The sequence below is a fragment of the Bactrocera neohumeralis genome, chromosome 2 (assembly GCF_024586455.1).
Source record: "Bactrocera neohumeralis isolate Rockhampton chromosome 2, APGP_CSIRO_Bneo_wtdbg2-racon-allhic-juicebox.fasta_v2, whole genome shotgun sequence".
Lineage (NCBI taxonomy): Eukaryota > Metazoa > Arthropoda > Insecta > Diptera > Tephritidae > Bactrocera > Bactrocera neohumeralis.
In genome coordinates this window covers 49,132,072-49,681,183 of record NC_065919.1, presented here as the reverse complement: position 1 = coordinate 49,681,183, position 549,112 = coordinate 49,132,072, and the positions used below count along the sequence as shown (strand labels likewise).

The following is a 549,112-nucleotide window of genomic DNA, read 5'->3' as shown; positions in this document are numbered from 1 at the left end:
ATATAAAAAAGAATAATAAGCTTTTTTTTATTTATTGCAGGGTAGAAAATTTTAGATTTGCCAGGAACCCTATAAATTACATATGCATGTATATAAATTAACAGCGTGGCGAGCGATTTAGACATGTCCGCTTGTGTATACGCGAACTAGTCCCCCAATTTTTGAAATATCAAAATTTTGCACATGTGCGTTTATTGCTAAAAACCTGCTCATACGATCAAAATCATTTTGTAGTACGATTTGTCGTTTGCTTCACGCCTCACCATCACCTCTTCATACGACGAAAATTTCTTCCCAGCGAGCATTATTTTGAGATCTGAGAACAGGAAATAACCGCTGGAGGTCAGAACTGGAGAATACGGTGAAGGCGGAAGCAAGTCGAAGCCCAATTCATAGACTTTTACTACCGTTTTCTTGTACTTTTGTGGAAAACTCTTCATTTAAAAAGATGTCTCAAAAAAAGTTAGCATAGAATATTGTCTAAAGCAAAGCTACAATGTCTAACTATATTGTTCGAATCGGACTGCTAAAACGTATAGCTGCCTTAAAACTGATCGTTAAAAATCGTGTTTTTGTAAGAAAATTTTTTTTATTTGCCAAGATACCTTCGCAAAACTCGTCGTAGACTATTGTTCAAAGCAATGTTATAAAATTTATACCCTTTAAGTCGCAATAAACTCTCCTTGTATTATAGCTTTGATGCAGTCAAAGTTAAATTTTTTTTATGTGTTCAACCGAATTTCGAACTCGGGGTGACTTTGCAAAAATTCCGAAAAAAATTTGCAGCTGCTGTTAGTGATTTATATTTTCAAAGCACATCTCATTTTCAAATAATATATATACATTTACAATACCCCACTGTAAGCGCTGTTGCTCTAAGAACTAGTTTATCAACGCTGGGAGCAATACTCCGCCTGACTCTGTGCTGTGGAAGGTGCTGCGCTCGTGGCCACTGATGTGATCTCCTGGTGCGAAGTGTACTAAATGCGCCAGCTAAAATAAAAGTAAACACAAATTTCGGTGTACTAAAAATACTCACTTTAATGTGGCTACTAATAAACGGGCGCGCACAACAACACACACACAAGCACACACAAAGCCACGGCCGGTTGTGAAATTATGAATGAGTGGCGGCCGCGACAAGAGGCTGCAATGAAAAGCAGCTCTTTCTCTACGCCATCGCGCTTTTTATTTTCATTGTTTATTATTTGTTGTTGTGTTTCTTCTTTTTCATGTAGTAACTTTCTATGCGTTACAAAGGCACAAACATACACACACGCACATTACAGAGCGCGCTTTGGTGTACACTTTGTTCGATTCGCATGCGAATTCCCCAGCAAGTTCGTTGCTTAAGTCTTTTGTTTGACGCGTTTTCGCTGTCCGTCGACATTTTTCTCAGCAGCAAACACAAGTGAAGTATTTGCATTCGCCGTCGACCTTTTTTTAGTTTTCCTTGTACATTTTTTTCCGAATCTTTCCGATTGTTTGATGTTTCTCATTTCACCTGTTGTGCGATATGTTGGTGTTGTCGGTGATGCTGGCGCTGCGTTGAAGTTGGGTTTTGTAATTCATGGCACTTTATTGATTTACTGCGTGAATGCGCACATTTTCGGTAATGCGATTTTTGCTCTTGTTGTTGTTGGCACGAACAATGCACTTAAACATATGGCCGACATTGGAGCTATGTTTGTAGATGTGTGTGTGTGTGTATGTTTGTTTTATATTATATATAGACTCGCGTGTATTTTTGTTGGAGCCATGTCATTTACCTTGCCACGCGTTTCACATGCCCAGTTGGGCATTACGAGGCACAGCAGGGCAAAATGCGATTGCGTTAGTTGTTGTCATTGTTGTCATTGTTTTCTGCAGTTTGCTTCTTGCCTTGCTATTATTTCACCGGTAATCGCAGTGTTGGTGACATGGTAATTAACTATTTTTATCTCCACGTCATTAATTCTGTGGGTATTTTCTCAAATGCGTAGGAAAATGTGCAAACAAATTGTGCTTGTCGCTTTATTATTGCAAGCAACATTTTATTTGTGTGAAATTAGTGCAAATGTGATAACAAAAATGGAGAAGAGAAGGGCGGCGCACTTGCTTTTAGCAAAAAACATTTAATTTTAATAAATAATAATTTTACATAAATGCTATAAAAAAGGGAATAAAGATATAAGTATCTTAATTTTGATCGTCCAGCTTGTATGGCGGCTGTATACATTGAGACAAAAAAGCACCCGGAAGTTGTAATTAAATTTCGCGGGTAAATGGCATTTCAGAAAAATGTATTTTGCTAAATTGGTAGAACTTTCCTTAATTACTATGCCAAATATGAGCGCACCACACCGCAATACTGCGTTGCGACTTTTATAATGGATAAAAATGTCGAAAAAGAGTTTCTCTCAAATTTTGTATTTCTAACCAAATATCGTGTGCGGAATCATTGCAAATGTTGGAAAAGGTTTACAGTGATTCAGTTTCATCAAAAACACAATTCTACGAATAGTACAAAGCCTTCAAAGACGCTCGAGAGATCGTTGACGACATGCCTCATTGTGGACTACCTTCGACGTCTTCAATTGGTGAAAATATTAAATAAGTGAAGAATATGGTGCTTGAAAATCGTCAAGTGGATGTTCGAGGGATGCCAAGAGAGCTCGGCACGTCCGCTCGAAAGATTTTGGTGAATATTTTGGGTATGAAACGCGTTCTTGCTCGACTCGTCCCGATAAAGCTGATTTTTTTTTCAAAAAGAGTACCGCAAACAGGTCACTTTGGACACACTTGATCGTGCGAATTCCGATTCCACATTAATGGAGATCATTGTAACTGCCGACGAAATATGGGTTTATGAGTTTGACAACAATCATCGGAATGGAAGGAAAAAAACGAGGCGAAACTAAAAAAAATCACACCAAAGCTGCTCAAAAATCAAGGTAACACTCATTGTTTTTTTCAATATTCTTTGTTTGGTGCATCATAAATTTATTTCGAAGGGATATACAGTCAATAAGGATTCTTTTTGTCGTACTGAGGCTGTCGAAAACGGCTGGAATTCATAGATTTTAAACAATTATAATGAACCATCGCATCGAGCCACGATTGTGACAGAATTTAAAACCAAAATGCAATGAATACCATCGATCAACCACCGTATTCACCATATTTGCCTCCGTGGGATTTTGTCTTGTTCCCCAAACTGAAATTGCCGCGCCGTGAAACCCGTTTTCAGTCGAACGAAGAGACAAAACAAAATTCGCTGAAGGAGCTGAAGGCCATCCCAAAAAGTATTTATGAAAAGTGTTTCGAGGACTGGAAAAATCTGTTGCATAAGTGTATTACATCTGGTGGGGATTACTTTGAAAGCGACAAAATAAATATTGATGAGTAGTTAAATAATTTGCGTTTATAATGTTATGTAACAGTCGCTGTTGATACTTCTTAGTTCTTCAAGGAAGTCAACAAAAGTTCTTACATGCGCATCTCAAAAAACAAACGCTATAACCATGCCAGCCAACTGTTGTTTTTTTCCACGCTTTAGAGTGAGTTCATAGTGTGCATTCCACTCGGATGACTGCCGATTGAATTTCAATGTGAAACGATAGATCCATATTTCAGCTGTTGTCACATGTCGATGAAAAAATTTGAGTTTATTACGCTTGAACACCTCCAAAAACTGCTTCGAATCATCAACTAGTCGTTGTTTTTGGTCAAAAGTTAACTAGCATGGCAGCCACTTTGCGCAGAACATTCTTCTTCTTCTTCTTCTTCTTCTTCTTAATTGGCGTAGACACCGCTTACGCGATTATAGCCGAGTTAACAACAGCGCGCCAGTCGTTTCTTCTTTTCGCTACGTGGCGCCAATTGGATATTCCAAGCGAAGTCAGGTCCTTCTCCACTTGGTCCTTCCAACGGAGTGGAGGTCTTCCTCTTCCTCTGCTTCCCCCGGCGGGTACTGCGTCGAATACTTTCAGAGCTGGAGTGTTTTCATTCATCCGGACAACATGACCTAGCCAGCGTATCCGCTGTCTTTTAATTCGCTGAACTATATCGATGTCGTCGTATATCTCGCAGAACATTCTTACACCAAAATAATTGTGAATGATGTGATCTATACGTTCAGTTGATACCTTTATAGTGCTTGCTATCGCGTACAACTTCCCTTTACGGTCATAGAAATTTTATTTAGTGGACTTTTTTGATGTTTTCGTCGGTAACAACCTCTTTTGGGCGTTCACTGCGCTCACCGACGTCGGTGCTCATTTCACCACGTCTAAACTTAGCATAACATTTCCTGACGGTTGATTTTCCTTGGACAGTGTCCAGAAACTCATCAAGCCAAGTGTTGGCTTCAACTGCATTTTGTCTCTACAAACATTTTATCAACATGCGAAATTCCTTTTTATCCATTTTTTCACAATAATAAAAGCAGCTTCACTTAAAATGATATAAATTACAAAATATTTATCTGATAGCTGTCAAATTTATACACGCGTCTTTCGAAAATTAGGACTAACTAAAAATCATATGGATTTAACTACAGAGCACCGATATCGACGCTTCTGACAAATTAACAACTTTTTGGAAAGAGCAGGACGTGTGCAACATTTTAGATCTGTATCTCGTAAACTGTTAGACGAATTTATATCTAGCTGTCTCTCTTTCCGTTCGTTGGTCCATGCTAGCGCTAATCAGAGCAAATATATATTTTGATGAAACTTATCTGATACTGTACCGTTAAAAAGGAGTTATCTCAGTGAGAGCTTTAGTGCCAAAATAATTAAAAAGAAGTATAGAATCAATATTCATCTTGCCTTGGACTCTTAGAGTTTGACTATATACCATATATATTTATTAGAGTGAATACTCTTGTAAAACCCTCAGAGGCTATCTAGTGACTGATATCCAGAGCATACTGAAATTGTGGAGAGAACACTTATCCAACCTGCTGAACGGCAATGAAAGATGTCCGACACGATGCGATCGATGACAATGTAGCGGACGTTCCATTGGCCGACCATGAACAAGTTTGAATAACCTCCTCAACATTGCATCAAGTGTTTTGAATGAAATATTTAAACCCACCGTCAACCAACTGATTGGACCTTATTAGTGTGGTTTTAAAACTGGAAAATCAACAACTGACCAGATATTCACCATGCGCCAAATCTGGGAAAAGACCCGTGAAAAGAGGATCGACAAACACCACCTCTACGTCGCTATGTCTGAATTTGGTATCCGTAAAACTAATATGGCCGCGCAAACTAACGTTGAGCAATAATAAAAGCTCCGTCAGAATCGGGAAGGACCTCTCCCAGCCGTTCGATACCAAACAAGGTTTCAGACCAGGCGACTACCTACCGTGGGGCTTCTTCACTCTACTGTTGGAGAAAATAATTCGAGCTGCAGAACTAAACAGAGAAGGTACAATCTTCCATAAGAGTGTACAGCTGCTGGCGTACGCCGATGATATTGATATAATTGGCCTCAACGATCCGCTAGTTCTGCTTTCTCCAGACTGGTTAAAAAAGCGAAGCGTATGGGTCTGGTGGTGAACGAGGGCAAGACGAAATATCTCCTGTCATCAATCAAAAAGTCATCGCACTAGCGACTGGCTCCTATGTCACTGTTGTGTCATTACTATCTTGCAAACTGTATTAACACAATCAACAATGTTACCCTCGAAGTCCAACGAAAAATAACTCTTGCCAGCAGGTGCTACTTCGGACTGAGTAGGAAATGGTCGACGAACAAAGACCAGACACTAGAAGTCACTCATCAACCCTGTCCTACTATACGGTACAGAGGCATGGACGTTGACAACAGCTGATGAGTTAACGTTACGAGTTTTCGAGGGAAAGGTTTTGCGGAAGATTTATGGTCCTTTGCGCATGGGCGAATACCCTAGTCGATGGAACGATGAACTCATCGAAGTTATACGAAGTATACGACACCATTCAGCGAATTAAAAGACAACGGCTACACTTTCTAGGTCGTGTCGTCCGAATGGTTGAAAATACTCCATCTACTCACAGATTCGACGCAATATCCACCTGGGGAAGCAGAGGAAGAGGAAGGTTTCCACTCCTTTGGAAAGTTGTGATTACAAATACCGGTATTTTTCGTACATACATACATATGTATATTTAAAAGCACTTGATGATGACAGAGTAACGACCAATGGTCTTCCGGTTACTTGCTGCTGCTCTTGCTGCTGCTGATGCACCAACGGCTTCTGACAACACCAGCGCAATCCAATTGCATAAGCGCATGCGCAATAGCAAACAGTAGCATCAACAAGCATACGAGTACACTAGCATCGTAGGCACATCCACTATGTACTACCACTATATATATAAAATATATACATTAGGGTGATTCAAAAAAATTTTTTTTTTTTTTTCAATTGGTACTCGCAAAAATAGGTTCCTAGACACCTCTAAGAAAGCCTCTCCAAATATGACTATTTTTGGAAAAATTTTTTATTTCTTATGAATTTTATAACTCAATGAAAAAAAAACTATTATGAATAGATTTTTGGAGAGGCTTTCTTAGAGGTGTCTAGGAACCTATTTTTCAGAGTACCAAACAAAAAAAAAAACTTTTTTTTTTGATCCACCCTAATATGCATTGATGTTTGACGATGAATATCTCGTAAACGCTTAAGTTAATCGAAATATCATAGTAGACCATTTTTATAGAGCAGTAAATTTCCTACAAAACTATGTGTTTCATCATTCATAATAATTTTTTTTCATTGAGTTATAAAATTCATAAGAAATAAAAAATTTTTCCAAAAATAGTCAAATTTCAACCGTTAATATCTTTTAAACGGTTGGGTTGACGAAAAAATCATAAGAGACCATATTTTAGAGCATTCAATTTCCTACAAAACCTAATTAACAAGATATTTTTTCAAGTAGTTGGAAGCGAGATATAAATTTTTCTATCTGATAATAAGAAAAAATAGAAAACCGTTAGGCGGAGGACCTTCCCGTTACAATTAAAAACTCATATTTGGAGAGGCTTTCTTAGAGGTGTCTAGGAACCTATTTTTGTGAGTAACAATTGAAAAAAAAAAATTTTTTTTTAATCACCCTAATATACATACATACATATATAACATGGCTATATAGTTATGTATGTAAATTGTGGCAAAATGCAAATTATTATGGCAACCAGACTGGACTGACAGCAACACACAAGTTGGCTGGCCGATTCTGTGCAACAATTGAATGCACCATTAGCATTTCTTGAATTAGAAAATATTGCAGCAAGAAATTTCGCAATTGTAAGGCAACGGAATTATATAAAAGCGCCTGACCAAAGCAGCGTATGCAATAATAGTTACAACAACAACGCTGTGGAGAAATATATATGAGAAATGCATAGTGAAAACCAAAAAATATTGCAGCTCAGCGTGCAATCCACCAAAGGTTGTGGTGGAGAAAACAAGTTTACCTTGATTGGGCTGATTTAAGACAACCTGCCGCGACGAGTTTCCACTGGTGATGCTGCTGTTTGTTGTTGTTATTGCGGGAATGCTGGTGCCATTTTCATTTTAATAAAATTAACATTAATTTTATTATTGTTTTTATTGTTACTTATTGCAAAAGCTGTTAAAGTGGACCCACAGTGAGCAGCGACTTAACTCCCAGACATGTCTTTGAGGGGCACCGTCTTGTGTCTGACTCTATATAAAAACTAATAACATTTGTGTATTAAAAGTTAAACAAAACAGTGAAAAAAAAAATTGAACAGGTTCACCAACCAACCCACCGACTGTCTGTCTGTGTCTGTCTAATCGGCAATTTGTTAGTGCCAACGCGTCCACGCTTGGCGATTGATGTGCCACTGACATTGCAATTGCAACAATAAACAGGCATTTTATTTGCTTTCGAAAGCAAAGTGGAAAACCGGCTCGCTTAAACACTTTGGCGTTTGTTGGCGATTTGTCGGCGTCTTCTTCACGCTTTGTGTTGTCGCCACGCGAACAACTGCCGACGGGAAATGCTATTACGAAAAGGTATTATGTTATTGTTGTTCGTCTGCACAGCATGTGGCTCCACATACATACACACACACACGCATTTCCAAGCGAATTGCCAGGAAATGTGTCAAGCCATAAATCTTCCACAACAAGTTTCGTTTTGATTTTCGATTTTTTTTTTGTTTTTGGCTTATGACCAAGCGACCTAATTTGTTCGCCAAATTCGAGCAGCAGCAATGAAGTGATAATGTCAGCTAATAACAAGAAAAAACGTTAACTTCGGCTGCACCGAAGCTAATATACCCTTCACTTCACAGGTGCATTTCTTTTAGTAACTATGTGTTCAGTTTTTATGGAAGCTATATGCTATAATAAGCTGATCTGAACAATTTCTTCCGATATTACATTATTTCTATAAACAATAACTCATACCAAATTTCGTGAAGATATATCGTCAAATGAGGAAGTTTCCCATGCAAGCATTTGATTCCGATCATTCAGTTTGTATGGTAGCTATATGTTATAGTGGTCCGATATCGACAGTTCCGACAAATGAGCAGCTTCTTGAAGAGAAAATGACGTTTACAAAATTTCAAAACGATATCTTAAAAACTGAGAGACTAGTTCGTATATATACAGACAGACGGACATGGCTAAATCGACTCAGCTCAACATACTGATCATTTATATATATACTTTATAGGGTCTCCGACGCTTCCTTCTGGGTGTTACAAACTTCGTGACAAACTTAATATACTCTGTTCAGGGTATAAAAATAGTAAGCAAATATATTTGTTGGTGCTCGAAAGGTGGCAATACATTTGTATGTACATATATTAGGGTGAGCCAAAAACTAACCTATGGCATTTGTTGGTTAAAATGAACTTATATAGAAGAAATTATTTTTAGCTCGATTTTAAAAGGTGTCGGTGAGCATTCAAAGTTGTCCATATTTGTAATAATCTGTTATCAAAAAGGTTTTAGATTTTAATATTTAAAAAGTCCGGTGATAAAATCACAAATACATATCTTTCGAACAAAACAACTTACTGATGTTGGGTGAGATATTCCAATATCAGTGTGGTAAAATCTGGGCAATAGAGTTCAAAGCAAACTCACCTTCCTGCAAGCGGAAATAGTTCAGAAGACCTCTTACGGTTCACTCCAAATTAGAAGAATCTCGCAGTCACACAAAATCTGGTTGTTGATCAGAGCTTGAAGAGCTCACAGGAGGTCCTTAGGTCCAGCGCTAGCACGCAAGAGGACAACGGAATACCGACTACAGTTAAGAGTGACCTCCCCCTATGACCGGGATACCAAACAAGCGATCCCAGATTCATCTCCAGAGAAAGACGATCAATCGGCCAAACGTCATGGCAACAGTGAGCCTTCTTCTTTACTGGCGTAGACACCACTTACGCGATTATAGGCGAGTTAAAAACAGTGCCCCAGTTGTTTCTTCTTTTCGCTACGTGGCGCCAATTGAATATTCCAAGCGAAGCCAGGTCTTTCCAAGTAGAGGTCTTCCTCGTCCTCTGCTTCCCCCGGCCGGTACTGCGTCGAATACATTCAGAGCTGAAGTGTTTTCGTCCATTCGGCCAACATGACCTAGCCAGCGTAGCCGCTGTTTTTTAATCCGCTGAACTATGTCAATGTCATCATATATCTCATACAGCTCATCGTTCCATCGAATGCGATATTCGCCGTGCCCAACGCGCAAAGGACCATAAATCTTTCGCAGAACCTTTCTCTCGAAAACTCGCAACGTCGACTCATCAGTTGTTGTCATCGTTCAAGCCACTGCACCATATAGCAGGACGGGAATTATGAGTGACTTATAGAGTTTGGTTTTTGTTCGGCGAGAGAGAACTTTACTTCTCAATTGCCTACTCGGTCCGAAGTAGCACCTATTAGCAAGAGTTATCCTGCGTTGGATTTCCAGGCTGACATTTTTGTTTGTCTTTATACTGGTTTCAAGATAGACGAAATTATCTACAACTTCAAAGTTATGACTGTCAACAGTGACGGGAGAGCCATGTCGCGAGTCGCGATAGTTTTCTTCGACTATCGAGATGTAGTGCACTCCGAATTCCTTCCGACCAGCCAAACTGTCAACAAGGCATACTATTTGAGTATTATGCGTCCTTCCCGCGAAGCTATTTGCAAAAAGAAGACGAAATTATGGCCGACAACTCTTGGTGTTTGCACCTCGATAAACACAGTCGTATACACATTGATTCTTCGTGAGTTTTTCGCTAAAATTTCAACCAACATCGTGCAGCAACAATCATATTCGGCTGATTTAGTTCCTACTACTCAGCAAACTCAAACGATCACTCCAGGAAAACCGTATTAAGTCAATTTAAGACAGTTTCGAGGATTGGAGAATACGTTGGCAAAAGTATATTGCGATTACTTTGAGGGAGACGACATAGATTTTGAAGAATAAATTAAGAATTTTAAAATTATGAACAAAGTTTTACTATTTTTTACTCATAGTAGTAATACAAGTATATCATAGTTAAATACTCATCAACACCTTTTTAAATTAATTAAAATTTTTTTCTTTCTGAGATATTTTTTTCTCTGTACTTATATATTTTAAATTATAAATTCGATTGATAAGTTTTGGCTCACCTTAATTTCTTTTTTTTACCTTTCAGTCTATTTCTATTTTATATGAGAACTTCTGAAGGTCTCACCCAACATCGCTTCTTGCTTTTCAGTCAACATTACAGCAGCTAACACGAGAACACTCGAACACACCCATCTTCATCACCTGTTTAACTCGGCTTGGCTTTAATCATTATTGGTTGCAATCATGTGCAGCATACCTTTCCAACCGCCACGACACGCTACTGGCATTCAGCTAAGTATTTTAGCCACGCTTCAATGCCAACTCGGTACTTAGACAATAAGCACGCTAGAAGTACTTAGAATTTGCTATATACAAGTAGGTATATATAAAGGGATTTTAATTGGAGCCCTTCAATGATTTTATTATAATTTTTCTGTCTTCATTAGGGTTTAATCGGACAGCCTAGTGTCGGATAAATTGTTTACAGATTTAAAAATATAAATGAACATTTTACAGAGCTATTACCTAAAAATTTGTACCGCTGGTTGAAGCTGTAGTCAAATTATTATGAATAAATTTTTTATGCTTCGAATCTTATCTCTTTGAAATATTATTATTATTTCTTATTTGAATAACCAAGCTTTATAAAAATTGATAAAATGTGCTCTGTTTTTCTGTTATGCAGATAATTTTAATTCATATATTAAAATTGGATGACAAATATGAGATATATACTTTCATCGACCCCAGCGCCACCTAGCGACAGTAAGATTTTCCATTCACAAGTATATAGAACTTGCTTCAGAACTTGGAGGCGCGTTTTCATATAATATTCTTTACTTATATTGCTATTGTTTTAGAGCCAGAAAATTTTCTCCAAATATTAGATCCGCAACTAAGTTCTCAATTTTTTTTTTTTAAATGGTATTTTATTGTAAGGAAATTGTTTTAAATGAATTTTTTGAAGTAGTGATCATCGCTAGTCATAATTTTTTCCCATCTTTCTGGCAAAGCTCGAATGCCATTACAGTAAAACTGTTCATATTGTGATGCTATCCAAGAATCAAGGTATTTTTTTGTTGTCGTCTCTGGAACTGTACTGCTTCTGACAAGTAGAAATATTAATCGCACTGTACAATATCTAGGAAATCTGGAGGAAAAATAGCGGGTGGGGTGGGACTCCCATTTAAGTATTTCCAGTTAGGTTTTAACGAGTTTGGCTACATGAGGCAAAGCGTTGTCATGCAGCAGAATCACTTTTTCCTGCCTATCCTTGTATTGAGCTCATAAGGAACCCAAGTTTCTAGTTTCTGAATCATTCTTAGGGCATGTAGTCACTTTAAATTGTCTTGGCGGGTGACTCCCAATGCTGAAGCAAGCTCGTCTTGCATTTTACACGAATCCTCTTCGAGCAACGTCTTTAATTCACCGTCTTAGAAGGTTTTTGTTCGTTCATATCGAAGTTCCCGTCTTTGAAGGACGAACTAATCACCTCCGTGAACTTTTTGGTGTTTCCGATGCGCTTCAGCCGCCTATTGCTTTGACTGAAAAAAATAAAATCTCATCTTTCCTCAAATGAGGATTATTTGGCAAAAAATCGAACATATTTGCCTTACCAAAAGTATATAACACATTCATAAAGTCACTAATGTGGAAACGTAGTTTTGTTTTTTTCAAATGTCTAGGTCAAGTTTATCATGTTTTGGATATATCAAAATCGACCGCTGGAGCAATCTATTGACAAACAGCGGGAAATTAGTTGCGCATCTAACATGATTTGAACAATAAGTCGGCAAAATGTCCACCACGGTCCCGTATGCTTATCTCTACCCGCTTACATCAGTTTTCGATGACCTGGTGCATCATTTCGGATGGAATTTCGTCTATAGTGCGTTGAATATTGTCTTTGAGCTCCTCGAGCTGGTAGCTGGTTGATTGGAGTAAATCTTTGATTTCAAATACCCTCGGAGTCGCCAAACTTTGCAAGCAGTGTAACCATGTTTAGACATGAAACTTGCGGCGATGGACCGTCTTGTTCAAAATAAAGATGATTCGCGTCGATTTAATCAAATGCCGACAAAAAAATTCGGTCAAAATCGTGTTGTAACGCTAGCCACTGATGGTAACGGTACATCCTGCCTCATTTCGAAAGAAATAAGGCCCTATAATGCCGCCATAACACAATCCGTATCAAACGGTCAATTTTTGGGGACACAGTTGCGTTCCTTTAACCACACGAGGATTTGACTCAGCCCAATAGTGAGAATTCTGTTTGTTGACAAAGCCGTTAAACCAGAAATGGGTACCATCTGAGAAGATGACCTTCCGATGAACGTAAATTTGGGAATTTTTCGGAGAATGTGAATTTACATAACAATCTTGAACATTTTCCTAGCGTTCTATGAAAGTGTAATGTCACATGATGAAATGGCAAACTTTACTGATTAAACTGACAAAATTTAACACAAATCCGTTAAAAAACATAGTCGTCAAGAGATTTCAAATTTACACCATCTCTATTGTTATATAATAGTAGACGCTGCATGAAAAGATGAAATCGTTCTTGGTACACTATGCTCTTATGGAACTATTTTCTAAACCATTTTCAGTAATTTCTAAGACATTTGACAGAATTTAGGTTGCCCTAAAATTGTGCATTATTTATGAAAAATTAAAACAAGTGTTCGAACAAAGATCGTCGAACAACTAAGTGTGAAAGTTTCGTTCATAATTTACCACAATCGACCTAATCTAATTGAGACACCCGCTATATTTGGATGCACATACATAAGTGCATTTAATGGTATATTGAAGTATTGAGTTAGGACCATATTTATATATTTGCATAACTTCTATCACCACAACAGCTAACCGTGATGATTGCTTGTCGATCGCGCTTCAATGACTTCTCCAACACTTTCATGTTGTTTTTCAATTTTCTTTTACAATTTACATTTTTACCTTGACAGCTGCTTAATACTAATTTTAACAAGCTTTATGGATATTATTTTATGTACATAATGTATATATTTTCCTCCATTTGGGAGTTGATTTTTACAAATTTATGGCAGTGACCGCATTTTTTGTAATCATTCGTGCGAAGAAGAAAATTATGTTATTTAGGGATAGAAAGTTCGAAAGAAATTTTAATAATCAATTTAAAACTCAAATCAAAAATGTGAACATAAAATACTATAATTGTGTTTTAGCGTTTCTATATACTCTAAAAAAACATCTTGCATAAAAACCAAACTTTTCCACATTTATATAAGCGTCAAGTACTCTTACAATGGTTTAGTTGAAGTTTGGTTAAGAATCTGATCTAGCAGCTATGGTTGAATATGGTCAGTCTGCTACATTCGTGAGTATTTAAAGTCTAGAGTCTATCATAACAAACCATCTGTCATTCCCCACAATATAACACGCTAAACTTCTCTTTAGGTAAACTCGGGTGTTAAAAGCTTTATCGAAAGCTAAGAGGAAATCAAAAAATCTATGAAACAAAGAGAGAGAGAGAGTAAGAAATTTTTGAGTTGTAGATGTGAACATTAGACTTAATACATTTAGTAATGATTTTAAGAATGAAATTTCAAACCTATAAAAGTTTCTTCCAAATTTTTTAATGCTAGTACTCCGTATGTCGAGGTTGAAGCTATATTTAGAAGTTCACGCAAGTGAGAAAAGTTCTCTGAACGCCTTTCCCTTGGGAGTGGACAGAAACGATTATTTTACATATGGCTTAAGCAGCTTGAGGAGTCTAATTTTAAACCAAATATTTTCTGAAACATTCCTCCTCAGTTCCCAATGAAAAGGAAAACACCGCCTTGAATGAGACTCCCCCTTTTGATGACGACAACTGCAAACGTATTAAGAATTACGATTTAAGGGCATGTACTTGGAATGTTCGGTCCCTTAATTGGGAAGGCGCCGCTGCCAAGCTGGTTGATGTCCTCGTAAAAATAAAGGTTGACATCACCACCGTCCAAGAGCACGTGCGGGATTGGATAGATACCGAGAGTTTAAGAGGACAGCTAGACGCATTTCTTCTTCTTAATTGGCGTAGACACCTCTTATGCAGCTATAGCCGAGGTAACAATAGCGCGCCAGTCGTTTCTTCTCTTCGCTACGTGGCGCCAATTGGATATTTCAAGCGTAGCCAGGTCCTTCTCCACATGGTCCTTCCAACGGAGTGGAGGTCTTCCTCTTCCTCTGCTTCCCCCGGCGGGTACAGCGTCGAATACTTTCAGAGCTGGAGTGTTTTCGTCCATTCGGACAACATGACCTAGCCAGCGTAGCCGCTGTCTTTTAATTCGCTAGACGCATTTGCAGACAGAAAAAAGAGAGAGAGAGCCGAAAGGCGTGAGTATGAAGAGCTTGACAAGCTGGTCGACAGGGGTAATGCTCAAATTTTACGACTAATAGAAGGTTTCAAGACCGGAGCATACTCTAGTAGAACCCCCTTATCAGTGCGGCTTTAGAACTGGCAAATCAACAACTGACCAAATATTCACCATGCGCCAAATCTTGGAAAAGACCCGTGAAAAGAAAATCGACACGCATAACCTCTTCGTTGATTTCAAAGCTAGTTTCGACAGCACTAAAAGGAACTGCCTTTATGCCTCGAAACAAATACGGTTGTGTCCGTTCCGTCAGGGTCGGGAAGGACCTCTCCGAGTCGTTCGATACCAAACGAGGTTTCAGACAAGTCGACTCCCTTTCATGTGATTTCATCAGCCTACTTCTGGAGAAAATAATTCGAGCTGCCGGACTAAACAGAGAAAGTGCCATCTTCTATAAGAGTGAACAGATGCTAATAATATTGATATCATTACCCTTAACAACCGCGCCGTTAGTTCTGCTTTCTCCAGATTGGAAAAGGAAGCGAAGCGCATAATACATTCGTCTATCTTGGAGGCAGCATTAACACAAACAACAACATCAATCTCGAAATCCAACGCAGAATAACTCTTGTCAACAGGTGCTACTTCAGATTGAGAGGGAAATTGAGAAGTAAAGTCCTTCTCGACAAACAGAGACCAAACTCTACAAGTCACTCATCTTCTCCGTCCCGCTATATGATGCAGAGGTATGGACGATGACAACATTTGATGAGTAAAAAAAAAAACCAAAAAAAAAATCAGCGCTCATCGGGCTAGGTTTTAATGACGTTAACTCACTATTGCTGAAAGGTTGCATTAAGTATGTCTATGAAGCAGATAACGGATAACCACACTCGTCGAAGAAAGCACGTAAGTTCATGTGGAACTTGCCACATGCAACGGCAAAGTCTTAGCTTATTATGAAGATGTAGGTAGGCACTTAACTATATATGTATGTATTTAGATGAATTTTCAAAAAAATCATAAACAAGTACTCATATTTATAAAAACAGAAAATTACTGACCCTCGGCCCTGACAACTTTGATATTATAGTCGTGTAATGCATATATACATACATATAGTTGCTTATACAGCCGGAGGAGAAGGCAAAGTGATGTTGCAGTTGGTGGCGTCGAGTGATTAATCAATGCAGTTCGTTACAACTTTTATTAAAAAACAAAGACAAATGTTAGAAAATGGTAATATATTCAATGCATAAATGGCGTACACAAGTCAACGAGCAGTAATTATTGTAGCAGTTGAAGGAATGAAGTGCCAAAGGAGAGAGGAAAATTGAAGAAAGTGTTAAGCAAATAGCTGAACAGATATTTTTATGCTATGTAGTTTGTGGAATGTTAGTAGGATTGCCAAAGTGAAGGAAAAAGCATCTCCACTTTAGTTCAAAATTATTTACTGCTTATCTTATTCAGAGTTTTCTCTTATTATATTGAAACCCAGGTTTCAAAGACAGTATTATTCAATATCTGTGTACCTGCTATAGCAACAACTACTACATATGTAGTTCAAATATCGTGAAATCGATAAGGCGGCAAAAGTATTTCAATACCGCTATTGAATTAAGTAAAATTTGGTCGACGATGAACAATTTTTCAAACCATAAATTGAGTCCTTAAAAATGATTAATCATCATAGGTTAAGAAGTGCTGAAATAACCGGACCAATGAGGATTGCAGGGATTACTTTCCAACTAAACATTAGCAATAACATTAGGTATGTAGGCAGGTAGAGTGACTATCTAACGATCCACCTAGACCTTTAGGAAACCTTTTTTAATACAACCGGGACTAAAGCTCCTACATTCTATTGACTCCTCTCTAAACCACCCTGTGCTTCTGATGAAGTTCAGCAGTACGAAAAGTTTTATATTTGCAACCACCAAGACGTAATCAAGAAACCCTCGACCGATAGTTGCACTTCTTTTTCCATATAGATCTTTACAATCGGATAAAAGATGCTTGATAATTTCCTCATTTTCTACCTTCGGACAGCTTCTACAATAGTCGTTATATGGCGTTTTCAGTCCACTGGCATATCTGCCTATTAGACAGTGACCTGTTAGTACTCCTACTAGAGTCCTTATATATATTTTTTTTAATTTCAATAGTTGGCATGTGCGGTCTATGTATGTATATTCTATTTATGCCACATTTTTCTGCTTGTTGAGTAAGTCAGGAATTGATTTCACCGAGACTCAGCTATATTTATAACACATTTGTCGATTAAATATCTGCAATTAACCAAAGCGATATAAATTCCATGTTTTCCGGTGTCTAATTCTGGGGTGTACCAGTTCAGGTTACTGCATCTGCTTTACGGTTCCATGGAATGTCATTATGTCCTGGAATCCATTGCAGGTTTATCGTGAAATAGGATGTTAGATTTTAGGCATTCTTTCACTAACTTAGACGAAAGCGTAAGAGCCTTTAGTGAAGTCAGAGCCGCCTTGCTATCGGTACTAATAAATGTATTCCTTGTCGTGGGCACACTTCTTGTCAAAACAAGAAGATTTTTTTAATTGCTGTGATCTCCGCTTGGAAGACTAGACTTGATATCTAGCTTTGCAGAGAAGACATCACCTTGTACTCGAAATAAACCGTTTTAAATTCCTAAAAACACAATAACTCCCGCCACTTACACCAAATCGCCCGTAAATTATTTTCCTTTAATTTTTTGTGACTTTATCTTTCTTTTCCAATGGTTCTCATACCACTTGGTTTTTTTTGGATACAAAAATGCGGGGACCATAACAATTATGAAGAAATAGGCAAAAAAAACTAGTTTAATAATTAATTTTCAATTTATATTTTTCCTCACAAAATAATCATTAGACATTGGGACCAAAAAGCACACGGAAATTGTAATTAAATTTCCCGGGTAAATGATGTTTGAAACAAATGTATTGTTCCAAGTTGGTAGAACTGTTCTTAATTACCATGTCAAATATGACCGCGATCTGTCAAAAAAACACAAGCATACGAGTGGAACAAAGTTTTCAAAGATGGTCGAGAGATCGTTGAAGACATGTCTCGTTCTGGACGACCTTCGATTTCTTCAACTGATGATAATATTAAAAAGGTGAAGGATAGGGTGCTTGAAAAACATCAGGCAAAAGTTAGAGAGATTCTTTTGCCAGCTCGACATCTCTCGCGAGTCTGTTTGAATGATTTTGGTGGATATTTTGTGTATGAAATGCGTTCTTTCTCGACTCGTTACGATAAAGCTGCATTTTTACAAAAAGATTACCATAAACAGGTCTCTTTGGACGTGCCTGATCGTGCGAACTCCGATCCCACATTCATGGAGAGCTTTATAACTGCGGATGAGACAAGGGTTTATGTGTTCGACATGCAAACAAGTCCACCATCATCGGAACGGGCCAAAGCCGCTTAAAAATCAAGGTGATGATCATTGTTTTTTTTTCGATATTCCTGATTTGGTGCATAATGAATTTGTTCCGGAGGCAGAAGCGGTCAATAAGGAAGAACAATTCATGGATTTTTCACATTGATAATGCACCATCGCATCGAGCCACGATTGTGATCGAATTTAAAGCCAGAAACGTAATGAATATCATCGATCAACCACCGTATTCAACAGATTTGGCTCCGTGTGATTATTATTGTTCCTCAAACTGAAATTGTCGCTCTGTGGAACCATCCCAAAAAGTTCTTATGAGGACAGTGGTCGAGGAATGGAAAAATCGTTGGCATAAGTGTGTTACATCTGGTGGGGATTACTTTGAAGGCAAGAAAATAAATATTGATGAATAATTATTTTTTTTGGCGTTTTATTTTTTACAATTTCGGGGTGTTTTATTGTCACAATTTATTTTTTTTTCGCTTACAAAATAAGAGTTTTCGTCTTATATAGTATATCTGACCCTTTCTTCATAGTGATTTTTCTTAGTGAAAATGTATGAAATAACTGCTATTTTTTGTCCCTGCTTCGACTATAATTGAAAATTTCCAAATTTATTTAGAAAATGTAAAATATTCCAGAATGTGGCAACACTATATTGAAGTAAAGCGATTAAATCGCCACCCGCGCATAGTCATAATAAAAGCAGCAACCGAAAGTATGAAAACACACCTGTTACCTATACTCACAAGCCATATTTGTACTATATAAATATGTACATATACATACATATGTATGTATGTTGCAGTGGCACGCAATAATGAATGACACGCAATTACTTTCCATTTTCAATTTAATGCCAGCAAATTGTGTAAAATCAAGCAGAAATGAGCGGAGATGCACTGATTTGTGACCGACGGGGGGCTATTAACTAGGTAACGGCGCTTGGAAGCCGCTACGGCCAAGTGAAATTGAATGGATGCTGGCGCTTGTCGGCCCTCTGCGGCGCTACATTAAAGCGATATGCGCTGGCGTCGCGCGTGCGCTGATGGATGCGCAGCGAGCCGAAAAAAATCAATTTAGTGCAACAGCACTTGAGGATAATGTGGCGCCGTGGCACAACGAAGACACATACTGATATATGGATGTGTGCGCATATTTGCCACAAACATTTGTGTTGTTGTTGTTGGTTTGTGCATATACGGCACGCACATTGGCGCATGGATTATGAAAGCAAAAGAAGACGCGGCAAAAGTTGCCAACAAAACAGCAGCAGAGCTGCATACCGTTCCGTTGCGCTGCCCTGCATTGCGTTGCATTGCGAATTGCGGCTGCTAAGCGCTTGCGTGCTGCCTTACATCCAACTATATACCTGTAGCTACGTAATAAATCATATAGCATTCAATATGCGTAGAAGCACTTATGAGCTTATGTATGCGCACACATACAACTGCACACACACGCGTACTTAACTGCCCATCGTGCTGACTGCATGTCTAACATGGCTGCAAATCAATGGTAACGGCACGCATGCGCCTTGCTAATGCTTAAAGCGCTCCCTCATTTGATATTTATCGTTCGCTTCGCTGCGCTTTGCTTGCATGCGCCGACTTATTTGCGTTCGAGCTTTGGTTTTTTTCTTGAGTTTTTGAATGCTTGCAGGCGCTAATTACTGTTACTTTGCGAGAAACCGCACTTCGCCAATGCGGGCAGCCGTTTCGCCCCAAAATATGTCTAACCACTTATGCACATATGGTTAAGGCAATGAGTTGGTTGTTAAAAGCGCTTTTGGGTGGGGCGGTCGGCGCTGCGGCAAGCATAATTACAGTGATAATACATACATATGTAACTACCAAGCTTTAGGCGAGCTACTCTATAATAATGCCTGTAAGTGCAATTGGCTGCTCATGTAATCATCATTTGTGTATTGCATACATTAATATGTTATTCTTCATGTAACTGTTGGGTGTAGAAAGTGTGTTCAGAATACGAAAAAATTGCAATTAAATATATTATTTTTAAACGAAGTAGGGTAGTTTCTTTAACCTTCGCTACTGCGAATAAGTTTAAATATTTGTGAGATCCGGAGTTTTATACACTGAACAGGGTATTTTCAGTTTGCCACGAAGCCGCTGTCTTTAATTCGTTGAACTATGTCAATGTCGTCGTATATCTCATACAGCTCATCGTTCCATCGAATGCGATATTCGCCCTTGCCAACGCGCAAAGGACCATAAATCTTTCGCAGAAACTTTCTCTCGAAAACTTGCAACGTCGACTCATCAGTTGTTGTCATCGTTCAGGCCTCTGCACCATATAGCAGGATGGGAATAATGAGTGACTTATGGAGTTTTGTTTTTGTTCGCCGAGAAAGGACTTTACTTCTCAATTGGCTACTTAGTCCGTAGTAGCACCTGTTGGCAAGAGTTATCCTGCGTTGGATTTCGAGGCTGACGTTGTTGTTGGTGTTGATGCTGATTCCAAGATAGACGAAATTACCTACAACTTCAAAGTTATGACTATCAGCAGTGACGTGGGTGCCTAGTAGCGAGTGCGACGACTGTTTGTTTGATGACAGGAGATATTTATACCCTGAACAGGGTATAATAAGTTTAGTCACGAAGTTTGTAACACCCAGAAGGAAGCCTCGGAGACCCTATAAGGTATATATATAAATGATCAGTATGTTCCACTCAGTCGATTTAGCCATGTCCGTCTGTCTGTCTGTCTGTCCGTCTGTATATATACGAACTAGTCCCTCAGTTTTTAAGATATCGTTTTGAAATTTTGCAAACGTCATTTTCTCTTCAAGAAGCTGCTCATTTGTCGGAATTGCCGATATCGGAATACTATAACATATAGCTGCCATACAAACTGAACGATCGGAATCAAGTTCTTGTATGGAAAGCTTTCACATTTGACAAGGTATTTTCACAAAAGTTGGCACAGGTTATTTTCTAGGGCAACAATGTAATCTCCGAAGAAATTGTTCAGATCAGTTTACTATAACATATAGCTGCCATACAAACTGAACGATCGGAATCAAGGGCTTGTATGGACAACTTACGCATTTGATGTGGTATCTTCACGAAATTTGACATGGATTACTGCTTAAGGTAATAACATAATCTCCGAAAAAATTATTCAGATCGGATTACCATAGCGTATAGCTTCTATACAAACTGGACACATAGTTACTAAAAGAAATGCACCTGTGAAGGGTATATTACCTTCGGTGTAGCCGAAGTTAACGTTTTTTCTTGTTCGTCTTGCCTTCGTTCACCACCAGACCCATTTGCATCGCTGCTTTATCCATGCCGGAGAAAGCAGAACTAACGGCGCGGTTGTTAAGCCCAATGATATCAATATTCACGAGGACATCAACCAGCTGGGCAGCGGCACCTTCCCAATTAAGGGACCGGGGCATTCCAGGTTGTTATTTTTCATTGGCTGCGTTTTTTTACGTAACGGGTCCTAAACCCAGCGCACAACCCTGTGTAGGGGATTTTTCGCCTTCTCACTTTAGCTCGCCTTCAAACGGATGTTCTCAGGCTACCCAGAGGATACTTGGTCATAGACCGGAAGTCGTGAGCCTTTTTGGTACTCATATATTCCTAAACATGGATCACCAGATTCTGATAAATTTTTCCAGGTTCGCAGTTTGAACTTTCCTTTGGTTCGCAGAAGGTGACCAGGTGATTCCCTTTCGCCTTCTTCAATACAGCTTTGACAAATCTTTAGCCGCGCCGCGTGTGAACCTGTTAGACAGTGTCCAGTCAGAACACTTACAATTGCGACGTACTTGCACTTCTGAGCAATACATCTACGGAAACCGTAATAGCAGACACCACCGCCGGGAAGACGCTACAGTGGTGTGGTAACTAAGATGATGGAGTGCTCCCGTCAGAAGACTCCACCAACTACCCACTCTCTTAACATCGATTCATTTGTTATCGCTTCGCATCGGTTCTTGAAAAGTGCCAAGAAGATCCGACGTTTTCGAGTCAAAATTTGTTCAGCGATGCGGCCCATTTCTGGCTCAATGGGTATGTAAACAAGCAAAAATGTCGCATTTGGGACAAAGATCAACCTGAAGAATTTCCAGAGCTGTCATTTCATCCAGAAAAAATAATCGCGTCACGATAAGCGACTATTTGACTATTTGATGCCTGAAATTGACATTTGGTTTCAACAAGACGTTGACACTTCCCACACATCGCATCAATCACATCAATCAAAACCATCTGAGACGTGGCCACGGCCAAAATTTGAAAGAGATAATCTTCAAAAAATAAATGCCAAAGGATGTTCTCTGGAATGATAATAAAAATTCCCTATTAAATTTTAAGTTTCTTCGTTTATTCTTTAAAAAAGTATTCAACAGAACTTCGCAATGATTCTATAAATGAGGTTTACCAATGACTAATAACTTATGAATAACATACATATTATGTATGTACGAGTATGAATATATGAACACTGGTATGAATAGTTAGGGATTACATTTTTTAATATAAATACTCTGCTGCGTGCTCGTCTAACACATTCCGTTTCCATCTTTGTATGTTTGAAAAATGTCTTCATGTACAAGGGAATAAACAATTTTTCAAAACATTGCCAAGATTTAATGTAAAAAATAGAACAATAGTTTCTACTTTTGTAATAAAAACGATTTCCTATTATTCTTTCACATTGTCAACTCTCACTATTTTCTAAATCATTTCAAGCAAAGTTTCACTTGCGCTTTTATTGCTTGTGGCAAATCGAAAGAAGCCATCACAACGTGATTACTTTTCGTACAAATTAACGAGCAATAGTTAACGGAACATTTGCAATTGTTATGAATGAATGTCGGACAATCAGCAGAGTCAATCAACTTAGAAATTGTTCGAACAACATACTATTTGACACAAAAAAAGACAATCGCACACCTGTACATGTATATATTAATCATGTAAACGCATATATATGTACATACATACATACATATGTATGTCTATATATGTACATATAAGTAAATAGAGAAATAAAAATAGTTGGTAAAACTGTGAACAAATCTGCACGAAATTTTCCACTTTTCGGCATCAGACTTTAATATTTAGAATATCTGAAGGCAGTAGTACAATCTTTACAAATAAGTACATAAATTGCGTCGAATGCAGAATAATCTAATTTTGATAAATAAATATAAGAAAAGCGAATGCACATTTTGGTTATTTACGATATGTACTGCCTCGAGCTATTTCATTGCTGACGCTTCCACAAAAGCCACTTTGTAATATGTGCCATGCCCGGTACATTTTAACTTGGATGTAGCCATACATATGTATGTATTTTCTTCATGTTCAAAAAGAAGTAAAAAAATTGGTTAATACGTACTTCCATCGGCAAATTGGTAAGTAAGTAGTTGTTTGCATATTTCTGGCTTCCATTTAATGGAAAATCTAGCACTCACAATTTTGTATTGATTTATTTATTAAGCGAGCAGTAGCCGGTTGTTGATTTAACTAATGCACAATAATGACATTGTTTAAAACACTAATATTGTGCACATATATAATAGAAATATTTACAGCCATGCTATTTTAACAAATAACAAATTATACTCCACGACTCCTTGTGTATTTGGCCTTTCCAATAATAATATGAATGATTGTGAGTATTTTCTTCAGTGATAAAATCCCTGTAGTAATTGTGTAAAAAACTGTAATGGCGCAAACAAACTCGCAGGAACCAATATATTTGAAATTGTGTTTATTTATATTTGATAATTATTTGACGTAACAAACTCAAGCTTAGAATCACACTATTCAACGATAGGTGGCGCTCAACGGAAACGCAGTGCAAAATTTGGTTGAACTATTTTGGGAAACAATTGTATAAGCGCTTATAATACATATATTTATTTACAGACAAATTTAATTATATAGCTCTAAATAAAAATTAAACAAATGTGTAATAAATGTAATTGTTTTTTTTAATATTAAAAACATATTTGAAAATATCTAATTTAAGACAATCATGTTATATAACTTTCTTATAATCAGAAATGAAAACTTCGCTATCTATAAAACGACCTTTTTATTTTATATTTTATTTTTGTTTAAAATTTTTTCAAAAAACAAACTTAAGCTAAACATCTGGCAATATTAATTGGTAATTACGTAAAATAATCAGAATCTTGTTGCCGGCTACGGAAGACAGTTTGTAACGCAAGGTAAATTGTGATAAAAACAGAATACGTCCACTGATAAAAGGTGATAAAAGCTATGAAATATAGGTGCTAAGTTAAAACATACTTGCTAAGAAGCTAATTGCAAATGACAACAAATTTTCAGCGCAAGAGAGAATAGCGAAAAACAGCTGTGAAACGAGTTCATACACTGACAAACCGTTTTACCCATTCCACATGCTATTGGGATTTAATCAATAGTGTCTATTATAATTTCATTGATATTTGTATTACTGTACTAAACTTTGCTACATATTCCCCAGTTATTGTGCTAGCCCTTAAAGCAATTGTGAGAAGAATGGCGAAATTGGATGAGAAAATCGGTTTCATTGGCGGTGGCAATATGGCATTTGCCATTGGTTCCGGTTTGATAAATCGGGAATTTGTAAAAACCTCACAGGTGCTGGTGTCGGGACCAAACCTAGAAAATCTTGCGCGCTGGCGTGCGCTTGGCATTGCAACCACAGACGATAACTATGAAGTACTGGACAAAGCCGATATTATATTCATATGTGTGAAGCCACATATTCTCACACCAATGGCTGCACAGCTGCGTAGCTTACACTCGCCTACTTTAAAAGATAAGGATAAGCTGTTTGTCTCGGTATTAGCTGGCGTTAAGCTAAAGACACTTGAAGAGGTATTTAGTTCTATTAATTTGGATATAAAAACAACTGAACTAACTGAAAATGACTTGCATTAATTTTCAGAAATTCTCATTTGTGGAAGGCTTAAAAATGATACGCACAATGCCCAATACGCCAATGCAAATTGGTGAAGGTATCACAGTGTATTCACCTGGTTCCTATGTGAAACAACAAGATTTGGAAAAATTGCATTTAATGCTGAACTCTTTGGGCATTGCTCAGCAAGTGCCTGAATCGATGATAGACCCAGTATCGGGTGTTGCTGGTTGTGGTCCTGCATTTGTATATACAATAATTGAGGCTTTGGCTGATGGTGGTGTCAAACAAGGAGTGCCCAGACAAATGGCATTGCAGTTCTCCGCACAAATGTTATTGGGAGCTGCTAAAATGGTTTTGCTAACCGGGAAACATCCAGCTGTTTTGAGAGATGAGGTAGCTAATTTTGACTTTGTTTTTAGTACCTTGTTTATTTTATTCACGAATATACATTTATTTGAAATCAACTAGGTTTGTTCACCTGGTGGTGCTACAATTGTAGGTGTACATGAACTTGAAAAGGGCAACTTGAGGTATAAAATAAAATTAGTAAATTTTTGAATAAATATTATAAAAGACATGAATCATTTCACCTTTGCAGATCGACGCTCATCAATGCTGTAGAAAAATCGAGCGAACGTGCTACTGAACTTGGCAAAAAATAAGAATACAGCAACAATAATTCACTTCCAATAGAGTAAGCAATTTGTGACAATTTTAGTTAAAAATAATATTGCATATTTGCAAGCCTTTATTGATTGTATTTTTCAAATTTACAACTAATCTTACGTTTTAGCAAATTAAATAAACATTTGTGAGTGTCAAAGTATTTTCAAACTTGTTTATATGCGATCCTTTTTGCTGACATACTCTACACATTTCGAGGGATCAGTTGGAAAGTACTCTTGGCATTTCGTCATCAATCGTTTCAAGCCTTGTATATACTTTCTTTGTGTTTCGTCATTCATTACATGTGCTACGTTCTTGGAGAAAATTTTCTCACGTCCCGTACGTGCGTGAATACCCACCATAGTGACACCAATAGGCCAGGGTGCATTGCCTATGGCCATCTCTAGGTAAGCATCACTCGCTGTGATGTAATCGCGATTCAATAGACGCTTACAAATATCACGTAAACTATCTAATATGTCTTCGGGCAGGGTATGATGCTTAAGCTTACGAAATAATGGCTTCACATATTCACGCGTCTGTGTGAAAATTACACGTGCCATTTTAGTTTTAGTTGACATTATTTCCTGCTTTGAGTACGAAGCGATTTGATCATTCCACATTTTTAATAAAAACGTTAGCAACGTTATTATCACATCCATGTCGTATTCTTTGTTTCCACGACCCATCTTAATGGCACTCTCTTTTATGCTATCCCAAGTGACCGTTTCATCCAATTCGGCAAGATCGGATTTTTGTTCTTCTTTAGCGGTGGGTGTATTGGCGAACATTTCTTGTAGGTATGCTTGATCTACCTGTTCCATTGCTTCCTGGAAATCGTTACGGAATCCACGATTAGTTTCAGGCTGGGAGATCTCGCATTGGCGCAGGCGATGGAACGCATCTGATTCTGTTTCACCAAATATAAGTATAGGTTCGCCACGTTCGCGTAAACGACGTATGACTTCAGAGCGCGGTAGAATATTTTGTCCGTCCGAGACATAGCTGTAGTGTCCTTCGGGTACTTGGTCTTCCTCGCGACTTTCTTGTTTTTTATAACCAACTTTTTGTAGGATTTCTTCTGTATTCTTGGCAATTAGTTCACCACGTTTGAAGTATTTTTTCTTATCATCCACAAGCTGCTTTTCCTCAAGTAATTTTCGCTTTCTAGCGATTTCAGCTTTTATTATGTCCATTTCGTAAATAATTTACTTTTTTCTGTACTGCACTTTCTTGTTTGTATCAAAGTTTATGTTGTTTCTTGATTACACTGACATTCGCGTAAACAGCTGTTTATAGTGAACAGTGTTGGAATATGATTGTAAAAATATCAAATTTGTCAACCTTAACAACCCTGGTCATGGACTCTTACAAATGTCAATATCCATCAAAATTTCGCGAAATTATTGTGTGCAACAATTAAAAGAGCCTTAAAGGCATTCAATAGAAAATCCTTAAATTATTTGCAAAAATGCCAAAGAAAATGGTAACAAATTCAAAGGCGGTGGAGGCGCGTGAACGAAAACAAGCTGTGAAACAGGCCAAAAATGAACGTGCTGCTAAGGAGGCAGAGGATCGACTATGGGCAGACAATGATAAAAATTTGGCCAAGAAGCAACAAAGGCGTGAGGAAGAGGAGAAGAAACGGGCTGAGGCAATAAGACGAAAGACGGAAGCAAAGGTTTTTGTTCACTTACATTACAAATTAGCAAATATTTAAATTTTTGTTCTATAGGCGCTACTCGATCAAGAAATGTCATCAATTAAGACCCAGGGAAAACAACCACTTGCTAAGATACATCGGCAGCAAATTCTGGAAGAATTGGAAAAGAAGCAACGTGCTATTGATGCCATTAACGCAGCTAAACCACAGTTGGGAGCACGTGTTGTTTTACCCGAACCAGTGATCGAGGAAAATCTAAATCGTTCCATGGCCGATGTTGAAATTGCAACAAATGTCGATCAGGCCTTGGCAGCACTGAGGTAAGAAAGTTATTTCTTGTTTATTACATTTTTCTCTATTTTTTATAAATTCTTATTTTAGTGTGAAAGACAGCGAGGAGGACAAACATCCAGAAAAGCGAATGCGCGCTGCCTACAAAGCCTTCGAGACAGCCAATATGCCACGTATCAAAGCGGAAAATCCATCAATGCGTTTATCGCAGTGGAAGCAAATACTTATGAAAGAATGGAACAAATCACCGGAAAATCCATTCAATCAAGCACGCTGACCATGATATCCGTTACAACAACAACAACCAATGAAATCACCCATTTTGAACCTGTGATTATTTGACTGATTTGCCAGATTTAATTTTGAAATATAGTCTGGAAATTCACGGATGCACTCTGGATAGTGTTAATTATTTTAATTGCTTGCACATAATCAACCTGCGAATGTGGTATATGCCTATTTAGTTAAATTCTTTTAATAATTTATGATTTCATTGAAAAAAAATTTAAGAAGTATGCATTTCGTTTACTTTAAATATATGAAATATTCATAAATATTTAAACTAGCTATAGAATATAGAATTACAGTTTTTTATTTCGGGACTTTGTTTCTAAGTGACGGCACATAAGCTTTGCCGTTATAATTAATATTTATTGAAGACTTTTTTAAACTGAAGCAAAATCGATCGCAGTGAGTGCAATAATGTCAACTTTCCACAACAGCCGATTCCTTACCGGAATTGATCTGGATTTCATCCAGCCAAGGGCTGTTATTTCGAGGAAAATCTTCCCTTATTGGATTGGTAAATAAAAAAGGAAAGAAGTACGTTATCTTCCGTTACACCGAATAAGAGCATCCTATAGTGGTTCGAACAAAAGAGTAGCTTCTTGAGGAGCAAAGGACTTGTGCAAAATTTCAGATCAATATCTCAAGAATTGGTGAACAAGTTAAGTTCGCTTATACACAAACGGAAATGGCTGAACCAACTCAGCCGGTCACTTTGATCAGTTATATACATATGTACATACATATACATACATATGTATATACATATATTGTATATGGTAACCGACCTTTCCGTCTTGGTGGTACAAATTTAATACTTGTTCAGAGTTAATATAAAAAAAAATTGAAATATTAAAGATTTAACTTTGACGAACTCAACAAAATATAATATTCTGCAGAGTAACACACCATCAGGGCAAAAATCAAAATTCATTGAGCATCAAGATTCAGCACTTCATTCCAAGCAAGCTAAGCCATTACAAATACACAGAAACTTCATTTTAAACTCGAACTACTCTATAACGGTGTGATTGTTACGTGATTTGAACACTTAACACTTGAACAAACTCGTTAATTGTTGCAGGTTGTTATTCTGGTGATATGGCCAATTTAGTTGAACGCTAACCGAAAATTGTTGTTTTTATTTTTATATGTTTTCTTGGTGGCATAAAAGTGTCATTTTGTCGGGGTGAATGAGAGTGAAAGTAGTGGAATGCTTTGACACCATCGAGGTATTGACCAAAATTAAATAACGTTGTTAACTGTAAACAATTAGCAATGAGATGGCTCGGACGCTAGCAAAAAAATGAAAGAAACGAGCAAAAACGCCAAATTCACATTGTTAATTGCGGCGGTTAGTTAGGTAATTAGTAAAGGTAATAACAATTGCTGTATGCAATGTTAACGATGAATTGTAGCAGTCGTCAACTTTACACAAACTCAAAACATATAATTTTTATTTTTATATAAAATAGCAGTTATGGCAGTTTGGTTTTGGTGCAAGCAAGAGGAAACACAAATATTCATACAAACATACATATATATTTTTGTATGTTTTGTTTATGTTTGTATGTAGGTCTAAACTTTTATCTACCATAAATGTACATTACAGCATAAAGACACTGGTTTGATGGGAAAATTGGCAAAACAACACCGTAGGTGGCACCATGTAAGACCTTCGTTGCTGCAACGTGTTGGTGGTTTTTTGAAAATCCACTAAAATCTACCTTTTTTTCTTTCTTTTTAAAACTTGCGGTTACATTTCAATTTGCTCACATACGATTTGCGCAGGAGTACCCTTGCGGTTTGTGGGCGACGTTAGTGCAAAGCGTGTCACTGTCACAAGGTGTGTGATGAAGCATCGATTGTTGTGCCAAAATGTCGCACAATAAATATTATTTAATTATTAGCGCATTCGCAAAAAATATCGGTTTGTACGAAAGCAGTTATGTGAGCACTGGCGTAAGCGGGAAAATTTTAATGGGGATCTAACTATGCGTATTTGGGAAGGAAGTTTCAAAACAAGACTTTTACAATAGCAGTGGCTCTAAACTCCCTTTTAACATAATCCGTTTTGGGTTTAAGGAAAATAGCCTGGATCATTCGATCTCAAAGTGACACATCTGTAAAAATATATTTTTGTGAAGAAAAATCAAACTTTATTGTTATTGTTGTAGCTCTTGAAACTATAAAAAATTCCGTCGTTGGTTGAATATATATCCAAATCTTTGCCTTCAACTTGTTAAATGTATGTTTTCTTAACTTAAATTTATGAAAGCTAAAGAAACTTGTGAAAGCTCTAAATCTCCTGTATTCTGTGTTATGAGTTTGCCTTTTATGACGTGATTCTGATCATCAAGCAGAGAGGGAAGTTATAAACATTGAACCAAATAGTAAAGTACAAAATCATAATGTATTGGCCTTATAACAGTATTCTTGGGATTTTTTTTTCCAAATTTTGAACCCTTATTCAATAAAAAATGTTTTCAAAGTATTGTTTATCTGAAGCTATAATATTTTCTGATTTTAGAGTAGTTTGAGGATTCCACACCAAAAATACTGAACGGCGTGGCGACGAAAACCCAATTGAGCGAATTTTAGAACCGTGTTTCAGTAAAATGCTTTGCATCAAGGTCTGCTCTATAAGGCGAGCGAGGCAAACTTCCCAGCAGCTTTTTCCAAATAATTTTTAACCGGTCTTGCAACATAAGACCGAAAGTTGTCATGATGGAAAGTTATTGTCTCATGTCTAGTCGAAATTCCGAGCCTTTTTCGGGTCATCCAAGTAGAGGTACTTTTTGCAAATTTCCAAGAAGATTCGACGTTTTCGAGGCAAATTTTGTTGAGCGATGAGGTCCATTTCTGGCTCAATGGGTATGTAAACAAGCAATGTTTCCACATTTGGAAGAAACAGCAACGTAAACAGATTCAAAGCTGCCGTTTCATTCAGAAGAAACAACGGTTTGGTGTGGTTTGTGGGCCGGTGGAATGATTGGTCTATATTTCTTCAAAAATGATGACAGAAACGTAACCGTCAATGGGGACCATTATAATTGACTATTTGATGCCTGAAATTGAAGCTCGTGATTTTCGCGACATTTGGTTTCAACAAGACGGCGCCACTTCCCACACATCCCATCAAACAAAAGATTTATTGAAAGAACACTTCGGTGAGCAAATAATTTTAAGGTTGGGCCGGTCGATTGGCCACCAAGATCGTGTGATATCACTCCATTAGACTCTTTCCAGTGGGGATATGTAAAGTTTAAAGTTTATGCGGACAATGCCGCTGCGATTCAGGCCTTGAAGTAAAATATCACGCGTGTAATTCGCCCATTACTAGTCGAAATGCTCGAACGAGTAACGAAAATTGGATGACCATTGGACCATCTGAGATAATCTAAATACCAAAGAATGTTCTTTCGAATGATAATAAACATTTCCCATTAAATTTGAAGTTTCTGTGTTTTTTCTTTAAAAAAGTAGGGAACCTCGAGGCCCTTTAGTAACATATATAAATATATAGTACTATTTATATAAAACAGAACTACCTTGTTTCTTGCGTTCACTGGTCGCCTGAAAATAGCCAAAACACTTATGTACCGGAATATTTATCTACCGTCGACAGTCTATGCGGCTAATGACCACAATATCCCTCTTGCATTTTTTCAAATTGGCGCTCCAGTTCATAGAAACATTTTATTGTATGCTTGTAAAAATAAGCCCAACAACATCAACCTACTTAAGTGACAGCGATAGTTTACAGGTACTTTTTATTATGAAATTTAAGAAAAATATAAACAAAAGCAAAATTGTTTTCGCGTGTTGCGTAATGGGAAATGTGTTCATTAAATAGTTGGCAAGGCAAATGAATCATAACAATTTGAAAAAACGATAGTTTGGCAAGCGCTGCCACTTTATAAAAAATCATTCAAAACCCATTGCACCAAATGAGCTTTGATATTCGAGAGACGGAAAGCCCAAAAATATTTTCGTAATAATTTTTGCAAAAAAACTTTAATTAAACAGTGACTTTAAAGTATTGGCACACATAAGTATGTATACTAATATTGGTACATATACATATACATTTATATGTAATATATGTATATATATATATATATATCATATGCGCTTGTATAATAATTTTCTCCACCCATAAAAACATGCAATTTATTTATTTACAATTTTATGATTTCAAATGCACTTTTAATTAACGCATGAAACGCACTGCTCTCTAAAGCCGGGCTCACCAGGCGGTACCAACCAGAAGTAAATTTGTCTCATTAAAAAATTTCACTCTTTAAGCAGATTAATTGGCGCTCAGTCGCTTTTGGCTGTCACGCCTGAACGGTGGCGTGAAAATTGCAACAACAACTATGCTCTTACCTGCCTTTAAGTATTATTAGTTCACACAAACAGCCTTACACATATATACATACATATACATACATATAAATACACTAAATAGTCTAAGAATGCCATTTTTAATTGTTTTTGTTTTTCAATAAATATTTTCGTTCTGCAAATATGGTCAGCAGAAAGTGGGTGATTGCAATTTTTGGGTAGCTACCGAGACTTTAACTGACAAGTTGGACAATTTTATATGCGAAAATGCACACACATACATTTCTAAATATGTATGCGTATTAGGGTGGGCCTAAGTAAGGTTATATATTTTTTCTTCGATAAGGAGAAAATATGTTTCGAAATTGTGAAAAAAAATTCTGCTAAAGTTTGAGCTCTTAATATTAAAAGTAACAGTAAAAGTAACACATGAATAATTTCTTATTTAGATATTTAATGCTTTTGAACAAATTAAAGTTAAGTAAAAATTAAAAGTTATTCTCCTAACAAATTTAAGAGTCAGCAAAAGCGGTCTATAATAATTTTTTTCCAAGTCGAATCGTTCAAAAGTTATTCGAGGTCAATTTGAAATCCTTAAACTTAATTTTTAAAATTTCAAACTAAACTAAACTAACTACTAAACCAAATAATGCTTCAAAATGAAAGAATATCTTATTTTTTATGAGTTTTCTAGCTAGTGTACGTATCACCTAAAACTAAACGAGATGGGTATAGGGTTTTATATATAAATGATTGGGATGACGAGAAAAGTTGAAGTCCGGTTGACTGTCTGTTTATACTTTTGCCCATCCGTGCTAGCTGTAACTTGAATAAAGATGGAGATATCTTGATGAAACTTGGTATGCAGGTTCCCTAGTACAAAAAAATACGAGTTCGTAGATAGGCGTAATCGAACCGCTGCATCAACGCCAGGCGGATCAATCTATCTTGTAGCTTATTCGTCCTCAATCACATTTTCATGCGGCGATGTGTCGACAAAGAGCGTTCAGTGCTCGCATTCGTCACAGGAAGTTTGCAGAATATGAGAAGAAAACTATGTGGTATAGGTCTAGATCGCAGTTCTTCTATGTTTCCAATGCAGTAAACGGTAACTGGTTGTCTTTAGACTTTTGCTTCTGCCCCAATGGCACTGCCATTGATCAAGTTCATCTTTGAGGCTTTGAATCTATCTATAAAGCAGTCAAAAAAATTTTCCATTTCTTTGGTTTTCAAAGCACATACTTTTTCTGGAAGCAGCAAACTCAGTTGAAATCCATCCAATACTTCTCTAGAAAAGCGCTTCTTTAAATCTTCGCCGATTATATCCAACAGAGGAATGTACACTAAGACCCTGTAGTATTCTTCGCAAGTTCTTAAGCAAAAAATTTTCGCGTTTTGTTTGTCGGCCGCAGTTTCCTGGTTTTTCTTCGTCAACTTTCAATTTTGCCGCCATTATTTTTCGTGCCTGAATAAATAGATCGAAAGTATTTCTCAGCTTTTTGTCTTTGATTTCGGAACGTTACAAATAGCGTGTCTATCATATTTAATGCCTTTGCCAGATCGATCGATTTTTTCTGAAGAATCACGAGGAGTGAGTGAGTTAGAGATAGAATATACATACACACATATCGTTGCTTTTCCCGCTGTTTCCTTATTATGTTTCTTATTATTTATATAATTTCCCTCATTTCCTCTCTCTGAATCCACCACTGCCTTTAGTGTATGCCACTTTATGAACAACAATTCTTCAAATCCAATCATAGCTCTTCAAGCCCCTAAGTACCGAATATTTGGACACCAGTACCTAAAGTTGACTTTTGATCGAAAATATTGGGCAATGTGTGAGATATGTAATTGATATTCAGGGATAATCCTTCTCTATGAATTTTTGCCAAAAATGGGTTGAATCGGCTCAATACTTCCCTTAACCCTCATATACCTAATATAAAGATTTTCGAACATCCGGCTGACAATATATGATAGGTTTTTTAGTATGTGGCATGTTAATAGTATGTGATATTGGGAAAAATAGATACAATCGAGTTAATACCATCCAAACTTTCATATACTACATATAATGATATTCGTTTTTCTAACAAACCTTATGCCGAATATGTTGATCAGTGTATGAGATACGTAGGTTGCTATATATATTTCTGGCCTAATAATGCAAATAGGCATATTTATCAACGAAAATGGTTTTTTTTTTTGTTTTTTTTTGTCGATTGCTGTTTTGTTTCGGGCTCATGCGCATAGATCCATGATTCGTCACCTGTGACGATCTTATAAACGTCTTTTGAAGTACCGCGATCGTATTTTTTCAGCATTTCTTTACACCAATCCACACGAGCCTTTTTTTGAGCGATTGTCAAATTGTGCGGGATCCAACGAGAACAAACCTTTTTTACGGCCAGGTGTTCATGCAATATCGAATGTATGCTGGTAGGAGAAATGCATAGGCATGCCTCTATCTGAAGGTATGTTACATGACGGTCTTGCATTATCAGTTCACGTACGGCATCAATGTTTTCTGGCACAACGGCTGTTTTTGGACGACCTTCACGGAATTCGTCTTTGAGCGAGCGTCGGCCACGATTGAATTCGTTGTACCAGTTTTTCACAGTGCTATAGGATGGTGCTTCATAGCCATACAAAGATTTTAGTTCATCGATGCACTCTTGTCGTGATAATCCACGTCGAAAGTTGTGAAAAATGATTGCACGAAAATGTTCACGGTTAATTCCATTTTTTGGCCGAAATGAGTTTTTTAATTCCCTGTAAATAAAACAATTCACGATTAAATGACAAAACGTTCTGAGTGATTTTATACTAAAAAATGTCAAACTTTCCAATGGAAATGTCAGATTGCACCTGGCAACACTTAGTGTTGCCCTAGGCCAGAATATATATAGCAGCCCTCGTATATGAGTATACGATTCCGATCCTCTGTTAGACGTTTTACACCTTTCGGTATTTCCCTGGCCTTGATTCTTGCAAGATGCAAGAGTATAAAATGTTGGGTTTCACCCTTATTATTGGATAAATTCATTATTATTCATTATTTTTTTTTTGCATTTAACGAGATTGAAAAAAAATCGTTAAAAAGACATTTTGTAACACCAAGACGGAAGTATTGACTTTTTTTTTGGTCCACCCTAATGTGTATAAAGTATCATATATACATATATACTAAGTACATTCAAAAGCCGCATATTATTAAGGTAAAATAAGAAAGTTCTTTGAAGAAATTAATTTTCACTTTTATAATGCGCGTTCGTTAAATCGTAATTTCATGTTGAGTATTTCTCTTTACTAAAATAATCAGTATTAATTGGCTAGCAGTGTTCTAGTTAAATTCATTAGCAGCATATTGTCATATTTCTGAATGAGTTAGATGCTCTTTGCGATTTTTTTTTTTATTTCAAAAAGCTAAATCATAAAAAAATTGCATAATAATTGAAGAAAATAATTTTTTTTTTCTTCCGCCACCACCAAACTGTAGCATGTGCTGTAAATGCTTTGGCCTGACTGCAAGAGCGGTCTGTCGGTAACAACCAGACACTTTCTCCTCCACTGTCCAGACCTCAGCAGGCTAAGTTTGAAGCATCTCTGTTGTCATACATTTTATGAACCCGGCGAAATGGCTGGAATTGATTTTAGCCGCCTCAATAAATTTGTGGCATGTGTTTTGTAGATATGCCACGGCCTTTTTGATCCATACATAATAGTTCTGGGCATCACAACGAACAAGCGCCTCCAGCAGTCCAATTGGGATTAGTCGTGAATTCATGAGATATCAGCGCATTTGCCTAACCTAACCTAAGATCACTCTACAGACTTCTTTTTTCTTTTCTAAGAGCACGCTCTACTACATGGAATATAGTTTCATGACATTTCATCCAATCGTTATGCGGTTATTGGTTTCAAAGCAGTGTTGTCCATAATATTTTTGTTTACAATGAAAAAATGACTTTCGAATTTTCATAAAGCATTCTTTCCTGACTGGACAAAGTCTAGTGAAAACAAAGCCATGACTATCAACTAGATCTCCTCGCAATGTGTACGGCGGATATGGTCTTCAATGACTGTTTCCTCTATACCAGACTCAAAAAGTCGCTCGATAGAAAAATACTCACACTGAAACTCTCTGAAATCGGAGGTTTAACTAATTTGGAAAAAACGGTAGTTCGTAAATCACAATTTGAAATAATACAAGTGCAAAATTGGAAAATTTTGAACTTAAGGGGCACAACTACTCTGTCAGCCTAAAAGCGGAGATTTTGTAGCACTTCTAGATGTGATCTAGTGACTGATGCCCAGAGCGTACTGAAGTTATGGTTCCTTGCAACCTGCTGAATGGCAGTGAAAGCATGACATCAGGTGGTGAACCCGATTCCCCAATCGATGACGATGGAGCAGACGTTCCATTGACCGACAATGAAGAAGTTTGAATAGCAATTACCCGTCTGAAGAACAACAAAGCGGGGGGGCGATGATTTGCCGGCCGAGCTATTCAAATGCGATGGCGAAGAACTTATATGGACCATGCATCGACGATTGGAATTTAAGTGTGATCAATCTTCAAAAAAGAAGTCCCCACAATCTGCACCAACTACTGTGGGATAAGCCTCCTGAACATCGTATACTACTGTGATCAAATTGAATTTTTAATTTATATTTTTAATATAAACTTTTAATTTAATTTAATTTATATAAATTTTTTTCTTTCTGTAAGTTGGTAGTAGTGTTAGTGATATCTATGCTAAATTTCAAAATATTCATTAGTATTTGAGAAACGCGTCGTTTTGGAAGGCTCTAAAAGTGTTGAACAAAGAATTGCGATAATGCACCATCTCATACTGCATTGGTTATTCGTGATAATTTCGCCACATTTTCAACTAACATCGTGCCGCAACCACCGCATTCGCCTGATTTACCTTCGTGGAACTTCAGCAAATTCACATGACCACTCCGAGGACACCGTTTTGACTCAATTGAGGATATAAAAGCTGAATCGAAGAAGGCTCTGATGGCCAGCACGACGGAGGATTTTTCAAAGTGCTATGATGACTGGAAAATTCGTTGGCTTAATTGTATTGCAGCGTGAGGGTATTACTTTGAAGGAGATGAAATGGACAAAATTCACCTTTCAATTTGATCACAGTAGTATAAGGTTCTATCGAGCTTACTGTGTGAAAGATTAAAGCCCACCATCAACAAACTGATAGAACGTTATCACTGGGGCTTCAAGCGAGGAAAATCAACAACTGACCAGATATTCACAATGCGCCAAGTCTCGAAAAAGGCCAGTGAAAAGAGGATCACACACACCACTTCGTCGATGCTACTTTTGACAGCACGAAAAGGAACTGCGATGTCTGAATTTGGTATCCCCGATAAGCAAACACGTTTGTGTAATCTGACATTGAGCAACCCCAAAAGCTCAGTCAAGATTAGAAAAGACCTCTCCGAGCCGTGCGATACCAAGCGAGGTTCCCTATCGTGTGACTTCTTCAATCTATTGTTGGTGAAAATAATACGAGCTGCAGAGCTAAATAGCGACGGTATCATCTTCTATAAGAGCATACAGCTGCTGGCGTATGCCGATGATGTTGGTAGCATTGGCTTCAACAACCGCCCCGTTAGTTCTGCCTTCTCCAAACTGGATAAGGAAGCGAAGCTTATGGATCTGGTTGTGAACGAACACAAGACGAAATATCTCCAGTCATCAGTCAAACAGTCGTCGCACTCACGACTTGGCTCCCACAACACTGTTGACTGTCATAACTTCGAAGTTGTAGATAATTTCATCTGTCTTGGATCCAGCATTAAAAGCAACGTCAGCCTCGAAATCCAACTTTTGCCAACAGGAGCTACTTCGAACTTAGAGGGCAATTGCGAAGCAAAGTCCTCTTTCTCATCATCGTCGTCCTGCTAAGTAGAGAAGGACCTGGCTTCACTTGCAATCTCCAATTGGCGCCAAATAGCGAAAATGAAGAACGACTGGCGATCTGTTGTAAACTCGGCTATAGCCGTGTAAGCGGCGTCTACGCCAATGAAGAAGAAGATATATGCAAGGTGGTAGTGTCCCTTTCTTCTTGGCATTCACTTAAGTCATTAAACGATCAATTTGTATAGTCGTTTGTAATAAAAGTGGTAAAAAGTACCTTAAGAACACAATCCCACTAAATATTATACAATTTTTCTTATAACTATAAGTACATACTCGTATATACTCGTTTTTCAAGGAAGCTAGTTTTATATTAACGTTTCATAATCCATAATCATTAGCCAAAAGTCATCAATACTCCACAACATACTGCAGAGCCATAAATCGCGATCAGTAAAGCTAACAGGGCTCTGTTCTTAAGCGCTGTTAACATTTAACAGAAGCACACTTCAGTGAAAGAAAACACGCTCAACAAAAGCTCCTTCAAATTTCTCACTCCCAGCCACCTCAAGGTCTTCGCCAACTCTGCAACCAACTTGTGTTGGTCCGTTGAGCAGCTGCGACTCAGCGAAGCTGGCGAGCTAAGAAAGTTAGAGCGCCACAAACACATACATAAATACTTGTATATATATTCACACGCTTACTTTGAGGTATGGCGCTGGTACTGTCAAGGCTAACAGTAGTCACAACTTCAATGGGTTGGCGCTAGTATCACGCAGCTTAAGCTTTTTGCTCGACTGCCGCTGGAAATTGACGCTCCGGCGCGCTCACCACGCCAGGCAAGGAAGCGCGGAAGTGCCGCTCCGCTGTTGTTGTTCAGTGCTTTCTTTTCTTTTATTTGTTTATATTCATAAAAATTTCTTTTGTCGCAACGTAAGTTTCATTCGGTGCGAGACCAGCAGACGAGACGGTCGTAGTTAGAAGCTTTAGACGCTTAGTCGTGAGTCATTCGTGTCAGGCGATTGCGTGTAACAAGCGTGTGCAGTGCGAGCAAACTACCATATAACGGAAGACGGAAGGTATATTCATATGCACGCACACATACAGAGGCATATTTGTGTTTGTATGTGTGGTTATGTGCGTGTGCTAGCTTTCGAAAATCAGTGAATACGTCAGAAAAGAAACGCGTTTATCGTCGTCGGACGGACACGTGTGTTGCATGCAACCGAAAGGCGGCCGCATAAAGCAGGAATTGAAAATATCGATGAGGCAATGTGATAAATAATACGCAAAATAGACTGGTGCATAATAATAAAGACAAGCAGAAGAACTTGAAAACAAGCGTAATGAGCAGAAGAAGAAGAAGAAATAGAAGTAGAAGCAAATGAAGTTAATTGAATTTAAATATAACGATGAAAAACGGTTATTGAACGTTCCGCACGGTTATGCGCTAATGAATGCACGCCAGCGGTTACATACAACGACTCTTACTTGTGTGTGTGTGTTAGTGCGCGTTTTCAAATATATGTATGCGCGCATGCGCATGTGGAAAATTTGCATAATGGATTATTGTGACTAAAATTGCTGCAAAACAAAAACAAAATATAAATTTTTTTTAATTTAAATTTTTTAATTTTTTTTAATATAATTTTTTAATATTAAATAATTTTTTAACTGTAAATTTAAATTTTCTTATACTAAATTCTTAGATAGTTACTAGAATTGTTGCAAAACAAAAACAAAATATAATTTAATTTTTATTTTAATTTTTTTTTAATATTAAATAATTTTTTTTTAAACTGTACAAAAAAATAAAAAAAAAAATAATTTTTTTTTTTAAAATTTTAATTTTCTTAAACTTTTAAATTTATTTTGAACATTTTTATTTTAATTTTTTTTTGTTTTTCAAACCAAGAAGGACATAGGATTTAGTTCCAACGTTTTTGTAGAAAGTGTATGACAGCCTGGCTGATAGTGACTAAACTTGCAGCAAAACAATTAAAAAATATAAATATTCTATTTAATTTTTTTTAAGTTTTGAAACTTTTTAATTGTAGTTTTCTTAATTTTGAATTTGAATATTAAATTTTTTATTTGTTTTAATTAAATTGTTTTAATTAATTTTTTTTTAATTTTATTGCTAAAATTGTTTTGTTTCGAATTTTACAATTTTAAATTTAATTTTTTTAATTTTTCAAAATTTTTAAGTTCTAATTAGTTTTTTTAAACTTGGCTGGTAATGAGTAAAGTTGCAGCAAAACAATTACAAAACAAAAATAGTTTTTTTTTAGTTTTGAAACTTTCTTACATTTTAATTTTTTAAGTTTTTAAATTTTGAATGTTTTAATTTTTTTAATTTAAATTTTCTTAACTTTAATGTTAAATTTAGATTTTAAACTTGTAAATTTAATTAGTTTTAGTTTAGAAAATATTAAAATTTTAATTTGTTTTTGTTTTTTTTTATGTTGCATCTTGGCTGTTAGTGACTATAGAAATTATATATTCTGCTAAATAATAAATTAAGCAAAATGTTCTTTTATTCCAATTGTTGTTAATATAAAAATTTTCTAAAAATTTAAATTACTTAATTTTATTAATTTTAATTTTAATTATTTTTTAATTACATTTAATTTTTTCAAATTAAGTAAATTCAATAATATTTTAATTTGAAGTTTTTAGATTTAGTTTTTTTTTATTTTGCAAACTTTTTTAAATAAAAACTTTTTAAATTATTTTTTATTAAAAATTTATTTTTATAATTTTTGAAATTTTTAATTTTTTAATTAACATTTTTTTTAATTTAAAATTTGTAGAGTCAATTTTAGAATAAATGAAATAAATAGTTTTCTTTAATTTTTTTTTTTTAATTTCGAAATTTTTTTAAATTTAAAATTTCCTAATTTTTTAATATTAATTTGAGTTATTGTTTTATTTAAATTTTGTTTCAAGTAGGTAAATTTAATAACATTTGCATTTCAAATTTTTAAATTTATTTATTTTTTTTTGTTTTTGTAACATTTGTTTAATTTAATATTTTTTAAATTTGTTTTAATTGAAATTTTTTAATTTGTTAAATTTAAAAGTTTTTTATGAACATTTTTTAAGGATTTAAATTTTTTTTAATTATAATATTTAATTAATTAATGTTCATTTCTAAACTTTTTTCGAAATCAAAAAGCACATAAAAATCAATTGCAACTGAATTTAATTTTTGTAGGTGACTACGTGTTTGTAGAAAGTGAATTACAATAAAATTCCGTTACAACAACAAATATAACTCCGTGCCGCCATTGCAGGTCACAACAAATATAACTATTTGACTTTTAATTAACAAAAACGCGCTTCAAGAAAAAAAATTACACACAGGTGAGTAATATTAGCAGCATGTTAACTTAACTACCGATTATGAGCGATTTCCTTTTATTAAAAGTGTATATACTTTGCTTGCTGACTGGCGGCAATTTCGTGTTCCTTCTCACATTTCAGTGCAACGGTGCAACACATTTCTTATTAGGGTCAGTCGCTTTGTCGGTTTCCACATTGCCACTGGGCGATTAGATATGTACATATACATATATGTATATGTACATTCATATATACATATTATATACATATGTATATACATTGCATATTATATATGTACATATATATGTGTCTGAGTGCTGACTGCAGCGCACTGTCGCGCCTACATTTGCATATGTGGTGGGTAGCCATTGGCATTGCTGTCTATAATTAACATTTCTTTGGCGTTTTCCTTTCTCGCTTTTCCATGTTTTTGCTTTTATTGTTGTTGTTGCTGTTGTCAGTGCAACCCGCAGGCGTTTATGCATGTTGTCATCGTTTAGCTCGGCACATTTACTTGTTCAAACTAAAAATAGCTGGCTGCAAATGTGTAACACTGGCCAGGTTTGAGTCATTTGCCACAGCGAGTTCGTTGCTTAAGTCTTTTGTTTGCTAGGCGTTTTCATGCAGGCTTGCTTTCTTTTGAGCGACAATTTATCAACTCTGCTGCGCATAAACGCATATTTATGCATAATCGCCGCCGCACACACACACACTCATACACACATGTGCACTTTGTCATTTAAATAGCTCAATTTGCTTGCTCGCTAAAACTTCTTGATTTTTTTCTTGTTTTTGCGCTTGCTTCTGTTACCATTTGCATTCCAGCGCACACATACATTTCTGCATATGCCTGTGCTGTGTGCTTTTATTATAATTTTCCATGTCGTCGTTAGTTTTTTCTCTCTATTCTCCAGCTGCCATATAAATTCTTTGTCTATCTGCTGCCCCTTTTAGCCACTCTCCATTTTCTGTTGCGCGCGCCTTCGTAATTTAGCTTGGCGCTGCTTTGCTTTCGTATTCACCTATAGAAGAGCAAGAAAGAAAGAAGTTAATTTTTTTAGCGGCTGACCTACAAATTCAGCAAACAATCAGCGCTAACGTCCAGTTTCCTATTGCCGCATGGCGTTCGGCGTCGCGTCGCATTTCGTCGCGCCAAGTCTGTTGCTGCGGGCCATGAATGTGCTAATAACAGTTTGAACAACATGTTACAACTAAATATTTTAGTTGTTCAGGCGATTTTCAGTGATTTGCTGCCATGATTTTGGCGAAATTCGAATTGAAAACAAGCAAATCTGTGTTCTTCGAGCAGGCGGAATAATTTTGTTGATTTTGAATAGTTGATTAATCGTTTTTCGTGCAGCTTTAATAGAGAAGAAAAATTAAAATTAAAATTTAATTTAAAATTAATTATAAAATAAATTAGGAAATCCATTTGACATGCAATTGCAGCAGTTTTGGAGTTCTTTTAGTACCCTCTTCGTGTATAATATTAATTTTAATAAAATCCTTTGGTATAGTCTGCTGACAACTGGTAATTTAGAGCTCTGTCTTGTGTCTGGCTTGCGCATGAAATTGTTTTATTGCTCAATTCTCACATATGGATGAATGCATGGCAAAAATATTAATTCACTTTTCACTTTCATTAGCAAAATTTTTAATTTGTTTCTAGATTTCTATTAAATTTCCAACACAATATAGCTGTTTCATGAATAGAAAACTGTTTAGAGTGAGTTCTTCGTTTAATATTAAAAGCGCATTGAATTGAATGATTTAAATGTTCACATTGACCTGTTGAGAAGGTTTAGATAGGTCCGTCAGTATGTCCTTACATACGTGAGCTTGTTCTTCAGTTTTTGAGATATCGTTTTTGAAATTTTACATACATACATACTTTTCTTTCCAAGGAACTGCTCACTTGTCGAAATAGCAGTTATCGGACCATTATAGCATATAGCTGCCATTCAAACTGATTTCTCAAAAACAAATACTTTATGGAAAACTTTTTTATTTCAGAAGCTATCTTCACGAAATTTTATATGTATTATTGCCTAAAACAACGCTTCAATCTCAGAAGAAATTGTTCAGATCGCACCTCTATAATACATAGCTACCATATAAACTGCCCAATCGAAATCAAATTAAGATTTTATAAGATATCATTTTTTTAATAACTAAGCACTAAATTAAAACATTTACTTTAATTTGGTACAGTTAAACTTAGTAGCAAGAGCACCTGTGGGTAAAATGGAGCGATAAATGAATAACTAAATACGCGAGAGATATTCAATTTAACCTCCGCGATGGTATGTGAGGCCTTTAATGGAGCCGGGTCAAAATTGGACGTTAGGCGTGGTACTGCCCACTTTTAAGGAAAATAACATAACTCATGTCCTGCTATGAGATATTTTATACAAATTCAGAGAGAATCCTTTACTGATAGTAGTATATCTGTGTGTCAAAAATGGGTTGAATCGGGTCATTTATGTAACTAATAAAAAATTTTCGGTTTTCTGGGTGACTGTATTTTAATAAAATTATTTTTTTTTTAATTTATTTGGTTCAATTGAATATAATTTTATTTAATTTTTTAAGGTTCTTTTTAATATATTATAATTTATTTAATTAAAAAAATTAAATTCTTAATTAAATTAAAAGAAAAGAACTAATATTTAATAAAATATTTTTTTTTTTAATTTAATTTAAAAAAATTTTAGCGTATTAAAAAAATTAATTTTATTAAATTAATAATGTTAATTAAATTAATAAATTTTTTATAATTTATTTAATTTAGTTAAAATTTTTATTTTATTAAAACATTTTTAATTTATAATTTATTTAATTTGGTTAAAATTTTTATTTTATTAAAACATTTTTAATTTAACTAAATTAATAATATTAATTAAATTAATAATTAAATAATTTTTTTTTATTTTAATTAATTTTTCAATTTAATTAAAACTTTTATTTTTTAATTCATAAATAATTAAAATAAAGTAGCCTTAAGTAAATAATTTTTATTAATTTATAACCTTAAAAAATTAAATAAAATTGTATGAAAGATTATAGATTAAATAAAAAAATAATTTTATTAAAATAAAACGCGAACGGCAGAGCTGAATGAAAAAAAAATAAGATTTTAATTTAATTATTAAAATTAAATTATTTTAGTTTGATACATTTATTAAATTAAAATCAAATAATTTATACCAAATTTTTAATAATAACTTTTAATATTAATAAAGTTATATTAATCCTTAATTAATTAATCAATAATTTTTATTTAATTTTATCCGCTTATTTAATTGAATTTTCTTTTAGTTTCCATTAATTTTATTATAAACTGTATACTCGCACAATTTGTTTTTAACTCATCATACAAAACACCACTGAATACACATACTTACATACAGCTGTTGACAGCTAATTAGAAACGGCATCTATTTTAAAGTAAATGATGTTATTTTCCAATAAATCAAGTATATTTATTGAATTTTCACTTATTTTATTGAAACCTATGTTAAACTTAAACTCTAATAGTAAACATTTTGCATAAAATTCGTTTTTGTTTTGAAGATTTTAACAAAAACATGTGGACTCAACATTTTGAGTGCGACAACTAATTAGAAACGAAAATATTTTATCAACAAAAAACAATGATTACAAAAACTTGCTCACTTTCAGTTAGTACTATGTTGGTTATCTCCTTTACTTTAATATTGCTTCACATCGATTCCGAATTTACGTTATAAGACTCTGACACCACACCAATGGTGTAGCTTGCCATGCCGTTCTAATTTCATCACAAAGAACATTCATATTTGGGATATTTTTGGTGCATATGGCTCTTTTAACATCACCCAGAGATGTTCTATAGGGTTTAAGTCCGGGCTGGACGATTCCCACTCCAAAATATTGATAGAATTTTCATTAAAAAACTTTTGTGTCAACTTGGAAGTATGCTTTGAATTTTTAACTTCCTCATAACAGGCAAATTTTCCTCAGCCCATGGCAACATGACATTTTTTAGGATTATCCAAAATCCACCCACAAAAAAGTGAGCGTTTCTAATTAGCTGTCAACAGCTGTATATGCTATACACAATTAATATAAATATAACACCCAAATCCACCAACTCTAATAAATATTCACCGTTTGTTCTGCTTCCTTTTGAAAGTAAAAGTGTCTGCATAAACCGTCGTTGCTAAACTCATACAAAATAAATAAATTAAGCACAACAACACCAATCCATAAGCAATGCCTTGCCATACTATTTAATATGCATAATTTCCTTTGCCAAAAATGCACAAACAACAACAAGTATGAATTTAATAAAACCGAAACTGGGTTAATTCCACAAACGCAACACGCACACTCGCACTGCACACACACATACACCTATAAAACACCTGTTTTGGGCATGTGAAATTACGGCAACAACAACAACAACGCGAGTGTAGTGTGCAAAAGTCAACAACCAGCAAATTAAATATTTTCATAGCCAATAACCGATAAGCGCAGAATTTCTTTCCGGCAACGGCACACATACAAAACGCAACGGTATGTGTGAATAGCAACAACAACTATAAAAGCGCTGTCACTCAATTTCGTAGCAAAATTTTTTTTGTGTTGTTTTTGTGTTTAACGTTGCGTGTCGGTGAAATTGTACATTTCTTTAATGAAATTTGAATTTTTGTAGCTTTGGGTGCGCCTGCTAGATTTGGGTTTGAATAAAGACAACAAAAATATATTTTAGTTGTTAGTGAGCAATGCAGATATTTGGTAGCGTGGATAGAAATTTCGCTTTTTATTTAAATTTTACATTGAGTCATACTATTTTTTGTGTGTAGCGAAATAATTGAAGCTTAATTGTAGATTTTGAAAAGTAATTTGGAGAAAAAAATTTTAACTTTAGTGCAGCACCAAAGCTATAATAACCTTTTTCTTATAGTAAAAAAAAAATATAAAAAGTGTTGATCAGTCAGTTTGCAGGGCAATTATATGCTATAGTGGACCAATTTGAACAATATATATTGTAGGTAACAATGCCACGTTTTGAAAAGTGATTTATACGAAATTTCGTGAAAATATTTTTTCAACTGAAAAAATTTTCCATACAAGGTCTTGATTTTGATCGTTTAATTTATATGGCAGCTATATGCTATCGTGGTCCGACTTTCGTGGTTCTGATAAATGAGCAGCTGTTTTAGAAGAAAAGAACATGTCTAAAATTTCAGTTCGATATCTCTAAAATTGTGGCACCAGTTCATATATTTACAGATTTACGGACATGGCTAAATCGACTCAGCACATCAAGCTTACTATTTACATATTTATTTTATGAACATAAAAATATGACTGTTTATTATTTTTATTTTACTGTTTAACAGTTTTTGCGCAGCTTCTGTCACTGTTCTCAAAGCCACGGTAGCCTACAGGCAACTTGTCACACTTTCTGTGACAACTTAATCGCTTTAGCACGAAAATTGTTGCTTAAATTCACAACACCATAAACGATGACAGTCAGCATTACAATGTAACTGAGTACAGCTGCGCAAAAAAATGCATAAAAATAATTTTGGCACGCGCTACCCAACAAATACCTGAAATAAAAGGAAAATTCATTAGACTTAAGCGACGAACTCGAAGTCGATAATGAAATTGGTGTTAAGGCAAATTTGAAGCGGTGCAGAATTGTTTTTGCGCTGACAGTTAGAAACGTGAATATATTTATATGTAGTATACTGATGATATGAAAATTGAGGTACAGGATTGAAGCCGCTGAGAAAAATAATAAGTTGGTGACTAGAACTGCCATCAAAATTGTAAGCCATTTTATTTTGAATTCATTCTGCTAAACAAACTCAGCGCAAGCGTCAAAGTGTATGTGAATACATTTTGGTGCTCAACAGCCCACAGCCTCAAGTTGTCGCCATGCGCTCACACACCAAATGCAGCACTGTCATTCTGCCATTCTGCGGTGCAACGGTGCTCAATTGCTTGCCGTGTGCACATAAATCTTTCTGCTTGGTTGACCATTTTTAGGCCGACGCTGTGACTAAGCAGTAGATGGACTGTAGTGTTTTTGTACATAAAAGCGCAAATAACAAGTGTTCGAATTGCTGTTGACCGAGCGATGACTTTGCTGTTTAAAAGTTTTTAACGCTTTTAAATGCACTTCTGCACTTGCAGGCAACTGCCACTTCACGACCAAATCTAGTCAACGTAGAACTAGCGTTAAAGCGCATTGACACTGCAAGTAAAGGGTGTTGCGACAGGAGTGAAAGCTAGATGTCAATTTTTATTTTGTTTGTATTACATTTATGGAGCTAAATTGCATAATTTTATAATTATTAATTAAATTTCAAGAGTATATGTAAACAATTTATTTTTTTTTTTTAATTTTTCCCAGTTATTTTCAAGTAGTTTTGAAAAAAGTTTTTTGTATTCTTATTATTTCAATTTTTTGTTTACTTATTTGTCAGCAAAATCTTATTTTTTTTATAAAAAATATAATATTTATTATTGTACTGCAATTTATTAAAATTTTAAGCGCTTTTTTTTACTAAAAATTTCGTTTTTTTTTTAATCTGATTTGTATTATATTAAACTGATAAATATTGCGAATTAATAATATATTTATGACTATGACTAAATTTCTTCAAAAATAATTTTAAATAATTTTTATTTTCAAAAATAAAAAAAATTTAATTTAAAAGAGATATTTTTTCTCGTTTTAGTAAAGATTTTATTAAAATATTTATACTTAAATTTTTGAGTTTTTAAAGAAATTTTCTGCAAAATATTTGAGAAAAAAAAATTTTCTAAAACTTTCATGTATAAATTTTTTTTATAAATAATTTGGTTTTCGATATACTTGTATTTCACACAATCATACATTTTAATTTAATTTTTAAATATAAAAAATTTAATTTACATATGTATTTCAATACAATTTTTGACCATAAGACAACATTTTTTTCAAAAATAATTTTAACTAATTTTTATTGTTAAAAATTAAAAAGTTTTTATATAATTTTAGTTTTAAAAGGAATTTTTTTTCTTAAATTTTTGAGTTTTTAAAGAAATTTTATTCAAAACATTTAAGAAATATAATAAAAAATATTTTTTCTAAAAATTTCATATATGTGACCTGGTCTACGAAAAGGGAGCTAACGTGTGAAAACTTGTTATGACTTTTTGGATTCTATCAGGTGAAAAAGCATCTCATCTTCCATCCGAATCAACTAAAAAGTGAAAATTGATTTTTTGACACCTAAGCCCCCTTTCCGTAGACGAGGTCACATATATTTTTTATAAATAATGTGCTTTTCGAAATACTAGTATTTTACCTAATCATTAATTTTAATTTAATTTTGGAATTGAAAAAAAAATTCTGAAAATTTCATTTTCAAATTAATGTACATATTTATGACCATATGACTAAATTTTTTTCAAAGATAATTTTAACTAATTTTTATTTTAAAAATTAAAATGTTTTTATATCATTTTAGTTTTAAAAGAAAATTTTTGTTTCTTACATTTTTGAGTTTTTAAAGAAATTTTATTCAAAATATAAAAAAAAATCATAATAAAAAAATATTTTTTCTAAAAATTTAATAAATTTTTTTTTAATAAATAATTTGATGTTCGGAATACTTGTATTTCAAACAATCACAAATTTTAATTTAATTTTTAAATTTAAGAAAAATATTTTTTCTTCAAATTTAATAATTTTTTTTAATAAATAATTTTGTTTGCGGAATATTCGTATTTAACACAAACATATTCTCCTAGTCTAAGTTTCGTATTTATAACAAAATCAAAATTATTGCATTAAAATTTAAAAAAATTATGCCAAAACGCAAAAAAATTTCGAAATTCAAAATGTTTAGAAGGTTTTGTTTTAATAATTTTTTTTGGTAAAAATATTGTCTAAATAGATATTTTGTTTTTTTTTTTTTTTAATATGAAAATGTCTACGAAATAATTTTTATGTGTTTTAGATTTAGTAGATTTTTTCAAAACCCTTTTATGTTTTTTTTTTTTTCAAATAATTTAGAGTTTTGAGAAAAGAAAACAGATATAACAACCTTTTTGAACTGCTAAGCCTTTATTTTGAGACAATATCTTTATTTGTCGCCGAAAAATATTAACTGAAATAGAAAATGCATAATATAAATGACTAATGAAACACCCTTTAAGCAAAAACTTGTTCAAATTTTCAACCGAAATACTTTTGCCACTGTGATTATGCCAAGTGTGCTTGAATCAAACTTTTACGGACAATTGAGTTGCAAAGCGTTGCGGCTTTATAAACTTCAGTATTTTTCAAATCTTTTTTCACTCATCAATTTTTTCACGCCACTTTCTTTGTGACTGATTTTGGTTGCGGTCAAATTTTTTCTCTTTTTTTGGGCATAATTTGGTCATTGGCGCATGAAGCGCGAAGCCACATTCAAGCATTCAAAAGGTGGCGATGGCAAGTGTAGCTGCATTTGTTGTTGTAAGCACATACTTTGATAAATTTCAGTTGCGTGCATCATTGCCCATTGCAGTCACGTGCCAAGCATTTTAATTTACGAATTTAGAATTTAGAATTGTATTTGGTCTATGCCACTCTTTCTCCACACACACACACATGTAGGTGTTGTTCATAGATACGTTTGGATGTATGTGTGTGTGTTTGGTATAACTAGCACGAATATTTATGGCATATGCCTGCTTATTTGCTTTGCATTTTTGTGCCAACCTATTTTGCTTTGCGAGCGCGATGGCGGTGGCAACTGCCTAAATGGCCAACTAACTAAGTTAGCAACCGATTGACTGTGCGCACAACAACAATATGCTTTATTGACCAACTCATTGACCGCTTTTTTTCATGAAATGCTAACAACGCTTTCTTCATTCATTCAGCGGCTTTTCCTAATAACTCAAACTTTAATTACTTATTTATTAGAAAGTAAGTATATTTTCACACAAACACACACACGCACACGCAAACAGTTTAATGCGTAATACCATGTAGTTAGCTATGTGGGCTTCTAAGTGCTTAAATACTTAGAATAATGAACACAGTTCATAAATAAAAGTTTGTAATTAAATGTGCTTGCTTTACCGTTAAAATGGAAAAGTGAAAGTCTACATAAGCTCACGGATTAATTAAAGTTTTATAGCAGAGTTGATTAAAACTAAACCGAGTGTATATGTGTAAGTGTGTATGTGTGCATTATTCGAAGAAGACATCAATCGTTCAATCTTAAATATTACCTGATTGATTTCGGGTATTAAATCTAATTATGAACAACGTCGTGTATAGTGCCAAGAAATAGGAAAAGCTAATTAATCATATTAAATGAAATTTCATGGGAAATTATTTGGTAGAAAGGTTGTAAATAATTTTATAAATATTTCTTCTTCTTCTTTATTGGCGTAGACACCGCTTATGCGGTTATAGCCGGGTTTACAACAGCGCGCCAATCGTTCTTCCTTTTCGCTGCTTGGCTTATAAATATTTCATCTCAAATAAAAGCATGTTCAACTAAGACTATTAATAATAATAAGTAGATGTTGCTTGCATTTGGAAGTTAATTAATTAAGCAAACATATTATTAAAAACAGAAATTTTTATATTTTATATAGTTTATTTTATCTTTCTAATAAGTTTTCAAATAATAAAAATGCAAATGCTAAGTCAAAATGGGTTTACTTAATTCTTTATCTTGGCTCGCAGCAGGAGAGTTCATTTAGTAGTTACTTAGTACACAAAAAGAAGTGAAAGATGCATTCAAACTACTTATAACTGAAGAAATAATTGAATTGAAAAGTAATAAAAAAATAGTAATAATTGCAAAAATAAGATCATCTAAAATTCTCTAAGCTTGTAGCTAAGATAATTAAATATTTTTAAATGAGGCGGAAAAAATCCTTGATCTGAATAGGTTATAATTTTGGGTAAAATTCTTATAACCAAAGTTAATTTATTTCTTATTAACTAATAATAATTATCATGACACTTCTGTTTCTAGTTCTAGTAGTAACCCAGCCATTGAGCTATATACTTGTTTTAAATATTTGAATGATGCTCCTTAATATATTTAAAACTATATAAACTATATTGGTTATAACTCGAATCACCATAATCCACAAAAAAAAAAAACTTGGAGTTAGAGAGATTTCGAGTACTAGAAGTTATCATTAAAATATTTAGATTTTCAAAAAGCCGTACAATATAGATTTAGACACAGTTTTTTTTATTTACTTGGCAAAAAGTTTTTTGCTTATGTACATAAAACATGCATTCAGATATTTTTGGGTGTCATAATAGGTTGTCAAAAAAGTCTTGCGGTATTTTCGCTAGTTAGCGCTGAAAGCGTGTAGTTCTAGTTTTATTCGTCACATCGGGTCATGCTATACCTTTTTGAAAGCTCATTTCACGCGCTAACACGTGTTTGATTGATTGTCGTTTATTTTAAGTCGTTCGTGAGTTAAAGCGTCGCAAACATGGAGCAAAATAAAGATAAGGAAAATACGGCATATTTTACAGTACTACTACGATAAAGGCAAAAATGCATCTCAAGCCGCCAATAAAATTTGTGCAGTTTATGGACCCGATACAGTTTCCATTTCCACCGCACAACGATGGTTTCAACGTTTTCGTTCTGGTGTAGAGGTGGTCGAAGATGCGCCACGCTCCGGAAGGCCTGTCGTCGAAAATTGCGATAAAATCGCTGAATTGGTCGAAAGAGACCGGCATAGTAGCAGCCGTGGCAACGTTCAAGAGCTGGGCATGAGTCATCAAAAATTCATTTCAATTTCAATATAAAAAAAATCAATAAGAATACAGCAAGACTTTTCTGACAACCCATTATAATGTTTATTAGTTTTACCGAAAAGAAATTCTTATCTGTTTAGTGCTTTGTAGTGAACGTCAGTTGTATTAATATTCGTATTTAAAGGCGAGTTTAAAATTGCAAAGGAATGCGTTAATAATAACAATAATTTCAGAATCCTCATCGATTTCCATGTCGCTAAAAGTCTTATTTCTTGGGTCACCTCAATATAATCTGAAGGAAAATTTGAAGGAATAAATACGTGCAGCAACTTCTACATGATCAGCTGTTTACAATTTTCTTTTCGAAAAATTCGACTTAGAGAATCATGTACCAATTTAATCGTTCAATTTATGGGAGGAAATTGATATGACATTTTACTTCTATTGCCAATTCAAGAGCTCGATTGGTGGAGAGCTTCAAGTTATTGAAATTCGAATTTTATATATATTTTTTTTATTTTCTTCGTATTTTACCTCTATTAAGTTTGCCACAATATACATTATAAATGATCAGGATCACGAGCTGAGTTGATTTAGTCAGGGTCACCTGTGTGCATATACGTGAATTGGTAACTAAGTTTTTTGATATCGCTTCGAAAAAAAGCTATTTACTTGTCGTAATCGCCGATACTGGACCACTAAAGCATATAACTGTCATACGTACTGAACGATCAAAATATGTACAGTTCTTGTTTGAAACTTTTTTTTATTTTTTTGTTTGATTGGGTATTTTTGAAGTTAGCGATTTCTTTTGTTCTATAAATATCTATACGATTTGTAAGCCTTCACAGATGTTGTGGAGTTTGCAGTAAGTCTGATACTAAATATGACAAAGTCCAACACTTCTTCTTCCAACTTTCACAAAGAAATTCATCATAAGCTTAAACTTGTTAATCGAATTGGTACAAAATAAAACATATTTATTTTACATGTGCTAATAGGTCAATTGAGAAATCTACGACCTACATTAGTAAAACACAGAACAGGAAATAGTCACAGGGGGTCAGATCTGCAGAATATGGTGGCTGCGGAAGCAATTCAAAGTCCAATTCATGGATATTTGCTATTGTTTTCACTCCCTCGAATGTTGGATTCTGAGCAATTTTTGGTCGTCAGTCAATTTGTGCGGAACAAACCGTTCACACACCTTTCGTAAGCCCAAATGTTCGGTCAAAATGCGATATATCGATGTTTTGGAGATGTGCAATTCCATTTCCATGAATTTCAATGATGATTTCGGCTGATTTTTGATGAATTCACGCACAGTTTCGATGGAATTGCCGGTGATCACGGATTTTAATTGGCTCACATGTTGATCGTCATTTATGTCCTCACGACCACTTTGCTTCATCAATTGAAACGTTTCGGTAAAAGTTTTACCAATTTTAAAACAAAATTTAATGTTGGCTCTTTGTTCGAAGCTCATTTTCGCACCGATAACACAAACATACTGACACTTAAAACGCAATAACTTCACTTTCATTAGATGAAATGTCATGAAACTCACTGGACAATTGATAAAGATAGCATATTCTAATGCACTAGTCGGCATATAGATGGCGCCACCAGGGGACGCTAGATTCAAAAAGTCCTGTTTACTTTGGAACACACCTTGTATGTATGAACATCGTATGAAATAATTAAATGTTTATGGTGAGACTAGCGACATAGATATTCATTTACATTGAGCCGATTGTTAGGCGTAATGTTCAAAAAATGAATTCAACTAGCCTCTGTTGCGCACTCCCTTTATCAAAAAAGTAGTTTCTAGCAGAGTTTTTAATAGAAAATTTAGCAATAATATCACTCTGTACCGATTTTGCTATCTAAAAAGTTACTTTGACTTCTTCGCGTGGGGTATTCGATCGTGAAATACTGAAAAAAATAGCCATTGGGAAGAAAAGTGCATCATCATCAGAATTTTTCTTTTCAAAGTCGCCTTGAATTTAGTTCGCAATATTGCTCGATCAAGCGATTAATGAACATGTCTTGTTTTTATGGTTTTCCTGTTTTAAATTAGCTATGACCACCCTTTGATTACCATAAAAAATATGAGCCAACACTAATAGTGGATATTGGTTAAATTGACATTATACTTGAAAAATATGATTATTAATCAGAGAACAAAACAAATTATATTATTATGAAATATAAATATATGTATCGTTACCTAAAATGTAAAACAGCGTAGCATTGAAATAATCAAAATTGAGTTTTTTATAGCTAACGATTCACTACATGATATTACATATGTATATATTATGTAGCATAAAATTTTCGGCTTCCGCTGACAGATATAACCAATATATAACCATTTTACAACCAGAACTCAAATTTTCTTTGAAAATTAGTGGTTTCTATTATATCGTTTTTCCTTCGCCTGTAAACTTATGCAAAGCGATGTTACGTTATTTTATATACTAATTATACCATAACATTTTTTCTTAAAATAATCACTTTTAGCGCTTTTTTTGCCTTTGCGCGTTTCTCGATTCAAATTGTGTGTAATAAAAAAGTGAAAACAAAAAGCTGGAAAAAGTATAATTTCAAAGGAAAATTGTGTAAAAAAGCAGAAAAGCCTGTGAAATTCAGTGCGCAATTGTTCCTACAAGTTGTGAATATGCTTCTACCATAACACCAAAGACTTAAGACACGAACCACGCCTAATTTGCGGCAATTTAAATTGTGCGCGCATTGTCATTAAAATTAGCCACACGCCATTAACGGCACTAATGTGACAACTTTCAACTGTGAATGCATAGGAAAATCGGTTATTCACGTTTTTAACGGGATTTTTCGCGATTTTTAGCTTTTTTATTTTATTTGTTTTTGTTTTTTTTATGATTTTTGTTTAATTTTTTTTTTAATTTTTTTGCTGTGTTTACACAAAAGTTCAAAGGTGCACAACTTTTACTTTTCAAAACATTGCAGTATTTGTTGAGGAAAGAAAAATGGTTTAAAAAATAGAAAAATTTAAAAAAAAAATTAAAAAAAAATTAAAAAAAATTAAAAAAAAAAAAAAAAAAAAAAAAAAAAATGTTTTCATAAAATAAATTAAAAAAGTCAAAAGTGTCGAAAAAAGTTAATTGACGACAATTTATAGAAATTTTCGAAATTTTTATTTTAGTAGAAAAAAAGATATCAAAATAATCATAAATTCACACGAGTTTTGATAATGTGAAAAATACAGTTATTTGAGTGGCTCGCAGTCAAGTTCAAATGAAATTCACATGTTGCTCGGTCACACGCTGGCAAACTGTGACCAAATTGCTTATAATGCACACAAATTACATTAATCAAGTAATTATACTATAATGATGACCGGTAGTAATGGGTTGAGTGTACCGTGGCTTAATGACCGGACTTAACACCCGGAACAAAAGTTGAACAAATTTTTATTGTGCGCGCAATCACTACGAGATCGACGAAAGTATGTAGTGTGTGAGAAGAAATTTTGTTCGCCGACGCACACAATTAAATAAATCGTTTTAATTGAGTTAAATTCACTAAATTCGGCCACCTGTTGCTTCGAGTCACACCGCAGACACGGAAAGTGCTCGGGAAGAATGAAGTACAACACTTTGTGTTTAGAGAACACAACTCGTTGTGGCATGACAACTGACAGCTGACACTTGACAGCTGGACGCTTGAGTCCAACAGCGCACAAATTGATTCTTGTGGCAAGTTAACAAATTTCACAGTGACGCAGCAGCATTCAAGTGTGTCGTAAGTGAACATGTGTGTGTGTGCACATAAAATGTGATAAAATGTGTGTGTGGTGTGTGGAGCAACAGAAAATGAAATCAAAATTGAAATCAAAACAAAATACCAAAATAATCAAAAGCAAGCTGGCTGTCAACAGCGGCTGCCTGCCCGCTTGCTTACACGCCTGCCACCACCTTCCTGTTGCCTTGCGAGTGCCAGCGCGCGCATACTCAGTCTGTAAGCAGCCAAAGTCGAGAGTAACTGCACCGTTGTGTGGCATTGTTGGCGGCGCTGCCGGCAAGCAGTCAGGCAGTCAAGCAGTCAAGCAGGCAGTCGGCAACATTTGCGACTTTCACTTTTGCCGGTCGGTCACAAATATCACGTTGCTGCGCAGCGCACAACTGTTTGTGCATACATATACATATATGTATATATATGTGTGTGTGTGTGAATGTAATTTATTTGCCTTTTTGCCGCTCTCCATCTCTACCGCTCTTTATTTCTTTGTATCATTGTGTATATCTATATTTGCATTTGTTGTTGTTGCTGGCAACTTTCTTGTTGCTCATAAAAGAATTATTAATGTTTCAACTATTTGGCGGGCACACATGCACATACACACATATATATATATATATATATAAACATACAGCTTACATACCTACACACGCACACATTGAAAGCGGGCAGCGGGCAGCGGGCGTGTTGTATCAATTGCTTACATCTTCTTTCACGTTCACGTTTTTTGGTCAATAAGGAAAAGTGGTCTGACGAGAATCTTCAAACTTTATCAAAAATATGCGTGCGCATGCGCGTAAGCCGCCGAGCGTCCCAGCTGCGTAGGCATTTCGCTGCTTAGCTTTGAACGCAGCGCAGCTTATGAGAGACAAAGAAATTTGTGCCGCTTCTGGTCACTTGGAATGTTGTACTTCGTATTGTTGCCATTCCATTGTTGTTGTAAAATATTTATTGTGCTTATTGTTATTGCTGCTACTAGCGCGGCCGGTTGCCGCTGCTGCTGCTTTCGGTTTAATTTTATAGCCGTGCTATTGAGTTGATTGTCGTTTTGTTTCCGTCCTGTCGCTGTGCCGACTTTTCGCTTTGCTGCCATCGCGTCCATAATTAAAAGTAGTGAAATTTGTTTTGAAATGCACCAACCGCACGTACACACACACACACACACACACACACATGCATTCACACGAATGTCAGCTACTTGCGAAGAAACATAAAACGAAGAAAGGAAATGAAATTGCGTTAATCTACATTTAGCTAAATTACAGTTGCTGATTAGAATGCAATTTTCATAAATGTCTTTATTTATCGCGATTGAGTGCAAAAAAAAATGGAAATGCGAGATTATTGATAATTGCAACTGTTTTTGCGTTTGTTTCAGTGCAAAACGTGTACAATTATTTAGAAGAAAAAAAAACTAAAAATATATGTGATTAATTTTTCTTGCAACAATTTAATAAAAAAAAGTTTTTACATTAAAAAAAATCTGACTAATATTACTATATACATATATTAAATAGGTAAAATCATTGCGTTTACTATATTTAATAAAGTATTAGTAACATTTTACATATACATTGTGACAAAAAAGTACCCGGAAGTTGTAAATAAAATGCAAAATGTTTAATTACTCATCAATAATTACTTTTTCGCCTTCAAAGTAATCCCCACCAGATGTAATACACGTATTCCAACGATTTTCCAGTGCTGGAAACACTTTTAACTTCGTTTAACTTCGGCTGCACCGAAGCTAATATACCCTTCATAGGAGCATTTCTTTTAGTAATTATGTGTTCAGTTTATATGGAAGCGATATGCTATAGTAATCCGATCTGAACGATTTTTTCGGAGTAATCCATGTCAAATTTCATGAAGATACCACGTCAAATGCGAAAGTTTTCCATACAAGCCCTTGATTCCGATCGTTCGGTTTGTATGGCAGCTAATGCTATAATAAGCCGATCTGAACAATTTCTTGCAAGTCTTAGAAAATAATCTATACGAATTTCGTGAATAAATCTTGTCAAATGCAAAAGTTTTCCTTACAAGAACTTGATTCCGATCGTTCAGTTTGTATGGCAGCTATATGTTATAGTGGTCCGATATCGGCTGTTCCGACAAATGAGCAGCTCCTTGAAGAGAAAATGACGTTTGCAAAATTTCAAAACGATATCTTAAAAACTGAGGGACTAGTTCGTATATATACAGATAGACGGACATGGCTAAATCCACTCAGCTCAACATACTGATCATGACAAACTTAATATACCCTGTTCAGGGTGTAAAAATAATGAGACTCATTTTGGTTTTTGAGCGACTTTGGCGCGGTTATTTTGATTTCAGCTCGTTTTATTTCGTCCATTCCGATGATTGTTGATTTGTTTGCATGACAAACTCATAAAGCCGTGTCTCATCGGCTCATCATGAATGTGGGATCCGAATTCGCACGATCAGGCATGTCCAAAGAGACCTGTTAACAGGTTTATGGTACTCTTTTTGAAAAAATTCAGCTTTATCGGAGCGAGTCAAGCAAGAACGCGTTTCATAGCCAAAATAACCACCAAAATCATTCGGAGGGACTCGCAAGAGATGTCGAGCCCTCTTGCCATGACGAATTTCAATATCCTTCACATTGAAGAATCATGTCTTCAACGTTGTCTGGTCTTTGAAGGCTTTTATATGTTTTTGATAAATCTGATTCACCGTTATCACCTTTTCCAACATTCACAATGACTCCGCACACGAAATTTGCTTAGAAATACAAAATTTGAGACAAATTCTTTGTTCCATATTTTTATCCATTGTAAAAATCGCAACACACTATTGAGGTGTACCGAGTTAAGCAGCTGCAGTAAACAATCCGGCTTGACAGATCGCGCTCATATTCGGCATAGTAATTAAGGACAGTCATACCAACTTAGCAAAATACATTTATCATTTACCCAGGAAATTTAATTGCAATTTCCGGGTGATTTTTTGTCACAATCTACAACAACTTTCCATGCAACAAATGTCAAAAATTAAAATTAATGTTATTAAAAAAATTAAAAATTATATAAAAAGAGAAAAACTGCTAACTTTGATTGGAGTGATGCCATAATACCCTTCACAAATAAATAGTTTCCACATAAGAACTTCATTTTGAGCGGTCGGTTTGTATGACAACTATAGTATATTAAGTATTGCGCGCGATATAATTGGTCCATGTATTGCAATTTGTCAAATTTTTATAATTTAATTTTTTAGTTGTTTAGTTTTTTACATGAAGGTAGCTTTGCAAAAACTTGATTGTAGGATGGATCAAGTTTTAACAGAACTCGATTCATGTTGCGTTCAAAATGAGTAGTTAACTAGAAGCGGCGAAAAAACTATTCGATGTCATAACGAAAGTTCAAATTGGACTATGAAAGCAATTGCTATAAAAGCAAATGTTTCCAGGAGTACCGCGTTGCGTGGTGTTTAAACGTTCAGCAAAGACCTGACTTTCAATAAGAATCAAGGATGTTGTAAAACGAAAGGCGGAAAAAATTCAAAGTTTCCAAAGAAATTTTTGGTTTGACAAGCAATTTGTAGCTGTGGTAAATAAAGTAGATCTTTTGTTACAACTGGAATTATCAACAGTGATTTATACATCCAGGAGTGCTTGAAAAAACGCCTTTTGCCATTCATAAGACGGCCGAGGTGTCCACATGCCGGACTTGGTTTCATGCCATTATAGCAAATCGGCAGTTAAGTGGTATAAGAAGAACATTATAGCTTTTGTGCCAAGGTTTGCAAATTCACTGAACTGTCAGTAAGTCAGTCCCTTCGAAAGATATTTGGCGCTGGCAAAAGGAGTTATGAAGAGCACAAATCAAGTTGCTGACACCGCTAACCATTTTTCGTAAAATTAGTTTTCATCATGCAAAAACAAATTACAGTAGTAATCGGTGGTATATAGGAAAAAAATTAATTAATTATAAAAAATAATTACGTAATAAACGTTTTTAATATATGTATGTAAACATGAAATTAATTTCCAAAAAATTTTTTTTTTTTAATTTTTAATACATGAAATATTTCAAAAGCTATTTAAATAGTTTCGTGCGCTAATTTTATCGTGTGCAAGCCGACAAGGGAGCAGCTTTTTGCGGATAGAAAAAACGCGTGCAAAATTTCTGAGCGATATTTCAAAAACAGAGATACTAGTTTGCGTATATACAAACAGATGAACGAAAGTTATGCAAAAATAAAGTTTTCTCTTTAATATTGGGTGGTCGAAAAAGTTTTTTCGTATTTCTAATAATTCAACTTTTTTTTTATATGTATTCATACTAATAAATAAATAAACAAACATGTACCATTTTGGTTGACCACTTTTTGGCATTTTCCGCTAGAGATATTATTCCATCAGTGTAAATCGAAATTTCGAATTTCCAGAACGGAAGCGAGCGAACCATTGTTGTGCTACACGAACTGATACAGCATCGTCTCGTAAACTTCACAAATTTCATTGGTGGCTTGTTTATTTAACTTTTTTCAACTTCCCCGAATTTAATTTATTTTTTTTTAGTTAAATGAAGCTTAAACTCTCACCTTTCCAAGACTATATGGTATAAGACAATGTGATTGGTAGCTCTGGGATATACGACTGCGTCAACAGATGTGACAAAATACGAAAAGACTTTTTCGACTACCAAATATCTTAGACAAGTTTACATCAATTTTCGTAAAAGAAAAAAATGTCTTTATTACCTACAACATAACATTTTTCTACAGGATTAGTTATTTTGCATTAAATCGAGGTAAGCCGTTTGTAACTTTTAATAACTCAACTCTCCCCTTCTTCTTTCCGACTTAAGGGGCTATACGAGTGTGACACTTTCAAAAATTTTTTTTTTTGCTTTTTCGATAGTTTATATATTCAAAAATATCCTGTGAAATCGGCAAGGTCGTATCTTGAATAGTTTTTGAATGGCAGCGTTCTAAAAAGCGACCGCTCGCAGGCATAATCATATACTATGAGTGAAACTTTAAACGCGTTTTTCTCGAAACGACAATTTTCAAAATTGCTGACATCATAACTAAACGAGAAATTGACCGATCGACTTCAAATTAAAACTGGCTATAGTTGAATACATACAATGGACTAAAATCTTTTTGATTAATTGAAAATTTTCAATTTGCCATTAAAATTTTTTTTTTGTAAAAAAACGATTTTTTTTTTTAATTACGTCATTTTCTTAATTTTTGATAATAATTTCAAAGTTCCTATTTCATTGTATAGAAAATACATTTAAGTTTAATAAACATTTTGAATTTTTTGTTTCAGCTACTCATTCGACCGGAATCATGCCAGCAGTTGAGGCACTTTTTTTCGGCACTTCCGCAGACAGCACATAACTCCGTTATTTTTCAATATTTTTGTAAAAAAAAAAATTTCAATATAGCTAAAAATATATTTTATTACGTCCATAGAACGTCCAAACATTCAATCTAGTACTTTCTTTTAAAAAAACTCACGAAAATCGCATAATTTTTCATGCGTCACACTGGTATATCCCCTTAAGACATTTTCCTTGTTATTTAATCTTTCGTTTCCAATGATTTTCAACACACTACGCTTTTTGTTTGTTTTCAAAACTGTCCTTGGTCTATTTGCGGTAGAAGAAGTTGAAGAATTTCTCTCTCTTATAATGCTCAAGCACTTTTAGAAGTCTGCACTCAGTAACTTAGTATTGGCATTTGACTAATTCCATTTTTGCTATTTTTCTTTTCTTAATGTCTGGTTAGCAGGCATTTTTTCGTTAACTTCTTGTTAACTTTACCGAAAGAAGGAGTCTTGGTTAATTTAATGAGATCTTAACTGACAGTTGGTCGCTGACCAGACATTCAGGTATCGGTCCTAAGTCCATTCCAACATTTTACAATTAGTCGAGCTCTAATTAAACCTTAATAAGTTTTTTTTGGAATCCATTTCTTCCATTATTATTAGCCTAAAGGTATGTGTTTGAGACTAATTAATTTCCAATTCCTGCCTATTTAAAGATCTTCCTCAGTAAATCTTTCAATATTACTGACATAATTTTCCAGCGTTTATAGTTTCAAGGTGAAGTCCAAGTGTCTTATGCAGAAGCGCAATAAAAATAACACAAATACGGAGTGATTCAAAGTCGCTGAAAATTTTGATGTAACAAAGAATTACAGTTGAATTTCCATAACAGGAAGTCTCTCAAACACGAAGTCTTTTTGTGGATTATGGTGATTTGAGTTATAAAGTACATATTATCACCTAAAATGCAAAATAACGTAAACTTCACTATTCATAAGTATAAGAAAAGACGATTTAATAAAAACCACCCAGATTAAAAAAAAATGGAGTTTTGGGTATGAAATGTTTATATTGATTATAAAATGGTTATATATTGGTTATAAAATGGTTACAAAATGGTTATATATTGGTTATATCTGACAGCGGAAGCTGAAAATTTTATGCTACATACATACATACATATATGTAATATGATGTAGGGAATAATAAGCAATAAAAAACTCAATTTCGAATTTTTCGATGATACGCTGTTTTGCATTTTAAGTTACTATATAATAGATAGTTACTGATTTTATCAATTTTAATATTTTTTTTTTGCTGAAATTAGCCAACCCTAATATTTGCTTTCCCTTTAAAAGTAATTTGCTCAGACAATTTAATAATAGCATTGAAGCTTTTTAAATTTATAAAATATCTGATAAATATGCAATTGAAATTTCAGTCAAACTAGAACAATGTAATGTATAAATTTAATTTTCTGTCGAGTTTCACACTTTTCAAAAATGCTGAACATGTCACACACGCCACGCCATTTCACAGTTCAATGTTGAAAGCGAGCGTGCCATACACACATATACACTATCGCATCATTTGCAATAGTGCAGCATATAGTCTCGCAGCACGCTAACTCGCAATCGCGCTGGAACACTCTTGAACGCTCGACCGCAAGCCACGAGGTGACTGACACGCTTTGCGTCTGCGCTTCAAGCGTGCTGAGTGCGCGCACTAAAAAGTATAAATTATGTATTTGCATATTTTCATCTGTAAAATTCAGTGGCAGATGCAAAATAATATTGTTGTTATGAGTGTTTTTTTTTGTTAGCCGCACACGTGCCGGAGTCAATTGCTTAGCGACGATTTAAGTGCAAAAACGTTTGTGGAATGCCTAAGTGATGAAATGCAACGAGAAAAAGGGCGAAATTAACATTGCACAGAGCACAATTAAATGAGTCATTTACATTTCTGTTGATGCTATCGGCTCATAAGCGGTTGACAGCGCTTACGGACATTATGCGCGCCGCGGCATTGACTTTGAGCAAATTTCACTTCACTTTCTGTCATGTATGAAGTAAAACGGAATTGAATTCCTGGCTTAGCATTTGTATACACAATTTGTATGCTATTTGTTGCTTCTTGAAGATAAATAAAAAAATTTTGCTTAATTTGCTTACTAAACTTTTACGCTTCAAGTCCAAATCAGCGGTCACATTTTGCATGGCTGTGCGGTGAGGCTTTTCGCTTGAATGCAGAGTGACTCATGTGCCCGAAAAGTAAAGAAAGTAAAAGTTTCGCGCCTAAATTTTTGGTTTGGCTTTTTACGGTTGTTGGTTCCAACAAAATTTTGAAAATATGGTAAAATTTCTGCAGATGAAGTCATCGAACCAAATTGACGACTCATGCCTCAGTTTACATTTTTTCTTGTGACAATGGCGACATAACTTCAAATTTCCTTTCAATTTGACCATGACACATGCTTGCAAAAACAAAAGATAAAACATGTATTTCTAGCTTCCTATGAAATCGAATCGAATTTTGACGCATTCATGTGTATATGGGACGTCAGGGCGCATGAGTAACATTCATATAGAAATCATGTGTTACAATTTTATAAATAAATACTAAATTATTAATATTGCTTACGCACACAATGTAAATTCTTCTACAAATTTCTTCACACATTCCTCTGTATGTATGTGTGTTTGCGTGTACGTACGTGCTCATATTTATTAATAGTTCAATTTGAAAGTTCTTTTCACTCACATACATTCTTGCGGCTTTGGCAGCACCCATATTTGCTTAATCTGCTTTTACTTTTGTTGTTTGTATTCTCAAAAAATATTTGGGTCAAACGAATTTTTTGTAGAAATTGTTGTGGCGTCAACGCCTTTTTCACGTTATACAGTCAAAAAATATCAATTAGCACCCCTTGGCTGCCTAGGCAATAAAGATAGAAGAAAATTTTTAAATTTTTAATTTGAGTTGAAAATAGAGAAAATGTATAAGTTGAAGGAAATTTTTAAGGTTATAATCTCTAAATATATATACAATGCTAAAATATATTTTGAGTACTTTTGAAGTCACATTTTCACAAAGCTTGAAAAATGCTGAACCGATTTGTTTGAAGTTTTGGCTAAGGCTTCTTAAAGGTTTTCTCATTGTCTGACGTAAAAGTTCAAAATATTTCTCAAGATGAAAATTTGTAACATTCGAAAACCGTATGGGTATTTGAGATTAATTATTTTTTAATTTTTCATGCATTTAGGATTAAAAACCATTTTCATTTATTAAAAAATTATTTTTATTTTCAATTAAGATTTTGGGTATCACAAAATAAGAAAATTTTAATTCAATTGTTAGGTTAGGTAAGATGGCTGAACTAGAGAGATTTCACGAGGCCTGCCATTGAAAAAAGAACTCCTGTGTTCGAACTTATAAACTAACAAAACGCTTAGTAGCCCAAGTGTTTAAGTCTTGACCTCTCAAACTCGAGACAGTCAGAAAGGAAGTATTGAGTTATTTCCAAATCTGGCTTTTGCTGATGACATCTGGTAAGATTCCCATCCTTACAGCATGGACGCCAATAGCGTAATGGCCTGTTAAAACCCCCACAACTAGAGCGAGGCTAGCCTTACTGAGGGCAAAGAGATCACTAAACCTCTTGCGATCGATCTTGGGATAAAATGATGATGGTGGCTCAGCGCTGACCAAGCTCCTGCAAAGCCCAGCTATCTAATAGTAGAACACAATATGATACGGGAGCACCGATTCGCACCCATTCTACCAATAGCGGTTCTAGAGTGCCTTTCCTTGCCAGCTCATCAGCTTTACAATTGCTAGCGATTCCGCTGTGGCCTGACACCCCCACCAGTATTATCACAAAGGCAATCGATGCTTTTGATAACGAGATTAGGCACTTCTTTACCAACCCTGAGTGTACTGTAAATGAGTTTAACTCTAGTATTGGCGCTCTGCTATCTGAGTGGATGGTCACTTCTCTGAAGGAGACTGCACTCCGGAGCAGTATATCTACTGCTACCTTAATGGCTAAAAGCTCGGATGAAAAACACTGCAATTGTCAGGAAGTCTGAAGCTGGAGTTGATAGAGAGCTCCTGATAGTAGAATAGTAGATTCCTCCATCAACCTTCTCCCTTAAGCTTTGATGCATCCGTAAAGAAGCTCACTGTCTCTCCTCTAACGGCTTCTTCTCACCCACAACTTCCTTGCCGGTATATAAGCTGAAAAGGAGCCACCAGAGTTCGCTTTGGCGACTCTATGATCCAAGTGATCCGGTATGAAGTCAAAGTTTGTGAGCATTTCCGAGTGTTCAGACACGTGTACATTTAGGAACCTAGATTCTCTGAGTCTGATAGCAACTTTCGCTGCCGAACACCTTCCGATGTCTAAGTGCCATAGTTGTAGTGGGTCTTGGTGCCCCACACATGCTGATGAGCGTCACCTGTCGAACGCTCTCAAGTTTCTTTGCAAGTGTCGTCTTTTCTAGAGCTCTCCACCACATAGAAACCCCATAGAACATAATAAGCTTGAATATGGTGACTTAGAGACAGAGGGCCACTTTCGTTGAAAGACCCCACCTTTTGTCATTGGCTTGTCTACAGCTGTAAATGCAATCGTTGCTTTTTTTGCCCTCTCTACGATATTCGGCTTCCAAGAGATCTTCCTATTCAGGGTGAGCCCCAGATACTTCACTGTGTCCGCCGATTGCAGGCGGATTTAAATGTTAATTCCACTATTTTTTTATGCATGATTTGCAACGAAGAAGAAAATTTAACGAACTCCGCTCAAAAACTGAGTGAGTAAATATAAACTACAAAAACAGCAAAGAAATATCATATCACACACACACACACACAAAATTCAAAATCAAGCACACAATTTGTGTGTCAGAGTGAACTGACTGTCATCCAGTAGGCTTACAAATTGGCCAATTTCAGGCGACTCTTCCACTTTGCCACTGCCATTTGCCGCTGTCGATATGTTATGCATCACTGCGCTCGCCTTCTCAAATAACCACTTGCATTTCGCCAAACTGGCATAGAACAAATGGTTGAGCTGCCATTGGCATTCTGCCATTTGTGAGTGTGTGTGTGTGTGTGCTTATGGGCATAAATAAAAGTGCATGCCGAAGAAATGGCTGTTAAGCATGCAACGGCGAAAATGTGCAGTAACAACCATAACAGTGAGCAGCATATGCCAATAGGACAACAACAACAACAATATAAACGATAACAGCAATTGTCGAATTATAACTGTGGCGTTGGCATTCAAACAAGTTTTATTAAATTGTGACCCAATTACCTACATACCCGTGCTCATCAAGTCAGTTTGTGGTTTAAGTCTTTCGTTGTTGTTGGTGTTGTTCGTTTACTTAAGCACAGACGATAAGTTTTGTGCGTTCGTATGGTTGACAACGAAACCGGGAACAAGTGCGGCTGGAAGCACATGTTAACAAACGAAAATAACGCGACTAATGGTACTAATCATAACAACAACAATAGCAACAACGTTAGCGTTTCGACAGTAACAAGTAATGCAAACAAGACAACAACTGCACAACGTACTAACACACCAACATGCATGCATGCAAAGCACTTTGTTGCTTTTTTTATTGTTGTTTCGTCTTGTACATGTCTCCGTAGAACGTGTTGACAGTCATTCAACATGTCACACACACACACATGCACGTTTGTACTGAACTTCACCTCAAGTGCCGTTAGTAAGTTGGTAATGAAATTTTCATGACGCTCAAAGTTTCTATATAAATATGTATGTATATTAGGGTGGATCAAAAAAAAACTTTTTTTTTTTCGTTTGGTACTCTGAAAAATAGGTTCCTAGACACCTCTAAGAAAGCCTCTCCAAGCATGAGTTCTTAATTGTAACGGGAAGGTCCTCCTTCTTACAGTTTTCTATTTTTTCTTATTATCAGATAGAAAAATTTATATCTCGCTTCCAACTACTTGAAAAAATATCTTGTTCCTTAGATTTTGTAGGAAATTGAATGCTCTACAAAAAAGGTCTCCTACGATTTTTTCGTAAACCCAACCGTTTAAAAGATATTAACGGTTGAAGTTTGATTATTTTTGGAAAAATTTTTTATTTCTAATGAATTTTAAATAATTATGATAATATTATAATATTAATTATAACTCAATGAAAAAAAATTATTATGAATGATGAAACTCATAGTTTTGTAGGAAATTTACTGCTCTATAAAAATGGTCTCTTATGATTTTTCGATTAAGTTAAGCGTTTACGAGATATTCATCGTCAAACATCAATGCATATTAGGGTGGATCAAAAAAAAATTTTTTTTTTCGTTTGGTACTTTGAAAAGGTTCCTAGACACCTCTAAGAAAGCCTCTCCAAAAATCTTTTTTTTTTATCCACCCTAATGTACAAGTATGTTTATATTTATGTACATCTATATGTATGTATGTGTGTATGCGCGCTGGCTTTTACTGCTTGGTATTTGTAACACGCCGTCAAAGTGAGTTATTGTGCTTGGTTGTTGTTGTTGTGTAAGCATTTGTAGACAGATGTTCGCTTTTAGATTGTTGGCTACAATGCAAAACATTTCTGATTTCAATTTGTTGCCGACAGGCGAACACATGTAACTGCAAGTACAACTGTCGTCACTCGCTCATGTTACTTGCGATAAATTTGATTAACGGGCAATATTTTCAGTTTTCAGTTTTCTTACTTTTTTAATGATTTTTGGATATTTGAATCATGCTGGCCAGCCAAAAACGCTGAATTACATCTATTAATTATTTTTTGGCATTTCACTGGCTTGTTTAATTTAATTTTATTTTATTTATAATTAAAGCTAGATTTTTAAGCAGTCAAAATTTTTTTTTTGTATTTAAAAAATATTTGGACATATTCAAGAACACTAAGTAGCGATTTGTCAACCTTCGTTAAGCTTAAGTAGTCAGAGGCACGAAAAAATAAGAATTTTCAGTATTTTTTTTTTGCTATTAAATCGTGTTATTTTACAAAAGTAGTAATATGGCATTATTTTAGAATGTGTTGACTTGAAGTCCCGAAAATTTCAAAAAAAAATTTAATTTTCAAAATTATAGTTCTTTGTGTTGACCCAGTTTCAAAAAGAGGTACTTGCGACCATAAGTCCTTGGAGATTCATCTAAAATCAATCGGACAAAAAAAATTAGTTTTACAAATAGATAAACTCGGGCCTGATCGAAGGATTTTTTTTTTCAAAAATTAACAAAATGGCGGCCTCAGGAAATTTTTTCTAAATTTTTGGAAAAAAACCCTTCGATCAGGCCCGAGTTTATTATGTATTCTAAAAGCTGTAAAAATTTCATTAAAATCTACTGAGCGGTTTTCGAATTACAGTTGGCAGCAGTTCAAAAAACATAGTTTTGAGAAAAACGCGTTTAAAGCTCTGAAGTGCCCGAGCTCTCTTTGTTATTTGTCGAATAACTCAAAAACTAATTATCGGATCAACGTGAAATTTTCAGAGAATATTTTTAAGATATTACACTTAACGAAAATGCAAAAAAAAATAATTTTTTGAAAATTCTGACTACCCCTAACCCCTTAAGGTGTTATATACAGTTAGAAGGCCGAAAAAAGCGAATTTTCCAGATTTTTCTTCCGAAAAAAATTTTAAATTAATTGATCCAAAAATGTATACACATATTATGGCATTTTTAACTGTATTTTAAAACATTAGCATTATTAAAGATATTTATTTTGATAGAATGACGGGAGCTCCTCTCAAAATAAACGTTTTGCGGTGACCACTGTATCTCTGAACTGGATCCTTTGAAATTAAAAAAACCAAACAGATTGGGTTAAAATATTGTTAAATCTAGTAATTAATCGTAGGAAGAAGAAAATAAAACTTTTTGACAAAATGGCGGTTTCTAAAAACAAATCGATTTTTGACCCAAATTTCGGCCTTAAATTGTTTATAGAAAAGATATTTATGGGTGCGAAAAAAACTTCAAATAATTACTAAAAAATGTATTTAAGAAGCTCGTGTTAAAATTTGAGACTAATCGTTTTAGCCGTTTTCGAGTAATGCTGGTCACCGACTTTAAAAACACCATTTTGAGAAAAACGCAGTTTAAGTTCCAAGCACTTTGAAACGCCTTTTCAACTTTGCGTGTAACTTCGAAAATATTAATAGAAGTTAAAAACTTGATTTTTCGAAAATTCTAGCTGTATATAACTTGGTTTTGAAATTTCCAAAAATATTTTTTCTGATTTGTTTTTCAAACATGTTTTTCCAAAGTTTCAGGGCAATTGTAATAAAAGTGTGGTAGCTAGAATCTTTGGGAGAGCCGTCCGTCAGGCTAGAACGGTCGGCTACTTCAATGCTTGATCGTGTTTTTCTTGAAATATTGTCACAGTCGGTGGTAACGATTTCTCAGAAACTGGCGAAGCGAATTTTTTTACAGTTATTCTAAATACGATAACCTCGTGATTGAACGAAGAATTCTCTTTTGGAATACAACTAATTTTTTCAAGGCAATTTCTCGTAAAAATTATAGCTAAAATCATACCGGTTTGCTTTTAAATTTTGCCAAAAATTAAATTGTTTTCAAATTCTTCAATTAATGACAGACTATACTCATCTACTAGCCAATGAAATTTCATTTGATTTCATTCATTTTGAATGCATCCTTCTTCTGTTATGCTGACCAGCGAGGAGAGGTTTTTGGGCGGTGCCTACGGAAACCAGCTGCCAATTGCTGAATTTCCAAAAATTTTTATTATAAAAAGCTGTTGTTAAATTACATACAAAAAGGAGTTTACGCAATTTCAATTCTCAATGCTATGTTTTCGCTTCGTTATAACTTATAGCTTTATGAGACTATATGAAAACCCTAATTACGGATATTCAAATGCTCTTTGATATGCTCAAAAGTTGTTATAAATTATTTCATTTATTCATTCGAAAAAAAAATGTTGAAAATTGGCATCGACAGATGTCTGCAGCCGTATGTTCGAAAATCCTGATATTAGTAATATGGGGATTGGGTTACATGAGTTGTGTAACATAAAAATGTCAGTGGAGTTTGGTCGAAATCGGTCGGGCATTCCTTATACAAGGTGCGTTCCAAAGTAAACAGAACTTTTTGAATCTAGCGCTCTCTGGTGGCGCCATCTATATGTCGACTGGTGCGTTAGAATCTGCCATCTTTATCCAGTGAGAATTTCATGACATTTCTTTGATTGGAAGTGAAGTTATTGCGTTTTAAGTGTCAGTATGTTTGTGTTATCGTTGCGAAAATGAGCTTCGAACAAAGAGCCAACACTAAATTTTTTTTTTAAATTGGTAAAACTTTTACCGAAACTTTTCAATTGATGAAAAAACTTTATGGCGATGATTGCCTATGCCGTAGCAGAGTGCATGAGTGGTTTCAACGTTTTCAAAGTGGTCGTGAGGCCATAAATGACGATCAACATGTGGGGCAATCAAAATCCGTGATCACCGGAAATTCCATCGAAACTGTGCGTGAATTCATCAAAAATCAGCCGAAATCACCATTGAAATTCATGGAAATGGAATTGAACATCTCCAAAACATCGATTTATCGCATTTTGACCGAACATTTGCGCTTACGAAAGGTGATTGCACGGTTTGTTCCGCACAAACTTACTGACGACCAAAAATTGCTCAGAATCCAACATTCAAAGGACATCATTGTGACCGATTATTTGACCAAAAATCATCTTTTAACCATTAACCACTCCCCGTAATCACCTGATATGGTACCGTGCGACTTCTTTTTTTTGGACAAATGCATTTGCCCATGAAAGGAAAGCGTTATGCAGACGTAGAGGCCATTCAAAAGGCTTGCACCGGCATACTGGCGGCCATACCGGCCAACGAGCTAAAACACTCGTTCGAAATGCTTTTGGACCGCGCAAAAAGCTGTATTAAAGCAGAAGGAGACTACTTTGAATAAAATAAATTGTTTTCGCTGAAAACACCATTTGATATGTTTTTTTTTTAAGTTCTGTTTACTTTGGAACCCACCTTGTAGAACATTTAGTAAAAGGTTATATTGAAATTTAATATTTGTTGCAAAATTATACAAAACCTCAGATATTTCCGCCATTTGCAATCATATATATTTACTAATGTTATATTTATATGTTGATTTTTATCTATTACGTAAATTAATAATATTAGTACCTAAATTAATTTTAAAATTTCCGAATCTCGAGAGCAAAAGAAAAATAACTAAAATGAAATCATAACTTCTTTTCATGCTTTCTTATTACAAAAACAACAGCGGTGTGGTAATAAATAATTTGATTGCTTTGCTTGTAACTTTCTTGCTCGAGTTAATGTGAGAATACGAGAAAGTGTGAGCAAACAAATCAACTCACAGATATAATGACACATACACATGTACATGTGTGCACACAATATTCCACACAAATCGAATACACACTATCTATCTATAATTATAATAAAACTTATATAGATGCGAGAAGAAATCTTGTAGCAAACTCACATACAAATTACCATTGAATAAGTTGCTAACAACAAAAAGGTAGCATTTTATAACAGAAAAACATAAAAAGGCTTTGCTGGTTTGCATTACACTACATGAAACCTACACAGATAAATTTGTATTTCTATGAGTTGAATACAAAACACTCGTGTCAGAATTACTTCGAGAGTGAAAGTATTTCCCTTAGCTAGTCAAAAGCAAGCAGCGTTGACGCATCGAGTGAATGAATTCGCAGTCAAAGCGCAAATAAAAGATTCACCCACACACGCTTAGACAGCTGACTGCCACTGTTGAGTTAGCACACCTACATACTATACATGCATGTGAACACTATACGGTACATTTTGGGTACATTTCGGGTAACTTTATAGGTACTTCTTTATGTCATTACTGCCCCATTCAGTAACGGAATCAGTGCTGTGAGCAATATAACTCATTCAATTGAGCATTAAAGTGTTATTCACATGTCAATAAATCGCACTCCATTCATTAATGAGAGTAAATTGAAGTTTTGTAATTTATATGTAAATTAATTAGAGACATTGTAGCTTCTCTTCTGCAACTTACCATATGATTTTTGATTTGATAAGCAAACAAGTTAGTGTATTGTTGTTGTAGTACAAACCATTTGTTCGTGCTTCTGTTACTCATAATTTGTTCATGCTCACTTCTGGCTTTTCACTCTTTCATCTGCATTTCATCTGTAGGGTGTGTTTGTTTGTGTTTTTTGCTTTTCGTTTTTTTTTTTTTTGTTTTTTGTTTTTTTGTATGTGCTCGTGTTTTGGAGAAAGTGAATGAGTTGGTGACGTTAGTTTTATTGTTTATTATTTGTTATTTCTACGTTGACTCAACTTATTATTGTAAATGTGGCAGTTGGTCTTAAAATATAAAGAAGAAAAATAAGACGGAGAGAAGAAAATTGAAATTTATTGGCAAAATATGTGTTTCTTTTAGTTTTTTTCACTACACTAGAAATAAATTTATTTGCTGAAAAGTAGCGAAAAATTAGTTGAAGTATTATATCTAGTTGAAAGTCAGAAAGAATTGCGTATTTTTTGCGATTTTTTCGAAATAGAATTTTATTTTATAAATTAATAAAAAATGGCTTTTACAGAAATTAAAGTACTTTAAACATCAGCGATTCTTTTTTTTTAAATAATGTATTCCTTTGCTCTCGTGGTCATCTCCAGGAGAACTTTCGAAAAAGGTGTCTAGCGGGAAGGAAAAATTAAAATTATCTAAAAAAAATTGTTATAAAGATAACTGGATATATGTAGGTAGTGATCGGAGGACTAGCGAAAATTTTGATTTTTGAAGTTTTTTCGAAAACAGTCGTTTTTTGTGAAAAAAATTAAAACTTTAATTTTTGAAATTTTTTCAAAAAAAGTCGTTTTTTGTGAAAAAACTTAAATTTTTATTTTTGGAATTTTTTCGAAACAAAGTAATTTTTCGTGAAAAAATTTACACATCAGTGTAGCTTTAAAAATCGAAATTGTTTTATTATTAATTATTATTTTATTTATTACTTCGACCATTACCTAAAAACTATAGAAAGTCATTTGAAAATTTCAAGTTGATCGGGTCAGGTGACTTTGAAAACAGTGTTTCGAGAAAAATATGTTTAAAATTTTGGCAGCCGATTACACTAAGTTAAAAAATTGTTACAAATACGCTGGTATCTCCGAAACTAATTGCTCGATCAACTTCAAATCTTCAGAAAATATTCTTAAATATATATGTATGTACATCGCTCTATATGCCAAAAAAATGTCGACTTTTTTTTTAATTCATAAGTGGATACATATAAAATAAAATTTTCAATTAATTAGCTGCATTGCACATGGTGGATTTAGAGAATATTGCTTGACTGATATCTCATGGCCGGATATTAAGCTGAGCCTCTTCCAGTCACTTAGACGCCGCTGTCATTAACAATCGTTTGATTATCTTTTGTTGCTGAGGGCTGCTTATAGAAACAAGACTGAAATCTACAACAAGTTATGACTTATTTTCCTCTTCGAATAGTGATTTATTGTTTGCAAGTGGCTGTATTAAATTTTATATATTTTTTCAACATATGTACATTAGAGTTTTTTATTCTTTCCAGTCTTCGAAGATGCCGTTTTGTTATTCGAAAGTGGCAAAATATAATTATTTTATATATATTATTACCATAAACTAGTGTTTATTGGTAACATTTTCCAGTCTTCGAAAATGCGGTTTCGTTAATCGAAATTTTTTTAGTTTTCGAAGATACTGTTTTTTTACTCGAAAGTGTCTAAATTAATTATAAATATTTTTCGCCATAAAATAGAGTTTAGAGGTAAAATTTTCAGTCTTCGAAAATGCCATTTTCATATTCGAAATTTTTTTTTAGTTTTCGAAGATACTGTTTTTTTACTCGAAAGTGTCTAAATTAATTATAAATATTTTTCGCCATAAAATAGAGTTTAGAGGTAAAATTTTCAGTCTTCGAAAATGCCATTTTCATATTCGAAATTTTTTTTAGTTTTCGAAGATGTTGTTTTTACTCGAAAGTGTCTAAATTAATTATAAATATTTTTCGCCATAAAATAGGGCTTAGAGCTAAAAATTTCATCGAAAAATAGTGATATTTACATATGTAAAATATTTTGAAATGCAAAATGTAACAACATTTTCGAAAATTTCAGTGGCATTTTTTTAAAGCATAAAATGGAAATTAAAAAACAAATTTTTTATTGATAAGATTATCTGAACATGTATGCCAATATTATGTTTGTAATTTTGTGAATCATACATCAAAATATATATATTTACATATATTTCATTGAGTTTTCGAAAATAACGATTTGTTTTTATAAAGCAACAAAATTAAAAAATACAGTGTTTATTGATAAGTTTTTGTGTCAGAGAGTATATTGGCAATTTTGTTCAATTTTCGAAGATGCCGATTTGTTATTCGAAAGTGTCTAAATACACATATAATATATATATAATATATATAATCTAAATTATAAAGTCGAGTGCATTGGTAAATTCTGTGATTTTTCTTGTAATTTTTGGGAATTTCTGTTGACTCTGGACTCTTCGTAAGATACTTCGAGAACTCATTATATACATATGTATATACATACATAACTGAAAAAATTTAAACTCAAAGAATACATACTTGATATTTATACATAAACTCAAACATATATACGTATTTTGATAAAAAACGTAGTTGTAAATCAAACGCAAAATTTTTAATAATTCATCAATATTTATTTTTTCGCCAGAAAAGTAATCCCCATCAGATTTAATACACTTAAGCCAACAATTTTCGAGTGTTTTTTGTCACAATGCACTTAATCTCGAGTTTGTAGCACGTGAACTATGAACTCCAAATCCGCAGTGGACTGTCTACAACAAATAAATTCCTCTAAGAGAACATATTATCAGCGCTGTACTGACCTCTATAGTAATTCATGTCGCATGTAGATCCTTTACTGTTAACGCCACTAGATTAAAAAGCTCTTGAGAGCCAATTTATCGTGCTCACGCATGCAAAATTTGATTATCTGCACGCACATTTGTAGGAAAAGCATTTCCTATGCGCACATTTGTGGCGCCACATGGGCTGCTACGAACAAAGCGTGCCGGCAATCTTTCAACAAGAATTAATTTCTTCCAAGATACTCGTGCATGGACACCTCTACGCCACATTGTTGCTTACATTCGCCGGAGAAATAAATAATTGTGTGCTCAATTGCCGATTGATTGATTTTTATTGCCAGCCAGCAAGCTGGTTGCTTGGCCACGAACGGCCACCTGTAAGCGGCGATTGTTGTTGTTCTTGTAGCTGCGCTCAACTACATACGTTGTGATCGTCACACATCATACTACGGCAACTTCAAAGCAACTCTGCGTGTTGGAGCGCTGCGTAAAATGTTTGCTCGCTTTGTTGTTGTTGCTGTTGTTGTTTGTCCAAAGACGAAGCGGACCGACCGCATGCGTCGAGTGCGTGAAAAAGAATTTCAAACGAAAGTGCGTTTTGTAGTCATCAACAAGCGGCCACATTGTTGCAGCCTTTATTTGTAATAACGGTGGCTGTTGCCGTTGCTGTTGCAACCGTTGTTGTTTTTGTTATTGTTTTGTAAACATTTTGTGCTTGTTTTTTCATTGAGACATTTGCCATGATTGTCACAGATGTCGCATAACCAAAGCATTGCTACATTTTTTCTGCATTCGTGCGATCTCATACACATACATATGTATATGTGTTTGTATGTGTATGTTTATATGTATGTATGTATATTATATGCGTGCACATGAAAGCAACTTTGCTGCAAATAGCAATTGTCACTTTTAATGCTGTTTCTTGTTTGCTATTTGCTGTCTGCACTTGCTGCTGTTATTAATTTTGTTTCTGTTATTTTTGTTGTTGTTGCTGCTGACCATCAACACACAGCGCGTTTGTTGATTGATGTGAAAAAAATCGCTTGGAAAAAAGCTTAAAAATAGAAATGTTGCTTGGTGTTAATAACAATACCAACAACAAAACAACAACAACAACAGCAATGATAATAATAACAACAACAATCAACAATACGACTTGTCGCAACGTTGCGCCTCATTTCATTTTCTTTCATTTCGATTTCAATTTAAATGTTTTTCCACATTTTTGCCTCGGCTCTTTGGCCGCACTTCGGCCGCTGCTCACCGTCGTATCTTGTCACATTTCATCATCATTTTATTTCGTTTTCAAGTTGGAATGCTGGAACTTTCATTTATTTTGCGTCCAGCTTTGCGACAACTAAACAGCATAAACAAATGCACAGCTGCTAACATGCTACTTACACACATACATACATACATATATACATATTTATAACAAGTATCTAAAATCATTAAATAAATTGCATTTCGAGGCGACATGTTTAATAAACAAGCCAAACATATCGTCGTCAGGTATTAAGTTGTCTAATGGCTCTTCTGTTCGTGCTCATCGGCATTACTCGCTTCTATTCGGCATTATCAGCGCATGATCGGCCTCAAATTATTTAAAAGCTAATTATTTTCAATTAATCTTAAGCTCATGAGATTTGAATTGGCGCCACTTTGACATATTGATGTATATGCGCTTACATAAAATATATTTAGACATTAGGGAGGGTCAAAAACGAGTTTTTTGTTTTGCTTTTTTGAGTACCAGCTGTGCCTCTCCAAGCATGAGTTCTTAGTTGTAACGGCAAGGTCCTCCGCTTTACAGTTATCAACTTTTTTATATTATCGGGTTGAAAGATTTATTTCTCGCTTTCAACTACTTCCGAATTATTATTTTATTTATTAACGAATATCGATTTGAAAGCAAAAAATCATAAGAGGAGCTCCGACGAAGTACGCTGTTGATCTACATAGTGTCTGCCAGACGCCAATTTGATCGAATATTTTTATTCAATATTCAAACTTTCCCTTTTCGAGGCACTCATGAGATATATTTCGATCTTTTATTGCCGATTGAAAGGTAATTTCATAATGGCATGCTCACAAAAGTCCTTATTGCTACTGGCAATAAAACTAGAATAGTCGATTTTCTCAAGCTTCACTAGAGACGAATTTTCCACCAGCAAAATTATTCACAATAGAAAGTAACAGGTACTAGTCACTTGGCAAAGGTCCTGTTCGAACTATAAGGTGGTGACATAAGAAACTCCCAACTAAACTGTCGTTGCATCCGGCGTGTCACTACCGTTGTGTGTGGCCTCCGTTGCCGTGACAGTCGGTTCTATGTAACCAGAATGGACCCGGATTTTTATTCGGCCTAGGCCAGTCAAACCGGCAGCATTCCTCCAAATTACTTCAGGAATATTTTCTGCCGATACAATAACAACAGGTGTGTGACCTGGCGTTTTTCAAATGGAACACAATTCCTCTACTATCGTCAGACGGCCCAATTATTGGCCATACAGGTCCGAACTATAGGATTGGTCATATAGTAGCGGCTATTTGCAGCTGATTCCCTATAATCCCACCAAACATATTTCCGAACGTCAATTCAAGTTACCGGAACAAAATCGGCGAAACCAAAATTAAGCGTCATTGGTGGTTACAGTGTCAGAATCATAAAGATTATTTACATTTTTCATCGCTTGATTGGAGTTTTGGTCTTTATCGCAGATAAACTGTGAAATATGACGTATTTTATCTTTTTCGTACTATTTGGAAAAATAATGGATATATTTTTACCAAACCTTAGATATTATTTGAACTGTTTTTGATGTCTGTACTATTAGGCAAAAATATTAGAATTTAATAATTTACAACAACAACAATATTAATTTCCGCATCATTTCTTTGGAGTCAGTGGAAGCTTCTTCCAACTTTGAAAATTTCAACAACCCACTGTCAGAGCTTATTTCAATATTAGTACGTGAAGATGCTGGAGAAATGATGGTTTGTAGCCATCACAGAAGAAGCTGCCTGAACCAGTTTTAAGAGAATGAGAGTGGCACTAGGATATTCGTTAGGAACTAAGTTATCCAGATGTATGTAGGATAGCCTTTGTCGATATCCTTTTATCTTTCTTCGCTATGACATTCTTCTATTTTTTTATTTATTTATTAAAGGAAATACAATAATGAATAATTATACTTCCTATAAAATATAACATTATTATAGCAAATGTATATCCCTTTGAATAGGTCGGTTAATTAATTTGTGCCATTTATTTGCTTGAGCGGTGCTCTAAATTAATATTCGCGACAAAATTGTATGTTTATTAGCTAAAATGTCGGAGGTTGGTCTATTTACAAGTATACATTGTGACAAAAATTACTCGGAAATTGTTAATAAAAGGCAAAATATTTAATAATTCATCAATATATGCATTTTGTCGCCTTCAAAGTAATCCACACCACATGTAAAACACTTATGCCAACGATTTTTCCAGTCCTCGAAACACTTTTCATAAGCACTTTTTGGAATGGTCTTCAGCTCCTTCAGCGAATTTTATTTCCTGACGATTTTCAAGCGCCGTATGCTTCACTTTTTCATACATATGTGTGAGTGCATGTATTGCCAGACGTCTATAATAAATAAGCAGCTGCCAGGTGTTGAAGTAAAAGATAATATTTTACAAAATTGCACATGCTTTCGAATGTTGTGTGCATATAATCTAATCCCAGCTGTGTTGTATTTTTGTAATAAAATTGAAATTAATTTTTTTTGTTAAGCTTAGCACATTCCCAGCTCGAACTTGGAGAAAGCATTTGAAGTGTGTACACACAAATATTTCATAATCATATTTTTATACTTAAGGATATACTAGTTCCACCTGCCACTTTGCTGCAACTTTGTAAAATATTTTGGGCTGTTGTTCGTGTAGAATTCTTCTTTGCATGATCTTGTTTGTAGACACAAACATTTAAAGTCCTAACACCCAAAGATCTGTGCCCCTACTGCTTCCGAGGGTAACAAAATGAAACTACAAATTTATTGAATTAAGTCTGGTATACAAGGTCTGTCGCAAAAGAAACAGAACTTTTGAAATATAACTGTTTCTGGTGACGCCACCTATTGGTGGGTATATGAAATAAAAAGTTTGATCTCTTGTTGACATTTCGTAAAAATTTTAAGACAATTGGATAACTACAATCGATGTTATCGATCAAAAAGTGACAGCAGCTTTTGGTCATCGGTCGTAAAATGCATTTTGAACAAAGAGCAAATATTCAATTTTGTTTTAAACTTGGGAAAACGTTTACTGAAACATTTCAAATGATGAAAAATGTTTAAGGTGATCAGTGCCTATCCCGTAGTAATGTGCATGGGTGGTTTAAGCGATTCCAAGAAGATCGTGAGGACCTCTGTGACGATCAGAAGTCGGTCGTCTTCAGAAGTCAAAAATAAAGACAATGCTGATTTCTTTTTACGATTCCGAGGGTATTGTACACCGAGAGTTCGTCCCACCTGGCCAAACGATTAATGCTGTGTTTTACCTTGGTGTTATGAAGCGTCTTTTGTCACGCATTCGGCGTGCTCGACCACAATACCGTGAGGCAGGGTCCTGGCGCCTGTTGCACGATAATGCGCCGTGTCATCGGTCGACGTTTGTCACTGATTTTTTGACAAAAAACTCCATATTAACCATTAAACACTCAACCTACTCACTTGATCTGGCACCCTGTGATTTTTACCAATTTGGAAAACTTCATTTGCCCAAGAAAGGACACTGGTTTCAGGACATTTCAGCTATCCAAAAGGCGACGACCGATATTCTCAAGAGCATTCCGAAAAATGACCTTAAACACTCATTTGAAATGCTAATTGACCGGGCTAAACGCTGTATCGAAGCACAAGGAAACTACTTTGAATAAAAAAATATAACTTTAGAAAAATATTGATTTTTTGTTGTTTTTTTTAACAGTCCTGTTTCTTTTGCGACAGACCTTGTATACGCTGGCTTTGACAAAAACAAAAACTATTAATGTAAAGTAACAGTTATATGCGTCACAATTTCAGTCTGTATTTTTATTTTTATTTTTTTTTTGGATTTTATTTCCGAGCGAACTGCATACAGTTCATTGTTATTGACAAAATCGAGTAGAAAAATTATTAATAAGGAATAAATTCTATCAACTTCCCAGCAAATATCTGCCAAAAAATTTAAGTAGATTAACAGCCATGCACAATTTTGCACTCCGTAACATTTTTTTTCTGGCTACATCAACAATTCTCATTTATCAAAGCAACGCCAATACATGCATACATACCAATGCATACTTCTAACAACAACATCAAGAAACAACTCCAAACCGGCAATTATGCCGCTTAAGGCCAGATCAACTCGCTGCACATGTTTTGCCGAGAAAATCGTAACAACCAGTTGCGTTGGCATACTAACTGACTATTTAACGCTGCTACTGTGACTGGGATGGCGACTATTTGCACAGACTACCAAATTTAGAGCAGAAAAATTACGCTGTAATGTAGTCTAATGTAGTCTACTTGCAGAGCGCTAAATAAAGCGGACAATATGTATTGGTGAGTGAGTGTATGTGTGTGTTTGTGTATGTGTGCGTGTTTGTGTAAAGGGGGGGCGTGTCTCCGCGACAAAGTAATAAAACTGTTTAATCGTTCGGTGCATTAATTGAAAGTGACACGACTGCAATTGCTGTTAGCACCATAAACGAAATAACAAAATTACGAAAATAAATTCAAAAGACTTAAGCAACAAACTCGGCTGGTGAAAATCGAACGCTAAGACGTTTCGACTTATGAATGTGGTTCGTGAATAGGAATATTGGGTAGTCGAAAAAGTATTTTCGTATTTCTAATCAAACTTCAACATATTTTTTTTTATTTATACTGGAAACTTAACGCAGGATAACTCTTGCTACTTTGGACTGAGTAGGCATTTGAGAAGTGAAGTGCTCTCTCGACGAACAAAAACCAAACTTTATAAGTCACTCATAATTCCCGTCCTGCTATATGGTGCAGAGGCTTGGACGATGACAACAACTGATGAGTCGACGTTGCGAGTTTTCGAGAGAAAAGTTCTGCGAAAGATTTATGGTCCTCTGCGCGTTGGCCACGGCGAATATCGCATTCGATGAAACGATGAGCTGTATGAGATATACGACGACATTGACATAGATCAGCAAATTAAAAGACAGCGGCTACGCTGGCCAGGTCATGTTGTCCGAATGGACGAAAACACTCCAGCTTTGAAAGTATTCGACGCTGTACCCGCCGGGGGAAGCAGAGGAAGAGGAAGACCTCCACTCCGTTGGTAGAACCAGGTGGAGAAAGACCTGGCTTCGCTTGGAATATGCAATTGGCGCCACGTAGCGCAAAGAAGAAATGACTGGCGCTATTGTTAACTTGGCTATAATCGCGTAAGCGGTGTCTACGCCAATAAAGAAGAAGAAGAATAAATAAATAAACAAATATGTACCTATTTGGTCGACCACTTTTTGTAATTTTTCTTCTAGAGAAATTATTCCATTAGTGTAAAACTTTCATCAGTGTAAATCGAAATTTCACGAACTGTTACACCATCGTGTTCGTAAACTTCACAAATTTCATTGGTGGCTTGCGTTTTTTATACAAAAATTTCCAAATATGGCAAATTTCTTCATTATTTTCACACATTTTTGAACAGCTGTAACTTTTTTTTCAACTTTCCCGAATTTAATATATTTTTTTTGGTTAAATGAAGCTTAAAATCTCACCTTTCCAACACAATATAACAAAATGTGATTGGTAGCACTGCAGATATACGACTATTCTATCTATCTATTGACAAAATACGAAAATACTTTTTCGACTACCCAATATATTTTTCTTTATTACTCCACAATTCACCGTTGCTTATTTCCTCACTACTCAGTAATTAAATTTTAATTACAACTATTTCTTCGATATAATATATTTACGGATTACTATGTACTATTACTTATAATTACTTCCAACTACTTTCATATAGTCACACACACACACACACATACAAATTATGGCTCATTTGTAACTGCAAGCGATACAATCTTTCAATTTCATTTTCTACTCGTCACCTGTGTGCACTGATTAAATCATCAATACAAAAGTAGCAATCAGCAATGATATCTCGAAGCGCCTTTCTGTTTAGCCACACGTTGTTGCCCAACTTGTCCGCCGCGTATTTGCCTTATGCGCCTTTCCGCGCTTTGCCTGTCAGGTATTGTGAGTTTTTTTTGCTGCATACAGCTATCTATTGCCGACACACAGGTGAAGCTGTGAATGTAGAAAAGAAAAAAAAACAAAAACAATCGGAAATAATATTAATGGTGAAAATTTCATAAGAAAATTTCCAAACAACTTCCAGCTGTTGGTGCGAGATCTTGGCTGTTGGCTGTCACTTTATAATGGTGGTGTAAATTTATATGTGAACATTAGGGTGTGTCGATGTAAATGTTGAAAATTATAGGAGTTTCGTTGGTTTATTGCCTTAGAATATATATATTTTTTTAAATTTTTTTTTAATTTTTTTAATTTTTTTTTTTATATTTACAACAGCTGAGCTTTGAAAAAATTTCTTGCTGAATATTTTTAAAGCTCCGTGTACCCAAGTGAGCTGGATGGCTCGCTTATGCGGTAGCGCAGCATTATGCTAAGCATAAGCTTATTGTCTTCATATATATTTAAAGCGATTAAGAACTATTTGACTTAGCGCAATTTCTGGTACATCTTATGGTTCATCATCTAACAAATGAATTTTTGAAGCCAATTAGTTATTTGAAATATTTTTCCACAATAAAATAAGTAAATAAAAAAATTCTGATAATATTCTATTTGGGCTCGATATGACGTAAATAAATCAGAGATGCTTAAACTTTATTTGAATCAAATGTTTTTCTTTGGATGGCATGCATTAGGGTAGCACATAATTTGTTTTCAATTTTGTCACACAAACTATATTATTAAAGTATGCGAAGAAATACAGGGTTGGTTAGATTATAATATAGATATAGATTATAGATTGAACACTTTATAGCCTCAGTTCTTTGTGTTAACTATAACTCCTATTAAATTTATCTTAAAAACCCCAATAAATAGACGAAGCGCTTTGAGCCGATGAAATTTTTTTTAGGCGACTAATATCAGCTTACGCTATGATTTCTGCTCCGCCGAAGATAAGGCCGACGAAATGTTTCAACTTCAGTTTTTCAAAAGTTGGATAATGGAGAAAAGAGTACCTGGACTTCACCACCTTCCTTCATATAACTTCGGCCGTATGCGTCCGACTGTATTTTTAGCCTTACTTCATTAATGCTTATTATATAATGTCGTGTAAGAAGTCCTACGATTACGCCAAGATGAGCTTGGCAAGAAATTCTGTAGATCTCGTACGCTCTATACTAGGCCTGAAGTATCTCGCAGTCACGCGGAGGCTGGTTGTCAACCATTACCTGTTGGTCCAACTTGTTTCCATTCTGGTGTGAGCTGAGTAAGAGTGCCGCCAAGCAGCCGCTTCTGCCTGAAAGACGCTACAGTAGTCCAGTAGACTAAAAGCAGGCATGACTTTGCGTCTAAACTTCTCTCCTATCCTCGATCCATCCATTAAAAAGCTCATTGCGCCTCTTCTCAAGCGACTTTTCCCTGCCCACATAACCTTCATCGATATCTAAGCGTAGAAGCGGAGAAATACTTCGATCGACTTTCGCAACAATGCAACTGCTGGCAAAACCTTTCGTCTTCCAAATCAAATTATGCTCATTAAAGGAAAATTGTCTTCCAAGGGTCATATAGTCCAGAAAGAAACTATAAAATAGTTCCATCTTTGCTTAATTTCCTTTTATGAAGCATTTTCTTGGGATCTGACTTGTGACATGGTTCATTGTCTTGATTCTGAGCTCTCGTAAAAAACACTTTTCACCAAGTTTTCACATAAGCAACGTCGTTGCTTGTATGGTTACTTCGCATGACTCTGAGCCCGACAAAATCAATCAAGTAACTTTTTGGTATCAACAGCATTTTTATCAAATATAGAGTTTCATTACTTTGGGTTAATAAACAATATTAGTTTTTTTTATGGATTGAACACTGATGGCTCACTTTCATAGAAACGTTTAGACCCTTTAAGCATGTTCAGTACTTTAAGCCGATGTTTGATTTGTATAGCCTGAATAGGGCATATTTACTTTGCCATGAAGTCGGCAAAAGGAAACGTTCGAAGCCTTATAATATACATATATATTTGTATATATAAATATATATATAAAATAAGCGTCGGGAGCTTAGACGATTTATCTATATCCGTCTGCCTCTATATACGTGAACTAGCCGCTCATTTTTTGAGTATTTATCGAGATTTGACGAGATATCTTCACGAAATTTGGCATGGATTATTGCTTAAGATAATCTGGGAAGAAATTGGTCAGATCAGTGTACTCCAGCATATAACTGTCATACATTCATACTGATTATTCAAACTCAAGTTCTTGTAAGGAAAACTTTTTTATTTGAGGCAACGGTAAACGGTAACTTTTTCAAATATAAGCTGTCAATTTAAATAAAAAAACTAAAACAATTAAATTTTTTATGCTCAACGAATAATCGGACAAAACAAAATAGAACCACTTAATATATAAAACAAAAGGAGTCAATACTTAGTTGCATAACCCTTGTTATCCAGAACAGCGCGCTGTGGAACAGATTTTACCAAATTTTGACAAACCTCCGGCTTTATGGAATTCCATGCCTGTAATAAGGCCTCCTTTAGCTCACCTAACGTGTTAAACTTTTTTTGATACACTCTTCTAGCTAATTCCTCCCACAAATGCTCGATTATATTAAGGTCAGGGCTCTGCGGTGGTGTTTGTATTAGTTTAGGGCAGTTGTGTATCAACTAAAGCTTTGCAACGCCCGATGTGTGCTTGGGGTCGTTGTCTTGATAAAAAGCAAAATTGTTCGCGAAACCCAACTTCTCTGCACTTTGCTTAACATTTTCCTTCAAAATATTGAGATAGCCAAATTTGTCCATTTTACCATCAATAAAATGCAAATTGCCTACTCCAGCACTTGACATGCCCCCCAAACCATAACAAAGCCCCCTCCGTGCTTCACAGTAGCTTTTGTATTTTTATGAGCAAATTCGGCATTTGGTTTACGCCACACAAACATTTTGTCATCTGATCCATGCAAATTAAATTTGCTTTCATCAGTGAATAAAACCTAAAAACAGGGAAAACTATCAAAATAAATGTATTTTGAGATGAAATAATGTGAAACTACCTGATTCCAAACGTCTTCTGATTTTAACAAATACTCCCTAGCATATTTCAGCCTTTTGTTTTTATTTTGATGGCTAATAAAAGGTTTTTTTCTTGCAACTCTACAATGGTAATCGTATTTGTGTAACGTATTACGAATAGTATTTAGGCAGACATCTTTTCCACTTCGATTTTTAAAAGAATTTTTAAGTTCTTTTGCCGTTTTGAAAGGATGTTTTGCGACTTCCTTTACTATAGAACGCTCTTCTCGCACAGATAATATCTTGCCGTGACCTTCTCTGCTTCTATTAGCCAATCTGAACTCATGATGGAACTTCTTCCTACCAATTCAGCGATTTCTCGAACGGTTTTACCTTCACCATTCAATTTCACTATTTTGGAGCCATTTTAAAAATAATTCACAAAATTCTAAACTCTTCTGCGACTAAATAAAATTTATGACTAAATAAGACCAAAAATGTGATTGTAAAGTGCGCATTTCTATTTTCACTTGTCCGATTATTCGTTGAGTGCAAAAAATTGAGATATTTATGTTTTGCTACTCAAAATTACAGTTATCATATAGGATAGCTGTTGTTTTTTTTATTGATGAGAGAAACTGTATTATGAAGTGCAAATAATAGCAAAAAACAGTACATTCTGCTTTTTTATCTTTATGCTTGGAGCACATTAATATTAGATAAACTTCTGTCCGATTATGCGATGGAGCCACGGTATGTAATAATAGACTTTCAGAACTAAAACTTCTGGCACATACATAGTTACGCTTCTTCTTCTTTACTGGAGTAGACACCGCTTATGCAGTTATTGCCGAGTTAATACCAGCGTGCCAGTCGTTTCTTCTTTTCCTTATTTGGCGCCAATTCGTGATACCAAGTGCAACCAGGTCCGTCTCCACCTGATCTCTTCAACGGAGAGTACTTCACTTTTCAATTGCCTACTCAGTTCAAAGTAGTACCTGTTGGAAAGAGTGATTCTAGCTTTGGATTTCTAGACTGATATTTCTGTTGGTGTCGATACTAGTGCCGGAAGAACGAAATTATCTACGACTTCAAAGTTATGACTGTCAACAGTGACGTGTGAGCCAAGTCGAGAATGCGACGACTGTTTATTTGACGATAGGAGATATTTCGTCTTGCCCTCGTTCACAACTAGACCCATACGCTTCGCTTTTTTAACCAGTCTGGAAAAAGCAGAACTAGCGGATCGGTTGTAGAGGCCAATGATATCAATATCATCGTCGTACGCCAGCAGCTGTACACTCTTATGGAAGATTGTACCTTCTCTATTTATTTCTGCAACTCGTATTATTTTCTCCGAGAGCAGATTGAAGAATTCGCACGAAAGGGAGTCGCCTTGTCCGAAACCGCGTTTGGTATCGTACGGCTCGGAGAGGTACTTCCCGCAACTGACGGAGCTTTTGGTGTTGCTCAACGTTTTCCGTATTAACTTTGCGGGGATACCAAGAGCAGACATAGCTGTTTAGAGGCAGTTCCTTTTGGCGCTGTCGAAGGCGGTTTTAAAATCGACGAAGAGATGGTTTCTGTCGATTTTCCTTTCACCGCACTTATCCAATATTTGGCTACTATCTATCGATAGTAGATTTTCCTTCATAATGGACTGTCAAACAAGTCTTGCGATATATTTTTATTGATTTTTTTTTTTTATTGAAATTGAAATGAATTTTTGATGACTCTTTCTACCAATTCAGCGATTTTACCGCAATTATCGAGGACAGGCCTTCCGGAGCGTGGCGCATTACGACCACCTCTCACCAGAACGAAAACGTTGAAACCATCGTTGTGCGGTGGAAATGGAAACTGTATCGGGTCCATAAACTGCACAAATTTTATGAGATGCATTTTTGCCTTTATCGTCGTAGTACTGTAAAATATGCCGTATTTTTTTTTTTTTGCTCCATGTTTGCGACGCTATAACTCACGAACGACTTAAAAGAAACGACAATCAATGAAACACGTGTTAGCGCGTGAAATGAGCTTTCCAGCATGACCCGATGCGAGGAATAAAACTAGAACTACGCGCTTTCAGCGCCAACTAGCGAAAATACCGCAAGACTTTTTTGACAACCCATTATATTTAGAAAAACTTGCAGCATTCGCTAATATAATACATAGTTCGTGAAGAAATTAAGAGATCACGTTGCCGCCATTCAGACCAAACCGGCAATTAAATTTAAACACTGTTCGCGTGCGCTTCTTTTATCTTCATTCTGCGGCCTTAGCGTGCCTCTGCCTAACCGTTAGGCACATAACTACACAAAGCTTAGATTGGCGGTGTTTTTCCAATTGCGCAAGTGGGTCGTTGCTGTCCAACGCTAATACATCATATTATGCAATAACAGCGGCGCGTCAATTTAATTGTTGGTGAAAATATTTATTTGCATAATTGAATGGCTGACTTAGACGCTGGCTTTCTTTATTTAATGCTTTTCTATGAGCTTGAGCACGTACATATGTATGTCTTTCATTTATACATATATATAAGTAAATTTTATATAAAGTTTAATTCAATTAAAGCGTTATGTCGTTGATTACACTTTTCTTTCTTTCTTTCAGCATCAATCACTGCGGCTTTCTTTCCGAAATGTCTAATTACCCTTTATGGCTGGCGCTAGTCATAGCGTTGGTCGCGAGTGCTGGCTATACCACAGCCGCACCGGAAATACCCTCAGCGGATTTACCGTTAGAGGCGCGCAACGGCGGCGACTCCGCTGAAGACGAAGCGCTCATTTCCACCAGCTACGTGTTGCCCAATCAGATCTTCAACGATGGCAAGCCATATTATGCAAGTAAGGATCCCATTTCCGGTCAGTTGGACTTTAGCGCCAAGAAGCCAGCCGGTATTGAGACCGCGCTGAATGAGGTGATCGATCCGAAGGAGAAGATTGTGCTAAGCAGTAATGCACCGAACATACACGACTATCTGAATTTGCCCGTGAAGTATTCGTCGTCGAAATTCGTTTACCCATTGGTGTCGAGCTCGTATGCAAACCTCAAGTATCAGGGTAGCAATAAGAATTACATAACAAATAAGAAACCAACATCGGTGGTGGCAACACCGGTAACACCAGCGCCAAGCCAAAACTATTACACCATACCGACAACGAAGTTAATGGCCGTGCCACCCACAGCGCCGGGTCTGCATAGCAGCAGCGCGCCCACAACGACTGCATCAGCAACAACCACAACTACCACTAGCACAAGTAAAGCTACCACAACCACCACAACAACAACTTCGAAGCAACCCACAACCAGCGTTACGACATCGAATAAACCAAGTAGCACTTCTACTTTGCCTGCCACCACAAGCACGTCATCCACGACAACAACCACATTGGCACCGAGCTCCCCCAAGTATACGACCTCCACGCGCCGACCGCTGCCAACATTACCATCCAGCGTTTCGCAAGCGTTCGATAGCAGCACACGCAAGAAGTTCATACCGACAAAGAAGTATACACCAACTACAACAACAACTGACAGCGCCACAGCCACAACACCCATGCGGTTCCCAGATCAAGCGCCCGTGAATACCACAAAGACTGCGCCGAAACCAACAACAATCAGCACTACTTCGTATACCACGCGCCCACCTATCGGCGCCGGTGCCGCAGATTCCTCTTCGTCCACCAGCCAGTACGTGCCGAGCACTAAACAACCCATTCTCTTCACTGAGGGTCCAAACGGGCAGTTGACTTCGGCGTTACCAACACCAGTCGCTACAAATGTGCCGGAACTCAATATCGCCGACGTTTATCAGACTCTCGGTCAAAAGAATATTGAGCAGAAGATCGAGCAGAAACCATCCATGTCACTTGCGGATATATTCAATAGTTTGGCCGATGAAGAATCAGCTGTAGCTGCCCAAAACCAAGGTAGTCAAGGTTTCGACGCACAAGGCAACTATATGCAGCCCATTTCGCTGTCGAAACCGGCACCATTTGCTATGCAACAACAGCTTCAATATCAGCAACAGCAACAACAGCAGCAGCAACAATATCAGCAACAACAACAATATCAGCCACAGCAACAACAGCAGCAGTATCAGACACAACAGCAACAGCGTCCACCACAACAGTCCACACATCCCACATACCCAACCCATCCCACATTTACCCCACACGGCTCCACACCGCTACCGGGTAGCAACAGTGATCAGAAGGTGATATCGGGCAGTCAAGAGAATTATAGCGGTGAATATGTGTCGTATCAGGTGCAAAAGCCGAATGTTCTGCAATATCGTCCAGCACCGGGAGCGATCAATAATGTTGTCATCTCACCTGGACAACATTCGGCCTCCTTTGTTTTGGGCAGTCAGCAACAAGTGGGTACAGCAGCGTTCGGCTCGGTGGAGAAGGAGCCATTGTTCTCCAAGGAACCACCAGTACAATATGGCACAGTAATAAGCGAGGATATTAGCGCACTGAAGCGTCCGGGTCAAGTGGCACCCGCACAAGCCGGCACATTCCCACCAGCACAGGCAGCTTCGAACTTCCATCAAAACGGTAACTTTGGCGGCAGCGCCGTTGGTCCCACACCACCGTATGTACAACGTCCCCTGGATACAAAAGCACCCGCTACCACATATGCCGAAGAACCACCAGCGCCACCATCACCGTATCAACAATTGCCACTGATCGGCTCAAACATGCGTCAACGCAAACCACCAAAGCCACTCGCTTTACCACAGACAGCACCGAAAGGCAGTTATCAACCGGCCGGTCCCACACAAACACCTGCTGGGCAAGCCACAGCATCCACTGAGAATAATAGTGCGCAAGATACGAAAGAATTGCTCGTCTCCACAAACATACGCTTCCCATCGAACGAAGAGCAATCCGATGAGGAACATTCAGTGCCAGTCATCGCTGGACCACCCGCTGGACCGCAAGTCAATGGACATGCACAACCGCTGAGTCTTCAGCAACTGCAAAATGCCAATAACGTCGTATTTCCGAAGGCCGGCGAAGATGGTATAAGCAATACTGCAATCGGTGACATACAGATTCAGAAGCATGAGGTACTCACTATGAATCAGCATAAACAGAAATTGGTGAGCTTTGTTTCTTAAGTTACGCTTTATTTGAGGAATTATTTTTAAACCATTAAATACTTTCAGAGCTTCCCACCAACCCAACAGGATCAAAATACACCCTCACTGCATATGGAACCACCACCACGCTTTCCAGCAACCATCTCCAATGCCATACCCGAGCACAGTGAGATTCACAAACGTCCCCAGCCTCCGAACCGCCCGTTGGGTCCTTCGTCTTCATTTACTTACAGTGATTACACGCGGAAACCAATTGCCGGTATTACACGCCCTAGTGCAGAACGTCACCTACCAAACATATTGCCACAATTCCGTCCCAACGCTAAAATCTCCACTGGACACCCACCTGCGCAGAACTTCAATCAGGAGCCCGGTAATATACGCATTTCCGGCCAAACGCTCAAACGACCAAACAACTCCCCACAGTTTGCGCACCGGCGTCAGCCACTTTTGCAGCAGCAGCAACAACGTTATCCGCTTAATCGCGCCGCTGACTTTGGTCCTGGTGCGCCAATGGCAACAGATGCTAATCGTCGAGTTTACCGTTTACCGCCCTATGGTGGTCAAGGTGTGCAGTATCTAGACCGCATGTATCCCAGACGTCCACTGGCTTCACCACAACGTGGTGTAGATAATTACGAAAGACACGCAGCCGCTTCAAACTCCGAAGTTTATAAGACGATTATGGCGCCTGAACGTTTGGCTGCTTTCGAAGAGGAAGACTTGGTCATCAACGATCCACCACAACCAGTTGCAGCCGCACAAGAAGAACAAAGTATTGATAAAGCAAAGCTCGAACCGGTTGTAACCTTACAAATGCTTCAGTCTCAGAAGAAACCGCTCTCGCTGCCGAGCGATGATACAGGTTCTGGTGAAATTCAAGTCACCGCAGCATCGGAACAAATAGAGCCACAACTAGAGGGCGCTGCAACACAAAACGGACTCTACCTGGTATATCCCTCCAGAGGTGATAAGGCGAAAACACAGGAAGTCGGTGATATAAAAGATCAGTTACCTGCCATTGCACATGTGGAACCACCCACAGGTAGCGACTATCAAAATACACCTTTCTCAGTGGTGCGCGATCAACCGCAGGAGCCCATACTAAAGAACAAGAAACCGCAATCGTTGCAACAACAAACAAAAGCACAAATGATCAAAGACAAATTCCCCTATCCGATTGAGAAGCCTGACCCCTCCTACTCGGAACTCAACATGCCTATGCATGCTACTGTGGTCGGACCACGTATCATAAATGGTGCTTATGGCGTGGGCATGCCCGACACGCCGATTGCTATAGCCTACAGCCCAACAGAGCCGTCACCGTATCGTCGTGCCGGTGTCAGTGGACCACCGCGTTTTTCGAACGTAAATCTCGCTTCATCTGTCATCAGCGAAATCCGCACAGACACACAAACCGAAGAGGGTCTCAGCAATGACTTTGATACACGTGGTCAGAATTTAGAAAAAAACTTCATGGCACCATTCTACCCGAGCGTGAGTCTTGGCAGTGCAACAAATGCACCATCCAATGGTTGGAATATTCTACCATCCACAACGGAGAAGACAATTTACGAAAAGCATAACATCAATCGCGCCGACGTAGACGAGACTGCACCCGCCGATTTTGCGGAAACGACAACCGCGAAGTCTTTCGAGATGGATAGCTTTCAACCAGAGTTGCAGGGCGGCTTCAAGCCCATCTATCCACCAGGTTACAAGCTCGAAGAAGAAGAGCATGCGCAGGCGGAACCCGAAGAAGTATTTGTAGGTGAAAATGATAAGCCATTAGCGTTGGCGAGCTATATGCGTTCGGAGAGTCAGGAAATCGCGGACACAAAAACCAGCGCAGCAACGAGCACCACATCGACAACTTCGACAACAACCACCACCACCACCAGCACTACAACAAAACCACATACAAGCACTAGTGTAAAGCCCAAAAATACAGCGTCCACCAGCGCCACCAGCACCAGTAATGCGCCGACAAATCTCAACGTCACAACCAGCGCGGATACAACAAAGGCACCCATTACAACAACCACACCTACGAAAAAGACGAGCACATTCGAAACTAGTCTCGCTGCTTTACTCTTCGGCGACGACGAGGAGTTCGAGAACGCTAGTGAGGCCAGAAAACAACAGCCCCTAACGGCGACGGTTGAGACCAAAGCCGTTAGCGCTGGACCACGTGCGGGTGCGCCACGTATGGGTCCACGCAGTCTGCAGTTCAGTTAGATGCATTGAAAGACAGCGTTGCACTCAACACAGTCCACACAGCGCCCACAGTCAGACTTAAGTGACGGGTGGAAAAATGGCAAGTTCTTAGCATAATATTTTTTTTTTGTTTTTGTTTGTGGAAATCTAGTTTAGTTTATTGCTTTATGTAATAATTGAATTCACAATTCACTTTAATAATGATTCCCGCATAATTACAGTTACAAAAACATACACACATACAATATTTAACTAATACATATACACATATACTAGACAAAGGCAATTGCAAAGGCCGAAATGCAGTTATTCATAAACGCTCAATTAGTGGGTGCGTCAATAGCATTTAGTGTGACTTTTGCGAGTCTGATTCGAAAACCGTTGAGCTGGTGGATTTCGCATTTCACCACTGCAAGCAAACCTCACATACACGCCGGGCCTAGCGCAAGCAGTGTGTGTGTGTTTGTTTCTTATTGGACTCCCGAATCGTCGAGCTACATTTACTCCTCTTATGTATGTATGTATGCATTCTACAAAGACAGGAAATGCCAATTAAAATGGAGAAAATAAAGAATTAATTGACAATATTTATATATATATATATATATATACATATTTATATATACTTGTAAACTAATTTACAAACGAATTAATGCTCAATGACATTTAAAGTAATTATTAAGTGATTCCCGTTAAATTTAGTGTGGAGTTGAAATAAATAATTTAGTTGTATTTATTGATAATTTATTTATAAAAGCAAAGTGTATTTGATATTTAATGTATTTTATTTATTTTTATGAAGAAATAAATTAAAAAAAAAATAATTAAATGCATAAATTTTATTTTCAATTTTAATGTTTAGTATCATTTTAAAAACATTCTTTGATATTTATTTTTTGAAGATTATCTCTTTCAAGGTTTTTTCATCTCAGATGGTTGCTCTGTTGAGTCCAATTTTCAATGACTCGTTCGAATATTTCTACTGGCAACTGGCGAATAACACGCGTGATGTTTTGCTTCAACTTCAGTATCTAAGCAGGATTGTCTGCATAGACTTTAGACTTTACATATCCCTGCCGGTTAAGTGTCACGGTGTGATGCCACACGATCTTAGTGGTCAATTGACCCAGAAAGTGAAATTATCTGCCCGCCGAAGTGTCCTCTCATTAAATCTATGGATTAATGCAATGTGTGTAAAGTGATCACGAGCTTCAGTTTTAAGCATCAAAGCATCGGTTATTATGGCGCGACGGTCGGTTCTCACCATTGACGGTTACGTTCTCACCGGTATCATTTTTGGACCGATAATTCCACCGGCATACAGACCACACCAAACTGTTGTGTTTTCTAGATGAAATGGCAGCTCTTGAATGTTATCGGGTTGCTTTTTGTGCCAAACGCGGCAACTTTGCTTTTTTACATACCCATTAAGCCAGAAATGCGCCTCATCGCTGAACGAATGATGACTCGAAAACATCGGATCTTCTTTAAACCTTTTAAGAGGCCATGGAGCGAGGCGGTCAATAAGGAGTGGTCGTATTGAGGAGTTTGCGCGAGAACATCCGTCGAAAATTGTGGAAGCACAGCTCATGGATTTGAAGCCATGATGATGCACCACCGTGTGACTTTTTCGTGTTCCACAAACTGAAATTGCCGCTCCGTGAAATCCGTTTACATTCGATCGAAGAGATAAAACAAAATTCGCTGAAAGAGCTGAAAGCCATACCAAAAAGTGCTTATGAAAAGTGTTTCGAGGACTGGAAAGTCGTTGGCATAAGTGTATTACATCTGGTTGGGATTACTTTGAAGGCGACAAAATGCATATATTGAGGCATTATTAAATGTTTTGCGTCTTGTTTACAATTTCCAGGTCTTTTTAGTCACAATTTATTTAAACCAAAATGCTTTTTAAACTTGCTTTAACAAGTGTTATTGGGATTTTTGGAACAAAACATTTTATTAATTTTCAGTCTGGTATTTAGGATTTTGATTTTTTTTATTTATAGGGTTAGAAATTTTAAATTCGAGTTATCCAATACTCGAATGGTTTAGCAAAAGAACTAAATTTTTTCAAGAATTTGTTTTAATGACTCAATATTCAAGGTTTCTTTGAACAACCGACACTGGCTAATTCTCCGGGGTAGATATTATGTTTTCGAACATAGATGTAGATCACAGGGGGTCATCGGGCGGCAGTGCATTGACTTCCATTTATAATTCATTTGCCAGTACTTCTATTGCTACTTCTTCTTTATATTGTACATAAATGCTTCGGGACAAACCTAATGAACCAAATAGCATAAGTTTAGCGTAACAAGCGAGATTTTCTGCGACATACCAATTTTAATGTTATCATCAAATCGACTTGAAGCACAAAAGTTGCTAAAATTTCACACTTTGTATACACTGAAAATTTCACGAATTTGTACGGTAACAACAAATCGCTCACAAAACCCCTGATTAATATTATAGTTTAATCAGATGCCAGTAGATAGAACTAGTCTCCTTGTATATGAGCAATCCTTAGTACCGCCTAGACCGTTCAAACTTGCAATAAGAAAGGCCAAAAACCCTCACTGACCATAGTTTTATCAGATACTTATGTATATATATATATATATATATAATCGCTATCATTAATACATTCTCGAGATATTCGTCTTTTTAAGTTAGGCTGTATGCAATTTTCATAGATTTTTTAATACATACCGTCTATATATCGAGAATATCATTCATATAGCGACTGTGACCTCGGACCTTTTTTATAGCAAATAAAATTTCCTACAAATTTGTCATATACATTTTTTCTATAGCTTCTGTCATTTACGAGATACATACAAATAAATGTAAAATTCTTGGAAAAATCGGGTTTAGAGCCCCGTACTACCTCGCCGGTGTGAGTTACGACTTTGTTGCACTGGGCACTTTTGTAGAGTGAACAATTCTGAGAAATATGCGTCTAAAGTCAAAGCGATGCCATAAAATACCTCTGAGCAGTAGGAATTTGAAGATAAAAAATAACGATTGTAGTGTATTTTCAATGGGAAATTTTTACATGCCTTGGGCCAGTTCTTAATGTTAATATTAAGGGCTAAAATTTTCATGGATTTTTTTTTAGGGTATTTCAAAGGAAAGTTCGTGACGGGATTGAAAAAAATTGATAATTCAAAAAAAAAAAACCTAATATATATATATATCTCCATATGTCAATTAGTATGTGTTTGGCACCTGTTTGTTGAGGACGTCAAAAGTTTGTCTTTCCTTTGCAATGAAAAAATTTTAACAATGAGCTTGCTTTCGCGTTCCTAATGGAGTCATGACTTTGGAACCGAGGAGAATGTTGTATAAGTGTTTTGTGGAATCTACTTTCACACAGCACACAAGTATTTGAATGGCTTATAGCATGCAGTGAAGCTCATGAAGACATCGAAAACTTGCCTCAACGAAATACTTGTAGTTTATGAAACAGTGTTTAAAAATATTCGTATTGGTATCAAGAAGATAGCAAAAAATCTTAATATTGCTTATGGATGGACTCAGCTTGTTTTAACACTACTCTTCGGCTATCATTCCGCTGAAGTGAATTTATAATATCTTGGTAAGTGCGTTGCTCATTGGTTTCTAAAACAGATTATCTGCTTGAAGACCATCTCTGTATATTTTTGTTAACGTTTAGCGAAGTTTGCTTTTGCTTTCAACTACAGCCAGTTTGAGAGATATCTGAGCTAAATCTGATATTAAACTGAGTTTTTCTATTATATACAATCAAAACTCAATAAAAATATAATAATATAAAAAAAATTAAAGGCAGAGGAAAAGCTCAAAAAGTGCCAAATATAACTTTCAAAATAAATATTGGCACTCTAATTGCATACAGTCTTAATTTCAATCAGATTTTATCCTATAAAAAATATTTAAAATATTTATTTAATATTTTCAATAAATATATATCTAATTTATGAAAGAAAAAAAATAAATAAAATTTGGTAAGAAACAATTTTTCTGTCGCGCTTGCTTTGTATATTTATCGATATTTCTGCCGTCATAGGTACGAACTCGATTGTAAGCAATAAGCTAAATTGACAAGCCTAAAAGTATGCTATGAAAAATCGAAGTTGCCATAACAGCTGCATATGATCAATGCAGTTGAAATTTAGAAAATGTTAAAAGCGACGCGAAGCTAAATTTTAATTAAAACTCGTCAACATTTAACATTTGACATTATTTTTTATTATTAATTTTTATTTTATTATATTTTCATTTCATTTACTTCCATACAATAATTGCTTTGCTTACTTTACTAAATTATTGAAGTAATTAAATACCATTGCTTGCTCAAAACACTTTCCCTTTTAAATTTGGCCTTTCTCAAAACAATAACTTAATGTAGTAAACAGGAGTATATACAGTTACACTTTTTTATGAAATACACTGTAATTTTTTTTTTTCAAAAATTTGACGTATTAAAGAATTTGAAAAAAACAAGTCCGAATTATTGACGAGTTAAAAATTTGTTGGAGTTGAATATAATTACATATGTCATGTTACACGATTTAAAATGTTGAAAATCTACGTAACGGTATTTAAAATGAAAAAGTCGTTTCTTGAAGTAATGTTTTCTTTTTACTTATAATTAAATGTATGATTGCTTGGTGAGATAGTTATGTTCGCGTGTGGTGTCTGTGACTTGGCAACGATGAGTTGATGATGTATGTATGTATGTCTATATGTACATTTAAAAGTGTGCTTTTTAACACTATATTAATTTTTTTAGTAAATTCAATTATAGTTGCAAGTAATGAAATCATGCTTAAAATAGTCAAATAGTTTATAAATGTTATATTTAGTTCTCTTTTTTTAGTTCCTAAATCTCATTCTTGTTGTTAAAATTTATTTTTTATACATTCAGTCCAATATAACCAATATATAACCATTTTATAACCGTTTTGGAACTATTTTATAACCAAAACACACATTTTGTTTGCTAAACCAGGAAAAAAAATATTCAACTTAAGTACAGCTGCGCAAGAAGCTTTGCCAGCTGATAAAAAATATAAAATTTCATCTATAATTCTGATATGCTTAATTTATTGTGGATTGAAAACGTGTTAAAAATAAACTAGCTGTGTCACTATAAGCCGATACTATACTGCTCTATGCTTTAGACTATCTTTCAACACTGCTCTATTTTACATTAATTTGGATGAGAGAGCAACAGCTCAAAAAGTTATGCAATTGAATTCAGTGTTAAAGTGTAAGTGGATGGCTCCGTCCAGCCGTAAAATATTTTTCTTCAACCACTTTACTCAATTATGCCAGTTTATACGGTTTATACCAGTTACTTATCCGATTCATTGCTCTGCAAAATTTTTGGGGAGGACTCTTTCAAGTCGTAAAATATCTTTCTTTAACCACTTTACTCAATTATGCTAGTTCATACGATTTATACCAGTTACCTTTCAATTCATCGCTCTTCAAAATTTTGGAGATGGCTCTTTCAAGTCGTAAAATATCTTTCTTTAACCACTTTACTCAATTATGCCAGTTTATACGATTTATACCAGTTACTTATCCGATTCATTGCTCTGCAAAATTTTTGGAGAGGACTCTTTCAAGTCATAAAATATATTTCTTTAACCACTTTACTCAATTATGCCAGTTTATACGATTTATACCAGTTACTTGTTCGATTCATCGCTCTGCAAAATTTTGTAGACGGCTCTTTCAAGTCGTAAAATATCTTTCTTTAACCACTTAACTCAATTATGCCAGTTTATAAAATTTATACCAGTTACTTGTTCGATTCATTCAATATATGTATAGTGACAGTTTCGATACTTTTTCAATTAGAGCTCCAAAGAAAGTCAAAATAATTAGTGAACGAAAAATATTTTCAAAAATGTTTATGATTTACATACATATGTATATGTACATATGTATATTTAATTATACTTACATATGTATATACTACATACATTTTTATGCAAGCTTATGCAGATATGACTGACTATATGAGGTGTCTTAACAAATGCAAAACAACTTTCTTAAAAATTCAAACTTTTCAGCAACACTGTTTTGGCAATGGATTTTCACATACATATACACATGTATCGACATAATACTTAATTGTATAAGAAACATATAAATAATTATTTTCAAGTTTTAAATTACTACAGCAATAAAAAGTTCGCGCTACAGCGCCTTTGAAAAAATGGACGACAATGGTTCATACTATTTTGTAACTATGTATGTCTGCATAATACTAGAGACACATGCTAATAAAGTGGACCTGCTCAATTCAACTACTTATGTGTATGTGTTACAGATGTAAATGTTTAAATCTTACTTATGCAAAATACAAATACATATGTACAAGATTGCACGCGCCGACACTTACAACTAGCTGGACTACTATACAAACGTATTTATGTATGTTTACTATATTTTTATATATTTATATACATATGTACTATATAAGTGTTTTTTTTTTCATTACAGAATCTTGCTTTAAATGGTTTTCAACGTGTGTAATTTGTGTGGAAATTTATAAAATAACCTAAAAATTTTCAAAACGCTGTTTTCGTGAAAATTTAAACCGTTACTCAATTCGCCAATTTCCATTGCAAAGTCTTAGTGTTATTGTAATTAATTTTCCTTATGTGATTTGTTGGAATCAAATGCATTTTGTAAGGCCTTCATCGCTTCATAATTGCAAAATGCTTTCACCCACACATACACAGACGAACAAAGCCGATTATTATTTTATTCTCAATTTTATGTTTTTTTTTTTTTAATTTTCATATCAAAAACCATTATTTTGTTCTTTTTACTTTAACTTCAGTCTTTACTCATTTCAATTAAATATTTGCTTTAACAATTTTACAAACTTGCAATATTGAAGATATGCGATTTTCTTTGAAAATATGTAATATGAACAGAAATTGTGAGATTGGAGATATAAATAAAAAATGTAAAAAAATATAATATATAAATAGGAAAAACAGAAAAATAATAAAAAAAGTAGTTAGATCATAATAAATTTTCTTATTTAATATAACAATATTCAATAATAACAAACTCAAAAATACATGAAAATTGTAAATAAAACGCAAAATATTTAATTATTCATCAATGTTTATGCCAACAAATTTTCCAGTCCTCGAAAAACACCTTCCATATATTGTGTTATCTCTCGATCGACTGAAAACGGATTCAGCACTGAAAACGCAAAATATGGTGAATAAGATGGTTGATCGATGGATTATCATTTTGGTTTTTTCGGTCAAAATCGTGGCCGATGCGATGGTGCATTATCATTTTGTAAAATCCATGAATTATTCTTCCACAATTCCGGCCGTTATCGATGGATGTTCTCACGCAAACGTCTCAATACGACCAAATAGAACTCCTTATTGATCGTCTGTCGCGCCGAAACAAATTCATGATACACCAGACCATGAATATCGAAAAAACAAACAGCACTACCTTGATTTTTGAGCGGCTTTGGCGTGGTTGTTTTTGATTTCGGCTTGTTTTTTCCCTCCATTCCGATTACTGTTGACTTGTTTGCATGTCAAACTCACAAATACATGTCTCATCGGCAGTTATAATGCTCTCCATGAGACCTGTTTACGGTACTCTTTAAAAAAAACTCAGCTTTATTGAGACGAGTCAAGCAAGAAGGCGTTTCATACCCAAAATCACTCCAACAGATTCGCCAGAGATGTCCAGCTCTCTTGCCATCTCTCTTACATTTGCCTGACGATTTTCAAGCATCATATCCTTCACCTTTTTTAAATTTTTATCGAAGGTCGTCCAAAATGAGATACATATGTCTTCGACAATCTCCCGACCGTCTTTGAAGACTTTGTACCGCTCGAGGCTTGTGTTTTTGATAAAACTGAATCATCGTAAGCCTTTTCCAGCATTCTCAACGATTCGCAGACAAAATTTGGCTCGAAATACAAAATTTGAAACAAATTCTTTGTTCGATATTTTTAGCCATTTTTTGAAATATCGCAATTTTGTCAGAATGTGTGAAGTTGAGGTTGCAATTAATTCATTGAAGATTAATTGATTACAAATAATTTTGAAATTTATCATCTCAATTATTGGATAAAAAAAAACAAAAAGTAAATTTGTAATCCCAAAAAAAAAATATCAAATTAAAAAATAAAAAAACGTTAATCTAAGTTTAAAATATAAGAAAAAATTTAATAAAATTTAAATTTGAATTCCGATTTTTGAAAAATTTTTAACGCTTCATTTTTTCAATTCTTGATCGTAAAAAATTTGAATCAAAAATGAAAAAATTTCGTTTCTAATACCAAAATTGGATTTAAGAACTGAAAATGAATTATGATCCAAAATTTTTTAAATGATAAATTGGCAACCCAGACTTCTTCTCAACTTTTACTTTTCAAAACCAAATTTAGCTGAATATAAAAAATGCGAAACACAATAGCGCAATAGCTTAAACCGAACCGAAAATGCTTTTAAATTCGTTCTCAAGACAATCGGGCCTACATACGAAGCCGATCCTAACTGTCAACTTTGTAGTATGCAACAAAATAAATAAGAAAATGTTTTCTGCAACAAAATATTGGAAATCTGCATAACAGAAAAAATTAACTATAACAACAACAATAAAAATCGTTACCAACTTATATTAAAGATAAGAAAAAAAGTCAACTCAAGTAAAAAATTTAACTCAAAATATTTTTTTCATTTATTTTGTAATCTTAACTCAATTACCATTACTACAGCAATACATTATATAATTAAGCAAAGTTAAAAACTAATTTAATACACACAAAATAACTTAACTACGCAATAATAGATAAAGTTAAAGATTTATAAGTATTTAGCTTGTGATAGCGGGAAATTAAGCAACCGGTACAGGGTGGAGTCAAAACGAAAATATTTGTGTTCCTTTGCTTACAAGCAAAATAATTTGTTTAATTTGTAGTAGTAGTGGTAAAAATATATATGCTATCAAATTTCACGCACGCTGGCAAGCGATTTTAAAACACTTCACAAGTTTATTTTAAGTTGTTATGTTTAGTTTAGCTATGAATATTAATTCTTTTAAACTCTGCTGCTTTCATTTTCAAGACATTAGCTGCACCAATAATTTTTTGCTTGCGTTAAAGGACAAAAAATTCACAAAATAACTTTTTTGGAGTAACTATTTTTTGTTTGGCAAAATTATTATTTTTTATATATATTATTATTTTTGCAAATTAATATTTTAAGATACATATTTTTAATTATTTTTTTTTACACAAAAATTATTATTTTTAACCAAAATTATAATTAAAAAAAACAACTATTTTTAACAAATTATCTTTTTTAAACAAAAGTATTTTTTTTTACAAAAAATTATTAGTTTTAAACAAAAGAATTTTTTTTTACAAAAAATTATTAATTTTTAACCAAAATATATTTTTTTACCAAAACTATTTTTTACACAATTTATTTTTTTACCAAAATTTTTATTATTTTTTTAATAAATAATTTTTGTTTAATCGAAACTATTTATTTAACCAATTACTTTTTTCAATCAAGACTATTTTTTATTACAAAGTATTTTACGCTTTATATAAAATTATTATTTTTTAAGCAAAATGCATATGAACATATATTCATTTTACCAAAACAATTTTTTTTACAAAAAATATTTTTTTTTACAAAAATTATTATTTTTTTTAAACAAATTATTTTTTTTACTAAAATTATTATTTTTGTTAATCAAAATTAATTATTTTTCAAACAAAATATATGTATCTATTAATTTTACCAAAACTATTTCTTTTACACAATTAATTTTTTTAATAAAAACTTATTTTTTGACCCAAATTATTATTATTTTTTTTTCCAAAATTAATTATTTTTTTAACAAATTATTTTTGTTTTGACGAAACTATTTTTTTAACAAAAAATTTTTTATTAATTTATTTCCTCAAAGCAAACAATTATATGTGTTTATGCAGTTTTAGTAATTTTTGCAATTGAAATTTGCCTTTCACTAATAAAAATTAATTTACAAATCACCCCTTTTCATTAATAATATTTTAATACAAATTAAGCAAATTAATTAAAGTACTTATAACTTAGCAAAAACATATTTAGAGTGCGCAAATAAATACTTAAAACGAGTAATCATTAATTATTTATATAATTATTTTGTGTTTATAGCTTTGCCATTAGAGTATACAAAATTCAAAATTTAAGCGGACCGTCTAAATTTCATTGAAAATGACGACACCGAAACAAACGAAATTAATAAAAAAAAAAATTAAACAAATATTTTATTTCGGTTTTTTTTTTAGATTTTTTATATACAAATATTATTATTTTTTTTTGTGGCGCCTACAAGCAAAAACTGTTCATAATAAACAACAACAGCATAAATATTAAATTAAAAAAGTTTAGCATTGAAATTAAATAGTGTAAAGGACTAGGAAAACATGAACATGCCATTTTGTAGTGCTCATTTTCAATAACGGCATTTGTTTCGTTGAAGTTGCCTAAAAAATAAAGAGTATGCCACAAAAATGTACGCACGAAGACTTAACTCATTTGGTATTCACCGCCATGTGACTGTATAAATACCTATAATTTGTTCATAATTACTAGGAGCAGCCATCATTAGATATGACGACAAACATTTTCAACATTGGTTTGTTTATAATGCTTAATATTGCAAAAAAAATATATTTTTTTTTAGTTTACTAAAGACATTTGGCGCGATATTCTGCTTAATTTCTTTTTTGAAGAATTTTTTAATAAAATTATTTTTCAGAATTTTTTCCAACTTTTTTTCAGAAAAAAAAATTTTTAAGAAATAATTTCATTGAAATTTAAAAAAAAAAATCTTTTAAGAAATAATTTCATTGACCCTTAAAAAAAAATATTTTTTAAGAAATAATTTCTTTAATTTCTTTTTTTAAGTATTATTTTAGAAAAAAAAATTTAAAGAAATTATTTTGAAAAAAGTTTTAACGAAATTAATTTATTGAATTTTTTTTTAGAAAAAAGTTTTTAACATTTGTTTACTGAAATTTCTTTAGAAAAATTTTTTTTAACGAAATTATTTTATTAACACTTTATTTCGATTTTTGTAAAGAATATTTTTTCATTTCTTACAAAATTTTGTTTGTTTTTCGATTTTTTTTTAAGTAAATACTTTATTGTGTTTAGCAACCAGCTATGCGCGCGCACCTAAATCATAAACAGCAAGTATAAATAAAATAATTACTTAAACTATTTACTTGTTTTGTCTTAGAATTGCCATTATCAGAATGCACCCTCTTTTTACATATTTTTATTTATTTAATTATTAATTTTTTTTGCGTTTTCATCTCTATTTTTCATTTAATACTGCATTCCTTACCTTCAACAATTGCTTACTTCATTTCATTTATTTATATACACACATATGTATATATATTTTTTTTTGTTTTTTTTCTTCTTCTTTTGTTTTGTTTTGTTTGTGATAAAAGGTATTTGCTTAACAACTTTTAACTTCTCAAACATTTTTTTATTATTATTATCGCTTTTCTTTCGCACTTTTTGCTTACTTAAAAGGTTAGTAGAATATTTTGGCTTTCACTTGCATTGCTTTCATTTCTCCTCCAACTCCTTCGCTTTATGCGCTTATTTTTACAGGACACAATCAATGCTTCGCGTTCATTTTTGATTTGTGTGTTTTCACCACTTAACGAGTACAAAACTTTATTTCTCATATATCGGCTTTTATAATTGGTTATATACTATATATGTATATGTATATGTATTGTGAACAGGAAGATATAGTTTTTTTTATAATTTTCATTTTCAATTGAAATTATTGATATTATTTATATATTTGTATATCGTGTGTAAACTTAAATAGTTAGTGATCTCTTACGCTTTACTGCTGTTTTAGCGCATTTTCTCTTTATATATATATATATATGTACTAAATGTACTAACAAATAATTTGATGACATAACAGAACAAAAAAGTATGTAGGTGAAACAACAGTAGTTTTCGTTGTTCTTATTATGATATGAAATGACATTGCAAAGTTATAAGAATATATATTGCAAAGTGATGGAGTTTTGTTGTTGGTTTGTTGCTTTGTTGGCAGAACTTTATTCGTGTTTTATTTTTTATATTTTTGAGTGGCAATTTGTTTAAGGAAAGTTGCAGCTGCTTAGTTTTTTAAATTGTTTTATTTTGTGGTGGCTGCTACATTTTTGAGTTATGCTGTTTATGCATTTAGGCGAATTACAAAAGCAAAATTAACTATGGTTTCGGCTTAGAACACAATTTTGTATTTTTTTTTTCAAGATTTAATTGATGTGTGAATAAATTTTTAACAACGCATAGAAAGTGAGGTGCTGAAAAACTTGATTTTTGGGCAAATTTCATAAAATTTTTTAAAGATTGGTGTTTGACCAAATTAAGTTAATACGCATTAAAAGTGAGGTTAGGTGATGAAAAAAATTTTTTTTTTTTGCAAAATGTTTGACCAAATTATGTTAATACGCATTAAAAGTGAGGTTAGGTTCTGAAAAACTAGTCTTTTTTTGGCAAAATGTTTGTTTTATATAATATATGCTTGGCTATTTTTTTCCATATTGGCGACCATTTCAGCACTTTTATAGTTTCTCTTATAAAACTCAAATCCGTCGGGCTCAGATAGGTTTAAATATATAAATGAAACAGTACTGCAAAGTGCTTTATATTTCCATGTTTTCAATTTTTAGGTTAACTTTTTGAGGCCTCACTTACGCTGCCACAAGCAACAACACAAATTATTTAAAGTTCCGCCTCTTTTGCTTAAAAGCAGCTGCAACTTTGCGCCAACATCTCGCCAACTCACCACAGTTGTGTGCAACTCCATAAAACAGTGCGAAAATGTATAACAATTATGAAATGATGGTGAAAATGAATGAATGTGTAATGAAATTGAAGAAGAACAAATTAAAACGCCACATACGCGGCTGTCAGCGATTTAAAACACAGTGTTGCTGCTACGATAAATACCGACGCTTCGACTTGCCGCCTTACATCCTACTTCGTTGTGCCAACACCATTCGTTAGACTACTGGACGCATGCGCTTGCGCTAACGCTGACGTTTGCTGCGACTGCTGCTGCTGCATGCGCTGTTGCTGCTGTTGTTGTTGTTGCTGCTGTTGCTTCGTTTTGTCGAATATTTGCAGCTTGGACTTGACAGCACCTTCGCACACTGTCAAACGCTGCTGCGCCGGCTTCTTATCCAATTCGAAGCAGAATGCCTCATAATCCGAACTTAATGCCGCGTGCCGTTTGAAGTCGGTGTAACGTCGCATATCGTACGTGGCCAAATTGCTGAGGCCATATGAGCTGGTGGCTGCCATGGCGGCGGCGGCAGCTGTGGATGCGGCACTATTTGACGTACTTGTTGTGTGTGCGCTACCGCTGGCGCTTGTGGAGCCGCTGCGTAAAAATGCGCCACGACCAGGTCCGGGCGCCATGTCATCAGGTACTTGTCGCTTACGTTCGAAATATTCAACGATTGTTGCGATTTGTGCCGAACGCGTACTCGGTATAGCGGTGAACGAGCGGTCGTCCCATAGCAACGAATCGGAGCCGGCTAAACTGCTGATGTCATCGGAACTGTCGGTGTAAATGGATGAGGTACGATTCTTGCAGTAGAGCAGTTGATTAACGGCGAAATTGTTGCGTTGCAACACCGAATGTATGCCCGAGTCGAGTGCTAAGCGATTCATTAGACCCATATCGATGGAGGTGGTCGAGGCTGCCGTCGCTGTTACATATGTGGTCGAGTTGTTGACGGCCGGGTCAGTATCCTCATTGAAACACGAGTAAAAACCGCTCTCAATGGAATCACGTCGCGTTAAAGTACCTTTATTCGGTAGCAAATCACACGGTTTAATTTCATGCAGCTCAAAATCGGGACATGACGAAACGGAGGCCGGTGTGGCTACCAACGAAGCCATTTGCGGTTGTGATGGTGGTGTAGGCGATGAAACAGCTAATGCCGTAATGTTGCTCGATATTTTTATTTTAGGCGGATCGGGCTCCTCACAACCATCCTCTGACGTGGAATACACTGTGCTGTTGCCGCAATCGACAGTCAAAGCTGACGATGCCGGGGTACATATAGTCGTCGCTGATGCCGTTGTTGGCGTCGCCAAGGCATTTGCAGCGGTTGTAGCCTCATCGATGTTGACATTGCCATTCCCGCTGCTGCACATGAAAAGCGGATGTGTATAAAGCGAATTGGCGCGGTACTTGCGTGCGGCTGGCGTTGATAGGTGCAGCGCGCGTGGCTCAGCGGAATCATCGCTACTTGATTCGGCGTCGGCGCAGTTGCCGCCACCATCGCCATCGGGCTCACCGTCGGATGCACAGTCATCGCAGTCGTCATCATCTTCGACCACGGACGCGTCTGTAGTCGAGACGGGACCATGTGCCGTTGCTTTCAGTTCGCTAACGCTGAATTTGCGCGTCAATTGCGGCGATGAGGGTAAGCTCTTTGGTTCATTTGGGGTGGCGGGCAAACCACGACCAACGCCGCCGGCGCTTAAACGTGCGGCCACCGCACTGCCAACTTCGCTCGTTGTCACCGTTTTGTTTGTGCTTTTTGCCAACTCGGCTGCCAATTCTTTGAAGAACGGCGCGGACATTTCAAAACACGAACTGAACAGATCACCCACACCGGCGGCATACGTTTTCGGATTAGCGCCGAGTATCTTTTTGACGCCACGCAACTGTGCCAGCGTGGTGAATGGATTACTCTTCACACCATTGTGATCGGAACGGATGGGTTTGTAGTGTGGATCCTTCAAGCACATAGTTTCGGCGACTTTACGCAATGTCAATGCGGCTGTTTGCTGCGTCGGTGGTTTAATCGCAGGTGACGGCACTTGTGTGGCGTCCACGGCGGCGACAGAAACATACGGCGGTTGTGTGGACTTCTCGCTGCCACCATTTATGCGCGACAGTGCGGGCGGAGTTGGTGAGTGTGTGGACGAGCGTTGCCGTTGCATTTGATGACAGCGCGCCTTATCGCTCGGCGTCGTGTGTAGCGGAAAATGTATAATGTTTTCGCTATACGAACGTCGATGCTGTTGTAATTGCAGATCGGCTTCTAGCTTTTTGGTCACACGCCGTACACGCGTCTCCAATACATGATCCTCGAATTCGTTGTATTCCGTTGACGAGCCATTCGGTGTTTGATATGGTGTGGTGCTGCCACCTGTGCCGTCATTTTTACCGTTAGGAAAACGGAAGCCGTTCTCATCTAACTCCTTGTAATTCTGCGTCGTGGCAGTACCGGCGGGCGCAGTTTGAATGACCGGCGCTTTCAACGCAGTGGCACTCTTGCGACAACTACAACAACTGGCATTGTTGTGCAGTGTGCTGCTGGAGTAGCATTGTCGCAAGCAGTCGTTTTTGTGACCCGCCGTTGAATTATCGTGTGCAGCATCCGACGCTGCACCGTTAACTGAACTATTCAACTCTAGTGAATTTAGTAGGCTCGATGTATTCAGCGACGAGTTGCAGTCACCGTTACAGCCATTCTCATGATCCTGCATTATTTGCTTCAGCTTCTTGACAGCTTCGTGGAAAGTCGGGCGACTTTTGGCTTCGTACTGCGTTGTGTGTGATAAAAAGAGGGAGAAAATTTAAGATATATCTCATAAATTCAAAAAAATAATGCAACTTACGATGCAGCAGTAGAAAGCCAAGCGTAGAAATACCGCAGGTGTGTCCATGGGACATAGTTCGGCGAAAGCCAAATAATCCAAACCGAAGGCGTCAGTGCGTGGCATCACATCCGGATCGGCGACTATGCGTGCGATTATCTCGCATTGAATTATGCCAAAGGAGAAGACATCGCTTGTCTGATCATACCATTGACCCTTGAGGCACTCGGGGCTTACCCAATAAGGTGAGCCGACTGTGTCGAGGCGCGTTTTGCCGCTATAAAAATGTTAATGTATGCTATATAAATATCTGTATGCTATACTCATATGTGTAGTGTTTGACTTACTGCTTATCTGGTATTTTAGCCGCCAAACCGAAATCGCCTACGACTGCATCAAATTGTCCATCGGGCATATTCCGTATTAACACATTCTAGAAGTAAATTAAATTATGATTTTTTAGTATTTTCGAAAATATTTATAAGTTTATGCTTTTAACGAACTTTGCTTGTTAAGTCGCGATGGAAAATGCCCGCGTCGTGCACATACGCCATGCCATTCGCAATGCCCAGCGCCAGTCTTAGTTTCATAGCAGCAGTCAGGACCGCCTCTTGGTTGGCCAGTAGCTGCTCCAGCGAACCGCCTTCGATGTACTCAGTAAGGGCATGCAGCTGACCTTCTTGCACACAGACACCCATAAAACTGCAAATATACAAAAGTGGAAAATGGAAATTTTAAAATCGTGTTTGATAAGAGAAAATTAAATTGTTGTGTTGTATATACATATGGATATAATTTTATTTTAGAGTATTTTATGATTACATAATATCGGGGCATAATTAACTGTAGTTAATAAAAATTAACATTTTATTTATTTAGAGTCATACTTTGTAGAAGATGGTCGGACAAAAGCATGCCCAACGATTGGAATTTAAGTGTGCTCTGCCCAGTTCCCAAAAACAGAGACCCCATAATCTGCGCCAACTACCGTGGAATAAGCCTCCTCAAGATCGCATATAAGATTTTATCGAGCGATTGATTGGACCAACTCTTCGTCGATTTTAAAGCAGCCTTCGATAGCACGAAAAGGAGCTGCCTTTATGCCGCTATGTCCGAATTTAGTATCCCAGCACTAATACGACTGTGTAGGCTGTCGTTGAGCAGCACCACAATCTCCGTCAGAATCGGGAAGGACCTCCGCCACTCTCTATCGTATGACTTCTTCGATCTTTTGCTGGAAAAAGTAATACGAACTGGAGAGCTAAATAGAGAAGGTACCATCTTCTAAAAGAGTGTTCAGCTGATGGCGTACGACGATGATAGTGATATCATTCGCCTCAATACCCCGTTAGTTCTGCTTTCTCCAAACTGGATAAGGAAGCAAAGTAAATGAGTCTGGCAGAGAACGAGGGCAAGACGAAATATCTCCTGTCATTAAACAAACAGTCGTCGCACTCGCGACTTGGCTCTCACGTCAATGTTGACAGTCACAACTTCGAAGTGGTAGATAATTTCGTTTATCTTGGAACCGGTATCAACACCACTAACAATGTCAGCCTGAAAATTCAACGCAGAATAAATCTCTTGCCAACAGGTGCTACTACGGACTGAGGTGCCAGTTGAGAAGTAAAGTCCTCTCTCAACAAACAGAGACCAAAATCTACTAGTCACTCATTAGCTTCGTCCCGCTAAATGGTGCGGAGGTACGGACGATGACAACATCTGATGAGTAAGCGTTACTAGGTTCTGCAGAAGATTTATGGTCCTTTGCGCATTGGCAACGACGAATACCGCAGTCGTTGAGGTGTACGAGATAACGACGACATTGACATAGTTCAGCGAATTAAGAGTCGCTGTACGTTGGCTAGGTCATGTCGTCCGAATGGCTCTGAGAGTATTCGACGCAGTACCCGCCGGGGGAAGCAGAGGAAGAGGAAGACCTCCACTCCGTTGGAAAGACCAGCAGGAGAAGGACCTGGCTACAATAAAATCCTCTAAAAAGCGAAAAGAAAGAACGTCTGACGCGCTGTTGTAACTCGGCTATACCTACGTAAGCGGTCTCTACGCAAATAAAAAAGAAGAATACATAGTATAAGCTAGCAAAAACTTATCAGAAATTTATTTATGATTTTCCGTCCATTGCTCTGACAGTACACGTATGTACATATATTATCATAAAAAAACTAAATTTAATTTAAGGTTATATTATCGGATTAGATTAGTATTAAAACAATTGATTAATGACTTTATTATCTTCACAAGTCAAATCGATAAGAGCGCCAACGTTGCGATTAGATTATGATAATCTATGAACTGATTAGTTATTCAAGATTAACTGAGAACTAGAACTTTGATCCGGTAGTTATAATAGGAAAATCATAACGGAAATTCCCAGCACAGAATATACACTTTGTTAATTTCTTTACTTATGAACTATAACTAGATGGTATTTTATTAATCTGACTCCATTAATTAATCTCGTAATTTTCGGAGATACCACATCTGGAGAAAATATTTTCAACCAAACAGATAATTCAAGGCCTCAACCAAAAACACACCCTTTGAGAGGGCGATCCTCGTAGCGTTGAACTTGTCAAAAGCCTCTGACACAGTCAATCACAAAACGGTACTTGAGAACATCGAAAAATCTACTATCTATGAACTACCTGAGCGATCATCCGTACTGTTTCGAGGTATATAAATATTCTAAATTGAAAAGAATTAAACAGGGGGTTCCACAGGGGGTTCCGCAGGTTGGTTCCTCTCCCCGTTGCTGTTTAACTTCCATATTTCGAAACTCCCTCAACCAGCAGAGGGAGTTTTTATCATCTTATACGCTGATGATTGACGATAATGACCTCGGGCAATGGAATCGGTTGAATATGTTCAAAGGTAAACAACTATCTCTCCGACCTAAATCCACAGCGTACATATTCACCAACTGGACTTGACCTTAATATTGCCGTCGATGGCAGTGGATGTGACACTCGACAGCCTGTGCTCCTTCACTCTTCACACCACCGTGATTATTGTCAAAGTACAGAGGCAATCGTTCGGCCGATCCTTAACTATGCCGCAAAATATGGTCGCCTGAATAAAATGAAACGCAGGCGAGGAAGCTTCAGACATGCCAGAATACTGCATTGCGGACGATAACGGAATGCCTCTTGATGTCTCCTATCGAACGTCTACATGGTGAGGCCTTTTTACTCCCAGTTAGTTAAGGAGCATAAAGAACTCCTCTCAAAGCAGTCTGCAGTTACCTGCTTGAAGCGGAACCGCCTCCTAGGATCATCAAGAGATCCTTCCCCAACTACGTCGACAACAATACGATTTTATTTAGACATGCACTCAACCTCAATTACAATGGAGCCATAAACACTCCTTCTTAGTCAATGGCGTACTTGGAGTCGAACCACTACCAATTGCGAGATCGAGAATGACCCTTGCACAGCTTCATTCTGGATAATGTAGCAGGTTAAACTCCTACTTATCCGACATACCCAATCCACGCACCACCTCTTTGCACGCCCAGCTAACCCTATACATCTGACACCACTCTTCTTATGATCCAACCACGTCGGAACAGCACGTTTCCTGGGCCAACTGTTGCATGACCTCGATGACAAATTAATTGAACCTTATCACCCTAATGGAGATTAGATAACCGTTACAACAATAACACTAACTAGTTTCCTACAATTAGCAGCTCAAAATCGGCAAGCCTCATTTTACCTTTGTACCTTGTATTGTATTGAAAGAAAAGGTCGTCTCCAAAATTTCTGATCGATATCTCATTATATACATATATGTATGTATGTACATAAAATTTTAGGCTGCCGCTATCAGTTATAACCAATATATAACCATTTTATAAAAAAAACTTCAAATTTAGTTTCAATATGAGCGGTTTCTATCATATCGGCTTTTCCTTCGCCTGTAAACTTATGAAAAGTGATGTTAAGTTATTTTGAATTTTAGGCGACGATATTAAGAATACATCAGCCGGACTTTGAGTTCAACTGATTCACTCACTTAATCTTGATAAATCTTATCTTTATGTATCTGTTTATTATTTGCTCAAATCCAGCGCAATTTATGAGCATAAAAAATGAAGAGTAAATCACAAAAACTGTTTATCATGTAGACATTTTGCAAAATAAGTAATGGGGAATACTTGAAAAATTAATTGTGCAATCAGTAGGCAATTGAAAATGAAATAAAAGCAGCAATTAATATGTGAGCACTGGCCCGAGGTGTAACGAAGTCAATCGCATTGGACAATGAACCTGACGCTGGCGTTGCAAGCACATGAAACAAAATGTGAAAAATTAAAACTGAACTGATTTTTTTTGTGGAAAAATTCAATAAAAACTTTTTTCGGAAAAAATTAAATAATTTTTTTTTTAATTTAATATTTTTTTTTTTTGAAATTTAAATTATTTTTCTATTCATTTTTTTTTAAATGTAATAATTTGTTTTTTCGAAAATTTCAATTATTATTTTTTATTTATTTTTCTTTTTGGAAAAATGCAATAAAATTTATTTTTTTTCGAAAAATGCAATAAAAAATTTAGACAAATAAACACTTTTATTGCATAAATGCATACATAAATGCCTCGAATAAGCAGAGACGCACTTAAGCGAGCAAGCGTGCATTTATAGCGGCTTTTACGAGCATCAATGCGCAAAATTGCAGATAACGGTAAAGTATTTATTGCGCCTAAAGCAGACAGACAACGCTGTTTTCGCACTGGCTCATTGCAGCAGAGGTGAGCTGTGCGTAGTTTTCATAAATAATTTTATCCATTTTCTGAATTATGATTTTCTGACTTATGCTTCATTTCACGAATGCCTTGCACGCACGCGCTAACTGTTTCCAAACTATTTATGAGCACTTAAAATTTTTGAAAATTCACTTTGTACATAATTTTTGTTTTTGTTGTTGTTGTTGTTGTTGTTGTTACATTAAACGCACTTGCCCAAGTGAAATAACAGTTTTTAAGCTTAATGACTGGCAATAAATTTGATTATTATCCGCCAGTCAAGTAGCGCGTTGTGGCCGGTTGCGTATTGGGGGAGCGCGGAGGAGACTTGCGAATTTCTCGCGCAGTAATTTTGCTTAAACGGACATTGCTGTGAAAAATGATTAGTTGAAACTGAAGAAATAATAATTTTAATGAAAATATGGATTTATGCATGTATGTATATATGTATGTATGCTTGCCACTATAAAGTATTCAGCTTCAGCCAACTTTCACTGAACGGCAGAAGAGTGGCAGTAAGGAATTTTTCGAAACATTTTTGTTTCTGCAAGATGATCTCTGCAGCAACGCAACGCAACCTCCACACACACATACACATTCAAAGCCTCGCTAGCATTCACTTTTCATACAAAGTTCGCTGGTGTAAGCTTACAAGTCAAAGTCAAATTGCGTGTGTTTACGATCGCTGAGCAAAATGTTGACAGGCGTGCGTCCTTAACCTTTGCCAGCGAACACACAGTAAAAAACGCACACACATACTAAAATAATTTTTCGATTTTGTTTTTGCATTTTATTTCCTTTCAGGCCAATTTTTAATTGTTGTTTTCGGCTGTGACCACAGCGCGGCAATTAAAGGCTGATTTAAATTTAATGTGTTCAACCTGTACGTGAGTGGCAAGACAAAATAAAGCGCTGTTTACACAGCCTTATACCCTATTCACGCACTCAAACACATACATACATATGTACATACCCTCATACATACAGACACATATTAAATATTCATGCGTTTGCTCATACTCGCGCAGCTCCGCGGCCAACCCGGTAATTTTTGTAACTTCTGTCACATGGCTGTCAGGCACACATTTATTTATATTATTTAAGGTACTCAAAACTTTTAATTGACAGCTTTTCATACACACACTTATATGTACATAGCAATGTGTGTAGCTGTGCGTCTGTTTGTTCGGCTTCAAAGTGAAGCGGAAATTCGCCAAAAACTGTCAAGTCACAAAAATAATAGCGAATATCGGCGACCACCAATACTGGCGCGAGCGCATTAAAAGGCAAGCGATAAAAATTCCCAAAATAAAAAGCGAAGCAGTGGAAGACACATTTATCAATAAGCGAAAAAATGCATCAACGTAAATATTTTTGGCAGTTCATAAACATTTGGACACATTACGTACTACGTATATGTGTGCCATATGTGTGTATCAATGGCAGCGAGCGTACAGTACGGCACAAAAGTATTCAAAAATATAGAAAAATAAAAATTTTCATGACGGTACTGAAGAAAATATAAACAATTAAAGAAAAACATAAATTTTAAAATATTAAAAAAAAACAATTCATAATTAAAAAAAATAAAGTAAAAAAAAAATTGTAAAATTAAATAATAAAAATATATACATATGTATGTATATACAAAAAAAATAAAAAAATATATAAAAAAAATAATAAAAAAAATATATAAAAAAAAAAATAAAAAAATAATAAAAAAATTAAAAAAAAAACAATAAAAAAAATAATGAAGTAAAATAATTGAAGAGAATGAAGTAAAGAGAAAAATCTAAAAAACCACAAAAGTAAAAACAATTAACAAAAAAATTAAAATTATAAAAAAATTTAAAAAATTAAGTGATAAAGCTAAAATTAATATAGTATAAAATTAATTAAAAATAAAAAAAAAAGCTGTTGTAAAAAATTTTGTGTTAGCAATATAAAATAAAAATAAAAATATATATATACAAAAAAAAAATAAAAAAATATATCAAAAAAATAATAAAAAAATTAAAAAAAAAAAAAAAAACAATAAAAAAATAATGAAGTAAAATAATTGAAGAGAATGAAGTAAAGAGAAAAATCTAAAAGACCACAAAAGTAAAAACAATTAACAAAAAAAATTAAAATTATAAAAAAATTTAATAAATTAAGTGATAAAGCTAAAATTAATATTGTATAAACATTAATTAAAAATAAAAAAAGCTGTTGTAATAAATTTGTTATTTTGTGTTAGCAAATGGAAAAGTTCAGTGCGACACTAAAGTGTTCAGAAGATTAGAAAACATTAATTTTTTATAAAGGCAGCGAGTAAACTTCTATAAAAAATTAAAAAGAATAAAAATTTTAAAATAATAAGAAATAAAAAATTAAAAAAAAATTTTAACGAAAAACATTAACAAATATTAAATAAAAGAAAAAAAAAAAAAATAAAAATCAAGTAATAAAGCTAAAATTAAAATAACAGAAGCTATTTTTATAAATTTGTAATTTTGTAAAAAAAAATAAAGAAATAAATACAAAAAATTAAGAGAAAAACTAAAAAAGAACAATCAATAGAAAACACGAATTGCAAAGAGAAAAATTTTTCAAAAAATCGGAATAAAAGTATTAAGAAGCTTAGAAAATTTTAAATTTTTAATAAAGACAGCGAATAAATTTCTACAAAAATTAAAAAAAATAATTCAAGAGAAAAAAATAAACTTTTAAAGAAAAAAAATAAAAAGAAATATCAAGAGAGAACACAAAAGTAAAAAAATACCAAAAAATTTAAAATTAATTATTTTTTAAATTATAATTAAAATAAATTAAATAAATACATATAGAATACTAAAAAATAATTTAAAGTAACAAAACCTTTTGTAAAAAATTATAGTGATTTTGTGGCACCAAGAAAAAAATATTTAAAAAACATCGAAAGATATGTACAGGGCGGCACAAAAGTATTCAGAAGCTTAAAAAACTAAACTTTTAATAAAGACAGCGAACAAAAAAAAAATAAAAAGAGAGAAAAAAAATAAAAAAAGTTTAAGAGAAAAAATAAAAAAATTGAAGAGATAAAAAAATTCAGGAGAAAAGAATAAAAAGAAAAATCAAGAGAGAAAACAAAAATAAAACCAATTATCAAAAAGATTAAAATTAAAAATGCTTTTTAATTAAAATTAAAATAAATTAAAATACAAGCAGTAAAATTAAAATAGTAAAAAATAAAATATAAAAAAAAATAAAACATAAAAAAAAATATAAAATATAAAAAAAATATATAAAAAAATATATATATAAAAATTATTTTAAGTAATCAATTAAGATGGAGTCATCAATAAAGTTTAGAAATTTTTTATTTTACAAAAAATAAATTAGAAAAATTAATATTTTTGAATCACATGCATTTATTTTATATCGAGGTAAAAAAAAAAATGTTAAACAAAAATGTGAACAATTTAATTTTATATGTTAATGAAAAATTAGTAAAATTAAGCAATTATTTTTGAACTAAAAAAATATTTACTGTGCACATATGTATCTTTGTTTTTAATTTTTTATAATAAAAATTTTATTTCATACGAAACACAATTTTGTTGGCCACTGTACCCAAAAGTGTCATGTATGCATATTTTTTTTTTTTTTTCGTACTTCAAATTTACAATTTCGTACTTGATTCGCAATGTTGTTGACTTATTCACTGCCGATACCGTTTGTCTGTCGCGCTGCTGATATCAATCTATATATAAATCAATGGCGCAACGAGCAGATTGAATAAATAACTGACAAATACGTGCAACAACATAACACTTTTATCGCCAGACGAGCCAGCACCTTTACACTCAAACATAAATTTCTGTGCACCAAATCAAAAAAATTGGTGGAATTTTTTACAAAAATTTTTTATTTTTATTATTATTGCGGTATTATTGCAGCACATTTTTTATCTTAAGGATAATAAACGAAATTTTATGATTGATATAACTAATTGTTTGTTTGAGCGGGAAATATTTATTTTATGAACCGCGATAAGAACTCTGGAAATTATATAAAGGGTGATCCCATTAGAGGTACTTTTTTCAATAGGCTTTTTTTGACAGATCACGCGCGAGTCTTTGCAACACAAAGAATAATTTTGGTGTTCGGAACATATACCGAAGAAGTAGAGAAACTGTTGTTTTTAAAACAACAGATGATGACCCTTATAAGAGCTCTCAAAGAATGACTAACTTTGAATATATTTATTTCTTTTCTTTTTTTGTCAAACGGCACGTGAAAAGAATATATGATTTGAAGATATTCTATAATTTTGTGGTTACAGGCCAAATTCTGTGAAGACACAATAGGCTTATAACGCTGATGTCATGTGAGTATTTCAAGTGATTTTGAATGTTATGCTAATTACTGAATTAATTGCGGTTAGAAAATTTACTTTTCTAGGTATAGTGTTTCCTCCCTCAACTCGTACCACTCAAATTATTGGCTGTTAAAAGTAAATATAAGGGGCGCCATTCTGAGTGCACCGTGATCCACTTAAGCAATGAAAGTAGACTGAAGCACTTAAAAACGAAACACTTGAATAAAATTCTAGTATTTAGTAGTAAAAAATAACAAAATAGTAAAACAAAAATAAAAACAAAAAAAAAAAAGAAAAAGTAAACAAAAAAAAAGTAAAAGTAAACAAAAAAAGAGGAAAAGTAAATATACAAAACAACAACAAAAACTGTGATTCAATAAGAACTCTGTCAGTTGTCCATTTATAGATCATTAAAGCAGATTATCTGCATTTATTATGGATTCTATTACTATAATAAATATCTATAAAAATGGCGCCGAAGCTATGTACAATACACTCACACGTACATTTTTTTAACATAAATTAGTATAAAAAAAATTTTTATCGAGATTTTGATGGATCAGTTTGCATCGCAGCTATTTGCGACAGTGGACCGATGTGAACTATTTCCTTGGAGATTGTAGCGTTGCCTGGCGCATTAATCTATGCCTCATTTCGTGAAGATATATTGTCAAATAATATTATATACATATTTAGGATTGAAAACACGTTGTTTAAACCTAATCTTTATTAAGAGCAATGAATTATAAAATTAACTTATGTTGCGATCCTCACGTGCGAAGCGATTGGCAGCTGCTAAACGAATATAGAGGCAAACGTAAGGACTTTTAAAAAATAGCGTAATGTCAAAAACAAGTGTAATAGAGTGATTAGTGTTGTAAAGCGATCATAATTAAAATTATAAGTTATTGTAATTAGAATGTAAAAGATCGATTTTTCCACACGCCTACATTTTTTTTTATCGATTGTGGTTTTGAAAGATCGCTATTTCAATGACGTAGTACTTTGGTGTCCTATGTAAAATTTTATCGAGCCCTTATTGAGAATTGAATAAACATCTAATGAAGACTTGCTTGATTCCATGCGGATTGAACGAACACTTTGTGTGTTGAGTGCCACGAAGTGTCTGCTGGTTTTAATCTGCATGACTCGCCGAAGTTGCGTAACCATCTCGTGTTCGTTATTTGCTGGTTTACTATTCACCCAAAATTCTGAATAACTAAGTGTTGTTCCATTTCAGTTCGGCGGGGCTAGCCATTTTGTCGTCCTTAAAAATGATCGTAGTAGTTAAAAATGGCAATTGTCCACCGTTCGTGTTTGTGACAGAGAATGGCATTGCCACCTCTCAATCATACTTTTTGCTTGAGGATGGTATGGCGTCGTGCGAAGGTGGTTAACGGAGGAAAGAAGTTCTCAGAGCGTTTTTCAAATTGTCTGCCCAATATATTATATTTGTGGGGCAAATCGGGAAATCCATGCATGAAAAATAATCGGCATAGGAATTATCTGGTATATTATCGAAAGGCAATAAATGCCATCGGATAAAGGGAAAGGCCCAAGTTCAATGGAGATGCAAAGCGCTGTGCTGAAGCGTTGCTCTGTTGTGACGGACAACCTTTGCACTGGATGCAATGTTATGCGAATTCTCTGCTGTCACGTTGGATGGATGGCCATACGAAGCGCTCATTTTAAGGCGTGCAGTAGTTCTTGTTCCTGGATGAGCTAAATCGTGAATATGTTGCAAAGCGTTTGATCTACTTCTGCGTGATGAATGGACGCCCAATTTTATTGCTGGTTGAAGAACGAAAATTCTTCGCGAACTGAACAGCAAATTTCGTTAGTTCTCAGAGATAGAGCTCGTATCTGTGGTTTTCCTCACTTTGATCGTAACAGCTTTTGAATTATAGTGTTTAAAAAATTTACCATCAACGTGACGAATATCTGTTGAATCTGGGAAATGAAATCAAGTTGTCTCAAAGATCTATGAAAAATCCAAAATGATCGGTGTATTTTACAAATCAATGAAGAACAGTTTGTTCAGTGGTCGTACGTGCTGTATCGCACCTCTGCCTTTGTAAATTTTGTTTTGAAACCACACCGTGGCGCGATACGATAACTCCGCATTGGGAACGGGGAAAGTTCAACTACAACCAGTTGCATCTTGCAGGACTCAGTATTTACCACGTATTAATCATACGCGTGTAATGTGAGCCCTTGATTCCATTGCGTGTGGAAAAATTCAACAAGAAACCGCTTTTCTTTTGTATTTTTGGTCGTTCAAAGTTTCGTGCGAATGGTAACTGTGCAAAATATCAAATTATTCAAAAACGAGGGAACGCGTTGACGACTAACCACTTCCAGGACGGCCATCAGCATCAAGATATCAATAAAATAAAGGAATTGGTGCTTGAGAATCGATGATTAACAGTCAGAGATCTTAATGGCGTCGTTGGAATAACGGAATGATCAGTGGAAACCATTTTGAAAGATCATTTGGGCCTAAGAAAAGTGAAAGCACTAAATTTTTCGAAAAACAGTGTCGCGTTATCGTCTGAAACAATGTTTTCCGACTACCAGGATGTCGTGAAAAGTATTATTACTGGCGATGAGTCTTGGATCTATGCTTACGACTCGGAAACAGACGATCAAACGGCCGACTATCGTGGTAAGCCGAGGCCGAAAAAACCACGTCAAAGCAGATAAAAATCAAGGTTATGTTGACAGTTTTTTTCGATTATCGAGGTGTGATGCACTCCGAATTCCTTCCGACCGGTCGAACTGTCAACAAGGAATACTATTTGATTGTTGTGCGTCGTTTTTGAGGCTGGAATTATGGGCCGACAACTCTTGGCTTTTGCACAACGGTAATGCACCGTCGCATGCTGCATTGATTCTTCATGCCGCAACCATCCTATTTGCCTGATTTAGCTCCGTGTGACTTTTGGCTATTCAGAAAACTCAAACGTCCGCTCCGAGGAAACTGTTTTGAGTCAAATGAAGACATTAAACGTGAATCGCTAACCTCATTGAAGGCTATTCTGAACTTTAACAACTGCTTCGAGTATTGGAAAAAACGTTCTCACAAGTTTTTATGGGGCGCAAGGCCCAATTACTTTGAGAGGGACGACGCAGATTTTGAAAAACAAATTAAGAATTTTAAAATTATGAACAAAGTCTTCGTCGTTTCCTTCTGGATCTTACAAACACCGTGGCAAACTTAATGCTTATGCCCTATTAAGGCTATAATTACAACTGTAAAATTACAGCACCTCAAACAGTGCGAAGAAGAAGAACATTGTGTTGCATTCTAATTAAGTTTTCTGAGAATTCTTAGGGTGAATATTGAGAAATGGAATTCGAAATGCGATATTGACTGCACTGCACTTCAGATTCATTGGCTGCTGCACCAAAAACAACAAACAAACAATAGCTAAGACAACAACAAAAGCAGAACAATATGCAGGCAGCAAGAATGCTAGAGAAATTAAAAGATAACAAAATGCAAATGCCACAATTGAAATCAGAGCGCATCAAAAGACGCACAAACAAAATAGAACGACAAGCACACAAACAAGTGTGTGTGTGTGTTGCAAAATGGATTAACAAAAGCAATAATAAATAATGCAAACACCTCAAGAGAATAGGTGAAAGATGCATGCGAACTAGCGTGTATGTATGTACATATGTGTGTGCGTGTGTAAACAAAGCCTACGCTCGGCGGGCAGCATTTGAGTGCAAATCTCACCGGCTTGGAAGACAACACCGAGGGCACAGTTGCAGGCAGCTCAAACTACAAAGTTTGCTGACTGTTGGCGCGTAGTGCCAGTTGCTTGTGGCAAGTATGTATGTATGTATGGGTGTGTGTATGTGTGAACGCGCGAAAGCAGTTGTTACACATGTAACTCTGGTAATCCATGCCGAAATGCCGAGACTTCGCTTTGCTTGCGATAGAAATCTGCAAGAATGCGAGACTGTAAACACTTTTGCGTCTGCTTTGTGCTTTCCGCTCGACCCCTCACCGCTTGTTGTTGCTGTTGTTCTAGTGAAAAGGTCAATGTACATGCATAATTTAGATATTTGAATTATGAAACTAAATAAGCAAGTCTGCGCGACAACCGGAGCCCCACACCTCCGCCCTTCCACTTGCTGGCTTGCTGTCTGGCCGTTTGTTGTTGGTGCAATTAGTTGGCGGCAAGCAATGGCAATGTCGTCCTCACCGCTCATCCTATTTATTCAGCGACTTAACATTTATGTGGTACAGTCAGCCGGGATTAACCTTTCGCATTAAGAAGCGCTCCGCGTGACAGCCAGTCAACGGTGAGCTGGGAGAGCAGAGTGCATATATTTCACTTCACGTGGCGACAACAATGAGCAGGATATCATAAACAAACAGAAACCGCTATAAGCAGCTTGTGCTAATGTGTGTTTGAGGTGTGATGTGCTGCATGTGGCAAGTTGCAAGATGCAAGTTGAAGTTCAGGCGACGTTTGACGAAGTTGTTCTGCTGAATGCTGGTTAATGATACGAGTGTTCATGCATACATATTGACATACATATGTATGTACGGTAGGGAGGGTCAAAAAAAAAAAAATTGGTGGATAGACAACTCTGAGAAAGGCTCTCCAAGTGTGAGCTCTTAAGTGTAATGAGAAAGTACGCCGCCTAATGGTCGTTCTTTCTTTTCGCAGTTTGGCGCGAATTGGAGATTCCAAGTGTAGCCAGGTCCTTCTCCACCTTGTCTTTTCAAAGGAGCGGAGGTCTTCCTCTTCCACTGCATTGTTCTGCAGGAACTGTATCGAACACTCTCAGAGCTGCAGTGTTTTCTTCCATTCGGACGACATGACCTCGCCAGAGTAGCCGCGGTCTCTTACTTCGCTGTACTATGTCAATGTTGCCATATATCTCATACAGCTCATTGTTCCATCGACTGCGGTATTCGTCGTTGCCATTGCACAAAGGATCTTAAAACTTCCGCAGAACATTCTTTCGAAAACTCATAACGTCGACTCATCAGATAATGTCATTGTTCATGCCTCTGTACCGTATAGGAGGACGGGGATGATGAGGAAATTGTAGAGTTTGATCTCTGTTTGTCGAAAGAGGACTTTACTTCTCAATTGCTTACTCAGAGCGAAGTAGCATCTGCTGGCAAGAGTTATTCTGTGTTGGATTTTGAGGCTGACATGTTGGTGTTCATCCTGGTTCTAAGATAGACGAAATTATCTACGACCTCGAAGTTATAACTGTCAACAGTGAGCTTCAACTACATACTTGAAAAAAAAAAGTTTCGTGTCGTGAATTTTGTAGAAAATGGAATGCTCTTCAAAAAAGTAGTTTACCATTTTTTCACAAACCTAACGGTTTAAAAGTTATTAACGGTTAAAATTTGACTATTCTAAAAAAATTTGTTTCTTTTGAATTTCAAAATTCACCGAAAAAATTATTATAAATCGGAAATTATAAGTTCCAGTTTTTTTCGAAACAAAAAAATCCTTTTTCCCCACCCTAATGTATTTACGTACAGATGTGTTTGATTTTCACACAGCTTCCGTATTGTTTATGTGGCAGCAGAATATGACATGAGTATGTCAAACGAATAACAAAATAAACACCCTATATAAAAAAGTAATAGGCGCAAACAATGCTCTTCTAAGCAAGCTTATGTCAAATGTCAAAAAATGGAGAAAAATTAGCTAATAAAGTCTCAATATGCTATTGCTGCTACCTTCAAAGACGATTAAAGCGCCGTATGCAAGTGGAAAACCTCTGGTCTTGGAACACTAAAAATAAACGGAAAACCGCCGAGTTACCTCTAGGTTGTGTAGAAGGTGGATAGACAAAATCTTGCTATAATTAGGCAAAACGAACTCTGCTTAATATTATGAGTCCTAACTTGACTTTTACCAATTATCAAACAATTTTTTGCAACAACAACAACAATTTTTTGCAAAACTTTCCCTACAAGCACCTGATGTATCCTATACCGGATGTATAGTGGTCCGATATCGGCGATTCCATCAAATAATCAGCTTCTTGGTGAGGAAAACACGTGTTTAAAATTTCAAAACGATATCTCAGAAACTGAGAGACTAAAACTATGGAACAACCAAAAAAATTTCTTTGAACTCTAATAGTCAGATTTTATTCACAGTTTCATCAAGTGTATCTTTCCCACACGTTTCACATCATGTGAACCGTGAGCTCAATCATCATCATGTCATTCAAAGAACAATTTTAGTAGATGGAATATAGTATCTAACTTCATAACGGAAAAAATATTAAAATTTTCGAGCTTGGAACTCCATAGGTTTAAATTTTTGCTCAAGTTATAAGAAAAAATTGCATAAGAGCTCAGCTTACGGGTAAAAGTATACCGCTATGTGATCTAGTCAAATAAATAACTACCCCATGGCGCGTGCTATGCACAGCAGACCAGATTGCTTAGTGATCTCAGCAAGTATGCTTCAAATAATATAACGGTATTCAACGATACGATATAAATACTTGTCGTACAATCTCTAGACCTTTGGCACATATTTTTCGAGCGGCTGAATATTTCGCCCGTTTTTATGTACGAAAATAAAAATACACAAATCTCTGTGATTGCCTTCACAGGGTTGACTTCTAGTAAAAGCATAGGGTACCACCATGGAATTTATATTAAAGTGAAAATTTAATAAATTAGACAACTTCCATATTAGTTGGCACTCTCAAAAGATGGTCTCGAGAAATAGTTTGCGGTGCAGCTAGTTTTTTTTCAGGCTTTCAGGCGATAATGAATCAAAATCGAGTTTAAAGCAATATAGGGGAGTCAGTAGACAGCATTACTATCGAAATATGCCATTCTACTAATTATAGCTACAGCGACAGGTCGTCAGGAAAACATCACTAAGGAACTTGAATATACAAAATGCCGTGGAAAGAAAGGTAAAAGATGGTTGAAGCGAAAAATCGTTCGAGCAATTAAACGGAATATTTTAGAAACGTTTAACGCAGAAACTCCAAAGAGAGCTCTTCATATGTACATATGCCTCTCACAATAACTATGTAAGCCAAGAATTGAATGCCTGAAGAGGGGAAATACTTGATATTGAACACACTGTCTTCAAAATTAACCTAATTAACATTAAATGATATTGTGGTTAATTGATTTCAGTTTTTGACTAAAATATCAATATAACGAGATAAACAACAACAATGCAAAACAGAACGGATGCAGCAAGAAAAAGAGGCGATTGCACTTAAGCACGGAAGCTTTCACTTTCTGACACAACCGCTGGCCTTATATCATAATCCATGTCACAGGCGGGAATAACCAGAGCGAGCGCTCACCAACAGTGCAGCTTTTATAAAAGGCGCCGATGCATGCAAACGAACGGATTTTATGCCGTTACCGCACAGATATGCAATGAGTACATATACATACATACATACATATATATAAATATATTTATATGCATGCAGTCCAAAAAGCATACTTTATAATGATGCGGTATGCAGTTGACGGGAAAAATGAAATTCCAAAGTGAATGCAACTTCATCTCACCAAAAGAAAGAAATCGAAATCCGGTCTGACCAACTATAGCCTGGACACTTGTGCTGCACACATGTGTCTTCCTTCAACTGCCAATGCCATCACTCAATTGCCAACTGCGCCATACAACAAGCGTGCAACATGCCACAGTCGCGCTTGACAGCGGCCACATGGCAGAAGGCGGCCGCAAAGTCAAACTAGTCATCGATGGCAAAATGACAATTGGATAAGCGATGCACAAAGCCATGCAAAACCGTTAACAAATGTCAGCTTTTGTTTTATTAAAATGAAACTTTGACAAACTCGTTAAACGAAATTTTAGCGTTTTTTTGAACTAAGAAGTTCTCAGGAACATAGGCAAGTGTCTGGGGTAACAATGTTATAGAGAGACTGGTTCCAAACTATTTAAATAAAGAGGTAATCTTCAATAAAAGTCGATATTTGTCTAGAAAACATATTGAAAAATTGCGTATTTGATTCCTGCTAAATATTTCTGCCTATGAAAGCAGAGAAAAGGAGTTTACTTAGGCAGTTGTAGTGATCTGAAATGTTGCAGAGGTCCGACAAAAAAAATGCAATTATCTTTGAAGATTTAGAGAGAAATCGAGATATATTCATTACATTCATTGCACAACAAAGACTTTGCTTTAGAACTAACCATGAAACAAATACGTTGAACCCCATGCAATACAAATACATATACACAACGAGGACTGACTGCTCAACTCAGGTCTTTTAAACTGTAGAAAAAATCTATTTAAAACATATGCTGGGACTAAATAAGCAGAAAAATATGTTAAGGAAGCTCATAAAGCTGATTTTATATGTTTTGCAGTTAGATCTAACATACTTTCAAAAGAACTGGAGAAGGACTTCGTATATTAAGCATACGCTCTTTTTCGATAAAAAAAATATGCAAGTTCCGATTTACTCACGCCTGTTTTCTAAGGTGCATGGTGCAGAGGCTTGGACGATGAAAAAAGTTATGCGAGTATTCGAGAGAAAGGTTCCAATTGGCGCCACGTAGCGAAAAGAAGAAACGACTGGCGCGCTGTTGTTAAGTCGGCTATAATCGCGTAAGCGGTGTCTACGCCAATTAAGAACAAGAAGTTTTCTCAGGAACTGACAGCCAGTGATACTTTTTTGTTCTGAGATCTCAAGAAAATGAAAATGGTCATTGGAAAGAAATCACTGAGATTGAGACTGAGAAAAGTATGTGTTGAAACAAAGTACCATTTATACTATAAAAATAATATCGAAAAGTTAAAAGTTATTTTTATAAAAGGTTTAGAGGACTGAAAGCAGAAGGAAGAAAGACAAAGTATAACAGTAGTAACGAGTTTTTCAATAAGAGCACTAAAACAGTTGGGGATACTAATGAAATTCTTTATACCTGTGAAAGTACATTCGATGTCATTATGTATGGAACTCGATTTTTTTTTTTTTTGCATGGCCACCACGGGCACGCTTGCAGAAGTCCAAACTCTGAACACAATTTTCGACGGTTTTCAAGCATAAATCGGCCAATACTGCTGCAATTTCACGTTCGATATTCGTATGAAGCTCACCAATCGTCGCTGGCTTGTTGGAATAACCCATAGACTTGACGTAGCCCCCACAGGAAATAGTCTAACGGCGTAAAATCGCTAAACCGAGACGGCCAGTTGACCGTCCTGTTGGAACCACATTTTGTCCAAGTCCATATCTTCTAATTCGGGCCAAAAATATTCGGTTATCGCTGAGCGGTAGCGATTCCTATTCACAGTAACGTGCCGAGCTTGATCATTACATTAGAAGTACGGCCCAATGACGCAGCTAGCCCAAAAACCGCACCAAACCGTAATTTTTTCGGGATGTAATTGTGACACATGGAGTACGAGGGGATTTCTTCGTAACCAATAATGCATATTTTGCTTATTGACGAAGCCAATTAGCCAGAAATGACCCTCATCACTAAAGATGATTTTTCGATGAAAATCCGGATCATTTTTAAGTATCAGCTCAATTCTCGAACCTACGATGATTCTGATGGTCAAGCGATTTCAGTTCTTGTGTTAATTTGATCTTGTCAGGATGTAGGCAAAGATCTTTTCGCAAAATTCGCCACAACGACGTCACAGAGATGCCCAACGCTTGAGAACGACGTGTGAGAGCCTGATTTGGGTCTTCCACAATGATGCGCTAACGGCAGATATATTCTCGACACTATGGGCACTTCTTTGTCTCACTGGAATGGGAACATTTTGTGCTGTGCCTGTGGATTCAAATTTTTCCACTCGACTCTTATTTGTTGATCTGACAGGACGATTATGACGACCATAAATTGAAAGTAGCGCTCTTAACGTTGAGGCCAGTGACTCCGAATTTCGGTAGTAAATTTTAATAATTTCGACTCGTTGTTGGATCGTATATCTTTCCATCATGAAATGGCAAACTTTACTGAAGATAATTGTCAAAAAAAATTAGAAATTTGGCTTCGTTTGCTGTCCTTATCGGTCTACTTTTGTAGCTCCCTATTGAAAAACTCTATACATTTCAGATTATCAGCAAAATAGTTTATGGTGAACATCTGAATATAACGGAATTTTGTTACAACTTTTTAATTAAACTTGTCTTTTGTTTTCTATCAAAAATTAGTTTGTCAAAGATTAAAAAAAGAAGAATTCAATTAAAGAAAAACCTCAAACCAATAGACAGCAGTGTAAACAGGACACTCAAAAAATATTTATACCCAAATACAGATGTATGTATATATAGACGCTGGCGTAAACATATTGCACATTTATTTACAATTAATTTGTTTACAGACACTTTGACACAATCGTTATTTGCGCCGCCGCCATCTCGCTGTCATTGACTCCCGTCTGGCCCACACTGCGTATGAGTATCCGCAGAAAAAACAATATGCGCCAGCAAAAAACACTCGAACACTCGAGCATATGGTGGATATATTTATTGTGAAAAATGATATGTGCGCATTGGGCAGCACAAAGGACTTTAATAAATATTGACAGCGTTTGCAAACCAGAGATTGGGAAAAACAAACAAATCTGCCAGTGTTTTGTAGAGCTTAGGCCAGTGTAGACGAGGCATAGAACTGCGTAGAAGTCGCAAATGGAGAGCTTATGCTCTGAGTTTACAGCAAAGTGTCGCAGCAACAAGCATTGTGTAAAGACATGTATATTTATGTAACATGTACAACAACAACACAAGGGGCAGACGGCAATAATTTATTATGCGCCAATGTCCAGCGCGTGTTAATTTGATATAGACACCCACAAATGTATGTATGAGCTTTTTGTCGGGCGCGGCAGTCAACAGGCCAAACAGCGTAGATTTGGTTGGGTTCTAAAATTACTTTATGACAAATGGTGGCCATAAAAAGGAAGAAAATGTATCAAAAAGTAATCAAAATGTGTCGCTCAACTGTTGCTCTATACAATGAGCGGTACAACGCCTTAACAGGATTATGTTTTCTATGCGGCTTCCATGCTTATCAAGGAGCTTTGCATGCTTCTTTAGTAGTCAAAAATGAATATCCTTAACTTCGCTTTATGCACTCGTGTAAAACGCACGAAAGTCAAGTTCATTAATTAAATTAAAACTTTAAACTCACCACTTGACAGACTGACATTCACAAAGTGCCTTAAAAGCTAGTTGCACAAACTTACTTGTAAGTAGTTGGCCTTAAGAGTGAGTGTGGGTTCGAATGCATAGTCGAGTGTGCGAGGACCCACCTATCGCTTACAAATCGTGAGGTCAGTGGCGTGTGCCATAAACTGACACCGACTCGCTGCTAACGAAGACATGTCGTCAGGGCTGTTGTTGTTGTTGTTGTGGAAGCATACCCAGCACCCATCCTGCCACAACGGTATGGAAATTGTTTTTGACATGCAATCAACTAAGTAAAGCATAAATTCCAAGGGTATGCGAGCATGTAAAGTAATCATTTTCCACTTCATTTCGAAGCAGTGAAAGTTGCACGCTTGCAGGTGGGTGGGTGTGTGGCAAGACACGCCTCTGTCTGGACATGTAATTTTTGCATAAACTGTTAGTTGTTACACTTAGCTCGGCTTTGTTGCACTTGTGGCACACAGCGCTGCTTACATTAAATTATCCTTGTCAGAATTTTATTGGCGGTTATTGGGCGCATAGATGTTGGGTGGAAATGAAAAATGTAAATGATTTGAAATTAGTGGTGCTAGTGTTGCTTCTTATGGTGTATTGGCATTTATTAGTATGCGTTTTGGCTGCACGAGGAATTGATGATTGAAACAATGTGAGCTGAGCGGTTAGTTTGCTGTCGCATTTATCAGTCACTGGGAAGTGGAGGCAAGTTCCTTAGTTTTTTGGCCTTTGAAAACATAACCACTGCAGTTCCGAGTAAGGCAATGTACATAGAGAAGCGGAGCTTTTCAATACATAAAAATTTAACTTTTTTTTCGTTTATTTTAGCAATGAAGTGTGGAGTTTGGTCTTTGTGCGTCGAGAGCGGACTCTACTTCTCAATTTCCTACTCAGTTAAGGGTACGTTGTTGTTGGTGTTAATGCTGGTTCTAAGATAGACAAAATTATCTACAACTTATGTTAGTTATGACTGTCAACAGTGACGTGGCAGCCAAGTCGCGAGTGCAACAACTGTTTGTTTGTTGACAGGAGACATTTCGTCTTGCGCTCGTTCACTACATTATCCAGTCTGGGGAAAGCAGAACTAACTACGCGGATATTGCGGCCATTGATATCAATATCATCGAGTACGCGAGCAGCTGTAAACTCTTATAGAAGATAGTAAGTACCTCCGCTATTTAGCTCTACAGCTCGAATTATTTTCTCCACCACAACATACTTTATAGTTTTTCATGGATAAAGGCGAAAACGTAAGTCAAGTAGTAGTTGAAAATGTGGATAGTGTTGTGGACCTTTATGGAGCCAATCATGCGCAATTTTAGTTTCGTCGAACCGAATTTCTATCTGCGAATGGCTGCTGAACCGCAACAAAATCGATGCATTTCTGAATGTGAATCACTTACCACACGTTCAAACCACAACGATCGTGTTGAAGTTACGGTGAGTCGGTGCAAAAGGGGACTAAATCAAGATTAACGGTCATGAATGTTTTGCTATGAGTTTGGTCGGATTGGCAGGATATCACCTACCATGAATTGCTACCCTGCGACCATACATTTTTTTTGGATCCGTACTGTCAGCATTTGGATCGCCTGAAATAAGCAACCGCCCAGAAGTGGTCAGCTTTGGACAATAGGACAGAAATTGTGTTCCATCAGGACAACGCCTGACCAGACACATTAATAGGGAGTCATCGGAAACTGCAGGAGCGAAGTTGGGAAGTTTTTATGCATCCATCTTGTAACTCGTATTAGACAACAAGTTATCAAATCGGATATTTTTAACTTGGCCCAAGATAACAAAGCTCTAACAGTTGGACTAACACTGTGTGCCTATATTTCAAGTAAAATATATACTCCATATTGGGTCGCCGAAAAAGTAGTGGACGTAACACAACAATGGTGCGCTCGCTTCCGTTTTGGAAATTTCGATGTGAAAGATGCACCTCGCTCTGGTCGACCTATCGTTGAAAAAGTCGATGAAATTATGGAAAATATTAACCAGAACCGTCATATAAGCAGCCATGACATCGCTAAGAAACTTAACATTCATCATCAAACGGTTTTGAACCATTTAAAAAAGGTTGACTACAAAAAGAAGCTCGATGTTTGGGTCTATATGAATTGAATGTGAAAAATTTAATAGACCGAATTAATATCTACGATTTCTTTGCTGAAACGAAATGAAATCGAAGCGTATGATAACAGGAGACAAAAAAAGATTAAATACGACAATAATGTGCGAAAAAGATCATGGTCCAAGCACGGTGAAGCTCAACAAATGGTCGCAAAGCCTCGAAAGGTTATGCTGAGTGTTTGGTGGAATCCACTATGAGCTGCTCCAGCCTGGTCAAACAATTAATTCCACATTTTACTGTCAACAACTGATGAGATTGAAGCAAGCAATCGAAAAAAACGACCAGAACTGATCAACAGAAAGGCTTAGTCTTCCATCAGAACAACGCTAGACCACACACATCTTTGATGTCGCGGCAAAAACTGAGAGAACTTGACTGGGAAGTTTTGATGCATCTACCATATATGTAGCTCTGCCTTTGCACCATCGGACCATCATTTGTTTCGGTCAATGTAGAACTCCCTTAATGGACTAAAGTTGGCTTCAAGAGAAGTCTGTAAAAATTACTTGTCGCATTTTTTCGGGGAGAAATCAGACAAGTTTTACACTGATGGAATAATGTCTCTAGCGGAAAAATGGCAAAAAGTGTCGAGCAAAATGTTACTTGTTTTGTTCACTATAGTTCATTATAAATAGAAAGAAATAAGTTGAAGTTTGATTAGACATACGAAAAGACTTTTTCGACCACCCAATATATTGATATTTTTGATAGAGTATTTAATGTTTATTTCCAGCTTACTTTTTTAAAAACTTTAAAACTATTCGAAAACAAGAAAAAACGTTAACTTCGGCTGCACCGAAGCTAATATACCCTTCACAGGTGCATTTCTTTTAGTAACTATGTGTTCAGTTTGTATGGAAGCTACATACATATATGCCATAGTAATCCGATCTGAACAATTTTTTAGGAGATTACATTGTTGCCTTAGAAAATAATATATACCAAATTTCGTGAATATATCTTGCCAAATGTGAAAGTTGTCCATACAAGAACTTGATTCCGATTGTTCAGTTTGTATGGCAGCTATATGTTATAGTGGTCCGATAACGGCAGTTCCCACAAATGGGCAGGTTCTTGAAGCGAAAATGACGTTTACAAAAATTCAAAACGATATCTTAAAAACTGAGGGACTAGTTCGTATATATACAGACAGACGGACACACAGACGGACATGGCTAAATCGACTCAGCTCAACATACTGATCATTTATATATGTATATACTTTATAGGGTCTCCGACGCTTCTTTCTGGGTGTTACAAACTTCGTGACTACCTTAGTATACCCTGTTCAGGCTATAGAAATAAATAAGTATTCACAGGCTTAAATTCATATTCAAATGCAAATAAGCGGATAAATCAATTAGCGGAGTCAATTACATGCAGTAGGAACAATGAAATATGCAAACATCTTGTTTAGAGACGCTTACGTAAAAATTCATTTTTTTTTTGTAATTTTTAAGCAGCTAACAGTTGTGTAGTCATATTTGTTCTGTATGGAAATATAGCTACTGTCTATTGTCTATGTTTCCTTACAATTTATACAGGCTTTCCTATAATAAAATTCCCCCGAGTCTAATCTGAATGGCGGCGGCAACAATTAATGACAGTGTTTTACATATCACCCGTGTTTCGCTTACGAATTAGCCGATTAGTCAATAAAACTGCACCTACTAAATATATATAATGTAAATTTTTAGGAAATGTGTCTTTTTAGAAGGTTCTGCATTTGCATGCAAAAACAATAACAACGCAAGTGACACGAACTTTTTGCATTTTATGATTCATGTCTAATGAGTTACATAATTATATGCACAAAGAGCGCAAAATGCCGATAGAGAACGCCGTTATTTCGGCACTCCTTCGCGGGCATAATTTGCAGCAATGCATTACGAATGCATATGTATGTAAGTATGTCTGTATGTATATGTGCCAGTTAGGCGCTTGCGCGTGGAAGCCTGCAAGCCTATATGTTTTCATAATAATTTAATTTAAGAAACTGTTTCATACGTTTATGCAAATCTACAAATTTATTCAAGCCATTAGCGACATCACACCCCAAAAAAATAATTACGAGCGCTTACAAAAATAACAAAAGCGTCGCAATAAAAAAGTAACAAAAAACACACATAAAAAACTATTAACTCAATTTGAATCATGACCAACCGCAACCATTTATATGAAGCACACAACCACAAAAGCTAAAACAACAACAACAAAAAGCAGCCAAATTCATTACTTCATCACAATGCTGAGTATGACAAGTTCATAGAATTTGATAGGGCAGAGCCACAGGGGTCAAGTTAAGTGAGCAATACCGATGAGTAGTAATGAAAATATTTGAACAGGAAAAAAGTGTGAGGAAAACAAAAACATGACCGCAAGTTTACAACACAAGCAACCAACGGCAAATGCCGGCAACTGACGGCAAAACAAAGCGCTCTCAGCCAACGCCGGAGACGACCTCACCTTCTACACAACAAAAACAAAAACACAAAAAAGTGCCAAAAGGCAACTATTGCAGTTTGACGGCGCTGTAATTGTTGTTGTTGTTGTTGTTGCCGGTGGTTTTTCTAACATTACAACATGTCACTCAACATCAAAGCGTTGCATTCCACACATGCACATGTGTGTGTTTGTATGCATACACCTAGCTGGCATCATTCCTTTTTTATACTCTCGCAACAAAGTTGCTAAGAGAGAGTATTATAGTTTTGTTCACATAACGGTTGTTTGTAAGTCCTAAAACTAAAAGAGTCAGATATAGGGTTATATATACCAAAGTGATCAGGGTGACGAGTAGAGTTGAAATCCGAAAGTCTGTCCGTCCGTGCAAGCTGTAACTTGAGTAAAAATTGAGATATCATAATGAAACTTGGTACACGTATTTCTTGGCTCCATAAGAAGGTTAAGGTTGAAGATGGGCAAAGTCGGTCCACTGCCACGCCCACAAAATGGCGAAAACCGAAAACTCATAAAGTGTCATAACTAAGCCATAAATAAAGATATTAAAGTGAAATTTGGCACAAAGGATCGCATTAGGGAGGGGCATATGTGGACGTAATTTTTTTGGAAAAGTGGGCGTGGCCCCGCCCCCTACTAAGTTTTTTGTATATATCTCGGAAACTACTATAGCTATGTCAACCAAACTTTACCGAGTCGTTTCCTTCAGGCATTTCCATAAACAGTTCAAAAATGGAAGAAATCGGATAATAACCACGCCCACCTCCCATACAGAGGTTATGTTGAAAATCACTAAAAATGCGTTAACCGACTAACAAAAAACGTCAGAAACACTAAATTGTACGGAAGAAATGGCAGAAGGAAGCTGCACCCAGGCTTTTTTAAAAATTGAAAATGTGCATGGCGTCGCCCACTTATGGACCAAAAACCATACCTCAGGAACTACTAGACCGATTTCAATGAAATTCGGTATATAATATTTTCCTAACACCCTGATGACATGTACGAAATATGGGTGAAATCGGTTCACAACCACGCCTTCTTCCAATATAACGCTATTTTGAATTCCATCTGACGCCTTCTCTGTATACATAATATATACATTAGGAACCAATGATGATAGCGGAATAAAACTTTACATAAATACGGTATTTGAAAAATATGTAAATGACTGATAATGAAATCTCGATTATCACTTTATCATGCGAGAGTATAAAATTTTCAGTGACACCCGAACTTAGCCCTTCCTTACTTGTTAGTTATGCAGATAAAATATGAAAGGTAGACAATCAGGCATTCGGTTAGCCTAAAAGGGGTAGGGTGCATGGGGCATAAACACATAAAAGTTGCCAACAACAGCATAAGTTCAAACGAAGCAAGGCATACCCTGACCCAATCGCCTTGATTGCAGTGCTTATTCACGTATTGGTATGCATGTGTGTGTGTGTGCGTGAATTTGTGGAGATGTAAGCGTTTGCATGCGCATGTTCTGATCATTCAATCCCCGCTTTCAATGTCATAAACTGAAGTGATTTCATCAAATCCACATCAATAAGCACATAATAGCGCAGCTAACAAGTAACTAGCTACAACAACAACTTTATACATTAAAAAAGGAAAAAAAATAGAGCTCGACAGGCAGTATAAAGACCTGTTGAGAAATGGATATATGAATAAAGAATTGATGGATCCAAGTTAAACTGAGACTTTCTGTTGTATTTGTATACAAAAGAAACTAATTTTTGATTTAACAAGGAAGGCGCTTCGAGCCCCATCGGTGTGGGATTCGTGGTTCGAGAGAGACTCCGTCGCTGAATACTGTCATTCACCCCGGTGGATGAACGTCTAGCCACAATCTGCATCAAAGCGAGGTTCTTCAACAAACCGCTGATTTGCACCCATGCCCCGACGGAAGAGAAGGACGTGTGACCAATGATGCCTTCTATGAACGCTTGGAGCGCACCTATGAGAGCTGCCCCCGCCACGATGTCAAAATTATGCTTGGCGACTTTATCGCCAGGGTGAGCAAAGAAGGTATCTTTGGCACAACATTCGGTAAATTCAGCCTCCACGACGAAAAACATCCCCAAATGGGTTGAGGCTGACCGACTTCGTAGGGGCCCCCAGGGAGGATTATCTGTGGTACTAGATTCCAGCATAAAAAGATTCATCAAGCTACCTGGCTGTCTCCGACTCGTAAAGCCACCCACCAGATCGATCATGTTGTGATAGACGGAAGACACGTCTGCAGTGTCCTACAATCGACTCGGACCACTATCTTGTTGCAGCCAAGATGCGCACCCGCCTCTGGGCAGCAAAAAAAAAAACCGCACGTCAATAAAAACAAGGTAGGTTCGACGTCAAGAAGCTGCAATCACAACAGATAGCCGAGCGATTTTCGACTTTACTTGCAGTCCTGCTCTCTGAGAGAACTCATCAACAACTCGGTATAAGGGAACTGTGGGACGTCATTTCAAGCTCCCTACGTACAGCTGCAAACGAAACCATTGATTTTCGGAAAAGGCAAAAGAACAGCTGGCACGCTAAGGAGTGCTTGTCGCAGTGGAAAGAAAACAGACTACCTACCTCGCAACGTTACAAACGAACACACCACGTAAGGGATGGGATAGATACCGAAAGTTGAAGAAGGCAGCGAGGTGCATTTGCAGACAAACAAAAAGAGAGGCCGAAATGCGTGAGTATGAAGAGCTTGCCAAGCTGGCTGACAGGGGTAATGCTCGAAAATTTCACGAAAAGATGCCGCGACTAACAGTAGGTTTCAAAACAGGAGCATAATTTTTTAGAACCCCCAGAGGTGATCACTGATACCCAAAGCATTCTAAAATTATGGAGGGAACACTTCTCCAGCTTACTGAATGACAGTGAAAGCATAACACTAGAAGATGGTGAACCCGATTCCCCAATCGATGACGATGGAGCAGACGTTTCATTACCCGACCATGAGGAAGCTTGAATAACAATTAATTACCTGTCTGCAGACCAGTAAGGCGGCGGGTGCCGAGGGATTGCCGGCTGAGCTATTCAAACACGGCGGCGAAGAACTGATAAGAAGCATGCATCAGCTTCTTTATAGAATATGGTCGGACGAAAGCATACTCGGCGATTGGTATTTAAGTGTACTCTGTCCAATCCATAAAAACGGAGACAACATCTAATGAGTCGGTGTTATGAGTTTTCGAGAGAAAGGTTCTGCGGAAGATGTATGGTCCTTTGCGCATTGGCAACGACGAATACCGCAGTCAATAGAGCGATAAGCTGTACGAGATATGTATACGACGCCATTCAAATAGTTCAGCGAATTAAGAGGCTGGCTGGCTAGGTCATGTCGTCGGACTTGTTGAAAACATACGGAATTCGGAAGACGAATTAAAACGTTATAAATACGATAGGAGAATGGAATCCAAACATATATGAAACAATTTTTAGAAGCTTAGCTATTGGCAATAACAAATCTCCATACAAACTTCTGAATCAAAAATACAGGCTAAATAAGAGACGACTCATTTACAAGAGAGGAAAAATAGTCTCATGTCACGAGTGTGTTACAAAAAGCGCCGTATGTACTATCCCAGCTCCAGCTCCACACAAAGTTGATTAAGATTTTTTCACACATTCTGTTAACTGATCACTTAATTGGCGTAGACACCGCTTACGCGATTATAGCCGAGTTAACAACAGCGCGCCAGTCGTTTCTTCTTTTCGCTAAGGTCCTTCTCCACTTGGTCCTTCCAACGGAGTGGAGGTCTTCCTCTTCCTCTGCTTCCCCCGGCGGGTATGCGTCGAATACAGAGCTGGAGTGTTTTCATTCCGGACACAAGCCAGCGTAGCCGCTGTCTTTTAATTCGCTGAATTCGAATGCTCATCGTTCCATCGAATTTCGCCGTGGCCAATGCGCAAAGGACCATAAATCTTTCGCAGAATTTTTCTCTCGAAAACTCGTAACGTCGACTCATCGGTTGCACCATATGCATCTCTGCACCATATAGCAGGACGGGAATTATGAGGGACTTATAGAGTTTAGTTTTTGTTCGTCGAGAGAGGACTTTACTTTTCAATTGCCTACTCAGTCCGAAGTAGCACCTGTTGGCAAGAGCAATCCTGCGTTGGATTTCCAGGCTGACATTGTTCGTGGTGTTAATGCTGGTTCCTAAGTAGACGAAATTATCTACAATCAAAGTTATGACTGTCAACCAAAAGAGTGCGACGACTGTTTGTTTGATGACAGGAGATATTTCGTTTTGCCCTGTTCAAGACCCATTTTCTGTGCTTCCTTGTCCATCAGATAACGGCGCGGGTGTTCGATGAATCAATATCGTCGGCATACGCCATAACTGATCACAGGTTCGTAAAAGGATGCCCTATATATGTTAAGCTCCAACCAAAAGATAGATATACACATATGAAGACATCGATAATTATTAAAACCTGTAGGATCCTTTACAAACCTCCTTATCGAATGGTAAAACATCGTTAAAGACCAATAAAATATCAGCAAATGTGTGAGTGCATTTCATATATTATTTTCTTATAATTTTTACAAAATTACCGAAGAACCATGCTTTTGCTTAATCGGGGTAATGACTTGAGGAGATGAAGGTCTCCGACCTTCTCTGAGAACATAATAAATACTGCATAATTGCAAAATATTTTATCATTATGCGGAAATGCCTTTAAACAAAGAAACGTCTATCTTTATGAGGATGCTTCGAAAAAAATTAAGACAAAAGAGTATACATATGTCTATAATTCGGTATATCAAAGAATTTAATTGTGAGATTAACGAAAAACGCTACACATTCAATTTATGGGTGCATAAGTGTTTTTTTGCCGAAATGAATGTACTACAGAGATTAATTTTTGTAATTTATGAAAGTAATGCATTAGCATTAAGTGTTAAATATAAATCCAAATGGAAGAGCTTGTACTCTGAAAATGGCTTATTGAAAAAATTAATTGCCGGCATATTTATATGAAAATGCAAACGAACACTTTTATGGAACAGAGAAGTTCAATGGAGCCACAATTTTAAAACGATGAAAGAATTGAGAAATTGTAACAAAAATCGATTGCTGAAGATCAATATCGATAAAAGGACATTTGTAGTTAGTTTTACTAAAAACAAGTAAGGAAGGGCTAAGTTCGGGTGTCACCGAACATTTTATACTCTCGCATGATAAAGTGATAATGATTTCATTATACGTCATTTACATATTTTTCAAATACCGTATTTTTGTAAAGTTTTATTCCGCTATCATCATTGGTTCCTGAACTATATATTATACAGAGAAGGCATCAGATGGAATTCAAAATAGCGTTATATTGGAAGAAGGCGTGGTTGTGAACCGATTTCACCTATATTTCGTACATGTCATCAGGGTGTTAAGAAAATATTATATACCGAATTTCATTGAAATAGGTCGAGTAGTTCCTGAGATATGGTTTTTGGTCCATAAGTGGGCGAGGCCACGCCCATTTTCAATTTTTAAAAAAAGCCTGGGTGCAGCTTTCTTCTGCAATTTCTTCCGTAAAATTTAGTGTTTCTGACGTTTTTTGTTAGTCCGTTAACGCACTTTTAGTGATTTTCAACATAACCTTTATATGGGAGGTGGGCGTGGTTATTATCCGATTTCTTCCATTTTTGAACTGTATATGGAAATGCCTAAAGGAAACGACTCTATAGAGTTTGGTTGACATAGCTATAGCAGTTTCCGAGATATGTACAAAAAACTTAGTAGGGGGCGGGGCCACGCCCACTTTTCCAAAAAATTACGTCCAAATATGCCCCTCCCTAATGCGATCCTTTGTGCCAAATTTCGCTTTAATATCTTTATTTATAGCTTAGTTATGACACTTTATAGGTTTTTGGTTTCCGCCATTTTGTGGGCGTGGCAGTTGGCCGATTTTGCCCATCTTCGAACTTAGCCTTCTTATGGAGCCAAGAAATACGTGTACCAAGTTTCAGCATGATATCTCAATTTTTACTCAAGTTACAGCTTGCACGGACGGACAGACGGACGGACAGACAGACATCCGGATTTCAACTCTACTCGTCACCCTGATCACTTTGGTATATATAACCCCATGTCTGACTCTTTTAGTTTTAGGACTTACAAACAACCGTTATGTGAACAAAACTATAATACTCTCGTTAGCAACATTGTTGCGAGAGTATAAAAATTAGGTCTGAGATAAAAGCACATTTTTAGGAACTTAAACTTAGGTTATTTTGGCGTAGGGCACTGACCTAAAGTAAATAGAAAACACAATTTTTTTTATAAACTCTTTTACTTAGGTAAATATGTAAAATATTAAGAAATAACACCTTAACAGACTACAAAGGACTGCAATCGACTACCTTTTTTGCATTTATTTTGTCTACAACTTGCATTTCGCTTTGAGCTAACCGCCTACGAAAAGTAGAAACATTCTTCTGGAACACACCTACAATGCCACATAGTCTGAGATTGATAGAAAAATGTATAAAATATGGCAGAAGGATGACAACAGTCTGCGCTAAGAGCTGACAACAACGTACGCCTCACACACTTCGCGGAAGTCACTTTGCCGGGTGATGGGGGAGAGAAAAAAAGGCTTTTAAGCGCTAAAGGCGTCAAACAAAGCGAAACACCTCTCGAGCGGCTATGAACCTTTGTGTTGCGCGCAGTTAAACAGCTTAGCGGCTGTGACGCCATGGCTGTGGGATGTGACATTTATTGCGGCGTATCTTTTGCAATTTCCTCAACAATTCATAGGAGATTCCTATTTACACGACTGATGGCCTAAGACCAAAATAAAGTTCAATTTTTTTTAGAAGAATCGAGGGAAGACAGCGCATGCTGTGGAAAAATACAAGGGCTGATATAATTAGATGGGTTTGGGTCTTTTTTTTCTTACTATCTCTCATGCTGACGGTATACAATACAAAGCGTAAGTATGGCTTGATTTTATTCACTTTTGGTACCAGATTTCACAGAGCCAAATATATATATTTCCACATTATTTTATTGATATATGACACAAATGGATGATTTTATTTATGCGGTGAAAGATCATTTTGAGAGATGGGAAAACTTTTATTCATAATAAGCCGCTAGGGAATGATATATAAAAATTTTGGTCATATGTGGAGCTGTGTTTCGGAATGCCAGAGGCGTTATATATGAATTAGGAGTGGCTGTGTTGCGATTTGCCTTTATTGAACACACCCATTTCTCAAACAGCATGCCCAACGATTGAAATTTAAGGATGGTCTGCCCAACCCACAAAAAGGGAGACCCCACAATCTGGTCCACTTTCCGTGGGATAAGACTCCTCACCATCGCATATAAGGTTCTATGGAGCGTAATGTATTGAAGGTTAAAACCCACCGTCAACAAACTAATTGGACCTTATCAGTGTGGCTTTAGGCCAGGGAAATCAACAACCAAACTCTATAATTCACTCATTATTCCCGTCCTGCTATATGGTGCAGAGGCATGGACGGTGACAACAACTGATGAGTCGACGTTACGAGTTGTCGAGAGAAAGGTTCTGTGGAAGATTTATGTTCCTTTGCGCATTGACTCGCTTTCTATGGACTCGCTCTACGAGTCTTGCGACAACACAGACATAGTTCAGCGAATAAAGAGACAGCGGCTACACTTGTTAGATCATATCGTCCGTATGGATAAAAAAAACTTCAGCTCAGAAAGTATTCGACACAGTAACTGCCGGGGAAAGCAGAGGAAGAGGAAGACCTCCACTCCGTTGCAGAGCTCAAATAGCGAAAAGAAGAAACGACTGGAGCGCTGTTCTTAACTAAGAAGAACATTTCTCAAAAACAATCCAATATTTAATAACAATTCGAAGTTTGATGCTTCGCGGCCTTCTGAAATATTTATTTTTCCAAGGTGACGCGTTTTGAATCTGAGAAAGAGTAAATAATCGCTAGGTACCAAATATGTGAAATATGGTGGATGGGATCTAGTACATAGAGCAATCCGTGCAACTTATCAGCTATATAACAAGTTGAGGGAGTCGAAGCGTTGGCTTGGTGAAAGAGCAAACACGAAATTCAACTTTTTTCATTGTAAAGAAAAAGATCGTAACTTTGAGGAAAACAACTTGAGAACGATTCGATGAAATGTCATGCAACTTTAACAGTGTTCTAGTTAAGGTTAGTACCTTAAATAAATGATAGAGATATTTTGTTTGTGGCTCAGTTTCTCAAGCCGAATATGGACTTTTTAGCCCAAAGTATGTGTTTTTATATAACGAAAGCTATTACAAAAGTTGAAGAATTGTGTAATACAAACCAAGAACTAGCTAACTTGTGCCAGCAAATGTCTAAGTGCAGCTAACTAGAACTTTGACTCTTGGAAAATAGTTGTCAACAAAGAGTTATTACAATTGGTTTGACAAGAATGCTGCTGTGACACTCACCTGACAGTCAAGAATGCGTTTTCTTCACATCAAAATGCAACAACAAAAGCAACACAGTATACACCGTGCTAACAAGCTAGTATATGAGTATATATGTATATAAAATTCTAACTGTGCCTGCTGCAGCGGACGAGAGAGTGAGTGAGATTGGTACGTCAAACGAACTGACACGCTACACACAGCAGACAATATGTACATACATACATATACTATATATGTTTATGTAGATATGTATGTATATAGCCATCAGCAACCGCGAAATTGTGCTGCTTTCAATTTGCAATACTTCCCCCATTTGATGCACCGGCGGCCCGAGCACCGAGAACCGGCTACCAGCTCTTGGACGCGCACTCTTGGTTGCCAACTCGAACGAACGAACGACAGTAGCAGTTCTCCAACTATTTCATACCGGTGTTTTTGGTGTTTATGTTGCTTCTGTGTGTGTCTGCTGCTGGTGAGTTTTCAGTATATTGCCTGTTAGTGCTTGTAAACAGTAATTAATGAGTCGTCGTAGTCGTCGTCGTCTGCTTTTTGTTGTTAGCACACTTCTTATTCCTTCTTTTTTAGGTTATGAGACTAAGCGCTGTTTAATGATGAGAACTTTTTGTGCGCAGAGTGCAGAGCCAAGAGCAAAATGTTGATTCAATAAGAAGTCAAGTCGCGAGGAGTTGCTTAATGGCACACAGTGTGCCACACATTGTTGTGTTTTTTTTTTTGAAGTGGAATTACTATTTGGAGTAGGCATTTCGGATTGTCATTTATGAGGTGGTGTTTGACAAGTTTGCACGCTAGAAACTAGGTTAATTCACCACGATTCGGGATATTAATTCGAAATGTTCTGGCTAATAAAGCTGGTATAGCAATGAGAAATATGTACATACATACATATATGAATATGTTTCCTATATGAATATGTATGTATATGTACATACATTAGAACGACATGAAAATGAAATAACATTGGAAACGAATGGCAACCCTAACTGCGAATTCAAAATAAATAAATTATAATTTTTTAATTTACTATAAAAATTGCTACATAAATCAAACCTTCATTAAAAGGCTGGTTTATGAAAATAGTTTTATGTAGGGTTGCCAACTTTGAAAAATTTTACGGAAAATGTAAATATCAAAATTTTAATGGAACACTGCATATATATTATTATCATCCCATTTAAAGTAACACTATAATCGGTAATTTTGCGACCAGGGTTGCCAATTTTTAAAATTAATTCTAAATAAATCAATTAATATTATTTATTTTTCAACATAAAATTGCTACATAAATCTAGACCTTCATTAAAAGGCTGTTTTATAAAACATAATTTTAAGTAGGGTTGCCAACTTTGAAAAAATTGTGTTGTTTGTATATGCTTACAAATAACAAGTAAGAAATTATTCCTTCCGAAGAGTTGCACCTCTCATATTTTATATTTGTATAAAGAAGAGTTTTGGTGGCAACCCTATCTTCGCTGAAGTTCACATTTCATGCATAAACCAACGCACTCAATATATAAAAAAACGAAGTTACTTAGCGAACAACCCAAAAAGTTAGTTTAACAGTCATAACCTCACACTTTACATATAGAGTTGCCATGTATTTTAATTTTTTTTTTTTTTAATTTTTTAACTTTTCATTTAATAACGTTGAAGTAGTAAAAAATGTTTGGTTTGCGGAATATTTAAAAATAAAAGCAAGCGCGCCCATTATTTCGTTCTTAAAACTTCTGCAACTTACCTTAAAATATTTGGGTGGGATAATTTGTTCAGCAACTGCACCTCCCTGAGCATATTTGGTCGATTTGCACGTAACTGATTCATTTTCAGCACCATAACTTCACCAGTTGTACGATGAGTGACCTAAAAGTAAAAAAATCGAAGAAATTAATTAGTAAAAGGTCATATATAAAAAAAAAGTCACCATACTTATTAACAAATGCTTACTTTTAAGAAAATGTCACTTGAATTTCTAACTATATGTAGGTATGTTAACTTCGTTGAGATCGAAGCTAAATATTCCTTTATAAAATATAAGTTTCCTATGCAAGCGCTTGATTTTGACTGAACAGTTTGTATGGCAACTATATGCTATAGTGCTCTGATCTGCACAATATTTTCGAAGATTTTAGCGTTGTCTTGGATAATCATCTATGCCAAATTTCGTAAAGATATCAGGTCAAATAAAAAAGTTTTCCATATAAGAACTTAATTTTAATCGTTCAGTTTGTAAGGCAGCTATATGCTAAACTGGTCCGATTTGAACAATTTTTTGTAGATTGCGCCATTATTTCAGGCAATAACCCATGAACAATTTCGTAACGATATCTCGTAAAATATAAAAGCTTGTCATACAAACACTTTATTACGATCGTTCAGTTTGTATGACAGCTATATGCTATAGTGGTGCGATAACGGCCGTTCCGACAAATAAGTAGCTTCTTAGAAAGAGAAGGCCGGATGCAAAATTTCAGATCGATAGCTCAAAACTGAAAGACTAGTTCGGTAATATACAAACAGATAGAATGACAGATGGACGTGGCTATATTGATTCAACGCGGCTCACTGATCATTTATATATCGTCAATCAACAACGTATCATCAAAAATATCGAAGTTGAGCTTTTTATTGCTTACGACTCACTACATCATAAATTTTCCAGCTTCCGGCGACAGATATAACCAATTAATAACCAATAAATGAACAAATAATATCCATTTTATAACCAAAACTCAAATTTGTTTCAATATGAGTGGTTTCTATTATATCATTTTTCCCCTACCTGTTATTTTGCATTTTAGGTATATACAAATATATATATTTTATGGAGTCTCCTTGATTTCTTTTGGGTGTCACAAACTTCTTTGCAAACTTAATATACCCTGTTTAGGGTATCAAAGAAAAAAGTATTTAAAAATATGTGTTGGCATTGACTAACTTACACCGCTGAATTGGGTTAATTTTTATATGCCGCAATGTCGCCATTACTCCCAATCTGACAGTTGTCTTACCAGCTAGGAACCACATTTCGAGTTCAAGTTGCACAGCACAGCATAGCACAACTATTGTCCCCACATTTCACTCGGCAGTGGTCTTTGAAACGATCGCACACACGCACACACACACTGCGCACACGAACGAACGCTCACTCGCGCTTCCCAACCCAGTTTCACAATTGGAGGCAAACTTAACTATAACTCACGTCTGGGTGCCAATAGGAGCACGCGCACAAGAAGTTGCCACAGCATGTTGCAAGGTAAGTAGGCTATATTAAAACGAAGTGCGTGCAACAAGCGCATATAATTAAACTTTTACTGGCACGAACTAATCAAATTGTTTATATTTAAATGAAAATTGCGAAGATTTTAAATATAAGACAGAGTATTTCCGCCGCATAGGCGCGCAACAAGCGCGTGGACAAAGCGGCTGCAAGCAATTTGATGGGTATGAAGCAAGTATCGGCTGTGCATACTCGAACTGTCATTGACGAATTATCTCGCACGCAGACAAGTCCAAAATAAAAAGGCACATAAATTTAAAAAATAATGAAATAAAAATAAAAGAGGAGCTACACGCCGCTTACTGGCGGCTGCGCAACCTTTTTGGTAGCAGGTGACAGGTGTCATATAATGCAACCGGTTTGCCTGGCCGTTTTTGTTTTGTATTTGTTGCAAGTATTTATTTTCATGTTTTTGTTGTAGCCGAAGAATGCAAAAGTACGAGCACATGTGTGTGTGTGAGAGTGGTTTTTCCCAAAATTGAAAATAGTCATGCTAAAAAACGGCAAAAAGAAAACTGGAAGTAAAATTGTGTGGACAGAAATGCTGGAAATGCAGCTGAAGACAATGCGCGAGTGTTGCGTTGCGGCGGCGCTTGAACCGGGTGGACGGGTTTCGCGACATTACCATCAACCGTTACGTATTCAAGAGGCTCATGCATGCGAAATGTATATATGCATCGATGTACATACATAGCATATACATAATTATATAAATATTAAGTACTTATATCATAGCTGCAACCGGCAAACTGGCAAACAGTTTAAACATGCTTTCATAAGGCACCAATAGTTCGTCCCTACTGAGAGCTGATCAGTGTAGTTAACGCCACGCGATATTTTGGAGAATGGCGTATCGAACAAACAGCTTGTTTAAAAGTAGCGCACATGAGAATTACAGAGATAATACTCTCTTTTGGCAATAAACTCGTCAGAGATTGAACTTAGCGAACCGAGAAGTGGTGAACTGGAGTAGGGTAAAAAACAATAGTAAAACTTTGACGATTGAAAGGAATTCGGAGTGCAACTCGCCACTATAACTCTATAACTGAAGAAAACTGTCAACATAACCCTGACCTTTGACCTGCTTTGACGTGGTTTTTTGGGCTTCGGCTCACCTTTGCCACGATATTCGGCCGACTGTTTCCGGGTCGTAAGCGTAGATTCAAGATTAATCGCCAGTAATAAAAGTTGTATGACATTCTGGTAGTCGGAAAGCATTGTTTCACAAACGTTAACGCGACGCTGTTTTTTGAATAAAATTGAGTGATTTTGGAATCAAAAATGCTTTCTCTTTCTTGTGGTCTAAATGATTTTCACTGATTCTGCCGATATTCCAACGAAGCCAGTAAGATCGCATCGGTTTTCGCGCGAAATTTAAATTAAAAAGTCTTGCTATTTTAGTATGACAGCAATTTATTTTACAAAAACTTGTTACTCTTTTACGGTCTTTTCAGCAGGTATTTAGACTACTTAAATATACTATATGTCAACTTCTCTTTTTTGCGGTGTCCCAACTAATTTTATCTTACAAACAGATGGTTGTATAATTTTCAATGCACTTCCACCTTCGATTGACTGATTAAGGACGTGCTTTTAAATCGAGTATCCATCGAGAGAAAAGTCTATGTGAAATTGTTTGGAAACTTGGAGCGAACTTAAGACTTGCGGAAAGGTAATATATTACATTAAGGTGGAGTCTTGACATGATAACTTAACTAAAAATTAGCATAAGTAGCGAAACACATTAAGGAAGTTGAGTAAACTCTACATGTCTTGAATTCCCGTAAAAAATTCAGTTTAGAATGCGAAAGTTTTCCAGTTGATACTTGGATTCTTTTGCTGCTACTTCTTTTCTTTCACAGAAATGACTCGAAATAAATTTAAGACGTTCAAAGCGTATATTAACTGAGAAATAAATAGAAAATAGAAACAATAAACCTTCCTCGGCAAATCTGTAAGTTCGCTTCGCAGACTTCCAGTTCCAGTCCAAACCAAAAATCTAAGTAAAGCTTCTTAAAACACCCAAGCGTTCGTGTACAGGTCGGTTTGCCAATTACACAAAAAATTAACACTTTTTGAAACTAAAATAATAGTATTGACCATACTATTGTACATATATGAAGGTATGCTGTCCCAGCTTGCTCCAAGAGCCTTTAAAAATATGTTTCCTATCAATTAAATACAAAAGCTGAGCCGCTGAATATCAAAAAATATTACGACGCACCTAATATGATTCAAGCAAGTCATGGCGCCACAGTTATGACCTTACAAAACAAATGACCTTCAATAAAGGTGAACAGGATTGTAAAGCCAGCTGTTGATTCATTTTCAATAAAATGAAAAGAAAACAAAAACAGCAACAACTGCAACAAATGCCGAAGGAAAACTTTTATGTTAACAAACTAACGAAAGCACGCACACATACACAAACACATGTGCTTGTGTGACATATCTCCGGCGGTTGAGAGCAAGCGCATAAAACTTTACAGTAATAATTCGAAAGTGAAAAGGCTGCACATTTTTCATAATCAATATTTAAAAAGTCATACATATGCCAATGCGCAAGTTGTTTGTTTGCATGTAGTGGTGCTGAGTTGTTAAATGTCCGTACAAACAATCGCGCTTGACAAGCATGGTAATGACGATATTTTTGGCATTTCTTGGGTATTTCCAGATACTTATTTATTTATTATTACTATTATTAATATTTATGTCAAAAAAATGTAGACAATATTGAATTAAAAAATGTTAATAAATTAAAAAAATACTATTTCTGAAAACCTTTTAAATAAAATAAGAAAAAATCAAGCATACCATTAGTGAAATATAAATAAAAAATATAATTAAAAAAGTAGTTTAACTAATAAATTACAGAGAAATAATAGTTCAATTAAAAATTAAATTTATTCTTAAATTAATTAATTTTTTTTTAATTTATTAGTCAATTATTTTTTAATTAAAAAACAAGCATATAACTAAAAAAATAATAAATATAATTAAATATTTTAAAAAATTAAAATAAATATTAATATTAGTAAATAAAAAATAAACCAAAATAAATATTAATACAAAGAATTAAAAAATAAAAAAACTAAACTATTATGAATAAATTAAAATGTTTTTTTATAAAATAATATTTAATATTATTAATATTTATTTCAAAAAAAATTATTAAATAAAAAGTTTATAAAAAGTACAAACAAAAATATTAATAAAAAAATATACAACATTGAATTAAAAAAAGTTTATAAATTAAAAAAAATATATTTCTGAAAAGCAATTACGAAAAATATGCATACATTAAAAATACCATTTATAAAATACAAATAAAAAATATAATTACATAAATAAAAGATATATAAACAAGAAAAATACTGAAAAATTATATTTATTATTAAATTTATTTATTAGTTAATTGTTTTTTTTTTTAAACAAAAAAATCCTATAACTGAAACAATAATAAATATAATTACGTATTGCAAAAAAAATAAAATTAATATTAATATTAGTAATCAATCACTCACATCAAATAACTCAACTATTATCCATAAATTAAATTTTTTTCATAAAATTAAAAAAACACTTAAACGCTTTTAAGGAACATAATAAAAATATATTATATAAAATTAGAGCAACCAAACAAAAATAGTTATATTAATTTTAATATCAAGAAGGAAAAAAAATATTTGAAAATAAGGAGAATACTTAAATAAATCTCACAAACCATTAAGGATATTTGATTAAAAATTTAAAAATTATTACTAAATTAATTTCATAAAATAAAAAGATTAATTAAAATTAAAATTCATTTTATAAAATTAATTAATTTTAATTATAATTAACTTTTTTATTTTATAAAATAAAAAATAATTTAATTAACATAATAAAAGGCAAATTTTTAATAAAATAATAATCAAAATAAATAACTATAAACAAAAAGCATGAATTTTAATTAAAACTAACAATGTACATATATATTGCAAACAAATAAAATATTTTTATTGAAAAATTATAAATAAATTTAAAATTATTATAAAATAAGACTATTATTTAACTGTTTTTCATTAACATAACAAAATATTTTACAGTAATTAATACTTCCGAAACAAATTAATAAAATATTTCCAAAATAAAGCTATAACGAAAAAATAAAAATTAAATTAAAAATTAATAAAAAATTTTACATAAGAATAATAACAACATAAATAACACAAACAAATAAAATAATTTAACCAAAAAATTAAAAATTAAAAAAAATAAAAATAAAAAATTAATTAAGTTTTTTTAAAAAAAAATATTATAGGCAAAGAAGTAGACAAACAATTTCACTAAACAAATTTGATAACTACCCAAAAAATACATTTTACACTATAATAAAATTTAAATTAAAAGGCATAAGATTAAAGAACAAAACAAAAACGAAAAAAAATTGTTTTACGAAACTCGCATTTTTTGTCGTTTATTATAAATATTTTTTATTAGGAAATGACGCAACAAAAAAAATATATATTATTTTATTTATTATTATCTGCATAATGGAAATATATGTATGTACATATGTATGCATGTAAGATTGTTTTTTAAAAAATTTTAGTAAAAAGAAATAAAGTCTACATATGGTGCAAGAAATTCATTTCCGCCCTAATCTGGCTTAGATATTGAAAAAGAAAATTTGCAAAATTATTTCAAGTCACTTCCAAAACCATTTTGTAATTCCTATCTAAGATCAAATCTAACTGAAATTGCTAAATTCCTATCCTTTAGAAGAACCTGATAATCATTCAGCAAAAAAATTAAAAATTTCAGCTTTCGTTTAAGCTGCATATTGTATAAGAGAACCAACTCCGAATTGAGTTAGTTCATAATAAAAAAAAAATAAAAAATAAAAAAAAAAAAAAAAAAAAAAAAAAAAAAAAAAAAAAAAAAAAAAAAAAAAAAAAAAATAAAAAAAATTTAAAAAAAAAAAAAAAATAAAAAAAAATAAAAAAAAACTTTTGAAAACTATGTTCAATCAGTTCGAAATATCATTTCCTAATTCTCAACGGTACATACATATATATTTTAGAAAAAAATATTTTTTTTTTTTGTTTCATTGTTTACTATATATGTATGTACATATTTTATTTGCTATATATCCGAAGACAATCAGAAAATTGTATAAATATAAGAAAAAAATAATATAAATATATAAAAATAATAAGAAAATATGATATACATACATACATATTAAAAAAGTTTCAAAATTATTTCATAGCGTTTTGAAGACAGTAATTATTATTTTGACATTTTCAGTTTAGTAAAATATTTAAATTGTTATTTTTATTTATTTTTTTTTTATAAAAATATATATTAATCTATTATTCAAACATTATTTTAATTATTTTTGAACGTTATACGAAAAAATAGTGCAAAATAACCCCAATAACCACTAAAAGCATAACTTATTTCTTTCACTGGTTCTTTATAGCGTTCTAACGGAATATTACCATTTCATAGACTTTTTTCGCTCAACTCATTTGTGAATAAAGCAATTAACAGCCCAATGCGCGCCTACCACCATAATGCAATTGGATTCAATTAAAATTTTACTATTTCACGTATCTATTTATTGTTTTATTGTTCACATACTTACAACTGTATGTGCGGCAGGAATTTTCATTACCCGGAATCCAAATCAATAGCAAATAAATACAATTGCAATACCCACAAACATGTGCAATTGTATTGAAAGCATTTTCATGTTCGCCTACTGCAGAATTAACAGCGATTAAACACGCCACACAAAGAAACTATGTAAAGTTAACAGCGTGTGCGCTGTTGCTGCCCCACCGCCAAGCCAAATAAATTCGCAACGATTTACAGCGTTTTGCGGCGCTGCAACCACCACTGACCACCATTGCTTTGCGCCATCAATTACACTATCACCTCAAGCGTAGACGCAGCTGCACCGCCAATGAATTTTAATGTTACAAATTAACGGGGAGGAAGCCGCAGACGAAGAAGAAAGCCCAAAAGCGCAGTGGTAAGCCAATAAAAAATGGTCAAACTTGTATTGAAAACAAAAAAAACAGAAATAAAAATTTATAATAACAAAAACAAAATGTCCGCAACACGCGTTAATGTGCAAGCGCAGGCAGCAATAGTTGCGCGCGCAGGCGCAGCGGCAATAAAAACAGCAGCAATTTACAAGCAGTAAACATTATTTGTTGTGTATTATTTCTGCCTCTTATTGTTGTTATTGTGAATTTCGGTTGATGTTGGAACATAGTAGGAAACGAGCAAGCATGTTTTCGCATATTCGCGGAAGTGTTGCGTGAAGGAAAACACTGGTGTTCACTGTATTCACCACCTACCACCGATCATCCTGCGCGTGCGGCCTAGCGGTGGCTTCACCAAAACAACAATATTTTTGTTAATACGAGTAATGCAAAATTTGACCAAAAATTTTGTTTCGGAAGTCATTATGAACAGCAGATTATGCGAATATAATTTTTGTGGGTATCAACACGTCGATATTTAGCTGCCGAAAGTACTTTTATGGTACGTAAAAGTAATAACTGCATAAGTCAAAATTCAAAAAACGAAATTTGCTGCAAATCAGTCCCAAATTAGTCGCGTTATTATGAATATTAGCCTTTCGAAATACTGGAGAAACCGCAGCCAACTTAATAGGCAAGCAAAGTTTATCGCGACGGAAATAAACCTGCTGATGCAACAGCTGATTATCAGCAGACGCTTCTTCTTCCTAATTTCAAGCTAATTATAAATATTTACAGCTACGATTATCACACCATTATGTCATATCATTAGCTTACCGATTGTTATATATAGTTTTGTGTCTCAAATATTAAATTCGGAAGATGTAATTAGCATTGAATGAGTAATAGTCTAGAAAAAAGCCAAATTAATTTGATAAATTAAAATTATAATTGAGACATTAGTTGTTGCCTTTCGCAAAGCCGGCTACTCGATTAACGATAGGCTCAATTAACGATCAGCTGTTCGCATTCTTCATTTTGTATTTTTTGTTTTAATGATTAAAATTCATCAATTGAGTGCTATTGCCAGGCACACAACCAAATTTACAGCCTGGACAAGAACCCGCAGAGTTAAATGCAGCTAAATTTAAACTGTGGACAACAACCTAAAGAGTTGCATTACATTTTCAACTCGATTTGAATCTGATTAAGAATTAACATAGTAAAACGAGATTTTTCTATGGTCAAGATATCTTGCTATGGTAAATCGATCTCAATTAGCGCTTTAATCGAGTAAAGACCGGTTAATTGGTCAATTAACTCCTGTAAAATTTTGCTAAAAAGACACAAAAGAAAATCAGTTTTGCAACGAATTGATACTGGCGTTGAAAAATTGATTTTTTTTAAAAATCCTTAACGGAGAAAATCATGGCTTAATCCGGGACAATCATCAACATCGTCTGAAAAACAGATTGATTCGGTAAGGCAATGCTCTGTGTTTCGTAGCATCAGAAAGGTGTGGCGTATCATGAGCTTCAAAAGCCTGTTGAAACTGTTAATACTAATCGCTACAGACAACAAATGATCAATTTGAAGCATGCATTGATCGAAAAACGACAAGAAAGTGTCAGAAGACACGGCAAAGTAATTTTGTTACACGACAAGGCACCCACACACAAAGTAAAATTGTTTCAGGATACAATCAAAGTACTTAGCGGGAACATGTTACCCAACCCGTTGTATTCACCAGACTTCCGATTTAAATTTTTTTAGCGTTGAGGCATGCAGTCGACAATTGGGTGTCTGATAGGTATACTTCTTAAGACGAACATTTATATTGGCATGGTATCCACGAATTGCCAGAAAGGTGGTCAAAATCCAATGGTCAATACTTTTCTGAGGTTCTGAGTAAAGCAAAGATTTGAAAGCAGTGTTTTTCGTAGAGGCAAAATTACATTCTTTATCTGATCATTAGGATATTTACGGCTATTTTAATTATTCTACCCATTATGACATCAAAGCATAATTTTTGTTATCAAAAACACAAATTAGCTTAATTTTTATCATCAAATATATTTTTTCTGCCTTTAACATACACATAATCTTCAGAAGATATTAGTTTATTTTCTCATAATTGCCTCAATTTACTTTCACTTTCCTGGAACAGCGAAGACGAAAAAATACTTAACCAAAATGAACCAAAAACAAAACCGAAAGCAAACTTGAACTCCAAACACTTTCAAGAGATGAGCTCGCAACAAGTGGCGTAATAAAACACACGTGACCTTGGCATTAAAAATTAGCTGCCAATTTAGCAAGAATGATATTATAATTCACAACTGGGCGAGAGTTTTCAATAACACAAGTCGAACACAAGTCGAAAAGTGCCGGTAGAAAAAACAACTAACATGTTGATTCTGAGCATATATTGACAGGAGAGCATTAGTCATCGCAATAAAGCAGTTGTTTTGGCATAAATTAAACTTTGTTTTAATTTATGTATGAATTTTAATTAATTTTGCACTTTTTATTTGCATTTCATTAGCACGCACTTTAAGGTCACTTGAGTGCGTCACAACGTGAGAGGAAATATAATAACGTATAGACTAAAACATTTTCTATGAATAAATTAAAAATTAATTTTAATAAATGTAACTTCTGATTTAATATCATTTATTTGTTCTAAAAATAATTGAGGACTCATTTATGCATTTTCCCACATTGCTCTTTTATTTGTATGAACAACACTATACAAAAAAAAATCAATTTAAACTTCATTACAAGATACAACTTCTGGATCAATGACGATAATTTTTCAAAGAAAAAAAAATAATATTAAGATGAAACACAACGGGAAAGGAAGAAAAAGTAACGAAAATTAAAGTTACAATAATTTACGGACGATTTGTGATCAGAAAGAGTAGGGGTGGTTGAATTTTTAAGGGTTAAAAACGCTTTAAGAAGAAAAGAAGGAAGACAAGAATCAGGAATTAATCGCGAATTGTCCAATGGAATTTCAACAAAGGACTTTTCTTTAGGCTCTATAAAGTACCCTATTTTGGCCTATGGAAAAAAGTTAATAAAATGATCTACAACTTTGGTATTCACACCTTTCTCACGTAACTCCAAAATTCGTGCGGAAAATTCAAATAAATAAGTCTTTAGTTTTATATCTTTATCTTCTCCAATCATTTTTTTAGAAACATAGTGTAAATAAACATTTTGATATCCCCACACAGTGTATTTTTTTATTATAAATATTAATTTTTTTCCTATTTGACTAAAACGGTTACAGGGGTTTCCTCGTGCAAACTGCCTTTTTTTAATAATATTTTTTAAACAAAAAAAAATTAAATATTTTATTTAAATTTTTTATTATTTCAAAGATATTTATTTTAAAAAGATTTTTTTTTTAATTTTTAAAGGCAAATATACAAAGCGCGGCCATTACGTCTCACGGCAAGCCTTGGAAAAACAGGTGTTTCCAAGTCGACAACAGAACTTCTTACAAGATCATATGAAGTAAAACGAAAAAAATGTGTGTTTAATTAAAAAAAACTAGCTATTGGACGAAGGAAAAAAATGTAATTTGTATTTATGGCGGACATTTTTATAAAATAAAATATGATGAGGTCCATTTCTGGCTCAATGGGTACCTAAACAAGCTTAATTGCCGCATTTGGGACGAAGAGCAACCTGAAGACCAAGAGATGCCATTTCATCCAGAAAAAACAACGGTTTTGATAACCGACTATTTGAAATTGAAACTCATGATCTCGGCGACACTAGGTTTCAACAAGACACACTTCTCACACATAGCAATAAATTTATTGAGAGAACACTTTGGTGAGCAGATAAAAATCGTTTGATATCACACTGTTTGACTTTTTCCTGTGGTGATATGTAAAGTCTAAAGTCTATGCAGACAAGTCAAGCCTTAAAGCCAAACAACGCGCGGTCACTCGCCAGTTACCAACGGAATGCTCAAATGAGTCATCGAAAATTGGACTCAACGGATGGACCAGCTGAGACCTAGCCGCGGCCAACATTTCAAAGAGATAATCTTCAAAAAATATATATGCCAATGAATGTTCTTTCGAATGACAATAAACATTCCTCATTAAATTTGAAGTTTCTGTGCTTTTTCTTTAAAAAAGTAGGGAACCTCGACCACACTTTATTAGGACTTTCTTTCAATATTCTAAGTGGTATTTTTCACTTGACTCAAAAATATGCTCAAAAGCGCATAAAAAAGAGAGAAAATATCAGTCGAAACTTGCATTAAAAGTGTGTCTCAATATTAGCTTTACCAACACGAGCGAGGTCTGATTTCAGAGAAAAATATATACAATAAGTATGCTAATAAAAATTGATATATATTGCGCTCAAGCACGTGCTTATTATTGCTTGATATGTCACATGAATTGTTAATAAAAAAGCAAGCAATAATAAGAAACTATTAATTCATATAACGGCAATAATTTATTCTATTATTTATTGTTTATTATACCCGCCTTTGCTGTAACTTATCGCCTTTTTTACAGCCCGACAAAATGTCAAAACATTTGGTCAATTAAACCAGAAGTGCAAAGTTCTGTAGTCGAGTATACAACCGGCATACTCATTGTTAAACGGCTTATCTATTTATAACACACACACACACACACAACTGTCCTCGCCAACCGAAGTTCGCCACGAAGCTGATGCGAAACAGACCGTTGCCCAAACGAACGTAAATTTGCACTAGACAAACAGGAAATTAAACAGCATTTCGACAGCATTTCATCTGTGGCCTGGCCTCTTGCAAATACGTACACAAATAAACAAGGCAACAACAAAAACAAAATACACACAGATGCATACATTTACATGCACATGTACACAAGTGCAGCGAAGTAACTCACTCGCCGGCTTTTGTATTGAACTTGCACTTGAAAAATTGGCAATCGAGACGCAAAGCGTTTGCTGCAAGCGCACAGCGCCAAAGTCACACACACAAACACAGCCTTTGACGTATTTGTATGCATGCCACTTGCTTGTGTGTGTATGAGTGAGCGTCTGTTGGCATGGCAAATTGACTTTTGCCTTCTTTGTGGCTCTTATTTGTAGGTATGTTAGTTTAGGTAAGCTAGTTCGTGTGGTGTGTGGTTGTTGTTGTTGTTGTTCTCATTGTTTCTTTTGACTGCAGCTGTAATTGCGTGCTGCCACTTAAACTTCTCGCCACCTTCCACCACCCAAACCAAAGCAATTATTAATAAGTATGCGCATATACCCCACACATACATACACACAAACAAACAGACAGACAGACACACAACTCAAATTTGCGTCTAGACTTTTTTTCGCCGCGTTAATTTACCAGTTGACGGCAGACGGCAGAGTTTGTGGTTGCAAGCCACTAATAGCCACTAACATTGTTATTATTGTTGCTGCTGTTGTTGTTGCCAGCTATTCGATTGTTGTTTGGTAGCTGCATTGGCGAATTCGTGATCGGAGTTTATACTGTGTATATACATACATACATACATACATTGCGCAAATATATATGTGTGTTTATATGGACAAATTCTATTATAAAGACCACATGAGATAAAAACTGTTTTAGAAGTGATAAATTATTTATTTTTATATGACTTAGAAAAATGCTAATTTAATCTATATATTTTAAGATAATAAAATAAAAGCCCTAATAATGCTGTTCAGTGAAATATATGTTAACAAAGGAATTTTGGAAAAAAATCTACACAACTCGTTAAATCACTTAATTATATTAAATAACATTTTGTATTGTCCTAATACTTTGTTGTGTATTAAATTTTTGATATGCAAACTATTTTCCAACTCCTTATCAAAATAAAGTTAATATTTAGCCCCCCTAAAAATCTGCTATAAAAATCTTATTGAAATCGCAGTTTAATCATTGAGCAAAACGCTTGACTCCAAAAGCCAGTATTCAAATATTTTTTAGCGAAAAAGGCTCCAAGTCAGTATGTAGTGTAAAACTGAACGAGTGACAAGCAAGGTGTGTCAACAAGTTCGAATCGATTTCGGTAATCATAATCACTGATGTCGTTTATCCACCAAGTAGCTAAAGCCTCTGAAGAAAGAGCTCAACTTTGAGATAAAAAATATAATATACTATGTGTTTGGTGGTTGACGGACATACTGTCTAGAGCTTGCTCAACAAAACAAGACCAGTTTGGACGCATCTGTCCAAAGGATATTGCGCCATTTTGATATTGGCCAGTTTCAATGGCTTTTGGCGAACTCCAACCGGGATTTGATATGTCTTTGACTAAGTAAAGGCACCTTTCGTGGGCTTCACGCATTAAAATTTTCATTCATCAGTCGTCGTCGAATGGTAACGTCGCTGAAAAACTTAAGCTCCGCTTCTATTTTAGAGGATGCAAAAATTTTTTTGCTGAAACGCACTATGCGTCGGTCCCCTAAGTTTATAGTTTTGCGTAGGGCATCACGTTTTTCGGGCTTAAATTCATAATTTATGACATTGTATACCATCTTGGCAGAACATTATAAACGATTTTGTATTTCTTTATATGTTTTCCCCTCCTTTCTGAGCTCAACAATCAAAAGGCTATTTCCTTGGAGAAGTGAGGTCCTCACCCACTAAAATCTAATTTTTTTACCGTTATAGTGTATTGTCATTTTAAATTAAATAGTAAACTTAATCGAACTCATTATTCACAAATTTAAAATTTTATCGGCACTTTTTGTTGAGAAAAGTTAAAAACTGCTATTTCAGTGAACAGCCAAAAAGTTGTGGACATTCGCAAAAATATCAAAAAAGAGCACCAAACACATCAAATTTAACTGGGATTTTACACTTTTCTATTCTGTGTATTCCATTTTACAAAAACAATGTGCAAGCGATCATAAAAAAAGAATATGAAAAAAAACCGTTATATATTTTCGCTTCTCTTCTGCTATTTCAATGAACACATTTCTATACATACATATATGCGCAAATATATATGCAATATATGTATGTATATATATATCGAACAGCCACACCGATCAACTTTGTTGGAAACGGAAGTGTTGTACGCTGCACAAATTGCACATTATGATCGATAGTAAAATAATTAAGTAATGCCAAGGAAATATGCTCTTAGGAATTTGTGGAAAGCAAAAACAACTCACTTTATCGCGGCTTATATGCGCAAGAAACCGCTTTTTCGTATTTCCTCCTTATCAAAATAAAGTTAATATATAGATTAAAATCTATATTCTTATCTCTAATCGCAGGCTAATCATTGAGCAAAACGCTAAGCTCCAAAAGCCAGTATTTAATATTTTTTAGCGAAACAGGCTCCAAGTCAGTATGTAGTGTAAAACTGAACGAGTGACAAGCAAGGTGTGTCAACAAGCTCGAATCGATTTCGGTAATCATAATCACTGATGTCGTTTATCCACCAAGTAGCTAAAGCCTCTGAAGAAAGAGCTCAATTTGAGATAAAAAAAGAATAATAGAAACCATTCATATCGAAACAAAATTTCGATTTTTAGTGTTTAAAGTTGTATTGGTTTAACACCGTTTATGTTCACACTACAAAAATAACAGTCTACGATTTTTTTGATGGTACGTTGTTTTATGTACTTTATGAATATACATACATACGTACGAGGTATGTACACTGCTGGTCTTAGGTTAGACGCCAACCAACGGTTTTTTAATAAATTGTTATATTTAAAGGCATGTTTGTTTTTACCATTTTCTTAACAAATCTTAAATATTCCAAAAAGATTTACAAACACAATTTGCGAAAAAGAATTCTTATGTTTATCCAAGAGCACCCCAAGATACTCAAAATAGGTATTTTTCACCAACTCTGATATAACTTTTCTACAATTTTTAAAAACATATTCTCCGCATATGTATCAAAAATGATCTGGTATATTTAAACAACGTCTTCTTGAACTACTCATGACGCAAAAACTTGAGAAACTAATCTTAACACAGTAAAATACGCCTGTTTTCGATTAATATATATGCTTAAATGACAAAAGTCAAAAGCAAAGTAACTGAGCTTCTAAAAAATTTTTGAGGGTAGATTTGACAAGAACAAGTAATAAGTGAACAATATCAATCGCAGAATTCGCGGCAACAGACTAAAAGTTCAATTCTGTAAACTAGTGTAATAGAAACCACTCATATCGAAACAAAATTTGAGTTTTGGTTATAAAATGGTTATGTATTGGTTATATCTGACAGCGGAAGCTGAAAATATACTATATAAAAATCAATTTCGATTTTTTTGATGATACGTTGTTTCCCATTTTAGGTGGTGATATGTACTTTATGAATATACACACGTATGAGGTATGTATATAAAGGTGCTTTTTTAAAGGTTGATTTTTTTTAGCAAACGATCTTTTAAGTTTTCGTTCGTCTTTATTCTAAAAAAATAATCCTACAAAACGACTATTTCCCCCGGGCCTAAAACACTGTATTTGGCTACCGAATAAAGGCCGCATCAGAACGAATACTTGTACGTTAAAGATGTAAAACATTTACATAAATTTCGATTATTCAATTTTAATGCAAAGTTAATCGAAATTCTTTGAATAATCCTTTATTTGACAATATGTAAAATTGAAAACTCACAATAGCCCTTGAAAAAGTAGGTATTTTTATGTACAAGGTCTGTCGCAAAAGAAACAGGACTGTTACAAAAACAAAAACAAAAAATTAATATTTTTCAAAAGTTATATTTTTTATTCAAAGTAGTTTCCTTGTGCTTCGATACAGCGTTTAGCCCGGTCAATTAGCATTTCAAATGAGTGTTTAAGGTAATTTTTCGGTATGCTCTTGAAATATCGGTCGTCGCATTTGGAAAGCTGAAATGTCCTGAAACCAGTGTCCTTTCATGGGCAAATGAAGTTTTCCAAATAGGTAAAAATCAGAGATCAGGTGAGTGATTAATAGTTAATATGGAATTTTTTGTCAAAAAGTCAGTGACAGAAACAGTTATATTTAAAAAGATCTGTTTCTTTTGCGACAGACCTTGTATATACGCTGATCAGATTTTTAGCGATGATAACAGAAAATATATTTTTCACATATAATAAGATCATCTCAACTGGCAATTTGTGATTTTTGTGATCGGCGAGAATAATGAACCAAAAAACTATATTGTAGCATACATAAAATTATATTCACAATATTTTTCGTATTTTCCGAGAGTAGAGGGGGAAAGAATAAGTCTGCACTCACTTCAACGGCTGTTATGAATAATTAGACGTTTTGTTGTTCGATTTATTTATTTTTTTTTTTTTTGTGCAAGTTAGAGGATGCATCAATGAACTAAAGTTGGTTGAAACCTACACAAAACCGCACACCATGGCTTTGAATAATGAAAGTTTGATCGATTGAAATAATTGTTTCTAGCTGATAAGTCCTGGGGCTGCAAGCCAAGGTGATCATGCGACCTATAATTACGTATGTGGTGGTGGCTTGGGCCTCAAAAGCTTCGCATACTTCTGTAGGGCTCTAAATATCGAAGCTGCAACGACTTGCATGCGTCTGCATGTCGAGTGCAATGCGCACATGCCCGACGGCAGCACTTGAAGTCATGCTTGAACACAGAACACTTCACCTGGTAATCTGTTAGGTAGCCAAACACACACTGCTCCAAATGACAACAGAAGGGTGTGGCAGAGGTAAGGTAATCTCATCCAGCGGATGAAAGAATAAGTGGTGTAATGCCATTGGCTCTTCTCCCAAGGGACAGCGTTATCAAAAGGCTAAACTTCACCAAGAAGTACAAGTTTACCCTTCCCTTAGGAAGACTGAAAGCAATGATCCACTCTCGAGCTACTGCTTAGAGATAGCACAATCAAGTGGAATAATGGCAGCTCGAAAGCGTCGAAAGGAATTGGTTTAGCAGTCGCAGGATCACGCACGGCTAGTTTTCCGAGCATTTTTCAAGCAGAAGTCTTCGCCATAAGTCGGTGCGTGGAGAAAAACCTCTAACGCAACTATCGCAACGAACATACATATCATATCATACTTAGCGACAGTCAAGCGGCACTTAAAGCAATCTCTGCCTACGAGGTCAAATCGCTAGTGGTGCAGGAGTGTAGAAAACGGCTGAAAAGTCTAGCGGCACGTAACCAAGTGCTTCTCATCTGGGTGCCCGGACACAAAGTGTTGAAGAAAACTGGCTCTAATGAGCTGACCGCTATGCAGTATACACTAACATGGCCTACTGCTCCACAAGGCAGAAGGTAGGCAGGTAAGGTATTGGCAACAACTCCAAGGCATGTGCCATGCCAAATTGCTATTTGGGGATTATAACCGCAGCAGGCTTAATGATGTAATCAACTACCACTGAAAACTTAAGATATAACATCGGCCTAAATATATAAGTGTAGGCCAAAAGACCTGAAAATTCAAAGCTTACACATCAACTCCAAACGTACTTTTAAATATTTTGTCAGTGTTTTGATACGGATGCGATCACATATATTAAATTTAACAAGTAAGGAAGGGCTAAGTTCGGGTGTCACCGAACATTTTATACTCGCATGATAAAGTGATAATCGAAATTTCATTATCCGTCATTTACATATTTTTCAAATACCGTATTTTTGTAAAGTTTTATTCCGCTATCATCATTGGTTCCTAATGTATATACTACAGAGAAGGTATCAGATGGAATTGAAAATAGCGTTATATTGGAAGAAGGCGTGGTTGTGAACGATTTCACCCATACAACATGTGCCGAATTTCATTGAAATCGGTCTAGTATCCTGAGATATGGTTTTTAATCCCTGGGCGACGCCATACATTTTCATAAAGGAAAAAAAGCCTGGGTGCAGCTTCTTCGCCATTTCTTCTGTACAATTTAGTGTTTCTGACGTTTTTTGTTAGTCGGTTAACGCATTTTTTGTGATTTTCAACATAACCACTGTATGGGAGGTGGGCGTGGTTATTATCCGATTTCTTCCATTTTTGAACTGTTTATGGAAATGCCTGAAGAAAACGGCTCTGTAGAGGTAATAGGTAGTTTCCGAGGTATGTATTGCCACATTTTTCCAACTCCAATGGCATGCATCCTTTGTGCCAAAGTGGCTTAGTTATGCCACTTTATGCTATTTGGGGATTATAACCGCAGCAGGCTTAATGATGTAATAAACTACCACTGAAACTTAAGAAACACGTATATAACATCGGCCTATATATATAGAGTGTAGGCCAAAAGACCTAAAGAAATTCTAGCACATAAAATTCAAAGCTTACACATCAACTCCAAATATATTTCAAGTAAAGCAATCAACTTTTAAATATTTTGTCATCAGTTTTGATACGGATGTGCGATCATAACAATATTAAATTTAATTATATGTATCAGAGAAATTAAATTTTTAAATTTAGAGACACTGTCGCCGAAGCTTTAATTGAAAATGAGTCAAAATGAAATTCTAAGCAACAAATTACGCAATTGAAGTAGGTAAGCGAGGAAATGTGAGAATATATGTATGTATGTATGTACATGTGACATATGAGAACGTACCCAATCATTGCGTGATAGTTAAAAATATAGCAGAAACAATAACGAAAAAAACGTTCAGGCGGACACATAAGAATATACAAATATATTTTGTACTTGTATTTAATAGTAAAAATCATAAATAAGCACAAAATGCAGAAGAAAGAAGACAAAAAGTAGCAATGCAAATTTCGATGGCAACAAAAGTTGACGAAATTGAACAAAAAAAAGTAAGAAAAATCAAACTACAAAGCATTGATGCGATATTTTATTAACTATATTTTCTAATTACAATAGAAAAATGCTTGGCACAACTGAAAATGATAGGCATCTACACTGAAAAAAAATCGGATGAATATTATTTTTTATATGAATAATATTTTTACCATCATTTTAGTAGAAAAACTCACATAATCTCTTTTTATATAATGAATTAGACGGTTACACTTATTATTAAGGGAGTATTCTGGTCTAGAAATTAAAAAAAAATCGATTTCTTTTATATTTTTAAAGTTTAACTATTCTAGAATATATGTACAAGAGGATTGTTCAAAATTCAAATTATTTTCGGAGATATGGGCATTTTCTGACCCGGCATCCATCCAAACTGGTTCGGCCGGAACTAATCGGACAAAAGACTTTACGCGAAACTTTAAACGCGTTTTTCTCAAAACTGACTTTTTCGAAACGATACCCACGATTTCTCAGGTTCTACTGGACCGATTTAATGAAATTTTTATAGAGTCTTCTTTATAGGCTTGTCTATGGTTGGAACTAGCCCCATCCCAAATTTTTATTTTTATTATTTTTAAAAAATTCGAAATAGTCAGAAAAAGTGATCCAAAAAAAACTTTTTTTCAGGCAGTCGCCATTTTGTGAAAAAAAAAAATGTTTCCCACTTTTCCGTAGTTCCGGCCATTGCGACATTATTGTAGATTAATAATCTTTTTTTATACTCTCGCAACAAAGTTGCTAAGGAGAGTATTATAGTTTTGTTCACATAACGGTTGTTTGTAAGTCCTAAAACTAAAAGAGTCAGATATAGGGTTATATATACCAAAGTGATCAGACTGACGAGTATAGAGATTAAAATTGAGATATCGTGATGAAACTTGATACACGTATTTCTTGGCTCCATAAGAAGGTTAAGTTCGAAGATGGGAAAAATCGGCCCACTGCCACGCCCACAAAATGACGGAAACCGAAAACCTATAAAGTGTCATAACTAAGCCATAATAAAGATATCAAAGTGAAATTTGGCACAAAGGATCGCCATAGGGAGGGCATATTTGGACGTAATTTTTTTTGGAAAAGTGGGCGTGGCCCCCGCCCCCTACTAAGTTTTTTGTACATATCTCGGAAACTACTATAGCTATGTCAACCAAACTCTACAGAGTCGTTTCCTTCAGGCATTTCCATATACAGTTCAAAAATATAGTACCACGCCCACCTTCAAAAAATGGAAGAAATCACTAAAGGATAGACTTTTCAGAAACACTACATTGCCGGAAGAAACCTCCCTTTTTTAAATTGAAAATCCAATATAACGAACTATTTTGAATTAATATCTGACCCGCCTGAAATCTCAATATGTATATTCCATAATATATACATTAGGAACCAATGATGATAGCGGAATAAAACTTTACACAAATACGGTATTTGAAAAATATGTAAATGACGTATAATGAAATCTCGATTATCACTTTATCATGCGAGAGAGTATAAAATGTTCGGTGACACGAACTTAGCCCTTCCTTACTTGTTTTTTTTTGGTTTCAGATAACTAGAAGGGTTGAAATCATGGGTATGGTCACGCGGAAATTTTTAGAGACCCCCCACATCGTCAGCTCATAATTTTTGAAATTTTTTTACTTTTTTTAGTTTTTAATTTTTTTCTGCACTCTTCTAAAATTAACAAATAACTAATAAAAACAAATGGACAGTAAAAATATTAATTGCCTTTTTTTACGACACTTTAAAAATTACCTGAAATTCATGCTTCTAGACCAGAATACCCCCTTAAGCACATTCTTTTTTAGTTGAGATTATTTCTTCATTCTTACTTTGCTCCGAAAATGTTACGACTTTCCGATTGGAGAACAGCAAAACCACATACTTATGGCGAATTAATACCCAAAACAAGCCGCTTAACATTTTTTACAAAAAATCAGCTACAACAAATACACACCGGACACAATTCGTTGCTGAAATTGATGATTGAGCGCCAAAACCAACAAATGAACAATGCAAAAAAGAATGTAAATAAAAAGTGTACAATAGACGTAATTGCAAAAATATGTGTCAAGAGCTACAACAATGGAAAATGATCATCAACAAATATGGCATAAAATAAGCGAAAATAAACGTAAATGAAATAGAATTCGCAATGATGAATCATGGCAACGCATGGGAAGATCTGTGCGCGCATTGTTGCTGCGAGAGAACACATGTGAGCACTAACTCACGATCACTCACATACCAATACATATTGTGGGTGTGTTTGTAAAAAGTACTTAAATATGAATGTGAGTACTTTGCGGCTGCTTTTGCAAAGCTTTGTTTATCCAAATGCCCAGTTGTTCATTGATGAATACGTTTTCGACACGCCGAGCACAAAGTACTGAATTAAATAATAACTTTTCATATGAATTTTGTATTTTGTAAACAAATGTGACCTTCACTTTGGGTTAGACGCCAGCGAATAAGTGGTCGAAATGCTTTGAATGCGTGATGAAAGCAAAACAAAAATGCGAATATTTACGATATATATTCTGTATTGATTAATCAGAATTTTGAGTTTGCCAAAATGAACAAAAATTGCAAAAGCAAAATAACAAAAACAAAAAAAAACAAAAAAAAAAAAAAAAACAAAAAAAAAAAAACAAAAAAAAAAAAAAACAAAAAAAAAAAAAAAAAAAACAATAATAAAAATCAATAAATAAAAGACTATATTAAAAATAAAAAAATATAAATAAAAATTAAAAAAATAAAATAAAAAATTTGAAATTAAAAAAATGAAAGAAAAAATTTGAAATAAAAAATTAAATAAAAAATTTTAAAAAAAAATTAATAAATAAAATACACAAAAATAATCTGAAAAAAAATAAGTATTTTGTTTAGTCTGCTTTGTACTTGATTTTTCAAGTGCGTATATTGACATAACTCAAACCAGCTCACTGTAATCATGACCTGTTGAGCCCTGACATTGAATGTGTTACACGTAGCGACAAGGAATTTATTAAGGTAAAATAAATATTTGCGAAAAATGCGCGCTCTTTGCGATTGAAGCAATATTGAAATTATGAAGAAACATTTTGTTAGTTGTTTGCAGCTTAGGCATCGAATTATATTGATATGAATGGTGCTCAGCCTAAGTATTTCACAGTTTGGCAAAGAATTGTTTCAAAAATAAAAATCTTTGTATTGCAGCGCAGCTCATTCTGAGCGGATTGAGCTGAGAATGAGGTTACACCGAAGTTTTGAACTTTAGAAAATTTGCTTAAGTTTCCAAATGATAATCGGTCGAGAAGTTTAGAACATGCTGGTGAAAACACAACATAGGAAAACATAGGAATAAAGCTTGGATCTCAATAAAAATGCTTTTAGGAATCGAAAAAATTGGTTCACATGTGGTGGTAGAACTAAACCTTTAATGAATACTTAGCCTTCAAACCCCTTTAAGAGAACCAGAGATGTTTCGAATCGAAAAAATGGAGTTAAACCTTATTAGAAGATACAGTTTTAAAACAATATTTGAATACAGGAACACTATGAGAAACCTATGTTTTTGAAATTTATGAGAAATTCAAAGGATCCACAAGAGCCCCGTCAGTTCAAGTTAATCGAAGTAAAATTGACGGTCGAAAAACTTGTTTCTAATGATAATGATGAAACGTTAGACTAGGTGGCTGATCCTTCGGTGGGGGATCACATTTGGACTCTGGAGCTCAGTCCTTCGTGGATGGAAAGCTTTCAGTAAGTGTACTCTCTGAACCTATGCCGATCAAGGTCTAAAAATAAGAGATTTTTTTCCCGTGATCTGGCAAAAGCGGCACAGTCGAGGAGGAAGTATTGAGATGATCCTATAATACACCTTTCCGAACAGCTAATGGAACTGGCATCCGGTGAGATATTCAATTACTCTATGAAGAGAAAAATTTTCGAGCCCAGACCTTGCTAAGAGCGAGCCCAGACCTGGCCTGAGCCAGAACCTTGCGACTGGACAGCAGCTGGCGGTTGATCAATGCTTGCCGAGCTGATCTGCGATTCTACAGTCCAGTAGTGAACCTCAAGAAGACAACGAAGCTATTCGTTCGCATTCTGGAATTATTGAAACTGAGGTAACTGTCCTAGCAATGTCATCAGTCTTACAGTAGTGAACCGCAAAAAGCCAACGGATCTCCTACTCGTTCTCATTCCGCAGTTATTGAAACTGAGGTATCTACTCTAGCAAGCTCATCAGTCTTACAGTTTCCTACAATACCGTTGTGGCCAGGCACCCAAACCAGTCTAATCGTAAAATAAGTCGATGCTAAAGATAACGAGTTTAGAAATTTCTTCACTTGTCTTGAGAGCACAGTTAGGTTTCTCAAGCCTAATATCGTTGCCCTACTATCGGAGTGGATCGTCACAACAGGAAGTTGCACTATGAAACAGTATGTCTACTGCTACCTTTATGGTCAGCCACCTTTGCTTGGAGGACGGGTGGGGGCGTTGTAAAAAGGTGTGTTTAAAAGGTATTCTTAACTCATAAGTTTCCGTTTAGCCATCGCGAACCAGATGGCACCATCGCAAGTCAATTTGTGAATCTGTGACCATTTGTCCGTTTAACAAAGATATTTTGAATGAAATATCACCTAAATTGAGATTGATCATTGGATACGTTCCTCATGTCCGGTAACAGGAATCATGAAGTTTGTCTAGTTATGAGAGATGTCCGGCTATGAGGACTCCCGTAATGACCAATTTCACTGTATACGTAAAAATCTGAATTTGAATATGCAACGTAATCAAAAAAAAAACAAAAACCGAACGAAATTCATGCAATTAGATCAGAATCTAAAACAAACCATTAAAAGCGCAAAAACAACAAAGCGAACGTTGTGCTATAAGAACAGAAACACGTCTATGACGGTACTCACGCTCACGTGACAGACATAAAAATTACATAAAACGTATTGAAGGTGATGATTCGATTACCAGCACATGATTTTACGCATGCGCACGCAGTCTTAAACGTTCGGACGGACAGCGAGCACATGATTGAATAACCGATTTGAGTGCAACAAAGTTGACTACTGACTTCATTAAAACCAAAAATATAAAAAAAAAAATAAATTCATAAAAAAAATAAAAAGAAAAAAATGCATTCACTCCACACACAGATCGCCACGTACGAAGGGCCGAGCGACAGCACGCGCAAATAAACAGCTTTATCGACGCGCCAGTACAAGAGCGGCGATTAACGAAACCTTTATGACCGTTCGAAAACCAAGCGACAGACCAAAGAGTATATAAACATGTAAGCATTTATAATTCCGTTAGTGTTAGAACGCATTCAATTAATTGGAATTGCATTAAGCCAACATTTATTGCCTTTCAACAGGCAATGACAATACAATTTATGCCCAATCGTATGTATGTATGTGCGTTCGAGGCGTGTGTGAGGAAAATATCAGTAGGAAATGTCTGCACGAAGTTGCGTTGCAGCGAGACGTTCAATTCTTTATTCGATTTTAAGCTGGTCAGCCAGCGGCGTTCTCGACGCTGCGCGCTTTCGAAATGACTATGCATATTTGCGCCGACGGCGGTGGCGGTGGCGTCTTCATTGTGATGGTTATTGCATTTTCAGGCGCGTCGTGACACTTATTTTAAATTGCTTCCAAAGCTGCAGGGGCACACACAATAAATGGACGTGTTGTTGTTTAGATCAATGAAAAATGCTTAGAAAAAATTATACTTGAAATATATGGCTCTAGAGAGACCAGTTTTATTTAAGGGGTTATATGTATCTACTTGCAAGTCAGAAAAATTGCATTTTTTTTATTTTTTATTAATTAATTTATTTTATTTATTTATTGTTTTTGTTTTTTGGATATGCATTTTAAGAATAAGTAAATAAATATTTACAGAATTTAATGGAATTTAAAAATCGGTGACCCATTTTGAAAAATTATGGTTACTTTTGAGCCCGTATTGGATCTTCGGGAGCACCTCCTAAAAAATGTGTTTGGCGGTGAGCAAGATTTTATCTATTTATAATGGGTTGTCAAAAAAGTCTTGCGGTATTTTTTATTGATTTTTTTTTTTTATTGAAATTGAAATGAATTTTTGATGACTCATGCCCAGCTCTTGACCAATGCTACGGCTGCTACTATGCCGCTCTCTTTCGACCAATTCAGCGATTTTATCGCAATTTTCGACGACAGGCCTTCCGGAGCGTGGCGCATCTTAGACCACCTCTACACCAGAACGAAAACGTTGAAACCATCGTTGTGCGGTGGAAATGGAAACTGTATCGGGTCCATAAACTGCACAAATTTTATTGGCGGCTTGAGATGCATTTTTGCCTTTATCGTCGTAGTACTGTAAAATATGGCGTATTTTCTCTTTATTTTGCTCCATGTTTACGACGCTATAACACACGAACGACTTAAAAGAAACGACAATCAATCAAACATGCGTTAGCGCGTGAAATGAGCTTTCCAAAAAGGTATAGCATGACCCGATGCGAGGAATAAAACTAGAACTAACCAACTAGCGAAAATACCGCAAGACTTTTTTGACAAACAATATATATGTATGTATGTATACAATTCAACTTCCATAACTGGAACTTTTATTATTTGAAGATCTCTATAACTCGAACGCTTGAATTCGCAATAGAAGTCAAATTTCTTACAAGTTTCTCTCCATAACTCGAAGTCTTGTTGTGAATTATGATGATTCGAGTTAGATAAGTTCAACTGTATATAAAATGTTTGGATTCCTATCCTCTGGTTGACGGTGTTGAAACTTAAGGTATTTCCCTGTTTTTGATTCTTGCAAGTTGCAAGAATGTAAAATGTTCGGTTGCACCCGAAACTATATCTTCCTTAGTGGTTTAAAATGCGCTCGTATCTACGAAACTATTTGCCAGTTCAACTTCAACAAAACTCTTTGTTCGGATCATATTTCCAGCTTAATTTTTCTGACTAAAAAAATCTACAAGAATTTGGTGGATTAAAGCAATAGACGATTAGTTAGGGATCACTGCAGTTTCGATGCAGCGGTCCCCAAATTACAAATCCGAACTCTAAATTTATATTTTTTGTATTATTCGATAGTTTAGTGTTTTCAATGGTATTATTACTGTAAAAATATTGAAAAATTCACAAAAATTACTCGAAGAAACAAGTTCTTAGACTTTTGAGCGTCTTAAAGCATTTAGGAAGTGTCTTGAAATCGTAGAAAACTTGTAACTCACGACGATACTTTCGAATCCATGAAGTTATCTCGAAATCCATCAATCGATTTAATAATGCATTTCTTCTTCGCACGAGACTTCTACAAAAAGACTCAAAGCATTCTAGTATCGGTTGCAGGGTTTGTGCCATTTCCCGGCTGAGAAAAATAAAAAAAAAAATACACTTTTGGGGGTTAAATCCAACAAGATCTATTACTACAACAATTACGGCAGTGAATTTCAAATAGTGTTCATTTTGATAGAACCAAGAGGTTGGTACAACTTACATTACAGTAGGACTTGGCGGTTCAAAAGGTAGACTAGTTTAACTTGAAAGACTTGAAAATCTATTGGATTTTCAAAGTTTTCAAAAAAGGATCGTGCATGGACTACAATTTCGTTGCAAAGTCGACTGTCTGACTAACGCATCATCTTTCTTTAGAACGTTGGTTTACATGCTTTTTGCAAGTATTATTATGTTCCAATTGATCAGGGGGAAGAGACATCTTTTCCACCTTGGTCGGGTTCGAGACCGACCTAAGACCTCTGACGTGCTGTGGGTCCGACAACCAACCGCAGTGCGACTCCACACTGAATTGAATTTTCATTTCTAACTGCTTTTAGGTTTAAACTGCAGACACCACGAATATCCGCAAAGAGCCAAACCCAATGAGCAGATTTGAGCGAACTCCAAGGATTAACTACGCCCCATGGTACCAGACTTACGTCTCCGCTCAGACCTTGTAACTTTTGCTACTACCAGTTGAGCGCTCATCAAACTCAATGACTGGTGACATTTGTCGCTTGACATTCAAATGTCTTTTAATTAGAAGGAATCTCATTCAAAGTATATAATAGCACTTCAAGCTGAGCACTCTTTCTGACAGGACTATGCTGAAATTTCGAGGCAAGCCAAATGACAGACATATTGGATTTTAGTCACCTCTTACGACAGGCATATCTTACCGCGGGAAGTATACTAGTAACAGTAAACTGGCGATATCGGGTTAGAGATGTTTGATGGCTTTGACGAAATAATCGTGTTTTTATGTAATTTTTGCTAGAAAATTAAAACGCCGTTGGTCTCTTACAATTTGCTGAGGGCTCTTTGGGTGGTAACAAATAATTTTCGTTCGCTTAAAAACTGCTCTAGACTCAATAAAATCAACCCGTATGCCACACTAACACAATCCGCAATAAATTTATCTATGGTCTATAATTTTCAAATAGTAAGGAACTTGTTATATTTATTTGTGAAAAAGAAAGTCCGATAATATGCTCAGTTATTCTTTTATTTATAGAGATATGGCGACTCCTGGAGTGTATACGCCTGTGTACTACCCAAAATAGCCTATTTTAGTGATTCAACTTGTACTTGTACTTGCGTCTATGACTAATGAACATTCAAGAGCTTAAGTTTTGATTTATATTTCTTGCGAATTTTTAGCAATAATTTTTGTCACGTTTTTGTTATCTTAATTGGAAATTGTATATGGCTCAGCGGTAGACAATGGCAAAGGTAAAACAGACAAAAATACGTATGCATATGAAGTAGCCGCTCTTTTCATAATAAATTGTATTAAAAATTAAAAAATGACATATAGATACTCATATTCCAGTAAAAAAAAAACTATGAAACCAGGATTTCTCACGCCCACACATATCACGTTAGGAACATAGACAAAAGCTGGGTCGCGGGAATAACACCACACCTCACAAAATCAGGCTAAAGACTTTGACGATCGGCAGCCACCTTTGAATGCGAACAAAACATACAACAAACATAAGCACATACGAAAAGAGTAAGGTTTTTAAAATTGATTGATTTCATAAATTTCAAGATATCACCGCCGTCCCACCGTCCGCCCGTTGGTAAGTTTATTAGAACGTGTCAAGCGCATATGCGCCGCGTCGAACGTGCTTTGATTTATCGTCGCCAATTGCTTCGGCCACATCAGTGAGAAATAAAAATTAGCGCACACCGACGAACAGTCGCTGGCCGCCAGCAGCTTGAAGCGTTGTCGTCGAAAAGGGTGTGTTATTTCAATACGCTGCGCGTTGCATAAGCCAAACAGGCGCTAAACGCTGATATCAAATATCACAATTGATGGGCTTTTAATGTGATAAAAGTAATTAAAAGTTATATTTTGAGCGAAGAGACGTGCGAAGCATGCGTATTGCCACTTTTCGATTAAGCAAATCGTACAGTGGTGTTAATATGAGTGTGTTGTTGTAGTGGTAATGAAAATGTACAAACACATATGAATATAAATATGTATGTATATTATTTATATTATTTCTATTCGACTTCCTTTACGAATAGTTTTCTTAATTCGCAGAATTTCTGAGCGCTTCAAATATATTCCACGGAAATGACAGAATTGGGCGCGTAAGCTTGTGAGCCGGTGTCTAGACGTTCTCACGCCAGTTTAGATGAGCGCTTCCGAGAAGTCATAAATGGAGAAGCGCTTACGACACACACATACATATTTACAGACTACACAGACAACCTTTAAACAATCGGCAATCAATTAGATATTAATTGATACGAGTGGACGGACAATTGGTGGGAATAATTGAAATTATGGCAGAAAAGGAAATGAAATATAAAAAAAGCGGAAAATATTTATTATTATTTAGAGCAATGACCAAAAGTGGTTACATAAAAACATAGATGAGCATTAGGGTGCTTCAAAAAAAAATTTTTGAATTTTTTTTTTCAACTCTTACCCCCTCAAATGTTAGTGATTGACAAACAAGAAATCCTCCCTCAATCCAGGCGCTGTAGCTTAACTCTAAGGGGTCCCTATTTTTGTTTTAGGTTCCCATACATTTTCATAGGGATTTTCGTTTTTTCATTCAAACTAAAATTTCACGAACTAATTTTCGCTTCTCAAAAATAACCATCATATATTCAGAAAGTTCACTTTTCAGACTTTGGAAATTCCCGCAAAAAAAATATTATTCTCAGAAACTTTTTTTTATTTTTATTGAAAACATTCCAAATTTCAAATCACTATATTTAATCGTTTAATTGAGATAATCAAACTTTGTCGCAGAAATTTTTAAAGTTTGAAAAGTGAACTTTCTGAATATGTGATGATTATTTTTGAGAAACGAAAATTAGTTTAGTTTGAATGAAAAAAATTAAAATCCATATGTAAAATGTATGGGAACCTAAAAAAAAAAAATAGGGACCTCTTAGAGTTAAGCTACAGCGCCTGGCTTGAGGGAGGATTTTTTGTTTGTCAATCACTAACATTTGAGGAGGTAAGAGATGAAAAAAAATTCAAAATTTTTTTTTGAAGCACCCTAATGAGCATATTTGTATACTTTTTTTTCTAACTGTGAATGACTTATATTATTATTAGCGAGTTTAGTTCGGTTTAGAAACAATAAAAAAGCAGATATAATACTTATATACACAATTTCTGTCTCCATCTCACAGTTTGCAAACATAACAGCTCACATGCAGTTGATTAGTTGGTAGAAAGGAGAGGTCTGAAGCTGCTTAACCACAAGTGATCAACATCAAAAGATTGTGATCCCTATTGCGATCCAACTAAAGATCGTTCAAGAATATGTTAAGTTTAAGAAAGGGCTTTTCATTTTTCTGTTTTCAGAGTCGTCGAGAAAAATTTCTTCAAAACGGTTGCACCGATCGACTTGAACTTTTCAAGTCAACTTCCTAGATATATTTGAGAAATAATGATTCAAAGTTTTTCCAAAATATTTCTAATAATAATTTCGATTTTTCAAGACAGTCTAAAGTTTTAACTATTACGCAAAAAACCTTTTATTCTGGTAAGTCACCTTTTTGCAACAAATCAAAATTTTGACTAGTCCTCCCATCCTTATCTTTATTCATCTATTGTTATTAGATGGTTTTAGTTTACGGATTTGACTTAGTTTTAAGCAGAAAAATGTTACTCAGTGTCAGATACCTTATTTTTGAAGGCCGTACTGGAGATCGGCTATGGGATCAAAGATATCCCTTTTTGAAAATGAATTTGGGATTATTGAAGTAGATGAAATTCTGTATTATATTATTATTAAATATATAGCCTTTTCGAACAAAAATTTACGAAAAAATATTTTCTGTCATCCAAGTAGTTATAACCTTCTAAAAAAAACTAGGTTTCAGAAGACTATAACAGCGAAATTGAGTACCATATATTAGCAAAAATTAGTTATCTACATTATTTGCATGTAAAAGTCGTTGCTTTGGGCCTGTGTGTCATACTTTTTCATAATATTTAAACAAATATTACGGCCTGGTGATTGAAATTGAGGTGTTTCCAATAACAACCAGTCTTTAACAGCGTATGAGTTTTACTCCAACTCCAGCATCAAATAAACTCTATCCGACGTCCGCTGGTAGTTTAAGAAGTGTGTAAAGACCTCTATAGGACCCAACACCTGATCATCGTGAAATACTATTTATTAATTGTAGAAAGGTAGATTCATTTCTTATGATCACTTTAGGTGCTCGACTTCGCTAAATACGTATTTGTATTAGAAAAAGCACCTGAATGTAGGCAACACCTAATTATTTGTAGGTGTGCGACTTTGCTAAATACGTATTACGTTTAGAAAAAGCGCTTGAATGTAGACAACAACTAATTATTTGTAGTTGTCAATTACTTTTTTACTCAACTTTGATCTCTAGTCGTAAGGAACATAAGGCTAGATACATGCATGACATATGAATTACACTTTATAGAAATAATTAAGTTGTGAATTTGAAAATAAAATCAATTGAATATTAATACAATTGATGGTCGAAAGCAAACACTTGCATACTGTCATGAAATATAATGGATTATAAACACACATCGAGGCAAAGCTTGTTAACTCCCAGGTATAGCTGAAATGTGCTTGAGGAAAATCTTGCAAAAGTAAAAAATTTGCTCCCATACATATTTCGAATGGAATTTGAAATCATTCACAAACCACCTTGCACTCAAACACACTCAGCGATTTGGCGTCAGTAGCAGTGACGAAAAGTGCGAAAAAATTCGGTAGACGGCCACACCGACTGCACGTAAGCCACTCGGAATTTGTAATTGTTGAAAATGGCCTCAACAATTTTTACCATCTAGAAAGTGACCTTACATGTGCGCGCCAATGAAAAAACAATATGGCAAACCATATTTGTTTGATATTGATCATAGTGAACGATAATTGATTGAGAAAAAGTCGAATTGAGGAAAAAATTAAATACAACAAGTCATAATTAGCGCACAATGTGCAAACACTGAGTGACCGCAGCAACACATTTGCGCTCATTTTTTATGCCATTTTTATTTATATTTCCTCGCTACTTATTTGACGCCACACAACAACACCACTTTGATTGATTTACTTTAATGAACAGCAAAAATGTCGCAGTTTAACGAGCACACGAACCAACAAACACACACACATGGCTCGCGCGCCTGGGGCCAGCGTACAACGTGTCGAACATTCAACACTGATCACTCACTGATCGTGGAACGCTGATCGCCGCAGATCACACACTAACCGAACTCGATAGTGATCGCTATGTGTGCGTCGAGGCTGACGGCGAACGCCACCGATGAGCCGCTGATCAGATCAGCGCAGTCTATTGAGAGCACAGTGTGTTTGCCATTTAAGGCCGGAAAATTGGGTCGTTTCATTTGCTGCTGTGACTATTTATTAGAAGGCGCTACTTTATATGCCATAAAGCGACTTTAAAATTGCAGACAATTAAAAACTCGGCAACATTTTCATGTCTAATAAGTAAAGAGCCTAGAAAAAACCTTGAAAAGTGCCAAGCATAGAGCAAATAAAAATGAGGAAAATGTGGAAAACGGTTGAAGAAAAAGGCGCATTGAGCCGAGTCGCTGGTGAAACATTTTTCCCGTTTCTGCTCTTTTTCTGTGTGGCATTTCCTTGCAGTGCCATTAAATGGAGCGGAGTAGTGTAATGCATGTGGCAAGTAGCTGTGCAGCTGACGAAGCAGGATAATAAAATCTGGAGAGATAAAAAGACCTAACGAGACGCTGACGTTGCCATTGTTGCAAGGTGCGTGTAGTTTAATTTGCCACAAAAATTATGTTGCCACTTTTAAATGCGTTTATAAAAATATCAAAATAACTATGCACCAGCAACAAAACCAACAAAGGCAACGTAAACGCCTCAAATGTGGTTGTGTTGCAAGTATGAATTGCAAGTTGAATGTTGCGTGCCGATTTGCTGTTGGTTAACACAATTGCGTGCCACTTTGGTGGCTTTGCGGCAAGTCGTACCAAACAATGCCAACCACAAATGCTAAATACAAAGCCAAGCGGCAATCGCCAATAGCCAAAGTCAATGTTGTTATTGTTCTATTTTTTTTTTTTTCATTTAATACTCGAACGCATTTCTTTGCTGCTTTCAATAAGATTTATTAAATAAATATGTATTATTATTGCTTTTATTTAAAGCTCCTCGCATGTGGAGCGCATGCAACAAAAGCAAAGGCAATGTTTTTTTTTTTGCGAAAAAACTTCGAAATCTTTACAGCCAGCAAGCCGTGCTGCGTGCGCTGCCTGGCATTTTATTGTCTACTTAGTCAGCAGGCACTCAGTCGCTTATCACGTGACGGTAAATTTAACGGCAAATCACTGCATTTTTCTGTCATTTCTCTTTCTCTCTTTGCGGCTCTTTCGTCTTTCGGCCGTTGGCTGGCTAACAAGCGTGCTCGAAAGTTTAAATAGGCAAATGGCTTAATGATATAAATCATCTTGACAAATTATCCGCAGGCAACATTAATAATAGGCAAAATGAGTGGAAAATTGTTATGCACGCGCTTCAGCTGACTGGAATTGACCAGTGAACGTTGAAGTGAATGCGATGTGCTATTGATAAAAGCGCAGCCGAAAAGCGAGCGCAAACGATTTGCTAAAAGATTCTGAGAAGAAAGAGTCATTTGCGTTGAATATTTAAAATATAATGTTATACGCTTGCAGAGAGAAAGAATTATAGAATAACAGTGACCCATATTTTTGATCTTACTAGAAATATACTTGTTGGAAATTTTTTGTAAATTTTTCATTGCGGGCATATTTTATGTGACGGGTCCCAAACCCGGCGCACAACCCTGTGGAGTGGATGTTTCGCCTTTTCACTTAAGTTTAACTGATGTTCTTTGGCTGCCCAGAGGATACTTGGTCAAAGATCGGAAGTCGTGAGCTGCTTGAACCATATGTAAAAGAATCGTTTCTGGCCACTCCCAAGTGAATTGCGATCAGAGAACTTTCCTCACTTGCGTGAACTTCTACACATGACTTCATCCTCCGTAAGCGGTTTCTACGCCAGTAAAGAAGAAGCAGAAGAAGAAATATACTAACATATGCCTTCTAACTGTATATAACCCCTTAAACAATAATCCATGCAAAATTTTGTAATTTTGATATCTCGCGAACTCACAAACTACCAAGAACGATGAATCGAAGCAGTAATACCCCCTTAATGTCAGCACTGAAATGACTTTAACAAAAAAAAAAAAAATTCGACAAGAGATACTATATATTCAATACATAAATACAAAATATGCACATGTGAAAAGCGACGACTATTTTTGAAGGCTTAGCTAAGACAACTACCACGAAAAATAAAAACAAGTCAATAAAACTCAGTTACGTAATTATTTAAATAAAAAAATAACTATGAAAGATCACTACAATATCGTATTTATGAAATATGAACTTGTGAAACAATACCACCATTTTTTAAAGGCTTAGTAAAGACAACTACCATAGAAAATAATCGTAAATTTATATGCCTTAGCTATGAAATGGCGAGAGATAGTGAATGGATACGAAATATGAACTTGTGAAACATTCAAGCCGCACACTGGTATAAAATTTAAACTCATGCGAGTGTTCAAGACTCGATGAACTAAAACCGAAGAACCAAAGTATGGAAAGACGGAGCAATAAACTGTGAAAATTATGCAGTCCATATTTTGGGTAGCATATGGCATAAATTTCATGGAACACCCTAAAAAAGTTGGGTGGAGGGAATAAAATAGAGATATCGGAACGTTTGAAAGATAAAATCCTGGAAAAACGACGCCACTTGAGGAAGGAGAAAGTGCGGCTCCAAAACCGCGCTACACATCAGCGGAAATATAAGCGACATTTTTTCGAATGAAGCAATAAATTGTTTAACAATCAATTATGTACTACGGATCCGATCACCACTAACTTGTTCCTGTTCACAGACCTCAAAAGAAGAAATTCTGCGACAATCAAGAGACAATGGTCCAGAGTGAAGCTGAACTATAAAATTGGTATCGAAACTGATGAAAAAATTTAAAAAAGTGAAAGATATGGTGCTTGGAAAACGTGAGGCAAGTGTTAGAAAGATTCGAGTTCGTTCGAATGATTTTGGTGGATATTTTGGGTATAAAACGCGTTCTTGTTCGACTCGTTCAGATAAAGTTGAATTGTTAAAAAAAAGTCTCTTGGGACTTGCTTGATTGTGCGAATTCCGTTTCCACATTTATGTAGACCATTATAGCAATCGATGAGACTTGGGTTTATGAGTTTGACATGCAAACAAGTCAACAATCATCGGAGGAATGGAGAGAAAAAACTAGCCAAAAGCAAAAAACCACGACAAAGTCGCTCAAAATTAAGGTGATGCTCATTGTATTTTTTGATTTTTGTATTTATTTGGTAATAATTTGTGCTCTCAATATACTTATGTATTTTTGGAACAAAATTTCATAATGTGATATAAAACACAAAAATTCTCCACAAAACACAACGAAAAGTGAATGCAACATTTTAAACAATGCATCAGTCAGTAAAGGAAATCGTCGATATGAAATTGGCTGTAAAATACGATCTCCAAATATTTGTGCAGAATACAACGATCTAGAGCGAAATGTTAAGATTTTTCATGCTAAAGCAGTCACTGAACTGAGAATTTCAAACATACTTCAATTGATATTTCATTGTTACGAAAATTGTTGAAACTACATAAGAGAATTTGAATAAGAGAAGTAATTCATATGATAAAAATCTTGTTTCTATGATATTTTTAGTACCATACTAGAAACAATAACAATGATTAATATATTTTTCTAAATGTATAAATCTTCATAAATATATTCATATTTAAAAAAAATCAAAGAGAATAAAAAATAGAATATAAAAAATATATAATGAAATAAAAAATTAATAAATATAACAAAAACAAGAAAAAACGTTAACTTCGGCTGCACGGAAGCTAATATACCCTTCACAGGTGCAGTTCTTTTAGTAACTATGTGTTCAGTTTGTATGGCAGCTATATGCTATAGTCAACCGATCTGATCAATTTCTTTGGAGATTACATTGTTGCTTTAGAAAATAATATATACCGAATTTCGTTAATATATCTTGTCAAATGTGAAAGTTGTCCATACAAGAACTTGATTCCGATCGTTCAGTTTGTATGGCAGCTATATGTTATAGTGGTCCGATATCGACAGTTCCGACAAACGAGCAGCTTCTTGCAGAGAAAATGACGTTTGCAAAATTTCAAAACGATATCTTACAAGCTGAGGGACTAGTTCGTATATATACAGATATGCACAGACAGACAGACGGACATGGCTAAATCGACTCAGCTCAACATACTGATCATTAATATATATACTTTATAGAGTCTCCGACGCTTCCTACTGGGTGTTACCAACCTCGGTGCAAACTTAATATACCCTGTTCAGGGTATAAATATCAAACAAAAGCTGACCTAAAGCAGAACCAATGAGTTACAATTTAAAACGAGTTTGCCAAACACGGCGCAAGCGCGCACACACGCTGAGCGCGCTGATGACGATGTGTTAATTGGTGCGAAAAGAGAACCGAAACAAAGCGGTCAAGATGTCTGCAGGGCGCAAAACGCAAATAAACACACACACACAAGAAATATATATGTATGTACATAAAAAGCAACAACATTTGAATAGGTTACGCTGATAACCGTTATAATTGCTCATGCCATAGCTGGTATCTATTACAAAAATTGAAAATTTTTTATGAGCTAAGCGGCATTTTTCTAACTCGAAATATTTCTGCAATCACGGCTAGGCCATACAACATTTCACGCTCAACGCTTAGCGCTCAGCGCTCGACAGGTGCCATTGCCCCATTGCCTTTTGCCGCCAACTGGTCGCTGTTTACAGTTGCCTGTACCCATTTATGCATTTCACCATCCGGTTTAGAAGTCTCGTGCGCTTGATCGACGGACTTTTGCTGCTACCATGCAGGCAGACGGGTGTGTATGCGTGCATACACATAAATAAAATATATGTATATTTGGAATATTAAATCATTTGCTTTGGAGGAAATGAAAAAGGTCATAAGTGTTGCAAAGCATAATATCGTAATACATACATCCACACATATATGGTATATAAATGGGTATCTAAATTAAAGTCCATATATTAGATAAATGAGGTTAGTGCAGAGGAGCAACTGATTCGAGACTTATTAAAAGAAGAGTTAAATTTGGCGAATTTTCGAAAAACTCTTTTCTTTGTGTCTGCAGAATTGATTTATCACTGCGTCTGCATCATCGCATGTCATGCCTGAAGACCGCTCTACCCACATACATATATGTATGTATGAATATACTCCTCTGTCGCCGGTACTTCAAGCGTCATGCTTGGTCGAGAGCAGCGATAGCCACCGCTCCAACTTTTTGGTATACCACTCTTTGCCAGTCATTTGGTTAGTGGTCGGCGCTACACGTCGCGTACATTTTTTGTTGTTGTTGCTGCTGTTTTTATCGCTTGGCGCATTCTCAGCGCTCCTCTTCGTCTTTTTTTGTTGGATTACTAGCATATCTGGATGCGTCTTTTTGATTTAAGCCGCCAATGCCACTACTGCGACTGCATTTGTTGTTGCTGCAGCCAGCATCAAACCCACAAAGGCAAAAACAACAAAAGCGTTTAGCCATACCAACGCGTAACTGGAGGTGCGCACAGCTGCCACAGCCACAACTACAACAGGCAACTGTTGCGACAAAATGCAATCACAACAGCAGCAACAAATGAAAACAACAACAACAACATATACCAGAAAAAACTACAACAACAAATATAATAAAACAGCAATTACAACAACAACAAATATGATAAAAATAAAAATTACAACAACAACAAATATAATAAAAACAACAATTACAACAACAACAAATATAATAAAAACAACAACAACGAAAACTATAATACTAGCAAAAACAACTAAAATAACACCAATAACAACAACAAAGTAAAAACGCGTTTGCCTGTTAGACGTCCGCGTGCTGCTGCTGCTGCACGCTACCTTGCCACATAGCGGTGCAACTTTTTCTTTTCGCCGTCTGCAACAAGTAGCAACAGACGCACACAAGTACATATGTATGTATGTATGTATGTACGTATCCAAAAAAGCAACAAAACAAGTAGCAAGTTGTCGGCTTATGCGCCAAGCAACCAAGCTCCGCTCCCAACCAACCAGCCAGCGTGCCAGCGTGTGTTCCCCGTCAATTGGCCCGGTCAGGCGTCATCGACATCGCCAACATTTTTGTCAACAGCAATGTTAACGTTTCTGTCTGTCAAAGCCAAAATGGCAATTGATTATCATCACAAGTTGGCTGCTGGAAAAAATTGGCTGTTAGGGAAACAACTTTTATTTCCACGCTTTTATTTGGCCGTTTTGTAAAGAGAGGATTTTTTCGGTGGACAAAAGACAAAAAAAAAACTCTGATAGCGTTGTGTTAAGTCAAAAATACTTTCTACGAAGAAATTACAGCAAGATTAATACGAAATATGAACTTGTGAAACACTAACAGAAGGCATATTAAAGACAACTAACGCGAAATGGAGACGCAACTTCTATTAAATAGGTATTCTAGTCTAGGAATAAAAAACATCGAACGAAATCGAGACATTAGACTCGTTTTTCTCGAAACTGTCTTTTTCAAAACAAAACGATTTCACAGATTCTACAGAATAGATTAACTTGAAATTTTTAGAGAGTTTTCTTTATAGACTTGTCATGTCTTGAACTATCCACATCAACAAATATCAATTTTTACTATTTTATTAAAATTCGAAACAGTCAAAAAAAATATACCAAATTTATTTTTTTTTTTTTTGTTTTTGTCAGGGAGTCGTCATTTCGTGGAAAAAAATTTGTTTCAACATTTGCGAAGAAGACATTATAACAATGAAACAGCAATGAAATGATTTAAATTAAAAAAACAAAACCGAGAAGAGCTCACTTCAATATATCAATGCAAAATATGAACTTGTGAAACGCGACTACTATTTTGAAAGCTTAGCTAAGACAACTACCAGAAAAATATATACAATTCTATAAAACTCAGCTATGTTATTATTTAAATAAAAAATATCTACGAAAGAGCACTACAATATCGGATCAATAGAAAATATGAACCTGTGAAACATTACCACCATTTAAAAAAAACTTAGCAAAGACAACTACCATAAAAAATAATCGTAAATTTATATATCGTTTAAATAAAAAAATATCTACAAGTTCAGATTTCGTATCGATGCGGTATCTTTTGTAGATATTTTTTTATTTAAACCATATATAAATTTATGATTTTTTTTTTATGGTAGTTGCCTTTGCTAAGTTTTTTCAAAATGGTGTTACTGTTTCCAAGTTCATATTTTGTATTGATATGATATTGTAGTGCTCTTTCGTAGATATTTTTTATTTAAATAATAACATAGCTGAGTTTTATAGAATTGTATATATTTTTCTGGTAGTTGTCTTTTAAGCTTGTGAAACACGCTTACCTTTTTTTTTAAAGACTTTTCAGAGACATTTACCAGGAAATTAAAAAAAAAATCTATTAATTTCAGCGGTGTAATAGTTTACATAAAAAGTACATATAAAAGAAAGCACATTTAGATATACCCTGTTCACATTTAGTCATCCACACTAGCCACTGAGTAACACATTGGCATGAAATAATTTTCTTTTCCAACACTCTCGATTACTTCTACTTGAATTTTTAGTCATTTCCTGTTTAAAGTAAATGAAAATAAATTTTGTTTTGATGAATGCAACAGATTCATCAGCAACATAGCCGTAATGGACAGTGAGCGACAGCAAGCAACGGCCGTTAAAAAGCCAAAACCAACAACAAGAAATGCATCTTCATTGTGCAGGCATACATTAAACGAGGCGGAAGAGGAGACATTCCACACATTCACAACAGTGGAAATTACATTCACTACCCAGTAGAGAGAAAATTGAGGCAGAGAGAAACAATTTAAGATGGAAAATGTTTGTGTTATTAAAAGTTAAAATTCTTATACTTTTAATATGGTGAAAATACGTTTAGCTGAAACTAAAAATGCCGAAATGGTAGATTTTTTAACAGAACAAAGTCGTCAAAAAATAAAAAAAAAAATATGAAAAAAGTCTTGAAGAATTCCCCACTATTCCTGGCCATCTTTTGTTAGCGATTAGTAACATGGTATTATTAATAATACAAAACAATTTTTGCGCATGAAACTTTATGGTAGTCTCTTTTTTGGGCCTTATATTGTCCAATTCAACCAATTTCAATTAAAATCAAATTTTAAACTAATGGTCATGTTTTCGACTCGCCAGACATTGGAGAGTAGCGAAACGAAGAATTAATACGAGTTGTTTAAACAAATCGACAGCATTAGCGGAACATGTCCTCTGACGCATGCTTCTTTCTTTCCGCAAGAAGCAGCATTTTAATAACTTCTTAATTTCGAACCTTATGTTTTCTTTGAGCCACTATAATTTACATCAATATAAAAATGTGTAATTCTTGAACATAATTTGCCAGAAGCGTCATTCAGAAGGGTAAAACTTGACCAAAAATGTGTAAAATGTCTATGGTAGCGTTGAAGATAGCGGTTATTTATTTTGAATGATCTTGACAACCGCTCAAAGATAGCGAGCAGAAAAATGCTGAATCGATAACGACTTGTACTTTTGCTCCGCTTTATTGCCAAAATACTACTAAGAGCAAAAAATAGTACGACTTTGCTCATAATTTTACAATTCTTAATTTATTCTTCAAAATCTGTGTCGCCTCGCTCAAAGTAATCCTCCTTGGGCCGAATACACTTGTGCCAATGATTTTCCCAGTCCTCGAAACAGTTTTCAAAGTCAATTTCAGGAGTATTGAAGCCTACTTGACGCGTAGCCATTCCCGTTTAATGTCTTCAATTTACTCAAAACGGTTTCCCCGTAGCGTTTCTTTTCAATTTGCTGAATAGCCAGAAGTCATACGGAGCTAAATCAGTCGAATACGATAGTTGCGGCACGATATTGTTTGTGATTTGGTGAAGAATCAATGCAGTATGTGACGGTGCATTAACGTGCTGCAAAAGCCAAGAGTTGTCAGCCCATAATTCCGGCCTCTTTTTACGAATAGCTTCACTGAAACGACGCATAACACTAAAACAGTATTCCTTGTTGACAGTTTGACCAGTCGGAAATAAGTCAGAGTGCACAACACCTCCATAATCGAAGAAAACTGTCAACATAACCTTGATTTTTGACCTACTTTGACGTGTTTTTTCGACTTCGGCCAACCTTTGCCACGATATTCGCCCGTTAGATCGTCTGTTTCCGAGTCGTAAGCATAGATCCAAGACTTAACGCCAGTAATAATACGTTTCATGAAAATCTGGTAGTCGAAAAGCACTGCTTCACAAACGTTAATGCGAGGCTGTTTTTCGAAAAATTTTGTGCCTTCACTTTTCTTACGTTCAAATTACCTTTCTAAATGGTTTTCACTGCTCTTTTCCGATATGCCAACGATGACAGTAGGATCTCTGACTGTTAATCGTCGATACTCAAGCAACAATTCCTTTATTTTATTGAGGTTGATTTATCAAAAACACTTGCTCGCGACAAAAAATTATCACCGAAGACCTTTTCCAACATTCTGAACGTTTTGGCTTACAAAATTTAATGGAAATTTCTTGTTGAATAAGCTCACTCATCTCAATAATCGCCGAATACTACAAAAAGTGCAAAATCAGATCAGACAAGCGTTTACTAAGACTAATGATTATTTTGATGTGACATAAGTATGTATGGCACAGATGTCACTGACAGTCATACCAACCTAGAAAAATAATATTTCGACGAATGAGTTTTCGTGCGAAATTGAAATCAAAAAGTCTTACTATTTTTTGCCCACAGTAGTATTTTCATGTAAAGGCAACAGCAAAATCATTGGAAGAGAAAAATATTTAAAGAAAAATTACAAATTTCCACTTCGCAGGAAGCACTCGCTTACTGGTAACAAAATCACCAGAAACTCGCCACTTGCAAGCCTTAAGATCTCTGCGCCGCATCACCAGCAGGCTAGATGCATGTGCAACATAAATATTTATGCATGTGATATCATATACATATGTACACATCACACACAAATGCATAACGCACACATGCTCGGCATGCAAACCAGCTTGCCTGGTTATTGTTGTTGTAGTTAATGTGTTGCCATTACAATTGTTATTGTAGAACATTTGTTTGCGTTGCGTATCCAATTACAAATTCATTCATAAAAATTCTGACACGCTGAGAAAAAACAGACAGCGACAACGGCGGCTGCAGTGCAACAACTACAATAACAACAACAACAACAACAAATGGCGGCAACCACGCTACAAAGTTAAACTTAATTTAGTGATATTAAAAAGGGCAGAGGCTAAAGAGTTGTGCGATTGCAGCAACATGCCTAAGTGCACAGCTGTAGAAACAACAAAAACAAATACAGCAAAAAAGCACTTTGCTTTATTGTTTTAATGTGTTTTTCTATTATTATTTGTATCTGCTCCGTCGCCAAGTTTGTCATGCTCCGAGCACAAAAAATGCTACATTTTATTGTCGCGATTTGTAAGCGCTTGCTGGATTTTGTCAAAGCGTTTTGTAAGCTTTTTATTGTAATTTGTTGTTGTTGCCGTGGTTTGTTTTTATTATCTACAATTTGTTGTTGCAGTTTTCGCAGGCTGCACCCATTCTAGCGCATTTGAAATGTGTCACTGCGACGTTTGTTGCGTATATTCAATTCGTGTGCTTGTTGTTGTTGTTTTGTGTATTTTTTCTGCGACTTCTCCAACTTTGTGCTTCATTTTACGAGCATTTATTTGTATCATTCTTTTTACTTGAGTTTGTTTTTGTTAGTGCATGCAGCAGTTATTGCCCGCCTGTTGCACATATTTGTTGTTGCCGTTGCTGTTGTTATTGGTGTTGGTGTAACGTGCAATTGTAATGGATCGCTGCGGCGCGTACGTGTCGCTATGCGGCGACGGCGCCATCTAGGACGAATGCTGTCAACATCGACATCAATGATGGCAACAACAACAACAACAACAACAATGACAACAATGGCACTAGCAACAACGCCAACAACTACAACTGCATTAGTAATGATTGCGGCAACTTACAAACAAAAAGCACACATTTTTTGTGGCTGCTCCCAAAATGCTAGCAACAACAACAATATCGTATTATTTTCAGCAAAATTTCTCATTGCATTTCGGTACGTTTCATTTGTTTGACATAGTTAGGTCTGCCCTGCTGGCTGGTACAACTGATTTTTGTGGAAAAAAAACATAACCTCAAAGCAGGGCGCGTCGTCTATGTGCTCATGCAAATGTTTTGAAATCGAGGCAAAATAGATAAAAATGAAGTAAACAATAAAATATTGCAATAAAAGGGCAACTAGCGAGACTTTGGGAATCACTTTATAACGAAATACTGAATTTATTGCGCTTTGCGTAGGTTTTGAAACACATTGCATACAGTATGTGTAGTGCAACATGTTGCGCAACACAACACTGGCAACAATGCAAAGTCAGCGAGTTGCACAGAACACCTGAGTGATAAATGCTTGACAAAAAAAGTACAAAAAGTATGAGTATGTATAGTGCAACATGTTGCGCAACATGCTTTGGGAATAACTTTGTGTCAAAAGACTGAATTTATCACGTTTTGAGTTGGTTTTAAAACACAAAGTTTCTATAGTGCAAAATGTTGCGCAGCACACAACACTGGCAACTTGCCAAAAGTCAGAGAGTTAAGTCAGAGAGTTGCACAGAACAGACGAGTCATAAATGCTTGGCAAAAAATATAAAAAATAAGTTTCGTTTTTGAATATACTTATTCAAAGTAGCATGTTGATGGAAGAGATTGAAGATTTGGAATTAAAAAATAATAATTTCAAATAAATATGGCTTGAGACATTGTATAGTACTAGTACTCGCACCAAAATTGGAATGGTCTGTTACAACAAATACTTCTTAATATTTGATAGTGAAACATTGTTGCTTTTGTTTTGTATGCTTTTGCAACATGTTGCGCAACATTTATCAGATTTTTGTTTGCTTAAGCAACATTTTGCGCAACATTTAATAGATTTTAGTAAGCGTTTGCAACATGTTGTGTAACATTAATTCAATTTTGTATGCTTTCGCAACATGTTGCGCAACATTTATCAGATTTTTTTATGCTTAAGCAACATGTTGCGCAACATTTATTAAATTTTTTGTATGCTTTAACATGTTGTGCAACATTTATTAAATTTTTTGTATGCTTAAGCAACATGTTGCGCAACATTTATTAAATTGTTTGTATGCTTTAACAACATGTTGCGCAACATTTATTAAATTTTTTGTATGCTTTAGCAACATGTTGCGTAACATTTATTCAATTTTTTGTATGCTTTAACAACATGTTGCGCAACATTGTGACATAAATCATTCTGCCGTTAAGTATTTACTTATTTCCACAAAAAAACAAAAACAAAAAAGGAAGCAGCATTTTGCATTTTTTACGAAGAAAAAATAATTTCTTTAACATCAACATAAGCAATTTGATTTTAAAAATTCTAAATTACAGCTTGTGCAACAATGTTGCAGAGCAACAAGTTGCTGCAACATATGTACAATATGAACAAGCATTAACTTGTATTTGCTTCTACTTATACTACATACTGTTATACTGTACTTTCTGAGGCTTTAACCAGCAACATGTTGCGCAACATTATTTCAATCGTTATATAAAAAGAATGTACAATTAAAATAACCACATTTTTCGTATTAAAATTGCTAAAAACACGAAAAAACGTTAACTTCGTCTCTATGAAGCTATAAAGTCCTCCACAGTTGGCTTTCTCCTACCATGGAAGGGTAAGAAAAACATCTTTAACATGATATTGATCAGCAACAGCAACAGCAACACTTAATATCACACACAGACAATAACAAACCACCGAAATTTCATCATTGCGTGTTGGTGACTGCATCTTCACGGCTGGGTTAATGTCATCTGTGCATAAAATATTTTCGACAATAAGAACAAGACAACAACAGTACAATTGCAACCGCTGCAATGTCGCATGACAAAAAAAAATACAAGACAATGTCATTGAACTTGTTGCAGCAGCCGCCTAAAGCCAATGACAGCCGCCACTGGCATCCGCGATTGAGGGAGCGGCCACGTAGCGGCACCACAACTGGCTGTTCGCCTTCGTCGCTGTCAACCAGCAGCAGCACAACCACTTTGGCGCATCTTTATCAATTTTGTCAGCCTTGAATTGTGTGACGTGACTCCACATCGAACGATATTGCCGCCAACTATGGATGATGGGCCGTCAATAGACTGCCGCACGACTCGCAAACAACAATAATAATAAGCGTAAGTAAATATGCATAAGTATGATATCGTAATATACTACATATTCTGTGAGTGGCGACTTTCGCTCTATTTTCAGTGAAAATCAGTTTGGCTGCACTCCGCGTTCATAGCGTTGTCCTCTTTATAGCTCACGATTGCACAGTGAATATTACATTTTTAATGCGTTGTACATGCAGATATAGTGCAATGGACATGAAATTGGTCAGCGCACGCTTTCGACTGTCTATAAAATTTAAGGATTTTAAGTTTTCATTGCGACATTTCAATTGATGGGAAAGTTGCCAGGGTAGTTGGTGGCTTGCAGCAAAAAAAATTTTTTTTTTAATTAAATGAAAAAAATAGAAATTCTCAGCTACTATAGTCTCACAGCCAATGTTTCTTAATCTTTACTAATACTAAATTAATACATACATATATTCTCAATGTACTGAGAATTGGGCAGAAGAAAAAGTTAATAGACTTTGAACAGCATTAATTCAGGAAAAAAAATTGGCTGGGGAAAATACCTAGAATATTCCGTGTAGCTAAACAAAAGACTCCAACACTTTATATGTCAAGAACTTCTATTATCGAAATAGCAGATTTTACCAGCGCTTAAAAAACCTTGAAATTTTTGTCTGGCGATTTTTACGATGAAACCGTTTGTTTGAAATTTTGTGTTTCCAGTGGAATCCCGGCTAAAAAAAACTGTTGAAAATGTTGCAAAACTGTCCTAGGGAGTCTACATTATTAAGAGCACAAGTATTTGAGTGGCACAAAATATCCATGCAGGTCGTGAAGACATCGAAAACTTGTTTAATGCTAATCGTTCTCCCACTTCTGTGAATGACGATAACAGCGGAAAAGTTTAAGAAACAGAAATCATCTTGCTGGCATCACGAGCGATCAGCCGAAAGAGATAAAAACAAAATCTGGAGAAGGCACGAGATACCATCACAGCTGCAAATATTGGCCTAGGCACCTATTTTCAGTCAAATTTGTTCAGATGGTAAATCGTTCTTTGATTGACTCCAGACCTTTTGGTCGAAAGCCATCATAGACGATTATAAAAAGTATATGAAAAATAGACATACTTTTATTGGTTCGGACGCCTATTTTTAGTAATTTTTCAGTCCGGGTCAAATTTGATCAGATGATAAATAATTCTTTGATTGATTCCAGACCTTTTGGTCGAAAGCCATCATAGACGATTATAAAAAGTATATGAAAAATAGACATACTTGTATTGGCCCAGACGCCTATTTTTAGTAATTTTTCAGTCCGGGTCAAATTTGATCAGATGGTAAATTATTTTATGATGGATTCCAGTCCGTTTTGTCGAAAGCCATCATAGACGATTATAAAAAGTATATGAAAAATAGACATACTTGTATTGGCCCAGACGCCTATTTTTAGTAATTTTTCAGTCCGGGTCAAATTTGATCAGATGATAAATTATTCTTTGATGGATTCCAGACCTTTTTGTCGAAAGGCATAACAGCCAATTATAAAAAGTATATGGAAAATAGACATTCTTGTATTGACCCAGTCACATAGTTACACTCATTTCAATCTAGGTGAAATTTGATCAGATGGTAAATCGTTCTTTGATTGATTCCAGACCTTTTGGTCGAAAGCCATCACAGCGGATTATAAAAAGTATATAAAAAATAGATAAATTTTTCAGTCCGAGTCAAATTCGATCAGATGGTAAATCGTTCTTTAATCTATGGCGACTTATGCCTCCTTCCGAAGTTTTTAGTATACGCTAAATAAAACTTGGGACTATACATGTGCAATCTACCGGAAGGTAAGAGAGGTGTTATTAACCTCAAAATCTAAGCAAACTTCTCTTGACAATGAAAATATATGCATTGGACAAGAATTAATATTAATAATTAATCGATTAAATTAATCGACTTTTTTCTAGTCAAAGAGAGAAAGCTGGACCGAAAACTTGGTCTGTTCTAATGCCCTCGGGTTAAACTACATGTGAGATCTATTTTCTTCAGCGTCAAAACGTACTGTAGGAGGCAACAATATTTACAAAAAAGCGTGGAGTGGACCTCATATGCAATGACGGGCCAGCATAGACCGATCTGGACTTACAGTCAGTAACCTCTTATGATCCAAGCTCATTCAACGGTTTCAGTTTTCAGTGTTGCAAAGAAACCCATTAGGCATAGTATATTTTAGTGTCAAACCCTGATCCAAAAAAAAAAAAAAAGTAAAGGGGCAAAACTGTCATAATATGTATTTATATAATTTTTAGTTTAGGTTATTAGATAAAAGAGAAATACCTAAGTAATGTGATGAGATTTCAATTCGAATGTTGGTCATTTTCTTCTTAGTTTAGCTATTATAATGCAATATACGAAAACAAATCATTAAACTAATGTAATTCAATCGTTTTAGAGACAATTTTTCAGATTCATATGTAAATACGAAATAACAAAAAAAAAAAAAAACAGTTAAAAAACTCAAGTTGCATAAACACTTTGTATCAACATCTCGATGTAACGCTAAGCTATGTAATAGCTTTATACGGTTACTATGTAATTCCAGTTGAAAGGTCTGCGCAACAATACAAACATTGTCTAGATCTGCTTTCAAGCTGTTACACTTACATTATTCATTCTTTTCAAATGCAAATTTGGAATTTTCTTTGCAAACGTAAATGAACTTTCAAAATTCGCTCGCTAAGCGCTTCATTTCTTGCTAAACAATATGCTGAATGATAACGGTAAATCTTTCTATTTTTGATTGCGAACAAATTGCTTTTACTTTGTTCGATTCTTCTTCAGCTTAAACGACTTCCGTGATTTTATGACACTTTTGACGGCGTTAAGCGGAACTGCGGCGAGCGTGAATGAACGCTTGGCGCTTAACCGACCAAACCAATCTTTCACACGCACACACCAGCTTTTGGCTGATTATTTATCTACGCGTTGACCTTTGCAACATGCGGATGACTTTTACAGTCGACCAAAACAAAAACAAAACAATCTTCAACATCATCTTCATAATATTTATACAGTTAGATGTTAGTATTGTCTATTGTTATGCTTTTGTGGAAGGCCCCCGTAAGTGTTCATGTGTGTGTGTGTGTGTGTGTGTTTGTTCGAAAGCAAATTGCTTCATGCGCTCACATGTTTCGGCAACAATAACTTAAACCCCACCAAAAATGAAAAATGACCGAATAACAATGCACGCACTCACTCACTTTCTATTGCACACGCAAACACACATACATATATAACTACGTATGTATGTAGCCCCAAAATAGCATAGCCCGCGTCTGTCTTAGCCGCTTACGTTGATTAAGGGAAGATATGCACGCCAATTATTTGGCTTTGGTCTTCGGTTTCTCTTTTCTTCCACAATGGCGAGAATTCTCGAAGTGTTGGCAACAACAACAAAACATTTTGTAACGTTTAGGTGCGTTATGGTTTGATTTTGCTTGTTGATTACCGTGTGACTGCAGGAAAAGTTTATAACTCACACATGCATACTTATTTAGCGCAGGTGCAAGAAAACGGATGTGCGTACGACACGGCGCATACGTAACATTTAAAGTACTCAGTTTTCAAGCTTGCTCGAAGCTGCAATTCTCTTCACAGGTGCATTTTTATAGCATAAAAGAGTATAAAAAATTCATTATTCTGATTTTGAACGGTCAGTTTGAGAGGCAGCTATAAGCTAAAGCGGCTCGGTTTAGACAATATGTTCGGAAATTATAGCCATGTCTTGGATAATCGACGCCAAATTTCGCGACGATATCTTGACAAATAAACGAGTTTTTCATGTAAAGACCTGAGTTTGAGCGTTCAGTTTTTATGGCAGCTACATGCCATACTGATCCGATCTGAACAATTCGTGTGGAGATTATATATTTAAATTATAAATGTTTCCTTACAAGAATGAGTGATTAGTGTATATGACAGCTATGTTATAGTTAACCGATCTGAACAATTTCATCAGAGAATGTGCCGTTGCTTTAGAAAATAATACAAGCCAACTTGCGTAAAAATATCTTATCAAATAAAAACAGTTTTCATACAAAGACGTGATTTTGATCGCTGAGTTTGTATGACAGCTGTATGCTTTGGTGGTCCGAGCTGAACAATATGTTCGGAGACTTTCGCACCATCTTGGGCAATAATTCATTCCAAATTCCCTGAAGATAACATGTAAAATAAAAAAGTTTTCCTTACAAGAACTTGTTTTTGAACAGTCAGTTTGTATAGCAGGTATACCTTATAGTAGACCGATCTAAGCAATATATTGGGATATTGTTACGTTACTTTGGACAACAATCTATGCGAAGTTTCGTGAAGATAACTTGACAAATAAACAAATTTTTCATACAACAATTTGATTTGGATCGGTCAGTTTGTATGGCAGCTATATGCTATAATTATCCGATATTGGCGTTATCGACACATAAGAAGCTTTTTCGAAAGAAAACACCATGTGCAAAATTTCGGATCCATATCTCAAAAACTGAGGGACTAGTTCCGGTATTTACAGACAGTTCAGCATGTCGACCATACCACGTTTTCTTGTGGGATAGTGCACAATCCAACAAAATGGCGCTTATTTGAATGGATATCGATTTCCTTCTGCTTTTGCAACTTATTAAAATATCTAACGTTGTTTCGTTGAAATTTCTTCTTGCTTATTCATTTCAAAAATGTATTTATCTAGCAGAAAACAAAAAGGCAATATAAAGCTTAACATCATAATGCCAAGTTGAACAATTACATTGAAATTATCATTTCATTTTCATTTCGTTCAATGGCGAATACGCATGCCACACATGCATAAACAAACATATGTATTACCATAAAGGCATTCACCAATCAGCCAAACAAGGTGTGTGTTAAGTTTTTTAAATGAAAATTTCAAAATATTTTCCTTAAACGCTGGCAGCTTTGGTGCCTTTGTTCGCGGCTACTGGACGTTGCTGTTAATGTTTTCACAAGCACTTAATGATTTCATATGCATGTATGTATGTACATACGTGTGTGCGTATAGCAAGCCTATGTCAATAAACGCTTTTGTTAATAATAATAAAAAATTCGGTTAATAAACAAAATGATGAATTCATTTGAAGTGTTAATAAATGGAATGCCTGCCGCATGTTGCACATACAAACGTACTATATATACTTACAAACAAACAGATATAAGCATCCGTGGTGATTTGGGCATAACTCACCTTGTGGATCTCCACAAACATTGCTAAATACAATGGCATAATTAACGGTTTCTAATTGTTTATTGGCTTATGAAGCGTCGTTACAGTTATTTTCATTAAAACAGTTGGTAATTAGCCATGTTAAGCGTCGCTTTGTTGGTGTGCAATATGTCTAACTCAGTTGTTGTTGCTTGGTTACATAATCGAAAGCATCGTTTCATCATTACTCATGTGAGAAAGTGATTATAAAATGTTTACATTTTTAAAAACGCCAAAAAACATATGTGTGTACATTTCTAGATATGTGTGTATGTATGCTTGAACTTCGACTAATGAGCTGAATGCTGCGTCTTTTTACTACGTGTGCTGGATAATGAACCCCCTTAATGAGATGATTTCGCAATAGTTTTGGGTTTTCTTTAGCAGATTTGTGGTTTTTTGGCAGCGTGATGAGATTGGACAAAGGCAGGCAGTAATCTCTTCATGAATTGTTGGCGCTGTAGACTATATGGGTTAAAGACAAACAGTTACATATGTCAAAAGTAGCACAAAACCATTCACAAACATACATACATATGTAAATTATGCTTATGTTGCAAGTGATGTAATAAGAGTTTTAAAAATGTGTGCCAAACTTTCTATGGTAAAAGGCACATTTATAGCCCACATATTATCACATCAGCAATAAAAATGAAAGTAAACGCAAATTTAAAGATTTTTTTTTAATTAGAAAGCATTGTAGAGGTATGAATTAAGAAGAAACTCAGCAATATGCCATTCCCCCGACAGTTGGGTCTACGTGACCAAAACGGAGACGGATTTTTATCCGGCTAAGAACTGTCAAATCAGCAGTACTCCTCCGACTTGTTTCAGGCACGCTTTCTTGTGTTACAACAACAACAACCAAATATTTCCATAACTATCAGAATGACATAACCGGAACAAAATTCGATACATATGCGGGATGGAAAGTTGAATGGTTGAAATTTAACATTTTTTTCAGAGAAGAGAACTGATATGGTGCTCAAAATATCAAAAATTGTGTGAAAAATATATATTTGAACTGGAGCTTCTAGCTAAGTTACAATAGTTAGATAAAAAAATATTTTATAAACAAGAATTTGAACTTTAATTGGGACCACTGACACACATTATCCCCAACAAACATTGTTTCAGAAGTAAAATTTGCGCCTGGTAATTGTAGAATCGTTGGATACTGTAAGAATTGCAAGAGAGGGCACATCATAAGTTGATTGAGAACGTGTGGCATTTCCACTGCTCCCTTGGCTTAGCGCTAGAAGACCAAGTTTGACGCGAACGCTAGTCAACAATCAAATTCCGAAATACTTCTGAAGTACACTTGAATGCCGGAGGTCCATTGACCTGCTTCCTCTCAGCGAGGTTCTACATCACGCAGTTGTAGAACTTTTTAAGCGTGCTTTTCTATGAGTCTAAACATTTTAAGGGATTAAGAGGATCTCGCCAAGGACCTGTATTTGTTACTGTTCAAGTTAAACACGGTTATCTCTGTAGCGCGAAACAGCCTCGAAAACCTAATTCAACCTAAAATGTGCGTCCTCAACTAGCCTGGAATATAATATTTTTAAATATATTAAGACACAAAAATATGGCTGGAATAAGAAGGTAAATTGTGTCAAGTCCGTTTTGATTAAAAACCCATTATTCAAGATGTCTGTTTCTAAAATTGAGCAAAACATTTGAAAATAATTACTATCCAAAGTACAGTCCATGAGCCACTTCAACAAAACATATAATATTATATATAACTTTTACATATTACTGCATTATTTGCATAATTTTGAAAGGTCTGGACTTGACCCTTTTGGGGAATATGTAAAAACTATACATTCTCTTAAACAATTATGAAAATAAAACCATATTGCGCAGAAAAATACATTATCTTTAAGCCTTTGATCTTTGATAGGCTCATTAAGGGTTAAAATACGTAGAACACATAGAACATTGGATTATTTTTTTATAATTGTTGAAACATAGTCTTGCGACATAATGTTTGAATATCAACTAACGAAATGGAACAAGTTAATGTCCCTACGTAGCTCGAATACTAATAATGCCTTGCAACCAAAAATCGTTAGAACAGAGGAAAAATATATTTTGTTGTGAAGTTTAGTTTCAGAATCAAGCGAAACGTATACAGTTGATGGCATAAAAAGAAGTGGTCATCCGCAGATGGTTCGAACCAATTCAAGCATAAAAACTGTTCGCATACGTATTCGCAAAAATTCCCTTAAAAACAGAAAATAGCGTCAGAGAAATGTATATATAGACCTGATTAATATCAAGACTTATTGAATATGTTATGCACATGAAAACCTCCGTCGGTCAATTGATGATCTTCTGACAAATCGTTTGAGGCAGATTAGGCTCAACATATGCAATGAAACATTTCTTTTACTATTGAGTACTTTTTTTAATAAGCAAAACAATAAAACCTACGCAAAAATTCCAAAAACGACAAAAATGTTATTCCAAGGGTTCAACCATCCAGCTGCTGTAATGTTTTGGGGAAAATCTCCTCTAAAGGCATTATACTTCTGCAATTTTGTTAAAAAGGAATTAAAACTGGCGCAAAAGTGTACCAGCAACATGTTTTAGAAGACATGATAAAGCAGTTGATAAAACTCTCTCGTCTTTGGTGAGCACTGGATCTTATAGAAAGTGACTGCTGCGGCACACAAGGCAAAAACCACCCATTGTCCGTCTGGAAAATCAGTTCTGAATCCATCGGATTATAGCTTGAAATTAGCGTTGGAAAACATGGCCTGTCGAATGCTCCATGAAAATTTGGTGGGTCTTAAAAAATCTTTGGTTCGAGCAATTTCGTCAATAACAACAAAAACTGTGCGTGCTGCTATTGATCAAAGGCCGTATCGTTTGAGGGCTTGTGTGAAAGCAAAAAGGTGACCATTTCAAATACAAACTTTTACAACGCTCATTTGACACATGAATTATTAAATTCAATTAATTTCTGTTAAAAATATATTTTAGTTTCATTTTTATAACAGCCTGAACTTGTAACAGAACTTATGCCATGACTGAGCAGTATATGAACTATACAAACTCTAGTAAACATTTATGATATGGAAGATAATGTATAGTAACATATACATATATAATGAAATGTCAGGTATTATATACTATATGTTGTTTACTAGCTGCAATTAAGCACAACAACAACAAATCGAGTGATTTGGACGCCATTTAATAACCTTCACCTTTCGAAGCTAATTTTGGTTGCAACCGAAACATTTCAATGCGGCTAAACTAGCAGATGAAGAAGAAGTAGAAAAAATACACATATAAGTAGACAATTAAAAGCAAATGTTTCGAAATACTTTTACTTTCGTGCAGCCGAAAAGTCAATGCTTAATTAAGCAACAATCAAACCAGACAAAAATAGCATTTAATTGGCGCAACAAATAGCTGCTAACAATGGCAACAATTAATTGTCAACATAAACTAGCTAAGAAAATCACAACAAAAAAAAGAAAAAATCTCAAAAAAAAAATCACAAAAAAAAGAGAAATAATCACAAAAAAAGAAAAAGTCACAAAAAGAAAAAAAAACACAAAAAAAAAAAAGAGTCACAAAAAGAAAAAATCACAAAAAAATAAAAAATAAAAAAAGAGTCACAAAAAGAAAAAAATCACAAAAAAAGAAACAATCACACAAAAAAACATAAAAATAGAAAGACCGAAGTGGAGAAGGCGAGAGAGACCCATAAACTTGCGATCTCACAAAACAATTAATTAATCGAAAATAAGTTCAGCGCGCAACACAATAACAACACTACATAAAGTGACAGGTGCAATAAAGCTGTCATTAGATGCTGACGCCTCGCGTTCGAGCCAGAGAGAAAAGAAAAGTAAATAAATTAGCGATATGAGAGTGTGAGTATGTGCAGACATGTAGACAATAACATGCGGGGCTGACAAACAATGCATGACACAGCAACAACATAGCGACAGACACCCGAGCATGGCGACAAAATGTCAAAATGACAGTTATGCAGGTGCTCAGCTAAGTGGCGTTCACTTTCTAACGGTTGCTGTGCTTTACAGCGACACAGCTTTTTCTTTCTTTTTTCCTCTTGTTGTTGTAAGTATGAAAAATCGTACATTGTTAGCTGTAAAAATTATGCCATACTGAAGAAAGCGCAACGTGGGAGCCCGCACATGCGCAGACACCCACAAGCGCGCGAAAAATTCGCGAAATAAATAAAAATTGTGGCAATAAAAAGTAGCAGAGGCTGGAAAATTTTCAAATAAATATGCATTGTGAGCGTAAAGTAACGGTTTTTTATTTGTTTTTGTTTTCGCAACACTTCGGCAGCGTGCAACCGACTCAGCAGCCGCTATGACAATGGACGCCGCACACGTGAGCACCCCGGTTGGCAGGCCCGGTATTCATGTGACAAATATGCAATATTGTTATTTTAGTTTAGGCGTGAAGTAAAGTGCAACAAAAGCGAGAATAATAACAAAAACAATAGCAACAATTACGAGCGTCATAAACAGCGTCTAGTGGCCGTAGTGTCAATGGACGAGTGTAAGCGACAACAAGTGGGGAGTGACGGCGGAGAGAGGTAGCAGGGGCTGATGGTGGCGAGGGCGTTAGGGCGGTTGAACGCCGCACGAACAACTAAACAATGCGAAACAATGCAAAAATGCACGAGCTTATTAAATTCCCACGCATATGAATTGCGCGCATGAGATGTCCCTCCGTGGTCTGCTCAAACTGTCATATACAACACCAGAGACCCACCGCTCAGGCACCCACAACCCGCCGATGGATGAAAAATTGCCGCCAGCATTGCGGTGCCCAAGCCATTTTTAAGCCATTCATAAGCGCGCACACACACACACACATACACATATGAGTACATTGATTCAAATAATTTTATTTACAATTATGCTCGGCAGTGAGCAGGCATGTGAATAAGGCTGCGTATGTGTATGCATGTGTGTGTATATGCGTGTGCGTGCGTGTTAAGTGCATGTTTATTAGTTGTAATTTATTTATTTAATGGCTACGTGTAAATATTTTCCATTTTGTCACTTCATTTCCAATCGGCGATTGGCGTGTTGGAGAGAAAGAGCGTGAGCGTGAGTGTGAGTATGAAAACTATCGAAAGAAAATCGAAAATGAAAGTAAAAAGTGTTTGGCATACTGAGGCAATAAAAATGTCTGGGGGTCATTAAAACAAATGAAAGAAAGTTCAATTTCTAAGCAAAAATATGTATGGGGAGAGAGCGTTAAAGCTGTTTACAGACCTGCCAAAGCGATTGCTTGAAATATCTGGGGTTCTGAAAGACATTAATCAGCAGAAAACTATATATTTGTATACTATAAAGACTATCTTAACATACTTAGAACGTTTAAGCATACGAGCGCTATATGTATATAAGTATATCACAGTAACTTAAAATATTCTTCTCGACCAGAAAATGGAATCAAATAGCGTACCTTTTTCGGGTGAATATTTTTATAACCTTCGACGTGGATTAACTGAGCAACAGTGCATCAATGAACCTAATTCAGTATTTGGCGATGAAGCTTTTTCAAAAACCAATGTTTACCATTGGTATGGTGAGTTCAATCGAGGTCGTAGATCAAGACGCATTTCGTGAAGATCGTCCAAAGTCAATTGTTGTACCGGAAACTATTGATGCTGCGCGCAAACTAATATTGCAAGATTGTCATGTGACCTATGGTGAGATTGAGACAACTATTGGCATAAGTAGGATCAGCAAACATTCAATATTGCATGAATATTTTATTGTAAAAAAAATATTCACGTTGGATCCCAAGCAATTTGTTAATCGGTCGAACGTGTTAATTGATCGAGAGAAATTAAAACAAGAAACGTCGGGTTACCGAAACTAATATACCCTTCACAGGTGAATTTCTTTTAGTAACTATGAGTTCTGTTTATATGGCAGCTATATGCTATAGTAATCCGATCTGAACAATTTTTTCGGAGATTACATTGTTGCTTTAGAAAATAATCTATACAAAATTTTGTGAAATAACTTGCCAAATGCAAAAATTTTCCATACAAGAATTTTTTCCGATCGTTCAGTTTGTATGGCAGCTATATGTTATAGTAAGCGGATCTGAACAATTTTTTCGGAGATTACATTGTTGCCCTAGAAAATAACATGTGCCAACTTTTGTGAAGATACATTGTCAAATGCAAAAGTTTTCCATACAAGAACTTTTTTCCGATCGTTCAGTTTCTATGGCAGCTATATGCTATAGTTAACCGATCTGAACAATTTTTCGGAGATTACATTGTTGCCTTAGAAAATAATCTATACCAAATTTTGTGAATATATCTTGTCAAATGCAAAAGTTTTCCATACAAGAACTTGAATCCGATCGTTCAGTTTGTATGACAGCTATATGTTATAGTGTTCCGATATCGGCAGTTCCGACAAATGAGAACAACGCAGAACAGTAAATTCTGAGTGGTGCACAATCATTTGTTTGCCTTTTGTCTTTCAAGAAATCAGTAAAACCAACCGCCCAAGACGGACCTCTCTTCACGACGATAACGCGAGCTCCTCGGCTAAAACAATTGCCTTTTTGAGCACTAAAAATATCGATTTGATGGGTAAAGCGCATAGTTCTGACTTGCCACCAAATGACTTCGTTTTATTTCCGTAGGTAAAAATATACCAATATGACACCGCAAGAGGCGGTTGATGCGCTTAGAGATACCTCAATGAAAGTGGCAAAAATTCTTGGAAAATTGGTTCAAACGCATGCAAAAGTATATACACTGGCGGTCATGAAAAGCGCACTGTCGTTAAGTTAAAAATGTGGGGGATTTAACGATTAATTTGTAAAGCAATAAAGGGCATTCACCGCGATGAAATATTGTTGATGTATGGACAGCAAATATAAGACATTCGCGAAAGATCTTTTGTTATAACTGAGTTGTGTTTATAGAAAAAGGAAAATAGGTGCAAATTATGAGCAGTTGAGTTGTGTTAAAAAGTTGCTATTGATGAGTTGGTGAAGTAAGGTGGGGCTGGTGGGCTGGGTGGGCTGTTCACATTCAATTGTGGTACGTTTCGTGCAAAAAAAGGATACTTTAAAGAACCTGGGACGAAAAAAGGATCTCGACGCTAACATGCAACTAACAAAAGGATTGATGGCATAATAAAATTGGTAAGTGTTAAGGGATCGTCTCAGCGTGAAATTTTCGAGAAATCGATTTCTTGTTTGTTGCATTATCGGATAGTATACACTATAACAGTGGCGTAGCTAGGGGGGGAACGAAGGGGGCCGTCGCCCCGGGCGCAACGTCTTGGGGGGCGGCAAAATGGTATTTAAAAACTCCAATTCGGGCAAAAATTCCTGCAAATTGTGTCAAAAGTGAACAAGATATAGGGCGAAAATGGGTTTTTTCTATGGCTTTTAATAAGATGTCTTGTAAATTTACTATCAATTTCCTCAAAAACTGTATTGTGAGAATTTTGGAACTTCAGAATATGCGTGGATTCTAGTTTCTAAATTTTATATACTTAATATCGAAGGTATTTTGTAAAAATTCACTTTTGTTTGAACCACCTCCTGAAACTTGTAGGTAGGTAGATAAAGGGGGGCGGCAGAACATCCTTGGCCCCGGGCGCCCGAAGTTGTAGCTACGCCACTGCACTATAATAAACATTCTCCCAAATTTTGAAATCGAAATTCAAATAAGTACGGTCGCTACAGCGTTTCTTGTGAAAGAGAACACACTGGGGAACGGGCAGAGCTGAAAACACATTACGGAGTAAAAGTAAGTGTGGAAACAGTACGAAGAAAGTTGCGAGAAGCCGGTTTGTTCTGGAGACGTCCTGCCAAAAGCCAAAGCTGCCCAAAAAATTAAAAAATCGCGTCTAGAATGGGCAAACAGGTACAAGCACTGGACAGTTGAGGCACCTTTTGCTGGTCAGACGAAAGCAAATTCAACCTGCAGTGCGCAAGTTAAAAACGTGCCAGTAAGCCGTTTTTATTTTCTAAAAATTACTATAATTGATACAAGTCTTTGTTGTTGCTATTACATGCAATTTTTTGACAAGAGAGCAGACGCGATCATCGTAATGGCGAATCGAAGACAGCTAATATATTTTACTGAATTCAGTTCGGTAGTTTTGTTTTTGCTTTGAGAGCTGAATAATCGAAAATTCCTTAATTCTTTTGATTACCCCCTTTCTTTAAGCTTGTATGATAATTCTTAAAAAATTATGACGCATTCCTTGCTAAACTACAAGAACTATTTTTGTGCAATATCAATAACCTATAATAAGCCATTGAGTTTAATAGCGAAAACTTTTCGACGCCTCACTTTGTGTTGGTGAAAATTGTTTCGGCAAAAAGTGTAGAAACTTCGTAAAACCGCAACTACATTCACACGCAATTGTGCGAAGCGATTGTATTTGGCGCGAAAAGTGAAGCAGAAAGCAGTCAGTAAATGGCAAGCGTAAAACTTTGGCCATTAAAACCGAGCAATGGCTTGTAGATATCTAAATGTTATCAGCACGTCCCACGCACGGCACTCACTCGCCAACGAAAGACGCCATGAGTGCGCACTTTACGCCAACAAATGCGCCGCAGAAAACGAAATTATCGATCGTCGCGCATTGGAAAACCCTTCGAAGCATAATCGGGCACCGAAAATCGTACGCGCTCAACTGAAAGGGTGGCCGGGGAGCGCTCAGTCCGTCATGCCTTGCAATGCGCGCTTATGCCCAAACACAACAACAATTACTTGCAACAAATCCACTTAGGTTGCAAGTTGTGTGCGTTACTGTTGTTTTTGTAAAATGTTCTTGTTATTTTATTCCATTTGCCGCGCCGTCGACATGTTGTCTGCTGCCCTTGATACACTTCTGCACGGGGTGTGCATGAGCGTGAGTGCGCTTATGCGCTTATGTGCTGGCTTGCGCCGATATATGTACATACTATGTGTGTGTGTGTGTGAGTATGTGTGAGTGCGCGCCCGATTCTATGACAGTTTACCCCAGTTTCGTGAGCACTTTAAGCTTGGCATTTCATGCTAATTTTCATAAAATGTGTGTTGGCATTTTTTTCCGCCCAACAGCTTTTGCGACGAAATTCTATGCGATGGGCATACATTTGTGGCAAGTTGGCGGAGAAAGCACCCTTGTTGGTCTATAAAATAGCAGAAAGCTTACAAAGAAACTTAAGGCGGCCAGAAATTGTTTGTAAGAGCTGGCAAAAACAGTTGTGGCACAGCCACGAATTCTCGAAAAATATTCAAATTACCTAAAACGAGTGCGAAATTTCGTGTACCCTTTGCCGGTGGTACGTACACGCGCCGTGTTGCACTATCAATTTTCGCTAATTTGCGCAGACAGCCAAAGCGGGCGGCAGTGTAAGCGATATTGCGCCAAATTGCACTTTGTTTGGAGGGGGTAATGACGTTGCTGGTGTAGTTGTTGTTGTTGTCGGTGGTTGGAGGGTCAATATGTTGCAAGCTACACCGTGCAGTGGCTGACGGCCGCACAATTGCAGCGAGCGATAACAAACAATGGCGCAACTAATGTATTCGCCAGCTTAGAATCGGGGCAGCAGCAGCAGCAACAACAACAACGACAACTACGCCGTATAATCGCATGAAAGGCGTGAATATCAGCATATGAGCGCAAACATATGCGCCAACAACATATTGCTGTGACCCATTCTGCTCCATATATTATGCAGCAGCGCGCACACACGCACACAAAGCCATACATGGAGATCGACCAGCCGACCAACATACAAGTCGACAGACAGACAGCCATCTCTACAAGTATTATATTGCATTTCATTCTATTCCACGCGTGTGTTACTTTATGCTACGGCTTTTCCGCTCATGCCAGTTTAGCGCATATTTGTGAGTGTGTGTGTACGCGTTGCATGCAATTGCACAAACAAAAAAGCAAAAATAAATATAAATAAAAAAAAAGAAACATATAAACAAAAGCAGAACAAAGCAAACGCCAAAGGAAGTGACAGAAAGCCAATGCGCTGGCAGAGCTTACGCCCGATATGGCTTCCTTTTGTGCCACAAACAAACACACACACACTCAGCAAGTGTGCGTGTATGTGTGTGTGGTAGAACAAAAGTGCACGACATACAAAGGCATATAAGAAAAGTAGCGAAATAAAGCGTCAAATGTTTCGTTTTGTTTTAAATTGCAAATCATGTTGCATGCAACATATTACAGTTAAAGATAAAAGAATGCAAACCGAAACAAGAAACCCGAAAACCAGCAGTGGAACAGTGAAAACAATTGGTATGAAAAGGTGTGCACCGAATGATATATTTATAGACTGGCACTCACACACATACATACATATATACATGTATACATATGCCTACATATATGATATGTAGAATATACTGCCGTCGTCAGCGGACGCAATCTCACTTGTAATCGCAAAAGAGTTTGAAAAATTGGTCGCGCCGTCAATTGTTATTCATATCTATATATACTCATACATATACATATGTGCATACATACATACGCCCACATGTATTTTTTTTTGCTTTGCCCTCAAAAGTGTGCCCAGAACGAACACTTTTTATACATACAGACATAGATATGTGCAACACATGCATCGGCAACACACAAGATTAGGCAGCAACTTACCTTGCAACAATTAAATGTAGACAATATAAGCTACTATATGCAACTCATCTAGATATCATGTATGTATGATGCAATATCTATTCTTCCTCTAAAAATATTAAAAAAGAAAACTGGCAGCAGCTTTTTAGAAACAATGCAAGCGCACTTCCTCTACACACGAAACCGACATAGATAGCGGTACTCGCATTTCAAAAGGGCGGGCAAAGCTGCCACCCGTACAAGCCATACAAAAAAAAATATCAACATGTTTAAAATACAAACAAAAAGAAAAAAAACAAAAATAAAAATAAAAATAAAAAAATAAAAAAAAAAAAAAAAAAAAAAAAAAAAAAAAAAAAAAAAAAAAAAAAAAAAAAAAAACAAAAAAAAAAAAAAAAAAAAAAATTAAAAAAAAAAAAAAAAAAATTAAAAAAAAATAAAAAAAAAAAAAAAAAAAAAAATAAATAAAAAAAAAAAAAAATAATAAATAAAAAAAATATTAAAAAAAAATAATAAATAAATAAAAAAAAAGTATTTTTGTATCACACGTGAGTCGTGTCAAGCTGTCATATTCAGTAATGTTTGACATTTCATCATATGGAAAGCCATACGCCTGAACAACGTACCAGCTTGTTCAATAAGTTTTATCGTTTGATAAGAAAAACACATTTTATGATTTAAAATGCACTTTGTTATTAATTATAATCTCCCTGAACATTAATACACTTGCTTCAGCGATCCTCTAATCTGTGTATTCCATCCCTGAACCTGAAGTGAGAATCCTGAAGGTCAGCAAAATACGATTCCACAGCCGTTATGACCTCTACATTTGATAAAAACTCCTTCCCACGCATAAATCTTTTGAGTTCTGGAAACAAATGGAAGTCCCTGGGGGCCAAATCTGGTGAATACATGGATTTTAGTCATTGTCAAAATGCTCTGGTGACACGGAGCATTGTTCTGACGAAAAAGGATTTTTTTCTTCTGCAAACCGTGTCTTTTTTCACGAAATTTTTCCTTCAACTGGTACAAAAGGTTCCAATAATATTCAGAATTAATTGTTTTACCAGTTTGCAAGTAATACACAAACAGAATTCCTATCGCAATCCAAAAAACTGATGACATAACCTTCTTGGTCGTTTTCCGGACCCGAACTCATTTCGAAGCTGAACAACTTGGCTCACACCACTCTTTAGTCTCTTGTTTTGATTAAGGATCATGGTGTTAGACCCAAGTCTCATCCATCTTCTTACTAAAACCCTCCAAATGTTGCTGAGAAAGTCGCATTCGAATGTGTTTTTGTTCCATTGTTAGCGAATACGGCACCCATTGTGCACATAGCTTTCTAAAACCCAAAATTTCACTTAATATATAGCTCACACTGCCTAATGAGATGTGTAGAGCCTCTACTAAATCTCTCCCAGTCAATCAAGACTATCTTCCAAAACCATATCCTGTATTTTGGCTATGATTTCTGGTGTTGATGCGTGTTTGGACGTCCTTCACGTGGATCGTCTTCAAGACTTGTACGACCACGTTTAAATTCAGAAACCCATCTTTCGACTGTTCTAATTGTTATTATACACTTTTAACATTCGTTCGTGAATTTCTTTTGGTGCTACACCTTCAAACATAAGAATTTTATCACTGCGCGATATTCAATTTTTTCTCGACAAATCTTATTGAACCACCTGGTAAACGGATCGTTCAACTTTATTACGAAAATTCACGTTCTGTAACTAATGTGTTTCCTGCGCTTCGCTCAACTTATGGTCAATATAATCGGCCCACTGAGCGTACTATTCGCAACACTATCACCCATATTGAGACCCAGCATTCATTATTTTAGGGATATGAGCTCATGAAAATTTCCAAGAACATCTGACGTTTTTGAGCCGAATTTTGTGCAGCGCTGAGGCCCATTTATGGCTGAATGGATATGTAAACAAGCAAAATTGTTTGTCGTATTTCGGATGAAGAGGCTGCCATTTCAACCAAAAAAAAAACAAACAACGGTTGGGTGTGGTTTGTGAGCTGGTGTAATGATCTACTCATAATTCTTCAAAAATGATTCCGGTGAGAACGTAACCGTCAATGAAGACAGTTATCGCGCAACGATAACTGACTATTTGATAACTGAAATTGAAACTTGTGATCTCACGTTTTGGGAGGGTCGAGTGGCCACCAAGGTCGTATGATATCACATCTTTACACTTTTTCCTGTGGGAATATGTCTATGCGGACAATCTCGCTACGATTCAGGCCTTGGAGCAAAACATCACACGTGTCATTCGTCAGTTACCATTTCAGAACAATCATTCGTCGAAGCTATTACTTAAACATAGGCACAAAATACTCTCAAAGTTTCAAGTAATTTTTTGTAATATATAAATTTCATGAAAATCATTCAGGAAACGCTGTTCTAACACTATAATCCGCCTAAGTGTAAATTGATTAAAAAAAAAGTATATTAAAATTTTATAAAAACTATCTCAATAAGTTCATACGAACTAAATTGTAGATAAGTTATAGCTGAAGTACATATGTATGTATTTATATTCGAATTTCATATTTTGCTCTGAATACATCATTTAATTGGATACAAAATGTCCGTTTTCAGCATGGCATGACTGTTTAGTCAATTTTCAGTACATAACTTTATAAATCTTAATTATATTTCTTAAATGCCTATTTGTTTATAAAGATTACAAGACATTGCAAGCTGGTTCTTTCGAAGTCGACAACAGGAAATATTTTCCTATACAAAAATGAAGAAAAATCTTCTATTTTTGAAGTAAAGTTTTAATTTTCTAAAAAAAATGCAATAACCAAAAATTTTTTTTAGTACTAACTTAACTCAAAATAATTGTTATTTTTTTTAATTAATTAAAAATAATAATTATTTTTTTACTATCCAGAAGATAGTATTTTCGAACATTTCGGTATTTTATAATTTTATTCCGATCAAATATGATCCAAAGCCATAAAACTTAACTAAACGCATAAACTGGCATATAATTTTCGAAAACATAATTACCGCATCTGTACCAGTTTATTATTTGCAGTCACGTCTTTCACTTTTGTAGTCAATAATAAACCAAAACGAATTCGATTACCTGAAAATAGAAAAATTAAAAACCATTAATTAGTAAGCAAATCATAAATGCGTATGGTAATTATTTAGATATATGCCCGCAAATGCATGTGCGGTACATACGAGTATTCATAAATAAAATAGAATTGCATGGCAAACGTCAAATAAATTCTTAATGCCAAGTAAGCAACCGTAAACGACGATTTTTTCCGAGTCAATGAAGCGTGTCAAAGTACTCATAAGAATCATCTTCGGATAAATGCATAAGTATATGGTGGAGTTCGCTGGCGGCACGCGACATTTGGTGCTGATAAAGTAAACTTTGAAGAATACTTATGGAGAAGCAAAGGAAATATACATACCTACATATGTATGTATGTAAATGTATAAACTCTGCCCACAATCGAATTGACCATGAATGCTAGTAAATGAATATGAAAGGCGACAGGCGTTGAAGACTTTGATGAATGCTACCAACTGATCGAGCACAAAAACAAAACAAACAGCGTCTGATCACGCGATGGCTATAGTTTTCTTATTTAATTTGATTGAATTTTAAGCCCTTTCTTAAAATATGCGAGTGCGAAGCAGCGAAATGAAGAAGCATAGCAAATTCGAAGCACAATTAATGAGTTTTTAATGAACGCGTCACACATGTGATTCTCGGGGTCCTTGTTTCTCTGCGGATTTTATTTTTTGTTCTTTTTTTTTATTAATGCTCAAGCATATTACTGTGTAGAACTTTTTGATACTATTATTAATGATGGTTGAATAAACAAGAAAATTAATTGTTATAGTGAAATATTTGAAGACAAACATGTTTGAGCAACAGATATGTACATATATTAGAAAATAAAAGAAAATAAATAACCAAAAGGAACAAAATAAAGTAAAAAGCGAAAAAAATTAAAATAAAAATACATAAATTAGAATCAATATCTATTTATATGTATATATGTATGTATGTACATATATAATAAATAATGAAACAATAAGCATGTATAAAAATCCAAACCCAAAAATATATATAATAATAAACATTGAAGAAAATAAAATTTAAAAAATATCATTAAAAGACAAAAAGTAAATAAAAATAAATGAGAACAAAATGATAACCAAAACTAAAAAATTTTGAAAAAAAATTATAAACACACAAAAATATAAATAAATATATTATAATAAACAATGAAACAATAAGTACAATGTATAAAAATCCTAACCCAAAAAAACAAAAAAAGCAATATTAAAAAAAAGTAATAACTATAAAAAATGAAGAAAATAAAAATTAAAAAATATTATTAAAAAAAAAATAAGAAAAATAAAAAAACTTAAAAAAAATTAATAAAAACTAGTAAAAATATAAAAAAAAATTTGATATTTTTTTAAATGTAAAAATATTTTTTTGGTATTTTTTTACATTTTTTACTAGTTTTTATTCATTTAAAAAAAAATTAATATTTCTTATAATATAAAATTAAAAATAAAACTAAGAAATCTAATTTTAAAAACATATGCAAATATTATATAAAAAACAAGTAAGAAAGGGCTAAGTTCGAGTGTCACCGAACATTTTATACTCTCGCATGATAATCGAAATTTCATTATCAGTCATTTACATATTTTTCAAGTACCGTATTTTTGTAAAGTTTTATTCCGCTATCATCATTGATTCCTAATGTACATATACATATATTATACAGAGAAGGCATCAGATGGAATTCAAAATAGCGTTATATTGGAAGAAGGCGTGGTTGTGAACCGATTTCACCCATATTTCGTACATGTCATCAGGGTGTTAAGAAAATCTTATACACCGAATTTCATTGAAATCGGCGAAGTAGTTCCTGAGATATGGTTTTTGGTTCATAAGTGGGCGAGGCCACGCCCATTTTCAATTTTTATAAAAGCCTGGGTACAGCTTCCTTCTGCAATTTCTTCCGTAAAATTTAGTGTTTCTGACGTTTTTTGTTAGTCGGTTAACGCACTTTTAGTGATTTTCAACATAACCTTTGTATGGGAGGTGGGCGTGGTTATTATCCGATTTCTTCCATTTTTGAACTGTATATGGAAATGCCTGAAGGAAACGACTCTGTAGAGTTTGATTGACATAGCTATAGTAGTTCCCGAGATATGTACAAAAAACTTAGTAGGGGGCGGGGCCACGCCCACTTTTCCAAAAAAAATTACGTCCAAATATGCCCCTCCCTAAAGCGATCTTTGTGCCAAATTTCACTTTAATATCTTTATTTATGGCTTAGTTATGACACTTTATAGGTTTTCGGTTTCCGCCATTTTGTTGGCGTGGCAGTGGGCCGAGTTTGCCCATCTTCGAACTTAACCTTCTTACGGAGCCAAGGAATACGTGTACCAAGTTTCATCAAATATCTCAATTTTTACTCAAGTTACAGCTTGCACGGACGGACGGACGGACAGACGGACGGACAGACATCCTGAACGCTACTCGTCACCCTGATCACTTTGGTATATATAACCCTATATCTGACTCTTTTAGTTTTAGGACTTACAAACAACCGTTATGTGAACAAAACTATAATACTCTCCTTAGCAACATTGTTGGGAGAGTATAATAAGTTCAAATAAATATTAAATATTAAAAAAAAAATACATATTTAAAAAAATTAAAAATTTATAAAAAATATAATATTACAACTAAATTATATAGAAATACAAGACTTGCAATAAAGCAATAAATTTTGATCATCAACATCAGCAATTAGACGCCCAACGAACAACGCCAGAACAGCTATAAGCTTATCTACCACTTTCTCTAAATTTCTCCGCTCCGCGCTACAGCACCTTCACGGCACTTTATTAAGAAAATATTTTAAATATTTCAAAATCAGCGAGATTGCTCAAATATTTACGGATTCTTTAAAAATATTTACACGGCGATTTAAGTCGCCAGCGAGAAGATGCTTTTGGAATTCGCTGTAATTAGTTAAATGGCGATTATTGTTTTTGTGTGCTGTTGTGCTTTCGGTTTTACCGGTGATCTTCACACATCACTATGAGCGCGGTGTGGAAAACAAGCCTTATATTAATGGATAGATATGTTAGTAAAGTGTCTCAGGGCCGCACACTACGACACACAGCTGCACTTGTGTTTACACGTGTTGTTTACCTTTTTAATTAACTTTTGAGCCAAATGTATTTGCGGCATTAAGTCAGCAATCAATTAGGTATATTTTATTTGTCAAATGCAAATAAAGAAAGCGATGTAGTTTTTTTGAAGAAAACAATTGTATGAGGTTAATGAGCGCGGAGAAGCAGCGTAGTGAAGTTATGGTTTCGGCAAAGGGAGATTGAGGCGTTTAGGGTTAAGTATCAAGCTAAGTAAAAATCACTGGGTGACTGAGTGAAGACTCGAAAAAAATTCTCTCTCACCATATCGAAAACTGGTTTGGCTATTGGATAGCATCACAAGGTGAAAGGTTAGAGATAGAAAGATAAGTAAAAGTTAGTCACAACAGATCACAACGTTTTCCTATCTTTCTGGCAAAGCTCGAATATCATTGCGATGGGTAATACTTCGAATAATTCACTTATATCCATTCCCTTACAACAAAATTACATTTTCATAAAAAAAAGAAAACTTAGTTGCGCATCTAATACTTCGGTATTTTTTATTGGAATAAGTTTGTACCTTGAGATCAAAAGCTTCAATCTGTAAGAAGCGACCTTAAATCGTACATTCTCAAGGACCACGCTCTCCACTAACTGAGTAGTCGCGCTTAACCTAAATTATGTTCGCCAAAATTCCCAAATGTGAAAAGCAAAATTTCGTTTTTAAGTAAGGTAATCTAGATCCTCCTCTAGGATGGAGCCATGTGTAGAAGTTCGCGCAAGTGAGAAAAGTTCTCTGAGCGTAGTATTCTCGAGTAGCCAAAAATTATCCGCTGGAAGGTGAACTAAGGTGAGAAGGTGAAGTCTTCCTTCCCACGGTTGTGCGCAGGGTTCGGGACTCGCCACGTAAAAAACACAGCCAATGAAAAGAAGAAAACAGCCTCGGATTCTCTTTCGACGAACAAAGACCTAATTCTACAAGTCTCTCATCATCCCCGTCCTGCTATACGGTGCACAGGTATGGATAATGACAACATCTGATGAGTCGGCGTTACGAGTTTTCGATAGAAAGGTTCAGTGGAAGATTTATGGTCCTTTGCGCATAGGCAACGGCATATACCGCATTCGATCGAACGATGAGTTGTAGACATAATCAGACATAGTTCAGGGAATGAAGACACAGCGGAATGAAAATACTCGAGCTCTGAGAGTATTCGCCGCAGTACTCGCTACACTCGAAATCTCAGATGGGCTCCAAACACCGAAAAGGAAGAACGACTGGGCGCGCTGTTGTAAACTCGACATGACTGTGTAAGCCGTGTTTGCGCCCATAAAAAAGAAGAAGAATCTAGTTCCTTAGTCTTTTGAGAAAACTAACTTCATAAATACTCATTTATTTTGTGTTAAGAGTGATGGGGAGAGTGGAAGACAAAAACAAATAGGACTTAATACAATTTTCCATACATTATATCTCGGCTGGGATTGTCTTCAGTGTCTTCAACGATTTTTTTTTTTTTGGTTTCGACTCATTTGGTGCCATTCGCTAGATTTTTGGACAGTTTCGACGTTATATTCCTAAACTCACATCCCGTCGGCAATAGTGAAACATTTGATGAACAAAGCGTTCTCAGAAACATTGTCAATCAACTCTTTTGCGACCTCTACTCAACGTCGTTTTTGCAAATGTTTAGGTCCTTTGGTAAGAAGTTCTAGGAATGCATTTTTTATACGATTCAGTTTATGCACACAGCTTATTTAGACCAATCCGGGTCAAATTTGATCAGATGGTATATAGAGTTCTGAGTTTAATACGATTGGTGCCATGAATTATGCGGATCATAAGTAACCAAGTGGTCGATAAAATTATCGTATCGGATAAATTTTCAAAACATTATTGAATAGCTGTAAATATGGACTGTTATAGTGTTATAGATCCACAGACTTCACCGGATCTTGATAAGAGTTAGCACTATTAAATAGTGCAAGGTAACAAATGAGCGTTTCTGTTAGTAAAAATTATAGATTTTACTCTAGCACAGCTACCAAAACGCATAATCTTTACGCCCGCTTACCAACAAACAAACAAAAAAACAACAAAAACAGCTTGTACATGCCCCAGTTTAAGAACTTCACACCCAACCGCTGCAATTAGTATTTAATTCACCAGTAATACACACACACACATTAACAAAAGTGCTCAACTGTTACATCACCTCACAAAACTGACGACCTCACCAAGTCCCTACTAAACACCACTCCAAGTAAGTTATGCGGAAAGTGTTCGATATTAATTCCATTTTAATTTCCGTATTTCAGCGGCAATAAATAGTGGAAAATTGCAGCAAAAACAAAAAAGTTAACAACAACAGCAGCAGCAGTAATAATAATCAAGTCATGCTGTCAGAGTTTTGCGCAAAAGTTGTGCAAAGTGCGGGAAAATGTGGAAGAACGTAAAATATTGCGTTGATTGTAAATTTAGAGCAACACACCCACACTGGAGCAGGGAGAATGGGCAAGACCGCCGTTAAATATTGCGCACGGAACTAGAGCACACGTACGCGCCCAGTTACACACCCACACAAACACATGCACACATGCGTCAGTGCACTTGCAAATATATTTATGATTTCATATAGGTGCATATGTACATACATATGTATGTGTGTGTGTTAGTGGGTGCAGAAAATTGAGAAACAATTAAAATGATAAAAGAAAATTATTGCGAAAATTGTGCGCAAACACGACGAAAATAACGAAGACAAGCGGTAAATAAGGTGATGCCTTGGGCGCGGCGAAAATGTTGCAAATATGCGCCTTATATATAGTAATTATATATACCTACATATAGCTTGGCACTCAGCTATAAAAGTGCTCCGTCGCTGCTTGTTTGCGCAAAAAATTCAACCTTATCAGGGTTGCATTAGCAAAAATATAAAAGCATTTATTTATTCTATTTATCAGCGGAGGCATACAATAAGACGTAAATACCTGTGCGCAGGTAGAAGTATGGAAGAAAGTAAAAAAAAAAATAAACAAAAAAAACAGAATTTACCTCAGTTTGCAAACAATTCATTAATTAAACGCGAAAAGCATACCTTGTATAGGTAGGTGCATGAAAGTGCCCTGTAGGAAAAGCTTTGCGTAAATATTCTGAAAACGAGAAAAAACGACAACGTCGTCTGCGCCGAGCTATACACTTCACAAACAAAAATTTTTTCATACAAGAACCTTATTTTGAACTTTCAGTTGTGTGCCAGCTATACGCTTTGGTAGTTCTATATAGGCGGTTCCGACAAATGAGCAGCTTCTTGGGCAGCAAAAAACACGATGCAAAATTTTAAGCGAATATCTCAAAAACAGATGCACTAGTTCTTACTATATATGTATATAGGCAGATAAATAGAGAGAAGGTCTTCGACTATAAAAACCAAAAAAATAAAAACAATAAAATAAACTTAAACTATTTCATATTTTTAGAAATTGTTTTATATATTTTTTTTAGAATAATTCACACTCAAAAATACTGTATTTTAAAATATAATGTCAACATGAATGTATGTAAGTTTTCCGTAAATTTCCATCTTTTTCCATGCTTTAACTTGAGAAAAAACATTAAATATTATATTGGACAGTCGAAAAAGTCTTTTCGTATTTTGTCAATAGATGTCGTTGCAGTCGTATATATCCAGTACTACCAATCACATTGTGTCATACCATATAGTGTTGGAAAGGTGGGATTTTAAGCTTCATTTAACCAAAATGAAAACATAAATTAAATTCGGAAAAGTTGAAAAAAGTTACAGCTGTTCAAAAATTAGTGAAAATAATGAAGAAATTCGCTATATTCCAAAATTTTTTCATTATAATAATATACAAATATATTTTCAAATAAATATTTTTCTGAAGCGAAACAAAAAATCGTAACACACAATTATTATTTCAGGCAGTATTTTTTCCTACAGGGTATTCAAGCGTATGCACTTAAGTAAATTTGGGTATATTTTTGTGTTATTGCACAATTAACCCATTAAGGCGTAAATGTCTAGATAAACAGTATTTGCTACCATAAAGGCACACGTGATACCGATAATACACATAAAAATAACAAAAAGAAAATATAAAAATTATTAAAGTACAAACTGGAACATATGTTTGTATAACCAAAAAAAATATATACAAGTATGTATAGAAAACAAAACAAAAAAAAAAAATAAAAGATAAATTTATAAAAAAAAATCTCATTTAAAAAAATTAAAAAAGAAATAAAATAAATAAAGAAAAATATATATATAAAAATATATATATAAAAAAATATATATAAAAAAATATATATAAAAAATATATATAAAAAATAAAAAAACATAAAAAAATAAAAATAAACAGAAAAACACAAAAAAAATAAACAAACAAAAAATACCTCCGCCAAAAAAAAATTAAACAAAATAAAGTAAAACACAAAAAATTAAAACAAAATCTTTCGATTACATGATTACATACTTATAAAAGTTTGCTCCGTCTTTTGTTTCGGAAAATTTTTTCTCACCGACTCTGAAAACAGAATTTCGAGAAAAAGCGGTAAAGTTTTGGGAGAAGACATTAAGTTCAAAAATTTCTTCAAATATGTAGGCTCATATCTCCGAAGTTTTTGCCGAGTCAACTCCAATTAATTTCGGAGAATATTTTCATTATTGTATATGACCACTCTATATACATACGTGACAAAAACAAAATTCGAGTTCATTAAAATTCATAAATGGATATATAGGGTTTGCCCGGAAAGTAATAGGACTAAGTCGATTTAAAAAAATTTATTGAACCAATCGTTACAATTCTTAAAAAAACTTTCAAAATAGGCGTCACGGAAGGCATTCTGCGAAATAGCCGATACAGCGCTGCCAGCTACTTGGAAGATTGCCTCTTTGTCTCGGAATCACACTCAAAGATCCATGACCCGTCACCTGTGATTACGTTATTCAACAAATGGGGGTCACTTTCACACATGCTCAAATTTTTTTTGGCACACAATTAAACGAATACTTAATCGACGGTCTGAGTTCAAAACTTTGCGCACACGAGTCACATTGTCGGTGTTTGTCGAAGTCGCAGGTCTCCCAGCATGGTCTTCATCAACATCTGGGTATGCCTGCTTGATCATATCAAATGTCTCTGTCGTAGATTTACCGAGTTTCTCACAGAATTTAATCGCGTACCTCTGCTCTAACGAACGCTGCATTTTCGGCTTGCACCACTCACAGAAACACGTCACGCGAAAATGTTTGTCCTCGACAACGCGGAAGAAAATCAGTCCTATTACTTTCCGGACAAACCTTGTAAGAATAATTTTGTTCTAGGTTGCAGTAATGTGGTGGATACGCTTACAGAAATCTACCTACCGAAAGCCTCTGGAAAGCGTTTATAGGCTCTCTGCGCTGTGTATAACGGAGAGTTCTGAGAACCACTCAAACTGCGGCTTTTGAACTAGTGCTACACCTGAAATCTAATCTATAGGCCTTTTCGTTGCTAACTGGACGACAAAATCGGCGGTGCGACTACTGGCTGCAGAACAATGTACATATAGAATCTACGCGTTGGATCGATAGAAGAGTCTGATTAAGAAGTCTAAAGAAGTCACTAAGTTGACTACTCAATATGTACTTCACAACTGAACTCCTTCTCGTATCGCAAAGGACAAAAGCGGGTCTATGCGTGGCTCATTAGCCTACCAGATTAACTAACCACTTATTGCCAACTTTAGTGTACGATGACGAATGGAACAATCAGCCGGCATAAATACCTAAGAATGGTATGAATATTACATATATAGCATAAGCAACTTTTTAATCTTAAAGCAGACTTCAAACATAGCAATTATCAAAGCAAGGATGGCTTATATAACAATAACTAATAATTTAATAATATGATTCGGAATTCCGAATCTCAAAATGTATTATATATTAGTACTTAAATATAATAAAAGTATCAATATGTCGACGAACGCATATGAGGCTTTGAAACTTTGCTGTTTTCTCAGCTGAATCATATTCATTAGTTTTGATTACTTTTCATCATATAGTATGTATACGACTGTATTTTTCAACCACAACAAATAATCCAATGCACACATTAGTGCACGTAGCGCGGTTGTTATCAAAAGGCAAATGGGAACAAAGTCGCCTTGAATTATATGTGACAAACGAATTTTCAATTAAATAATCCTTTTTTCAGATTATTTTCCCATGTTGCACGCACAACACACCCGTACATACATATGTACAGTCGGCTGGGTCAACAGCCTCACTTGAGGCGTACTCCAAGGGGACCTTGTTTGTTGTCCACTATGACTATTTGCTATCAGGAATGCGCACACTTTTGAGTGGCAACAACAAATATTTACATACATACAGACATACATACTGATAGATTGCTTAAATTGGCGAAATTCAGAGTGCAGTTGTTCAAATGTTTAACATGATTAAACAGCGATGATTTTAATTGCTTTGTCGCTAGTTAGCTGATTGCCGCATACACAAGTGGATCATTGTTTGACTAACGAATACAGTCCCAAGTGTGTCTATATGGCTAATTTTAATTGAAAGTTATTTTCGGCAATATATGTGTGTGTGCTTGTACGCCGGTTCGCCTTTTCTGGAACGTTGCAAGTTTGATGATTGGAAAACACGAGCGAAAAAACTAGGAATCGCAGCGACAAGGTGCAACTTTAGCGGAGTTGATTGGAGTGGAAATTTGGTGTTATACAGTGCACAGCGATCTCAAACTATTAAAAATAATCAAATTTTATAGAAGTTAACTTCCATATGAGGGACTTAAATGCAACCTTCTGTCCAGCGAGTGAATTTTTTAAGCAAAAAAAATCGTGCCATACCAAATCTTGAATATACGGTGGAGGAGTTAGCAGATCATTCGTACTTCGTAGAACTATGTTACGTTCGGCGAGCCAATAATTAGGCTTAGTAGAGTCCTGTGACCGTTTTTTACATCTCCAAATATTCGGTCTGGATAACAGTTTCCATAATTCCAGAAAATGGTAGTCATAACCTTTTCGGACGACAGAACAGTCGCCGCATTTTGGAGCAGGAACCCAGTGAATACTATTGTATCGATTGTTCATTGTTCAACGGCCTGTGATGGTCGAAACTTCTTCATATTGCGCTTAAATCGTTAAATTTATTGCATTTTTCTTCTTCTTATTCTTAATTGGCGTAGACACCGCTTACGCGATTATAGCCGAGTTAACAACAGCGCGCCAGTCGTTTCTTCTTTTCGCTACGTGGCGCCAATTGGATATTCCAAGCGAAGCCAGGTCCTTCTCCACTTGGTTCTTCCAACGGAGTGGAGGTCTTCCTCTGTTTCCCCCGGCGGGTACTGCGTCGAATACTTTCAGAGCTGGAGTGTTTTCGTCCATTCGGGCAACAAGACCTAGCCAGCGTAGCCGCTGTCTCTTAATTCGCTGAACTATGTTAATGTCGTCGTATATCTCGTACAGCTCATCGTTCCATCGAATGCAATATTCGCCGTGGCCAATGCGCAAAGGACCATAAATCTTTCGCAGAACTATTCTCTCGAAAACTCGCAACGTCGACTCATCAGTTGTTGTCATCGTCCAAGCCTCTGCACCATATAGCAGGACGGGAATAATGAGCGACTTATAGAGTTTGGCTTTTGTTCGTCGAAAGAGGACTTTACTATCAGTTGTCTACTCAGTCCGAAGTAGCACCTTATGGAAGGAGTAATTTGCGTTAGATTTCCAGGCTGACATACTATTTGGTGGTGTTTATGGACTTTTCTCACCTTATTCTCCATGGCAGGGGCTCTTAGGCACCTGGTTGTGTATTAAAAAAGACTTGCGATCACATTGAAATTCGTTTAACCAATCGCCATCGAAGGATTTCGGCTAATCGAACTCGAACACTGGCCACAGTGGCGCCAAGGGTAGCATCAGATGACCGACCAATATTGCTTTTTATATTTTTTCTAAAATCTGTGGAAACTACGAGTTCGATTGGCTGAAGTTTCGACAGTAAGCGTCTGCGTGCATCTAGATCTATGAGTTCAAGGGTCACTTGAGCTCTTTCATAGCTGAGCGCTCAACTTAATTAAAGCTTACATCTAACATTTTAGCTTTAGAAGCTCATTTATTTTCATTAAATAAAGAATCAGACTTATTTTTTTTCATAAAATAAATTTAATAACCTCCACAACCCGAAATCTAACTTTCTGGAACAAGAACACAGCTGCAATAATTAGATTAACTGCAATGGAAATTAATTAAAAAATCACTTGCTCAGAGTTGACTAAGTTTGCTGCCACACGCGTCATCTAAACGAACTGTAGAAGGGGTGAACAAATATGGCAATACAAATCACGCCAAAGCGGTTGCCGCCCCTCCAGCATTTTCACTTTCGTCCACAGCACATGGAAAGGAAAAACTTCACACATATTTCGTGCAACTATCGCACAAATCTTCGGCACGAAATTTTCGCTTTTAATTGAAAAATCGAACAATACCACACCCCCCACTCCCCAAAAAAAAGGAAACTTTGGCTGCAACTACACGTTGAGCTCATCCTTTGTTAGTTGTTTTAATTTCACTCTATTCTCGAGTTCTAATTGTGGGAATATTGCAGCGATTGCGGAATGGATGTAAAGCAGAAGGAGTCAACGACTTTTAATTGCAATAGGAACTGTGTAAAATGAGCACTACTGACAGGCAAAAATGGGGCGAAAATGAGTAGTAGTTGAGCGGAGCATAAAGGACGAAGGAGAGGCAGAAGCAAAGTTGCGAGCTCGCAGAAATGAAGAGCCAACCGATACTACGGCAATAAAAAGCACTGCAAATGAGTGCACTTTCGTTTGGTTGTGTGGGGAGCGCTGGCCGGTAATTACTACGCCACACTGTGGTGCCACGCGAAGTCGAACACACACTATGTCAGGGGAGTAGGAAAAAGTGGAAAGTGAAAAATATATTTTCTCTTGTTTTTGCATGCCACAACGAAACGGGTGTAAACAGTGAAGAGCGGTGAGAAAAAAAACTGAACTACAAAGTGCAATTTAAGTTGGTCTATAGAACCTTTACGCCAAGCCACGAATATCGGGGAGATGGCGAACCACGGAGACTGGGCTGGTGATGACGATGGACGCGCGCTAAACTACCCAACGCAAAGTCCATGCTTTTGCACTGAGAACTGGGTGAGTGCAACAAATATATATCGCTATACATATGTATGGCTCCATGTCCACGCCGGTTCGTGAATTGAAGGGCATGCAAGTATAGCAAATAAGCTTTGGTTTAGTATTACCTCCTTGCGCTTGGCATTGAAAAATGTACATATCTTATCGACTGTGGCACGCTACAAGCACCCCTACTTATAAGCGCACACGCCACTATATATGTACATACAGCACATAAGTACCTTGTTGCTCGACTGTTGACAGACCAATGGATGTACGGACGGGTGGGCCGTTCTGCTGTCCACTGCATTGAACTGTCTGCCGCAGCAGTTGGTTGATTTGTCTGCTCGTCTCTTTTACTATTTTGTAGTTTTTACTCAGCAACTCAGCACCAACTTAGTTCATTCGTCTGTCCTTCGCTTGACTGGATGTCCGTCCGTCGTGCAACGTCAGCCGTCGGTCGTCGCCGACTGAACGCTCCCAATTGTTGTACTTTGCCATTTGGCGTGGTTGTTTATGGCCTGTTGTCAGCAATGACACGCGAATTGCAAAAGTTAATTTAACCACCAGCAGCAATAGCAACAAAAACAGCCAACAAGCAGCAGCAACAGCAGCGACTAGATGAACTTCGCAGCAAACATCAACAACATCAGCACCATCAACACCAGACCATCACAATCACCATTAGCGGCACAAATGGCCGACGAAGTTGACAGCAACCAAATGGTTGGAAATAATGGACGATGGGCAATTGGAAATTGGCAACAAGCAAAACAGACAGTTGGCGAATGGTGCTTTAGCTAAGGAGCTACAATTTTTGCAAATATAATAAGCGTCTTCACTGTGTAGCGAAATGCACACCACTCCTACAGCATTGCACTTCGCCGCTGAACTTTGAAGGAAGTTAGTAAATAAAACTATATACAGAAAATGGCAATTAACTCGGGATGCGAGTAGTAAAAAAAAGGAACTAATCTGTACTGGAAGGCTAAGTCCTTTCAAGCGAAAGTCTGGAGACGAAAAATGGAGGCTGTTCTAAATTGGATCTCATTTGAAAGTATGACATTGTTACGAACTATAAACTCAAAACAAAAAATAATCAAACATCAAGTAACCATGAATAGAAAAACGGTTCTTCTACACTTTTGTGCTCAGAAATTATGAATTTTTAGCTAAAAGCAGAGAGGAGCATTGTCAAATGACGACAACAAAGGATAGCAACGATTTTCTCTCACAAACATCGAAGACGGATTCAAAAGAAACGAACACTTAAATAACGTGTTCCACGAGGTTTCCAACATTGAAAACTGTTGGATTTAATGACCTGCCGTACTGAGACTATTGAAATGTTTTAAGAGATCTGTAAAACCAAAATAAAAGCGTTAAAGTCCTTCCAATTTTTTGCGAGTTGTGATAGACTATTCCAGTTAGTATGAGAGTTTTTGAAGTCGGTAGCTACAATGCGTCGCCATGCAGTTTTCAGAATTCCATAAGTTCTGGACCCTTGTGGATTCGAAAAAAGAGCAGCTCTGCAAAACTCATCAGTATTTTTGCATATTGTATGCCCTCGCCAGCCAAATCGTCTATAGTTCGAAGGGGTCTTTCCCCAGTAGATCTCGATTGGAGATGATATGAGGCCAGCAGATCCTAAAAAATTTTCGTAAACACGAAAGACTTGCAAAAGACTGCAGTTTTCAATAGATCGTGATTGGAGATGATACGAGGCTACCAGATCCTAAAGATTTTTCGTAAACACGAAAGACATGCAAGAGACTGCAGTTTCCGTAACAACGATTTGGTTAAGGAACAGGATTTCACGCTGCAATTAAGAATAAGAAATTTAATGCTTACTGAAATAGATTTAGAGGACCAGATGAAGTTCAACACAGCAAACGCACCACTCGCTTTATATATTTGATTGGTAATGTCCTTAGCAGAAGCTCCAAAATTCTGTTTTCTATGATATTTGTTTGTCGTACATAGTCAACCCATTGGATTGCTCTTGGATTTGCTTCTGCATAATGCCTAGTGTGACAATATGAGCGGAACACAATCTGTTTGTGCAAAAGCCTGCCTGTTGCCTCAGTGATCCTGCAAGGTGGGCCTGTATTCGGTTTAGAAGTAGTGAGAGTTTTTGTTGGGATTACATTCGATCAATGGGATCCCTTATGATACGGACGCAAGTATGACTCGACTCACACAACCTCCAGCTCGCCTCGGAAAAAACAGAGCTACTATTGCTAACAAATAAGCACATACCCCTCGAAATAAGTTTGCAAACGACTACGTATATTCTTAGGACACAAAAAGCAGTAAACTACCTAGGCGTAAGATTGGACACTAGACTAACCTTCTGGGTACGAATCTAGCACGCCGCAGGAAAGGCAGCGAAAATCACCTCACAACTTAGCAGACCAATGGCCAACATAAGGGGCCCCAGCCAAGAACAGAGAAAGTTCCTAATGTCGAGGCAATCAGCGTCCTATTATACATAGCTGGGATGTGGGCAAATGTGCTTGAAAAGGAAAACCGTCGAAGGTAGTGGCCAGAGTACACCGCAGCCCTCAGAGTTGCATCAGCCTAATATTAGTTGGAAGCGGTAATGATCCTATTGACTTACTGGCATACGAATGGAAAAAGCTGTGGGAGCTAAAGAAAGCATCCGATATAACAAGAAGGCAATAGAACAAATAAAGAAAGACACAGTAACAACATGGCAACGAAGCTGGGAGAATGGGAGTTGGACTAATAAAAGACCTAAACTTATGGACAAGGCGTAAGTTTGGAGAAGTCGACTTCTACACAAATCAGTTGTTTTGCACGGATACTGCAAAAAGTATCGCCACAGAATGGGAAAAGTCGAAGGCCGTCCTGCTTATACAATGACGCGACAGAAGATGAAGCTGAACACACATTTTTTGAATGTGTGCGATGGCAAGGAGAACGCACTGGTTGGCCCAATAAACGCGGACATTTTAATCAGCGTCATGTTGGAGAGTGAAACAAACTAGGAAATTAGCTGAAGTAATGTTAATGTGGTTCCAGGGTGGGCGACTATTCCTTAGACGGGGAGAGGGTTTTTAGTGGCCTGCAAGTGGCACATACCGTTGCTGTGACGACAGCACTGATGATGTGGGAGGCTTTTTCACCCCTTCACCCGCAAAAAACCAAATCCGTATGTATTGTTATAAAGTCATGAATTCAATAATTCTTCCGAAAAGAAAAGAATAACTTTCAAAACACTTTTTGGGAGCACCCAAGGCAACAACAACAAGGAGGAAAAAGTACATAAATATAATATAGCGGATCAGTGTGGGTATAACATTCTATTCTAGAACTGGAAAACAAATAGAAGGAATCACCCGTGATATATTATAAGACAATCAACATAAAGTGTAACTATAAAAAACCTATGAGAAAAAAATGAATCAAAAGAGGCGTAAAACAAGCAAATGCTAATAAATTTGCAATAAAGACATCATTAACCAAACCAACAAACATAAAAAAAATTAAATAAACAAGCAATCGGTAAATCACGTGAAATCATTTGACGCCCACACAAAACCATTAACAAATTAATAAAGCCAATGCTGATGCGAGTATTAACCATTTTTGGAATGTGTGAAGTGGCTAATTTCGTGTTTTGTTTTGATTACATGCTTCTGTGGTGTTTTTTGCCGGACCAGACTAAATAAAAATATTTTTGGCGAAATCACATGAATTAAACTGAAAGAGAAAGATACAAAGAATTACCATACAAGAACACAAAAATTCCAAAGAGAAAAAAATTCATATAAAATAAAGAAAGATGAGTGGGAAAAATGTACGTAAGAAATAAAAAAAAATTAAAACAATAGAAAAAAAAAAAAAAATAAAAAAAAAAAAAAAAAAAAAAAAAAAAAAAAAAACTAAAAAAAAAATAAAAAAAAAAAAAAAAAAAAAATAAAAAAAAAATCCAAAAAAAAAAAAAAAAAAATAAAAAAAAAAAAAAAAAAAAAAAAAAATAAAAAAAAAAAAAAAAAAAAAAAAAAAATAAAAAAAAATAAAAAAAAAAAAAAAAAAAATTAAAAAAAAATAAAAAAAATAAAAAAATGAAACAATAGAATTAAACAAGCTTTTTTTTTGCTCGAATTGCTATACCAGCATATTTTGCAAATGAGCGTGAAAACATGTTGCTGAGAGACGCAACTGATTTAGTTTTACAAGCGCTTTGTTGAGAGCGTAGGCGTGGGAGTTTCACTCGCTTCGAATATGCCGCCAGACAATTTAACTGTTTGCGAAACAAAACGTGCTTGAGTGATGAATATCAACTACATACATGTACATATGTTTTGTAAACAATATTTTTGCTTTCATTATCTGCGGGCTAAAGGGTTATTTATGCGCATAAATACTTTCAAGTACGTATAGAAATCTCACGCACTGTGACAAGGTCAACCGAGCGACATTTAGTGACATGTCCATTTACGCTTAAAAAACGTAACCACATACGGCACACACACACAAAAGAAAAAATATTGCATAAGTGGCGCACTCACTGTCGTGCTGGCATTTTTACGACCTCAGCAGACCGACCACAACAACAACAGCACGAGGAAGGAAAAAAGCGCGCACATTGAGTGGTAATTAAAATACTTTAAATTCCATTACAAGTACGTTTACAGCAGCCGCCATACCCACAAATATACGTAGCCTCCATAGTGTATATGTACGTTCATAAGAAATATTGTCTTGGGAATCTATCAACTTTTTGCAATATTATTTTTATGGTCGATTCAATGCTTTTGCGCGGCAAAAACTTACTCACTCCACCATTGCCACACCGCAGAGGCATAAAGACAATGAACGTGCGACGACGTAGTGCTCTGCAAACTCATCCTTGCATAGTTTTTTGCGCTCTCAATCGCATTAATGCATTTAATATTCACTCGGACTTTTTTAATAGCCGTCCAACTGATGGTTGTCATAAATCAGGCGTGCCTTTAGCGACGTCACTCCACTTAAGTGAATGAATCCATCAAAATCCTAGTAATGGCAATTACATGTAGTAAGCACGAGGGAGGAGTAAACTCTACTCTGGTTAGAGTTGATGGGCGCAGAAGTGGCCGCAAAGGCAGTTAAAGCATCGACTGCTGGCCGGGATAGAGTTTATTAGTTTGCGCTTTGTTTTAGTGCGAGTATTTGTAAATTTAATTGCGTTTCTTAGAATTGGTTTAATGTTGGGATGGCAAATGATTTTAAGATCAAGCGGATTATGGATGAACTTATAAATTTAGGAAAGAACTTATAAATGTCATGAAGCGCTCCGAAAAAAATAAATAAAAAAAACGAAAGGTTTTCATTTTAATTCTCGCTAAAAAAAGAGAGTGCGACAAGTCCTTCTCGTAACAATTTTAGAGTGCTTTTGACGGCAGCATGTATTAGTCGTGACGTCATGAACGAAAAAACGAAAAACGTTGTTTGCAATTCTTATGGATGTTTGACATGTCGTTTCATTTTTGATATAATGTACCAAAAAGTTAATTGTTTTAGTAGTCTCTTTTGGTAGATATGGTATTTTGGTCATGTACAAATACTAAGATTCTTGCTTAGCCTTTTCGATAAAATATTATTTCATATTGAGAACTAACGAGTCATCCAAGTAGAGGTTCTTTCTTCAATAGCCTTTTTTTTACAAAATAAAGGTCGTGTCAAACTGTCATGCTATTTTTGTTAAGTATTTTTTGACATTTCATTGTGGAAATACTTACACTCGAACAACATTTACAAATCGTTCAACTTTTTTACAAAAATTGACGTTCTGTAAAGAATATGATTCGCGCGCTTCGCTCAACTTATCGTCAAAATAATCGGCCTACTGAGTGTGTTATTCACAACAGCATCACCCTTTTTGAGACCCAGCATTCATTATTGGAAAATAATCGACCGAATAGACCATGTCCAGCAGGCAGTGAAGAAAATATAGCAACCATAGCTGAGAGTGTACACGAAGACCGGGGAGAGTCGATTTGGCGCCGTTCGCAGCAACTCGGTCTGACGTATGGAACGACTTTTGGCGCATTTTACATCGAAATATTAAATTGAAAGCGATATCGCTTCGCTCTATGGGCTCTTGAAAAGTTCCAAGAAGATCCGACGTTTTCGAGTCAAATTTTGTTTAGCGATGGAGCCCATTTCTGGCTGAATGGGTATGTAAAAGCAAAATTGCCGCACTTGGGACGAAAGGCAACCTGAAGACATTCAAGAGCTGCCATTTCATCCAGAAAAAGCAACGGTTTGGTGTGGTTTGTTGGCTGGTGGAATCATCAATCCATATTTCTTTAAAAATAACGCCGATGAGAACGTAAACGTCAATGGTGAACGTTATCGCGTCATGATAACAGACTGATCTCGGCAACATTTGGTTTCAACAAGATGGAGCCACTTCTCACGCATCGCATATATCAGTGGATTTATTGAGAGAACATTTCAGTGAGCACGTTTCGGGCCGGTCGATTGGATAGCAACATCATATGATATCACACCATTAGATCTTTTTCCTGTGGTGGTATGTAAGGTCTATGGTCTATGCGATCAATCCCGCTTCGATTCAGGCCTCGGAGCAAAACATCACGCGTGTCATTCGCCAGTTACCAGTCGAAATGCTCGAACGAGTAATCGAAAATTGAACTCAACGGATGAACCATCTGAGCCATAGCCGCGGCCAACATTTGAAAGAGTTAATTTCCAAATAATTATTGCAAAAGAATTGTTCTCTGTTTTTTCTTAAAAAAAAAAGTAAGGAGTCTCGAAATGGATCAACCTCTATATTGAAAATTCAAAGCACACATTTCTCTTTTGTTGGTTTATTGCGGTTGATTTCTCCAACAAGTTATGGTTTACCAAATTATGCAATTGGAATTTCAAGATAGACTTTATATATTTTTTAAGTTTAACTGTAACCTAAACCTCTGGAGTTGTTAAATTTTTTATTTTAATGGCTGTTTCCTGTAGCTACAGACAACCAACAATTTACTAAAAGCAATCTTTGGTGAACGCGTGAAGCTGTGGCGTAGTATGGCCTCCGAGATCGTGAGATTCAACATCGCTGGACCACTTTTGTGGAGTTATGTGAAATCGCTTGTCTACATACGACTTCAATTGCTGCAAAAAGTGGTCGAAAGTTGTATCTCTCGTCTGGAAGTTATACGAAATAATTTTTAAGGCCAAGTTTCTCCAAACAATTTTGAAAAAATCGAATTTTTTTTTATAAATTGCTACTATATACTCGTAGAAATAGTATAGAATTAGTCCCGAAGGTCAGCAAGACCGAGAGGCAGGTATAAAAGAGTGAGGAGCGCTGCGGAGCTACTGCGTGCCTTTGGTTTAAACTGATTTTTCTCCGAACTACGTTTTTTCACATGGATGACACCCTCATTTCAAAACTATTGCACTTATCGATATGAGCCAAACGGCATTTTACTCTTTAGATGTCTGGCTATGGCCTCAAGCAGAACCAGAAATATTCATTATTATTTAAAAAAGTTATAAACAATTAAAAGTGAAAAAAGGGTTAAAAAAATCAAAAGTCCGCCTTTTTTTTCATTAAAAATGTTTCATTCTGCTTGAGGCCATAGCTAATTCGATGCAGAACATGAAACCGTTTTGTCTTTTGCTTTCAGATGATTCTTTTCCAAGAAATGATGTCATCCATCTACGAATCCATCTACGGATGAGTTTCAGCAGCCATTTTCAGACCGCAATTTTGAAAAAAATAAATAAAAAAAAAATTTTAAGTAATTTAATATATGTACTTTCATATGTAAAAAGAATTGATTACTCAACATGTTTTGTAATAAAAATAAAATGTATTGAAAAAAATTACGTTTTTTAGAGGAACCTGTCCTTAAAACATAATGACGAACTTTTATCTTTTTAATAAAGCTAAATTCCTAGCCATAACAAACTTTTAAAAGCGTTTTAATGCCTCTTGAAACCACATGACTGAAAAAACGCGCCTTGTATTAGGAAATTTTAAAAATTTAAAGCTAAATGAATGCTTAGCTAAAAAATTATGGAAGGTCAAGAATTTAGGAGACAAGAAAAAAGTATTTTTATTTTGCAGAAACAATAAATAGAAAGTATTTAGAAGAATTAGAATTAAATATAAGAAATAGTAGATATAAATTGTGTAGATGTTGCAATGTGGTCTTATATTAATATGCCATACACTTTGTGGCTTTCAAATATTTTGAGTGGGGACTGGCAATATATTTAGGAATGGCTAAGTGAAAATATTTTGTGAAATTTACTATTGCTATTATTATATAGTAATTTCGTAATGCAAACATTAAAACAAAAACAATAAAATTCTTCTCTAAATTTTTAATTTTTTAGTTTTAATTTTTTTTTTATTTTATTTTTTTTTAATTTTTTTTATTTATTTTTTAGATTTTTTTTTAGTTGTTTCAAGCAAATATTTTAGATAGCAAAAATATATGTACTATATTAATTTGCTAAACCCTGGTATTTGCGCTGCCAAAACAATTAATCACACCGCTGAGCATTACACAACACACACTTAGCACAAAAATTTAACATACAAACAAACGTATCGTCACCTAAAATGCAAAATAACTTAACATCACTTCTCATAAATTTAGAGACGAAGAAAAACGTTATAATAGAAACCACTCATATTGAAACAAAATTTGAGTTTTGGTTATAAAATGGTTATATGTTGGTTATATACTGGTTATATATTGGTTATATCTGACAGTGGAAGCTGAAAATTTTATTCTACATATAAATACATGTGTGTATGTAATAAGTATGATGTCGTGAATCGTAAGCAATAAAAAACTCAATTTCGATTTTTTGATGATACGTTGTTTTGCATTTTAGGTGACAATATAAGCTAGAGCGAAGTGAATTTCTGCATGCGCGCCGTCGCTTAAGGGTTTAAATGCCACGCGTTGGTTGACAGCGGTGCCACAATGTATGTACATATTTATTATTATTGTACAATAATTACATAAAATATTTGAGTTGCTGACAGCTTGGCGACAACAAAATAAAATATAAATAAATACCTGTGAGCACACACACACACACACACATGTATACTATAAATACTCAGGATTGCACAAAAATATTTGGCAATGATCCACCCGAAAAACAACAACAAAATACTTATTTCAGAATTCAAAACACCAGAGAAAGCATGTCAAAGGAATGCAATAAAGAAACAAGAGCAGCAGCGAGAGGCGAAATATTAAAAGTTGACAACAGCGCACGTCGCCAGCAAAAATCCAATGCAGTGACGGCAAGTGACAGCAACGGAGCGACACATACACACACACACACACACAAGCAAACATTTCGATATATTTATGAGCAACACGCTGAAAGTGTTGTCGAAAGGAGGAACAGGGCTCGCTCACTGGCCTACGGGAGACGGGGTTGGTGGCGCGCCGCACGCAATGCGATGCTCGATTGAGCAAATGATGTGGCGTCGCTGCCGCCGCAATTCGTCTAAAAACTAATGCCGGCCTTTTCCATATTATTAATATTCGCACTTGCAAAAGAAAATTTTTTGTGGAATCTGAAAAACATAAGCAACAAAAAACGGGCAGCAATGCAGCTGCAGCAAGCCAGCAGCAAACAAATCAAAGCACAAGCATTAAATAAAATGAAAAATGTATAAAAAAAAGGGGGGAATGGGCAAAAGAAAAAGCTCAAGCAAGCGGCGTGTGAGCGAGTTTGTGGTGAATGAACGATCATCGAGTGAGTTGTTGTTGTTGGTGCGTGCGTGCGTCGTAGGGGAGATGCGTCGAAGCATTCGCCGATGAAGCCCTTCCATGCCCACAAATATGTCACTCTCGCTGTTGCTGCAGCAACAAAAACAAAATGAACAACAACAACAACAGCAACAAACAATAAGCACATTGAATTATTCACAAGTGGGGTGAATGAATTGAGAAAGCGCCAAGTATTTCAGCATTTTGCTTTTCTTTGCTACTATTTTTTATGTGCCATGCTGTGTTGTTGTTGTTGCTTCACACTCAACTATGTATTTTATGCTTTCAGTTTCCAGTTTGCGTTGCTGTTATTGCATTTAAATACATGTCTGCGTTTCTTTACATGTGAGTATGTATGTATGCACGTATGTATATGTATAATAAGTGTGTGTGTGCGTATCTGCGCATATTTTAATTATGCATACCTTCGCCGGTGTTGCTGTTGTTGTTGTTGTCGTAGTTGCAGCAGCAGCACTCAACCCACATAGGATTATAGATGGCCGCCTTCGAGCGCCTATGGATGGCGCGCGCAAAGAATTTCTGCGTGTAGGCTTACAAATCGGTGACAGCAACAAAATTACAAAAACAAAAAAATAACATGAAAATATGTGTGTAAAAATTCATAAGATAATTTATTTGGTATGGAAGTGTGCAGGAGTATTGCGCGCGTTAGCTAGGCATGGCGTTGCACAATTCTGTTGGCAGCACCTACTTTGATGTGGACATACATACTTTTTGGCATAATGGAAATTTGTAGCAGACATTTTGTATGGCAAATGAAAAAACGCATGACATAAAATAAGTTTGAAGGCATGTTTAAGTAGTTGTAAAGAGAAATATTATAAATATTTTCAAGTTTTTGCTATGTGAAAATGTGTGGCATTAAAAATAGATAAAAAAAATATAAATTTCAAAATTTTTGGAATTTTTTTCTTAAAATATTTTAGAAAAATATCTGTCAGATCTGTCAGAAGTCCGAAGCTGAATCTTTAAAGTTTTATAAATATTTTTATAAACATAAACCGTCGAAAAATAAATATACACACATATCGACACCTGAAATGCAACACAACGAATCATTAGAAAAAAATCGAAAATGACTTTTTCATTGCTTACGATCATATTATATAATTATATACATATGTATGTACATATGTCGCATACAATTTCCAGCTTCCGCTGTCAGATATAACCAATATATAACCAGTATATAATCATTTTATAACCAATATGCAACCAATTTATAACCAGTATATAACCATTTTATAACCAAAACTCAAATGAATTATGTTTCAATATGAAAAGTGATGCTTATTTTGCATTTTGGGCGACGATATGTTTAATTTTACGTTTTTTCCTTGGCCAAACATATATCTGATTTTTTAACTGATAACTTTTTTAAAAAAAAAAACGCATAAAATTTGCAAAATATGTTCTGTATTTGAAACGTTAATTGGTTCATGACATTTACTTTTTGAAGATAATTTCATTTAAAGTGATGCTACCTTATTTTGCATTTTGGGCGACGATATGTTTAATGTTGTCTTTGGAATAGTTGCTGTCTTTTTCACTTTAATGGCCCCACAAAAAAATATATATGAGGCCAACTTACGGGTATTTCTTGAGATATGTTCTCCGCATCAAAATGGCCATAGAACTATAATCTTGTTGAAGACTAGTCAACCAAGTTCAGTTCTTCCATTTTTGAAAAAGTTTGTTAGCATCGAACGATAGCGATCGCCATTCACCGTAACGTTGCGTCCAAATATCTTTGAAAAAATACGGTCCAATGATTCCACCAGCGTACAAACCACACAAAAATTTTTCGGGATGCATGGGCAGTTCTTGAACGGCTTCTGGTTGCTCTTCACCCCAAATGCGGCAATTTTGCTTATTTACGTAGCCATTCAACCAGAAATGAGCCTCATCGCTGAACAAAATTTGTCGATAAAAAAGCGCGAAACACATTTCGAACCGAAAACTGATTTTGGTAATAAAATTCAATGATTTGCAAGCGTTGCTCGTTAGTAAGTCTATTCATGATGAAATGTCAAAGCATACTGAGCACGTGATCTGTCAAATACTAATGCATGAAAATCCTAACCTCAAAAAAATCACCCGATACATATATGACGATATATGTACATACGTACATATAACTATAATTAGACCAGTATTCACTTGATGCCTTCATGCCACAAAATACAAAAATTTAATTATAAATTAAATTAAAATTATAGAGCCAGCCGGTCAATATGACCTCACATGATTAAAGTTGGGTTAACGGCTTATAAAAAGTCAGAAAAAACGGACTGACAAATAAAAAATAAAATAAATAAAAAAAATTAAAAAATTAAAAAAAAAATAAAAAAAAAATTAATAAAAAAAAAAAAAAAAAAAATAAAAAAAAAAAAAAAAAAAATAAAAAAAAAAAAAAAAAAAAAGAAAAAAAATAAAAATAAAAAAAAAAAAAAAAAATAATAAAAGAAAAAAATAAATAAATAAAAAAAATAAGAAAATAAACCAAAAATAAATAAAAAGAAATGCAAAAAAAAAATAAATAGAAAAAAATTAATAAAAAATTAAAAAAAGAAAAAAATAAAAAAAATAAACAAAAAATAAATTTAAAAAAATGCAAATAGTCGTATGTACTTTAATAATCGGCGATTAATTTTGTGGAAAGTAAAAATCCCCTGATCCCATAGCCGTTATAAAGGAAACTTGCGAAAAAAAGTCTGACGGTGAGGAAGATTTTTCTGCTAAAAATTATTTCAAATCAAAAAAAAAAAATATTACTATAAATGAATACAGTTAATGATTGAAGTTCTAGTCAAAACTGTACTCTTTTACAAAATAGCGGCTTCTAAAACAAAAACAGTAGTACTTTATGAAAATCTTTACACTTCATAGTGGCTTAAAAAATCGAAATTATTGTCAAAATCTTATTCCTTCGATCATAGCCGAAAAATGTAAAATATATCTTAGAAAGTCGTGTGGTTGAAGATCGGGCCAGTCGTTCAGGGGCAATTATACTCACCGACTATCAAAACAATGTTTCGAGAAAAAAGTGTGTAAAGCTTGGTGACCGTTTAAACTAAGTAAAAATATACGCTCACATCTCCTAAGCTACGTGGCTCAATTTCAAAATTTCGGAGCATATTCTCAAATATCTGTACGTGCATTACATATGCAGTCGTTTTTCTGAAATTTCCAACTGGATATAACCACCAAACACGCAAACTACGCTAAAATCATATCAATTACTTGTCTTCAGGTCAATATGACTCGAAGTTATCACTGACACGTTAGTAAGGAAGTCTATGATATTTTAGTAAAATAAAAAAATAACAATCAAGTTTTTTTTTCTGCAAAAATAATATTCAAATTCACTTTCAACAACGTCTGGTGCTTAATCAATGCTTAAATAACGGGAACACACATTAGACATGTTGACCCTGAAAATCCGCTACACGGTTCTACAACTATCTAACTACAAAACACACAACAAATATCCGTCATGTGCGAGTCATCCCAGTCATCTTTATATTTTCTAATTTTTTTTTTGTAATTTCGCCTGGCGCAAACAAGAAACGTTTAATTACACTAATCATTCTTGTGACGGTTATAATTTTTATGGCAGAAAAAGAAAACAAAAGTTACATTAATTAAGAAATATAAATTGCAACGAGTCACTCAAGTGAGATAAAAGTGTGAAATATAAGAGAAAATATGAATGTTATTTAAACGAACATGTGTATGTATGCGTGTTTCCGCGAGTGTGTGTCTAATAAATTTCGCTTACAGCTTTCTTAAAAGACTTGTACAAATATTTGTCAAATGACAAATGCAGGGATTATTGCACAGAAGACACTTGTTGGCATCATGCGCTTCGGAATATACGCCATTAAGGTAAATAAATAAAGAGTGGGGAAGATAATGCTGCATTTTATAACTTATATATTTTCGTAAGTTTTTATGTAATTTCACTGCATGTAAAATAATAAATGTCTAGCAACAAAATTTGCATATATACAGCAAATTATAATCTACTTCTTGGCATGAAATCGTAGATTTGGCTTGCAGATTTTGACTAATCGCAAACAAATTAAGTTAAGAATTCGATAATTTTTATTTATCGATGGCATATTTAAATAAATTTTCGATAATCGATAACATGGTAAAGTACAAATTCGATAATTTTTATGAACCGATAAAACATGCAAGTGTATAATCGATATTTTTGTACATATTCGACAATTTGCATAAGTCGATAAAACTTGCAAGTAAATAATCGATAATTTTAATGAATCCATAACGAAGTCAAGTACAAACTGGAAATTTTTTTGTTACTTGAAGTACAAAAGCAATAATTTTGACTGCAAAAAAAGTACACACTCGATACTATTGATGAATCGATAACATAATTAATATCGTCTTCGATATTATTAATCGATAACACAAAATACTTGATAATTTTTCATGAGTCGATAAAACTTTACAGTACTTAACCGATAACAGCTCCAAATTCAAAGTACATAATCGATATTTTTTCATTCATTTTATTTAATCGATAACACAAAATACTCGATATTTTTTCAGGAGTCGAACACAATTTTCAAACCTTTTAAAAAATCACACTCAAGCCTGTTTAGCCTTGGTATGAAAATAGTAATGCATTTCGGTACAACATAATTTAGTCAGCAATGATCATTTATTTTGCTCACAATTTTCAAACCTTTTTAAAGACCTCACTTAAAACTGTTCAGCCTTGATTTGAAAATAGTACCGCATTTCGGTACAACAAAATTTAGTCAGCAATGATCATTTATTTCGCTCACAATTTTAAAGACCACACTGATGCCTTTTCAGCCGTGATTTGAAAATAGTACCGCATTTCGGTACAACAAAATTTAGTCAGCAATGATCATTTATTTCGCTCAAAATTTTAAAGACCCCACTTAAACCTGTTCAGCTTTGATTTGAAAATAGTACCGCATTTCGGTACAACAAAATTTAGTCAGCAATAAGCATTTATTTTGCTCACTAGAACATGAAACAGTATGTATGATGTGTGCATAAAATGACATGGCTAACATAAAAAAATGCCGTTATTTTGTGCACTACTTTTTAGCGCCCTCGAAATACCTCGTCGGGTACCGACAAACATACACGCTGTGATTCCACAAATTTGACGACATCAATCAATATTTGCAATTTTTCTAAAGGCTGCAAATGGTGAAAAACCAACAACGAAAACATTTTCATGTGCTTTTGTGACATTACCGAGCAGCTTATGATGAATTGTGGAAATGTTTTGCGGTTTACAATTTTTTACCTGACAAATGTATGTCAATATTATTGTGACTGACAGCCAAGAGCAGACATTAAAAAGCGAAAAATCATTTGCAATTTGGCAAAAGCACAAAAAGTGCGCACAAAATAGCTGAAAAAGATGAAACGAGGCAAAGCAGAAGCTTAAAAAATAGACAAAGAAACCTTAAAACAACGTAAAAATATTGTTATGCTACTTGTTGTTGTTGTTGTAAGCGCGCAAAAGGGCTGCTTAATATTCATGGCCTATTAGCAACTAATTACCAATTAACTAACCAGCGGCGCAGCGCACCAAGCTAACGGTATAAACGAAATGTCATTTCCATATTCGCAAATGTTAAAAATAAACAAAATTAAAAAGCAGCAACAACAATAAACAGGTTTTGATATTTGCGTGCGAGAAATAGCTTTGCGGCGACTTGTCAATAAAATAAAATTGCAGAATATTTGCCCACGCGAGAAGCTGAGGCGTTAATTGCCGCTAAAGCATTTGGCTTTATTGTCCACAAGAATGCGTGCTACTGTGCGCGCCACACACACACACATAGAAGCGCATGAAATAACTGTTAATATGCAACTCGCGGCGTTGGTTAGCTCCGACAGATTCATTAGTATGAAATTACAAGCGTAAATCGCATGCTAAAATCGGTTAAAATGCTTCCTTTTTTTTCAATTCTACCACGGAATTTTCTGGCAGCGGCATTCAGTGTGACGAAATCTGTTTATTTCTTTTATAAATAATATGCTCATATACACATTTATATTAAATGTTTTTTAGCGTGGGCGTGTGGTTGCTCAAAATCGTCTCAGCGCGGCGCACACACAGTGGGACAAACTGCTAATTACATATGCAACACGGTGGCTGAGTCAGTGCGGTCACACTTTTGGCGTCACGCCAAGGCCGTCGCAGTTGGCCACTGGGGATAGCCTGAGATATACGATAGTGCATGGTATACTTAGCACGAAACGCTGACTAACAATTTCTGAAACCAAGACGTTCTGTTTACGATTAAGCGAAGACAACAGAACATAAAATAAAACTAAAAAATAAATTAAAGAATTGATGTTATATAGTTTGCTATGGTGTCTAGGTGAAAGAATTAATAAAGTCAAAAGAAAAATAACCGAAATAAAAATTTAGTATAGAATTTAGTGGGTGTGCACTCTAGGACGAACACAGCCATTTCATAACGCATAGAACGGCAAGTGTTATTTTTCATTTTAATATTTCATAATATTTCTACAAAAAAATACATTTAGAAAGTCATTCGATAAATTGACAAATTTTTATATGTTTCAAAACTGAAGAATTTTCAATTTCAAAATAAAACGTTAAAGTACATAACCGATACCTTTGATGAATCGATACAAATTGAAAGTACATAATCGATACTTTTGATACAGGTTCGACAATTTTAATGAGTCGATAAAACTTGCAAGTAAATAATCGATAATTTTAATGAATCGATAACGCAGTCAAGCACAAACTAGACATTTTTTATGAAAATTCAAGAGCAAAAGCAGTATTTTTGAATGCTCGATAACAAATAAAATACATACTCGTTACTATCGATGAATTGTTAACACATCTAATATGGACTTGATGAATCGATAACACATATAAACATTAATAATTATTTTTAAACGGTAACACAAATTTCGCAATTTCATTTCATGAATCGATAAAAATTCAAAATACATAATCGATAGCTCGCTGAATCAATACAAAATAAGGGTACATCATCGATAATTTTGACAAATAAGCGACAATTTTAATGAGTCGATAAAACTTGCAAGTAAATAATCGATAATTTTATTGAATCGATAACGATTTCTTTTATGAAAATTCAAGTACAAAAGCCATACTTTTGACTAATCTATAGCAATTAAAGCACATACTCGGTACAATAGATGAATTCATAATATGGACTTGATACACCGATAACACACTCAAATATAATATTAATCAATAATTTTTACTTCCTTTGAATTCTTACAAAAACAACATTATTTATATTTTTTTTTTTCAAAAACTCATTTTCGATTTCAAAGTTTTTGTTGCGTGCAAGCAAAGTTCTACGATTGGGTCTAAATGCTCTTATTTACTTCAGCCTTTAGTTCCAAGCCCCGAAACGTATTTTTAAGTCTCGGGAACACGAAAAGATCGAAATAAGCCGATTACTGTGAATACGCAACGACTTTTCTTCAATAAAGATCTCTTTAGAAGCCTCTAAAGCAGCTTTTTATACTCACTTACTAAATTAAGGGAACTCCCAAGTTGTCATAACGCAACGTAAAATCACTAAATCATAAATGTTTAGACTTGTTTAAAAAAATGTTGTTGGATTGCATACAAAAATAAGTTTCCACAATATTTTTTAACTTTATGAGACTATATGAAACCCCTAAATAGTTTGAAATCTCGAAGCAATTGTATTATACTAGTTTTTGAATATATTCGCAACAGTCAAAACTATTTTTTTAATAGTATAAACTAGTGGTCAAAGTAGCATAAAGGGAAATACTTGTAGTATAATCTCTGAGTTCATAAGTTCGCGATATTTATAAAAATATTTAAATTAGTAAAAAAAAAAAAACGAAATTAGATCCACTACAAAACTAAACGTTTCACGAAGCGCGAAATATATTATACCACACAGACCATCTCGATAAGCTTTGAAACATTGTCAAGAAAAATCCAGAAATATAAACCGAAACTACGACTGCACCAAAGCTATGAGATCCTTCACAGTAGTCCGATTTGAACAATTGCTTCATAGATTGTACCTTTGTATTCAACAATAAGTCGTGCCAAATTCCGTGAAATAAAAAGGTGTTCCCCACAAGGCCTTGATTTTGATCGGCCAGTTTGTATGACAGCTATATGCCATAGTTATCCGTTCGGAAAAATTTTTTTTTGGAGAAAGTAGCATTGCTTTGGACAATAATCCATACAAAATTTGGTGTAGATATCTCGACAAATAAACAAGGTTTTCACACAAAACGTTATCTGCGATTCCGGCAAGTGACCAGCTTCATAGGGTGAAAAGGACGTGTGCGAAATTTCAATTCGATATCTTCAAAAAAAAAAGCAAGACGAATATGGCTAAATCGATACAGCTCGCCAGGTTGATCATCTTTATATATATAAATCTTCTGACCGTGTGTTTGTAATTGAACTGCTCCTAAACGGCTGGACCGATTTCGATGAAATTTTTTATGTGTGTTCAAGGAGATTCGAGAATGGTTTAGATTCACAATTTGGTCCACAGGAAAATGTTTTTTAATTAATTTTTCATTTGTAATTAATTGCTAATTTTGGAATGTTTGACCGATAGATTGCGCTACCATCGCAGTATCCAATATTCAAACCTTAAATTGGCGTAAAGATGCAATAAAAAAAACGATGCCAAAGTAAAAGGCGACATCTGTAGACAAGTTTTCATAACGTGGACAGAGTTGTTCGTTCTTAAGTAATAAATTGGCTATAACATTTTTTTCATACCTGCTAACTATTGGAGGGGGTATATTGACAGGCAATTTAAAATTGCCAAAAGATCTGGCATAAAAAAATAGCAGATTACTGAAGTGTTGATAAAAAGGTCAATTAAAATTTGAGATATACAGAAATCTTTTCGAAGCATTGCACGACTGAGGCCATAACCTTGCCAGACTATTTTATTTGTCTTTCCACCGTTTCTTAATATGCAGTCCACCAGGCTGACAATCGATTGGACTCGATTGATTTCACTGATGCACAGCCCAAATTCAATAGTTGTTTTACCCCAAGAACCAATTCTTTCTTAACGCACGAAATGCTTTTTGATTCATTTTTGCTGCTTCACCAAAAATGCGATTATTCCTTAACTAATACTTACATATAATCTAACTAATAGTAATCATATAGATGGTATTAGTAGTACTACCTATGTATCAGCCACAGTAAAACGGAGGCGGGTCCTCTAGTTTCTATATATGCTACTTTATAGAATACCCGAAGTTTCCTTAAAGACACAGAAAAAAAACCGATTAAAAAAAGCTCAGGTAAATTCACTTAAATAAACACCATCGACATTTATTTGGTTTGAATATTTACACTTTTAATTATAATTTTTTGCTGTACGCTGTGAGCTTAAAACCCAAATAACCACACCAAAAAACTCAACACTTAATTGGGTCTATAAAAAATTAACCCAATTCGAGAATAAAATTCGGCAAATTTTTGTTTAATCAAAATTTGGCAACACCTAAATTTACTTTGACTCACAGCTTGCAAAAAACAATTCAGATACTACATATACAAATATGTATATATACCTACCATATGTACATACATATGTATATGGCAAATTCATTTGCCTAAACAAGCGCTTAATAAAAGTTTAACTACACCCAACTAAATCATAATCATTTTTATGGCGTTAAAATGAGATACATTGTTCGCCAAATTGGCAATAAAAACGCAAGCACCACTTGCTGGTGGAATTGCCGGTTGTTGTTATTGTTGTGCACGAAAAAATAAATAAAAAAAATCAAAATAATGAGAATTTCAATTGTTGCTTTACTAAGTGTTGCAAGCAAATCAAAATAAATGTCGTAAGACAGCTAGAAAGATCGACAGACACACGCATATAATACACAGCCAGACAAACATACATTTTATAGGTATACATATGTATGTATGAAGATATGTATGAACGAAATGAGCAGTGGAAAATTTGTGCACACGATTTGCATGTGAAAACGCTATAATGGCGAAAAATCGCTGTTGCCGTTGTGCAAAAATCATGAGTATTCGCAAAGAATAAGTGCAAAGAGTATAAATAGAGTACATAATATTAACGATATTCAATTACTTGTCGAAAAATATTTGCGCTGAGATTAGTTGCACCGATTTTCGAGTTTAGTCCGAACTAAAAGCACGATTAACATGTTTGAAAAACAGTTAACTTTTGAAATTTTTGATTTTTTCATTTACTTAGGCTGAACACAAAGTGAAGTAATGAACGGTTTACTTCACGTTTTCAAGTAAATTAGTGACGTATTTTTTGAGAAAATATTTTTTTACATCATCAGAAATAGACATCTCAACCAAACCAACAAATAAAAAAAAAAAACTGCTTTTACAGCGTGAAAATTTGTGATTGAAAATTAGACTGATTTTTTAGATATTAAATGAAATATTTCAAATAAATCAAAAATACACTGTGTTTGGGACGTAAAAAGGTAAGCTTACATCAAATTTCTTAAAAAAAATTAAAAATTAAAAAGAAAAAAGAAGAAAAATACAAAACTATTTAATTTCAATTTTTTACATAAATTTGAGGTTATATATAAATGTAGTATATACAAAAATTTTAGAACTTTTCATTACCTTAAACTTTGCCATAAAACTTGTTTTATATAGGACCCCCCGTAGTTTTCCCCAAAATCGAGATGAACCATTTTTAACCCTTAAAATTTCAACTATACCGCTCTACCTACCTCTTTGCGACCTCAGGTCATCCGTAAATTATTTTCTTTTCCAGTGGGTTTCATTCGTCCTACCATGATTGCTTTCGTTTTCAAAAATTATCGGTCCTTGTTTATTAGAATAACGTTTTTTTGTAAACAATTAAGCAATCAACTTGAAAGGAAATTCGGAGAACACAATAGATACGGAAGCAATTTGCCGATCAATTTAAGCAATTTTGCTATGATTTTCAAATAAAAGGGTTTTTCAATAGGAAGGCTACAAAATTAGATCGATAGGGACAGCAAACGACGCCATATTTTTTCCCGCTCGTTTGACATTTCTCTACAGTATGGTTTGTGATTTCATCATGGAAAGATATACGATTCAACAATGGAGTCGACTTTATTAAACTTTACTACCGAAATTCGGAGTCAGGCCTTAACTTTAAGGGCGCCACTCTCAATTTATGGTCGTCATAATCATCCTGCGTCTCGTGACGAATCATGCGAAAAGATCTTAGCCTGCATTCTTACAAGAACTGAAGCCGCTTGACCACCAGAATCGTAGTATGTTCGTGAATTGAACTGAGCAAAAACTTGAAAATGATGTGGACTATCGTCGAAGTCATCTTCAGCGATGAGGCTCATTTTTGGCAGAATGACTGCGTCAATAAATCCACACGTACTCCATGAGTCGCAATTACATCCCGAAAAAATTACGGTTTGGTGTGGTTTGTGGGCCGGCGGCAACATTGGGCCGTACTTCTTCCGTGATAATCAAGACCGGCACGTTACTGTGAATAGGAATCGCTACCGCCCAATGATAACCAAATATTTTTGACCCGAATCGGATGATATATATGGACAATATGTGGTTTCAACAGCACGCCGCAACAAGCCGCACAGCGAATGTCACTATCGATTTATTGAAAACCAAGTTTTGTGAAACTCGCACAAGAAATCGAGTTCCATACATAATGGCATCAATTGTACTTTCACAGGAATGAAGAATTTCAAATCGCAAACCTTTTGTAGCGCTCTTATTGAAAAACTCTTTACTTGTGACGCGGTAAGTAGTGCGCTTGAGAGCTCGTACAGCACCTACTTTGCCAGAAGTTTCATATACACAAATATTCAGGAAAAATATGTTAAACACAGCTCTTTGAAATCGGATCTCGCAGATCTGATGAAGCAATTGGCCGACAGTTTTGAGATGATAACTATAAAATATATGGATCCAAATAAAATGGCTTCCACACACAGAAAGACATTTGAGTAATGCTTAACTGATGCTAACTATTGCGATAAAGGTAAATTCCAAGTTGGTCAATTTTTTTGACTAAGCAAAGAATTAAAACAAAAAATTTAATATCTATTCTTTTGGAATCTACAACATGCCCGATTTTATCTATTGCGTAAAAACCAGTTCAAACATAAACAGAAATATTACAAACGGCTTAATGGATTAATATTTCATAAGCACATAGCTACATGCATACATACATATATACATACATATGTATATATAAATAAAAGCATGTACGCATGATTACCCGTCAATATTCGAAGTATTTGGCTCCATTTTCGCGAGCATCTATGCAAATTGAGTGGTTAGAAATCGGAATCGGCTGGAAACCGCTAAAACGAACGCCAACATCAGCTGCACCCTCACCGCCGTCTCCCACAAGTCAACAGAAACAGCCAGAGGCAGTAGAATGGTAGCTGCGAGCAAACGGCAAAATAAGATATAAATAAAACAACAAAAACCATCACCAACAACAACACAAGGTAAAATACCAGTTATGTGGGTTGGTATGTAAGCGCCTCGCTCTTGTTGTGGGTAACGGTGCGGCGACGAGTAGCGAACGGCAAATATTTGCTAACTTGGTCATAAATAACTGGCATATTTTTGCAAAAGAGAAAAAGAAAAAAATAACAAAATAATGCCAGAATAGGCAGGAAGAAAAATGTGAGAATATTCATACAGCGTGCCGATATTTGTGCGAAACGCGCTTCAATCGGGCGACCGGCCAATTGCGTTCGAACTATTTATAGCCACAGTCTATTTGTCTGGAACTACTTAGATGACTATCGGTTTGTTTGGTTGTGTTTTTGTAGTTGCGCCAATTCATAATGAAAGAAGTGGGTGCTAAATGTGATTTATTGATTTTTATTTTTCATAATTATTACAGCGGAGTTGGAAGTAATAATTTTATTTCATTTCTTTTTCGTTTGTTTCTTGAATATTTTTTGACACTTTTAAACGCCAAAATTACATGTTGTTGCTTATTTGACGGCGTTGTAAATCACACTTTTAGCGCTGTGCTGACGGGTTTTGCTTTACAGCTGCTAAAGCATGCACAGTAACAGTGCAAAATAACAGTGTGGGATTATGTTAACGATGCAAATGAGATTTATGTGACAAATATAAGGTGTCAAAAGGCTTATACATATGTATGTATGTATATAAGTAAATAATATGTTAAGAGAATTATAAACTATCACAGATAGTGTTTCGTCGATTTTTCCCCCTTAAAGTTTATTCTTAACCTCAAGAAAATTGCAGCTAATGACAGAGATTCAGCAAGGTGAAGCTTAAAATGCAAAAACGTGGTGTGATATGTTTGATGTGAGTGTGATTATAAATACAGCTAGCAGAACTAACAAAAAACGAATATTAGGAAGTTCAGAAAAGATTGTCAAGACGTTAAAATAACAATTTATGAACAATGAAGTAACATGTAAAAATAAAGTTTATACTAAAACATACTTATAGTCAAAAATCAGTTCAGTTTTTTTATAGAAACTCAAAAAAAAAATAAAAAAATATTAAAAAAAAAAAAATAAAAAAAAAAAAAAATATTAAAAAAAAAAAAAAAAAATTAAAAAAATTAAAAAAAAAATAAAAAAAAAATTAAAAAAAAAAAAATAATTAAAAAAAAAAAATTAAAAAAAAAAGTTATTTGAAGAATTTGTAAAAAAAATATTAAAAAAACACACTTTTCTTTGCACATTTTCGAGAAAAAAATTTACTATAATACACTTTAGAAATACTAAAAATTCCTTACAGGAACTTCATCGGTCAGTTTGTAGGAAAGCTAACTACCATAGCGACCCGAGCTGAACAATTCCATCGAAGTCTGTACCGTTGCTTTGCATAAAAATCTTATTTCGGGATTTGGCAACACTAGTGTTGCAATCGGGCAACTCACAATTTTATCGTAAAGTGTGACATTATTGATGGCATAATACTCAGATAGTAACTTATAATATTCTTCTCCAAGAAAAAATTGTAATTAAATCGTGAACGCTTCCGCGGGATTATTTCATCAACAGTGCGTCGATGAACCTAATTCAATTTTCGGCGATGAAGCTACATCCAAGACCAGTGTTTATCAATGGCATGGCGAATTCAATCGAGATCGTAAATCAGTCCAAGATGAATTTCGGGAAGGTCATCCAAAATCAGTTGTCGTTCCAGAAACTATTGATGCTGTGCGCCAACTAATATCGCAAGATTGTCATGTGAGCTATCGTGAGATTAAGAGAACTATGGGCATTAGTGGGACTAGCATAAATTACATGGGCATCTGATTGTAAAAAATATTTGTTCATGTTGGATCCGACGCAATTTCTTAAGCGGTCAAAAAAGACTAGTGTCGATTGGTCGAGAGAAGTGTTAAAAAAATGCGATAGCGGTGCTCTGAAACACGTCAATGAAATTGAAACATACCGTGAAAAATGGTGAAACGTGGTTTTACACGTATGCGCCCGAAAGTAAAGAGCAGTCAATTGTGTGGGTGTTTCAAGATGAGCTGAATCCAACAAAAGTTGTTCGCGCATGAAACAATTCCAAACAAAAGGTTGCCTGTTTTTTCGGAAAAACTAGACATGTCGCAACCATACCACTGGAACAACAAAGAACAGTAAATTCAGAGTGGTATACAATCATTTGTTTGCCAGTTCTTCAGATCGGACCACTACATCATATAGCTGCCATACAAACTAACCGATCAAACTCACGTCCTTGTATGGAGAACTTTTTCATTTGACAAGTTATTCTTATAAAATTTGGTATACATTGCTTTCGAAGGCAACACACAATATAGGAAGGAATTTTTAAGATCGGACCACTATATCATATAGCTGCCATACAAACTGACCGATCAAACTCACGTCCTTGTATGGAGAACTTTTTCATTTGACAAGTTATTATTATAAAATTTGGTATACATTGCTTTCAAAGGCAACACAATAATATAGGAAGGAATTTTTAAGATCAGACCACTATATCATATAGCTGCCATACAAACTGGCCGATGAAACTCACGTTCTTATACGGAGAACTTTTTCATTTGACAAGTTATTCCTATAAAATTTGGTATACATTGCTTTCGAAGGCATCACCACAATATAGGAAGGATTTTTTAAGATCGGGCCACTATATCATATAGCTGCCATACAAACTGACCACACAAAATCAAGATAAATAATAACAACTTCAAAAGATGACAAATATTGCAAAGCAAGTGCTCAAATCAAATGTGTCTGCTGTACATTGACTTTTGGCCGTCTGTCCGCCCATCCGCCTGTCTGTCTGTTTGTTTGTTGGCAGGTTGTTTGCACATCCGCACTATTTTCGTATGAAATGCATTTAACGCGAAGCGAAAGAAAGCAATGAAGCGGCCAACAATTAATGGACTACCATAAAATATGAATATGCGATGCACACAATTTAATTAAAAAGTCATTGTATTGTAAGCAAAAATTTCAGCGACAGCAACAACAACAACAGCGGCCGTAACAAGAGGCAGTGCCGTGCTAAACAAACAGAAATTAATGGAAAATAAAACAATAAACACTATAAAAACGACAATAACAACAACTACAACTGTTGTTGTAGCCAGCAACAACAATCACAGCTGCTGCGACGCCAATTTATTAATACATTAACCAACGCTTGAGCAGACGCTTTGTGTTTTCACATACATTTTTCACTTTTTCTCTTTTTATTTTTGATTTTTCAATTTTAATAGTTGCTGCCGCTGCACACATGCCACATAACGCATGCCACACGCTACACGTTGGATATGAACGGCAGGAGCAACCACCCCTGTCACTTGTCATTGCCGCCACTTGCTGGCTTGCGTGCCCACTAACGGTGTTGTTTGTTGTTGTTGTTGTTGCCGGTTTGTTGTTGTCGTTGCATGCATAAGTTTGAACTCTGGCACTTTGAGGTTAACAAATGCAGCCACACAACAACTAATCAAACAGCAATTTACAGCGAAAAGGGGGATGGACACGACGGCGTGCAACACCCGCATACTTAATTGAACGCACACATGCGCACAAGCAGGCACGCATAAGGCGTGAAAAAATTATAGGAAGCGGGAATAGCAGCGAATCACCGGCAGATGGGTTTCATTTAGCTGTATGTGCGCTGATTTATTTCTTTCTGCGCGTGTGTGTATCCTATGCTGCGTATGTATGTGTGTTTGTTTGTGTATTGGGTGCTCGTCAAACCCGGCCCAACAGGCAAACATTCCATTGACCTCTGCCAAATTGACAAAAACAAAAAGAAAAAAGTGAATGTCACCGCGCTGCCCCGGCGCTGCTTGGCTTACGACGCGTCGCAAAAGACTTAAGCAGCGAACTTGTTGACGCAACCAATTTTTGGAACTTTAAATATTTGCTTTTCAATTATGAGACTTACGTCGCTTCAGCTGCTTTGTGCACCGCGGCTGACTCAGCAATTGTGCGACTAAGCGATTGTAGGTGTAACTCTATGTATATGTGTTTGTACATATGTACATATGTATGCATGTGTGTGTGATACCAATAATCAGCTCAGCGCCGTTGCTTCGATTGCCAATAAATTATGCAAAGCAACTGTTGTTCGCGACGAAAGCACGCCTTGTTTGACTTATTATTTGTTATTGTTATTGTGCTATGGATCTCTTCATTAATTTTATTTTATTTTGGCATTGCTTGGCGCGCTTGTTGATTGTTAACTGTCAGCGCATTGTGATCGAGTGAAAGAAGAGAATGTGAAGCAGCGAAACAGTTAGCAAAAAAAAAGTAAAAAAGATAGTCGCCTGCTCACGTTATAATGTTATAATGGGATAACTGCATTTATTTATACATATACATATATATATGTATGTATGTATGTGTGTGAGTGGCCTTAAGCTATTTTATCACGAATGCCGGTCGCCGCTGAAGCAGTTACAGTTTTAATAGTTTTCAATTTTGCTCCATTCAACTGTGCAGCGAATGACAAATCAAAGAGACACACAAACGTATACAAATAAATATATACATATACATATATGCACGTACTGTGTTTACACCAACTATACAAACGTAATGCAGCGCCGCAGAGCATTCCATTGCGGCAAGACGTTTAAGCCTTTCAGTGGTGATTGTCGATTGCATGCAAAAACAAATACACACACATACACTTGCACTTACATATATTTAAATTAAGTTTTTTTACCTAAGTACATATACATACATACATACATATGTACATACATATGTATGTATTTGGAGCACTCAATCCATATCGAAATAGGTAGTAATCTTTTATTTTTCCATCATTTTTTGTAACACCAAAAACTATATATTCAAAAGCTGACGTCTTTGCAGTGAACGCGAGTCTTTAATAAAATAGTTGGGCGACAAGTGTCTGCACAAACACGGATTCACGCCGTGTTACGTATCATATTTCCGTTGAGTTGGCTCAAACAGTGACGAATTGACTGCATGCGCTGTTACGTCAGTGTGGTATCAAAATAGATGATAAAGTCTATATTAACCCCATTTTACAGAAAAAATATAAAATAAAATAACATCGATAATTTATTTTTCTTAGTAATTTTATCAGAGAAAAAGCGCAATTTTTGTTAGAAACGAAAAATTACAAATAAAAACAACACGGCTGCATTTCTTTTAGTAACTATGTGTCCAGTTTGTATGGAAGCTATATACTATAGTAATCCGATCTGAACATCTATGTCAAATTTTGTGAAACTACCACGACAAATGCGAAAGTTTTGCATACAAGCCCTTGATTCCGATCGTTCAGTTTGTATAGCAGCTATATGCTATAGTTAACCGATCTGAACAATTTTTAACGGAGATTACATTGTTGCCTTAGAAAATAACATGTTTCAACTTTTGTGAAGATACATTGTCAAATGTGAAAGCTTTCCATACAAGAACTTGAGTCCGATCGTTCAGTTTGTATGACAGCTATATGCTATAGTTAACCGATCTGAACGATTTCTCTGAAAATTACATTGCTGCTTTAGAAAATTACATATACCAAATTTCGTGAATATATCTTGTCAAATGTGAAAGTTGTCCATACAAGAACTTGATTCCGATCGTTCAGTTTGTATGGCAACTATATGCTATAGTTAACCGATCTGAACAATTTCTTCGGAGATTACATTGTTGCCTTAGAAAATAACATATGCCAAATTTCGTGAATATATCTTGTCAAATGTGAAAGTTGTCCATACAAGAACTTGATTCCGATCGTTCAGTTTGTATGGCAGCTATATGCTATAGTTAACCGATCTCAACAATTTTTCGGAGATTACATTGTGCCTTTAGAGAATAACATTTCAAATTTCGTGAATATATCATTGTCAAATGTGAAAGTTTTCCATACAAACCCTTGATTCCGATCATTCCGTTTGTATGGCAGCTATATGTTATAGTGGTCCGATATCGGCAGTTCCGACAAATGAGCAGCTTCTTGAAAGAAAATGACGTTTGCAAAATTTCAAAACGATATCTTAAAAGGGATAGTTCGTATATATACAGACGGGTTCAGGGTATTAACTTCGGTTGCAGCACTTTACAAAAAAAGTTTCACAAGAGCTTCTTGAGTTTGATCGATCAGTGTTTTATGAATATATCCTATAGTTGTCCGATATCGGTGTTTCAGACAAATGAGCAGCTTCTTAGTGAGCAAAGATCGTGTGCGTAATTTCAGATCGATATCTCAATAACCCAGCTACTAATTCGCAGACAGCCGGACCTGGCTAAATCGACTAAGTTCATCTCGCTGATTATTTATATATGTATATGTATGTTACAAGTTTTCGAGGCAAAGGTTCTGCGGAAGATTAATGGTTCTTTGCGCATTGGTAACGGCGAATACCGTAGTCGATGGAACGATGAGCTGTACGAGACATACGACGGTATTGTACGAGACATACGACGACTGGTTGTGTTCAGCGAATTAAGAGACCACGGCTACGCTGGCTACTTGAAAAAATATAGGTCATGTCGTCCGAATGGACGCAAACACTCCAGCTCTGAAAGTATTCGACGCAGTACCCGCTGGGGGGAAGCAGAGGAAGAGAAGACCTCCATTCCATTGGAAAGACCAGGTGGAGAAGGACATGACTACACTTGGAATCTTCAATTGGCGCCAAACAGCAAAAAGGAAGAACGACTGGCGTGCTGTTGTAAACTCGGCTATTACCGCGTTAAGAAGAATTAAAAAAATGCTGATGTTTAACACGTCTGAATATTGCTCAGCTTTGTTTTGGACTTCGTCAATTATTTTTGCATGAATATCTAAACATACTAAATATATAAATTATATTGTTCACTGCATGCTAAATTTTGCTTAATATGAACACAGCATCCCATACTTCCTTTCATTAATAAACAATATATTTTATTGATTTGTACTCTTTCACGACTTTGAGGAGCATTAACGATGTTTAAATTTACGAACGCTGCTGATCGAACAGGTGTGCATTCAATATATTAATGATTTTAATTATATAATTAAAAATTTATAAACGCTGATGGGATGTGGAGTTCGTTTTATGATCTTCATTTATTCTTAAAAAACACGCGCGCTTATATTCAGTGTAAATTGAATAATAAGAAGGAAATATTGATAAAGATTGCGATATCATTCATTAAAAATACTTAAGCAACACTTTATGTATACTTAAGTGAACAAAAAAAACGAAGGCGTGCGAATTATGTAACTTATATCGATGTCGAATTCAGTAAGACATTATACAAAACTTAACAGAGAGGTAAATTTACTGTATTTTGAAGTAAAATCCGAGGGGCTTAGGTTATGTTAATGCAGACAAAACGTCGACGCTTTTAAACTTATACTTTCGGCAACGAAAATTTCTCAAAAACATTGTAGTTACAAACGGAAAGTCCAAAAAAAAATACAGCTAAGAATGACTAAATCCAAAATCAAATAATGACTTTGGCTGGCTGATAAAGTTATTGAAAATCGGTCGGAACTCTCACTAACTTACAGGCCGCAACAAATTATATTAGCGTGCAAATGGTGACCCGAGCTAGCTTGAGTTTCCAATCAAAACACGGCTACGGAAATGTTGCAGAAGTGCTTTGGGAAGTCTACTCTACCACGAAGACGAAGCATTTGAGTGCCGCAAAGCATTCAGTGAACGTCGTGTAGTGATCGAAAACTTGCCTCATGCGCGTCGTACATTCCAACAATGTTAATGACGATAAAGAAACTGTTATTAAAAATCGTCGATTTGGCAGCAGGGAGGTAGCAGAGGATCTCAACATTTCTTCTAGAATGACTCAGTGTAATTTGATTAATGTTTTGGCTATGAAGTGTCTCAATGCTAGAATCGTAGCAAAATAACTGAATCTTTTGCAAAAACGACGTAAAATCACTGTCGACGAGACGTTAGCTTATGAATAAGACATCAAAACTGTCCAACAATCTAGCGAATGGCGCTCCGAAAATGAGCCGACACCGAAAAAACACTGCCGAAAGCGGTGAAGACGTATACAAATTAATGGTATGGGAAATTGAATTAGGCGTTGGTATGCTCAGGAGCATATTTCGAAGGTGATAATACAGTTTTTTCTTGTCAGTATGGATCAAATTTGAACGGAGGGTATAACGATGACTTTTTATTTAGATAATATCAGAAGTGATATTGTATTTTGAACAAAAAATTTGAGAATTGCCTAGAAGCTTTCAGGTTTAAAACATTTCCATAAAACAACTAATAATGCTTTAGAGAAGGCATTAAAGTGTGAGGACGTTCAGTGCAAGTTCCACTTCTGTTACAACAAAGTTAAAAGGCACTTACGCACATATATGTATATATGTAAGTATGTGCATACATATGTATGTATGTACAGCGCTTCGATCCAACTTTAAAAAAGTAGTAAGCAAACGACAATTATGAATGGGATAGAGTGATTGAATGAATACACATACATAGTATGTGTATGTATGCATGTGTACGACAGTGTTGTGAGGGAGCAATGAACCAATTGCAACCACTGCCACCGCAATAAATCATTTATGTACATACATATGTATGTTTGTATAACAGAGAAAACGGCAGCAATCAACAATGAACTAAATAGGAAAATATGTATGCAATACATTTCGCATGCAATGCTCCACATAAGCACACATACGAGTACACATACATATATTTATGTACATATGTATGTATGCGTAAACACAGGCGTAATTCTTAAAACATATTTGCGAAACAAAACAACGCAGCAACAACAAGATGACGACTGTGTGTGGCGCATTGAACTATGCAAGAGCAACAATCGAACAGCATCAACAAAAACAATTTGCAGCACAAGAACAAATAGCGAAAGAAAGGCATAATGGCAAAACAAAAAAAAAGGAAGGGTAACAACAAAAAAAAAAACAAAACATACATAAATAAAACGACAACAATAAATGCAACTAATGCAAGTAGGAGTATAGAAGAAGCGAGTAGTGCAACTGCAACGTGGTGGTGGCAGCAGCACTGAGGCACAGCAACACGTCAACAATGTTTATATGCAAACAATATACCTTAACTGGGCGCATGCATGTGCATATGTATGCGCGTATGATTGTATGGGTACATGTTGCACGAAGCAAGAGAACAGCAGCAATTCAACATCAACAACTACAAAGCAGTAACGACAACAACAATCAGAACTAAAACAAGAACAACAACAATGATGATGAGTACAACAGCAATGACGATGAGTACAACAACATCTACAATAACAAAAACAAAAATGACAACGAAAGAACTACTACAAAAACAAAACAACTACAAAACAACAACAACAAAAACAACAACAATTACAAAAACAACTACAACTACAAACACAACAACAACTACAAAACAACAAGTATGTATAAAAAACAAGAGCAACTACAAAACAACAAGTAAAATTACAACAACAACTATACAAACGACAACTACAAAACCAACAACAACTACAAAAGAAACAATAAAAACAACAAATACAAATCAGTAAAAAAAACACAACAACAATTACAAAGCAGCAACAACAAAAACAAGTAAAAATCGACATAAATCGCAACAACAACAACACCGCAACAACATGAAAACAACATGAAAATCGAATGCATCGCACAACAACAACACGGCGAGCCGTTCGTTCATTGCACAGCGATGGTGTTGCTGATATTACGCCAACGGCGGTGCTAATGTTTTGACGTTGATGAGCCTGATAATGTTGGCGATGTCAGCAAATGCATATCCACAGTTTATTGTTGCATGCTGGCGCACGTTGCAGATTGCTGCCACACGGAAAAGGTTTATACACACACACATACATACATATGTATGTATACACAAAGAGAGATGATTGCAAGTATCAAAGAAAATGCTCGACAATGAAATTGAAAAGCACAAACACAAAGCAATAGCAACAACAGTATAACTGCAAATCAAATGCAATCAATTACAATCAGCGCACAATTTGAGTGCAACATATTTGCACATGAATTGCCGATATGTTCTTGATTTAATGTAAAATGTTGTTGTTGTTTTACAGAAAACCAAATAAGAAAAATAAATTTAATTTAATAAGACAAAAATGAAGTGTAAAGTTTATGCATCAATGAAAAGCACAAATTTACGGCGCATTCATATACATATGCACACACACATACGCGAACTGTTGATATGCATATGCAACACTGCGCTTTGCGTGAATACATTGTATGTAATTGTATACCGTTAAAAATATTGAAATATCCGATTGCTTCGGTTTGCATTCTCACAGCGGCGCAGTAATCAAGTCATTAGCAATGTTTAGCTGTCAAATAAGATTGCGAGTTTGTGATGACAGCTGGCAATTGCGTTGATTGTAACTGGTCCACCTTGGCTGGCAGTGTGCAGTCTGCAGTTATTTATCGGAAAATAAATATAAATTTCGCTTATAATTGTGATTTTGTCAAATATTGCTACTAAAGAAGCTTCATGATATATTGCAGAAGACGTCTTGCAGGATGCACACGTCGGGTGGCAAACACAAAGTATGCAATTTAAATGGTAACCATGGTCATAAAATCGGTGAGGTATTCTGCGGTATTATAAATAAATTGTAAAACTACAGGGTTGTCAAGCCAAGTAGATCTAAGTTAAATCAGCAAAAACAGCAAACTATTTTATATAAACATGAACAAAAATGGTTTATTAAAAAAAAAAAAATTGGAAAAATATATAATAATGTATAATATTAATATATATATGTATATTGAACTAAAAAATATAAAAAAGTTCAAATTTAAAAATAAATATTTTTATTTTAATTTAAGAAAAATGTTTAACTAAAAGAAAAGTACTATATGTGATATCTGATCAAATTTGACCAGGACTGCACCATTCAAACTGAACAAGTAAACTGAATCGATGTTTTTTTCGAAAAAAAGTGCTTGAAAATTATCGTTAGCTTGAACTTTTAACGGAAACACGGCTACGGAATCGTTGCAAATGTTGCAGAAGTGTTTTGGGAAGTTCAACAAAGTATTTGAGTGGCACACAGCATTCAGTGAACATCGTGTAGTGATCGAAAATTTGCCTCATGCGCGTCCTCCATCCACCTATATTAATGCCGATAAAGAAACAGTACTTAAAAATTGTCCTGTTGTCATTAGGAAGACAAGCGTGGATCTCAAATCTCTTCTGGATCGACTCAACATATTTTGGTTAATTTTTCAGGTATGAAGCGTCTCAAAGCTAAATACGTACCAAAAGTATATATATAAATATATATATAGGTGCTTCAGCAAAAGATCCTGCATCTTTTGATACGTGTATAGCTTTGAGACGCTTCATACTTGAAACTTAAAAAAAAAAATATAGATTCAGGATCTTTTGCCGAAGCACCTATATTCCTCAAACGTATCTTTACTGGTGACGAGACGTGGGTTAATGAATACGAAGTTGAAACTGTCCAAAAATCAAGAGATTTTCGCTCTACAAGTGAGCCAAAATCGAAAAAATACAAATTTCTCTGAAGACTGAGGAGTCTATTTTAAAGGTGATAAATAAAGATCTGTATTAAAATACGTAATATTCAACTTTTTGTTTAGGCAGTCCTAGCCAAATTTGATCAGATTTTATTATATAACAGACCTTGAAACTCAGACTGTCGTTACTATCTTCAGTCTTTAATAAAGACTCTCTACCTTAAGACCCAACCTCCCGTGATTGGTGTTCTAAATCAGTCAGTATTTTCCAAGATTTTAATATGAATTCGTTATGGCTCGTTGGCAGTGCGTTCAAGGCTAGTCAAGGAGCCTTTAACCTTGTTATTACTAGCATCGAGCCACTTTATTGTCCAACTTGTTTGGGTGGCTCGGTTGCGAGTCGATTTTTTTCTTGCGTTCTGAGACTATATTCATTCTTGCGTACGCGCGGTAAACGCTGCTCAAAAAGCAAAACTTGCGCGGTTGCGAGGGCTTTCTGGTTAAGAGTGCAACGAAAGTGGTTCTTTAAATTACATACTCTTAGCCAGGTTAGCCAGGTTTATTGCGCTGCAATGTTAGGAGTCCTGACTGTACACTTCCATTCTTGCAACGAATATCACTGCCATAATATATTCGTGATATGCTCAAAGCATTTCGTCGATTTTTGATCCATACTTAAGAGTTTTGACCACAGCAAAGGACCAACGCGACTTTTGGTGCAAAATCAGTTCCTTAATCTGACCTAACCGCCTATCGATGGAAAGTTCAAACATCGTTAAAAATTTTCGCACAGAAATATGTGTTTTCAGGCATTATTTCTCAAGAGCAAGAGAAAACATTTACATAATGTAATATGCTGTGTAGAGCTACAGTCTATAAGTATCGATGGTTATTCTCTTTTCTCTTTCTCTTATCTTATCCTAATAACTACGGACAAATACAACCACAAAACTGCATAGTTAGTCTTATAAATTCATCAAGCCCAAAACAAAGGAGTAAAATACGAAATTCTCAGTCGACGTTCTTAGCAAAAAGTATTAATAAGATAAGGGATTTGAAATTTCGAGAAGGGACGTACCAAGTAATAATAGCTTAGACGGCATAGAAAGAATTTTTTCAAAAATTACAACGGCTAATCCTCACTCGGATTATTGCAAGTACAAACTGTATCGATCATTTAAAGAAAGCACAAGCTGCACATGAGTTTGCTTAACGGTATTAACAGTATTAAATATTAATTAAAACCGGTGAATGGAAGTGTGACTGGGCACACGCTCAAAAGCACAACTGCGTGACGAAAAGGTTTTTCACATAACTCTTACAGATGCTTTCGGTAAGAAGTATTTTGGAAAACTTCCATTATTCCATTAACGCCGTAACTACCTTAAACGTAACAATAATAACAACAGCAGAGCGAAAATTGCGAAAAGCGGTCAAGCAAAGCACCGTAAATATCGTAATGGGCCATTAAACTGGAATTTTCACCTCCCACAATTAAGTCGGGATGCAGCTGGACGCCACTTTTCCCAACTATGCAACAACTTGCAAGCGGTTGAAAATTGAGTTTGCACCAAAAATTTAAGCGCGCGCTATCGAAGAAAGTATGCAACAAAATCCAACAAAAATAACAACAAACAATAGTATACTTTGGCCTACAGTGCAATGTAGCACAGAGTACTCGGCTGGTGTTGCACAAACAGCCGCCCACATCAGGACGGCGGGCGTTGTATAATTCACAGCTTCAATAGAGACAACAAAACGAAGAATAAAAACCTAAACAGAAACTTAACGCGGCGGCAGACAACACTCATTTTACCATTCTATGGCAAATTCTACAACGCTTTTATGGCCATGCAGACACAGCTGGAGAACACACAGATGGCGGTTTACAATTTCCATGTCAAGCCAGCCAGCCAGCTAGCCAGGCAGTCCGACATTCAGCATTGCATTGGACTCGTTTAAGCGTTTTTCGGCGCGTTGTACGTTGCACGTTTACGATTTATTGTTGATGTGCTGAAGTGAGAAGCTGCAACGCTCCAACAGGCAAGCGGTAGGGCAAGTAGGAAGGCAGAGAGGAAAGCGCTGTTAAGCACAGCGGGCGCTGAGGAAATGTGGAAAACGGCGGGGTTGCCTATCCGGCGGAAAACAATAGCCACTCCACAACAAGTAAGCGCTGAGCGCAGCTTGGCCGCAATCGAACTTCTTAATGCGGCAACGTCAAGGTGGTCGCTCGGTCGGTCGTTCGATCGTCTCAAATTAAGTGCAAGCTGTTTGTAAGCTCACAGCGCGTTTTTATTGCTAGACAAGGCTTTAATGTCGGCCGCCTGGCCGCCATGGTTGTGGCGACTTTCAGCTTCACACTTTTGACCGCCTTTTTGTTCGCCGCCCGCCGCTGTGGCATATGAATGAATATTGGCTTTATTACGGTGCGCTATCTTCGGTGTAGTAGAACAATGGCGGCGGCTATTGCATCGTGCAACTGAACCATGTTGCAAGTAGACGTATTGTTGGCTATTACAAATTTTGTTGTTGTTGCTATTTTTGCTTTTATTGTTAAGTAGAAGAAAATAGCAGGCAGCAAATATCGGTGTTGCAAAAGTGTGCAAAGAACTTCACGCTATGTATGGAAACAATGGGCCTTAACCCGTTGATTACTGAAATTTTCCAATAAAATTGATACTTGTTGCAACAAATATGATTTTAAATTTTTGTAAAATTAATATTTTGCGTTAATATTATTATAATTGCTTTATTTTCGACTCAAAATGCTTATTGGACAAATTTTTCATTTTCGAAAAAAAATTAGGTTAGGTTGAAATTTTCAAAAATTAAATTAACAAACTGCGCCCTCTTAATGGACCAACATATAACTAAACTAGATGCAAAAAAATTATCAAAAAAATTTTAAATAAATCTCACAGTAACCGCACATGCCACTAATACCCCACAACATGCACCCACAGGTTAAGCCGGACAAAGCGGCCTAGAAGCGAATCAGTGGAGCAAACAATCGAAATAGCTACTCGTTTATAATTTTATTGCAGGCTTTCATGATTTGCATACGACGACGACGACGACGACGACGGTGAGAGTTTCCACAGCTCTATCCATAGATATAGATAAGCTATATTATTCGTGTCGCAGCACGCCAACTCAACGCAGACTCTTGCCACATTCAGCCACAGATCGTGATGCAGTTGCCGTGATTAAGTGGCTGCCATTCATTTACCGTTCAGTTGACCGAGTGTTTGCTATAATTTTAGAAAATTCCACAAATGTTGCATGGAAATGCTTTACTTTGCGCAAATTAATTTCAATAATTGGCTTGACCGACCGTTAAGTTGGAGCGGGAATGCATTTTAAGTTTTTTCTTATGCATTGGCTTTAGCTGTGTGTATGCAAATCAAGGCAAACAGCGATTGTGTCAATCGAAACTCGGTGATTGGGCCGCAAACAGCTGATATTTGCTGACGTCACAATAGCGAAAGTTGTCAAATGATGATTGCTCGCGTCGTTGAGGCTGCAGGAAAAGTTGTGTGTGGTTTAATGAGGCATTTAAGTGGTTCCAAATTAACATAAAATCGGGTTTAGTAAATTATAGGAAAACTATTTATTTGCTGAAGACTAGAAAAACGACCACTTTTATTGTAAATTACACGAGTTATTAGTGACAGGACAGCAGAAATCTAATAAAGTTGAGTTATGTAAGCGCTAGTTAGTTGCCAATATTTGCTCTGTCGTCAGATCCTTTGGCTTAGAGGTATAGGGAACTCACTGCGCTCAGCATAGTTGGTCGTTTTTTACCTGCAGGAGTCTCTTTTTAGTTCTGTGCGATCTTTGTTCAATGGCATTGTTGAAGTAAGACTAAAAATCTTTCGGCTGGCAGCTTCTTGGGTATCCTACTTTCAAGTTCTGTTCTTATATCCCGAAATTTGCAGCAGCCAGGAAAAATATGTACCTTATAAAATATAAATTTAACTACAAACTGTGTCGTTTAATCCATGTCTGTTTGTTTCTCTGTATATACGAGAATTACTCTCCAGGTTTTTGAGATGTCGATCTGAAATTTTGAATAAGCTATTTTCTGCACCAAAATCAAATCCTTTGTCATAAAAGCTGATATCGACCCCTATAAGATATTGTTATATTACGACCTCATAGATCAAAATCGAGTTCTTGTACGAAAAACTTTTTTATTTGCCAAGATATCTTCACGAAATTTTCCGTAGATTATTATCGCCAAATCATCGCTACAATCTCCGAAGAAATGGTCCAGATCGAACAACTATAGCATATAGCTGCCATACAATTGACCGATAAAACTCAAGTCCTGGTATGGAAAACTTTTTTATTTGCCGAGATATCTTTCCGAAATCTAGCATGGGTTTATGTCCAAGATAACGCTACAATCTCCGAAGAAATGTGTCAGATCGAACAACTATAGCATATAGCTGCCATACAATTGATCGATAAAACTCAAGTTCTGGTATGGAAAACCTTTTTATTTGCGGAGATATCTTCCCTAAATTTGGCATAGATTATTATTATCCAAAGCATCGTTACAATCTCCGAAGAAATGGTACAGATCGAACAACTATAGCATATGTATTTATATGTAGCTGTCATACAAACAGAGCAATGAAAATCAAGCAAATTTTTTTCGCTATAAAAAATGCACCTGTGAAGGGCATTATGTTATAGTTTCGGTGCAGCCGAAGTTAACATTTTTTCTTGTTTTTTTTTTTTTTTAATTTTCGCAAGGCAAGCCTACTCCGCCTAAAAAGACGTTTGGTACAACTGTTGAGTACTGGAAATACCCCTATTAAGAATTACAACAACAACAAAACTAGGTATACAATAACAAATATAATATGTAAGGTTCAATTAACTGTATTTTGGAATTTTTAGTTCCAATCGAATGAAATGAAAATTGCAGCTTTTACAGACGCATATTTTCTCTTTTCGAAATTCACGCATAATTTATGCGATTGTAAGTAAATATTTGAGGATTTATGCCCCCGCCACGGTTGCACTAATTCAATGAGATTTTTATGAAACAAAAACCCTGGCATTTGCTCTTGGCTGGCTGCACATGCCTAGTTAACAAGCTTAAGGTAATTAAAAATATATATAAATATGTATGTATGTTTGGTATGTGATGGCGTATGTGTAAGAGGCAAGTGTGCAGATATGTATGCACTTAAAGCATAAAGTGTAAATTGTGAAGCAACTTTCTTTATTTCTTTCTTTGCCACAATTCATTGCTATTCGATTGGATAATTTTCACTTTTACCAACCAACAGCCTACAACAGTAATAACAATGGCAATTGCAACGGCAACAGCAACGGCAACGGCAACTGCAACAGTGGAATGGGTGCATTGTTGTGCGATTGTTGAATGTGGCGCGGTTGGGAATTAATTCAAGCGCAACAAGTTGAACATATGTATGTATATATGTACAATGTATGCATGTATATAAATACATATTAATATTTAAGTTGCAGACAAGACACAAGTACATACACATATACATACATACATGCATGCATATAAAGAGAAGTATATCTGTGCGGCATTGGGCAGGGATCGCACCACTAATCGGTGCAACAATGAAGATGGATGGATGTTGCAACACCGCCGCCATTGTGTTGTTAATTTGATGTGACGGATTTGTTGAGAAATGCATCAGCAATAAATAACAGACAACACAGACATCATTTGCAGAAAGCAAATATTACATTTTTATTTTACGAGCAGCGTTGCATTTTTCGCTCGTGTGGTTGTTTTTGTTTGCCGATTTGCCGAAACGAAAGTGTTGGCGCTGAATTGGTATTTCTATGAATTTCTACCGACCGAAGGCCATTAATAACTGTTGTAATCTTATTGTTAGTTATGCCTTTTGCATTTTTCCTACAACTAATTAATTAATGAAAATACATACAAGTAAGTTTATTTTTGTTAATAACCAATTAATTATTACTTCAACAGATGCGTAAGGTAATTGTACGCTGCAGGCGTTTAATTGCACCATGAGCGCAATAATAATACATAATTATAGAAAAATCAAAGATTATTGTTAGATTATTTTTAAGTAATTACATATTTTTTAATTTTATGTTATATTTTTTTATCGATGATTATTGTGGGATTATTTTTAAGTAATTAAATATTTTCAAATTTTTTGTTGATTTTTTTCATTTTTAGATTTTTCATTTAATTAAATTTTTTTGCACTTTATATTTATGTATATATTTTACATATATATTATACATATGTATTCTATATACAAAATTCTGAAATAAAAATATTTTTATCTGGTAGTTAATTCATTAAGATATAAATTTAATTTTTTAATCCGCTAATTTATTTATTCAGACACATATATATTTTATTTAATTTTTAACTATATTTTCCCAATTTAAAATAAAAAATATTAGAATATTAAATTTTTAAATTTTTTTTAAATTTTATTTTATTATTTTTTAGTTTCATGATATAAAAATCTGAAAAAAAAAATATTTTTTATTTTGTTTTTATAATGCAATATTCTAAAAAAAATTATTTTTAAGTTGAATTATTATATAAATTTTTAATATATTATAATAAATTTTTTTATTTTTTTTCTTTCTCCAATTTTCGTTTTTTTTGTTTAATGCTCTTTTATTACGATTTTTAATAAATTTATAATATAAAATTTTGGAAAAAAATATTTTTTTATTATTTCTTATTAGTTTGTTATTAGTTGATTTATTCAGACATATATTTTTTTTTTATTTTTCCAGTTCTTTTTTTTGTTTAATACTCCCTTTATTTCGGGTTTAAAAAATGTTTATTTATATTATAATTTCCATTTCGAAATATATTTTATTTTATTTTTTGTTTTAAATTACGTTATTAATAAAATATAAAGTTAAATAAATTTAATACTCTTATTGTTAGTAATGTCATGCATATTTATTATATTAAATTTTTTATTATTTTAGTTCCCATTTTCAATTTAATTGTTTTTATTTCGGTTTAATTGAACTTTTTAATAATTTTTTAATATGCACACAAGTATGTGAATATAATTATGAAAAAAAATATTATTTTTTTGCTATGAGTGTATTTATATATATATATGTACATATGTATGTATATTCCCATATAAATAGTATATTTCACATATATTTTTCCTTAATTCTTATTTTTCTTTTGATTTAATAGTTCTTTTTTTAATTTAATAGATTTTTATAAAGTTTGTTTTTTGGTATTTCTCATTTTTAATCTTTTTTTCAAAATTTTTAATAATTTAATTAACTATTTTTTTACATTTATTTGATTATTTTTATTTCTCAAATTTTTTTTTTCGTTTGAATGGTATTTTATTTTTGTTTATTTTAATTTTAGTTTTTTGTTAGTTTATTGATTTATATACATATATTTCTGTATTTTTTTACTTTTATTTTTCTATTATTTTGTTATCATTTTTTTTTGTTTAATGGTTTTAATTCGATTTTATTAATATTATTTTGTATATTTCTTATTTTATTATTTTTTAGTTTCAAAGGGGCAAAACTGCTAGTTTTGGGATCTCGGAACCAGCATAAATTTCACGAATGATCCAAGCCGAACTCCAAGCGCCGAATATATTTTGCCAACAGGTGCTAATTTGGGATTGGTAGGCAATTGAGAAGCAGATCCCTTTCTCGACGAATAAATATTACACTCAATAAGTCACTCATTATCCCCGTCCTATTTAGAGTGCATAAACGTGGACGTTGACGACCCGAGATGAGAAAGCACTTGCAGCTTTCGAAAGAACTGTTTTTCGCAAGCTTTTTAGACCCGCGTGAGTGATGAGTATCGAAGAAGATGAAACCACGAACTGTATGTGTTACACGGCGACAAAGATATAGTTAAGAGCATAAAAATTCAACGAATACGCTGACTAGGCTGGGCTTAGGCTCCAGCAAAAACTCATTCGACTGGGCAAAAAAAAAAAAGTTACAAAATTAAGAAAAAACATTTGTTATTATTTTGTTGTTGGTTTATTTATTTATACATATGTATGTACATACATATTATTTTACATTTTTGCCACTTTAACTCTTGGTTTTTTGAGTTTAATTGTTTTATTCCCATTTTTTTAATGTTAATTCTTGAAAACTCATTTAAGTTTTTTGCTTTTTACTTTTATCAAAATTATTTTATGTATTTCCCATTTTGTTTTATATATTTTGTTTCTGTTATTTTTATTTTTGAGAGTTTTTTATTATATTTTTATTACCTTTTCTAATTTTTTTAAATATTATTAAAGTTTTTATAATTTTTTATTTTATTTTAAGATTTAGTATTTTGTATAAGAACAAGTAATTATGAAATTTACTTATTTTTTATTAGTTAAGTATTTTATTATATTCAGATTTTCTATTTTTTTTTGTTTAATTTATTTTATTGTAGACCTATTTTAGTATATTTTTTTAGTTTTATATTATAATTTTTTATTTATTTTTTAATTTTATTAAATTTTTATTATTTCCCATTTTATTTATTTTTTCAGCCTTATTTAATTTTTTAAGTTGAATATTTTTTAATTTTGTTATCAGGTTTTATTTCGATTGTAATAAATGTATTTTTTTCTATTTCGCATGTTTTTCACTTTTATTTTTTCCCCCCGTTCTATTTTTTTGCTGATATTTTTTATTTAATATGAATATATTTGTTTTTGCACACTCACCTTAAACACTTCGGAGAAGAATCCAGAGCCAATTTTCTCCTTGACAAAATCATCCACAGAGTAGAGCGCTGACACCGCAGTTCTTAGAGCTTTGCACGATGGCCCTGTCACCAAACGATCGGACGAGATGGTACGTGCAACCGGCGGCGCAGTCGCATGATTATGCACAGTAACGTTGCCAACATTAGCACTACCGCCATTACAATTACTACTACCACCGTTGCTATTGTTATTGCTGCTGCTGTTGCTGTTATTGGTGTGCTGACCGTTGGTCATTGCAGCGGGCGCGTTGGCAACGTAACCACCACCACCATTTGTTGCAACCGCGTAAGCACTCTTCATACCGCCATATGAAGTTGTTGTTGCAGCTGCTGTTGTTGTTGTTGGTGATGGCATTGTCGCACATTTTGTTGCATATGTCTTTGATGCCATAATGGAGGCGTCAACTTGATCGATGCCAACCATGCCGCAAGCACCCGGGCCCGCACCAGCTCCCACGCTACCGACGCCCATAAACGAGGAATTATGCTGTGCCACTGTTGCTGTTGTATTCATTGCAGTTGTTGTTGTTGATTTTGTTGTCACTAACGCTGACGGTGGACCGGGCCCACTGTGTTGATTCGGATTCATCACTATCAGCTGTGATGAATATTTGACAGCGCGTAGGAACTAAAACTCATCACCGTCGGCAAACACTGTGCAGCTGCGTACGCGATCGATGACGAAACGTGGAATCGACGAGGCGACGAACTCAGGTGCAGCGCACAAATATCGCTTTCTATGTTGTTTGTGTGCCGTTGGAAGCTGCCTCAAACGGTAACGGTATTTCGTACGCACGCACGCACTAATCGTGTGTGCACAAGACGACGCGACGCGTAGCGTTTAGGCGACGTAACGCGCGTTAACGTCAATTGTGAATCGCTGCCTAGACACGCACTAATTTATTAACAGGAAAAAATTTTGATTAACTTCAACGGAAATTTGAAACAAAAATGAACGAAATTGATTTATAGGCACACACAAACGCAGGCAAATCGATTGATTTTTGAAACAACAACGATTTTCGAATAGAAATACAGGGTAATCATTTATTATAAGGTTTCGCCGTCTTAATGGAGCACACCTTTTGCACTTATAGCCGTGGTTGTTGTGGTCGCTTTTATTAGATAAATAAATATTTTTGTGTCAACACCATTTTTTGTGTAATTATTTTCTTATTTCCTCACAGTCGCGCAGTTTCAACTGTAAATATTTATCATTTGCACATTTGACGTTTTGTGAAATTATCGATTATTTTTGCTTGCAGGCTTTTTTGTTTAAAATTATTTTTTGATTTTCTTTTTGTTATTTATTACTTTTTTGTCATTCAACTCGCATGCAGTTTACGAAAAGTGCATGGAAAACCAGTTTATTGTTTGGAAATATTATTGGAAGCACACAATTAAGTTGGCGTTGAATGAGAAATCTGCAATGAAAATAAAAAAAAATTATTAATATAAAAGTAATGATATTTAAAAAAACAGCAGTTACAGGAGAAAATTTTACCCGACTTTATGGAATAAGGAATGATAAATTTGCTAAATCGTTCTATATAATATATAATGCTAGAAATAAAGTTTACTTTCTAAAGTGCATTTGACAGAAAAATACGGAAATTGCTGATATCACTATTAAGGGGGTATTCTTGTCTAGGATTTTGAAAAAATCGATTTTTTCTTTGCATATCTTGAAAATGTAGACTTTCAAAAATATGACATTGGAAGGATTTTTCAAAATTCGACTTATTTTCGGAGATACAGCCGATTTTGTGACGTGGCGTCCGTGTTCACTAGAATTGTCTCCTAAACTTTAAACGCGTTTTTCTCAAAACTGACTTTTTAGGAACGATACCCACGATTTCTCAGGTTCTATTGGACCGATTTACTTGAAATTTGTATAGAGTCTTCTTTATAAGCTTGTCTATGGTTGGAACTAGCCCCATCCCCAAATTTTTATTTTTATTATTTTTAAAAAATTCGAAATAGTCAGAAAAAGTGATCCAAAAAAACTTTTTTTCAGGCAGTCGCCATTTTGTGAAAAAAAAATTTTCCCACTTTTCCGTAGTTCCGGCCATTGCGACATTATTCTAGATTAATAATCTTTTTTTTTTTTCAGGATATGGTTGAAATAAGGTATGGTCACGAGGAAATTTTTAGAGACCCCCCACCTCGTCAGCTCATAATTTTTGAACTTTTTTACTTTTTTTAGATTTTAATTTTTTTCTGTACTCTTCTAAAATTAGCAAAAATATTAATTGCCTTTGTTTGGCATTTTACTTTCTTACGCTTTCAATTTGGACGTGCCGCCTCGCAATTTTGTAATTTCTTACCAATCAGTAATGAAGACACGCTGTTCTATCGTGTAACGCTCCATTTTTATTAAGCCTAAAGTGTCAGCAGGATGATGGAGCCAAGTGACGTAAATGGGGAAAGTTTTTTTGAGTGTTACCCACTTGGAAGTGACCAGAAACGATTCTTTTATATATGGCTCAAGCAGCTTACAACTTCCGGTCTTAGACCAAGTATCCTCTGGGTAATCAAAAAACATCCGTTTAAAGCGAGCTAAAGTGAGAAGGCGAAAAATCACTCTCCAGGGTTGTGCGCTTGGTTTGGGACCCGCCACGCAAAAAACCAATGGCTGACATCACCGCCGTCCAAGAAATGCGATGGACGGGACAAGGACTGAGGGACTTTAACGCCAGGGTGAGCAAAGAAGGTCTTCCCCAAATGGGTTGAGTCTGATAGACTTCGTCGGGGCCCGAAATATCACTATCTGTAATACTAGATTCCAGCATAGAAAAATTCAACAAGCTATCTGGCTATCTCCTGATAGAAAAGCCACCAACCACATCGATCATGTCGTAACAGACGTAAGACACATCTCCAGTGTTTTAGACTTGCTTACGCTCCAAGGCCCGAAAATTGACTCAGACCACTATCTTGTAGATGTTAAATGAGTTGTAAAAACAGTAATCCGTCTAGAAGAATGGTAGTTTTGCTCGTTTTGAATGAGCCAAGTCCCCATGAAGGGTTGTCAGGTTGTAATAGACTCTATGCAACTTCGGTGTATGGACGTACTAAAACAAAGGCTTAACTGGATTTTTTTTCATTTTTCCCTTCAACGAAGTAGGCAAAAAATACTAATATTACTTTTAAATGTTATTGAATTCATAGTTTCTATTTTTAACTCGTATTTTGTTTTATAGTTAGAACCCACCACCACTACCATTTTCATGAACACAGCTGTATGTAATTTAAATTTCCCGGGTAAACGGTATTTCAAAAAAATATAAGTTGGTAGGACTGTCCTTAATTACTATGCCAAATATGAGCGCGATCTGTCATCCAGTTTGTTTACAGCAGCTGCTTAAGTCGGTAGACCTCGGTTGGAAAGGGCTTACGGTGATTTAGTTTTATCAAAAACACAAGCCGACGAGTGGTACAAAGCCTTCAAAGACGATCGATAGATCGTTGAAGAGATGCCTCGTTCTGGACGACCTCTTCAACTGATGAAAATATTAAAAGTGTTAGAGAGATGGCAAGAAAGTCCGTTCGAATGATTTTGGTGGAAGTTTTGGGTATGAAACGCGTTAGTGCTCGACTCGTCCCGATAAAGCTGAATTTCCTTCAAAAAGAGTACCGTTAACAAGTCACTTTGGACACGCTTGATCGTGCGAATTCCGATCCCACATACATGGAGAGCATTATAACTGCCGATGTGGCATGGGGTTTGTTCCGGAGGAACATACGGTGAATAATTAGTTATATTTGGCCGAATTAAGGCGTTTACTTGAGAACTCATGGAACTCGTTTCAGCCGATCGAAGAGATAAAACAAAATTCTTGGAAGAAGCTGAAGGCCTTTCCAAAAATTGTTTATGTGTTTCGAGGACTGGAAAAATCTTTGGTAAAGTGTATTACATCTGGTGGCGATTACTTTAAAGGCGACAAAATAAATATTGATGAATAATTAAATATTTTGCGTTTTATTTACAATTTCCGAAATTAAAATTCTAGAGTGAGAAATCCTGTCATGCTATCTTTATTTGTTCTATAACCTTTCTTTGAAGCCTTGAGAAGTCTAAGGATACACTTCGAAATGCCATTGAGATATGTACATATATATGTATTTATGAGTGTTTAAACACTTGAACTCATGGGGACTTGTGACAACTCTCGCATACATAGCATAGATCAAAACTTAAGGCGAAGAACACATCGAGAATAATTAGCCTACACTATTTTTCTCAGTCTCCACAAATAAATACGCCACTTCCCTTCTTTACTGGCGTAGACACCGCTTACGCGGTTATAGTCGAGTAACACTCCAATACATTATTTAAATAGATACGCATAGCCTTTTTATGCTAGACAATTAAGTTGTATAATTGGATAAGCAAACAACTGGAAAATTAGCTGTTAACACAAAAACAATTGTAGTACAATGTATACATTGTATGGTCAGGCTCGTTATCGCTATTCAAACATATTAAAACAATAACACCTTCGCACATAAGAACATGAAAAACATAAGAACAATAATAACAATAAATGAATTATCTAATTACAATTGGAGTGGCGAAGTAGTGGGTCGGAATGTTTCCACAAACTCAAAAATGAACACAAACAATTTTGAAATTTTCATTGCCATCATAACACAATAACAACAACGATTATAACATTGACTATGAAAATAAATATTTACACATTAATTAACAACTAAATGCGCTAATTAAACGCTAGTGATAGCGCTTAATGAATACGCAAACATTTTCAGCAAATATTCGAAATGAACGGGAAAATTGAAAATAAACTGCTTTGCGAGCGAACAGCAAAAAGTTCAACACCACGTGATCAAACGAAACACCTTAACAACAACAACAACAGCATTGTTGTTGTTTGTGTGTGAATGTCAAAATGTTTATGTATGCGTTTGGGTGTGTGAGAAGTTAGTGACTTTTTCGGGCCATTAAAAAGTAAATGCAAATCAATTAAGTGATCACGAGAGAACGCAGAGCGCAGTAGCAAGCGCTCGCTTTTCGCAGCGAGCTGCGCTTGAAAAACATATTGAAGGTTAGGGGCATACTTTTTCTGTTGTCTTGACGACACTTCAAATTGCCGTTTCATGCTGATAATGACAAGTTTGTTAAATATTTAATTTGTTGTTGCATGATTTGGAGTGTACTACATATACATATATGTATATGTATGTAGTATGTACATATGATAAATATGTATATAAAATGGCAATTTATTGATATCGTTAGCGCATAAGTGCTTCAATCTAAGTGACAAAGTAAACACTTGCGATTCAGCCACATTATCTCAATTTGGTAGTGATTTGCTTATCAGCTAAATGAAAAGTGTAAGCTAACAAGCTGCTTACCCGATTGAGCGATTGACTTTGGTTCAACGTGTTTGACGTAACACAACCGAAATAGTGGAATAACGTGTACGTAACAGGTGACTATCACGAGTTGTCAAAATTTATTTGCTACGAAATTGTGCGTATTTGGCGATAATCGAAGCGAGATTGCTGGTTGGGAAAGCCTACATACATACATATCAACACACATTTAAACAAGTGGGTTAATAGACGTTTTATAGTCGTTTGAAATCATTTTATAAAAAAAAATATGAGCGCACAAAATTATTGACTTAAGGAAATGCCAATCTGTCACTACAAAATTTTAAGCTGAAGACATAATGAATGTCATATTATAGTTCCAAACAAAAATCAATAAAAAAAAACATAAAAATATGTATGCCCAGATGCATGCAACTAATTAACAACGACTTGTCGCTATAAATTAAATGCTCATTTCTGTAAAATTTTTAAAAATAGAATTTTATTTTAAAATCTCTTCTATGAAAGTATGGTCAGACTTAGCTGTCGATTTTTTTTTTTGCAAAAATCCCGTTATTCTGAACTAGTTGAGGTCTTTTATGCAATAGTGAGTAAAACTGTCGTGCATATGATTACCAACGAGTGTTGAATTCTTAAAGGGGTATTCTGGTCTAGAAATTTAAAAAAATCGAAATTTTTTTTTATATTTTCAAAGTTTAACTATTCAAGAATATGTGTACAAGAGGATTTTTTAAAAATCAAATTATTTTCGGAGATATGGGCATTTTTCTGACCCGGCATCCAAACTGGTTCGGCCGGAACTAATCGAAGAAAAGACTTTACGCGAAACTTTAAATGCGTTTTTCTCAAAACTGACTTTTTCGAAACGATACCCACGATTTCTCAGGTTCTACTGGACCGATTTACTTGAAATTTTTATAGAGTCTTCTTTATAGGCTTGTCTATTGTTGGAACTAGCCCCATCCCCAAATTTTTATTTTTATTATTTTTAAAAAATTCGAAATAGTCAGAAAAAGTGAACCAAAAAAACTTTTTTTTTCAGGCAGTCGCCATTTTGTGAAAAAAATTTTTCCCACTTTTCCGTAATTCCGGCCATTTTTGTTTCAGATAACTAGGAGGGTTGAAATCATGGGTATGGTCACGTGGAAATTTTTAGAGACCCCCCACTTCGTCAGCTCATAATTTTTGAAATTTTTTACTTTTTTTAGTTTTTAATTTTTTTCTGTACTCTTCTAAAATTAACAAATAACTAATAAAAAAAATGGATGGTAAAAATATTAATTGCCATTTTTACGACACTTTAAAAATTACCTGAAATTCATGCTTCTAGACCAGAATAACCCCTTAAGATTTCTTATAAATTAGTTGTGTTTAGGTAAGTAAATATTTATATTTTTATTGAAATAGGTTACTATTAAGGAATTAAATAATTTAAGTGAATAAAAAATGGGTAAGCACAAGCCTCGTGATGAAGACACTAGGGCTGTTATCGTACAGTTGCACAAGAATGGGAAATCTTACGGAGACATTGCAAAGACCCTAAATTTCTTCAAACGGATAGAGTTAGGAGTTAATGCTGTTAGATATTTCAACAAGAATATAGCGACAAAACAAATTCCAAGAAAGAAGAGAGGTCCGATATCGACTCTTCGGGAGGACGAGTTAATTATCCGCGAGTCAAAAAAGGATCCCCACAAGACGGCAAATCAAATTCGTGTAAACCCACATACAACATCTGTAGATACCGTAAAAAGACGATTACGCGAGGCAGGACTATTTGGAAGAGTTTCAAAGAAGAAGCCATTACACTCTGAACGCAATCGAAGGAGCCCCTTTAGAGTCTGCAAAGAAATACCGCCATTGGACAGCAAAATAGTGGAAAAAGGTATTATTTTCCGATGAAAGCAAGATAAATAGGATTCCTTCAAATGGAAAAACTTATGTTCACAGGCCTCTAAGCAAAGAGTTAAACCCCAAATACCCTAAGCTAACTTTAAAACATGGTGGCGGCTGTATAATGACTTGGAGTGCCATGTCGTGGCGAGGTGTTGCGCCTATTTGTAAAAAAGTTCAAATACGTGTCAATCATGGACAACGCAATGTTACCATATGTGACTTGGTCTACGAAAAGGGAGCTAAAGTGCGAAAACTAGTTTTCTGGGAAACAGAAACAACTCGTTTCGTCAGTTTCTCGTTATCTCATTAATTGTTCTTCTTTTTTTGACACCTAAGCCCCCTTTCCGTAGACCAGGTCACATATGTATCCTGATAACTATATGCCCGTAACGTGGATTTACCAGCAAGATAACGACTTGAAACATACTGCGCGTGGTACAAAACAATGGTTTCAAGAAAACGTGGTGACCCTCTTAGACTGGCCTTCGTGCAAGCCGGACTTAAGCCAAATCGAAAATCTTTGGACTTTTTTGAAGAAAGAGTGCGTTCCCATAAAGTTGGAAATTTCCAAGAATTATATGAAAAGGATAAACAAGAATGGAATCATATTCCAAAGGACATCTGCCAAGGTTTAGTGGAGTCAATGCCTCGTTAACATTGTATGGATGAACATTTTAAAAGAACATTCAGTCTTGAAACGTATCAGATGCACATACACATATATTTTTGACTCATCTCCAATTTTTAAGCTTCACTCACGATGTATATACTCGTATTCCAGCCAAGTAACTTGTTCAAAGTTACGGAGATCTACCATAAGAGTAGCTTAGGGTTTTATTTTGCATCGGGAAGAGAGTTAGGAAAAATATTGTTTTTCTTTTTCAAAACAAAATCTTTGAATTAGTTTTAATTTGCGAAAAATCAGCTCTTAAAGCGCTTCTTGGTCAATATTTATGTGATCATGGCACCACAAAGGCGTATTCAGCTAACCTAGATTGTTACTTCACGACTTTGTCGCGAGGTTATGAGGATCTAAACGGATCTTGGCTTAAGTATTCAATATTTCTTTTCATCTAATACTTCCTTTGTTAACCAGCCAATATCGAAATCGGAACTGGAATATGTTTCAAAACATTTTTAATTCAGCAAAAAATTTTATTAATATTTTTTTAAATATATTTTTTTAAGATTTCTAAAAAATCTAAACAAATTTCTAAAATTTACTTGTGGTTTTGTTAAAAAAAATTAAAATTTGACGAATATTTTTGCTCATACATAAATATATAATATGACTTCAGACTTGCCGTTATCAATTGGACTTTCAGCAAACGTTTGGGTTTATTATTATTGTTTTTGTTTGTTAAAGAAACCACAAGAATGCGCTTCGCGCATATTTTCCGGCTCTCAAGGTAATGTCGCTAACAGCAAAAAATTCAATAACAAATTGTTTTTGTTTTACATAAGCTAGTTTTTGATAAAAAACAGCGGTTGATTGCAAAAAGTAAAACGCTAAAGGCAAGTGTCGACGAGCAAAATGAGCGACAAGTGGCGTGGCCTACCCACCTGATAAGCATTCACACACACACACACACATGCAGACAAAAGTACGAAATTAATTTATAGTCATATCAGCACTTCAAGCAACAACAACAACCAACACTACAATAACAGCAATAAAAAACATTAAACGGCTGATGTAAGGCGATAAGGTGGAGCGCAAGCGGCAAGGTGCTCGGGCAGGGGGATGGTAAATTGTTATTGTATGTTTATGACTATCACAAAATTCCAAAAGCGTTGATGAGTTTATGTAAAAATTATCTGCATGATTGTAAATCGGCGGATACGTGGTTTGTATATATAGTGTACCGTTATTTGTGAACACATACGCTCAATGTATGTGTGTGATAAGAAAGCAACATTTTTCGCGTGCAATTATATAATAAAGCAATAGACAGGTGAGGTGAGAATGAGTGTGGGGGAAATAGTTAGTAACAGCTGTATTATTTCAGAGTCTGGCGGATTTATAGCAGCATATCAAATATGCAGAAGAGTGAAGCAGAGAAATTAGTGAAATAGACAAATATTTGCATATTCAAAATGAGAGCAGTTATATAAAAGTCTAGAATGTAAATGAAATTAAAAACAAGATTCTTATTACTGACGCATTAAATTTTATTTATTTATTATTAATTTTATTTTTTTATTATAATATTAATTTTTTTTTTATTAATTTTAATTTTTTTATATTATTTTTTATTATTAATTTTATTTTACTATTAATTTTATTTTAGTTTTTAATTTTAATTTTTTTTATATTAATTTTATTTTTTTTTTATTTATTTTTACAACCTACTTTGCGGTAAGAAGTAATTTTTAAAATTTAAAACAATCATAATAATGAAAATTGCACCCACCCTAACGTAGCATTGATATAAATATGTGTATATATGTACATATGTATATTATCCAAGTTCATCAATATGCATATTATTTTATTGCCGCGGTGGTGAAAGGAAAACCAAATATTCCTGATAAGTCAGTTCTCCAAGTTAATTTATGATAAGATAAATCAATTATTTTCAGGTGAATAAAGCAGGAAAGTGAAATAAGAACAAGAGTTACATATTATTATATATGCGCAAATGTCTACCAAACTAGAACAAGCGAATGTAGTTAAAAATTACTGCTAGAAAAGAGGAAAAAAGCAAGAATTGGTTTTCGAGTTTAATTAAAAATTTGGAAGTCAATTTTTTTTTGCAAGATAATGTTTTTAAGTTTTGCTACAAAGTTTCTAGAACATTAAAACACGTTAAGTTCGGCTGCAGTGAAGCTATTAGACCAGGATTTTGGTTGTTCACTTTGTATGACAGCAATAAACAATGAAATCCATTTTAATAATTTATTCGGAGGTTATTCCATTGCCTTGGACAATAATGCATGCCAATTATAGAGAAGATTTTTGGGTCGTTCATCAAGTAATTTCGTTTGATGACAAAAGCGGAACTTATTGAATTTTTCCGCAGCCAACTTCACACCTAACCGCTTTTCCTTTATATATTTGAACAGCTGATATAGTAAGGCTTTTTTAAAAAAAATATTCTTAAATTTTTTTGGAATATTTTTTGTTTGGTGCCCTATCGAAGATGGAAATCGAGAACAGCATTTTCGGCATATTTGACTGTTTTACTATCAAAAGGTTAAAAATGCAGAAGAGGCCCGAATTGTCAATAGAAAAGGTGCCGTGTTTCACTTGGAAAATAATGCGAGGTCTCAGACAAGTTTGATGACTCGCCAAAAGCTTTTGCCGCCGGAATGGGATGTGCTAGCGCACCCATCATATTCTCCAGATTTGGCACCTTAGGACTATTACTTGATCCGATCTCTGCGAAATTTGCACCAGTTTGTTGTCAGCTTGGATCAAAAATTTTATGAGCGTGGAATCAATCTATTGCCCGAAGGATGGCAAAAAGGTATTTAATCAAAATGGAAAATGTGTAATTATATAAATTGTTTTACACAATAGAACATTTTGTTTTAAATTACACAAAAAAAAATGAACGACCCTTGCCAAATAAAAAAGTTTCCCTTACAAGAACTTTATTATGAACGGTTAGTTTGTATGGCAGCTATATGCTATAGTGGTCCGATTCGAAGAATTTCTTTCGAAATTTTAGCGTTGCTTTGGACAATTAGCCATGCCAAATTTCGATAAAATACCTCGTAAAATAAAGGAGTTTCCCATACAAGGACTTCATTGCGATCGTAAAGTTTGTATGACAGCTATATGCTATAGTCGTCCGATCCGAAAAATTTCTTTCGAAATTTTAACGATGTTTTAGACAATTAGACATGCCAAATTTCGAGAAGATACCTCGTCAAATAGTGGAGTTCCCCATACAAAGACTTCATTCCGATTGTACAGTTTGTATGACAGGTATATGCTATAGTGGTCCGATCCGAAGAATTTCTTTCGAGATTGTAGCGTAGCTTTGGACAATTAGCCATGCCAAATTTCGAGAAGATACATCGTCAATTAAAAAAGTTTCCCATACAAAGACTTGATTCTGATCATAGCTTGTATGGGAGTTATATGCTATAGTGGTCCGATATTGGCGGTTCTACAGTCAGACAGTCGAAATGCGCGACCGAGTCATCGAAATTGAACTCAACGGATGGACCATCTGAGACGTAGACACGGCCAACGTTTGTGTGCTTATGTGTTTTTTCTTTGAAAAAAAAGTAGGGAACCTGGAAATGAATAACCCTTTATAATAAATGCATTTAATAACCACTAATAAGATTTCTATGCATAAAACACATTATACATATTTTTTAATGACATTAAATTTCAAACAAAATCTTAAAAACTGTATTTAAAGTACAAAAATTTTCACTTTTCTATGAAAAAAAAACTTCAACTCGCCAATTTTAAAATCATATTTTGCTTTAATTTGACTTAATGGTAGCCACGAACTCTTACTTTCGCATTGCAACACCAACAAATTGATTTACAGCACAACAAAAAAACATAAATATTTTGCTTTTTCGGTGTCGAAATTGATGCGGAGCAACGGCAACTGATATGCAAAAGAAACCCCAAACTCAGCGCGCCACATCATTGATGGCGGACTGACAACGATGACTGCTGGCTCTTAGCGGATAATGGTGATTGGTTAATTAGGGTCAAATGCGGCTAAAATGACAAATGTTGGCACAACTGTAAACGACGACGACTACTGCACGAACAGCAAATCATTTTAAGACGTCTTTAAATGAATGGCGTTCGAACGTTTAGGAGAAAATAAGTGTAATAACAATAATGTGAGGGAAAAAAATGAAAACAAAATTTCAAAACTATAAATATAAACCGAAAAGCGAAAAATGTGCGGCAGAAAATGGAAAGAGATACATAAATACATATATGTTTATATGGAACTCAAAGAGCAATTCATATCGGTAATAAGTTAGCATATCAATGTGATTCAAGGCGGCCATTTAAATGCATGAATGAACAAATGAGGCGAACGGTGCATGATCGATGACTGGCGTGAATAAGTTGCCGAAAAAAGGCATAAACACTGCCGTAAGCGCAAACAGTCAAGGAAAAAATATAAAAAAAAACAAGATTAAAAAATACGAAACAAAAATAACCAAAAAACAAAAACAAAACTATCTAAAAATACAAAAACAAAACTATCCAAAAATACAAAAAATAACAAAAATAACCAAAAATACAAAAACAAAAATTACAAAAAAAAAATTTAAAAACAAAAATAACAAAAAAATAAAAAAAAAACACAATTACTTAAAAAGATGAATGCAACGGTTTAATACAAATTTCGACACAGGAAGTCAGTCAACAACAAGCAAACGACCGTTAGCTCATTTAAGTAGTTAGACGAAGCAGCAAAGTTACGGCAAAGAGTAAAGAAAAATTCAAGATGCGATGCTGCTGTAACTGTATGCCGTTGCACAACAAGCCCTACAATAATGCAACAACAACAACAACAACAATATAAATTTCAGCAACGCCGTTTTGTTGGTTATCTCATGGCGCCCAGCAGTTTGAGGATATCAATTGCCCAACCGCTTGCATGCACACATACATACAGACACGGTTTTCAATGCAGTCAATAAAAATTTAGTTATTTTTTAATGACTTCGGACACGCCATTTTCTACGGTTGTTGCTAATGAAGTCGTCGTCGTCCGTAATCTTCGACAGCTTCAAGTGCGCTTTGTTGAGCGTAGAAGCGTACATCCGCAAAAGAGGTCGGTTCCACGTGATATTTCAGTGCCAAATTAACCGCTAGGCAGCCCTGGCGGCAGAGTCAATAAGTAGACTTTATTTTTCCATTTTTTTTCCATTATTTATTTCTAGTTTTCGTGTTGCTTTTGAAGTTTTCAACGCCTCTGAATACTTGAAGTGTGGGGAGAGATAACTTTGCGATTTTGTTTTTGAGTTGGATTTTTTAGTATTAGACATAATGAAATAGTTGGGTCTATAACTAGCTTTATTCGTTTTGCCAAGAAATGGCGTAACTTGATTATTATTTCAGTGTCTCAGTATTGTTGTTCTAGTAGCGGTTATCTAGTTCCCGTTTGGGTGGTAAGAGTTGGTTATCAACGAAGTCATCTAACGGCAGGTCCAAGAAACATGCTGTTTTTACTTGGTCGCAAAATAAGGAGAGTGGTGTTAGACGAGTGGGGTTCGCTGGGCATGTAAAGAGCCATGCGGGGATTCACTGCACACTGGGCAAATACTTTGCATGTCGAGGTTGATTTGGATAAGTTGGAGTTTAACCTGCCACAGCATCCACAACGAAGTTGCGCAAGGATCACTCTAGATCACCGGGGCAACCCGAGCTCTTCATTTATAATGGGTGGAGGTTTGACTTCCAGTACGTCATTCACTGAAACGGAGTTGGTGAAGGTGTTGATGGCTTCACTGTGAATGGCGGTCCGTGCGCGTCTAAAGTTTTTGGCGTTCGAACCGTGGCCGGCGAACATGAGGGGTTCAATGAAACCTGCCCAGCAGAGACTGTTTGGAGATGAAAATGTTGAACAGGAGACATTAAGAGGCATCCGGTAATCGTTCGAAGTGTAGTATCTTGACACGGCTGAAGCTTCTGTGTCCTCGTTTCATGACATCCAGGCGACCATATCGGCCGTTTAACTTGTATGTTGCTTACAACGAGCTGCCGGCTAGCGACATCAGGACCAATATTGTGAATATGAGTTGGAAAGCTACTGTTATTCGACTTTTTCAACATATACAACAAAATAATTTTTTCACACAAATATGTCAAACTTTCTGCCTGAAAAAGTATTAATGCGTGGAGTTCAAAAGTGGTTTGCACGATTTATAAAGTGTTGATTTTGGCATTTTAGCGAAGAACATTTTAAACTGTCAAAAAAGTTCGAAGACGTGGAATTAGAAGCTACTACTCTATGAGGATTGTTGTTAAACAGAAAAAGAGCTCGTAAAATTGAGGGTTACTCCAGCAACCATTTCAAAACGTTGAAAAGCAGTCGGATACATTCAAAGCAAAGAAATGAAGACAAGATATATTGAAAAACATTTTTGCACCGAAATTTTGCTTCAAGTCGTTTTTGCATCGGATTGTGTTGAAAAATGGATCCATTTTGACTTAACCTTAACCAACCAGCGAAATAACCGGCATAGTCGGATATCCATGATGCCAAGTAATCAGTGCTTCATGGAAACAGGAGGGCGAGCTTTACCGACGGCAACACATCAAATTGAATTGAGCGATTGCCGAACAACGCACGGAATTCGCGACTAGACGAGAGGTAATCATTTTCCACCATAACAACTTTCGGTACCATGTTACAAGACCGGTTAAAAACAGCGGCTGGCCTCGATTTTGATTTAGCACGAAAACCAGATAAAAGTCTTTAGGAACAACAGTAAACAGGAATCATATACGCTAAAGAAATAGAGACGGTTGATAGTGTCTTTGTAAAGCAATTGATTCCTATATGCGTGCAGAATAAACTGCCACAAGGTATAACAATCTTTTCAGAAAGGAAGTTATCGTACTTTTCTCTCGAAAACTCGTAACGTCGACTCATCAGTTGTTGTCATCATCCATGCTTTGCACCTTACTTTATGGTGCCGTTCCCACGACAGTCGGGTTTAAGTAACCGGAACGAGCCCCGTTTTTTATCCGGCCAAGAACTGTCAACTCGACATCATTCCCCGAAATTACTTCAGGAATGTTTTATGCCGCTACAAAAACAACAACGGGGATTACGAGTGACTTGTAGAATTTGGTCTTTGTTTGTCGAGAGAGGACTTTACTTCTCAATTGCGTGGTCAGTCCGAGGTACATGGTTGTTGGTATTAATGCTGATTCCAAGTTATACGAAATTATCTACGACCTCGAAGTTATGATTGTCAACAGTGACGTGGGAGACAAGTCGCGAGTGCGATGACTGTTTGTTTGATGACAGGAAATATTTCGTCTTTATTAAAGCTTAATTAAATGCTTTTCACTAAACAGTAACGTTCGTTAGCGGAATTTCCGCGAAAGAAAAATAAAACTTCGCTGGCATCGCTTGCACCCACTAAAATAGTAAATCACGACGCCAGTGCAGCAATCAATGCCATCATAAAGTTCAGGTGCTTATTGCCCACATGTAGCTGACCAATTTGTAAATTGAAAATGTATGAAAAGAAAAGCGAAAGAAAGCGAAACACACAACACGGAAGCAGCAGCAGCCGCGGCGGCAATGGCAACACCATTGGTGGCAGAAACCGCAGATTGCCACCGTTGATTGTCGGATTGCTGTTGGCGCGTAAGATGCGTTACACACCATAAGTATGCGCATGTATGCGTGTATGTGTGTGTGTGGGCATACAAATGCTCGCATATGAGCAGCGAGTTGGCGTTGGTAAGCCGCAAAATTACAATAGTGGCAAAAAGTGTATGTGTTTATAGCAATTTATCACTTGAGCTTTTCTGCAACGCATAAACACACACACTCGCGCATACGCACACACGCACATTCGTGGATATGCAAGAAAAATGAAACAAAAGTTTGCGCTGACGAGTAAATTAAGCGCGTACCTACGCCGGCTGCCTACGAAAGTGAATGTGACGCGCAACGCCAACCATTTAAAGCTCATAAATCTCTATTATGAAATTTTTGTCTAAAAAGACACCAAAAACAAAAAAAAAAAGCAAAAGCGACAAAAAAATAAGCACAAACTGAAATAATGAAAGAATTCGGCAAGAAGTGCACACACACACACAAGCAAATATAGCGGCGAGTAAATGACTTTGTAAGCGCAATCACAAGCAACTCAATTGGGAAAAGCAACAGCGAAGCAACAACAACCGCCAACAACAGCAGGAAGCAGCTTTCAAGTGGCACCTTAGACGAAAATCAACGAAATGAAATTGAAATTGCAGCAACAGACTAAATCAGTTCAATTAAAGGTCACCAAGCGATGGACGGCGCGAGTCGGTGTGAGCGGCAAAGCGCTTGGCTGAAAACAAACTTTTAGATAAGGCAATAGAATAACGTGTTTCACTTGCGCAGCTCTGCACTTTGAGACAGTGGCTGAAGCAGCAGGCAGCAGTGCATGGCTGCCAACACCGTAGAGGCCGATTTGCTCCCGGGAATTTAAAGAATTTCGCATAGAGTAAACAACAGACAGAAATAGTGCCGAAAGAAAATGGCGAAAAATGATTGCCAAAGTCAAGCTGGCGCAGTGTTGTTGGCAAAATAAAATGTAGTCAACTTATAGGAGTTTAAATAGAAAGATATACATATACATATGTATGTGTATGTGTATTTAAAAAGATTAAACAAATAAAAGATTAATATTAAGTAAAATAGTGGAGAAACAAATACAACAACAAGAAAAAACATTGACTTTGCAACAAAGTTATAATACTCTTCCCAAATAAGAAAGTTTACATACAAAAAATTGATTTTCATCGGTCGGATAGTATGGCAGCTATGTATATCTTATAGTAGACCGATCGGCGTAATACATCCGCATATTGTTGCCTCACTTTAGAAGACACTCTATGCTAACTTTCATGCAGACATCTTTTCAAATAAAAAAAGTTTTCATATAAAAACTTGATCTTGATCAGTCAGTTTGTATGACAGCTATATGCAATACTATTTCGATCTGTACAATATGTTCGGAGACTCGGCAAATAAGCAGCTTCTTGGGGAGAAACGGACGTGCGCAAAATTTTAAACCGATTTCACCAAAACTGAGCGACTAGTTGACATTTATACAGAAAACACACAAAACATAAAATAAAACCTTTAATAAATTAAAAAAAAATAGGAATTTTAAAAATATCTTTTAGAAAAAATGTACTTAAAATTGTATTGGAGAATGATTTGAGTATTATATTATAAAAAAATAAATTAATTAAAAAATCAGAAAACAAGTAAATAAATACATACTTACAATAATGAATGTAGTCATGTATGGCTCATTTAAAATTAAAATAAATGAATTTTAATTGCAATTATTATTATTTTAAGAACTTCATTAAGCCGCTTGTCGGCACTTCCGATGCAGTGACAAAATCTATTTTTGCAACGAAGCATGGCGACGCCACGTTGCCCGTTGCCCGTTGTTTTTGTTATGTTAAATTGTATTTATTTTTATTGCAACTCACACAGTCATGCAATGATAATGAAAAGTGCAAAAGCATATAAAATAATATATGTGTATGTGTGTTTGTTTGCATGGAGGTACATTGCACTGTCACCATATAAAGAAACCTATGCATGTATGCACATGTATGCAAATGCCGATTCGTGCCAAGACATGTGATAAGCTAAGCCGCTGATAGATAATGACACTAGGATACACACATCTATATATATACATACATACATATGTACATATATGTTCATCTAGCTGCAAATACCGATTTATATACATACATACATATGTATGGGTACGTTATTTTTATACTTTCTATAGCATTTTATTACCCGTATGCAATAAACTGCTTTTGAAATAATTGTTGTTGTAGCTAAAATTAACTAAGATGCACTTGAAGTGAATGAATCTGCGTAGAAAGGCGAAATGAAAAGCTAAAGTAAGATCGCTGACACTCAGCATGTGCATACACTAGACACTAGACACCTACAGTTATAAGTATGTACATACATACATACATACATACATACATACATTTACTTTAATTTATAATAAAAAATTATTTAAATACAAAATTTTTTTAAAATAAAAATAATTAATTTTACACAATATTATTTCATCATCAATCTGCCGAAAAACATCTCAAGCGCGCATACTTTGGCAAATAAACATATATTTTTATTCAATAATATGCATAAGCACTAAGAAATTAAAGCATTAACAGTTTATGTGAAAAGTGGGGCATGATAAGCGTTTTGTACAACAACACAAACTGGAGGCTAACTATTCGACTAGCCAACCAAGAAAACGAAAGAAAAACAACAAAAAAAATGGAATTTACATGCTCAAAATTTTATTTTTACGCACCAAAGCATAAACGCGTGTATGTCTTCTCCACAATATCTTTTTCAATAATAAAGTTGCAAACGATGTGCGTCTCTAGTCACACAGCCATTACCGGCCAACACACACACACAAACATTATTGGCAATTTATGAGCGTAGCAAATTCGGTTGCAACAAAAATTCAAAGTTGCCCCACATTTTCTCGACGCGCCTGGCCGGCATTAGTGCCCCCACAAATGTTCAGCCAGCTAGCTAGCTGCCGCCACCGCCAACTGTTGTTGTTTATAAGTGATTTTTATTGTATTTTCTTTTTTTTTCTGAGTATGAGTATGAATTAATGTTTATGTAGCGATTTTTTCACAGCTCACGCTTTTTTGTACAAAAATTAGAAATGCATAAGATGCTGAGTGCGTATCTACCCACATACATTCACGCATACATATGTGTATAGGTATGTAAACATACAGACATTGATAATGAAAACAGCGAAAGTGTTGGTTCGTTTTTTCTTCCAGTTATTTCAGACCGGAACGGTGAAGTTAGCGAAATTCCAAATATTTTGGAGAAAAGCAGAGGCGAAATTTATTAATTTAATGGACGAACAATCAAGTAGTAATTCGATAAATTGTTATAAAAACAAAACATCTTGATTGTTGATCAAATCATTTGCTAACGATTTCTGTTTTTATTTTCTGTAAAAATTCTTTATTTTCTTTTAGTTTGATGAAAAAACTTTGAAAGCGACAATCTGTGACAGTCAAAACAATATGCGGTCAAAAACAAACAAACTGTACCGAAATACCAAATTATGAAAAAACGGAAAATCTATATTTTTCTTTTAAAAGAAAGCATCGGCTCTGTATTGACGATTACTCAGTGCTTTTGACGAGCTCCTGTCCCGTCATTACAGTTTTTGTGACAGCTGGTTTCAATTACTTAAAAACAACTGAACATCGCACTTCATGACCAATGAATCGCCAACGCCAGCTGGAGGACAAAGAATTTCGCAAAAATATCTTGCAGCCTGTGTTTTTTTTTTTGAAACAATTGAATTCAATTCAATTACTTAAAAAACAACTGAACATTTGCTAATATATGTACATATACTCACATACAAGTACGTGAAATAGTTAATATTGGAAAGAATGTCGCGCTGTGTCAACACTAATGACCAATGAATCGCCAACGCCAGCTGGAGGACAAAGAATTTCGCAAAAATATCTTGCAGCCTGTGTGAATATACACTTTCGGCATTCTTATGGAGATGATGGTGAAGGAAATATGTACATACATATATAGTCATAAAGAACGCCGGCGTGTGTAAACAACAGTAAAAGTGATTTTCAGTTTGTATATATTGAATAAAAGTTGGAGAATATTTAACCGCGAACGAATATTATTATTTTTATTATTAATATTATGTTGTTGTACGGCAGCAAAAAATCCTGGAGTAATATTTTTGGAATCCAGATCCATTTAGTTAACAAAGCCCCGTCTGTCGTGCAAACGAACATTATTACCCAACACTACTTTACCGGAATTGGCACGAATTTTGTGCGACCAGGCCTATAATTATGCTGAACGGACATTGTTTGGATCGGTAAGTATTATTTATGGTCAGCCAATATGCTGTATACTCGTATACCACTTTTACTTCTTACGTATAAAGCAAGCATTTTAAAATGTTTACTCTTTACAAATTTCAACTTATGAATTTACATGTCAAATATCACTGGTTTTAGCAGTATACCCTGTAAGCGCATATTTTTAACAAAATATATTAATCAAATACAAAAATATTTTAGGAAACTCAAATGATTCAAAATAAATAGCAAGTAAAATGCGGAAGCGAAACATGCACAGGAGAAGGTGCTAGCAAAACGAGAGTAGCCCAAAGTACTTAGTTACTTCACTGCACCGCTTGACGCCTTTTCATGACTTCCTTTAACTGGTACGGCGTGAATATATTCGGGATCGTATAGGTGGGCACAAAATGTATGGATGTTTATGAAATATTTTGCGTTAATAAAACTAAAAAAAACCGCACTGTACAAACATTAGTCCACATAGAAAATTATGTGCAAGAAAACGATAAAAATATATTGTAAATTTTTTAACGCACTTGTATATTCCCTTTACATATATATGAATTTAGCAGCGTAAAAGGTGGAAGATGAGGAAATAGAAGCAAAAGCCTGTGCATGAAAGCAAAGAGGAAAAAATGCAGCTGCTGTGGTGGCCCAGCCAACCAGGCTCGACCAAAAAGCTGATGCGTTGCCAAATATCTGTTGGGATGCACTTTCCGAAACAGTTTTGTTATCAGCATTTTGTACACATAAACAATACAAAGCAACACCGCTTTGAAATACTAAATTGCATTTAATTTACTAAATTCGAAAATCATGGTCAAAGTAACTAGTAATTAATTGCTCTCATTGGGCTCTGTGAATTTCACAGCAATCTTTGGCATTTACCATGATAAATGGTGTCGAAGAAAATTGTTGTAAAACCCCTGCGAATAAACGATAAGAAAATGCAAAGGAAAGCAGCAGAAAAAGAAACTGCTGGAGTAAAGTTGCTGCAGCGCCGTAGACGCCGCCGTCACTTCCACAATTTACGAAGAAACAACGGCATCGACGGCAAAGTAGACAAATAGAACGGGAAATGAAACTATGGAATGGATCAACAAACAATTTTGTAAATTATTTGTTTAGATTACGATATATGTGGTAAGAAATAAAAACAATTACGTTTTGTTGCTTAATCCATTACTCCAATTTGCAGCAATCGTCTAGAAAATTTTTGCTTTTCTTTAATTTTTATTCGTAATTTTCTTTATAGCTTTTCTTCACAGCACTTATAACTTTACTTGTATTGGTTACTTGCATTTTTTGTGCAATCTTTTACTATTTTCGTGACTATTGTATGTTAAGTATGTACTTTGCTTATAAATTTATTGCACTTTATCAAATTCACTATGCATATTTATACATCGCACTTGTTTATATTTGCTCTGTTGTTATTTTTGGCTAATGCCCAGCCAACTTGTCTGTACATTTCACCGAATAATTGCCGAAACCAAAAATATTGCGAATCTCACCAACGCAACATCACGTACGGACGAAAAAAACGGACTGAAAGCAGAAAATTACAAGATTCCAAGAAGAAGCGGAATAGAAAACTTTTGCCAATTGGATAAGTCACACAGTTGGCAACCCCACTACTCCACTAGTGATGCCAGCTCATGCAAAAAATTTATGGAAATTAAGAAATCATTTATTTTAATAATGTCTGCAGCTGAAGAAATTGTCAATGCTTAAGAATTATTTTATTTAGCTTTTTAATAATTTTAATCTAATTTTTCTTAAAATTTGTTTACCAAATTAAAATTGCTAAGCAACGGTCTTTTTTGAATTATAGTTAGTAAGCTTTTCGTACTGTACTTTTAGCGCAAAAGTAAATTTAATAATGCTTCTTATTCATACTGTACTTTGGGTTGGAACATATGCGAGTTTCCAATAATATTCATTATTTTAAATCATAAATTATTATTTTTAAAAATATATAATCAATATATAGACAACCTATGTCGAGAAGAATCAATAAAATTGTATATGCCGAACTTTCAGGGTAACGATAAATTTTTTGTTTTTTGTTCAACATTGATCAACACCTTATTCGCAATTGTTTTTTAAACTTACACAAAAAGGTTGTTTAATTCATCAATAAACTTATGTCCAATTAACACAAGACTCGAAGAAGTTAACATATAATATTATAACCGATATTATTTAACTTTTTTAAGAAATTGAATTTCATTTTGGTTGTAGTTTGGTCTCAATATATATTCAACTATTGTTTCTTCTTAATATATTTCATATATTTCTTTGCATTGAATGTATCCTCAACTTCCTCCATAATCTTGACCTTCTTTCGCGGTTTACGTGCTTCTAACCGTGCTTTCCGCTCAGCTTCACTTAAAGTACTAAGATCCAATGGCAACTGTTATTGAAAAATTAGTAGATATTATGAATAACTTAATTCGCTTTGTATTCAATAAGTTAATTCTCACCTTTATTATTTTCCTTGGCTCGTGGTAGCGTATGTTAATTGTGGAACCATCAGGCTGCACAATGACCGTAGGATACATGCGGCAATATATAGAGCGATGTAGTCGCGTTACAGCCGCGGACGCAGAAGAAATACAACGTATCTGTTGCTGACCTTTAGTTATTAAATGTTTTAGAAGCATTTTTGTTATTATCTAATCCGATTTTTATACAAATATGCCTGACAAAATAAATATAAAATAAAAACTCTTGCGCACTTGCAAACAGCTGATTGTTCACTCGCCAATGATAATAAAAAGTAACGAATTAGAGATGTGCGATTGTACACAATCAAATTCGTACTGAATATAAAGAAAATTTTGTAATATTGGAAAAAATATATTTTTGTTAAACAAAAAATATAATCATGAAGGATTTAAAAAGATGCTTTACAAAGAACTTTGGTAATATGACTATTTCCAAATACTGTTTCTTGAGCAACCATGTATATATATTCGAACTCGTTCCATTAAACTCGCTGCTCGGCAAGAAACATTGAAAATTGAAGTTCGTTGTCGCCCGATTGAGCTGTCAAATTGGTGAGTGCGGAAAATTGGTTAGTTATTTTACACAATACTTTAATTTTCTGGATTTTTTAAGTGGTAAAATATTAAATATACATATTTTCTTAAAATCAAAATTATTGCTGTTCTCACACATTAATAACTAGTAGAAATGTGTATAAGCTTTTATTTTTACAAAATAAAGTCAACGGTTTTGCTCGACGAAATTACATAATTATTGGTGCTAAGTTGTGACGTTAAATAATGCAGTATTTTCATACAGTCTAACACCACGTTTTAATAAAATCGACATGAAACCTATCTTTAATATTGATTTATCAAAAGTGAACCGTATTATTATTGACGAATCCCATTCTTCTTTTCGCAGAAATCCTTTACTCTTAAAATGGCTTCACGTCGTATTGCACAGACTTCTGTCAACTGGGCCGCTCTGGCTGAGCGTGTGCCTGCTAACCAAAAGGCCAACTTCGGTGCTTTCAAAACCAAGTCAGACGTTTACTTGCGTAGTGTTTTGGCCAATCCCGAAAATCCACCACAAATCAATTGGGCTCACTACAAGCAGTTGATCCCTGTCGCAGGTATGGTTGACACGTTCCAGAAACAATATGAAGCACTTAAAGTGCCATACCCAGTTGATAATGTAACTCCACAAGTGGAAGCTGAAATCAAAGAAACCAAGAGCGAAATCGAAAGCTTCAAGAAGGGTTCCCAAGCACGCATTGCTCAGTACCAGCAAAGCATTGATCACTTGAAACAAATGTTGCCATACGACCAAATGACAATGGAAGACTACCGTGATTCATTCCCTGAACAAGCTTTGGATCCTATTAACCGCCCAACATTCTGGCCTCATGATGCTGAGGAGCAACGCGACAACAAAGATAGAGCACACGCTGAACATTAAAAGTTGTTATGAATAGTTCTAAGCAGAAAAGCATTGAGAACAGCGATTTAAACGAAAAGTTGTAATTTGCAAATAAAAACTTATAAATGTAAAAACTCAATACCGAATACAAGTTTTGTTTTAATAAATTTGTTTAAAACAAATTCCTTCTCTCTGGAAATATTTTATTTCACAGTGGGTTTTAAGCAAGTCTGCACACAAACAAATTACTGCAAATTTATAATTTACCTGTAGCATTTCATACCTTGTGGTAAAAACCACTAAATTAACTTTATGCGGTTTTTGTTTTAAGCTTTATGACAAATTTTTGTAGAAATTTAGCGCCGTACATTTTTTGTTAACTGCGTTGAATTAAATTCATTTGCATATCCTCAATCAAATTCTCAAGCATGGGAAGCAGAGTTGCAACTACTTGTTAACTTGGTAAAATTAATTATATATTTTTCAATTTAAGTAGGAATACTGAATGTTCGTTATAATTAATATTGTTAATAAATTAAAAATGTATGAATGCATAATTAGCAAACAAACCCACTCGATTGTGAAAAATTGTAGGTACTTGATAACCCCAAACGTTGGTATACAACCCTGTTGATGGCGACATGGTCGTCCACTCGTCAATCGTAATTTTGTTGTGGCCAAGTGTGGTTCCACGAATAAGTCAGAGTGCAATTCGTTTTTTTTACAAGTAAATTGTGGAATTTTCTTTTTTATTTTCATTTTATTCGATCGAGCAATTTAAGTTTAAAAATATAAGCGCGTTTGGCTATTCTAATGGAAGAACCACGGCGGGTATTACTCCAAACATGTGCCGATTTACATTTTTAAATGTAATCTGAGCAAACAAAAGTGCATAATTGTAAATTTGATGGTGGAAAGTGACGTGAAAATTTCCATGTAAGCATATTGAAAAAGTTTCAGTGCAAATAAAGTATTTCTACAAAAAAGTTGTTTTGCCTAAAAGTGCAAATGCAAATTTGGCAATTTTTATTATAATATGTGTGTTTAGGGCGGAATTTGTGCGTACAAGTACAAAGTTGAAGTGTGAATATATCGTAAAAAATTATGTGGTAGCGGATGTTTTTGTTATGTCGTATGAATTGCAACGAATAACAAAAGAAGTCCACAGAAAATTAATAGTAAAACCATTCCTATCGCCTATACGGTAGCGTGTACATACATATAAATATTTAATAATTCAACATATATAGCGGGAATAGTGAAAATCAGTGTATTTTACATTCTACGCTTCATTGCGTCATTCCTGTCTGGCAGTGTTTCTTTGTTTTGCTTTAGTTCCTTACGCGGGTGCGTCTATGCCTTGTGGATGCATGCATATATCTAGTTCATTGTGTACATGTGCATTTCTCGTATTTCATTGTGTATTTCCATCCGGGCGCTATTTAACATTTCCTTTTAATTTTTTTGTTGGCTGTCAACGTAGCCTCGAGAAAATTTGTTGCTGCAATTTGGCCATCTGTGCAAGTGCAAAACGTACGTCAGTACGCCTGGCCGAAGGACGACGCCTTTTTCAACAATAAAAAGTCCTTAACAAATTTGGCCAAGATAAGGCATAACGCGAGGAAAAAAAAATAAGTAAACAGTGTATGGTGCCAGTGAGTGGTGTGGTCGAAGGAAAAACAAAATCAAAGAATAAATATAACCATAATAGCCGCCAGCAAGCCATCAACGAAGATCGCAGTAAAGGCATAAAATGGACACATTTCGAAAGTGGCTGAATAAACCAAAGGTAGGCAGAAATAAAGATATAAACATAAACAGAAACAAGTATTTATTGCAAAATGGTTGTGACAAAACAAAAACAATTCAAACTTTGGTTTTCGTTTTGTTAAACATAGCAGAGTTGTGTGAATTCAGGTTTCTTAATTTATAGCTCTAATATGTTGCTCTGCTTATGTTAACCAAAATGTCATTAACTCTTAATTAATCAAAAGAAAATGGATTTCCACAGTAAATCAAATATACGTAATTCATTAATATATAGTAAATATACTTCCTAAATTTAAAGCCTGCTAAATTCAAAATTAAAAAAAATTTTAGTTTGTCGTTCCATCCACATACGAAATGTATTATTGCAATTGTTTTTCCGAATTTAAGAAAATTTTCGAAAATAAATTTCATTTTAAAGAACAATGGGGTGATGACACTTTTTTTATTAATATCTACTTATTTAGGAAGAGAGAGTTTCTTCCTCATTCCATTCTGTGATTCCGCTTGGTTGCTGCGCATACCATGCGGTCTGAACATTAACAACAATTCACTGCAAGCAATCGGCAACGTCACACTAACTGTTGCAGGCACAACTCATTAGCAACATCTTTTGCTGATCTCTTCAGTTTTTCTGTAGCTTCTGTCACGCTTATTACTTCTGGTTTTACTTTTGCCTCTTCCTCACCAGCTAATTCCGTATAATGGCATTTCATCATTTATCTGCTTCCAATGTGGCTACCTACATGCAAACTTACTAATATGTATACGAATGTACATACATACATACATATGTATTTATTCACATTGCTTTCAACTGGTATATCTGTTTGTACATGTGTGCATATTTTGAATTTTGTGTTCGTCTGTGTTGCTCTTCACTTGATTGCAAGAAGCCTTCAATGCTTCAACATTGGCCGATCGCATGCAACAATTTAGCACACACTAACTGGGCCTCATTCAAAGCCGGATATGAAGAATTTGCTCGTAGCTGTTAACTGGCTATGCACTGCAAATATAGATTTGTCGGTATGTGGTGTTGTTTGCTTCTTGCCACATCATGTTGCGTGCGCTTGGTCGGCAATATTTGGCCAACTTTCAGCAGATATGATGTAAATTCGCATGGAAAGTTGGCTGGAGGTTGTTTATTTTTAGGACAACACGAGATTATTTCGTTAGTGTTTAATTTTTCTGAGCACTATATAATTTTTTAAAAGATACTAATTAATTTTGTTTTACTTAAAAATATAATATTAATATATACAAAATATTTATAGTTCTTGATATTTTTAATTCAGGAAGCATGCTGAGCTGTCAATTTAGCCATGTTCATCTGTTTTCTTCCTAAAAAGCTGTTCATAGGTCGCAACGCCGATATCGGATTACTATATCGTATAGTTGCCATAAATACTGAAATTTGGCATTGGTTATTGTCTAAAGCAATAATGTGATCCCCGAAGAAATTGCTCAGGTCGGATTACTATCAATTACAAATCAAGTTCTTTTCTAGTAGAAAATATTTCTTCACGAAAGTCAAAATACATAGCTGCCGTACAAACTGATCGTTCAAAACCAATTTTTTGTATGGAAATTTCTTTATTTGTGAAGGGTATTGCAGCTTCGAAGCAACGGTAGTTAAAATTTTTCATTTTAGTTGAGTTTGAGTTTTTCTTAAATGAAATGTGCGAAAGTAAAAGTTTCAAAATCGCTATAAATGCACCAACGTCATAACTACATGTAATATATTAACGTCTGTGTGTTAAAGAAAGTTTTTCGAAATCAATTGACACTATTTGATTGCCAACTTTTTCTTACACGCTCGCCGCTATGCTTGATTTTCACTCTTTTTGGGGAAAATACTCGCAAGCTGGTGGCAATGCAATCCCACGCCGTCTGCCACAGCTGCTTTCAAATTTGGCAAAAATGAAACGTACATACATACAAACAAACAATGCACAGGTAATATGCGGCAAAAATTAATCACTGAACATACAAATGTAATTATTTAATGCCGGTGAAAGGAAAAAATGCCGCGAAACATGAATGAAATACATAAATAAACATGAATGTGTGAAATAAAAGCTGCAGAAAGTTTTGGGTTTCTACGAAATTGTCGAAATCATGGGTGCTGATGGATTCTGCGCTGCCAAAACACGACGAGTGGCTGCGTACTTAACGTTCCATTGCCGGAACTTGTTTATATTCATCCACACACACGCTTTTATATGTTTGTACATCGGCATCTGTGTTTATAAATCACATTTTGTTTTCTCCAACTCTTTAATTTTCACACTTGGGGTTTTTTTCCTACGCCCACATCACTGTCAGACAGCTTTTTCCCCAAAGTGCCAGAAACAATTCAATTATAATTGTACTTTATCGAGTCTCAAATCATTTTACGCCTCTGTTAAGCCGCTGTTCTTAGCCTGTCGTTGTGTTCTATTTTTAACACGTGTAAGTTCAGATAATCACGTATTATTTCTGTTGTTGTTGTTTTTATCTTATTGAATTTTTATATTTCTTTACTTGTCGCACAAGTCCAAATGTTTTGTCGGCTCTTCGATTTGGTGCTAAAAATATTTTTAAAATGTATTTGGTGTGGCGGCTCGCACCGACGATGACGTAGGCAATGTGAAGATTTGAAAATTGCTCTCGAGGGAGTGGTGTGTTGAAAATAAACTTTTATATTTAAATTCACTCGCGGCGGTGAAGGCAATTCGATGGCACCAATCTTTGCTTGCAATGTAAGTCCATAATATGACCTATAAATAATCGGCTGCATACGCAAAGGTGACACGTTTAGCCAGACTGCACGCACAGAGGGTGACCCATATACTCAAAGTTTCTTTTTTTAGGATTAAATTATATTTAAATTGTAATTTCCGTTCTTCAAAGAATTTTTCTTCTGTGAAAATAGTATTTTTGTTACAAATGATTCAGTAGGGGAAAATTCTTAATTAAATTTTTTGTGAAGGGTATTTTAGCATCGTTGCAACCGAAATTAACAATTTTTCCTGTTTGATATAAAATGTACAATTTTTTTTTTTAATCGATGTAAATATACTAGACTTGTATCAGAAAGCTCATTTCAACTGAGTTGAAAAAACTAAAAAGCTTGACAAATTTAATATTTTAGATAAATTTTTGAGAAAATGGTTAGTTAAAAGACAGATTTGCATGGCTTATTGGTTCAAAAATTTATAGAAATAACTCTAATTACTGCTTAATAAGAAAAATTGCTGTATCAAGACAATATGTTTTTTGTTAAATTTTCATTAAAAAAGTATATACATATGTACATATACATATATTCTTACCTAACATACATACATATTTCCAGTCCATCTAAATATATTTCTGATTAATCTAAAATTATTTCATGTACTTTTGTCTCTAATTTATTTCATTACACACACACACATCCCTGCATTTCATGTGTGTAATTTCTTTTTATTTTTCATTTCGACGCAGTTTGCATTAAACTTTTGTGTTGTTGCTTTTTGTCTATAGTATATTGAATTTGCAATATGAGACACGTTTATTGAGGACAAGCGAAGCGATGCGATTGCGCGATTTGCTGTTGGTGTTGCTGTTGTTGTACTGTCGTCATCGGCCGTAGTTGTCACCGTCGTCATTGTCGGCAGCGTCATCGCCGACTACTTGCATATGTCGCCAACGGCGCATATGTTGCTAATAAGTTGCTTGTTGATTTTTACAGTGTACGGAAATGGAAATTTTTCCAAATATTTACTATGCTATGCATACATATATAATATTTTATTATTTTTTTTAAATTCTAATAATTAAAATTTGCTTAACCAAATGGTCTACTACGATATTTCGATTAAGTTAAGCGTTTTATTTTTCTCAAATAGATATACACCTCTAAGAAAGCCTCTACTATTCATAATAATTTTTTTTCATACATATTTCTATAATATCTCCTTAATATAAAGAAATAATTTCCCCTAAAGGAGTATTATATATTCTACACAAATACACACTAATGCATTTCTAGAAACATTTCTACAAGCGATCTTACGATATTGTTTCGGTTGATTTACTTTTTTCATAACCTTCCTGTTTTTTGCCTTCTTAATATTTGTTGCTGTAATTCATGGCGATATTTTTGTTATTTATTTGAAGTGTGATATTTTTTGAAATATTTTTAATATCAAAACTAAGTATAAATAAATATAAACTAAAATATATGCTTATTAAAGCCCTGTAGGAAAATTTCAGTATGTAATTGAGGTGATTTTTTTAATTTTGTAGAAAATAATTTTTTGTTAGCTTTAGTTACTACATTTTCATATTTTTTTTTTTATATTTTTCCGTCTTCTTAATTAATAGTTGTTAAAATTATTTTAGTTTTTTATTTATTTATTTTTTTTTTTTTTTTTTTTTTAATTATTTTTTTTTGCATAGTTTTTTCTTTTCAATATTTTTAGGTATTTTATTTTCAATATTTTAATTTTTTTTTGTAATACTTAATTTTTTTCAATATTTCATTTTATTTTATTTTTTTTTTAATACTTTTTAGTCCTTTTCTTTTTAAAATTAAAACTTTTGCAATATTTTGAATTTTTTTCAAAAAATTTCAGTATGTAATTGAGGTGATTTGGCAGTTTTTTAATTTTGTAGAAAATAATTTTTTGTTTGTTTAAGTTACTATATTTTCATATATTTTTTTCAATAAATAATTAATAGTTTTTAAAATTATTTTAGTTTTTTATTTAATTTTTTTAAATGATTTTCAATATTTCATTTTTTTCAATATTTCATTTTTTTCAATAATTTTTAGTGCTTTTCTTTTTGAAAATTAAAACTTTTGCAACATTTTTTATTTAATTTTTTTTCCAATAATTTAAGTTTTTTTTTCAATATTTATTTATTATTATTATTTTTTTTTTAATATTTTTTTCAATAATTTTTTACTATAATTTTTCAATATTTCTTTTTTCTTTTTTATTTTATATTTTTTATTTTTCCTGCTACCGGGTATTTATGATTACATATTTTTGTTGTTTTTTTTTTCAACGTCCATATTGACATTGAATTCAGCTGTTATGGGGCTCTGTCACATTCACAAACTATGTAAACAGCTCTGTGCTCTTTCTATTTTGAAATACATATTGGTCTAAACATAGACATATACCAAGTCGAATGGTTTATGTGTGTATGGATGCGCGAAAATTGTGATTTTTATCACGTTTTGCATGTTTTGAGATTGAAAAATTCTCAAAAATCAAATTTAGAAAACGTTTCATATCGTTAAATTGTTGCTATAAATAAGCACGAGAGGCGGCAGAGATTTCTTCGGAACAGATAAAGCAAGTGGTATTCACAATATATTAAAAAAAGGAAATTTAGAATAAATTAGAAACTTTTTTAGGGCTATTGAGGTACAGACTAATAAAATTATTTCTTCTTAATAAATATCTACAAATGTAAATATTAAAAAAAAAATAAAAATAAAACTTCCGTTAGAAAATTTCCTGATCAGCAAAAAAATCCTTTCACTTTCCACAACAGTTAACACCAATACTAAATGTTTAATGACCTCGACTTACGAATCATTTTCTGCCAACAAATGACTGCATTTAAACTGCTTTGCCAAGCGTAAGCTGCTTTTTACGATGCTCTATTGGATTTTAGTTCATTACATTTAAACATTTTTATGTTTGCATATTCACTTTTTTCGACGCTGCCGCAGCGGTGAGCGGCATTCTCGCTTTTCATTGGTTGTGTGTGTGTGCCGTTTGCTTGAATTTCACTTTGAATGCGACTGGTAAGCGGCCGCGGCAACACTGTCGGTGACGGCTACGGTGACTTGATGAATTTTGCTTTGGGTGCGCTTGTCGCCATAGCGGTTTTCTTGCATTCACCTCTACGCTTGAGGGAATTTCTTTCTGGTCACACAAATGCTCATAATGCCATATATATAGACATTTCTTTAAATATAATATATTATATAGAAGTGGAAGTGGAAGTGTGTTTTTGCTGCCTTTGGGCCGCCACGTGCTGCGCTCGTAATTACGAAGAGCACTGACACAAATTAAATTGAAATGAAAAACGAAATAAAAAACAAGCATAAAATATTAAATACTATATATGTATGTGCATAAGGTATAGAAAATATGGCAGCATGGAAGCCGTAAAGCCATACGCTGTGGACTGTCTCGCGTAAAGAACTTCCATTTCGCTGTGCGCTGCCGTAAATCTTTCACGCTTTCTACAATTGACTTAGTACGCACTGCTTACAAACAAACTTAAAAACTTATTACTTATTAAATACTTACATATACATATGTACATATATCTAACACTGTTTCAATGCTAAGAAAGTTTTAAAATATGCTTTCCAATTATTTAATGAGTTAAGTTAGAGCTGCTTCCACTCATGCGGTTCATAAGAGGAAGAGTTTATTTTACAACAAAAAACGCACAGCAGGAAGTTTATTTAAGTTAACGGTACTAAATTTGATGGTTTATATTGAAACAATAAAAAAAAATTGGAAATGAAAATTGATATAGCAAAAAATCAAATTAAAATGATAAAAAAAAATTTCAAAAAAATTAAGAAAATTAATTAACAAAATTATTAATTTTAAAATATACAACAAAAAATTTAAATTAAATATTGTTTATTATATTCAATAATTATTTTTTTTATTTTTATATAATATAAATTTTTATAATTAAATTAATATTAATATAATTAATATTATATATAATCTAAAAAAATATCATTATTATTTCCTTTATAATTTATTTTAATTTTATTTTTTTCAATTAATATCATATAAAAATTAATTTAAAAAATTAAGAAAATTATTAAAAAAAATAAAAATAAAATATTATTACCTTCATAATAATTATAAATAATTAATCAAATGAAAAATTTAAAATATTTAATTAAAAATTTATGAATTAAATATTATTATAAACAATATGTTTTACATATGTAAATTTAAAAGAAAATGATAAGAGTATAATAAAAAAAAATTAAAAAATAAGTATAAAAAAATGTAAAATATATAAAAATTAACAATTTAGGAAAATTAATTTTAAAAAATTAAGAAAATTAATTAAATATGTAAATTTTAAAGAAAATTATAAGAGTATAATAAAAAAAAAATTAAAAAGTAAATATAAAAAAATGTAAAATATATAAAAATTAACAATTTAGAAAAATTAATTTAAAAAAATTAAGAAACTTAATTAAATAAAGAATAATCAAAATAATATAAAATAAAATAAAATATTATTGCGTATGTGTGTACATAATATTTAGACAATTAAATTTCAACTAAAGAACGTAAAGTAATTAATATTTGATAAAACAATAAGAAATTAATACTATTATAAATAATATACATATAAAATAAAATAAAAATTTAATCAAAAAAAATATACGTGCATATGTAAATGTAAGGGTTACGATAATCTAATAGGCTAGTAGCCCAAAATAAGTAAATATTAAACAATGTTTAAAAAAAATGAATAAAAAAATAAGATATTATTTAATATAGTACTGTACGAATGTATGTATGTATGTACATTAAAAACAAGTGAAAAATAAAAAGAAGTGAAAATAAATTATACAGAAAGTAATAAATAAATATAAAAAAATAGAAAGAAAATAAAAAAAAATATTATGTAAAATAAATCAAAATTTTATATTACATACTAAAACTAAAAAAAAATTAAAAAATTAAGAAAACAAATTTTAATGTATGTTTTATGTAATATAAAAGAGATAAAAAAATAAAATTAAAAAAATTAAGAAAATTAATTAAAAAAATTAGATACTAAAAGTTTATATACATATATAATACATAAAATAAAAAAAATATATATAAGAAGTAATAGAAAAAAAACAATAAAAGAGATAAAAAATATAATTAAAAAAATTAAGAAAATTAATTAAAAAAATTAGAAACTAAAAATTTATATATGTACATATATAAAATAAAATAAAAAAAAATTGTATAAAAAGTAATAAATAAAACAATACATAAAATAAAAATTTAAAATGTAAAATAAATTAACAAAAAATATATAAAAATGATTTAATCAATCAAAAATTAAAAATAAAAATATTCATAGAATTATAATTCAATTATTGATTTATTCCATGTATTCTCACCCACTTGTTGCAGCACTCGCTGTTAAAACAACCAAATAAATTAATTACACTAGTTTACAGTCATTTGGCGACTGAAGCTGTTTCTTGCTTGGGTTTCTAAAACCGCTAATGACGCAAGACGTAGGATTTTTTGTGTTGTAGTCAAGGGGTGTATAAAATGACAAAAATAGCTGCACGGAAAATATTTAAATTCTAACTCTTAATCACAACATCGCAAATACTCCCCAGACCGCTTAGCAGAGCATTCACAGATTTTTCCTTCAGATTTGTTGAGCGGTGTTGTCAAACAAGAAAAAGCAATAATTTAATGTTACTTCTGTTTCCGAGCGCAAGAATGCTGCACACATGGCTATTAAGTTTCCTATTTTTCGCCTCAAAACAGACATCATTCGTTTGCGGTATGCACCCATTAGGAATTTCCATATTGCATAATAACAGCAACCCTGCGACACTAAAAGCAAAAACAAAAATAAAAAAAAACACAATATTTGTAACTGTACGCTTTCATAATTTCTGCCTATTTTTGTAATTTTTATTCTACAATAAAAGCTTTCGGCGCATCTCCGTCGATGCTGCAACACAATTAAAACGGAAAACTGTAAATTGTCTGCATATTTCGAGCGGCAGTCGACAGTCTGGCTGGCTGGCAGGTAGGTAAGTGTGCAGGCAGCCAGACACAGTAGCCGCCGATCGCTTTTATTTTGAGCATCGCCTACGCCTACCGCCACGCCACAATCGCTTTCTCTCTGCCTTTTCGCTGCTCTTTTCTGCACTTTTTTCAGCCTCAGTTCGCACGCCACCACCGGCGCCCTGTAGCTTATCGCATGTGGTTGGTTGGCTGCCTTTCCCAATGAGTCGCATCGTTCAAAATTTATTTCGCATGCAGCGGCGGTGAGTGGGAACCTGTTGCGCCACAGTGCCGGCATCCACTGCTCACAAACATGCTTATCTACGTACATACACACATGTGTATAAAGAGTCATGTAGCGAAAAATGTCATATGACGCAAAAAGTAAAAGTGTCCGCTGATGACTTGTATTTTTAGACAGTCTCTAGTGCTTTTCTAAGTTTTCCTCTGCGGTTTTCTTTAGTGCCAATTTTGCCAAGAAAATCAGGTCAATGGACTAATTTTCAGAAAAATGCATCGCCTTTGTGTTGTGCGTCTTGTTTGTGTTAGTCAGCGCCAATATGTGTGTCGATCTTGTACTTTTGTGTGGCCACATTTAGCTTGATGAATTTGCTTTTGTTTGCATTTCTTCAGAAGCACCCTGTTACACGTTTTACTATTTTTAAATGTTTGAAAAAACAATGTTTCTTGGTTTCTTTAGTACATTTTCTTCTAATATTTTCCCGCTTCATTTGAAAAATTCTCAATTTTGCCTTTTTTACTTAATTACTTTCACCAAATCAAATTTATCATTTTGTTTTGAGTCAACTTTCCTTCTCTGTAGTTGGCATCATACATTTTTCTCATGAAATTTTTATGATTCATGCTGTTTGTATACTCAATTTAACTTGTTAGTCTAACTAATTGAATTCTTAGCATAGCAGTTGAGCAATTTTTGTGGAAATTCTGCAGTTAAAAGTTAAAGCGCTGATTTCGTTGCATCAAATTGCTTCTTAGATCAGCCTTTTAAAATATAATATGTCAAATCAAATATGGCTGGCTGAGCAAGAAGGAGCTTGAGTAAGTTTTTTGAGCACTTCGTTTCAGTTTCGATCTTTTAATCTACCTTAATATATATAAAAAGTAACCACTTAAATTTATAGACTTTTTTAAAATTATTCTTCAATGTATTCTACTTTAGGGAAATTTTTTATATTTTTTGTTGGATAATATTCGACTGAATAGACCACGTCCAGCACGCAGTGTAGAAAATATAGCAGCCGTAGTTGAGAGTGTACACGAAGACCATGGAGAGTCGATTCGGCGTCATTCGCAGTAACTCGGTCTGACGTATGGAACGACTTGGCGCATTTTAGATCGAGATCTTAAATTGAAACCCGCGATGCCACTTCGTTCAATGGACTCTTGAAAATTTCCAAGAAGATCCCATGTTTACGACCCAAATTTTGTTCAGCTATGACGACCATTTCTGGCTCAATGGGTATGAAAACAAGCAACTTTGCCACATTTGAGACGAAGAGCAACCTGAAGAGTTTGAAAGGCTGTCATTTCTTGCTTTATGGGCCGTATCATTTTTGAAGAAATATGGACCGATGTGAATTTGAATTGATGCCTAAAATTGAAGCACGTGATCTCGGCGACATTTGGTTTCAACAAGTTGGCGCCACTTCCCACACATCGCATCAATCAAGGGATTTATTGAGAGCACACTTCGGTGAGAAGATAATCTCACGTTTCAGGCCTTACGATTGCCCACCAAGATCGTGTGATATCACACCGTTAGACTTTTTCTTGGGGGCATATGTAAAGTCTAAAGTCTGCGCGTGTCATTCGCCAGTTATCAGTCGAAATGCTTGAACGAGTTATCGAAAATTGGACTCAATGGATTGACCATCTGAGACGTAACTGCGTTCTACATTTGAAAGAGATAATTTTCAACAAATAAATTGCCCATTAAATTTGAAGTTTAGGTGTTTGTAAAAAAGTACGGAACATCGAAATGAATCACCCTTCATTTAATATACTATTATAAAAGAAATGTTCAAAAATCGTTCAAGCGTATAGTCTATCGGAATCAAGCTCTCCTAGGGAGCCTTTTGTTTTTATCGAAGTTAAGGTTTCTTCTGGTTCTTCTCTAATATTATGAAATAAGTACCCTGTAGGAAATTCAAATTGGCATGCAAAAATATTGCGTTGGCCAGTAATAGCTTTATCGCATGGTTTCCCCACCACTTTTGATTAACATTTTTTATTCTAAATACTGCATAGAAGTAAGCAAGCCGTTTTTCTTCCATTTCGGTATGTGATTAAGACGTGTGTGGAATTTTTATTCACAAAAATGTACATATGTACATTTGTATGTATTGTAAATGTTATGCCGTAATACAAGCAAAACCATAAAACACTTGAAATTTAAATGATGCAACTGCCGCAAATCACTCATTGAATCCGCGCACACAACGCACGAATCGCTCAAACTATATCTACATATATGTACATACATATGTACATAGAAGCGACCATATATATTGATATGTGAGCAAGCCTTTTTTAAGGCATCGCCTATTTTCAGCCAATTTTTAAAGTGCCAAACGCGTCTTGAATTTTTAAGTCAGCAACTGTATGGGTGTCACGTGTGAGAATGCGACACAAAAATGAAAACATTTCATATACATGCATACACACCTATACATATATAAATAAGGCAGTCGAGTTGTGAAGCTGTTTAGATGACACGACGAAAGGGAATCTGCGAGTCTCTTGTTTCCTGCAGACTGTTGCACTTTTCTGCCAAGCTCTCGTGCAACTTTGTTGCATTGTTGTTGTTCAGTTGATTTTGTGTGGGTGTGAGTCAGTCAATTTTTGTTTATGTTTCTTCGAAGTGAATGTGGGTGCCAAAAGCATGTTTTTGCTGCAATATTTAATGGGAAACTTTGTCAGCAAATATATTTATCTGTTTGTATGTGAGTGTGTGCATGCAGTAAATCGAAAAAAAAAAACATCAGGAAGTATCAGTAACAGCTAAATGGTGAAACTGAGTTGTGCAATATGCTTGAATCACGATTCACAGTGATCAGCTAGGTGAGTAGAAGTGGCAGAAACAAAACCGTTATGTTATGACGATTTTTTTGTGGTAGGAAATTGAGTTGTTGGCGGATCAAAAGAAAATAAATTAAAAAGAAAAAATAATAAAATTATAAAATTGTAAAGAAATCATAATGAAAAAATCAAAAGAAAAGAGTTAAACAAAAGTGAAATAAGAATGTAAAAAAATTAAAAAAAAATATAAAAAATAAAATTAAAAATACAAAAAATAAATAAATTACAGAAAAATTTAAACATTAAATATACAATTAATTTGGAAAAAACCCTAAACAAAATTAAAAAAAAGTAATAAATTACAAAAACAAAAAGGAAAATAATAATTATCCAAATCGAAAAAGTATTAAAATATTAACAAATATATTATAAGTTGTTGGCTGGTCGAAAGAAAAAACAAATACAAGATATAATAAAATTATAAAATTGTAAATAAATCATAATAAAAAAATCAAAAGAAAAGAGTTAAACAAAAGTAAAGTAAAAACTGTAAAAAAATATAGAAAAAAATTATAAAAAAATAAAATTAAAAATACAAAAAATAAATAAATTATAGAAAAATTGAAAAAATTAAGCATTAAATAAAAAAATAAATTAAAAAAAAATCCATAAACAAAATTAAATAAAAAAATAATAATAAATTACAATAAAAAAATAATAATAATTACAAAAACAAAAAGAAAAAAAAATATCCAAATCGAAAAAATATTAAAATTACACAAAAATAGCTAAACAAAAGATAATTATTAGTTTTATTTGTTAACTTTGTATTCTGTATGTCAGTTAATTTGAACAAAAGCTACGGCAATCATTAAAATATGATTGATTTGGCAAAATTCTTGAAAATTATTTTCTACCTACACGTAAAGATTTATAAATATTTTAAAACTATATTTTTTACTGATAGATATAGAAAGGGAATAGATTTCCATTATTTTTTTTTTAATTTTAATATTTTATTTTTCTGAGCTTTTAACTTTTTTTTTAATTTTTTTTTTATTTCTTTTTTATTATTTTTTAAACATTTTTTTTTACTATTTTTTAAACAAAATTGTTTGCTGTATATTTGTACATACTTAAAATAGTTTATATAAATACATACATATGTATGTACTTTTACTGTTGCATACATATATGCGTCTACTATATGATGAGCAACTTCAACTCCAACTCTTTATTCGAAACCAAAAAAAAAATGTAATATTTTATATTTATTGTCTGCTTTTTACATTACTCTGGTTTCAAAAAAGTGAAAGTCGCTTACTCGGCTGCGGTTACAAGCGCAATGTTCGTTAAATCGGACTTGTTGCTCTTATGTATTTACGACCATTTATCAAAGGCAATAAGTGCTTTGTGGAAAATACAATAATTTAGCGTCGTTATAAGTGCTCAGCAATTTGATATAGTACACAAATACATATGTATGTATATTTTATATTAAATACATAAAAAACGCAAGAGTAAAGAAATCCCATAACCTCAAAATAATTATGAATTATTTACCTCTTATACCATTTGAATTTTTTATAAATTACGTAATTAAATATTTTACATATTTCTGGTAAATATTTTTTAATTAAAAAATTTTTTTTCAAAAAATAAAAAAATAAGTTAAATTGTCATATACATTTTTTTTTTGTTTTATTAATTTAATATAATTTTTTATTGTTGTACTATTACTACTTCTCTTTTTCGATTACTATTTTGCTATATGCTTTTTGTTTTATTTTAATTGTAATATTTGTTTTTTTATTTTTTTAGATGTTTTTAATATTGTTTTTATTTTCTTAGATATTTTTAATCACTAAAAAATCAGTGTTTAAAAAAAAATGCAAGAAATACGTATGCCATTTAATTTTTTTAATCTTATTTATATGCAAATTCTCAATTTTTAATATTTTTTCTTCTTCTTTTTTCATATTTTTATTAATTAAAAATGAAAAATATACATATGCCATTTAATTTTTTTTAATTTATGTAATTAATATAAAAATTCTCTATTTTTTATTTTAAAATATTTTTTAAATATTTTTTTAAATATATATTTTTTAATATATTTTTTCAAATTTTTAATAATTAAAGAAATCCGTATTTAAAAAAGAAAAAATAATTTTTTTTAATATTAATAATATTTTTTCCATATTTTATATATTGCTGTTGATATCTTATTTCCATATACATACATATAAAAAGCAAGAGCAAAGAAATCGCATAAACCAGTTTGTATTAATAACTTAATCAAACTTTTTATTTATGTTTTATAACAATTTATATTTTTTATTTGATTTAATTTAATTTAATTTTTTTATATTTTTAGATATTTTTTAATAATTATTTTTTTAAAATTCACATTTTAACAAAATATATTTATTTCATATGTTATTAATTTTTTTTAATACAAATATTTTTAATTTTTTATGTATTTTCGCTACATTAGTTTTTATATAAAAAAGGAAAATAAAAATCACGTTATTTATGATCGTCTACTTCTGACTCCATATGTATATTTTTATAAATTAAATATTATTCGAAAAATATATATGTTTTTAACTTTTTTACATATACTTTAATATATATTTTTTGAAAAAAAAATAAATAAATAAATAAGCCGTGTAAAAAAAATAATGTATTTTATCATGTATTTTTAATAAAAAAAAATATAATAAATAGTAATTAAATTTTAATTTTTAATGTTTTTATTAATTTTTTTAATATATTTTTGATATTTTTTTATTTATATATTTTTTCAATATTTTTTTATTAATTTCTTATACCTCCTTTCTACAACATATTTCCCTTTCACCTCCATACCCATTCCTTTTAACTATGAGTGATAACAATAAAATTTATATTAACCACTTGAAGTTGGCTGCAGCTCGTTAAAAGGCGCCATAAGCTTCAACAGTAGAAAACAGTTGTCATAACCCGAAGAGTCACGCGTAACGCATTCGCAGCTGTTAAATCGCGGACTTTACCACATCGTGAACGAAACCACATTTGTGCAAAGTTTTATGTGACTCGTGGAAGGCCATTGTAATGCAATATTTGCTCATCACTTTGCTGCTGCCAACATTTCATGTAAACACGCATAATTCCATAGCGATTTTTAATATGCGAGCAAACCGATGATAAAGCATATGTTCACCGTGTGGTTTCACTGTCTTTATCTGATATGCGGAAATGGTTCTCATATAAGTGTTAATTTATTTATTTGATTTGCCATACAAATGTTTTATGTGATTAAAGTCCCATTCGCACTGTAACCTCTCGTACGCAGTGTGACGTTTTTCAATTGATTTTAATTGACTGATTGACTGAAAAGGCACTTAACATCTGTTGAAATTAAATTTTAAGTACTTTAGGTTAGTATCGATCGGTTTGTTCTTTGGGAGAGAGCGTTCAATTTAGAGTATCATTTCTGTCATTTAGTTAACTGCTAATAATATTTTAACTAATATTCAATGATCAAAATTTGCTATTTCATTCGTAGTTCAACTTCAACTGCAATTCTCAACCATATTATAAATACGTGTTCGCTAGATTTTAGTTTGCATCAAGGTCAGTAAGTAATACGCGACAGACAATTGAGCTAACTGTAATGTAATTAACTTATTAAGTATTAGTTAATCGAAACGCGTTGTCCATGAACACTTGTGTTGGCTGTCAGAATTCGGTTGAATTGAGTTGTAATAATAATTATACATATTTATGAATATCCCGTAATAATGCCGCGTATTAATAATGCATTAGCTTCAGAAGTAGTATTCAAAAACTCATTGACAATTGAATATTATTACGTAGTAACAACACTTGAATGTCACTGTAGCGTTTATCTATATTCAGCGAGAACACAATTTAATCATATTTTATTTTTGAGTATTTGTTTGTAATGCTTGAAAATTGTTTAATTTGCATTCTACTTTAATATTTTCTTGTGAATATGTTTTTCTGAACAAAATACTAATTTGCTTTGAGTTGTTATCTATTTTTAAACGCTGAACAGGGCTTAAGAAGTTTGTTACAAGGTTGTAAAGTATATACAAAAATGATTAGCGTGACGAGCCGGATCGATTTAGCTATGTCCATCTATACGTCTGTATGTCATCATGTCGGAATCGTTGATATCTGACCCATAGCATATAGTTGTCTTACAAACTGAACGATCAATATCAAGTTCTTGTAAGGAAATTTGATGAATTATTTGATGAGCGGACGACTATTGCATAGAGCTGCCATACGAACTAAATGATCAAATGACGAGAAAGATCTTTTTATACCGTTTTATGCTATAAGACTAACACATGCATCTTTGTAGGGTATTATAGCTTCCATGCAGCTGAAATTATCTACAACTTCAAAGTTATGACTGTCAACAGTGACGTGAGAGCCAAGTCGCGAGTATGACGACTGTTTGTTTGATGACTGGAGATATTCCGACTTGCCCTCGTTCACTGCCAGACCCATTTGCTTTGCTTCCTTATCCAGTCTGGAGAAAGCAGAACTAACGGCGCGGGTGTTGAGGCCAATGATATCAATATCATCGGCATACGCTAGCAGCTGTACACTCTTATAAAAGATTGTACCTGCTCGATTAAGTTCTGCGGCTCGAATTATTTTCTCCAGCAGCAGATTGAAGAAGTCGCACGATAGGGAGTCGCCTTGTCTGAAACTTTGTTTGGTATTGAACGGCTCGGAGAGGTCCTTCCCGATCCTGACGGAGCTTTTACAGCCGTATTAGTTTTGCGGGGATACCAAATTCAGACATCGCGGCATAAAGGCAGCTCCTTTTCGTGCTGTCGAAAGCAGCTTTGAAATCGACGAAGAGGTGGTGTGTGTCGATTCTTCTTTCACGGGTCTTTTCCAAGATTTGGCGCATGGTGAATATCTGGTCGGTTGTTGATTTGCCAGGTCTGAAGCCACACTGATAAGGTCCAATAAGTTTGTTGACGGTGGGCTTTAATCTTTCACACAATACGCTCGATAGAACCTTATATGCGATGTTGAGGAGGCTAATCCCACGGTAGTTGGCGCAGATTGTGGGATCTCCCTTTTTGTGGATTGGGCAGAGCACACTTAAATTCCAATCGTTATCAGTTCTTCGCCGCCGTGTTTGAATAGCTCGGCCGGCAATCTATCGCTGCTTTGTTGTTATTCAGACGGGTAATTGCTATTCCAACTTCTTCATGGTCGAGCAATGGAACGTCGGCTCCATCGTCATCGATTGGGGAATCGGGTTCGCCTTCTCCTGGCGTTGTACTTTCACTGCCATTCAGCAGGCTGGAGAAATGTTTCCTCTATAATTTTAGTATGATCTGGACATCGTTCACTAGATCACCTTTGGTGGTTCTACAAGAGTATGCTCCACTCTTGAAACCTTCTGTTAGCCGCCGCATCTTTTCGTAGAATTTTCGAGCATTACCCCTGTCGGCCAGCTTGTCAAGCTCTTCATACTCACGCCTTTCATCCTCTCTCTTTTTCTGTCTGCAAATGCGTCTCGCTTCCCTCTTCAACTCTTGGTATCTATTCCATCCCGCACGTGTTGTGGTCGATCGTAACGTTGCGAGGTAGGCAGTCTCTTTTCTCTCCGCTGCCACACGGCACTCCTCGTCCTAAATAAAGTTCAAAAAAAGTGTTGGCTGGTACGTGATTGCGTTTACTGCTCCATCTTTAAAGCCAGTCGTGCAAGTTCATGGTAAGAAAATCATCCCCAAAACATTCGGCTGCCTCCCTGCTTAACCGTTCTACGGACGCACTCTTCGCGATAGCGTTCTCCTTATGTACGACATTCCGTCGCTACATAACATGTTGAACTTGGACTCGACAGTGAAGATTAATTTCTGCCAATCGACTTCAGTCTAGCTTTGTGCTTTATAGCCCACCGGAGGCGTTGTTGTCCCATTTTTTTTAGTCAAAAGTGACTTTTTTTTTTACGGTCGTCGAGCCTGTTTCGTATAGTTCTAGTAGTGATTTCGGTTCCAAGGTCTTCTATGATCTCCATCCTGATGTGCTCAGCGGTTTTGAATCGATCCTTTTGGCTAATGCCCTCTATTTGCCAATCCTCCCCAGACGATGTTTTCCTTGCTGGTCCTGAGCCTGGTTTTCTACTCAGAGATCCACTGCTTTGAAATTTTCTCAAAAAATCCCCGACGGCAGACTTCTTGAATCCAACTCTTTCACTGATCTTCCGTATGCTAAGATAAGATTTTCTTGCTCTTAGCCACAGTAGTAATTTTTTTTGGGGTTTGGATTGTTATACTTATATGTATATATTTCTTTTCAACTTTCTAAACTGTGTGTCGCAAAAAAAAATCCTTTACTTGTCCGGTTTTAAATTTCCGCCACTGTATATATGTATATACATACTTTTTTTATATTTTAAAATATATTTTAAAAATATATTTTTATATTGTTTACATTGTTTCATTATGTTTTTTTGTTTTTACATATTTTTTATTTTAATTTATTAAAATAAATTTTAATTTTTATTAAATTATCCATTTTTTCATCCAATTTTTTCAACACTTTATTATTATTACATTTTATCAAATAAAATTAAAAAAAAAAATATAAAAAATTATTTATTTCTCAATTACATGTCAAAAGTAAAATCGACTTACATACATATACGAACTAACTGTTATAAAATATCAGCATATATTATATAATTTCACGGTTACGCCAAACATTTCCTACCATATGCCTAATATTTAGGTTTTGGACGCTGCCTAAATTACATTGCCGTTACATAGCTCCTCATGTATGTATGTATATAATATGTGTCTGTAGGTGCTTATGAGCATGTTGCATTTCGAATTTCAATGCACGAATGCCTCCATATACATACATACATATACACACTAGTAATTTTTGCTATGCTATTTGCCTATCTAACTAAGTATAGGCATACATATGTACTTACATACATATGTATATGCATAACACTAGGTACATATAGTACGTCGGTATGCATGGAGCCACCAGCCTACCTCCCGAACTCGTTAAACATTGCTAAAAGCTTGTAATGCACGTTGGCATGAGTAGCCGAATGAGCGAGCTGGCGAACGCGCGACGAGCGAATAAATAAATGAAGAAGGAAAGCGTGGCGTAGCGTTACGCTAGTTGGCCTTAAGCTGTTCGTTTTTTTTCTAACTATTTAGTTTTGTTATTTTTTTCTAATTTTTGTTTGGTTGGCGTGTTATGCAATTTAATTTAAACCGCGCACATAACAATTATGTGTGTGATGTGTTGGTTTACAAACAATGCAGATTTTTTGGGCCAACTTGATATAATAAAACCTACCCACATCCCCACATGCATACACGCATACATGTGCAAGTGTGCTCATACATATATACATAAGTAGTAAGTCAATAAATAATTACCTGCCGCACTTTGTTTTGGCCACCACTGTGGCGTCGCTCGCATTCACGTTTGCCTGTAATGAGGCGAAAACCGGAAATTTAGCGCACATGTTTGAAAGCAAAACAAAAACAAAAAATAAATATTTAGAAAAAAAAACCGCACAAGGTAGCACAAAATTCATGCATGGCAAAAGTTTGTTGGCAAAATATTTATACTTTCGGCAATTTAGTTGTGCAATTTAAAATAATAGTGGCGGAATTTTAGTAAGGTGAGACATAAAAAAATTAATTAACAAAATTTACGTAAAATATTGTTGGCCTTGGCTGTAAAGCTAGCTGATATTACTAGCAGCATATTCTTAAATTTTTTTGATGATTTTTGTTGATAATTTCCATTTTTTATGGGGTTACATACAGTTAGAAGGCCGAAAAAGCGAATTTTCCAGAATTTTTTCTGAGAAAACTTTTATATTTATTAATACAAAAATTTGTGCAAATATTATGGGATCTTTCAACTGTATTTTAAGACTTGGTTTTAGTTTAAAATATGTATTTGTAAAGGATCTACAGCTGATCTCCGAGAGCTTCCCTTCAAAAAAGACGTTTTGCGGTGACCACTATATCTCTGAACTGGATCCTCTGAATGTAAAAAACCAAACAGATTTGGTTAAAGTAATGTTAAATCTAGTAATTAATCGAAGGAATAAGAAAAATAAAATTTTTTGACAAAAGGTCGGTTTCTCAAAAATAAAAAAAAAACGATTTTTGATTAAAAAACATGTTTATCGGTGAGAAAAAGTTTTCTATTGATTATTAAAAAATATATTTAAGAAGCACGTATTAAAATTTGAGACTAATCGGTTTAGCCGTTTTCGAGTTGGTCACCGATTTTGAATCATCTTGAGAAAAACGCCTTTAAAGTTTGAACTTGTACTTCCAAGCACTCTAAAAAGCCTTTTAAAATTTGCGTGTAAACTTCGTGTTTTTGTCAGAAAACAAAATGTTCACTACTCCTTCGGTCAGTACCTGGATTCATCTATGGTTGTAATAAATTATTTTGCTTCCGATTTGAGATAAGTTTAAGTCAAAAAAACTTCCTAACTACCAGAAACACTTTTCGGAGGTTCTCCTGGAGATCGGCTTCGCGATCAAGCGAATCCAAATTGTTTTTGAAATTTATTCTGTAAATATATTATATAAAATACCTCCTAAAAAATTAGTTCAGTATACACATATAATAGCAGTCAGATCTTGACTTGTGTTCTATTATTTTATATCCTTTATAATTGTTGCTAATAAGTATTAATCTTGTGTAAAGTTGCTGCAAAGCCCATCAGTTTTTACCCTACAATACGTCTGATCTACGGACATAACCCATCAGCCCTGATGCAGTAAAATGTTTTGTGTAAAATTCAGGAAAAAAAGATTGCAATCTATTTTTCTTAATTTTTATTATAATTTATTTTCTAAAAAAAAAATCTCAAAAAAAAAAATTAAATAAATTTCTCAATTTTTTTTTTATAAATTAATTTTTTTTAATAGAATTTGTTTTAACAAATGTTTTTGTTATTAAAATTTTTTTTATTAATTTTTTTTTTATAAACGATTTTTAATACATATTTTTTTATTTCTTTTTTTTCTTACATTTTATTGAAATTTATTTTCTCAAAAAAAAATTACATTTTTCTTAAGTTACCATATTGGCTTTTACATATGTAGCTTGAGATTTAATCTTTTCGCCGTAAATATCATGTAACCATTTCATAAAATTATCTTCACATACTTAGGTACATACATACATATGTACATATACATATGTATGTACATATTTGCATGACTGTTACACTTCTCTTTAACAACCGCATAAACAAAGTGGGTTTTCTTCGCTTCCATGAAAGAAGTAACGTCATTATTTTACATTAGTCACATACATACATGGAAAACAAAGATATATACATATGTATGTATGTCTATATATTTGCTCAATAAATATTTCAAAATAACGAACGTAATGCTTAGGTTCTTTCAAAACAAATGCGATCTTCGCTTGTTGTCAGCAAACATTTAATAGAAGCTGAATGTGTTTGTATGTACTATATACATACATATATGTACTACTGCGGATAAAAAATTATAAGAGTTTGCTCTATCTATATCAAAAATAATTTATTAAAAAGATAGTAAAGTAATCATAAGTTGCTATTTCCTTAATGAAATATAATTTTTATATATGTATGTGACCGTATAATTTTTGTTTGAGAACTTTTATATAGTATGGTATAAATAGGTTGGTTTTGGTCGCCTGCTGGTTTTTATTTTTAATATCTTATCTAAATATACATATGTATGTATATCGATATTTATTTATGTATGTTCTTCCAATGTATTTTTGTTATATTGCTTATTCACTAAAAATGTGGCTTTGCTTAGCGAATTAGTTGGCGTGTGCGATAAGGGCTGCTGTTCCCAATAGAAACTAGTGTCACGTAGGCGCTTTTTGATTTCCAAAAATATTTTCAACAATATCAATATGTATTATGTATATGTAATATATAAGACCAGTGGCGAGGCCTTTAAAAATGTTAAAAAAAGAAATTAATAGTAGATTGAAACCCATCGGAAACGAGCGAGAAAATAACAAAATTTAAGGAAAACTGATTTTTTAGGGCTTGGAATGGTTTATCTCGATTTCCGGCGAAACCACGGTTTCTATAAGACAAAGTTATATGACGAAGTTGTACGTAATGAAGAGATCTAAAACTTTTGTTCGGCGAACTTTTCCACATAACCTCAAAATTAAAGGGAAAACTTCACATAACGAAATATTTTGGGAAGTTTTGTATCATATTTTTTTTTTTATTTTTAATATTAATATAATATTATTATATATTATAAATTTTTAGTATATTATTATAATATTCAGAACGCAAATTTGGCTTTGTTTTCATACTTATCATTATTATTAAATTTTCATGGCACTTATTTAAATAAAATAGCTTAGCGCACATTTATCTCCGTTTATTTATGTTTCTTGACGCATTGTTATCTCTTAAATTCTGTGCTAGTTCCTTTTATGACTGGGTTAGTGCTTATGCACGAAATTATTCTAATCATAAATATGGTGGTTAAGCGCTTATGAAGTGACAGCGCTGATTAGATGTTAAAAATAAGTTTATCGCTTGCTGATAATAAAAATAAAAACAAAATGCTCATAAAAATAAGTAAACTGTTTTTGTTTTTAATATATTTGTACATATGTTCGTATATATTTTGAAAATATGTACTTAAGTGTGTACAAGACAGATTAGTTCCGTCAAACACATTCTTTTCTTCTTCCACGTTTCTTTTGGCAGCTATCTTTTAAGTATAAAAAGTTTGTGGTCTAGCACTACTTATTCTTATAGTAGATATTTGTACTAATTTAGTGAGTATATATGTACATACATGTATCTAAAAAGTTGAACATTTTATTTGTTTTCAAACAGAATGCACTTTTTCTAATCGGTTTAAATTGTTGCCTAATCTTATATTTTGAAAAAATTCGTCCCTTCAGTTATTCTCTAGTAATCAGCGTACTCATATATGTATGTATGTATGTATGTAGGTATATATTTTTTATCATAATTGGGTCAGCAATTTATGTGTTTAGCTACAAAGGGACTCAAAACTGGTAGAAATAAACACCGAACTGACGAAGGATTAGCGCAGTTCAACTGCACTTCAGTTGATTTAGCCATCTTCGTCTAGCTGCCGCCGTATGGAATGGATGGATGGAAAACTTTTTTATTACACAACGAAATGACACAATCTCCGAACAAATTGTTCAGTTCGGACCACTATAGCATATAGCTGTCATACAAATTGAACGATCGAAATCAAGTTCTTATATGGACAACTTTTTTATTTGACAAGATATCTTCGCGAAATTTGGCATGTATTATTTTTCAAATCAGCGGTATGGTCTCTGAAGAAATTGGTCAGATCGGATTACTATGTCTAGTCAAAAACAATGTATTCTGGCATGAAAATTTTGCATTTGTAATGTTAAGAAATTATTTTGCAAAACCAAAATTATTTTGAGAATTATAAAAGAAAAGGTTTGGAATTAAGATCTCGCATATTTCAGAAATAAAAATGCGACAAATTAGGTTTGCAGGTTGCAATGTTGACTTCCTTAAAGAAAGTCTGGTTTATTGCTAAAGACCAATGACTTTAAATAACGGCACAAGAAATAGTCTAATGGTGTTAAATGTTGTCACAATTTCTTGAAATAATCGAATCGCATGTTGGAACCGGACGTTTTCACGATCAACTTCTTCCAATTGCGGCCATTGACAGTAACGGTGATGATTTTCTTACAAAAAACGTTTTCTTTTTCAAGTTGTTCCAGGCAAACCCAGCAAATTCACAACGTTTCCGGCGGTCATTGAATTCAGTTCTTCAGTGAGAAAAATTTTATTAATTTTAGCAATCACATATCTCCCGGTATTTAAATCATATAAACCCGGTATTTATAATTTTTTACATAAAATGCAATAAATAGAAAATAACGTGTCCCATAAAGAACAATTTCCTATCTTTAAATTTTTTGTAGCTTTAATACTTTCTTATTGCCCGCTAGTGTATATAAAATTTTCGCACGAAGAATCGTTCTAGATGCTCGCTGCTGCTTTGTTTATCTTTGTGTTATGATATTTTATGATTATATTTTTACATATGTATATACATTATACCTTGTATTTTGTTGAAATTTTTGCTTTGAATCATTTCTTCTCCTCCTTTGCCAATAATAAATGTTTTTATTTGCATGACTAAAGTGTTTTAATGTTTGGAAATACATATTCATCAAACGAGCAGATGGTTTTGGTCGATGTTCAACCGATTTAAAACACATAAAATAAAGAAATTTAATTCTACGAAAAGTCATATGTAATCTTTGTTACTTTCTTTAAAACACATATATAAAATATATTTAGTTTGAGTTATTCTTTGTAATGTAAATACCTATATTAATACTAATAAAAATAATCAAATAATAAATGTGTTAAATATGTTATATGTACAAATATGTTTAATATGTTAAATATAATTTTATCGGAGGAGTGCAGTAAGTTTTTTTTATGAATAGGAATTAAATGGCAGTAAGCACTTGAAAATAACATTAAAAAATAAATAAAATAATTTACAAAATTTATCAATCAAAATAATAAAATGTAATAACATAATTGATAATTTTTAATTAATACTTAAATTTATAAAAATAAATTTTTTTAAATATACATACATACATATGTATTTATTACATTTATATTTTCTATTTTTACTATATACTATTTTTTTTTAATATTTAAATTTTTTTATTATAATTATTTTTTAATTTTTAGTTTTAATATTTATAATTTTTTTTCAGTTTTTTATAATTTTGTATTTTATTAATAATTTTATTTTTGCTATAAAATATTTATTTTTTTTGTTATTTTAATTTTTTTATTGTTACTTTATTTTTAACTTTATTAATATTTTTATTTTGTTAAATTTTGTTTTTTATTTTTTTATAATTTTTATTTTTATTTTTTAAATTTTAATAATAATGTTATTTTTTAATTTTTTGATATTTGTTGTGTATTTTTTTGTAGATTTTGCAATTTTTTAATATAAAATATTTTATTCTTTGATATTATTTTTACTTCATTTTTAATTTTATCAATATTTTTATTTTTTCTTAATTAATAGTTTAATTTTTTTACTTGCATTTTTTTATATTTTTTATGTAATTTTTTATTTCGTTTACTTTTTTCATTATTCATAGTTTATTCTCCTTATTACTACTGCAAGAACAACACTTCTTACTTCTGCCAAAAGCAGCGATATTGATACCCATATCTACATACACATATGTATGTATATACTTATGTAAATACATATACATATGTACATATGTGTTTTCACGAAACATTTATGATAATTAAAATTAAAGCATACTCGTACTTGGTTGTTGTAGCTATGCGGTTTTTTGTTATTGCTTATTCTTCATCATATTTGCTTTTGCGTTTATTTACCTACACGTGCCGAACTCATCGACTCTTTGCGCTTCTTTTGGCTTGATGCGAAATTTCAACATGCCGTTACTAATTTGTACAACACGCTCTAGTCGCTCAAGTTCGTTAGTCGCTCAACTAGCTTGCCTCAGAACATTCATGTTTGATTTTAACATATTTCACTTCATTCTGTTCCCACAATTATGTGTGTGTGTGTGTGTGTGTGAGAGGAAATTGTTTTGTATTTTATTGCCGGTTGTTGGCGTTTGATTGTTATTCTTTGTTCTTTTTATTCGATTTTGTTGTTGGTTTTTATGACGTCAAACGTTGGCGCGGCGTGACATGGCGTATACGCAATATTATAATATAACATTATAGCCTTTACTTTACATGAGCTACATGCCATTGCTTGCTATCTAAGGCGATATGTAATATTTTTAATGCGTCTTACCTGTATGCACACACACACACACACACACACACACATTCGTATATGTATATTCAAATGTGCATATTTTATTTAAGTTCATGTTCGCGCAAGCAGCGCTTATTTATAACGCGATCGCCATATAATCCCACAATAAAATGTTAATTAAATATCGTACATTTGAAAAGGAGTCAGCGATGAGGTGCAGTGATGCAAATATGTACATATTTCGCGTGGAATATTTTTGGGAAGACGACAATTTGTGCAAGCAATATTTTCGCATTGTTGTTTTCATTTTTTGTTTGCATTTTTTGTTTTGTTTTTAATTATTTGCTGTTTTATTTATTTCTTTTTAATTTTGTTCTTTGCATTTTAATCTTTTTTTTGTAATGTTTTGCTGTTTAATTTTTTTGCATTTTTTCATAGATATTTTGTTTTTTGTTTTGAATTTTTTTTGCCTTTGCTTTGCGCTTATAGAAATTTCTGCTTGCAAAATGCAGCACGATATATTTATTTAAATTGCTATATATATTATTTTTATTGCTCGCTGCTGCTCTTCATCGGCGCCTGTTCTTATTTACATGCTTATTTTCTGTATCTCGCATTTTTACAACTTTAAGTATTTGTTTTTATACTTTTTTCAGTGCAAATTTTGTATTTAATTTACATTGCTAAAATTCAGCAAAGGTTATTCAACCCATAGTGGACACTTGTGGATATTTCAAAACGCCCGACTGTCTGCAGTTTTTCTTTATTTTCATATGCAAACGTGTAATTCATTCGGATGTACTTTGTATATTTGAGATTTTGAACTTATTGCTGCGCCTTTTGTCTGGCGGCTTTACATCATTTGCATTCGTTAATGATGCGCTTATTTTTAGCTGGTGCTAATGACAGCCACAATTGCTTCCTGATCTCACACTTACAGCGCAGAAATTAGCATGACTGTGCACGTGCGTCAAGGTTTGCCAGGAAGTTAGCAATTTATTTCGTGAATGCAATTCACACATCTGAGCGAAAACAGACAAAAAACAAAAATAATATGTAAAAAAATATAAATTAAATTTTTAAAGAAAAATAGGCCAAGAAAAATATAAAATAAATTCATAAATTACTTTTTACGAAAAAGGACTGTTAATTACAATAACTTGAAAAAACGAAGCAAATACATAGTAAGTGTATGTTAAAAAAATTTTATTATAAAACTAAATCAAGTAAGAAATCAAAAAATAAAACTAAAAATAATTTTAAAATATTCAATTCATCTATAATTAAAAATATTTAAAAATAAAAAATATTGTTAATTCAAAAAGCTGTCTTTTATTAAAAATCTTTAAAAGAATAATTATAAATATTTAAAAATATGTAAAAAAAATATGTTAGATATAATTTTTCTTAAAAAAAAAAAAAAAATTATTGAAGCTAGCGAAGTTCAACTGTATAGAAAAAATAATAAAATGTTAGAAAATAAAATATTTTATTAAAAAAAAAATTCGTATATTATATACTGTATATGTACATATGTATTTATGTACATACATACATACATACATACATATGTACATATGTTTGTATAAGTAAAGAAACATTTTTTTCAAACATTTAAATTTCAAATTTTTTATTTTTATTTTTAATTTTATTAATATTTTTATTTTGTTATAAGTTTTATTTTATTTATTTTTTTAATCTTTTTTTGATTTTTGTAATTTTTATAATTTTAATTTTAGTAATATTTTGTTTTTTTTTATCTTATTTTTTAATTTGTTTTAATTTTTTTAATTTTTTTTAATTTTTTTTAATTTTTTTTTTTTTTTTTTTTTTTTTTTTTTTTTTTTTTTTATTTTTTTTTTTTTTTATTTTTATTTTTTTTTGTTTTAATATTTTTAATTGGATTTATTTTTTCATATTTTTTTATTTTCTGATATAATTTTATTAAAAATAAAATTTACGGACACATTTGAAACAACAAAAAAAGATGATAAAATAATATGTAGCTTAATTTTATAGATAAAAATAATAAACTAAAAAATTAATTAATTAAATAAAAAGTTTAAAAGTATTACTATATCAAAAAATAAAAAATGTAAAACATAAAAAAGTACAATAAAAATATATATACATATGTATGTAGATCAAAATACAATGCAGAAAGGAAAAATATAAAAATTAAATTAAAAAAAGAAATAGTTTTGAAGAAAAAAGAAGCTAAAATGAGAATAAATAATAATTTCAAATGTAAAAATAAACAAAGAGCAAACCAGAAACATACACTTAGCTGATCGATTATTTGTTTTCAAACACCCTCTTTGAAAGCATGCTAATAACAATTTTTCATCGCAACAGCCTCGGGCATTAACATATGTACGCTAAGTGATATGCGTGGCAGTTCAAAAGCGAATACAGCTGTGCCGTTATTAATTGCTCGAGTACCTTGAATAGCAAAATTAATAATAAATATAATATATGTATGTATATATGATTAAATTATAATGCAACGTATTACCAACGAAGCGTAAATATTTGCTTACGATTGTTTACTAAACAAACCGGAATGCGCAAAGCGCACATTTTTGCTTGTCAATTATAAGTAAAATTGCATTACTAATGCGCAGTACGTTTCTCGGAATAGAACAATAAAAAGTTCAATAAATTGTATACGTAGATCAATAAAATCACTTTCAATAACCCTAACACTGCAGAATGGCTTAAGCTATGCATATAGTAGATCTAAAAAACCACCACTATGTTATTAAGGTATAAATCGGTTATATTTCGGGTATAAAAAGCCAGAGTGGAAACTGTATATTTTTCCCAATAGATGGCGCTGTAATCAATATAGTGTTAAAAAGTGATTCTAATGTCCTTTATGCATTTTAGTTTTGCCTCTTGCATGGCTTGGACTTTGCTTTTCAGATTGATGAAGTTATTCTTGAAGTAAATAATTTTTTTGAAGGATTACTATCTAGAAACTAGAAAATGTCCTACTTTTGAGAATGTAAGCTGAAAGTATGAATTCAGTTATACAATTTTTCTTTTCCCGCATGCATTTTGGTAACTAAAAAATGATTATCGATACAAATATAAAAAAAATTTGTCGTGCTAAAGCGAACTGATGCAAACATTTCTACATCGAAGCGGTTTAGACGAAAAAAAACTATTTCTTTTACTACTCCACCGAGTCGATTTTTTGAAAATCCTACCAAAGCCTTACCTCTTAAGCAAAAAATATAATGCTTAGTAGCTGGCGCTGTAGTACCAAATTTTTAATAAATCCAATATTACTGTCCCTTTGGGTGCAATATTTGATAATATAATCAGTCCGTAACTGGAGCTTATGATAAGGCAATAATAATAATTCTTCATTAACTCCGATGCAATTGCAGTAGCGGCTGCATACCGACTCTGAGTCACACATGCTTAACATTTCGTTATAAAAATATGGTTTCATACCATATATATTTTTTTTTTATGGCGAGATGTAAAAAAATCATCATATATGTACATGTATGTATGTATGTTTGCACATGTGCAACTTCCATATTTTCGACATTTGATAAGAGAGCCGTACGTGTTTGTGCGTTGAACGGACGCATTACTCATCGGCCACAATCATTGCTGATGCAGTTATGTTTATGAATGTATTTGCTCATTTCATCAACTAAAAAGTAAAATTTATCTGCAACCAAACTATAAATTTGTAAAGCAAGCCGCTGCAGTTCACAGGAATTTCATGCGAAAACCGCATAGGAACTGCATTGCAGTTTTGTTGTTGTTTATTATTATATTTTTTTTGTTTTTGCATTGCTGAGAAAATTGCTGCTCCCACCGCAATTATTTAATACTTATGATTCCATTTAAACAACTGCACCGTAATTTGCAGGCGGTGACCCCCCACCACTGAGTGTGGGTGTTCGACTCATTATTGCATTTAATATTATGGAAGAGTAAGTCATTTAGCGCGCGCCAGTGGGAGAATATGCAAAAATATCTACAGCTCGCTAATCTCAATTTCCAACAACAACAAACGCATTATATGGTAGCGTTCCACACGCCATCTGGCAATACGTATTTGCGATTTTGTTTGTGTATGTGCTCAGATAAATGCTCAATTAAAGTAAAAAATATGTAAATAAGAAAAAACTTTAACTTCGAATGCACCGCAGCTATAATACCCTTTACAGGTGCATTTCTTACAGCATAAAAGGGTATAAAAAGATATCTATCTTGTTTTTAAACGGTCAGTTTGTACGACAGGTATACGCTATAGTAGTCTGATCTGAACAATATGTGCAGAAATCGTAGCACTGCCTTGGATAATAATCCATGCCAAATTTCGCGAAGTTATCTCAACAACTTAAAAATTTTTCTATATAAGCACTAGTCGTTGATAGCTTAGTTTGTATGACAGCTATATGTTATAGTGGTCCGATCTGATCAATTACTTCGGAGATTGTGCCGTTGTCTTGAGTAAAAATGCATGCCAAATTTCGCGAAGATATCTCAACAAATTAAAAAGTTTTCCATACAAGGTCATTAAATAGATCGTTCAGTTTATATGGCAGCTATAAGCTATAGTGGTCTGAGCTAAATAATTTATACGGTATTGTGCCTAAGTAAAAATATATTCCAAATTTTGGGACGATATCTCGACAAATAAAAAAGTTTGCTACACAATGACATGAAATTGATCGTTCAGCTTATATGGCAGCTATAGACTTTAGTGGTCCGATATCGGTGGTTTCGACAAATAAGTAGCTGCTTGAGGAGAAAAGCACGTTTGCTAAATTTCAGATCGATATCTCAAAATCTGAAGGATGAGTTTGCGACTATACAGACAGATACACGGATGGATATATGTAGCTAAATCGACTCAGCTCGTCACGCTGATTTTTCATATTTACATATATATATATATGTATATGTATGTGTGTGTGTATATATCGTATAGCGTCTCCGATATTTCTTTGTGGTCGTTAGAAACTTGGTGGAAAACCTAATATACCTCGTTCAGTTTATAAAGATCTTAAAAAAAGACAGATATGTATGTAGATATCTCCCTAAGTTCAGCTGCCAAATCGGAGCTCTGCTTGAAGGACGGTCCGAGTACGCTATCTAGCGGTAGCTCAACTCAACTTCAGAATCGTACAAACAAACAAATTACACGTTTTTCGCAGTGCTGGCGAAATTATTTGCGTTTTTGCTAATTTTTTCCAGAGTTTTATTCGCCCGTGCTTCTGAAATCTTATCTGCTGCTCTAATAAACAGTTTCGGCAACACGTATGGCCATACACATGCATATGTGTGCGTGTGTTTGTATTGCGATTAAGTCGTAATTTCCACACGTTTATCTCGCACTCATATCAGTCATACATACATACATAATTAATTATATACTTGTGTCTGTGTTTATGTAGTCAATATGTACATATGTATGTGCTTTTATGTTCGTTTAATATTCGCGTTCCAGCAGTTTCCGTGCATTCAACGTGTACGTACTTAGCACGTCATGATTTCTAATTACGATATAAGTTAAAAAATACATAGAATTCAGCTTAATTTTCATTTTACGTGTAAACAATTCATTGACGTGGAGCTTCACAGCGGATTGCGTGTGTATGTCGTGTTGGCGGGTTGAACTTGGCTGGCTGAAATTTGCGAGGTTATTGCAATCTATAGTCTTAGTGACTACTGATACGAGTATACTGCCTGTGATACTGCGGTCTATCGGATAATTTTGCTTTAAGTAAAGAATGGCGAATCGAACAAGCCACTGGCATAAATCAAATAAACTGGCATAATTGCACAGTGTTTGTATTTCAAGCGGTTTTACTGCTTTAATGAGCTATCCATATATGTACATACATACTTGTATATTTCGTCCTTGATCTGTGGACCAGTTGCCAGGACACTGAATCGGCTATAACTATAATTTGAAATTTGAAAAATCATTTTAGAGCGATATTTTTGAATATCTAAACTATCGAATGATCAGAAATTCGATTTCTTCAAATTTCTAGACTAGTTAGAATACCCCCTTAATTAAGCAATATATGAAGTATAAAATAATACATGCATATTTACACTCATAATGGGTTTACAGCTGTTGAGAAGGTTGAAAATGTTTGTTGTTTACTGTTTTTATGCAATTTCCTCTATCATATATTAATAAATATGTATATAATCATAACCGCCAAGCCATACAAACCTCTGATATATTAATCAACATTTTTTCCTTTATCTTTACAGGTAAGCTTTGGCAAAGAAGACCAAATATCTCGTGAATATATAACTGGATAAGTAAAATTGCAGAAATCCGTTACGGTCTTTTGACATCATCAACTTACACATTTATATATACTTTACAAAATTGCTTGTACTTTAATAGTCGACGAATCATTTTGAAAATAGTTTGATTCTCTTGATCCCATAACCTCATGGTGGATGATCTACGAAAAAAGTGTCTAGCGATGAGGGAGGAAGATTTGTCGGCTTAAAATTACTTCAAAGCAAATAATCAAAAGATTAGCTTTGGTTAATCTGGTAAGCCAATGAGCCATGCATAGACCAGCTTTGATCCTTTTCGATACTAGATGGAGTTCAGTTACTAGATCCATGAGGAGTAGTCATTTATAATGCCTGCGATTTGACAGGCTCGTAGCCTCACTATAGATATCTCCTCTAGTGTATCATACTGTGGGGAGCCCAGAGCTTACAGCGTAGTCTTGCCAATGCGGGACAAGTGCACAAGAGATGCTTCCATTGTTTCCCTGCTGCCTTGCTCTAGACATTTCCGGCAGTCTTCGTGCCAGTTAGTCGATCATGTTCTTACCGTATTTTTTATTCAGTGCCAATTGGAATTTTTAGTACTTCCGATCACTGTTTTGCACGTGACTTTTGCACCCAGGTAGCTCGTTCTATCGTGGTATAGACAATGCATGGGTTTCCCAATATTGATCGCGTTTTCGGGTGTTAGCCTTACACCATTCTTTGCAATCTTGTCCACTACTTCATTGCCCTCGACGCCTTTGTGGCCTCGCACCCAGTAGAAGTGAAGTTGCCTGCTTCTGGTAGCACTTTTCACTGCTGCCCTGCTTCCTAAGACACTTCTGACCGATATGCGATACGAGGTTACTGCCTTGATAGCTGCTTGGCTGTCTACGTAGATGTTGACTCTGAAATTGCCTGCAGGTGCATTAGAAGTCCGCGGCTTTTTCTATGTTTACTTTGAATTTTTCTTTCTTTACACAAAACTCTCACAGCAGTTAACCAGTATTGCCTTGAGGGCTACTGAGTTTGCCTACAAGCTAAACAGCCAATTTTTTTAATGCCCAAGTTCATTATAAGCTAAGCTTCAGTCAAAGCATTCAAGCTCATGTACTGTCAAATCGCCAATTACAACTTTAAAATTACATATGAATATATTCAAGTATTCAGCGCAGCCTTCTTGTAATTGCTCAAATCTGCTGTGATCTAATTTGCTCTCGGAGCTGCGCACGTAACCGCAAAGGCCACTTCGCCGCACTCGCACTCGCACTAAAACGACGAATTAACAAAAACAAAGGGCCAAAAATTCACTATGAAAAACGACCTATTCAAATATTTATGCGCCAAGCGAATGCTTGACTTGTTAGCCGCGGCCGGTGAAGGCCAAAGCCCAGTTAATGCGTTTTGACCTACCCGATTTTGCCACTGCCACCGCTACAGCTGTGCGCTAATGGCCAGCAAACAGGCAAAGGCGGCCAAACAGCTGTCAATTGCCCCGTTAGGGAAAGTTGTTTTTTGTTCATGTTGTCTATCTTTTATTTTATTTAACAAGCCACGCTACAAATAAACAGTTATTCACTCTGCTGACCCTGCAATTAGTCGAGCGTAAAACGCCAAGCAGCGCCAGCAATTGTTGCTACGGCGCGGCGCGCACAACTTGAATTTCTAGACGAATTCTATGAATTTAATTTAGAATTTTTCCTATACAACTTGGTACATACATGCATACATACATACAGTATGCTTCATTGATTCCATCAAGTGAAGTGATTTACATACATATTTAAGTAAATTTCTAGCAGATAATTAAATCAATCGCACGTGTTGTTGCGTGCTTTGTTGTTGTTGTTGCATGTCAGATATTTGTCTATTTGATTTCGCCGCACGTTGCAGATGCATATTGTGTGTGTGTGTATGTATGTATGCAGTGCTCTCGCAATTGATTTTCAATATTAAATTATTGTCACCAATTTAAATTGCAGCACACATACTATGCACCTACAGATGTGTGCAAAAATGTAGCATGCTGCGCTCTAAAATGCCGGCTTTTTATTTTTGCATACTAACATACATACATATGTACATACATATATGCATGTGTATTTATTTTATTAATTTTTTTTACCAGCATTTGATTGTGTTTGCCAGGCGCTCGCTGCTTTAATTTGCACATTAAATTACAAATAGCATAGCAAGCATATCGCCAATTTCAGCTGGCAACGCTGCCATTCAAACAAGCGCAAATCAAATGAACTGTGCAAATTCGCTATTAAAATCAATTGCTCAACATATGTTCGCACCAACACAACATTGTAAATAGAATTATACATAGCACATACATACATACATACACATGTATCTAGTTATTTTTTGCACACATCATTAAATCTAACGGTGCACTTGTAGCAAACATTTGCAAACCAGCCAAGCTTATTTTATTAATATTTATGCGCAAATGTCGACGCACTTGTTGACCTTCGTTTGGCGGTGTTAGTGGTCGGGAAATTACGATTGTATACTACATGGTAATGTCAACAACTATTTACATACATACATACATACATATAATCAGCATTGCAAATTTGTTGTAGCGATAAGTGTATGCTTCTTATGATTAAAACTTTCCTGAGATTAGCAATTCAAGTTTATTAATAGAAATCTTATTTATTTTTATCGATAAATTAATGTACTGTTATCGGTAATTTAATGCATTGTTCTAGATAAATTAATGTATTGCCACCAATAATTTAATGAATTGTTATCGATAATTTAATGTAATAATATTATCGATATTTTATTGCATTGTTATCGAAAATTTAATGTTTTCTAGTTGATAATCTGATGTTTTGTTATCAATAATTTAAATTTTTTGTTATAGAAAATTTTATGTTATATTATCGAAAATTTAATGGTTTGTTATCGATAAATTAGTGTTTTGTTGTTGATAATCAATTTTTGGTTATCGAAAATTTAATATTTGCTTGTCGATTGTTTAATGTTTGGTTGCCGATAAAATAATGTGTTTTTATCAATAATTTAATTTTTTGTTAACAATAATTTAATGTTTTTTATCGACAATGTAGTTTGTAGGTAATGAATGCTTGGTTATCGATAATTTATTATTTGATTGTCGATAGTGCAATATTTGATGGACGATAATGTAATGCCTTTTTATCGATAATTTAATGTGTTGTTATCATTAATTTAATTTGTCCTTATCGAAAATTTATTGTTTTGTTATCGAACATTCTGTGTTTTATTATCAATATTTTATTGTTTAGTTATTTATAATCAAATGTTATCTTATCAATGACTGAATGTTTTGTTATCAATAATATACTGTTGATAATAATATGTGTTTTGTTGTCGATTATCAATGTTTGGTTATCGATTTTTCGATATTTGTTTCTTGATAGTTTAATATTTGGTTTGCAGATAATATGTTTTGTTATCGAAAATTTAATTTTTTGTTATCGAACATTCAATGTTTCGTTATCCATTATTCAATATTCTGTTGTCGATATTTTAATGTTTTGTTATCGAAAATTGTAAGATTTGTTATCAGTGAGATAATGATAAGTAATCGACAATTCAATGATTATAGATATAGATTGGTATTTAATAATCGGTAATTTAAGGTTTTATGTAATCGGTGACTTAATTATTAGTAATTGATTACTTAACGATCGATTATTGGTAAAGTAATGATTTGTAATAGTTATTGTAATTATTAATAATCGATAATTAATTTACTAGTAATCGATTAGGAAGTGAGTATGAAGCGATCATTTAGTTAATAAAATTTGATCATTTACTTATTTTTAAACGACAGCTTACTTAGCGATATTTAAGTATCGATTTTCTACAACGAGATCATCAATCAATTATCTAGTTTTAAAAATTATTATAAGTAAATTGAAAAATTTATCATTTAATTGCAGAGATCGATTATTTAACTGTAAAAAATCGTTTGCTTAATATTTCAAAATTGATTTTTCAATATCGATTATTCCATAGTACAAAACTGCCAACTTTATTGTACGAATTCGGCAACTTCAATGACGACTGGTGGGCTTTGTAGAAAAACTATTAAAATTGGCTTATAAATGATATAGTTCTGGATGTTGCTCCATCGCAACCGCTTAATATCGATATTTTAACTCAAGAATATCGATATTACCATTTCAAAAAAATTATTTTAATTAATAATGTTAATATTTCCATTTCATAAAAATTATTTTAATTCAAGAATATTGAGATTTTCATTTCATAAAAATTACTTTAAGGGGCTATACCAGTGTGACACTTTCAAAAAAAAATTTTTCTATTTGCTTTTTCGATAGTTTATATTTCCAAAAATATCCTGTGAAGTCGACATGAACGTATCTCTTGAATAGTTTTTGGATAGCAGCGTTCTAAAGAGCGACCGCTCGCAGTTATAATTACATATGACTGAAACTTTAAACGCGTTTTTCTCGAAAAGACATTTTTTAAAATTGCTGACACCATAAATCTGCGAGAAATTAACCGATCGGCTTCAAATTAAAACTGTGTATTGTTGAATACATTTACTATACAATGACCTATGATCTTTTTGATTGGTTGAAAATTGTCAATTTGGCATTACAAAATCAACCATTTCTACCTAAAAAAACGATTTTTTTTTTCAAAATCACTAGATATTTTTCAAGGATCGTAGGTCATTGTATAGAAAATATCTTTAAGTTTAATAAACCTTTTGAATTTTTCTGTTTCAGCCACTCATTCGGCACTTTTTTGTTGGCATCTCCGAAGACGGCCCACAACTCTGTTATTTTTCAACATTTTCCTAAAAAAAAGTCCTAAAATATAGCTGAAAATATACTTTATTGTGTTCAAAGAAGTTCCAAATATTCAACCGCGTACTGTCTCTTAAAAAAATTCACGAAAATCGCCTAATTTTCCATGCGTTACACTGGTATAGCCCAATATGCAGCGAAAGCCCCAATATCAATTTCATTGAGGTATTGCATGCACGTGGCCTCCTTCCTTCTTATCTCATTGGAAGTATTGGAAAAGTACAGCACTTTATGAGCTCTTCAAAATTAGGTTAATAACTTTAAAGCTCTGTGTTCTCTTCATTGTATACAATGTATTTCCACATTTGATACTTTATGCAGCTGTCTTGCTCCCCACTTTAAGGCTGTAAGCATCTCTTATCACGGTGATTCTGCTCATTATTGAATTGGCATCAATTAAATTTGCTTTTAATAGCAATCCACGGCAACGCTGGCTATTAAATTACAGTGCGTACCAGTTAAAGTTGCTATTTTTAGCTCAAGCTGCGTAAATGATGAGTACAAAGGCATATTTTTGTATAATTAAATTTGAAATTAAGGAGCTACTAGCTGATGAAATTTTGAACTTCCTTAAATATTTTAGAATATAGGCTTATTTAACGGGTTAAAAATGTTCCAAGTGTTATTAAAATGTCGCTCATTACTTGATGTAACGTAGCACAGCATAACATAGCATAACTTTATACATCTCTATCTATCTTTTTTCTGATTATTAGCCGAACACCTTTTTGAACGTGCTTTCAGGCGCTCACTTGTGGCATACTTTGTCTTTGTTTTTCGGCTTTAACTTTGTTATAGTCTTCCGCATCATCTATTTGTGACGTCATTGAGTGTTTATTAATGTCCCTTGTGCCAGTGCATTCATGTGAAAAATATTGCCCACCTGTAGCTAAAAAAAATATTTGAACCCAGTGACGTCACTACGAAGGTTTGTATGTGAGAATAGATATCTATAATGTGTATATATATAAACATTATCCTCGTTGCTATCACAAGTTGTGACACATAAGCTTCATTTGTTGGTTCTCCGAAATCGCTTTTGAGGGTTAAATTTCATCGCTGGCATGTATGTCCGTTTATACTCACTTGTGAATGTATGTGTGCGGCCATGTTATATGTTTGTCTATATTTGTATGTATGTGCAAACATGCCCTTTCTGTCATGTAGTAGGAGTTAGGGGCAGCGGCGCTTCTCGGAATAGACATTTTGTGTATTTTATTCCCTGAACTATTCGAATTCAATTAAGGAACAATGCTCATACGCACTGTTGTACTACATGCTTATTTACTGGTTAAACCAATATGTGAATCTACTAGTATTTAGTGCAATCAATATTTGTAATTATAATTGCAAACACATTTTTCTACTTAACGCACTTTCTCTATTTTGTTTTTGTTTTTGTTTTTGCTTTAGTACTATTACTAAATTAATTAGGCTACTAAACTACGAAATGCTTGCTTTATAAATTAAACAACTCAACACCAACTCAATACAAAAATGTCTATTAATTTTTCTGTTATTTATTTTGCTTTTTTTTATCACAATTACTCTGCAAATTATGTATGTGTGGAAGACCTGCTTATTCTATTTCGTATGCTTGTATGGCTTCAAGCTTCATCAAACTTTTTCCCTTGTCGCCTTTAGTTCACACCCTAAAGCCACGTGACGGTCCAGCTAAAACAGCTGACTTCGCAAAGTAATTTTTTAAATCATCTGTAGATGGGTGGATGCTCCACGTGACACGGTTCATTCCACGCTCATTGCTTCATTGTTGTGTGTAGCAACAGTTTGTGTTATTTCATTTGTTTGCTTTTTTCAAGTTGAATACACACGGGCATTGTGCTTGCTTGGCTAAAGCAAACTAAGTTTAGAATCGAATGAAGTATTGAAAGCGTAAACGAAAAAGCCATGGAAAATTTGTTTGAAATTTGTAAGATACAATAGTAGAAATATGTATATACTCGTAGTATAATAAAAAGCTTCTAAATGTGTGAAGAAAAGAAAATTAGAATATGCATACATCAAAGTGCTTAAATTTGACCAGATAAAAGTAATAAACTAAAATAAACTTATAAACAACTAAAACGACTAAAAATGTAAATATAATAATATATTTATTAAAAAATAAAAATAAAATAATTATTTTCACTAAAATCTTTAAACGAAATCAAAAATATAAAAAATAACAAAATAAATTATAACAAGTAAGGAAGGGCTAAGTTCGGGTGTCACCGAACATTTTATACTCTCGCATGATAAAGTGATAATCGAGATTTCATTATACGTCATTTACATATTTTTCAAATACCGTATTTTTGTAAAGTTTTATTCCGCTATCATCATTGGTTCCTAATGTTGTATATATTATACAGAGAAGTCATCAGATGGAATTCAAAATAGCGTTATATTGGAAGAAGGCGTGGTTGTGAACCGATTTCACCTATATTTCGTACATGTCATAAGGGTGTTAAGAAAATATTATATACCGAATTTCATTGAAATCGGTCTAGTAGTTCCTGAGATATGGTTTTTGGTCCATAAGTGGGCGAGGCCACGCCCATTTTCAATTTTTAAAAAAAGCCTGGATGCAGCTTCCTGCTGCAATTTCTTCCGTAAAATTTAGTGTTTCTGACGTTTTTTGTTAGTCCGTTAACGCACTTTTAGTGATTTTCAACATAACCTTTGTATGGGAGGTGGGCGTGGTTATTATCCGATTTTTGAACTGTATATGGAAATGCCTGAAGAAAACGACTGTGTAGAGTTTGGTTGACATAGCTATAGTAGTTTCCGAGGTATGTACAAAAAACTTAGTAGGGGGCGGGGCCACGCCCACTTTTCCAAAAAAATTACGTCCAAATATGCCCCTCCCTAATGCGATCCTTTGTGCCAAATTTCACTTTAATATCTTTGTTTATGGCTTAGTTATGACACTTTATAGGTTTTCGGTTTCCGCCATTTTGTGGGCGTGGCAGTGGGCCGATTTTGCCCATCTTCGAACTTAACCTTCTTATGGAGCCAAGGAATACGTGTACCAAGTTTCATCATGATATCTCAATTTTTACTCAAGTTACAGCTTGCACGGACGGGACGGACGGACGGACAGACAGACATCCGGATTTCGACTCTACTCGTCACCCTGATCACTTTGGTATATATAACCCTATATCTGACTCTTTTAGTTTTAGGACTTACAAACAACCGTTATGTGAACAAAACTATAATACTCTCCTTAGCAACATTGTTGCGAGAGTATAAAAATACCTAATTTTCAACCAAATTATTATTATTCTGAACCGATTGTTCAAAATCGATAATTGCTTGGTAAAAGTCGATAATTCTATTAATCAAAACTCATTATTGAAAATTTACTAAACAAAATTGGCAAAATCTTGTTCAAAGTCCATCATCTTTTTGATCAACATAAATTATTCCATAAAATTGATAATTTCTTGTAAAAAGTCGATATTTTCTTATTAAAAGTTGATAAACTTTATTGATCAAAATACATTATTGTTTAGAATTGTATATTTTTTCTAAAAAATAAATATTTACGTTCTATAATTCGTTAGTTTTACTGCACAAAATTATTAATTTCTTTTAAGAATTTTCTTATTTTTACTAAAAATCGATAATTTATTATAAAATCGATAATTTATTATAAAAATCGTTACTTTATTACAAAAAATCGATATTTTTTTATAAAAATCAATAATTTGATAAAAAAATCGATATTTTATTACATAAATCGATAATTTATTATACAAATCGATAATTTCTGGCTAAAATTCGATAGTTTTGATTTTGACTTCTTGTAAAAAAATGGATAATTTCTTGCAACACCCAATGATTTCTTATAAAAATCGATAATTGTGTGTCGTTAAGTTCTTATAAAAAAATCACCAAATTCTTAAACAAAATTGACAGTTTTGGCAAAAATTCGATAATTTATTGAAGAAAATGGAGACTTTTTTGTAAAATGTAGGTAATTTCAATGAACAAAATTTATTATTGTTCAGAAACATAATTTAGTGTAATTTAAATAATAATTTACATTTAATATCTATCATAATATATTATAGAAACGAAATCGATAAGTTCTTGTAAAGTCGATAATCCTTCATAAAAGTTTAGTTTTTGTTCATAAACACAACTATGTGAGCAAATGAACTTTTTTGTAAAATCGACAATTTCTTGTGCAAAATCGAAATTTTTTTGTACAAAATCGATATTTTTTGTACGAAATCGATCATTTTTTTTACAAAATTGATAATTTTTTATAAAATCGATAATATTTTACAAAAGCGATAATTTTTTACAAAATCGATAATTTTTACAAAATCGATAATTTCTACAAAATCGATATTTTTTTTGCACAAAATGGATAATTTTTGTACAAAGTCGATAAGTTTTTTTACAAAATCGATATTTTTTTGTACAAAATCGATAATTTTTTGTAAAAAATTGATAATTTCTCGTACAAAATTGATAATTTCTTGTACAAAAACGATCAATTGTGGTACAAAATCGATATGTTTTTTTGTTAAAATTGAAAACTTCTTTAAGAAAACCGATAGATTATTTTACAAAATCGATAATTTCTTTAAAAAAAATCATAACTACTCGAACGAAATTGAAAATGTTCGCTAAATAATAGATAAAAAATCCATATCTACTCAATCAATATATTTTGTATACATAGATTTTCTGGTTTACATTCGGTATATTTTTTTTTACAAAAATTCGAAAGTTTTGAGTACAAAAAATGTCTTATAAAAAAGCGATGAATTTTAAAACAAACGTTTCAAAAATAATTTAATTAATAAATAAAAATAAAAATAATAACCTAGTTACATTAAAATTAATAAAAATGAGAAAATTTGAATATATAAATGTATGTTTTCCTCATAAACAAAATATTTAAAAAAATCGCCTTTGTGTTGCCGTTAATATTGTTTTTGTTTCATTTACTTACAAATACGATTATATGCTTGCATGTGTAAATATGTCGCCATAATAGTCATTGTAATTGCTGAAGAAAAAAAGTAAACAAAACAACCGAAAACAGCAAAAAATACAGGCAAAGTAATTAAAACTAATATAAATGACAACAGCAACAAAATAATGAAAATGCCAAAGTGACAAAGAGCATACAATCAGTGATAACGTCGCTGGACAAATATATACATGCATATATGTACATATGTATGTACATGTACATATATACATATTTACATACATGTAGACTTCTCAATACGTAGACTTTGTCAATACATATGTATGTATGTACATACATATAATGGTGCCCTTGAGCTTCTTTCGTCTCAGTAGCAAAGTAGCAAAACATTCAGAGCAAGAACAACAGAAAAAAAGTTCTTAGCAGTATACAGTATGAGCAAGAAATAGTAAGACTTTGTTTATAAATTTAAAATTCTTAATTTTTTCTTCAAGATCTTTGTCGTTTCCCTCAAAATAATCCCCACAGATGTCACTGGCAGTCACACGAACATAAAAAAAATTTTCGACGAATGGGTTTTCGCACAATGTTTAAATGAAAAAGTCTTACTATTTTTTGCCCAAAGTGCTCACATGTACATATGTATATTCATATGTACATATGTATACATACATATATGTATGTAAGCATATTCGAGATTAATATTCAAAAATTGGCATATATTGGTAATCTAAATGTCTAGATATTGGTGTTTATATATATATATGTATAAGTTATGTACAAGTATACTCATATGATATTTATATAAATTGCATCGTGTGATTTTCTGAGCAAATATGTACATTGCTCGTTATTTGTTATTTATATTAGCTGTAGGCTACCATTATGTCAGCCAGACATACATATATGTATGTATGTATATATAAACGAAAACTACCTTATATGTGCTTGCATATTGATAAATATATATGTACATACATATATAAAGAGTATATTTTAGTATTTACATATACTGTTCAGTTCGAGCTTTGTTCACAAATTTGCAATTTTCATGTATTGCATAGGCATATTGAATAAAGTTAAGCCGAAGAAATAGAAAACAGAAAATGGAAACACAAATCACAAAACAAATTAAACGAAAACACACATATACAAACACATGTGTTATATAGTTTATCGATATGGTGAAGGCATTGACAGCGGCGACATGATTTGCATATAAAAGTAATTTATGTGTATTTGTGTACTCGCAATTTGATTACTGCTGCGATTATAAAGTCAGTACATTAAGAGAAATAAAAAAAAAACGGTATCATGGCCTCACCCCTTTTATGGCAAATTGCCCTCGATGTGTTGCTCAAATTCTGGCATATGTGCGATACACAAACAAAAACACAGCAATGCAGCCACTTAAGTATCGAGTAACTGTGTATGTTATGTTTTGAATGTCTGTATGAATGCGACTTCCATATGTATGTACATATGAATTTTTGTTTGTCTAAGTGCATATGCATGATTTAATTGCCTTTTCTTGTCAACCATCAACAAAAAAAAGTTAATTTAATTGCCACCAAAAACCACAAAGCCCGGTAAATGCTCGTAAAACCCCTCAGCACGGCTTAGTTTTGACACTTGTCGGTTAATTGATAATTGACAAAAACTTATGCTGAAATCTTACAAAGTTTTTTTGTTATTATTGTTCGTTATTTGTTTCATGTGGTCAATTACACCGATCGTTAGACGGATTTAAATGTTTGGCAATTATTTTGATAGGTTTTTTTTTATTCTGTATCGTTTTAAGTAGGTGTGCTTATCGTGAAACATTAAAATCAACTAATTGAATTCTTGAATGTGTAAGCTAGGTTTTCAAAAAGCAAAATATTAGCTTTTCAGAGCTTACTGAAAAAAATTTCGATAATATAAATTAGATTTGTATTGATTTCAATGGAAACATTACTATCAGAGTTTGAGTTTAGTTTTGACACCAAAATACGGCCTACAGCTACTACGATGATACATTGTGACAAAAAGTATCCGGAAATTGTAAATGTATTTAATTATTAATCAATACATATCGTATGTTTTGTCGCCTTCAAAGTAATCCCCACCAGATGTAATACACATATGCCAATGATTTTTCCAGTTCCCGAAACAGTTTTCATAAGCACTTTTTGAGATGAGGTTTATTTTATCTCTTCGATCGACTAAAAACGGCTTCCATGGTGCGACAATTTTGATAATTTTGATTTTTCACATTAATATTGAGGTTATGTGAAAAATGTGTCAAAACAAAAGTTGTAGATCTTTGTATTACTTTGTCATTTTTATATCCTGAACAGGGTATATTAAGTTTGTCACGAAGTTTGTAACGCCCAGAAGGAATCGTCGGAGACCCTATAAAGTATATATATAAATGATCAGTATGTCGAGCTGAATCGATTTAGCCATGTCCGTCTGTCTGTCTGTATATATACGAACTAGTCCCTCAGTTTTTAAGATATCGTTTTGAAAATTTGCAAACGTCATTTTCTCTTCAAGAAGCTGCTCATTTGTCGGAACGGCCGTTATCGGACCACTATAACATATAGCTGCCATACAAACTTAACGATCGGAATCAAATGCTTGTATGGAAAACTTTCACATTTGACAAGATATATTCACGAAATTTGGTATATATTATTTTCTAAGGCAACAATGTAATCTCCGAAGAAATTGTTCAGATCGGTTAACTATAGCATATAGCTTCCATACAAACTGAACACATAGTTACTAACAGAAATGCACCTGTGAAGGGTATTTTTTAACGTTTTTTCTTGTTTTCTTGAGAATCAATTTTTACCTTGAAAATTTTACCACCCTCCTCTTTCCGACCTCAGATCGTAAGTTATTTTTCCCTAATTTTTAGTAACTGTTTCCTTAGTTAAAGGTATTAAAAATGTCTAAATACTTAATTTAAATCAAATGTTAGTATTGTTTAACATAGATATTTGACATTTTGTTATTGAAAGAAAATTTGGGATCAATGTTGCAGTTCTGGAGATATGGCCATACATAACAGTGAGAGAGAAAAAAAAATGGAACAAAGGAATTATAGATAATAGTAATACAATAATATTCTTAAAAAAAAACAAACAAAAAAATAAAAAAAATAAAAAATAACCTTTAAGTGTGACAAGCTTAAGATCATTGAACACATATCTCCCCGACAATTTTCGAACAAATTTTTCAAAAATCGTGATCCAGATCTATTGCAGCGATGTACACTTATGATTTAAGCAACTGTAGAGATTATCTTACTCAAAAAATAAGAGAAGTTTTTCACTTTTACTGAAATCCAAAACTTTTGTTTTAAATCAAACGTTTTCTTTTGCATTACCTGAGCTTCTATAAACTTAGTATGAGTGCCTCTTTTGAATAAAAGACAATGAAGAAGCATTGTTTGTTTTGTGTATTATGGCGTCATAAATTTTGTCAAGACACATTTTAATTTCAGAATTTCAGCATAGGCTAGACATTGTGCAATCATTAACAAAGCGGCAACATTTGACCTTTACTCGCCAATAAAGCTTTGATTTATATTCGCACTTGTCTTCTATGCCTACGACAAGTGTCCTCGACATTTTTCCTACAAGCAAAACTGTGTTCACTTCATTCACATCGCCTAGTTGTTGTTATTTGCCTAATTGTCACCGAAAAACACGCTTGGCCTATAAATTTTAATTAGACCCTTGTCTGCCACACGCGACTAGGCGTGTCTCATCATCGGTTGGCATGCTATTTTGCCACAATCACATTCGAGATTGCACGACAGGCGAGCGAAAGCGATTGTAATTCGAATGCATGAATGAAATTTTCCGCTTCTGCACTAATAGGTCGCATCAGCTAGCTGGTGCAGCGGTTTTATTTTTTTTTTAAATATTTTTTTCGCTGTTTTTCGTTTTTTGTTTAATTTTTTTTCTTTTTTCTTTTATTCATTCTTTCTTTTTTTAAATTTTTTTTCTTTTTTCTTTTATTTTCATTCTTGCTTGTTTTCTATTTCGACTGCTTTGTGTCTGCCTTGGGAGCACTTTTCGCACGCGCCACTTCGCCTCTGCCAAAAAAAGTATTTTGCGAAATCACACAGGCATTTTTTTTTTGTTTTGGCTTCTACAGCCATCCACATTTGTATGTATGCGTGTGTGTTGTTGTATGTAGGTGACCGTTTCGAAAGCTGTCTGTCTGCCATTAAATCATCTTTTGGCGAAAGAAACTCGAGTGCCAGTAAAAATTGGAAAGCAACCATGAGTGATGGATAGTGACTCCCCGCACTCTTTCAGCTGCGTCGCTCGTGCTCAATGACCAACGCTGTGCGGCGTGAAATCATAAAAATATTGCATTTTCAAGGCTGTGCAGGAAATAAAAAATCGCAATCGTTTTCATGGTTGCCTTGTGGCTGCAAGGGCTATCTCTGGGTGATTATGAAATTGGTGCGGCTATGGCCAGTGCTGCATTTACGTTGATTGCTTTTGTCCATAACAATTTTCGCCCCTTTTTTGGACCTAGTACTTTTAAGCATTTGCCACTGATTTGATTTTGCACTTTCGATTTTGTTTTGCATAAAAAGTATTTGAAATGAAAATTAAGAACGCTTGCACTAGTTTGGTGAGAGTTTTGTATTTTCTCCAGAACATAAAATGAATTAAGTAACAAATAACTAAAATTATAATATGTGACCCGGTCTACGAAAAGGGAGCTAACGTGCGAAAACTAGTTTTCTGGGAAAAGCTGTTAAAAATAATCGTCAGTTTCTCGTTATCTCATTAATTGTTCTCCTTTTTTTGACACCTAAGCCCCCTTTCCGTAGACCAGGTCACATATATTTATTTTTTGATAGAAGAATGTGACATGCCGAATTTGGTTGAAATCGGTCGAGCAGGTCCTGAGATATGTGAATTTATCTAATAGTGGGCGGCGCCATGCCCTCCCTCCTTTTTTACACCGGCTCATATAAAGCCTCTAATTATGCCTATTGGGCATAAAATTTAATGTATCTGGCGTATTTAGTTATGATTTAGCGCGCTTTTAGTAAATTTTAACAGTACCGTTATATGGGAAGTTAGCGGGGTTATCATCCGTTTTTATCCATTTTACCACTGTCGATAATAGTCCTTATAAGAATTACCCTAAGCGTATTTGGCTATTGTAGCTTTAATGGCCTAGGAGATATACTTACCATTATACCTAATTGAGGGCGGGACCACGCCCACTTTTTAAAAATTTGCAGTCAAGGAACATGTGTGCCCAGTTTCATCAAGATATCTTAATTACTCAAATTACATCTTGCACGGACGGCCGGACAGATACCCGAATTTTAAGTCCTCTGGCCATTCTGATCATGTATGTATGTATATTCATATATAGTATATAACCACTTATCTATCTCGCTTAGTTTTAGGTGATAGGTACAACCGTTAGGTGAAAAAAACTGTTATACTCCGCAGCAACATACTTGTATTGCAATAGTAGAAAAATATTTTATTTTTTGTTACGAAGGAACGCAGATTTCCGAAACTATCCATCAATTCATCAAATCGCGACCTAAACATCTGTCAAACACTCTTTTATGTATTTACCAGCACGCCATTTTCTGGTATATTTGATTGATTAGCTGTCTACTTAAATACCTAGTAGTGAAATCAACTGACATAGAACTAGGTTTAGCTTCATTTGTACTAGTTTGCGACTAGTTCTATTCGCAATGTCCGAAAACCGGGAAAAAAAATTTGAAGCTTTACAAAAGATTTAGCTTCATTTGTACTAGTTTGCGACTAGTTCTATTCGCAATGTCCGAAAACCAGAAAAAAAATTTTGGCCTTTACAAAAGATTTAGCTTCATTTGTACTAGTTTGCGACTAGTTCTATTCGCAATGTCCGAAAACCAGAAAAAAAATGTTGGCCTTTACAAAAGATTTAGCTTCATTTGTACTAGTTTGCGACTAGTTCTATTCGCAATGTCCGAAAACCAGAAAAAAAAATTTGAAGCTTTACAAAAGGGTTTGCATACTTTCACGATCTAGAATGTACATAAACTTTTTAACTCTTTTTTTAACATTGAATATTTGCCAAGAAAGTAATTTTAATTTTTTTCGAAATAATTCGAACTGCCGAGAAATGTGAGAAAACTTTTTTTTTTTAGAAATCTATTTCAACTTTTTCAATTGGAATATATATACCTTTTTTACGCCAATTATATTTATCGGTTGCAGTAGTATGCATGTATGTATGTATGTATATGAAATTATATGCTCTAGAACGTGCATATTTCGAATTTTCGACTTTAATTCGACTTCTTCTTAAGTACTTAATACTTGTGTGTTCCAAATTGCATGAAGTGTTTAATGCTCAATAAAAAACTCATATACATACATACATATGTATGTATGTAGTTACTGGACAGGTTTTTTTCGAACTAATTCTTTTTAGACCAGTATTTTTCGAAATTAAATATTTCAGCGATTTAACTCACACATATGCAAAGTTTGTTTTAATTTTTCAATTAAATTTTTTTCATTGTATTTTTATTCACATATAGTACCCACACAATCATAACATAGGTATGTGCCTGTGTGCTGTGCAATTTTGTTGTAAACATGCACTCGTGCAGCAAATTATATTTTCCAGTCCATTACAAGTTGGCAATGACTCATTTCCATGTACAACCGTTCGCGCTAATTGTTACGAAATAATTATCCGATCGTTGTCGTGGGGAATTTTTCACTTTTTCGTCTCAACACACATGTCGGATTTCAATTTATTTCACTAATACGTAATAAAAGCGCAATAAATCTTCAACTTTACAGACTTTGGAGCGTCACAATGCTTTTACATATGTGCCATGAAGGTCTTGGGCGTACAACAAAAGTTAGACTTTACATGTCGTCAAATACAGTTTAAAAAAATATGTCCTCGTCATAAAGATATTGCGCTTTCGTCGCTTTTACGTCGTTGTCAACGCAATTGAATAATAAATTTGATTATGGGAATCAATACTGGTACCCGTTAGTTTGCTATTTACTGGTAATTTTGTAGCGGATTTTGTTTCGCAGAAATTATTATGGAAACTTCGTTATATCAGGTATTTAAATGTAAACATCGAAATCGCTTTTCAATGCGAAATGTTAAATTACAAACTTGTTTTACTTTATAGAAAATTAACGTGAAACTATTAAAAGTAAATTACAAATGCATTTTACAAATAAAAATAATGTTTACACTTAAACAGCAAAACAAATTTTTCTCAAAATCACTAACTGCGTACTACAAATGTTATTCTTTTGAAAATATTTCGTAATATTTACATTTTAATGCTTTTCAGGGAACTTTACATTTCACATTTATTAAATGTATTTTTAAGTATGAAGCAAGCTTATGGCTTGGTATGCGACTAAACTAGAATTTTTATTTAGAAATGCGCCTGATTGTAGGCAACGTTTAACTATCATATTAGATGAGTTTCAAAAAAATTGGTGACCGCCAAGCAACGAAGAATAAACAAACAAGACGGACGCAAGAAGGATCTCTTATTTATCAAATTTTGAAAATACCCAACTTCGAAATTATAGAGAGTTTCCAAGTTTTTGAAAGTAGAGTCGTAGCATTTTCTCTTGGTTGGGTTTAAATTGCCGAAAATTGTGAGTAGACTTAATTCTTTGGTGAATAAATCTATTTTATCTCTTCCAAATTGAATGTATACCTTTTTTTGCGCCAACTATATCCTTCGGCTCCAGTTTCAGGCATACGAATTACACCATATACATACATATGTACGTACATATATAGTAATAAAACTTTTTTTGGAATATTTTATATTTCGAATTTTGGCTAGAAAGATCGTGGCTGCAGTATTTTCAAATAATATAACCTAAAGTCATCTAGCGATTTTTATCTTATTTTCATCTCAAAGTGGTCATAAAGCGCTACACATTTGCGCAAAAATCTAAATAAATTATTCCGATAACTTTTAATCCAATATTATATAACGTTTAATCGATAACAAAAAAGTTTAGATAATTTTTAAACGTCAAAAAAAAGATTCAAATAACTTTTTATCGTTAAAAATATGGATATACATAAGTTTTAGTCGATAGAAAACATTTCGTTAATTGTATCGATATAAAGATTCATATAATTTTTAATCTGGGAAAAAAGTTTCGATAACTTGTAATCTATAGTTTTCGATAACTTTTAAACGATAATAAACCTTTTATCGTCACAAAAGATACATATGTACATACATATGGGGTATTCCATACCAAATCGACCACTTTTGGACCCGACCCCTTTAGATTTTGCTGAAACTTATCCATCTTATTCTACTTTTTGAAAAACATTTTTGAGATTTTTTTCAAAATTTTTTGTCCAACTTCAAAAAAGTTATGAATTTTTCAAAAAAATGGCTTTTTTATTTTCAAATAGCCATAACTTTTGTAGAATTTGACTTTTGGGGACCATTTTTTTTTTATTTTTGTTTTTGAATGAACATTTCGAAAAAATACACGAAAAAAATTTAACACGATCAATTGTATAAAATAATCGGTTTTTTTTTAAAGTAAAATCGTCATTTTTTTGGAAGTTCGCCACTTTTTTTTTCTTTTTTTCCTCTAAAAAAACTTCAATTAATTTGACAACTATCCCTGCTAATCCCGGAGTGGGCCGATTTTTTTATATTTTTTTTATTTTTTTCATTTTTGAAAATTTGACAATTTTTTTTTAAATAAATTTTTTTGGAAGTTCGCCATTTTTTTTTTTTTTTTTTTTCCTCAAAAAAAACTTCAATTAATTTGACAACTATCCTTGCTAATTCCGGAGTGGACCGATATTTTTTTTATTTCTTTTTCAAATTTGATAATTTTTTTTAAATAAATATATACATACATATGTATGTATGTACTAACTTTTATGCTATAAATAAATTTTGATAACTTTTAAACGATGTGTAAAAACTTAAATAACTTTTAAGCGATAAAAAAGTTTTAGATAACTTTTTATCGACAAAAATATTCATAATTTTTAATCTGTAAAAAAAACTTCCGATAACTTTTTATCGATAGTTTTTTGATAACTTTTAAACGATAAACAATTTTTCGATGTCTTTTAAACGTAAAAAAATCAGACAACTTTTGCGATAAATTAATTTCGATAACTATTTATCGATAAAAAATATTGTATATTAACTTTAAATCGTTAGAAAAAGTTCAGACAGTTTTTAAGCTGTTAAAAAAAGTTCCGATAAGTTTTTATCGATAGTTTTTTGAAAACTTTAAACGATAAAAAAGTTTTTGATGTCTTTTAAACGTCAAAAAAGATTCAGATAACTTTTGCGATAAATTAATTTCGATAACTATTAATCGATAAAAAATATTATATATTAACTTTAAATCGATAGAAAAAGTTCAGATAACTTTTAATCGGTAAGAAAAGTTCTGTTTGTTACGCATTTACATAAATATGTATCTATCTTCGGTGGAAATTTGCTTACTCTTCTGAATAAACGCTTACTACCATATTATTCAATCGAGCCTGAAAAAATGAAAAAAGTTTAAGAATGACAGTAACATTGATATTGATCGCATGACATCCGTTCAAAACAATTATAAACTTAAAATTGAATCCTGCCAAAAACAACTTACGTTGTATTATGACGTTTTGTATAAGTATCACATGCGTCAAAGGTTTGACATTGAGCAATGTCAAAAAAACGGCTCAAGAAAGAGAAACTTCTGCAGAAACATAAAAATCATCCTTTTTCATTTTATGACACAGCAATGTCGATTTTCTCGTACTGCAGATCAAGTAAGCATGTGTCATGCGTTTGTAATTGCGTGTCAAAAATACACCCACACATGCACGCGTACTCCTACGCACACACTTGCAGCTTTCTGTCTGCACTTAAAGATTTTACACGTGCAACCATCTACTCCCACACACACACATACACATACACATACATATCACATAATAAGTTTGAAGTTCGTACATTTTGTCCCTGCCATTTAGCCTTGGCCACTTCGATTTCGTAATCTGCCACACGAGGCAGGCGAGAAACGGTCATTGGCAAGATATTCGGGGGTTATTGCCTTCAGAAGGCAGCCACTTCACTGTTGTCCAAAAACCAATAACAAAAACTGTACGACTTTAAGTATTTTACATAAGTGTTTATGAATATTATGAGTTGGCAGTCACACACACACACATCCACACATACTCAACTCCATATATGCCTACCGCACGGACACTCGCGCAGACATTGCGCAGGAGGTGTTGCTCGGCGCTGCTGTTAGCTAACAACATGAGTCACGCACCGCGCGGCTCGTTGCTCGCTTTGAGGTCAATAACGTTCAGTGACAGTGTAGGCCAATTGCCTAACACTCACACACTGACGCTAATGCACACTTACAGCTAACCACTACTTGTTATTACAGCGAAAGTAAACAATCAGGCGCGCAGTTGGAATAACAGGCACAGCGGCGGCTTGAATTAAACGCAGGCAGTCAGGCGTTGGTAGCAATTTGCCACTTAACGCCATATTTTTTACTGCTTCAAATAATTTTATACACTGAACAGGGTATATTAAGTTCGCCGCGAAGTCTGTAACGCGAACTAGCGCCTCAGTGTTTGAGATATCGTTCTGAAATTTAGCACACGTCCCTTTCTCCCGAAGAAGCTGCTCACATGTCGGAATCGCCGTTATCAGACCACTATAGCACGTAGCAGTCATACAAATTGACCGATCTAAATCATGTCTTTGTATGGAAAATTTTTTTATTTGACGAGATATCTTCCCGAAATTCGGCATGTATTATTGTCCAAAGCAGCGCTACAATCTCCGAACAATTTTTCAGATCGAACCACTATAGCACATAGCTGCCATACAAACTGACCGATCAAAATGCAGTCCTGGTATGAAAAACTTGTTAATTTTACAAAATATTTTTAAGAAATTCGGCATGGATTATTGTCCAAAGCAATGATACAATCTCTCAAGAATTTTTTCAGATCGGACCACTATATATAGCTTCGATGATTTTTTAGTCGCTTTAATTAAATTTTCTTAAAATTTTTTTTTAGATAATAATTTATTTTAATATTTTTCTGTTTTGTTTACTATTATTTTCGCTTGTATATTTGTATATTATAATTAATAATAATTATGTACATATGTGCGAAAACTTCATTTTTTGTATATTTAATTTTTTAATTTTTATTTGTTTCTTATTACTATTTTTTTAATTATTATTGTTTTTTAATTATCATTAATTATTTTATATATTACATAAATTTATTATAATATATATTTTTTTATAATATTTTTTTTTTTTGTATTTTCTACATCATCGCTGTCTGCTAAGATTATTTTTTCTTGATTAAAAGCTTCTCTATCTCTTTATTAAGTCTCTTTATTTAGTTCTCAAGCTTTTATGGCTTGTATATACATATGTACATACATATGTCTGTTTTTATTGTTCCCTTTGTTGTATATTTGAAGTGTTTATTGCTCTATTGTTTATAATTATTGTTTATACGTTAACGTATTTACATATATGTATGTATGACCGCGGCGCCCTTTACTCTCTCTGTACTGCTTCGTGCCGCTTCGAAGTGACAGCGTATTCTCCGATTCGATTTTTCCCAAGACAACTGCTGATTCGTGCGCTTAACTTAAGTGTAAGCCAAGGCGACCGGCGCTGAGGTGAGCGGCCGCTACTCATCAATGACATTTCAAGTTGTTAACAATACATCTGCATTCATATACATATGCATGTATGTACATACATATATACAAGTATAATATATGTTTACCAAAGAGTATCTTTGTGACGTAATTGCTTATGATCATGAAGTTCAGACAATTTATATTGCCACTTCTTAAGCATTCATACGTGGTCTGCTAAGTTCAGGGCCAGTTAGACACCCAAAATGGAATATTTGTTTGCAAAGTAAATTTTTTTTATTTCTATGCATGTCTTTATTGTTATTATGGCGTAGATAAAATATGGAGCAAGCAATTCGCTGTGTGAGTGACTCATATTGCCATTGCGTTTCAATTATTATTATGGCATTATGGCCAAAGTCAGACGAAAGTGAAAATAAGAATTGAAATCTCAAATTAAAAAAAAAAACATATTTTTCGCATTTGATTTTTGGGCTATCCGATTTATAGTATTTAATGTCAGTAAAATAAGCAGTTTTCCTGTCACATCAGATTTTCGCCCTTTCTCGAAGCATCTTCTAAACTTAAGAAGTTTTATTGGAAATAAAATATTTTGTGTATGATTTTATGTAGCCATTGACCTTTCTTGCAAGTGAATTTTTACGAAATAACTTTTAATCGATTAAAAAGGACTAGTTAAATTTAAATCGATAAAACATATTTGAATAACTTTTAATCGATAACAAAAGTTTCGTAAAATTTGAATCGATAAAAAATATTTAGTTAATTTTTAATCGATAAAAAATAGTTAGTTAATTTTTATTTTTAGTCGATAAAAAATATTCAGATAACTTTTAGTCGAAAATATTCAGATAATGTGTTTTCGATAGAAAAGTTTCAATAACTTATAATCGATAAATATTCAGATCAATAAAAGAAAATATATTAAAAAATTTCAATAACTTTCAATCGATAAAAAAAAGTTTCCGTAACTTTTAGTTGAAAAAAATTCAGATAACTTTTAATCGATAAAAAATATTTAGTTAACTTTTAGTCGATAAAAAATATTCAGATAACTTTTAGTCGATAAAAAATATTCAGATAACTTTTAGTCGAAAATATTCAGATAATGTGCTTTCGATAGAAAAGTTTCAATAACTTATAATCGATAAATATTCAGATCAATAAAAAAATCGATTAAAAAATTTAAATAACTTTCAATCGATAAAAAAAGTTTCCGTAACTTTTAGTTGAAAAAAATTCAGATAACTTTTAATCGATAAAAAATATTTAGTTAACTTTTAGTCGATAAAAAATATTCAGATAACTTTTAGTCGAAAATATTCAGATAATGTGTTTTCGAAAGAAAAGTTTCAATAACTTATAATCGATAAATATTCAGATCAATAAAAAAATCGATTAAAAAATTTAAATAAATTTCAATCGATAAAAAAAGTTTCATTAACTTTTAGTGGAAAAAATTCAGATAACTTTTAATCGATAAAAAATATTTAGATAACGTTTTTTCTATAGAAAAGTTTCGATAACTTTTAAACACTAAAAATGTTCCATGAAGGTTTCTTCCAGCAAAACTAAGCTTCAAGACCAAGACCCCATATTTACTGCACTCTATTTAATTTGTATGGTAGAATTTATGGTTTTCAATTTGTATGTCTATACTAGCGATTTGACATAACTTCACAATTAAGCTAAGACATTGAGTTTATCCAATTTTGATAACCAATTTTTGCAACTTAGTATTATTATTTTGGGCAGGTGGTAACCCTTTTTTAAATAATTTCTTGAAATTACTCATGTACTTTTGGCTTTATACCAAACTCGGAAAAATTTATTAAATTACTGTAAATTTGTGCTTATATGTAAACCGTATTGGCAACTCTGGGTGATAAGATTAATGCAATTAAGCGTTTTTGAAAATATTGTGTATGTAAATAAATAGAATTAACAATATTTTGTTCTAAAACGGACTGGCTCTTGACAAAAAAATGTAAAAACTTGGCAACCCTGCCGTATAAAATTTATGAGTTGAAGCGTTTTAAAACATATTTTGGATACAAATTTGGTGATTTTCAAAAAATCTGAAATCGCCTGGTGTTTTTTTACACAATTATACATATTTTTATAATAATAATATACATATTATCTACTGTGATATAGTTGTCAGCTCTGCTTTGACTAAAACTCAAGAGGCCATTATCTTCGATGCTAAAGGTTTTTTCCCATTAATCAGTCATTATTGACGTTAGCCTCGGTTAAAGCTAAATTATTGCAATTAACAAAAGCACAATCTTTTTTCTTTTGCATAAACGAAATTACCGCTTAAATACATACATACATATGTATGTATTTACATATAGACAACTTGTTAGTCAAAGTCAGTCATATTTGAAATTTACCTCAAACCGCATTTACTCCTGCCATTCATTTGCTTATCTGATGTGCGAATTTCGTTGTACGCTCTTTTTTAGCCACTAGACTTTCGTTTTTGAGCATTTTATATCGTTGTTGTCACTCACCTTTATTTTTTGTTTTGTGTCTCTCGTTTTGCATTTACCGGTTTTTGTGCGAAATACGTTTTGTGAACTGCGCAATTAATTGCGAATGGTATAAAAGAGCAAATGCCGCGCGCTCACACACACACATATATGCAGCTAGTGTGTATGTGTAAGTAGTCGGTTGACTGTGTCTGCATTCACCGCTAACCAATCAACCAAATAACTGCCAAACGGCCAAGCGTTCAACCTGCAAAGTTAACCAGCGAGCAAACAAATCGGTCAGTTCAGTTAGTCAATTAGCACACACACACACATGTAAACTTATGCATGCATATTTGTATATACATACATACATATATTTATATGCAAAATTAACTGAATTCAGTTTTTGTTTGTGTACAACTTCACTGCGCTATTTTCACAGGCGCTAATTCAAAGTTTAAACAGTGGGAGCATAAAGAAATAAGTTAAAAATATAAAAATATACAAAATCAATAAATATAACAAATAATAATTTAGTAAATAAAATAAAAAGAAATAAGTTAGTGTAATAAAAATTAAAAAAAAAAATAAGTTAGTATAATAAAAATAAAAACAAATTAAAAAATTAATACTTAAAACAACATGTTCAACAGAGTTTTTACTTTAGTTTAAACTTCTCTTTTATAATTTTTGTGTATTTCCCTCAGTTAAGTCAACGTAGAAACAGTGGACACTATAAACATTAATACAAAAACAAAAAAATATATAAACCAAATGTATTTAAAAAAAACTAAAAAAAAAATACTTAAAAAAGTTAAAATATATATATATACATATACATATGTATATAAAAAATAAAAAAAAAATTAAATTTAAAAATAATAAAAATGAACAAGTTAAAACTAAGAGAAGAATGAAAATAAAAAATAATAAAATAAAATAAATACATGGAAATAAACAAGAATACAAAAACATAAATGAAACAAAAAAATATTAAAAAAAAAATATTAAAAAAAATAAAAATATTAAAAAAAAAAATATACAAAAAATTGTTTAAAAATAATTATAATCTAATTTAAAAATAAAAATTTGAAAACTGAAAAAAGAATTAACATAATAATAAAAATTGAATAAAAATAAATAAATATGTGTTAATAAAAATTAAAAAAAAAAAAAAAAAAAAACATTATCTTCGGTTGCATATACATATAATTTTTAAATTAAAAACAAGTTCAATAGTGGTTATGTTTTACTTTAAGGTTCTCTTTTTTTTCTTGTTATTTTTCTCAGTTAATGCAACGTATAAACAGTGACAAATGTAAATAATAATAGAAAAATAAAAAATGATATAAAAAATAAAAAATAATATAAAAAAATAAAAAATAATATAAAAAAATAAAACAAAACATATTAAAAATAATAAAAATTAAAAAAAAAAAAATAAAAATCAAAAGTAAGAACTAAAAACATAATAAAAATGAAAAACTAAATTAAAATAAGAAAATTGTATATACAAATATTAAAAAGAAAAAAAACTGGAAAAAACGTACTCTTCGATTGCACCAAAGATTCCATTTTCCATTTTGATTCCATACAAAATCTCGATTTTGATCGATCAGTTTGCATGCTATAGTGGCCGGATCTGAACAATTTTTACGCACATTGTACCGTTTCTTTCCATACGATCTGCTATCGTCGATTTCGACATACAAGGTGCGTTCCAAAGTAAACAGGACTTAAAAAAATAAACAACAAATGGTTTTTTGTGCAAAATCAATTTATTTTATTCAAAATAGTCTCCTTCTGCTTCTATACTAAATACAGCTTTTTGCACGGTCCAAAAGCATGTCGAACGAGTATTTTAGCTCGTTGGCTGACATGGCCGCCAGTATGCCGGTGCAAGCCTTTTGAATGGCCTCTACGTCTGCATAACGCCTCCTTTCATGGACAAATGTCACACGACGCCATATCGGGTGAATACGGGAAGTGGTTAATGGTTAAAATGTGATTTTTGGTCAAATAATCGGTCACAAGCGTCGATCGATAAGACAGCGCATTATCGTACAACAAACGCTAACTCATTTTCTTCAGTTTTGACTTCTCCACTCGCGATTTTTTGGGTTTCGGTATCAAAAAATAATATTTTTCTATATAAAAAATTATAAAAGTTAATAATTAAAAGAAGAAATTCGAAAAAATAAATAAAAATGTATATTAATATAAAAAACACATAACAAGTTCAACAAGTTTTAGCTTTACTTTTAATTGTCTCGCTCCTTTTAGGCCGACTTCTTTTTTTAAGCATTTCCCTTATTCGCTATATTTTGCTGTTGCGTACGTATACAACTATGCCATACACACACATACGAATTCATTAATGCTGTGATTGCTTGTGTGTAGACATTTTTCAATCCACCTCATACCTGCAACTTGTGCTTCATTTGCTTATTGAATTATTTGTTGCTTTTTATCTCTTACTGGAGCTACTTCTCTTTAACGCCAGACGCGATCGACCGCCTATAACCTGATAAACTAACCAACCGTCTGCTTTTACGCTGAGCTTGTAAGTGTCTATGCAACTTTGCCGGTGTGTGTATGTGTGAGTTAGCGCTTGGAATTTTTTTCATAACTGGATTCATTTCGTTTTTTTCGCTGGCGGCGGCAGAGGCGTCAACGGTTTATCGTCATTGTGACATCTGTCAGTTGTGTTGATTTATCGCGCACGGTGGCAGCGAACAATTAGTCGCCATTCGCTGCAGCGACACCACTTTGTAAGTGTGATTAAAAGGTGTCGCGACATCTTTTTCTTGCAACCAGACATAAATATCATTTTGTTTTTGATGGCTTACACCTAAATTCATCACCGTTAAAAAGTTACAGTTGAAAATATGTTACTTATCCGTTATGTCGCCGGTACTTTGTGTTGACCCCATTTAGCGCGTACTTTGGTCCGGCACTGACCCAGATGTTAAAGTAGCGTCGCATGTAATCTCTTTGCTGTTTCTTTCAATTTAATTTTATATGGTAATTTGTTTTTGTTTTTAATGTTGATGTATTTGTAAATATTTCATTCTCAGTTAAAATGTCAATAAAGTCCAAATTTGCACATACATGTGTATGTATGTATCGTCCGTCCGTCCGTCCGTTTTAAGAGCTTGATAACTTTTTAAAAAAAAAAACGCATAAAATTTGCAAAATCTCATCGGTTCTTTATTTGAAACGTTAGATTGGTTCATGACATTTACTTTTTGAAGATAATTTCATTTAAATGTTGACCGCGGCTGCGTCTTAGGTGGTCCATTCTAATTTTTTTGGAAAGTCCAAGTTTTTGGGCGGAAACTACTATAGCTATGTCAACCAAACTTTTTCGAGCATTTCGGCCGGAATAGCCCGAATTTCTTCGGAAATGTTGTCTTCCAAAGCTGGAATAGTTGCTGGCTTATTTCTGTAGACTTTAGACTTGACGTAGCCCCGCAAAAAATAGTCTAAAGGTGTTAAATCGCATGATCTTGGTGGCCAACTTACGGGTCCATTTCTTGAGATGAATTGTTCTCCGAAGTTTTCCCTCAAAATGGCCATAGAATCGCGAGCTGTGTGGCATGTAGCGCCATCTTGTTGAAACCACATGAGTCAACATTTAAATGAAATTATCTTCAAAAAGTAAATGTCATGAACCAATTATCACGTTTCAAATAAAAAAGAACCGACGAACTTTGCAAATTTTATGTTGTTTTTTTTTATGTAAAAAAAGTTATCAAGAAAAATGTTAAAAAATCACCCGATACATATGTTTTATTTTTCTAAAGCTCCTAGATGCTGTATAGCACCTCAAACTTAGGTCGAATTTTTTATCGAAACTTATTTCATCACACCCTGCCTTTTTGTTTATCCAGCTCCTTCCTCGGTTATCCTCTATGTTTTACAACTCTCTCTCTCTCTTTCAAAATTTCATATTTTCTCTCTCTCTCTTCTCTTTTCTCTCTCTCTTAAGAAAATGATTCTCTATGGTGTTAATTCTCTCTCTCTCTTCTCTCTCTCTCTTCTCTCTCTCTTCTCTTTTTCTTCTCTCTCTCTCTCTCTCTCTCTCTCTCTCTCTCTCTTCTCTCTCTCTCTCTCTTCTCTCTCTCTCTCTCTCTCTCTCTCTCTCTTCTCTATCGATGACAAATTCTCTCTCTCTCTCTCTCTCTCTCTCTCTCTCTCACTCTCTCCTCTCTCTCTCTTTCTCTCTCTCTCTAATAAATATTTTATATTTCTTCTCTCTCTCTTCCTCTCTCTCTCTCTTCCTCTTCCTTTTACTCTCTATCTCTATTTCTTTCACACTCTCCTACCCCTATACCCTATGGTCCCGCAAAAAAAAATTATGATTTTTCGGTCAATTTTTCTTTTTCTTTTTCCCTTTCTCTTTCCCTTCCTCTCAACCCCTCTCTCCCACTGTCCTTCTCTTGCCTTTCCCCTCTCTCTAATCTCTCATTCGTTTTCTCTCTCTCTCTCTCTTTTAACCTCATTCTAACTCTTTCTCTCTCTGTTTTTCTTTCTTTTTCACTTTCTATTTCTCTATCTTCCCTTTCCTTTCACTCTCTATTTCTTTCACACTCTCCTACCGCTATACCCCTACGACCCCGAAAAAAATTTTATGCTTTCTATTCCATTTTCCTTTAATTAAGCCTGTTCATGCTATTTATACCAGTTCGTTGTTCGATTCACACCTCACAAGCTGCGGAGGGTCACTTCACTTTGCTATTTTCCCTTTTTCAGCTCATTTACTTAACTTTAATTTCATATGTATCTTAACTTTTCTATTTTACGTCAATTTTCGTTTTCTCCTCATACTTTTTCATGTCTTTCTCCACTCAATTGCGGTCCGCCTTATTTCTTTATTTTTATTTTGTTGAAGTTAACGGTCCATGTTACTTCGGTATTTTCATCCGCTTATGCGCTTTTCAAACTTACATATGTATATACATATTCACATACATATACATATGTATGTATGTATGTTTGTATATTTCAGAGCTTCATACTCACTTATATTTTTTATGTGTATGTATGTATGGGTATGTGTAAACTGTATTTTTATCTATCATTATTTACTTATCCTATTGCCATCTGTTTTGCGCCAAGGTCATTTTCTCTTCTTTTTTCGCATAGCGCCTCGTCTGTTGAAGCACAGTTTGGTCTTTCAGTCGCTTCACTTCGCTTTCTGTGATTTTTATGCGCATCTCCACAAACATTTGTATGTGTGTAGCTAGTAATTTTGTTTGCATACTAATTTGCGGCAGTGTTAATAATATTATTTACTTTTCTCCTCAGACATTCGAAATTTGCTGTGTAGTTTTCATTGCTTTGCCTTCCGTTCGCCAATTTTTTTTTTGCGCATTGACGCTACTGTGCCTTCTCCTCAGATGCCATCTTTAACGCATACACACATACATATGAATATACGTAATCATCTGCTCAGATTTCTGCGCGTGTGTTTAATTCCAGTGTTTATTGACCCGATGTTTGCCCTCGTTACTCGCACCATATGCTAACCTAAACATCTAATTTCTAGAGGCACTTGGCAACGTGCGTGTGTGTATTTGTATTCGAGAGATTGTTTACATTTCATGTTTGTGTATGCATGTGTGCGTAAATATTCACGTAATTATCAGATAGTTTTACTGAGCACTTTTATTTAATCGATTGAAAATAATGGGTGCACACAGACACACAGACACATGTAAACCTACGTGTGCTTGACTATAAATTCGCAAATTATTTGCCGGATGAAATTTGATTATTTCACTTTATGACTGATGTTGTGATTACTGCTCGATTATTCGAAACAAAAATCAAAGGAATTCATAAATTTGGTCTTCAACTGGCGTACACGTGCGTGTTTCGTAAAGCGTGTGTGCACAAATTTTAATTTCCTTAATTTAATTTTTATAATTTTTGCAATATAACGAATTTAATTTCATATAAGCATTAGGAATGTTTTTAAATATATAAACAAATTTTTATAATTTTTTTTATTCTAATTCATAAGTCACGAAATGAAACAAAATTATGAATTTAATTCCATATAACCATTGAGGGTGTTCATAAATATTTACATAATTTTTTTTTTAATTTTTTTTAAATTTTTTTTAATTTTTTTTTTTATTTTTTTTTTTTTTTTTTTTTTTTTTTTTTTTTTTCAATTTTTTGTTTTTTTTTTTTTTTAATTTTTTTTTTAAATTTTTTTTATTGTAATTCATAAGTCTAGAACCCCATTTCAACAACTTTTACTACTAAATCACGGCTAATACTAAATACAGCAAATTATAGCAGTGCTACATGTGTGGAAATGGCCTCCACGACTTCTTTTGCAGCAACGAATTCGATGGACCCAATTTTCGAATACTTTTTCACTAAATTAAGTTCGTATCTCAATAATAGGACGTTCAATAATGTCTTCTAAAGCTTGAAGTAAGTCGTGTTTATTGCTAAAGACCAATGACTTCAAATAACCCCACAAGAAGTAGTCTAATGCTGTTAAATCTCAACTTCTTGGAGGCCATTCAACGTCACAATTTCTTGAAATAATCGAATCCCCAAAACTTGCTCACAATAATTGGGTTGTTGCAAATGCTGTGTGGCACGTAGCTCCGTCTGGAACCAGTTGCGGTGTCACCAGGTTTATTTCGAAAGAAGTACAGACCGATAATGACCAGACCAAAAACCACACCAAACTGTCAATTTTCGTGAATGTAATGGTTATTTTTCTTTATTGGCGTAGACACCACTTACGCGGTTATAACCGAGTTTACAACAGCGCGCCACTCGTTCCTCCTTTTTACTGTTTGGCGCCGATTGGTAATTCCAAATGTGGCCGTACAACATGACCTAGACAGCGTTGCCGCTGTCTTTTAATTCGCTGAACTATGTCGATGTCGTCGTATATCTCGTACAGCTCATCGTTCCATCGACTGCGGTATTCGCCGTTGCCAATGCGCAAAGGACCACAATCTTCTGCAGAACCTTTCTCTCGAAAACTCGCCGACTCATCAGATGTTGTAATCGTCCATGCCTCTGCACCATGTAGCAGGACAGAGATGATGAGTGATGAGAGAGGGCTTTTGCTTCTCAATTCCCTGCACAGTCCGAAGTAGCACCTGTTGGCAAGAGTTATTCTGCGTTGGATTTCGGGCCCGACATTGTTGTTGTTAATACTGATTGCGAGATAGACGAAATTGTCTACGACTTCGAAGTTATGATTGTCAAGATTGACGTGGGAGCCAAGTCGTAAATGTGACGACTGTTTGTTTGATGACAGGAAATATTCCGTCTTGCTCTTTTACTATCACACCCATTTGCTTCGCTTCCTTATCCAGTCAATATAATCGGCCTACGCCAGCAGCTGTACACTCTTATAGATGATTGTACCTTCTCTATTCAGACCTGCAGCTCGAATAATTTTTTCCAGGAGTAGATTAAAGAAGTCAGGAGTCGCCTTGATGAGAAAAAATAGAAAACAGCCTCGAATGAGGGACCCCCCTTTAATGACGACCACTGCACAATAAAAAAAAAATTACGCATTATTCTCCCAATTTACTTTCCCTCTCTTTTTCTTTGCAAATCTCATTTTTTCTCTGTCTTTCTCTCTTTCGTTCCTTTCCTTCCTTCTGTATAAGTATACGTATTAAGGATGAAGCTTAAATGATTTCATATATTTAGGCGTTACATGAAGGGGTTACATGGGTTTCCTTGTGTAAAAAACAACCCTTTTTCAAAATTTTTTTCTCATATAAAAAATGAAATTTTTTATTGTTACAAACATACATACGCTATTAACGAAGAAATTCTGAAATTGTTGGAGAAAAATAGTTTAAACCAGTGGTCCTCGGAAAAAAAATGTGCACGCGTTGGCAGCATAACTCCTAACGAGATCATCTAAAGCGAAAAAATATGTGTTTATGTTATAACCTTAACTTCGAACTTGGAGAAAGGAAAAAGAAATGAAAATTTCGCGACATCGAAAATAATCCGTCGTTCAAGTCTGTAAGAATTAATTATCTCAAGGACCTGTGTAAAATTTCATGAAGATCGGCTAAGTAGCTCTCGAAAAATCTTGCCAGCCGACTTCCAAAACACAATTTCGAAAGAGACGCGTCTGAATATGGCGCATTTAGCCTAGTTGGCCTCGATCGCACATATTCTCCAGGCTGTATTTCCGAAACTATTACTCGAATCAACTTGAAAATTTAGGACAATATTCCAGAGGTGTTTAGAATTTAATAAGACAATAAAAAAATCGATTTTTTGAAACGCGTAAACCTATGTGACCCCTTCAATAATACGTGATATATTATATTTGTTAAAAAAATCTTTAAAAAATTATAAAACATAGAAATTATAATTAATTTATTTGTTAATACAAATTTTTATATTTTTAAAATTGTATAATAAGTTTTATTTTTATATAAAAAAAATTAAAATTTAATTAGTTAATTAAATATTATTACTTAAAATATTAATTATTTATTTTTTTTTTAATATTGTTTTTTAATTTCTTTCATATTACAATTTTTATAAATTTGTTAATAATTACAAATTTTTTGTTACATTTTTTATATTTTTTTTAAATTTTTATTTTTGATTTTTGATTTTTGATTTTTTATATTTGATTTTCATATTTTATATAAATATTTTCGTGTCTTTATTTTACTATTTTTATAATATTTTAATTATTTACTGTTAAAATAATGTATTCTATAACTTGAATTTCTTATTTCACCAAATTACATTAACTATTTAACAGTAACTGCATTCATATATTATAATAGAATTTCCTAGATTACGAAATGCAAGTTTTTTGATTAGTCCAACGAATTGCAAATGCAACAAACTGTCAAACTACATATTATTTGCCTACATTTTCTCTCGCTGATAATGCAAGGCACTCAATCATTGCACTGTCAGCCCATTTAGACTGTCAAGTGCGAAAATACTCGTAATAATTTTTTTTTCTCAAACTGAATACAAGATGAATTGCATGGCACGGTAATTATTGATGGAAATTTCGTAATTTGTGCTATTTATTTACATTGTTTTTGTGTTGTATATATAAATATAAAAACGTTGATGGATTTCTATTTTTACACATTAACATTTATAATTTTATGGTTATCTATATATGTACATATGTATGTATATAATGTAAGTTAAAGTTTGAAATTGGATTCTTATAGCATTTTCCACCACTTTATACTTGCAGGCAGATGACAAATCTCTACTAGCACGCTTCTATCATGCAGATCGTTCACTCACAGCCGTCGCCAGCGAATTGGACAGCTTCGATGGGCGCGCAGAGCCAGATCGCTGTTCACGTCTTGTCAGCCGGCTGCGACAGGGACAGGTAGTATCTCTGCGCTTACTTTACCAATTGCTTATATAAATAATTATATTTTTTTTTTTAATTTTTCACTCTCTCACAAGGACAAAGTACTCTCCATTACTAATTTAATAATGGAAGAGCTGCTTGGCGACGAACGTCATCCGCGTGCGTTTCGTGCGAAATTTCCCGAAGAAGTGCTGCAGGAAAATTTGGCCGGTCAGTTATGGTTCGGCGCCGAGTGCCTTGCTGCCGGCTCATCGATAATGCATCGCGAACAGGAGAGCAAAGAGATGCGTCCGTTGGCGCAGGCGGTCACAAAGAGTTTGGGTAATGTGCGTAGCTTGTTGCGTGATCAGTGCCTTCGGAATAATGTGCCGAATAGCAAAACACTACATTTGGATATAAACGATTCCACCACAGAGCAATTGTATGAGAGTTTGAAAATATTCGATCGTTTATTTGCCGAATTCGAGTTGCGTTATGTCAGCGCTATGGTGCAGGTGAAAACAAAGGACGAGTACGAGATGCAAGAAATGATTTGTGTGCTCTTTTCGGAGACTTTGCATCGTGCGCTCAAATTGGGTCTCATCGATCAGGACAAAGTGGATACATTCGATCCGGCTTTAATGTTCTCCATACCACGTTTGGCAATTATAACGGGTTTGGTAGTGTTTCCTAAAGGACCGCTCAATATGGATATGCCGGCCGATCAGTTGTCGGAAATGTTTCGACCATTTCGCACAATACTCATCAAAATACGCGATCTACTGCGTGCGTTGAGTAAAAGTGAGCTGCAACAGTTGGAGAAGTTGCTATGCACCAATGAGGACATTCAGTTAACGGTGAGTGCGAACCAAAGTTACTTATATTTATCTTGTATTTTATAGTCGTGTAAGCTCTAATAATTCTAATTGAATATTACTAATAATAATTTTTCTCCCATCCCACCTTTTTAGCTGCCGGTAGGCACCAGCAGCATCGAAGCGCCGAGTGAGGATCAACGGAACAATAACAGCACCACTACCAGCACGAATGCGTCTATTACACAAAATCCTGCCAGTAGCACAATCGAGGAAACGCTTGCCCATCCTCTGGAACAACGAAACAATAATTTAACCGGCACTTCGCCTAACGCTACTACCTGGGAGACGCAAGTTCATACTGCTAACCCCAGCACAATGAGTCCGAAACATCCTCCGAGAACTGTTAAAACAGCAGTTGGTGGTGGCGCAGGTGGCATCGGCACATCCAACAACGGGAAAAAGTCCCATTGTAATTCATGCAGCCATCGCTCGATATCGTCGGCCTCTAGTGATAGTTCGGCGCTATCCACACCCGCCGTTTCGCCGACTCCATCACATTCGATTGCATCAACAACGTCTGCAGTATTGAATAGTTCGACTACCTCACCGGCAGACTGGACCGATGACGACGATGATGAGATGGATGGGGATGAAGATGATGAGCGCGATGAAGAAGAAGACGACGTTGATGTCGATGATGACGATGATGATATGCTGGTTAATGGGGGTGAAGCTGACGAAACCGACGATGACGAAGTTGTGATCGGTGATTGTGAGAACGAAGACATGGTATCTGCCGACTGTGCTACCGGCTATCTTATTCCAAATACAAATTTCGGCAACTTGCTGCAGCCACAAGAAGTTCCTTTGACGGGCAATTTCATAGCCAGTGAAGATGATGCTTCCAGCAATGCCAATGTGGAGCTGGAAGAAGACCAACCAAACTACGCAGATGTTCCCACCACAAGTGCAGCATTAAGACGTCTACGTCTAAGCAGTCAAACTGAACAAATCTCCATTGGGAGTGACGATAAAGCGACAATAATTGCCGCTGCAACAACAACAACCACAACACCCTCACCAAAGTCATCGTCAGGTTCACAAGGAAGCAACGATAATCTGACCAGTCCCAATGGAAGTGATCAAATGTCTGCCTGTAGTTGTGAGCCTGCAAGTTCATCTTCATCGTCGTCCACACAAAGCAACAACAGTGCGCCGAGCGGGAAACAGACAACACAGCGTCATTGCAACAACCACCATCATCATCATCATCATCATAATGAGCACAGTAGCTGCGCGCTTACGCAACCACACAGCGCGCACAGTCATCAGAGCCCGCCAAGTCGTCATTATCCTTACCATCAACACAACCATCATCACCACCATCACCATCATCATCATCACCATCGGCATAATCGTAGCCGCAATGAACAAGCAACGAAGGCGAAAAACGGCACTGCTGAGGAAAGTGTTAGCAGTGACGCCAATTCGGCGCAGCTCGCGAGTTCAAGTGATGTCAAAGAGGTCACGAAGTCGAAAATGACCGCCAGTCAAAGCAACACCTCGAGCGTAGATAGCAGTAGCGCATCTTCGTTGTCGGAAGTTGTTGCGCATCCGCTGCAAGCGCCCAGTGAAGTCAGCCAGGCAATAAAAGTGGCTACACGCAAACGTTTCAAGTAAGTGTTCGTGTTCTGCTTGGTTTTTGTTAAACAATTTAACATAACCCAATTTTTTCCTCATAGAAGTATCGAAAATCTATTGCATCGTCTCTTCGTATGCATAGCCGGCGTGGCTGATCAGCTGCAGACCAATTTCGCCGCCGATTTGCGCCAAATTTTGCGCAGCGTATTCCTCATGAATATGTCGCCGGCGCAAGAGGATTTGGATATACCCGAAAAACCAAAGGAATCGGAATTATTTGAATTCCGCGCGTCCGAACAAGATGTGATACAGGAGAATGCCGGCTCCAATCAGAGCATTTATTCAGCCGAAGAAGTTAATCCCGAGCTGGACAGTGTATTCCACAATAATGGCGGTGGTAGTGGCGGCGGCAGCGGTTCAGGCAGTGGCAACAACAGCAGCAGCAGTGTCGGCGGCTGTAGCAACAGCAACAATCGGCATTCCCTCGGCGGCGCCATACAGCGTGGCAATACTATAGACGTGGCTGAGTCGAACGCAGCGCCGTCTAGTGTAACAGCCGGTCGCGTGCATGTTTGTCGCAGTCGTAGTTTAGGTGATCAGGATCATAGTGATATTGGCGCGACGCCTGCCTCATCCTCTGCCGCTGCGAGGGTTGGTAGTCAGAACAGCCGCTTAAGCGCCTACATAAGCGGCCAACGGCAGCGACGAAATCGTAACGACTCGGTGGGCAGCACATCGCCCATATCATCGTCGTCGTCCTCATCATCTGCCTCGTCCGAAAATAACTCGCCAATAAGCCAGCGCACATCAATGCCGCACACCGCCAACAGTCACAACCACCACAATAACAATGTTAACAACAACAACAATAATAATAACAATACACCAGCCAGCAGAGCATCACCACCGTCTAGCGCGCTCATAGCACCGAACGCATACGCGGTCGCCGCTGCCACCGTAGCCGCCTCCAACGCGATGCGCAACGCCAATGTGAATGCACGCATTTCGCCGCCCGCCTGGGTGCCGGACGATAAGGCGCCACGCTGCATGAGCTGTCGCACACAGTTCACCGCATTCCGTCGGCGTCACCACTGTCGCAACTGCGGCGGCGTATTCTGCGGTGTCTGCTCCAATGCAACGGCACCATTGCCCAAATATGGACTGACAAAGGCGGTGCGCGTTTGCCGCGATTGTTACGTGAGCGAGATGCGCGCGAGCGCTAGCCCGACGGGCAGCAGCGCCGCACGCTCGCCGCCCATATCACCGCGTTCCAACGCGTCGGCGGCAACTGCTGGCGGTTCGTAGAAACACGACTTTGTAGTGCTGGATTTGGCCGGCGTGTAGTTACCAGGACACTGTTGGAGAAATGTGTAAGCATGGCGCGCACTTCTGCTGCTGCTGCTGATCAGTTGCCACATACATTTGTGCAGCATTTTACACTATATACGTATTTCCATTTTTTGTTTTATTTTTACTTAGCGATTAGTTACACAATGCGAATGTGTAAAGTATGAATTGTATTGGTCCTTAAGTTGACAATTACAACTGTGTGTTTGTTGTAAGCCTGAAATCTTTTTATTTGTATTTTTTTAATTTTCGAGCTAATCAGCCTTAAAAAAGTCCTTCAAAACTTTGTTTTTAGTAATTCGTAACATTGGCTTTGTGGCGTTTGCATTGGGGAGCGCGATTCTCTGTGATTACCTACATGTACCGTTATTTGAAATGCTGCGTGGTGTTGAAATCAAGCTTATTTTTCACAGAAGCTGTTTGTCTCACATTGTTTTTATTGTATTTCTATGTGGATTTATATTTTTACTATCGAAAGTTCTCTTTCTTTTTTAAATTTTCTCCTTTGCACTCTGATTTGTGGTTTAAGAGTGTCCTACTACTCAAAAAATTATGACAGCTGTCATTACGTAACATATTGTCATTATATTTATGTATCTAGCATATTGTAGATCGAAGCCTGTTAAAAACAAGCTAAAATAAAACAAAAAAAAACATATCCACAATTTATAAAATGAGAAGATCAAGCTGAGAATATAATTTCTTAAACTTTTTTGTTATTTTAGTCGGCTCAAATTTTATGTTATTTTCATAGAAGATTTTTAAATGATATATGTATACATATAATATTACATAAAAAGTGATATTTTCTAAACAAATAATGGTAAAAAAATTAAAAAAATATTAATAATTAAAATTATATAAATATAGCATTATATCAAAAATAACGAAATCATGCTAAAAATTTTATTAAAATAAAAGTATGTATATGAAATATAACAATAATGTTGATAGTTAAACAAAAATTATAATATTAATTAAAATAATATGATAATAATAAAAAAATGAATCAATTAAAAATATTAAATCATAAACAATTATATATAAAACCCGAAAATTAATTGTATACAAATATTTGATATTTGAAGCTTTGTGATAAAAAACTATTTACGCTGAAATATCAAAAATAATTATCACTAAATTAAAAACAAATTATTAATTAAAAACACAAGTGATAAGAAATAAAAATATTACAATTAAAAATAATTAATAACAAATAAATTAAAAAATACAAATTTGTATTGATAAACAATTAATTTATATTTATTAAAATAATAAAAAGTCATAACAAAAATAATCGAAAAAATAAAAATAATTAATAAAATATATAATTCTATCAAAATAAAAGTAAATAATTTAGATATGAGACAAAAAATAAAGTATTTAAATTAAATATGCAAACTTTTGATATTTGAAAATTGTGTGATAAAACTTTTTTATGTTGAAATATTAAAATTAATAATTAATTCATTAAAATAAAATAATTATAAATAAAATTATTATATACTATTATTATATTATAAAATGATTACAATTAAAAATAATAAAATGTAATAAAAAATTAGTTAGAATAATAAAATAAATTAAATAACTAATAAAAATAAAATGAAAAAAATTAGCTATAAAACCCAAAACTAAATTATTAATAAAAAATAAAATTAAAGGTGTAAAAAAATGATGAGATGTAAAAAATTATTTATGTTGAAAGGTCAACATTAACACTTAATGAATTTAATAAAAAAATAAAGAAATATAAATGATAATAAACATAAAAAATAATAAATAAAATGATAAAAATTATTAATAAATAAATTGATAAAAATGAATAATAAATAAATTGATAAAAATGAATAATAAATAAATAAAAATAAATTTAAATAAAACAATAAAAACTAATAAATACGCTATAAATAATTAAATTATATAATTTTGATATGAAATCCATAAACTTGCTATATAAGTTTATTTTAATATATAGTTAAAACGTTGTGATAGAAAAGTTATTTTGTTGAAATGAAAAAACCATATTAATTAATTAATTATGAAATAATATTAATAATAAAATATAAAATAAAGTAAGTGAGAAAATAATAAAAATTTAAAATAAATTAATATTAAAAATAATTAAAAATTTTAAAAATATAACCAAAAAATTAATACCATATTTTTTTAATTTGTATTAAAAATATATACATATGTACATAATAAAAATCAATATTAACTTCTAAATTAGTAATCAGAGAAAAAACAATTATTTCCAAAATTCAAAAAATAATGCGACACTATATAAAAATAATAAAATATAAATAAAAACCGAAAACTAATAAATAAAAAAATTAATAAAAAATTTTGTTATGTTGTGATAAAAAAAACTTCTGTGGAAATAAAATAAAACCTCTAAAATAATTATTTATGAAAAACAAAAACAAATAAAAACTGCCAAATAATAAATTGAAAAAAAGTTTAATATAAAAATATAAGAATAATGCAAATAAAAAGAAAATTACAACAAAAAAAAAATTTAAAATAAAATAAATAATATATAATATTGAAAATTTATAAAATATTTAACATATGTATTTCTGTTGAAATAAACAAATCATTTAAATTAATTATTTATGAAAAAAATTGCAAAATAATAAATTAATATAACAATTATAAAAATAATACAAATAAAAAGAAAATTGTAACAAAAAATGTAAATTAAAATAAATAATATATAATATTAAAACAAAAAAAAATATTTTTATTAAGGAGCCAAAAATAAGTTATATGATATATAAATATATATACAATATATTTCTTTTGATATTCGAAATTTTGTGATAAAAAATTTTAATTTTAATAAAATATTGAGATATCAAAATTCATTGAAATTTAAATTAAAAAATTATATATATTTACAATATTCATTTTCTTTTACGCGAACAGCTGATTTCCACAAAATACACCGCGCAAGCATAAAATTAAATATTCAGCTACAACAACACTATAAATCTTCAGTTGTAGCTCATAAACGCAAGCTCCCCTGCCGCCAAGTGTCCACACCAGTAATGCATAATGCTTTTAATTTTTTAAAATTAAACCCTTTTCGAACTGAACTTTAAAGTTAAAGTTTCGTAGCATAGATGGAAAGTCACCAACCACAGTGTATGTATGTATTTTTTATGTACAACTTAAAACTTGGTCTATTTTTGTATAACTTAGTAACTAAAAAAATTACAAAAAAAATTAAATTAATAAAAATGTAAAAGTAAAAAGAAAAATAATAAAAAAAGAACATAGACAACTGTTAGTTTTGTAGCAATAAGAGATTTTTGTATTGTATTTTTTAGTGAACGAGGGTATGAGAATAATTTTCTAAATAAATTTCCATAATAATAAAAATTATTATAACAATATTAAAAATAATTATAATAATAGTAAATAATAAATAATAATGAAAATAATATAAATAATAAAAATAAAAGCAGCAAAACACGCGCAAAACCGTTTTGTATTGCTGAACTGCGTTTAGTTTGAGATGTGTGATGCTAAATAATCAGATGAATTGTAAAACTAGCGTTTAGTGCATAGCGAAAATTCTAAAATAATTTGCAAAATGATTTTTTGTGTATAAAACAAAACAAAAAAAAAAAAAACATGGTAAGCAAGCGTGGTAACGAGTGATAGAGAGAGAGGAGATTTACACACATTTAGTCTTAGATTTATTGCATTGCTTTTGTAATAACGGTAATTACAATTTTGTTTGTACGACTCGCTGAAGTGTCTTAGCAATTGTATTTATACTAATTAATGTTTGTTTTTTTGCTTTTATTATCTACTTCGATTTCTTATGTTTAGCTAATCATTATATACGATTACCACATGATTACTTCACTGTTGACTATTGAAAACTATAATTAATAACATTTTTTTGTTTGGCAAATATTTGCATGAATTAAACTACAATTAATAACAAGTTTTGTTGCATTTGTTTATGTTTTTGTAATTGTACCAACTGAAAGTGAAATACTATATATACATATATATATGTATATATAATTTTTTTTGTTTTAAATAAATATGTACGAAATTGCCGAAAGTAGCTGCTACAAATAACTGTAAGTTTTATTATTATTATTATTCTATTGGCCAAATGTATTTATATATAAATAAAAACTAAAAAAAATAATAATTTTGCTTAAAATTAATTTCTTGCAATGGGAATTCAATGATTTTGTGATCTATTATCTGTTTACTTTTATGCAGTTTATTTACAAATTTATTTTTATGAATAAGAAGAAGAGAACAGCACTAAGAATTTTCCATGTCTAAATTGAAAGCTGGTGAATCGCAAAATAATTTGTTGAGAAATAATTAAATAAATAAATAAGTAATATATACTTACATTATACACACACAATGTATGAGAAGCGCCATGTTTTATTTACAGAGGATGGGGGGGAAACAAGGTTGAAGTTGCAGGCAGTATGCATAGCAAAACGTAAGGGGTTCAATTTACTTGTGAATTTCAAAAAATAATTTTTTACTGAATATACATATAAAGGGTGAGCCAAGTAGAGATACTTTTTTCAATAGCCCTTTTTGACAGATCACGCGTGTGCCGTGTTAAGCTGTCAGGTTATTTTTGTTCAGTATTGTTTGGTATTTCATCATGAAAAGATTTAACAACGCTTGATCAACATTTGCAAATCGTTCAGCTTTATTGCAAAAATTGACTTTCTGTAAAGCATGTGTTTTGCGCGCTTTGCTGAATTTACGGTCAAGACCGTGGAGAGTCGATTCGGCGCTATTCCCAGCAACTGACTGATTCTGACTGACGTATTGAACGACTTGGCGCATTTTACTTGACCTTCCCAAGCGACATCGCTTCGCTCTATGGGCTTTTGAAAAATTCCAAAATAATCCCACGTTTTCGAGCCAAATTTCGTTCAACCATGATCTGGTCTCAATCGGTATGTAAACAAACAAAATTGCCGCATTTAAGATGAAGAGCAACCAAAAGAGTTTCAAGAGCTACCATTTCATGAAGAAAAAAACAACGATTTCTCCAAAAATGATAACGGTGAGAACATAACCGACAATGGCGACCTTTATTACGCCACGATAACCAACTATTTGATGCCTGAAAAAATATAGTTGAAACAAAAATTTGGCTTGATGACGAGTTTCCGAACACTATTCTTCTTCTTTACTGGCGTAGACACCGCTTACGCGATTATAGCCGAGTTAACAACAGTGCGCCAGTCGTTTCTTCTTTTCGCTACGTGGCGCCAATTGGATATTCCAAGCGAAGCCAAGTCCTTCTCCACTTGGACCTTCCAACGGAGTGGAGGTCTTCCTCCACCTCTGCTTGACCCGGCGGGTACTGCGTCGAATACTTTCAGAGCTGAAGTATTTTCGTCCATTCGGACAACATGACCTAGCCAGCGTAGCCACTGTCTTTTAATTCGCTGAACTATTCGGAGATATTCGAGCATAATAAACCTGAGTTTTTGCATCGATATCTAACAATGTGTGAAACGTGGCCCCATCATGTCACTCCGAAGTCGCGTCGACAGTCATCCGAGTGGACTGCACTCGCTGAACCCGCTCCAAAGCGTGTAAAAGCGTAACAGTCGGCTGGAAAGGTTATGTCGTCTGTATTTTGGGAAGCGCATGAAATAATTTTTATTGACTACCTTGAAGACCATCAACAGCGACTGTAAATGCCCCGTATCACAATTCAGAGAAAACGATGTCAAAAATCTATGAATTGGGCTTCGAATTTCTTCCGCATCTACTGTATTCTCCAGATCTGGCCCCTGCGACTATTTCCTGTTCTCAAATCTAAAAAAAAAATTGTCGCTGGGAAGAAAATTTCGTCGAATGAGAGGTGTTCAGCGAATCTGAGATATTGAAGCAAAGGACAATTCGTACTACAAAGAAAGGTATCGAAAAGTAGAAGAGTTGCTATAATCAGTGTATCACCATTCCAAAAAAATAGAATTTGTTTCAATATGTTAGGTCGGGGCTTTTCAATTAAACTATTACGTAAATCGCTTTCAAATTTCAAATGCTTTCACTTACTTGAAGGGAAGTCGTCTCCTAGAAACATCAGCAGAAAACCTTTCCAATGGTTCCAAGTCCAAACACCACTCATAGCTCTAGTTGCTGTGTGAGCCTAGCGAAACTTCGTTCCAGATACTGTAGTAGATTAAAATCCAACTTAACCAGAATAGACCCTGAAATACAAAGCCAATGAGTCTCTGCATAAGACTTATCACCTCTATGCATGCCCAATGAAGATAACCCACTTAAGGAGAGGGGTTCCTATGGTCTTAACCCGTCTAAACAACTCGTTTCTTAAGTCTATTGTTAAGTGATTTCAACGACATTTAACTTATTGATTTTCTCTAAGCAGGGTCTGTGTAATCGTTACTAACAATAACAGGTATGATGATTTATATTATAGGGGAAGCTCTTTCAATGCCTGTGCTTTCTTTTCAGTATTCATCAGACTGCTGAGTCCAGAAAAGACTTGGTTAACATATACTTCTTACAACTGAGAACGATGTAGATTAAAGCGTTTTCTCAACTTGCTTATTTCAAAGAGTGCGTTAAGCAGGATTCCCAGTCCTTGAATCGCTGCAGCCAAAGAACTTGAAGATTTCATATCTAAGGAAGGTCTTCAATACATTATCGAGCTAAAGGAACATACAAGTACGTTCCAAAGTAAACAGCATTTAAAAAAAAAACAACAAATGGTTTTTTCGGCAAAATCAATTTATTTTATTCAAAATAGTCTCCTTCTGCTTCAATACTCAATACAGCTTTTTGCACGGTCCAAAAGCATGTCGAAGCTCGTTGGCTGGTATGGCCGCCAGTATGCCGGTGCAAGCCTCTTGAATGGCCTCTACGTCTGCATAACGCTTTCCTTTCATGGTCAAATGCATTCTCCGAAAAGGAAGAAGTCGCACGGTGCCATATCAGGTGAATACGGGGAGTGGTTAATGGTTAAAATGTGATTTTTGGTCAAATAATCGTCCTTCGAATATTGGATTTTGAGCTATTTTTGGACGTGAGTCAATTTGTGCGGAACAAACCTTGCGTACACCTTTCGTAAGCCCAAATGTTCGGTCAAAATGCGATAAATCGATGTTTTAGAGATGTTCAATTCCATTTCCATGAATTTCAATGATGATTTCGGCTGATTTTTGATAAACTCACGCACAGTTTCGATGGAATTTCCGGTGAACACGGATTTTGATTGGCCCACATGTTCATCGTCATTTATGTCCTTACGACCACTTTGAAAACGTTGAAACCACTCGTGCCAATGCAATCATCGCCATAAACTTGTTTCATCAATTGAAACGTGTCGGTAAAAGTCTTACCAATTTTAAAACAAAATTTAATGTTGTCTCTTTGTTCGAAGCTCATTTTCGCACCGATAACATAAACATACTAATACTTAAAATGCCATAACTTCAATGAAATTCTCACTGGACAATCGATAAAGATAGCAGATTCTAACGCACCAGTCGACATATATAGATGGCACCAGGGGGAGCTAGATTCAAAAAGTCCTGTTTACTTTGGAACGCACCTTATATAATGAACATCGAGAGAAATGTTTATTGATTGGAAATCACAAATTTAGCTGATCAATCTGTTCTTGTTATAGGTGAAATCTAAAAAAGGATAGATTGTTTTTCTTGGAGCGGTAGAATCCTGCGGAGTTGACAGTCTTTGGCCGCATAAAAATCTGGGTCCTTTCACTTATGTACGTAGACTCAACTGTCGTGGGAACGGAAAAAAGAGTAGATAACAGTCCTTGACTGGATAAAGTCCGGATCAATTCCGGCTTCGTAAAATCGCCTTTTGTCGGAAACACCAACTTGAGGGAATTACCAATCACGTTTATCTTTGACCTAGCTTAAAGTAGTAAAGCTCAACATCGGTTCGAATTCGTTAGCTAGTGGCACCTCAGTTCTCGTTAGCATAACTCCCGAAATCATAGATGGTCTCAAACAAAATCGACCCTCTGCTATGTTCCGTGCACTCTAGACATATCTAAGGCTTTAAATACGGTCAACCACTATTTTCTCATCCGCGACATCTGATTCTTGTTTCAGACTAAGTCCAGGAAGATGGATCCGCTCTTGGAAATATTGGGTTTCAGTAAGTTAATTTCACTACTATTTCAACTTAAGGATTTTTGGGAACTTCATTTGTAGTTGAAAAATTCATTATATAACACTTTAAAGTTTTGCTTTCAAACATCTCGCTCGATAAAACATTACTTTGGTAAAAATATATCGAACTATGTCTAATTTATCATTTGTTTAGAAACTTTTCCGAAATTCCTACCGACATGATTGACAATTTGTTTTCACTCAATCACTTTTGAACGTAGGGCAAATAAATTTATCAAACTGAAAATTTTATTTTTTAAAGCTATATACACGATTTTCAAGCCAACAAACTACCAAAATATAACCGAGTTTATAAATTTATTTTTATTTTTTAATATATACTGAGTACTAGGAAAATAATCACTATATATAAAGTCCATATAAAAGCAAAAAATATCGAAATGCCACCGAAAAAGGGCAAAGGTAAAGGCAAAAAGAAAAAGGAGGTCGTATTGCCAATACCGGAGCCACAAATTCAGCTGTCTGAAATTTCGATTCGTGAACGTGAATTGGATTTGCTGGAGGACTTGAATGATGACTTTTTCGCCACAGCCAATCAGGTATATACAAGTAGGAACATATAGACGTACACTCAATAGGCACTAATAAACCCATATTGTGCGATCCTTATTCAAATGTGCAGACCATACAAAAGCTCATGGAAGCGAGCCGCGTTTATGAAGCTTCGAAAATGAAAAAATATGTGGATATAGTATTCAATTTACATCGCCATTACGCCGAAGAGGTGAAGGAGACGTCTGTTCTACGGCCGCAAGTGATACGCGCAGAGAACAAATTACGCTTGGCTTTGGAGCTGACTGCCAACTCAGAAGAGGCAATGGAACGACTTAGGGAGGCGCTAAGTAAGTCGGTTTGCTGATAAAATATTTCAAGCAATTCCTTAAAACAATATACACTTCTTGAGCACTCCAGGTAAGGCTTGGATGGAGAGCGATGCTTCGTTATTGCGAGAACAGGATACACAAGAGCGCTTGCAGGAAGTTATGATTAAATGTGAAGGATTAGAGAGTAAGGAAGTAAAGAAACAGGATGATACATCAGAGTGAGTTTCATGGTGAAGACAATAACGAATCAAAGTTTGATCTATAGATAATATCAACACATATAACCGCTCTCTGTAGATTTGGCCATTTGGCGAAGTATAAAAATATAATTTTACGCGAACGCGATCGTCTCAATGGTGAAGTGATTGATCTGGAGAAACGTTTGCAATTCCAAAGATACTACTCCGAATCACTCGAGTATATTAATAAGAACAACGAAGAGAGTATGTCGAAATTGAATGCATATTTGCGTATGCTCGAGACAGAGAAGGGCAATTTCGAAATAAAAATACGTAGTTTACAAAATAATCTTGACGATCAGAAGGAGATCAATACGCGTACGGCTCTGAAGATGGAGTCTGTAAATCGCGAGGTAAACACATTATCTTCATAACTTTTCTATTTCAGCTATAAAAACCATTTATAAAAAACCTTAACCAACAGTTGACCGAAACGCAAAAGAAGCTGGCGAAGAAAATAGCTGATTACGATCAGCAGAAGCACATCTTGGAGAAACTGCGCAATGATAATGCGATCAATACCAGACAACTGCTGAAAAATGATGAAGAGATAACCGAACTACGTAAGGATCAACGCGACAATGACGAAATAATACGCACGCTGCGTTTGGAGGATAAAGTAAAAGCTAATACGATCGGCCAATTAACCAAGAAATATAAAAAGACGCTGCAAGATCACAGCTCTATCTCATCAAAGCTGTATAAATTGAATCGGTTGAATCATACACTGGGCGAGGATATCTCACGTTTAAAGTGAGTGGCGAGGTCTTGCAAAGAATATCTCATCTCGCATTTTCTAACGAATTTGTTTTTTTTCTTTTGCTCAGAAACCAAATTAATGCATTGGAAAAAGATCTGCTCAATTCCACGTACAAGTTCGACGAGCTACGTCGTGTGAAGGAGAATTTGCAACACGAGCGTGAAGCCTTGCGCAGTGAGATCATTAAATTGAACAATCAGATAGCCGATCTTAAACACACGATCATGATGCAAACAATCAACATTGATGGCTTACAGCTCGATATAAATAAGTTGAATGTGAAGCTCGATGAAGCGCGTATAAATGTATCGAAATCGGAGAAAGAGCGCGACGAAATGGCTCAAGAGGTAGAGACATTGCACGAGCGCATCGAATATCAACAGGGTAAGCGTTTTCGTTTAGAGCTAAAGCAGATAAAGTGAAGTGCTAGAGAATTTCAAAAATATAAACACATGTATATCGATAACCAAAGACCAAGACCGATAAATTTTTTTAAAATGCTCGGTAGTAATAGTAACATGTATCGATAACCAGAAATCAAGATCGATAAATCTTTTAAATATTCTCAGTAGCAATAGTAACATGTGTATTTCGATAACCAGAAACCTAGATCAATAATTTTTTTTAATTCTTGGCGGCTGTACTAGATAACATATAACCAGAACGATGGTCTATAAATTTTTTAAAAATTCTCTTTAGCAGTAGTAATATTTATCAATAACCAGAAAGGATGATCGATACAAGGTAACAAGATCGACAATTTTTTTTTAAATCCTCTGTAGCAATAATAACATATATCGATAACCAGCAACCAAGACCGATACATTTTCTTAAAATGCTCGGTAGTAGGAATAGTAACATGTATCGATAACCACAAATCAAGATCGATAAATCTTTTAAATATTCTCAGTAGCAATAGTAACATGTGTATGTCGATAACCAGAAACCTAGATCAATAATTTTTTTTAATTCTCGGTGGCAGTAGTAGATAACATATAACCAGAACGAAGGTCTATAAATTTTATAAAAATTCTCGTTAGCAGTAATAATATACATATATCGATAACCAGAAAGGATGATCGATAATTTTTTTAAAAATTCTCATTTTATATCGATAACCAGAAACCAAGTCTGAAAAATTTTTCAAAAATTCTCGATAGCAATGGTAATATGTATCGATAACCGGAACCCAATATCGATACTTATTTCAAAAATTCTCGGCAGCAATAGTAATGTATAATTAGAATCCAATATCGATAATTTTTTTCAAAAATCTCAGTAGCAATAGTAACATTAATAAATCGATAACCAGCAAACAATATCGATAATTTTTTTTTTTTAAATTTTCGTTAGCAGTAGTATCATGTATCGATAATCAGAAATCGAGATCAATACATTTTTTAAAAATTCTTGATAGCAATAGTAACAGTAGAAAAGTGTGACGAAGGTTAATGCCAAAAAAAATATATTTTGAAATCGTGGAAACTAAACACAAAATTACAGGAATGAGTTCTATGGAATTAACAGTTCATAATTTTTAATGGCGATTATAACCTGTTCTTTGAATAGACTACTTAAAAAAATTTCAATTTAGAACAAATTCAGCTAAAATCGAATCAAGTAACGGATTTGAGTGAAAAACTACAACAAAAGCACGTCTCCTTGATCAACGTCAAAAAACAATTGGAAGTGGCGCACTCAGAGAAAATGATTCTCAGACGAAATTTGGAAACATGTACGCAGGAGCGTGATAACTTCCGGATTCTACAAACGGTAAGTGAACAGTTTAGAATTTGTGGATATATGAAGAGGTGCAAACAAGGATATCTTGAAATTGCACTTGTGCAGAAGTGCAGCGTCTTTCAGCTAGGCGAGCATTGACTCCGATAACATGGATGTTTTTTTAATTGTTTTACTAGGAGGAAGCGTCGAAGCCCTTAACCTCATGTCATTGTTGAACTTTAATCCGAACTAAACCACATATTGTCTTATACCAAACCCCCCGCATTCAGTAACAAGCTGCATTTACTGGTCCCTACCTCGGTTTGTCTCATAACAGTCAATGATTGTCACTGAACCCTTCTTGTCTGCTCCAGTTATGGTTTGTTTGTTGCGTCTTAGTTGTTCGTTGTATTTTAAAGTGGTCTTCTGCGTTGTTGCTCTCCAGCTCTTTGGTGTTTCATTATTTTGGCTGCCATTTCGCACCAGACTTTCCACTTATCTAGTGATTCCACCACTTGAAATATTAGTTTTTCTGGGGTTGGATCTCACCCGAATGCGTTTTTAAAATTTTTGCCTTTCTTTGTCATATTTCGCACAATGAACCACATTCTCGATGCACTGCGAAAGTACCTTCGTAAAAACTCCATGAGTCACCATAGCATCCCGAAAAAATTACGGTTTGCTGCGGTTTGGTACGGTTTATGGGCCGGCGGCGTCTTTGGGCCGTATTTATTCCGTGATGATCAAGAACGGCACGTTACTGTGAATGGGAATCGTTACCGCTCAATGATAAGCAAATAATTTTGGTTCGACACCGTAACAGTATTTCCTGTGGGGCTCCGTCAAGTCTGTGGTCTATGACAACAAGCCTGCAACGATTGATCAATTATCAAGCTATTTCACCATCAGACTTGATGGTAACTGCAAAGCCGATGAGCTAGCAACAAAGGCACTCTTATCCCGCTCACATCGGAACGGGGACGAGCTGGATCTCTATTGTCAGCTTTGCTATTTTTTAGGTGTTTTGGCCTAGAGTAGGACGCAGGAGATCTACTGAACTATTTGCCCTTAACAAAGTTAATCTAGGAGTTCTTACTGGACATCGTATAATAGGTATTCATGCTTAATGCTAAAACTCTTGTCACACGTAAGACTTGTAGGGAAAAAGATGAGGTGCAAATAGCCTCGCATTTTCTACTTCATTTTCCAGCCTGAGGTTGAAACATCTAAGCAGTTTCGGAGAAGCAGAAGACATAGCCGAAGCTGACATTAGCTGCCTTAACTTATTTGTGATAGGCTCAAAACTCTGTGTCAATTTGTGAGGATCTTATGATCAATTATATACGGCAACGGACCGACAGTCTAAGCCGTCCAAGTGAGATCCGTGTTGGGATTGACCTCTTAACCTAACCTAAACTAAACCTTGAAATGATAAAAACTTATTACCACTAAATCTTTCAGAAAACCAATCATCAAACTCAACAACTCACTGCAGAAATTATGTCGAATCAAAACAAGATCTCCAATCTCAATCTGCAAATAGAGCGCTTGAACAACGATAAAAAGGAGCTGCAGAGTGAGTTGAAAAATAAAGAGAACCTCTTGGCTAGCGTACGTCGGGATTTGCGTGAAATGAAAACGAAAAACGAGAATCTACACAAGACCATACACGACGATGAGCTGAAGTTCATGAAAATGTCAAATGATCTCGATGAGACGCGCAAAGAGAAAAATCTAATTGGTCTACAGATGGTGCGACGCAACGATGAGATTGTAGTGCTGCGCGATAAGCTCAACAATACGCAAACAGCGCTGGATCAAGGTCTGCTCGTGCATAAGTATTTCCTCTATGTTTCTTAAATAAACATTTTCCGCACAGGACAAACACAGTACAATCAGCGCGTCGAAGATATACGCCTGCTGAAAATGGAAATAACTAACTTGCAAACGGAGCGTGACTGCTTGACGCGCGCCATTAGGAGCACAGCTGATATGCGTGAAGAGATCATAAGATTGCAGCGCTCTTTGAATCAGGAACGCATCAAGGTACGTTCGTTGACAGAGGATGCGAAGACGCCGACTGGTGTGCATCGTTGGCGCATACTCAAGGGAGAAGATCCAAATCGTTATCAGTTGCTGGAGAAAGTGCAGATGTTGCAAAGGTGAGCATTGGAAAACGAGATAAGAAAGATTTTCCTACAGGACACAGCGCTCCTTCTCAGATACGTGTGAATATTTTAAATTTATACTCCATATGTCATAAGTCAGGTTAAGCTTCACTATGTTTTTTATTTCAAAGTAGCTCCAAAAAGCTCTGACTAAAAACGTTAAGCTTTATATTCCAGACGTAATCTCAAACAAGAGATACAAAAAGAGAAGTTACAGCAGAAGCTAGAAGAGTCCCATCGTGTCTGTGATACGCTGAAGCGAGTTGTGGAGAATCTACCAACAACAGATGTAAAACAGAAGCTTGTGGTAACGCAGGTGAGCTTTCAGCCATTTTCGTTCGAAGAGTGTACACAAAATAGTAACCTCTGTCTTCTTCGCTTTATTTGTTATTATTCTCACTTCTCTTAGCGCATAAATCGCTCACAACTGAAAAAGTTGAAAGCACTGAGCGCCGAGCTGTCGATCAATCAAATTGAGATGAAAGCACGCGAATGCATCATTGACGAGTTCAAAGAGACGCTGAAGAAAACGAAGCAGCAACAAAACTGTGAAGAAGAAACCGTCACACAACCCACACAGTCCGCAGTTTCGAGTACCGTAGTGCCATACGCTTATTCCAGCCAGGATAATTATATGGACTGTATATTTATTGAGACCAGCGATCCTAGTCAAGACATGCAGGAGCTCAAGACTGGTTTGACTGTTTAAAAAAGATGCCGAGTCCATAATTTTTTATGTTTTTAAGTAGAAATTTCAATATTTTATGTGGTAAGCACAGATGGGGTTAGACACTTACCTGGTAGACGCATTTGTTAAAGCAAAATCCTAACAAAACATATGAAAAATTTACACAGGAAATGCTATGATTTGTTTGAAGAGTTCTTTAGAAATTCTACAAACAGTCGTATTGATATGGAGGCATTGAAATCATTATATGCGTATAGATTTTCGACTTCCCAGTATCAGTTCGATTTGTTTATAAGTTTCGGAGAACTTTTTGAATAAAAATTTCCACAGTACCGATGCTGAAATATACATATAGCTTATTAACAACCATCAAAACTAAGTTTATATAGTCAACTGAGTCATGGAACCCTAAAAATTTTTGAACATCACCTTCTGGACTAGCGTTTTTTGAATCGTACATCGCTTCAGACAGCAGTTTTCAAATGGACCTAAGAGATTACGAGAAGTAATGTTTAGCACAATAATTGGAACCTAGACTTGCTTAACTACCGTGGAATATGGCCTCCTCAACATCGCAAATAAAATTCTATCGAGCGTACTGTGTGAAAGATTAAAGCCCATCGTCAACAAAATGATTGGACTTTAGCAGTGTGTGGCTTCAAGCTTGGAAAATCAACAACTGACCAGATGTTTACCATGTGCCTCTTGGAAAAGACCCGTAAAAAAAGGATCGGCACACACAACCTCTTCGTCGATTTTAAAGCTGCTTGACCGCACGTAAAGGAGCTGCCTTTATGCCACTATGTCTGTGTATAATGACGTTGAGCAAAACCAAACGCTCCATTAGGATCGGGAAGGACCTCACCGACCTGTTCGATACTAAACGAGGTTTCAGAAAAGGTGACTCTCTATCGTGCGACTCCTTCAATCTACTCTTGGAGAAAATAGTTCGAGTTACAGAGCTGAATAAAGAAAGTAAAATCTTCTGTAAGAGTGTACAGCTGCTGGTGTACGCCGTTGATATTGATATCATTGGTCTCAACATTTCGCAACGTCACTGTTGACAGTCAACTTCGAGGTTGTAGATAATTTAGTCTATCTTGGAACCAGCATTAACACAAACAAAAACATCAGCCTCAAAACTCTTGCCAACAGCTGCTACTTCGGACTGAGTACGCAATTGAGAAGTAAAGTCCTCTCTCGACGAACAAAGACCAAACTCAAGTGACTCATCATCCCCGTCCTGCTATATGGTGCAGAGGCATGGACGATGATAACATCTGATGAATCGGCATTACGAGTTTTCCAGAGGAAGGTTCTACGGAAGATTTATGGTTCTTTGGGCATTGGCAACGGCGAATAGTGCAGTCGATGGAACGATGTGCTATACGAGATAACGACGATATTGACATAGTTCAGCGAGTTAAGAGACAGCAGCTACACTGGCTAGGTTATGTTTTCCGAGTGGAAGAAAACACTCTGGCTTTGAGAGTGTTCGACGCAGTACCCGCCGGGGGAAGCAGAGGAATATTAGGACCCCTTGGAAAGACCAAGTGGAGAAGGACCTGGCTTCGCTTGGATTCTCCAACTGGCGCCAAATATTGAAAAGGAAGAACGACAGGTGCGCTGTTGTAAACTCGGCTATAACCGCGTAAGCGCGTTGTCTACGCCAATAAAAAAGAAGAAGACTTTCTTTAGAGAAATAGCAGACACCATGAAGAATGAGAATTTTATAGATATATTGGCGAACTTTTCCTCGCCCCTTCAGAAAGACTTACTGAGAACGTCGGTTGTTAAGGTCAAACATAATTATGATATTCGCACTGTACAGTCTTGAAGATTCAACTCATGAAGATGAGATTTACTCTAAATGCAATCTGCTACCGTGGACTAAATCTATACAAAAGCTTATAAACCCTAAAGTTTCGAACGAGTTTAATGTATTGTGTCCAGCCACCGCCTCTACTCTGAACAGTGACAAATAATACAGACTTTCACTTATTTTGAACTTTTTTTGAGAAACCTTATAGTTTATTAATTATCTTACAAAAATGTTTCTCAGCCGTTTCTATTCATCCGCTCAAACCCCACTGATCAGTTTAAAGCCAGCTCCGAGTGTGCGTTGCATTGTTGGTGGTGCCGAGAAGCATTGTGCCTGCATTTGTACGAGAAGTTGATGTTCTTCCAACAGCTTTTGTTTCTGTCTACGTTCCTGATTAAGTTGCGATTTGGCATCGGTGAGACGCAGTTTGAGTTCATCTAATTTTTGTGTATTATTCTTCTCATCCAGATCTTTAACGTGCAGCTCGGCCATGAGCGCTTTCAGCTTGCGTTCTTTGCTGGACAAGGTGGCCTGAAAGTGCACACGAATTTATTAGTAACTTATAAAATAAGGGTCGCTGCATCGGAAGTCATCTCACCCGAACATTGTTCAACTCAGCGCGTACTTTGTGACTCGGCAGCTTGAGCATGAACTCTTTCAGCGCCTCATATAAACGCTGCGACTCCTCAAGTGCTTGCTCTTGCTGCAGCGCAGACACATTTTGTTGTAGAATCTGCCTGAAATTTGATTAAATTTAAAATTTAATTGCTTCGTGTATCTTCCTATTCTCTTGTTATACTTTCTCAACGTTTGTATTTTAAATATGAGATCCATCTTTTCCGGATCACGTCCCTTCAGACTGCGCCAACGATGTACATTCATCGGTGTCATCATCTCTTCCTGCATGGCGCGCGCCTTGATTCGTTCCTGATTGAGCAGCCTATGCATTTGTAGTAGCTCCTGCCGCAGATCTGCCGAATTCTCTCGATCTTTACGCAAAACATTACGTTCGGTACGCAGATTCTTGATCTCCACACGCATCAGTCGTATATCCTCTTGGCACTGTGCGTAATGTTTCTCCGACTGATCGTAAGCTATTTGCAGGGTTTGCAGTTGATCCTTTAATTGCACACTCTCTTCATTGCATTTTGTTAGCGTCGCAGAAACGGTATTCTTTTCATCTCTCAGGTGTTCGACTTCACGTTTAAGTTGTGATAACTTTTGGTTATCTTCCTAAAATGATAAATGGCTTGGCATCTGTTTGACCAAGTTCAGTGGGTTATAAGTTAACTAACCTGTAGCGATTTCGAGTACTTGTCGCATTCTTTCTTACGTTCCTGCAGCTCACAGCGTGTGTGTTGATGTCCCAGCTGTGCATAGCGTACCTCGCTCTTTAGCAACCGACGCTCTTTCTCGAGTTTGTCAATTTGGAGCTGCAGTCGTCCGATGTCGGCATCACGTAGTGTGACTTTGTTTTTGTAGTTCTCGATGATTTCTTGAAGTTTAACGATTTGCTTTTCTAGCTTGGTATGTTTATCATCAGAGGCTTGTAGATTTCGAGCGAAACTGCTTTTCTCATTTAATAACGCGTCGTGCTGACGTTGTAGATTGCTGGCTTTCTGTTCGAGGTCGCTTATGGTGCGTTTAAGCTCGATCTCATAGTTTTCTTTGAGTTGTATTTCATCTGTGAGTGAGTACAATGGGAAGTCGGGGGTTTTTTAAGAGAGCGCAAATCACGAGAATCCAAATTTGGATGTAGGTTTACTAAATATTAGTTAATATTATGATACTCACTTTGCAGCGCATCGATTTTATCCACCAAATGTTGTATTTCATCCACTTTCTTCGTTTGCTCTTTCTTCAATTTTGTATAGTCGTCTTGCAGTTTCTTCTGACGTACTTCCATGGCATGTAAGGTTTCCTTAAGTGATTTTATTTCGTGCTGTGATTCTTGGAACTGTTCGTCTGTTTGTTCGGCTGTCTGATGTTCTGCATACAAGTCACTCCTCAGGCTGTCTCTTTCCTTGGTAAGATGTTCGTTATTCTTCTCGAATTGATGTACGATTCGTCGCATTGATTCCAATTCCTTATCCTGCGTGCTCAACTGATTTCTAAAGCGCACCCCCCCAAAAACAGACCAACGCTGTGAATACTTCCAGGCTTCTAATACTCTCTTACTTACTTTAAGCGCACGTTCTCCTCCTCAGCCTTGACGCGGGCATCATTTAGTGTGACGAATTTTCGTGTTGTATTCTCTTCGGTTTTGAGCAGCTTTGCGTTCTCGCGCTTTAGTTTGATAATTTCATCCTCGCGTATCTACAACGAATACTCCATTTTTATATCTAAATTCTCCCCAAACACATTCTTCCATTTACCTTCAGCAGACTGATGCGTTGTGCTAAAGCTCGCTTATTCTCGTCGCGGTCCTGTGTCGTATACTCGAGTTCGACAACGGTTTTTGCCAATTTGTTGCTGACAGTGTTGTGTTGCGTCTGCAGATGGTCTAGATTGGTCTTCAGTGAGAGTATTTGTAGATTTTGTCGCACTTTCATTTTGGTTAACTGTGCATTGTGTACTTTGATTTGCAGGATTTTCTCTTTGGCTTTGGCTTCTTCACTGCGTGTCTGCGCAAGTTCTTTTTCTAGCGCGTCCAAGCGTTTGCGGTTATTATAGGACTCGTTGGATGTTTCCTGCAAATAGTTGAGATTTTAAAGGTTTCTGAAATGCACTCGGTCTCTTGTTTCAGTCAGTTGTATAACTTTACATCCAGCAATTTGACCATGGCTTTATTCTTTTCCTCTAGCGTTTGTGTCATGGCTTCCACTTCGGCGGTATAGAGTCGCTGTATTTGTAGACGCTTATTAAGATCACGGATCTCATTATTGAGTTTTTCCCGTTCCTTTTGTTCATCGCGTTTACTGTTTGGAGAGAAAAAAGGTAAATGCTTGAAATAAAGTTTAAGAAACCCATTATTTTTGCATTAAATTGAAGTTGTTAATAAGCTTAGTTAGAATGATCCGATTTAGGTCAAGTAAGCATAGTTTTGTTCAGTAACTAGTTGTCCTTTTGCAGGTAAATTCGTTATAACACTTTCAAAGAACCCTCGTTCCAATTGAGACTAAGCTTCACCTGAGGCGAATTCTCTTACCAGCTAAAACATTTGCCATTGACAGGAACTGATTCTAATTACATGATGGCAAGCCCGGAATATAAGGTGGATGCATAAGAATCTTCCAAACAAGCTTCGGAAGCTCCTGGCCTGGCGTTATCGTGATGGAATACAATTCCACGCCTATTAGCCAAAGCTGAAGACTTTTAGGCTATACCTTTCTTTAGATGATCTAATTGTTATAGGTTCGAATCAAGATCTGCACACACATAGCAAAACATTCCTGACCGTCGATCCCGGCTTGGCTACCATTTTTCATGTCCATCGCGATGCATCCAAGACCATTTCCTCTTGACATGGTTCACATACAACTTTTCATCACCAATAATCATTCGCTTCAGAAATGGGTCAAATTTGTTGCGAATTAGCGGCGATTCACAGTTGGGAGTTCGTTCCATGCATATGTTTTGCGTTACCTCGTGTGACACCCATATTCTAAGCATCTTTTTGGATCCAGCATTTTTCTTCTTTATTGGCGTAGACTTCGTTTGGCGTCAGTTGGAGTATTTTCGTTCATTCTGACGGCATGACCTTTAATTCGCTGAACTATGTCAATGGCGTCGTATATCTCTTACAGCTCATCGTTCCATCGATTGCGGTATTCGCCGTTGCCAACGCGGAAAGGACCATAAATCTTCCGCAGAACCTTTCTCTCGAGAACTGATAACACCGACTCATAAAATGCCTCTGCACCATATAGCATCCGTCCGTGGAGTGACTTTTAGCCTTTGGTCTTTGTTCGTCGAAAGAGGTATTACAGTAATTTATCAGACCAGCTTTAAGCATATGTATTGGAAACCATTGTGTGATATTAGTTGTTAGTTACTTGAACTATTTGCGCTCAAGGCTTTTTACCCAGGGCCATCAAAGATCTTAAGAAAATTATAAAAAACTTTTTGAACTCGATTGTTAATTTAGTCATCCTACTTTTCGGGGTAGTGAAATTGTCCTGGTTTTTTTCTTAGTATGTATTTTAATAAAATTTTTCGATCTTCTTCTCGGAGGAAACTCTATATATATTTTTTTGATTTAATTTGTTTATTTATTAACGCACTCAGCAATTATACATAGATTTTTTTTCTTTTACATGTTGAGTATTAAGAGAGAAATTTTCAAAGAATAACAATACTTTGAAGAAAATAAAATAATAACAAATGTTAGAATTAGTTAAGTCAGTCACTTCTTTATTTATTCATTTATTTATTTATCAGAATATCAGGCAAGAATTAAACGTTTAGCCTCACTTTTAATTTTTTCAACAGACATGTCGAAAACATTGGTACGGTCAGCATACTCATTAATTACATTCGCGATCCTATAGGTCGGTGCACGAGTGTTGTATCTCGATCTAACTATTGGTACTTCAATAACTCTTGACTTTCGCAAGTTTACTTTGTACTCAACGAACTCAAATATTTCCACCAACTCTGGAACATCCCAATGTCTATTAATGATATTAGCTCCGGTGCAGAAAGTTAGATATTTTCTTCTATTGGCCAGTGTGGGATTACTAGATTCTAGTGCATCAATTGCACCTCTTGAGTCTTTACTCATATTGTGACGATATTTTAAGTGCCTGTTAAGCTTTTTTTTGTACTGACTCTAATTTATCAATTTGATAACTATAGATTGGATCCCAGACTACACATCCATACTCCAACACTGGCCTCACTAGTGCATTGAACAGACCAATCAGCGTACTACCATTCTCAAAATCTTTACTTGTTCTCAACAGGCTACCTAGGATCTTATTGGCTTTGGCTACAATATCACTTATGTGACCAACAAATGTGAGTTTACTGTTCATATGTATTCCAAGATCTTTTATTGACCCTACTTGTTTAACTATATCCTTACCCATATAATAAAGGTGTTGATTAACTTCAGATTTACGACTATATTTAATGATTGCACATTTTCCCACGTTAAGCTTCAATTTATTAAACTCACACCATCTCACCAGCTTGTTTATATCCTCTTGAAGTGCATACGTGTCACCGATGTTCTCAATGCTTTTATAGATTTTCGAATCATCAGCGAAGAGTGAGTACCGAGATGTAAATTCCGCTCCAATATCATTAACAAAGATACAGAACAGTAGAGGCCCTAAGTGTGACCCTTGTGGTACACCCGATGTCACCTTGAACTCTCTAGAGATGGAGTCACTGATCTTTACACGGAGTCTTATTCCACTCAAGTACGATTTAAACCATTCATATATACAACCCGTGATACCATATTTCTTCAGCTTTAGCAACAGGACTTCATGATTCACCATATCAAACGCTTTACTAAAGTCCGTATATAGTGCATGGACCTCAGGTCTTTTAGACCAATCCTGTAAGATATATTCTACGTACATCATGAGATTCGAGGTGGTTGATCTTTCTTTAACGAATCCATGTTGCTGTCTGATCAGAGAATCCTTAAACCATGTTTCAATCTGACCATATATCCACTTTTCAAACAGCTTAGGTAATGCGGATTGAATGCAGACTTGTCTATAGTTACTCACGTCGATCTTTCTTCCAGCTTTAAATATAGGTACTACGTATGCATCTTTCCAGCAATTGGGAAAAAATTCCCAATTTTAATGATTTGTATAACAGAAAGCTCAGTGGTTCACACAAACCCACAGCATATTCTCTTAGAAAGAAGTTCGAAATACCATCTGGGCCTGGGCCTTTGCTAGGGTCAAGAGCTAACATCCTTTTCAATAAATATACAGCTTTTATACACTGTCACTATTTATTAAGTAATGTCGCTGGTTTTAGGAGCTGCTCCCAAGAAAATGACCTACACAGTACTCGATCTTATAAGTTTTTTTTTTCACTGAGAAGAATGGATTGATCAGTTTAAGGATCCAAATTCGCTAAGCGGAATAAGTTAAAAGAAAGTTACGGCTCTGTGCTAAAACACATTCTGCTGTGTACTTTCTTTAAAAAAAAATTTAGAGGGAAATAAAAAGAGCTATACGAGCTCATCAATCCATTTCAATATGGACTTCTTAATTTAATCTCACCTCTGCAGTCCAGAGCGCTTATCGCTTAAATGCTCCACCATTTGCTCTAGCGAATCTACTTTTTCTCTCATCTTCAGCATTTCATCCTGGGCGGCTTGCTCACGTGATTGTGCGGCGTCCTTTTGCATCCACGCACTTTCTACTCACAGACAATATACATGAATTCCTAATAAATCGATGAAATATATAACATTTCATTCACTCACCAATAACCGTACGCAACTCGGCTATCGTAGCCTGATCCATTCGACTCAATTTATTCACATGTTCGAGTCGGTCTTTCAAGCGTTTTATTTCTTCGTCGAGCTCTTGACCGTGTAACTGTTCCATATGCCAATCGGACTTGTATCGATTGGAGCAAATTACCATGCGCTGGACATTATCGGCGTTATCGTGCGTATCCTTTTGACGCAGCGCTTTCGTTATCTAACGAAAATATAAGCAAAATGTAAATACTCTTCTCATTTTGTAAAAATAGTTTTACCTCGGGTACTTTGTCCATTAAGTTTGTATAGAAATCATCATCGAAATCTTCCGGCACCAACGGCTCGTCGTCCGAACCGGAAGCTCTGGAACCTGCACTCATTTTTGTGGTTTTAGAAAGTTTTATTTAATTTTCAGAAGATTTTTCGCACAGAAATTCAATTTGCAGGTTTCTTTTCCATTCAGCTAATTTCTGAAAAAATGTTTATTGACTAAATAGCGGTATTTTGGGCTGTTGTCAATGCCGGTATTATTGTTTGCTTGTTGCTCTTGGCCATGGCATGCTATGGCAACTGGTTATGCTTTTCGTTGTTGTTTCTGTTGTTGCAGGCAATAAGAAAATTGTTACAAGGAAGTGTTACACATTTCTTCATATACTTGTTTATATAAAGCCTTTTCTCACCGGCGTCATTCAAGCGAGTACAACTCTCTTCGTATATACAAGGGTTGTTTGAAAAGTCGCTGATTTTTATACTCTCGCAGCAAGTTTAAACACATAGTATAATATTTTTGATCACCTAACGGTTGTTTCTTAAACTAATGGAGATAGATGTAGAATGATATATAAGTACAAGTATATATGTACATTAGGGCGGGTCGAATTTTTTTCGCATAAAGCGGCTAGCAAAAGAGAAAACTACAGAAAATTCTAAGAAAGTTTTGCCAAGAAACCATGGGTGTAAAATTAATTCCCAGTTCGCGCAGAGCGACTTTAGATTTTGTGGTCCTACTTATTAAATTGCACTCAAAAACCTATAGTTTTAAAAATAACAGCATGCCATGCAATCAATGCAATAATAGCAGGCTTGTGTAACTTATTTTTTTTTTTACGTGGCTGAGCAAAAAACAACAAAAAAAGCAATCGTACGGTACTCTTACCACACAACACTGCCGGAAGTTGTTAACACCGTAATCCAAAATAATTCATACTTCGCTCATCCTGAAAATATCTTACTGGCAATGCTTTATGATAAGAGAAAATATGTTCGCAATAAATTTTGAGTGCTCAGACTACTTTGATCTGCTTGACCTAGATGATGATGACAGTGTTTTGTCTGAGCCTCCATTCTCAGCAAAAATTCCATACGAACACTTTTTGCAGTTTATTGAGTCTGATGATCCGCCGCTTCCTGACCCAGGGATTCCATGTCATACCCAAGCAACTGAGAGTTGTGTACAGCTTCTGACAACAGTTTCCCGACGCGCTATTGCAAAGAATAGAGACGATATCATGGCCGTAACTGTAGAAAGTCGCACTACAACACCACGCATGGAATCCAAAAAAGACTTTAAAACCTAAAAAAACTAAAATTAGAAAAGATTCCCAGTCATCAGCAAAAAACCAATGTCTGTAACATGCGTCACCAAAAACATTTAATTTTTTGAAAACTTAATTACAATAATAAAATTTTATTTTCGATCCACCGTATTTTCCACAATTTTAGAAATTTTTAAAAAAATATGGGAATATCTGTATGCTGCATACATAGAAGCACAAACTTTCGTTATACATAATCGAAGAAACCAAGCACAATTTTCCGGATCGCTTCTTATGAAAGTATAGGTTTTTGAGTACAATTTAATAAGTAGGACCTCATAATCTAAAGTCGCTCTGCGCGAACTGGGAATTAATTTTACACCCATGGTTTCTTGGCAAAACTTTCTCAGAATTTTTGCCAGCCGCTTTGTTGGTTTTTTTCCACCCATACAAATCGACCCGGCCTAATGTACATATATTGGGTTGTCAAAAAAGTCTTGCGGTATTTTTATTGATTTTTTTTTTTTATTAAAATTAAAATGAATTTTTGATGACTCATGCCCAGCTCTTGACCGATGCTACGGCTGCTACTATGCCGGTCTCTTTCGACCAATTCAGCGATTTTATCGCAATTTTCGACGACAGGCCTTCCGGAGCGTGGCGCATCTGACCACCTCTACACCAGAACGAAAACGTTGAAACCATCGTTGTGCGGTGGAAATGGAAACTGTATCGGGTCCATAAACTGCACAAACTTTATTGGCGGCTTGAGATGCATTTTTGCCTTTATCGTAGTAGTACTGTAAAATATGCGGTATTTTCTCTTTATTTTGCTCCATGTTTGCGACGCTATAGCTCACGAACGACTTAAAAGAAACGACAATCAATCAAACACGTGAAATGAGCTTTCAAAAAGGTATAGCATGACCCGATGCGACGAATAAAACTAGAACTACGCGCTTTCAGCGTCAACTAGAGAAAATACCGCAAGACTTTTTTGACAACCTATTATTTTCAAGCTCCTAACGTACAGCTGAAAACAAAACCATTGGTTTTCGGAAAAGGCAAAATAACAAGTGATACGATGAGTGGAGAGAAAACAGACTGTCTATCTCGCAACTTTAGAATCGCCCACAACACGTGCGGAATGGGATAGATATCGAGAGCTGAAGAGGGAAGCGAGATACATTTACAGACAAAAAAAGAGAGAAACCTAAATTCGTGAGCTGACCGACAGGTGTAATTCTCGTAAATTCTACGAAAAGACGCGGCGCCTAATAGAAGGTTTCAAGACTGGAGCATACTCTTATGGAACCCTAAAAGATGATCTAGTGACTGATGCCCAGAGCATACTGAAATTATAAAGGGGACACTTTTCCAGCCTGCTGAGTGGCAGTGAAAGCATAACACTTGGAGATGATGAATCCGATTCCCCAATTGTTGACGATGGAGTAGTTCTAATAACAATTACCCGTCTGAAGGACAACAAAGCGGCAGGGGCCAATAGATTGCCGACCGAGCTAATTAAATACGGGCGAAGAACTCTGCCCATTCCACAAAAATGGAAACCAAACAATCTGCTCCAACTAAGGTGGGATAACACCTAAACATCGCGTATAAGGTTCTATCGAGCGTATTGTGTGAAAGATTAAAGACCACCGTCAACAAGCTGATTGGACCTTATCAGTGTGGCTTTAGACCTGGCATATCATATCATATTGGAAAAGACCCGTGAAAGAAGAATCGACACACACCACCTCTTCGTCGATTTCAAAGCTGCTTTCGACAGCACGAAAAGGAGCTGCCTTTATGCCGCGATGTATGAATTTGGTATCCCCGCAAAAGTAATAGGGCTGGGTAAACTGACGTTGAGCAACACTAAAAGCTCCGTCAGTATCGGGAAGGAACCTTTCCGAGCCGTTCGATACCAAACGAAGTTTCAGACAAGGCGACTCCCTATCTTGCGACTTCTTCAATCTGCTGCTGGAGAAAATAATTCGAGCTGCAGAATTTAATCGAGCAGGTACAATCTTCTATAAGAGTGTACAGCTGCTGGCGTATGCTAATGATATTGATATCATTGACCTCATCACCCGTTAGTTCTGCTTTCTCCAGGTTGGCCAAGGAAGCAAAGCAAATGGCTCTGGCAGTGAACGAGGGCAAGACGAAATATCTCCTGTCATCAAACAAACAGTCGTCGACCTCGCGACTAGGCACACACGTCACTGTTGACAGTCATAACTTTGAACTTGTAGATAATTTCGTCTATCTTGGAACCAGGATCAACGCCAACGGCAATGTCAGCCTCGAAATCCAACGCATAATATATCTTGCCAACAGGTGCAACTTCGTAGGTAATTGAGAAGCAAAGTCTTCTCTCAACGAACAAAAACAAAACTCTATAAGTCACTTATTATTCCCGTCCTGCCATATGATGCAGAGGCATGGACGATGACAACATCTGATGAGTCAACGTTACGAGTTTTCGAGAGAAAGGTTCTGCGGTCCTTTGCGCGTTAGCCACGGCGAATATCGCATTCGATAGAACGATGAGCCTGTGAGTTATACGACGTCATTGACATAATTCAACGAATTGAAAGATAGCGGCTACGCAGGCTAGGTCAAATCTTCCTAATGGAGGAAAACACTCCAGCTCTGAAAGTATTCGACGCAGTACCTGCCGGGAGAAGCAGAGGAAGACCTCCGATTCGTTGGAAAGAACAGGTGTAGAAGGATCCGGCTTCGCTTGGAATCTGCAATTGGCGCCACCTTGCAAAAAGAAGAAACGAACGGCGCACTGTTGTTAACTCCTGTTGTTAACTAACCGTGTTTTCTACGCCAGTAAAGAAGAAGAACATAATGGGAATAATCTCATCCGGATCTGCCGCTTTAAGTTGTAAGAAACTGTTTATAGTGTACAGAATTGTCTTCTTGCATATTACGTGTCGGATCGGTTCGCCGTATTTTTAGGTGTGTCAGGTTGTATCTCCACAGCAGTTTACTGACTTCCAGGGAAATGTGTTTCTAGGTGTTCCTCTACAGATTCTTCAGCAGAGGAAGTCCAGTATCCATCCCTCGTCTTTAAATAATATTTAGCATATTGCTGTGTTCCTTAGACAGTATCTTACTCAGTCTATTTGATTCTTTGCAGCCATCTATCGATGTGCAAAAGATAGCCAAGAGTCTGGTTTTTCTTTCCTAACTGTTTTTTTGTACTTCTTTATGCTAACTTTATACGGTTGACAGATTTTTGTCATATACAAATTTCACTATTCCACCAAAGAGAAAACGTCCTCTCTTTGAGGACGGTTAACGGTATAGATCGATTGAAGGAGGTGGTTATAATCTTTCCTAACTTTTCCAGCTGTGTAACCAGTTCTTCTGAATTATTGAAGCTACTTGTTTCTAAGCTTTTTGGTAAGTGGTTCATCGAATAGTCGACGACTTACGACTATCCGGATATTGCAAACTGATTATTATTATTCGAATAATGCCCTATCCAGTTAATCCGGTTAGTCGATTAGTCAAATATCAAGAGCTCTACTTAAGACATAATTTGTTCGACTAAATTTTCGAGCTAGTCTCTTTTTATGGAAAGTCAGTCAGGTATGAAATGGTATGGTAGCTACATGGTGCTATTCAAAAACTTTTACCTTATCGAACTACCCTCGTCCTAAAACATCTATGTATGCGTTGATGTATGCAGTTCGCTGGAGCTGCAACAAAATGCTACAACAACAAGTGGAAAGTCTTGTGCTTGTTGTAAGATTTTCTTTATTTTGATTGTCGTTTCGCTATTTTGTTTATATTTTTACTTGACTCCCCGCTATTTGGGCGCATGCCTGGTAAATTGTGTTCCTGTAATGCCAACTATGAGATAATGTCGCTTATTAATGAATCGCTTGAGTGACTGGTTGAGTTTAATTTCAACAAACAAACATAAATCTGTCATTTAAAAGCAATTGCTTCAAACACACACATATGTATGCATATAAACTCACTCATATATACAATTTTGCATGAATATGCGGTGAAATAAGTTAGTTTACAACAACAAAAGCAAAATACAATAAATAATGGGTAGGTATGAGCTTGTGTGCATGTGTGTTTGTATGTCACATCATCTTTTGCACCAATTAACTTATTGGCATACTCCACATAGTCGCAACTTTTGGCTTCCCCACACTAATACATATGCATATATGCCGTTATAGTAGGGAATTGTTGTTTTTGCGCATTCAAGTAGCGCAATCAGTTGTTTGTGTAGCTGTATCCCTGCCGTAAAGGCGAATATGACTCCCACGAACTCACTTCCGCCTCAGATGCATCTGTGGCAGGTAGTTTATTATGTAAGTGTTATGGTTCCCAAGCATTTTTTTCACAGTTAATTCGTGCTCATCAATATGTTTTTCCCATAAAGTATTTTTCTGCTACTTTTTTATGATGGATTTGCGGAAAATCATTTGTTATGGCGCCATTTCCGCATTGAATGAAGCATATTACGTAGGTTGCCTTTTATATTTCGGCATTAGAGAACAAAAACAAATATTAGCAATCGAAAATCGTCTTAGTGTTTTTCAAAATATTCTCAATTAAGATCTGTACACTTTTGTATGGACTTGCACCAATTGTCGAAACACATTTGCTACTCTGATTGAGTCATCTCCAAAACATGCGCTCTGAACGCATCAACTTCATTCTTCAGTTGTTGAAAAACGTTGACCTTTTAGTTAATTATTTCGTTCGAAAATAAAAGGAAGTGCGCCAAGTCAGAATTTAATTGCAGATTAAGTGCTCAAAACTGCACTTGTTTCAGTCGATGTGTGAGAGATCGCATTGTAGCGGTGCGGAGTGATCCGTCTTCGACAATTCTGGGAATATCCTATAGTCGACTGGAAACAGCAGCTCATACATATGTATAATACCACAATTCATCACCTCTCACCTTATCATATACATCACCGTTATCGCATTTTTTAACATTTCTCTCGACCGATCGAGCCTTTTTTTGAGCGATCGATAAATTAAAAGAAAAAATTCTACAATCAAATGTTCAAGCAATATTGAATGTATGCTCACTAATGCCTAAAGTCATATGCTGATAGGTCATATGCTGATCTTGCAGTATCAGTTTGCGCACATCGTCAATAGTTTCCGAAGTAACAATTGATTTTAAACGATCCTCACGAGATTCGTCTTGGAGTGATATACAGTTTCGATTGGATTCATCATACCATCGATAAACAATCGATGGAGCTTCTTTGCCAAACATTTAGTTAGGATCATCGATGCACTGTTGCTGAGGCAAACCACGTCGAATGTTTTAAAAAATAATCGCACGAAAATGGTGGCGGTTTAATTTTATTTTTTGGCCGAAATGAATATTTTAAGTTACTGTAAATAACACAAATAGCGCTCGTATGTCAAAATGTTTTCAGTATGTATAACATTAAAAATGTAAAATTTTACTTGCCAAATCCCGAAATATAAAAAAAAATATATATATTATATTATTTCTCCAACGACTGGATGTTAGATGTTACAAGCTTCGTGGCAGATTTAATATATCCGGTTCAATGTATAATAGTGATATTATTACTATGGAGGATACTAATGATCAAAGAACTAACGAGTGATCCAAATAGAGGTACTTTTTTAATAGCTTTTGTTTGACAGATCACGCATGAGTTGCGTTAAGTTGTCAAGTTATTTTTATTCAGTATTGTTTGGCATTTCATCATGGAAAGACATACGGATGAACAACGTTTACAAGTCCTTCAACTTTGTTTGAAAAATTCTGTAAAGAATGTTTTTCGCGCATTTCGCTCAACTTGTGGCCAACAAAATCGGCCTACTGAGCGTCCTATTCGCAACACCATCACCCAACTTGTGACATTCCAGCGTTTATTATTGAATAATCCTCTACCGAATAGCCCAGGGTCAGCACACAGTGAACAAAATATAGGTGCCGTAGTTGAGAGTGTACACAAAGACCGTTGAGAGTAGATTCGGCGCCGTTCGTAGCAAATCGGACTGACGTGTGTGATGACTTGGTGCATTTTACGTCGAGATTTTAAATTGAAAATGTACAAAATACAGGCTGCATAAGAACTGAAGCCGCTCGAAGAGACATCGCTTCGTTCTATGGGCTCTTGAAAAGTTCCAAGAAGATCCGAAGTTTTAGAGCCAAGTTTTGTTCAGTTGATACCCATTTCTGGCTCAGTGGGAATGTAAACAAGCAAAATTTACGCATTTGGGACGAAAAGCAATCTGAAGTTATTCGAGAGCTGCCATTTTATCTAGATAAAACAACGGTTTGCTATGGTTTGTGGGCAGTGGAATCTTCGGTCCATATTTATTCAAAAATGACGCCGATGAGAACGCAATGAAATGAGAGAACACTTCAGTGAGCAGATAATTTCACGTTCTGGGCCGATCCATTGGTCACCAAGATCATATGATATCACACCGTTAGACTTTTTCTGTGGGGATATAACGTATAAAGTCTATCTATGCGGACAATCTCTCTTCGATTCAAGCCGTGTCGTTCGCCAGTTACAAGTCGAAATTCTCGAACGATTCATCAAAAATTAGACTAAAGGGATGGGCTATGTTTTTGATAGCCGCGGCAAACATGTGAAAAAGTTAATCTTCAAAAAATAAATAAGAAAGAATGTTTTTTAGAATGATAATAAACATTCCCTATTAAAATTGATGTTCTGTGTTTTTTTCTTTAAGAAAGTAGGGAGCCTCGAAATGGAGGACCATTTATTTATTTATTTCACTTTATTTCCCTAACATCTACTTTAGATGTTACAAACTTCGTGGCAGATTTAATATACCCTTTTCAGTATATAAAAACTATATTATTACTATATATGATAGTAAGGTTCTAAGAACTAGTTCAAATTTTTTATTTTTCACAAAATTGCAGCTTTTAAAAAAATATTTTTTTTATGAATAAATTTACACTTCAGAGGGTACGCTAAGTCAACAATTCTTATAAATACATTTATATCTTCGAAATTATTGGCGGATCACGGATCAGCTTTAAGGTTTCGGAGATTATTCTCAAATACGGTATCTGCAAGCCTAAAATGGATTTTTTTTTGAAATTCACAGATTTTAATTTTTAGTAAGTTTGAAGCTACTTTTAAAAAACCATTTGCTATATTAGTTCTACGAATTCCTAAAAAAATAAAAAATTTAAATTAATTGGAAAAATAGTAAGAACTAATTTTCTAAAATTTTCAATTTAAATTGTTAAACAAATTTTTTTCCTTTAATAAATATTATTTGTTATTACTATTATATTATTATAATAATATTATTATTATTTTTTGTGATATTTTTAGTTTCAACTAACAACAAATAAATAACAACAATATGCCATAACCAGTCTGGCAACTCTTGCTTATACCATTTCTTATTGCTCTTTTTCATCTGTATCTCATCAACGCTTTACTCTTTTTTATAACAACCACTTTATGAGCAACAAATGGCATAACTCGACTGTAACCACCTTCACCAAGCGCGCGCCAACATGCTCACATAGTAAACTGAATAAACAACAACAAAAATCGCAAAAAAAAGTTTTGGTCAATTTTACTTCCTGCTCAATATGCCGGCATGAACGGCGTTGTGTTTAGTAGTGAGCAAGTGGTTGACTTCCCACTCAATCAAAGCAGCAAAGCGCCGCCAACTGTTGAATGCGGCAGACGTTGACTCCTGCGCCGACTGCGTTGGCGGCGTCGCGCTTTCGCTCTCACTTTTCAACGGTAGCCATGACATTGCTGGCTTTTGTTGTAATACGCTATTAACATGTTGTTGTAGACTCACATACGCATACACGCGCATTGATTAAATGTTCAAAGGTTTATACATTTTGTATATGCAAAGTTACTCAGGCACATACATACAAACAAACACGTATGCGAGTGTGTGTATATGTATGTGTTGGCGCGCGCCATGTTCGCAATTCGAAATATCCAAGTAAATGTCACTTAAACGACACAACCAACGACAGACGACGCGGCGAGCAATGGCTTGGCGTTCAACTTTCTTCGATTCCATTTCTTTGCCATGTGAAAATATCGCGAACACACTTCTGTGGCTATACATACATATGTATGTACGCTTATGTGTTTGTATGTTCATGCATATTTATATTTAGCCATAATATTTTTGTTCATATTAATTTTGGTTTGCTTCGATGGGCCGATCGGGCGGTGCGTTTGCCTAAATTTACTGCCTGATTGAGTTTTTATGCTCGTTACAGTTATTTAGCGGAATTCGTTGAATTTCTCGTGCACTTTTTACTTATTCAAATTTAAATACATACATACATATGTATGTACATACCTGCAGAGACACGTGTTTTCAACTTAATATACCTGCTATTGTCTTTCAAATGTGGGGAAAGATGACGTGGGACTATAATTTTCCTGTTAGTTGTAATTTTTGAGTCCATATACATGATATAAGTTTGTATGTATGTATGTATCATAAACAAACCTAGATACATAATTAAAAGAGTACGTGTTACACTTCATTGACATACATATGCACACAGGTGCCTATTTCATATAAACAGAGGATGACTGATTAGGAAAATATTAAGAGGTTTATTTAGCAAAAATAGTTGAATGTGGTTGCAAGTTTTTCCAAGACAGAGTATGAATAGCTTTTAAAATATTAAAAGATTTATTTCTAATATTTGTTGTGCTGTGATAGGCTAGGTCATGTTGTCCGGATGGACGAAAACACTCCAGCTCTGAAAGTATTCGACGCAATACCCGCCGGGTCAAGCAGAGGTAGAGGAAGACCTCCACTCCGTTGGAAGGACCAAGTGGAGAAGGACCTGGCTTCGCTTGGAATATCCAATTGGCGCCACGTAGCGAAAAGAAGAAACGACTGGCGCGCTGTTGTTAACTGGCTATAATCGCGTAAGCGGTGTCAACGCCAGTTATGAAGAGGAAGATAGGCATTATTGAAGTTTACATACATACAAGGAAAATCTCTTTACGAACCGGCAAAGCCTTGAGTCATATAATGTAAAATTAGCGAAAGATTCATTATATATCTTCTTCTTCTTCATTGGGGTAGACTTTGCTTGCGCTAATCGTTCTTCCTTCCCCCTGTTTGGCGCCAATTAGAGACTCCAAGTATAGCCAGATCCTTCTCCACCAGGTCTTCCCAACGAAGTGGAGCTGAGTGACTTGTAGAGCTTGGTTTTTGTTCGTCGAGAGAGGACTTTACTTCCAAAAGTTGTGCACTGTTGTAGAAGCTTGTACCTTTTCTATTCAGATATGCAGTCCGAATTATTTTATCTAGCAGTGGATTGAAGAAGTCGCAACATAAGCAGTCGCTCTGTCTGAAACCTCGTTTGGTATCGAACGGTTCGTAGAGGCCCTTCCCGATCCTGACCGAGCCCTAGGTTGGTTTACACAGCAGTATTAGCTTTGCGGGGATATCAAGTACAGACATAGCGACTGCCTCTCCATGCTGTCAAAAGCAGCTTTGAAATCGACGAAGAGGTGGTGTGTGTCGATTCCCTTTTCACGGGTCTTTTCCAAGATTTGGCGGATGGTGAATATCTGGTCGGTTGTTGATATGCCAGGTCTAAAGCCACACTGATAAGGTCCAATCAGTTTGTTGACGGTGAGCTTTAATCTTTCACACAATACGCTCAATAGAACCTTATACGCGATGTAGTGGAGGCTTGTCCCACGGTAGTTGGCGCAGATTGTGAGGTCTCCCTTTTTGTGGAATGAGCAGAACACACTTAAATTCCAATCGTCTGATCATATCCTACAAAGAAGCTTAGGAATGCTCCTTATCAGTTCTTCGCCGCCGTATTTGAATAGTTCGACCGGCAATCCATCAGCTCCGCCGCTTTGGTTTTCTTCAGACGGGTAATGGCTAACTTCTTCATGGTCAGGCAAAGGAACGTGCACCATCGTCATCGATTGGGGAATCAGATTCACCATCTCCTGGTATTATGCTTTCACTGCAATTCAGCGGGCTGGATAAGTGTTCCCTCTAGTTTGCCAAGCTTCTCGCACTCACATATTCCAGCCTCTCTCTTTGTTTCTGCAAATGCGTCTCGCTTCCCTCTTCAGCTCTTGGTATCTATCCCATGCGGCACGTATTGTGGTCGCATCTTCTCGACGTCGAACCTTCCTTGTATTTGTTGACGTGCGTTTTTTGCTGCCTTTCTTGGCTGCAACTGGATAGTGGTCCGAGTCAATGTTAGGACCTCAATACGTACGCACGTTTAAAATACTAGAGACGTGTGGTCCGTCTATCACAACATGATCGATCTGGTTGGTGGCTTTTCGATCCGGAGACAGCCAGGTAGCTTGATGTATTTTCTTGTGCTGGAATCTAGTTCCGCAGATAACCATATTTCTGGGCTTGGCGAAGTCGATCAGCCTCAACCCATTTGGGGATGTTTCGTCGTTTAGGCTGAATTTACCGACCGTGGTGCTAAAGATACTTTCTTAGCCCACTCTGCCGTTAAAGTCGCCAAGCACGATTTTGACGTGATGGCGGTGGCAGCTCTCATAGGTGCGCTCCAAGCGCTGATAAGAGACATATTTAATCACATCGTTCTTCTTTTCCGTCGAGTGGACGCAAATCAGCTATATGTTAAAGAACTTCGCTTTGATGCGGATTGTGGCCATATATTCATCCACCGGGGTGAATGATAGTACTCGGCGATGGAGTCTCTCTCCAATCACACACTGAATTTGCCACTGTAGTAAATGCCATAAGAACCTACTCATCTCAGTACTTGCCCCGCCCATCGCACTTCTTGGACGACGGTGATTTCAGCTTTCAATCCTACGAGGTCAACAACCAGCTGGGCAGCAGCTACCTAGACAATACTTGGTCTAAGGTCGGAACTCGTGATTTGCTTCTGGCTAAGTGAATGGCCTTCACTTTCCTTAGTTTTGTGAATTTCTACACATGGCTACATCCTCTTATACCCCATCGGCCAGAGTGTGAGTTATCTTAATAAAATTGAGAGCGCGTTTTTCTAATAACGGTGCACATTTGTGCTTACAATGAAAAAAATCGAGTGAAAACTTAGACCACATATAACCAGCAAGCCTTATCGACCTGAAGCTATTACCTCGGCTTTAATCCTTGCAAGTTGCAAGAGTATAAAATGTTGCGTTGCACCCGAACTTAGCGCTACCTTACTTGTTTTTTATGAACTTTTATTTTTTATATTTAAACATTTTTTTTAAATTTTTTTTTTTTTTGCTGATAGTAATTAATTGCATGTGATGGTTAAGTCGTTGATTAAGCATGACAAAGAAAGTAAAAGTCAGATAAATAGTCATATGTGTATGTGTGTATGTGCGTTAGCAGTAATCTGTGATTTCATCTATTATGTGTGTGTGATACTCACATATTTTTGGCATATTACTTTCCTTAGGCAATTCGTAACTGAAATAAACAGAGGAAAAAAAGATGCTGCTTTTAACCGAGTAAATTCGCGAAAACCAAAAAAAAAAATAAAATATTTTGAAAACATAAAAAAATAAAAAAAAAAAAAGTATAAAAAATGCAGAAAAAACAGAAAAAAATCAAAAAACTGAAATATAAAATAAATCTGTTTTTACCCTTGGTTTGCTTAGTGTCCAAAATTCTAGTATCACAACTTTCACTCCCAATTTTCCTCATTGATTTCGACCAGCCAATGCAAACAATGAGTAATCGAGCAAATTAAGTGTGAAAGAAGCTAAAGAGGTGTCTGTGCCGGCGTCGACTTCGGCCGCGCTGCCGTTTTCGTTTTCGTCCGGAATGCCGCGGTCATAAGTGGCATAAATATTGAACTGGAAGCAGCTGATTGTGGAGCGTTGAGCAAAAAGTGAAAAAGCGAAAAAGAAAGAAAAGAAAGAAATTCGTTTGTGAATCACGTAATGGACAATGCTATGGAAACGAAGCCATGAACGCGCCATTTGTTGTTGTATGCCCAGGTGGGGGCAGGTATTCGTGTGTGACGGCAACATGTTGCTACACAAATATATGAATGTAGAAAATTTACAAATTTCTTTTCGATATGTTGTTGTTGTAATTACTATATGCATATATTTGACTTTCGGCGGCTGGCAGATAATAATACATATTATGTAAACTCTATTATCATTCGATGAAGTGAATCGAATCAATTGGTTTCGTTTGGTGGGGAGTGAAAAATGTTTCATAGCGGTTTTTTCGTATATAAATAGAGTATCTGTGTGTGTGTGTGAATGCGTGTTTGCCGTTTCAATGACAAGCAAGTTAAAGCATATTCATTTTTGAATACTCATTCAGCTGTGTGGGAACTGGTTAGTTGTAAGTTAGTCGAAGACTTTAGGCAGGTAGTATGTATGCATATATGTATAGATACATGTATATGTATAAAGTACCAAAAGTGATTATTTTCGAAATTAAAACAATTTTAGCTTGAAAAATATATTTGTTTTATTTAAAAGCATTTTTAATAAGCAACTTTTGTAATAATCTTAAGAGTAATCCACTTCGAGAATCCTTACTTTTTTTAAGCAAAAACATAGAAGCATCTAATTTAATGGCCAATGTTTATTACTATTCGAAAGAACATTCATTAACGTTTCTTTTTTCAGGATTATCTCTTTCAAATGTTGGCTGCGGCTACGTTTCAAATAGTCCATCCGTGGAGTTCAATTTTCGATGACTCGTTCGAGCTCTTCGTAACTGGCGTATGACACGCGTGATGTGTTGATTCAAGGTCCGAATCGATGGATTGTCTGAATAGACTTTACACTTTACATAACACCACAGAAAAAAGTCTAACGGTGTGATATGACACGATCTTGTTTGCCAATCGACCGGCCCAAAACGTGAAATTATCTGCTCACTGAAGTGTTCTCTTAATAAATCCATTGATTGATGCGATGTGTGGGAAGTGGCGCCAAAACGACTTTGGAATCAAATATCGCCGAAATCACGAGCTTATATTTCAGGCGTCAAATAGTCGGTTATCATGGCACAATAACGGTCGCCAATCACGGTTACGTTCTCACCGGTATCATTTTTAAAGAAATGCGAAGCAATGATTCCACAGGCTCACAAATCACACCAAACCGTTGTTGCTTTTTGGATGAAATGGCAGTTATTGAATCTCTTCAGGTTGCTCTTCGCGTCAAACGCGGCAATTTTTCTTGTTTACATACCCATTGAGCCAGAAATGGGCCTCACTGCTGAACAAAATTTGTCTCGAAAGTCGTTCCATATGTCAGTCCGAGTTGCTGCGAACGGTGCAGAATCGATTCTCCATGGTCTTCGTGTACACTCTCGGCTATATTTTCTTCACTGCGTGCTGGACGTGGTCTATTCAGTCGAATATTATCCAATAATTTATGCTGGGTCTCAAGTTGGGTGATAGTGTGGAGAATAGTACGCTCAGTTATTATGTTGATCATAAGTTAAACGAAGCGCGCGAAACACATTCTTTGCAGAACGTGGAATTTCGTAACAATGTTGAACAATTTTTAAACGTTGTTCAGGCGAAAGTCTTTAAATGATGAAAAACTAAACAATACTGAACAAAAATAACTTGACCGCTTGACACGATTTAAGATACAAGCTGCGTTCCAAAGTAAACAGGAACAGAACAAATCGTTTTTTCGGCAAAATCAATTTATTTTATTCAAAATAGTCTTTCTCTGCTTCAACACTGTTTTTTGCACGGTCCAAAAGCATGTCGAACTAGTGTTTTAGCTCGTTGGCCGGTATGGCCGCCAGTATGCCGGTGCAAGTCTTTTGAATGGCCTCTACGTCTGCATAACGCATTCCTTTCATGGACCAATGCATTTTTCCGCAAAAGAAGAAGTCGCACGGTGCCATATCAGGTGAATACGGGTTGTGGTTAATGGTTAAAATGTGATTTTTTGTCAAATAATCGTCCTTCGAATGTTGGATTCTGAGCAATTTTTGGTCGTCAGTCAATTTGTGCGGAACAAACCGTGCACACACCTTTCGTAAGCCCAAATGTTCGGTCAAAATGTGATAAATCGATGTTTTGGAGATGTTCAATTCCATTTCCTTGAATTTCAATCATGATTTCGGCTGATTGTTGATGAATTCACGCACAGTTTTGATGGAATTTCCGGTGATCACGGATTTTGATTGGCACACATGTTGCTCGTCATTTATGTCCTCACGACCACTTTGAAAACGTTGAAACCACTCGTGCACTCTGTTACGGGATAGGCAATCATCGCCATAAACTTGTTTCATCAATTGAAACGTTTCGGTAAAAGTTTTACCAATTTTAAAACAAAATTTAATGTTAGCTCTTTGTTCGAAGCTCATTTTCGCACCGATAACACAAACTTACAAACGCAATAACTTCACTTCCAATACATGAAATGTCATGAAATTATCACTGGACAATTGATAAAAATAGCAGATTCTAAAGCACTAGTCGACATATAGATGGCGGCACCAGTAGGCACTAGATTCAGAAAGTTGCATGACACTGTAGTAAGAATACCCTCCCTAGCTCGGTCATCACCTTTACAGCTAGCGGCGATTTCGCTGTGACCAGGCACCCATGCACGTCTTATATGTAAAAAACTTGAAGCTATCGCTAATGAGGTCATGTACTCGGCTATTGGAATGCACATCTCTCTGAAGGGGAAAAATAATGTATGTACCTACCTACTCCAAAAGGTCAATATTTACTGATATATATTTTTTTGATTTCTTATTTTAATATAAATGAATTTATTCTTTACTAATTAAATATTGCTGAGTTCATTAAGTAAATAAAAAATAATTAATTCTACAAAACAAATGCAGTATTGTTTTTTTTTACATTTTATTTGGGTTTTTCATTTGTCATAACAGCGGTTTGTTATATTACAGTGAGTATAGTGAACTGCTTATCATCATAAGTGAATATACGCGCGATTGGCGAACTTGGGCCGCGCTTCACAAGCAATTTACTTCCAATTGCTGCAACCGACCAACTAATGAAATTTTAAGAAATAAGTTTTAAGCAGGAAATAGGGCTTTTTGGATAGGCGCTCATTGTAAAAATAACTTCCAAAATTACAAACTTTGCTTACAACCGGCTTCGAACCCACAAATCAACGCCTGCTAGCCACGCACCCACCCACTTGCCAGTCACCACTGAGTGCGGTTAGAATTGTTTTGATTCGGTGTTGTTGCAAAAACTTGTTTAAGGCATTTTATCGGCGTTTAGTATGTTATTTCTTAACACAATGCGCGTTGATGTTGGTCAATGACGCTGACTGGAATTATTTTGCCACGCCATTTTTGTAATTGTCTGTGCAATAAAGCGCCCGCCAGCCTCTGCAAACGCTTGACTAAGCGTGCGCAAACGTAATTTTCCACAATAAACAAATAATACAGAGATTAAGAAAATTCCAAATGATTTGCTGCTTGCTTAGTTGCTTATTGCCGTTGCAATGAACTCTGTCATGACTTGCCTTGGTGGCTTTTCTGTGCTCGCAGTGGCTTATTTGGCGGCATCACATGTGTTTTATATACTTTTATCTAACTTTTATTATTCTTCTGTGAACGTCATGCAATAATTATGTGGTAATTGTGTTTTGCTGTGGTGCTTTGGGTGCAAATACACTTGTATGGTTATGAAATAGTGAGCAAGTTCGTGTCTTAAGTCTTTGGTACTATTTATTTATGTATTTGTTCTCTGCATTTATGCTACACTTCTGTCCGGAAATACTAAAATGTATGTTGTTGTAATATATATACAAAAGCGTTTTTAAAAGGTTTTAACTTTTTAAAAAGATATTAGACTTTTATTTGAGAGAAGTTATTGCAGTTATGTAGATAAAGGTTGTATGTTTAGAGGGTATTAAAAGAAGAAGTTTGAAGTTAAATGGAAATGTGAGCGGCAGTAGGTTTAGCAGAAGAGTTAGATAAAAGAACGAGAGTATAAATTATGTGTAGATGTGATAGTCGGGATTAAATTTTGAAATAGTTGTACCGCTACTGCTGGAAGATTGATTATCCTCTTATATTTAAACTGCATCAAAAGTAAATATAAGAATAATATCGGTATCAATATTACCAAAAACAAGTAAGGAAGGGCTAAGTTCGGGTGCACCGAACATTTTATACTCTCGCATGATAAAGTGATAATCGAGATTTCATTGTCCGTCATTTACATATTTTTTTATTTTGCTGTAAAATTAATTAGATTATTAGTTCCTGAGATATGGTTTTTGGTCCATAAGTGGGCGACGCCACGCCCATTTTCAATTTTTAAAAAAAGCCTGGGCGCAGCTTCCTTCTGCCACTTCTTTCGTAAAATTTAGTGTTTCTGACATTTTTTGTTAGTCGGTTAACACACTTTTAGTGATTTTCATTATAACCTTTGTATGGGAAATGGGCGTGGTTATTATCCGATATCTTCCATTTTTGAACTGTATATGGAAATGCCTGAAGGAAACGACTCTATAAAGTTTGGTTTCAGCTATACTAGTTTCCGAGATATATACAAAAACTTAGTAGGGGCGGGCCACGCCCACTTTTCCAAAAAAAAATACGTCCAAATATGCCCCTTCCTAATGCGATCCTTGTGCCAAATTTAACTTTAATATCTTTATTTATGGCTTAGTTATGACACTTTATAGGTTTTCGGCTTCCGCCATTTTGTGGGCGAGGCAGTGGGCCGATTTTACCCATCTTCGAACTTAACCTTCTTATGGTGCCAAGAAATACGTGTACCAAGTTTCATCATGATATCTCCATTTTTACTCAAGTTACAGCTTGCACGGACGGGCGGACGGTCAGACGGACGGACGGACAGACAGACATCCGGATTTCAACTCTACTCGTCACCCTGATCACTTTGGTATATATAACCCTATATCTGACTCTGTTAGTTTTAGGACTTACAAACAACCGTTATGTGAACAAAACTATTTATTATACTCTCCTTAGCAACTTTGTTGCGAGAGTATAAAAATGTGATATTATAGGATTTCTCTATATTGTCAAATGGTTTTCTCCATGATGATTGAATAATGTCAGCTATGAATTCTCTTTGATATTGCATCTGCTGTGCTCTCATTGTCATAGGTTTTTCTCTAATATTCGTTTCTTTTTAAAGCTCAGCAGAGGAATTAACATCAAGGCTTCCATCGATAATTTGATGAGCACGGCACAAAAGCCCAAAACTCTCAAAACTTTTTTCTTCAAAAACGCTTCTCTTAGAGTCGATGGGGTTCGAAACGGATGGACGGCATATGGCTCTTTGATATATTTGCCAGGTATTTATTGAAGGAAGACGATTTTTGATAATAATTTACATTGAGCCAGAGAGTACCTTTGGAGTCCATAGTAAAAAGCTTTAAGTAAGATGAAAAAGAAAAATATGTTAGAATTCTAATAAGATTAAAGAATTATAGGGATGTGTGTACTAGAGCTTAACGGTTTGTTTAAAAAAAAAATGTAAAAATGCTCCCTTTTTACCTTCGAAACCAGGATATTATAAAAAAAGTAAAATATACGCGCCTAATTATAACCCTCTCCATCCACAGATTATGCTTTCCTCTACCTTCCATTTTAGATAAAATACAAAAACTTATTTTCTACCAAAAAAATATACTTGCATATATTAAATTGAACTTGAGTCAGATCTACTCCTTATTAGATGGCATTGAAGTTACCTAAGTGTTTTTTCACTGATTTTGGAATAAAAGCGCAACTTTTTTTAAAACCAATCTTCCAATATTGAACACTGTGCATGCACTTCCTGATTAATTTTTGGCGTTTGTGTTTTCACATCAATCTCCGGCAGCGTCGTTCCTGCTTTTAGCTTTACTACCATTTTTTTCTGCATTTTTTAGCTTCATATTCCCGCTCTCTCAATTTTGAACATGCCACCTGCTGCTTGCTTGCGCTCAGCCTATGATCGGTTTTAGAGAGCGACTCTTCAACAACACTTGAGCGGCGGCGATGATTTTCTGCATCATTTCCGCTTTGCGTCGAAGCTTCAGCGACGCTTATGTCGCACTCACACACACACACACATTTATAAAAATGGATTTGAGTTTGCGCTGGAGTTTGTTTATTAGCTGCCGCCAAAATTTACGTGTCTGCCAGCTCTCGGCTATCAGGCTGCTGATTTTCATTAATTATCACTCTTCATTTTCTATAGTACAACAGAGCTCTCTGTTTACTTCTGCAAACGTTTCACTGGCGAGTTTCGCTTTGCCATCGATTTTCGTGTATTTTGAGTCTCAGCTGGCGATTTTCGGTGCTGATTATCTTCACAACACGGCTGCTTTGCTTTCGCTTTCAATTTCTTTCTGCGCGTGTGTTGGTGAGTGCGCCAAGCTGCGCTGCACGATCTGCCAATAAGCGCTGCGTCCATATGTCGGCTGTCGGTGAGTCTTGCGCTGAACGCGGTGGCGGCTAATAGTTGCTGTTAGGTGCTAGAGTGCTTCAGCTGTGCCGTTGGCGAAGTCTTTACAGCGCGTCTTGTCTTCAAATCGCAAATTAAGGCATTTCAAATCATTTCTGTTGCTTTCAAATATCGGAGTTGAAATTTCGTAGTGTTTTTCCGTTGTTTACTTACAAGTAAATAGTTAAGCGACGTGCGCGCCTTTTTGCAATAACGGTAAAATATTTAAACTCTAAAAACTGACGAAAATTTGGTTGACTAGTGAAGTTCGTGTTCGGATATTATAAAAAGTGTATTAAGCAAGAAATATAATTGAAAAGTGGTCAGTGACAGTGGTTGGTTTCGGTTGTGTAAACTCGAAAGTCGTAATATTAAACATGAGTTTTAAGAATAAACAGCACTTTTTAGAGTGTTCATATAACAATAATTCAGCATTTGTGAATAAAGTTTGAATATTTATATTGACCTGTTAAATACATAATTTTGAATTATTAGAAAATGGATATATTGAAAAACGAATTGAAAAAGTGGGTGTTTATATAGAAAGCATGTTCTTTCATACCAGAAATTCAGAGTGGAACAAATCTGCAATTAATTTATCGGAGTAATCGCAAAGTAGTTTAAAATTGGTTACTTTTATGCTTCATATTGAGTTCTTAACTACTTTTGCTAAAAAAAAGACGGAAAAATGAAGAAAAAAAGCTGTCAAGTGAACTGAGATGGTCAACTGGGCATTGAAAAACTTATTTCTCAACAAATTAATCAAACAATTAAAAAAATAATTAATAATATCAGCTGATCAAATATTACTCGGATTGAAAAAACACCACAATTTAACGTTTTTCAGACGCGGTTCAAGCGATTAATCTGTATCCACGAAAAATCGATATACAAGATAGAGCCTATAATGTACGCGTGTGGTCCAGTAGTCCTGTCAGTTGTTACATTTTTCAATTAAAATACTTCCTGAGATCTATTCTCTTAATTTCAGACGCAGTTCCTGATACTTTTATACAATTTTCATTTGTAATTTTAGTTTGTTTTTAGTTATTTCACCGCCACATTCAGCAAATTTGTCGAAGTACATAGATGTTAATAGCAGAGTTGGATTTTATTTATAAACCCTAACGGTATATTCACATTTGAATTAGACTTCAACTAAAAATGCTTCAAGAGCTCAAAGCACTCTAAAAACTGGTGATAGACATTGTTTATTTAAATAACATTAAGTCCAACCTTGAATTCGGATTAAATAAAGTCCTGACTTTTTGGGATTTAATAACCAAATGCATTTCCAATTCGATACTGAAGTTTGTTTACACAGAAGTTTCCAAAATATAAACCCTGAACTTTTTAGGTTTGAAATATACTTTTATTTAGCGCTATAAACTCGAGTTTAATGTTTTGTGTTTAATAAACTCTGAGTTTAATAAAATTTTAAAACTAATTTAATAAATTAAATATAGTGTTTTCAGTTTAATAAACTCGGGTTTAATGTTTTGTGTTTAATAAGCTCTGAATTTAGTGTTTTGTGTTTGGAAAACGCTGAGCTAAATAAAATATAAAAATTAATTATAAAAATTAAATTTTATATTTTGTGTTTAGTAAACACGAGTTTAATAGAATATAAAAATTAATTAAAAAACTAAGCCTTATATTTTATATTTAATAAACTCAACTTAATGTTTGGAATGTAGTAAACTCTGAGTTTAAAATAACATAAAAATATCAAAATTAATTAAAGAAAATAAAGTTCAATATTTTACTTTTATTAAACCCGAGTTTAATATTTGGAGTTTAATAAAATCCAAGTTAAATGAAATATAAATATGAATTAAAACAATTAAACCTAATAGAGTTAGAGTTTATTAAAATATAAAAATAAATTTAAAAAATTAAATTTAATATTTTGTTTTCTACTAAACTCGAGTTTACGTTTTGGGTTTAATAAACTCGAGTTTAAAAAAAATATAAATATCAAAATTAATTTAAAAAGAATTCAATATTATATATTTAGTGTTTTGTGTTTAGAAAACGCTGAGTTTAATATTTTGTGTTTAGTAAACCCGAGTTTAATAAACTGTTTAATAGAATATAAAAATTAATTAAAAAATAAAGTCTTATATTTTATAGTTAATAAACTCCAGTTTAATGTGTGGAGTGTAAAAAACTCTGAGTTTAAAATAACATAAAAATTTCAAAATGAATTTAAAAAAAATTAAGTTCAACGTTTTATTTTTATTAAACTGGAGTTTAATATTTGGAGTTTAATAAACTCAGAGTTAAATAAAATATAAATATGAATTAAAAAAATGAAACTTTATAGAGTTAGAGTTTATTAAAATATAAAAATTAATTAAAAAAATTAAATTTAATATTTTGCTTCTACTAAACTCGAGTTTACGTTTTGGGTTTAATAAACTTGAGTTAAAAAAAAATAAAAATATCAAAATTAAATACAAAAAATAAAGTTCAACATTGGATATTTAATAAACTGGAGTTTTGAGTTTAATAAACTCTGAGTTTAATGCAATATAAACATGAATTAAAAAAATTCAATATTTTGTTTTAAATAAACACGAGTTTAATGTTTGGAGTTTAATACACTCAGAGTTTAACAAAATATATATTTGAACTAAAAAAAATTAAGTTTATTGTTTTGCTTTAAATAAACTCGATTTTAATGCTTTGGGTTTAATTTAGGAAAAGTGTATATAAAACTTCTTTGACTCTCCACGATTACTAGAAGTGGAGCTTTATACGAGTTAAAAGCAAATTTTTTGTATTTGATAAACTCACTTTTCCCAAAAGTGACTCACCAATGAAAATAATTAATAAACTTGAGTTTATTAATAAGCTACGAAAATTCTTTGAAAATGGAGTTTAATGCGCGCTGAAAGATTTTTTTTTGTGTGTGGTAAACTCCTTTTGACTCAATAGTTAAAATAAGCAATAAACTCGTGTTTGTTGATAGGCTCTTAGAATTCACTAAAATAGAGTTTAACGCGAGTTAAGCGAGCTTTGTTTGTTTCCTGTTCTCGAAAGCAACTCAACAGCAAAATGATCAATAAACTCGTGTTTGTGCTTCAAAAATTCGTGTTGAGATTCGTTACACATAGGCGCCGATGTTGAAGCTATTGACCATTGAACGAAAGTAACATAGCGCTTTTCATAATATGTCCTCCGAAATATTCATGAACCCGATCTACACCCTGACTCTGATGCTCTGCAGTTAGTTCGTGTTTAAGCTCATAATTTCAAACTTTGTTAATTTTATTAAATTTTACAACACAATCTCAGGACTCAACTTCATTCCTTATTGCTTGCTCGCACAAGCGTTTGCCTATAAATGCACAGCATGAGTAAACAAATATTCCAAGCATTTTTCATAAAAGTTATAAAATGTGGCAGTAACTCATTGCCACTTATTTCACGGCGCTGCGGTTCATGTGCCCGGGCACTTTGTCTGGTTATGCATTAATTGTGCATTATGTGAAAGAGCGGTAAAAGCGACCAAAACAACAACAAAAGCAATTTGCAAGAAACGAAATTAACAAAACAGAAAAAAGTGCGAAATTTTTAAAGTTAACTTTGTTGGTAATTGGCATTTAAAGTGAAAATTTTAACGCAAGCAAAGTGAAGTAGTGAAATTATAAAAAAAGAACAACAAAAAGTGCAATTAAAAAGTCAAAAGCAATACATTTTCCGCCATTTCGCTTTTGCAGCGCGCATTCGCTTATTACTTAACGGTTTGCTTTTGTCTCGCAAATATGCGTCACATGGCGAGTGTTAAATAATTTTTCCATTTTTTCTAAATTTTACCATTTTTCCAATTTTTACCATTTTGTTTACCATCGTTAAGGTTTCAAGCGAGTCTCACATACACATATACATACATACCTACAAACATCTGCGTATACCTCACAAAGTGAAGCTAGTCAAACTAACTACTTTTAGTTAATAAAAATAAAAATCGTGAAGCAACTCTGTAAAATAGCGCTTAACGACGCAACTACAACAACAATAGCTACTAACAAACCGGTGCTACAACTATAGCGTGCTGTCCACCATTCTTACCAGAATCTGCACCAAAAGCCACTGTTACCCTGCGTTCGTGTTCGTGTGCGTGTGTGTGTTCTGGTATTCACCTTATTGCGTGCCTATTTGAGCGTAAAAGGAAATCGCCGCTGTAATGGCTCCCAAGAAAGAGGCAACCTTGAATCTGCAGCAACAACAACAGCAACAAGTTTTGGATATCGAGCGCATAAAGCGACATTTCAGCTGGTCCGATCCAAATGCAATGTAAGTCAAATGGCATTTTTTGCATTTATACACATGTCTTTACAATTATATATACATATATATAGACATAAGTAGATATATAATACAATGTAAACGATATCAAGAAATCCAAGCTTTGACACCGGCAAATAACTTATGCGTTTAATGAGCAATCTTGATTGAGAAATGTGATATGTGACATATAGACCAAGTTTGTATGTTTGTGTTTACATATATAAAGTGCCTTAATCTGTGTATTAGTGTATGATCAAGTGATCTCAAATTACTAAAGTTCGTTTTCGTAATCTTTTGTTTACATACTACATTGCCCAGCAGAAGAATGTAAGTGCTCACAAGTGGTTCGCTTTCTATAGAATTCGAATCTATAACTAGTTTGTGCTTGTAGGTACTACGTTATAGAAATACTACTACAGTGAAAGCTCCATTAAAAGAACGCTCTCTTAAGCGGACATCTTCATTAACCGAGCAGAATGACTGGTCCCAACAGTGTCCGCTTATTGGAGATTTCACTGTACTACTACTACTATTATTATAGAATTAATTTATAGCAATAATAACTATAAAATTTTTTTCTTTGCTTGCATACAAAAAATTTTCTAAATTTTATAATTGTGAACAAATATGAACCAGTTACGGACTAGTTACATATGTAATTAGAACTTTTTTGAACTAGTAACAAACTAGTCTAATTAAAACCACATGCATATACAACAAATTTATAGACATAACAAATAACTGTAAAATATTTTTCTTTTCTTGCAAAATTTTATATTTGTGAACATATGTTAACCAGTTGCGGACTAGTTCCATATATGTATATCATGAAGTTTTTTGAACTAGTAACAGACAGTAGATTAATGTCTACGACTTATTCGTACTAGTTGCGGATTAGTCAAATGAACACATGAAAAACTGGCATTGATAGCTTCTAAACGTTGAACCATAAGCGGTCTAGTTACATATAATATCAGAGCTTTTTTGAACTAGTTACCGACTAGTCTAATGAATACCAAAAGCATTTACAACTTTGCGAACTAATTACGGAGAGATTATTTGAAAGCAATTGATCACAAGAAAACTGGAATTTTAAACGTTACGTCAAAATTCAAAAGTTAGGAAGTTCCGTTTGTTCAAGTCTTATGCATTATTTATTTGATGAAAATCGCACAAAATGTTAAAATATTTACATTTTATGGACCCTTTCTTATTCATATACCTGGGCCAGCTTCTAGCTCAATGTGGTTTGCAAAAGAGTGAGCTCTTCGCCGTCAGCTAGATTAGCCTTTCCGTAGTTGTAGAAGGAACAGAGCAATAAGACGCGGCAAAAAAATCTCATCACCTTCTTCTTGACCTTTGCGAGTTCAAGGCTAAAGCAGCAAGGAGCTTACACTTTCAGGCATTCCGGTGAGTTAGTGAGTATAAGGTTGAAATGGCAAAGCAGATTTGTAATAGTCTCAAAACTTTGTGGAGACGTATAAGTTTTAATAACAAGAGGTTTTTTTTGGTTTTACGAGATTTTTATATTTTTTTTGCATATTAAGTATACCAAGTATAGTAGTCTACGTGTGATGATAGAACTTATCCTTAAATATTATACTCGTATGTATGATTTCAATATGTTGGCTATATTTTTTGTCATTTGCAGTGTCTGTTTATTCGTTTTCTCAGGAAGCTGTCAAAATATTATATGAACGTTGATTTTGAACTTAATTAACTTTTATTTGGTTTTAGTCGGATTTAGATGGGTCTTTAATTAAATTTAATTTGAATTATGTTGGATCTGAACAGTGACTATACCCTTATATAGCTAAGCTTTCTGGTTTAAATACGTAGACAGCCAAGCAGCAGTCAAGGCAGTAACCTCGTATCGCATATCTGCCAAAAGTGTCTTATGAGGAAGGGCAGAAGTGGGAAGTGTTGCCAAAAGCAAGTAACTTCACTTCTCTTGAGTGCCAGGTTACAAGCCCATACATTGTCTACACGACGATCTGGACAGAATCATGATAAAAAAAAAACAAAATCAGATGGAACGAACTATCTCGGTAAAAAACTGCAAAAGTCATGTGCAAAGCGGTAGATCGAAGGTGTACTAAATTCCTATTGGCACTCGATAGAAGAAACTGTAGGAACATGATCGAAATACTAACTGGTTACTGGACACATGCCCGAAAAATGGGGCAGACAGATTTAGAAGACTGCAGAAAATGTCTAGAGCAAGGCACCAGGGAAACAATGGAGCATCTCTCTGGCTCTTGTACCGCATAGGCAAGACTACGCTTTAAGCATCTGGGGTTCGTACAGTATGATACAACAAAAGTGAGGCCATAGAAATTCGCCTCAAGCGCAGGCATCCTAATAGCCTTGACAGACGGCAGCGTTAATCCGGATTAACTGCGCACTTAATCAGATCCAAATTTGTAGGTGACAGACGGCAGCTATGCGAGTTTGAAACTCTCATAAACAGCTCATTGTCCTTTTTATAATATTTTCAATGAAAATTGATAGAAGATAAACATTACGGTTGTTAGCCGACCAATTTTTACCAAACCATTTTTTATGACAAAAACATATCAACACATTATTTTTAAAACTGCATCATAACATAGAAGTTTTATTGATATTATATTGAGAATTTGATAAACAGCTGTCAGGGTTGCTTGTATTTCATTCACAATAGATGAAAATTGGCCATTTTTAACAATGTTGCCAACGAAAATCTCACAAACTCCCTAAAATTTTGGGAGTTATTTTTGGATTCAGCAACGGAGTTAGCTGTGGTAACTCCTGAATTAATCCCGAAAAATGCAATTAATCTGGTTTAACGCTGCCGTCTGTCAATGCTATAAGGGATGACTACTCTACATGGATCTAGTAACTGAACTCCATCTGGTATCGCAAAGGGCCAAAACTGGTCCATGCGTGGCTCATTGTCCTAGCAGACTATCCTAGAATAACGTAACCTTTCAGGTTTATGACATTTCGGCACATTTTTCAAATTCATAGTTACACTAAAGTAGTCTTGTTTTTAAATTATACTTGATGTTAAAGCAATCCCTCAACTACTAGCTATGGGACTCTGAATGTTAAACCACTAATGATTGTAATTTACACTCTGCACTTGAGATATTGGTAAGCTAAACATAGCTTACAAATTTCCATTAAAATGATTTTTTTCAGGCCTAAAAAATAGACTAGAAGTCTCAAAATAATCTGTGCTAATTACATAAACTCTAATCAAAGAATGTCATGGGGTACAATTTAAGTTATAATACATTTGTAAAAACCAAACCTTTAGAAAAGTTTAAAACTGGAGAATATAATAAGTATTACTTATGACTACAGGAAAACTGAATAGTGCAACGCATTTTTCATTTCAATCGATTTCTAAATCGTCTTCAAAATTTGACCTCAACTAAATGACCAAAGCAATTCGCGACTTTTAAATAATTATTTACTAACTATCATGTCAGTATAGCTCATGACCCAAAAAAATCGCAAAATTAATAATTACATGCTAAATTAGTCAATTAGCATAATACTGATGATTGATTTATATATTTACTTACTCGTATACAAAACGTATAAGAATTCGCTCAGTCGACCAATATTAAACGGCAATGGATTGAATAAACACAAAAAATTATTTAATGACACAACGAGAGCATTATGAAGCGTTAATTAACTTCAATAAGCAAAATATTTGTGTCATGTAATATAACAATTACACATATTTTTATATAACTCGATTAGCACCAAATGTTTACTGAAGACACACACGACTTCTTAGAGAATTGGGTCTGCCAATTCCACATTTGTGGAAAAAATGCCAAAATAGGTTGGTGTAATAACAAGCAATCTTAAAATGTTTGCTTATATTTGAATGGAGCTGCCATTTTTAAAAAAGTTAAAATTTAAAATATGACAAAATGTCTGTCAACTTTTTTGGTGTTGGAGAAACTCTCAGTCTTCTACTTATATGTATTATATGTATTTTAGAGTAGTGTTGTCACTTATTAAAAAAAGGTGCAAAATATAGTATGTCAAATAAAATGGCGCAATTACAAAGCATTCTCGAAATAAATTTTTTAACACATTTTGAAATGGGGTTGCCACCTATTAAAAAATTAAAATTTAAAATTTGTCAAAATGTTTGTCAACATATTAAGTGTTGTGGAAACTCTCAGATTTGTAACCGGAAGTTTTTTATTTATTTACATTTTGGTCTAGAGTTGCCACTTATTAAAAAAAGCTCCATTAAAAACATGCAAAATATGTCAAAATAAAAATTGTATAATAGTAAATAATTCCACATTCAAGCATTCTCTATATATTTTTTTTACAAATTTTGGAATGTGGTTGTCACCTATTAAAAGCGCCAACATGTAAAAAATTAAAAAAATTCTCTCAAAATATTAGTTGGGACTTTCTCAGAAAAGTGCACTGAAGTTTTTTATTTATAAATGTGTATTTTGTAGTGGAGTTGCCACCTATTAAAAAGTCAAAATGTAAAATTTGAATAAAATTCTGTCAACATATTAAGTGTTGAAGAAAATACCATAAAAATACCCGGAAGTCTTATATTTATATATATACATTTTGGTGTAGAGTTACCACTTATTAAAAAAAATTTCATTAAAAAGGTGGAAAATATGTCAAAATAAAATGGTGCAATTAAAAAGCAATCTCGAAATAATTATTTTTATACATTTGGGAATGAGGTTGCCACCTATTAAAAATTTGACAAAATGTTCGTCAACATATTAAGTGTTAAGGAGACTCTCAGATATGTACCCGGAAGTATTTTATTTATATTTATTTTGGACTAGAGCTGCCACTTATTAAAAAAAGCTCCATTAAAAACGTGCAAAATATGTCAAAATAAAATGGTGTAATGCCACATTCAAGCATTCTCTATATATTTATTTACAAATTTTGGAATGTGGGTATTAAAAACCATAACATTTAAAATATGAAAAAAAAATTCTGCCAACGTATTAGTTCATTGAGATTTTCTCAGAAAAGTGCGCTGAAGTATTTTATTTATAAATGTATATTTTGTAGTAGAGTTGCCACCTATTAAAAAGTCAAAATTTAAAGTATGAAAAAAATCCTGTCAACATATTAAGTGTTGAAGAAAATCTTAGAAAAATACCCGGAAGTCTTACATTATATGTATGTATATGTTTTGGTGTAGAGTTGCCACTAATTAAAAAAAATCTTCATTAAAAAGGTGGAAAATATGTAAAAATAAAATGGTGCAATTACGAAACATTCTCTATGTAATTTTTTTACACATTTTGGAATGTGGTTGCCACCTATTGAAAACGCCAACATTTAAAAAATTAAAAAAAAATTCTCCCAACAAATGAGTTCTAAGAAATTTTCTCCGAAAAGTGCACTGAAGTATTTTATTTATAAAGGCATATTTTGGAGTAGAGTTGCCACCTATTAAAAATCCAAAATTTTTAAATATGAAAAAACTCCTATCAACATATTAAGTGTGGAAGAAAATCTCAGAAAAATGTCCGGATGTCTTATATTTAGATATATTTTGGTGTAGAGTTGCCACTTATTAAAAAAATCTCCATTAAAAAGGTGGAAATAAAATGGTACAATTACAAAGCATTTTTTTTAACACATTTAGAAATGGGGTTGCCACCTATTAAAAAAGCATTCGGGAATAGTATACATATATGTATGTATGTACATAGTATATGTATATATATTTAAGAAAAGAATAGTAAAATGTTTGAAGGGAAAAATTAAAAAGTTTCGGAATTAAACGTTCTCCGACGGCACTAATAAAAAAGGTCTGCTGTTGTGAGTCTGGCATTCTTCGTAAATATCACTTACAAAAATTTTGTCTAGTAACGGTTGTTATCCAGAAAAGGCCTTAGAGTGGCAAAAATCGACAAAATGGTAACGTTTTTGTTTTGAATTTTACTCTGGGCGGTTTGCTCATTTTTGGTCTGCTTTTATAATTGTTCTGTGATGTTGCCAAATTAGTGCTGAAAAAGATACTGGTTCAGCAAAATGTTTCTAAGGCCTTTAATTATATTTTTGAATTTATAATGAATGAAATTTTTGACTCCTGTAATTGAGAGAACAACTAGATATCTCTTAGCTGTAACGAGAAAGGGTTAAGAGAAATTGATTGGTCATAGTACAATGACATTTTTTACCGTCAAAAAATATAATCTGAAAAGAAGATAATAAGCCACTCTGTTAAAAAAACTAAATAAATTTAAAGCTTATAAGCGTGAAACTCATATTAGTCTTCAGAATTAAATAATAACGAAAGAAAAAACTGTAACCTCAAAAATAATTCACACCTTAATTTGCACCATTTTTTTCTAGATTCTTTAATTGCAAAACACATACTTTTATGAACACAACTAAAACAAAATATATATATATATATGTGTGTGTGTGCATATTTCAAGGTGAAAACATTTAAATGTGCTAACTATAAGCCATATTTGATTAGGGGTGCTGGAAAAAGTTGTAGAAATCAGCGTCTAAATAAATTGCGAAACTTCCACAAATTAGCACCTAAGAGCGCTTTCGAAATAGCCGCAAAGAATTACGCAGGCGCAAAGTGTTAAAAATATTGCAAAAGTGCGAAAATGAAAACCAGCCAATCACTTTCAATGGAACTGAGCGGCGTTCGTGCAAATATCACCTACTTACCGCTGGGTATGTGCTTGTTTACATGAGCTAGTGCATATAAGCGCGTAAATATGTAAATAATTGCACATTAAATAGTTTTACGAAATTACCAAATTTGCTTTTGAGTGTGTAAGTGTGTGTGTATGTAGGCAAATAAGTTTGTTTAAAGCCGTCAACGAGTTGCCAACGAAATCGAGCGCGTGCTGTGAAACTCATTTTCGCCGATTTTTACCATTCTGCTTGGTTCGGCGCTGGTGATTATGCGAATATTGATGAGCAAATATGCAAACCATATTATGGGTATTAATGGTTGGCTTCTGCATGCTTGGGCAGTTGAGTGTGTTTGCAGCAAAGGTATGGCATAACTTCTACTTCTCAGTGTTACGAACGTGTGTTAGCATGGAGTTGGAAGAATGAAGTTGTAGGCAAATTAGAAAAAATATATTTAATGAACACGAAAATAATATGATAATTAAGCTGTAAACAATGTTATAAGATTAGTAAACTCATATTAGTCTTATTGTTAGTTCGAAAGCTTCAAAAAGCTTTGCAATATAGCCTTGTATTTATTGTTATAGTTAGAAGAATGGAGCTGTGGGCAAAGAGGAAGAAAAAAATTAACAAAAATACAAAAAAAAAATTTGAAAACGTTGACTTCAAACGCACTGTAGCTAAAATATTCATCACAAATGTAAAAGTTTGCTTACAAAAATTTTTATCAGTTAGTTCTTATGACAGCTATATGTTGTAGTGACTCGATTTGATCAATTTCTTCGGAGATTACAACGTTTCCTTGAACAATAACCTATGCCTAATTTGGTGAAGATAACTCGACAAATGAAAAAATGTTTCATACAATCACTTGAAATCGTTTATTCTGTTTGTATGGCAGCTATATGTTATAGTGATTCGATCTATACTGTTTCTTGGGAGATTGCACCACATTAACATACCTCAGCTAGTTATCCTTACCAAATTTCGTGACGCTATCGCGTCAAACAAAAAAGTTTTTCATACAAATACTTTATTCTAATCGTTCAGCATGTATGACAGCTATATGCTATAATGGAACGATATCGGCCATTCTGGTAAATGAGTAACTTCTTGGTGAGAAAAGTACGTTTGCAAAATTTTAGATCGGTATCTTGAAAACTAAAAGACTAGTTCTCATATATGTATAATGATGGTCGGGCAGACGAACATGACTAAATCGACTCAGCTCGTCACGGAGACCATTTATGTAGTATGTAAGTCTCTTAGACGCTTCCTGCTGGGTGTTATAAACTTCGTGACAAAATTATGATACCTTATTCAGGGTACAAAAATGAACTTTTAAGCATTTCCATAATCACTCAAATTACATTTTTTTCCAATTTTTAGTAGAAAGCTCACAAAAGTTCTTAATACTACACTTATACTACATAAATTTTTTTATTTATTTTGATTATTGTTATTTAGTATTTACTGGATTGCCCCGTGTCATTTTTGACATAACTACCGTAAAATTCCAAATTATTTCAATCGACTTCCGCATTAGGTAAATAGCGCACACTAGGCGACACTAATCAATAGCGGCATCAGCATTTGTTTACAAATAGTTTTGTTTAATAAAAATCACCCACTCACACATGCGCGCTTAATTGTTTACAAAGTGATTGCTTGCTGTTAAATAAGCAAATAACAATTAATTGTGTTGCTTCTTTTGTTGTAACAACCAGCGCGTGAGCTGCTGCCTGCATGCTCGCCATGAATCAGCAAACAGAATGAGCCGATTCGCATGTCCAAACCGCATTTGGCGTCAATATGGAGCGATCTTGTCTATAAGTAGAGAATACAAAGCGCAATTGATGCTTGCAATTGATATTCTCGGACCGTATTGGCATTGTGATAAAAGTTTTTATGCTTCATTCTTTGTGGCTAATGGCAGTGAAGGCATGCCAAGCACACACTTAGAGAAATGTGGGCAATAAGTCGCATAAAAATTGAAGTAATGCAAGCGCATTTATAACAAGGCAATAAGGTGCATTTCTGTTAGTAAAATGTGTTCAGTTTGTATGGAAGCTAATAATGTAGTCAACCGATTGATCAATTTCTTCGGAGATTACATTGTTGCTTTAGGAAATAATATATACCAAAATGTATGAAAAAAATATATACAATATGTTATTTCCGAAATCGGCCGAAATGAGCAGCTTCTTGAAGAGAAAATACGTTTGCAAAATTTCAAAAGGATATCTTAAAAACTGAGGGACTAGTTCGTATATATACAGACAGACGGACGGACAGACGGGACAGACAGACAGACGGACATGGCTAAATTGACTCAGCTCAACATACTGATCATTTTTATATATATACTTTATAGGGTCTTCGACGCTTCCTTCTGGATGTTACAACTTCGTGACAAACTTAATATACCCTGTTCAGGGTATAAGAATATATACGTTTTGAAATTATTTATAAAACAGGGAGGTTCACATGCTTTTTGTACATGCAAATAATAGCATTACAGTATTTAGATTTTTTTTTCAAGAAAAATATGTTTTTTTTTTGCGCAGCCCATTACCCAGCACGCACAGAACTTTGTCCGTAGCCAATCTGCTTAAGAAAGACCAACAGTTTTGGGCTTTTCTTAGTTATACCAGCGTCCAAACTGAGGTTAAATATTTTGTAGAACGCAACTTGCAGTGAGGAAGATGAGCTGGAAACTTTCTCGACCACTGACCGGCTTTCGCCTGACCAAAGTTGAAACATCTCGATCGCCATACTTTTTACGAACCCAGCAAATTGACTGGAATTGATATCAAGAAATTTGTGGCAGTCTGCAGACGTTTTATCGTATGCGACAGCCTTTTTGCACCAGTACCAAGAGTTCTGGGCATCAAAACAGGAAAGTGTCTCTAGCAGTCCAAGTGCGATTATTCGTGGCTACAAGAAAAACCAGCCTTTTTACCTTACTTAACATTACTTATATATACTTGAGGGATATTATCCATAGAGAATGGTCGTGTGAATATAAGTTAGTATCTAATTCTATCCTAATAATCAAGACAAAAAAAAAAAATATTCTGCACATAATTTTAAGGAAAAGACTGAAAAAATTCTTTATTATTATAAAAAACTCTTTTCGCTTTTAAACTAAAATATTTCTGCATTCGAGTTTATATATAATTAATATTATAATTATTGGAATATATAATTATTATATTACTCTATTAAAAGTCAGAATCGACTTAATCACATACTATTCATACACTTCCATTTCACTTCCTCATCGAGTTCGTTGCTTAAGTCTTCTGTACAATTGCCTTAAACAATATTACTGCTGTTCATTAGGCTTATCTTAACTGCGACTTGAAAACAACTAAAAGAAAATATTTACTTAAGCAAGTTTTCTCACACCTGAAACACCCTTTGTCTGATGCAAAAAGCTCGCTGTTAAAGCTTTTGCTGGCGCAAAGTTTATGCCACCTGCCGGCATTTTGAATTGCTGTGAGGCAAAGCTAATTGGTATACAACTTGCTTGATTTTGGTGCTCGACTTGGATGAGAATTTGTGCGGAAATTTGTAAGGCGATCTTGTTAATGCAACTTTTGTTGTGTTTTTTGTTGTTGTGGTGGTTATTTAATGCGATTATTGCTTGCTTGCTACATTGTGCTTGAAGCTGGTGCAATAAATGCTTTGGGCTAAATTGCTTGTTGTTGTTGTTGGAATACTAACTTAATACTATTAATATTTGCTTACTTTCTTCGGAAATTTAATGTATTTGAAAAAATTACTGTATAGTCAATAATAAAATTTGTCTTTGTAGGAACTTAACGATCTGCAAAATCGGTCTAATAGGATTTTTTGCTAAGCTGACGCCTTCAAAAGGTCAAAGTCTAACTTGAAATCATAAAATATATTCTTCAAAGTTTTTTATATTTTTTCACAAACTTTTTTTTTGCACACCTAATGAGAAGAGAAATCTGGTATATTAATAAAATAATGATGAGTAGGCATGTTACCTAAAAAATTAATCAAGAAATGTGCAGTTACAATAAACTTTAAATATCGGTGATTTATTTTAAAAAAATTTACATTCATTAGTGTGTAGGTAAAGCAGATTTCTCTGCTTAAAATCATCTGAAATTCTATATATGAAAATTTATATGTACATATGTATATGTACAATTTTTCATCTATATCTGCAAATTTATCTCAAATGGTCCATCCGTTGAGTCCAATTTTCGATGACTCGTTTGAGCATTTCAACTGGTAATTGCCGAATGACACGCGTGATGTTTTGCTCCAAGGCCTGAATCGAAGCGGAGTTGTCAGCATAGATTTTAGACTTTACGTATCTTCTTTTTCTTTACTTTACGTATCCCCACAGGAAAAAGTCTAACGTTGTGATATCACATGGTCTTGGTGGCCAATTGACCGACCGAAAAGTGTAATTATCTGCTCACCTAAGTGTCTCTCTCAATAAATCCTTTGATTGATACAATGTTTAGGAAGTGGAGCCGTTTTGTTGAAACCAAATGTCGCCGAGTTCGCGAGCTTCAATTTCAGGCATCACATAGTGGGTTATCATTGCGTAATAAAGGTCGCCATTGGCGGTTACGTGCTCATTGTTCATTATTTCTAATGAAATGTAGACCGATGATTCCACCGGCTCACAAACCACGAATGAAATTGCAGTTCTTGATTCTCTTCAGGTTGCTCTTCGTCCCTAATGCGGCAATTTCGCTTGTTTACATACCCATAGAGCTGGAAATGGCCCTCATCGCTGAACAAAATTTGGTTCGAAAACATCGGATCTTCTTGGAACTTTTCAAGAGACCATAGAACGAAACGTTGTCGCTTGGAAAGGTCGAGCGTCTTCAGTTCTTGCTCAAGTTGTATTTGGTATGCTTTCAAGTCGTTCCATATGCCACTAAGAGTTCCTGGAAACGGATAAAATTTAATAAATATATTAATTTCCTCTAAGTCTAATTACGCCACATCAGTCAGTTGCTGAATAAAAATTTTTAGATCTTTATAAGCATTGGTGTGCGACTTTGATAAACAGTATAGAAATTCGCCTGTATGTAGGCAAGACATCCTTGCCAATATATTATTATATGTGTACAAGTAGTTACATAAAATATTTACTACACCTACATTTAGGGTGTTATAAAAGTAGTAAATATTAAAAATAAATAAATTTAATTATATATTATTCTATACTAGTATATGTGACCTGGTCTAAAAATATGCGAAAACTAAAAAGCTGTTAAAAATAATCGTCAGTTTCTCGTTATCTCATTAATTGTCTCCTTTTTTTTGACACCTAAGCCCCCTTTTCGTAGACCAAGTCACATATAATAATGGTAGGTCCTTACTATTTATACTGAGAAAATTTCTGTTTTGCTATAACTTGTAAAATAACCAATTAGGTAAATAATGCATACGAGACTTTTTGCCGACAACGGTATATAACTAATTACAACAAAATAATTTATGCTATTATACAAATACATACAACAAATCCGCTACACTCATCCTTGTGGATTTCAAAGCTAAAACCTGTTCCACAACTTACTCTAATTCCATTCTGTTATTGTTTTTTTAGTATTCTACCGTAATGCACCGCAATCACTACCCATTACTTTGCACTTGCACACAATGCAACAACTGCGAACGTCAAGTTTAAATGTAATTATCGTAATTAAGTCAGTGGCCAGCAGCAAAAACTACTTGCTAATGCAAATTGAGAATCGAGAATTGTAACTTGCATTGATCTTCAATGAAACAAAATATGAGAATATTGATAAGTGAGTGCACATGTGATTTGCTCTACATAAATCCATATGTAAATAAATATTTTTTAAATGTAATTGGGACAATGAATTGTATGAGATTTTTATTGATAGCCAAGTTAATTGCAATGACATTGATAAGGTAGGAGTAAAATTGGCGCAGAAAACATGAAATATACACTTTTGCCTCTAGGAGACCCATTGTGATACCACCAGGACTAAAATGCCCTAACTCCATTCGCTGCTCTCTGAAGAACCCAGCTTGAAAAGCTTGTAAGCGCTAACTCGTACTAAAAACTGTAGCAATTGAGCAGATCTCTGGCTTGTCAGCAGGAAAAATTACAAAAGCACACCAGCCTAATTACCGTTAAACATACAACAAACAACTTGGGCAAGCACTTGGAGTAAATTGGTGTAAAAAGTACAAGAAAGAGATTTTTTCTCATTTTTCATCATAATTGCATTTAATTAAAATATCGTTTTGGCTAATGTTACAAATCTACATGTGTACATGTGTGTTTGTATGCTTGAAATTTTTTGCTGAGCGCGGCATTTTCTTGCATTAGCAAGACCTTGACACATTAAAATGGTACATGCAACACATGAGGTACTTACGGCGCATGCGCAATTACATCTCCTCAACTTTGAAAGTTCGACATCTCCACAATTATATTATTAAGTCATGTGTGTAAGCGTCATGCAGAGAGCAAATTTACTGTTAATCGCTGCTTTGTGCGCTGAGCTTTGTTGTGCTGACCGGAAAGGCTTGCTGTAAAGATTTTTAATCATTTGAGTTTTAAGGATTTTGCAAATTATAAACTTGCCTTTAGCGATTTTGGCTATTAAAGGCTCTAACGCTGGATAAGTTAAGAAAAACTTGAATTAAATTTGTTTCAATATTAAAAATAAATTTCGTTAATGAACAAAAACATTAAAAAAGTGTACCTAGAATATACTTATATAATAAAATTGTATTTATATAAAGAGTGATCGATTTTGTGGTTTCTTTCCTTTTTTAAAGAAAAAACACAGAAATTTCAAATTTAATGGAGAATATTTATTATCATTCGAAAGAACATTCTTTGGGATTTGGTCTTGGAATATTATCTCTTTCAAATGATGGCCGCTGCTACGTCTTAGATGGTCCAACCGTTGAGTCCAATTATCGATGACTCATTCGAGCATTACGACTGGTAATTGGCGAATGACACGCGAGATGTTTTGCTCCAAGGTCTGAATCGAAGCGGGATTCTCCGCATAGACTTTAGATTTTACATATCCCCACAGGAAAAAATCTAACGGTGTGATATCACACGATCTTGGTGGCCAATCGACCGGCCCAAAACGTGAAATTATCTGCTCACCGAAGTGTTCTCTCAATAAATACATTGATTGATGCGATGTGATGAATTAGCAGCTCTTGAAACTGTTTACATTGCTCTTCGTCCCAAATGCGACTATTTGGCTTGTTGACATACACATTGAGCCAGAAATAGGCCTCATCGGTGAACACAATTTGGTTTGAAAACGTTGAATCTTCTAGGAACTTTTCAAGAATCCAAAGAAAGAAGCAATGTCATTTGGGAAGGTCGAGCGGCAACAGTTCTTTTCCAAGCTGTATTTTGTACGCTTTCAATTTAAGATCTCGACGTAAAATTCTCCAAGTCGTTCCATACAGCAGTCCGAGTTGCTGCGAACGGTACAGAATCGACTCTGCACGGTCTTCGTGTACACTCTTAGTTACGGCTGCTATATTTTTTTCATTGCATGCTGGATGTGGTCTATTCGGTCGAATATCATCGAATAATGACTGCTTTGTCGCATGATGGGTGTTGCGAATAGTACGCTCAGTAGGACTATTATGTTGACCATAAGTTGAGCGAAACGCGCGAAACACATTCTTTACAGAACGTGAATTTTTATAATAAAGTTGAACGACTTTTAAACGTTGTTCAGGCGTAAGTCTTTCCTTGATGAAATGCCAAACAATACTGAACAAAAAGTACCTATATTTTGATCACCAGTTATAACCCCTTAAGGGCATATTCTAGTGTGGAGGTCCAAGTTTCGAGCGTTTTTTGGCAATTGATGGAAAAGAGTATTTTGTGTTTTTGCTATGCACATTTTATTATTTGGTTTTTTACGTAGGTTGCTATATATGTATATTTCTGGCCTAATAATGTAAATAGGCATATTTATCAACGAAAATGTTTTTTTATTTTTTTTATTTTTTTTATTTTTTTTTTTTTGTCGATTGCTGTTTTGTTTTGGGCTCACACGCATAGATCCATGATTCGTCACCTGTGATGATCTTATAAACGTGTTTTGAAGCACCGCGATCGTATTTTTTCAGCATTTCTTTACACCAATTCACACGATTGTCAGATTGTGCGGGACCCAACGAGAACAAACCTTTTTTACGACCAGGTGTTCATGCAATATCGAATGTATGCTGGTGGGAGAAATGCATAGGCATGCCTCTATCTGAAGGTATGTTACATGACGGTCTTGCATTATCAGTTCACGTACGGCATCGATGTTTTCTGGCACAACGGCTGTTTTTGGACGACCTTCACGGAATTCGTCTTTGAGCGAGCGTCGGCCACGATTGAATTCGTTGTACAAGTTTTTCACAGTGCTATAGGATGGTGCTTCATAGCCATACAAAGATTTTAGTTCATCGATGCACTCTTGTCGTGATAATCCACGTCGAAAGTTGAGAAAAATGATCGCACGAAAATGTTCACGAGTTAATTCCATTTTTTGCCGAGATGAATTTTTTAATTCCCTGTAAATAAAACAATTCACGATTAAATGACAAAACGTTCTGAGTGATGTTATGCTAAAAAATGTCAAACTTTCCAATGGAAATGTCAGATTGCACCTGGCAACACTTAGTGTTGCTCTAGGCCAGAATATATATAGCAGCCCTCGTATAATTGAAGAAAACACAAAAATGATTAAAAAAAAAAATCATAGAGTTATGGGTACTTGGAGTAAAGAGAAAGAGGATCATTGTAGTAAACAAGAAGCTGCAAAACTGAAAACAAAATCAAAAAATGGCGGCTAATCAAAAATAAAATTTATATTTTCACTATTTTTTTAATTTTGTTGAATTTTTTAAAAATATTACAAATATAATTTTTAATTTTTTTTTGTTGATTTACCTTTTAGAGATTAAGCTTTGTAAATATTGTAAATAAACTCTTAATTAAAGAATTTGAATATAATAGCTGTTCTCACTGGAGTTCAACTATTTATGTTATAATATTATATTTTTTTTTAACTAATTTACTTATTGTCTAATTGATAGATTGTAAATAAATAAATCCAAAAAAAAAAAAATAAAAAAAAAATGGTTTTGTTGCTTCCTCTGATAGTGGGCTTACACTGCTTCTCATTTGAAATTTGTCTTCTTGAGTACTTTTCACTTCTTAATTACTTATTTTCCACTTTGGAAAATTTATAAATGTTTGCACTTCATCTTTTCAATGACGGTTTGCTCAAGGGTCGGATTGCTGCGGAAATGAAATTGTTTCCTTTTGTGTGCCTTTATTCTATACAAAATTATTTGCCAAAAAATTATATTAAAAAGAACAAATTGCACACATATACAGACATTTATTTCTTCGACTTCAAAACTAAATGCACAAAAAGCGTACAACAACAAAATACTGGCTTTGTATAACATTTTTTGTTATTAAACATTTCCGTATTAAAAAACAGCAATTACTTGGAAAAAAATTACCACCACACATGCGAAAATTAAAGAAAAACTTTAATACAAAATTATAAACAAAATGTCATGCTATTGGCTAAAGGAAAATGTGAGGCAAATAAAGAAAACATTTTATTGCTGTTGTGAGTGAATGCAAATGAAACAAGTGACTAAAAACAAAATGACTTAAACGCATTTGCATGCATCAAATTGTTACATGTTAACATCAATATTGTTATTATCATTGTTATTACGAGTACGCTTGCCGTTGTTGATGTTGTTGCCGCTATTGTAGTGATTGTTGACGCTGCTGGCGGCGCATTTGTCGAAGTGACTTGTCAATTTTTGTGTTTCTGTTAAGACGTGTACGAGTTCAAAGCTATTGAGTGCGCTTACAATGGTTCATTTGTATATATGTGTGCTTGAGTATATACCTATGCTAAGTATATAAACAAAAATATATATATATGTATATATGCACATGCAGGTTTATTTAAGAAAAAATGTGCAATAATACTTGCCCATCTTTCTGGCAGTTTGTGGATTTCATTGCAAAAAACAGTACCTTCTTGCGGTCAAGAATCATCAAGTGTTGATACTCTGTTCTGATGCGCACCGCATTCAAGTGAAGGGCTTCTGCATCGATTGGAACAAATGGTAGTCAGCAAGGCCACGGCTTGGACTATGAAGCGAGTGAGGCAAAACTTTCCAACTGCTGTTTTCCAAATGGGTTTTAACCGATCTTGAAACATGAGACCGAGCGTTGGCGTGATCGAAATATATTCTCTGGTGTCTAGTTGCAAGTTTCGACTCTTTTTTGGCAATCGCTCGGCGTAATTTGCTGTGCTGTTGCCGGTAGCGTTTCTCATAAATGGTTTCACTCTCAATCGGTGTTAGAAATTTATAGTATAGCCCGCTCTTCTGATCTCACTTCTGATCCCACCAAATACATACCTTGGGATTATGAATATTCGGCTTCGCTGTTGATTTGGCAAGTTGGACAGGTTTCACAGATGACTTTTGGCATTTAGGGTTGTCGTAATGAATACATACAAAAACGAGTTAGTTTGTTTAGCATTCGAGCGGCATTTCTGACAAACAAAATTGGCTTCAATTTATATGGCATCCACTTTCCTAGCTTTTAAAAGTATCTGTGATTCTTCATTCTTCATTCTGCGATCTCCTCCTTTGTTTGGTAGCAATCAACATACCGTAATGCTTCTATTTTCTCATCTACAAACTTTTTAATATCATTTTTGTAATACGATTTGGCCTTCCTCCTTGAATAGGCCTCAGTTTCGGCGATCACCTCTTCATTAGACGAAAATTTCTTCCCAGCGAGCTAACTTTCGGATGAACAGGAATTAACCGCTAAAGGCCAGATTTGGGAATATGGTGTACAAGTATGCGTAAGCAATTCGTAGCTCAAGTCGTGGATTTTTGCCATCGTTTTCACCGACTTGAGTCACGCTGCATTGACTTGTTGAAACATCGTTTTCTTTTTTTCAATTGCGGCTGTTTTTCGGCGATTTCGTCCTTTAAGTGGTCTAATAACACTATGTAATCGTCGCTATTAATAAACATTCCTTTTTCAAGGTAGTCAATAAAAATTATTCCATGTGCATCCTAAAATACAGTCGCCATAACCTTGACAGCCGACAGCCGCGATTTCAAACGATTTGGAGCGGCTTCAACGTGTGCTGTCCACTCGCATGACTGTCGATTGGACTTCGGAGTGAAATAATGGAGCCATGTTTTATTCGTTCTCACATATCGACGGTTTTGTTACGCCTGAATATCTCCAAACACTGCTCCGAATCATCAACTCGTCGTTGTTTTTGGTAAAAAGTTAGCTTGCGCGGCACTAACTTTCTACAGAGCTTTCTTATGCCCAAATATTCGTGAATCAAATGATATATGCTTTCAGTTGATATCCTTAGAGTGCCTGCTATCTCGAACAACTTCACTTTACGATCATTTTTTTTTTTTTTTTTTTTTTTTTTTTTTTTTTTTTTTTTAAATTGAAAAAGGTAATTTAATTACAATTACAATTTATATATATAGCACTAGCGGTTAAGCCATCAGAAGTTATTCTGATGTTTTCGTCGATAACAGCCTCTTTAGGGCGTCCACTGCCTTCATCGTCTTTGGTGCTCATTTCACCTTGTTTTAAGTTGCCAAACCAGTTTTCAACAGTTGATTTCCCTGCTGCAGAATCCTAATAATGTTGATCAATCCAAACTTTGGCCTCAACTCTATTTTTTCCCTTCAAATAGCAATATTTTAGCAACACGTAAAATTACCTTTTATGATTTTTTTTACGTTAAAAAAAGTTACTTTTCTCAAAATGATATAATTAAAAACTAATGATCCGCTAGTTGCAAAATTTATAGACGCGCACTTCAAAAGTTAGGGCTAACTAAAAATTATATTTAGTTCTAGTAGCGCCATCTGTGTGTCAGGCCGGGACTTTTTAATTGACTTGTTAGTTATATACCAAGGGTCTAGCATTAGCACTGTGAAATAAAATAAATTATTAATTATTACACTGAATTTAAAGATTTTTTGTAATTATCTAAATTTTTTAAGTTAATAGTAATACCAGCAAATCCATTTACAACCCACATTTCCTCTTCTATTCAACAGAACTTTGCCCGCTTAACACAATAGGCCCGCATCAACGCATTTTGTTTATTATTACTTTCATCACTATTATTATTTTTTTTAATCACTGAAATTGCTATTTTTATGTCATTTTCACATTATGAAACTTCTTAATGCTCACATTTGGCTGCGCCATGCATTAACCCTTCTACGACTTACGTCACATAAGTCTGTGACTTTTGCACTTGGCGTCGCAAGCGGAGAAAATTGCAAAAATCACCAAAGCTTAATTATATATGTATGTATACTATATGTTCTCTATAACTATTTAATTGTAAGTGTAAGTGTCTGTGCACGAGTATGTGTGAGCAAACAATTTCAATTGCCTGACAATGAATTTCAGTTAAGTATGCGGCTAAAACGTCTAAAAGGTCAGCTAATGGCCGTTCAAACTACAAAATTACACGTAAACAAATACAAACACATACATATAAAATGACATATGTACACATATTAATATTGTAAGTAAATAGAAATTAACAACAACAGCAAGAAAATATAGAAAATTAGTAAAAAGCTGACATGAAGAGGAAGTGCTCAGAATAAAGTTGTTAATACAGTATATGTATGTATCTATGTATGTGTGCATATATAATTACTTGTAAGACATTAGAAAAGTGTGAAAAAAGTTTCGCTTTAAGACATATCAATATTAAGCTGCGAACTGAAATAAAAATTAGCGAAATAAAAAATTTATCAAATAAAAAATTTATCAACATTTTTTTTTACCCTTCCAACAACTCTTTTTTCCTAGAAGCATATTCTATATAACACCAAACTCCAAAAATGCTTTAAACATGATTTACATAAAACCAAAATAGTCATAACCTCAAATTTCAAATGAAATTGTGACTTCGTGCTTGAAAGCGTTTTCTACTTTTCCGCTTGATCGCCTGTACTTTGCGCCTGATTCCAGCTAATCGCCAACTGATTGCTGAGCTGAGTGTTACATTTCGCTGCTCTACTGCATCTATTTCTAATCTTTATTCGCATTAAAGCATGTCCAGCGCTGCCTCGAGCTGCAATTAGTTGCTTTACTCGCTTCCGTTGAGGTGAATACTTTATAATTTGTTTTCCATGTTCTTTTGTTGCTTGTGCTTTCTTCGTTTTATATGGGATGTAGATTACGAATTCATGCATTAATCTGTGTATATGTAAATGTTTCTTAATTATCGTTCTTCGAAATAGAAAAAGTATTATTAATATTATTATTAATAATTCAAGCATCATTTATACACACTTTACAGGGTCTCCGGCGTTGCTTTCTAGGCATTACAAACATCGTGGCAAACTTAATATACCCTGTTCAGATTATACAAGTATTCTGGAAACCCCAGAAAGTTGTTTCAGAAATAGAAGTAAGCATTAGTTTCATGTAGGAAAACGCTTCGTTTTGGAATGAACTCGAAAATCACCCATAGCGATGCGATTTTCGATTGTGGAACATGACTGATATTACTCAGAAAATAATTTTAATATACCATGAGAACCTAACTTTGCGCTCATCTGAATAATTTTCTCTTTAAACTTGACGAAAAATGTGAAAAAGAGCTCTAAAAGCCACTGGGAGATAAACAAAATGGGTGATTAATATTATTGCATTGAGATCCTTTCTATTTTGCCTATATTGTCAAAAGTGTGTTCAATAATGTACAAAAGGTGCAAATAAAATTACTTAAAAAATTAAAAAAAAAAATTAAAATTATTTAAGAAATAAGTTCGCAAAATAGTCTTTTTTACCTTGAAACCCTAACACTTCCCTTAACATCTCTAAGGCGATTGTTAAAAAAAGATTTCATCTAAATTAAAAGCAACCCAGTTTCCAAGAGAATATTTTGCTATACGTTGACGTATAAGAATACATCTCCAACGCAGCTATTCAAACGAATGTATTGTCATGCTCAGCGTCAAATGGCACTTAAAGCGATCACAGCCAACGAGTTTAAATTGCCATTGGTGCAGGAGTGTATGGAAAGGTATGGAAACCCAAGTGGGTTTCATATTATCTTAATAGAACTCAGCAGGATTCTGGATTTTTCAGAATGCTGTACTTACTTATGGGGGTACTCTCATGTGAACGCATACATTTTACCACTTTTTAGGAAATTTTTTTTATGCGACAACAAAATTCAATCATTTTAATTTTTTAATATATTTTTATTTGTATTTTGAAATGTACAAAAAATTTTTTTTTTGTTTTTTACATTTTTAATATATATTTTTTTTAAATCAAAGTAGTCCCCAACAAGAAAAAAGTAGTTCACTGGTCATGGTGATAGCGGCTGTTCATGTTGTCTGAAGTAAAAAAATCGAATGGATTATTATTCAGTAGTTCTGAGGCTATCGTCCCTACCAAATATAATCAATTTTATTAAAAAAAAAATGTCGAACTTCAAAAAAAGTCACGAAAATATGGTTTTTTTTCGTTAAAAATCTTTAAAAAAAAATGTGAAAATATTTTCGAAAATAAACAATTCAGGTAGGGACGATAACTGTAAATGAGTATAAGAACATATGTAAATTGTAAAGCAATCGGTTCAATACTTTTTTTTTTAGGACCATGACAGTTTCAGAAAATGATGATTCGAGAATGCAAACAATAGAAACATAGCAGCTGCAGACTTGTCATGGCGCCTGGTAGACAGTCGCTTACGACACGTCGGTGACTATGAGCTGTAACTAATCAAATACTATGAATTTCGGTCTGAATTTTTCGCAGCATGTTCTCAATAGGTTTTACTGTCAAAATATAAAAAATCGATTTTTTGAAGTGATTACATGAGAATACCCCCTTATGTGAGTGAGTCTATGTGACAGAGGGGAGATCACAATAGACTTTAGGACGCAGTACAAAATCCCAATTTATTTCTATTATTTAACTGCATAAGTGACATATTTCCGAACCAGAGCTAATGTAGCAATTTCGGTGAAATTTTATTAAAATATATATTTATCATTCTTGAAAACGAAGTATTTAATCTGTCATAACCTAAAAGTTTGACATATCGTTATGCTATGTAATTAGCACTGTATAAGTGTTATTGAAATTGTAAGACTATAATTAAGTCAAAGTTGAACTGAAACGCTCTTCTTCAGTCGGCTTATAATTAAGATATTAAACAAGCTTGTTAGGCCCTTCCTGATGGTGTTTTTTGTTTTTGTTCAATTTGAATAAACTTTAACACGCTATAATTATCGTAATTATATAAAATAACTGATTATTAAATGGTATTGGTATGGGCTCAAAATTACTTGAACAAAAATGTGTAAATTAAAGGTATAGATATTCAATCTCAATTGGGTCTAGATGTCACGCGATAGTTTTGCTTGAGGTTAAAAGAGTATAATACAATTATTTTCAGTAATACATGCGTGTCAATTAAAAAATCATCACATTTAGCATGTCTCACTGCAATGTGTTCCTCGAGCGTATTGTAAAGGTTGGTATGACTATCTAGCTGTAGCGGTTTACGAAGGGCGGCAAGATTGTATTTTTATTTTTTTTTTAAAGATCCCGTTAAAATATAGTTCAGAATGCAAAAAAAAACTTGAGTTTGTCCTCTTAATATTAATGTTAACAGCTGGCGCTTTGTGAGTGTTGATTTTCCATATATGGAAATGTGGAATAAGCCTTCAATGCGCGTAGCGATTCACGTTTAATGTCTTCTACTAACTCAATATGGCTTCCCCGGAGCAATCATTTGAGTTTGCTGAATAGCCAGAAGCCACACAGAGCTAAATCAGGCAAATAAGATATTGGTCAAACATTTAGCGAAAAACTCACGAAGAATCTATGCGCTATGCATGCGACGGTGCATTATGGTGGTGCAAAAACCAAGAGTTGTCGGCCCATTACTCCGACTTCTTTTTACGAATAGCTTCGCGCAAACGACGTATAACACTCAAATAGTATTTCTTGTTGACAGTTTGGTCGGTCAGAAGGAATTCGGAGTACATCACAGTGCACAGTGTACAGTGCGGTAATCGAAGAAAACTGTCAACAAACCTTGATTTTTGACCGCCTTTAGCGTGACTTTTCGACTTCGGCTCACCTTTGTCATGATATTCGGTCTATTGATCATCTATTTCCGGGTCGTAAACATAACTTTAAGACTCATCGCCGGTATTAATAAGTTTCATGACATCCTGGTAGTCGAAAGCATTGTTTCGCAGACGTAAACGCGACGCTGTTTTTTGAAAACACTGAGTGATTTTGGAACCAATCGTTCTAAATAATATTTAAAATTGTTTTCAATGATCTTTCCGATATTCCAACGATGCCAGTAAGATCAATGACTAGTAATCGTCGATTCTCAAACACATATTGCTTTATTTTATTGACGTTTTATTCATGAGTTGAAGGCCGTCCTGGACGTGATTCGTCGTCAACGCTCTCTCGATCCTCCTTGAATAATTTGTACCAGTCAAAAACACTTGCTTGCGACAAACAATTATCACCGAAGGGCTTTTTCAACATTATGAACGTTTCGGCACCAGTAATTTGAAACAAACATTAATGGAATTTCTTTCTTGAATAATTTCAGCCATCGTAAAATTTGCTGAATGCACTTTATGTACTTCAGAAAGACAAGCATATACTAAACACTAATGATTACTTTGCTAAAAATTTGGCACAGATGTTGCTGACAGTCATACCAAACTTGATAAAAAAATAGTTCGATGAATGGGTTTTCGTGCGAAGTTTAAAAGAGTTTTGATAATGCTTAACTTAAGTATTATTTAATTGATCCACTGACTACCGTATTTATCTAACAATAAAAAACAATTAGGGAATCGTAAAATCCTAAAATCATAAATTTTTACACTTGTTTAAAAAAATTGTTGTTGAATTACATACAAAAATGAGTTTGCGCAATTACAATTTTCAACGCTATGTTTTCGGTTCATTATAGCTTATAACTTTATGAGACTAAATGAGATCCCAAAATATTTTTTCATCACAAAAAACTCAATTAATTAAAACAAAAAAAAAAAAAAATAATAATAACCTCAAATAAAAATGCTCTCCATAAATTACATACATGTGTTGAGCTATAAGTGCATATAGTACAGACCTCTCCATCGAGTTCAATTTTTTATAACAAAATAAAGCACTCGAAAATCTGTAAACACCGTTAAAGACAACAAAGAAAAATATTTCGTATATACTTTATGAATTTTGAATAAAAAGCAATTATTTTGTCAGCACCCGACTTGCATACATACGTATGCAGGTATGCATTTCGTTTGACCGGTGAACAAAGTAAATGTTAGTGGTGTTGCCAATCGCAAGCACATTTCATGCTCCAGTTATGCCAATAAATTTTCGCATTTCGTACATTTTCCACGCACGAGAAATGAGAATTCAATTATTTGCAATTGTTTTAAGCTCTCAAAAGCGCAATGAATTTTATGTATTTTGTAGTGCATGTGTGCCTGAAATAACTATTTATGCTCTGGTCATTAGGGGTGTTCTTTATAACAGGAACAAAAAAACAAATTAAACAACGAGTTCTAGGCTTATTAATATGCCGTTGAACCTGTCCAACTAGCGTATGGCGCTCCAAAATATTAAAATTCGCTAAAAAGAAGTAAGGAAGGGTTAAGTTCGGGTGTCACCGAACATTTTATACTCTCGCATGATAAAGTGATAATCGAGATTTTATTATCCGTCATTTACACATTTTTCAAATACCGTATTTGTGTACATAAGTGGGCGACGCCACGCCCATTTTCAATAAAAAAAAAAGCCTGGGTGCAGCTTCCTTCTGCCATTTCTTCCGTACAATTTAGTGTTTCTGACGTTTTTTGTTAGTCGGTTAACGCACTTTTAGTGTTTTCAACATAAGGTGGGCGTGGTTATTATCCGATTTCTTCCATTTTTGAACTGTATATGGAAATGCCTGAAGAAAACGACTCTGGTTGACATAGCTATAGTAGTTTCCGACATATGTATAAAAAACTTAGTAGGGGGCGGGGCCACGCCCACTTTTCTAAAAAATTTACGTCCAAATATGCCCCTCCCTAATGCGATCCTTTTGTGACAAATTTCACTTTAATATCTTTATTTATGGCTTAGTTATGTCACTTTATAGGTTTTCGGTTTTCGCCATTTTGTGGGCGTGGCAGTTGGCCGATTTTGCCCATCTTCGAACTTAACCTTCTTATGGAGCCAAGAAATACGTGTACCAAGTTTCATCATGATATCTCAATTTTTACTCAAGTTACAGCTAGCACGGACGGACGGACGGACGGACAGACAAACATCCGGATTTCAACTCTACTCGTCAGCCTGATCACTTTGGTATATATAACCCTATATCTGACTCTTTTAGTTTTAGGACTTACAAACAACCGTTATGTGAATAAAACTATAATACTCTCCTTAGCAACTTTGTTGCGAGAGTATAAAAAGAGTCATCCCAACCGAGGCTTATAATAAGTGTGTGGAAAACTTGATTAATATTTGGCTCAGGAACTTATTTTGAAGGAAGTAATAAAATTGTGTCTTAAAATACGTGAAATTGTATTTTTTTTGGTCAGTCCGGGTGAGTTTTGATCAGAGGCTATTTTTATTGTAACCTATTTAAATTAAAATTATGCTAATTGTCTGATTAATTTAAAAACATTTTAGGTGCGCTTACTGATTTAATATTTTTAGTTTAAATGGATTTCGCACTGAGTACTGCCGTGATTAAAGAGAATTATGCTGTCGGTTTAATATTGCAAATTTTATCCGGCATAACCGGACATATTCCGATATTCCGCCAATAATACGGCAATTGTTGAAGTAGTTAAATAGACAGTCGCAGCTGACGTACTTTTCTCTTAAAAGCTAAAGTTTAATGTCATGAAATCATATGATCTAGGCGGACAAGCTCATTTGTTGCTATGTTATAGTCAATAAAATGAATGCCAATAAAGTGGCGATTTCTCTCGTTGAATGATAGTTATTGGGATTGGTTAGAAGAAGGAAGAAAAGTTGGCAGTAATTGACCTTTAGAGCTCCTCATTGATGGTAATGGACTTATCCTCCAATATTAAAGACATGTGTATACTTTTAGTCCAGTCATTATAGTAAGTTCACCTCGGTATACCCTACCATATGGAGGTTTTGAGATAACTTTAGGGTGTCAATACACAAGTATTTACAGACATATAAATGGGTATATCGAATTCCGAGATTCTTACCTAATTTAAGCTTAAATGACTGGACTATTTCACAACTTTTTTTATAGTAAATTTTGTGCCTTTAAAAACAGTTGAGTTTTAAAATAATAATTAATTCCCTAAAATGACTTTAATTTTATTTCTAAAATTTAATTTCAATATTTGCTTCTTTTTCTTTATCTTCTTCTTTAAAGACTAGTTTATGTGATACGCACCAAACATAGTAAACTACCGTACCGAAATTTGGGAGGACATCCCTAATATGGATTATTTACATATGTATGTGTATGTTGTAAAGTACATTGAATACATATCTACATATGTACTATATATGCAAATGCTGCATTTTTTCCATTTTATTATATAAACTCATAATGAAATAGATTTTCAGATACTTTTCGGTTGGCAGTCATTAACACTTCGGAAGCAAAGCGAATTTTAATAGATCTGGGTACATATTTCATTACTCTAATGTATATTGCCATTAGTGCATTGTATTTTTAAGCACGTGCCTAACCTATAATAAAGTTAATAAGTTAACCAATTAAAAGTTTGCGTACAATATTTGGCATTCAAGTATTTGTTTACTAAATTATATTTTTAAAAGATTGAAACAAAGACGTCTACATTTCCTGTCTGGCAGTTTATAGTATAAGTGTAATCACTGATACGTTGGAAAAAATATGAAAAAATACTTGCTTTGGGTTCAAGGGGGTTATATCCATTTGTAAAACTCCAAAAATCGCATTTGCTTTTCGCATATTTATTGAATGTACTATACATATCACCACCTAAAATGCAAAACAACGTATCATCAAAAAAAAAAAAAAACGAAATTGAGGTTTTTATTGCTTACGACTCACTACTTCATATTACATATGTACATATAACATAATATTTTCAGCTTCCCGCTGTCAAATATAACCAATATATAACCATTTAACCAATTTATAACCCCTATAACCATTTTATAACCAATTTATAACCAATATATTTTAAATGAGTTTTATAACCAATATATAACCATTTTATAACCAATACATAACCTTTTTATAACCAATATATAACCATTTTATAACGAAAACTCAAATTTTGTTTTAATATGAGTAGTTTTTAATATATCGTTTCTTTCGCTTTTAAACTTATAAAAAGTGACGATATTTTAGAGAATTTTCTATGAAAATTTGAGGCCAATCCGACAAATAGTTTCGGAGATGTGAGCGTATTTGTAAGAAACGCTTTTCTCGAAACGGTGAGTCGGTGAAAAAAGCCCTCCGAAACAGCTGGACCGATCGGCTTGAAATTTTTACATACCTTTTTAGATATATTTGCCAGACATTGATTGGAAAATGCAATATTTGATATTAATTTCGACTTTAAATGACCTTTTTGGGGAAGCCGCTATTTTGAAAAAAAGGTTAATTAGTCCTCCAAATTGCATGAATTCCTTTAAAATATAATTAATAATATTAATTATTTCGTTTGGTTTCTGGCTGTGATTGATAAAACTTTAACTCGCTACCAGACATTCAAATACGAAAGTAAAAAGCCTAGTATATTTGAAAAAGCCTAATATACCACTAAACACTATTCAACATGTACAATACTCACTCTAGACCAACCTATAAAATAAAATATTTATTTTTTGTTTTATTTTTCCTCAACTGTCAGGTGTTTTTCTCACCGCAAGACTCACTGTGATCACGAAATTTCACTCAAAACTGGTATTTCTTTTGGTAGTTTGTAAATAAAATCAGCAAGCAAATGTTGAGCAAAAGGAGTCGAAATTCCAATCTAAATACTCCAATACAATTTCGAAGACAACAACACTGGTAAACATACAAACATATACGGACATGTGAGCAATAATTACAAACACAAATAAACTTACTAAGGTGTGTGTGTGAATATTTTTGTATTGAAGACTTGCATAATACTTGGCGAATAAAATCGGCAGTCGCTGATGATGCAAAAAAAACAACAACAACAATAGCAGTGTAGCAAGCGATAGCTCGACTAAAGTTGTAGTTGAAGTGGAAGCTGCAGCTGAATCTGCAGAAGTAGTGAAAAAAATATAATTGATATCTTACAGTAGTTAATGATAGTAATTTGTGTGAAAGAGATTTTGAATAAAAAATATGACTTGGAAGTAAACGGTAAAAAAGTTGAAAGAAAAATATGTGAATGATATTTTTGAGTTATTTGATTTATTTCATTATTTAGTAAATAGGGTAGGTTTAACATGAATGATATCTAAAGTGCTTAAGCCAATCCGTGGTCATAAGCACCCAGAAAAGGCGACCTATTGACTCCATATCACAAGTCAGGAGCCAGAATAAAATTTTGACGGATGCACGTCTCACTATAAAACATACGAAAAGAAACAAGCACTTCTCAGCAAATAACGCATTTAGAGCCATCCAAAAAAAAAAACACTCCTCGACATTGGCTATATCGCAGCGGTAAAAAATAAAAACCTACATTGTCAGTATAGAATGGTAAGAAACAGCTGAAATTTGCCAGAGAGCACTGAAATTAGATAGCAGATGACTGAAAGCCTGTAGTCTGATCAGTCGAATCAATATTTAATTATTTTTAACCAGTTGGCTTGCTGGCATTGCCATTGGGGAGACCATCCAAAGGAACTATGTTACACAAATAATGAAATATGGTCATGGTATGGGGTTGCTTCACATGCTGGCATGTTGTACCTCTAAAAATTCTATGAAATAATGTGGAAAGAAGACTAACTGCACATACCCGACTTTTTTGGAAAGGAGAGCTTGTCGTAAAGAATAAGTCATATTTAGGCAGGATGACAACCCAAAACAAACATCCAAAATCTTGAAGTAATGGCTTGCCGAACTAAATTTCTTTGTGATGCAGTGGCCAGCCCAAAGTCCTGATCTCAATTGAGTATTTTTAATCCATCGTTAAATGAAGGTTAGGACAACACCGATCAACCTCAACGAATCTGGACGAGTTTTGGCAAGAGCTACAGCGATCATGACATATCAATCCAAATGAATTTGCCAAACCTTGCTTAAAGTATTTTGTGTAATAAAGGGTTATGTACTAATACGATAAATTAGCTATTTGCTGAGAGTTTCTGTAAGGTGCTGCCCACTATAAATAAAATAAAAAATATATCAAGAAATAAAATTAAAAAAAATTATAATAAACTCAATAAAATAATATAAAAAATGCATTCGAAGTTTAATGACTACATTAAGTTTCTGAAAATAAATGTATTTAATATTTTCTTATTTTGAAGGTGTCAAATAATAGGAAAATTACAGTTTTTCGGATATAATATGTTAATATATTAAAAAAAAATTGTATAATTTTTGAGAAATTATGCTTCAATATCAAAATAAAAAAAATAGAAAAATTAAAATTGATATTTATATTTTAAATTTTCAAAGGAAGTACAAAGTGTGGTAAAATTAAATTACATTTACATCAAAAAAAAATTTTTATCATTTTTGATTTATGCAAGCATCTTATTGCGTCTCAAGGCCCTTGGATCCATCAACGTGGTACGGGATCACAATCACATCTTCCATCGCGCCCCGCAAGCCCCTGGAACTGTTCAGAGTGCTGGACCTTTGTTACCATATGTGATATAGGAGAGGCCACGTTAGACCGTAGGTCGAAGAGAAAAATCTCGATTAGTTTCTATCTATCTTATTAGAAACACCTAAACAAGCAGAAATTGTTTCAAAATATTTTTAAAAAAGTTTTTTTTTTAGAAATTTAGGGTTGCAAATAATGAATTAAAAAATAATTGAATTAACATTTAGACTAAAATATTTTTCTTATTTTGTAATCCCAAATATAGACTAAAAAAAACATTTTAATCAGACATACCAACTTAAAATATTTAATACCAAAAGCTGGATTAAATTTTTTTTAACGTAAAATCAAAAAATTAAAGTTAAAAAAAAATTGTTTTAGAATTAAAAAATAATGTTTTAAAAAAAAAGGAAAATTTAAATTTTAGTTCAAAATTTTTGAATTAAAATTTTTTAACGTAAAATCGAAAAATTAAGGTTAAAAAAATTGTTTTAGAATTAAAAAATAATGTTTTCAAAAAAAAAAAAGGAAAATTTTAATTTTAATTCAGAATTTTTGAATTTAATTCAAAATTTTTGAATTAAAAACTTTGCATAAAATATATTAAATAATTAAAAAGATATATTGAAAATATATTAAATAATTAAAAAGGTGGCCATAAGTATTTTTAAGCTTAAAATTTAATAGAATAAAATAGATAATATAAAATTAAAAAGAAAATCAAAATATCTTCGTCGACTAAAAAGTTCACTTAATGATTGCAAAATTGTTTGAGACTTACTTTTATGCCTTTCCAATAATAAACTAAAAATTATTGCATTAACTTCTATTCATATTCTGGCGATTTTAAGGTATTTTTTTTAATTTTCTTAATATAAAAAATAATAATAGTAAATAAAAAATTATTAAATCGTTTAAATATAATAAGAAAATATGGCAAAAAAATAAATAAATAAAAATTGTAATAATATTAATAAAAAAAAAAATAATCATAATAAAATAAGTAAAATTTATAAAAAAAAAAAATCAAAAAAAAAAAAAAAAATAGCAATAAAATATTTCAATAATTTTTTCCCCTTCAAAAAATAGTTCACAAAAGAGCTTTGCTGAAATGGCCACTTGCAACACGCAAACAAATTCAAGTTCAGTTTTGCAACATCAACAAAAACTCAGCGAAGCGCAAAAAGTCAACTGTATACAACAATAGTGCTCGCATAAAAGCGGCCAGCCAGCGCGCCGCTGCAGTGGAGCAACCTTATTGCGGCAGCGCATGCATAAAACACAGCTTCCGTATTGTACTTTTTGTTGTAGACACTGCTCAACTACCACACTTTTTTTGGCTGATTCGCTTCAATTTTGATATCACACAGTCGCCATGCATACACATGCACATGCAAATATACATACAAAGAGTAAATTTTGCCGCGCTGTTGTTTTGTTGTCGACCTTGTTCCAGTTATCACAGCGAAAATCATCAAAATCTCAATATAAACGCAAAGAAAAAGGCGGCCAAAAAAGAGAAGAGGGCAAAGAGCAACAGCAGCAGCGGCGGAATAGGGTGAGAAGCGGCTGAAAATGCATGACAAGCGGCGGCATGTTTGAGTGTGCGTGTGCTTTTATGTGTATATGTGTGTGTGCGCTTATGTTTGTATGTGTGTGACAATGCCAAAAGAAACTGAAAGTGAATGAAAGATGTTGCAAAGAAGCTGATGAGCTGGTTGGAAAACAAGTTGTGCGCTGTTGTCGTTGTTTTTGTTGTTGTAGCGTATGTTTTGTTGTCTACGCATGGGAATGCAACTGACCACCACAAGATTGCTGTGGCGGGCGACAGCAGTAAATGTGCAAAAATATGATCAATGAAATCAACACTGATGATGCGCTCAATTACAATAACAACAACAACAACAAATTTATAACAACAACAACAACAAATTTATGACAACGACCAAAAAAAACCCCTAGACGGCGGTGTGCAGCAGCTCTTTAGCTACGAAAATGTGGAAGTGAAACCAAACCGCAAGCGATTTTAGCTGAAAATGTCACAGCAGAAAGCAAATTGAATAAAAAAAATTGTTGTAAAGCCAAAATCGCCGATAGTCGGTGTTGTAAACTGCCACTAAGCTTACACGCGCTCATTAAGCTTACATCCGCGCTCACAGTCCAGCGTTGGTGCAATAGCTCTTCAGCAATACTACCAACTCGAAACATGTCATATAAATTGAGTTTCTTCATTGAGTGAAACTGCAAAGTCACTCAAGCAGGCGCACTTGAAGCTATTTACTTCTGGCTGTGTATGTGCAAATGTGTGAGTGTGTGTTCTACTCCTCTAATCCATTGTGTGCAAGCATTTGCTTTGGTTTTTGGTTGACCAATTTTTGTTTAGTTTTCCATGTGCTCGTTTGTGGGGGTTTTGTTTACCCAACTACCACTAAAAACCAATTTTTATTACATTTCTATTGAATTCACTTGTCAAAATATCACTTTGTATTAACCAGTTACTTTGCTTCACTCAAAATTTATCGCAAAAGGCCATTACAGCAAGTCAGTCAACAAGCGCAGTTATTTGCTTATTTATGTATGTGTGTATGTTGATATTATAACGGGCGAACGCGACAAGTGTCTCGTGTGTTATTTGGTGACAAAGAAGATTTTGAAAATCGCAGTTGAAGTTTGTCTATATGATTGCTGGTTGTTTATTAAGATTTTTCTTAAATATATTAGGTTAGGTTAGCTTAATTTGGTAGGTCAAAAGGCCACACATAGACCAGTTTTGGTCGTTTGTGATAACAGATGGAGTTCAGTTCCTATGTTCCTAGGTTCATGAGAAGTAGTCTTTTAGAATTTTAACATATTCTGCGGTCTCACAATCGATACTTCCACCAGTGTATCATACCGTGGGAACCCCATATGCTTACAGCGTAGTCCTTCCAACACGGAACAAGAGAAGTGCCCAAGAGATGCTCCATTGTTTCCCTGGTGCCCTGCTCTAGACATTTCCTGCAGTCTTCTCGATCTGTCAGCCATATCCTGCAGGCTGTGAGTCCCCACCAGACAGTGACCAGTTAGTATACCCATCACGTTCTTACAGTCTCTTCTATCGAGTGTTTAATACATTGGTTTATAAAAAATTACGTTATTTAGGCAAAAAGGTTTTTACGAGGATTTACGTAACATGATTTTTATAATTTGAAATTTTTTAAGGAAACCAAAGATTTTTAGAATTTTTAACGACTTATTTCTAATGATGCAAGTTCACTAAGTAATTTAATTCTTTAATGCAATTTAAACACTTCTTCTTTCTCCTGTAAAACATTATATGAAATTATATATACTGCATATTGATTCAATTCCTTTTGCCAACTTTCGGGCAAGAGTTTGGGTTCTCACTCACAAAATTTTCGATCCTTTCAGGCAAAAAACCAAGGCATGGTCCAAGTAGTGTTTAACGTACCGATTTAAGATGAAAGTTCTCTCATCCGTACATTTTAGCGGAGACCGGAACAACTAATAGTCCGAAGGTGCTAAGTCCGGTGTATATAGTGGGTGTGGTAGCACATCCCATTCAAGCAGCAAAAGCTTTTGGCGAGTCATCAAACTATCAAGTGTGGAATGAAGTTTCGCATTGTACTGGTGGAGCACTGCATCTTCTCGATTCATCAATTATGGCCTCTTCTTTCTGAGTGCTTCCCTAATTTTGTCCAGCTGATCACACTACATTTCAGAATTGTTGTTAATATTGGGTAAAAGTTCAAAATATACAATATTTTGAAATACCACCAAACAGACAACAAATATTTTTTGCGGACTATCGGCTTTCGAAGTGCTTTGAGCTGGTTCAAATTTTTTAGACCATGACCATGACCACTTTACTTTACATCCATGTAAAGAATCCACTTTTCGTTGCTAATAAAAATACGCTTCGAAAATGAATCACCACCTTGACAAATCGTAGTCGTTAATGCGACGAAGCAAATTGCGTTCTGTAAGCACATGAGAAACCTTTGGCTTCGAAATGAATCCTACACGTCTCAGGTGCTTATAAACAGCCGCGTTCGACAATTTTAATATTTCAGCATCTCTTGAGTTGTTATTCGACAATTTGTATCAACCAACGACTTTGTTTTGTTCACGTTGTCTTCAAGATGCCTTCCAGAACTTGGTGCATTTTCAAGATCGAAAAGGCCGGAACGAAATTTTTCAAACCAAATTTTGGTATTGGTGTTAGGCCAATACATCGTAAAGATCACAAATTTTTGCTTTACTTGAACTGCATATTTACCCTTTTGTTAATAAAACAGTAAAATATGCCGAAAATGCTGTTTTCGATATTCCATCTCCTATAGCACACCAAAGCAGAAAACGTTTCACAAACAAGTCTTGCTATCTCAGTCGTTCAAATATATAATGAAAAAGTGGTTAAGTTGGCTGCGAAAAAATTCAATAAGAAATAAGAAATTACTTAGTGAACGATCCGATATAAAATCGATCAATAAATTAACGTTAACCTATGACTATGGTCAGTATAGTTACGGATGTGGACTAAAACCGATCTGTACAATTTCTCCGGTATACATAAAGTCTAGTTCGGTCATATGCCAAAATATAAAATTTTCATCACGACTCTCATGATAATCAATTATTAAAGGGACTTAAGTCTGACAAATTTAAATCGTCTCTAAAAAATATATGGATTCTAGTGAGATATTTTATAGGTACAGGTTTAAGAAAATAAAAGAAACCACGTATTAGGCTATTTTGGCAATCAAGTTTCATTCATGAAATTTTGGTGATAAATGGATATAGTCTTCAAAGCGAGATCAATCGAGGCTTATATGGAAATCTGTTATGAAGGGATAAAAGGATAATTCTTCTATGTTACTTGCACATTTATATACGAAATATTCTAAAACAACCATATAAAAATCTTTAAATTTTCAATATACAAGGTGCGTTCCAAAGTGACAGGACTTAGAAAAAAACAGAACAAATGGTTTTTTCGGCAAAATCAATTTATTTTATTGAAAATAGTCTCCTTTCTGCTTCAATACTCAATACAGCTTTTTGCACGGTCCAAAAGCATGTCGAACTAGTGTTTTAGCTCGTTGGCCGGTATGGTCGCCAGTATGCCGGTGCAAGCCTTTTGAATGGCCTCTACGTCTGCATAAAGCTTTCCTTTCATGAGCAAATGCATTTTTCCAAAAAAGAAGAAGTCACACGATGCCATATGAAGTGAATACGGGGAGTGGTTAATGATTAAATGTGATTTTTGGTCAAATAATCGGTCACAAGCGTCGATCGATGCGACGGCGCATTATCGTGCACCAAACGCCAACTTTCATTTCCTTCACTTTTGACTTCTACACGCGCGAATTTTGGGTTTTGGCTTGTCCGGTGCCTTCCATTTAGCACTCTAGCGTTTCGTTTCGGGTTGATATTGGAAACACCACGTTTCGTCAGCAGTCACAATATTGTAAAGGAAGTCTTTGTCCTTTTTGACCTCTTTAATGATGTCCTTCGAATGTTGGATTCTGAGCAATTTTTGGTCGTCAGTCAATTTGTGCGGAACAAACCGTGCACACACCTTTCGTAAGCCCAAATGTTCGGTCAAAATGCGATAAATCGATGTTTTGGAGATGTTCAATTCCATTTCCATGAATTTCAATGATGATTTCGGCTGATTTTTGATGAATTCACGCACAGTTTCGATGGAATTTCCGGTGAACACGGATTTTGATTGGCACACATGTTGATCGTCATTTATGTCCTCACGACCACTTTGAAAACGTTGAAACCACTCGTGCACTCTGCTACGGGATAGGCAATCATCGCCATAAACTTGTTTCATCAATTGCAACGTTTCGGTAAAAGTTTTACCAATTTTATAACAAAATTTAGTGTTGGCTCTTTGTTCGAAGCTCATTTTCACACCGATAACACAAACATACTGACACTTAAAACGCAATAACTTCACTTTCAATCGATGAAATGTCATGAAATTCACTCACTGGACAATTGATAAAGATAGCATATTCTAATGCACCAGTCGACATATAGATGGCGCGACCAGAGGGTGCTAGATTCAAAAAGTCCTGTTTACTTTGGAAAGCACCTTGTATGAAAGATATTTTTTATATCATTGAATAATACAAAGAGACTTTTATGTAGATTTCAATCGATCAGTTTGAATGGAATTTATATGATTTATTGTTTCGATCTAAAAAATATGTTCGGAGGTTGTACTGGTGCGTCAGACTATAAGCCTTGTCTAATTTCATGAAGATACCTTGTCAAAAAAAGCTTTCTCTAGAAGTGCTTGATTTTGTTTGATCAGTTTGTATGACAGTCATATGCTAAAATCGATCGATTTGTCTAAACGATATCGGTGGTTCCGACAAATAAGCAGCTTTTTGATGAGAAATGTTTGCAAAATATCAAATCGATAGCTCATTAACCAAGGGACTAGTTCGCGTATATATAAACGGCCAGGCAGAGGAACATGCCAAAATCGACTCAGCTCTTCGCGCTAATCAGTTATATATATATATACTTTATACTAACTCCGACATTTTTTTCTGAGCGTTACCAATTTCGTGGCAAACTTAATAGTATAACCTGTTCAGGGTATAATTAAAAGCCACTAGGCTTATTCCATTATATTACAATAATAACCAGTAAAGTTCGAAGCAATAAACTTTATAGAGTAACAAAACTGGTAGCGAAACCACTAAAACTATTTAAAAGTTTTCAAGCTGAATGACTAAGTAATGCGCGCGGCTCAAATAAGCTGCTATACAACAACGACAACATAGGTATTTATTTTGTTACACTTCTTGTTTTACTATTTTTGTAACAATTATTGCTGCTCGAGTTACATTTTTATCTATATACATACATATGTATATACATATATGTGTATATATATGTGTATATACAAATGTATAAGTATCTGTATATGTGTACGTTTGTAAGTAGTATGTATACGTATTTGCATGTGTGTGTATATGTATGCAGTTGGTAGTTGCATGCTAAACTGGCTGCGAAATACTCGTGAAATGCCAAAGCAACGAGAAGTCTGTGAAAAATTACTCATACGCCTGCTCGTACCGGCAACAATGTAGTTAACTTACTTACTATACTTATACAGCATATGTATATACAAAAGTATGCATGTGTATGTATAAATATTTGAGCATTTCGGCGTTTACCAAATCCAAGCTTGTAAATATCAGCTTTATTTACATAGATTTGCTCATGTCTCGGCTTGTTTGTGGGCATGTAACGGCCAACAAGTTTCGTATGCACATTTGACGCGGTCTATTTTGCGCTTAAATTACTGCAATAACAAATACAAAAATGAAAATTATAAAGATTTGTAAATGCATATGTATATTATAGTTAAGTTTTGAAAGTAAAAGCACATTTTCGTATTTTAAATAAGTTGTGTTGTTCATATGTTAGTCTGTGTGTGTGTCTGTGAAGTTACGCTAATTTAGTTCAATTTAGACGATGGAAATATGAATGTGTGTTAACGTGCAAATTAAATTTTTTTGGTAAAATAAATTAATTTATAATAAAATGTGCTCATATTGTAGATTTTTAAGAGAATTTGTCTTAATCAAGTATATATCGTCACCTAAAATGCAAAACAACGCTTCATAAAAAAACAAGAAAAGAAAATCGCTGTTAGATATAATAACCAATATACATATAACATAATTTATAACCAAAACTCAAATTTTGTTTCAAAATGAGTGTATGATAACCAATAGATAACCATTTTATATGAGTGTATGATAACCAATATACAACCATTTTATAACCAATATTCAAATTTTGTTTCAATATGAGTGTATGATAACCAATACATAACCAATTTATATTATTGTATGATAACCAATATAGAACCATTTTATGACCAATATTCAAATTTTGTTTCAATATGAGTGTATGATAACCAATAGATAACCATTTTATATGAGTGTATGATAACCAATATATAACCACTTTATAACCAATATTCAAATTTTGTTTCAATATGAGTGTATGATAACCAATAGATAACCATTTTATATGAGTGTATGATAACCAATAGATAACCATTTTATATGAGTGTATGATAACCAATATATAACCACTTTATAACCAATATTCAAATTTTGTTTCAATATGAGTGGTTTCTATTATATCGCCTTTCCTGCGCCTGTAAACTTATGATATTGCGATTTTTTACGTGACGATATGTGCATATACATACATATAGTATATAGTATTTCTAAACACATGAATCAGTAGTAGCAAATTATGTACATTTCGATTACAATTCGATTTGATTATTATAATGTACTTACCTTAATGCATTTTTTTATAACAGTTCTGAATTCGTTTTTAAATTACGCACATATTTACATACACATACACGTATGTATGTATTTACAAAAAAATTTACAAGTGTAAAAAAGCAAATTAATCCATTTCCTCCTTAGCTTTATGACTCAGTTCCTTCAAAACAATAATTATTTTCCGTTTGCGTATAACTTGTATGCCTTTTTATAATAAGAAACAGTCATATCCGGTTAATCGCTCACCAATCTCTTCGCCTCTCTCACCTTCGCCAATTTATCAGTAATACAAAAAAAGTAAAATTTGCTGGGAAAAATTAAAAATAAAGAAAATTGCACACTCTGTGTAAATATTATTGCTTTTTGTTGCATTTAATTAACACTCTCCTACTCGCGATCGCATCAAAAGCTCTGTCTCGGATTTGTGTCAAGTTCATTTCTTGTTTACTATATTTTCAGGTACTCTTTTTGTTGTCACCATACACATTTGTTGTTACAAATTGACAAATGTATTACTGTCTGGAGAAATAATATTATTAAATAGTTTTTGGCTTGAAATGGCTGCAGAATATATGAAAGTATTAAAAAATATTACAGAATTAGTTTCCAATAACATTATCTCTCGGCGAAGAGCCCATAAACTTTGTGTTCTCGGAAAGTAGCTCATTAGTTTAGCCTGTCTTATTAAACAAGCCTGTGTTATAGATTGAATAGAGAAGCAGTCAGTGGTGTGCTAACCAAAAATTACATAAATTAAAGCGGCCATCAAACTTAATATTTAATTAGACTTGAAATCCAATATAGAATCCCGCATGCCACTAAAGGCCATTTTTTGCTAAGTATAGGCAATTGTGAAGTAAATTTCGCTCTCAACGCATAAAATCGACTTTTTATAGATACCTGTACAATTTTCTGAAAGTGATGGATGTGGTGACAGCTGCTGATATAAGAGGAAGAGCGATTTTTTCCCTGTGTGATTACGAAAATTGGCTTATGTGTATGCAGAACCAATGAAGTAGAAAACTTTAGATGGCAAAGTTTTCAAATATTTGTAACTACATTTTAAGTTTGATCATACCCAAATTATTAAATATTATTAAAAAAAAAAAAATTTAAATGTTTTGAAAGTAGATATTATTGAAATAATCGATATGAAATTTATATCCAAAAACCAAACTCAGCCACCGAAGTTAAATATAAATATCCTCTTATCTTTGTGGTTTCTTTAAAAAAGTGATTGTCGTGAATAAATAGCTGAAGATATTTAGTTACAAACTTATACATTTTTAAGCTCTGTTTTTATACCCTGACGGGTATATTAAGCTTGAAAATGCTGTTTGTAACATCCAAAAGAAAACGTCATAGAAATGATCAGCTAAGCGAGCTGAGTTGATTTTAACAAGTCCGTCCGGCTGTATATATACGAATTAGTCCCTCAGTTTTTTAGATATCGTTTTGAAATTTTCCACTCATAATTTTCTTACCAAGAAGTTGGATATTTGTCAGAACGGCAGATATCGGACCACATAAATATTCTTGAAATGCATTGTTGTGCGACATTTAAACGGCAACTAAGAAATTTTCGGTGGTACTGTCTTGTATTGCCGACAGCTCGGTCATTCTTCGCTTATCTCAAGGAATTGAGAATTACGAATGTTTAGGCAATCATACCATAGCAACCGTAAATATATGTGCAAAGAATTGTAAACTGATCCAGTCTCAGATATAATACAAATTCTAGGAATGGAAGAATATACCTAACTGCAACCGAATACGCTGTGCATCACCAAAAAAACTTGTATGAGTGAGATTATATATATAAATAGTATAGAGTACATATGTATATATATAAAATTCCATCATATATGCATATAAAAAATGCGAAATTATACTGCAAACGCTATATTATTGAAGCAATTAAAAAATTATTGTAGACAAATAGCCTTGCGAAAAAATTCCAAAACCATTTTGTAAAATAACATCTTTATGTTTACCTTAACATTTTGATTAATTCCGCAGAGATAAAAAAATATTTCCACCAAATTAAATGCTTCTGATGAGATTTACGTGCGTGTGTGCCAAGAGTTCTTGCTTTCAATAATATTGCGCAATTGTATCCTGTTGCTGTAGAAAAAATACAATAAGTATGTGCTTCGGATCCTACAAAGCGATAAGACACAATTAAAGAATATATGAAATGTACCATAAAGCGAAATCCATCTGGCACGTTTGAGTTGTTATAGAGCATAACAACCTCCTCCAAATAATCGCGATAATTATTTTATTTGTGTTGCCAGGTTTTTGACTACTCACTGCTATTGAGCAGAAATGCGTTTTTTGACATAGAAAATACGTAAAACAAATGTTTTCGAATTGTTAGAAGATCAAGTAAGGAAATATGCTTATAGAGGCCACATATTAGCTACTCAACAGTCTTTGTTAATGTTAGACACATTCCTTCGTAATTACTAATATCATAATAAACAAATTGCTGCTGACACATCGGATGAACTGTTAGTGTTAAATCACATTTACAGTTTCAAGCCAAAACCCTTAAACAATTTAAGAAAGAAGACATGTGTCTGTGCTACGTGTTGGCATGGAAGCACGTCTTTGCGGTCAAGGTTAAATGTACACAAGTGATAACAAAAATATGTATAATATGTATGAATGTGTGTTAGCTATAAATAAGTTTCAATAATATTAGGGTTATTCTACATTTTAAATAGCAAATTCAATTTTATGACTTTAGTTTGTCGCAGATATTTTTCAACAGTTTAAAAAAAAATAATTAACATTTATAAATAATTATGATCTTTCTAGTTTCTACTAACATAAGATTTATAATGAATGGGATGCTATTATACCCTTCAGAGGTGCATTTTTTAAAGCATAAAAGGGTATCAAAAGATATTTATGCTGATTTTGATTGGTCAGTTGTTTGCCGCCCATATGCTATAGCAGCCCGAACTGAAAAATTTATTGGAATATTTTAGCATTGCCATGGATATTAATATGTTCCAAATTTCGTGAAGATATCTCGTCAAATAAAAGCGTTTTTCATACAATGATTTGAGTTGTATGGTTCAGTTTGTATGACAGCTATACTATATGCTATAGTTATGCGATCTGAACAATATTTTCGAAGATTGCATCGTTGACTTGAACAATAACCTATGCCAAATTTCTTGAAGTTCTCTCGTCAAACGAAAAATTTTTCCATACAAGCATTTCATGCCGATCGTACAGTTTATATGGCAGCTACACGTTATAGTGGTCAGTTATCAGCGGTTCCGACAAATGAGCAGCTTCTTGGCGGGGAAAGAACGTGTGTGCAATTTTAAACTGAAGTCTCAAAAACTGAAAGACTAGTTCATGTATATACAGACGAATCGACAAGCTGACGGACATGCCTAACTCGACTGATCTCGTCACGGTAATATTTTAAATATATGCTTTATAGGGTCTGAGACGTTTATTTTCGGGGGTTGCGGGTATAATATTAGACTTCAAAATATAGTTCTGTAGACAGAAATTCATAAAAAAAATACAGATCGTTTAGAAAAGCTCGATTTTAAGTAAGTCATGGATTAAAATAAAGATCGAACTAGTTTCTCTGCACCATATTTTGTAGACTAAATTATGTTACTCTAAAGCTCTACATTAATTTCAGGGGGTATTCTGGTCTAGAAGCATGAATTTCATGTAATTTTTAAAGTGTCGTAAAAAAAAGGCAATTAATATTTTTACTATCCATTTTTTTATTAGTTATTTGTTAATTTTAGAAGAGTACAGAAAAAAATTAAAAACTAAAAAAAGTAAAAAATTTTAAAAATTATGAGCTGACGAAGTGGGGGGTCTCTAAAAATGTCCACATGACCATACCCATGATTTCAACCCTCCTAGTTATCTGAAACAAAAAAAAAAGATTATTAATCTGCAATAATGTCGCAATGGCCGGAACTACGGAAAAGTGGGAAAAAATTTTTTTCACAAAATGGCGACTGCCTGAAAAAAAAAGTTTTTTTGGATAATTTTTTCTGACTATTTCGAATTTTTTAAAAATAATAAAAATATAAATTTGAGGATGGGGCTAGTTCCATAGACAAGTCTATAAAGAAGACTCTATACAAATTTCAAGTAAATCGGTCCAGTAGAACCTGAGAAATCGTGGGTATCGTTCCGAAAAAGTCAGTTTTGAGAAAAACGCGTTTAAAGTTTCGCGTAAAGTCTTTTGTTCGATTAGTTCCGGCCGAACCAGTTTGGATGCCGGGTCAGAAAAATGCCTATATCTTCGAAAATAATTTGAATTTTGAAAAATCCTCTTGTATACATATTCTTGAATAGTTAAACTTTGAAAAAAAAAAAAAAATCGATTTTTTTTAATTTCTAGACCAGAATACCCCCTTCATTATTTTATATAAATTTTGTGAGCTTTTTCTGTTTACAACATTATCAGCTTTAGATAGGCACCAAAATACTATATAGATTGGTAGCTAAAAGTATTTATCTATTTATACTTATAATATTTTGGCAATTTATATTTATACCCTTGCCATTTTTTAAAGTAAAAATAAATCAAATTAAAATAAAAAGTGCACCCCTAATGTTCCTACATGCAACGACCTAACTTGTATAGGCTCAAAGCGGGAAGCAGCAGTAGCAAATGAAAATAAAAGTTAACATTAATTGAGGGCTGTTACACCGGTATGGATAAAGCATAATGAACTGCATTTATATATGTGTTTTGGTGTAAATTTTCAGTCGAAAATGCAAGACATGGTTGTAACATGATACTGGCAGCTGGCTGCATACCACACATTTTTATATAATAAAATTTGTTTTCATTATGGATTTCTGCTGGTTTAATAAGTATGAGCATATATACTTGTAAGTATGTAAGTATAACAGTAAAAAATGCCTCAAATCTCATCATGGCTTCAAGCTATCTGTCTTTGATAAAAGGAAGATCCACTTACAAATAATAAGTTTCAATACTATTACAAATTTCACTTTATCAAAGAACCATTTTTATAGGACTCGATGGTGGCGAAAAATGTTCCTCCATTTTTGCTTTTGTAAAAGAAACCCAATTCTTTAACTTTTATGTACAAAATGCTCGAGAGAGACGTAATTTCAGAAACTGAAGTTGAGCATTCTGCAAGTCTCGATAACTTTAACTTTTAGGGCTGCTTTCAAAATGTCTGATTAGCTGTCATGTGTCAGTTAAGTTTTGGTTAACAAAAATGTTCTTTAACGAAAGAAGTAGTTTTGGTTAAGTTAACCAGAACTCAACTGACAGATAGCAGCTAATCATATATTGAGAAAACGGCACTTATTGTTCATTCTTGAATATTTGGTGAAATTCCTTTATTCAAACTCAGCTTCATCTTATTATTACAAACACAAGTCTAAGAGTTAAATCAAAAACACATATATAAAATATTTACTAGTCCCTTAGTTTTTGAGATATTGAACTGAAAATTTGCATAGGTTTATTTCTACGAAAACTAGTCATTGGTCTGAGTCGCTGATATCGGACCACTAAAGCATATAACTGCCACACAAACTGATCGATAGCAAGTAAAGTAAAGTAAAGTAAAGAAGGGCTAAGTCCGAGTGCATTTTATATTCTTGCAAGAATCAAAGCCAGCGAAATACCTTAACCTCAACCAGAGAATCGGAATATGAGCAATTACATATACAGTTGAACCTTCTTAACTCGAATCACCATAATCCATAAAATAAAAAAAAACTTGGTATTAGAGAGACTTCGAGTTATGGTAGGAAATTTGTATGAAATGGACTTCTATTGCCAAGTCAAGAGTTCGAGTTATGCAGAACTTTGAGTTATAAAAGCTCAACTACATATAACTCATACACTAACCGACCTATTCGACATAAGGTTGGTTATTATATGCGAGCTAGTTTTCGTCCATTTTTTACATTTTAGACACAAAGGTAAACTTTTATGAGTAAAACACGCGCCCTCTATCTTCCGATTTCATCCATTTTCACTCTGTCGATATAAGTTCCAATAAGAACTGTCTGAAGCTAATTTGGCTATTATAGCTTTAATAGCCTGGGATATATGTATGTACCCTAAACCACTCCGACTTTTTCAAAAATTTTTGTGCTCAGGTGCCCCTCGTTACTTCGATCTCCTGTGCCAAATTAGGGTTTTATATCTTAATTTAGTCCTTAGTTACGGCACTTGATAGGTTTTAGTTTAATGGCGTTTTGTGGGTGTGGCAGTGGTCTGATTACGCCCATCTACGAACTGGACTAAGAAAATCGCATACCAAGTTTCATTAAGATATCTCAATTTTCACTCAAGTTACAGCTTGCTCGGACGGACGGACGGACGGAAAGATAGCAGTCACCTGTATTTCAGCTTTTCTTGTCATCCTGATCAATTATATGTATATATAAACCTATATCTATCTCGCCTAGTTTTAGGTAATGCACACAACCGTTAGGTAAACAAAACTATTATACTCTGTAGCAATATGTAGCATGAGTACAAAAATCCAGCTCTTTTGAAAAAACTTCTTTATTTGACTAGACATCTTCATGAAATTTGGCTCAGATTATTCCCCAAGATAAGGCTGTATTATCCGAAAAAATGTTCACGATCGGATCACTATGACATATAGTTGCTATTACAGTTGACAAATCAAACTCAAGTCCTTGTATAGACAACTCTATTGTTTGTTAAGTTATTTATTTGTTAAATGAAAAATAATAATACAATTATTATCTTACAGAGTAAGAAGCACTAGCTGCCAGGGCTTGCGGCTTTTGTTAAGTTATTTTCACGAAATTTGTCCGATATTATTATCAAAAATATTTCTACAATCTTTAAAGATATGGTTCAGATCGGACCATAGCTTATAGCTGCCAAACAAATTGGCCGTTCAATTAAAAAAAAATGCAGCTATTAAGGGTCTTATGGCTTCTTTGCCGCCAAAGTTAACGTTTTTGCATTTTTTATTTCAAAACACCAATCATTGTTACACTCAAGACTTGTCATAATCTATAACCAAAAGTGTTAATGCAGTGACCTTCAGCGGCGCAGTAAAATGATCCAATTAGCTTACAAAAATGGTTGAGTCACAAAACATTTAGCAGCTTTAACAGCATAAACACAGGGGTCAGCAGAATTACAATCAGTTATGCACCTGCGTTGCTCTGCCATGCACACACACACAAATGCATACAGCAGCTGACAGCGATTGCATAAAGTCCCCTTGAATAGTTTCAATGTCAATATGGTATGTCCAACGTTGGCGACGCAAAGCAGACACATTGACAAGAGAGAAAAGAAAAAAATAAATTACAAAATATTAACAAGAAGGCAGCAAATCAAAGTGACGGCCAAAGGGTCGCATACTACACCTCTGCGCGCTATTTGCCCCCTCTCAAAAACACACACAAGCACACATATACACATATGTTAAGTAGTTTAAGCTTGTATAGCTCACAGACAAGTGGCGCTCTCTGCTTTCTATCACTTGTACTCCGTCTTCGTCTGTTTCTCTTGCAGCCTTCAAGCAAGCGCTAAATAGCAGTAACAACAACAACAATATGCAAGCAGTCCAATTCAATTTGCGGCTCATTAATTTATTGTTTATTGTATTGTTGTTGGCTTGTTGTAATGCGCATTGTTTGTTGTACTGCTGAATGGTTTGTAAATGAAATCGAAAATGACAAGAGCCAACAACAACAACAATGTCGTCGAGCGCATATTGGCAATAAGGCACGCTGGTTTGCGCAAGCGTGACATTGAAACCTGAATCGATTCGGCAGCGGCAGCGGCAACGGCGCTGGCTACGAATCAAAGCAAATCGAAGCGACTTGTATTAGACGTCGATGCCTGCTCATCATCAAATTGGTGGCGTTGGTTTTTTTTTTTTTTTTTTTTGGTATGCGAGCCGCGAGCCCATACCCACGTGTGTGTAGGTGCTGTTGGCCATTGGCCTAGTCGCTTTATATGCGCAAACACACACACAAACAAACGTAAATATTTAGGAATACACACACACATGCTTAGTTACACCTGTGGGTGGCTAACTGCTTGCTTGTTTTTGTTGGCTGCCTTCTTGTCTTGGCTTATAAGCTTCGCTCATTTATTGGCCATTGAACGCGGTTTTGCCTATTACACCAAAAAAACCAATAAAAAAACTTATACAAAAAGAGAATTTGTGCTCATATTAAATAAAAAAAATTTTGTTGTTGTTTACAAATATATATTTAAGTTAGTTTGGTTGTTATGTTGCAATAGCTTATGGCCAAAATAGCAAATAGCATAGTTGGCAATGCGTTTTTAGCGTGGCTATTGTTAAGCACTTGTTGTTGTTGTTACTTTTTTGCTGTTTCGCTCGCCCTTACATGTAACATTCGTAATTGTGCTACAAAGAAATAAATGCTCGCATTAAATTAATTTAATAAACTTCCACACACACACACACAGACGCATGCGGGCAAGCATAGGCAAATAGGCACTTGGTTGAAGGTAAATGGCGTATGCAATAAAAATAAATAAAATTAATAAAATTATATTAAAATAAAGTACACAAACACTCACACATGCACATATGTGTTTATGCATATAACGGCACCTTGTAAAGCTTGTAAGCGCTTGCACAAAATACTTCTTATAATTAAATTTTATGAGGCGAACACGAATTTGGCAAGGTCTGAAGGTTTCTTCAACATAGAAAAGTACTTAACACTTGGTGGTCTAGCATTGCTTTGCAAACTGCAAAAGTTAATAGAAACGTGCGAGTAGTACTATAAAAATTATATTTACTTTTATTCAACGACGGGTACTCCAAGTGGACCATAGGAATATTACATTGACATACTATATTTATCCATTTTTTCCAATTTGAGTTTTTTTGCAAACGCTGTCTGAAGTTTCAGTTTTTACCAACATTGCTAACTATGCTATTAAAGGTTCATTCCATGTGACGACCTTTTTTAGGAATTTTTCAAGATTTTTTTCTACGCCCAGTAAATAGATAGAGCATATAAGTAGTCGACTTTTTGAGCCTATCGCTTGTAATGATCTCCTTAAAAAGATCAAACGTAAACACGCTTTGTTTTCAATTCAAAGCGTTTTCATAGAAGTAAAGAGGTGTAATGCCTTTACAGTAAATTCTCCCCACACCATTACAGCGACTAGATAGTGACGAAATAAACCTTTGAAATAACCTTTTTGGACGTTTTTGGTGTTTTTAACCACTTCTTCAACAGCAAACATGCTTTCATCTGTAAAAAATATGCTTTCTTGGCCGTTGACCACTGAACCATTGAAGAATCCAACGGCAACTGTTGAGAATAATTTGCTTCAAGCGAGTTGTCAGAAGATGAGCAGTCGACCGATGGTGGAATTTAATATGGAGAACATACCGATTTGGACTTGGAATTGATCTTGTCGATATATATTTTTCCGTTTTCTAAGGGAACTTCTGCGAATGTCTTTATGACAGCATTGATTCGACCAACGCGAGGATCACATTCGTCTTATATCAGTGATTTTTATCGCGAAAACGGTCGTGGTCGAACCTTTTTATAAAGAATTGTCAAAAAAAAAGATACTTTCTCGTCGCAAACATGTGGCCAAGCCGAATAGCTGTTTTGCTGTGTGTTTGGCTTTGATTTATGGATTGCGAATTTTGAAAGGTAATCATTCCACGAATACTATACGATCAAGTATATATATGTAAGTATACAGAAGAGCTGCTTCCATATGTTTTGCTGCCAGATTTATCCGCTTAAAATTCTTCCATCTACTGCAAACAACTGGACCGCTTGAAGCAGGCGATCGACCAGAAGCGTTCAGAATTGACCAACAGCAAGGGTGTAGTGTTCCACTAGGACAACGCCAGACCACGCACTTCGTTGATGACTCATCAGAAGCTGCGGAAGCTTGGTTGGTGAGGTTTTATCGCTTTAGTAGTTATATGAAACATGAGAGAATAAAATATAATGTCATAGAAACAACAATTGGCATTTTTATTCCTCCACATCACCTAAAACTCCACCATAGCCCGGACAAAGCGCCAAGTGTTTACCAAACTGATATTCCTGTTCCATGGCCAACGCTCTTGTTGGTGTAAAGTTGAACTCAAAAGAGGCTTGTGAAAAGTGGCTGTGCGAGTTTTTCGCAAATAAGAAGAGGTGCTTCTACGAGGGGGGGTATTATGACGTTGCCGTCTAGATGGAAACAGATTATCGTACGAAACGGCGCATACTTGAGCTAAATCCGATCACTGTAACACTTTTTATAAAGAATTGAATAAAGAGCAAAAAAGCGGAGATATTTTTGACAACTTAAAAAATCTTATATAACGTTTCTTTCAGAACGATATAATAACATAAATTATACTGGTTGGAACGACAATTTTGAACGTAATGGAAGTCACTAAACAATAATATGGGAATGTTATAATGAATATTATTATATGTGACCTGCGATATGCTGATATTGAAACGAAAACTCGACCCATTTAAGTGGATGCTGACTGGCGACGAAAAAATGGAACAGTTTATCTGGCAAAATGTTAAAAATAATAGTCAGTTTTCTGTGTGTTTTTTGAAGGAATCATTAATTCCATATGGCCAGACACTTTTTTTTTTGACTGGACCTGAAGCAGGCGACCGACCAGAAGCGTTCAGAATTCAGAACATACCCAAAATATCACCAAAATAAAGGAAGGATGTAGCTGTTCCACCAGGACAATGCCAGACCACGCACTTCGATTGATGACTCATGTATACGGATGGGCTTTTATCGCATCCACCACAGTCGAGAATACAAGTGTTTACCACCTGGCTTCCTGGAAGGCTTTTTTTTAAAGTCAATAAAATCTGCTAGCATTCCTGAAAAGTGGCTCCAGTTTTCCCAAATAAGGAAAGATGCTTCTACGAGGGGAGTATCATGAAGTTGCCGTCTAGATGAAACAGTTTCAGATCACACTTTTTATGTCGAATAAAGAGAAAAAAAGCGGAGATATTTGACAACCTTATATAACATTTCTTCACGATACAATAACACAAATTATACTGGTTAACACAATTTTGAACGTAATGGGGTCGCTGAAAAATATTATGTGAATGATAAAAATATTTATCGTTTGAATGAAAAACGAAAAGCTGTTAAAAATAATAGTCAGTTTCTCGTTATCTCATGGGATCTCCTTTTTTTTTGACAAAAAAAAATAGACTAGAGTCACATATATTATACAGTATTAAGCTACAGCGCGAGAATATTTGGCTTCAGGAAGGATTTTTTGAGTCTCCAATAATAATCTGCTAACATTCCTGCACTCCATTTCCCTTGATTGCGTTTCAGCAAAAAGTTGAAAAAAAACGAAAATTCCTATGTTAAAAAATCACCCGACTAAAAAAAAATTTTAAAGAACCATTGTCAATCTAATCTTAAAAAAAAAATACATTATACTAATCTTTGTATCAAGTATATATATATAAGTATTCTATGAGAAGAAGGCTTGCTGGCTGAAAATTATTCCAATCTTACACGGGGTTATGACATTTGCACATACATTCCTAGTTCCCACATGCTGAAGACAACACATTTTTCTCATCAAACTCCCTCAATTGCATAAGTACTTAAATCAGTTTGTGCTTAGAGCTCGAATTCAGCCGGTTTTATGGACCATATTTACGAAAAATTTGACTATTTGTATCCTTGGGGTTGGATACATTACATATATTTAACAATAATTAATTAATAATCTCACTGTTTTTATATAATAAATGTGAAAGTAATAATATAACTCTTATACTGAACGTGGTCTATTCGGTCGAATATTATCCAATAATGAATGCAGTGTCTCAAGATGGGTGATGTTGTTGCGAGTAATTGAGCGAAGCGCATTTTTTACAGAATATGAATTTTGGTAATAAAATTGAACGATTTGTAAACGTTGTTCAGTCGTTAGTCTTTCCATGATGAAATGCCAAACAATACTGAACAAAAATAACATTAGAGCTTGATACGACTCACGCGTGATCTGTCAAGGAGAGGTTATTGAAAAAAATACTTCTACTCGGATCACCGGTTGTAGTAGTCGGTAAGGTCATACTTTTAATCCGAAGTTGAGCATAGCATTTCTTTAAAGTCATCTTTCTTAGAATAACTGCATTATTCTAAGCTCCACGGGAGGACAATGAAAAACCCCAACTTAAAGTGCTGTATTGTATACAATAATCCATGAATATTCCACTAGACTAACCGGTTAGGCTTAAGCACATATATTTCGAAACTACTTTACGCATTGCTTGATTGTAATGCAAATAACAAAATTCTCAAATAGAGATATTCTAAAAGAGATATGTATATGTATCGAAAATATTTAATATGCGTTACGTTATTAAAATATAAATATAGAATCTATCAAGAAAACTGGACTTTAGAACTGTTGCTAATAATTTGCTTGCATATAATTGTTATCACATCCGGCTTAATATTTATATTAACTTAAAATATACATGTGTTATATTTTTACAAGTGCTTAGGGTTTTCAACCCGATTTTAACCCAACTATACACAAATATAATGGGTTGTCAAAAAAGTCTTGCGGTATTTTTATTGAATTTTTTTTTTATTGAAATTGAAATGAATTTTTGATGACTCATGCCCAGCTCTTGACCGATGCTACGGCTGCTACTATGCCAGTCTCTTTCGACCAATTCAGCGATTTTATCGCAATTTTCGACGACAGGCCTTCCGGAGCGTGGCGCAGCTTCGACCACCTCTACACCAGAACGAAAACGTTGAAACCATCGTTGTGCGGTGGAAATGGAAACTGTATCGGGTCCATAAACTGCACAAATTTTATTGGCGGCTTGAGATGCATTTTTGCCTTTATCGTAGTAGTACTGTAAAATATGCCGTATTTTCTCCTTAGTTTGCTCTATGTTTGCGACGCTATAACTCACGAACGACTTAAAAGAAACGACAATCAATCAAACACGTGTTAGCGCGTGAAATGAGCTTTCCAAAAAGGTATAGCATGACCCGATGCGACGAATAAAACTAGAACAACGCGCTTTCAGCGCAAACTAGCGAAAATACCGCAAGACTTTTTTGACAACCATTATACTGTGTGGCTGATAATATGTTTCTGCGTATTATATGCATTTATTGAATGGGTCAACTTAGCGCTGCCTGTTGCTATACTGTATTAAACACGCTTATTATAAGTACATATGACTCACTAGCTATGCATATTTGCTAAAAAAAATTATAAAATAACATTTAAAAATAGTAGTAATGTACAAAAATCTATAAATAATCTCAATGGAATAAGATTTACCTCAAAACTGATCGCATCCGCAGCAAACTTTGATTCCACCAATGCAACAATATTTCACCACACATGCGTGTATATATGTTTCACGAGCAATTGCTGTTTACATTAAATCGCATTTGCGTTGAAATGTGACCTACAAACGCTGCAAAAGCGCGCTTAAGCCGGCTACAAAGCCTCGTAAACAATCACAACTCACACTTGGCTTGCAAAACTCGCGTAATATACCAACATATATGTAGTATATGTATGTGGGCAGGTAATTCACTTTACCGCTAATGCGCTGTGTCTAAAGATGCTTTAGAAAATCGACCGGAAAAATCTTTTGCAACTTTGTCGTAAATTTGAGGGGCTCTGCCGCAGACTGCTTTGAGTATTTCCTTTCGGTCTTGCACAGCGCGAGTTTTTCGAAATTATACGCAACTACACACACATACACACTCATGCACTTAAATATGCAGCACAACAGCTGCTGGGTTGGAATGTATATGCCGTTGGGTATGTGTGCGCCTCGTTGTCTGTGTATGCTTGAAGAGGCTTGGTAGTCACCGCAGACAGTCGACTGTCGACTCAAATCGGTCAAATCAGCAGAAAACATAAATTAATGAACAACAACAACAGCAGCAAGCTATTGCAATTGCTATTGTTATTGTGCTGTGTGGTCGTTCTGCTTTTGTTTTTTGCGAATTTTATTTTTTCGACATTTTTTCTTTGTTTTTTGGCGATCATACAGGTTTTTTTTGGCCATAAACCAATTTGGTTTATAGCTAAAAAAGTATAAAACGATCAATTCAGCTGCAATAAAAGAAGTGAAAATTATTTTAGTTGTTGTTGTAATCATATATGTAAAGTCAGAAAACTCAAGCACTAGATATGAGAGTCGGAGTTGACTTGAAATATTTCCCATACTATCAAAAAAATTAAAAATAATTGCTTACATATACATATATCTGTGTGTGCAAAAAAGTACAAAAATTAAAAAAAAATATTTTAATAAAAATTTTAAGATTTGTTGGTTTGACTTATAACCTCTGGACTTGCCACTTGCAAGTTAGAAAAAAAAAAACGGTTTTGTATAACATATAATGTCGGCCTTAGTTAGGTAGCTGTTCACAAGAAAGGCGTTGTGAGCCGGGGAGTTGTCGTAGTGCAACTTCCAATCGGCTGCGATATCTTGTCGGACCCGATTGATTCTTCGTTTGAGTCTTTTGAGGAGTTCCACGTAAAATTTGGCGTTGACGGTTTGTCCAGGAGGAACAAATTCATGGTGCACGATGTCTTTGATGTCAAAAATTAGCATCCTTTTCACTTTGGATTTTCTCATTCTTCCGGTCTTCATCGGCGACCTCTTTCCGGCACACCAAAAAGGCTTGGTGCCACCGAAATACACCACTTCTTGCTAAAGCAACATCTGGGTAAGCCTGATTGATCATATCAAACATCATCTCTGTCGCAGATTTACCGAGTTTCACACAGAATTTAATGGTCTGCTCTAACGAACGCTGCATTTTCGACTTGCACCACTCACAGAAACACGTCGCGCGAAAATGTTTGTCTTGCCTCTCCAGGTACTCAGAGACAACTGGCCAGCCGCTCGTTCGTTAGCTAGGAACGCCCTCTACCGAATGCAGTCGGTGCGCGCACGCTCAGAAGTACAGTTTCAGTGGAAAAAAATCAGTCATATTGCTTTCCGGACAAACCCTGTAGCTCGCCCCTTTTTAATGTTTAGCTGATTTTTGATAGCTGTTTTGCTTGCAAGGTTTTGGTTCGCCTTTGATTTTTGCCAAAATGGCTCACTTTCGACCAAAATCAGCCTTGCATTGACATTGTTTAGGAGATGACGCATTCAGTACGCGACGAGCCTCCAGAGTGTCATAACTGGTGACGAATTATGGTTTTATGGTGATGACATGGAAACCAAAGCTTTTAGTCATCGCTATAGAACTGCCGTATGCCGTATGGGCTAAGACCAAAAATATCGCGGCAAGTTAGGTCGAATGAGAAGGTTTTGCTAACAGTTTTCTGTTTGAGTTTTAGCCAAAGGGTCGTACGATTAATAAAGAGTATTCCCTGCAAGTTATGCGCAATTTACGCGAAGAAATCCGCCAAAAACCCCCGATTTTTTAAGAGAACAAAAATTCAGCACGCATCGTTGCTTGTCCGTGAATATTTTGCCAAAAACAACATATTTATGGTGCTGCAGTCACCGTATTCCCCACATTTGACCCTCTGTGATTTTCTGGTTCCCAAAACTGCAGATGCTCATGAGAAAACGATGTTTCGCTACGCTTGAGGAGTTCAAAACTTCAACGAAGGAGGAGCTAAACCAGATTTTTTAAGAATTGCAAAAACCGCCAGCAGCAATATATCTGGAAATGATTTAATTTATGGCGACAATATAGCTATTCAAGAATAAATAAACACTTTTTTGAGTAATACAAAATTCGCGATACTTTTTTTTTATCAAACTTCTTATTATTAAAAATATTATTTTTACATCATTACCTGACAAATAAATCTGAAAAGGTTATTAAAAAAGAATCAAGTTGATTGGTTCATCCGTTTCGGAGACCGACTCTGACAACAACTTTTCGTAAAAAATGTTCTTGAATTTTGCACCCGATTACACTAGGGTCAACAATTCTTACAAATACGCTAATATCCCCAAAAATATTTACCGGATCAACTTAAAATTTTCGGAAAGTATGCCTTGAGGTCCCCTACTTTTATAAGAAAGATCGCAGAAACTTCAAATTTAATGTTCGAAAAAACATTCCTTGGCATTTATTTCTTTTGAAGATTATTTATTTCAAATTTTGGTTCCGGTTACGTGTCAGTTGGTTCATCTGTTGAGTGCAGTTTTCGATGACTCGTTCGAGCATTTCGACTGGTAACAGGCAAATGACACACGTGATATTTTGCTCCAAGGTCTGAATCGGGATTGTTCTCATAGATTTTGGACTTTACATATCGCTACAGGAAAAGGTCTAATGATTCGATATCACACGATCTTTGTGGCGAATCGACCAACACGAAAGTTGCAATTATCTGCTCACCAAAGTGTTCGCTCAATAAATCTATTCATTGATGCAATATGTGGAAAGTGGCGCCATCTTGGTGAAACCAAGTGTCACTGAGATCACGAGCTTCAATTTCAGGCATCAAATGTTCGGTTATAATGGATCGTTGATTCACCCGTTATTAGCCAAAATGTAGGCAACATATTCATTGCCAGATTATAGGTTATAAAATATTTAGCTGACGAGTGGATTATTCTATAAGGAGCAGGATTTTTAAAGTTGAAAAACCATGTTTAATTCAACAATTAATTAAAGCTTATGGAACATTAAAACTAATTAACAACTGCACTGCGCCATCTACTTCGATTTATGATGAGTTGTAAATTAAATTTTGTTCATAAAATAGCGGTAAATCCATTTAAATAACTATATAAATATTTTAATTCATAAACTACAAAATTATGTGTTTCATATTAAAGTATTCGTGGTAACTTTGCAATGCCCGTCAGTGTAAATTTTATATACGCAACTGCTTAAAGCCGTGCAGTAAACGCAACGATGTTGCCACTTCAAGGTTAACCACAGTTATTGACTGCGTTTCTTCGGTCAGCTTATAAACTTTCCGTTGCATTATAATTACTATGGGACTAACCAACGCAGTTGAGACTGAGGCTTATTGTAATCAATGCTGATGCAGCTAGTTAGTTGTAGTCAGTAAGTTTTTGGTTTTGCTCAAGTTGTAGAGCATATTTGTATGTATTTAATAAATGTAGAGTATATATATAATACATATGTATGTATACTTATAATATATGTAATGTAGTATATAGAAAACGTATTCATTACTAATTGCAGACTTTGTTTACATTCTCCGAGTTTTTGTGTGAAATAAAGCAAAAAACTCTCGAAATTATAGCGCTTTGCAGTCATACTTGTTTATTATGTAAATAGCGCAGCAGCGTCAGCATATTTTTGCCACTTGTAATATCAGCCGAAAATCGCGTAAAATCCCAACATAAAATTATTTCGTATGACTCACTCGATTAATGATAAAATTTTACTGTTTGAAAATGAAAATACTAAAATGTGTGTAAACCGAATGGCTCGCAAGCTCTCAAGGTCAGCTTGAAGCAAAGAAAGCTGCATAAAAAAGCAAGTCACGATTATGATTCTTGCATGTGTTGGATTTTATATTAATTAATTAACAATACTTAATGCATTATTTAATTAAATTAAGGTCTAGAACTTTGCTTCCGCCGTTTACCAATAGATGTCTCTAGGGTCAAGCTCTGGTCGATTAAATCGTTTTATTTCGATCTTGGACATTTGTGTCACCACTAACCCAACAAAATATTTGTAGAGATCTGTTTGCATCCCAAACTTATTCTCAACTGAAAATGTCACTTTTTGAGCCGAATTCTCGACATTTGCGGGAAATTTTGCTTTTCTTTTTTAATTCCAAGAAAAGTGCGACTGAGGCTCATCGAATGCTTTCAGATATGTACGGTGAGGCTGTACTAAGTAACTAACATGTCGCGAATGATTTTAATGTTTTAAGAATGGTGATTATGAAGTCGAAGATCGGCATGGTGGTGGAAGAGAGAAGATTTTCGAAGATGCTGAATTGGAAGCATTACTCGACCAAGATGCGTTTCAAACCCAAGAAGAATTGGCCGAATCGTTGCAAGTGACACACTAAGCCGTATCAAAACGCCTCAAAGCCATGGGGATGATTCAGAAACAAGGAATCTGGGTTCCTTACGACTTGAAACCAAGAGATGTCGAACGACGCTTCTTTGCATTTGAACAGCTGCTTCAAAGGCACAACCGAAAGGGATTTTTACATTGCATTGTAACTGGCGACGAAAAATGGGTCCACTACGATAATCCTAAGCGAAGAAAGTCATGGAGAAAGCCTGGACATGCCTCCACGTCGACGGCAAAACCGAACATTCACGGCGCCAAGGTCATGCCAGCTGGAGGTGATATATTATGGGCTGCTAAAGCCAAGTGAAACCATCACATGAGATCGATACCGAACGCAATTGATACGTTTTAGCCGAGCACTAAAAGAAAAACAGCGACAGTACGAGGAAAGACACGATAAAGTCATTCTCCAGCATGACAATGCTTGGCCTCACGTCGCAAAGGTGGTCAAAAAATATTTGGAGACACTGAAATGGGAGATCTTACCCCACCCGCCGTATTCTCCAGACGTTGCGCCATCTGACTACCACTTGTTCCGATTGATGGCACACGGTCTAGCTAACGAGCACTTCAGTTCTTATGAAGAAGTCAAAAATTGGATTGATACTTGGATCGACTCGAAAGATGAGGAGTTCTTTCGTCACGGAATACGCATGCTGCCAGAAAGATGGTCAAAAGTAGTAGCTAGCGACGGCCAATATTTTGAATAACATCTTTGTTACCGTTTTTATACAATAAAGCCTTAAATTTACAAACAAAACGGCGGAGGCAAAGTTGTAGACCTAATAATTCAGTAAGTTTTAAATAGTAAAAATTATTATTTTAGTAACGATATGGATTAGAAAATCTTTTTTCATAGACTTTTTACTGCATGGTGTACTATAGGTTCATTAAACCTTAAACATATGTTTTCTAAAAAAATTTTATAATTCTATATTTCATCGAGAAAATTTCATAAATAGCTACAATTAGAATTTTTAATAGCCCCTCTTGTTAGTTCATAAGCTACAAAGGGTTGCGCAGGTTCAATGTCCGCATTATAAAATTCACTAAGGAAAGAGTTCCTAATTATCACAATTTAATAAGCACTTGTTCCATAAAATGTGTGATTGCGTGTGACAGCAATCAGCTGACACCCGGTCGTCAAAGCGCACGTGTAAATTACATTGATAAAGCACTTATCTAGGCTCGCATACTTGACCTTTTGACAACCGCGATACAAAACTGGCTTAAGCATAATTATATATATACATATAATATTTATATACATATATATATAACATATAAGTATTTATATATATAACATATAAGTTTTAATATATATATGTATAAACATGAGAATACTGTAGACCTTCTGCTATGCGTAGTGCCTAGTGTCAATTTCTTTATGTGAGAGAGAAATAATGATACTAATAAATAATATGTGTTAAAAATGGGAAATTTTAATTTATATATATATGGGGTCAACGAACAATTTTCATTTGGTTTTCTCGATTTGTTGGTGATCACATGAACAGTAAAATATGCTCGCTTAGAGAATGAAGCTATAGTATATATTTTCGCTAAGATATCTCACATCTTGACTAATACAAATGTTATTAAAGTGAGAGAGAAGTATTATGAATAGCTGACTTGACTAAATAATAATGTTATTTCGGGAAAAAAAATGTCTCCGAATTTCAGTCAAGATTTCCAGATTAAGATTTTTTCCTAGTCATAGGCTCTGTGGTTTATATACGAGAGTTGTACAGTTGTGGCCAGACGGAAATGTATAATTTTTATATATGGTTATATGTATAATAAAAGGTCAATTTGAAATGAGTCAATTTTTCATTTGGTTTTCATTGTCGATTTGTTATTAGACTGTAAAATTGATTCTTCTGACGACTTTATTTAAAATATGCTCGTTTTCTTAGTTATATAGTGTTATGAAGCCTCGATTTTCAAATTTACCAAAAATAACCAAAATTTTCGGCATGATATTCTTCATATTTGGTATCTGGAGGCCTAAAAAGTTTTATAGTTGGACTGCGATCACTTATTATTATATGAAAATGATGTCTAAAGTAGGTGTGGTTGTGGTTATGTTGTTAATGTTTAATATTTAAAGTTGATCGACTAGTTTTTGAGATGTGCATTTTTATCTAAGATAATGCCAAGTCCATTTTGAAATTTTTAAAAGTATTCACAAGAAGTATAAAACATATACTTCAGGTCTATCAACCTATCCTCCTTCTTACCAAAACTCTGGAAATACTGCTGGACTGGTACATAAGGAGGCGCATTCCGAGGGACCATTTATCAGGAGCTCAACGTGCTTATTGTAAAGTCATGTCAACGGGTACTGCCCTGCATACTATCGTGTCATGACTTGAGGAAGCCATTAGGGTTAAGGAATTCGCTGTTGCGTCCTTCCTTGACATTGAGGGAGCTTTTAATAACATCCTGCCGGAAGCAGTCGTAACTGTTCTGGGCGGTCTTGAGGTTGAATCAAATCTCAAATACCTCATTTTCAGTCTTTTGTGCGACAGAGTGATTGAAACGGAAAGGGGCAAAACACGTGTTCCACGAAATGTGAGTAGGAGAACCCCACAAGATGGAGTCCTCTCTCCTCTTCTATGGATTCTGGTCGTTAACGACTTGCTTAAAAAACTTGAGGATCGTGCCGGGTAATTGGCTATGCAGACGATGTAGCGCTTATGGTCAAAGCAAAGTTCCTGAGTACCATGTACGAGTTGACGCTGGGGTATCTCAGCGTTGTAACATATTGAGCAGTTGCCATAAACTAAAATGAGAAATGGTGGTGCACTAAGGTGCACTCCAGCCATGGCACTTAAAGCCATCTTGCACATATTGCTCGTAGACATCGTCGGAAGGTAAATGGCTGCGAAAATTGCTATCAGACTCAAAGAAGCTGGGCTCCTTAAAGAACACATGTCTGAAAACTTTGGAATCCTCACACACTTTGACTTCATACCGGATCACTTGCATAATGGAGTCGCCAAACCGAACTCTGGCGGCTCCTTCTCAGACCATATACTGGCGAGGGAGTTGTGGATGGGAAGAAGCCGTTGAAGAGGAGGGGCAGTGAGCCCTTGAGGCAGTGTTTTCCAAGCCGCGGTAGCAGCTATTAAGGTAGTAGTACATTTACTGCTCCGGAGTGCAGCCTCCTTCAGAGAGGTGACCATCCACTCAGATAGCAGAGCGGCCATATTAGCCGTGAACTTATTAACAGTGCGTTCAGGGTTGTTTATAATAGTGCCTAACCTCACTTTCAGTAGCATCGAGTGTTTTTGTGATAAGACTGGCATGGGTGCCAGGTCACAGCGGAATCACAGGAAATTGTCAAGATTTTGAGCCAGCAAGAAAAGGCAACCTAAAACCGCTATCAGTTGAATGGGAGTGGCTCAGTGCTCTCGTATTCTCTTGTGTTCTACTACTAGATAGCTGGATTTCGCAGTAGCTTGGTCAGCGCTGGGCTACCATTGGTACATGCGCTTTCGCAAAAGTCTTTTAGTCCAAGATCGATCGCAAGAGATCTAGCGATTGTCCTCAGTAAGGCTAACCTCTAATTAATTGTGGGGTTTTTAACAGGTCATTGCCTTATTGGCGTTCACGCGGTAAAGCTGGGTATCTTACCAGACGCCATCTGCAGTCGCTGTATGAAAGAAGATGAGGTGCAAACAACTCAACATTTCCTTTTTCACTGTACCGCGTTCGAGAGGTCAAGGCTTAAACACTTGGAAGCGCATACTTTCAGACATTCCACCGAACTCGCAGTAATGGAAATTAAACACCTGTGCAAACTTGTATTGGCTACTAAGAGTTTTGCGAATTTTGAGCTTTGACCACAGTAGTTCTTCTTTTCCATGGCTTCACAACATTTTACATATATCAGTTCACGTCATCGTTCTTCGATCAGCCATTTAACCTAACCTAATTTATATAGCTTCTGAAATTATTGTTCATAGTGTCATTAAACATGAAGCCGTCTATAACTCAATTTTTCCTAAAATACCTGTCTTGCTCCATTTTCACATGCTAGCATAAGGTGGTGATATCAAATGAACATTTTGAGGCACTGTAATTGTAATATTAAACTCTTTCACGTGTGTGCCATGCCTACTTTTCAAAAAAGTACTTGTTTGGGTGTGGTAATGACCCGATTTGGTCTATCAACAATACCAATTTTTCCATAATCCGACTAATATGCATAATAATGAACTAGTTCGGAACTAGTTAAGCTATAGTCCAATTTCATTACCAATAATAATATCGTTCATTTATCTCTAATTGTACTTTAATATTTTTATCAAAAATGATGCCTCCTTTTTTATCGACAAAAATCACTTAACAAAAATTGCCGACTTCTGCACTATTCATTTCTTATAACCAATAATATCCATGACTATGATAATAAATTATATACAGTAGAGGCCCGCTAATCCGAACACGGCCTAATCCGGATTCCACTGTAATCCGGACAGGGTTAAAAAATTCAAAATTTCTATTATGTCCCTTGTAATCCGGACCGACATTCTCTATCCGTATTCTCTAATCCGGATCACATATTTATTATTCACTACATTCACTTTTATGCTTTATTGTTTTAAGTTTTTTTTTGGGAGCATGTGTATTATTTGTTATAATAAACAAACAGAAAATTATAAATATTTTTTCTTAATACGAGTACATAGTTCTGATATGTCTTTGGTAATCCGGATTCCCTGATATTCCGGATAGGGGCCGGTTTTAATTGATCCGGATTAGCGGGCCTCTACTGTACTATAATGCGCATTATTCTATTTCATTTCACTATAGCTAAGCGTTGGAAGCTTTCAACTCGTAAAATTAGGCTCTGCATCAATTCATAATTTAACTTAAAAAGTGCTCACACTTTTATTGTTTTGTAATAAAAAGTTATTTAAAAAATGCTTTCAACTGCAGGACAAAGTCCGTTTGCTTACGTCGCTTACGTTGCTAGTTCTTTGAGCACACAATTAGTGTTGACTCTATAGACACTTTATGCAACTAAATTACTTTTTAATTAACACGTGCGTTTATCCGTGAGTCTAAGCTAGTTTGTAGGGCTGAGTTTGTTTAATTGCGCTGATCTTTTGATCCCGTCGTCAATCGATAAATTTCCAATAGAAATGCTAATTAACAATATGATTGCTTGATTAAAGGTAAGTTGCATGGCAGATTATGAAAATGTGAAATATGAAATTACTAACAATGCTTGTGTTTACGGCGTTATTGGGTTGAGTATGAGTGTGTGCGGTAATATTATATTGTTTTTTAGGAGAGATATTCGATAGGGGTTCATAGCGCAAATGCCTTTACAATTTTTTTCAAAATCATCGCATTGCTTAGTTCAGATTGATTTTTTAAATTAGTCAGTAGGTTCACAAAGTACTACAGGTGGTTTAATATTACACGCTACCATTTTTTATAGCTATGTGAACCTCAAAGTCGATACTATTATATAAACGTTTATATAAAACGTAGCAGAACATTGAAAGTTCTCGGTATTGATTCATATTAGTTCAATTATAAATAGAAAAATCAGTATATCGGTATATATCATATGAATGTTTAAAAACCCTTTTGCCTTGATTTTGCTATATTAGCTGAAAATTGACTATGGGATCATATATCGGCATAATTACACTAGTTTACAGTACATTTGTTGCCGAAGAAATTTTAGCTGTTGCTGACTACATATAATATGCTATTTCCAAAAATATAATTTAAACATTTTTTTCAGCTCTAGTTTCAGAGTTTCGGCTATGTAGGTATTACACAGAAAATACATGTATTTATTAAGAAAAATTTTATTAAGAAAAATAATTAATCATTAAGTTCTAAAAACTTCGTTTTAAAGCTCTTCTCCGATGTGTAGACTTTGGAAAATGACGTATTAGAGACCAACAATAGTCAGACATCATATTTGTATCCCAGAAACCCTGATAGCGCTCTTCCATGACGCGTAAGTCTTGATGCATACGCTCTCCCTGCTCTTCGCTCATATCTCCTAAAATTTCCGGAAACCTCTCTAGGTGACTAAGGAGGAAGTGGAGTTTTATACTCATATTGCATCCCATATTTTTTAATTGTAGCAGAAGGTCTTCTACAAGTTCAATATAGTTTTCAGATTTTTTATTTCCGAGAAAATTCTGCATCACAGATACGAATGCTGTCCAAGCCTTTAGTTCTGACTCAGTCATAGAATTTCTAAATTGAGTATCTTTCGTAAGTTGTCTAATTTGGAGGCCATCAAAAATTCCGGCTTTAATCTTTTCCATAGTGAGCTGAGGAAATTTTTGGCAAATGTAAGAAAAGCAGTTCCCATCTTTATCTAGTGATTTTACAAACTGTTTCATGATGCCCAGTTTTATATGTAATGGTGGAAGGATAATTTTGTTACGAGTTACTAATGAATTGTGGACTATATTGTGCTTTCCAGGCTCCATTTTTTCTCTCAAGGGCCAGTTTTTTCTCACCCAATGCTCTTGTTTAGCTCTACTGTCCAAAAGACATATAAAACAGGGAAACTTGGTATAACCACTTTATTGACCGAGAAGAATGTTGGCCATTTTTAAATCGACACAAATTTGCCACTCATGGTCATTGTATTTTATTTTGTTCAAGACTAGCGAAATGTTACAATATTCCTGCTTTAACTTTTTGCTGTGGGCAATAGGTACCCCAGCGTATTTATTTCCATTATGTAATAGAATACATTTAAGGCTACGTTTTGAGCTGTCAATGAATAAACGCCAGTCGTTTGGTTCGTATCGCTTCAAGCCCATTTTTATCACAAGTTTTTGATATCTGAACAAAAGGTAATGCCGTTTTCTTCGCAAAAATAACGCCGTAATTCTGCATCTCTTTCACGATAAAAACTTACATATTTTAGTATCCGAGGATAGCAAGTTTTTTTCTTTTAGTCTTGATGCTCACAATTCTGAAGCTTACATGAGCATTCAACTCATTTTGGGAAAAGCATTTTGGCTCATTAGACATATCTTCAAAATCAGCATCATTTTCTGATGAGCTTGGTCCTTCAATGTCTTGCTGTAATGGTTCAGATATATTTTTATGCTCTGAAGAGTTAGGTGAACGCTGCACTGGACGTTGAACACAACTAGTAATTGGGTACTGCCATTTAGCTCGATTTTTAGTGTTTAAACCGTTTATGTTCACACTACAAAAATAACAGTCTACGAGATGATTTCGTGGTTCTCGCCAAATAGTCGGTGTTCCAAATTTAAAGTCACTTCTTTTACCACTTTTCCATAATCTTAAATATTCCACACAAGATTTACAAACACAATTGGGAGCCCAAGAATTCTTATTTTTATCCAAGAGCACCCCAAAATACTCAAAATAGGTATTTTTCACCAACTCTGATATAACTTTTCTACAATTTTTAAACACATATTCTCCTTTACGTAGGGACTTACATTATTTCTTAATTAATTGTAGGAAAAGCAATTATTTTTCATAAATGTCAGCTTCTTCAGCTTGTTCAAATAATATACGAACATACTTAAAAAATTTAAATAAAATAATTGCAGTACTTTAGCCTTGAGATAATTTATTTACACCCATAAGTGCTCAGCATTTCTCATCAATAAAGCGAAATTTTCGAATTGTAATTGGATCAAAATGATTGCATTAATATTTATTTATTTGTCTGCCTAATGTTGTTATAAATATAAGATAAAAATCAACATCTAACACAATTGGGCAAAAGCTTTGAAAAAAGTAGTGTATTATTAAGTACCTTCAACATAATTTGTAATAGAAGCATAAGTTATGGATTCTTGCAGAGTTCAAGTGAAATTTCGTCGAATTGCCTGAACTTTCCTCATGTAGTTACTTATTGCAGGGGTAGTAATTGGATGGAAGTAGCTTTTTGCAGACAATAATCCTAGCTGTAATAATACTTTTTAATACCCCGTATGGGGTATATTAATTTTGCCACGAATATTGTTAAACTAGATGGAGATGTGGGAGATCCTATAAACCCCAACCAGCTAGATTAGACAACTATAGCATATAGCTTCCATATAAACTGATCAATTAAACTTAAGATAAATTATTATACCCTGAACAGGGTATATTAAGTTTGCCACGACGACCCTATAAAGTATCATATATATGTAAATCATATAAATGATCAATATGTTGAGCTGAGTCGATTTAGCCATGTCCGTCTGTCAGTCTGTCCGTCTGTATATATACAAACTAGTCTCTCAGTTTTTAAGTCATTTTCTCTTCAAGCTGCTCATTTGTCGGAACTGCCGATATCGGATCACTATAACATATAGCTGCCATACAATGCGAACTATCGGAATCAAGTTCTTGTATGGAAAACTTTTGCATTTGACAATGTATCTTCACGAAATTTGGTATAAATTATTTTCTAAAGCAACAATGTTATCTCCGAAGAAACTGTTCAGATCGGCTTACTGTAGCACATAGCTGCCATACAAACTGAACGATCGGAAAAAAGTTCTTGTATGGAAAACTTTTGCATTTGACAATGTATCTTCACAAAATTTGGTACAGATTATTTTCTAAAGCAACAATGTAATCTCCGAAGAAATTGTTCAGATCGGCTCACTATAACATATAGCTGCCATACAAACTGGATCCATATTTACTAAAAGAAATTCACCTGCGAAGGGTATATTAGCTTCGGTGCAGGCGAAGTTAACGTTTTTTCTTGTATATTTCAAATTTTGTCCAGCAATGAGGCCCATTTCTGCCTTAATGTGAATATAAACAAGCAAATTTGCCGCATTTGGGACGAAGAGCAACCTGAAGAGAATCAAAAACTGCCGTTTCGTTCAGAAAAAACAACGGTATGGCGTGGTTTGTGGGCCGGTGGAATCATCGGTCCATATTTCTTCAAAAATGACGCCGATGAGGATGTAACCGTCATTGGTGACCGTCATGCGCCATAATAACCGACTATTTGATGTTTGAAATTGAAGTTGGTGACCTCGGCGACATTTGTTTTCAACGGTGAGCAGATAATTTCACGTTTTGAGCCGATCGATTGGCCCTCAAGATGTGTGATATCACACTGTTAGACTTTTTCCTATTAGGATATGTAAAGTCTAGAGTCTATGTGGCCAATTCCGCTTCGATTCACGCCTTAGAACAAAATATCATGCGTGTCATTTGCCAGTTACCAATCGAAATTCTCGAACGATTCATTGAAAATTAGACTCAACGGAGAGACCATCTGAGACGTAGTCGCTGTCAACATTTGAAAGAGATTGGCTTTGGCTTCAATTTAGATAGATCAAATAGTTATTTGTATCGGAAACTCAGCAATATTTAACGACTTGTGTATTGTAAATCTTCCATTTTAAACTGAATAAACTTTTTTATCTCTCTTCAACATTTGTGTGCTACAAAATTCTAATAGCGTCTAGAACCAGAACGAATTCCTGCCACTTGTTGCTTTAAAATGTAAAACTATTGGCTTCAATTATAATTAAATAGCAGCAAAATGCCGCCATAAAACGCAACATTTCTTGCAATTAAGAGTAACGAATGCACTAATACATGCGCATAACTATATATGAGTGTAAAAATATATATACATACATATGTATGGTGTTAATATACTCACCATTAAAGTTGAAAGAATTATCTTTCGTTGCGTGCACTTTCTATATATAATATTTTTATTGATTTCGAACTTTGCACCGGGTCACTAATACGCCTTGGGGTTCCGCATAGCGCTACACACGCGAATACATACATACATATATAGATACATATGGGTGCTTGCATGTAGTTATCTACTACCAATAAGAACAGCGCTTCTTTTAGCGGAAACTTGCATATTTTACAGGTGAACTAAAAACTCACCACAGCGAAGAGACCGAGCGCGTGAGTGAGCGCGCTGAACTGAGTGCTTTCATTCATGTTTTTAATGAGTACAAAAGGCACTCACTCCAAAAGCAAAAGTTTACTGACTGCGACAATGCGTTTGTTGCCTTTGTTCGTTGTACAAATCGCAAAGTCCAACTCGTTGCCGAAAGCGCTCAACTGTTTGAGAAGTATTCGGCGCTCAAACGTCAAACTCAACGCTCAAAATTATATAGCTTGATATTTGATAGCAAAGTGCAAAGCGGAATTTTTTACTACCAAATTGTATATTTTTTAGCGTTTAATATTATGTTTGCCTATCTTTTTAATGTATGTAAGTAAATAAACAAATAGATTATGCTTGCGCAATCTAGAAAAGTTTAATTACACAGTATGAAAGCATAAACATTTTTTAAACACTTTATATCCACTCTCAGCCATTTTTTATGTTGTTCAAGCGCGTTTGACCAGCGTCTGGTGCAAAGTCTGCGCCGACAAGCATAGGCTACAACAACTAAAACACACTGAGTTGCAATGCTGGTCGCTGGCGCTGTTTGAGTTGGAGATCGACGCGCGTTGCTTTGAGTTAAAGTCACTTCATTAAGTGGGCTCAAAGTATTTCGCTTGTTGTTAGCCGCTGTTGAGCTTATGGAAATTAGCAGGCTGTCGTTTCAGTACGATTTGGACGGTTAAGCGTAACGCAAGTGCATCTGTGATAACGCCGTTGACGTCGGAATAGTGAAGAATTGGTGTTTTTGAGTTGTGTATTCGAGTGCGTTTGAAAAATATATAATATTCATACAAATACATATATATACATATGTGATTTGCATAATAAAAAAGTGACAATTTTTGGTAAAAAATCTTTAAGATTTGTTGAAGAAAACTTTGAAGTTTATTAAAAAAATGAAAAAAGAAGAGGAATTAAGAAATTTTATGCAAATAACTTTGTTTAGTTAAATATATTTCTTGCGCCCTTTGCTGAAAAAATTTATTACTTAAATTGACAAAATGAGTTATTATTTTTTGTTTTTTTTTTTAACTATTATTGGTGTCATAAAAAATAAAAAAAAAATATTTAAAACATTTTATTATTTTATTTTTCTTTATATATTGAAGTTAAAAAATAATGAAAAAAAAATTTGAAACAATAAAAATATTTTTCAAACTTTTTTGTTATTTATTTTGTCGAAATATCTACAATTTTGAAGCAATAACTCCGGTGAACAAAAAAAAAAAACAAAAACAATAAAATGGTTTTTTTTTTAATTTTCCGAAATAAACAAAAATAGTGAAACATTTGCTAAAAAATTTATATTTAGTTAAAAAAATTAAAAACATTTTTCAATACTTTGATATTATTTTTTTCATTAGAAAGTACGATGAAATAAAATAAAAAAAAATATATTTCTTTTATTATTTTAAAATATTTTTTTTTTATTATTTACAAAAATTTAATTTTTGTTAATAAAAAATACATTGAAATAAAAAAAAGTTGAATTTAAAAACAATTTTAAAATCAAAAATCATAAAATCGATTTTTTTTTTATATTTTGAGCACCAAAGAACAGTGAAATTTTTGCTGGAACAAATTAATATTCAGTTAAAAAAGAATTTTTAATATTTTCCCAACTTTTTTTTGTTGTTTTTGTAATTTAAAAAAATTATATTAAATTAAAAAAAAAACAGTTAAAAAATTTTTCAAAACTTTTTTAATAACTTTTTCGAAATCAAAAACTGTGTTGAACAAAAATAACTATTTGCCGCACACCTGAAAACTGTGAAACGTGTGCTGTCAAATAAGCATGTCAAATTCTCTTAGTAATTTTTTTGGTGTTTCTACCTTTTTCTGAAAATTTTGCATTCATTTAAGTATTTAAAAAGCAAATAAAAATCGATTGCCAAAACGCCGCGTGCTAGTGTCACCAAGCGCCGAACCCAGAAGAAACAAGTTTGTGTCCAAAATCTTTTGTTTTTGTGAACTTTGCGATTCTTATTGCTTTATTACCGAGCAATAAATATTCGCAGAGCACTGTGCAACAAAAAAAAAAAAACAAAAAACCAAAAACAAAGAAACGCTGAATAAAACTACGTAAAAATCATATTTATATATGCATACTCTTCAAATTTCGGTAAATTTTTCGTTTAGTTTCTCGTGCGAACAGACAAAAACAGTAAAAAAGCCTTGACAACAAAGCGGCAGCTTTGAACGAAACAGCAAAAGCAATAATAGTGACAGCAGCAGCGCAGCACAACAGGTGATAGAGCAGTGAAAAAAACGTGTTGGCAGTTACTCACATAGAACTAACTACAACAACAAAAATAGTCGCTGCAGCAAAACGTAAGTGCTAATTAATGAAATTGATTCTTGAAATTGGCGTCCAAAAATCCGCGTGTCGGAAAAAAACGAATATTTTGCTGTAAACCAAGAGAGGAATAAATGCTGTTCCAAAAATAGAAAAGAAAAAAATTATAATACCACTTAAGTGCGTAAGAAGAAGGGGATTTTTCGTTAACGAAATAAATTTGGAGCGAATTCGGCAAAAATGTAAACAATAATTTTCCATATCGGAGCTGAGGTAGAATACAGTCGGCTTTAATGACTGTGCAAATAGGCTTTTATTTTATTTTTAGATCGATTTCAATTCAATTTCGCGTTTCTTTTTCTTTTGCTTCTTCTTTCTTGTAAAAGAAGTGGTCTATTTTTGTATTAGTGATTCACAATTTCAAAATTTTGCGGTATGATTTTGCGAAATATCATGTTGGTAATAAGGAAGTAGTTTTTTTTTCGAAAGCCAAATTCTTGCAGTATTTTTTTTTAATTATGAATAAGCGTAAGCTATTTTTGTTGATCAGCTTACTTTTGAAGTACTTTGTGACTTGGCTTACTTTTGTGGCATTTTTCCCTGGCGGCATCCATTTTTTTTATTATGTGAAGGCTTACATTTTTTTATTTTAATGATTGAAAAATTGTTGATATTTTTAAAATCAACAAATATACACAATATTAATGATTTAATTTAAATTATTGGTTTTTTCATTATTCGCTAATAAATATTTGTGCCCTTTTTTGTATTTTTACTTTTATTTTATTATTTTCTTTTTTATTTCTGTGCGATTTTTCTAAGGCGGCATCTAATTACTTGAAAAAAAAACATAAAGTAAAGACTTAAGTTTTTTTTGTAATAATAAAAAAATATATTAAAATATTTTTTAAAATCAACAAATATTGTTTTGCATCATTATATAATTTTTTTTATTGCTTACATTTGCTAATAAATATTTGTGCATTTTTTTAACTTTTATTTATTTTTACTTATTTATAAATATTAAGATTTTGCAATTTTTTATATATTTTTTAATTTTTAATTATTTTTTTTTTGTTTTTATCTTTATTGTTCACAAAATTATATTTATAAAAATGTGGGCAAAATTTTTCACACATTTTTTAATTTTTAATTGGTATTTTTTATTTTGTTTTTAGTTTTATTTTTTTTTTATTGTTTTCTTTATGTTTCACAAAATTATAAATACGACTATTTTAGTAATTTATTTCACATATTTTATAAAATATTTTTATATAATTTTTTTCACAAAATTATAAATATGATTATTTTATCAAGTTTTTCACACATTTTTGAATTTTGAATTACTTTTTTTTAATATATATTTTCTTTGAATTTCAATTATTTTTTGTTTCTTAATTTTTTTTTAATATATTTCTGTATTTTTACAAAATCTTAAATATAACAATTTTAGCAATTTTTTCACTTATTTTTTTATAATTTTTTTTATATTATTTTTTTCACAAAATTATAAAAATTACAATATTAACAATTTTTTTCGCACATTTTTGAATTTTATGAATTATGTTTTTTTATAAATTATTTGTTTTTTCTGCTGAAAACCAGACATTTGCATTTACATTGATGTGGCCGACGGCTGTCACTGTAGAATAAATAAATAAAATTATGAAAATGTTTCGTTAGAAGTTTCAATATAATAAATACGATAATGTATAGTTGACTGCTTGAATAACTGAAACGCACACTTTCAGCATTTAAATTTTGCTTTTTCTTTATAGAAATTGTGTTTTTTGAAAAAGTACCTACATACTTGTATGTCTCACCTGGTTAAAAAAAAATATATTACTCGAGTCAGAAAAGAAAAGCTTTAAGAGATTTATTTTTATAATATTTTTATATTGTTTTAATTTTTTGGTTTAAGTTTTTTCATGTAAAATATTTTTCATAATTTTGTTTTTAATTTCTGTAGTTTTTTAATTTTTTTTTTAATTTCAGTATTTTTCTAATTTCTATACTTTCTATAATATTTTTTTGATTTCTACTTGTATATTTCTTTTTGATTTGTGTAATTCCTATTTTAACTTCTTTACTTTAACTTTTGCAAAGCTGATTTCCACATATTTGAAGAATTTATAACTTTACAGTGCTCTTTTAGCGTGGTTTTTCACCCACAAACCGTTAGCAAAGTTCGCAACCCTCTTCAGTCTTTTTATTACCTCCGTCGTTTTTATTTTTCTTTGGCACGTTTCAGGCTAAATCATAATAATTTTTGACCTAAACGTAGTAACATTTATATTTATTATTAAGCTGTCAAATATATTTTGGAACAAGTTTTAACTATAACTGTTATTTATCCAATAATAGAACCAAATTGAAATTTATTTTTTTTTGTTTTGTTGGACACATAAGTATTCGAATTGTGCTCAGAAATTAACTTTGAAAGCGTTAACTGATCGAGGAAGTCATGTTTTTCATTGCTCTAACTTCAGCGGCTTTTCTAGCTGAGTTTGTTTTTTAAATGTTGAAGAAATCACATGAAGAAAATAAACAAATTCTGACACATTTAAATTTCATTCTGTGCAAAAACCCAGATTTAGTGCGAAATTGGGCACATTATCACACAACTGAAGTTTTTTGTTCCCAATAAATAGTGTCCATGCAAAAAAAAAAAGTTTTCCATGTTTACATATTTGAAGTTGCATCACTGATTTTACAAGGAGCATTACTCACAATCTCCTCAATTCTGCAACTATTTTCTAAGAAACAAAAACAAAAATTATATAATTTTCATATGAATTGCTGAGTGCACTTCACTTTTGCTTTTAGCTTCCTTTCCTTTCATTTCAACCACCTTATTCGTACGCAATATCCTGTTTGCGAAATTAACATATCAAAAACGCTTGAAGAGCGCAATGCGCGCCATCGATAAACGCATAAAAACATATAATTATATTTATTTATATTTATATGCATATATATGTATATATATGTGTTATATGGTGTGGCGTATGCATAAAGAATAATAGCGCTGGCGAACGACAATAGCTGCTCTGCTCTGCGCTTGTCAGCATATAAATGACCACATTTCCAATGTTTGACGATACAACAACAACACATAACATGCTACATGTAATAGATACGAACATTAGTGATTGCAAATAGGTAAAAATGAATTATTAAAATAAATATAAGGAAAATATATTGCTAATATGTGTGAGTGTATGTGTGTAAGTATAAGCAAATATATACTTAAATGACGTTTGAAGGCTTATAAGTATTTATTAAGTGTAAGCACACTGTACATATAAAAGCGGTGTCTTTGCGATCCATTTTTATATATATATCCATTTATATATATAATATATATTTACATATTTATGTCATATGTTTGTATGTGTGTCAAAATGTTTACAAATGTAGCTAAATTTTCTGAAAAGGCAGATTTTTGTGCACGCCAGGCGCAATTATTGCAATATTTTGTATATTTTTGAAATGCTTCGGTGTTAGTGGCTCCAAATAATACACATACACATTCACATATACTCACATACATATTGTATTTACATATAAATATTTTTCTTGAAGCAACTTTTCCGTGTGCTTGCCTTTTTCCATGCTTATAACTGTTGCTCTGTCGCTTGGTTTTGAAGTCAGGCGACATTTGTACTTTGCACACAGCAAATTCGCCGCAAATTACCACTTACAGTTCTATTAAATTGATTGCTTTGCAGTTGAATGAGCAGTGAGCTGACAATATTCAACGACTGTTATTAGCGTGGCGGTATTCCTTGGGGTTGCAAGTGTGTGTATGTATATATATTTGTAATTAATTATTTTTTTACTCTATTGTTGTTGTTGTTACACTTTCTTGTCGATTCATTAGCGGCAATTATTAATTTTTTTAATAAAAAGTGATAAAAAGAACTTCAATTTGCATTGGCATGTGGCCTTAAGGATATACACATACACAGCTATATGTATATATATTTAGCTATATAGTCACATTCATAACCATACATACATATATACATAACAAAATATATAGAAATATGTAGAAGGCACTTTATACTCAACACTCCATTAGCGCCAGCCAATCATAATTTTGCATTGAAAAAAAAAATTAATAAATTTATTGAAAAGTTTTATGCAGTTGGGCAGCCACTGGTTAATTGCCGGTTCATTAATGCATGTTTAAATGGCACGGGTGCTGTAAGCATTTAATTAAATTGTATTCACTAAGCAATGTTCGCTAACAAACAACTAAAAAACTGTAAAGCATTGTAAAATACCTCACCAGTCACCTGTTTCTATTTTCTATCGCGCACCTTCAGTGTCTTTCCGCGATAATTAGAGCGCTCCACTTAGTGCAACCGAACAATTGTTAATTTATGTGCACTTTAAGTAATTGCAAAGTAATTAATTATAATTGCTCGTAAATAACATAAGAGGGCAAATATTTTTTAGTAAATTTAATAAAACTGGCAGAAAAATAATTTTATTAAAATAAAACTAAGGCAAAATATCTCAAATAAAATGTAAATTTTTAGTACATATTTTTAGTACAAATTGTTAGTACTAAACTAGTGTACTAAATTTTAACATAAATTTATAGGAGCTAAAACTTAGACAAAATATTTCAAATAAAATTTTAAATTTTAGAACACATTTTTAGTATAAATTTTTAGTACAAATTGTTAGTACTAAACTAGTGTACTAAATTTTGATATAAATTTTGCAAAAACTTAGACAAAATATTCAAATAAAATTTTAAATTTTACATATTTTTGTACAAATTGTTAGTACTAAACTAGTGTACTAAATATAAATTTGTAAAATTTTAGTCAAATAAATTTTTAAATTTTACAAATTTTTAGTACTAAACTACTAAATGTAATAAATTTTGATATAAATTTTTAGGAGCTAAAACTTACATAAGAAATCTAGAAAGAAACTAAAATTTTAGTACAACTTTTAGTACTGAATTAGTATACTATATGATATAAATTTATAAGAGCTACTTTGTGACATAATATTTCAAATATCTACTAATTTTAAAGATATTAATTTATTACTAAATTTTAGAATGAATTTTAGAACTAAACGCTGTGTACACAAATATAATATTATGTTTGAGTTTTACTACTTTGAATAAATGCTTTAAAACACAGTTTTAGTACTAATAAATATTGAAAAATTTGAAGTATTAAATTTGCAAAATTAAAGCTTAAGCAGATATTATAAGAATTTAATTTTAGTACTTTTTGTATTAAATTATTGTACTAAAATACTTAGTACTTGTTTGAAGTTTGTTGCGAAAACAAAAGACTGTAAAAATGTTGAAGTAACATAAAAACAAAAAATAAATGGAAACTTATTATTTTTTGTTTTTCTGTTACTTCAACATTTTTTACAGTCAAGAACTGAATGTGGATCTGAACGACTTGTTCGGCGAATATACGCTGCCTTTGATAATAGTCTATGCCAAATTTCATGAAGAACGCATTTAACGCTTCCTTCTGGTTGTTAAAAACTTCTTGATGAACGTAATATACTCTACTACCAGAACCTGTACCTAATAAAGTTTCAAACACTGCTAAAATTTCGAAATAATTTTTGCAATTACTTTCGCACAACAAAAGCCGTCAGTTTGCCCTTTTTGCAATTTTTCCATTACTATAATCACTACTTTTTATTATTTATTTGTATTTAATTTGTAGTAATTACATCAAACATTTAATGCCGACTACACATTGCGTAGATAAAACTGTTATCAGCCTATGCTCGGTTAGGCTGCCACTGCAGCAGAATGTGTGACAGTGCGTATACGTGATGTTATCTCACTGCTATCAGCAATGCTCGCGAGTGCACAAATAGCGCTGTTAGACCTTTAAATAACTGCGTACGATGTTACATTTGTTTACATTTTGTATGCCCTTCGTTCTTATGTTGCGCGCCTCAATGAAAATGCCAGCATTTGACGATGTTGTGATTGCACAGAGCTACACAAGCGTGGAGCCTAAATAAATTTGCGCGATTTTGAGCAAAATGTAAGTGCAAAGGAAGCAGTAGAAAAAATAAATATCTGAAAAGAATAAAAATCGAAAGCAAAAGCGTTTGTAAATTCAATTAGCAAATATTACGCTTTCCAACAAATTGTGCCCGTCTCTATGTCGCAATGAGCATGTAAGCTTGTGGGGGCACTTAAGAATTTACAAGTGTTTACGCCGATTTTCGATTTGTTTTGTGACATCAGCGTTAATTAGTAGTTGTGTAAATGCGTTTAGATGGCGGGAATACTGATGTGTGTGTAATAACATGAATAACTGCATATTCTTAATATATTCAAATATTATAAAAATTTTAGTTACATCATAGTCAATATGATTTAAAGCATTCTAGTAATCTATATTTTTATGAACTATTAAACACATTTTTCCACAATAATTTCTCTAACAAAATGCAGAACTGCATTTTTTTACGTAAAAAAAAGTTCATTGATCTACTAATTTCAAGCAGCTGGCAACTCTCTTCTGGAATTTTTTATGTCAAAACAATTTCAATGTTCACTTTCTATCCTTAAAAAAATTTGTAATTAATTTCATTAAATTGTTCATGATTTTAATAATTCCAAACAGCTGGCAACTCTCTTTAAGAATTTTTCATACAGAATGCTTGTGAAAGCATTCACAGTTTTATATCTATATTTCAATATACCATTTATTTTCACAATTTAGTGGTTTAAAAATAAAAAGGTGGCAACTCTTTAAATTTTTTACTACTTTAAATTATTCTTAATATTTTGACTTTAAACTTTAAATTTCAATAATTAATGTATATTATCATTTTTATTGTATTGTAATTTGAAAACAGCCGGCATCTCTCTTAATCAGTAGATGGCCACTTTTTAATTTTTATTTCCAACTTTATATTATTCTTAATCTATTCAGTTTAAACTGTAAATTTCAATAATTTATTAATCTACTTTATCACCTTTATTTAAAATTAATTTTTAAAAAGCTGGCATCTCTGCTTAAAAATATTTTTAACACTGAGAAAACTTTTTTAATATTTTTAATTCGAAACCCATTTTGCATTAAATTTATTTTTTTTACAATTTTATAGTCTTTCAAAATTGAAGAGTTGGTAACACGCATCCAAAAATATATTAAATTTTCAATTGTTTTCAAACATCTTCAGTTTATTTAAATTTTTCTAAATATTTTAATTTTTTTTATTTTATGTTTTCTTATTTTAAAGTTTCTTATATCTAAATTTTTTTTTGATTTTGAATTATATGGCAACGTTCCAAAATTTTTTCTTTAAAGCAAGTGAAAACTTTATAAAAGTATTTATTTTGTTTTTGCAATTGTAGTTGAAGTTGAAATTATAAATAAATAAATTAAGTGGCAGCACTCATAAATAAGTCTTTTAAATTTTAAACTGTCTCAAACAACTTCAGTTGTCTATTGCATTTTGTAACATTTCTTTTTTTTTTGTTTTTTTTGAAACATATGGCAACCTTCCCACTTTTTTTGATTCAAAGTAATAGATTATTGCATACGTATCTTAAAAAATCTTATAAAAAGTTATTTTTTAAAGTTATTTTAACAATTTTATGGTATTTCAAAATATAAACAGGTGGCAGCACACTTAAAAAAATATTAAATTTCGAGTTCGAGTATCGAGTTCCTGCAGTTTCTTACATTTATTGTAAAGTTTTTAATTTTACCAGAATTTTTTTTTCGATTTTGAAACATATGGCAACATTACAACATTTTTTTCTTTGAAGAAACTATTGATTATAAAGATGCCTTTCAAAATCGAATAAAAAACATTGTTATTAAAATAGTTTATCTCACTTCAGCCAACCTATTATATCAACGGCAACTCTTGGCTAACACTACTTTAATCAGCAGATTAAGCTAAGAAAAAAAAAACGTAAATGCCAACGAACAGCAAGTATTAACTTACTAAACGCGCTAAAATTTAAGTTTTAGTTTATTTATAGTACAAAACCGGTTGGACGAGCGTTTGCCTGCCTTGTAAGTGGACAGTGAGATAGCCACATGTGACTAACATACACACACAAGCGCACTAACTTACTCAAAAATTACGGCTTGTATTTAACGCTTTAGAAGCAAGCATGTGAATTTCATGCGAAAACAAAAAAACTTTTATGTGTGTGCGAAACAAAGTTTCGTCACAAATTTTGGCTCTGCACAAGTGCTACTGGCACCGCGACCCACGCACGTGGCGACCTCTTTGACTTAACCAGTTATTAATTAACCTTTTGTAATGCTCCGGGTTTTGATGAGTGTGATGGACTTTCAGATAGTTAATGCAGAAATTTTGGAGAGCAGATACTTTTTAGGAAATTGGTACTGTTTTTTAATTAATTTTATTATATTTTTTAGGTTATATTAGGTTATCTAAGTTAAAAACTGGTGTTGTGTTTTTCAAAGAAAAGAAAACTACCTTTTTATATGCCAAAAAATCAGCTGGCAGCACAATATTGTCCAGATTATTTTTGTAAATTATTCTTGTAGAGCTGGCTGAAGAATTTCTTTACAGTAATTTTTAATCATAGAGTAGGTATAACCTCAAATTAATAAAAAAAGTACTATTTTGCGGCCTCATATTTGGATATAAGCCACAGGCAATTAGTTTCCTTAATGCTAGAAACTAAGCGAAATTTCTGAAATAATGAGTATTGTTAAAGCTGAAAAATATTGCAAAATAATGCTTTCGTCTTCTTCACATAGAACGTTTAGTGTCAAGTACCTATACTAAATTATAGGTACTATCAGCACTGATGCATGAAATGAGGCAACGAATATTGAATACGAGCATAAAATACCATTCCTTTGCTATGGTTTATAAAGCAAAGATCTATAATGAAGTTGTTCATATGGTATATAAAGTAAATAATCTACAGAAGAAATTTAGTTAGCTTTTTTTAATGAAAAGCCAACTCTGCTTAATAGACGCTGATAAATTCCACTATTAAAATATTCATCGGCATATGAGCTGCGTGCCTAGAGATGAGTTTGAACTTCTTTGATGTGAGATATTATCTTTAAACCTGAAACCAATATTTTAGGTCTATTTAACTGGGATATTGATCATACACTGAGTTTGCTCTAACATAGAAAGTCATTACTGCATTTAGGAACTCTTAGGAATCATAACAGAAACTTTAAAAATCATATGAGAACCTCGATATATCAAACAGTCGTCAGATAAAGGGTCTAACAACAAAAAAACGTGATGTTAAAATGACATAAAGCAATCGAATTTGATCAAAATAGGTATTTTTCTATAAACATATTCAATATACTTGTATATCGATATCATACCTAAAACTCTATTAACCAATTATTTCAATTATGCGTTGAGGTTTTGAGGCTTTGTCAAAACGTTGCATACCTTGAAGTATCAATCACATAGGATTTTCCGCTGAAAGAGATCTAGCGTAATCTGATTGGAAACGGAATTCGTCAATGTAACAATTATAAAATAAGCTAAAATTCTTGGTAAATGCGTACGCGGTATATTTTATGGCTAGAAAATGATAAAAACTAGTATTCCAAGATTATTAATTAACGCCCGACTTTGCAACGCGGGATTAAATGAATTAATGACGAGTGACTGTCGCGTCGAAGACAAAACATGACGTATTATTACGGCTGTCGAATGGCAATTTGAGTATTTATGGATAATTGTGTGTACTATAATGACTTATGTCAGATTTTACATTGAGTTTAATGAATATATATACTTCTAACTATAAACAGGGTGAGCATAAAATATTTGGTATTTTTAAAAATGGCAAAAAAAACTTGACAGAAAAATGTATTAATATTATTTATTATTGTATACATTAAAATTATATAATAATTTTTAATATTTGTGTATTTTGACACTTTTGTACGCAGAAGCAGAATTTTTCGATGACAGCTTGACAGGTGACACTTTGTACTTTCTGCTGAACCTTTTGCTTTAACTCCTCAAGGGTCGCAGATTTGTTAAATAAAGTTTTTTTTTGAAAAAATTTCTAGCAGTTTTAGTAGCTAAAAATATTTGCTTTTGTTAACACTCAAGGGGAACTGGTCAATGTCAGTTTGACAGTTGACAATTGCAAACTGCATTCTCTCATGCGTATATTTTTTAAATTTTTTTTTATACTCTAAAGTCAAGTATTTGACAATAAAAGTTTTATTTCCGAGAAATGTGTGAAGAAAAAATACATTGAAGAGCTAAAATTAAAATTAATCTTCAAATGTAGTCGCGCATAACCTTAAATCTGAAACTATAATATAGGTTGGTGGTATGAAATCTTGAACTAACTTGTTAAAGCGAACAATGTTGGCGAAAAATATTGAAATTTTTTACCAAAAAAATATGCAAGCAAGTTTTCTTTTATCATTAACATCAATACTAAAACTTCTGGTGCACCCTGTATTCGCATGTAAAAGCACAAAATTAATACCTTTTTGCATAAAAAGTGGCACAACCTCGTCATATTGAACATTTGTCAGTGCATATACGCTGTTTTCGGATTAAATGCTAATTTCTGTAATTAAAAAATAAATATTGTTGAATATGAAGCATAATTTAAAGGCCAAGAAAACAATGCAATTTATTAACTGTGGAGCACCATTTAATTCTGGGTATAACTGTACATGTTTTTGTTTACATTTTTATTAATGAAGAATTCAAGTCGAAAAGTTTTCAAAAGCCACATACTATAAATATTTTAAATAGTCTACAATGAGCAAATGGCTGTGAACTAACAGCTGATTTTGTCGCGAGAAATGGCACACCTGGAATTGACACACTGAAAATTTGCCGCTACATACTTTACTGCGTATATATGTATAAATATATGATATACAATATAAATATATATACATACATACTTATGTATAATGTACAGCGCACATTGATTTTCCGACATAATCTTTTGTGCCATATTAGATTTCTGTTGCCAGCGACTAACCAATTATTTACTACATATCGTCAGCTGAAATGCAAAACAACGTTTCACCAAAAAAACCGAAATTCAGTTTTTATATTCCAATATATAACCATTTTTACATACACACAATGGGATTATAGTTTTGTTCACATAACGGTTGTTTTAAAACTAAAAGAGTCAGATATCAAAGTGATCAGGGTGACGAGTAGAGTTGAAAAAGTCTTGCGGTATTTTTATTGATTTTTTTTTTTTTTTATTGAAATTGAAATGAATTTTTGATGACTCATGCCCAGCTCATGACCGATGCTACGGCTGCTACTATGCCGGTCTCTTTCGGAAATAACCAATATATAACCATTTTATAACCAAAACTCATATTTTTTTTCAATATAAGTTTATGGTAACCAATATATGTATCTACATATAACCATTTTATAACCAAAACTCAAAATTTTTTTTTTTTTCTATATGAGTGTATGATAACCAATATATAACCATTTTATAACTAAAACTCAATTTTTTTTTTCATTATGAGTGCTTGATAACCAATATATAACCATTTTATAACCGAAACTCAAATTTTGTTTCAATATTAGTGGTTTCTATTATATCGCCTTTATTCGCCTGTAAACTTTGAAAAATGTTGAATTATTTTTCATTTTAGGTGACGATACATACCCACAAACATATGTATGTATGTCTGTATGCACTCTAAGTTATGTGCATTTGTTGTTCGTGCAGCAATTCATTGCGGTTTGACTTGTTGCATCATTACCACACCGCATAACTGCTGCCTTACTTTGTCTCTTATTTACATATGTACTATGCAGCGGCGTTAACTCACTTGTATTCTTGCACTTTCGCAACGGCGAATTATTTATAGTTTAAAGATTATTAAACGGCATGAAATTTGCATACCAAATCAATATGTAAGTAATGAAATAATCTACGATCTTTAATGGCGACTTAATTGAGTTTGTCAGAAGCATTTGTTAGTTCACAGGCGCTAAATTGACGCCCTGTCTTGCGGTCGAGTGCAAGTGTGGGGCGCAGCGGTGGCTGGTCAAACTAATTTATTTATTTACAAGCGTATTAATGCTTCCTCTGACAGTTTAGCGGTGTTGCTGTTATTTGTGGTCGCAGTAGCAGAAATTACAACAAACAAATAAATAAGTAGCGCAACCACTGGGCACAGCTTGTGGTGGGTGGCTTTGGCTCGCGTATGAATGCAAGCAATATGATGATATGCTTAGATACGGAAACAATTTAAATAATATTTGCGGCATATTTTTAATATTAAATTGGAGCAGCAATGCATTTGGTACTGTTTTGAGCTTGCTTACCCGATTTTTGGTGTTATTTAACAATATTATTTTAACTAGCATTTTTACTCACACGCGTGGCACTACTATTCAATTTAAATTATGCTTCAGCTCTGCAAACATTAAAATTTGAATTAAAATATCCAAGCCGCCAGTAATGATTTAGATATCAATTTGAATATGGCAAAGTCGTTCTCAGATAAAAAATAAAAATCCATTACATTTTCATTGAATTGAAGATTTTGTAGGTCAGAGTTAGAATTTACCATTTTGATTGATAACTTGTTGCCATTTTGCAAATAATTTCATAATGCCACTTTCAGAAAGTCAAGTTTCGATTGACACACAACTGAGAGAGTTGATTTTCACAAGCTCCTTTTGAGGTGATTTTTTCAACAGCGATATTATTCGCCTTCGACAGGAACAGGTAGAAATCATTTGATGTCACGTCCAATTTATACGGTGGATTCAGAAAAATTATACCACCCATGATCTGGGAGCTTCTGGCGAGTCCCTATCGATGTGTGTTAGAACAAAATTCTTCGCTTATTGACCAAAGCTATTCTATTCGATTGTTTACTTGCGTTCGAATTAGAAGTTTAACCATAGGAGAGCAGCTCAAAGTAGATGATTCCCTGCCAAGCCCATCAAGCACATAACATAAGCTTGCTGACCATTAATGCTGGCAACATTTGAACAGGCTCACCGCGATTCGACTATGACCGCTTTAGCTTTCACGTTGTCGTTCATTACCTGTAATCATCCGCGCTTGAGAAATGTATCGATTTTCTTGCGATTCTACAACGACCCTGCAGCGATTCGCAGATGGAAATTCAGCCATGAGTGTTCTTGCGTTTACTCTAATGGCACCCATTTGTCATTCTTTTCTTATGTTCAGCCTTATTTAAATGCTACCAAACTGTTTTTTGAGCCATCTTGAGCTCCTGAGTAATCGAAAGAACGATTTACGCTTTTTATCGCTATGTTCGGTAGTTGGTCCGCCAGAGCGTGGTGCATCTTTGAGATCAGCATTATTGGAACGGTAAAGTTGAAACCAAAATTATGCATGATAAAGGAGTTTTTAAAGTAGTCATCTCACATATTACTATCTACATATAAGTTGCTGTGCTTCTAATAAGTTAGTAAAAGGGATCCCTGTTGATGGGGTTATTTCAGTAATAGTCTGAAGAAAAGTGTTCTAAATAATTTATTTTGTGGAATAACTGAAACCGCTCAACGTCTCAAACGACATCATTTCGTTCAATGGGTTCTTGAAAAGTTCCCAGAAGATCCGACGTTTGTGAGCCAAAATATTTTCAGCGATGAGGCTCATTTCTGGCTCAATAGATATGTAATCAAGTAAAATGTCCGCATTTTAGATGAAGAGCAACCTATAGAGATTCAAGAGCTGCTATTTCATCCAGAAATTATAACGATTTGGTGTAGTTTTTGGGTCGGTGAAATTATCGGTCCAAATCCAGAATGTAACCGTTAATGGCAACCGTTATCGCTCCATGACAACTGACTATTTGATGCCTGAAATTGAAGTCATTTGGTTTCAACAAGGCGGCGCCACTTCCCACACATTGCACCAACACTTCAGTGAGATAATTTCGTTTTGGACTATTTGGCCATCAAGATGAGACTTTTCCTGTGCCTAAAGTCTATATGATCGATTGGCCACCAATATCGTTCAAAAGAGTCACAGAAAATTTTTTCATCTGTGGGGATATGAAAAAGATAATCTTCAAAAAATAAATGCCAAAGTCTGTTATATGGACAATACCGATTTGATTCAGGCCTTGGAGCAAAACCTTAGGCGTGTCATTCACCAAGTATCAGTCGAAATGCTCAAAATGAGTCACAGAAAATTGAACTCGAATGGATCATCTATTTTTCAAATACCGTAGATGTATTATCATCAGATGGAATTCAAAATAGCGTTATATTGGAAGAAGGCGTGGTTGTGAACCGATTTCACCCATAGCCGAATTTCATTGAAATCGGTCTAGTAGCCAACATTTGAAAAAGGCCACGCCCATTTTAATCTTCAAAAAATAGTGTTGCGGTTAAAAGTCAACATAACCTTTATTTCGAATGGTAATAAACATTCTCCATTAAATTTGAAGTTTCTGTGTTTTTGGTTTGAAAAAAGTAAGCAATCTTGAAATATATTACACTTTAGTAAAAAAACTCTTAACTTCAGACGTAATTATTGATAAGATTGCAACACACTCGGAAGGATATTATTAAAAAATATAGAGCCTTAAAGTCCTCAGTTACTGCAATGATTTCGTCATTCTCTAAGGTTGAAACCAAAAAAAGGATTGGTTTTAAACAAATTTGATTTTTCGAGGTTATATTTAAGCAAGAATTATTTTTTTCGATTTTAATATGTAGTGAATGTATTAGTTGGTTGTATTTGAGGCGAAAACAGCACAACAAAACAAGGGAAAACAATAAAGATGTTGTAATAACAGCAAAACTTGGGCGTCTGCAAAAGCAAAAAAAACATAAAAACGCAATGGTTAGAGTGAAGTATGAAAAGAAAAACCACACAAAAAAAAAGGAAAGCGATGTTAGCCAAACAAAATAGCAAAAGCAATGGAAAATTTGAAAAATAAATAAATGAAATAAAATAACGGGCAAAAGCCGAAGTGTGAACTATAAAGTTACTGAACGAATATTTGCAAACACGCACACAATTTATATATGTTAGTGGGCACTAATTTTACATTTAGCAAGACCAACTAAGTATTAACCGATAGAAATCAGCTGCGAATTGCAAGAAGCAAGAGAAATGAAGACGATGTAAAAGAGAAAAACACATAAAATGACAAAATTTGCCAGAATATGCAATAAACGCAGGAAACCCGTAAAAAACCAAATTAGACACAGTGGTGAGAAAAGAAAAAGCAGCGAACCAAAAATAAAAAAAACGATTGAACATGCAGCAAAAGAAAAACGCAGAAAAACTAACTGAAAACAAGCAACAGCTGGCTGCTTTCGATTGTTGTTGTTACTGGTGGCCAGCACAATTGCTGATTGCTGGCTGGGCGAGTGGCCGCTTGGCTGAGTGGCTGAGTGGCCCACAAAACCGGCCGGTACGTTCATGAAATTATGTCATCGCGCATCGATGGCGAAAATAAAGCAACAAAACAGCAAGAAAACCAAATAAAATTGTAAAAATGGGGCCAAAAGGAAAAAGTAATGAAAATGCAGAAACAAATAAAAGGCAAGAAATGAAGAAATGCGGCAGCTGAGAGCAGAAACCAGCGCCTCCACTGCAAATATTGCTGCTAAATGCAGAGAGCGGCTGATGTTGCAAGTCGATAAATTGCTTTTGCTAACACATACACATGCGCACAACGTTGGTTTTACGCGCCGCTCACCCGCTCACCCGCTCTGCTTGCTTGTTTGCGCGCTTGTAACCGACGAAGACGTAATCAGCGGAAAAACCTGGTTGCAAGCTCGACTGGCTGCCCAACAATCGGTGTGGCTGTGCGTGTGTTTGTGCGCGTGTGGTGAATGTTGTGTGCGCTCGCTAATGTTGCATGCAAAACCGCTTCGCTTCGCCTCGCATTGCAATTCGCACATTTAGCCGATTGTCATAGTTTGACGCCGCACAATGCAACGATTACCGCAACGGTGGCGATGACGCAGCCGCAGATAGCGAAAGTGAAATAAGCGCAACAGCCAGAATGTGTGTGTGTGTGTGTGTATGTATGTGGAAATAGAAGTGGCGGCAATGTAATGCTGTCAAAGGAAATTAGCCGTTGAAGTGCTAAATTGAAATTTCCTTTATATAGATTCTTATACATATACACAAGTATATATGCAAAAATATATATATATATGTACACATGGTATGTATATAGCATATACAGTGGTAGACATTAGTATATGCGCAGTCATATGTTTTGGGTTTTTAATAAATAAAAGCTTTAATTGTTGCATTTAAATATTGAAAGTTATTCATTTTATTGTCTTACATATTGCTAATTTAAAATTTTTATCAATTCAACAGTAATTAGTAAAAACTTAACATAATTTTAAAGAAATCTGGATTTTTAAGGAGACATTCATTTAAGCGCACTCCACATCTTATGGAAAATAAAATAAAAGTCGATACTTTAACTTAATCTTAGTACTTGGTATGGCCACCCCGGTTTTCAATAACAGCAAAAATGCGACTTGGCATAGACTCAACAAGATTTTTGAGCGAATCTATATATTGAAGTTTTAAGCTCATTGACGTTGCTGTATTGACGCCCATTGCCGTAAACTTTCCCTGCCATTACTCCACACAGATTTTCTATGGGGTTACAATCTGGACTGCATGCCGGCCAATCAAGTAAAGGCACTTCTTGGCTCTCCAACCACGCCTTTGTTTGCCGAGAAGCATGTATCGAGGCATTGTCCTGTTGGAATACATATTCGATTTCCGTTGCTTGCCTTACAAATGGAATGAGGTTTTGTTGGAGTAGATCTATGTACGCTGTGGAGTTCATGCGGCATGTTTTGGGTACCAGGTTAAGCCTAGAATCATAGCAAAATGCTCCCCAAACCATGACGCTCCCGCCTCCGAAATTTCGCTTCGATCGCACCACATTTTCTTTGATTAGACTGTAGCAATCTCGTCCGTCTAAATTGAATTTTTTCTCATCCGAAAAAATAACCTTCTGCCACTCCTTTTTCCAGGACATGTAGTTTTTGGCAAATCTTAACCGTTCTTGCTTGTGCTGTGTTGTTAAATGTGGCTTGTTCTTCAATTTCGTCCATTTAACGTTCGGGGAAGTGTTGAGCACCCTGGCGATTTGACGAGGTGTTACGTCGATCTCTAATTTTGCTTTAATTTGGCTGCAATTTAGTTTATTTTTTATTGCTTCATGGAGTATTTGCCCTTTTTGACGGAGTGTCAGTTTTTGGTTACCCTTTGTTGGCGGTTTTATTCCAAACTTACTGCCTTTTTTTTAAATTTCGGATTACGTTCTCAAATCTCCCTATTCTCCTTGCAATCGCACGATTTGAGTACTTCTTTTCCTTTAACAATTTAACTGACACCCGTTCTTCTTGCGTCAAATAAGATCATTTAGGCATGATCTAAATTATCAATAAAAAACATGTAAATACAAAATTTTACACTAAAAAGCCCACTTTACCTTTTATTTATTATCTACCGTCTAATGAAAAGCAAAAAAAATTTTACGCTGCAGCTCCTCTTTTAAAAAATATGTATTTTTCTAACATGCGCTTATACAAATGTCCGCGTTACTACTGCGATGCTTCTTTTATTGTGATTTGCCTACTTAAACAAGTACCGTTACATGCCGACTTACTGGCGCCAGTCATTGGTATACAATATAGCATTACAGTAATTGACATATCAAAATCTTTTTTTCGAAATAATCTGCTTTAAATATGCTTTTTCGAAAAATTGCATTGTGCGCTTATACGAATGTCTACCACTGTATATATATCTATGTATACATGCACCCTCATATCTCCTCCAGCACTTGTCACTTCGTCCACTGGCGCAGACGTCGCGCTTTTGCGGCTTCTGCGCTGCGTTAGGCGCGCTTGTGACGTTCTGCCCTCCCCATTTGCCAACCAACACATCCGCACATACATACATTTGTTTAGTATGTAGTGGTGTTGTTGGTGGCCTTTCAATTTCGCCAGTGGGCGGTGTATTTGCTTCGCCATTATTTCGTCGCTTTGAAATTTCGCATGCAACGCACGGCACCGCTTTGTTGAATTTAAATCGCCTGGATGACGCGCTGAAATCGCCAAAGCTTTGTTCTATAAGCTACGAAGAAGCTTTTTCTTACATGCGTTGAGTGTTTTTAAGTTTTGCGTTGGATTTGCTCACAAATAATTTTGCAATAGTTAGCGGCAAATATACTTTTTTTACTTATTCTTGGAATATTTCTTACAACTGAGTCGCATGTAAGCTTATTACGGCAGTAGTTGGGCATTAACAGCGCAAAAGTTAAAAAATTTGGATTTCAACGTCCCCACATTTTTGTTTGCTTTGGAAAAATATCAACAATTATTAACGTTATCGCTCAACCACTGTTCAAGTTTGACGAATCATATATCCGTTTATTATTTGTTTGGCTTAAAATTTTTAGACAAAATTTACTAATATCGAAGGTTTAATTAAGCATTAACTTCGCTTCCATCAAAGCTATAATACACTTCAAAATGAAATAGATTTTTAAGCCAGAAATTGATTTTGGTTGGTCATTTTGTATAGCTAGTAGGTATAGTCGTCCGATCTGAAAAACTTGTTTGGAGCTTATGACGGTTAAATAAGAAATCCATGCCATACACGGACTTGAATTCATCGGCATTGTCAACAAATTATCTGCTACCTCAAAAACCGAGGGACTAGCTTGCGGCGGACAAACGAACAAAACGACTCAGCTCATTACGCTCGTTTGTATTTATATTTTATAAGGTATTCGACCTAGCTTTTTGGGCGCTGCAAATATCGTGGCAAACTCTATATACACAAATTTAGGGTATCAATATATATGTATATTATCTAAACAAATTTGGCCCAGATTAGCAAAAAAGCTAAATTTTTACATATGCTAGTTGAAATATTTATTATCGCCTTCAAAATATAAAATTTCAATCCAATTCTCAATACCTTTTTTTACAAGCCTCGGCTGGACTGCCCTTCAGTGCCTTCTGCGAAGTTTGGTTTCCGGTTTCGAATAATTTTTGCGGCGCCATTCGCTGGATTGTTGAACATTTTCCACGTCATATTTATAAACCCACGTTTGGTCAACAGTAGTGATGCCTTGAGGAATGTCGAATATCCTCAGGTACGTTCTCAAGCAGCTGTTTTGTCATATCTACTCGGCTTCGTTTTTGCAAAGACTCATGTCTTGATTTTGGAAGAAAATAAAAATATTTATAAGACTCATGCCTTTCGGTACGAGTCCAGCATTGATTGATATGCTTCATAACCAAATCATTAATCAAGATGAATTGAGTCGTTCCATAAGAGAAGTTATGGTCTACTGCTATCTGTCTGTTGCAAACAAGACGATTTTCAAGCGCTGCTTCTTTGACTCTTTCTATTTTGACGCCATTAAGAGAGTAAATTAATCGAGTCCATTAACAGAGTTGGTGTGTATCAATAGTTTTGTACAAGCGCATAATTCGTAAAAGCGAAACTAAAAAGCAAGTAGCATTTCTGATATCATTAGCTGGGTTTGCGTATCCAAAATGGTGTGTGCAGTCGTTATTCTCTTAATAATGCCACAATATTTCGCTCAGATGACTTGTTGTTAATATTTTCAAAATAACTATCAATAACAGTGTGAGTCAAGCACTTTCGCCAAAACTTATTACATATTCTAAATGGGTCACCAAAACGCCCACAACACTTTTGTATAAACAGATATTATTAAGAGTTAAAACACTTTTAGGGAGTGAACTTCGCTGAAAAATAACTATGGAAGCGGGGAAACCCCGACAGATAATTATTTTGCGCACAAAAGTTGAGCACTTAATGGGTTGCCACATAGTTTATTTTGTTATTCACAATTTAAGTGTGACATTGATTTTTATTATATTTTTTTTTTTTAATTTTTGTAAATACTTTTTATGAGAAAGGCGATGAGTAACGGTACTAAAACTTACGACAAAATATGCTGTCAAATTGTTAAATATATGGCAACAATGAAGCAAGGAATTTTGACATTTATGACGGTAATTATTAAAATAATGGCTGAAAGAAAATAAAAAATACTTGCTGTGTGTAAATATTTAAAATTAGAAATTACTAAAGCTTGATAGCTGCAAATTAGTGAGTTGAAATGGCGCCAAGTAGATGAAATAAATTTATATTATTTTTTTAAGACTAATAGAAGTAGAAGAATAGAAGAATTTTTTCGACAGCATTTTTTTTAAATTTTTTAAAGTCAAATAATTTTTTTTACTATTTTTTATTTAATTTTACGGAAATATATTTTTAATATTTTTTAATGTTGAAATGACTTTTTCAACTGATTTTTTTTTTTTTGAAAATATATTTTTTATTTTTTTTTAAGTTGAAACTTTTTTAGTGATTTATTTTTTTATTGATGGAAATGTATTTGTAAGATTTTAAGTTGAAATGATTATTTTTCAGTTTTACATATATTTTTTAAAATTTTAAATTTTTCTTACTATTTTTGGTTAAATTTTAACGAAATATATTTTTAATATTTTTTAATGTTGAAATGACTTTTTCAACTGTTTTCTTTTTGAAAATATATTTTTATTTTTATTAGTTGAAAAAGACTTTTTTACTGTTTTGTTTTAATTTTATGGAAAAATACTTTTAGTCTTTTTGAAGTGGAAATACATTCTTTAGTGAATTCTTTTTATTGATGGAAATGTATTTGTAAGTTTTTAAGTTGAAACGCTTTAATAATTATTTTTCAGTTTTACAGATATTTTTTAAATGCAATTTAATATTTTTTTAAGTGAATTAATTTTTTATTTAATTTTATATAAATATATTTTTAGAAAATTTTAAAGTTGAAATACATTTTTTTAAAGATTTTTTTTTTATTTAAGGAAAAATACTTTTAAATTTTTTAAATTTGAAATACATTTTGTACTGAACTTTTTTTTTTTAATTTTAATGGGAATATATTTTTAATATTTTTTTTTTTTGTATACAGATATTTCATATGTTTTAAAATTTTTAAAGTCAATACATTTTTTTTTTTGAATTTTTAATTTACATAATTTAATATAAACATGTTTTTAAAGTTTTAAAAGTTGAAATATATTTTTTTACTGTATATTGTTTTTTAGTTTTGTGTTTTTACTATTTTAAGTTGAAATGCATTTTTTTAATAATTTTTTTATTTGATATTTTAATATTTTTTAAAGATAATTAATTTTTTTTAATTTTATCGAAATATGTTTTTAATATTTTGAGTTGAAATTCAAAATTTTTAATGATTTTTTAATTTTATATATATATTTTAATATTCATTAAAGTTAATACATTTTTTTAAATTTTTAATTTAATTTTTTTATAAATACATACATATATTAAAATATTTTCAGATTTTTGTTAAGGTTAAATTGGATTTTTCAATTTTTTATGTATGTGTAAACATATTTTTAATACTTTTTTAAGCATTTTTTAATATTTTTTTTTAATTTTATATAAATACAATTTTAATAACTTTTTTAAATTTAAATTAATTTTTTTAATGACTTTTTCTTACTAAACATTGTTTTTTAATTAATTTGTATACAAAATTTTTTTACCGCAATAAATATAATAACCGCCATCGCTAACGCTAGACATACAAGATATGTGAATAACCACTTAAAGCCTGAGGCAAAAGTCCAGTAGCTACACACGGCCTACTTCGAAAATAATGACAGCAGACAGCATAATTAAAGTCATGAAAATGCTGATGAAGAAATAAAAAAGAGAATTGCTTAATGTTCACAAACTATTTGCATGCCAAAATATCCATACATGTACTACCATATGGAGACAACAAAAACAATAAACTTGCCTAGTCAATTGTTTTATGTGAGTATTAAACGAAAAAAAGCTAAAGCTTATACCCAGCATAGAATTGTGTGCTTCTCCCAAAAGATTGTATTATACAATTTTAAGAAAGGCTACACCAACCAAAGACTTAAGGTCTACACTTGCCTGCAATGTTAAAAAATTCAAAAATACTAAAAAGTTAACACCCAAACAGGCCCCTACAATATTAAAAACTGAAAAATACTAAAGACTTAGGACACAAACTTGCCATTCGAACCACGAAAAGTCATGGTATAAAAGACTTAGGTCACAAACTTGCTTGCCATATACGAGACTTCATACAAACTATAGACTTAAGGCACAAACCTGACCTCTTCAGGCTGCAGCTTGTTAAATTTCAATAATCTTTTCGCTCTTTTAATTTAGTTTGCGTGTTACGTTAAGCTCTTCAGCTGTTGCTGAGCGCCCTTTTCGAGCTGATTTGTTTGTTGTTTTTTTGCTTACATTTTCAAGTATTTTTCGCCAGACTTACGCGCATGCGCTCTCGTTTACCAACGGCCTATCAGTTTAGCGCTTTGTTTCTATTTTTGTACTTGCGCGCCTGTCACCGCCAGCTGGACTGCCTTATCTCAAGGCTGACCACTTTGTAAGCGGCGCTGAATGCACTGCCCGTCGGTTAGTTTAAAGTACACACATACACACACACACCTATAAGCGATTGGATACATATTAAGCAAGTTTGTGCCGTCTGCTGCCTTAAATTGCTTGAGCCATCTTCACTTCGTTTACATGTACGTACCGAGCTATTTATTTTATATGGTTGTCGGTCTTTCAATTTTGTTCCCTTCAAAAATTCAGCGCTTCGTGGTCGAAATGTTCCTCTTTGTGTTGCGTGCGGCTGTAGTGGTGTGTGTAGTTCAGTGCAAAATTTCATCATTGACCACATATGTGGCTGCGATGTTTATGTTTTTGTCGTGTAGCTCATTGTTTGGCGGTATTTCCCAGCCACCATTTTGGTAATGCTTAACGGTTATGTGAAATTTTTATATTGTGGGTTTATTCGTATGGTCACCATGAAGGCTTAATTGGTGTATTGTGACTTTAAAAAGAACATTGAATATGCTTTCGTGTTGTTGCATAATATTTTAGGCGTTATATGCATATGAGTATACATTTTATATTTGTTTATTGTGGAAGTGTGCGCTGTTATCTTTGGTGTATTGTGCTTGAAAGCAAATTTGGTGAACAGTTTTGCAAAATTAAAAACAAAGACTCTAAAAGTAATCTGTGCAAACGATTTAAAAAATTTAATGGTGGTTAAATATTATTATTGTCATGATAAAATCTGTCAAAAAATGACATTTTCTGAGAAAATTATCAAGCGATAAGCTGTTGCGCGCAGTTTGTTCAAAAATTAACTGGACTTTGCTTGCTCATCAAACATTTTTGGTTGCTTAAACGCCAATATTAATGTTGCCATCTTCAAAGTAAGCTCCAGAGATATAAAAACTTATTTTCTTGACTCTCTTTCAAGCCCTTAAGACTCTTTGATAAGTCAGTTTGAGTATATCATTGAGTTTTCTAAGCATACAAAATTGTATATTTTTATTTGTATCAAAACTAGTATAGTAAATCTACGTTAATTCTTCGGCTTCTTTAGCTTTAAATTTGAACAAAAGGAAACGAATATCTCGTTATATCATTGAGGCTATTCAATAGCTTCTAAGCAGTATACTTGTGATTATTTTCTGATCTAAAACATCATAATATTAAATTAAATATCACGAGATCTGATATCATATCACGAGATCTGATATTTTGGCGAAAGACTTAAGACACGAACCTGACCTGTTAAAGCCATAATTTGTAAAATATTAATAATTTTGTTTAGTTGGCATTTTATTTATTTAGTTAGCGTAATAAAATACGCTCTTGAGCTTGTGCTGAATGCCCCTTTTTGAGCAAATTTTCTTCACTTTTTAATTGTTGTTATGGTGAGACGCGCAAAACTTCAGAGGTTCATCCTTAGAGCAAATATATATTTTTTTTTATTTTTACAAAATATATTTTAATTTTTCACTGTCGAAGTTTAAGATTTTTTTGCGGCACTTTAATCTGTTTTTCACTCACAATCGAGTAAGTCTTGTGAAAAGCCGCTCAAGCGTCGTGCTACAAGTGCTATAATTGTAAGCTCTCACTCTCTCACTTCAGCGGCTAACAAGGTTATGTTACAGTAATATTTTAGATACGAAAACATCAGTTGTCATTTATCGTTAGAGAAAACAATTTTACTTTTAAGCTTGCTTTAAAATTACTGAGAGTAAAAGGGTTTCCTTTTCCACTACCTCCATGAAACCCAAAGTACTCTGAATATAAGAAAATAATATAACTGCCGCCTAAAAGTATGCTCTTGTAGAATTTTTGAGTCTCTGCTTGGAGTCCTTACTTAAATTCCAAGTAACAGCTTGTGCTTATAATTTTAATTGGCGATTTCGGGAAAGAAGCATTATATTCTTCATACTTCAATGAAGTTTTTGAGCCGTGAACACGATTAAGTTTGTCATGAAGTTTGACCCCATAAAATGTATGCTATATAAATGTTTGGCTTGGCGAGCGGTTTCGATTTAGTTATGACAGTTTTCAAGATATCGATCACAAATTTTGTACACGTTTTTTTCCCCCAAGCAGCTGCTCATTGGAGCCGAAGCGTCGATATCGGGCCATTAAAGCTTGTGGCTGCCATACAAACTGATCGATCAAAATCAAGCTTTTGCATAGAAACCTTTTTTATTTGATGATATGTCTTTAAGTGATTTGACTTGGATTATTAATGAAGGAAATGTTATAATCTCGGAAGAAATTTTGCAGATCGAAACGCTATAATACTTATATAGCTGCCATACAAACTCGGCAAACAGAAATTAGCTCTTATATGCAAACTTTTGTGTTTGTGAATGGTATTAAAGCTTCGGTGCAACTGTAGTTAAAGTTTTTTTTTTTTGTTTTTATTAAGATATCTCATAATCAGTTTATTTTATTATTTTCCAACTCCTTTATTCTTAAACAAAGGGTGCATATAACTCTTAAAAAGCTTATTTCCATAACAACATAAACACTAGTCATTTCGTAGCCGGCTCAGCACCTGACCAGTCACGCAGTTAGGTAATCCTTTAGTTATTCCGTCCTTCCTCTTTTCCTCTTTTACATTTAAATATATATTTTTTGCTACATACTATTTAATATTATATGTTCACATTTTTTGTAATGCAAATTTTCCACTTAAAGTCATTTAGAATACTAAAAGTAAACAAAATTGCATTAACTGTTGAGAGAACGCGTTTCTAATTGAAATTTGTAAACAAAGCCGATTGCAAAAAGTGCCAAAAAGCAATACTTGCTGAATTGGCAAAGCAACCGCAGACCAGCACACACCTACACACACACACATATATAACTGTGGGACTAGACCAGCGAGTCGCTGCGCGCGATCTTAATGAATCAGCGGTGATTAAGCAGAAAACGATTTTCTGTAGGCAAAAAAAAAATGCTAAAAAACAACAAATATACGGAGCAAGCTAAATTTTTATGCAAGCCACAGTGTATGTGAATTGCGTAAGGCGCACATACACACGCGCATTGCAACACGCACGCACAAATAGTTTAGCAATCAAGAAGTTCTGGAAACATCATGCGATGCAACTGCGAGCTCTATGGAATATAATTATAATAAAATTGCGAACTTTGCACGCACTTTTATTTGTTGTTGTTAGCTCAACGTTGCGTACAACAGCAAGGCTCGCTCGTTTGCGCTCAGCCTTTGCTTTGCTTTTAGTTGTGTCAGTCCATCATTTGAGTCACCAATAAGCGCAAAAGCTAATGATAACACACATACAGGCACATATACATAAATGCATTCACTCATAAATAAATATATACACAAATGCACACATTTCGGTATATGCAGGTAATTAAGCCGTAATCGAGTAGCTTTTGCTGTTGGTGGACACTGTGCGCAGCTCTCTGGCCTCTGGCCTGTCTTGGTCCAAGTTTTCCAGCTGCGAATTACTAAATTCACGCTTATCGATGCTAGTTTGTGCATATGTATGTGTTTGTTCATTTGTGCGAGTCGTTGACATGTATGCGGCTAGTTAAACCGGTTAAATTTGTAGCATTGCAAAATTGTAAAATATTCCATTCGCACATTGCGATTAACTAAAGGCACATCAGACGATGGAAAATATAATAATACAATTAATGGCGATTGGTTGGGTTTCTAGGTGATCGGGCCTATATATAAATATACTTATGTATATATACATACGTACATATGTATATATGTATGTATATAGATATATCATTGCATTCTAAAGGACTTCATTTTATGAGCAGAGGTATAAAACATATTCGTACCTGTGAGTATTTATTTTATTAATAAAGTCAAAGGCATGACTGTTAAGTGATATTTAAAAACAAATTTCGAAATGTTGTTTCTTCAATTTTTTCAGATTTTTTTTTTCCTTTTTTTATTGAATTTATATGTTGCAAAAATTATATCTTTTCTTCCTAAAAAAATTATCAAAAAAACACATTTTGTTTATTAAATTTTTTTCTTAAAATTACAATAAAAAATGTAAACAAATTTAAAATAGATAAAAAAATTAAAACAATTTCCTAAACAAATTAAAAAAAAAATAAATTAAATATTGTTTGTTGTATTTATGAAATATTTTTTTTAGCTTATAAAATTTTTGGAAAAAAAAATTGTGCTAAAAAATTTATAAAAAAGAATAACATCAAAAAAAAAAAATAAAAATGATTAATTTTTTTTTCATAAAATAATCAAACAAATTTTTTCTAAAAATTTGTAAAATTTTTTTTTTTTGAAATTTAAATTTTTCCTAAATAATCAAAAATGAAAAAAAAAGAAAACAGTTTCTTAAACAAATTAAAAAAAAAAATTAAAATTGTTTTGTTGTTTTTATTAAATATTTATTTATCTTATAAAATTTTCTCCTAAAAAATTTAAAAAAGAAATTGAAAAAGATTAAATTTTTTTTTCTAAATAATCAAACATATTTTTTCAAAAAATTTCCAATTTTTTTATCTTAAAAATTTTTTCTAAATAATCAAATTTTTTTCTAAAATTACCAAAAAAACTTTCCTTAATAATCAAAAAAGCAATAAACTGAAAAATTTTCTTTAATGACCCAAACATTTTTTTCCTTAATAACCAAAAGAAAAATTTTTAAAAAAAGTTATCTTAAAAACATTTTAAAAAAATTATCCAATTAATCAAAAAATTCCGTCAATAAAATAAATTTAACTATTTTCCTAAAAATTATTTTTTTTTAAATTCAATAATTTTTTTTCTATATATCAAAAAAAAATATTTATAAATATTCAAAAATGATCTTAAAATTTGTTTTCTAGTATATTTTTAATTTTCTGAATAATTCTTAAAAGTTTTAAAAATTAAAAAATGCTAAAAATTCAAATTCTTTATTCTTACTTTCTAACAATTTTTAAAGATTAAAAAAATATTTTCTTACGAGTTTCCGTAATCAAAAATTTTTATAATATCAAATCAATTGAAGTTTAAAAAAGATTATAATTTGTGTTCCTAAATGATGCAAAAAAAGTTATCTAAAATATTTAAAAATTTGTTTCTAAAAAAATTTAAATTTTTCCTAAATTTTTTTTCTTAATTATTAAAACATTTTTTCCTTAATAATCAGAAAAAAAAATTCTTAAAAACATTTTTGTTAGGACAAAATCTTTAAAAATTTTAACCTAAATATTCAAAATATTCTGTCCTAAGAAAAAATCAAAATAAATTGAACTTTTTTTCCTAAAAATTAAATCTTTTTTCTTAAATATTCAATAACTTTTTTCTATATATCCATAAATAACTGTTTTTTTTTTTATAAATATTCAAAAATGTTCTTAAAACTGTATTTTCTTAATTTTTTTTTTATAAAAATATTCAAAAATGAAATTCAATAATTTTAAAATTTGAAATATTTTTTTTTTATTTAAAATTTAATGAGGCCAACAGTTTCTTTTCAACAAAGTTTTATCTTCATTCTTCCTTTCACCTATTATACTTTGAGAAATACGTTGCTTACTTACAGCAAAGTGTGCTTTAATTTTAGCCTATACTGTACATATGTATGTATATATGTACGTACATGTATCTTCGTGACTGTCAAGTTTTAAAATGCGCTTCAGCTTGGGAAATTCACATATTAGCAAAGAATCGTTCGTTACTTATTCAAGGATAAAGCTCAAAAAACCCTCAAAAAGTCAGTGGCAGCTGAAGTGGTTGCCAGTCAGCTTTCAAGAATAATACGAAGACGGTGTCAAAGTACTCAAACGACCTTTGAGCAGCGCGAATTGGAAAGTTAATATTTTTTTGTCACAGGAAATAGCGGCGATACCTTGGTTGGACAGGTCCATAGCATTGCATTAAAAAAAATATCGGATTAATATGCGAAAATATGAAAGGGCCCAGCATACACGCTCATTTTGTAAGGTTTTTGAACGGTGACTTGTTGGAGTTTCCGACAAAATACTTATTCTTATTGTATTCTTAAAAGTGCAATTACACCTTCGTGACAATTTGAGCGGTCATGCTTCACATACAAGTACACATAAATATATACACAAGTGTGTATATATATGTATACAAGTGTGCATATATGTAAGCGTTTATATGTATGTATGTAAGTACTTGCAAAAGAAACCTTAAGTAATTACTAGACGCAACTGCAATGGAAAGCTTTGTGCAAAACTGCAGACGAGGTCATAGTTTCTTCAACCGAATTACTTTCACCACCTTAGCTTCGTTGTACTTGTCATTTGCTCTAGAATTCCAAAAGCATTTAGTCATCTCCAATATCAACTTACGGGTAATGCGATCAGTTTTCGTTAAGCAATGCGAGTCAAATGAGCTTCGGTTGAAAGTTCGTCGTACTATAACATATGTATACAAAGCTGCCATTCACACTGACAAATCAAAATCTAGATAAAGTTACTTTAGGTAAAGGGTACATAAAACCCGAGAACTGCACACAATGATTCCCTTTATTGATTTTCAAATGATTTTAAAGCTCAGAAAAGATTACCGAAAATGAGCTAATATTTGCGACATTACTATTTATTGTTATTGCGCTTAAGTTTGGCGTTTCACTTGCAATATTTTGTAATTCGTAAGTATTTTCATTATTTTTATGCGTTTGTGAATTTGTTTTTGCAATCGCTTTGCCTTCAAATTAAGTGCAGGCTCAAAAAATACTATTGTTGCAATTGTTGTTGTTAAGATCTTTTATTTTTTATTATTATTTGTTTACTGTTGCCTAATTGTTGCCTGCCAGTGTGTGTGTCATTCTATGCCCATGTGCGTGTGAATGTATGCTTGGGTAAAAATGTCACATTGTAAACATGTCAAATTTGGAAATAAAACGAAATGTGCAATGGCATGAAGTGATTTTGCGCTTGTCAGCAGTAATTAAACAATTAAAAGGTTGCAAAGCGCTTACCAAATGCGTCAAATAAAGCATAAAAGTTGTAGTTGTCTGTTGTTTGATGAAAAAGTTTTAGTTAATTCACAATTACGCTCGAAAAAATATAACTATATTATAAAATATAAAATATTTTTCTTTTAACTTTTTTTTCACTATTTAAATTTATTTTTTTCAAAAATAATTTCAAGAATGTTTAACTAATTTTCCAAAAAAAATTAAAAATATTTAATTTAAAAATTTAGAAATTAATTTTTTCCAAAAAAAATTTTAAGAATAGTTAATTAATTAAAAAAAAGTACGAATATTGAACCATATTATAACTTTTTCAAAAATTTTTTTAAAATATTTATTTAATTTTTTTCAAATTTATTAATTTTTTTTTAATTTTTTTGTTTTAATTTTTGTAAGAATATAGCATTAATCAAAGTTTTTTCCAAAAAAATTCAAGAATATTCAATTAATTAAGAAAAAAAATTAAGAACACTTAATTTGTTTTTTTTTTTCAAAAAATTTAAACAATATACAATTAATTTTTTCAAATAAATTTTTATTATTACTCATTAATTTTTTAATTAGTTAATTTAATTATTATTTAATAATTTTTTTTAAATTTTTTTATTTTAATTTTTGTAAGCATATTGTATTAATCAAAGTTTTTTCCAAAAAAATTTAAGAATATTCAATTAATTAAGAAAAAAATAGGAGTACCTATTTAATTTGTTTTTTTTTTTAATTTAAAAAATATACAATTGATTTTTTTCAAATAAATTTTAATTATTACTAATTAATTTTTTTTAATTTTGGTAAGAATTATAATCAAAGTTTTTAGAAAAAAATTACAAAAAAATAAGAATTTTTAATTTTGTTTTTCAAAAAACTTTTAAGAATATTTAATTAATTTAATAAAAATTGTTCAGAATATTTAGTTAATTTTTTCAAAAAAAAAAAGTTTAGGCATATTTAAATAATTTTTCAAAAAAATTTTAAGAATGTTTAATTAATTAAAAAACAAATGGTTAAAAACATTTAATTAGCTTTTTTTTCAAAAAAAATTAAGAATACTTAGTTAATTAAAAAAAAAAAAATTAAGAATATTTATGAGGTAATTTTTTCAAAAAAATTTAATTTAATTTTAAAAATTTAAATTTAAGCTATTTTTCAAAAAAATTTATTTAATTCTTTGTAAATAAATTTTAATTATTATTTATTATTTTCGAATGTTTTTAAGAGTATTAATTCAATGTTTCTCAAAAATATTGTAAGATTATTTAATTTTTTTTTTAATTTAAGAATATTTAATTAATTATTTTCAAAACAAATGTTAAGAATATTTAATGAATTTTTTTTCAAAAAAAAGAAATTATGAATATTTTATTAATTTAAAAAAAAAATGTTAAGAATATTTTAAAATTTTTTTTACAAAAATTTTAAGAATATTTAATTAGCTTTTTTTCGAAAACATATTAAGAATATTTAATTAATTTTTTTCAAGAAATTTTAAGAATACTTAATTATTTTTTTTTTATTTTTATAAATACTTTACATTTTTTTTTTTTGAAATGTGCTATCTACTTTTTCCACTGTAATTACTACACTATTTTTCTTACAACTTTTATGCAGCTAAGCCAGTCAATTATGGATTTTTTAATAAAAAAAACTTACACATATCGTTTACATACATATGTTCGCGTATACTTCGCACTATCAATAACTGTCAAAATATTCGTTTATTCGATGCAAGCTGTCTATTAGTCCACCATATATGACTAAGGCGAGTTAGAAATGAGCCACAATTCGGATTTCGAAAGTGAAATATGTATAACATATGTATATTTGTATAAATATATGTAAATATGCAGAGAGATGAGTAATGTATCAGGCGTTGAAGTAAACTATTAAACAAGCTGTTTACAATATTTAAAGGTGAACTTGTATAATTCAATTACATAAGTGTTAATTGGAGCGTTTTATACATTAAATTGGCTGATAGCGCAAAATAATAATATGTTGTAAAATACGCTCAACTTATTTTACAAGTTTGCATCGCAAAACAGTGACAGTTAAATTTAACCAGCATGAAGTTTACATACTTGATACTGATCATAATAGACGAAGCAATAGTCCAAGCAACTGATTTTTTTCATATCAGCAACGGAAGTGGCACATAGATAGCCTTGTACACTTTCTCAACAGCTGTTTGAGAAAACTATTACTAGTGATAAGTTTCTCAATAGTCTGTTGAGAAAATAATAGTCGAAGCAATAGTCTAAGTAAATGATTTCTCTCATATCAGCAACGGATGTGGAACATAGATAGCGTTATATACTTTCTCAACAGCTGTTTGAGAAAACTATTACTAGTGATAAGTTTCTCAATAGTCTCTTAAGAAAATAAATTTTCAAAAATGGCGGTAGAAAATATTATAAAAATAATTTTCTATAATGCTGCTGTGTTCACAGACTTTTGTTGGAATTAATTTTTAACTTTTAATACTTTATACTAAATGAAAATATTTATTATATGATGAATATATACATATAGTATGTACATAAATCCTTTATCAACAGTCTGTTGAGCAAATAAATTTTTTAAATACTTCTCTCAATTCAAAATGCTCCCATTATTTTAAATTGAGCAGAGTACAATTTTTTTAATTTATTTTTAATATAAAGTAAATTAAATTTTGAACTATCGTCTATACGAACACAGGCAGGGAAATATTAAAAAACAAGTTCGCAAAGTCTTACAAGTTACAAAAGCACAAAAAAAGTTTTATATTAACATTTTCAGAACAGCATTCCCCTCAATTTGGTTTACACAAAGGTCGCCAATTTTGCACTGCCTGATATATTTATTAACCTTCAACAATATTTTCCCAATTCTTCTTGCAGCAACCCATACTCGCCCATCAACCAAATACACATGTCACCGAAGTGATATTTTGGCATAAATATATATTTCTTTGATTTAGAAACGCGAGCAATCAGCAAATCAAGTGCCTATGACTGCGAAATTGTAATTGAGCATTTTTTGAATTCACAAAAACACTAATTTGTTTACTTGCAAGAAAGCATAAACAAATTAGTAACAAAGCAGTCGGGATAACCCCTCAGCAACGGCAACAGCTGACGGACAACTTTTTAACAAAAACCAACAAATAAAGCTCAAACAAAATGTTGATAACAGCGTAAGTAGAAAATGATTTCTTTTCAAACCAAAAGTGTTTTAGGCAGAGTTCACACTGTTCAATAAATTTGCTTGTGAAGAAATATAATTTTCAATCAGCAGTCAAACAAAGAGTCACGGAAATTATGCCGTAATTGTTGTACTCGAGTGCTGGAGAGAAATAAAACAAAATATCATCAAATAAATGGCCGAAATCGAAATTGCACAAAAAGCGTATAATTTATGTTGAAAGCATGTGGTGAATTCTGCACACTTTTTAATGATGTAATCACTGATGTAATGGCATTAAGTTTTAGCAACATTTTACAAATCATTAACCACTCTATTAGTAATGAAAGCAAAATTGTTGAGCGGGTGCGTTCAGTGATGAAATGGAATGACTAAATAAATATAATAAAAAAAAATTATTTTATTTTTTTATAATTACAAATATTTATATTTTAATTCACTAAAAAAATACTCCTAAATTTGGAAATAGAATTTTCATGCAGCTTTTTCTATAATATTCAATGAATACAAAATAATTTGTTAATATGTTATATGTAATAGTATATTTTACCGTTTAGAAGTTAATAGCATCTTCCCACCATCCGCTTCCCTATAGCGCTTTTGTTTAGAAATTAGTTTAATATGTATTTCTTTTTCTGTATTGCGCCAAAATGTCGGCAACATTTTTTTCAATCACCTCTTGTAATGCAAAATTCACCAAGATTTGTACTGTCAATATATCTCTTACTATTATTTCCATTAGTATACCCACAAACTAGTATAAAACGTTTTCATTATATTGAAAAAGTATTATTTTTTACCTGGCAGCCAAAAGATAGGCAACATTTCTTCTGTAAATCTTGATAATACATAACTCAACGGAATGCAGTAGAGAGAACTTTCAACTAAATGTCTTTTTATATCCAAAAAATGGTATTATTATATTAATTTAAATTAAATAAGTAAATTTAATAAATTATTATGTTAAAAATTCTACTTCTTTATGTTATGAAGCCAACGGATAGGCAACACTTTTTCGCCTACATTCTGGCATGCATACTTTCCAGAACTCTTATAGAAGAAACTTTCAGCCATATAACCGTATGCTATCATAAATATAATATCATTAATATGAATTACTTATTTTTTGGCTAAAATAATATTTTCCATTGTTCGCCAAAAAGTAGGCAACAAATTTTGTTTGATATGGCAAAAGCCATAATTCTTTGTGGGAAAAATACATGCGCATATTGAGAATCAATGTAAACGACTTTACTAACTATATACTTGTAGATAACTAAATTAAAATGTTCGCAAGTTATTTTTCAGAAGCTTACCCAAATGTTTTTGTATATATAAGGTCTTCCTTCCGGATATTACAAACTTCGTGGAAATTTAATATACCCTGTTGAGGCTATAATCATTATTCTGAAAAATAATTAAATTTTTTGTCTTTTTATAAGGTTTTATGTGCCAGGAAAGTTTCCACGTTATTTCTATACCCAAAATGCCATTATCTGAAGTCAAAAATCTCGTAGGAAATCAACGAGTAAACACGCTAAAAATTTGAATCACCAAAGACAGACTGCAAACGTGGAACGAACCTCATTAAAGACGCGCACCAAGCAAATGTAAAAAAGATACAATAAAAAATGCAAATGCCTGCGGCTAAAATTAAAATTTAAATATTGCATAATATTTGTTTGTAAATTTCGACGCAGGCAAATGCGTTTTTATACGATTTCCAGTTCACTTATTTTTTTATACTTTTTTATTTTCTTTTTTAATTTTTTTTTTATTTTTATTTTTTGTAATTTAAATATTTGCGGTCGAAGTCGCGCCCATTATTGTAGGTGTTGAAAGGTTTACCAAATGACCGTATCTCGATCGAGAGGAGAAAGGCATGCGGGTGCAAAAAGGTGTCGAAAACGTGCTGATTAAAATGATTTGGGCATTTTTGAATTAGCAAGTAACCATTTGTGGGTATTGTACTACCCTATGAGGAGATATGTAAATTGTGCCGCTCAACTTTTCTTCATTTACATGGCGGGTTATGCAAAGACAAACATTATGCGCGCATTCGCAATGATTGCGGTCAGCGATGATTTGACTTTATTTGCGGATTAATGGAAGCAAAATGAAACTTGTTGATGATGTTGCTGATTATTGAACATTTTTAGCGCCTGATTACTTGCAAAAATTTTTAGAAATATTTTTTTGTGCTTTGGAAACAAATTTTTATATATAAACCAAGCTCATTGTGTCAAAAAAGTACTCGGGAATTGTGAATAAAACGCAAAATATTTTATTATTTATCAATATTTATGTTGTCGTCTTGAAAGTGATACCCCACAGGTGTAATACATCTATACTGAGGATTTTTTCCAAACTTCGAAACACTTTTCATAAGCACTTTTTGGGATGCATAGTAAATTTGTTTATTTTTAAGATGAAATTTGTTTGATATTTGAATAATACGGTATATTGGTATAAAATCTAGATTAAACTAAAGTAATATTTATTTATAATCAAAATATTATATTTACACATATTATCTGTTTCCTATTAAAAAGCCCAAATCAATAGTTTATGCAATGCGCCAAAATGTAGGCAACGATTTTTTATTTAACCTCTTTTCTTGATTAAAAATAGACGAAGTTTGTGTTTTTACAATTATCGTTTAGTAAGTTTACTGTTCTGAACGTAATTTTATAAAAAAAAAGATTGTCCAGCCGCTCAATTGATATAAAAAGAAAAATCTAATTGTATAAATATTGGACGATTTTTCTAAAAAATGTCGGTCTGTTAAAATGCTATAAAATTTGGTATCCTTACCGTAAGATTATTATGTAGTACTATGTGCTTGCTTATATATCAATAAAAATATTTTACAAAATTTTTAATAGTCAAATATTTCTTGCGTATTTTTTGGCAAAAAAAAATTCAAATTGAACTCTTCTCAAGTAAATCACAGTTGTTGAAAAACGATTTTGGTTTTTTTCTTAGAAAAATTTCTTGATTAATAATTTAAATTAATGAATTTTTATAAGAAAAAAATCAAAATCATTTCAAAAAATAAAATTTTTTTTTTCAACAACTATGATTCACTTGGCATGCAAATAATTCCTTTTTCAAGGCGCGTACTTTTCCTGGTCGCTTCTTAAAAAAACGGAAAAACTAAAAAAAATATTTTAATTTTATTTCGCAGTCACCCTGTATGCCAGCACCCACAACTGACGCATAAAAGTTTCCAAAATAAAGAACAAATAAAAATACAAACATGTCATAAACTCAGTCTAAATTGTTTGTGTTGAAACTCGTGTTTCTTTTTAACATACATTCTAGATATTTGCCGCGTTTTTGAATGCAAACTACGCGCATAACAAAAAAAAAAAAACAAAAATTAAAATTCATATCTTTGCCTACAGCTTTTAAAACGCAGAAAAAAGCCATAAAACCATTTTGCCGCTATATCGAAAATCTAATTAAATGTGAATCGTAAATTGAATTCCTTATTACGCGCATGCGAAGCACAGAAAATATTAAAATCACCAATTTGCATACGCGCGCTGGTTCGTTATGTAGTCGTGTGTGTGTGTGCGTTGTCAGTTCGAGTTGAAATTATTCGCGCATCACGTGTTGACTGTCTTGAATTTTGTTAAATTTTGTCGGCGTGTATGCTGAAGGAATATGGGTTTTTTATTCTCCTACTGTCTGCACACGGTGCTCGCGGGCAGACCAGCCTTAGGTCCACACATCTACAACTTTGGGTGAGCAGAGCGCGTGAACTTGTATTTGAAATATGTATTTAAACTTCGAAAGTTGTAATATTTTTGGTTTTCGTCTTATGTTAGCTTCTTAAATAATATTTATTAAAGGTTTCAAACGTTTCTGGTACGTTTTTTTGTGAAAATGTTAAACTTTTTTTGTGAAAATATTAAACTAAAATGTAATTCATTTTAAGTAACAAAGACGTAAGTCTCTTCATTAAACATTTTTATGAAAATTTCTTGAAATATTTTTAAGAAATAATAGGTTCTTATAACATTAGATAATGAAAGTTGGAAATCACTTCAACAGTGCTATGTATCTTTTATTCGTAAACCCCTCAATATATGGAGGGTACTCTATATGACTTTGTCTTCGCTTCAGTCTTATTTATTTAACAGACGTGTTATACAATATTAGGTCATTGGAGTTCAAAAATTGTTGAGGTTGATGAAAAAGATCTTGATGAACATTTAGTTATACAGGAGCGAAAGAAATGTTACATAGAAATCAGCATGCTGAAGTAAAGTCTGATGTTTAGAATTGTTTGAAATATTTAACCATTGTCGTTAACATATCCGGCGATCGTTGGATTTGTAGTAGGAACGGACCCGTATCTATGTATGTTCAAAGGCGATAAACTTGATAGAATTCAGCCAAATTTTTAGGAATTGTTTTTTACCGCCACAACAACAACAACAAAACCTATTTTTCGGGGAAATTGAAATTTGTTCTACGAATATGTCATAGTTGAAGTGCTTCTGAGCGAATTCTGGCAGCTGTTATTATGAGATGAAAGCTTTGTCATCATAAAAATTTCTATAAAATTACATATCGAATTATTTAGATCAGTTGTTCAAGAGATTTTATATGAAATCAATACTAAATTTATTAAGAAATCATCCTAAATAAAGATAATTTTTTAGCTAGAGACGAAGTCGATACTTGCAAGTAATAAATATTTTTATTGTTCTAGACACCACTGGGGTCTCTCATCCGAGGCTGTTGTGTCCTTTTCATTGGGAGTGTTTTTTTCACGTGGCAAAACACTGGGTAGGGAGGATTCGAGAGGATACTTGATATGCCTACTATGGACTCATATTCCTTGTTTAGTCAGGTTTCTAAAACAACGAAACCGTAATTTAGCAGGCTTGCTTAAATTGTTCACACATTGTATTTGTTATGAAAAAGTTGAGAAGCTTTTGTTCGATATCATATATTATACGTCTGTATAAACAAATCCAGTTAAAAATACAGATATAAGCTCAGTAAGAGAAGAAAAAAAGATTTGTTATGAATATGACATTTTCTCAAGCAAAAAATCTATTTCTTTTTTACATAAAATTCTGTGATTAGAATACTAAAGCATGTCAAACACATAAGTGCTGTTGCTTGTAGAAGCGAGAATCAAATAAATATATACAAAAAAAAATCAGAAAAGTACACAACAAACAAGTATGAACGCGCCTTAGAGGCAAGCGTAATGTGTAAGCAGACGTACATGAGCATACTTAGTTCAAAAATTTATATTTGCAGAAATACATATTTACACACAAGAGGACATTAGTATGCGCTAACAGAAAGTAAATATAAATATTACTGTATATATTAATGTTGCTTTTATTTTTCACAACATTTCCTCCTCAGAGGCAAAGCACTAAGCTTGAAGAAACTTCAGAAAAAATAATAAATTTACTAGGTGACTGGTGACTTATTGGCCGCACTTACGGAAGGTTTTTCTTAAGCTCAAGCGCTCTAAAACTATTTTTTCTGTTTTTATGTTTTTTTTTCTTTCCGTCTTTTCAAGCTCTAACAACTGTTTTCTTCGAAAATATTTTGTTCGACTTAAATTATTACAAATCTTAGAGTTATATGGCAACAATTATTTATAAGGACTGTAACTCACCCTAATGTATTTACTATGTAAATGCAAAAATATTCAAAATTTTTATAGCATACACAATTATACACACTAATTTCAAGTTATAGTAGAATTCCATCTTACTCGTATAATATAGTATACCCGAACCAATGATGAAGCGGAATAAAACTTTACACAAATACGGTATTTGAAAATTTCCGGCATTTACCTACCGCATAATTTGCTTTTATACACACGTACATATATTCATATATATTTATGTACAAATATATTGCTAAAGACACATGTGCAAATATTATTAACAAAATATACATTTATTTGCAATTTGTTGCCAATTTTTGGCTTTATTACCTTCTGCTGCTGCCTCTAATGATCTCAGTAATTTATTAGAATATTCACTTTTGGCTCGCAGCTGTGCGGCTGCGCTGCGTTTCCAAGCAAAAATGTTTTGCCAAAATTAATTTTTAAGCATTTTCGTTGAAATTGTTTTGCTGAATTCACAACACATAATATTCTAAATGGTTGCACGACTGAAGCCGCGACTTTTTCGATTTTTGGCGAGCAGTTATGAAGGTGTCATGTGTGTGTTACAAAAGGCTGTGAATGAATAATTGTAAGTATTCTGCAAGGTGAGCTATTTGTTTGGCTTAAGGCATTGATATGATGTTACACATATAATACATACAAATGAATATTTATTCTTTAAACAAAAAAATAAACTTTTTGCATAACTTTTTGTTGAGGTGCGGCGATAAGATGGGTCACTTTGTAGTACATTGATATTGAAATAAAAATATTGAAATAATCGCACTATGGCGGGTTTATAGGTATCTTTTTGAGAACAAGACAAAGAGCTGCGCAATATAAATGTTCGATACATTTTCGAAAAATAGGTGAAAATAAAGGACATTCGGTATTTTTTCTATAGAAATCTTGGAAAAAAACTAATTTTACATTATTTATTATTTTTTTTTGAGTACCGTTTTTCTTTTATTGAAATGTTACTTTTCCCTTGTATTTTTATTTACATTTTTCAACAATAAATATAGATTTTTGACATACTCTTTTTGATGATTTTAGAGAGCATTTTTGTGTGAGACCAAAAATTTTTTCTTTCTTTAGAAAAAGTTTTTCTTTTATCAAAATATTACATTCCCTTTATTTCCTTTTTTGTTTTTATGAAATGAAAAATTTTAAAAGTAAAATATTATGTTTTTATTATATTTATATTTTTATATATGTGACCTGGTCTACGGAAAGGGGGCTTAGGTGTCAAAAAAAAGGAGAACAATTAATGAGATAACGAGAAACTGACGATTATTTTTAACAGCTTTTCCCAGAAAACTAGTTTTTGCACGTTAGCTCCCTTTTCGTAGCCCAGGTCACATATATGTATATATATACATACATATAATATAGTATATACATATATATTTTTTTTATATAAAATTTTACTTATATTAGTTTTTGAGAATTTTTTTAGCATAAATAACTTTTATAAAAAAGTGGGAAAAAAATAAATTTGTAGCTTGGAAAAAATTTTTATAATATTTGTTTTATATTTATTTTCTTTAGAAAAAGTTTTTTCTTTAATTAAAATGTTACTTTAATTTTATTCCTTTTTAATTTTTATGAAATTAATTTTAAAAAATTTATAAAAGCCAAATCATATATTTTTATTGACGTATTTTTTTTAATAAAATTTTACTTTTTATTAGTTTTTTATAATTTTGTTTTATTAGAATTTTGTTAGAATTAGAATTGTTTTTTGAATATATTTTTAAAAAAGTTTTTGATAAAAATAATATTTAGCTTAAAAAAACAAAGCTTTGCTGAAAAAATTTTGTTTTTTAACAATATTTTTGTAATTATTCGAAAACTAAAACTTTTTTTTGCGTTGGAATCTTATGTATTTTTTTCATAAAACTTTATTTTGATTAGTATTTAATATTTTTTTATTCAAATGTTGGTCTTTTATTTATGTTTTTATAAAAATGATGAATGAGTTTAAAAAATCTATTTTTTACAATATTTTTTTATATATTTAAAAACTAAAACTTTTTGATTTTTTGTTGTTAAATCTTATTTTAATTTTATTTTATATATTTAAACGTTTTTTATAAAACTAAAAAAAAGTATTTACAATCTTTTATGTTTTTTTTGGTTAATTAGAAAATGTTCACTTATTTAAATATTTTTAATTATCGTTTATTTTATATGTTATTTTTATGTAAATAATTAAAAAAATATATATATTTAAATTAATAAATTAAATATTTATTTATATTTCTTAATTAGTTTCAATTCCTATTATTTAGTTTTTTAATTACACTATTTTTGTATTAAAATAATAATTTATTTTTTATATACATATATAGCTTTCTATATCATAAATAGCTGAATCGTTTTCGTCATGCCTTAGTTTTTGAGATATTAACCTGAAACCTACTAAAAAAATTAATAACATTTTAAATTATTTATTTTTTAGTATTCTTGAGTAAAATCATTTTGTACAATGAAATTTTACTTTTACTCACTTTTCTAGAGATTTTTTTTTCGTATGGTAATATTATTTTAATTTAATAATTATAAAATTAATGTATATGTTTTACGCATTTAATTCAGTTCCTATTATTTTATTTGGAACAAAAAATTACTTGTAACTATTTTGTTTAAATTTATTTTATATTAACTTTATTCAATATTAATTTTTCAAACAAACAGCTGCGGAAATATCATTCAGCTCTTCTCAAAACATATATTTATCAACGCATTTATCAATTGAAGCTTCTATAGCGTATTTGCAATTCTTAGCACAAGCCACACACACATACACACACTTGCATAAGACGACATGTGTTGTTTATCGATTCACCTCAAGCGTGCCAAAGTCATTAAACGATAGACGTCAATACTAACGACTGCCAAACTGTCGACATATTGTTGTAATTGCATAATTTGCATTCCTTTCCGACACTCGTCGGCTATTCAGGGAGTGTAAATAGCGTCCAAAGGTGCGTTTAATGATTTCAAGTTCGTTGCTTAAGTCTTTCATATTTTATTCATTTACTTTTGATGCGGCTCTACGAGCGTCATTTATTTGCTAAACCTAAAAGTTCATTGAAAAAAAAAAAACAATTATAGCTAGCTAGTTGTTGCTAAGCAACGCAGGTGTGTGTGTGTATAAGTATATATGTATTTCAGTATATACATATGTATATTATATATGCTTTTTTTTACTATGCTCTGCTCTTCGACTTTTTTACTATATTTCTACACACGCTCATGCATATGCATGTATATTTGATTTATATATGTATGTATGCATAATTTCTTGCGCATTCACCCTATAATTATTTATTCGCAAAGCGCTTGCGCAAAGCTTTACTCCAAAAACGAATGAAATGAATGAGTGTGTGTCTTGGTTTCGGCCTTTTGCATATACTTATTGTATTCCATATATATATATATATATTTATACATATATATATACATATATGTATACATACATAATTATGTTTCACTCTTTAAAGTAGCATATGTGAGCACTTGCGCGTCTCTCAAGCTTTTATTTTTTGGGCGCTGCCGCTCGCCGTCTCGTGTCATCGCAAGCGCTTAAACGGCAAGGTCAATCGGACTTTTGTTTGGCTTAGTAAAAGCATAAGCACAAGCGCATATGCACACATTTGTATGTACATATGCATAAAACCATAAATATATTGTGCTTCTTTTTACTTCGTGCAACTAAATGCTTTTGGCCCGACAACAACAATCAAATCGCAGCTATCGAGCAGAAAATATTAATTTTTTACGGCTTTTTATTTAAATTTTAGCTTAAATGCATTTGCAGAAAATTACATTTAATCATTTGCTATTATTTCACTCTCATCTTTAATTTACGGTTATTTTTTCTATCATCAAACTTCCTTGAACTACGCCCACTTCCATTGAAATATTTGATATAACATGCCCAAAAATATTTCTTATCCAATTAATCACTTAAAAATTCATTGCCATCATTCGGCTGTTACAACAAAATTAATAAGCAACAGTAACAACAAAAACAGCAAATGCAACCCAAAGCAGCAATTACATTTGTACGAATGTCGGCATTCGCGGCTTCAGTTGGATGCTGTGCATCGTCATCTGCCCACACCTTCGCCGCTTACCTTTTAGATAACCTCTAAATTAATTATCGCCATTGTTGTTGTTCCTGCTTTTGTTTACACATGTCGGAAAGTCAATTAGTCAATGTATTGTGACCGATTTGTTTGCTTTGCGTGTAAGCTATTACATATTCATAACACTCTATTTGCTTAAGCGCTTGTGACTGTAAATATTTGCCTTATATTTTTGCTGTGGCTGTGTTATTTCCTTTTCTTATAAATGGTCGAGAGAATTGGTAATATAGCTGTAATAATAAATTCACGCTAGTTTTCTCTAGGCCTCACATTTTATATTAGTATTTAAAGACTTTTTGAAATAAGTGAACTTTTAAGCAGATTATTTTTTTTTTGTTTTTATTATTATTATTTTCATTATAGGCATATCTGATAATCCCTGCTTACTCACTGCGATTACTATAACAAATAAATCCTGAATACGGGAACTCATTAAATTTTAAGTTAAATGTGGAAAAGTTAGAAAAGTATACCATCAATAGTAAATTAAAATCAATCTGCAATGTAAGGGGGCTTGCAAATAATACTCAAATCTTGAACTCTTGAGATAAACGCGTAGAAAAAAAATATTTGAATTTGCTCAATATACTTTCGGTAAAAGAAGACTCGGCCGGCAGGATATTTAGCGCAACTAAATGTATTCATTCGGATCTATGATAAAATATTAAAGAGAATATCCTTGAAAATATTCCACTTCATTATTTCAACTCATTCTTTCAAAAATATTCATTGATGTGATATTTTAACTTAAATAAATAAAAAGCTGAAAATTTTAATATTTACGCTTAATGGGTTGTAAGCACTTATAAGTGAGAAAAAATGTGATTTTTTTAGGAGTCATTTTTTATTCCATACATTAAATAAAAATAATGTATAGAAAAACTCACATCTCACTCTCAACTACTTGAAAAAACACCGCAGTTCATTTGTTAGATTTTGTTGGCAATTCAATGCACTACGAAGTTTTCTCTTACGATTTTTTCGTAAACCTAACCGTTTAAAAGATATTAACGGTTGAAGCTTGATTATGTTAAGGCAATTTTTTTATGGAACGAGATATTGGTGCAAATAGTTGGAAGCGAGATATGAATTTGTTTTAACTGAAAATAAGAAAAAAAAAAATAGAAAATTGTAAGTTGAAGAACTTTCCGATTGCAATTAAGAGCTCATTCTTGAAGTGAGTTTCATGAAGGTGTCTAAGAATATTCGTTTTTTTGGCGCACCATAATCTACATCTACATAATTAAATATGCTTTAGTAATTGGCGATTTATTTTGAAACCTTTTAGTTTCCTTTAACACCGTTGTTGAGCTGCTGGAGGATCTCCCAAACAAGGTATATGACGTTGGGGAAGATATTTCTGCTTAAACACCAAAAACCAAAACAAAAAATGTATTACTGTAGATAAAGACTGGTAATGATTGAAAGACTAGTGGAAATTATTTTTATATTATATTTATATATCATAAATTCGCGGCCTCCAAAAAAAGTAATTTTTTGCGAAAAATTTGCTCTACAAATTGGTTTAAAAAATTTACAATATTATCAAAAAAATATGATTCGCAACCGCCACCCAATCACCTAACGTCACCTAAAATACAAAATAACGTAACATTACTTTTCATAAGCTTTCAGGCGAAGGAAAGACGATATAATAGGCACTATTCATATTGAAAATAACTGAGTTTTGGTTACAAAATGGTTATATATTGGTTATTACGTTTGACAGCGATTTTCGATTTTTTTTTATGATACATTGTTTTCCATTTAAAATGACGATATAATGGGTTGTCAAAAAAGTCCTGCGGTACTTTTATTCATTTTTTTTTATTGAAATTGAAATGAATTTTTGATGACTCATGCCCAGCTCTTGACCGATGCTACGGCTGCTACTATGCCGGTCTCTTTCGACCAATTCAGCGATTTTATCGCAATTTTCGAACACAGGCCTTCCGGAGCGTGGCGCATCTTCGACCACCTCTACACCAGAACGAAAACGTTGAAACCATCGTTGTGCGGTGGAAATGGAAACTGTATCGGGTCCATAAACTGCACAAATTTTATTGGCGGCTTGAGATGCATTTTTGCCTTTATCGTAGTAGTACTGTAAAATATGCCGTATTTTCTCTTTATTTTGCTCCATGTTTGCGACGCTATAACTCACGAACGACTTAAAAGAAACGATCAATCAAACACGTGTTAGCGCGTGAAATGAGCTTTCCAAAAAGGTATAGCATGACCCGATGCGACGAATAAAACTAGAACTACGCGCTTTCAGCGCCAAATAGCGAAAATACCGCAAGACTTTTTTGACAGCCTACATTATTTAACATGCATTAAAATATTATATAATGCGCCAAAAAGTAGACTACAAGATATCTATCGTACAGCTAGTCTAAATTACAAAGAAAATGATTGAGGCCAAATAGTCAATTCGCACTGGTATACTGAAAAATGGTAGCCTTCTTAGCCAACTTTGAATATAAGTCGTTTCTTTCTTTTCGTAGACGGTTCACCTTTAACTTGGTCAATATTTTTTCACCGCTAAAGTTAATTAATAAATATGCCTGCGATATGTAGAATTAAATTTGTCTCTAACACAATCTAAAACAAGTAGCTGACTGAAACACCCATAAGTCAGCTTTAAAAAGTCAAATAAATGGCTAAACTCTACTAGAAAGCTTAATGTTTTGCCAATTTAATTGACTCAACGCTATACACATGAATTCACTGAAGACAAGTGTGCGCGTGATATTGGCATACAGTGCACATGCCTATGTATAGCATACATTTTAGCGTGAAGGTAATAACACCGGGTATTAGCTAAATGCTTCGAACATATATTAATTTTTTATTTATTGTAATACTAATTATAAGCAAATCAACTGTTAATTGCAAAACAATATAAAAATATTAATTATACATACATATGTATGATTACATTATTTACAACATGGTTTTATTTGTATTAATATTATTATTTATTTTAAATAATATAATTTTTATCGCTGTTATTTAATAGCATTTTTTTCCTTCTGTATTATGCAATTGTTTACGGTTTCTTTTAAAATCCACTCTACTCAACTGAAATCAATTACTTTTTTTCGAACCGGCAATATATTATTAAATATTATTTAGCAACAATAAATTGCACCCTTTACATGATAAATGAGCATCAAGGCGTGACTTGAACTCATATACATATATATAATTTCCATACTCTGTAGTAAGGCATGAAGAAATAAAAAGTACCTTTGCTGTACTAAATAAGTATGTATGTATTTACAAGTATGTTTATGAGTATTTACTTACATTAATGTGTATATATTATATATACATACATATATACATACATATAAGTATGTATGTTAATACATTTTTGCATATATTTATTACACTGGCTTACACTCATTTTGGTGCCTAAGTTTCTAGACCTGATTTTAGGTATATTTTGTGAGCTAAAACGAAAATATCAGTCACTTTTTTCATATCAGTTCTCGTTTGTGTGGAACCCACGCTTTATCTTGATTGCCAATATCAAAACCAAAGTAAGCAGAATACAAGCGAATTACAATGTCATTAATCGGTTTCCGTTGATTTTTTATTATATACTCGCCGCATATATAACAAAACTTGTCGGGATCATTACAGAAACTACTCGACTTACTTTCCATAATAAATTTGTACTATTAATCTCATAAAAGTGATAATCAGATTGACAGACTTTGAATAAAACCGGAAAAAATTAAAATAAGACTTGTAGGTAAACCAAAGCTGTCAGCTGACATCTAGTAGCAACAATACAGTTTATACTACCTACTTTACCGACTACAGATACGGACAGAGCTGCACAAAACAAAATTATTTATTTTTTTTTTGAATTGGTACTCGCAAAAATAGGTTCCTAAACACCTCTAAGAAAGCCTCTCCAAATATGAGTTTTTAATTGTAACGGGAAGGTCCTCCGCCTAACGGTTTTTTATTTTTTCTTATTATCAGTTAGAAAAATTTATAACTCGCTTCCAACTACTTGAAAAAAATATTATTAAATAGGTTTTGTAGGAAATTGAATGCTCTAAAATATGGTCTCTTATGATTTTTTCGTAAACCCAACCGTTTAAAAGATATTAACGGTTGAAATTTGACTATTTTTGGAAAAATTCTTTATTTCTTATTAATTTTATAACTCAATGAAAAAAAATTATTATGAATGATGAAACACATAGTTTTGTAGGAAATTTACTGCTCTATAAAAATAGTCTCATATGATTTTTCGATTAAGTTAAGCGTTTTCGAGATATTCATCGTCAAACATCAATGCATATTAGGGTGGATCAAATAAAATTTTGGCTTTCTTAGAGGTGTCTAGGAACCTATTTTTGCGAGTACCAATTGAAAAAAAAAAAATTTTTTTTTTTGAATCACCCTAATATACATACATATGTATGTATATACAAGTATACATTTATATATATATATATATATTCACCTTAAATTTTTCCACAACCAACTCAACCAGAATCAACATCTTTAAAATGTCCGCAAATATTAAAAGTCTTTCATTATTTGTTGCGTTTATTTGCTGTGGTTAAACAAGAGTAAACTCAACTAGCCGAACCAAGTCACCAACTAGTTGACCGGTTATCGCTTTGGGCGCTTCATGTGCATATTATTACAACATACGAGTAAAATGAGGCAAGTTCGTTTAATATTTAGAAGCGCTGTTCATATATATATATATATATATATATATATGTGTGTATATATATTAAAGTGTGTGTGTGTAAAGGCATGCGTGTAGCGAAAAGACTAAAAAAACATAAAAAGAAAACACAGGTGCTTTTTATAGCATAAAGGGTACTAATAGATCGTTATCTTGATGTTGAACGGTCAGTTTATATGGCAGCTATATGCAATAGTGGCCCGTTCTGAACAATTTCTTCGGAAATTATATCAATACTTTGCAAAATATTCTATGTCAAATTTCGTGAAGATACCTCATCAAATGAAAAAGCTTCCCATACAAGCAATTTACTCCGATTGTCCAGTTTATATGGCAGCTATATGTTATAGTCAACCGATATCGCCGGTTTCGACAAATGAGTAGCATCTTGGTGGAAAATGGATGTAAGCAAAATTTCAGGATGATATCTCCAAAGTTGAGCGAGTAGTACGCGTATATACAGACGTACGGACCTGGCCAAATTGACTTATTTTACAGAGTATCCTAAGTTTACTTTTTGGTGTTACAAACTTCAATGCAAGCTTAATATACCTTCAGTTTCATGTTATAAAAATAATATTATATATTAATGTTAATGGTTGATAATATATTGGTAGTCGAAAAAGTCTTTTCGTATTCTGTCAATAGATGTGGTTGCAGTCGTATATCTCCAGTGCTACCAATCACATTGCATCATACCATACAGTGTTGGAAAGGTGAGATTTTAAGCTTCATTTTACCAAAAAAAAAAATAAATAAATTCGGGGAAGTTGAAAAAAGTTACAACTGTTTAAAAATGAGTAGGTAAATAATGAAGAAATTCGCTATATTTTGAAATTTTTGTCTGAAAAGGGGAAGAATGCCACGCAAGCCACCAAAGAAATTTGTGAAGTTTACGGAGATGATGCTGCATCAGTTCGTGTAGCACAACAATGGTTCGTGCGCTTCCGTTCTGGCAATTCCGAAATCTCGATTTACACACATGAAAGTTTTGCACTGATGAAATAATTCCTCTGGCGGAAAAATGGCAAAAATTGGTCGACCAAATGGTACATATTTGTTTTTTATTAGTATAATAATATAAAAAATTAAGTTGAAGTTCGATTAGAAATAGGAAAAGACTTTTTCGACTACCCAATATTATGTATAAATATACTTATATATATACATAAATATAAATTTAAATATATGGTATACTTAAATGGATATTATCATTATAAATATTTTAGTTGTCGTAAAAATCAAACGCAATCGACTAGTGCACTCGGCTTATTTACATATAAAATATATGTATGTATGTCAAATTGAATATGCCATTGATTGCATGTATTTGTTGCTTATTGCTCTCACACATACATACATATATTTATTTGCATAAAGTGGTGCATTTTAGCTCAGCGCTAATGACTTCACTATGTCAGCCACTAATAATGCTAGCTAATACATAAGCTTATAGTTATATATCTATGTATATGCATGTATGTATACAGCGTGCATTGACCACTCAGTCAATCGTCAGTTACTGCCATTACAAAATCTCAATTTAACAAGACCCACACACACTCACACACACAAGTGCGTATACGCTTTAATTGTGTTTGCTTAAATGGAATCACGTTAAGCACTTGACCTTGAACTAGTTTATGTTTTCGACACAACACTTTATTGACCGCTTTGTAGCTACCGAACGTAGAAAAAGAAAAAACATAAAGTAAATAAATAAAAAAACCTTTTGCATGCAAGTTACTTGGTGCTTCAGTGTGAAAACGCATTTCCATAAAGTAATTTTCGATATTTCGCCAATGCAATTAACACAGTTTTTTATTGTACTGATGTGGTGAACTTTGTGGTGTTTTGAGTGCGTTGACTTTTGACGATTTGATGCGAAAGCGAAAGTGAATTTCTGCAATGAAAAAGCGACGCCTTCACCTTGACCTAAATCGATAGTCTGCGCGTAATTGGTGTGAATATTGCTGCGATTGCGAATTAATATGTATATGTTATTAATACACACACACACATATATATATATATATATATACATACGCATATGTGAAATTGCCTAGAGTTAAAAGATAGTAGTGTGTTTATCTATTTATTTTAATTTCGCAAGTCCACACAAATCGCAATGAGTTGACACTCAATATTGGTTTAAACTCAATAACACTTCAATTCAATCAATTTTAATCGTTATATTGAGTCATAAGTAAATAAGCAATTTCTCCGTTTATTGAAGTTAGGCTCCAACGTATTTTGGCAACTGAACTTATTGCAAAAAATCATCATTAACTACACTAGTTCACAGTAAGTCTGCCAACGTGATGTTAAAGGCTGTTTTTTGCTGATTGTGTGTTGCTAAAACTGAAAATGAAAGCAAAAGTTTTCTAACACGCTGGACTCTTTGTGTTGTAGTCAAGGCGTGTAGGGATCAAACCACCACCATTTGCTAAAATCGCAAATCTAGCTGTACGTGATGGAAGATTTTGAACTCAAATTCATTGTCAAGACACCTCAAATAGCTCACAGATCTCTCAGCACAACTGTCGCAACTTTTTCCTTCTAATTTGTTGGGTAGTGTGCTTATAGTATTTAACTTTTTACTAATTAGAAGAGAAAACATATGAACATCATTCTTTGAATTTGGGTTTAGGAAAAGTAATTTTCCTTTATTTCAGACCCATGACCTTAGATCTCGCTTTTGCTGACTTATGTTTTTAATTTGTTTTTAAAATGATTGCATTTATCTCATGTTTTTATGTGAGATTGGGCACTGTCTTCGTAAAGATAACAACCAGTAGCAAAACATTTTCATTCTTTTTAGACATTGTGTAGCTCAAAATAGAACCAGCGCCCAAACGAGTTCAAGTTCCAACAAAAATTTGAGTTAGGGTTAAGAAAATGACTTCAGATATATATTTCATTATTAGTATTTATGATTTGCAATAAGTAAAATAATAAATTTATTATTGTTATATAAATATCGAAGAAAATAACAAAATGTGTTTCTAGTTCAGTCTGACAACACAGTGGAATCCAGCCCAATTTGCCAGCGCAGAAGCCTTTAAGCCAGGGGATCGGAATCCAAGAAATTTTATGTATACATACATACATATGTACACCCGCGGCCAAGCGTAACTTACCATTAAGAAATTTCTTGCGAAAACGTGTTCTATCACTCATTGTAACGGTACTTGTTGCGGTAAAGGAATTTTTCTGTTAAATTTTAACGAAGTGATCTCTGACTTACACAAATATAAAATTTAAAAAAAAAATAAGTTCTGTCAAAAAAGTAAAAGTAAACCAGAACTAAAAAAAATGTTAGAAAGTGTTTGGGAGGGGGAAATTTCAAGCAATGTTTTGGAGAAACTTGTTGGGTCAATGCCTGCTCGTATCGAAGCTGTAATATCCGCTAGAGGTGGACCGACGCCATATTAGATTTCCAGTTATTCTTTTTGAATATGTTGTAATTCCATTTTCAATTGAAACAAAAAATGTTATTACAAGAATTATTACAAGAATTAGTAATAATGAAATCAAAGACTTGTGTGCAAATAAAAAAAAGTTGTCTCAATTTAATTTTACAAATATATTCGAGCCATCTATATATTCCCCGTATTCTATTAAATCCATAAAAAAGTTACCCAAAGAACGAAAAAATTTAAGATAGTGAAAAAATATCAAGTGGTAAGTTACGCTTGGCCGCGGGTGTACACTCTACATAACTCATACACTGGCCGACAAATTCGACATAAGATTTGTTAAAAAAACGAAAGTATCTTACATACAATCAAAAATCATATGGAGCAAAGTCAGCCGGATGTTCGAAAAGTCCTGAAACTGAGTCAAGTTTTCGCTGAAATCTATACATTTTAGGCACAAAGCTACACTGTTATGAGCAAAACACACTTTGACATTTTTATTAAGATAACTCAAATATGGGCCGATATATCCAGCAGTTACCAGGAGGTTCGAAAATCTTTATATTAGGTATATGAGGGCTCAGAGAAGTATTGGTTTGATTCAACGCATTTTTGACAAACACACATACCATTGTGAGAGAAGTACTATACCTGAATTTCAATTAAATATCTCAGATATTGGCCGACATTTTCGAACAAAAGTCAACTATGGGTACTGAGGTTCACATGTCCGGTACTTATGAGCTTGAATAGTTTTGGTTGGATCTGGACAATTTTTGGTCATAAGGTGGCATATTTTAAAACCATTATTAGAGTGAAGTTTAGTCCGGTTATATTAATTTCTTCTTGATTTGTGTACTAGAAAGAAAAAGAATCAAGTGGAATTTAAAATTGTGCTATGTGGGAAGTAGGCGTGGTTATTGGCCGATTTCGCTCATTTTCACAGCGTGATATAGAAATATGAAAAAAATACAACACACCAAAGTTTGTCGAAATTGGTCAGTCGGGTCCCGAGATATGGGATTTCACCAAAAAGTGGGCGGTGCCACGCCCATCGCCCAATTTTAATACCGGTTCTCATAAAGCTCTCTCATAGCAACTCGGTGGTAAAATTTAATGTTCAGTTATTGATTTATCGCGCTTTTAGTAGTTTTGAACAGTACCGTTATATGGGGAGTGAACGGGGTTTTCCACCGATTTCATCCATTTTCACACTATCGGTGGGAGTTTTTTTATTAATTGTGTCGGCCAAATTTGGTTGTTGTAGCTTTAGTGGTTTATTATTAAACTTATTAGAGGGCGCGGCTACGTCCACTTTTTCAAAAAAATTGTTTCCCACAGGTGCTGGTTCATGCGATCCCCTGTGGCAAATATGAGTTTCGTATCTTAATTTAGTGCTTATTTATGGCACTTTATGTGTTTTCGGTTAATAGCGGTTTGTGGGCGTGGCAGTGATGCAATTACGCCCATCTACGAACTCGAACTTTTTTTATACTAAGAAACCTGTATACCAAGTTTCATCAAGATATCTCAATTTTTACTCAAGTTACAGCTTGCACGGACGGTCGGACGGACAGGCAGACAGTCAACCGGATTTCAACTTTTCTCGTCACCCTGATCATTTAAATATATAAATATCTATCTCGATTAGTTTTAGGTGATACGTACAACCGTTCTTGTGTTGAACACTTTTTACTTGAATTTAATAATCTCCTTTCTTTCTTTATTATATTTTCTTTTTCTTTTCATTTTTTTGCCTTCCACTTTAACTTATTTCAAGTACGTGCTAATAAACAAAATATCCAAAATTTGTATAAAGCTCTTACACAAGAATCAGCACAGACACTTGTTGCAAGCACAAAACCACATTTAATGATATGCAACGAGCACCATCTCCACTTACTCATATCTGCCACACATGCACATAAAGCCGCATTTAAAACTATTATCATTTTATGTTTTTAAATCATCATATTTCCATGCTTGCATACATATCTACAGTTTTATTTATTTCATGTGCATCTACATATGCATATACATGCATGATCGTTCAAACTTGTTTAATTATTATGTAATCGCATGCAACTTACTACCACTACCGTTAAATAAATGTATTTGATTTTGCATTTATCGCTCATCATCGGCTTTTATCGTGCGCTCTCGCAGCAGCATTCGCAAAAACTATAAAAAATACTGCACACGTGCTTGTGTGCCACTATAAGACACACACACACACACACACATACACATACTCCCAAGCGAAGCCGATTTGCACAAATAGGCACCAGGCACCAGGCACCGCTCCTCCCTCCACTGCACAAGCAAGAAAAAGTAGCTTTTATTGAGCAATCGATACGCGTCACAGCTTTTCTTTGCAGCTGCAATCAACAATTGCAACAACAACACTAACAAATATATAAAACACAGGCAGAGCGCAATGAATATGTCACAGAGCAGCAGCCCACTAACCCAGAGTCAGTCGAATGTTGTCAGTCCAAGAAATGCCGCAAATGAGTGGCCGACCGACCGGCAGAGCGAATGCCACGCGACGTCGCAACGGTTCAAAGCTGACGGCTGTTGGCTGTCGGCGCTTCTATGAGACTTTGCCAAAATCTCTTGGCTGGCCGCCTGTTGACAACAATCACACACCCGCAATTGTTGTGGTCACGAGTGCGGCGCGTTGTTGCAAAGACAAACAATAACAACATTTGCAAACTGTATATTAGTGAGCGCGTGAATGCTCGAGCTTCAGCGGGCTGGCGATTAGGAAACGTCTGCCGCTAAGTATGGTTAAGCGCCGCAGACGAATGCTGCTCGGTGGACCGGCAACACCAGTTTTTGCATTGTTGACATACTTTTTTCTTTGTTTTCTGGTTGCCTCGTCGTCGCAATGTTTCTTGCGCGTGCTTCGTGTCTTGCGAGCCTCTTCAGCGCTGTGGTGGTAGCTCTATTGGCTGTAGCTGCGCTATAGAAATGCAAAGTGCAAGCGCGCGCTACCAGACCGGTGTGGTAGATTAAGAAATATACCGCAAAACAAATGTAATGTGCAACAAAAAGTGTAAAGAAACTTACAGAAAATAATAAAAGATAATCACGTTGCAGTTGCGTTTTGCGAGTGTGGAGGTTTCTGTGTGTTTTCTATATGTTATTGTAAGTAATTTGGTTTTATGTGTTTGTTTGCAACGCAAGTGTGCCACGAATTGTGGCATAATAGTTGTCGAACGACTGTTGATGAAAAGTGAAATGATTTTCTAAGTGAGTGATTTAAGAAAAGGCGGCAAATTGTGGATGTATTTAGTTATTAATAAGGCTGAAAGTTTATTGACTAGTGTATTTATTAGTATTTTTTTGTTTTGAAGTTTTGTGGTCTAATTTTGAGTAGAAAATTGAAAAACGTTTTCATGGTGGTCTGAAAATATTTATTTATTTTTTTTTTAACATGAAAACTATTTTGTAAAAAGCAGCAAAATGCTTCGGGTTTTCTAAGAAGACTTTTCTAAGCTTTTAATCGCTTAAATCAGAAAAGGGTGCATATGTAGCTATATTAGTTTATTAAAAAATATTTTTTTATACTTTGGTTGTGATTATTTATTCAATCAAACTTTTGGCGATTATTGGGACTCTATGCAATTTTCGTGCTGGTTTTTTTATAGTTAGATTGCTTCCTTTACCCATTTTCTGCCTTCGTGTCTTTGATTGTAGCTTATAGCATAATAATGAGTTTCTAATTTTTCTCAAATTTTGTAATTATAAATTTTAATACACCAACGTACTAAATTCACTTATATTATTTTTATATGTGCGTTTTACTAACGTATCCTCCTATTTTTATTTTTTTTGCTTTTAAATCATATATTTGTTTAACTAATTATATTTATACCCTGAACAGGGTATATTCAGTTTGTCACGAAGTTTGTAACACCCAGAAGGAAGCGTCGGAGACCCTATAAAGTATATGTATATATACATAAATGATCAGTATGTTGAGCTGAGTCGATTTAGCCATACCCGTCTGTCTGTATATATACGAACTAGTCCCTCAGTTTTTAACATATCCTTTTGAAATTTTGCAAACGTCATTTTCTCTTCACGAAGCTGCTCATTTGTCGGAACTGCTGATATTGGACCACTATAAAATATAGCCGCCATACAAACTGAACGATCGGAATCAAGTTCTTGTATGGAAAGCTTTCACATTTGACAATGTATCTTCACAAAAGTTGGCACAGATTATTTTTTAGGGCAACAATGTAATCTCCGAAAAAATTGTTCAGATCGGATTACTATAGCATATAGCTGCCATACAAACCGAATGATCGGAATCAAGGGCTTGTATGGAAAACTTTCGCATTTGACGTGGTATCTTCACGAAATTTGACATGGATTACTGCTTAAGATAATAATATAATCTCCGAAAAAATTGTTCAGATCGGACTACTATAGCATATAGCTTCCATATAAACTGAACACATATGTAGTTACTAAAAGAAATGCACCTGTGAAGGGTATATCAGCTTCGGTGCAGCCGAAGTTAACGTTTTCTCTTGTATTTTTTTGTTTTTGAGCTTGATTTCCTATATTTTATATATTAGTAGCTTCTCAGCCTGTTTAATTTAAGAATTTTTTATATGTTTTTTGAATTTAATTTTATTTATTTATTTTTGTTATATATTAGTTTATTTTTTAAATTTTCCATTTCTATTTAATTATTTTTTATATTTTATTTTCATTTATTCAATTTATTTTAATTTGATTTATTTAAGATTACTTTATTTTGTTAAATTAGTTAATTTTCTTTACTTAATTTTATATTTTTATTTGAATTAAACTCCTTTTTTCTAGCTCTTGTCATTTTAATCTATTTTAATTTAATTTCATTTTATTTATTTCTTTTGATTTGTATAGTTTTATTTAATTTATTTTATATTTTATTTGTGTTAATCTATTTTGTCTAAAATTTTTATTGTTATTTTTATTCTGTTTACTTTAATTTAATTTATTTTTTATGTATTTGAGCTGAATTATTTTTTTTTGTATTTTGCAGTTTAATTTGTTTTAATTTTTTATTTTAATTTAATTTATTTTATATTACTTTACATATTTTTATTTTGGATTTTGTTTCCTTAATTTTGTTTTATTTAATTTAACTTAATTTTTGCATTTTTTTGTTTATTTGAATTTAAATTGGTATTATTTTCATCACTCCATATTATTTTGTTTAATTTATTTTATTTTATATAGATTTATTATATTTAAATTTTTATCCTATTTTATATATCTTTTCTCATTATGTTTATATATTTTTTGTTTTATTTTGTTTATTACTATTATTTCTTATTTTATGTAATTTTTATATTTTCATACTACATTTTTTATCTTATGTTATTTTATTTGATATCAATTATTTAAATTAATTTTATATTATTTATTATATGTGTAATTACACAATTTTATTTCATAATTTTAATTAATTTTACATTTATATAATTTTATTTTATGTAGGTTTATTTGATTTTTTTTGTGATTTTTTCCCCTGCATATTTCCTATATCATTAACAACAAAATCCAATAAACTCTCGCCAGTGTAGAAAAAATGCTCAAACATCAAAATTTCAAGTACTCAGTATGCAACACAACACTCCTTATTGACGCACCCTTTAAAATATGAAAATTTCCGTGAAAATGCAACGTTATTTCCCTTCTTACCAGCAATCTAAAGACTTAAGCGACGAACTCGCTTTACCTTCTCCCGAAAGTATAAGATAGCACTGCTTCTGCATATATATATTATATTAATTTAATGGCAATCAACATAAAACATTTTATTTTATTTATTATTCTATTCAATAATATATTTATATTTTATTTATTTTGTGCTTGCAGCGCCAGCGAACCCGCCATGGTCACAAACAATGATGGCGGAACAGCAGCACAATGGAATCGGAACTCACAGGCTGCCGTGTCGGTGCGACACGCCTTCAAGACCTACGGCAAGAAGAAGAACGCCATTCCGGTGTTGAATAATCTAATGATGACCGTACCAAAGGGCACAATGTGAGTCAAATTTCCATTTTTAGGAAGAACTTTTTTTATTTTTTGTAAAGGAAGGGAAAATTATATACATGTCATGCTAACTAAAGTTGGTTCATGCAAATGTAATGCTATTTAAGATTGGTTCATACGACTTTTGTTTGAATATATGTAGCTTAAACCTGATTCTTGAACCCATTTTCCAACTAGTTTTGGTTACAACTCAGCTATGAGCATCTAAATATTAAAGATATCCAAAGAGTGATCTGTGCTCACATAACAGTACCTTCTTCAGTTTTTGCTGTCAATACGGCGCGCAATCATTTTTCAAAAACTCAGCCCACTATAGACAATTGTTTGCTTTGTCTGTCCGATAACCTGTCATATTAAGTAATTGCGGCATAGCAAACAACGCCATAACCTAAATACCCCATTGTGCATACCCACATAACCACTTTCATACGTATTTCTATGTTTCTGTGAGTGTGTGTCGACAAGTGCATGAGATTTTCACAATGAGCTAACAAATCAAAATGAAATGTGCAAACAAGAAATGTCAACGCAACTTAGCACTGCACAACATAACATAGCTGCACATAGCAGCGCATAGCATAGCGCACAGAAAGTTCAATTATTTTTATTTAGTTTGTTTGTTTGGCTTGCTAAGCTCAATGGGAAATTAAGCTTACAATTGCGCGAAGCTGTTAATTTACAAATCTGTGTTGCTGCCACAATCCGCCTTGCTGTTGCATAAGCATAAGGGCACTTAACTAGTTAGCGCCTACAACAGCGTGTTTTATGTGCAAGTGATACGAAAAGTAGGTGCGTTATGCTAATTAGTTCATAAAAATGGTTGTAAATACTTTTTATTGAAAAATGGGCGCGTGAGAGCAAACATTTTTTATTGAAATGCCGAAAAATTTCGCTGAAGGTCAGCGTGCGCCTTCTCAACTTTGTATCAACGCACCAAAAATAATTCCAATAATCATAAAAAAATTAATTTTTATATGAAAACATTTAATATTTTAGTACAATTGCATTAGTAATTCTAAATATTTTTTAGTTGCTCACTGCTATTCTCCTCAGATGATTTGCATGCAAATTTAAATGGCGATAATTGCCGCCTCACTTATTTCATGCTTTTCATTATTATTTATGCACTTTACATGCTGCTTTGCATACGATTAAAATTAGAAAAAAATTAAAAAATTAAAAATGCTATTTTTTGCTTCCGAATATTCTGTTCGACGATTTGTTCAATCAATTTGTGGCGCGTGCGTTTTTACGAGTCTCATTAAATGGCATTCCGATAATTATATTTTTTGCAATAAACTGTGTGAACGCGGTGCTTATTGTTTCCTAAAGAGTGTGAAGCACAGAGCGCATGGAAGCGCCTGTAATGTATTTGTAAGATGAGACTGCGCTGAGTGAGAAGCAAATGCATTGCATGGCATAAAAAGCAATTTGTGCTTAAAAGCGATAAAAAATGAAAATTTCAAAAACAACCAGAAGAAAACGTTCAAGACTTTATAAAGGTGGATGAGATAACTGGCTGAGTCCATTTAGTCAAGTTCGTCTGTCAGTGAGTATAAGAGCGAATGAAGACCCTCAGTTTTTGAGATATTGATGGAAAATTTTGCAAACGTGTTTTTATCTCCAAGAAGCGGCTCTTTTGTCACAATCTTCGGTATCGGACCACTTTAGCATATAGCTGTCATACAAATAAATCGGCCAAAATCAAGTCCTTGTATGGAAAACTTTTTTGTTTGACAAGATATCCACACAAAATTTTACATATATTATTCTACAAACCAACGGCATAATCTTCAAAGAAATTGTTCATATCGGATAACTATATCATATAGCTGCCATACAAACAGATCCAGCAAAATTTAGTTCTTATATGAAAACTTTTTTTATTTCACAAGATATTTTTATAAAATTTAGCATGAATTATGCTGAAAGGCAACGCTGCATTCTCCAAGCAAATCGTTCAGATTGAACCGCTTTAGCATATAGCTACCATACAAACTGAATTATCAAAATCGAGTTCTTGTATGAAAAACATTTTTATTCGACGAGATATCTTCACGAAATTTGGTATAGACTACTTTCCAAGATAACAGTACAATTTCCGAAAAAATTGCTCAGATCGAACTACTATATCATATAGCTGTCATACAAACTGTTCGTCAAAAGTCAAGAAAAAAGTTTTTTATACACTTTGAAAGCATAAGAAAGGTATTATAGCTTTGATGGAGTCAAAAATAACGGCTTTTTGTTTTGTTTTTGTATTTTTTGTATTTTTTTTTTTTTTTGGCAAACTTTACATCTCTCATTGTCAAATCTCCAAGTATAACGTCAGATATCTTTTTGTAAATAATCAGCTTGCTGATCAATTTTTGGAATAACAAGAAATTTCTTATGAAAAATATTTATGCATTTGGAGCATAAAAAACCGTTAATTGCATATTAACTGTTTGAAAATGATGAAGAATGCGAAACATTGACACACATACATACATTTTTGAAGGCGTTAATGGCATGATTACTGCAAGTGGGCAAAAAACAATGTGAAAAAATAACAAAAATCAAAAATAAAAAGATGAAAAAATAGAAAATTTAAATACAAAAAATATTCAAATTAAAAAAATAAGAAATAAAAAATTAAAAAAAAATATTAGAATAAAAAAATATAAACAACGTAATTATAAAAAAATTAAAGAAAACCCAAAATAAAACTAAAATAAAAAGCAAAAAATTGAAATAAAAAATTAAAAAAAGAAAATATTAAAATTAAAAAAAGAAATAAAAAATTAAAAAAAAATATTAGAATAAAAAAAATATAAAAAACGTAATTATAAAAAAAAAATTAAGAGAAAACCAAAATAAAATTAAAATAAAAAGAAAAAATTGAAATAAAAAATTAAAAAAAATATTCAAATTAAAAAAATAAGAAATAAAAAATTTAAAAAAAAATATTAGAATAAAAAAATATAAACAACGTAATTATAAAAAAATTAAGAGAAAAACCAAAATAAAATTAAAATAAAAAGCAAAAAATTGAAATAAAAAATTAAAAAAGAAAACATTAAAATTAAAAAAAAAAAGAAAGTAAAAAATAAAAAAAAAATATTAGAATAAAAAAAAATATAAAAAACGTAATTATAAAAAAAAAATTAAGAGAAAACCAAAATAAAATTAAATATAAAGAAAAAATTGAAATAAAAAATTAAAAAAGAAAATATTAAAATAAAAAAAATATAAAAAACATCATTAAAACAATAAGAGAAAACCCAAAAAATATTAAAAAAAAAGCAAAAAAGAAAAACAGGAAATAATTAATAAATAAACAAGATTCAAATAAAAAGCAAAAAAAACGGAAAAATATAATTAAAATAAAAACCAAAATAATAATAATAATAAAACTAATATAAAGAAAAATTTTAATAAAACCTTAAAAATAGTTTAAGTAACAATTAAATAAATAACGGTAAATATTGAGTCACAAAATTTCAATTTTTACACTTCAGCATTAGCACAAATTTTTTTGCGTTGCTACCGCCAACATTCAAGCGACACAAAGCGCACAATACACTTGCCTAGTGTGTTTGTTTACATACATATATGTATATGTATATATATTCGTGTGTCCGTATGTATGAATCAAGTCAAGTCAACAGCTGTGAATTAAGTGATTAAGCCACAAAAGCTAAAAGCAGCAAAAAAACACAGAAATAAATGGTGCCGATTGCTGGTGGCATTGTTGCGCGACTAAATGACCAATCGACCGGCACAAAGGCGCGCACACGCATATAAACTCACATTGAACGGCTTGACCCTCAACAAAGTTGCAGCGAAAAAATAGCAGCAATAAAATTAACAAGTAATAAAAACAACAAAGTTGGTGGCGACCCCAACGCCAACGCCAGCAGCAGCTGCAGCGCGCAGAGTGGGCAACGAGCAGGCGTAGCCATTGACCAGCGTGTCATTGCCGTTAAATCGAGCTGCTTTGCTAGCCAAATAAATTAATTAAAGAACTGTGTTGTTTTGTTTATATTTATGTATGTATCTATAAAAACATATATATCTACATACATATATACTTATACACACTCATATATTATATATGTATGTACCTTGAAATGGCACACTTGTTTCTTGTATTGTCGCTTGTTTTTGCTGCTTTTCGCTCAAATACGCTTTTATCAGCTGGAAAATCGCTTGCAATTATATATACTAAATTGCAGAACTGCAATTAAAACAACAGCAATAAACAATAGACGGGTGGAAGGTACGTGCCGCTGCCGAAAAGACCCTCAAGCGACGCAGTTGTGTGACATTTGTTGTTTGCTTTGTTTGTTTTTCAAAGAGATTTCGGAAAAAGTTGCCGAAACTGAGTTGAAAAATACACATATATACATTTACTGCTGATTTCTATATGTATGTATACATGTATGTGAGTCTGTGTGTGCTTGAGACTCAAGGTGTCTGTCGCCGGTGTCAATTTGCTTTCTCAGCGTTCTTTGTTGCTTTTTGCTTTGAATTTTTGCTGTTTCAACGCGTTTAATCATATTTGCTTGCATGTAAATATGTATGCACGAATGTGTAATTGTATATATGATGCTATATGTATGTATGAATGTGTAATTGTATATATAATGCTATATGTATGTATGTATTGACGCGGTTTATCTGCGCTTGTCGGTAGGTCGAACCGTTTACTTGGCCATTTATTTTTTGTGTGTTATTATGTTTTTTATATCTTGTTCTACTTTTTCATTTTTATTTTTCATTTTCGTCAATTTTGTTGTTACTTATTTTTTTGTTTGTTTGATTTTCTTGTCATCTTGAACCGCATTTCAACTTGAACTGTACCGTTTAGCATTGAGTCGCGCATGTGCATGTCAATGTTCAAGTTAACTTTATATCTATGTATGTGAATCTTAACAGAAATATAAATTATGTATATATTTATGTGGGTATAGAGTGTATAGTTTATATGTATGTAGGTAAGAAATATTTTTACGGCTTGTTAGGGCCTCTTATAACGAAATTTATCATTGTGATGACATGAGGCACGAATGTACTCTATAAAGGCACATATCTTCACCTAAAATGCAAAGCAACGTATCATCAGAAAAAAAGTCAAACATCGCTGTCGGATATAATAACCAATATATAACCATTTCATATCCAAAACTATTTTTTTCAATGTGAGTGCATGATAACCAATATACTTGTATGTACAAGAAGCGTTCCAAATGACAGGACTTTAAAAAAAATTTTTTTTCGGCAAAATCAATTTATTTGATTCAAAATAGTCTCCTTCTGCTTCAATACAGCTTTTTGCATGGTCCAAAAGCATGTCGAACGAGTGTTTTAGCTCGTTGGCCGGTATGACCGCCAGTATGCCGGTGCAAGCCTTTTGAATGGCCTCTACGTCTGCATAATGCTTTTCTTTCAAGGGCAAATGCATTTTTCCGAAAAGGAAGAAGTCAAAATAGTACGCACGGTAACATATCAGGTAAACACGGGGATTGGTTAATGGTTAAAGTGTGATTTTTGGTCAAATAATCGTTTTTCGAATGTTGGATTGTGAGCAATTTTTGGTCGTCAGTCAATTTGTGCGGAACAAACCGTGCACACACCTTTCGTAAGCCCAAATGTTCGGTAAAAATGTGATAAATCGATGTTTTGGAGATGTTCAATTCCATTTCCATCAATTTCAATGATGATTTCGGCTGATTTTTGATGAATTCACGCACAGTTTCGATGAAATTTCCGGTGATCACGGATTTTGATTGGCCCACATGTTGATCGTCATTTATGTCCTCACGACCACTTGAAAACGTCGAAGCCCTTCGTGTACTCTGCTACGCGATAGACAATCATCGCCATAAACTTGTTTCATCAATTGAAACGTTTCGGTAAAAGTTTTACTAATTTTAAAACAAAATTTAATGTTGGCTCTTTGTTCGAAGCTCATTTTTGCACCGATAACGCAAACATACTGACACTCAAGACGCAATAACTTCTTTTTCAATCAATGAAATGTCATGAAATTCTCACTAGACAATAAATAAAGATACCAGATTCTAACGCACCGGTCAACATATAGATGACGCCACCAGGGGCGATGGATACAAAAAGTCCAGTTTACTTTGGAAAGCACCTTGTATAAGCATTTTATAACCAAGACTCAAATTTTGTTTAAATACTCTTTCAAACTTGGAGCGTCGAAGGGAGAAGTTGCATGCTTTCAAACAACTGCATTTGACAAAATCTTCTTCAGATTTCACATTGAAAACCCTAGAGTATGGAAACTCAGTTTCTATAAAACTTAACTTAAATTTACTTGACAACGAAGGTTATTACGACTATGAACATGTCGGAAAACTATTAGATCACGATAGGTCACTTTAACAACACGTTTTAGCGATAAATGTACAAGTAGAATTACTACATTTCAATAAATATTTTTCCCTCAACACTGCATAAGGGAAGATTGTTCAATTGTGAACTGCCGCACTGCTAGCAACCACAAGATATCAGGTTTCTAAATCATACCTTATGTAATTGCTTCTTTTATACGAATCCATGCATTCAAGCTAACTACTATTTGGTAGTTTAAGTGGACTCAAATCCAGGCAACAAATAAAAAATGGCAGAGAAGTCTATGAATAGGACGAATATATTCGTAAACCTGTTGCCATTGACAGAGGAGGATGGACGACTTCCAAGAGACAAGTTTTCGTTGACTTCATTACCTTGATTGAATGATTTGTGTGTTGGTAGTGAACTGTCTTAAATAATTCTGCAATATTTTCAACGATTTTATAGCCGTGTTTCCATTGGGGAACGAAAAATTTTCAAACAAACTGGTTATTCAATAGTTTGAGCGCAGTTTCGACGGTTCGATCTGAGTCAAATTTGATATTCATTTACCATATCCTTTGCAAGTCTCTCAAAGCTCCATATACCCTTTTCAGACCTGAGAAATTAACGCTTACAGATTTTAACGCCGCTTAAATGCTGATATGATCATGAATACAAAAAATGAAAAAAAATTATCCGAAGAAGGATTCCTAGAAAAAGGACCCGCACAATTGTGTATTACCGGTCTTAAGGCCATATTATTGAAAGAAAAAGCAGTACGATTTAAAAATCTTATTTCAAGAAAAAAAAATGATTTGATATTGATGGGATGTATTTAAAAATAATATTCATGTACATTGATTGAAAGCGATCATTTTTTTGTGTGGTACTCCTGAAAACAGTTTTTATTTTAGGTTAGGCAGAGAAATACATCGCATTTGGAGCATTTTATTCTAGTTCTGCTTGTACATTCTTTCACGCGGCACATCCGTGGTGTTGTCATACCGATCAGTACGTACATCAACGGGAGGATCCAGGGGTCTGTTTCTTTTTGCAGCTGGCTCTGCTGTTGATGTGCAATACGGAACAGGTGGATTAATTGGCCTTTCAGTGAATTTGGCCAATACTTCGCCGAGCTCAGATTTAAACTTAAATAGGTCTTTAATATTCTTTTTTCGCATGCCCGCCTTTTGAAAATGATCTTCAGGAAAATATTTCTGAAAATACTCCATGGGTGTACTAACTAAAATATTTCATTGATGACTTGTTTGTTGCGGGGGCGTCGAGTCAACAAAACCGACGCTCTTCCAGACTACATCCCGAGCAGATACGCTTGTATTTACATGACTTACAGTTGGGTCTTGATTAGCTGGAAGTAAAATTCCATCTTCCGAAGAAGTTTCATTACAATCCGACTCGGATGAACCGCCCTATTTGGTGGTTCCCAGAGCGCATCATCATTTGGGTTATCAGAACTAAAGTCCTTATCAAGATTCAAATTGAAATGACCTGGAATGACACAATTGTGGGGGTAAATGAAAATGCGAGGTCAAAGCCTGAAGCGCACAATTGGTGGTCCTTTTTTTCAATTTATCTCTTTCCATTCTTGACAACACGGCTGAACACTTCAAAACTTTGCAAATTGTGACAAAAATATACAAAAAATCAAAGAAACCGTTGAAAAGAACCGTTAGAAATAAATGGCACAATCATTGCTTTCGAGTCTTAACACGTAGTAAAGCGAAAAAAAAATGTTAACATATTTTTAGTCTTACAATTGTGTATTGAAGGTCTGAAAGGGATACATTACATATTGTGGATTGAACTTGAACGTTTTCAAAAAACCATAAATATATATATAATAAATGCTAAAAATATAACATAATTCAGATACTTTTAGCCATTTCAAAGCTTGGTGAAGGTCTTACTTATTTACAATTCCTTCGAAGAACGAACTAGGAACCTTTTTTCTTCTTACTTATTGGCGTAGACACCGCTCCAGTCGTTCTTCTTTTTCGTTGTTTTGCGCCAATTGGAAATTCCATTCATTCGAACAACATGACCTAGCCAGCGTAGCCGCTGTCGAGAGAGGACTTTACTTCTCAATTGCTTACTCAGTCCGATGTAGCACCTTTTGGCAAGAATTACTCTACGTTTAACATCGAGGCTGACATTGTTTTTGCTGTTAATGCTGGTTCCAAAATAGACGAAATTATCGGTGTCTTCGAACTTATGACTGTCAACAGTGACGGGGGAGCCTAGTCGCGAGTGTGACGACTGTTTTTTTGATGACTGGAGATATTTCATCTTACCCTCGTTCACCACCAGACCCATTTGCTTTGCTTCCTTATCCAGATTGGAGAAAGCAGAAACTAACGGTGCGGGTGTTGAGGCCAATGATATCGATGTCATCAGCGTCCGCCAGCAACTGTATACTCTTATAAAAGAGTGTACCTTCTCTCTTCAGCTCTGTAGCTCGAACTATTTTCTCCTAGAGTAGATTGAAGAAATCGCGCCGTAGGGCGTCGCCTTGGCTAAAACCTCATTTGATATCGAACGGATTGGAGAGGTCCTTCCCGATCCTAACGGAGCTTTTACGATAGCTCGACGTCAGTATAGACAGCCGCATTAGTTTTGCGGCGATACCAAATTCAGACTACTCGGAAGGAGATTATGAGTTGTCCTTTTCAAATAACTATTCATCAAACTATCGAATTTCTTTTGCGATGTTGACTATAGAATCGAAATTTTTTAAACTAATGATCCTGAGTGAAAAAGTAAAATTTTGTGTCCTTTTTAATACAATCCAAATTTAAAAAATACACTTTCTTAACGGTATTTTTAAAAATGAAAATCTTTTTCTCTCCTTTCAGCTACGGTCTACTGGGCGCCTCAGGTTGTGGCAAGACCACACTACTCTCGTGCATTGTCGGTCGACGTCGCCTGGATTCGGGTGAGATCTTCGTGCTCGGCGGCAAACCAGGCACACGCGGTTCGGGCGTGCCCGGCAAACGCGTCGGCTACATGCCACAAGAGATCGCCTTATACGGCGAGTTCTCTATACGCGAAACAATGATGTATTTTCGGCTGGATATTCGGTATGGGCACCAAAGAGATCATGGAGCGTCTACAGTTCCTTTTGAATTTCCTCGATTTGCCGTCGGAGAAACGTTTGGTGAAGAATTTGAGTGGTGGTCAACAGCGACGTGTTTCCTTCGCTGTGGCATTGATGCACGATCCCGAATTGCTGATTTTAGATGAACCCACAGTGGGTGTGGATCCGTTGTTGCGCCAGAGTATTTGGAATCATTTGGTGCATATCACAAAGGCTGGCCAAAAGACAGTCATCATCACAACACATTACATTGAGGAGGCGCGTCAGGCACACACGGTGCGTATGAATGTTGTGTAGGGAGGGGGAGAATAAAGGGTAGCGCTGATACGCGTTGGAGGCGGGATTTCTTTTAGTTATCTTTATTTATTAATACATGTTTTTTTCGTTTTGTAGATCGGTCTTATGCGTTCGGGTCATCTGCTGGCCGAGGAGTCACCAAGCGTTTTGCTGTCCATGTACAAATGCATCAGTCTGGAGGAAGTCTTCCTTAAGTTGTCGCGCATGCAAAGCCAGAAGGGTGAAATCTCGAATGTGAACTTTAGGTGAATTTCGTTTCCAATTTATTTCCTAGTTAATTAAGGTTTAGAGCAACTACTCGTCATACTTGCCACTAATAGTCTTGTCTTACAACAAGTACACAACACTAAACAGACACACACACATACGCAGCAAAATGCGACAATAGCAACATTAGAATCTGGGCGTGCTGAAAAGCCCCCCAAAAACACTCAAATTTACATAATTTTTTGCACGTTCGTCATTGTTTTTTGGCCATTTTTGTATTTGCGTGTGTTTGTAGTTGTTGTAGCTAACCATCATTGTCATTCAAACATTGTACGCCACAGCATGAATATCAATTAATACGTATGTACGATTTGTTTTTCGTTTTTATCTTATTCTTCACATATTTTAACGCATATTCACCACTCACCCTGTATACGTGATGTGCGCAATCGCCGTCGGCATCCTCGTTGTGGTTGCTGTTGTGCTCTTCACGCTGTTGATCCATCCACATATCCGTATGTATGCATCTACAAATGTACTCGCAACGCATATGTGCATGTATTTGTATGTGTGTATGCGTGGGCTCGTAATTTGTGACTCATCGCTCGTTTAATGGCGTTGGTAACACTGATTGTGGCGATAATTTCATTTATGCGGTTCACGTTGCAATCGATTTATCTCTATTTTGTGGTTGTTGTGATTTAATTATGCTCATTGCTCGTGATTTTGGCGACTAACAGTAATAATATCTCATTACATGCCATGGCATTCGGCAGTAAAATGGATAAGCCCAGCTCGAGTCAAGAAGGCGGTGTTGTCGGACTGAACTTCCATCAGAGCAAAGAAGTGCTGATCAACGAATCGAATGGATCTGTTTTTACGGTTTGTTATAAAAGTAGAATTATTATTTCATAGTCGCTCATCCTATCGTTTACTAAGCGATTTCAATTGAATTATTTTTTTATTTTAATATTGCCACTGCAAGCGATTTTTTAGAAAAATTTTAAATTTCATTCAGAACCCTTTGAAACGGCGTGATTGGAAGGTCTCGTTAATTCCAAAACTAAAAAAATATTAAGCAAGCAATCGATTATTAAGATTTTTTTTCAATCACTTATGGTAATAATATTTGATAAGAGTAACACTTATCAAATTTTAAAAATTTAGTTATCGATAAATTATCGAATCTTTTTATTAATGAAATTATCGATGAAATATATAAAGATTTATTTATAATCAATTATGTTAATAATATTTAATAAGATATTAAGACAAAATAACATTTATCAAATTTTAGTTATCGATAAATTAGATATAATTAAGATAATTAATTTATCGATAATAAATTGTTTTTGTTTTATCTTATGTTAAAATTAAGTTTGTCGATAAATTATCGAAAGTTTTGATAGTTCAAATGATTGATAAAATATAAAAAGATTTATTTTCAATCACTTATGATAATAATAATTTATAAGTGTAACACTTATTAAATTTAAAAATTTTAGTTATCGATAAATTAGATATACATTTTATCGATAAGTTATCGAAAGTTTTGGTCAATAAAATGATCAATAAAATATATAAAGATTCATATTTAATCACTTATGGTATTAATATTTGATAGGTATAACATTTTTTAATTTCTAAAATTTAGAGTTATCGATAAATTATGCACACTTAAGATAATTAACTTATCAATAAATTTTATTTCATACTAACGATAAATTATCGAACATTTTTATTAATAAAATGATCGATAAAACAAATTGGTTAATAAATATTTTATTTTCAATTGCCGGCAATCGATTATTATTTTCTGTTTATTTATTTTAATATATTTTTTTAATCACTTATGATTATTTTATTTGATAAGTGTAACTTAAATCAAATTTTTAATGTTTTGGGTGATCGATAAATTATCGGTATTTATGATATTTAATTTATCGATAAATTAGCATTTTCGTCGGAACTTTAGATAATCAATTCATCGCCCAAATAATTTTTTCAATAAATACATATTTTATTTTCAATGACTGGCTTTTGTCGTCCAACTGAAAAAAAAATTATTTAAGAAAATATTTCCTAAATATCCCTTTTAACACCGTTACTCATTTTTTTTTCGAAAATTTCAATCGATACATTTAAAGATATAGATTTCACGATTTCTGTGATTTCGATAAATTGTAATCGATAATTTAAAATAATAATTTATCGATAAATAATTTAGGCAATTACAAAAAAATATTTTAAATTTCTGCCTTGTGAAATTGAGAAGAAACAATTGATTAATTATGTCCGATAATTTTTTATTAGTAACAGTTTTAAGACAGCTTTTCTATATCTTTTCGATAAATTTTGTTCTATTAATTAAAGTTAAAAGCAAGCCATTGCTCCCTATATCATTAATTTTCTATTAATTTTTGTGATTTCGATAAATGGTAATCGATAATTTAAATTAACAATTTATCGATAAATAATTTAGATTTAGAATTATTATATTTAGATTAGATTATATTAATCATTTAGAATTAGAATTTTTATTCTGCCTTGTGAAATTGAGAAGAAACAATTAGTTAATTTTATTCGATAACTTTTTATCAGTACGAGTTTTAGTACAGCTTTTCTATAGATTTTCGATAAACTTTATACGATACCAGTCATTGCTCTCTATAGCATTAATTTTTTTGGCTCAATATTTCGTTTAAACAAAATTAAAAATTATCGATAATTTTCGATAATTTTTTTTAAACAAATAATTTTTTTTTTAATATTTCTCTTATCGTGCAAATGAAAATACACTTTTCCTCGCATTCCAAATATCTTAATTTTTTAAGGAAGCTCATTTTGTTGTATAATGTATTGTTGTTGTATATATGTATTGTTGTTATCGGTTGTTGAAAAATACCGAAATATAATAATTTTATTATAACCCTTCATCATACAGAACCAATTTATTAAACTTTTTTTCTAATTTGCGCCATATTGTTTTTTTTATGTTAATGTTATCGTTTATTTTCAAAGTCGATTATTTTCGATAAGTTAAATCTGATCAAAGTATTCTGTAACTTAAACTGTGTTATCAAAAAATAAAACATAAAATTTAATTTTAGTTTCATGAAGAATATCACCGAAGTCTTTCCAAAAGGTACGGAGCTTGACCATGTTTGGCTCTCAGAAAATATTACTATATTCAGAGATACTTGAAACTTGTGATGTACAGATTTTCTGTTGTCACAAAATCTTTTTTGCGAATACAGTTTGGTATAGAGATTATTCTTTCAGGCGTTGTCAGATGTTTACCTAAACTTTACCAAGATTACTTTCAATATTAAGGTCTATATTTCTTTTTATTGAATTAAATATTGTGAGCCCTTAAAAATAACCTAAAATATTTAGAAAATATTATATCTTAACAGCAAATTATTATATTTTTAATAAATATTAGAAGTAGAAATATTTTAAGGATTTTATGATTAAAACGATCGCATATGAGAGTCTCATAGAAGCTTTAGTTTTCCTAAAATAATTTTTTAAAAAGCAAACACTGATATCATCTCATTTCCTTTACGCTATATCACTAAAAAATCAAAAACCGAAAAACCAAAACCACTATTTTTGCACACACAGTTAAATCAAGAACCCTACGATCCGCCCCAAATAAAACGCAACAAACCCAATGATGAAGAGAGCTGTCAGGATTGCTGTGCGAACTTGTGTAAGGTAAGCACTACTCAAGCCAAGCCTAGCCAAGTCTCAGACACGAAAACAGAATTAATATTTACTTAAATTTTTTCCTCGAATTTTTTCGCTCGCAGGTCACAACTAAGGGCAAAATGAAGGCATTGCTGACCAAGAACTTCCTGCGTATGTGGCGTAATGTCGGCGTTATGCTGTTCATTTTCGCTTTACCCGTTATGCAGGTGATACTCTTCTGTTTGGCAATTGGACGTGACCCGACTGGCTTGAATTTGGCTATCGTCAACAGCGAAATGAATAACACAGTAAGTTCAAGTCCCATCATAGTGCAAGTTTTCGAATGGCAATTCTAAATAAATGACTTCTATTTTTAACCCTTAGAACATCTGTCATTGGGAGGACTCTTGCCACTTCTCGAATCTCGGCTGTCGCTATTTGAGCCATCTGAATGACACCATGGAAAAGACATACTACACGGACTTGGAGGAGGCCAAAGATGCGGTGCGTGTGGGCAAGGCTTGGGGTGTGCTTTACATAACGGAGAACTTTACGGACGCTTTTGTGGCGCGTGTAGCATTGGGTATGTTCAAAACTTATGCATTTTCATTCAATAATTATTTATTTAAAACTCATTATTATAACTTTTTTTTACCTCTCTTCTGCATTCTGTAGGACGTGACGCGGATGATGAGACCATTGATCAGTCGGAAATCAGAGTGTGGCTCGATATGTCAAATCAGCAAATCGGTATTATGCTGAATCGTGACATACAGCTGGCCTATCGTGCTTTCGCCATGGACTTACTGGATCAATGCGGCAACAATCCGAAGCTCGGCGATGTGCCAATACAATTCAGAGAACCCATTTATGGCACAATGAATCCATCATTCACAGATTTCGTTGCGCCCGGCGTGATATTGACGTAAGTAGCGGCGGTGGCATACGCTTTAAAGGAAATCCGCACATTTATTTTTTTGGTTTAACTTTTCATTAACTTTTTTAATTGTTTAATGGCATTGAAAGTCTTATTTGTTTTTATTAATTTTTTTTTTGTTTGCCATCGGAATTTATAGCATTGTGTTCTTCTTGGCTGTTGCATTGACGTCATCCGCTTTAATCATCGAACGCACTGAGGTGAGTACATACTTTTTGCGCATAGTGTAAATGGATATGACGTAGGTGGAATGACAATAAAACTTAGTTGATTTCCTTTGCCAAAAAAATTATTGGCTTTTATCGTTACTTCGTTCGAATCCTCAGCCCATAAGTGCGAATCAGAAACAATATATGGATAACAACTCTACAGTTGGACAATTTAAGAAATAATTTTCTCACAATATAACAGAAACTAAAATTATAGTCTACTCTTATTTACTTATTTTTCGTGCAAATAGTTCGTGAAAATTGAGGTCAAAACATTACCAGGATTAAAGAGAGATCACTGTTCTATACATTCTTCTTCTTCTTTATTTATGTAGACACTGTTTGCGCGGTTATAGCCGAGTTTACAACAGCGCGCCAGTCATTCTTCCTTTTCGCTGTTTGGCGTCAATTGAAGCTTCTAAGTGTCATTCTCAATCTGGTCTTTCCAACGGAGTGGAGGTCTTCCTCTTCCTCTGCTTCTCTCGGCGGGTACAGTGTCGAATACTCTCAGAGCTGGAGTGTTTTCACGACATGATCTAGCAGACAGCATAGCCGCTATCTCTTAATTCGTATTGTCTAATTATCTGGACTAAGGCTGTGGTTTTGACTAGAAAGTGATTGCTGGCCTTAAGACCTTTTTTATTTTGGATTATCGACAGCCTTGGAGAAATATTGCTTAAAACTTGTCGACCTTTAAGACCTTTTAAGTTCTTTTAAACATCTTTCTAAAATGAAAATATTGGAATTGTTTTCAAAATGCTTAGCGGAAAAGTTGCTCTAATTGCATGCCTTAAGAAAACCGTTGATGTATTAATTCAATGTTGTGGCCATTCTTGAGAGAACCTGGTACGTTTTCAGTCATACGAATGAAAAGTTGGATCATAATACAAACTTTGATGAAAGTGTGGATTTATATTGGCCGATTAGCCAAGGAAACCGGCACTTTTTGAATTGAAAGAGTCTTTAAATCGGGCATTAAAGATGTAGGGTTGGACACAGGTGGTCCTAAGTTTAAACTTAGTTCTTGCGCCTAATTCGAGCTCTGTGCTTTGTTGAACTGACTTCTTTAAATCTTTTTGGCTGAGTAGCAGATTGATTAAGAATTCCAATACTTTTATCGTTTCAAATTTACTCTTTTCCAAAAAGTTCCAAAAATTTTCATAAGAAAAATTAATTTCTCTTTGTTCTTACACGCCGCTTTAATTTTAACTTTTCTAAATACTTTTAGGGTTTACTCGACCGCTCTTGGGTCGCCGGCGTCTCACCCAGTGAGATCCTCTTCTCGCACGTCATCACACAATTCGTCGTCATGTGTGGCCAAACAACGCTCGTACTTATCTTCATGTTGGTCGTCTTCGGTGTAACAAATAATGGCGAACTCTTCTGGGTGATCGTGCTGACACTGTTGCAGGGTATGTGCGGCATGTGCTTTGGCTTCCTCATCTCATCGGTATGTGAGTTGGAACGTAACGCCATACAATTGGCGTTGGGCTCATTCTATCCAACATTGCTGTTATCGGGCGTCATTTGGCCCATCGAAGGCATGCCTATCGTGCTGCGGTGAGTTGAAGTTTTTTTTATAGGTTTCTCGCAGGTTTACTCACTAGCTCTCTCTCATGTTTACTCACTATCTCTCCATAACTGTTATTATATACGCTCTAACGGTTATTAATGTTATCTGTAACTGTTATTTATGTTAGTCGTATCTTTATTTGCTCTCTAACGGTTATTTATGTGCTCTCCAACTGTACAGATACATATCGCTTTGCCTGCCGCTAACGCTCGCTACCACATCGCTGCGCTCGATTTTGACGCGCGGCTGGCAGATCACCGAGATGGCTGTGTATTCCGGCTTCCTGAGTACGCTCGCGTGGATCGTCGGCTTCCTGATACTGACGCTGTTGGTGCTGCAAGCGAAACGTGGATAGAAACACTTCGGGTTTTTGCAACAGCAAATTGGGAGCAACAAATTAATTTAATATCTATAATTTTTTTTTTATCAACTAACTTACGATACTAGAAATTGTACAGAAATGAAATTAAGAGCAAAGAAAAACAAAATTGGGTTGCTTAATTAATCCAAAACTGTATCTATATATGTATGTACATACATATGTATACATATGTATGCATATGGTTGGCAGATCGCACAAGAGATCTTGTGTAAAAAGAAAAGTGTCGATCGCATTGTAGCTGAGTTTTTAGTTCTAGAGAGTAAATTTTAATTAAAGAAAAAAAACAACAAAGAAAAAAAAATTAATATACATATATAAATACAAAAACAACAACAATTGTTTAAGGTGTCTTGTCCTAATGTTAGCATTAATTCATATTAAGCATACTGTCTAGTTTATTTCGCACATACACATACACACACGCGCGCAAATAATCAAGTGCGAACACAAAAAGAAAAGCTACAAAGTTCAAAACACAGACAAAAAAAGCACGCAAGTGTTATTTGAGGAAATTTTAAAAGTTTTTTTAATAAAAAAATTGAAGACATTAATTTTAAAAGTTTTGAAAATTAAAAAAGAATTAAAATAAAATTAAAAAATATTTTTTTCACATTCTCGAATTTCGGTAAATATTTATTTTTCAAAATTTAAACAAATTAAAAAAAATTAAAATAAAATTAAAAAATAATTTTTTCACATTCTCGAATTTCGATAAATATTTATTTTTCAAAATTTAAACAAATTAAAAAATTTTAAAAAATAAAAAAAATATTTTTTTAACATTCTCGAATTTCTGTAAAAAAACCGTTTTATTTATTTTTTAAAATTTAAAAAAATTGAAAATTTTTTTTTTTCACATTCTCGAATTTCGACAAATATTTATTTTTGAAAATTTAAAGAAATTCAAAAATTAAAAAAATTTTTAAAATTAATTTCTTTAATTAAACAAATTTAAAAAATAATTTTTTTCATTTCGAATTCGATAAATATTTATTTTTAAAAATTTAAAGATATTAAAAAATTTAAAAAAAAATTAAAAATTAATTTCTTAATTAAATAAATTAAAAAAATTAAAATTTTTTTTTACATTTTCGAATTTCAGTAAACGGCAAACTATTCAAAAATTGTACTCAAACTGGCAACGCTTTCACAAATATTTAAGCTTTTCGGTAAAGCTGTCGCGCAATATAACTCATTTTTGCCAGCAAAGCAATCAAGCGCTTAGCACACTTGTTGGCGCATGCGCAGGCGTTTCCAAACCCCGAACACACAGTTGTTGGTGTGTGCGTGTGCAGGATTTTCCTAGTTTATTGGTTTTTTTCTTCACTAAAAATGTATTTTTTTGTTTTTACAAAATATTCTAATTTAATTTAGCAATGATTTAAGGTTTAGGTTGTATTAATAATAATTATTACGTTTATCTTCTTCTTAATTTAAGCCAAGTTTTATAACTTCCTTTGTAAATAATTGTGTAGCAATTTTCCAAAATGTAAGCTTCTAAGTAAAAACGGAAAAAACTGTAAAGAAGGCATTATTGTACTACACAAAAACGAAAACAATAACAACAATAAGAACAAAAAAACAAAAAATCAGAAATAATATAACAACAACAACAACGAATTAGTCGGAATATAGCTTATTTCTTTACTTACTCTTTCACGCACTCTCTTATAAGCATGCTATCACACGCTCTCTTATGCGCGCTCGCTCTAACTCACTCTTACACTCACTTTCTCTCACTCGCGCTTACTTACTCACTCACTTCGCCACTACTATCGCTTATTATTTGGTCGCATTTCCGTCCACGTACTCATATGTAACTTTCGTCGGCACTCGTGCCGCCCGAACGATTTACTTGCTTAATCTCTTTATGAAACGAACTTCGAACTTAGACTTTTGCACTGCTGTCCAATTCTCTATAAATATTTATTTTATTTTTCACATTTTTTCGAGTCTTTTCGCTAACATTATCTAACACAAAAGGACTGTGATTATATTAATTTCCTTGAATTTTTTTGTAAACAAGAAAAGAAATATGTAATGAAATTATATAATAAATACTTAATTACTGTTATTGGTTTTTGAATTCTTTGGCGCCTAACATATGTTTGTATACAAAAAATGCATTCATGTTTGCACATATGATTACATAGCAATACTATACAAATACAGTTTTAAATACCTATGTAATTAAATACAATTACTTATATATAAATATATATGTAAAATGTATAGTTTATCTTGTATGTTTGTATGTGAAAGTCAAATAAAATAATTTAAAATAAAAATTTAATAATTTAAAATGATTAAGCGTGTCTCTTTACTACATTCAGTCTCTTGGATATTTAAGACGAGTTCAAGAATAGGCCGATATAAGCATAGGCGACGTTCTAGGGTCTCTATCATGCTCAAGCCCCTGCTCTTACTGCATGCATTATTGTTAATAATGCCCGTACGGCTCGCATGTGAGTCAGACAGACGAGCGTGACTAAATCGACTTAGCTTATCACATATCACATCTATGTATATGGGGATAGGACTTATAGTTTCCGACGATTCCTTCTAAAAACTTAGGAAAAAATATTTTACGTTCTAAAAGTGATAGTTTATTCGAGATAATGAATAACTAACGTACAATAATTATCCCCGCAAAACTAATACGGCTGTGTAAGCTGACGTTGGGCAATATCAAAAGCTCCGTCAGGATCGGAAAGGACCTCTTCGAGCCGTTCGATGCCAAACGAGGCTTCAGACTCATATGACTTCTTCAACCTACTTTTGGAGAAAATAATTCGAGCTGCAGAACTAAACAGAGAAGGTACAATCTTCAATAAGAGTGTGCAGCTCCGACGATATTCGTATCATTTGTCTCAACAACCGCGCCGTTAGTTCTGCTTTCTCCAGACTAGATAAGGAAGCAAAGCAAATGGGTCTGGTAGTGAACGATGGCAAGACGAAATATCTCCTGTCATCAAACAAACAGTCGACGCACT

The 549,112-nt window shown here is 34.1% G+C and overlaps 11 protein-coding genes and 2 long non-coding RNA genes across 20 annotated transcripts; 7 read left to right on the top strand and 6 right to left on the bottom strand.

The window, feature by feature from the left end:
* Positions 1-24,500: 24,500 nt before the first annotated feature.
* On the top strand, positions 24,501-26,067 carry LOC126750981 (pyrroline-5-carboxylate reductase 3). Of its 2 annotated transcripts, none has more exons than XM_050460864.1 (5): positions 24,501-24,540; positions 24,819-25,195; positions 25,266-25,634; positions 25,710-25,771; positions 25,840-26,067. In XM_050460864.1, the coding sequence occupies exons 2-5, from the start codon at positions 24,854-24,856 to the stop codon at positions 25,901-25,903; spliced, it is 837 nt and encodes a 278-aa protein (XP_050316821.1). In that variant the 5' UTR covers positions 24,501-24,540; positions 24,819-24,853; the 3' UTR covers positions 25,904-26,067. The 2 variants fall into 2 exon arrangements, with proteins under 2 accessions (XP_050316821.1, XP_050316820.1); XM_050460863.1 differs by having other exon boundaries at positions 24,537-24,580.
* Positions 25,954-27,177, bottom strand: LOC126750974 (pre-mRNA-splicing factor 18). The gene has a single exon (XM_050460855.1). The coding sequence runs from the start codon at positions 27,101-27,103 to the stop codon at positions 26,081-26,083; it is 1,023 nt and encodes a 340-aa protein (XP_050316812.1). The 5' UTR covers positions 27,104-27,177; the 3' UTR covers positions 25,954-26,080.
* Positions 27,178-27,264: 87 nt separating this feature from the next.
* LOC126750989 (coiled-coil domain-containing protein 124) lies at positions 27,265-28,442 on the top strand. The gene is made up of 3 exons (XM_050460875.1): positions 27,265-27,588; positions 27,643-27,890; positions 27,952-28,442. Exons 1-3 carry the CDS (start codon positions 27,379-27,381, stop codon positions 28,136-28,138), a joined length of 645 nt encoding a protein of 214 aa, XP_050316832.1. The 5' UTR covers positions 27,265-27,378; the 3' UTR covers positions 28,139-28,442.
* Positions 28,443-88,435: 59,993 nt separating this feature from the next.
* LOC126750934 (mucin-5AC) lies at positions 88,436-93,723 on the top strand. The gene is made up of 2 exons (XM_050460778.1): positions 88,436-90,917; positions 90,984-93,723. The coding sequence occupies exons 1-2, from the start codon at positions 88,449-88,451 to the stop codon at positions 93,153-93,155; spliced, it is 4,641 nt and encodes a 1,546-aa protein (XP_050316735.1). The 5' UTR covers positions 88,436-88,448; the 3' UTR covers positions 93,156-93,723.
* A 3,618-nt stretch (positions 93,724-97,341) lies between these two features.
* LOC126751009 (uncharacterized) lies at positions 97,342-100,342 on the bottom strand. Its single transcript, XR_007665840.1, has 2 exons — positions 98,817-100,342; positions 97,342-98,701 (listed from the first exon to the last, which is right to left on the bottom strand). It is a non-coding gene; the product is annotated as an uncharacterized LOC126751009 (long non-coding RNA).
* A 4,486-nt stretch (positions 100,343-104,828) lies between these two features.
* Positions 104,829-284,279, bottom strand: LOC126750937 (uncharacterized). Its single transcript, XM_050460781.1, has 7 exons — positions 283,914-284,279; positions 262,854-264,318; positions 143,886-144,007; positions 109,343-109,541; positions 109,187-109,272; positions 108,861-109,116; positions 104,829-108,785 (listed from the first exon to the last, which is right to left on the bottom strand). Exons 2-7 carry the CDS (start codon positions 263,481-263,483, stop codon positions 106,197-106,199), a joined length of 3,882 nt encoding a protein of 1,293 aa, XP_050316738.1. The 5' UTR covers positions 263,484-264,318; positions 283,914-284,279; the 3' UTR covers positions 104,829-106,196.
* Positions 284,280-284,925: 646 nt separating this feature from the next.
* Positions 284,926-285,522, bottom strand: LOC126751005 (39S ribosomal protein L55, mitochondrial). Its single transcript, XM_050460899.1, has 2 exons — positions 285,236-285,522; positions 284,926-285,165 (listed from the first exon to the last, which is right to left on the bottom strand). The coding sequence occupies exons 1-2, from the start codon at positions 285,413-285,415 to the stop codon at positions 285,016-285,018; spliced, it is 330 nt and encodes a 109-aa protein (XP_050316856.1). The 5' UTR covers positions 285,416-285,522; the 3' UTR covers positions 284,926-285,015.
* Positions 285,523-285,728: 206 nt separating this feature from the next.
* LOC126750999 (ATP synthase subunit d, mitochondrial) lies at positions 285,729-286,800 on the top strand. Of its 3 annotated transcripts, none has more exons than XM_050460889.1 (2): positions 285,729-285,811; positions 286,164-286,800. In XM_050460889.1, exon 2 carries the CDS (start codon positions 286,182-286,184, stop codon positions 286,698-286,700), a length of 519 nt encoding a protein of 172 aa, XP_050316846.1. In that variant the 5' UTR covers positions 285,729-285,811; positions 286,164-286,181; the 3' UTR covers positions 286,701-286,800. The 3 variants fall into 3 exon arrangements, with proteins under 3 accessions (XP_050316846.1, XP_050316848.1, XP_050316847.1); XM_050460891.1 differs by having other exon boundaries at positions 285,785-285,828; XM_050460890.1 differs by having other exon boundaries at positions 285,798-285,874.
* A 540-nt stretch (positions 286,801-287,340) lies between these two features.
* LOC126750938 (lateral signaling target protein 2 homolog) lies at positions 287,341-358,418 on the top strand. Of its 4 annotated transcripts, none has more exons than XM_050460785.1 (6): positions 287,341-287,597; positions 288,145-288,450; positions 353,615-353,755; positions 353,836-354,576; positions 354,691-356,213; positions 356,280-358,418. In XM_050460785.1, the coding sequence occupies exons 2-6, from the start codon at positions 288,415-288,417 to the stop codon at positions 357,481-357,483; spliced, it is 3,645 nt and encodes a 1,214-aa protein (XP_050316742.1). In that variant the 5' UTR covers positions 287,341-287,597; positions 288,145-288,414; the 3' UTR covers positions 357,484-358,418. The 4 variants fall into 4 exon arrangements, with proteins under 4 accessions (XP_050316742.1, XP_050316741.1, XP_050316743.1 ...); XM_050460784.1 differs by having other exon boundaries at positions 287,710-288,450; XM_050460786.1 differs by having other exon boundaries at positions 287,341-288,450; positions 356,283-358,418.
* Positions 358,419-366,099: 7,681 nt separating this feature from the next.
* Positions 366,100-372,488, top strand: LOC126750943 (cilia- and flagella-associated protein 58-like). Its single transcript, XM_050460795.1, has 11 exons — positions 366,100-366,265; positions 366,349-366,568; positions 366,639-366,768; positions 366,848-367,142; positions 367,214-367,542; positions 367,617-367,933; positions 369,144-369,322; positions 370,733-371,093; positions 371,151-371,433; positions 371,617-371,755; positions 371,849-372,488. Exons 1-11 carry the CDS (start codon positions 366,107-366,109, stop codon positions 372,146-372,148), a joined length of 2,712 nt encoding a protein of 903 aa, XP_050316752.1. The 5' UTR covers positions 366,100-366,106; the 3' UTR covers positions 372,149-372,488.
* A 1,706-nt stretch (positions 372,489-374,194) lies between these two features.
* Positions 374,195-380,726, bottom strand: LOC126751007 (cilia- and flagella-associated protein 58). Its single transcript, XM_050460901.1, has 11 exons — positions 380,625-380,726; positions 380,347-380,566; positions 380,141-380,279; positions 376,714-376,867; positions 376,325-376,639; positions 376,132-376,265; positions 375,744-376,060; positions 375,245-375,633; positions 374,749-375,182; positions 374,548-374,686; positions 374,195-374,480 (listed from the first exon to the last, which is right to left on the bottom strand). The coding sequence occupies exons 1-11, from the start codon at positions 380,724-380,726 to the stop codon at positions 374,208-374,210; spliced, it is 2,616 nt and encodes an 871-aa protein (XP_050316858.1). The 3' UTR covers positions 374,195-374,207.
* Positions 380,727-404,494: 23,768 nt separating this feature from the next.
* LOC126750944 (ABC transporter G family member 23) lies at positions 404,495-548,193 on the top strand. The gene is given in 13 exon segments (XM_050460797.1): positions 404,495-404,619; positions 529,182-529,352; positions 538,580-538,787; positions 538,789-539,097; positions 539,215-539,363; positions 540,066-540,207; positions 542,953-543,045; positions 543,141-543,326; positions 543,403-543,601; positions 543,694-543,943; positions 544,095-544,155; positions 545,393-545,724; positions 545,918-548,193. Coding segments are annotated over 13 exon segments (2,385 nt in total). The 5' UTR covers positions 404,495-404,509; the 3' UTR covers positions 546,093-548,193.
* Positions 415,357-470,989, bottom strand: LOC126751011 (uncharacterized). 2 transcript variants are annotated; one of them, XR_007665842.1, is made up of 4 exons: positions 422,027-422,517; positions 421,355-421,972; positions 417,687-417,840; positions 415,357-416,216 (listed from the first exon to the last, which is right to left on the bottom strand). It is a non-coding gene; the product is annotated as an uncharacterized LOC126751011 (long non-coding RNA). The 2 variants fall into 2 exon arrangements; XR_007665843.1 differs by lacking the exons at positions 421,355-421,972; positions 422,027-422,517 and adding an exon at positions 470,258-470,989.
* Positions 548,194-549,112: the final 919 nt, after the last annotated feature.

What these genes read in the sequence shown, in the direction of transcription:
- LOC126750974 (XM_050460855.1), bottom strand. Translation starts at nt 27,103, where the DNA reads ATGGACATAATAAAAGCTGAAATCGCTAGAAAGCGAAAATTACTTGAG.
- LOC126750934 (XM_050460778.1), top strand. Translation starts at nt 88,449, where the DNA reads ATGTCTAATTACCCTTTATGGCTGGCGCTAGTCATAGCGTTGGTCGCG. An exon ending in ATCAGCATAAACAGAAATTG is followed by an intron (nt 90,918 to 90,983) that starts GTGAGCTTTGTT and finishes AAATACTTTCAG; the next exon opens with AGCTTCCCACCAACCCAACA.
- LOC126751007 (XM_050460901.1), bottom strand. Translation starts at nt 380,726, where the DNA reads ATGAGTGCAGGTTCCAGAGCTTCCGGTTCGGACGACGAGCCGTTGGTG. An exon ending in CGAGTTGCGTACGGTTATTG is followed by an intron (nt 380,280 to 380,346) that starts GTGAGTGAATGA and finishes GTCTGTGAGTAG; the next exon opens with AAAGTGCGTGGATGCAAAAG. An exon ending in AGTACTCGAAATCGCTACAG is followed by an intron (nt 375,183 to 375,244) that starts GTTAGTTAACTT and finishes TTATCATTTTAG; the next exon opens with GAAGATAACCAAAAGTTATC.
- LOC126750999 (XM_050460889.1), top strand. Translation starts at nt 286,182, where the DNA reads ATGGCTTCACGTCGTATTGCACAGACTTCTGTCAACTGGGCCGCTCTG.
- LOC126750938 (XM_050460785.1), top strand. Translation starts at nt 288,415, where the DNA reads ATGGACACATTTCGAAAGTGGCTGAATAAACCAAAG. An exon ending in GCCGGCTGCGACAGGGACAG is followed by an intron (nt 353,756 to 353,835) that starts GTAGTATCTCTG and finishes CTCTCTCACAAG; the next exon opens with GACAAAGTACTCTCCATTAC. An exon ending in ATGAGGACATTCAGTTAACG is followed by an intron (nt 354,577 to 354,690) that starts GTGAGTGCGAAC and finishes CCACCTTTTTAG; the next exon opens with CTGCCGGTAGGCACCAGCAG.
- LOC126750981 (XM_050460864.1), top strand. Translation starts at nt 24,854, where the DNA reads ATGGCGAAATTGGATGAGAAAATCGGTTTCATTGGCGGTGGCAATATG. An exon ending in AGCTAAAGACACTTGAAGAG is followed by an intron (nt 25,196 to 25,265) that starts GTATTTAGTTCT and finishes ATTAATTTTCAG; the next exon opens with AAATTCTCATTTGTGGAAGG. An exon ending in CAGCTGTTTTGAGAGATGAG is followed by an intron (nt 25,635 to 25,709) that starts GTAGCTAATTTT and finishes GAAATCAACTAG; the next exon opens with GTTTGTTCACCTGGTGGTGC.
- LOC126751005 (XM_050460899.1), bottom strand. Translation starts at nt 285,415, where the DNA reads ATGCTTCTAAAACATTTAATAACTAAAGGTCAGCAACAGATACGTTGT. An exon ending in AGCCAAGGAAAATAATAAAG is followed by an intron (nt 285,166 to 285,235) that starts GTGAGAATTAAC and finishes TTTCAATAACAG; the next exon opens with TTGCCATTGGATCTTAGTAC.
- LOC126750943 (XM_050460795.1), top strand. Translation starts at nt 366,107, where the DNA reads ATGCCACCGAAAAAGGGCAAAGGTAAAGGCAAAAAGAAAAAGGAGGTC. An exon ending in ACTTCCGGATTCTACAAACG is followed by an intron (nt 369,323 to 370,732) that starts GTAAGTGAACAG and finishes TAAATCTTTCAG; the next exon opens with AAAACCAATCATCAAACTCA. An exon ending in AAAGTGCAGATGTTGCAAAG is followed by an intron (nt 371,434 to 371,616) that starts GTGAGCATTGGA and finishes TTTATATTCCAG; the next exon opens with ACGTAATCTCAAACAAGAGA.
- LOC126750937 (XM_050460781.1), bottom strand. Translation starts at nt 263,483, where the DNA reads ATGAATCCGAATCAACACAGTGGGCCCGGTCCACCGTCAGCGTTAGTG. An exon ending in TCTTCTCCGAAGTGTTTAAG is followed by an intron (nt 144,008 to 262,853) that starts GTGAGTGTGCAA and finishes TTTTACTTTTAG; the next exon opens with GTCACTCATCGTACAACTGG. An exon ending in TCCCACCCAAATATTTTAAG is followed by an intron (nt 109,542 to 143,885) that starts GTAAGTTGCAGA and finishes GTATATTTGCAG; the next exon opens with TTTTATGGGTGTCTGTGTGC.
- LOC126750989 (XM_050460875.1), top strand. Translation starts at nt 27,379, where the DNA reads ATGCCAAAGAAAATGGTAACAAATTCAAAGGCGGTGGAGGCGCGTGAA. An exon ending in GACGAAAGACGGAAGCAAAG is followed by an intron (nt 27,589 to 27,642) that starts GTTTTTGTTCAC and finishes TTTGTTCTATAG; the next exon opens with GCGCTACTCGATCAAGAAAT. An exon ending in CAGGCCTTGGCAGCACTGAG is followed by an intron (nt 27,891 to 27,951) that starts GTAAGAAAGTTA and finishes TTCTTATTTTAG; the next exon opens with TGTGAAAGACAGCGAGGAGG.